Here is a 576,716-nt window from a genome sequence, read left to right as displayed (position 1 = left end):
CTACCACAGGACAATGCCAAAGCCGCAGGTGCTCGGCGAATCAGCACCCGTTTTTCCTTAGTTTGACGGTTGTACTTCTTGGAAGACTGGTGCCTTCACAAGACACAGAGTCACTTTTTAAGTGCATTTTGAAAGGAAGGAAGAAAGAGATAGGGAAGAAGGGAGGGAGAGAGAGAAAGGGAGAGAGGGAGAGAAACAAACAGCTAAACTGAATAAAATATAGGAAGAGAGAAGGAAAGCAAGGAAGGAAGGAAGGGTGAGGGAGGAGAAGAGCAAGAGGGAGAGAGAAGAAAGAAAAGGAAGGAAGGGAGTGGCGAGGGAAGAGACGGGGGAGCATAAAAAAGGGAGGGAAAGACAAAGGCTGTCAACATTTCAAGGACTCAGTGGTGCGTTCACGTGTTCTATCGCAGGGTACCAGATATTCAGCTGGTTTTGCTTACTCCTGTTTTTGAGACACTGAAGTTCCCTGAAGACAGTGGGTGTTGGACAAGCAAACATCCTCACAAGGGCCAAGCCTGCACCTTTACTTTTCCCCTTTGGGGATTTCGAGAACGCTCTCAAATCCACTGCTGCCAGCCGTGCTCCTGGGAGAGGATACAAAAGCAGAGAGGTGGAGAGCTTCTGCCCAGCGCTGCGGGGATGGAACCCAGGACACCTCTCCTTGTTCTCCCAGCCCTTCTGGGGAGCAGCAGCCAGGGGCGTCAGCTGCCACCCTGCTGCCCCATGGACCACCTGGACTTCAGAGGACCTGACCCAGCTAGAAATAGAGGATTTGCGAGGAAGGTAGGACTGGCTTTCCCTGATTAGTTTAACTTCTGGGTGGAGGTGGTGCCCGAGCAGGACCTGGCCATGGGGAGCTGGGCGTTGCCTCTTGGTGAGACCCCGGAGTCCACCAATCCCTGGCAGCCGCCCACGTCACACACCAAGAGCGAGGCAAGATGTGCTCCAGCCATCCTGACCAGAACTAGAAACAGAAGCCGTTCCGCCTGTAAGACAATCAGACCCCCTTTCTCTGGATTGATGGGCCATTTTCCCAGGCTAAAAATAATTAAAACAGATACAAAATTGTCTGGTTCTGTGAGACTTCTTTCTGTCATTGTTTTTATTACATGCATATAATTACACAAAGTAATGACAACATTATTCACTTTAAGTACATTTCCAGCTTCAATGAGGTCGTTTTTCTACCTTTTCCTAAGACCCTGCCTTGTATCACCTTTTTCTTGTGAGAAGGTTGCAATCCTGGTTCTCACAATTTTGGCTTTTGATGACACTGGATGGGAAAATATGAAAGTTTGAGGGCCTTTTCTTCCCATAAGACATACCCTTTCTTATACATAAAAGGCTCGTTGTTATGCCTTAGAGAAAAAAAGAAATTTCATAAACCAATAGCAGATTTTTCAATCTGCTATTTAGAGGTCCCTGAGGGAGCAGATATGAATTATTCTTTCTTTTTAAGCATATTTTTGCTTTGTAGCATAAACTATGAGATGAATAAGAAAGGACTTGAACATAACCTATAAAATAGAAGGAAATAGATTTTTAAGGAAATATGTAAATAACGAGCAGATAACAGAATGTGTTTATGGTTTCTGAAACTTATCAAAACCAAAACAGTTTTAGAAAACCCTTTAAAACATCTTCACAAACCTTGAGGACAAGGGTCTTCAGTAGATAACGGTACCAATGGGGAATTAACACCAATATTTAAGAAGGAATAAAAAGTTGAGCCTGAGTTAATTTTTGATCTCATAAAGGAAAAGAAAACATTTCAAGCATAAAACAAAAGTCCAGATAGAACAATATTTGAAGTTTTGAAAAATTAAGAACTTAAGTTTTATATATATTTTTTCCTGCCAATCAATAATTATATACATTGTATATATTTTTCTTTGTCTTTCAGGAAAAGATAAATGATAAAGACGCCAAAGAACTTCAGGCTTGTTTCAGCCTGTGAAGTCACAACCTTCCTCAATGCTCACAGGCTGCTGCTGTAGGATTTACACAGCATCGGGGGTTGGAGAATGCGGTCATCCAGCAAGCCATGAGCCAATCCAGGTCCTGAAGAAGGGTGACACTGCTAAGATGAAAGTCTAAATCAACCCCCAGAAAAGGTAAATATTTTTACTGACCAGAAAGAAACTTCCCTGTGGAGTCTTACAGTTGAAGTTCTCAACCAATAGATAAGCATCTATAGTGACCTCAGATCTTTTCCAAGTTCTTCTCTGTATTCATCAGATTGTCCTGATTGCAAGCAACAGTATCCAAATAAAATACTAAACACATACACACAAAGCAGGGGATGGAGGATTACTAGCCCTTGCCATTAAAAAGTCCAGGGGTAACAGCTTCAGCCATGGCTGAATCCAGATACTCAGATGATGGCATCAGGAAGCCATCCCCTTCCGTCTCTTGACTCTGCTTTGCCCTCTGTGGATTCCGTTCTCTGGAAGACTCTTCTGTCCTGGCACGATTCACACCTGCAGCAGTCCTAGTAGAAGGTAATGTTTTTCTCAGGTTCAAGGAAAGTCCTAGAATTGAGTCTCACTGGGTCACAAGTTCACCCTTGATTCAATCTCTGCAACCGAGCAGGGAATTTCTGATGGCTCAAGCTCACTGCAGTTGCAGAAAAAGAATTCAGACTCACACTTCTTGAGCCAGGCTTTGCTGTTTAGGAGAGTCAGACTGCAGGCAGGCAGGCAGGAAGGGACTGAACTCACCAGTGCCCACATGGCATTGAAAGTGGCACAGCGTCACTGTCATTATGCTCTGTTGGTTGAAGCAGTCTCAAGCCACATAGATTCAAGGAGAACAAAGACCCAGCTCCCATGGGAAGAATGCCCAAAGCCTTGCAGCCAAGTTTCAGAACCACCATACCTGGTGATCAGCTCAAAATGCAGTCTTGGATGGGCCTTTCCTCTTTCTCTAGTTCACACTTCCCAGTGAATGCAATTCCTGAGATCACTTCCCCAAAGAACTTACCTCCCTAAAGGTCCATCTTGTAGGCTCTGCTTGTGGCGGAAGCAAAGTCACTGCCACAACTTCAAACAAATTGGGGAACCCTCCCCCCTGGGCTTAATAAGATGTGATTTAGTTCAGATGGAAATAAGTTCTAAGTTGAACCCACTTCAGTTAGAATTTGTGATGGTCCTGGGAGAAAAGCAAACTCATCCCAGGGATGAATTCTGATATAAAACACATTCTTTCACAAGACTACTTTATCTTCCACTTTTCTGATCTCTTCCATTAGTGGCTGCCTGCCTTAACTGAACCTTGTATTTTCTGGAAGAGCTTTTGAGTTTTCTCTTAACTTTTTCCCAATTTTCTGATGCATCGGCATGTATAAATGGGAGATTAAAAATTGCCCATTCTTCTGATTTGGCCTCATAATCCCTTGGTTACAATGTGGCAGGATCTGTTTTGACTCAAATTCCACCCCATCTAAGGGCCCCATTAAAAAGAAATCCCCTGGGCATCCAGATTTGCTTTCTCCTCTCTGCTGCTGATTCACGTTACCTCCATCTATGTGGGGCATGTAGAGTTCAGAACTGAAGGTCAAACCCAAAGCTTGTTTCTTTCAAAGAATACATCATTTATGGGGGCCATTCTTAGGCCTTAGTTTCCCTCCCTTTCCTAAAAGAAGCAACCTGAAACTTTTTAGCACTAACGAGCAGTTAGCATGCGAAAACCTTCACTGATTTAGGAATTATTTCAAAGACACCTTCCATTGGTTTACTTTATTTTCTTTACGGGAAGTTATTTTACAAACAGGTTTTGTTGTAAATTAATAACAGTGCTGAGTTACCCCAGTTCACAAATAACCCAAAGCTCCTCAGGAGACAGGGAAGGCCCAAGATGGCATGTCCCCTGTAGGCTGGATTCCCACAGTCACCAAATGACAGCGGGTGAGAGGATGCCTCAAGGTCTGTAGGTCAGGAGACTGGGGTTTACTCAACAACATCTTATTGAGTGTTTGTGCTCAGAACTTGTCGGTCCTTACCGGTGATTAGTCCATTTCATCCTTCCATCACCTTCTGAAGTAGACACTACTAGCTTCTACCTCGTGTATGAAAAGAAGAAAACTGGCACCCAGAGAGTGTGTGGAACTTGCCGGTAGGTTGTATAGATTGAACTTGAACCCAGAACACCTGACTCCAGAACGTACACCAATAGCAATCCCTCACCTGGGTGGGCACATTAGAAGCAGCTCTGTGAAGGTAGCCAGAATTAGCAGATAAAAGTACAGGATGCCCAGGATAATATGAATTTCAGAAATACATTAGATATTTTAACTGAAGTATGTCCCAAAGATTGCATAGTCTGGCAAATGTCATTTCTATCAGCAAGAAAGAAAGGATGGTGGATGCTGGGGACAGGCACACGGCTGAACTCCAGTGCTGAGAATGTGACACAGTACAGACTGGGCCAGAGACGATGCAAGAGAGCAGAAGGGTGGCCAGTGGGACTGAAGTAAAGAGGATGACTGAGCCAGACCAAGAAGGAACTGCCTGAAACGTGGGGCTACGTTGGTCATCTACATTCAAGCCATATTTGTAGAGAGTTTAAGAGGATGTCTGGAAGTCATTCTCAAATTGTTCACCTTATTTATAGCCCACTTGTACTATTACTTATATAATATTTTTTCTTAAATTTGACTCACTTTTTAAAGTAAACAAATATACTTAAACAGAAAACTTGATATCACAACTCTAAAAGTAAAACCACTACCACTTGCCATAAATTGAAGCTAACTGTATTATTCAGCCAAAGGGGTGAACTCTTTTGGCTTTTATAAAGGGTATTTATTTGGGGTAAAAGCTTACAGTTACCAGGCCCTAAAGAGTCTAACTCAAGTTACTGTAAGAGGTACTTTCTCACCCAAAGTCTGTTGCCACCTGTTGACACAGATGGCAGGTGACGTCTGGGAGGGTTCAGCCTTCCTCCTTCCTCTTCAGACTCTGTGGGCCAAGCTTCTTCTGATCTCAGCTGTAGGCTGGCAGAGGGCACATCTCTCTTCCCTGAACTTGTCTGTTTCCAAGTTCGGCTGCTCTGGTCTCCACAAGGTCAGCTGTAGACTCCTAAGCTCATGATTATTCCCGGGGCCTCTGCCTCTGGAGCACTCGCTCTTCCTGTGTGCCTGCTTCTGCGTGTCTACTTCCGTGTGATAGTCTGTTTTATCTCCACCAAGAGGGAGGGGACTCAAACTGAGTTGCCCTAATGATGTGGTCAAATAGAAGCCCTAATCTTGACTTAATAAAGTGAAAGTGAAACCTCTGAATCTAATACAATCTAATATGCCCAGAGGAACAGATCAGTTTACAAACACAATCCAACATCTATTTTTGGAATTCATAAGCAATTTCAAACTGCCACAGTAACTGTAAGAATAAATACACAGTTTTTAAAAATGTATCCAGCAGAGCAGGTGTAGCTCAGTGGTTGAGTGCCTGCTTCATATGTACAAGGTCCTGGGTACAATCCCCAGTACATCCTAAAAATAAGTAACTTAAAAAAAAAAATTCAGTACTATTGTTGTATTTTTTTTTTAAATCTATCCAAATACTGCCTGAAGTCATCTCCTATGTCACAGTGGATATGTAACATCCATTAGGAAACACTGTTTGAGAATAAGGATATTAGGTATTCATTTCACATTTTAATTTGACTCAGTAAGAAATTTGGTTATAATTTTAACACTGTTATCTAATTCTTGGGCAATCACTTAAAATCCCAACTTTAAAATCTTAACCAGCCAAAAATACTGAACCCAGATGGACCTTACACCCCAACACAGTAAGGAGGCCACCTCCCTAGGTTGGCCTCTTCTCAGTAGGTGTTTCAGGAATGGTTATCAAGGAGGCCTCTAAGAGACCTCATTGCTCAGCTCCAACTGAAGTGTGCCAGTCAGCTAGGAAGTTATTTGGGGCAAGTCCTTTGTGGTTGGGTTCCTAGAGTATGTCAGCCAATGGTCCCAGACCTTCAAGCCTCTGCAGCAGGGCTATAAACCAACACTTTTTGCCACATACCTCCGCAGAGCCCCTGTTTGGGCAGAGTGGACCTCCTGCCCCACTAAGTTTGAATGTGGCCATGGAACTTGCTCTGGCCAAGATGATCAGACTGGGTGCACAGCATCATGAAAGCAGATCCTCCACGAGGCTGCATGACTTGTGAAGGCCTCATCTACGCTGGCCTTCCACGTGTAAGCAGGTCTCCAGCAGCTGTTTCTCCTGCAGCCTGGACCCAGAGCAACACGGAGCAGAACTGAGACCATCCCAGAGCCTGGAGCCCAGCAAGCCCCGTTGCTCTGCAGCCCTAGCCACAGATGATCAGACAAGGCCAGCCAAGACCAGCCAAATCAGTTATAAACCCTTGAGTGTAAAACAGACGTTCATTGCTTGTAAGTCACTGACTTTTGGGCTGGTATGTTACATACCATCGTTGTGGGGAAAACCGTCTAATATACCTCCCTACTTGGAAATGGACCTTTCTTTACCTGACCTGCTTGAAAAACTGTCTCCTAAGAAGGACTCTGGCATCTTCACTAGACACCAAGTCATTTTTTCAGTGCGATTTGAAAGAAAGAAAGAAAGGAGGGAAAGAAGGAAATAGAGGAGGAAGGAGGGAGGGAGAAGGGAAGGAGGAAAGAAGGGGAAATGTTAAAAAAGGAGACAGAGGCTTTCGACATCCAGATGAGAAATGAATGATTCGCTGATCTGTTCAGATATTGTGTTGACAAGTCACCAAGTCTATTAGTCAAGGTTCTCTGAGAAAACAGATCTGACAGGAGATATCTGCAAATAGTACGAGATTTTATAAAATTGTGTCACACAAACTGTGGGGATGCAGAAGTCCAAATTCCATAGGCAGGGTGTAAGCTGGGAATGTAGGTGAAGGTTTTCAGTGAATTCCACAGGAGAAGCTGGCTGGCTGACGTAGAGATGAAAACGTTTTCCTCTGACTACGGAAATCGTCACTTCTTTTAAAGCCTTCAACTGATCGAACGAGATGTCTCTCATTGCTGAAGGCAATCTCCTCTGGTGATTGCAGATGCAATCAACTGAACTGATGATTTAAGTTCACCGAATGTCCTCACAGTAACAATTAGGCCAGTGTTTGCTTGACCAAACAACTGGGCACTATTACCTGACCAAGCTGACACATGAACTTAACCATCACACCAAATATTTCACCAGTTTGGCTTGTGTACATTTTTGAAACATTCATGCTCCTTGAGGTTGGATGTCGGGCAAGCAAACACCCCAATGCGGACCAAGTCTTCCCTTTTACTTTTCCCCTTTGGGGAATTGTTAACTTTCAATTCAGTGACAAAAATCCCTTCCCCCTTGGCTGTAATAATTACTAAAGTGATGATACCTGAGACTTAGCAGCCCTACTCTGTGCACCCTCCTAGGAATTCGTGCAGGAAGACCTGCTGCCAGCCCCACACCTGGGAGAGGATACAGAAGTAGGCGGGGATAGAACCCAGAGCCCCCCCATTTTCCTTTCTTGGTAGTGGCAACCAGAAGGGGTCAGCTTTTTTATTGCTGCCCAGATAGACCATTTGAGCTGGTTAGCCTTGGACTTCAGAGGACATGACCTTGATGCAAACAGACAGTCTGCAAGGAGGGCAGGGCTGGGTTTCCTTCATTAGTTCAACTTCTGAAGGGAGACGGTGCCAAGGGGAGCTCAGGTGGCCTCGTAGGTGAGATCCGCCCGCCAACCCTGTGGGCCTTCACCCACCAGCCCCAGGCAGACCCGCGCCTGCACAGGTGAAGACAGAGAGAGGCAGAGACTCGTGCTGCAGCCGCTGGCTCCCCGCCTTACTGCAACAATAAGAGGAGATGTGCTTAAAACTATCCTGACAAAACAGAAGCCGGTCCACATGTAGGACTATCAGGCCTCCTTTCTGTGGGTTGATTGTCCATAATTAAAACAAAAAATAAAGGGGAGGGGAAGGGGCTCAAGCGGTTGAGTGCCTGCTTCCCACATGGGAGGTCCCGGGTTCAGTTCGTGATGTCTCCTAAAAACAAAAACAAACAAACAAACACAAGAAACAAAAAGCAAGAAACAAAAGCAAAAACACCAACTCAGGAGAGCTGATGTGTCTTAGTGCTTGAGTGCTGGCTTCCCACTTACGAGGTCCCCAGCCCCACTATCTCAAAAAATATATATATATAAATATATATATATATATATTTATACACAAGGTACCAATACCATGTTCTTTTCTTTTTTAAAGATTTATTTTTTATTTATTTCTCTCCCCTCCTCCCCCCAGTTGTCTGCTCTCTGTGTCCATTCACTGTGTGTTCTTCTGTGTCCGCTGGTATTCTTGTCAGTGGCACCAGGAATCTGTGTCTCTTTTTTGTTGCATCATCTTGCTGCATCAGCTCTCCGTGTGTGCGGCCCCACTCCTGGGCAGGCGGGGCTTTTTGCACGCAGAGTGGCTCTCCTTACGGGCACACTCCTTGCGTGTGGGGCTCCCCTACATGGGGGACACCCCTGTGTGACACCCTTGCATGCATCAGCACTGCACAAGGGCCAGCTCACCACATGGGTCAGGAGGCCCTGGGTTTGAACCCTGGACTTCCCATATGGTAGGCAGACGCTCTATCAGTTGAGCCACATCTACTTCCCCGACACCATGTTCTTATACCTACACTGTTACACAAAGCATAAGACAACATTGTCACTTTGAGAGAACTTGTAGCTTCAGTGCAGAGTGATTCTGCTTCCTTGGCCAAGACCCTCCCTTCTCTTTCTCTCAGGACAATTTTGTGACCCTGATCTTTGAGACTTCACTTATGCAAACCACTGGTTGGAAAGCAATGCATGTTTGAAGTTCTTTTTTCTCATACACATACATTGTAATATGTATGCCCAAGATGCAATTTTATACTTTCAGAGGAAAGTAGATTTCATACACTAATAGCGGATTTGCCAGCCGATGGAATTTACTTATTTAGGAGTCATTGGGGAAGGAGAAATGAATTATTCTTTCCTTTTGAAAAGAGTTTTGTTTTGTGGCAACAAACTATGAGATGAATAGGAACATAACTATAAAACAGAAGGAAAATCACTGTTTTTTTTTAAGGAAATAAGTAAACAGTAAGCAAGAAAATGCCTAACAGAATGTGTTTATGGATTTTGAATCTTACCAAAACCAAAACAGTTTTTAAGAAAATATTTAAGGCATCGTTGTCCATTTTGAATGTGTCATGTCCAAATGTCTTCAGTAAACATGGAGCCATTAAAACCAATAATTAAAAAGGAATAAATAGCTCAACTAGAGCTGATGTTTTGAGTTCATAATGGATGAGAAGGAAAAGTATGTACCACAAAAAGGAAGTCCAGACCAAACAACATTCGTTTGAAGTTTGCGAAAATTTGAAATACGAGTTTTAAAAATTTTATCTGTGTTTGTTAGGCCAAACGTTAACAATTATGATGTTTTATTTATTTCTCTTCATCTTTTAGGAAGAGATAAATGATAAAGCGTCTAGTGAATCTTTCTGTCTTTTAGCAAAGGGTACAGGATAGAAAGGCTCGTGGATTTCATGCTCGGTTCAGCCTGTGAAATCCTAACACCCCTCCCTGCACAGCGGAAGCTTTTACAGGATTTACAGAGCATTGGGGGACCATCATCCAACACACCATGATCCATGGCGAGAGCCTAAATCAGCCCCAACTAAAAGGCAATAGTTTGTTTTTATCAGAGAGAATATTCTCTGTGGGGTTTTATAGCTGACGTCCCCAAACATTCTATTAGCATCTACCAGGCCATTTCAAATCTTTCCTAGGTTGGTCTCTGCATTAATCAGGACCCTTAGATTACCAGTGACAGAAAGGAAATGAAATGGCTCCCCCCCAAAATGGAGGTTTACTAACTTACGTCCTTTTGCAAGTGTAGCGACAGATCTAATCAGGCTAAATGCAGGTGTCCAAGGGCTGGCACAGACAGCGTCTCCCCCGTCCTTGGCTCTGCCTTCCCCTCCGTGGTCCCCATCCTCGGGCGTGTCTCCTCCCAGCCTGACTCCTGACAGATCCAGGTTCACACCCTTAGCAGCCCCAGTAAAAGCAGTGGAAGACTTGAGTCTTACTCAGCATGTCCAACTGAGTCACTTGTCCATCTAGGCCAGAGGGAGACTTCAAAAGCAAGGCCAGAGGAGCAGATGTGGCTCAAGCAGTTGAGCACCTACTTCCCACATGGGAGGTCCCAGGTTGGTTCCCAGTGCCTTCTAAAGAAGACAAACAAACAACGAGCAGACATCAAGCAAAAATAAGCAGAGAATAAGCAAAAGCAATGAGCAAGATTACGAGCAAACAATGAGCAGACAATGAGCAAAAACAAATGAGCAGGGAGCAGATGTGGCTCACGTAGTTAAGTTCCTGCCTCCCACACAGGAGGTACTGGGTTTGGTTTCTGGTGCCTCCTAAAGAAAAGGAGCAGATGATGAGCAGAAATCAAGCAAAAACAACAAGCAGACAACAAGTGCAAACAACGAGCAAAGACAATGAGCAAAAAACAACGAGCAGGGAAGCGGCTGTGGCTCAATCAGTCGGGCTCCCGTCTACCATCTGGGAGGCCCTGGGTTCACGTCCCAGGGCCTCCTTGTGAAGGCAGGCTCACCGCATGCTGCGGAGACCCGCCCGGTCCACAAGCACCACAGAGAGCTTACTCAGCAAGGTGACGCAACAACAACAACAAAAAAGGGGAGACAAGCAAAAAGAACACACAGAAGAGCACACAGCAAATGGACACAGAGAGCAGACAGCAAGCAAGCTGCAAGAGGGGAGGGGAAATATAACAAATACAAACACAGAAGAACGCACAGCAAGTAGACACAGAGAGCAGACAGCACGCAAAAAGCCACAAGGGAGGGGATTTAAAAAAAAAACAATAAGCAAACAGACAAGGGTGCCATCATGGAAGTGGGGAAAGCAAGGCCAAGATCTTCATGAGGCTTGGATTTTAGGAACGAGGAGGAAAGTATTCCCCAGTTCCTTAACGCATCCAAAAGCCAAGCTCTCTTTTATACTTAATAACCCAAGAGTCTCTCCAAGATTTGCCTGGTTGTCAGTGAGAAAGAAGGAAACTTGCGACTCTGGGGTGGGGGACAGGCTGCGCAGCGGAGAGAGTGGCCTCCTAGTTGTGGATTAGCATCTTCATAGAGACTTTCGGAAGTGTCCGACAATATATATGGAAAGAGCTTATAGTGTTTTTCCAGTGAAACATCTAAGATCTATGAAGAGGTCACAGTGTATGCTCAAAGGGAAAAACAATTAAGAATCTTCTTGCTAGTTGATTTTCTTTACTTTTTATTTTATTTTTTAATCATGGTAACATGCATATGACACAAAATTTCCCATTTTAATTGCTTTCAAGTATGCAATACAGTGGTGTTAATTGCATTCACAATGTTGTGCAACCATCAATTCCATCACCAAGACATTTTCATGACCCAATCAGAAACTCTGTACCTATTTAACAGCTCCCCATTCTCCCCTCCAATCTAATCTACTTTCTGTCTCTATTATGTTGTTTATTTTCAATATTTTATGTAAGTGGAATCATACGATATTTGTTTCATTGTTGTTCAGCTGCTGATTTTAGCCCAGCCTGGTTGAGAATGTATAACTTGCAGAACATGTGACATGAAGTTCTGTTGATCGTTCTTTCTGCTCCAAGCCTTTGCATAGGCGCTTCCTCCACCTGGAATACCTTTCTTCCCTACCCCTAGCTCACTCGCCCATTCTCATCCTTCCAATCTCACTTTAATTGCCACCTCCTCCAAGAGACCTTCTCTGACAATCCTGTCCAAAGCAGTGCCACCGGAACCCCAGTTTCTCCATCTCACTTCAAGTCTGTTTCATTTGTTAAATGCTTACGGAATGCCTACTATAATGCCATGCACTTTTCTAGAAGATGGGGATACATCCTTGGGCAAACACTCAGACATCACTGCCCTCGTGGGGTTTATATTCTAAATGAGTGGAAGAAAGGAGCATCCCGAATAAACAAGTAAACAACATAGTTTTTTAGAAAAAATGGATGATGTGGAGATCAATGAAGCAGGAGAGAGAAAGGCTGAAGAGATGTGATTAAGATAAGACAGTCTGGCGGTGGACTTGGCCCAGTGGTTAGGGCATCCGTCTATCACATGGGAGATCCATGGTTCAAACCCCGGGCCTCCTTGACCCGTGTGGAGCTGGCCCATGCGCAGTGCTGATGCACGCAAGGAGTGCCGTGCCACGCAGGGGTGTCCCCCACATAGGGGAGCCCCATGCGCAAGGAGTTCACCCCGTAAGGAGAGCTGCCCAGCGCAAAAGAAAGTGTAGTCTGCCCAGGAACGGTGGTGCACACACGGAGAGCTGACACAACAAAAAGAAACACGGATTCCCATGCCACTGACAACAACAGAAGCAGACAAAGAAGACGCAGCAAATAGACCCAAAGAACAGACAACCGGGGTGGGAGTGGGGAGGGGAGAAAAATAAATAAATAAATAAATCTTTTTTAAAAAAAGGTAAGACAGTCTTATGTTCTTTGTGGGTTTTTTTATGTTTTTCAATATAACATTCCTTGTGATCTATTAACTTTAATTTTAAAAAAAAAAAGACAGTCAGATAAAGCCTCTCTGAGAGGGCAATATTTGTCCAAAGAGCTGATGGAGTGAATGATCCGCCATGCAAATATCTGGATATAAAGTGCTGGCAGAGAGTAAAATAAATAGAAATAGGGCCTGCTTGGGATGGGAGTAAGCTTGGAGCTTGGGGTAAATATCCACCTCTCAGGGTCTCAGTAGAAAAGGAAGAGGCATCTTCTCCATGCCCTTGAGAGGGTCTCCCATGGGACCAAGTTCAGTAACCCACCCACGCTTCACAGCTGCCTACTGCCACAGCATCAGCACCTCATAGCTCAGGGGCAGAAAACGCAACCAGGGTATTATGCTGATCAAGCCTGAGGTTCAGGAATGCGGACAGGACACACTGAGATATGGTTGGTGAGATCTGAGGCCGCCTCTATGGAGGGTCCAAGTGCTGGAGGTGACTCAGATCCCTGGGGGCTTGACTCATCTAGATCTCACGTGTTTGGTGTCTCACTGAGAAGATGCAAAGGTGAGGCTTGGCTGGCACCGTCACCCAAGAGCCTAACCCATGTGGTTTGGGCTTCCCCAAGACATGGCAGCCTCCAAAGAGTCAGAATTCTTGCATGATGGCTCAGGTTTCCCAGAGCAAGAGTTCTGGTAACCAAGATAGAAGCTGAATGGCCTTTTCTAATCTAACCTTGGAAGTCACATAGCATAACTTCTACTTCCTGGAAGAGGCACAAGCAAAGAGAGGGGCCATAGACTCCAAAATCCAGATTAGAGGAGAATCAAATTTGAAGCCATATTTTAAAACCACTGCATGCAGTAACGAACTTGAAATGCATCCTTAGATTGACTTTTTCAAACTCTTTCTCTATTTCACTCTTTCTGCTTCCCCCAGATAATCTGCCTGGCTGCAAGGCCTTGTTTCAGGCTCTACTTAAGGAAGAAACTCAAAGACATCATTCGTAGCTTTAACTTCAGAAAAGTTGGGAACCCTCCAGACTTACAAGGTAAGGATTAGTTTAGAAGAGAATGAGCTCCAAACTGAGTCCACTTTGGGGAGAATCGTGGTGGTCCTTGGAAGAAGAGGAAGCAAACCCTAAGAGTGTATTCTGACATAATCACACAGTCTGCTTTCTTTCACAAGATTACTTCGGTCTTCCAGTTTTTATTTCTTTCCCCTTAGTGGCTGCCTATACAATACCTGGGAGGGCTTTATAGTAACCTGTAAAATTCTCTGTTTCCCGTGAAGAGAAAGGACAATGGTGGATGCATGAGAATTAACAAAGATGAAAAATCAACCATCCTTTGATTTAACTTTGTGACAAGACAGGATCTGGTTTGACTCAAATTGCACCATATCTGAGTAGCCTCATTCGAAAACAAATAGAAAACAAAACAAAACAGAAAATTATGGAAGTTCAGATATGTTTTCTCTGCTGGTAATTCACTTTTCTCTCATCCATTTTAAACATATAAAATTCAGAATATATCAAACATAACACCAATTGGTTTCACCCATTTAGGGCCTGTATTTGAGGCCTTTCCCAAATATAATCTGCAGTTTTTCCCTAAGAGCAGTTAGCATGCTTAAAACCTTCACTAATTTAGAAATTGTTTCAAAGAAGCCCATTGGTTGATTTATCACCGATATGCTTTTTCCCTGTAGGGTTTGCTGTGCAAAAGCATTTTCCTACCTCTTCCAATTCAGACCAATAGTTGTTGATACAGATTGTAGCCAACACCAAGTGCTGAAGGTTTTGCTGCTGCTGCTGCTGCTGCTTCTGCTGGTGCTGATAGCGATAAAGATGACGATGATCTGCTGGAGCTGATGGTGGAGGTTCCCCACCCAACTGAAAACATTGGTTGAAGACAGATGTCTTAAAGATTTGCCTTTACATACCCTAGTGCATCTGGTTACAATTTCAACCTCATTGAGTTACTCACAAGTAATCACAGAAGTTCCTAATTTGAGCATTTTAATCAGCCAGAAACACCTAAACCCAGATGGGCCTGTCAGCTGAGTCATGTGCATAGGTCAGTCATCTTGAATGGTGGTTGTCATGGAGATCTCTAGTAGAACATATAGCACAAAGAGAATTAACAAGGATGTCAGCACTGGACTGGGTCAGCTATGGAGTTCTTTTGGGTAGGTGAATCTCTTCCTTGGAAAATAGGCCTTTCTTTATCTGTCCTTATTGGGGATTGGCCCCTAAGGAAATCCTTCACCCCATGAATAGATAAAAGTCTCCGCAAAAGCATCCCAGAATGGGCCAGTGGGTGGAACGCTGCTTTCACCAGTGGTGGAGGGACCATGAGGTCTCCTGCACCACGGTCCCTCCATGGAAAGCTGATCATCCAAGCACACAAACCATCAATCGTGAGCCAGACCAGTGTCCAGTGACCTGCTCCTATGGTGGATGACCAGGAGGAAGATTTGGCTCACCATGGAAACTCCACATCCCATCTTCTTTTTCTTGTTAAAAAAAATAAAATAACTCAGGGAGCTCTATCATAGTCCCTAAAGGAACAGCAACAATCCTCCAAGTGCAATGGCAAAGACCAAAAAAGAAGGAAGGTCCAACAATGAGCCCTTGATACTAATAACTATGCTTGTGAGCCTGTGCACTTGAAATAAGAACAAGGCTTAGGGCTGCAGGGTGCCTAAGAGTTACCTCCTGAGAGCCTCCGTGTTGCTCAAATGTGGCCAGTTTCGAAGCCAAACTCAACACGTAAATGTGTTGCCTTCCCCCCAGTGTTGAACATGACTCCCAGGGATGAGCCTCCCTGGCGCCGAGGGATTACTACCAAGTACCAGCTCATGATGTAACTAGAAAACGACCTTGAATAAAAGGGTCAACTCGGACCAGCAGAATATCTCAGTCTACATATAATATCAGGAGTTAAAAATGCTTTTTGACCTGAATAAAAGGGGGAAATGGAAAGGACAAATGAGTTTATATGGGTATGAGTCTCCAAAAAGAGCCGGGAGGTTATCAGAGGGGTTGTCCTTATGCACACCTCAGCAGAGTCCCAGAGACAGATAAAGTAGATACAACCCCAGGTTTTGGTTCTTCTGAGGGCTACAGAGACCCACAGGTTCTATGGTCATGGCAGATAGAGTTCAGTGCCATCTCAGTTGGCCCTACTTTGGAGCTTGTGTTTCTGTGTGATTGAGCTGGACTCAGATGGGATCTTTGTCACAAGCCTCTCCTGTTATTTTTAACGGATCTGTAGTTGGTGCTGGGGTTTAGTGTATATGCAGGGGACCTGAATCTCTGGACTGACCATGTGATAGCCAGGCCCTGAGCCTCAACAGACTTGCAACTCCTACACTCTTGTTTATTGGACTTACCCCACTCAGCTAACATGGAGGTGAAGACGGTCAACCACCACACCAGGGAGCCAAGACTGCCTACAACTGAAAGCAGGAGAATTGCATCCAGCATCCATGTGGAATCTAAGCCTCCTCTTGATATAGATGTGGAGTGGACACAATCATTCCAGGGTCCACAGGATGGAGGAATAGAGTATGGATTAGAGTGGACTTACTGATATTCTCTTCATGAACTATTGTGATTAGTAATAGAAGAAAATGAGGCATTGGTGTGGAGAAAGTGGCCATGGTGGCTGCTGGGGGTAGAGAATGGGAGGAAGAGATGTGATGGGGCGGCATTTTCGGGACTTGGAGTTGTCCTGGGTGGTGCTGCAGGGACAGTTACCGGACACTGTATGTCCTCCCATGGCCCACTGGGTAGACTGTGGGAGAGTGTGGGCTATGATGTGGACCATTGATCATGAGGTACAGCGGTGCTCAGAGATGTATTCACCAAATGCAACGAATGTCTCATGATGATGGAGGAGGTTGTTGTTATGGGGGGAGGAGTGGGGTGAGGGGGGTGGGGTGTATATGGGGACCTCATATTTTTTTAATGTAACATTAAAAAAATAAATAAAGACAAAAAAAATAAACAGCATAACTAATATGGAACCTAAAAAAGAAAATAACTCATAACATGTTCACCCATCATCTAAGGCAAGACTGAGATGGATATAGAAGTGAATATATTAATCAGACACCGTTCATGAACCTGCTTCCTTCTTTAGCTAGAGACTATAATTTGGGCGCTGTGATTTTCAAAGCCAGTGAAATGCTAAATAGAAGTGTGTCAGCTGGTATCAAATGGATCCCAAAAATAACATCGCTGGGAATGGATCCTTTGGTAAAATATTCCTAAAGAGTTTCAAGATATATAATTTTTTACAACAAACCTGGCAGATTTTTCCTTCGCTTTCCAGCTTTGCAAATATGATTTTCATTTCTATGCTTTAAAGGCTGCAAAATATGCTTACTGTTTGCTTCCCCCCTCTGCTGAATTGTCTTTTGGATAGCGCACGGATCATTTTAAAGCTGAGATTGATGACTTCTTTTGTGCTGAGTCACTGATACAAGAATGGCCTAATTTTCAATCAAATGTGGGCAAAACGAGGAGCAGCCCTCAGCTTCTTCCTTAAGCCGCTAACAACAACAAACCCCACCGGCCAAAACAATCTCTGATGCTCTCCAAGAAAGGCCTTCCTTGTAGGTTTTTCCTGTCACTAGGGAAAGGGAGGTTTGGCCTTGTTAAATTACTGTTGTCCTCTAGCATATGGGCTGTGAATTCAGTATCTGATTCTTTTTTTTTTTTTTTTTTCTTTTTTTGGGGCCACGCACACGGAGAGCTGACGCAGCAAGATGATGCAACAAAACCAAACACAGATTCCGGGTGCCGCTGACAAGAATACAAGTGGACACAGAAGAACACACAGCAAATGGATACAGAAAGCAGAAAACTGGGGGGGGGGGTGAGGGGAGAGAAACAAATAAAAAAATTTTTTTTAATCTTTTAAATAAAAAAAAGATACAAAGATCACAAAAAATGTACATTAAAAAATATAAGACGTTCCCACATACCCCACACTCCACCCCCCCACACACATTCCTCCCATATCAACAAGCTTTTTCATCATTGTGGCACATTCATTGCATTTGGTGAATACATTTTGGAGCCCTGCTGCACCACATGGATAATAGTTTACATTTTAGTTTACACTCTCCCCCAGCCCATTCATTGGGTTATGGCAGATTATATAGTGTCCAGCATCTGTCCCTGCAATATCATTTAGGACACTGATTCTTAATGGTCTGTTCACCGTCCCCACTTCCTTAAATCTGAGAACCAGTCCTCAGGAAATTCTTGCTGACGACTTAACGACTGAGAATCAGGAGGGGTGGGTCTTGCTGGGGCCTGGGACAGTTAAGAAGGAGGGTCTGCTGCTCAGGGAAGACCAGCTATCTTCATTTAACCAGGGTTGTGTTCTCTGAAAGGTGAAATTGCTTTTATGCATGCAGCCCCTGAGGGAAATATGACATGTTTTTTTCTCATCAAAGTCAAGAATGACAGACGTTTGAACTTAAGCTCAAGCGTTCAATTTGTCCCTGGCTAAATAGAGCTTCGGTAAAATCCATTGTCCCCAAGAGTTCCAAAATAATTTATTGCAGAGGTCCTTAACAAAGGATCCGTGAGCCTGAATTGAAATTTTTAAAAAAACCATTATTCTTGTGGGGACGTGTTGGTGCAGGTGTGATACATTTATTAAATAATACACAGTATAGTGTGGACTTAGTAAAGGGTCTGTGGTTTTCACCTGACTGGCAAAGGGGTCCGTGGAACAAAAAAGGTTAAGAACCCCTGATTTATAGACTTCAAAAGTGAGAAAGTTAGGGAAGCAGATGTGGTTCAGGCAACTGAGCTCCCACTACCACGTGGGAGGTCCCAGGTTTGGTTCCCAGTGCCTCCTGGAGAAGATGCGCAAGGCAGTGAGCTGACACGACGGCTGGGATGGCAAGCTGACACCGTCAGATGATGCAACCAAGAGACACAGCGAGGAAACACAATGAGAGAGACACAACAGCCAGCAGAGGTGGCTCAGGTGAGTAGGCATCTCCCTCCCACATGGGAGGCCCTGGATTAGGTTCAGGTATCTCCTAAAAGAGAAGCCCAGCACACAACATACAGACACACTGAATGCAAACAACAAGGGGTTGGGGAGAAATGAATAAATAAAATAAATGATTAAAAACATAAAGTGAAAATGTTGAATGACCTTCTTACACTAGTATTTGACAAAGACCCCTTTACAATGCCTACTTTAAAAAAGGGGGGGGGGGGGTTTGAGACCATATCTTAAAATCTAAATGATGTGAGCAGAAATTTCCAGCTCAAGTGACCTGTGGGCTAGCATATCTCTTAGGTGGTATACCCCGATGCACCAGGTACTTGTCAACTTCCTCCCTCATGTTGTAGAAACCTGATAATAAGAGGGCATAAGCTGAAAATCTTTGATATATTAAAATGAAAATAAAAATGGAATAAATTGTGTTTAGTTCATGCTGTACAAGGTAGCAACCCAATATTCCTAAATCACTGTTCCCTCCTTCCACTTCCAAGTTCACAATCCTCCAGCCTACCTTAAATCAGCCCCTCTCTGCCTGCTCTCCAGGCTCTCCCACCTGCCCCCTCCCTCCCGGTGGCTGGTGCCCACTCCCCGTGGCTGGGCGTGGAAGGGAGGCTGGTCTCCACTCCTTGCCGGCAGCTTGGGGCACAAGTAGTGGGAGAAGTTACCATCCTGTGAGCTGATTCCTCCCCACCCCTGCCCCCTGCTCCTTCTCTGCTCATCTCTGCCTGGAGGGCAGTGACCACGGAATGGACCCCTGAGCACCGCACCTTCTGGGCTCCTGGCTGTGGCCTCCAGTTGGGTTCAGCCAAGGGGAGGCACTGCCGGAGGTCAAGAGCAGGAGGAAAGTGAGGTCTGGTGCTTCTTTCCCTGCTCCTCCCTGCTGTGCCCTGTCTGACCACAGCCCCTGAGGTAGCCCCGGTCCCTGCCAGGCCCCCACGGGGCTCTCAACAGGCCCCTCCCCTTGCCCTTCAGCCCTACGAGTGCTAGCGGCTCGACTTTTTAAATTGTCCCCCGGTGCTTCCATCTCCTTCTGCTTCCTTTACTCCTGCTCATTCCTCTGCTCAAAACCCCTCTGAGTGGGCCTTCTGTTTCCTGCTGAGGCTGTGACTGATAGAAACTGCTAGACCAGAGCCCAGAAGGCAATCAGGAAGCGGGGCTCTAATCCAAAGAGGGTTAGCACAGAGCAGGAGCCCGCGTCTGCAGCTCTGGGTGGGGCGGCTCTGGGTCCCGCATCAGAAAACAGTAACACCCCAAGTGGCCCCACACCCCAGCCTGCGCCTCGTGGGCCTGCCCACAGCGTGCCACCAGGGCCCAAAGCCACCATCTGCCGTGAGATTTTGTTCATGCACTTGAACCAGCCTGCACAGTAGAGGCACAGGGCGTGGGCTCTGGTCAGAATTCTGGATCCGCCCCATCCAAGCCGTGTGACTGTGGGGAAGTCACTTGCCCTCTCTGGCCTCAGTCTCCTCCTCCGTAGAATGGGGCTTAAATGAAATGCTTAAATGAGATGCTCCAGGCACATTGCTCAGTACAGTCTGCATCAGGGCGGCCGGTAGACTCCAGCTTGGTTACTTCCTTGTTTCAGTGACTCACCCTGCCCAGCTGTCCTCCCACCTCGGGCCTCTCGTGGAATGGAGATGTTCTACAGGCTTCTACCATTCCCTCTACAAATGTCTCTAAGTCCCCCTCCAGCTCGCACCCCGAGCCCCTCCTCCCTCTAAAGCTAAGCCCCCTGAAGCCAGAGTCCACATTCCCTCCTCGCTCACTCCCTCCGTGGAGCGGCCCTCGAGCTCACCGGCCCTCTCCTGAAGCGCTGGCCCCAGGCCTCGTACCCGCCGTGTCCGCAGCCTTCGGGCCTGACATCCGGCCTTGTTGAGCCTGCTTCCTATTGGCCTCTCCCACCCCCCACCCCACCCCCAGACTTCTCGGCCTTTTATCGCCTTTTCTTCCTGCCCCTTCACTTCAGGGTCCCCCAGATTCCCAGCTTATCTTCTCTTATTCTGCTCACCCTCGGGGGTCTCAGTCACATGACTTCAGGGGCCCCCCTCACCCATCCCCCAGCCAGACGGCACTCCTGAGCCTCAGGCCGGCATGTTCCTTGGGTGTCCTGCAGGCACCTCCAACTCCACTTGTCTAACAAGCCCTTCACTCCCAAACTCAGCCTCTTTGGGGGTCCTCACCTCCGGGGCTGATGACCCCACCCCCAGACCTCACCAGAACCCTGGCATGTCTCCTGTAGCCTTCCCGTCCCTCAGATCTCACCGATTCCCACAGTGTTGGCTTCCAAATACCCCGCCTCCGCCGTGTCCCCACATCGGGGTCTCCCTCCTGGCTCAGGCGGCCACCCTCTCACTCACACTGCCCCGCCCCCTCCTGGGCCACCTGGCCCTGGTCCCCCACCCCCTCCTAGGCATCCTCTCTACGTGGAAGGTGGGATGCTTGCAAAGCACAGATGTGCCCGTGCCCCAGTCTGCCTAAACCTCACTGAAGCCGCCCCCCCCCCCCTCCTAAAACCCCCTCCCGGCTCCCTAACCGGCTGGCAGGGCCCTGCGGCACCTGCCTCTGTCTGCCCCTCCAGCCCCAGCCCCTGCCTTCCTCCCCACCCCCTTCACCCCAACCCTCGGCTTTAACCACGTGCTTCCTGCCTCCGGCCTTCGCTCATGCTCTTCCCCCTCCCACCCCCTTCCCCTCGCTCTTCACTCACCCCCTCCTCCACCTTAAGCAGCTCCCAGAAGCCTCCCTGACCGGTGCTCTGCCGCCTGCTGCCCGGATCCCCGGAGCGGCCCCAACACTAGCAGCCCCTGACTTGTCACGAGGCGCAGCTGCTGTTTCCACCATGAGGGACAGTGAGGCCGCGGTCACCGCCCAGGACAGCGCCCCGCACGCGGTGGGCGGGCTCTCGGCCAGCGCCTGTGAGCGAATGAGGAGATGCTGTCCACGCCTGCTCTCCCGGCGATCCTGGGCTGGGGGCAGCAACGGGGGCTGCATCCCCGGGTCCCCGTCCCCGCTGCGGGCTGGGAGGGCTCACGGGGCTCGCATTGGACCCAGCGGGGAGCAGCGCCGCCTCCGCAGGCTCCGCGGTCTCCCGCTAAGTGCGGAGAAGGAGCCTCCCCAGCCAGCCGCGGACCCCGGGCCGCGCAGATGTGGGCCCCGCGAGCTGGGGCGGCCCTTCCTGCGCTGGCCACGGCACTCAGGGCCCGATGGCCACAGCGACCCCTGGCAAAGTGAGGTGAGGCCATGAGTGGGGCCTCCGGCAGATCCCACCTCATTTGGGTGTTGCTCTCACCTCCCCTCTCCAGGAAGGTGGGAAATGTGTGAAGTGGGTCATGCCCGAGGCAGAGCAATCAGGGAGAGGAAAATGCTGGGAGCCTCTCCACTTCTTGATTGGATTCTTAGGAGGTGAGTGTCTGTGCCCTTGAGAGGTGCAGGGGGAGCGCCAGAGGCAGCTGAGCCCATGGCCTGAGCTAAACTCGCCAGCACCTGAGCTGAGTCCTGGAGGCAGGGATTGATTTCTCCTCGGGGAGGAGCGGGGCCTGGGAATGTGAGCTCCAGCGAGGCCAGACATGAGCCCGCGTCACTGCCTCTGTAATCCTGCTGAACTGGGCTGGGGCTTCCAAGGGACTGGCAGGCCTTCCCTGCAGCTGGGGACCCGGACTGGCCCCGGCCAGGGAGCAAAGGTGCTCAGCGGGTGGTGGGCACGGAGGCGGGCGGTGGCTGCGGAGGTGCTGGCGGTCACCGCGCCCCTCCTGGCCGAGGGGCTGCCAGGGTCAGTGAAAGGACTCCTCAGTGGGCACCTGCGGCCGCCCAGCTCACCCCACCCTGCTCTGCCCCACAGGGCTCCAGCCTCTTCTGGAGCTCAGCCTCCCCATCCACCTGGCGGGTAGGTTCACATCCATCCCCCATTATCACCTAGAAGGGTGGAAGGGACCTGAGCGCCGCAGAGGAGAGACCAGGGAGATGCAAAGTACTGAGCCCCCGGAGCCGGCTGCCCGGCTGGGCTCAGACCCCCGCGGCGGGACGGCTTGATGCATGCTAGACCTTACGTTCATTAATCAGTGACTTGCCGAAGGAGCAGCGAGTGGTTCTGCCTGCCCAACTCCCAGCCACCATCCTTTTAAAAATACATCATTCCATTCTTTTCTTGAATAGTAGCCTGCCTCCCATTTCCGCACCTGGGGCACTTCCCAGAGCTGACCCTCCCTGTGGCCTCTGACCCAGCTCCTGCCAATCGCAGGCCACATCTCCCTGGCCAAAGCGGTTGGCTTGGATGGAAGGTGAGCCAGCCGGGCTCAGCCGGGAAGACCCTCCTCGTAGAGCTGCAAAGCAGGTAGAAGACAAGCCTCCTGTTCCACCGATTCTTGCTGATAACTAATTAAAACGTGCGGCTGAAAATAGCCATTTGATTTTCTCATGGTTTCTCTGTGCCAGGAATTCAGACTGGGCAGAACAGGAGCAGTTTGTCTCTGTACCACGATGTCTGTCACCTCACCTGGGAAGAACCAGCGGCTGGGAATGACTTGACTTGGGCTGTCATCATCTGGCGGTGTCTTCCTCCAGGCCGGCAGGTGGCGGGGACCCCGACACACAGCCTCTGCGCAGGGCCAGGGCTCCCCCACAGCACAGCAGCCTCAGGACAGCCAGACTTCTCACGTGTCAGTTCATGGCTCCCAAAGCAAGTGTTCCTCATTTCTCCAAAGAGGAAATGCAAATGGCCAAAAAAGCACAAGAAAAAACAGTTCGCTATCACTAGCTATTAGAGAAATGCAAATCAAAACTACAATGAGATATCATCTCACAACGCATAGAATGGCCATATTAAAAAAAAAACAACAACAAAATAAGTGCTTGAGAGGACGTGGAGCAATAGGAACGCTCCTCCACGGTTGGTGGGAATGTAGAAAGGTGCAGCCTCTATTGAAGACGGTTTGGCAGTTCCTTAGGAAGCTAAATAAAGAACTGCCATATGATCCAGCAATTCCTCTGCTAGGAATGTATCCAGAAGAACTGAAAACAGTGACACAAACAGACATTTGCAAACCAGTGTTATTCACAGCATAATTCAGCAGCATTATTCACAATTGCCAAAAGACAGAAGCAACCCAAGTGTCCTTCAACCAATGAATGGATAAACCAAATGTGAAATATACATACAATGGAATGCTATGCTGCTGTAAGAAGAAATAGAAATGAAATTGGGACATATATGATAACATGAATGAACCTTGAAGATATGCTGAGTGAAAAAGTCAAACACAAAAGGACATACATTGCATGGTCTCACTAATACGAACTAAATATGAAAAATAAACACAAGGAATTAAAACCTAGAGTATAGGTTACAAAGAGATAAGATGAGGGCTGAGAATGGGTATTAATAGTGTATAAAGAATTTTTAATTATCTTGACTGTAGAAGTGTGGAAATGGATAGAGTTGATGGTAGCACATTATAGTGAGTATAACTAACTCAACTGATTTATAAATGGGTTTGTGGCTGAAAGGGGTAGTCTAGAGATATAAATGTCAATTGAAAGAAAGCTAGAGAATAATTCAGGGATTGAATAACATAGTAAATCTGAAGGTGGTTGAGGATTGTGGTTAATATTACAAATACAAGAATATTCTTCTATATACTAGAACAAATGTACATCACTATTACAAGGTGGTAAAAATATGGTGATGCATGGGAAAAATACAATTAATGTAACTTATGGGCTATAGTTAACAGCAATATTGTAATATTCTTGCATCAATGTCAAAGAAGGTATTATGTTAATAATAGAGGGGCATGGAAAAAATATACCAAATGTAGACTATAACCATAGTTAGTAGAAATAGTCTGATGATGTTCTTTCATAATCTGCAACAAATGTTCCACAACAATGTGAGGTGTTGGTGGAGGGGTGATGTATGGGAATCCTGCACATTGTGCATGATTGTTTTGTAAGTTCACAACTTGTCTAATAAAAATTATATACATACATACATAACAAAGGCTTGTTCTGAAAAATATAAATTAAAAGCAAGTGTCCTTGAGAACAAAGCACAAGCTGCAACATCTTGTCTGGTGTCCTTTTAAGTCATCCGGCATCCTTCTCACCTCTGTGGATTTCCAGGGAGTCATAAGTCTACCCAAATTCAAGGAGAAAGGACACAGACCCACCTCTTGGTGGGAGGAATGTCAAGCTCCCATTGTAGATGGCAGATGGGAGATACTGCCGTAGCCATCTTTGGGAAACAAAATCTACCACAGCTGGTGCTGGTACAAGGAAAGAGCCTTCCTATTGAAGAGGTCAGCTCAGATCAAAGTAAGGCAATGAGATGAAGAGCGGGACCCAATGTGAGCACCCGGATCCAGCCATGCCTGATGTCAGAGATTTTGGACATTTTAGTTACATGAACCAACAATTTCCCTTTTTACCTTAATAGCTAGGTTTCAATCATAAGAATTCTGACCTGTGGAGAGGCAGTGCAATGCAATAATTAAGGGTACACTTATGCATTGGAGCTAGGAGACCTGAGTGTGAATCCTGAAGCTTTCTCTTCAAGCTCTTTAGGTTTGAGCAATTTGCTTAACCTCTCTGTGCCTTGCCTTCTTTATGTGTAAAATGAGATAATGGCAACACAGTAAGAGTATCTATTGTTCAAATTAAATGAATACGTATAAAGTCCTTCGAATAGTGTCTGGAGCATAGAAGATGTTGTATAACACTTGCTGTTACTAACAGTTCAGTCCTTCCTTCCCAGGAGTAAATACTTCTCTCCAGAGAGACGCTGCATCCAATGCACGTTTCATCTCAAGTGCCAGGCACTGGGCTGTGAATATGGAGATTTCTGGCTTAATTAAGCTGAAAATGTTTGTTAGGAGGTGGAGTAGCTCACAGAACTGGAGGAAAAGAGGAGGCAGTACAAACCCAGGGATTCAGGCAGCAACAAGCAACAGTTCGAATCACCGGGGCAGCTCCACCAGCATGAACTTGCTCCAATCATGTTTCGTTCTCAGTCACTTCCCTCAAACTTCAGATTCTCAGTGCTTGGTGGGGCCCCTTGCCCAGCTACTTGATCAACAGAAACCATCAAACTGCACCCAGACATAGGAAAATATTTCTTAATCTAACCATAAAAAGACACCATCATTAAGAAAGTGAAAGAGAGTGAAAGGCTAACCTGAAAGCAGATCAGAAGAGATTTGCAAAATGTATATCTGGCAAAGGATTGTATTCATAATATATAAAGAACCCCTACAAATCAATAAGAAAAAAAGCAACCTGATGAAATAATGAAGGACTTTAATAGACACTTAGAAGAGATATGAGCATTAATAAATACATAAAAATACATTCTGTGTCATTATTCATAAAGGAAATGCAAACGACATACCTCTATAATGGCCATAGTGATATACCAACAACAACCAAGTGGCTAAAAATTTAAAAGATGGATAATACCGGGAAGCAACTGTGTCTCAATCAGTTGGGTTCCTGTCTACCATATGGGAGGCCCTGGGTTTGCATCCTGGGGTCTCCTTGTGAAGGCAGGCTTGCCTGCATACTGCAGAGAGCCACCGGCCCGCAAGCGCCGTGGAGTGCCGCTGGCCCACAAGCACCGTGGAAAGCCGACTCAGCAAGGTGACACAAAAAAAAAGGGAGACAAGCAAAAACACAGAAGAGTGCAGCGAATGGACACAGAGAGCAGACAGCAAGCAAGCTGCAAGGGAGGGAGGGAAAATAAATAAATATAAATATGCAGACACAGAAGAATGCACAGCAAATGGACACAGAGAGCAGACAGCACTCAAAAAGCCGCAAGGGGGGAATAAAAAATAAATTTAAAAAGATGGACAATACCAAGTGCTGGCAAGGATGCAGGACAACCAGAACTTTCATATACAGTTGATGGGAGTGAAAATCACTACCGACATTTTGGAAAATAATTGGCAATAGCTGCTAAAGCTAAATAGTCGCTCCTCTATGGTGCTCCTTCCACCCTGGGAATCTACTGAGAGAAATGCCTGTGCACAGCCATCAAGGGAAAGGTACGTGCAAGCTCATAGCAGCTGTATACATAATAGCAAAAAAAAAACTTTAACAGATGTCCATTAGCAATAAAATGGATAAATAGTGGTCTTTTCACACAAGAAAATACTACATAAGAATGAGGGGGGAAATGAACTACTGTTACAAAAGAACAACTTTTGCAGTTGTAATGAGGAGGAAAAAAATATATATAGTATGACCTCATTTATATGAAGTTTAAGAACAAAAAAAAACTAATCTATGGTATTAGAAATCAGAGTAGTGGTTAATTCTGAGTGGGTTTTAATCAGAAGGGATTCAATACAGCCTTCTGAGTGTTGGAAAAAGTGTGTATTTTACTCAAGGTTGTCACATAGGTGTGTGTAATCATAAAACTTTGCTGAATTTTGCACTTACGAAGTGCTTATCACAGTGCATGTCTGTGGTAATTCAGTAAAACCGGGGGGGGGGGGGGGGACCTGCAACAAGAGCAGTTGCTCTGAAGTCTGAGCTGAGGGACGCTGGGCAGGGGACGATAATCAGGGCTCCTGCTCACACCCCACGGCTGCAGCGCCGCTCCCTGTGAAATCAGAGCGATCGTTCTTTGTCAACAAGAGGACACCGAGAGGCACAGAGCTTAGGTGACTTGCTTAAAAAAAAAAAAACAAACAGTTGCTAAGTGGAGAAACCTGGGACTCCCCTCCATTTTCCAGAACATAGCCCCGTAGGATTTTTGTGCTTTCCTGTACGTATGTTATCATTAATAAAGGGTCTACTTAATAAAAATAAAACCTCCCAGAGGGTTGTGCATGTGGATTTGAAACACGCCTGGTGTGGAACCCGCCAACTGAGTACAGATTGCCTGCAAATTGCTCAGGAAGAGGCATCTCCTCTCATTCCAGCCCAGAGGTGCTGCCACGTGGATCCCAGGTTTGGAGCCAAAAGGCTGCCCAGAAGCACGTCACTCAGCCTTAGGGTCTCCTACTGCCTGGGTTTCTTCCAGACACAGAGACACATGGTGAGCATTTTCAGGCTCAGCCACAGTAGAATGGCCTGAGAGGAGGCATATTGATTAGATCCATATACAGTTACATTCTATTGACCTTCCATGGCTAAAGTCCAAGTACAGGGATATCCTTAGAAGGGGGGTAAGAGGAAACTGGCAAGAATCGGTCAACATAAGGTGGAAAAATATGACTTTCCTTACAGCATCCGCTAAAGAAATGAGCCCTTGCCTTCTATGACAAGGTGCATTTTTAAGTTTCATGAAACCAGAACAGAGTGACTGGACTGAATAATACTGACGGTAAAATACAGCACTTCCTAGAGCATCACACGCTGCGAATTTATGCCAACGCCAAGGCCTCCACCGGGGGTAATCTGGACCTGCCGCTGTGTGGAGCAAAGCACCGGGATGCTTTGCAGTAGCTGCAGGCAAGTCTGCGTGCACAGAGGATGTTCCAGAATCCCGAGGATGAGCTGCTGCCAACACGTGCCAGCCGAGCCAGACCCGAGGCCTCGGGCTGTCCCTGTGACGGCCGGACATGATGGATACCAGGGACAGAGCGCGGGCCGCTCCCCGCGCGGGATGTGCTTGGGATAATAAATTCTACCTGCCCTCCTCAAGGCAAAGTCCAAATGCAATGAGGCAGAGAGATGGAAGCACGTGCTCTGCCTCCTCTTCCTCTTGGTCCAGATGCCAGCTGGAGAGGGTTTCTCTGGGTGGCAGGAGGCCAGGAGCAGCCTCAATTTCAGGGGTGCCCTGTCCTGCAGTGAGAAGCCAAGCATCACCCCTGGAAATGCCCGGCCCCTCGCAGGTGTGCAGAAACTTCAGCTCACAATATACATCTGAAGGAGCTGCTCATCCAACCGCCACAGAGTTATAGCCACATTAATGTGTCCTTTATTTTCTTTAGGGGACCCCTCTATTTTCCCACCATTAATATTATATTACATAGATATATTTATTTAAAGTATACATTTTCCTCTGCACCAAAATGTCTAGTTTGCATTGGAACACACACATGTACATATTTTTCTAGTAGACAAATGTCATTTGTTATGTGATTCAGCAGGAAGGACATTTACCCAGCATTTCATAGCCCAGTCTTTGACCCTCTGCAGAAATCCCTTTTTTCAATTTCGCTGGCACCTGCTCAGCCTCCCTCTCCTTGAACCCAGACTGAGGAGTACATCACGTGGCCTGTTTAGGACTTGACCTGTTATCAGTGGAACAGAGTCAGAAGACAATTGTATGCTCCTTCTCCACTCATTTTTTCTTTTTCTAGTCTTTTTTTCTTTTTTTAAGTTCTTTGGGTATAAAATCAGCATGGAATGAGAAAGTGAGAAATAAACTTCCTTTTCAAGTTTTGCACGCATGTGTGTCCCTAAAGTCAAAATGCCCGTCACAAAGAGAATAACTAAACCCCATGATTAGGCCTTTTCAAACCCCAGCTTGACATCATGTGCAGAGCCAACTGCACATGAACTTGAAGACGGTTTTAGAAAGTAGACTACACCTGCTGCAGAATGAGACAGTGACCAGCCTCTGTCTGCGCAGGCTTATCCTTCCCTCCCATTTTCAAGAGACTTTGTTGTGGTTTTGTTGTGCAGTGTGATTTGCAGCTGAGGGGCCCTTTGTCTGCTCACTCCCTGCCTGGAGGCGACTGGGGATGTGTTCACACTCCCAGGAGGAAAGGAGGCCACTCGTCAGGAGGTTCTCAGCCTTAGAGACTGACGGCTGGACTCCTGGGCTCTCCAAGTGTCCACTGGCTATAGCGTAAACAGCACCCATGGACCACCAGAGGAGAATTTGCCTGCAGCTCTCAAAGTCCTAAACAGCCTCAGGGAAGACGCGATCCTTCCAGAGTTTTTGCCTTGTGTCTCAGATCCAGAGTCCCTGTCCCTGGGCCAGCGGAGCTAGGGTGGGACTGGGCAGGGCCTGTTCCTTTTGGGTGGTGGAGGGGGGCAGTGAGTGAGCACCCCCACCTATTACCCTTTGCCTTCATAGCGATCCTCTAAGACCGACCACTAATTCTGCAATTGCATAACATACAGAAGGCTTTTGTTAAAGTTTTTGATCATTGTCTGATATCACTCATGTCAACATATCACCTCAAACATATTGCTGCAAAAGGTAAAAACTACTTTCCAACATCCATTTGTCCCTGCCCCCAACTATATTTCCCATCAAATCCAGATCACAGCCCTCAGGGGGACGTGGTTAAATATTCCAGTATCTCACCAAACATTTCTGTGTGGTTGCTTAGAAGCAAGATAATGTGGGTATCGAGAAGACAATTGTCTAATTCTCTAAGGGCTACAGACAATCTTCCTCCTACCCCATAACACATTTGTAGTTAACAGATAGAGTTGCCAGTTGTCAGCAAACAGGCTGGCCCTCTGGGACAGAGCTCGGCGCTTTCCCGCACTCGGCACCATTCATCAGGCCCTGTTTTGTCTCTCGAGGGTGTCATGCCAAGTTGGCTTCTTGGCTTGCAGCTCTTCAGTTATCTCCCCGAAAGAAATTTCCTTGTAATTATGCTTCCTGCAGAATACCATTCTAGTACTTATCATCATTTCTAATAAATATATGTTTCCATAAGAATTGTTTAACTGGCCACCAGCATTATGGTTTCACAGTATATATATTGTAAATTTCTCAGGTTTCCAAACTTAGATATATATCAAAACTGAAAAGACATGAGCTTGGGAAGCAGATTTGGCCCAATGGATAGGGTGTCCACCTACCACATGGGAGGTCCAAGGTTCAAACCCCGGGCCTCCTGACCCGTGTGATGAGCTGGCCCCGGCACAGTGCTGATGCGCACTAGGAGTGCCATGCCACGCAGGGGTGTCCCCCACATAGGGGACCCCCACACGCAAAGAGTGTACCCCATAAGAGAGCCGCCCAGCACGAAAAAAGTGCAGCCTGCCCAGGAGTGGCTCCACACACATGGAGAGCTGACGCAGCAAAAATGACACAACAAAAAAGAGACATAGATTCCGGGTGCCGCTGACAAGAATACAGGTAAACACAGAAGAACACGCAGTAAAGGACACAGAGAGCAGACAACTGGGGGGAGGGGAAGGGGAAAGAAACAAATAAAAAATAATTCTTTTTTTAAAAAAAGAAAAGACATGAGCTTGAAACCACAAGAACTAAATTATCATTCTCTCCAAAGTTTAGAAAAGCATTTAGTTGGGGGCAATTGATTTACAGTAATAAAATCTCTTTTATAGTCACTTTATGATATTCACTGATAAAGATATTCCATTGAAAACCTACTGATATATAAAACATTTAACCATTTGACTAATTTTTTTAAATTGTGGTCACATATACAACGTAAGATTTCCCATTTCAACCATTCCAAAACATACAAATCAGTATTCACACAGTTGATATTCACAGCATTATGCTACTATTCCCACTATCCATTGCCAAAGCTTTTCCATTACCCAAACAGAAACCTGTGCTCTTCAGCCCAGTTTGGTTCCTTTTTATGATTTCTGATCCTTCTCTTTTTGTTCATCTATCATTTTTCTGATTTCCTTTAATTCTTTGTGTCTTCTTTCAGCTCTTTGAGCACACTTAAGACAATTTTTAATAAGTCTTTGGTATGTTCCTTGATGATGGTTTCCAATGCTTTATCCTGCTCCATGACATAAGCCATCACTTCCTGTTTCTTTGTACTCCTTGTTAATCTTTTGTTACAGTTTAGTAATTTAATCCAAGGTCCACAGAGAAAATGTGGCATTGGTGTGGGAAAAGTGGCCATGGTGGCTGCTGGGTGCGGGGAATGGGAGGAAGAGATGAGATGTGGAGGCGTTTTCGGGACTTGGAGTTGTCCTGGGTGGTGCTTCAGAGACAATTACCGGACATTGTAGATCCTCCCAGGGCCCACTAGATGGAACGTGGGAGAGTATGGGCTATGATGTGGACCATTGACCATGAGGTACAGCGATGCCCAGAGATATATTTACCAAATGCAATGGATGTGTCATGATGATGGGAGAGAGTGTTGCTGTGGGGTGGAGTGGGGTGGGGTGGGGGCGGTGGGGTTGAATGAGACCTCATATTTTTTGAATGTAATATTTTTAAAAAATGAATTAAAAAAAAATAATAATAATAATTTAATGCACTACCCAGGGAATTCAGTCACCTAGGTGTCTGTTCTTTGCATCTGTATCCAGCTAGTATTATGGCAGAGAAAGAAAGAAGGAAGGGAGGGAGGGAGGGAGGGAGGAAGGAAAGAAGGAAGGATGGAAGGGAGGACGGAAGGGAGGAAGGAAGGAAGGAAGGAAGGAAGGAAGGAAGGAAGGAAGGAAGGAAGGAAGGAAGGAAGGAAGGAAGGAAGGAAGGAAGGAAGGAAGGAAGGAAGGAAGGAAGGAAGGAAGGAAGGAAGGAAGGAAGGAAGGAAGACAACTGTCCCACTTTTTGCAGATTGTCCTGTGCTTGTGCTCTCCTGCAGGACATAGCCAGCCTAACAATGACCATAATGGACTGCCTGAAGCAAAAGCATAGGGTCGGCCTATCTCCTTTTTGATCATGCACTTGTCCTGGGTATGCATGTTTGGTCTTAAGAATGCCCCCACTTATACGAATGTCCCTTTCCCCCTAGGAAATAGTCTTTTTCTACTAGTCCACAGTGCTATATTGTACATCTTAAAGCCATTAACCCTTTCTCCCAGACTGTGTAGTTCTATGGAATTTTTAGTGTTAGCTGTTCTGTGAGTCGCTTCTACATACAAGGCAAGTCTGGGACACTGAGCTTGTGATGAGCATTCTGGTTCAGTCCTATAGGTTTCCATCAAGCAGACTGGCACAATATTTGTGCACCAGAGTGTGTACAAAAGGGTCACTCTGCTCCCTCTAGAACCAGGACCAGCACCCACGCTGGCAGTGTGGGCCGGCTTCACACCGAGCCAGGGAAGGGGTGGGGGGAGGCGCAGCAAAGGCCTCTTTGAGTCGAGGTTTTCTCACCATTTACAACTTGCCTTTTGATGGCTTCCCTGCTCTCCCAATTACTGCAACCCTTTAACTGTTTTCCAGAGCTCTAAAAAAAAAATGGTACTACCAGTTTTTCCTTGCTGTTTAAAACTTCCATGGGGGGCAGGAGAGTATCATTGCATCATCTTGATAATGTCACACTTTGACAAGTATTTTCTAACAACTACTTTGTGCAAACACTGTTAAGCATGATGGCATACACAAAGAATGTAATAAAATTCAATTATATTAGGCAAATAATGATGAATTGGTGCCATGCACAAAGAATCCGGCCAGATTCTCAGACGAATTAGTGAGTAAAATGCAGTGTAGCACGTCCACTAAATTGGTAACTAATTTAATAAAGGCATTGTGCTAAACAGAAGATGAGTTACCACTGGGCACAGGCAAAGGCTGGGAAATGCCTCCCTGCCCTGCAAGCTGCCTGGAGAAGGGGCCTGCCCTCGGGGACAGAGGTCATGCTGTGCTGCAGGAATCAGGCTATGAGCAGGGACTCTGGACACAGCCCCCCCGGGATGAACCCAGCCCCGCCCTCCTCACTCTGAGAACACGGACAGGACACTGGATGCGCTGCGCCTCTGTTTCCTGGTCTCTAAAATCTGGAGCTTAGTACCTCATTCACTGTAAATGAGAAGCTGCATGCCACGTGCACAGTGACCTGCGCCTGGAGCACACAAAGGTCAGAGGCCGTCACGTGTGACTAGCTCAGGGTAAGAGAAGGTTTGGTGTTCGGCTCTTGAGAGGAAAAGGGCCAATCTGGGCCAGGGACGTGGCATTGCACCCAGACGTGGTTTTAATTTGTGACCCTGGGTCAGACTCTTGGCACTGCACCCAGGCGTGGTACTAAGCTGAGGACCTCCCAGTCTAAAGGAAGCTTCAAAGTCAACAAAGCGAAATGTGTGACTCCGCGGTGCCCTCTCCTCCCGGAGCCGTCCTGCCCAGTGTGGGACGCAATTCTAATACAGAGCAGGGTCGAAGGTCGCAGTCTTGGCTGTCCCAGGCTGCTCCTGGAGGCAATGAACATACGTGAAAGTTGAACAAATAGAAAATGTGTTTAAGGTGCCGAGGCAGTAAGTCTTCAGGATTCAGACAAGATGAGCAGAAATCACTGGAGCCAGGTGGAGGGAGCGAGGGTTTAAACTGGGTCTTGATGGGAGATGGAAGGTGCAGGAGCAGACGGGGGCGAGGAAGCATGCCAGGACGAGATGGTGGCACAGGGGAGGACGAGGCGGCAGGGACGTTGTGGAGGGCAGTGGGCAGGTCGGCTCGGCGGGAGGGGGCGGTCCGTGCAGGGGAGGGTGCACGGAGGGGCCTGAGGTTTCCTCTGCCGGTGTCTTCACCTGCCGACAGCAGGTGTTCAGGCTCCGGTGGAGGAACCCCCCTCCCTGCTGCTGAGGTCAAGGTGGACTTTCAGCCAAAGGGCCACACGCTCCCAGCCCAGGCGTTAACACGTGACCAAGTCAGCCAGTCGGTCCTCCTTGGGCATGTGAATCGTGAACAGAGAGGCATGGACAGAAGGACCCATGAGAGTGGACTCATCGTGATGGGGCACCCAGGACCAGGAAATACCTCAAAGCGTTGCTGAGTCTGGCTGTTCACATTTCAGTTTCCTACAGTCCTGTGACTCACCCCTTGTCCTTCCAATGAGTTCTTCCAAAAACTTAACTGGTCATCCAGAGATGGTTTCTGTTGCTTACAATCAAAGTTGGCTGGAGACGTTGGCTCGGATCTGAGGCTAGCACCCCTTCCTCTGCCTTCCTCCCACGAGTCTAGTCCTGGGTCTGCAGAGCAGATGAACATCCAGCAGGACGGAGGACCAAGGCCTGCCTCGCAGGGACGCAGTGAGCCTGAGAGCGAGCGAGGAGGAGGCCGTGGGCGCGCAGCCAGGCTCGGGGCACACACGGAAGGGCCTTCCGTGCCCCTTTCCTTGATAACAGAACCCTGTTTAGTTCACCTCTCTGCTAGGAGCAAAGAGCTGGAGGAGGGTGTCCCTGCCCCAACCCTAAGGGCAGAAACATGATCGGTTAATGGTTCAAAGATCAAGTACAATCATCCTATTTCCCTTTGCTTGTGATTAGTTTAGGGGTGGGCATGTCATCCAGTTCTAGCCAATGGGACCTAAGAGGACTTCTACTGGAGGATTCTGGGAAAGATTTTTCCAAGACACAGAGAAAAGTCCTTCTCCTTCAATTCCTGTGTTTTAGACACTGAGTAATAATGTCTGAGCCATGGCAGCCATCTTGAGACCTTGAGGTAAAGACCAAGAGAATCTCAGAGATGCAGATAGAGAATCCTGACATCCATGAGCTAATGAATTCACCGAACCTGGAGCTGCCTTTTCTGGGCTTCTTAAGTGAGCTAATAAATGCCTTCTTAATTTAGGCTAGAGCTTCTCAAAATTTAATATGCGCACGAATCACCTGGGGGTCTCCATAAAAACGCAGGCACTATCCAGAGTTCTAGAGTTTGACCTGTGATCCTGCATGACTAGCAGTGCAGATGCCACGGCAAGGCCAATCTGCCGCTTCACGGACCACACTTTGGGAAGCAAAGTTGTGAGCTACTGTTAGCCAGATGTTGTATTACTTGCAGCCAAAAGCCAGAGCCGTTCCTCATTAGCTCTGCCCACTGGACAGGGTTCGGGATCTCGCTGACCACTGATCGGATCCGCCTCCTCTCTCCTCCACCTGCGGGGAGAAGCCAGGAGCCAGGAGTGGGGAGAAGGAGAAACGGTCCTCCCTCCAAAAGGCAGGGATGCTTCTGAGTTTTGAGGCTGGATGAGAAAGAAGAGGAGGAGGATGGAGATGGAGCCAGATGGCGGGGCAGAGGCTGATTTGGGCTGTTCTGGTTTTTCTATGGCCTCTTTATGGTCTCTTTACAAATTCCAGATGCCCTTTCGTGATGGGAAATTCAGCCATTTTTATTTCCTTTTTGATGAAAAGATCCCAAAACACAAATCACTGGAGTATTGTCCAGTCCTTTCTCAGCATTTCCAGCATCTTGGAATTTTTCACGGGAAGGGTCTCAGGGGCACTGCAGCAGGATGACTCACTGAGCCTCCAGGTCTCTCAACATTTCTTCCTGTAGGTCAGGGGCTCCACGTGGCTTGCTCATTCCCCCAAGAGAACTAGAGCTTGGAGCTGGTTCTGTGGGAGGGCATAGGGGGAGCGGGGAGTGGAGTAAATAGGCGACGGTTCCTGCGCTGTGTGGCCTCGGACCAGCCTCATGGTGCCTGAAAACCTCCTCCTCTGTGAGAGCAGAAGGGGCCGTGTGCCTTCTGAGGGCCCTTTCCTGCTCTAGCATTCTGAGGGCCCCAAATCCTACTAAGCCCTGTGCCATCACAGGCCTTAGTCTAGACCCATGTTCTCCCACTTGGCTGCTCCTTGGAGCTACCTGGGCAGCTTGAAAATGCAGATGCCTGGGCCCCACCCCCCGAGGTTCTGCTTTCATGGGCCTGAGGCCCAGCTGGGACAGCAGGACTCTTTAAAGCTTCCCAGGCACTTCTAATGTCCAGCCAAGACTGAGCGCCACGGGCCCTATTTTACAGAAGATGACGCTGAGCTCATGCAGCCAGTCAGGCCTTCAGCCACCTGCGGGACCCCAGCCAGGCCCCTTGCAGATGCAGTGACCTCACGGTCAGCCCTCCTCCGTAGGCCACCCCCAGGACATGCATGCTGGGCCTTTCTGATCGCCAGGATTCTCCTCTCTGTCTCTCTCCTTCTCTCTGTCTCTGCCTCTCTCTCTATCTGAAAACCTTCAATGAACCAAAGCTTTTCCAAAGATACAAAGGCTCTTACCCTCAAGTAGCTCCCACCTTCTGCCTGCAGAAGTACCTGGGAAAGGAGCCTCCGCACCTGGTTACCTGAAGGAAAGTGGGAAGGGAGAATGGGAATATGGGCAGAAAAACAGGCAAAAAAGGGGTCTGGCAAGTCCCAGATCATCCACAGAACACCCTTTACCTGGCTCAGCTCAGGACAAGGGAAGCCACTTGAACGAGAGCAAGGATGAGCAGAATGTTCAGGGAGAGGGAGAAATAACACATCTTTAATTAAACGTTATCCTTGGATGTTTATGTGAATGTTTGGAAATACCGATAGATTAAAAACTAGTAGGCCTGACATGGAGGCACCCAGGCTAAGGCCCACATCTGCAAAACAAGGGCCTGTGCTAGTTGAAATACGGTGACCAGTCATCACCAGCTAGTTCCTCGTTCCTACACAGCCACCTGCCCCCCACCTTGTTAGACACAGAGATGGAATCTCAGCGTCGGCCAATCCAAACATTTCCTCACTTCCTTCCTCAGTCTCCGTGTATGAGCTTCTGCTTTGCACCCCCTCGGTGGAGCTCTTCTCTTTTCTGAATGGGACGACGCCCAGTTCAGGAATCGCTCAATAAAACTGTGAGATCCTAAATTGCATGAAAAGCTTTTCTTTTATCACTACAATCCAGAATCACGTCTAGCTCTTTAAGGGCCCCTGGTGGATTAAATCCAGCGCCAGCAACGGCGCTTTCGTGGCAGCTTCTTTTTAAAGTGTACTGATGGCTGTGTACTTGCTGCCCCGCGGGCTCGGGAGAGCTGACGCTGGGGCAGGGGGAGGCGCTGCTGCTGCTGAGATCCCTCCTGTGAGCTCTTCCGGGAAGGTCGGAAGTGGCTGTTGCTTCCTGGCTAACAGTTTCCATCTCCGGCGCCTCCCGAGGGAAGAACGCTGAGCGCCAGCAGCTTCCTGCCGCTTCGCTGGGCTCTCTTGCGGGGCCGACGTCGTCGCACGTTCATCAGCCGACGCTGCGTCTCTCCACCTCTCCTTTCTCCTTCCCCCACGTCCTCGCCACCTGGACGTAGAGGCAGTTCCTCGAACAGGCCCAGTTTCCTCTCCGCTCCTGTCAAGTGTTTCCTCTTCTGGAAGCCCCGGCCTGCCTCGTTCACGCTGGGCCCGGGCCTGTGAAGAGGCTCCTCCGCGTTCTCCACGCGGGGGGCTGGGTGTTTGCTCCCCGTCGCTCAGGCCCTGGCCGAGGGCCGCTCCCGGGACGTTCATTCCCAGCCCCTCCCGCCTGCCGCGGTGGAGACAGCCAGGCCCCGGAGGCGCCGCCGGCCAGGAGACCCCGGGCCCGCGGGTGGAGGGGGCGCCTCTCGCTGGAAATCTGAGGAGAGACATGCAGGCAGGGTACTCAGTGTCTGCTAAATCAGGTGCAAGAGACTCAGGGGCTTCTGGGAAAGTTTCTCATTAAAATGGCACAAAAGTCTATGAGTCCCAATGCTGAGGCTTAGGCAGCCATCTTGTGACACGAGGTGAAAACCAAGGGCGTGGCTGAGAGGCCCACCTGGGCCCACATAGAGAAGCTGCCGAGAGCCCCAAGCCCCGCACCGCCCTCACCTGAGCTTCTTACCACATGAATCTTGAACCCCTTATAAGCTGGTTTCGATTGGGTCTGTGTCTTATGGCCAAAGCACCCTGGCGTCCTTGGCTGGTTTCTATTCGACCTTCAGGTTCTGCCTCAGATGCCGCTTCCTGGAGCGGGGGAGGGCCCTCCCGGGGCTCCCGAGCATCCTGCGTCGCACAGAGTCTGCCTTGATCACGCTCTGGAGCCGACAGAAGCCCGGGGGGCTGGCGTCCCCTTCCCCACTGTGTCTTCCACGCCAGCACACGGCACAGCTGGAGGGCAGGAGCTGGGGGCTGAGCTCGGAAGGAGGCTGGGGATGGCAAGAGCAGGGGCAGCGACTAAGGCAGAGCCGTCAGGACATGGGGGCTCGGCCACCACCACACCTACTTCCCCTGAGCCTCGCTCTTTGTATGTCCAAGTTTCTATCAACAAGAAGGTGTGATCAGGCCACTTCTGTCTGCAGATCCTCTTGCCCTCTGTCCCTCTCCCTGCTTCTGAAAGCACAGTGACAACTACCCAGGGAATTGCTTCCCTTTCCAACAAACCCTCAAAGATTATTCCAGAACAAGCGCATGCCCAGTTCCCCACGTGGCTGCTTCCATCCAGAAGCTCCTTCTCTCGGGTCACCTGCTCCCCGCCTGCATTTCACCCCTAACCCTCCTGTGTTCTCGGGAGGGGGCCAGCTCCACTCGTGCTTCTCCAGGGAGCATCAGAAGCACCCGGTGGCTTGTGAAAGCACAGCCTGCTGGCCCCACCCCTGGGTCCCAGCTCAGTAGGTCTGGGGCAGGGACCAAGGAACGGCATTTCCCACAAGAGCCCAGAGGACGCAGAAGCTGCGGGTGCAGAGACCACACCTTGAGAACCACAGCTCTCCCGCAGGGCCTGCCCACACCAAGACACGTCCCGACAGGGCACCGGCCACCTTCTCTCCTGCCTCGTTCGGGACCTCGGAGCCCTGCCGTCTAGGGTCCACAGGGTGGCCCTCTTTCCTCTGACCTCGCCTCCTCTCACCGCCCCTTGTTCTTGCTGCTCCAGCACTGGCCTTCCTGCTGCTCCTCAGAATCCCCGAGGCCTCCACTGCCTCGGGGCCTTTGCACCTGCTACTCTGCTCCCCTCCTCAGGTCGGCCAAGGGCTCGCTCACCTCCTCGGAGAGCCCTTCCCTGACCACTTATTTCACCTGGCCTCATCACGCCCTGTCCTTGATAGCAGTTATCAACACCGGACACGTCATGCAATGTAAGGTTTAATAACTACTGCATGATCCCAGGCTAGAAAGTGACCTCCAGGGGAGCTGGGCCTTTGTTCCCTGCTCTTCGCTGGCCCCAGAGCAGGGCCTATCGGGAAGGGTGCTTGGGGGGGGGTCTGTGAGTGGGTGGCTCAGAGGTCTTCCCCCTAATCCCTTAGGGCTGCCTTGTTTATCTTCCAGCTTCTTTTTTTTTTTGAGGTTCCAGGGCCTGGATGGTACCCGGGAAAGCAGGTGCTCATCCGCCTGAGCTACATCCACTCCCCCAGCAATTATTTTAAATTTCTTAAATATATTAACCACTTTCTTTATTGATTCATAACTTAGAGCTTCAGAGACTACACCATCAGCACAGCTGGGCAAAAGACACCTGTTGTCAAAAAAGAAACTAAAATGTGGCCTCACCTTGTATTGGAATGCCTCCCCCTCCACTTCCCTGCCGGGCAGGTGCTCATTCAGTTTCTTTTCTTTTTTTATTCTTTTTTTTTTTTTCCAGCTCTCAACAAGTCAAAAGCTCTTTCCTAGCTTTACTTTTCATCCATTTAAATTGAAAAAATTAAAACAAATGAAAGGCACTTAAGAGAATGCCTTGAGGAATTAGTAGGCCACTCTCCTGAAGTGAATGGACTCATTTTGGGGTCTCTGCTATTATCAATTATTTACTGAGCCCTGATTGTGTTCTTGGCGCCACCAAGACAGAAAAGAGGCAGGACCCTGCCCTGGGGGTTTCCAAGGAAGAAGGGGGAGTTTTTGAGGCTAAGAGAAATGTTCCAGCTGAAAAGACAGTTACACACCATAGCTGCTCTGTGCCTTTATAATATTCTTATTTTTAATGATGTTCATTTATTTTCTGATTTAAAAGGAAATAGGAAGTTTATAAAATCTTCCTAGTAGAGAAAAAATAAAAACCAATTCCAGTATTTCTAAACTACGTATAAAATGTCTACATTATTTTATGAGCTTAAAATTTAGTTTGACTGTGTGCTCTTCAGAGCCTCCCTTGACTTTTTCTTCACATTATATCACATACATTTCATTATGACATAAAATAGCCTTCAAATCCATAGCTTTTAATGACCACAAAATATCCCATTATAAGAACATACAACAATTGATTCCAACCGCCCTCTATTGTTGGACAATAAAAGTCGTTTTCTTTCTTTCTTTCTCTTTCTTTCTTTCTTTCTTTCTTTCTTTTCTTTCTTTCTTTCTTTCTTTCTTTCTTTCTTTCTTTCTTTCTTTCTTTCTCTTTCTTCTTTTCTTTCTTCCTCTCTTTCTTTCTTCCTCTCTTTCTTCCTCTCTTTCTTTCTTTTTGTTATTATAAATAAACCGTTGTGAACATTGTTAGACAAGAATCTTTGATCACATTTGATACAATTTAAGTTCATAATGGGGAATGGGAAATTCTAGCCCTTTCTTTCTTTCTCTCTTTCTCTCTTTCTTCCTCTCTTTCTTTCTCTCTTTCTTTCTTCCTCTCTTTCTTCCTCTCTTTCTTTCTTTTTGTTATTATAAATAAACCGTTGTGAACATTGTTAGACAAGAATCTTTGATCACATTTGATACAATTTAAGTTCATAATGGGGAATGGGAAATTCTAGCCCTAAGTTTGGAAGAAAACTAAAAACTTCTCATGGTTCTATTTGCAGTTGAATATCAAGTGTACACTATGGACCATAGTTAGTGATAATTCAAAATACCCAGAATTTTGTTGAATCCAGTAAGCCAGCCATGCACGAGCATCTGCACCACAGCACTCGCCGGAGAGGACTCGCCCACCTGGGCGCATCGCCCAGGGCCTCCTTTCTCAAGTGCAAACCCAGGCCCATGGGGCAGGGCACCTATTGAGCTGCCCTCTCAGCAGAAGGGACCACAAAACCCCGGCAAACATTCAATAGTTTGGTGGAAATTAGTAAAAACATAAAGTAAAATAATAATAACAACAAAATAAAAGGCCTTACAGAGCTTTCTTCTTATTTTGTAGCTCCACATAGACAGTGTCTGCTCCAGGGGTGGGAGCCACAACCCAGCCCCTGCTCTCCTGTCACTACCAGGGGAAGCGGCCTCCTCCCAAGTCGCCGGGGCGGGGACAGCGCCTCGGGCTCCCACCTCCTCCTAGCCCACGGAAGAAGGGGGACGCTGGAGTCTCCAGTTGTGAAGTAGACGAGTCGGCTGAGACGCTCAGCCCTGAGAAACCAGCTCAGAGGTTTTAAAGCTCACTTTCATTTCATGTAAAAGCTCAAACTTTTGTCCTGACAGTTTAACACCAAACCATCCTTTTTAAGGAGTTATCCACCAGTGATTTCTTACACATGTCTGTGTAGAATGAGCAGTTCGGCCCAGAGCTCCACAGCAAAGGGGCAGCTGCACTGCTATCAGCACAGCGTCTTCTTCCCGGGAGGAAAGGCTCACGTGGCCTCACAGCCCCCGTAGCCTGGTCAGGGGTCCTGGGAGGAACAGCCATTTTAAATGAACTTGACACTTAGTTTTTTTTTTTAAATCAATGACTGCTAAAAATTCGGATGAGTAAGAGTCAGGAATTTTTGCAAATAGCAGAACGCCAACTCAGCACAGCTTTAAGAAAAAAATTATAAAAGTCATTCAACTGCTCCATCAGCAGAGAAGTCCAGGGGTGGGTGGGCTGCAAGCGTGGGTGGGCCCAGAGGTCAACTCCAGTACCACCCTCTCTCCCCTGTTAGCCTCCGTCCTGACGTGGCTCTCTCTCTCTGCCCTGTGGCAGGAGGGCAGGCGGTACCTGCGATCTCCCACCATCAGTGTTTAGAGTACAGAATAAAGAAGACTTTTATACCTGCTACAGATGTGATAGAAAAGCATCCTTTCCTTCTCGAACCTCAGCCTAATATTCATTGCTACTTAAGACCTAGTATTTATATTTAAAGCACAACGATAAAATGATTGTTAATTGTACCAGTGCATCAGTGTATAAACAATGACTTTTTATATAGAAATTATTCTAATAGCTATTCAAACTGAGGCTTACTTTCAGCATCAGTAGAGCTAGAAGGAATGATTCTTTTAGATTTTTGCACAATTATGAACAATACAGCAACTATCTTTAGCTTTTCCACTCATTTTCTCGCATTCACCTACTTCTCTTGCTCTGATCATAACATTCGATCTTGCATTTTCCCCATCTTTCCTACTTGCTTTCTGTTTCATCATCGTTAACTATCTGGTTGAATAACGTATACAGAACTTGGCCCTGAGAGTTGAGGCTGCTTTCAACATAAAGATACAGAAAAGCCCTCAGAGGTCATCTTTCCACCCTGACCATCGCCTTCCTCCCTGCTTACGGCCACACGCTTGCACCCCAGATGAATCTGGGGACACCGCCGCAGGCCAGAGAAGTCTCCATGACTTAAGGCTTTCTTTCTCCAACAGCCGCCTCCAAGTTTGGTCAAACAAAGATGCTGCTGAAGTGCAGAAGGAAAGGTCACGGAGCATGGAGCCAGCCGGGGAACTGGGCGCAAGCCCGTCTTCCTGATGAGGGAGAGGCTGTAAGGGGGGGTGATCCCGCGAGCGAGCCCCTGCTCGGAAGGGCCGGGACCCACGGGGTCGATGAGAACGCTGAAGGGCTGAGAAATAGTGGTCAGGGTCTCCCACCAGCACCCCCAGGCCTTTGTGCCCTGAGTCCTGCCCTGACTGCTATGGGGACACAAGGAGGTGGCCTGGGAAGGCCTTGGCACCCTGTCCACCTCTGTCAAATCCTCAAATCCACGCTGAATGAACAGTGGACTGTTCTGCAAACCTAACAGCAGACAAGCTCTCTAGCCCACATCTAGCGAAATTGCTGAAAGTTTCTTCTTGTGGAAATTCTGTGGCTGTGTGGCGCTGGGCTGGTGAATAGCCTCTCTGAGTGTCACTCGCCTCTTCTGTCCATTGGGAATAACGGCACTGATGCTCCGTGGAGCTAAAGCCCTGCATAATGACACGACATCGTCAAGGCAGCCAGCCTGGCCATGACCTCATGGGGAAGCACTCGGGGAACAGCGCCTGCCCCTTCTCTGTTGACCCCTAGTGGGATGGACCAGAGCTTTGCCCTCCCTTGTTCCTCCCCCAAAGATGCCGAAGGAAAATGATGCTCATGGTTATTTAATAATGAATTCCACAATAAGAACAGTCATCACCGGGGGTGCATTTGGAGTCCTCCAGTGAAGATGCCAAGGTGGACCAACAAGGAAACGGATGGTTTAGGAGCTGAGAGCACACACACCTTCCCTGCTAGTTCCTTGTCACCAGGAAGAGGCCGAGTCTAGCGTTGAAAACCTTTAAGTGAAAGGAAGTTTGGATAATCAGAAAACGAGCTGATATGATACCCGCACAGGCTTTCTCTGCATTAGTGGGGCTTAGTGGGCTACTGAATATCTGACTAAAGGAAAACAAAACTAACAAAAACTGCAGGTCTCTGGTGGTAGGGCTGCACTGGACATAGACGAGGGGAGCCAGGGACCTGTCCTCGGGAACATGTGCCAATTGCACATGGTGATCAGGGAGCCACCAGCTAGTAGGAAGATGCTCAGGGTGGGACAGAGGAAACTGGGTTGTGCCAGTGACACATGAGCTGTTGCCATTTATGCTGAGGAAAAAGGGATTTGGATCCTACTGGGTGCAGCAGTGTGTTCAGACACAAGGGTTTGTATCAGTTAGCTATTGCCACAATTATACTGCATAACAAACCACCCCAAAACTCATTACAAAGAACCAGAAACTCTTATTTCTCATTCTCATGTATATAGGTCCACTGGGGTTCACCTGATCTAGGCTCGGCCTGGCCATTGCTGCCTTCAAGCTGTGGTTGGGTTCATATCTCCTGCATTAGGTGTCTCTCATCTCCTTGGACCAGTGAAAACCAGAAGCATATTCTTCTCCTGAAGGAAGGCAGGAGCACAAGAGACCAGCTGTGCAAGCACATTTCATCCCTCTGCTCACCTCATCCCGGCTAACACCCCATTGGACAAAGCAAATCATGTAACCAAATCTGGAATCAATGAGACAAGAAAATTCTGAAAAAGCTACAAAGTCACATGACAAAGGGTGACGAACTGGGGATAATAAGGCACGAAAAAACAACCTCCCATAGGCTTCAAAGTCCCCATCCTGGGCGTGTTTTCAGGGAAGCATAATCCTGGATGCAGGGTTTTAGAGGTCAAGTTATTTGTTTCCTATCTGCCAAAGTTTCCACATCTCTGAAACAGGACTGATGATGGCACATTGTACCATATCATTTAAGTTTGTGTTGAGTGTCAAATGAGCAAATGCTAAAAAAGCACTAAGAGCAGGGCCGGGCACAATGTGGGCAGAAACTTAGGTTAGCTACAAGTACAACTGCTGATGCCCCAACTCGTAGCAACCCCTCGCTGCTTCCCCGATGATTTCAGTTCCCTCCTCTCCCCTCCCCTCCCCTCCCTGCCCCTTCCCTTCCTATAGAAGAAAACACATACTGTCAAAGGGTAGAATGTTCTATCTGGGGAGAGCGTAGAAGGGGGTAAGGGTACTTGGGAGGCACAGGCCCTGTCTGAGGCCCACCCCTGCCGCCCACCTGCTCTATCCTCCGGCCAAGCGGCCAGACTCCTTGAGCCTTGGTTTCCTCATCCAAAAAGGGGAATAATCCCAGCCTCATATGTCTGTGGTGATGCGGACTAAACGGACGCCTGTTTCTGAAGTGCACAGTGCAGGCTGGGAGGGTCAGGAGCGCGGAAGGCCAGTGACGGAGCACTGACTTAGGAGTCGGAGCTGGCCCGGGTCTCCACTCTGAGCCGGTAACCAGGGGCGTCCTGGAGAGTCGCCCTGTCCCTGAGCCTCATCCACCCACAGGCCAGGAGGGGGCTGGGCCGGCCAGGCCGAGGGAGGTTCCTCTGGCTCCAATGTCCTCTTCCATCATCTCAGCGCAGCTCGCCCCCGGGCAGTGACGGGCGGACACTGGGCCTGGGCCCCCCAGGGTCGGGAGGGTGCGTTTCCCGCACGGGGGCAGACCAGGTTTGCGGGGGTCTCCTTTCTTCCTGGGGTAGTTCCTGTCTCACGGGCAGGCGTGTTTAAGGCATCTCCTGCCTGCAGGGCCCCTGGGGAACAAGGCAGTGGCACATGAGCTCCCAGCAGCCTTCCCCTGCCTCGGCCTGCCAGCCCCGCGCAGACCTTCCCTGCAGGGCCTCACCTCTTCTCAGGAGAGACTCTGGGAGGAGAGGCCGGGAGCTCCGGCTCTTCCCAGCCGCCCCCCAAAGGCTCCTTCCCACCCCACCCCCACCCAGGAAGGGGCTCAGCTCCCCAACGTTTCTGTCTCCCCAACAAGGACGATGTCCATAAAAAACTCATTGTAGATAGGAAAATCATGCAACAAACACCACTTAAATTCTGCACATAGATGATGTTCAAAAGAAGCACTTGTGTCATCCTGTTTAAGTGGGAGGACTGTCTGTCGGCGTTGGTGGTGACGGGGCAGCACTTGGCTCTCCTGCTCCTGGGACAGACCCCCGGGAGAGGGATGTCGGGGACCGGCGGGCAGGCGAGGCTCGGGCAGCTCCGTGTCCAGAGGGCGGGCCTGGAAGGGCAGCTGCACGTGGACCCCAGACAGGCTCCCTGCCGCGTCCTTGATGAGCAGGATTCCTCTCCAAGGACCAGAGAGGGAGAGTTTCTGCAACCCCAACAGGTCTGCAGGGCTGCTTTGGGCTCTGTTAGGCTGTAGAGAAGGAAAGTATCTCCCCACTTCAAATCTTAGAGCTGAGAGCCAGACCAAGCCAGGCCTTCGCATTCTCCAGCAAACCCACCCTCACCCACCCACCGGCACAGCACGTGTGAACTCCGTCTCCCAGCACACTGGGAGGTAAGTGTGACTGCGACGACTTGACGCCACCCGGGTCCCCTGCCAGCGAGGCACTCACGTGGGAGGTGCAGGAGGGGCCACCTCTCACTCAGCCCGCAGCTCTCGCTACCCCACCCCTCTGGGCGCCGAGGAGGAGGGAGCCAGCTCTTTGCTTGCAGGGAAGTGTTTAACCCATAATTACTGCAGGAACAAAGGAAATTAATTAAATATCTGCACGCCACCCATTAACGCCTCCCTCCAGGAAACGTGACATTGAGGTGGCCAAAATGCTGCAAGGGCTTTTGAATTACTCTCTGAAAATGAAATTGCTAAGACAGAATGACAGTCAAATTAATTGTAACAAGGTAGACCGATCCCAAATGTCACACCAGCTCACAGTTCCTTCCTGTGGACGGTGTATTTCCAATTCTGCCATGGGTTTTCCGATCACAGGGAAGAGCCAGGATTTACCACAAGGCTGGGCAGGACTGTGACGCCTGCAGGGCCCCAGGTGGGTTCCAGCCAGGGACAAAGGCTTCAGGGGGAGCCTGGACTGGCAGGAGCTCTGCGCGGAGGGAGCTGGGGGCGTCCCCAGCCCTGGACGACAAGCTTTGGCCTATTTATTTCAGGTCATTTTTACTGCTCTCCACCAGATTCAATGGTCCCACTTGGTTCATGATCTGGGCACGTCCGAGAATGAATCGGCCTCGCTGGTCAGGATTCCTGCAGCAGAGACGGCAGACTCGGCCTGGGGGAGGCAGGGCTGTGGCACGCGGTTCTTCCCAGCAGCCAAGCCTGGTTGGCAGAACAAACAGCGTGTTCTAGACTGGATGGCACTCATGGTGTTGCTGGAAGTTGTCCTTGCACCTTGGGAGCCAACTCCTAGGTAAATGGAGTCCTATAAGCTGTGACTTTGGTCTCAACCTAAAGATGGTACAGTGTTGGATTCCTCTGGATTCTTGGCAATGTTACATAGAAGAATTCAAGAACATGCCAGTTTAGTTAGGCCAGTAAAAAGAATTTATTGGGAAATGGGGGGAAAGAACAAAGCTTGCTGTGAAACGGGAGAGAAAGACAGAAATATGCACCGAGATTTGGTGCGGGCTCCTCTAGGCAGAGTGGGCTCTGCCTTGTGTGGTCACCTTTTAAACTATTAATTATTCCTTCCCCTTGCTAATGCCAAGGGGAGGGGCCCCAGCTGTTATTAATTACCCCACCTATGGTGGAGGCCAGTGGTGAGGCCTGTTTGGAATATCCGGCCCAAGGGAAGGGGCCTGAAAGAGAAACTGGGACCTCAAGGTTAAACTCAAGGTCTTAGCAGAGCCTGGCGGCCATGTTGTCCGGAGGCCGTGTTGTCCGGCTGCCATGTTGTGGCTTGTCTTTTCTTTTCCCTGGTTAACCTGCCTCAGACCCAAGGACACATATCGGCAATTAATTGTCTCAACTGCGTCTCTGATCCTTGGTTCGCGCAAACGTCATCCCAGACACCAATGCAGAAATAGAAACGGCCACATCTCCCCACATGGCAGCGATAATTCATTTTAATAATAGCTTCATCAGCCACAGTATATTTTATTACAATTTGCCGGTGAGTCTACGAAGGAGAGAAAAGTCAGTGCTGTGGCATCAATATTTTTATTCTTTAATAACTCAGAGACGGGAAAGAAATGTCCTCACAGCCTCTCTGAGTCAGTGGACAATGGGCCTGGATTATTTCAGCCACTCTTCTCCACTCCGAGTCTCTGGGTTTACATGATTCCACGTTCTGTCCTGCACGTAACCAAGACAGTAAGTTACAGAAGGCAGCTGGCTGCACCCCGGTGTGCTCACTGAGGACGCGCTGGGCCTGTTGAGGCTCAGCCTGATGCGCTGTCAGCAGGTGGTGATGCTGCAAGGGGATTTCAGACCAGGCTGGGTCCGACCTTCAGAGCCATGGGGTGATTTGTCCCCCTTGCGGTCGTGTGGCAATGTCTGGAGGCATATTTGGTTGTCACACTGGGAGGGGTTACTGCTGGCAACCCCCGGTGGGCGGCAGGCAGGGATGCTGCTCAGCATCGTGTGGTAGGCAGGACGGCCACCCACGGCTAAGAATGACCTGGCTCCAAATAGCAACAGTGTCGAGGTCAAGAAGTTCATTTCGACCATGGTGCACATTTCGTTCCATCGTCTGGACATCGCCAGAGAGACGAGACTCAGCTGGACATCTGGCTGCTCTTCTGGGTATTGCGGGCTTCATGCAAAACCAAAACCAGTGGAAATCCACCCTCCTATTTGGTGTCTTGCCTCTTCCTTCCATGACTTTCCCCTTCCCACTTTTATTTTCTGTTACTGTAGAGTAGAGATGGTATAAAAATAAAATAGACTGGAAAAATCACCGAAATTTTTTTTCCTCAATAAAAACCAATTTGGAAGTGACTCATGGAAAGCAGAAAAATGAAGGGAAGATATGGGATCCATCAAAAAGTTGATCCAAACCAGGCGATAGCAAGAGAAGTCTCCAGAAGTGAGCTGGTCAACTACACCATATGCAGTCTGGAGCTGGGGACACAGGCATCAGGGGAGGCCCAAGAAAGCAGGGACTTGCCAGCCTCGCCCAGAGCTTCTCAAGCTGCAGGTCAAGCCTCCTCAGTGGACCTGAAATCAATTCAGGGAACCTTGACCAGAATTCTAAACCATGAAATAACAGAATTGAATATCAGACAGCATCACTCATAGTCAAAGTGAATATTGTTCTGGAAAATTTTAGACTCCGTCATTATGCCTGTGAGGACTACATTATGTTGTAAAACATATTTCTTACAATTGACTATGAACAAAACAGTTTGAAAAAAAAAATGAAAAGGTTAAAACGATGGAAGATTTGGAAGGAGCTAAGTATCCATAAGCAAATCCATAAGCAAATTTTGCAAGAAAAAAGAACAAATAAATCAATAACTCCAGGAAAAACAAAAGCTGTTAAAGAAAGGAAAATGGGGAAACGGACTTGGCCCAGTGGTTAGGGCATCCGTCTACCACATGGGAGGTCCGTGATTCAAAACCCGGGCCTCCTTGACCCGTGTGGAGCTGGCCCATGCACAGTGCTGATGCGCGCAAGGAGTGCCGTGCCACGCAGGGGTGTCCCCCGTGTAGGGGAGCCCCACGCGCAAGGAGTGCACCCCGTAAGGAGAGCCGTCCAGCGCGAAAGAAAGTGCAGCCTGCCCAGGAATGGCGCCGCCCACACTTCCTGTGCCGCTGACGACAACAGAAGCAGACAAAGAAACAAGACGCAGCAAATAGACACAGAGAACAGACAACCGGGGAGGGGGGGAATTAAATAAATAAATAAATCTTTAAAAAAAAAAAGAAAAGAAAGGAAAATGCAGACATAGTACAATACTTGGCTCTGCAGTCAATAACATTCACCAGGTCTCGTGACATAAATGCTGGTAATCGGGTTGTTGAAGCAGTGCTGTAGCTATGGAGGGTGGTGGGAAGGGGATAGCAGGTAGAGTAAGAGACAACACCTCACCTAGGCTGGCAGCCACTACATAACAACACAGCATGAAAATTCCATGAAGAGAGAAGCTTCCATCACTCTTTCCAGAGTAGGAAGAAAAGCACAGAATCAGCTAAAGGGGGACACATGGATGTCTCTGGGAAGAGGTGGCAGGAAGCGGCCAGTTTCAAGGGAGTTTGACATGGTGACCATGTATCTCTTTGCTGTAAAAAGGGAGATCAAGTGTAAGGAAAGCTCAGGGCCCATGAGGGTGTAGGTGCCGGAAAGACCCAGGCACCCCGGTGGCCCTGGGCTCCAGCCCTTACAGCCCCGTGCCCTCGAGCTAGTCGCTTCCCAGCTTTCGACCCAGTTTGCCAACCTCTGCCACAAATCAGCTCTGGGGTCCTGAGTGGCCTTGTGCAGAAGCTTGGGATTCGCAGCGTCTCCCACCCTGTCTTGTCGAATAACGTCAGGTCACTGAGCACTGCCCGGAGAGAGCAGGGGGCAGGGAAGGCGTCTGGATTCTCATCCATGTCGGTGGAACCTGGAGGCAGCCTTTGTTCTCCCGCGATGGGGGTCACTACAGCCTCGACTTCTAGGCTCATTTACCTCCATCCTCCCCCAACAGTTTCAGAAAGGGTGCTGTCCTACCAGGCTGATCTCGCGCAAGGCGGAGGGACACCCCTGAGAGTGAGTCTCAGGAGTAAAAGAAGAGGCAGGGCTGCTGGCTGTCCCTTTGGATCCAGCATCTCCTCCATGTAACAGTAGAAAGTCCAGAGTAAAACTGCATTTCCCGTCCTGCCTTGCAGCTGGCGTGTGCCTTCCCCATCGCCTCTGAGTGGACAGGTGTGCCCCTCGCCTGCTCCCCTCCCCTCGTGTCAACTTGGGTGGGACGTGTTCCATCTGGGACCAGGTGGACAGGGACAGCGTCCTCAGACAACAGACGATCAGCAAGAGAGAAGAAGATGGAGGACAACGGCAGGCCACCTCGGGGCCTCCTGGGCGGGACTCCCCACGGGGGAGAAGCAAAGTTCCATCTCACCCGAGCCGCTCTTGTCTGGGGACCCTGCGCCAGCCCGTGCAAGCACATGCCAAGAAATACTGGGAGAACATTTTTGTGTTAAAAGTTACTTATTCACTTTAATGTCCATTAAGAAAAAAAGTCTCAACTTCTTCATCAAACCTGTGATTGCATGTAGGAGACGAGATTAAAGTAGGCAGTAAAACAATGAAGGAATTTATTTGAAAATGTGAGTTGGTTTGGTTTAAATGAGATAGTAGCTCGGGCGTGACGAGGGTTTGGCGGCGATGAAGGGGCTGCTCCCCGAGTGCCCGAGCTTGGGGACCAGCGGCCCTGACAGCAGCCGTCTGCGCTCTGGTCGCCCCGAGGAAGGCCCCCTTGTCCCCCTCGCCTCGTCCACCCGGGAAAGGCCTCAGGGCAGCAAAGCTCCCGGTGAGGGCGGCAGAGGTGCAGCTGCTGACGGCCCAGCGGTGCCCACAGCGCTCCCAGCTCTCACCAGGCGCCTCCTGCCCCCCAACAAGGGGTGTGTGGCCTCAGCGAGGAGCCGGGGGGCCTGGCTGCCTCCAAGCCGGGTCCAGGCTCCGACGGGAGGCGCTGAGTCTGTTCAGAGCCGCTGCTGTACTCGCCTCAATTATGTGGACGCTCATCCCTGCGCCCACTCAGCTGCTGTGGCCTGAGCTGGGGTCACCAGCTGCGTGTGTTCCCACCCATCCCAGGCCCCCCTGAAGCTCCTGGTGGCCCCTCCCTCACTCCCCCCCACAGACACACCCGGAACTTCCCCAAGAAAGTCCTCTTCTTCCTCGGGGTTGGCTCCAGGCTGGCCCTGGCCTCGGGCTCTGCAAATGCCCTGCGCTCTGGGCCAGGCGTCCTCACGAGCTGCCCTGCAGCCCCGACTCCCTGGTCAAGACCAGTGCGGGCTCAGGAAGCTTCTGGAACCCAGTGAAGAGTCCAGCGAGGAGCCGGGAGCAGCGCAGCCGCACTGGGGGAAGCAGACCTCTAACAGTGGGAAAGCAAATACTCCCCCTCCCCAAGCTGCAGGGACACCAGAGGCTTCACTGTCTCTGTCCTAACACTTCTCTGGGGAGCAGAGGGACGGCCCCCAAGAGGCAGTGGCTTAGACACCTGCTGGGGCTCAAGATCTGAACTCCTCTCGACACCAGCCTTCAGAGCTGCGCGGGCCCGAGGGTGTTTTCTATGCAGTCGCCTGTGACCCGGGCGAGTGCCTCAGCCCTAGTTTCTTCTCTGTGGGGTGGGGGTGAAGGCGGTCCTGGCCTCGAGTGCTGCTGCCGGTTCCGGTTCCGGGAGACGCGCACCTAAACCCAGGGCCCCGAGCGCCAATGAGCGCGGCCTTGCAGCACCACAGGGGTCTCCTGCGTTAGCGAAGTTGATTTCTGGATTGTAGTCAAAAGAGAAATAAAAGTCACCTGAGCTTAAAGAAGGCACGGCCATCAGCCAAATCCCCCTGCCGTTCAGGGCCCCATTAGGCTGAGGAAATGGACAATGTGGCGATTATCTCGACTCTGCGGAGACGGAGACAGGGGCAGCAGGTCGCCGCTGTGGCCCCTGCACCTGCCTCCTCTGCCCTCAGGGCCGTGGTGACGGGCAATTGGCTGAAGGGCCGAGCCACGGGGAATTAATCTGCCGAATGGCCAATTTGCTGAAAGTCAAACAAAAACCTTCAGCAGGGTCTGGAGGAGTTCACCGAGTGTGACCACTGTCTAAGCAGGGACGGGGACAGGGACAGAGGCAGGGCCAGCCCCTCGGTGGGAAACGCCGAAACCCAGGCCGAACTGGAAAAAGGCAAATGACGGCCTCAACTGGGCATTTTTATATTAGTTTTGAAGCATTAGCATTAGGCGAGTCCTTTTTTCTCCTTCTCTCCTGGGCCTTCACCCTGTCTGGAGCTCTGGGCAGGACCTCAGGGAGGACAGGGACACCCAAGCTCAGCCAGCACCAGGAGACCAGCAAACAGCCCCAGGCATCTCCCTTCACCTGGGCAAGGTGGGCAGGCTCCCTCTGGTTTACCCATGAGCAGCGTAGATTTCTGTGGTACCGGGGCGCGCCCCCCACCCCTTTTCCATCTTGTAGTCCCCAATCTTGAGATGCTTTCATCTCCTTCAAAGAGCCTGGGAGTCATGTGTAGTTAATACCTTGCAAACGAGTATTTTTTTTTTCATTTTCTGAGGTGTCATCTGTGCAGTTGGGCAAGCTTTCAGCCTGGGGAAGGAGAGGGGAGCTGGGCTGAGAGGGGGACAGAGGAGCAGATGAGCGGAGGCCCTGGGGAGATGTGGGGGCGCCCTGGCACTTGCCCTGGCCTGCAGAGACCCCTGGACTGCATGGCTCCCCCTCGGGCTGCTTAAGCCCTCCTTAAAGCCCCCGGGGAGGGAATGCGAGGGGTTCGTCCCAGCAGCCTGACTCAGGCCGTGGCCTCTGCCTGGTGGGGGTCTGGAACGCTGGCCAGTCCCGCCCGCCCTGCTCCTGTGCACTCGCCCTCAGGCAGGAGACTGGACACGGGTCCCATCCGCGCTGCCGTCCTGCACTAAACTGGACCCAGCGATGATTCCGGGTGCCCCTCCCCCTAGAAGAGCTCGGCGGGCACCGCGCCAGCCGTGGAGCCCACTGCAGAGAGAGGCCGGAGAGCCCGCGTGTGACACGCTCCGCGAGGCATAATGCACAAAATTAGCAGCCTCAGCAACAGCAGCAAGTTTCCTGGTGGAGACGGTGACGTTTGTTTGGTAACAGCATCATTAGATGTGCAAACATTCCTGTGCTGGGGAAGGGCCTCAGGCTCTGACACATGATAAATGAGAAAATTAGAGGCTTCAGGAAAATGTAAATATCATCCTTTGTAAGTCTGTCCCTTGGCAGAAAAAAAAAATGTCTTCCCAAAGCAATCAGACTTTCCTTCTATTCTTTTCACTGCCGAGAAAAATGGCTGTGACTGTTTTACATACTTTTAGTATCTTGATTTGTCTTCCAAATTCCTACCAATGCCTTGGCGATATTGGGGAAGAAACGGCTGTAGTTTCAACTGATTTTCTTCTAATTCTTAGTGATTCTCCACCTTTATTTCATTCTTGTCCCTCAAGTAATCCTTTAAGACTTTTTTTTCTTAACCTTCCCAATGAAATAATAAAACAGCTACCCTGCACAGCTGTTTATGTTCTGTATGATAAAAGAGCAAGATCCTTTCACCCCCAAGAACCAATTATCGGAAGCAGTGTCGCCCCATGAGCATGCTTGTGTGGATTCTCTCTTTTATTCTTTCTCGTGCACGTTCCTCCAATAGGCATCTGGGCAGCTCAGAGCCTGGCACTGGGCTGGGCTCAGGGGATGTAGCCATGGGCAGAGCAGGTGGCCCCACCCTCGTGGAGTCGACCCTCTCATGGACAAAGGACAGTGACTGGTCAAAGGGTGAGTGTGCCCCCCTGCAGGGCGGTCAAGGTCATCGGCAAAAATAAAGCAGAACGCAAGGGGAGGGAGTGTGAGGTGGGGTCCCCCAGCCAGTGAAGAGTTGGAGGAGCAGGAGGAGCCCAGCGTGGCGGGAGCCCAGCGGGCGAGGCGGGGAGGGGTGGGCGAGATGGGGGGGTGGTGGGCGAGGCCGGCCAGGCCACGGCGCAGGTGGTCTCAGCCTCGTGGGCCGTGACGAGGACTTCAGCTTTTACTCCGAGGAAGTGGGGCCATTGGAGGGTTTGAGCGGAGACAGGACATGTCCTGATTTACATTCTAACAGGGTCATCAGGCTGAGGGCAGGCGGGGGGGTGGGACAAGGGCGGGAGCAGGGCCACCTGGAGGAGACCAGGAGGAGAGGTGGCCTGAGCCGGTGGTCGCCGCGGAGGACGGGGAGGTGCCAGACTGCGGTGTGTCTGGCAGGTGGAGCTGCCGGGTTCGCGGAGGGATGAGGAGTGTGGAAGGGAGAGGGGAGGCTCGCCCAGGTGCTGCCTGAGAGCAGAGGAGGAGGCTCTCGTCTATGGGATGGAGCAGACTGGGGGGTGCAGGGGGGGTGGGTAAGGGGACCTTGCTCTGAGGAGCTCCTCTGGCTGCCTGGGAATGCCCCATTGGAGAGGGGACGGAGCGGACGAGGGTGACTCTCGGGGGATTTAAGCCCTTCCTCAGGCAGGCCCGGCTGTGTAATGGGTGAGGCCCTTGCAAAATGAAAACGCAGGAGCAAAGTGCCATTAGAGGGGCCAAATAGGAACTTTTCCTTTTCCTCTGCGGTCCCTCCCCCAGCCTGTCACGGTGATTTGTGTTTGCTATTTAAGGTCACGCTCCTGTGGGCACAGGGACACTTGCAGAGCTCGCAGATACCCTGGGGGGCCTGGACCCTGCCCCTCGAGCCACGCTCAGCACCCACCTGGCCCTGCCCCTCCCCACACCTCCGCCCCGTCCCCAAAGGGGGTGAAGGGCAACAGCAGGCGGCTGTGAACCCCACCCCAGCAGGTGGGAGGCGGGGGGCAGGGACCCCAGCCCCTGGTAAGGCTCCTTTCCTCCATCAACATCACTTAAATACACAAGTTCAAAGACAAAATTATTAAGCATTTCAAGACAGTGACCACAGAGTGGGCAGCTGCTGGTGTGTGGCCCTACCTGTCCGTGAAGCCAGCCCCGCCTGTTAGGAAAGAGGGTGTCCCCAAGCTTGTCGGTCACGTGACTGCTTCCTGCAGACTGAGCAGGCTGACCACGTTTGGGGAGCCTGCGTGTCATCCGTGGGGGTCGCTGCAAGGTACCTATTGTCAAGTCTGTGAGCCGACTCAGCATTCAGGTGTCCTACGACATTTACATAGATGAATCATGAAAAGTCCTTTTTGTTGGCAAATTTTAATTTTAGAAAGTGTATGTGACAAGTCTTGTTTCCATCAAGCATTCCTGACTTTATCTGTAAAGAGAGAGATTTGGTCTTTTTATGATGGCGATGATGTCATCTCTCCTGCAACAATAGTGTCAGAGAAGCAAGAGGAAAGAAGGAAGCCAAGAGAAACAACAGAAGTTATGGGATTTTTCTCAAAGATGAATTTAATTCATCTCGAACATTGACAAGGATTCAACCTGGAGCCTAACTGCTCCTTGTGACCTAGAAATGGGTCATAAAACTAATTTGATGAGTTGGCTCCAATATTTTCAAAATTAGCTAGCATCAAAAAGATTGGAAAGTATCCACAAAAGGAATGTTTTGTGGACCATTTGTTTTTTGTGTGGCAGTTTTAAGTTATTAGTTTTTTAAAAAGGGTACTTTTTAAATGGAAACAACTTGACCAAAAATCTGTCACAGAATTTCGAGACCCATTAAAACAAAGTTGGATGAGAAACTGTGTCTTCTTTTGAAAGGTCAGCTTTTAATTGCTTTAAGCAAAGGACTGAGATACCCATAGATTTCTGGTGTTCTATCTGTTGAATTAAAGATTTTTTGGTAGTTCAGGGTTAAGTTTTTCAGGACAGGAATTAAGGTTTTATTTACCTGCTGAGGGGTGGGGACACTTAAGTACTTAGTGTGGAAGGGGGTTGCAACCTTGGTTAAGATGGAAAAAGCAAAAATTTTGTAATATTTAAAGCTACCTTAGAATGCCAAGTTCTATAAAGGCTGCATCTTGCATAGAATTTTAATTTTGTGTAGTTACCCATATCAATATTGAAGAGTTCATGTTGTATCTAGGTTCTAGGAAAAATAAAAGGTACTAGAAATTGAAAAAAAAAAAGATTGGAAAGTACCAGAGTGCATCGGGCAGGGAAGGCTATGCATTACTTTGTAAAACTTTTGTTTTGATTTGTCTGTACATATGAGGATAAGGGTGCATGCATGTACTCTGGAGTTCGGGATAAAATATATTCCTTTCTTTTGGGACATTTTCCAAAATATTAGAAAGCTACTGGACTAGAAGACCTGGCTCGTTCCAGGGCAGGATCCTCTGCAATGGGCAATAGCATTCTCTTACAAAGAGGGGGATGTACTCCAACTTAATCCATTTGGGGAACTGCTAAAGAAGAGACACTGAGTTGAAATTTCCCACAATCCAAAGGCCAAGCAGAAAAGGGAAGTGGCCAAGCAGGGAAAGGGATTACTCCCTAGAATAAATTCTCCGAAGTGCGAAGCGGACTTGGCCCAATGGATAGAGCATCCTCCTACCACAAGGGAGGTCCAGGGTTCAAACCCCGGGCCTCCTGACCCATGTGCAGCTGGCCCACATGCAGTGCTGATGCATGCAAGGAATGCCATGCCACGCAGGGGTGTCCCCCGCGTAGGGGAGACCCACACGCAAGGAGTGCGCCCCATAAGGAGAGTCGCCCAGCGTGAAGGAAAGTGCAGCCTGCCCAGGAGTGGTGCCGCACACACAGAGAGCTGATGCAGCAGGATGACGCAACAAAAACCAGACACAGATTCCCAGGCCACTGACAAGAATACAAGCGGACACAGAAGAACACACAGCGAATGGACACAGAGAGGAGACAACTAGCGGGGGATGGGGAAGGGGAGAGAAATAAATTTTTTAAAATTCTCCAAAGTGGTGCCTTCCCAATGGTGCTGTAGAAGGAAACATGGTGGCCTGGCAGCTGTTAAGACTGTAACGAGAAAGGTCAGCAGAAGCACTGGGCAAGTGGGGCGGAAGCCCCTGTGGCAGGATGTGAGAACCCAGGGTCCCGGGAAAGCGCTGAGCAGGAGCAGCTTTTGTGGGCTCAGCCCTTCAATTCGCAGCCCGGCCTGCCGCACCCTGGCCTCTCCCCCGTCCTGGTTCCACCCCCGATTTAGCCTCCCTTCCCTGCCAGCTGGCTCTGCCCCCAGCCTGGCACCCATATTTTTAGCTATGGCAGATCCTGCCCAAAAGTTCCCCAAAGTAGTCAGAGAGTGTTTTCTTCTCCAGCTGTGCAGATGGCACCTGGCCAGCCAAGTATTCTTGGACTTTGGAGGGAGAAAAGCCAGAACTCCCTCCCTTGGGCTTTTGCTCGCCTTCCCCCCGCAGCTGGACTGCAGTCTCACGGGCTGGTCACGGGGGCTCAGGGACAAGGACAGCTGGAAGTCCCTACACAAGTGCCCACCTGCGCCGGAAGCTCCTGAGGGCAGTGCCACGTTTTGTGGTCTGTTTCTCCCGTGTCCACCTCCCACCCGTGAGTCCCCCTGGCCCCGCCCCAGCTGCTCTCCCATCTCCCCCACCTCTCCAGCCCTGTTGCCCCTACTCTCATCCACCTGCCCACGAGCCACGCCCTGGAAATGCAGCAGGTTCCTGACCCGGGACCTCTGCTCCTCCACTCCCTCTGCTGGGACCAGTCTTCCTCCAGGAGGCCCCACAAGCCCTCCCCCTGCTCAAAGGCCACCTCCTCCAAGAGGCCTTCCCTGACCACCCATCTGTTCGCACAGCCGCCCCCGCGGCTTCCCTCCACTTCTTTACCCTGCTCTATATTTTATTTGTTTATTGCCTGCCTCATTTGGCAGAATGTGTGCTCCACAGAGGCCACGCTTGTCACTCAGTGGGTGCTCAGCAACAAGTGGCTGTGAATGAATGAATGTTTACATATTTCATCTGACGACTGCCTAGCGAAGGTCTTTGAGGGCTCACCCCATCTGTCTTCCCTGTTTTGATTTTCTGACAAGGGGAACATTCTTATGTATTACTTGTGTATTGTAAATGTAATTTTAATTAAAAATCAATTTCATGCAATATCGACTTTACAATAAAGAAACTGCATTTTCAGGTTCCTTGATTGAGATATTTGGCATCAGACGCTCAGTCATCCTGAAAGAACTGACTTCGGAGTAAACAGCCCAATTTCGGCACATGAACGGCAGCAGCGGGACTCTGAGCCACCCTCTCCTCCTGCTGATCCCAAAGCGCTTCGCCCCGCGTGACCTATTTAATCCTCCTGGCAGCGCTGCAAGGTGGGCAAGAGAGGATTCGGATTATTCCCATTTTCCCAAAGAAGACCCAGGGACTTTCTCGGGGCAGTGGGCACCCGTCAGACGATCAAGGCACCGATCAGTCACCCCTTCAGTGACCCGATCTCCTAACGCGGGAGCTCCCTGGGCCCGACCCCAGCCCAGCACCAGGAGGGGCCTTGCCTGGCCTAATCCGCTCGGCTCATCTCCTCCTCGTACCTTGACGGGTGCAGGGAGGGGCGCCTGGCCCACGTGGGCAGGTGAGGAATCCAGCAGTTTGCCTGGAGCTCCCTGGCTCTTCCCAGGTTCTCTCTCTGGACAAGGTGGATGCAGCTCTCAGAACCACTGCAGCCTTTTCTTGATACAGGGAGAGAAGACAGCCTGCAGCCAGCATGGACCCAGGAGAGAGACAGGACCCAAGAGAACTGCAGGGAAACTGAGGCACGGGCCTGAAGCCTCTTATCGCTGGGATTTGTGAAGGTTTGGGCCCATCGGGTTCCTCTCGTGCAAGCCTGATGGCGTTGCGTTGTCTGGTCCTTGCAGCCACGGCCACCTGCATGACACAGGGCCACACCGTGGTAAGGGCAGAGAACTGAATCCAGAGCTTCCTTGCTGACTCTGAGTGCATCACACACCCCAAAATCAAACCTGGCACTCGAAATCTCAACTTTGGAGTTAGACAAACAGGCCTCAAGGTCAAAGTACAGCTCTGCACTGTAACCCGTGGGTAAAGTGAGACCCAGAAAGAAGTGACATGCCCAGAATCACAGGGGCGGGAGTGGCAGGTCATGTTTCTAATTTGACATAATACAGGAGTCCACCTGTGACAAGACTACTTGGGCTTCCTTTGTCAATGCACAGTTCGGATCTGCACAACCAAAATGAAGTGGCAGACACCTGCAGTTGTAGACCACTCAGGCTGCAAACCGCCTCTGCTCCAAGTATCTGGCTGGTCCAACTTACAATTGGAGAGGGACTCTAATATGTTGTCTATCTGGTATTTTTGCTTTTCCCTGCTGAATTAGATGACTTAAAGCTTTTAATTTGATATTATTTGAGTAAAGACCTGCAGTGGTTTTGCGTCTCTGCCAAAACCAAAAATTGTAAAATAGAGCATAGATGGAATATAGATGTTTTAAACCTACATTTTATCCTGTCCTCATGCCCTTGGGGTGCTCTGGGTTTGCTGGGTTTTTAATCATACCACTGTTGTTTGTTCTGATCATTTTGTCTGACCTAAATTCTAAGATAAGGACACACAGACTGACATGTATTCTCCTAGTTACCGGAAGTATGGCCATGAGAGGTACATCCCAACTTGGGTGTTGGCCACGGAAGGCCACTGTGATGCATTCAAGGGTGACGAAGGCAGGAACTAGACGAGCAGCTGTAGCTTTGGCCCAACTTTGTGTCCAGGTCCTAGGTGAGAAATCTACCTCGCAGCAATTTACCTGGTTGGAGACTGTCCTCGGGCTAACAGGAAACTCTTCAAGTCTGAGACACATTCACAAATAAAAAGTCTGTGTAGAGTTTTTATCATAAAAATGATCGTAGGGGAGCGGCTATGGCTCAAGTGGCTGAGCACCTGCTTCCCACATGGGAGGTCCCAGGCTCCATTCCTGGTACCTCCTAAAAACAAACAAAAAAACAAACAACAAGCAAACAAATGAGAAAACCAACCCAGGGGAGCTGACGTGTCTCAGTGGTTGAGTGCCAGCTTCCCACATATGAGGTTCTCGGTTCAATCCTGGTCCTGGTACCTAGAAAAAAAAATGATTGTACTTTTAGGCTGCTATGAAGTGCCTTTCAGTTTCTGCTGAGCTACTGACAATAAGAACTTATGTGATGGGTGTTTGGCATTTACCATCGTCCCAAAGTAAATTGAGTGTTCACTTACTTCATCCAATCCAGTCAGAGCAGTTTAATATAAATGTAATTCCCACACGCCAGTGATCAGGAGAGGGAAGTCATCTTATGACCAGTTCCCAGTTAACAAGACAATGCTACAAAGCAGACTTCAAGGAAAAGTTTTAGGAAAATCTTCCACGTGGTTGTAGTTGGTTATGGATGGGAAATTGGGAATGAAAGATACCCATCTGGCTCCACCGTGTACCTGCCATGTGACTCTGGGAAGGGCTTTTACTTGAGAATATCACTTACCTGATGATGTCATGTACATGAAAGATCACTTACCTGGGGAAATCCCTTACCTGAGAGGTCACTTAACTTCTCGTTCTTAACCACAGTTTCCTTACCTACTTTCTTGGTTCAAGTATTTTGAGGGTTCAAAATCCAAGTACGTGAAAGCCTTGCTTCTCAAAGTGTGGTCTGCCGGCCAGCAGCATCTTTATCACCTGGAAACTTATTAAAAATGTAGAACCTCAGGTGCCCACAAGTCCTACTGCACCAGAATCCACGTGATACCACTCCAAGGAGGCCCGTGTTCAGCTTAGAGCAGGGAAGTGCTGCCTGCAGTCCTTGGCCCTGGGTGCCTGGCAGGGACCTGGGACATCCCGGCGAGGTGTGCTCTTGCCACACTAGCCTTGTACTTACTTCTCACTTAACAAAATCATTTTCATGCCGTTTTCCACTTTTCATGTAAGTTCAAGCTCCTTCGTGTTACATGGCCTCATTTTTAATGTCTGCATAATAGCCCTTTGAGTAGTCTCCCCATGTCTTCATTCCCTGTTTTGCCCGTTTTGGTTGTATCCAGCATTTTGCTATTAGAAAATAACACTTTATCGAGCATCCTCCTACCTAAAGCTGTCCTTCATAAAGAAGGAGGAGGAGGGGAAGAAAATGGAAAAAGAAGAAAAAGAGAAAAAACCCATATTGGTCCCTTTAAAGTCAGGGAGTGTTGAAAGTCTCTATAATTGTAAAAAATAAATGGATTAAAACCATACCAAGGCTGTGTTCGCTGGGAGGCGATGGCAGCTTGCAGGCCCTGACACCAGGGAGTCCACCTGCAGAGCTGCAGGGACTCGGGGTGCAGGTGAGGGGGAGGCGCCAGCCACACCTTTGCTGCACTGACGCCCCACAATCACCGCAGAGAAAATCATCGCAACATTACCTTAACCACTCATGAGCCGAGAGTCGTTAAAAGCTCGGACTTCGGGGGGCCGAAGGTGCTGGAAAGGGCTCCTGGGAAAGGCCTCTGCGACAGCAGATCACCTCTCATCTAAGGGGTGCACAGCCACCTTCCTGGCGGGAGCTGGTATAATTGTGCATTCGTGGGGCCCTCGGCGCCAGGAATCCTGGGGCGATGTCCGGGTCCTGCTCAGGCAGGAGCAGCCCTCGGCCTCTCTCCTTGACCGGCGCGGGTCCAGAGCATCAGCGGAGTGCAGGTGGGGCAGGATCTCTTCTTCCTGCCTCCCTCTCCCTCCCCCCAGCCCTCCAGTCCGCAGGGATTTGCAGAGCTGGGGCAGCCTGGCCAGGAGCAGAGAGCCAGGGGCCTGGGGCGGGGGAGCCTGGGGTCCACCCCAACCTGCTCACGAAATGGGGGAGTGGGAGCGTGGCTGCTCTCTGCAGACAAAATCCCTGACGGCAGGGAGCTGGCATTCTAGCACTTGAACGAGCCAACAACAAAGGTACTGGGTGTGCTGGAGGAGCTGCAGAGAAAAACACGGGGAGGGCACCTGGGGGGTCAGGGAGGCGGTGGGTTCAGAGCTGGGGTGGGGTGAAGAGTCTGGGGATGGGGGCTTGGGTCCTGGGCCCCTTTGCTGGTTGACAGGAACGGGGACAAGGGGGCAAAGGAGAAGAGCCTGCTGGTCTCCAGGGGGTGGTGGTGGGGTGACTGTGAGGGCACAGGGAGGCAGCGGGGTGGTGCCAGGGCTCACCGAGTTATGGGGCCTCTTCCCTCCTGCCCGCTGGGGCTGAGCCGGGAGGGGACCTGGCCTACAGAGTATTCCAGGTGCGCTGGAATATTCCATGGAGACTGAGGATCCCCCAGGGCTGCCTGTGGCTGAAGCACCTCCTGTGACACCCCCGCCTACTCCCAGCAAAGAGAGAACCAGGCCACCGCCTTCTGGAACACTCCCCCAGAGGCTGCTGCAGGGGGCTCTTGTCTCATTGCTCCCAGAAAGGTCACTGATTAAATGTCACCTCGGGGGCAGGGACATGGTCACGGAAGGCAGCTCTGCCCAGGCTGCAGCACCGCGACCCAGTGATCCTCAGCCCTTCACTCACAGGCCCCCTCGGCTCCCCGCCGTTAGGCAGGGCACTCGGAGTTTGAAGAGTACTTAAGAACAACTATATACCCTCTATGCATGCCCTGGAGAACTCCCTCAACCCATGCTTCCCCCGTCAATGACACCCCACACCTGCACTCCTCCCCCGCGCCATCGCAGGGTCCACAGGGTGGAGGAATATAATATGGATTGGAGTGGACTCGCTGGTGTTCTACTAGAGAACTGTTGTGACTCTAGCAATGGAAGAAACTGTATCATTGATATGGAGACAGTGGCCACAGAAGTTGCTGCAGGGAGAGGGAAGAAGAGGTGTGATGTAAGACATTTGGGGGACTTTGAGCTGTCCCGAATGATATTGCAGGGACAGATGCAGGACACTGTATATCCTATCATAACCCACTGGATGGACTGGGGAGAATGTGAACTACGGTGTAAATTACGGTCCAAGCAGTGTGGCAGTGCTCCAGGGTGTACTCACCAAATGCAATGAATGTGCCTCGCTGATGAAAGGGGATGTTGATGGGGGGGGACCTCTAATGTTTTTTAATGTAACATTTTGTGTGATCTATTTACCCTTTAAAAAAAAAGACAACAATTTGAAAAAAAAAGAGTAAGAGAAGTGTTAGCTTTTTATAGTCTCCTTCCTCTCAGGTGCTGAGGTGGTTCTGAGATAAGAGTGTGTCAGGTGCCTGAGGCAAAGCAGCCAGTGAACCAGAGGAGGGGACACCTGCAAGAAGAAAAGGCTGCCATACCTGGCCTGCCACGCAGGTGAGGAAGGAAAAGAAAATACTCCCTGGCACGGGCTCGGCTGCGGCGGGAGATGTCCGGGGCTGCTGAGAACACTTGCCTCCCCACAGACCTTCATCAGTCCTAAGGACCTCCTCCTCCAGGTGTGCAGGGGCCGAGGCAGTGCTCTGAGCTGGAGGGACGAAGGGAAGTGTGTGACCAGGGTCCTTGGGAATCCAGTGATGCAGGAGATGCAAACGGTCCACGCTCAGTAGGTGGCCGTCACGCAACCAGCGGGGCTGGGCGACATCTGGGCACTGGCAGCCTGGCCCACTGCCCACCCCCCAACCAGGAGAGAGACAGTGTCTAGGCCTAACACTTTTCAGATAAAATCTCAGTTGTCTTGATTTCCATTTCCCTGTATTGCACTGAAAGTCAAAGACCACAGTCCAGCTTTCCACAGGCAGATTTTTTTTCTTTCTTTTTTGTCTATTTTTTTGCCATAATAATATAACTTCTTGGGAATATAAGGAGCATTAACCTTGAATGTCATTCATTTATTCAGACTGGTTTCGTTCATTTATCCACTAACTCTTGAGCCAACGTCACGGGGTGCCCTCTCTGAGTTCTGGGGATAGAGCTATGAGCAAACAGGGCTGCTCCCAGCCCTCAGAAATAACCTGCGACTTGAGAGAGAAAGAAGCTAACAGAGGCCACTTTAGATGGTGCCCAGGGCCAGCCTTCCCAAGAGGCGACCTTTGAGCTGAGGCTGAACAATGAGAAGATTCCGTAGGCAAAGGGCCTTCCAGAGAGATTCCAGCAAAAGCCCTGAGGAAGGATCGGGAGAGACCAGCGCAAAGAACAGAGGGCAGGTGGGGCCTGGGGCCGGTGAGGGGTGCTGCTCTAGGGAGGAGTGGGTGGGAGCAGGTGGAGAGAAGACCGGAGGTCCTGGGTGGGCAGGACCAGGAGTCTGTGTGGACTCAGCTGGGCAGATTCACACTCCTGCTTGGCAGGGAAGGATGGGGGCGCTTCGGGGTGGGGCACCACGCTGATCCGCAGGCACACAAGATGTGTGGACTTGAGCAAATTTACCTGCCCTGGGCCTCATCTGTGGCCCGAGGGACCCACAAGTCATCCTGAGGCTGCTCCTGGGGCTGGATGGCGAGGTGGCGGGGTAGAGACCCTCGCTCCACAATGGCCTCTTTCTTTAAAAATAACAAAGATAATTAATGAGGGGAGGCTTCCCAGAGTTAACCCCGCGATCAATCGTGGAGGAAAACTTGGCCCCGGTAACGCGCCCTTAGGCTGAGCACGCACGTGTGCTGTGTAGACACGCCCTCTTTACCCCTCCATGCATTCTGCCTCCACGTGTGTGAACACACACGGTTTGTGGACTGCTTCAGGGGCTCCTTAAGGCGACTCCCCCCTGAACACGGCTGACAGCACAGGGCGGTGCGGCTGGGGAGCAAGCGCTTCTAGCTCAACGACAGATTTTCTTAAAACACACAGTCGCTTTCTAAAGAAATTCCTCAGCTCTGGCCCCTTCATATTCCCACGCCTTAGACCAGGCTGGTTTGACTCCTGGACCCTCTTGCAGCTCTGTGGCATCCACTTATCCTCCCAGGCAGGGGGGACTGAAACGCGGGACCACAAGGGGCGGAGGAACAAATCCAGAATGCAGGGCATTCCACAGGCCACTGATCCGGGAGCTCCACGTGACAATGACAGGAAAAGAAAATACGAGGAGGGGGATCACTCTCAGCCCAAGATGCTTTGGAGACACAACAACCCAACGCCCTGTGTGGCCCTTGTCGGAATTCTGATTCTGGAAAAGCAACCAGAAAGAGACATTTGTGAGAAATTGGGGAAATTTGGACTATTACAGAAAATTATTGTTCATTTTATTTGAGGTGATAAGGATAACTGAAGTTATGTTAGAAAACATCCATGTGGGGTCTGGGATTTAATTTAAAATACATTGACAGAGAGGGGAGAGAGATGGAGAGAATGGGGCAAATCCTGACAATTGTTGAATCTGGGTGATGGGTAGCTGGCAGTTCATTATATACTTGTGGTTGAAATTTCCATATTAATTTTTAAACTGTGCTTGGTTTATATTTAAGGTTCCAATTGACATGAGTAACTGCTGCAGAACATTACAAAACGCAAACGAGGAATCACCGTTCATTTCCTCTCTTCCCCATTTTAACCTAGAATAAACTGTCCATCTCACGTGGGTGTGAGTCCATGACTGTGTAAAGTATCACCAGTTATTCGGTCGACATCGTTCTCTGAAACCTTTGGCAAAGTCCTGGATGCCGGGAAAGGGGTTTTATTCTGACTCCAGCTGAAGCTGCCAGCTTGCTCGCTGCAAACGTTTTCCGGCTGACAGTGATTTTATGCAGAGCTGAGCACGACAGCCTGCGCCTGTCGCCCCAGCTCCCGAGTGAAGATCCAGAGGTATTTTCAAGCAGAAATAATGGGCCACTGTGGCTTTTTAAAGAGATATGATTTATCCCTGGGCCCGCGTCCAGGCTGGAGCTGTTAGAGGACAATGACAGGTTCCCTGGCCCCCGAGAAGCTCTTTAACACCCGCGGCTCGGCTGCCAGCGGGAGGACAGCTGGGGCTTTGCAGGCCCAGGCGCCCAGGAGCTGCGGGGAGCTGCGCTGGGCGCAGGCAGGAGCCAACTCAGGCCGCCCCAGAGCGCCTCTGTGCACCCCAAGCAGGGGGAGAGTTGGGAAATTACTGTAAAATTCGAACCGCATGATGGCTAATTGGGGTAACTCAGAACCCAGGTAGGATATTTGCAGGTAAAATTATCTGCTTCAGGTGCATTCATTACTCCAGAGCAGGAATTTGTCTTTGCGAAGATATGGATTATGCATCTTTGATTGAAAGCAGCTGCGTGTGTTCTTGGCACAGGCACAAAAACCTTTTTATCCCATTACTGCCCCTGTGTCTACTCACATGACCCCTGAGCAGTGTCCACCCACGTGACAGTCCAGCAGCGAGGTGGCAGCAGGCGGCCGCCGGGGATTCTGGGAAGGTGCCATTGCCCATCTACGCCTCTTGGTCCTCTGGCCTCCTCCCTGCCTCTCCTGGCTGGAGGCGGACACCGCGGCAGCCCCTGGCCACACGGGAGGCCGTGCGCGTGAAAGCCGCAGGCTGAGGACGGCGGGGGCGCGGCAGGAGCCGGGCCGTGGCGAGGCCGAGCCCTGGCTGCCTGGCCCTGCGCTGGTCACCAGGAGGGAGGCAGAGCGCCCTCCAGCCGGGCCCTGGGCTCCCGTCACGGGGCTGAGCGCAGTCCTGGCTGCTCGCGGCACCCACAGCCAGGCGCAGGCCCCGAGGCCCCGGAGGCCTCGGCTGTGAACCCACTTGCGCAGCCAGCGGGGTCCCCACGCTCGCGTGTTCACAGAACGTAGCCGTCACCAACCCCAGCAACCACCTTCGTGGGTGTAAATCCCCACGGGTGCCAAAGCATTCAGAAATAAACCCAGAGTTAGGAAATCCCTTCTGCACCCCGATTCCTTTAAGCTCCTACACGAGGGGGCCTGTGGGAGCCTCCCACGCTCTCTGGCCGTCCAGCACCCACGTCCCGTCTTACGCTGACAGACCCTGACTCGTGGAGACTTCCCTGCCCCCTCAATCCACGTGTTGGGGTGAGGCCGAGCCCACAGCCCGAGCCCTGGGGGTGGACCGGGAGCCAGGCCTGGCCGAGCAAGGGCCCTCGCCTTGGCACAGGGGCGGCTCAGTGTCAGGAGGGCCCGAGCTGGCCCTGCAGAGGGGCACCCGGGGCTGTCATAGGACCTGCTCTTCCCCCGCATGCGGCCCTGAGGGAGTCAGAGTCTAGAGGAGTGACAGGCACGTGGGGACGGGCCAGGGGAGCCTGGAGCTGCCGGGCCCCACAGGGAGCTGCCCTGAGCCCACAGCGCAGGGGCGGATGGACGTCCAGAGACGAGCCGCCGCCAGGGGCCTCCTCACAGCCCGGACCCAGCGCCTCCTGGAGGCAAAGCACCCCTTCCACCAACCTACGAATCCCCCTTTGGGTCAAGCAGCTTGAGTCAGGTTTTCTGTCACTTGTCAACAAGAGAATCCTGACAGGGGAAGGTGGAATTTTAGGCAGAAATTCCCTGGCCCCTGGGGATCCTCCGATTCGCCCAGAAACCAAGAGAGCATTTGCACCTGCTGAGCGTCCGCCCAAAGCCCCCTGGGCATTTCCTTTGGCTGGATTCAGGGACCCGTCAGGGGACTGGAACTGGGGTCAGTGTGCTCACTTCCTGCCAGGAGAACGCACTTGGGTCTGTTTTTAAGCCTAAATTATATTACGCCCTGCGCAACACAGAAGTGGGAAGTTCTTTGTGGCAGGAACCATGGCCTCTTCATTTCTGAGGTTGTTGGAAGAAAACAAGCTCCCGCCGCCCCTTGTGGGGCGGCCCCGCTCTGCTGTGGCAGCTGCTCCGTGGCGGGGGTCTCCACATCCCAGGGACCGGGGCCCCTCGGGTAGGGCTGGGGCCCTTGACTCCCGCAGCTGCTCTTTCCCCGTCGGTGCCGTTCCACCCCACCCCATCTGGGGCTTCTGGCTCCCACCATCTGGCTCCTGTCTCTGGGATTAACAGGGGACACTGAAGGTCAGGCAGCCCTCGCCCCAGCGCTCCCACGAGCGGTGGTCTCACAGTCCCCGCCAGCAGCTGTGTCCCTGAAAGGGGTAAAGCACCACCTTGAACTCCCACTGGTGGAGGCTCAAAAAGGACACGTGCAGAAAGCCCCGGTGGGCCAAATAACCCTCGCCGCCCACAGGTGTCAGGCAAGGGGCAGGCCTGGTCAGGGGCGCTTGTTCCCAGAGCCCCTCTGCCTTCCTGCCAATGAAATCAAGTCTGCTGTCTCAAGAACACTCTCTGAGCCTGGCCCTGGGGCCAGGGGCTGAGGAGAAAATGGAGATCCAAGGCTCGCTCAAGGCCCAGCCTTGGGGCAGTGGTCTGAGCCCCACACCTAACTTGTGCACCTAGACAAGTCGTCTTAGCCTCCCAGGGCTTCTGGCTCCAACCCTGGGTACTTTTCAGAGCTGAGGGTGCAAGAATAAAAGAAATTGCGCAGGTAACAGCGCTTTATCATCCACGTAAGGATTATTCTTATCCCAGATTCTCCAATCAGCTTTCGAAGTTTTTGGCAGGGTTATTCATACCAGAAGCCTCCAAAAGTTGCAAAGTGGCCAGGAGGAGAGTCCCCAACAAACTAACCCCCATGATTCACATAGGAGATGTCAGTGAGGGGCCCTTCCCAGAGGGATGGTAAGGGTTGAAGAACAAACAGAAGTGTTGAGGGGCGCGAGGTTAGCAACAACAGGCAGCTGTGCCATCCCAGGGACCACCGGGCGGGAGAAAAAAGAGCGCCCATGAGTGAGACCCCTGGAAGTAAAAGGGACCTGGAGAGATAAGGTGCTGGCTCCGGGAGGAAGGTAGGGGAGAAAAGTGTGTCACGCCTCCTGCCCTCCAGCTCCTCCCACGGTCTCCCCAGACCTGAAACCAGAGGGGAGGGGCCCGGAAGAGGGCGTCCACAGGGGGCCCGCCCCAGGGCACAGAGCGGGGCTGTCTGGATGGGGGGTGTGGTGGTGCAGGTGGCTGGGGCGAGGCAGACGAGGGGGCTCCGGTTGGGAGGCCAGCGGCGGGGAGGCAGGCCCCGTGTCCCCTTGACCGTGAAGCCGAGACCAGCTCTGCTGCTGAGCGACCTGGTCCCCAGGAAACCTGACTCCCTCCGTGAGATCTGGTGGGTGTTCTCTGCACAGCCTGAAAGTCTGTCCAAGAAGGAGGAGGTGTTTCCAACAGGCATCCGCGAGACTGTGAAGCCAGGCTGGAGGTTGTGTCAGAAAACTCTACGCTGGCTCCTGCAGCCGCCCCGAGCACGGACGCCCGCACCAAGCTCCCACGGCCAGCTCGGGGCTGCCTGAGTGGCCAGAAAGGAACAAGGGACAAACGCTTGGAAGCTTCCCGAAGCCCAAGAGGCGCAAGTACCGGTCACAGGGCCTCCCGCTCCCTCCCCTGGGGGGCTCCTCTCTCCCTCCACCCCAGGAAACTGACTCTCACTGCCATGCTCTGAACTCTGAGCATTTCATCCCCAAACGGCCCAGTCCACAAAGAGGGGAACGGCCCAGCCGGCGCCGCTCACGGCCTCGTCCACGCACGGGGGGGAGCTGGCCCAGGCCTTCCTCGGAAATCCCAGCACATGAATCTTCGCTTCTGCGTGGAAATAAAGACCCACAGCCTCGGTCACGGAGCTGCTTCCAAGATTTGATAAGCTGCGCCCCGTCAAGTCCAGGAACAGCGTCTGGGCACGGTGAATGCCCAGCGAGTTGTCCTGGTCCCCCTCGTCCTTCCCCGCCCGTCCCCCCTCCCTGCTCTGCGCAGCTCCTGCCGTCCTCCCCGCCACAGGACAAGTGCCAAGGGCGGAGCAGTTCAGGACATTCCCGCACCAGCCATTTCTGCCAACAGTCCCTGTGCTTTCACCCCTTGTTGGGAGGAAGGCTGGCGGGCCCGAGTGGCTCTCATGAGCCCAGCGTATTTACGTCAAAACCAGCCAGCGAAGCCCCCATTCAAGTCGCAAAGCGAAGAGCGAGAAGAAGGAGTGTTAACCTTTATCACAGGCCTCTCAAGGGCCAAGTTCTGGGCTTGGGTTTAACTTGCATTAAATTGAGGCAAATGAAATGGGGCTTTTTTGGTGGGGCATGAGGGTCAAATATGCAACTCATTGTGGTTCCCCCTCATATTACGTCCCTGACTCCTCACTTCCGTCTCCACTTGCTCGTTCAGCAGATATGTATAGAGCAGCTGCCAGTGCTAGGCCTGTGTCCATCCCCAGGCGGGAGCGTGGAGCAGGTGGCCCCAGCCCCTGTCCCCACGAGGCTCCTGGTGGGAGGGAAGGAAGCGAGTCCACACAGGTGATCAAGGTGCTGGATATGCGCCTCTCGGTTTCCCTTCTAGAACTAAGCCACGGCCAAAACCCAGAAGGCACCGTGATGGCTCTAGACAGGAAGGTGAATCTTATAAACCTCGATGATGTCAAAGTAACAGGTGTGAAGGACAACGGCCTGGGGCAGGGGGAGAATAGAGAGCAAGAGGGCGAGGAAAGATGGAGAAGCACATGGAGGTGCCAATTCCCCATCGGGTATTGTGGACATAAATGAGATCATTTCTAAACTCTCTGGAAATAGAGGTCTAAGTTTACTAACGCCCTAAAGTTGAGCAAAAGATTAACTTAAAGTAATATCGGACATATCCAAGCTCAGCAGGGGGAAAGGTGAGTGAGGGAGTATAAATGAGCAAATGGCTCATTTTCCATAGCAGGAAAGCCAATGCGTGGGAGCTGAAAGGGGAAACCAGAAAACTGCATTGGCATAGTATCAGTTCTGCTGGGAAAAACCACCAGAATCCTAACAATAGAAATTGTTAGGAAAGAATAAACACTCTCAGAGAAGAGGGAACATTCTTTGTTTAATTCAATTCCATATTCTCCTGGGTGAATTTTTAAAAATCATATGTACATGTTAGTTCTGTAATTAAAAAGGAAAATGAAAAGTAAAGCCAATTAAATATATATGTGTGGAAGTACATGAAGTAGGGAAGGCAGGTTTCCCGTGATGCCCTCCACTCACTCTCAGACATCACCCTGAGCTACGTGGCTTCTGACACCCAAATGGATGAAATGCTCCGTAATGGTCTTTAACTGCCAGGAGTGGCTCAGGCATGCAGTGTTTCCCCAGATATCCTGGAGTGACTACTTCACACAAAGCCTTACACTCAGCACTGGGTGGCAGGTGCAGAAGTAAGGAGACATGGTCCCTTCTTGCAGGGGGCTTGCTCTCTTATGGGTCACATCACTAGGAAGGGATCATAAACTTCCAGGCCTGGAGGGACTCTTGAAATCCTCCCTTCAAGCCACTCAGCCAATGCAGGAATCCCTTCCCAACGGCAGCATCAAGCGTCATCCTGCCTCTCGCTTACTCCCCATGACGGTGAGCTCACTTTCTTCCCAGGCAGTCCATCATTAAAGAACTCAATTAAAAAGATCAGTCTCCTGTAAAAGGAAATCCAGGTCCCACAACCAGAGAGGAGCCAAGGGATATTGGAGGAGGCTTTAGACCTAACCATGACTGCCATTCCCCTCCCCAAGTCACCCAAGATGAGCTGACAACCCACTTGTAGCTTTCCATTTCCTAACCACATTCTTTTCTCTGGTGCCTTATATTCCAGCTATTAACTCCATGAGTTTTCTCCTTATATTTAGTTCATAATAGCAAAATCATACAGTATTTTTCCATTTGTGCCTGGCTTGCTTCACTCAACATAGTGTCCTCCAGTTTCATCCGTGTTGTCATATGTTCTGTGACTTCATTTCTTCTTACAATCATAATATTCCATCATGTGCACATAGCACAGTTTGTTTATCCATTCATCAGTTGATGGACACCTTTTGACAATAATGAATAATGTCGCTATGAACTGTTCTCATGCCACTCCTCTCAGTTCTTCTGGGTATGTAACTAGTATTGCTGGGTCACATGGTAGAGCTCTACCTAACTTCCTCAGGAACAACCAAACAGACTTCCACAGAGTCTGTACCATTCTATATTTCTACCAACAGTGAATAAGTGTTCCTCTCCACTGGTGGTTTTCTGATTTGTTAATAGGGGCCAGTCTAGCAGCTGTGAAATGATATCTCATTGTAGCTTTGATTTGTATTCCCCTAATAGCCAGTAATGTTGAACATTTTTTCATGTGTTTTTTTGCCCCTTTTATTTCTTCTTTAGAAAAATGTCTATGCAGCTCTTTTGCCCATTTTATAATTGGGACATTGTCTTTTTAACATTGAGTTGTAGGATCTCTTTGTATACCATGGATATTAGACCTTTGTCAGAAGTATGATTTCCAAATATTTTCTCCCATTGAGTTTGCTGCTGTATTAGTCAACCAAAGGGGTGCTGATGCACAATACCAGAAATTGGTTGGTATTTATAAAGGATATTTATTTGGGGTAGGAGCTTACAGATACCAGGCCAGAAAGTATAAGTTACTTCCCTCACCGAAGGCTATTTGGAGCAAGATGGCTGCCGACATTGGCTAGGGTTCAGGCTTCCTGGGTTTTTATGTTCCTGGGCTTACTCTATTCTGGCTTCAAGATTTCTTCCTTCCTGGGGCTGGCTTTTCTTTCCTCTGCATGCTGACTTTCCAGGGCTCCAGTTTAAGTTTTCAGCATCAAACTCCAAAATCAAAACTCCAACATTAAAAGCCCTCAACGTTGTTCTTCCTCATGCCTTTTATCTGTGAGTTATAGATCAGATTACAAGCATAATCCAATATTTCTTTTTGGAATTCATCAATTATATCAAACTGCTACAGCTGCATTTTCACCCGTTTGAGAAAGTCCTTTGAGGTGCAGAAGTGTTTAATTTTGAGGAGGTCTCATTTTTCTGTTTTTTCCTTTGTTGCTCATGCTTTGGGTATAAGGTTTAAGAGATCCCCACCTACTACAAGGTCTTGTAGATGTTTCCCTACATTATCTTCTAGAAGTTTTATGGTCCTGACTTTTATGTTTAGGTGTTTGATCCATTTTGAGTTGATTCTTGTATAGTAAGTGAGATATGAGTCCTGTTTCATTCTTTTGGTCATGGATATCCAGTTCTCCCAGCACCATTTATTAAAGAGACTACTCTGTCCCAGAAAAGTGGAGTTGGCAGGCTTATCAAAAATCAGTTGACCATAGAGGAGAGGGTCTGTTTCTGAACTCTCAATTCAGTTTCATTGACCAACGTGTCTATCTTTATGCCAGCATCATGCTGTTTTGACCACTGTGGTTTTACAACACACTTCAAGGTCAGGAAGCATGAGTCCTCTGGCTTCACTCTTCTTTTTTAGAATGTTTTTCACTATTCAGGACCCCTTTCCCTTCCAAATATATTTGGTAATTGACTTTTCTATTTCTGTAAAGTAGTTTGTTGGAATTTTTATTGGTACTGCATTGAATCTGTACATCAATTTCAGTAGATTTGATACCTTCACAATGTTTAGTCTTCCAATCCATGAATGTGGAATATCTTTCCATTTGTTTTAGGTCTTTGATATCTTTTAGCAGAGTTTTGTAATTTTCTGAATACAGATCCTTTACATTCTAGTTAAATTAATTCCTATATATTTGAATCTTCTTGTTGCTATTGTAAATGGAATTTTTTTTCTTGATTTCCTCCTCAGCTTGCTTATTATTAATGTATAGAAATGCTACTGATTTTTGCATGTTGACCTTGTACATTAATTATTTTTCTTAGGTTGAACCACCCTTGCATACCAGGAATAAAACCCACTTGATCGTGGTATATAATTCTTTTATTATGCTGTTGGATTCTATTTGAAAGTATTTCGTTGAGAATTTTTGCATCTATGTTCATTGAAGAGATTAGTTTGTAATACACCACATTAACAAATCAAGGGGGAAAAACCACATGATCATCTTGATTGATGCAGAAAAGGCATTTGACAAAATCCCAACATCTTTTATTAATAAAAACACTTCAAAGGACAGGTTCTTCAACATAATAAAGGGCTATGGTATTAGGGTGACATTGGCTTCATAAAATGTGTTAGAAAATTTTCCCTTCTTTTCAATTTTTTGGAAGAGTTTAAACCGAATTGGTATTAATTCTTCCTGAATTGTTTGGTAGAATTCACCTGTGAAGTCATCTGGTCCTGGACTTTTCTTTGTTGGAAGAGTTTTTGATGACTGATTCAATCTCTTTACTTGTGATTGGTTTGTGTATTTCTAGGAATTTGTCTATCTCGTCTAGATTGTCTAATTTGCTGGCATACAATTTCTCAAAATAACCTCTTATGACCCTTTTTATTTCTGTGGAATCCATTATTAAGTCCCCCCTTTCATTTCTGATTTTATTTGCATCTTCTCTCTTTCTTTGTTAGTCTTGCTAAGGATTTGTCGATTTTATTATTTTCTCATAGAAACAGCTTTTTGTTTTCTTGATTTTCTCTATTTTTGTTTGTTTTCAATTGCATTTATTTCTGCTCTAATCTTTGTTATTTCTTTCTTTCTGCTTGCCTTGGGATTGGTTTGCTGTTTTTTTCTAGTTCTTCCAGTTGTTCAGTTTGCTCTTCGATTTTAGCACTTTCTTCTTTTTCAATATAAGCATTTAGGGCTAGAAATTTCCCCCTCAGCACAGTCTTTGCTGTATCCTGTAAGTGTTGTTGTTGTTGTTGTTTTGAGGTACCAGGACTGGGGACTGAACCCAAGACCTCACGTGTGGGAAGCCAGTGCTCAACCACCGATCCACATCATCTCTCCTGAGCTGGTCCCCTCATTTGTTTGCTTGTTGCTTGTTTTTTTGTTGTTGTTATTGTTGCTGTTGTTTTGGCTCCAGGAGGGACCAGGGACTGAACCCAGGACCTCCCATGTAGGAGGCAGGTGCTCAACTACCTCAGCCACCTTGGCTCTCCCATAAGTTTTGGTAAGTTGTGTTCTCATTTTCTTTCATCTCTAGATATCTACTAATCTATCTTGCAATTTCTTCTTTGACCCACTGATTGTTTACGAGTGTTGTTTAGCCTCCATATATTTGTGAATTCTCCCCCTTTACTGCCTATTTTTGATTTCCAGCTCTATTCCATTTTGATCTGAGAAGGTGCTTTGTATAATTTTAATCTTATTAAATCTTTCGAGAATGGTGTTGTGGCCCAACATGTGGTCTATCTTGGAGAAAGATCCATGAGCACTTGAGAAGAATGTATAACCTGCTGATTTGGTGTGCAATGTTCTGTATGTGTCTGTCAGATCCAGCTCATCTATCATTATTGTTCAAGTTCTCTGTTTCTTTGTTGATTTTCTGTCTAGTTGTTCTATCTAATGATGTGAATGGCATGTTGAAGTATCCAACTATTATTGTAGAGATGTCTATTTCTCCTTTTAGTTTTGCCAGAGTTTGCCTGATACATTTTGCGGCACCCTGGATAGGTACAGAGATATTTATGGCTGTTATTTCTTCCTGGTGGATGATCTCTTTTATTAATATAATCACCTTCTGTATCTCTTATCACTTTCATGCATTTAAAATCTGTTTTGTCTGACACCAGTATAGTTATCCCTGCTCTCTTTTGGTTACTATCTGCATGGAATATATTTTTCCAAACTTTACTTTTTTTTTTTAACATTTATTTTTATTTATTTCTCTCCCCTTCCCCTCCCCCAGTTGTCTGTTCTCTGTGTCCATTTGCTTCATGTTCTTCTTTGTCCGCTTCTGTTGTTATCAGTGGCACAGGAATCTGTGTCTCGTTTTGTTGCGTCATCTTGCTGCGTCAGCTCTCCATGTGTCAACACCATTCCTGGGCAGGCTGCCCTTTCCTTTACGCTGGGCGGCTCTTCTTACAGGGCGCGCTCCTTGTGCGTTGGGCTCCCCTACATGGGAGGTACCCCTGCATGGCACAGCACTCCTAGCATGCATCAGCACTGCGCGTATGCCAGCTCCACATAGGTCACGGAGGCCCGGGGTTTGAACTGCGGATCTCCCATGTGGTAGACGGACACCCTATACATTGGGCCAAGTCCGCTTCCCACAACCTTTACTTTGTCTATTTGCATCCTCGAGTCTAAAGTGAATCTCCTGCAGACAGCATATGGATGGCTCATGTTTTCTTATCTATTCTGTCAGCCCATATCTTTTGATTGAGGAGTATAATCTATTAACATTCAATGTTGTATAGGAAAGGCATTACTTACTTCAACCATTTTATCCTTTGGCTTTCAAGTGCCATATTTTACTTTTGTATTTTTACCGTTTTTGTTACCCTTTCTGATAGTCTTTACTTTGTGAGGGTTTTAAACTCACTGTCTCTTTTGAAGGACAGTTTTGCTGGATAAAGAATTCTTGGCTGGGAAGCGGATTTGGCCCAATAGATAGGGCGTCCGCCTACCACATGGGAGGTCCAAGGTTCAAACCCAGGACCTCCTGACCTGTGTGATGAGATGGCCCATGCACAGTGCTGATGCATGCAAGGAGTGCTGTGTCATGCAGGGGTGTCCCCCATGTGGGGGAGCCCCACACACAAGAAGTGCGCCCCATAAGGAGAGCCACCCAGCACAAAAAAAAGTGCAGCCTGCCCAGGAATGGCGCCGCACACATGGACAGCTGACAGAGCAAGATGATGCAACAAAATGAGACACAGATTCTGGGTGCCACTGACAAGAATACAAGCGGACACAGAAGAACACACAGTGAATGGACAACTGGGAGAGCAGACAACTGGGGGGGGGAGGGGAGAGAAAGAAATAAAAAATAAATCTTAAAAAAAAAAGAATTCTTGGCTGGCAGTTCTTCTCTTTCAGTACCTTACCTATATCATGCCGCTGCCTTGTTGCTTTCATGGTTTTTGAAGAGAAATCCGTACTCAATAAGTCTTATTGGACATCCCTTATACATGATGTTTCACTTTCCCACTGCTGCTTTCAGAATTTTCTCTTTATCTTTGGCATTTGGAATTCTGAATATTTTGTGTCTTGGCATTCTGAATATTTTGGGTCTCCCATAACATGTATATTGTTGTGCTTCATGCTATCATTCAATTCCCTGAGCACGTGCTCAAATTTTTCCCCATTCTTTCCCCTCTCTGCTCTTCTCTCTTCCCAATTTCACTTTTTCTTTCCTCTATGTCACTGATTCTTTCTTCCATGATTTCAAACCTGCTGTTGTGTGTCTCTATTTTATTTTTAATCTCACTTATTATGTCTTTCATTCCTATAAGCTCTGTTAATTTTCTATCCAAGATTTCAATATTTTCTATATGCTCATTTAGTGTCTTCTTAATATCTTTTATTTCTTTAGCCATGTTGTCCTTCAACTTCATAATTTGATTTAGGAGATTTGTATGAACCTCATCGATTAGCTGTTTCAAGTCCTGTGTCTCATCTGGAGATTTGATTTGTTTCTTTGTCTGAGTCATAGCTTCCTTTTTCTTAATATGGCTTGTAGCTTTTTGCCAATGTCTAGGCATCTAATTCTGATGCTGAGTTTACTCTGATGTTCAGTTTCTCTCTTGCCTAGGCATTTACTCTTAAGTATATTGTATACCACCACTGTTCTTTGACTTTTGGTTCAGCTTGTTGGAGAGGGTAGCAATAAAGGCATCTGATTGCCTCTTAATAATTTTTTTTCTTTTTTCATGCACTTTTCTGATTTTCCAGCAGATGACTCTCTTTAGCAGATCGCTCAGCTCAGACCACAGGTGCTCAGTGGAATGCATTCAGTGTGACTCTGTGGTGAATGGTGCAGAAGCAATGTCCTCAGGGCTGGCCAAGCCTCACCAACAAACTTTAGCAGAAGCTGTTCATCCTTGACCAGCCACACCCTCACCCCCTTTGCCTCCTCAGCAACCAGCCCTGGGCAGTAGGAAGGGTGTTTGAGAGGGCAAATTATCTTTATCTCTCTGCTAAACAATGTCATAGTCCCACCCAGCCTGGAAGTATGCTCCGCCTCCAATGCAGTAGACCAAGTTCTCAGGCCAAATTGTGGATTTGCTGTAGCCTGTGTCCCTCTCACTCCCCTTTACTGGGGAAGAGGACCCCTGCAACTCCCTCAGTCTGCAGACACTGCGATCCACAGCACCTGCCGCCTGTGCACTGCAGTTTGTGCCAAGCGTGGGGGATGGACACCAGTTGCTGCTTCTGCAGGCTTGATCACAGGATTTTTCAACCAGATGAGACTCCTTTCCTTTGCCCCTCTCTCTTCCGGATGATGTCTTGCCTTCCCCTGGTGTCCTGAGCCCAAGAGCAGCCCTCCAGTCTCCACCTGTCCTCTAGCTATTTTTTACTGGGAGAGAAGTGATTTCTCTGCCTCTCTAATATTCCATCTTCCCAGAAGTCCGAAAACTGCTTTTTTAAAAAAATATGTGTTTTTATTACAGAGGTTGTGAAGCAATCATACACATGTGTAGAATTCCCACACAACATGCCCTCACCAACACACCACACCAAGGTGGAACATTTGTTACAGATTATGAGATAATATCATCAGACTATTACCACCAACCATTGTCCATAGCATACACTTGGCACACTTTTTCCATGCACCTCCATTATCAACACAGTACATCTTTGGCATTGATGATGAATATTATAGTATTGCTGTTACCACAGTCTGTAGGTCACACCAACTGTAGTTTTCCCGTGCTTTTCCACATTCCCACCACCCTTCAAAAGTGATGTGCACCTGTTCCAGCTCACAGAAGGACACTCTTGCATTTGTACCCTCAACCACAACTCTCATCCACCTCTGGGTTCACTGTGTTATTCAGTCCCTAGATTATTCTTTAGCTTTCTTTCAATTGACATTTACTTCCCCAGACTACACTTTTCAGCCACAATCCCATTTATAAGCCAGCTGCTACTCATTATAACTCTACCCATTTCTACACTTTTACAGTCAAGTTAATTAAAACTTCAGCTTACATTAAGCATCAGCAGTTCTTCTTAATTTTCCTCTTATCTCCTAATAACCTGTACTCTAGGTTTTAATTCCATGTGTTTATTCTTTGTATTTAGTTCATATTAATGAGGCCATGAAATATTTGTCCTTTTGTGTCTGGCTTACTTCTCTTAGTATAACATCTTCAAGATTCACCCATGTTATCATATATGCCAATTTCATTTCTTCTTACTGCAGCATTGTATTCCATCATATGTATATACCACATTTTGTTTATTCATGGTTGATGGACACTTGGGTTGTTTCTATCTATCTTTTGGCAATTGTGAATAACACTGCTATGAACATTGGTGTGCAGACGTCTGTTCATGTCATAGTTTTTAGTTCTTCTGGATATATTCCTAGCAGAGGAATTGCTGGATCATATGGCAGTTCTATATTTAGCTTCACGAGAAATCGCCAAACTGTCTTCCACAGAGGCTGCACCATTTTACAATCCCACCAACAGTGAAGGAGTGTTCCTATTTCTCCACATCCTCTCCAGCACTTACTGTTGTCTGTTTTTTAAATAATGGCCATTCTATGTGATGTCAGATGATATCACATTGTTGTTGGTTTTCTTTAAATTTTTCATTGTCTTCTTTTTTTTTTTAAGATAAATAGATCACACAAAACGTTACATTAAAAAACATAAGAGAGAAGCGGACTTGGCCCAGTGGTTAGGGCCTCCGTCTACCACATAGGAGGTCCGCGGTTCAAATCCTGGGCCTCCTTGACCCGTGTGGAGCTGGCCCATGCACAGTGCTGATGCGCCCAAGGAGTGCCGTGCCATGCAGGGGTGTCCCCTGCATAGGGGAGCCCCACGCGCAAGGAGTGCACCCCATAAGGAGAGCCACCCAGCGCGAAAGAAAGTGCAGCCTGCCCAGGAATGGCGCTGCCCACACGGAGAGCTGACGCAGCAAGATGACGCAACAAAAAGAGACACAGATTCCTGTGCCGCTGACAAAAAACAGAAGCGGACAAAGAAGATGCAGCAAATAGAGCGAACAGACAACCGGGGTGAGGGCGGAAAGGGGAGAGAAATAAATAAATAAATCTTTTAAAAAAACCAAAAACTTAAGAGGTTCCCATATACCCCAACCCCTGCTCCTCCCACACCAACATCCCCTTTCCTCAGTAAGGCGCATTCATTGCATTTGGTGACTACACCCTGGAGCACGGCCACCCGGCATGGACCATAGTTTACATTGTAGTTCACACTTTCCCCCAGTCCATCCAGGGGGTTATGGCAGGATTTATAATGTCCTGCGTCTGTCCCTGCAATATCATTCAGGACAATTCCAAGTACCGAAAATGCTCCATATCACACCTCTTCCTCCTTCTCCCTGCCCTGAGCAACTCCCATGGCCACTGTCTCCACATCAATGATACCATTTCTTCCATTGCTAGAGTCACAACAGTTCTGTAGTAGAATACCAGTAAGTCCACTCCAATCCATATTATATTCCTCCATCCTGTGGACCCTGGGATGGCGATGCCCACTCTACCTCTAAATGGAGAGGAGGCTTAGATCCCACATGGCTGATGGACATGATTCTCCTGCTTGGGGTTGTAAAACTGCTTTTAAAGAGATTTTATGGGGAAACGGATTTGGCTCAACTGATAAAGCATCTGCCTACCACATGGGAGGTGCAGGGTTCAAACCCTGGACTTCCTGACTGTGTGGTAAACTGGCCCACGTGCAGTGCTGATGCACGCAAGGAGTGCCGTGCCATGCAGGGGTGTCCCCCGCGTAGGGGAGCCCCACGCGCAAGGAGTGTGCCCCGTAAGGAGAGCTGCCCTGTGCGAAAAAGTGCAGCCTGCCCAGGAGTGGTGCTTCAACACGGAGACCTGACACAGCAAGATGATGCAACAAAAAGAGCCACAGATTCCCAGTGCCGCTGACAAGAATGCAAGCAAACCCAGAAGAACACATAGTGAATGGACACAGTGAGCAGACAATGGGAGAGGGGGGGGACTAAAAATTTCTTTTAAAAATCCTTAAAAAAAAAATTCTATAAAAAAAAAAAAAGAGATTTTAAGAAATCCCACAGGCATTGAGGCCTCTATTGATGAAAACAATAATAAGGTGTATTTCCCCTCGCTTGGGTTTCTGCACAAATGAGACACTTCCCACAGTCCTGTCTGGGGAGGAGGTAAGCTACAGTGGGAGGAGCACGGCTCTGGAGCCAGGCTGCCCGGCCCCCGTCTCAGCATCACACCTGCTCGCTGTGGGACCACAGGCAGGCTATTTAGTCTCCCTGGGCCTCTGTTTCCTCATCTGTAGGATGGCGATGATGATAAGAGCAAGGCCTACACCTAGACTTACGGTGGGGAATAAGTGAGATAGTACCCACGAGAAACTTGGAACAGTGCTTGCCACGTGGAAAGCATTAGCTGTTAGTGTTGAGGGGACCCCAGTAGTAATTAGGCCACATTTCGTGCCCACACTTACACTTTCATACAATGTGGGCACACGCAATGCTTATTTCAACAAAGCGTGGCACCGTCGTGCTCTCTCGGCCTCCGCCCTGACCTTGACCCAGGTGTGGGCCAGCAGGTGTAACGTGGTCACCTCCATTTCCATAGCTCTCATAGTTGCCAAAGCACCCGGATGTGCGTCACCTCTGTCCCTGCACCTCCCGATGTGGGGAGTGGGGAGTATCCTGGTATTAGCCCCTGTTTCAGAGCAGAAAACCTCACCCCAGGGCAGAGGCACCACTTCCCACAGGCAGGTTGCCAGGCAACGGCAATGTTGCAACTTGAACCCAGAACTTCCAAGGCCAGACGCCCCCTCTGAGTCATCAGCAGGTGTGTGCCAGCAGCGCCCCTGTGCCAGGTGCTGCAGCAGGTGCCAGGATGCTGGGGTTGATGAGACTGGCAGGGTGGCAGCCTTCTTGGAGCTCACACCCAAGGGGGCGAGGGCGAGATGGTAGTCCAGTGAGCAGGTGCTCAAGGTCATCCCAGGTGGTGGAAAGTGGGAGCCAGAAGAGAAACCAAAGCAGGTGACAGGTGAGGAAGGGCCAGGTGAGGTGGCCCTGGGGACAGGGTATCGGGAGGGGCTCTCTGGGAAGGGGCACTTGGCAAGGCCCAACAGGTGAGAAGGGGCCTCCAGGCAGAGCTGGGGGCAGCTGGGGACTGGGCAGCAGCACGGCCCAACAAGGCCTCGGGTCAGGAATGAACCTGGCATGTTTGTGACACAGAAAGACAGTCAGGGGGGCCGGGAGGTGGGGTGGCATGGGGACAGGCACCCGTCCATCCAGTCTCCCGCTGGGCCCCGGTGCCTGCACATCTGGGAGCATTTCCCATCTTCAGGGCAGCAGACATTCCCACTCTGAGCCGGAAGGGCTGGCTCCTGAGGTGGGGACGGAGGAGGGGACACGGGAGGCCAATCCCTGCTCCAGGGGGAGTCCAGGGCTGGCTAAGCCAGGCCGTCTCAGCAGAGGGCTGGCCCTTCCCCAGCCTCAGCCGGGCCTCCGCCTTCCGGCTGGGGCATCTATGAATGAGGAGCGGCACTTGTCTGCAGCAGGCGGGTTCCTAACCCAGGTGAGAGCTTTCCGGCATGCTCCCCCATTAAGTGGAGACAACACCGACAAGGGCCTCCCTCGCCTTTTAATTTCCGTCTGGTTCTGCCTGCGTGAACTCGCGCTGTTCGGGCTGAGCCTCCTTTTCTCTTGCTGTTTGGTTTCATTACTCCCCAAATAAAGATGAAAAGTCAAGATGTGTGCGTAATGGTAATCATAACACTTGGATTTCTCTAACTAAATCCCTGCAATGTTTCCAGTGTTCCTGCAATTAAAGAACACCATCGAGTAAGAAGCCTTGAGAAAAGTGATCGCGCTCCGGATCAAAGGAGTGCTCAGCTATTCATAGGGTTACACGCGTGTGGTGTCTGTCAGCTGTGCCCTGTGGCCGTGCGTCTAACAACTCCACGCACATTCACTTGTCCTCGTGGGAGCATCCGGACAACACATAACTTGGCGCCACAAAAAGGCCCAGTGCTGTCCGAGCCCCGAGAATCCCAACGACGGCTCCCGCCCGCCCGGTATCCAGGAGACCCCAACTCGCCTCTGAGTCACCAGCCCCGTGGTGAGAACGGGGGACGGTGCATGGAGCCTCCAGTTGAAGGGAACTAAATTAAATCGAAAATGACCCATATTGTGCCGCGGCCACCGCCCCGGCTCACCTCTGGTTAATTTTCTGCTTCTCGGTGTCCTGGGAACGGGTGCTGTTGACTCCGGGTGAGACAGACCTTTATTAACGTGCCAGGGTGTTTGCTGTCGGGGGAGGGTTTTAATAGAAGTCGTCTAAGGGGCCGGGCTCGCTGATGCTGCGGAATGTGAATGAGTGCTTTCCTTTCCCTTCTCTCCTTGCTCTGATTTGCATGACTAAGCTTTCTGCTTTAAAAAAAAAAAAAGTGTTTGTTTGTTTCTTGATTGTTGCCCTGTCTCCTATGGAGTAAACAAATTACTTGCTCACCAGGCAGGGACCTAAATTTGGCAGAAGCCCAGGTCTGGTTCTTCAGCCAACCGGAGCCAGACAGCCGCGCTCGGGCTGGTGGGGACAATTCCAGGAGAATTTACACACCTCCGGGATGGAAGGAGGGAAATTACATTGGTGCCCTGCAGACTCATTAAGAGGGTGGCTTGCTCTTCGCAAAGGAGGCGAGGCGGAAGAGAAGGACAGAAAAGTCCCCTCCTTGGTCGTAAAAGCTGATTCAACCTAATGAGGAGCTCCAGGGTGTCTCTAAATGAGGCTGTGGTTCCCGTCACTAGAGAAGACTTCGCCGGCTCTTTTTAGACTTGTGCTTCTCATCTCTATCGGAGCTGATGCTGGTTTTCTTTAATAACAAATATTTCACAATCTCCCCTTTACTTTCTTGAAATGGAATTCCCAGATAATGTAATCTGCCTACATGCATATTTTTAATCAATCTAATGCCCCAACTATAATAATCTAAAGGGGAAAGGAAAGGAATTTGTAATAAAATAAAACATATTTTAACACGCAACTGCTCTGTGTAGCGAAGTCGACGGCTGCTTGAACTTGCTGGCAAAATTCCTGTGAATGGAGCTAAGAATGCAGACAGCAACAGCTGTGCTCTTGGGGGCAAATCCGATACTACAAGAGACTTCGCTGTTCACAATAATGATTTTTCAAAATGGTGAAGAATTCTTGGTAAAGTCCTGAACACAACAAATTACAGTCTTCCCATATTTCATCTCGCATTTGCATTCCTGAAAAAAACCAGAATATTTTAAAACAATTAAAAAATGTCTTCCACATCTATATAAAATGGAGTTCAGGTGCAGACTCAAGTAGCTTTATTAACCTACGGGAACATCAAGGAAGACATTCAAAATTAGTGCCAGTTTGTGCAGAACTAGCAGGAGCACGTGGAATTCATCCTTAAGGTGAGTGTCAGCATCCCATATGCAGATGGGGAAAAGCAACCAGAGACAGGAAAGTTTTGCCCAAGGTCTCACAGCCAGAAAGGCGCAAGGTGGGGACTTAAATGTAAGGCAGAGGGATGCTAAACCAAGTGTGAGTTCCACGCCACTTGCCTCTTTTAGTCCAGGCTTTCAGTCCCCGGCATGAGACTGACCTGTTCCACGTAACGAGGGCTTGCCCAGGAAGCCAGGTAATCAGACTTCAAGACTACAGAGTCAGGAACGTGACCCACAAACCATACCTCAGCACTCTTCACATGTTCACATGCTGATACCTCTCGTACCTCTGGACACATATTCTAGCTCCCATTATCAAAAGGACCAATATGAAACCTCAAGTTTGACTCCATATCCCTAATCTGAACACCCTTTAGAAACTGGATGTACCTCCTGCTAATAGGCCAGCCCCAGAATTGATTTCATGAGGTTCTTGTTTCTTAAAGTTATAAGATACCAATTCAAAACTTAGGTGCATATGATGAATGCCACAGAGTCATATGGCATAGCCCTAGCTGCAAGGGAGGCTGGGTAATTGAGTAATTGGAGTCTATCGTAAGAGGCAGCAATTGATAAGATGTGAGATTTACTAAGTGCAGGAAAGTATTTTGAAGTTTCCATACAGCTGAAAAGAACAAATGCTCACTAAATTCTTTAGGTAGGTGGCCCTGGAAGAGCTATTTTCTCCTTTAGATGCTGGCTCCCACCCCACCAGAAGGGTGCAATAAATCATCCTCTAGTTATCTCTCTCCTCTGTGGTGACAGATAGTGCTGTGGCCACATACCTGAAGGCCTCTGTCATTCTCCCCGCCTTCCGTTAAAACAAAGAGGAGATGGTTGAATAGTTGTCAAAGTAGCTCCAAGCATTACTTATTCTTCCTTAGCACGAAGTCAACCTCAGGTTCCACATGGCTGTGCCTGAAAGAATTTTATCTGCTAAACCCCAGAGGGGACACAGCTTTGGGGCTATGGGCTCCACCTTTTGATACACACCTTCGAAAGAGGGCAACAGGTAAAAAACAGGCTGCCCGGCAGACCAGGCAAACCTCCTGCCTCTGCCTTCTTTCTTTCTTCAGCAAATTCTCTCTTAACTGTTGCACAAGCAATGTGCAAGGAGTTGGACGTACACAGCTGAGAAAAAGCAGACGTGGTTCCTGCCCTCATGAACAATTTATTCCAAGTGAGGCTGGGGAAGGACAGATATTAATCAAAGAGTCATTTAAGCAAATGTAATATGGATGTGCATTTTTTTTTAAGCCAAAGCTCGAGTCACTCAACCACATAAAATCCTCCCATGCCGTCTTTGTGACACACACACAGTCAAGCCCACCCAAGCAAACTCCGTGGTGTGGCCACTGGCTGCCCCCACCCCCCACCCCCATCTGCCTCCTGACATTCTGGCTCTGACTCACTCCCCTGCTCTGGCCTTTTCTTTTTTTTCCTTTCCTTTTTTTTTTTTTTATGTTACATTCAAAAAATATGAGGCCCCTATATACCCTCCACCCCCTCCACCCCACTCCTCCCATGTTAACAACCTCTTTCATCATCATGGGACATGCACTGCATTTGGTGAATACACTTTGGAGCACTTCTGCACCACAAGGATAATGGTTTACATTGTAATTTACACTCTCCCCCAGTCCACCCAGTGGGCCATGGCAGGACATACAATGTTCAGCATCTGTCCCTGCAGTGACACCCAGGACAACTCCAAGTCCTTAAAATGCCCCCATATCATATCTCTTCTTCCCTCTCCCTACCCTCAGCAACTACCATGGCCACTCTCTCCACATCAATGCTACAATTTCTTCCATTACTAATCACAATTGTTCCATAGTAAAATATCAGTAAGTCCACACTAATCCATACTTTATTCCTCCATCCTGTGGATCCTGGGATGGTTATGTCCACTCCCCCCACCTTTATCAAGAGGGGGCTTAGATTGTACATGGATGATGGATGCAATTCTCCTCCTTACAGCTGTAGGCACTCTTGGCTCCCTGGTGTGATGGTTGACACTCTTCACCTCCCTGTCAGCTGACCAGGGTAAGTCCAATAAACCAGACGGTAGGAGTTGCAAGTCTGTTGAGGCTCAGGGCCTGGCTGTCACATGGACTGTCCGGAGATTCAGGTCTCCTGAGTATACACCAACCCCAGCGCCAACCACAGGTCCAGTTAAAGTAACAGAAGAAGTCTGTGTAGAAAGGTCATATCTGAGTCCAACTCCATCACACTCAGGAACACAAACTCCAAAGTAGGGCCACCTGACAAGGCACTGGACTCCAGAGCCATCTGCCATGACCATAGAACCTGTGGGTCTCTGTAGCCCTCAGGAGAACCAGTACCTGGGCTTCTATCTGCTTTGGCTGTCTCTGGGACCCTTTTCTTTGTTTCTTCTGTTTACTTAGGCCGCTGCCATTTGGGATCTCTGTTAAAATCAAACCCTATCCCAATTGACATGCACATTTTCTTTCTTTTTAGAGCAAGCCGAAGCCGAGAAGTGTTCTGAACACTAGGAGACATGGTGAGTTTGACGTATTAAATGACTCCTCTGGCTGCAGGGAGGAGACGGGTGGGTTGCTAGGAGTGACACTTTAGCTGTGCAGCCTGGGGGCCTGCCCCGCGTTTAGTCCTCACAGCAGCCTCCGGGCGGGGTGGGGTTATTGGCCCCATTTTCTGGGGAGGAAACAGAGGCATGGGGAAGTGGAGTACGTTGCCCACGGTCACTGGCTGGTTAGGAGAACAGCCAGGCGCCCCTCCAGACATGAGGAAGGATGGGAGCTGCCTGGGGGGCATTTCAGTTGTCCTTTGCCCCAGAGAGGTCACCCCAACTTAGAGACCTGGTGGTTGATTTGCCCAGCACCAGCCTGGGCAGGGCCCTCTTCTAAGGGCTTCACACGGATGACTTCATCCCATGCCCATAGCAACCCATGAGGGGGGTGCTCTTACCATCATCACGTGACTGAGAGGGGGGCCGAGGCACGAGAGGGGGGGCCGTTCATCCAAGGTCCTGGGCAGAGGAGGCGCTGGCCTTAGTCTGACCCCGGGGCCCCGCTTGTGATCACTGTGCACCCACGCACACATGCACACACATGCACATGTATTGCAAATATCCATACTCGCACACGTGCACATGTACACATGCGTGTGCACACTGGAGTGAAGTGTTCTGCTGCTAGTCACCCATGTAAGAGACGTAAACGGGCTCTAACCACAGTCCATCTCCTGCAGAGCTTGGCCCTGGGGGCAGAATAAAGCAGACGGTCACGTGGCACAGCTCCGGGGCCCAGGGCGCCCGACTCCTACAGGAGCCCACACCAAAGTTGCAGGCCTGTCGCTCAGAAGCCAGGACAGCCCTCAGGGTCCCGGGATGCTCTACCGGCTGGGGCCAGCTCCCCCAGGGAAATGGCGCTGTTGGCGATTAAAGGGGATGATGCCCGTGAAGCGCCCAGAGGCGCCGGCACACGGGGGCGCTCAGGCCAAGCGTGCACCTGGGGTGAGGGCCCCGTGTGCAGCCGTCCTCTCCCCCACTCCCCAGCACCAGGGAGACCCCAGGAGGCCTCCACAAAGGAGCCGCAGCTGGAGTCCCTGCTCTAAGGCATCCCTGTCCCCAGGGCCCAAGGACCTGTTGCACAACAGCCAGGAAATCGTCTGTCCAGTTTCTCCCGGCATGGGCTCCTCGGTCACGTGATTTTCCCCCCTTTTCTTTGCCTCTTGTCTTCATGGATGGACAGAAAAGATAGCAGCTAGAAATGGGAGATGTGTTCTGATCATTTTCATTACTCACAGGAAAGTGGATGGCTTGGGGGGGGCTGGGCACCAAAGGGGACCACCCTGTGCTGATAGCGCAAGTGGAAGGAAGGGCCTCGGCGGTGGGCAGGCGAAGACCCAGGGCAAATGGAGCCGTTCCATGGGCTGCAGTGTTTAAGTGAAACTCAGGTCCAGTCCATGGCGCCAGTGCTTTCGTAGCAGCCCGCATCACCAAGTAGAGAAAAAATGGGCACCTCCAAGCAGCAAGTGGAAAAGCGGAGAACTAGGTCCATTGCATTCCCCGCTAGAATAAACCCCAGGCCTCTCCTCGGCCTCCACGGCCCTCGGCGCCGGCCCTGGCCACCTCTCTGACCTGAGTTAAGATGCCCAGTGACCGCTGTCGTCGTCACTCCCACCCCGACTCTGTGCTCACCGTCCCACTGTCCCCGAGCCACGCCCCCTCTCCTCCTCACACAGGGCTGAGCTCTAACGTGGCCAGAGCGGCTTTCTCCCCGACCTCAGTCTCTAGGGTCCCTTCCCCAGTGGCCCTCACCCTTTGCTAGTCCATCACCCTGGTTTGCTTTCTTCAATGTCCTTGTCACCATGTTATATGTTTTATTGGCACATCTGCTCACGGGGTGTGTTTGCAATGTCAGCTCCAAGAGGGCAAGGAGCTCATCTTTCCCACACACCTGAAATGTGCCAGGCACTGGTGCAGGTGGGTGCTCAGCAAGCCTTGAAAGGCGGGCAAAGGAATGAATGAGCGAATGACCTGGTCACCACTCGTCAATGCCAAGTAAACCGCTGTCACTGAATCACTTTGCCCTGGAGTTGCTGTGCGCTTTTCCTCGTGGCCCATGTGCTTTTCCTTCACCTGCTGGAAACTTGATGCTCTTGGCCCCAGGGGAGCCCCCACAGCCCCTGAACGCTGCCCACCTTGTCTGCACACAGGCAGCCCCGGCCTGGCCGGTGAGAAGGCAGGGGTCCAGGTAACGAAGCCCTTGCGGAAATGTGCCAACTCTCCCAGCCTGGAGGTCTTGCCATCAGGCAGATTCAACCTCAGGAATCTGCAACAAAGCCTCGTTCTTGCTTCCTGAACTTCCATCCATGTGTCTCTGCTCTTTACACCAGGACCAAAAGTTCATCGTGTCCATGAAGCAGGGGAGCAGGAAATTTCCCCAGCACTGCTTCTAGTGCCTAGAAAGCACCTAGCGATGTTTCTGACTTTTCTGTTTCACCAGATGAATGGGGCGCCAAATCCCCAAGCGCATGCGCTCAGGGATCGTCTAGTGATGCCTGGAACGGGGATCGGGGCTGTTACTCCTGTTTCCCTTTACAGGCTGCCCAGCTAGCCTGGGAGCTCCTTGAGGGTGGATTGTGTCCCTTGTTCTTCCACAGGGCGGAGCAGATGCCAGCTCTCAAAAGATGTTTCAATGTTACAACTTCTTCCACTGATGAGAAAGTGGCCACGGTAGCTGCTGAGGGTAGGGAGAGGGAGGAAGAGATATGATGTGGGGCATTTTCAGGACTTGGAGTTGTCCTGGGTGGTCCTGAAGGGACAGATGCTGGACACTGTATGTCCTGCCATGGCCCACTGCGTAGACTGGGGGAGAGTGTAAACTACAATGTAAACCACTATCCATGCAGTGCAGCAGTGCTCCAAAATGTATTCACTAAATGCAATGAATGTGCCACAATGATGAACGAGGTTGTTGATGTGGGAGGAGTCGGGTGAGGGGGTGGGGGCTATATGGGGACCTCTTACATTTTTTCAATGTAATATTTTTTTTTTAATAGAGAAAAAAAAGATACTTCAGGATGGGACAGGATGGGACGGGGCACGGCGTGGGACACAGGACAGGACATGGTACAGGATGGGATGGGATGGGACAGGACAGGACATGGGACTGGACACAGGACAGGACACAGGATGGGATGGGATGGGTTGGGTTGCGATGGGATAGGATGGGATGGGAAAGGGACATGGAAAATGGAGTCATTATCTGGAAAGCGTGGTCTTTCAGGGCATTCGGAAGCAGGTATTCAGTAGCAGGTCTTTGGCTCGATGCCTCAGCATGGACTGTCCACTCTGCCCCTAAGCCTTTCACTCAGCCCCACTTCCCCTGGGGAACTCCAACTCATCCCCCAAGATTCTGTCTGCTACTTCTGTGAAGCCTTCCCTGATTTCTCCTTCATTGTCCCACTCTCATCCTCCACCCAAAACTGACCCCTTCCCCCATCTCTGTCAGAGGGCGTATCCCACTTTGCCACTATTTTTATTTACATACTTCCCTACTAAGTACTCTGTGAGTCCTTTAAACTTAATTCCCATGTCCTATTCATTTCTTAGGTTCCTTAACGCCTCACTCAGTTTCCATCAGACACTAAACTAAAACCAAAATACATTTTGAACAAATGATCAAATTAACTGTCAGGTAAGCTAGAAGGGCATATAAGAACTAGAACAGAGACACGAGTACCCTCTTCCCTTTTGAGAAGGTCAGCTCCGGGAGGGCAGGGCTTCTGCTGTCTTCCCTGATCTAGCTCCCAGCCCAGCACAGAGCCTCATACACGGAGACCTCAAAAAGCATTCAATGGGGCCACCAAGGAAAGAAGGGCTGCTTCTGACGGCGCATCCAACGGCCTTCAAGAAGGAGGTGGAATTGGAAACTGTGCTTTAAAGAACACAAAGTACTGCAGACCCATGTCCATCCAGCAAACACCAGTTCAGCGCTGATTCTGCACCTGTTCTGTCCCAGCACTGGAGCTACACGGTGAACAGAACAAGACTCCGCCCGCAGGGACCTGAACTTCTAAGGGGAGAAAGACAATAACAAATGAAAAACAGCTGTGCAATATATTGTCAGGACCCCATAAGCGCTGTGAGAAAGTAAGGTGGCTTAGAGGCTGCAGGAGGAGCTAATTTAGGTGGATGGTCTGGAATCCTTCTCAAGCGAGGAGAGAGGAATGAAGGGGTCGAGGGAGGGCAGGTCCTGCAGCTGCTGGGGGAAGAGTTTTCCAGAGGAAGGGACCACGAGTGGGAAGTCCTGTAGTAGGAGGGGTTTGGCCTGTTGGAAGAAAAGCCAGGAGCCATGGGCTGAGGGGAGAGAAGGGGATGGGAAAGCAGGTCAAGTCCAAGAGGTATGACAGGTGAGCATAGCCAGGTGTACACATAGCCTATAGGAGCCAATACAAAAGTCACAAACCTCTACCTATTCAGATTATATTCCTTTGTTTCATAATTAAGTATCTGATAGTGATTATTATAATCCTGATATTGTAAAAGCCTTGAGAATAGTTCTTTAGACAGTAGCTTTACTCCATATTAGAAATATGCCCTATGTTGATTAGCATATAAGGATTTTAGGAAGGGGAGCTCATCTTCCCCACCCTTACTTCCTGATCTACTGACAAGACCCTAATTTATAAGGATATTCAATTTTAACAGCAGAGCATACAAATTTTCAAGCCCCATTTCTACATTCTGCTGCATGTGCTTAATGAGAATTTCTGCTCCTTCCTCTTGAAAAGACCCAAACTATGAAAATGAGCACTAAACCAAAAGATCAAAGAAGGGCCCCTTTCTTTCCAAGTACCCCAACCTGGGAAATAGGAAACCCTCCCTGTCTCTGGCTGTCTGATGAAAGGTATTGGGTTTACAAAGGAACCCACAGAGTCTTAACAGCTAAAATTGTGCTCTTTTCTTTTTATGAGCTTATTCTATCTAGGTCTGTTGATTTGGGTTTTTATTGGGGTTTAACAAGATTTCAGACATGGTGGTGATCTCTTTGGATTTTCTCCTTCTTTTTCCTTTCAAAGCTTAAAAATACCCCATGACACAAAGAAACAACCATAGCTGAAAAGATTAGACTTACACAGGATGTAATTTCCTTTCATTTAAATGTCCAAAGGTGGTGGATCATCTCTGGGGTTCTGTTTTTCCTCATACAAGAGCCAAAAACCTGAGAATTTTGGTTAAACAAAAATGGCTATGAATAGAGTACAATTTGAGGTTGGGGTTCCAAACCCTTGTTGGGAGCAATAAAAGGAATATATGCCGAACTCAGCGAGAGTCAGTAGCACGGCTGCCAGAGAAGAGCCAACCCTCTCATTTGAGCAAACTATAGTTAGCTCCTCACAATATGTCAGGTCCCACAACATGGCAGAATCCAAATCTGCCCTGTCACTTCCTTATTCTTCTTCCCCTTCAGGCCTTTGTTCTCCGTCTTCCCGCCACTGCCCAGATTGACAAGGCAGTGTGCAGGCGCTAGGCAGGTAAACTGAAACCCACCCTATACGTCAGTAGTGATCATAACCAATCCCTAACTTCCACCCCCGCCTATTACCCCTCCCCTTCCCAAGAGTATATATGCTTTGTTCCCCTCAATAAAATTTGCAGCTTGATCCTCACCCTGTCTCGCTGTCATTCCTCGCGTCTCCTGTCTCATCATTCTCCTCCACGCAAGCCACGAGCCCCAGTTTGCTGCCCCGCTGGCCGGGGCATTCACAAACCCTAAAAACCCACTTCTGCCCCACCCCAACCAACATGGCAGAGTGAGAGGCTTCAGGGTGCTGTCCTCCCACAGAAGCTTTGAACAACCAACAAGAACTGGCAGAAACATCTCTCTTAAGGTTCCAGAAAATTGTTAAAGGACTGCAGCAACTGGGTGAATGCCAAATCAAGAAAAAAGCATTTTAAAAACATAGGAGCCCACCCTGATCAAAGTGGTGGAATGAGACACTTCAGGGCTCTGAACTCCCACAGAAGCTTTGAACAACCAGTAAGAACTGGCAGAAACATCTTTCTCAGTTCTCTAGAAAACAAAGGACTGTAGCAACAGGGCAAGTGCTGAAACAAATCAATGCCACTTAAAAATGGTAGGATGTTGTGGCACCCTGGCTACCCTCCCCCACCCCTCACCAGCTCAGTGCAGACCTGGCCCATGCTCCCAGTTTGGATCCCAGTTTGGTCACAGTTCTGGAGGAAGCAAAATAATCCTCATGCACATACCAAGAGCAAGTATGTCTGATCCAATCTGTCAGGTGGTGATGAGAGAGACTTGCAATCCAAAACTTGCTCTGTGTGCAGAAGGAGGCTCGTGAATCTCTCCTACAAAATGCTATGGGAGAGCAGTCAAGTCATGCTGACTTGGGCAAGGACTTGCTGGCTGTAGGAAATACAGTGCAATGTCAAAGACTGTGAAGAAAACTTCCCAGGGAAGAGAGGACCTTCATAATCATGTAAACAGGGGGATTCCTAGGGCTACATGCCCAAGAAAAGAAACCTATACAGACAGGGCCAGGGTGGCACCAATCCTTTGGCCTGGAGCTGTTCTTGAAACTCTCATTTATGGATAAGCTCTGAAAAAGGAAAGCACAGGCACAAATCAATCTGCGAAGACAGGAAAGATATTTCCTTTCTCTCTTCTCCTCCTCCTCCTTCTTCTCCTCCTCCTCCTCCTCCTTCTCTTCCTCCTCCTCCTCCTCCTCTCCTGGCAATCAAGGAAAACTCTTTCATAATACTAGCTGAGTATAAGCTTAAGGAACAGAAACCTCAGAGTTAAAATTACTGCAATAACATATTAAAATATCAAATGTCCAGGTTTCAATAAAAGGTTACAACACATATAAAGAAATAGGAAGCCAAGGCCTCAGCAAGGGAGAAAATTAAAGCATTAGAAACCATCAATCAGGAGGACCAAACCTTGGACATTCCAGACAAAGACTTTAAAAACATGGTCCTAAATACGTTCAAAGAGCTAATGGAAAGCATAGACAAAGAACTAAAGGAAATCAGGAAAATGATAGACAAACACAAAGAAAATACCAATAGAGAGATGGGAATTTTGAAAAGGAACCAGACAGAGCTCAAGACCACAATAATTGAAATAAAAAATTCCCTTTAGGGGTTTAACAGCAGACTAGAGCTGACAGAAGAAAGAATCAATGAACCTGAAGGTAAGGCCATTGCAACCATGCTGTCTGAGGAGCAAAAAAGAAGAAAATGAAGAAAAGTAGACAGAGCCTGGGAACCTGTGGGATACCATCAAGCATACCAAAGTACACATTATAGAAGTCCCAAAAGGAGAAGAAAGAAGGAAAGGGGTAGAGGGAATAGCCAAATAAATAATGGCTGAAAACATCCCAAATTTAATGAAAGACATGAACATACACATCCAAGAAGACCAACAAACTCCAAACAGGATAAACTCAAACACATCTACACCATAGCATATTATAATCAAATAGCCAAATGCCAAAAATACAGAGAAATATGAAAGCCATGAGAGAGAAGCTGTAAGTCACATACAAGGGAGCCTCAAGAAGACTAAGTACTGATTTCTCACTGGAAACCATGGAGGCAAGAAAGCAGTGGGAAGACACAAAGTGCTAAGAGCAAAAAATTTCCAACCAAAAATTCAGTATCTGGCAAAACTATCTATCAAAAATGAGGGAGGGATTAAGGCATTCCCAGAAAAACAAAGCTGAAGGTTTCGTCACTACTAGTTTTGCCTTATAATAAATGCTAAAGAAAACACTGCAGATTAAAAAGAAAGAACAATAGGCAACAAATCAAAGCCACATGAAGAAATAAAGCCCTCTAATGAAGGTAACAACATGGGTGACTCTAAATGACAGTACTTTTGTATTTTTGGTTTGTACTTTCACTTTTTGATTCCTACAGCATCTAAAAGGTCAAGGCATGAAATGTAATGAAAAATCAAAGGTTGACACTCAGTATATAGAAACAAGTTATTTGTGACAAGACCTACAAAAAGGTGGGGGACATAGGGGTATGGGAACATGGTCTGTATATACTACTGAAATTAGGTTGGAATCAAAGCAAAGGGGATTTTTATGGATTTAGGATTTTAAATTTAAACCCCAAGATAACTACAAAGAAAATATTTTTAAAAATCCAAGCTAACAGAGACAGAAATTAGAGTACAGGTTGCAGGGGCAGGAGGCAGGGGAAAGGGACATTAATGTATAATGGATTTAGGGTTTCTGTTTGGGGATATGGGAAATTTTTAGTAATGGAAGGTTGTGAAGTTTCCACAATATTGTGTATGTGATTAATCCCATTGAATGGTATGCTTGGGAGTGGTTGAAATGGGAAAGTTTATACTGTATATATGTTCCTACAATTAATTTTAAAAAGAAAAAGCAATTAAAGAGATGATATCAATTAAGTACAATACATGATACTGGATTGGATCTAACAAGGGAGGAGAGAAGGCCCAAAGAAACATTATTAGGACGTATGAAAAATTGGAATATAGAATGTAAGCCTTATATCAATGTTAAATTTCTTGAGCTTGATAACAGCACTTAAGGTGGTTACATGAACAAATATCCTTGTTCTTAGGAAATGTACTGGCAGTATTAAGTGTTCAAGGAGCATGTGCATACAACCTACACTCAAATGTTTAGCAAACACATTGATAAATACAGATTAGATGGATAAATAGATGATAGATAATATAGATGGATCGATAGATTGATAGATGGAATATAGTAAATGTGGCTAAATGTTGAAATTGGTGGATCTGGGTTTCTATGGGGGTAAGGGTACTTTGGAGTTCTCTGTGTCGGATCCTATTATTTTTGTAACTGTCCTGTAAGTTTCAATGTATTTCAAAGTAAAAAGGTTTAATGGGGGAAGGGGACTTGTGAAACAGGAGCAATCTAGCATTCAGTCAATTACTCACCACATGGCCCCAGGATAGATATAACAGACAATGAGCTACGTCTTTTCAGGATATATTTCTTTTTATATTCCTGAATGTGTGGGGTGGGTGGGAGGGGGGGAGTGTGCATATTTTTTATTTATTAAATTCAATGATTCACAATGGGTTAAATATTCTCTTACGGGGAGTTTTGAAACACTGAGGGCCCAATTGTAGTTGTGCAATAATTGGGTTTATTAAAGAATAATTTTTGGGAAAGGTAAAATCATGACTGTCACATAAACATTGAATGAATATGTGTCAAAGATTTTAACTCAGTGATTAATGAGGGAACCGGAGAGGTGTTAAAACCAGTTTAAAGGAGAATCCAAAGAGCAGCTACATTTACAGCCCAATAGAAATGTTGAAATGAATTTGCTTAATGAGGCAGAACTGGCTCCTTCCACAGTGGAGGAGGGGAGTTGTTGAAATCCCCACTGGACATAATGTGCATGTCTATGGACCGGAACTGCTTGCATTATTATCAGTTTGCTACAAGGTAACTTCTGCTGTAAACATGGCTGTAAAAAAGCTTAATCAAAGACAAAGAAGGGGAAGATAACCTGGCTTGATGAGCTAGTCAGGACACTCAACATTTCAAAGCCTTTTCCATTTTTCTTTCCAGGAGCTTCTGGTAGTTAGTGGCCAGGAACCCAGGGATGCCACACGGAAGACATTCCCACACAACAAACAGTTGCCCTGGGTCCACCTGTGATTTTAGATGTCCCTCTAGATATTCCCGCAGGTGAAAACTTTATCACCAATTAAGGCTCAACCCTAACTCCATCGGAACACAAAGTATCTGTTGCGGTCTTTAATGTGCCTTGACTATATTAGGTTTTACTCCAGTGTACACCCCCTCCTTTCTTCCATTTCCTACATTTCTTGTACAGAATAGCTTTTGATTGTCTTGCTGCCCCATAATGCAGACTTACTTATCAACAGGAGAAGCCAACATCTCACTGATTCCTTATATCTTATAGTGGAGCTGTTCCCAAGCACATATTTATTATTCATTAATTTTATATAACTCTACTCTTCTGTTATTTTTGTTACAAGCGATATTCTCCAAGTAAGTTTCCTTCTATTTCTCCTTGGTAGTGTAGCCAGAACAATAGTCTGATTTTGTTTTTTAATTGTGAGTATAGGTAGGTCATATTATTTATGAATTTCATTGCAGAAGTATAAGGCACCACTGTTAACTATTGGTTATAAAAGTGGGTGGTAATTTAGTCTGGTAGGGCTGAGAACCACTGTTTCCATGGAAGACTGCCGCCTGGTTTTCCCTTTCTCCAGGAACAGCGTCCCAATACTCTTTGCAAGAACAAATCTTTCCCAATTGGATACAGTTGGGGGCGGGGGCACATGCCAATCAAGGCTCCCAATCCCCAAAAAGGAGTAGGCACCCACCAACCTAAATGCAAAAACCAGTTGAAACTGGTTTATTCTGTTAGCCAGAGTTGGTTTCTGCTGCTTATGAAGAGCTCCGCCCCCGAAAACAAAAACAAAGAAAACCAACAAATAGAACACCGATATGAGATAACCCAAGTCTTCCTAGAATAGCTACCTAAAATATTAATAATGGTGCACTTTAAAACCAAAAAGTCAGTTTGAGGTGAAGAAACCTTGCCTGCACCTATACAAACATGAAACATCTACTGGGCCCTAATTTGTGGGGTCCTGTCCTGAGCAGTGGTGCTAAGACGGTGCCAAGACAGGTGCGTGCAGTCACAGGGGGCCCAGAGAGCAGACAGGCTAACTCCCACAGCCATCCTTCCAGAACCGGAGAGGGGTATTTACAGAAGGAAGCATTTGTGAAACAAATCACACTCCAAGGTCTTCCTCTTCGTGAAATGATAAATGCTTCTGTCATGTGTGCAACGAAAGCCTAATTTTTCTTGTCTCTTATTTTGTAAGTTCTGGATTCACTGTCTGGAGTTTCCGGAAGAAGAGAGCTCTGGTTCAGCAAAGGTGGTTTCCATTTGCATTTGGAATTGGCCAGAGATGGCAGTGCCAGTCAGCATGTGCCACGGCCTTCATTTAGGTGAAATAGCACAGTCTTCTAACGCTGTTCAGTGGGTGTTTAGGCTCCGGGCTGGCCCATGCGAGGCTGCTGGCCGCATCCCTCAGTGGGCACATGGTACCCGGGGATGTGGGGCTCCATTCTCAAGGTCATGGTCTTGTAGCTTCCAGGGAAAGAGCCCAACTCTCTGTTCCCAGGAATGAGCTCCTCTGCCAAGCCACCCTTGGGCCAGAGCTATTGAGTCCGGGCTACCTAAATGACTCATTTCCTTGGCTGTGACGGAATTGTGCAATTCTACACCTTTGATCTCTATCTCTACCTTATTCTAAATATCCGATCTGATCTTGAATGGAAAGCTAAACTTTGGCTGGTGGTCAACAGGCAGAGAGAGAAACACACCCTGGATACTTTCCTTAAGTTAAAGTGGACCTGGTTCTCTTTTTATTTTTTTTCATGACTAGAGATACAGAAGGGCTGGAATGTAAAGCACTGGCCTTGTCCCCACCTCCTCACCCTCAGTCCATGCCCAGGCCAGTCGCTTTCGATGCTTTCTGAACTTGGGTACTTCATGATGCAAGACATCTAAACAATACTCTTGCAACTCTGGGTTTAGCTTTGTCACCCTTAGACACTGCTTGCTGGCTTCTGCCATTCCATGCCAAGGATTAAGCACTCAACTCCTCCCAGCCACGTGATTTTGACCTCCCACTTTAGAGGCAGGACAGATGGTGCTGTGAAGGCGTACTGCATGGATACGAAGCTCAGCTCTACCGCTGCTTTGCAGTGAGAACTTGGACGCGCTATTGCATTTCTTTGTGCTTCTCTTTCCACAGCTGTGAAATAGGTTGATAATAACACTGACCACTTAATGTTTAGAGGACAGATTTGAAAGATGTCTTATACATAGTAAGCAGGCAATAAATTTGCTACTATTATCCTTTCTGGGGCTGTCCTTGCTATTTTAAGTATTCCTTGGACATCTTTGTTTCTTTGTCCTACTGTGAAGAGTCTCTTGGCTTCCTGCTTTGTAGGATACTACTACTAGAATACACATAAAATGTCTGTGCCAAGCATTGTTCAAAGAACGTCATATCTCCATTGGTACGATCTTCACACCAGACTTCTGAGACAGATACTATTGATTAGGCTCCGGTTAGAGGTAAGGTGGCTCAGCCAAGGTTCACAGCCCCCGGGGCAGAGCCAGGTGGGAGCCAAGCAGCTGGCTCCAGGGCCCCGCTCTTCCTGCAGGCTGGCCAATCCCTCATCCACCGCCCAGCCTCTGCCATCAGGCTGGTCTCTGTACCCAAGGCCCACGCAGTGAAAGCTTAAGAGGGAAAGTGAAATTATTCTTGATTATCAGGTGCCAGCCCAAAGGAAGAAGGGGGATTTCAAGATGTTCTCCCTAGACAGGAGCACAGAGCACAGGGTCATCTTGGGGAGAGCAGCTCCCCTACCCAGACACACACAGGAGTGCATGATTTTCCAGAGGCTGAACCCCCCTCCCCCCCACCACCCTAATCAGTGCTCTCTAGAGGACAAGAGCAGGCAGCCCGGACTCCAAGTGTGGCTTCACCCTGCACCAGCTCTGGAAAGAAGGCAGCCCCCTTGACCCTTTGACTCAGTTTCCTCATCTGTGTCTTTCCTTACATGCCCAAGTGTTCTCATCCCAACTGGTGGCTTTAAATACTGACTTTATGCTGCGAATTCTCAAATTCTTTAATCCTACCCTGACCTCTCCCCAGGAACCCACACCCATATATCCCACTGCCCACTTGACTCCACAAATGGAACTTTACCAAAATTTAACTCTCACTCTACCTCATACCCAAAACGCATTCCTGCGAAGGTCTACCCCATCTCAGTAGATGGCCGTGCCATCGGCCCTTACTTGGACTGGACACCTGAAGCCGTCCTGTCTCCTCCCTTTCTCTTGTGCAGCTGCAGCATCAACTCATGGCACAGAACTGCCAAGGTGAGCTCAGCAACTCAAAATCATGGAAGGTAATAAAACGGGCATTATTTGGAATGACTAAGCTTTGGAGTGGTTGGGTAGCAGCTGTAGAGAACTGAGACACCCTTGCTTTTGTGTGCAAGTGTTTTAGCTGCATCCCTGATATGCATCCATCTGGGTCTTCAACTATTGTCCAGTTTTCTATTTCCTAAAATTCAAAGCTATTCAACTACATTAATGGTATAATATTTGTACAATTACTTAACACACTTTTTTCAAGTGAACTATAAAAATTGGCTCACTTTTCTTGTTGTTTTATTTACATTTATTGTAGTAAAATGCATTTAACTTAAATTTACCACTAGTGACATTCTGTACATTCACAATGCCATGCAACCACCACCGCTCTCTAGTTCCAGGACATCTTCATCACCCCAGAAGGAAATCCCCATTCTTCCTTTCCTGCACCTCGTAACAACCACTAATATGATTTCTGAATCTGCAGATTTGCCTCTTCTAGATGTTTCATGTAAATGGCATCACACAATATGTGACCTTTGTGTCTGGCTTCCTCCCCTGAGCATAATGTTTCAGGGTCATCCACGCTGTCACATGCATCACTACCTCATTCCTGTCTATGGCTGAGCAAAGCCCCTGGCACGAACCTGCCACATTTAGCTTTGGCTCACCTCGATCATGCACCTGCTACTGAACAGTAATAATGGTGGTAATGGCTGTGCTTGGTGACCGAATACTTGCAAAGTGTCACCCACTGCTCCAAGTGCTTTCCACATAGTAATTCATCCCATCTTTACTCCAGCCCTATGAGAAAGGTAATGTCATTGTCCCCATCTTTCAGATAAGAACACTGAAGCACAAAGACAATACCCATGGTGTTGCAGCTAGAAAACTAGGCAGCTGAGACTTGATTCCTGACTGACCCCAGAGCCCAAGATATACAAGAAACTGACTCTCGGAACAAGAAGAACCACTAGCATCTATCGGCAGCTTGCTACATCGCAGTCATTATTTATTGACCTCCTCCTCACCACAACTCTTGGAAGTAAGTCTTTTATTATCTCCAGGTGATAGGGCAGGAAACTGAGGCACGGAGGATAGAGTCACACAGCAGGATGGCTCAGGCGGAGTGGGAAGCGACCCTGGGTGTCGCTGCAGAGCCCGCACCTTCACTGCTCTGCTACATCAGGAAGGTGGCATTAAAATAACTGCACAATGATGCAGATGGAAAGATTCCCATGTGCCAGCTAAGCTCATTTCATAAAGCACCAGTGGTGGGCAGACACCATCGTGAAAGCATCGTCCTGGCCCCAAATTGCTCCTGCCGGGACAGGCAAAGCCCTGTTTCCATCACAGGCCCCTCCGCTGCTCCCACCTGACTTCCAGGTACTGCCTGAGGTTGTGCCCTTCCAAGACCATGTCCAGTTCCCAGGGCTCCGGCCCCTTCTGCCCTGACCCATTGCCCCAGTTCCCTCAGTTCGGGCACTCGTCCCCACAGCACCCCCTTCTCTGGAGAGGCTGACACAATCAAATTTCTACCTTCCACCTGGATGGGCTCCGTTTGGGCCACCGTTACTGACTTAGCTCTGACACTCCAGTTTTCTCAACTCCATGCACATCTCTTCTTCCCAAACATTTAAGGAGGTAATTGTAGACCTTGGCTTTCCCAGACACGAATTTGGCTACAAACACGCAAAAGGACTGATGCCTCCTTTTGCGTTGGTCGGAGGCATTCTCAGGGGCACGTGATCCTCTGGGCTGCCCAGGAAGTGGGTGCTCAGATTCTCCAGGACGGGCTTTGTTTGCCCAATTTTTTGACTAGGACCCATTTTTCATCAGGACATGATACAAGCACACACATGAAAATGAAACAACAGCTTCACAAAACACTAAACTTACCACAAAGGAATCCTGTTGATACACGGATATTTTCTTTTGTGCCCCATCCTACCCTGTTCTGCTCTTTTCAGCTGCATTTCATCTTTTAAATGCAGTTGAGATCCACTACACGGATCCCAAGACTCATGAGTGGGTAGAGCACAGTCTGAGAGCTGCGCTCTGGAGCTCTGACACCACTTTCACTCTCAGAGGAGCGGCTCCCCCAGATGCCCGACTAGAAGAGGTCCTACAGAGCACCGTGAGAGGACGGACTTCAAAAAATAAAACTCCTGTGTCCCTAGGGGCACAATCAGCAAACTCCACAGAGCAGGGCATATAACAGGACTCCCCACACACACACAGGACAGAGGGAGGAAGGGATATTAGAGACACTATAAACCAAATGGACGTAGGGGACAAAATATGGGCCTTCTGTGGCTATTTATTCCAAAAACACCTGGAAAAAATATATGAGATATGCAGGGAAATTTGAACACTGCCAGTCCTGGATATTAGATGATATTAAAGGGATTATTGCTCATTATGTTTAAGAGCAATCATGGTACTGTGGTTGTGTTTTTAAAAGGCTTGCCTTATCTGTTAGAGATACACACTAAAAGATTGATGATGTAATATCTAGGATTTGCTTTGAAATAATCCAGAAGAAGGGAAAAAAATAAAACAAGTGTAGATGAAAGATTAGCCGTGAAGGTTGATGCTGGGAGTAGGTACATGGAAGCTCATTGCACTATTCTCTCTACTTTAAAATATGCATAATAAGAAGTCAAATTAAAAGGCCTAGAAATAAAACTACCAGACCAAAACCCTTACATAAATCAAAGAAAATTCCAAACACTGTTTGAGATCATTATAGCAAGTAGTGGTAAGAACATGTTTCAGTTTCCTTCTTTGTTGGGCAAAATAACAGTATCTCCAGGAGAGCTGCATTAGGAGGATCAAGGCAGGTGAGTACTTGGACATGTGCTTCACACACAATAATCTCTATGTAAGTAGTGATAAACTGTCACTATAAATCAATTTTTTAAATCCTGAGCCCACCCCTCCCATGAAATGTTGCAGCTACATGTGACTCTATAATTAAAAGGGTATAAGAAGAAGGGAAATGCAGCAGCTGCTTTGATGTTCCTTAAAAGAAACTTGGTGCTTTAGGCCCTTCCTGCTTCATCTCTTCCTCCTTCCTGCTGGCAGGTGTGAGAAGTCTGGGGCTGGAGCTCCATTGGTCATCCTGGGCTGTGAATTGTCCCTGGGAACGGAGGCCCCACATGCCAAAGGAATGAAGAAATCAGGGTCCCTGAGGGCTGGATGGAGCACAGCCTCCAAGCCAGCTTTGAACTACACACCTCCACGCTATCACCTGCGAGGAAAGTAGACCCATGTCTGTTAATTCTGCTCTTTCAGGGATTTTTTATTTTTGTGTGTGTTTGGGGTATTTTACTTGCAGGAGAACATAATCCTGCCTGATGCATTAAGTGATAATCTATTTACCATAAATCAGGAAAGCTGACAACTCAGAGGAGGGACCACAAATTGATAAAGAAATTCTGCATCTGGAGACCCAAAGGACATTGCTTTTCCCCTTTTCAATATAGGAAGCTCTGAGAGGAGGCAATGAAATCATTCTGACTTGTCCCGACTTGGGCGTTTTGTTTATTCCTTTCTTTTCTATATTTTTTTTTTCCCAAATGGTCTTAGATGCAGCAAAAACAGCAAGAAATAAAGATTGACTTTTAGCTATAAAGCCATGAGTGAAAGGTAACTGACAGGCTCAGGTGGAAACTATTATGCATTCTTCTAGACAGTGTGCTTCCTCTCCACTCCTTGGCCCAAAGCTCCTGATCTGAGCTTCCAGAACCTGCTCGCATGACACCTCCTCTGCAGTCCTTCCTCTGGTGTCCTAAGAGAGCGTCAGTCACGCTTCCGTAATTGGACAAGCCCTAATGCATTGTTAACATCTGCAAAGGTTTCATGATCATTTTGTATTCTCTTGCCCAGCATCCATTCTCCTTTCTTCCAACATTAGCCTTTCCCTCCCAATGTCCAGCCCACGTGACCTGGGTGAGACCTCCCACCTCCCCAGCCTCAGGAATAGAAAACTTGGTCCAGCTCAAGCCAATCAGCATGTACCATTCATCCAGTCATGTGACTGGTCTAGGAGTAGCCACATGCCCTAAGCTGGTCTCAGCAAAATTAATTTTGAGGCTAGAAAGTTCTGCTTCTGATATGGCCAAGTAGGCATCTATTGAGTCTGTCCTCCCACATACCTGAAACCAGTGTATCCCCTGGCCTTTAATGGGAATCATTACATTTCCCTTTCTTTCAAGCAAATTTGAGTTGGTTTTGTTTTGCTTTGCTTTTGGTCACTTGCAGTAGAAAGAGACATACTGGTTGTCTTATATAGGATCCTTCCAGACGCAGATACAAGACAAATCTGATTGCCAGTAATTTATTTAAAAGATGTGAACAGTAGATGAGTGAGGAATTGAGAAATGAAAAGGAAGGAAGCAGGGCAGGCTGACTTGATGAGTGGGTTCTAGTAGGGCCATCTAAGGGCTCAGATCCCTGGGGACCTCCAGGAGACTGTGCAGAACACAGCGACGAGCCCACTCTAAGGGCAGGAAAGCTGGATGTTAGCTACCAACTCACATCCCCCCTTGGTCGGGGGCTGTCCCTGGGGCGTTGACGCTCTGTTCCCTCCAGACTGCCCCGTGGACAGGCTGAGCACACTCCAGCACCAGGGAAGGCTCTTGGGCAAGGAGTTACAGGGGCTTGGATAGACATTTTTGGCATGTACGTGAATGGTGGGTGCCAAGGGGAGGGATGGGGCACTGACAGTGTCTGCTGCACTGCACTCCTGACTGGCTTCTGGGTGATGCTCTGTCTTTAAACGCAGAATTAGATTTGTTTCCACTATCATATGCTTGGTATATAGCGCAGCATCTGACAGGTAGTGGGGGCACAATAAATACGCTTTTTTCCCTGGATGGCAGGAGTAATATTGAACTTGATTGAGGAGGAGGGGGCAGGACAAGCAGTCTGCAGTGACTGGTTTTCCACTCGTAAAAGGCTAATGGGAATTCAAAATTAAAGTGGCAAAATGGCCGACTGTAAATAATTTCCCACCTGATAAAAAAATAGAGGATTTTGTATACTCTTGAAAGTAGAAGTTTTATTTGGTGAAAGTTTTTAATGTTACAAAAGGCCTATGGCCTTTTTTACATAAAAAAAAAATGTTTATGAAGTGTATCATTCATACCTGAACATTAAATAAAACAGTAAGTGTATAGTAAATGTTGTGAACTTACAAAACGAACATGCATAACATACTGGATTCCCACACGAGGGCCTTGCTTTCAAATTTCCCTTTGCTTTACCCTTTACAGAATTAAAACTGAAAATTTGGGAAGCAGACATGGCTCAACTAATAGAGCATCCGTCTACCATATGGAGGGTCCAGGGTTCAATCCCCAGGACCTCCTGACCCGTGTGGTAAGCTGCCCATGAACGCTGCTGCCACGCGCAAGGAGTGCCATGCCGTGTAGGGGTGCCCCACGTGCAAGGTGTGAGCCCCGCAAAGAGAGCCGCCCCACGTGAAAAAAGCACAGCCCGCCCAGGAGTGGTGCCGCATACACGGAGAGCTGACGCAGCAAGATGACACAACAAAAAGAGACACAGATTCCCGGTGCCACCAGATAATGCAAGTGGACACCGAAGAACACACAGCGAATGGACACAGAGCAGACAATGGGGAGGAAGGGGAGAGAAACAAATAAAATAAATCTTTAAAAAAAAAAAAGAAATTCTTAGCTTAAAAAGTGAAATTCTAGATTCTTAATTAAAAACAAAAAACTGAAAATTTCTCTGCCACTTTTGAAAGTTAGAATAACAAAGCAAAGGGCAGGCATAGGATAGTGTTGAGTTGATCTCTCAGCAGAGCTGCCCACGCGGGGAGTTATGTCGGCTGGGTGGGTAGATGTGCCCTTTTGGAAACACTCCTGGGGCGTTCATCAGACAAGGCAGGGGAGGGGTGCTTACATTTTACCCAGGCCCTCACTTTCAATATACATTTATTTGTGTGGCTAATAGAATTGCCAATCATTTGAATTCTAGAATTTTGTATCTCATTTGATTCAATCCCTAATCCCCTCATTTTACATGATTCCAGAATTTCCTTCCCTCATTGAACAAATACTTTCTGAGTACATATTACATCCTGGGTGCTAGAGACAGACAGCAGTGAACAAGACAGAAAGAAAACTACCCCTCACGGGATGACAGGGCAGGAAATGATAGTACTTAGGTAGCGCTTGATCACACGCCATGTAATAGGCCGTTCATGCACTGACTCAAGAAATCGTCCACACTTATTCTATAGTGCGATGTTCTTATTTTCACCGTTTTATAGATGGAAAAAATAGTCGTAGAGATGTTAGGACACTTGCCCAGAGCCACCCTCCAGGCTCTTGACCACTATCTTCTGTCTTCCTTGCCTGTTGCTTAGTCCACAAACTTTCATTAAAATGTCTACTATATGTAGGTCTTGGGGCTACCGTGGTGAAGAAAAATAAATGTGATGATTGCTCTTATAGAGTTTACCTTCTAGTCCTGATCAACATGAGTCAATAAACTCATTCATTTATTCATTAATTGAGTTACTACTATAAGATACATATGCTGCTACCAGTTCTAGGACTGACAAAGATGAGAAAGATAAGCCCCCGGCCTACAGAAAAGCAATTTGGGGGTGTATGTAATTATGAGGGGGTCTAACTAAGAAGATGTTTGCATTCACTTGAAGCTTAACATCCCAGGACCATAGAAGTGGGCCGTTCAGCCACAGGGCAATACTAGGTGGTCAGCAAGTGGTAGGTCCTGGAGCCTAAAGCACATGTAAAGCTCACGTGCAGCCCAAATCACAGTCAAGGCAGAGGCAACTGAGAGCAGAGTCCTCCAGGGAGCAGGCAGAGCTGGTCTGCAGAGAACAGACCCCAGCAGATTCGTGAGAAGAGCAGACATGAATCCTTGTGGAGAGCCCATGGACGCCCAGGAGAACTAGGTTACGTGGGTTTTTATTCCTTGCACATCCTTTAAGGAATTCTATCTTGGAAGAGGACAGGCTCATACATGGCAATGTTAAATCCACTTGGAATTTTAACCAATTCATCCCACCTTCCCAAGCCAGTTCCCAGTAACAGAAAACACCGACATGATCATGGTCATTGTCACCAATTGTTTCAGACCTGAAACCCAGAGTCAGAGAATTCCTCATTGCCCTCGGAGATATTTTAAGAGTTGGCATATTGCTTATATTCCTGTTTTTTCTACAGTCCCCAATATTTCCGTATGACTTTGGTGAGAACGTCAATCTTCATGATGTTACACATTCTGCGCTTCACCCATGCACAGGGCATAGCCTCCCTCCGATAGGAAGGAGTCGGTCTGGATTCAATAAAAATGTAAACGCTCCCGACACTGTGGCTATCTGTGCTTCGCATGAATAGCGACAGCAGCTTGCAAGTGGGCAGGACTTGGCAGAGAGGCCCCGTCACAAATCGGCTGCGGCACCAACACGCTCCGATGAAGTGCCTGTGAAATCTGCCTTCAGTCACTAATTTCACACTCCGGGGACAGAGCTGTGAACAGCTCAGAGCACGGAATCCTCATTTTAATAACAGCTTCTTTAACCCTCAGACATCCTTTCATGGCATGTTCTCCACCTTTGAAAAAAATCAAAAGCCTCACTCCCTTTAAGGTTAAGTATCGGGTTTGCTTTTGCTTAATCACCTCTTTATTTTCTTGACTTTGCAAACAGCAAAGATATTATTTTGTCTTCCGAGCTTTCGGGACGCATTCTCTGGCTCAGCTGTGTTTTTTAAAAAAACAAAACGAATCCTCCTGACATTCTGCATTCATTATTCCCTCTCCTGCAGCTTTCTAAATAATGTAGTTACTTTGGATGCTTCTATTAGGAGCCCGGAAGGCATTCGGAACACGCTGTTATGTTTTTCATCTTCCTTCAGGTCATAAAAGGAGTTTCCTTCTCTGGGTTTCTGCAAACCTGAGAAATACTCTTTTCTTCTGGAACTCGGCACAGGACACAGGGGAGGGTCCTTAAGGTCGGAAAAGGGCAGGAGGAGCCCAACGTGACCAAACCGATGTAGTTGATGGACTAGCAGTTCTCATCCCAGAAAGAGGGATTTGCAAGAACTCCGGTGGCCAGATTTATAAACCTCAGAAGGCTTTGTGATTCCGGTTTGATTGCTGCCGTTGTTGGCTGATGAGGTTGGACATTTCCATCAATGACTCACACAACATAGCGTCCTGTGAAAATCTGTTTCAGTTGTTTTAGAAAGAATATTCATGGATTTGCTTCTGATATAAATTGGCTTATGAGACTTTTTGGTTATTTTGTTTTTTAAGAAGGCACCGTTCTCATCATAGTACTTTTACAAACATTGATTTGGCAATCAGGAAACTAGTAGCCTACGTGTCAAATTTTAATTCCTGACAAAAAGAGTAGAGCCTATCTCTAACTGTTTGATATGCTGTTTTAATGGATTTTTTTACAATTAGTTTTTAAAAAATTATTACATTAAAATAATATTTATCTTGATTAAGGAGATTTGGGGCACCCCCTTAAATGTTAGGCCAAAGGCGACTGCCGCACTTACCCTATGCCCAGCCCTGAATTCATGTCACTGAACTTGGGGTCTCCAGCTGAGAATAAGGCGATTTGGAGCCTCAACCCTGCCCTCATCAAAGATGCTGAACTTAGTTTTCCTCTGTAGCGAGAGACGATTTCAGGCTCTGCAGCTGGACCCAGGCTCTGAGCTCTGCTACACCTCCCTAACACCGAGGACTAACTCTCGCAGTTGCTCCCACGGGGTCACTGACGTCCAGCTCTCTGCCTGTCTTGTCCCCTCTCTCCCTCTCTCTCTGTTCTCTTGACCCACGATGGGGCCAACACACAGCGCCCCAGGTTAGATCACTGAGTGACTGAGTGACAGGAAGACCCCCATGTGAGGGTCTCTCAGATGAAACCTCGGAAGGCCGGAGTGGCGGTGTCTCCCTGGGTGCCCCTTGAGGTCCCCCCGGCCGCCCCTTGAGGTCCCCCCGGCCGTGGCAGACCCGGAGGGTTTCCATGCAGGGGTTTCAAGTCAGCCCTTGCCTGCTTTGAGGAGGGCGTCAACCTCAACTTTGTCCCTCTTTACAGCGCTGTTGTGTCTAGACAAAAACACACCACCTGGGATATTTGGCCTCCCAGCTCCCAACCTTCTAGGTATTTGGGGATGTCTGGAAATACCTACATGAGGAAGTGATTTTAAGTGATGTTTTTCCCATTTTCCTCAGCTGACTGAAGCCTTGTAGGTGTCTGGGGCTAATTATAGTAAGTTCCTTAGATGCTCCCCAGGCACTGCCCTTCTTTTAGGAGTAACCGCAGGGGAACCTAGAAGCCACGTTGGCAGCTTGAACTGCAGCTAATCTGCATCCCCGCCACCGGCCCCCCATCCTCCTGGAGCTCGGTGGGGGGGGGGGGCTTGGGAGGAACTGCCCCAGGCCACCCACCACTCCCTCTCCTGTCTGGGAGGCTGTCAGGAGACAGTTTCTCCTCACCTCCCGCTCTGAGAAGGTCTGGGCTTTTCTGTTTCACCCCCTCGGAACATGGCTGCCCACTGCCCAGCCGCTCAGCTCCAGGCAGAAGCAGCTCCTCGGCAGCAGGGCGTCCCTGGCCAGCCGGCCCCTTCTCTTCAGGTGTCACTCTGCTGGAGGGGCAGGGCAGTTGGCCCCTCTGGCTACTCTTCCTTTCACTGTCTACACAAGTAAGAAACTGTCTGAATCTAAAACGGGCTCGTTGTTCCTTTAGGGGCCAAACTTGTCAGGACGTGGCCTTGCCTGGCGCTTGACAGTGACGTTCTGGTTTCGTTTTGAAGAACTGACTTTCCCTGTTGTGACGTCTAAGGCGAACCAGGAAGCGAGGCACCCTGCCCTCCCCTCACGAGTGGTCGGCAGGCAGCCCTCACCAGGATGCCCAAGTCTTTCAGAACTTTGGATCCTGAGAGAAGTAATGTGGACGCAGCAAACGAGCCGGTAATCGCTTGAGTCACAATGGCGTCCTTCAGAGACCGCCAGGAGCTCCTGCCCTTCACTTCCACACAGTGTGGGCTCCTGTCACTTTCTAAAGCTGGTGGGTTTTTTGTTTGTTTGTTTGTTCGCCTTTCTTTTGATCCTCTGAGCTATCTAACAGCTTTGGCAGTGTTTGTCTACTCAGCTTACTCCGTGTATAACCAGAGCTGAGTTCTGTCACTCGCAACCAGACAATCCTGACTGACACCTTCAGCCCGTCTCTTCCCTGGCGCGTTCCTTCTCGCCGAGTTTGAGGACTTGCACCGCTTGATCAGTAAGGATTCTGAGCATTCTCCCCCTCTTTCCAGCTGGAGCCTTCCCTTTTTTTCCATTCCCACATCTCCAGTGTGGTGGAGGCCTCATCATTTCTCTCTTTTTTTTTTTAAGATTTATTTATTTATTCCCGCCCCCCCCCCCCCTTCCTTTCCTCCTGCCCTGCTGTTTTTGCTGTCTGTGTTGTCTTTTCTCATTTTCTCTCCTCTAGGATTCACTGGGATTTGATCCTGGAGACCTCTGATGTGGAGAGTGGTTCCCTGTCAATTGCACCACACTGGTTTCTGCTGCGTGTCACCTTGACTCTCCCCTTGTCTCTCTTTTTGATGCGTCATCATCTTGCTGCGTGACTCAGTGACTCACTTGCGCGGGCACTGGCTCACCACGTGGGCACTCTTGCAGACACTTGGCTGACCACGCCAGCACTTGCATGGGCACTGGCTTGCCGCTCGGGCATGCCTTCTCTTCTTCTTTTTCACCAGGAAGCCCCAGGGATCAAACCCAGGTCCTCCCATATGGTAGGCAGAAGCTCTATCACTTGAGCCACATTTGCTTCCCTCATCATTTCTTTCCGACGATTGCAACCCGCCCCCCACCCTGACTCAGTTGTCTCTGCCAACACATCCAGGCACACTTTAAGATGGAATCTACTAAAACCCCGGCAATTTCCACCATTTTCTTCCCCTGTCCAAAAGTTTCCCAGCACTCTCCTAAAGGGTCCAAAGTGCATGCATACCACCAAGAAGATACAAGAAGACACAAGGTCATTTTAAGTATAACATAAGCAAACAATTTTTTAGAGTTATATATTTGGGAAGCAGATGTGGCTCAGCCAGTTGGGTGCCTGCCTACCACATGGGAAGTCCCAGTTCGGGTCCCGGTGCATCCTAAAAGAAGACAAGCAGATGCTGCCCCCACCACAATGAGCAGATGCCACAAGCCAGCAGATGTCACAGCCTGTGGGGAGCAGATGTGACTCAGGCCATTGGGCACACACCTCTCATGTGGGAGGTCCCAGGTTCAGTTCCCACTGCCTCCCAGAGAAGTGAGCACACAACGAGCAGACAGACAAGAGAACCATTTGCAGGAGGGGTAGATAAATAAAGAAAAATAAAGTAAATAAATAAATCTTTTTAAAAAAGTTATATATTTGTTTTAATGTATTTTGGGGACAAATGTGTAATTAGCCTGAACATCCCTGTTTTCACAGATGTTAATGTTTAGGATGCAGTCTTAGTATGAGTAAAGAAAATGAAGTCAACCCAAACAAAAACTTTAAGTAATTAATAGGCCAATGTCATTCAAATAAGGCAAGCATGGTGCATTAGCTCTCCATTCCTGCTATGACAAATCACCGCAAACTTGTTTTAGGAGGTACCAGGAGTTGAACCCAGGACCTCATACATGAGAAACAAGTGTTCAACCACTTGAGCTACATCCGCTTGCCACATGAACTTTTAAAACAACATGGGGAGAAGATGTAGCTCAGTGGTTGAGTGCCTGCTTCCCACAGATGAGGTCCTGGGTTCAATCCTCAGTACCTCTTAAAAACAAAAAGCAAACAACAAACAAACAAATAAAACCAACTTGGGGAAGCCGATGTAGCTCAGTGGTTGAGCTCCTGCTTCCCACATATGAGGTCCCAGGTTCAATCCCTGGCCCCTGGTACCCGCCCCCCCCCAAAAAAACACAAAACAACAACAGCATAACTTTAGCCTCTGCAAGTCAGAAGCTTTAGTGGGTTCCAGAGCTGCACTCTCCCTGGGGGCTCGGGGGGAGACTCCGTTTCCCTTTCCAGCTCTCAGAGGCTGCGGCCCTCCTGGCTCCAGGCCCTTCTGCCTTCAAGGCCAGCGATGACACCGTCTGGCCTCTGCTCCTCCTTCACATCCCTTCTCCTCCCTCTGCCCCTCTGGGCTCTTCTCCTTTCTGCCCCCGACCCCCTGCCTCCCTCTTACAAGGCCCCAGTGATCTGGGCTTCTCTGCGGTCCTTGACTTCCTCCCTTCTGCAGGGTCCCTTTGGCCATGTAAGATACAGGTTCCAGGGCTAGTCACGGAGGCAGGGGCATTCGTCTGCCTGGCATGGTGATGGTGGTTACAAAAAAAAGGGCCTGAGTTTGGAAAACACTGACCTAAAATAAAATTCTCAATTATGTAGCCTGGCATCGACTCCCTGTTCCCATCTGTTTGTCAGTCCAGTGCACCTGACAAACACCCAGCCTGATGCACGCCCCTCTTTGGCCAGATGATGTCCCATTCCAGGCTCTCAGGTTCACCTCCCTACTCCCCCCACCAGCACACCTCCCCTTCCTCGCTGCTTCTTCCAGGCGCAGTTCCTGCCTCACCTCCTCCAGGAAGCCTTCCTAAGCAGACACCCACTGACGTCTTTTCCTCTCCTGACCGCTCTCTCTTGCTTACGTATGAACTCTCGCTTGGTACCTTCTCCCCAGAGCTTACCAAGCACATCTCCCTCGTGGAGCTTTCTGAAATGTAAACGTTTTCTCTCACTATTAGCAGTTCAGAGACGACTCCTTTGGAAGACCTGGGGCGCTAATTCCTGATAGTCCTCCTGCTCATCGTAAAGATGCAGATTTCCTTCGGACAAAAGCCCCTTGGAGGTGACAGGAACAGAAAACCAAAGCGGCATCGGCAAGTAAGGAAACTTACAGGCCTCCGTCACGTACAGTCTAGCAGCGGTTCTTAACCCGGTCAGGCTGGCCTCTCAGGGGACGCGCAGCAATGTCTGGAGATGATGCTGATGGCCACAGCTGGGGGAGAGGGTTGGCGATGCTGCTGGCATCTAATGGGTAGAGGCCATCCATGGTGCTAAACATCCTACAATGCACAGAACAGCCCCGGTACAGTAGAGAATCATCCAGCCCAAAGTTCAGAAAATGTCAGGGTTGAGTAACCCTGATCAAGGGGCTTCAGGCATGGCTGGATACAGTGGTTCACACATGTCTCTTTGGCTCTGTTTCTCCCCCTTTCTTGGCTCCATGGTCCTCTGTGTTAACCTCCCTTATAGGCAGGAACGCTCACTCTGTGACTTGCATCCTCATAGGAACAAGTCCCGTTTAAACTCTTCCAAAAAATTGAAAAGGAGAGAAATTTTTCTAACTCATTTTATGAGCCAGCATCACCTTAATACCAAAGCCAGATAAAGATATTACAAAAAAAGAAAATTACAGGCCAATCTTTTCAATGAACATAGATGCAAAAATTCTCAACAAAATACTTTCAAATTGAATCCGACAGCATATTAAAAGAATTATACACCACAATCAAGTGGGTTTTATTCCTGGTATGCAAGGGTGATTCAATAGAAGAAAAATAATTAGCATCACACACCACATTAACAAATCAAGGGGAAGAAAACACATGATCATCTCAATTGATGCAGAAAAGTCATTTGACAAAATCCCAGCAACTTTTATTGATTAAAAACACTTCAAAAGATAGTTCCTTCAACATAATAAAGGGCGTATATGAAAATCCCACAGCCAACATCATGCTCAATTGGGAGCAGTTAGAAACTCTAAGATTGGGAACAAAACACGGATGCACACTGTCCCCACTGGTATTCAACATTGTGTTGGTTTCTAGTGTTTTAATCTTCTCCTTTGTCTGGGCCACCATTTCTTAGTATGTTTCATAATCTTCTGTTGAAACCTGGGCATTTTGATATTTTAAGATGTTAACACTGGGCGGTGGACTTGGCCCAGTGGATAGGGCGTCCGTCTACCACATGGGAGGTCCACGTTCAAACCCCGGGCCTCCTTGACCCGTGTGCAGCTGGCCCATGCGCAGTGCTGATGCGCGCAAGGAGTGCCATGCCACGCAGGGCTGTCCCTGCATAGGGGAGCCCCACGCGCAAGGAGTGTGCCCCGTAAGGAGAACCACCCAGCACGAAAGAAAGTGCAACCTGCCCAGGAATGGCACTACGCACACGGAGAACTGACGCAGCAAGATGACACAACTAGAAGAGACACAGATTCCCGTGCCGCTGACAACAACAGAAGTGGACAAAGGAAATGCAGCAAATAGACACAGAGAACAGACAACCGGGGTGGGGGGGAAGGGGAGAGAAATAAATAAATAAATCTTTAAAAAAAAAAAAGATGTTAACACTGTAATTTAGACTCTGAGGCATCTGTTCATTAAGCTTATATCCAGCTAGTATTATGACAGAAGAGTCCCAGAAGGAGAAGAGAGAAAGGGACAGAAAGAATATTCAAAGAAAGAATGACTAAAAACTTCCCAAATTTACTGAAAGACATGAACATACACCTCTAAGATTCAACAAACAGGATAAACCCAAATAGGCCCATATAGAACTTTGTTACAATCAAACTGTCAAATGACAAAAATAAAGAGAACTCTGAAAGCCACAAGAGAGAAGCAATGTGTCACAAACAGGGGAGCCTTAATAAAATTAAGTGTCAATTTCTCATCAGAAACCACGGAGGCGACAAGGCAGGGGTTAAGGTGCTAAAAGCAAAAGTTTGCCTACCAAGAATTCTGTATCCAGCAAAACTGTCTTTCAAAAATGAGGGAGGGATTTAGACATTCCCAGAAAAACAAAAGCTGCAGGACTTTGTCACAACTAGACCTGTCCTACATGAGATGCTAAAGGGAGTTTTGCAGGTTAAAAGGAAAGACAACAGATAATTGAATGAAGCCACTTGAAGACATGAAGATCTCCAGTAAAGATAATGATATATGTAAATCATATATGATTACATAATGATATATGTAAATATAAATGCCAGTACTGTTGTGGGCTTCATTTGTAACTCCACTCTTTAATTCCTGCAGGATCTAAATGGCAAATGCATAAATACAATGATCAATCAGTGATTTGGGGCTCATAATGTATAAATATGTAACTTGTGACAAGAACTACCTCAAGGTGAGGGGCAGAGGGGTATAGGAACATAGCTTACGCATGCTATTGAAGTTAAGTTGTTATCAAAGCAAAATGACACTATCATAGATTTAGGATATTAAATTTAAGCACCATGGTAACCGCAAAGAAGCTATGCTTGGAAGCGGTTGGGATGGGAAGATATTGTGTGTGTGTGTGTGTATAGATATAGATATAGATATAGATATAGATATAGATATAGATATAGATATAGATAGATATAGATATATCCAGAATTAAAAAGAAAGAGAAACGAAAGAAATAATGACAATTAAACGTAATACATGATATTGATGAGATCTAAGAATGGAGGAGAAAAATCTCAAAAAGACATTATTGAGACATAAGAAAAATTGGAATAGGGAGTGTAAGCTTTATATCAATGTTAAATTTCTTGAACTTGATAACTGTCTTTAAGATGATTATGTAAGTGAATATCCTTGTTCCTGGGGAAAGCACCCAGAGGTGTGTTCAAGGATTATGATGTGTGCTACCTGCTCTCAGAATAGAAGGTAAGAAGCCAGTGAGGCCGCCAGAAGAGGGCAGCTGCCGGAGGTGGCAGGGAGTGGGTGCAGAGTGGACCACTTCCAGGCACCTTTGGAGGCAGAGCCTTTGAGATGGATGCACTAATGAAATGAATGTGGGGGGAGAAGGACTTGAGGGAAGCTGAGAGTGGTGCCTGAGCCACTGGTGCCTGGTGCCTGCTTGACCTGAAGACAACTGGGCAGGCGCCCCCAGGAAGGACCCTCTCACTCTACCAGAGGTAGCAAAGGGACAGCAGACTGATGGATTTGAGCACCCCCATTCCTGGGGAAACATTGTCAGACAGCCCAGAGCCTCAGGTGTGCGCGGTGTGAAGCCAGAGTGAGATGCAGTTCCTCGTGTTTGGGCAGCAATGAGATCAACCAGTGGGCAACCACGGCAGATCTACACAGCAGGAGTGCAGCTCTCCTTGCTCCTCTGTAATTAAACCGCTGAGCTTTCCATTCACCGGAGGACACGGGGGCTCCAATCTGTCCTGACTTGCCTCTCCTGGAGCCTAACCTGGCTGGCATGTCAGCACAGGTGATTATCCAAAATGTTCCCACCAGTTGTCACCGGGCCAGCCTCACCAGGTGTGAACCTGACTGGCTCTGATCATTTGGAAAGAAAAAACTCAGAGAATGGAAACAGACCTTCCCATTGCCATGCCAAATTTCAATTTTGGTCTTGGTCAGAATACCCCAACAGCGGGTGCTATTAGCATTTTGTGCAGGGCAATTCTTTACGGTAATGGACTGTCAGCATTGAAGGATAATTAGTGTCCCTGGCACAGGCCCAAGAGAGGACAATAGAACACTATTCCCACCCCAATCACTGTGACAACCAAAAACACGCCCACTCATCTCCAATCATTCGGATTTCCATGCAAATCCAACTCTCAAAATGTCTTAGAACCTGTGTGGGTGAACCAGCCACCCGCATTGGCCCTATTGTGTGGGTGAGACTCTTCACAAGGGCACTGAACCAGTTCTCTGAGCTTTGATGCCTACAGATATTCCATCCTATATCACCATGTCTCCAAAGAAAGGAGATGGTATTTACGGAACATTCCGCCCTGAAAAAAATAGGCAGTTATGACAACGGGGGGAAAGTAGAAAAAGGAGGCTCCATTCATCAAGCCATGCGGGCAGCGAGGATCTGTGACCCAATGCGGGTGACACCGTCCCTGGACACGAAGCACTCACAGTCAGGTCCAGAAAGTAAACAAGCAGAATTAGCACCCACTGTGGGTAGGCATGAGAGAGCACACTCTAACACGGCTTTTAAACCGCAGGTACCGGCGGATCCGTTTGTACGTTGTTCAAAGTATTTAGTGCATTTTGAAGAACATTTTGATGTCAGAATTGGAATGAATGGAATGGAATGGAATGGAATGAAACGGAATGGAATGGATTTCAGTGGAGTGGAACGGAAAAGAACAGAATAAAATAGAAAATACCAGCACTCATCCCAGGTGGTAAAAGTAAGTATTATCTTCTTAATATTTTACTCCAATATATATATAGTCTTGTGATATAAGATGTATCTCATCCTTTGGGTCATGTTCAAAAAAGTGTGAAAACCAGTGTATGTAGTATAGCATCCTGGGTGGGATCATAGAACAGAAAAAAGACATTGGGGGGAGCTAGCACAATCTGAATAGAGGGTGCAGTTAGTTCCTCGCACTGTTCCAACGTGGTGTCTCAGCCACATCAAATGTCCCATGGTAAGGTAAGATGCTAGCAGGGTGAGGGGGGACTCTGGATGAGGGAAACTTAGGAACTCTCTGTTCCATCTTTCAACTTTTCTGTAAATCTAAAACTATTATAAAATTAATAGTTTATTTTTAAAAACACAAAAATTTTAAAATAAATAAGCAAACCACACAGTGTGGGCATGACAGAGGAAACTTCCCTTTCAGCAGTGGACCTCAGGAACAGACTTGAAATGAGTCATGAATTGGACACTTGCTGTGACATGTGTAACAGTTGCAGGCGCAGAGTGAGTCTACACACTACCCACGTGTGCTCTTGCCCATGGGGTGGGTTCAGTGGGGACTAAGCTCAATCTGGGGCACAGATGGCTTCACTCTTGCTAGAAAGTCAAAGGGCTAATCACAGCATGCACCGAGGTCACAACACAAGGTCAGAGCACAAGGTCATGGCACAAGGTCATGGCACAGCTTCTGGAGCCAGACGTCTGCCAGACTCCTTTCCTCTGTAACGTGAGCAAGTTGGATTATTGGGCATCTTGGAGATTCTTCTAGAATCATCCATCATATCCATTCAATCACCATATTCACTCAACATATTACTCAAACATCATATTTTTCAACACGGTAGTCACTCAATAGGTATTTGCTGAGCACCTGTTCCAGGCACAGTTCTAGGCACCAGGAATGTGCTGTGATCAAGTCCCCACCTCACAGGCCTTACACACATGGCAGGAGACAGACAAATCAAAGTAACACTCAAGACAACTGCAGAAATGAACTGTGCTAGGAAGGAGGGGTGGAGTGACAGGTCGTGGCCTTTGATGGGAACTTGGGACCAAGGAGTGGGCATTTGACCTGAGACCTGGGGGAGGAGGAGCAGATTGTTGGGGGGAAGTGAGAAGGAGGGCTCCCAGCAGAGACAGCAGCAGGGGTGGATCGGACACCAGCCAACATCACCTCTGGACCTGCTTCCTCGTGTGTTAAATGGGGTGTCCACTCCTGGACTGTTGTGAGGCTGAGCGATTCGGTGTTCTTACCACAGTGCCTGGAGCATGGTATATATTGTCTACTGTTACTATCTGAATGGAAAAGTCTAGCAATTGCAAAGGACCCAAAAAACAATGTATCTCAAGATGTGTAAAATGATATGCAAAGGACACGATTTAAAGGCAAGTGGCCAGCATCCAACATCAGATTGCTTAGAGCCTGTGCCTACATTTTTACACAGATAAGGAATTGAATGGCAATCCGGCAAACTTTCTAGAAAAAATAATCATCCCTGCCACTTCCCCCTCCTTGTGTTCGCTGTCTAACCTGCACTCTCCCACCCCCGCCCCACCCCAGAGGGTCCAGGGGCTCTGGTGACCCCTTCGGGGCTGCGGGCCTTTCCCACCCGGCCCAGCTGCTCAGTGCCTCTGCCCCAGCCCCTCCCGGCCTCTGGATGCTTTGGGGTTCGGCCCCCTCTGCGCAGATGCACCCCTGGAAGAGGGAGCCCCGTGGGGCAGCTCGAAGTGCCTGGGGTTGCTGTTACTGCAGGAGGGACAGAAGGGACGAGACGGGCGGGGTCTGCGCGGGGAGGGGGTGTGCCTTGGTGGGTCTGACAGGTAGCTCCCCCTTCCTCCCCACCAAGCCTGGGAGGGGAGAAGAAGGGGTGCATGTGGGGGTTCAGCAGAGGCAGCAGAGCCAGGGGTCTGCGGGGCCTTGGCAGGCCGAGCTGAAGCGTCATGGGGGGGTCAGGGGGGAGGAGCTGACGATGGGGACACAGCAGGGTCATCCTGGGAGTCAGGGCAGAGGCTCCCAAGAGAGGGGCCAGCGGGACTGAGGGGGCCGAAGCGGAGATGGGCACCCCCACGCCCCCAGGCCCGGGCAGGTGGGGCCGCGGCTCCTTCTCCAGAGGCAGGCGCCAGCCCCGAGGCCGAGCCTGGGCCGTCCTTGCTCCAACCCCCAACCAGGAGCTGGAGGGGCTCGCTCAGGTTTCACGGGGGCCACGGGGCGCCTCGAGCACCTGCAGCAAGAGGGGGGGATCCTGCGAGGCGCCCACCCCGCGGAGAGACGAAGCAAGAGACAGGGCCAGCCCCGCCATCAGCCTCCCCAGGAGGGCTCCTGGGAAGTGGGGTGGGAGGGGGCCCGTCACAGTGGGGTGGACTTCGGTGTGAGGCTGGGGGCTGGGGGCTCTGTGGGCACAGCAGGTGGCCGTGCCGGGATGCTGCAGGGTCAGCTCCCACACGGGGATTTGTCCCTGGCCCTCCTTTCCGTTTTGCAGGATTTGGGGGTGCTGACGTCTCTGTCCGTGTGCTCCTGCCCCGAGGGACGTGGACTGAGCCCCCCATGTGCTGTCCTTCCAGTCGCGCCGCCGCACACCCTGGGCACGCTCGGTGCCTCCGCCCGGCCTGCAACCCCGACGGCAGGAAGAAGCGGAGCTTGAGCTTCTCCTGTCGCTCTTGACACTGGGGGAGGCCCGGCAATGCATCCTCCTTGGTGATAACCATCTTCTAATAGGGCCAGGAGGAGGGGACAGGCGCCGGTGGGGCCGCGTGTTCAGGAAACTCCCATCACAGACAGGTCCTGCCCTCGGCTGTGCCTGGGCAGCTGGAAACCAGCGGGTGACAGATGGCCGTGAACGTCCAAGGTCGTGCCTGACTTCAGTCTTAAGAAATAATTTGCAAGAAATATTTTGCCGCATTGAATGGCTGTCACAAATCATAGCTGTCGGGGTTTCCTCTTTGAGGCTGTTCTCAGCATCGGGGGCCGGGCCTGGGGTGGGGACCCCCCTCGGCCTGAGTGGGCACTCACAGGCTGCCTCTGTGGCTAGAGCCTGCAGGCGGCCGCAGCTTGGCATGTCCCTTCCAACTAAAGGACAGCGGCCAGCTGTTCCCCACCCGGGCTTGCAGAAGGTGATCGCTTTGGAACCAGGGAGTGTGAACACGTCAAATGCCAAAATCTGGTGGCTGCCCCCGCACTCAGGAAGTGGCCCTTTAAGGAGAGAAGGCCACTGTGAGGGGGCCGGGTCATCCTGCGCCTCCACCCAGCCCTGGACGGGCCGCCTCTACCTGCTCAGGGGCGGGAGGTCATGGCCCTGCCCTGGCCCAGTGGGGCCGGGGCCTTTGTATAGGGGGGGTCACAGGTGCAAACACTCACAGGCCTGGGGTAAGGGGACCCGTGAAGGGACAAAGCAGGGGCACACGGACGAGGCCTGGCTCCAGCCCCTGGAGGCCCTGCAGAAATCCAGGAACTACAGCCCAGCGTGGCCCGACCTTCCCAGCCAGGGCGCCCCTGGGAAATGGGGGCCTTTGCATTGAGTGAGCTACGTCAGCACGGGGCCATGTCCCGTTCCATCCCTGAACCCCCGTATCCAAGTCCTCCAGAGGCCCCCGGGCCACCCAGTGGAATGGAGCAATTGTCCCTCCTCTGAGCCCTGCAGTATGGACAGTGCCAGCCCAACTGGTGGCCACCTCAGGATCTGCTTAAGGGACAGCCTTGTCTCATTGTCTCATTTGTCTCCCCGGCCCACACACCGCCCAGCCCACCGCCCACATGTCCCGGGAGTGCACTGAGCTCTGGGATGGACGGCGGGCTCTCTCTCTGGGGGACAGAGTTCACGAAGCCAGCCAGACATGTTGTGTGTGTGCCTCTCCGTGTTGGGAAAAATGTGAACCCAGTGCCATGCATAAAAAGGTTACAGATTTCTCTTGAAGAATTCAGTCCTCAACTCTCTTGAAGTCTAGAAGATGGGGCACCCCTGCGCCCACTTCCTTTCACAGCAGCGACTGGCACAGTGAAGTCCCGGCTGCCCCATCAGACTGGGGTATTCTCTGCGGGACCCCAGTCCCCACCTCTCCTCATAGTCCCCCAGCCCAGAGGCCCAGGATCTGTCCCATTTAGCGTCACCCCTGAGCTGTGCCGTCCGCGTCTCCTGCCAGCTTGTGGCCCTGGCAAGCTCCCTTTGCCCCGGGCCTGGACCCTCCTAGTGATGGAAACAACAAACCCACCCCACGGGGGCCCTGGATGAGACAATATCCAGAACCCACCTGGCATGTGCTGATCGCCCAGGAAGGGCTGGCGGGGGCTGCCGCGGGCCGGCGGGAGCTGGCGGGGGCTGGCGGGGGCTGCCACAGGCTGGTGGGGGCTGGCGGGGGCTGCTGCGGGCTGGCGGGGGCTGGTGGGGGCTGCCACAGGCTGGTGGGGGCTGGCGGGGGCTGCCACAGGCTGGCAGGGGCTGCCGCGGTTGGCGGGGGCTGGCGGGGACTGGCGGGGGCTGGTGGGGGCTGGTGGGGGCTGGCGGGGGCTGGCCGTCCTCACCTGCCTTGGGACTCGCCAGGCCCCTTTGGCATTTGGGCTGAGGCCCTGCTGAGATGGAAGAATCCGACGCCAGCCTTCCCCAGCCTTCCTCGCCTCCCACCTCCACCAGCCAGTCCCCTGGAGGCCCCTTTGGTGGACACGCCCGGATTCGCTGGCAAGTCTGGCACCTGGTGTTAAATCCCCGACTCCACCAGCGATTTCAGGACTGTTTGGGGCTTTCATCCAATTTGCGAGTGTGTTCTTACTCCTTTTACCCCACGTGCCATCAGCAGAGTCGCTTCAGAATTCTAGCAGGTGCCAACTTTGCGCCTTGCTGCCAACTTAGCACTGGGAGAATTACAGAGATGATCTGGAATTAAAAAGAGAGATCACGTCAGCCCTGAGGCTTTGAACTTGCAAACAGGTGTCAGGCTGGGTTGCCATGGAGAGCAGGGGCCCGGGCCAGGGCTCACCCTCAGGATGCTGTCCCCAGGGCTCTGCGGGTGGCAGAGGCAGAGGGGCGTTCCCTGTGCAAGTGCGCCTGTGTGTCGGAGGGAGTGTGTGCTTGTGCATGTGTGCGTGTGATCCTCAGTGTGTGTGCGATTGTCACTGTATATAAAGGGCGTGTGTGAGTGTGCGCACGTGTGTGTCAGTGTGTATGACAGTCTGACAGGCACGTATGTCCTGGGCCCACGTGTGCAGAATGAGAACTGCAGGCTCCAAAGCTCCACTGGACGCATTTCCTGTCCTCACCGAGTCCTGAGCTCCAGGGGTCACTGAGTGGACAATCCGTGTTTCCACGTCCAGGCGGCCACTGGCTCAGCCAGGCAGAGGCGGCTCCCAGCGCCCCCCGCGCTGTCTTTCCCACACACACACTCGCCCGCCCTCCTCGCCTCCCCTTCCTCCCTGCTTGCCCCTTTGCCCCCTTCCTCCCGGCCCCTCACCAGGGGGTGGGAAACCCTTGACTCTGGTGAGAACCCGTCTTTATTCCCACAAATGGGCCCCAAATCGGGGAAACATAAGGTTCTGAGAAAATCAGTCCACCAGCCACATGCACAGAAACAGGAGAAAGGACAGACCCAAGCCCCCCATCTCTCTTAGCTCTGGTCCCCAGAAGGCGGCTCAGCAGGAACCCACAGGAGAGGAGCGGACCTGGGAGAGGACCCAGGAAACCCCTGTGGGGGCAGGGAGGACGAGGGAGTAAGGCCTCAGCACCCGCAATTCACCCTTGGGGCGAGCAAAGCTCCACCCCCAGGGCCTGGGGGCAACACCCGACCAGCGCCTCAGGGCCGTCCCAGCCCACCCAGGGCTGGAGGCCGGGGCTGGCCCACCGCCCCCCTCAGACAGTGCTGGTGCTTCCTGGGCCTTGGCTTCTCAGCCTTTCTCGCCTCCCCAGGCCCGAGGGGGGGGGACGAGGGGGGCGAGGGGGGCGGGGAGTGCAGAGGGGAGGGGCGTGGGACCCCCAGGGGTTGCCCCGCGGCTCATCTCAGCTTAGGAAGAGACCCCGGGCCTGCGCAGAGCTCCCTGGCGCCCACCTGCTGCGCTGCGGCCTCTTCCCTCCCGCAGACAGGCTCGTCCTGCCCCACGTCAGGCCTCAGCCGGGGCGCCTGGTCCCCTGGTTCAGCCGTCGCTTCGGCGAAGGACAGCAGCTCAGCCCGGTGGCCCCGCCGGGAGCGGGCGCTGTGCTCGGGCACAGCAGGGAAGGGACCCGGGTCCTGCCCGCGGGGGTGGCCTTGCAGGGGGGCAGACAAGAACCAAGAGAAAGACAATCCAGAGGCAAGTTCAGGTGTGAGCCGTGCTCTGAAGTCACGGAAACTGAGACAAGCAAGGCAGGGGGCTCACCAGGGAGGGAAACTGAGGGCCAGCGAGGGCCTTGGAGCCCAGCAGGGCCCTGCACCCGCCTTCCACCCTCCTGTATTTTTCAAGCCTCACATTTTCCACCCCAGACGGGCAGAGCCAGCCCCGCGGGCCCCCAGGCAAGTCCCTGTTGTGTTACTCCAACGCTGAGGCTAAGTTTTTCCAAACATTTGTAAAGCTCCTCACAGCAAGAAACGCATCCCCACTGTGCCCCGCACACACGTGTGTCTATATAAAAATGAGACACAAGTTTCCCAAACAACACTCACCCTCACTCCATGCGACACGCTGGCGTTTCTAGGCTTTTCTTTTCTAGCCTACAGTAGATTTTAAACGCTGGTCCCGACTCTCTAAATAGATTTGAAGACCCACTAATGCATCGTCACCTGCAATTTGATAAACTGCGCAGGAAACACCCCCTCGTGGATGTGTTGGTGCAGATGCCATTTATGGGATGGAGCGGGGGAGTCGATGAATCCAGAGACCCTCTTCTCCGTCTCGCCGGCTGGGCCAGGAGGGAGGCGTGCGCCTCTTTGAACCCTGAGAAATCACGACATCCGTGTTGACGACGCCACAGCTGGGGATGTTGGGGGGCCCCAGAGGCACAGAGGGGGGACCCTTGGCCTCAGGCCCTCAGCCTGGGGCCTCCCGAGCCCCCCAGGGCACAGGCCGTGCGGTGGCTCTGGGTGCCCCCTGCGCGAGCCTCAGAGGCCGAGACCAGGCACGGCCGCCCATCCTCTGACCTCCACTCGGGGACCAGGCTCTCAGGAGCTTGCAGACGAGCCCGCAGCCCAGAGACCAGGCAGAACGCTGCTGCGTACCAGTAACAGAGGCGTTCTTATGATCGTTGTTGTTGTTTATTCACCCAGGCGGGACTCGAACTTACCTCATTCCCTCATGTCATCCTGACAACCATCCTCGGAGGCAGACACCGTGGTTTAGATGATGACACCATGAGCAGAAGGACAAAGAGGAATCGAAGTGCTTGAGCACCTACTATGCGCACAGAACCGTGCCACCTGCTCCGTTTGATCCTCACTAGGCTGGAGTCTTAACTCCACAGGTACTAGCTGTGTGATCCCAGAAAAGTGATTAACTTCTCTGTGCCAGTTTTCTTAGTTGTAATGAGGCTAATAAATTCCCCGACTGTCCCCCCAATTAATGATGTGTCAGGAGGCCTGGCACCCAGTAGGCAGTCAATATAGGTTGTTGACATTAGCCCCACTTTACAGATGATGAAGCCGAGGTTCAGAGTGGCCCACCTGGCAGCAGGTGGGACTTAAAATCCAGGTCTCTTGGACACCAAGCTCTTAGCCTCCCTTTGGCCACCATTAGACAGAGCAGAGGTCACCCTCCCACAGAGGGACCTGAGCATCTGAGGACCCCGATCATTTACCCACGAGTGCCCTCCTGTTCCCATGGGAATCGCTCCCGTGTGTCCTGAGTTCCAGCCTTGAACCACGCTCTACCCACGGGGGCCCCCCACGGGTTTGGCTCCTCCAGGACCACTTCTCCACAGGTGACGAGGTCCCTGCTGTGCTGGAGGGACCTGGGCCTCCTCCCACTGCTCCTGACAGATCAGTGTCCCCCTCGGGCATCTCCACGCCGCTGACGTGGACGGTCTTCCTGGCCGTGCTTGAGACGCAGCCATCGGTTTCTGACAGATTCACCCACCCCCCATTTCACCTGCTTCCAGCTAAGGAGGCAGGGGTCCTTCCCAGTCTCACCTGGTGAGACTGTGTTGCAGGGGCAGCAGTGTTGGGGTGGGGGAAGCTGCCGAGCTCAGCAGGTGAGGGGGGTGGTCAGCGGACGAGGGCGGACAGGGGCCGAGCTGGGTTCCACCCCAGCAGCCTCGGTCAGCACCGGCACCTCAGCCACTGCATCTTCCCCCCTGGCTGGTGTCCTCTGACCCCAGCCTGGGCCCCAGCTCCACTCCTCAGACCACTGAGGCCCTGCCGCCCACCTGTCTCCCTAAGAAATCTCTGAGCTGTTCCCAAGCACGTGTCTTCATTCCCTTTTGGAGGCCCAGGAGGTGGTGGAGGCGGCTGCCGAGGAGCGTGGGCCCTGCAGTCACCTCCCTGGTTCAAATCCCAGCCCCGCCTCTTCCTGCTCCGTGACCGTGGGCAGTTGCTTAGCTCCCTGGGCCTCAGTTGCCTCACCTGTAGAACCTGTAAGCAAGAATCCAATGTGTTGGGGCCAAAACCTGACAGCCCACAATCCACGTTCATCCACAGTCAAGGGAGTGTCAGGGTGGGGTGTGGGAAGACTGTTTTTTAAAATTAAAAGTGGGAAACGGACTTTGGCCCAGTGGTTAGGGCGTCCGTCTACCACATGGGAGGTCCGCGGTTCAAGCCCCGGGCCTCCTTGACCCGTGTGGAGCTGGCCATGCTCAGTGCTGATGCGCGCAAGGAGTGCCGTGCCACACAGGGGTGTCCCCCGCGTAGGGGAGCCCCACGCACAAGGAGTGCGCCCGTGAGGAGAGCCGCCCAGCGTGAAAAGAAAGAGCAGCCTGCCGAGGAATGGCACCGCCCACACTTCCCGTGCCGCTGACGACAACAGAAGCGGACAAAGAAACAAGAAACAAGACGCAGCAAAAAGACACAGAAAACAGACAACCGGGGGAGGGGAGGGGAATTAAAATAAAATAAAAATAAATCTTTAAAAAAATAAAATTAAATTAAAAGTACTTGTGGGGAAGCAGATGTGGGTCAAGTGATAGGGCTTCCACCTACCATATGGGAGGACCCAGGTTCGATTCCTGGCGCCTCCTTGTGAAAAAGAAGAGAAAGTGTGCCTGCGTGTGAGCCAGTGCCCATGTGGGTGACCCCACGGTGCACCAGTGCCCACACAAGCAAGTCACGCAGCAAGATGATGACACAACAAAAGAGAGAGGAAGGGGAGAGTCGAGGTGAAGCACAGCAGAAACCAGGAACTGAGGTGACGCAACTGACAGGGAACCTCTCTCCACATCAGAGGCCCCTAGGATTGAATCCCAGTGAATCCTAGAGGAGACAGATGAGAAGAGAAAACAAAAAGAGATATAGATACAGAAGATCACACAGTGAATTGAGACAGACAGCAGAAACAGCAGGGCAGGAAGTGAAGATTCTTCAGAAAAACTGGATTTCAATATTCTCATTTTTCAAAAAACGGCCTCAGCTCTCGCCACTCTCCTCAGAGCGGCCAGAGGGCTGCTTCTGAACAAGAGCGCATCCTCCCACTGCGCTCAGAAGGAACCGCGCCGCGAGGCCCACGGACCAGCAGCCCTCTGCCCTCTGACTCCTCCCGCCCCCTCCTTCCCTCAGCCACCCCGACCCCTGGTCCTCCAACACGCCCAGCACACGCCCGCCTCAGCGCCCGGCGCGTCTGTTCCCTCTGCCCGGAAACCTCCCTCCCTGACTGTTCCCTGAGCTGCCCCTCATTTCCTTCCTGTCCCTGCCCATGGGCCCCAGTTCAGAGCAGCCGTCCTGACACAGTCTGTGAAACAGCACGTCCGTCTCGCTCCAGCCCCTCGTATCCCTGTTTCCTTCCTAGGACTTACCGCTACCTGTGTTACAGCTGCATAATAGTAAATATTTTTCTTTATTGGCTTCTCGTCTCTCCCCCGTGAAAATGGAAGCTCCTTGGGGACAGGGACCGTGACTCTCTTGTTCACGGCAGGTCCCCGGTGCCTGGAACCCGGTCTGCTCAGAAAGCCCAGGGCGTGTTGGATGAAGGAACAGCTCGTTCCTGAGGCCTGCGCTGCTAATCGCCCAGGGGTGGCGGAGCCTGGTCCCCTGCCCTCCAATCCCGTTTCTTCTTCCTGGGAACACAGGAGGACATTGCAGTGAACTTGGGGCCAGGAACCTGGGTTCTGGCCAACAGAAAATGAGTGCAAGGGATGTAAGATAAAGTCAGGCTGAGGTATAACCCACCCCAGGGCCTTTGCACAGCCAGCCATTCCCCCTACTGGGGAAGCTCCTGCCCCAGAAAGCCTCAGCTGTGCCCTCTCAATGTCACTTGTTTAAAAAAAAACACCACATCTTCCACACACCCCACCCCATTCTCCTGTCTCATTTTTTCTCCAAAGCACAGCCCAGAACCTGACACACCCAACCTTTTACTAATGTGTATATTTTGTGTCTCTACATTAGGGTGTAGGCTCTATGAAGGCGGGGAGCTTTCTTTCAAGACTTGTTTGTTCGTAGCAATGTTCCCAGTGCCTGGAACATGCCTGGAACTTCAACATATTTGTGGAATGAATGAGTAAGCAAAAGAATGAGTCGAATCCCATTCAAAGGACAAAACCCTTGGAATTTGGAAGAACTTGCTTACCCCAGGGTGGAGCTCTAGAACTTGCCACCTCCCTGTGCTGAAGAGGAAGATGGGGTGATGCAGTGTCCGCTGGGACAGCTGGATGCCCCCTGTGGGAGTTGGCAGCAAACTGGCTGCCCAGCCGCGCCCTCCACCAGGGGCAGACACTGGGCAGGAGAAGAGCCAGCACCTGGGAAGCTGCTCACCCAGAGCGACGCGCTGCTGGCAGGAGGTGCCCGCAGCCCCTTGCTGGGCAGTTTGGCTCCGCCTGGGTCCTCTCCTCTCAGACCTTCCGGGGCCAGCCCTGACCTTCCGGCAACCCTCAGTGAGTAACATTTAACACTTACCTAAGCATGCACCCTCTTTATTTCCACAGGAATAGCCGTCTTAAGGGGCATTGGAGTTTTCATTTGTCAGTGCCACTTCATGTATCCTTTTCATGAAATGAGTCAGACACATTCACTGTCCCTCCCCCCCACCCCCTCCCCCAGAGCCTCAGTTCACTGGGTCAGCTGTCCAGTTAGGGCCCCAAGTGTGACTTCTGTGGTCTGCTCTGACAGCACCTTGATGAGGTTTGGGTGGTTTTAATCAGAACGGTAAATTTGGGGAAGCTGATGTGGCTCATGCAACTGGGCTCCCATCTACTGTATCAGAGGTCCAGGGTTCGATTCCCTGGGTCTCCTGGTGAAGGCAAGCTGGCCCACGTGGAGAGAGCTGGCCCAGGCATAGTGCTGACCCACGCAGTGTGCTGGTCTACACGGAGAGCTGGCACAGCAAGATGACACAACAGAGACACAGAAGAGAGACTATAAGAGACACCACAGACCAGGGAGCTGAGGTGGTGCAAGAAATTGAGCACCTCTCTCCCATTCCAGAAGGTCCCAGGATTGGTTCCTGGTGCCACCTAAAGAGAAGATAAGCAGATACAGAAGAACACATAGGGTATGGACACAGAAAGTAAACAGCACAAAACAATGATGGGGGGGCAGGGGAAAGGAAGGAAGGAAGAAAGGGAGGGAGGGAGGGAGGGAGGGAGGAAGGAAGGAAGGAAGGAAGGAAGGAAGGAAGGAAGGAAGGAAGGAAGGAAGGAAGGAAGGAAGGAAGGAAGGAAGGAAGGAAGGAAGGAGAAAAAAAAAGAACCATAAATTGCAAACGCCATAGGAACCAGGCTATGCTGGGATACTCCTGCTGACCAAGTCCCTTGTGAATTAAATCAATTGGCTCGTGAAATGGAAAAGTCCTCCTAATCTTCCCTTTGAATTAGCCGTGAAATCAGCTCCAGGAACCGCCTGGAGAAGAGGCTGGCAGGGCTCAGTGCCACAATTGTCTGGTGTGGTCTCAGGAGATGGTTGCCTGCAGGGCTGGGCGCCAGGGGACCCTGTGATAAGGGTGGGCAATGCAGAGGCGACTGCACGTGTCCTCCCTCAAGGGGGGCTGCGACACGCCCACTGACCACCCCTCACTGCAGCACCACCTGCAGCTCCCGAGCACCAGAGCCCAAAGCCCCCGCTCCCCCTCAGGGAACAGGCGGTGGGTTCTGGGCACAGCAGCCCCTGTCCCCCTAGACCCCTGACCACAATTATTCTCCCAGGGAGGTGCTGGCAGTGCCTGGACACTCGAAGCTGCTGGGGCACAAATGACATGAATTCCTCACTCACGTGTCTGCTCCTGGGTCAGGAAACCAAGGACTGACTGGTGCCAGCACAAATTACAATGACAGTGAAGCTTACGAGAGCGGATGAGCCAAGCCACACAAACACTCTCAATACGTGCTGCTTGGCGCCCGTGAGGGCGCGGTGAGATGGGCAGTGAACACGCCGGTGCCACCAGCCCGAGATTCTGAAAGCAATTTGGTGGACGTATGGAGAATTTAAACATGGATTTACTCCCCACCCAGTCATTCTGGCTGTTAGAAATCATCTTAAGAAAATAATAATAAATCTAGGCAGAGATTACATTTACAGATGCTCATCACCACCTTATTTATTACAGCAAAAATTGGAAACAATAACAAATGTTCAGAAATAAAGGGATGAACAAAGAGACCATGGATTAGCCGGACAGGGGAAGCTTGCTGAGCCATTTAAAAATTATGTTTAAGTGAAAATCATTCTGTAATAACCTCGAAAATTCCCATAATATAATGTGAAGTGAAAAAAAACAAGATACAAAATCATGCAGCAGCATCACACACATAGCCTACCTCTTCCCCCACTCACCTCTATGCAGAACCTAGAGAGGATCCGCCCCAAAAGGCATTAAGCAGCAGAGACCAGAGACAAAGAGCATGGCAATGAATATTACACTAAATAATATTTGAATGTAGTATTTTTAAATTACTATTTAAAATACAAAAAAAAAAAATCGCCATGGAAAAATAACAAAATTTTTAAAAAACCAGGTCTGAGCCACCTTGCATCACCTCGCTTGCCTCTCCCCACCCCAGCCCTGCCTAGCAGAGGTCCTTGGAAAGCAGCAGCTGGAGGAAAATGAGGCCGTTTCCCGGTGTACCCAGCCAGACCCTCCATCAACCAGCCGCAGGTAAGTCAGGGGGCACCCACCATGCGCCCAGGGCCTGCCACCTCCGGCCGGGACAGCAGAACCTGCGCCGGGGCTGCCGGGTCCCAGCCCTGCCCATGGAGAAGGTTCGGGGCTCGCGCAGGGCTGCTCTTCTCCCCGCCTTCCTGGCGTTCCCTAAAACACACATCTGCGCTCTAGGACTGCAGACCCTGCCCCGGGGGCGCAGTCGTGGAGCTTTTGCTATTTGACCACAGCCCCTGCCGTAGTGAGAAGGGGCGCGTTTCTCGCTCCCCACTTCTGACTTCACCCGCTTTCCCTGCTGCTTGCCGGCTGGCAAGGGGCACCTTCCTGCAATCAGAGGGGGGTGGTCAGGCGTGTTCTGTCCGGAGGGAAGCTCAGGCCGCCCCTGACCATGGTCGTGCCTTCCCGCAAGGACCCACCGCGGCGGGCAGGTTCAGGTCGCGGTGGGGAGGGAGGAGCCAGCGTGGGTCATCTGGGGTAACGGCCCTTCCCGGGCTGCCCGGGGCCTGCCTGGCACCAATGGCCATTCCCAGCCAGGGAGGTCGGGCCTCCGTGGTCTGACCATGACCCATGGGACAGTCAGGGTCTATCAGGCCTGAGCCTCGGGTCTGACTGTAATGACCCAGAAGTTTCCATAAAGCCCTTTCCAGGGCCAGGGGTGGCTCAGACCTGCTGTCGGGGAACAGCTGCAACCCATTTGCCACACCCCATTCCCTGTCCTGGAGGGGCCTGAGCAGTCAGCACGGACACTGACCACAGTGTGGGCGCAGGCCCCCAGGAGCCTCCTGAGCCAGCAACACCCCCTTCTTAGCTGCTGCATCTTGGGGGCACCAGTGTGGAGTGGCCTTCGGGTTGGAGGCAGCAGCTCTGCTCCCAAATCACCCACTGTAACCAGAGTGGCCCTGGTCTTCGGATCCGAAACCGGGCCTGACCGGTTGTTTGGCGGGGGACAGAACGTTGGCAGTTGGGATTGTCTTTGCAAATCTGAGACGCACGGCCACCAACAATGTAACCCGTTGCACAGTCCTCATCCATGGTCCGACCTTTGTAGAGAACATTTTGGAAAAAGGAAGGGAGGAGCTGAACCAGGACTCTGAGAAAGGACAAGGAAAGGCCAATGCCATGGCTGCTCTCCTGGGGACTCCAGCGTGGACTCATGGTTCCCAATTCACTCAGGGACCAATGATTGTAAAACACTGTGCTGCAGACTGAAGACCACAGGAGGTGTCTTACACTGCCAGGGCTGCTGTAGCAAAGTATCACAAACCGGTTGGCCTAAGCAACAGGGAATTCATCCCACTTTGGAGGCTAGAAATCCAAAATCAGGATCTCGGCAGGCCGTGCTTTCTGCAGAGTCTCGAGCGGTTGGGTGGTACTTGCTGGATCACTCTGATTCTGCCACATGGTGATCTCTTCTTGCCTCCTCCTGTACCTTGTACTTCCCTGTCCAAATTTCCTTTGCTAATAAGGACCCCAGTCCTACTGGATCAAGGCCCTCCCTGTTGCAGTTTGGACTCATCTTAGCAGGATCTCCAAAGATCCCACTGACAACGGGCTTCCCAAGACCAGGAGGGAGCTCTTAACGCTGAACGCGATCCACTCTACAACAGATGACTTTAAAGCAAAACCTTTAATAAAAACACAGACATTACCCAATATCTCACAGCACTTCATCCACCAAAGAGGCAGATGATGCCCTTGCTACTCTCTTGTGTCTCTGGAGAAAAAAATTACAACTAAGGTACAATTCTAATAACCTGGGCTTTGGAAGCAGACTAGCAAAGATTCGAATTCCACATCTGATTCTTACTGTGTGACCTTGGGCAAATTACTTAACTTCACTGGACTTCAGTTTCCTTACCCATAACATGCGAATGCCCATTCCCACAGAGGTTATTAGTGTAACAGGAAGGGCCTAGCACAGGGGGAGCCCCCTCCACCCTGCAGGCACATTCGTCCCCTTCTTTGCCTGCGTGCTGCTGGGCAGCTACTGTCCATTCAGAGTTCAAGTCCCATGATGAGCTCTGGGACCTTCGAGGAGGGGAGGGAAGGATGGCAAGCAAAGCATCTCAGGTAATCTAGTTTTCCTTCTTCCTTTTTCCTAATATTGGTGGTTTGGTGATGGCATCAGTGTAGGCATTTGTCAGAGGTGCTGAACACTTTGTGTCTCAGTTTCCTGGTCTTGAGGTGGACATAAGCCCATCTCGGGGGAGCATGTGAACAGGGTAGGGCAGGTGACAGTCCCTGAGCACCGACCACTGCTGCCCTGCATGCTTGTGAACTCGCTCAATCCTCACAACATTCTGAGGTGGAGTCTTGTTACGGATGAAGAAACTGAGGCTGATCTTACATGACTGAGCCAAGGCCACAGAGCTGGTTAGTGGCAGAGCCAGGACTTGAACCCATGCGGCCTGACTCCAGAGCCTGTGTGTCCCAGCTCTGTGCTCCGTGAGAGCCCCTCACAGCCACACGCCTGCAGGGGTGACCTAGTCCCCAGGTTGGTCTTCCTTCCAGCTACACTGGTTTCTCCCCCTTATGTGGGCCCCCAAGTACCTAAAGGTTATTTTATTTTATTTTATTTTTTAAATGCCTGGGGTGGAGCTGTTTTCCAGGGCTGGCTAGATCCTCTAGGTCTTTGGCATATTGCTCAAAAGTCTGCCTTCCAGCCGAACCAGAAATGGTCATGAAAGGTGTTCCACAGCCCTGGAGGGCACAGAGCTGCCCCCTCTTTGGGGCACCCAGGGAAGGGACACCTGCTGAATACCTGCTCGGGAGTCCACACCCCAGCTCCTCCAAATTCCAACCAGCATAACCCACGGAGAATGCCACTGGGCACCGGCTCTGTGGCAGGGGACTAGAGGACGCTGCACACCTAGTCCTCCAGGAGAGAGGGGGCAATAGGGACAGCCGAGAGTGGTAGGGGCTCCTGTGGGTTATGCTAAGTGAAGGAAGCCAAAGAGGTCACATATTATATGATTCCATTTGTATGAAATGTCCAGAATAGAGTCAGAAAGTAAAACCACAGCTGCCAGCTAGGGGGAGGGGGCCCGGGCAATGACTGCCAGCAGGTATGGGGTTTCTTTCAGGTGGTGAAAAATGCTCTGGAATTAGATAGTAGTGATGGTTGCACAACCTTGTGAATATACTAAAAACCACTGAATTTTACACTTTAAAGGGACAGATTTTCTAGGATGCTAATGATATTTCAATTTTTTAAAAAAAAGTCCTGACTCAGGGGGAGACCAAAACAATCAAAGATGAGCCTGATTTGGAGAAGGCAGGCTGTGCACATAATTTCTCCAGGAATTCAGAGCCTTAAACTTTGAAGTCACCCCCATCACACTTTTTACAAGTCCTACAATTCAGTGGGCAGGGGGATGTAGGGGAGGGAATACAATTATTTTTAATTAGTGAAAGTTGGCCAGACACACTGCTTATGTGAACTCAGGCTCAAAACCACCTATAATTTGATAGGCTTGTGAAACACAACTGCTTCTGGAGTTCTTCCCACCAAAATAAAATTAATGGCCATGGCAAGTCTTACAAATCTGTCCTTATCTCAAGAGAAACAGACTTTTGCTATAAAGAACCAGAAATTATCTTCCCCCCAGAGCTCTTTCCCAAGAGGTCATTTATTAAAGAGTAATTTAATTTGCCTGATATGGCAGCAGCTTAATCTGTTCATGGCAGGAGGTTTGTGTGTTATGACCTCACAGCCCAGAGACAGACAATGTTTGTGGCACCTGCCCAGCCCAGACATCCTTCTCTGAGAACGGCCTTCCCACACTCACAGCCAGGTTTGACACGAACTCCTGTCCATAGCTGATTGGATGAGGGATGCACACCTGACCTGATCAGAACCAATCAGAATCTCTTTCAGGACACTAAGGACACATACATTTGGGGACCATGGGGCCGCCATTTTGGCCATGAGCTCAGAGAGGCAGAAAGAAGACATGAAGGGAACAGCTGCCCAGAGAGGCCTCAAGTGCCTTCGGGGAGAGGCTGAGAGGCCACCGGCTACCCTCCTGGGCCTGGGCCTCACCCCCCACTTTTTACTTCCATCAGGTGTCCTGTGTCCTTTAGATCAAGCTGGTCTGAATGAGTGTCTGCCCTGCGCTTGAACAGTTCCTTCACCAAGGCCCCTTGTTTCCTCTCTTAAGTGAAGATTTTGGGGCTTCAAAGGAGGGATTGTGCTAAGAGTTGGCACCAGAGGGTTATCGTTTCTTCTGGGGTGTGGGAGGAGGTGTCAAGGCGTGCCCCACCTGGTCGGCCAGCCGGCCCCGTTGCAGGCAGGTTCTTGGCTGCCAGCAACAGAAACCCACCTGGATGACGTCAGAACAGGCTCCATCAGCGGCTGAGCTCCACAGACAGGAGGAGAAGGGGGAGGACCAGGCGGAGCCTCAGGGCTCTGCGGGGCCCAGAGGTGCCATCTCAGACCCAGAACTGGCTGATGGGGACACTGCCCCGGAGAAGTGAGCTCCCTCTGTTCTCTCCTGCCTTCTTCCCTTCACTTGCTCAGAACTCCAAGTCCCAGGAAGGAGCCGGGGCCACGGTGCACAGGGCTCAGCTCCAGGGGGCCGGGTGGGGAGAGGGAGGCCTCACCCTTCAGCTTCCGTGTGGGGAGGCATCCCCAGCAGTCACCCCCCACAACACTGCCCCTGGGGGAGGGTGATGCCCAAAGAAAATGGGGCAGCTCTAGGGGGGAGGAGCAGATCACGGGCTGCCAGAAGTGGCTCCTGCCCCTGTCCTGTCACTTGGGAGGAGACCACAGCTCACCTCGAATGTCAGGCTAAAGACTTCTGGGGTCACTCTAGAGGCAGTGGGGGGCAGGGCACGTGTGGTTGATCTTTGCCTTGAAAAGCCGGATCCTCCCTGCCACCTCTCAGGACTCTCAGTTCTAACTGAAATTTCCAATGCTGTAGGCTAGAATATTTTTTTTTACAATGAAAAATAATTACTTTTACAATAAAATTATTTTTCACTCAGAAAATTAAAAAAACTAAAGGTTCTGAGAGTAGCAAATTAGAAGTTGAGACTAATGGGTAAAAAAAAAAAAAAAAAGAAAATACCGCTAGTCAAGTCATCTACTTGTTTTCCATCCCTACTGGGGCTCCAGCTCTGAGCTCAGTGCCCAGGGAGATGCCAAAACAGGGGGTCTCAGGGTAAAGCTGGGCTTTCCATTGCACTGCAGACCAGCCCTTAACTTGCCCGTGAATAAGATGCGATCAAGACCAAACTACTTGCTCCATTTGCCTTACGTAGACACAGCCAGCAGGTTCACGTCTCACTGCAGACATTTCTGGGGAGACTGTGTCTTTTCTCAGATTCCCTCTTTCCATAAGGCCCATGTGGCCTTCTCTCCCATCGTGTTTTGTGCTGAGCAGCATATTTTCAGGACATTTCAGCCCAACTCAAGGGCTGCACCCACAGCCAGCAAATGTCATTATGAAGACTGCACACTGCACGCCTCCAGGGGGTGCCGTCCTCACTGGCAAGGGTGTGCATCATGGCCCTGGAGGTGGGCAGTGCCCAGCCTGCACTGGCCACCCTCTCCTCAAGTGCCTCAGAGAAACCATTAGCGAAAGGGCCTTGGAGCCATCTCGTCCACCCGGGAGGACTTCGTTCCAATGGCCTGGGACCCTGAGAACCTCCATCCCATCACCCGGTGGAGCAAACCTGAACAGCTCAGGTCTAGCCCAAGGCCCTTGGTAGAAGGATGAGGAACTTGACCCTGGGGAGGAGCAACGTCTGCTAAGAGTGCCCACGAGGCAGAGCCACGAGGAATGACCGAGGGACATTTTATCACTTGCAAAGGCCTTTCAACCCCTGTGGTCTCGTGTGACCTCCACAGTAGTTACCCAACAGCAAGCAATGCCACATTTTATCACATCTAAGATGTGATTGCAGGATGCATCCTTATCTAGGAAGAAAGCACTGCCAATTAAATCATGGCATGATAAGACCTGGGAGATTGTTCTATGCAACCAGATTGCAGAGACATAGGCATATAAAACAGTGCATCTTAGAATCAACGAAATTCAGTGTTCTTTCCTTTCTATCGATTTGGAAACTCAGGTTCCCAGGGGTTCTGACGTGTTCATGCACAGCTCTAGTTGAGGTCAAGCCGAGGTTGTCACCTCAGCTCCCCGGTGTCCATGTCCAGTGTGTGATTGATGGGGGAGGGGGAAAAGGGGGATGGGCTGCCCCAAACCCCTTCAAGGAAGGATTTGCTTCCAGCCTCCTACTTCTCTACCACCACCCCCAAAGCACATTCCAGGATGGGAAAACGCATTCCACAAAAGATGAGAAAAAGAAGTTAAGACTGCAGATTCATAGGCTTTAAAATACTGAGGTGGCATTGACAGAAGAAATGGAGATGTGCTGAGGAGTTGGACAAAAGGAAGCAAGCATAAAAACCTGTCCCCAAGACACGGGGTGGGGGTGGGGGGGGTTGGGGAGGAGCTAGATGGTCCCTATGCACCTGCCAGCTCCACCTCCATAGGAGGAAGGTGAGATATGGAGGGGTCAGAAGCGACAGTTCACTGAAGCCCTGAAAGTTCTGTCCCCACCTTGCCATCAACATGAAATTCATAATAAATAACATTATTGACTGCTTTTGCCACAAATACCAGTGTCAGGAACCACATCTTCATTCTTTCCCAGACAACATTGCTTTGTGACTGTATTCTTCATTTATTCAATCCATAGGTAGTTATTGAAGACCTACTATGTGCTGAGCACTCCTTCAAGTGCTTGGGATACAATGGTTTAAAAAAAAGCAATCAGTCCCAAAGCCCTTCCCTTGTGGTGCTGGTTTTCCAGAGGAAGGAAACTGACAAATAAAGATGCAAAATGTAAGATGTGTGCGTCAGGCACGTTTACATGCCCTCTCCTCTCTCAGCCTTTTCCTGCCACAGTAACTGACTCAGTGTGGGGCAAGAGGATTCCACTGCCTGAGACCAATACCTCGAGTGTCTGGATCCTCCCAGCAATTCCAGGCTCATGTGAGGTGCCGCAAGAGCGAGCATGGGACTTGGCTTGTGCCCTTTTTCGTGTGGACTTTGGGGCTGAGTATCTCAGCCCAGCCTGTCTGGAGACGTGCCCCAGTGCTGGCCGTGGCCCTGTCTGAGTCAGTGGCCACCTTGGGAACGCACATCTGGTGCTCCTTCCCAGCCTTCCTGCCTCACCCCTCCTCCCTCACGCCTCCGGCCCTGGGCCACCCCCATAAAGCACCAGCTCTCAAGGTTGGCCTCAGGTTCCACTGCACAGGACAGCTGGGAAAGACCCCATGTCGGCTAATGGTAACTCAAGGGAGGACAATAATGCAGGGAAGCCGGGCAGGGAGCGCCAGGGGGGTGGGGTTTGGGTCTCATTTCCCCCTGCGTCGAGTGGGGCCAAGAGGCCAGCAGACAAAGGATGAACCAGCAGTCCTGAGCCTCGTATGGAGACCACCATGATGGGGACCAAAACATCATGAGATGAATCCTGAAGGTCTCGGGGCGGAATGTGCTGGTGAGGTCGTTGTTTAGGAGCAGGAGTGTGGTAGGGGTCTCCCTGGGGTCACACAGAGTCGTGGGGCTCCCTATGGGCTACTGTCAACTGAAGTGTGAGGCCAGGGGAGGAGTCCTGGGGATGGGGGTGTGGAGAATGGAGAGGGTTGCTCCTTCCCACTTCACTGCAGCTGGAAGGAAAGGAAGGGACTCTCAAGAGACTTATTACCGCAGGCAGGTGAGTCTGAGTCCATCGCTGGTTTCCTCAGCAACATGATGGCACCACCCAGGACACGGGTGCTCCCCATATTTCCGTTTTCCATTCCTGCTTCTCCTGGCTTTTTTCTCAGGCCTGTGCCCTCATAGTCACAATATGGCTGCCAAAATTAAGAGACCACAGAAGCAGGCTACGATCACACTGGCTAGACTTGAGTAGCATGCCCACCTCAAACCAATGACTAGAAAGGCAAATGAGATTGCCATGATTGGCTTAGACCAATTATAATCCAATCCCTGGTGCCAGAAAGCACTTGTTTCTGCAATACTTGAACAAAATCAGAGTTGTGATAGCAAGGAAGATACCTGAGTGCTGGAATCTTCACCAGCAATTAATCAACTAAGAGTAAATAACAATGACTCATGATAAATGAGTAATGTAATTGCAAAAAGACATACATCATTGGAACCCTGCTTACTGACTCTCCATCACAGGCTGGAAATCCTATTCAACTCATTTGGTTGTCACGGTATCATTATCACAGGCACATATGTCAGGATGCCCATCTCTTCTTGGAGCACCAGCATACACAGGTCCTTTTCCACCTCTCAGGCTTCTTATTTCTCACTGGGTGACATCAAGGAATGGCCAAGGGAGTGTGCAGTTTATAGATGAGGAAACTGAGGCCCAAGAAGAAAGATGATCTGTCCCAGCTCTCAAAGGTGGGAGGCAGGGCTGAGACTGAAACATGTGCCCCTTGGCTCAGGGAATTTCACTGATGCTTGTACTTTTCCAGTAAATGTTGACATGAACTCTGAAGTTCAGTCACAAGAAGATACAATGATAAACTTTGGCAATAGTAATAAGCTGGGCCTGGAGGGTTTTTGTGCTTCTGATTAGAGCCAATTGAACCAAAATTACGTGGGACTTCTTCCCAGCTTTCCCTGTCTCAGCTTATGCTGGTTCTCATGAATCCTTGGGCAAACCCAGCTTGAGTTCACATTTCCTTCCAAGTTCTGGTTTTTGTCAGTTGGAAGGAGAGTGAAGCAGGGGAGCTTTAATAACCTGTTTCCACCCTTTGGCTCCATGATATGGATTTGACTCTATGAGAAATACTTAATTTCATACATGAATGAGTCAATGTTAAGTAGTAGGAAGAGGAGGAGAAGAGGCATGCCATGTTTTCCCAACACTTCTTAAATACTTCCTTATTTCATATTGATAGATTGAAGAGGTTGGATTATGCCGACAAGCTCATAAAGTATCTGCTGCTCACCAGCAATTTCAAGGTCTTCTTTTCTTGATGGGATAGTTGATGTTGATTGCAGAGGATGTCCATGAATTTGAAATTCTGTTGTTTGCCTGCCAGGGACCTTGAACTTGAGACCTTCCTGTACTTCCCAGTGGTGCATAGCTTGAGGATTTTCAGGGGACATAAATTAGGGTAATTAGGGTGAGTTGGAAGAGCTTGAGGGAGGCAGGAGTAATTTGAACATCATTAAAGAGGCTAAAAGAGACAAGCTCAACAGCAAAACAACAGGAGTGACAAAATCTGTGTGAAGACCAGTGACCGTGGATCATTAACACGGGCCCTTTACGGGCTCTAGTGCTCCATGGGAGGGGAAACTCGCTCTGACACGCCACAGTAACATAAAGTGGGCACTCTGTTCTCTTTCAGGGGCCGTGATTCTCAGGTGATGACTTGAGGGATCCTTTAAGGAGCTTAAGTGATCGCCTGACAAAGAACTTGCAGCATTTCCTCACAATGGAAGAAGGAAAATGCAACAGTTCAGCTCTTTTGAGCAGAAGAGAGCATTTTTCAGAGGAAAGGTTGAAAGTATAAGAACGAGAGCCCTTGGAAACACTACCACATCTCGCCTCCTTGACAAATAGGGTTTAATTAAGAGCATCTTCGCGCTAGGACCCATGGCTCGAGCTGCTGACAGGCCTCTTAATTATTCATCAGGGTCCTGGAGCCTGACCTCCACGGCTTCACCTCGCCGTCGCTGGTGCCTTTCCACCGTTTTACTCCCAGCGCTGCCGGTGTGACCTAATGGAACAGGTACTTCATCGCACAGCAAGCACAGGGAAAAGAGAGGCTGGTGCTCACCCCTTCCAGGAGTTTAATAATTGAAATAACGTGCAGATCGTGGCCCGCGAGCGCTGCAGCTACTCCTCGGGAGATGCACGTGGGACTCCCGTTCTGCTCCAGGCCAGCACCCTGCTGGAGGCTGCACTCCTCCCAGGGCCAGGGCTCTCCTGGCCCGGCCCGGCTTCCACGTCTCCAGCCCATCCTGGGCGCCCAGCTCACCCCCTGGCATCAGGTTCAGTCCAGAGAACAAGGCAGCACTGCGGCCCGGCGCTCAGGCAGCATGGACACCAGCCCTCCTGGCTGGGTATTTCCTTCCAGACTGTCTCCCAGATGGGATCAAGGCCCTGAAATGAGGCTCCCACCCTCCAGGCTTAAATCTACATGGGGGGGGGGGGGCGGGTAGAGAGTAGGAAAAACCGCAGGAGGCCATCCCCTTAGGACTAGGGAGGCCCAAAGACACAAATCTGATGGTGCCACATGCCTGCTCCAGGCCTCCAGAGCACCCACAGCCCTCAGGATGGAGCCAAACTCCACAAGCCCGCACCCCCAGCCGGTCTCCCCCCTTGTCCAGCCAGTGGCGGCCACACTGGCCTCTCCCCTGGCCTTGGACCACCAGGCCCCCGAGCACCTCAGGGCCTCCGCACATGCTGCTCCCTCCTCCTGGAAGGATTCCCCACCCCACCTGGGTCTTAGACCCCTCCAGCTCACCTGCCGGGTCTCAGGTGAAAGGTCACCTGCTGGGGGGAGGGGTTCTTCTGCCTCTCTCACCTCCCCCAGCCCAGCCCAGAGCCCAGGTCAGGTGCTCTCAGCTCTGGCATCGCACCATCCACCTTTCCTTCCCAGCAGTCACCACAGGAAATTGCACCAGGTGCTTGGCTATCTGAGGAGCGTTTGTTCAGGTAAAAGGGGCATTTAAGATAAATCCACCTGAATTAGGTACCAGCATCTCTCACCAAGATGAGGTCTGTCTTAACAAACCTTTACACAGACTCACTCTAGGCAGGCACCCTTCCCAGGACTTACACGTGTTAAATCGTGTCCTCCCAGAAGGTAGGTACGATTGTAATTGCCATTTTACAGACGAGCACTCCGAGGTGCAGAAAGGCTGCCCGGCTGGTAACTGGCATTGTCGGTATTTGATCCCAGCTCCCTGGCCCCCGAGCTCCTCCCTGCTCTTCCCCAGCCCCGCCCCACCCTCTGTCTGGGCACCTTCTGTCTGGGAACTTGCCACCTCTTCCCAACAAAGGCTTAATTAGGGCTTTATCTGAAAAGTGAAACTAAACTTCATGAAAAAGCTTTCATCTTGTAGTTCACAAATAGGTTACAGTGGTAAGTGTGCTCTAATTCTTAGAGTAATCAAAGAGTTAATTAAATATTAATATTTTCCATAATTTTTCTGTGAAAGTGCAGCTGTGCCTTATGCTGCCCCTCCCCCAAGCTTGACTTCCCAGCCTGATCCCAGGAGGGTCCATTGCCACAAAAGCCTCCAGGGCTGCTAGGGCCCCCCAGGGCCTCTCTGATCCCCTCCAGATCCTGGTTCCCTTGGGAAGATCCTGCCCCCTCCCCGCAGGGTCTCTCTTCGGTGTTCACCAGCCTGAATCCGCCAGGTCCTCAGGGTCAGCAACAGCCGCTGCAGGCAGGTGCTCCTGGCTGCTCCCACTGAGGCCTCCCTGGGTCCAGCCTGGTCACTGCCCAGGGGAGGGCAGAGGCCGGCTCCAGCTCTGAGAACCTACAGCGAAACGTTCAGCCGTGCTGGGAACTGCCGGTGAACCCTTTGCTGGTGGCTTGAAATCAGCCTTGGGGGAGAGGTGACACAGGGGGACAGGCACCTGCTGGAGTCAGGGCTCTGGGTTTTCTCTGAAGAGCGGGTTTACCAGCAGGCCACAGCAGCCCCCCCACCCACAAATGTGGGGCCCCTGCCAGCCGCTCCTGTGTCCAGCCCCCGGCCCCTCCCCTTCACCCACATCCCTGCAGGGCGTTCCTGAGCCCGGAGACCCCTGGGCACCAGCCTGCGAGCAGCACCTCTGGGTTTTGTCCTACAACATCCATGAAATCAATCCAAGACACGTACTGAGCACTCATGATGTTCTGGGAACTGTCCCGGGTGCCTCCAGAGCCACTGGACACCAGGCAGTCCAGGGGTCTCACACGCGACTCCAGCCAAAGGCACTTTCACAGGAGAAAGGGGGTGGTCCCCTCCGTGCTACAATAGCCCACCCTTTGCAGGCCACGCACACACAGGCAGAAGAGACTAACACTCACTCAGATTCTAGCACTGTGTCCAGCCCAGGCGTGTCCTCACTCTGGCGGAGACCCGGGAGGGGGCTGGGGCTGGGGAAGGGGCGTTCTCTGCTCTGGTCACTTGTCAACCAAGCTCTGTCTACGGGAACACACCCTCCCTCACAAGCGCCACCTAACCAGCCTCCATCAGCAGAGGGACTAAGCCTACCCCCTCCCCCTTTTCCCTTTATTCCCCTCCCCACACCAACACCACCAGCTCCTGGAATTTTCACCCAGGAAAGTGGACAGCAAGGGGATCACACCTGTCACAGCTGTTTGATTTTTAATATCCTCCTCCTTTCTGCTTTTCCCACCTTTTTATCACGGGACCCGGCAACCTGCCTGACACATCCTAGGTCCTAAATAAATATTTTCTTGAACCAATGGTGGAAACTTCAGAGTTGGGGCTGTTGACTTTTCAGCCTTGGACAAGGAATCATTTCAGATGCTTTAAATAATCAAAAAATACTTTATTCTAACCCATCAAGGATATTTTTCATTCCACGATGCTGATTTAGTTCCTTTTTTGGTCTCTTTGTCCACGTGGGAAATTGCCTGCATGTGGGATGGGGTGAGCGGAGCTGCCGTAATTGGCTAATTTGCTTCTGTCTCTACTGGAGTGCAATCAGAACGCGTCCTCGTGGAACGCCGTTTAAGTTAGCAACCGTGTCCTTTCTCTCCGCAGCTGCACATGTCATGGCTGGGGGGCGGGGCTGGGGAAGGGTGGAATATATAACCCACCCATTCACCCCAAATAAAATACTCTAATTTTCCCATGCCAGCCACTAACAGTGCAATATAGTATAAGGCTGAAATCTTCCTGTCTCACTAGATTCTTCCTTAGGAGCTTTTGCAGATTTAGGAGGAAGCCCCTTAGTTTCTGCCCATGGAGCTCTGATCCCTGCAGAGCACTGGCCAGGGCTGGGGGAGATGCGCCCAGAGCAGACCCCACTTCCTCTCACAGCTCTCCCAGCACGCCACGGCCCAGGCTCCTGTGCTCAGCGTGAAGCACAGCGCTGGGACCGCCTCGTGGGAAGGTCCCTGCCAGGGCCACGTCTTGGGAATTGAACTGTAAAAGGGGATGTCACCTGTGTTGCTTGCCTTCCAAGGCCGGCCCTTGGGGCCGAGGTTCTGCTCAGCGAGGCCCAGAGGGTCTCTATGAATGTTTTAGCACCAAGGACCCAATTCTCCTTGCAAAGAAAAGAAAGAAAAGAAAGAAAAAGAGAAGAGAGGAGAGGAGAGGAGAGGAGAGGAGAGGAGAGGAGAGGAGAGGAGAGGAGAGGAGAGGAGAGGAGAGGAGAGGAGAGGAAGGAAAAGAAAACAAGGGAAGTGGACTTGGCCCAATGGATAGGGCATCTGCCTACCACATGGGAGGTCCAAGATTCAAACCCAGGACCTCCTGACCCGTGTGGTGAGCTGGCCCACGCACAGTGCTGATGCGTGCAAGGAGTGCCCTGCCATGCAGGGGTGTCCCCCACGTAGGGGAGCCCCACAGGCAAGGAGTGCGCCCCATAAGGAGAGCCGCCCAGCACGAAGAAAGCACAGCCTGCCCAGGAAGTGGCGCCGCACACACAGAGAGCTGACACAGCAAGGTGACACAACAAAAATGAGACACAGATTCCGGGTGCCACTGACAAGAATACAAGCGGACACAAGAAGAACACACAGCAAATGGACATAGAGAGCCGACAACTGGGGGTGGGACGGGGAAGGGGAAAGAAATAATTAAAGAGAAAAGATTTCTTTAAAATCCGATAAACCCTGGTCAGAAAGTTTTAAATCTCTCTGTAGAGGTAGCATTTGGCCATTCTCTCCCCATGTCCTATTTCTTTACTCAGCATCAATACTGCAGCTGGAGGTCAGCTTTGTGACTTCTCCAAGCATCAATTTTCTTGTCTTTTAAAGACTCTTGTTGGAATTAGATGCATAATGCATAAGAAAGTCCCTAACCCAGGGCCTGGCTCAGTTGATCCGCGAATCCCTGCCTCCCTGCCTGCCTTCTGCCCTCCCTTCAGCCTCCCTTCTTTTTTTCCCTTCCTTCTTCCCTCCCTTTCCTCACTATCCTTCTCCTGAATGGCAGAAAGACAAGCGCTCTTCAAATCTGTCTAGATTTTATCCCTTAGGAGTTAAAAAAGCTGCGTCTGCTTCCTCAGTCCCCAGAGGCCACGGTGACAGATGTTTCCACCGCAGCCAGAGGGCCAAAGATGGGTCCCTGACCTGAACGCCTGCTCCTGTCTGGTTTAGTTCAGTTCAGTTTTCATTCATTTTGCCCAACTTTTGATTTTGAAAAATGTCATGCTACAGAAAAGTTCCAAGAGAAGTACAGCAGACACCCATGGCTCACACCCCTTTCCTCAATCGGTAGCACTGTGTCCGTCAGCCTCGATCTCACGCGTGTCATTTAGGAGACGTGTATGCGTTGACTGCTCTTGTCTGGCTAAACCATATGAAAGCATGGAGCAGACAGCAGGGATATTTCACCTCTAAACCCTTCAACATGTCTGTCCTTAAAAAATTACCTTCCCCTAGAAGTTTCCCAAAACATTTTTACCCCCGGGATATTTTGTGTTGAGGCAGAAATGTAATTTCATACATGGCTGAAATTTAGAATTCTGGAATCCTATCTAGGATCGTGCTTTGCCTTCAGTTGTCATGACTGTTCTCTTGCCGAGAACAATATCCTTCCTTTTTTGTCTTTCATGGTGTTAGCATTTTTGAAGATTTAGTCAGTTGTCATGTACCAAAAAGCTAGGAATTGCACCAAGAATAATAGGGACAAAGGGGCAAGTCAAAAGGAAACAGAAGGTAGAATAAAGGACTCCCACTGTCTAAATTTAGGAATATTTGAGATTTTAAAATATGGTAATGGATGTGGATACATGAAATAAAGAATTCATGAATCCACAGTAATACTTTAAAATAATGATTGGGAGAAAGGACCATTCTTTAGAAAAGAATGCCTGCTAATAAATGCACAAGGCAGGAAGGCATTAGGAAATTACCATTTGTAACCACCAATGTAATAATTGACTCAGGCAAGGATCACTGATGGATGCCAAAAACATTTGGGGGGAACAGAATATCCACAGGGCCCCCAAAACATCACTTCATGGATTACTTAGCAAGACAAAGGGGGAGCATCACTGACAACGGCGGAATCTGGAGGACACGGCCCACTCAGTACTCAGACGTGGAGGGGGCGGCATTCTCAGGACAGCCAGCCTGCCTCTCACCTGACCTTACCTGGGCAGTCGACAGACACCCCTTCTTTGTACTCTGGCTTGTACAGGGAACAGGAGATGCAGAGACGGGCAACTTTGCCTTCAAGGATGGAGACAAGGCTCACGAGTCCATGCCATGGGGTCGCAGGCATTTGGGCAATTTCCCAAATGATTTCCAAAATGACACCAGCTTCTCCACTAAAGGAAGAAAGAAAACACAGATCAGTTGTTGTCTTCACCTGGCCAAACCAGGTAGGCCAGTTTCAAAAAATCTGCACTCAGGGAGCACTTTGTAGGCTCTACTTTGTCTTAACAAGCACAATGGGTGGGGCAATTTGGGGTACCATCAGTACCTGTGCTGTCCAGCACACCCTATCCATGGCCCGTGCCACATCACCTCCCAGGGGTCCTGAGCAGGACCAAGCCTTAGGTGCAGACGATGGTTACCTGTTCACTATGGCACCAGAATTAGCATCCTTTCCTTCCACATCTCACCTCTCTACTCTCCTAGTGGAGATTCCTGGGATCATGTCCAGCTGGTCACAGGACTGGCTTCTGGAAGAATCCAGCCTACAGCCATACGTAAAATGGGATGGTCAGTGCCCGGAGAAAACTTAAAGTCAGGAAGGGAATGCAAGTGCCATTGGTGGGGAGAGGAATTGCAACTGTAAATAGGATTAGGTCCCAAAAGCCATCTCAAGAAGGTGGCTTTTGGAGCAAGTCAATGGGATGAGGGTGCAAGCCAGGTATCATTGGGCAGAAGAGCGTCTCAGGGAGAGGGCAGAGCACATGGGAAGGTGCCAAGTCGGGGAGCACCTAGCCTGTCCCAGGAAGAGCAGGGAGGCCTGTGTGGATGGAGCAGAGGGAGCACGGCTAGAGAGAGCTGGGTGGTGGAGGCCAGGGCATGCTGGGCCTCGTGGGCCCGCAGAGGTCGTAACATCTGCACAGAGCAAGGAGGAGATGCTGGAGTCACCCAAGGACTGGTCTCTCTCAAGTTTCTCTTTTACTCAATTGAATTATGATTAGGGCTTTATTTAGGCCACATCAGTAGGGTGTTGAGTCCCCACCCTTGGTAGGGACTCAGATAAAAGACATGGCAAAGGACAGAGTTGGGAGTTTTTGAGCTGGAGCCCAGGAAGTAAGCACACAGAGGAGCAGAGCAGCTGAGCCTGAGAGAATCAAGCCCCAGGGAGAGAAAGAGAGAGAGATGGTTGCCTCATAGACTACTCCTGACCTTGTGGAGAGAGGCAAAGGGTAGAGAGCCTCACAGTCTACAACTGACCTTTGGAGAGAGGCAAAGCCTAGAGAACCTCATAGTCTACAGCTGACTTTGTGGAGAAAACAGAGGAGCTGAGTCCAGAGAGAAATGAGCCTTGGGAAGAGAGGAACCCAGGAAGCCCGAACCCTGGCAGACATCAGCAGCCATCTTGTTCCAACATGTGGCAAGAGAGTTTGGTGGGAAGTGGACTTGGCCCAGTGGATAAGGCGTCTGTCTACCACATGGGAGGTCCACGGTTCAAACCCCGGGCTTCCTTGACCCGTGTGGAGCTGGCCCATGTGCAGTGCTGATGCTCACATGGAGTGCCATGCCATGCAGGGGTGTCCCCTACATAGGGGAGCCACACACGCAAGGAGTGCACCCCGTAAGGAGAGCCGCCCAGCATGAAAGAAAGTGCAGCCTGCCCAGGAATGGCACCGCACACACAGAGAGCTGACGCAGCAAGATGATGTAACAAAAAAGAGACACAGATTCCCATGCCGCTGACAACAACAGAAGCGGACTAAGAAGAACACACAGCAAATAGACATAGAGAAGAGACAACTGGGAGGGGGGAAATGGAGAGAAATTAAAAAATTAAAAAATTAAAAAGAGACTTTGGTGAGGGAAGTAATTTACACTTTACAGCCTGTTACTATAAGCTTCTATCCCAAATAAATACCTTTTATAAAAACCAATCGATTTCTGGTATTTTGCATCAGCACCCCTTTGGCTGACTAACACATGCTGATTGGGGGCATTTTTTATATCATATTCAATTTGTTTAAATGATATAGAGCTGTTCAGATGTTCAACTTAGGCAGGTCATCTTCAAAAAAATGTCAGTCTCATCTAAGAGTTGAATGTGTTGTTATAAATTGCTGCATACAATTCTCTCATCTTTTAATATCTGTACGTCTTTAGTGGTAAACCTTTTTTCAATTCTATTATAATTTGTGTTCTTTCTCTCTCTCACTCTCATGAAGCTATTTAGTGGTTTATCAATTTTGTCAATCTCTTCAAAGAACTAACTTCTGGTTTTGTTAACTTTGTCTATTTTCTGTTTCCTATTGCAGTAATCCATGATCTTTCCTTTATTATTTCTTTCCTTCTGTTTATTTGGGTTTACTTTGATTTTCTCTTCTCTATGTCTTAATGTGGAACCTTAGGTCATAGATTCTTTACCTCTCTTTATGGGGTGGATAACTGTGTACCCCAGTTGGGACATGTACTTGGTCTTTGGGGGGTGAGGTGGGATATAGTAAATAAGACTGAAGCAGGGTGGGCTTTAATCCAGGTTCCTGGAGCCTTTTATAGGCAGAGTGAAGTCAGGAGGTAAGAAAAGTCACAGGGAACAGCCAGAAGCCAGAAGCCAACAGAACCCAGAGAAGAAAGGAGAAGCTATCACCATGTGCAATGCCATGTGACGGAAAAGCCAAGGAACCCTAAAAACTGCCAGCCACAGACACCAACCCCAGGAGGCAGCACACCTGCAAGCCTCTGAAACCGTGAGCCAATAAATTCTTGTTGTAAAGCCAACTCACAGCATGGTATTTGTTCTAACAGCCAGGAAACTAAAACATTTTTCTAATTGAAAGCTGTTATTTCCTTTTTCACATTTCTTGTACTTCATCCCACCACCACCCCCATTTTGATATGATGTATTTTTCATTATCATTCATACAGTTTCCTTTTAGAATTAATTCATTTGGAAAATTAATGTTGACTCTGCTTCGAATAAAATAGAAAGTGAATAGTAGGTTCAGCTGGTACACAAATATGGCCAAAATTATGAAGGAGGAACAATGTTACTCAGGCTTGGAGCATAGCAATATAACATTAATTTTTAAAATGTTTCCATGTCAAAACTTTTTGGAAAAATCAAAAAGCCAAAAACTGCCCCTTCTTAGGGAGTAAAACTAGAAGTCAGTTGAGAATTCCAGTTGAGACATATGGAGTTTTTGTTTGCTTGTTTTCCCCAATATTTGTCAGCTGCTTATCTGTTTGTAGAGACTTGCTGCCCCCTCCATCACCCACACCTTTAGTAACAGAACCCCAGTGGTCCAGCTGGCCCGTGACAGCACAGAATGAGGGCTACAGCTTCCAGCCTCCCTTGCTTCCAGCCTCCCTTGCAGTTAGATGAGGCCACATAAGGGCAGCCAGGAGAAGGTGAGCAGGGGTGAGGGGTGCCTGGGAAGGCTGTACCTGCTCCTCTCCTTTCCCTCTCCTCGCTGGCTGAAATGGGGACAGGGCTGCAGTATCCAGACCACATGGATGAGCTCAGCAGCTGAGGCACGGTGGAGCAGGAATGAGAGGGAGACAGAGAAACAAAAGACTATCTTGTCTAAGCCACTGTCTCCATCCAAGCAGCCAAAGCTAAACCCTAATGAACCCAGGGCCCAAAGACCTGGGTGGAGACCTCCAGACATCCTAACTTGGGGCTGTGGAGACCGGGCCTCCATGGACATTTTCCGTGCAAACCAAGCTTAGTGGAAGATAAATAAGTCGCTTTTAGGGTCTTCAAAAATAAAACATGGCATAAATAGAAGGAGCTGATTTTGTGGATGGAAAAATTGAATCACAATGAAATGAATCACTCACAAAAGTTAGGAGCACATTTTGCTACCAAAGTGTACAGCTCAGTGGTCTACACCAGATGCAAAATGACAGATCAGAAGCCACATATGGGTAGGAGATGAGTTGTGACCAACCCAAAACATGCTTCTCTGTACAGACTTTAAAATTAAAATCTGTTTTCAAAAGTTAAAAATCAGAAAAATTCATATTTAAAAATTGGGATTTTCAGGGAGCAGATGTGGCTCAAGTGGTTAAGTGCCTGCTTCCCACCTGGGAGGTCCCAGATTCGGTGCCTGGTGCCTCCTGAAAAAAACAAACAAACGAGAAGACCAGCTCAGGGTTACCATGTGGCTCAATGGTTGAGCTGAGCACCAGCTTCCCACTTAAGAGGTCTCAGGTTCAATCCCCAGCCCTGGTGTTTCAAAAAAAAGGCAAGAAAGCAGACCTACCTTCCACCAAGCAAGCCTGAACCTGAGCTGAGTCACAGCTGTCCCCTTTGCACTGGGCCGTGATCTCCAACTCGCCACAGTCCAGGACATTCTCTGTTGTCTCTGACAAGGGGAATGAGATCAGCACTACTGATCATCTCTCTTGGACTGCTGGATTTTTTTTTTTTCATGATTAAAAAACCAAAAAACCTCTTTACCTATCTATGGAAGGTAGAATTTTGGTCCCCATAATCTCTACCACCTGGAGTTATTATATTAGATTACATGGCAGAAGGAACTTTGCAGATGTATTTAAGATTACTAATCAGCTGATCTTAAAATAGGGAGATTATCCCAAATTACCCAATCACAGAAATCTTTAAAAGCAGAAGAGGACAGCAGACAGGTTCAAAGCATGAGAAAAACTTGACCCACCGCTGCGGACTTGAAGATGGAGAAGGAAACGACTCCGGCCAACAACCAGTGAGCCTGGAAGGGTCCCAGGTGGGACACCCAGCCTTGGCCAATACCTTGATGTCAGCCTGGTGAGTCCCTAAGCAGGGAATTCCAGACTTACAGAACTGCGGGATAATGAATGGGTGCCGTTTGATCATTTGTTATCCAGCAAGAGAAAAGTAATTCACCATTTCTTTGTTTAAAGCAAAAGACCACAAATGTCAAATTAACAGATCCATATGTTTCAAGAGAAACGAGAGTACATTTTTCTTTCTGGAACTGAAGTATTTACTCATGTATGTGCTATGCAAACAAAATATGCTTGTGTTGAAAAGATACGGCCACCTCACTCCCCTGGTGTCACCTCCTACCTGGCCCCTTTAGGTATTTGAACTTGTGCTTCTGGAATCCAGAGCCCCAGACTCTAAGTTTCCCTCTTCACAGCTCCTGGCACGGAGACCAGGAGTCCTGCAGCAACTTCATTCATGGAGAACAATCCTGCTCACAGTTTCACAATGACATCATCTTCACTGGAGCCAAGTCTCTATTTGGAGGTGTTTTCCTCCATTCTTTGTGGGGTTTTTTTCCTTCTAGACGCAGGAACCAATCCAAGCAATGTTTGCTTCCCCAACATGCTAACACAAACAACCCGCTTAGCAAAATCAAGAGGCACATGCTACCTTAATTACAGTGGGGGAGACGCAGTTGCTATTGAAACGCTTGAGTGATAGACAAAACCCTTCATTTGGGAGGAAAATTAATTGTACACAAACAACAACTCATTTTATCTTGAAGTAAATTCTTTGACACTCCCTTGGCAGAGGGCTCTTCGGCTGTTTCTTTCCCTCTGATTTGCAGGGTCTCTTCCTCCATCGGCACCCGCTCGCCCACTCCCATGGGAGATTTTCTTCCAAATGAGGCCAGGCTCCGAGGCCCCACGAGGGTTTTACTTTTAATTTCCCTGTACTGATTGCTGTTTCCTTCAGAGAGGCTTCACTTCCTCCCATCCCACAGTAGTCTGCCACCTGCCCCTCCCTATGGAGCCATCCAGGGTGCCCCCACCCCAGCCTCTAAAGGGTAAAAAAAAAGTCACATATCCCAAGTCAGTAACGAGCTGCTCCTCCCCCACGGCAGTGGAGTCCGAGGTGAACAAATGATTAAACGTGATGAATAACAGGAACGAAGATGCAACGTAGGGGAAAGTGCTCGCTTTGGCCAAAACTCCGAGATTTATTGCTGAGAGCCTCAAGCAATGAAATCATCCACCGGCTAAAAAAGAAGTGCACTGCGGCAGGTCTGAAAGAGGCAGTGAGAAAAAGCTCCGCCTTCTCGTGGTGGCTGCTGCCACCCCGCTGCCCTCTCTGCAGAGCTCCTCAGCCCCAGGCCCCCGGGGACGTGCAGAGGGGACGTCCTGCCCCAGAAGGTCTTCCTGAAGAGAGAAGGGGGTCAGCACCCCGCCCCTCCTCCTGCAGGGTCCTGGGTGTCCCTGACCCCACAGCTCCCTAACTCATGGCTGGACTTAAGCCTCCAGCCTCCAGGAGGAGGACCCTGGCCCCCCATCCCAGTGCGATGTGACCGTTACGGCTCACGGGTCAGGGCAATAGCCCTGTGCCTAGCGCCTGGGCTGTGGAGTGCATTTCACGGCTCCCAGGTCCTCACACACCTCCACTACCTGAATGAGCCCTACCCTAGCACCCAGGCCAGGGTCCTAGCAGAAAACAGCATCCTGTCTCATTGGGCAATTTGAGAAGAATTTACTACAGGTATGGACAGGGGTCAGAAAATCACAGGGGAAACTGAGATACATAGCTGTCGCTATGTCCAGACCTGAAGGCATGTGGGGCGAGAGTGGTCAGCAAAACCTGGAGACACAGGGAACCCCAGAAGTAGAAACCTTCTGCCAGGGTCCGAGCCAGGCTGCCGCGGTCCCTCTCGGCAAGAACAGGGGAATAAACACCCCAGCCCTGGCTCTTCCCATAGGCGGAACACGACCAGAAGCCCAAGGGCAGGTGGGAACCGTTTTTCTGCATGACTTTTCTGTAAGCCTACAACTTCTCTAAAAAAAAAAAAAAATGTATATATTGTGCATATGCACACACGCACACACACACAAAATCATGCTGAGACCTCCAGCCATTCTTTCCACCTCCACAGCCACCATCTGACCTGGTTCGGGCCCCTGGATTACTGCACCAGCCTCCCACAGTTACCCCACCCCCACTTTTGCACCCCTGCACACTATTCTCCCCATCGCTGCCTCAGGGATCCTGCCTGAACCTAAGTCAGAGCACACCTTCCTCTTATCCCAACTCTCCTATGGCTCCCACAAGAGGAAAAACCAAAGTTCCCACGACAGCCACAAAGCCTCGCCCCCCAGCCCCCCACCTGGCTGACCTCATCCCCTCTTGCACCCCTCGCTCGCCTGTTCACCTCTCTGCACCTGCGTCATTCCTTGGAGGTGCCAGGCAAGGTGCCATGGCCGGGTTTTGCACTGCTGTCCCCCCTGCCTGGATTGCTAGCCCCCCAGATTTCCAACGGATCATTTCCTGCGGTCTTTGAGACTTACTCAAACACCCGCTCCCTATTTACCATTGCAGATACAGCTCATCTCCCATCCCCTTCATCCGTGGCACATAGCGCTGTCGGACATGCTTATTTTATGTATTTGTCCCTCTTCCCAAGTAGAATGTCAGCTCCCTGATGCCAGAAGTTTTCTTTTGTTCCCTGCTGTATCCCAGTGCCTGGAAAGTGCTCAACAAATACTTGATGAATGAATGAATGAATGAATGAACCTACCTTCATTCTAATCTAGAGAAGGAGACAAGACTGAACATGGGAAACCTTAACAGACAGCCTCAAGTCCAGATTAAATACCATTTCAGACCAGAAATCCTCGGGGGCAGGTGGGGGAGGTGTTGCAGGATGTCACTGGCAGTGGCCTCTAGGCTCCCTGAGTGGGGAAGGCCCATTCTCTTCCAGACCTTCTTTCCTTTAGCCAGGCTTTTGACAGCGGCTACTCCAGCTGCCACGAGCAGACGGCCTTCTCCAGGAGGCAGGTTTCATTTGGCCCCCTTGTGCTCTTTTGTTTTTTGTTTGTTAATGAACTCACCTTCAAAACTCAAGGGAGTCCATGTAAAAATTCCAGATGGCTGGAGTGGAGTCGACGCCACCCTCTCTAGCCCATCAGAGCCCAACGCTGCCAGCTCTCCCCAGGGTTAGTCCAAACTCCCCAGAATTCGGAGAATAGGGTTTCAGGTAATGAGGGGCTGCTTTCGCCACGTTCAGAGAAAGGGATCTAACACAGGGGACTAGAGGGCAGGAGGGTGGGTTCCTCGTGAACGCCTTGGCCCCATGGCCATGCGGTGTGGCCTCTCCTGGCCGCTGCCCGGAGCTCCCCTTTGCCGTGGCTGCTCATCTTCTCTCTGCTTCTCCACCCGCACGGTTCTCTGCCTTCTCCATCATGCTCTGAGTCCCAAGAGGAGCCTCAAGGGACTGCGTCTGCCAGCCCCGCCCCTGCCTCCCCTCGGGTTCGGCCCACAGGCCCTGGCAGCAGATGGCAGGACAGGACGGGGCTAGCGCCAGCCGGGAGCTGGGTTTCTTTCTCCTTCCCCCTCGCTGCTGGCTGCGTGATTCTCCACGCCCACAGCTCCCGCCGCGTCCTGTCCCAGGGCTGACGTCCACCCCGGTCCCTGGCACGTGGCCCCTCTGGAGGTCAGGGCTGGCGGTTCTTCTGCACCTCGCTTGTTGACTACCACAGCCCAGCACCCCTGTCTGCTAGTGATCGTCATTAATCTCTTCAATTCATCTTTGTAATGAAGCATTTGTGCCCTGCCCTGCAGAGAAGAAAATAAAAACATTGTCAAATAAACTCTGACATAGCACCAACTTATCATATATATGCCAATTTCAGAGATGTCAAAAGAACGAAAAAAAGTGCATCTTAGCATCAATGAAATACATCAGATGCTCCTCTCCCTGAGGCAGATACTTGTCTGTTTTGCTCTCTAGTGACTTCTCAGAGCCCAGAGCAAGGCTTGGCTCACAGCAGGGAACTTACAAAAGTTTGATACCCACAGTCTCCCTGAGCTCTGCCCTTTGCCTGGTTAACTTTCCTGCAGACTTGGTTACAGGAGGACCAAAGAGTCAGGGAAATGAAACACACTTACGCGGGTCAGTGTCTGTGGAGGTTTGAGGTGCCACAGGATCCCTCACAGGGCGTTTGTCAGGTGTACTTTTTTCAGCCTGATGAGAAGAGACTCCAATTCCTTTCTTTATTAGAACTTCCCAGGCAGCTAAGGGGACTCCCTCACACTTAACTGCGGCCCATCCTAAGAAGTTCCTTTTCTACGTGCTTGATACAGGAACGAAGTGGCTATGTGTGCCTCACAGGCACAGGCCCCCATCTTTTCCATCCTCCAGTCCAGCCCAGCAAATGCAAAGCATGAAGCAATGGCTTGTGACAAGGGCACAATGGGCATCATGTCCCAATTCAAAAGAAGCACGGCTGAGCACAGCCAGGCCTCTGGTAGGGGTGGACAAAGGCAGTATCGGCAGAGAAGGAGCACAGACAGGCCCGGGATAAGGAGAGAGTCGCAGAAAGACGGGAAGCTCCGAGCATGGGGGCGAGCTGGGGATAAGGTTTGGAGTGTGTAGCCATGATAAGGAGACCTAAAGCTGCCACTATAATTAAGATCGCCCAAGCCAAGAGACCCACGAGGCATTTTTTCAAGGATATAAAGAGCAGGAGATCATTAAACGAAGGTACCAGGGCTTCCAAGAGATAGCGGGAGTAATTTAATGAGAGGGGCCCCGACATTGCAGAGTCTAAATGAATTCTCTGCTTGGCTGTTCACAGGGGAGGATAAGGAAGCCGTTGACTTCAAAAGCCATAATACGTTTTCCTCATTGAGGTGAAAATATACAGAGAGAGAGAGGAAGGAACGGGAAAAAGAAGAAACCAGGATGATGTGCAATTGAGCTTATTAATTCTCGATGTCCTGATGGGGCTTTTTCTGACATAGATCAACTTTAAAACCACCTCAGACCTTGTATTGGTTTCTCCAGAGAAACAGCACAAACAGGACAGACATATAATATCTATTTCTGAGGTTTTATAGGAATCAGCTCACACAGCTGTGGAGATTAGCAAATCCAAGCTCTGTGGGGTAAGCCACAAGTTGTAAACTTGGTGAAGGTGATGTTGAATTCCCAGGAGAAGCTGGCTGGCTGCAGTGGAGATAGAAATTCTCCTTTCTAATTGCTGAAGTCATCAGGTCTCACTTTAAGGCCTCCAAATGATAGGCTGCTCATTGCTGACGGCAATCTCCTTTGTTGATTGTAGATGAAACCAGTCATAGAAGCAATCAACTGGCTAATGATTTATACCCATCTATGAAAATACCATCACAGTAACAATCAGGCCAGTGCTTGATGGAACAACTGCAGGTGAGGTTGTATCCCTCGTGGGGTGTGTTCTCGTGGCCTCCGTCTACATGCCAGAGGTGCTGCTGGTTGTACGTATGTGTGCACTTGGTGATGACCCAGCAAGGCACACACTTTTTGGCACTTTTTTCTGTAGGTCACACTCCAACATAATTTTGGCTCCCAGTGGGATATTGATGGAGAAGAGGAAAGACATCTTGTAAAGGTAAGCCACCACCCCCTTGGGCAGTGGAGCCATCCATCTCAGAGCCACCCTAGAGTCACTCCCAGGGAGTGTTTGCTCTGGCCCCCACTGCTTCAAAGGCCCTCTTGGCTCACCTCCTGCGTTCCTGCCTTGTCACGTCCCACCTCCACGGTCCAACAAAGACCCTGGCTGAGCCTGCCCCTCGGCCCCCAGAACTTCCTTGGCAGGAACCCCCACACTGTCCTTCCTCAAGGAGAATCCCATCATGGAGAATCCAGACAGACCCATCCCAACCTCTCCACCCTGCCTCTCCCAGACAGTGGACAAGCTCATCAGAGGCCCCACCAGACCTGATTTCTTTGGTAACGGTGGGCTCTAGGCAAATGAAGTCACTCTTTGAATATTTCAATTCGGGCTGAATAACTCTCAGATAAGGCAGCACTAGCATCCATACCCTCTGTACTGGTTTTGAAAAGAAAAAGAAAAACTCAGAGTCCAGGGGGAGGGGGATATGCAGGCAGTGTCCAGGCTTTGGCTCTGGTTTCTCCTGCCTCCACCTGCCGTCCATCCTGAGGCCAATCATCCTTCTAAACCTAGCTCCATACCCCCCACTCTCCTGCATGAGAGCTCTCCATCTCCTGAAAGGGAAAATACATGCTTTAAGATGCCTTCTGTCCTGGGTTGAAGGGTGCCACCCCACCCCCTGAATTCATGTCCATTCAGAACCTCAGACTGTAGCCTCACGTGGAAATAGGGTCCGCACAGATGTAATGAAGCTAGGAGGAGGTCATACTGGATCAAGCTGAGCCCTAATTCTAATATGGATGGTGTCCTTAGAAGAAGAGGAGAAGTTGGACAGGGGGAGATGCAGAGGGACGGTGGCCCTGTGAAGATGGAGGCAGAGACTGGACTGGTGCTGCCACAAGCCACGGAATGCTGGGCTACCAGGAGCTGGGAGAGGCATGGAAGGATCCTCCCCTGGAGCTGTCAGAGGGAGCCTGGCCCCACAACACCTTGATTTCAGACTCCTTGCCTCCAGAAGTACGTGAGAATAAGTCTCTGTTGTTTTATGCTGCCCAGATGGTGGCCATTTGTTACAGCAGCCCTAGAAATCTAATACACTGACTTCCCCCCCCAAAAAAAGAAATGTACCTTCTACACCATCATGATGTCCAAATTCAATTTTGGCCCCTATATTTATTGGTTCCTTCTCCCCAGGTTATCTTAGTTTATTTTGTACTTTTTCTCCAAGATTATGCTTTCTCTTTTCTGTGGAATAATACCGGCATTCTAGACCATAAATTTTCCTCTGAGTACAGCTTTAGCAGCGCCTCGCAGGTTTTGGTGTGAATCGTTCTCCATTTTGTTGTTTTCCAGAAACTGCCATTTTTAGTTTTGATTTCTGCCTCGACCTGGGAGTTACTTAGGAGAATGTTCTTTCCAATAAAATCCACCCGTGTTTAGTGTCCAGTTCAATGAGCCTTGGGTAAGCATCACCACAATCAGGACTCGGCCCATTTCTGGCACCGTTATTGTTATAATGTTAATGTCTTTCAGTTAGGACCAGAGAGAATAGCCTGTAAAAAAATCTTGGCTTTTTTAATTTTGTTAAGGTTTCCTTTGTATCCAAAGAAACAAAAAAGTAGTGATTTTTTTTTTAAATATCAGATATTCTCTTTGGTGTATCCCCCAGCTCTTTTCCTGCCCCTCCATGAATTGCTCCTTCTCTGGGCTCCTGACAGCGTCTTCCTCCTTCAAATATGATTCCCATCAGGCCACAGTATCTTTGGTGTTTCTGTGAACAACCCCCCACCACTAGTTTCTGAGTTCCTGGAAGGGCAAGGGACCACATCTTTTTCTCCTCTGTGTCCTTACAGATCGAGTATTCCTGGATGTGCTAAAGATGCTCCATCAACATGCACTGAGTAGATTTGGATTCAGTGCACCCTCCCATGTGCCGGAGCCCACAGGGTGGGCAGGTGGCTTAGAGAACCAAACCCCCTACCTCCAGCCTCAACTCCAGATTGACTAAATTCACATGAAGATATTGCACAGTGTTCTGTAGACAGCCTGAATATTTAAGGGAAATCATTCTAACATATATCTATTGACTTCGCCAGCGAGGACCCAGTGGCTTAATATAAACCAATCGTTTAAATCATCAGCTCCTTCAAGTTTCGGGGAAGGTGTTGATGGGCGGGCAGCTGACCGATTCGGTCAGGGCAGCAGTGGGCGGGCATAGCACATCAGTGCGGTCCTCCTAGCACACTGGGCTTTGGAGGGGCTGCGGCCACCTATCACCAAACCCCCGTGTCTGCGGCTGCCGAGCGACTGACACGTTGAAAGAGTAAATGGAAGACAAGTGCCCACTTAGCCCCCCCGGCTCAGCCTCAGAGGGTCTCAGGAGGCACCTGCTGAGAAGAGACGTCTGGGGGGGCTGGGAGGGAGGGGCCAGGTGCCAGCTGGGGGGTGAAAAGTGGGTGGGCTGCTGTCCCGCTGTCTCCTGTCCCTTCTCCTCCCCCCGAGACCCCCGGGCTTGAACAACTCTCATCTGAACCACTCGCCCTGGCTTTCTTCCCTACCTAGCTTCCCATTGCCACGCCTGCCAGCCCCTGTGAGACCTGGCCCCTCCCTGCGCACCTCCTCCGCCCCGCTGCCCTGCTTTCCTCGGGCACTGCCTGCCCCCTGCGCCAGCTGCTTCCTGCTCCTCTTTTGGGCCACGGGCTTGCTCTCTGCTCTGGGCCTGGATGATGCTGGCGCTCTGCCCAGGGGCTCATCTTCCCACCCCTGCAGCCCCTCCTCCAAGTTCAGGGCCTCCCAAGTGGCTTACGGGAGGTCTGCCAGGGCAAGGGACGTGGCACTGAGTAACAGTGAATACTGACTCGTTCTCCTCTTCTTCCAATTACCTCGAAGAAAACGTCTCCACTTGATGCTAACGGGCTCTTAGCACCTCCCGGCACCTCTCCTTAAACATCCTTTAGAACCCAGAAAGAGGAGCCCTCGGCTCAGCCTGGAATGTGGCTCCCTCTTTAGAACCACTGTTTTCATCGCCCCGCTTATGAGCTTTTTTTCACAAGAGATATTGATTTTTCATTAACGCAGGTGATACTGTTTTCTTTTCAAATGACGTTTTCGTAGTGAAAACAAAATTGTTTTATTTTAAGAAAAAGATTTAATAAGCGTTAGACTAGGTGGTATGCGGACATGGGGGAAACGGAGACAGTGGCCTAAGGGTGATTAAATTGGATCAAGGGTGCCCAGTGGCTGGGAGCTTGGGCAGCACGGGGTGAACCCTGCTCCCCACTTACTACCAAGGCCCTCGCCTGACAGGCCGCCGGCTTCCTGGTGTGGAAACTGGGAAAGCGGACCTCACTGCAGGGGCTTGGGTGCAGAGTAATTAGCTAACGCGTGGGACTTAGACAGTGCAGGATGACGTTTCCATCACTTAGCAAATAAAAGAATCTTGATTTACAGAAAACAGAGAGCACAGGTACAATTACTCCTCCATTTCATAGAGGAGGAAACTGCGGCTCTGACGACTCTCCTGTTACTCTGATTTTTGAAGCTGTACCTTCATCTACATTCCAGACATCCCCTCCCTAGTTCAATCCCAGCCCATGACAAGAGAAAATAGACGATGCTCACAGCCCACCGGCCACAGCCTGACCCCGCACACCTGCTCACCGGGCAGCTCGGGACGTGGGGTCCCTATTCTGGGCAGCCGGGTCCCCTGGTTCTGTGAGAGGAATGGGAGCGGGGAACCGGGGGCCCCCAGCAGTCCTGACCCCCACAGGGCAGCCGTGTGGGAGGGGGGACCCGCCAGCCCCACCCCGACGAGGCGGGGCGTCCTCACAATCCTGGCCTGCCCAGGTCCCCCGGGTAGGACGGTGCCTCGGTCTGGGGACGGCGAAGCCTTTGGCCACCTGGAAGGCCCACAGTGAGCGACGAAGCAACGGCAGCCACAAAGGCCTCCGCGGCCCCTTCCTGTGGCCCCCGGGAGCCCGAGTCCTCCCTCCACGCCCCTGGCCCCTCCCGCACCAGAGACAGACGCCGAGGGGAGGGGCCCCGAGGACGGTGACCCCCGCACCTGGCTGGAAACTCCGTCCTTTAGCCCGGAGGCCCATTACGGCCTCCCCCGCAGTCTGTCACCTGCTAAAAATACGCTGCTGGCGGGCTCGCCTCCACAGGTGCAGCTGGGTTTGGGTAAATAATGCTATTTTTAGCCCTGAGCACGCAGGAGAGGACTGAATCCTGGACTTGGGGACCGTGTCTGTCTGGGTGGGGACTTGTCTCCAGGAGTGCGGCCGATGCCCAGCGGGCCAAGTGGAAGAGGTCCCTCGGGCTCCGCGGGGGGTGGCACTGAGGGTGGGAGGAGAAGGCTTCCCGGGGCAGCCTGCCCTGCTGGGAGCACAAAGCCACAGCTCCCAAGGCAGAGGGGCACGGCATTTGTCATCCAGGCAGGAGGGAGGCAATTAAAGCAGCACAGCGGTGGGGGAGCTGGGGTGCCCTCCAAACACACCCTACGCGGCCAGAGAACAGGGATGTGGACTGAGATGGTGGCAGGAGGGCCTAACGGCAGTGGGAGGGAGCTTCACTCATTTCTGCAGTCATTCATTCATTCTACAGCTTTTTAATCTACCAGGCCATAGGCCAGGTGCTAACTAGATGCTAGGTTGAAAAGGAGGGATATGAGCTCTGCCCTCATTCATTCATTCCTTAAATATTTCAACGAATACTTATCAAGCCCGGAACTGACCCAGGCACTGGGGATACAAAAACTAAATCCCTTCCTCTGTGGAGCTAGAATCCAAATGGGGGACACTGGCACCCCCTCCCCAAAAGCAAGTGAACACAGAAAATGGTAAGAGTTGAGAAGCTGGGTGGGCGTGCCCTCGTCCCCAGTGGTTCTCCAGCCCAGGCTCCCATGTCCAGTAGGTGACAGACACAGCCTCCTGGGGTCACCTTCTGCCCAGCTCACCTCTGCAGGTCCCAACAAATGCTGGAAGCAACCCTCTCCACCCTGAGGAGCCCGAGCCCCACTCTGGGACCATACTCAGACCCAGTGACCCCAGATCCATCAGGAGGACCCAGCAGGCAGGGCCAATGCGCCCCAGAACCCACCTGCAAGAGCCTCTGGGACATGCGGGTCTCACGTCCAGGCTCTATCCAGGAAGGCGCCGGAGGTGGCTGCCCGGCTCCCACGCACGCCCTCCTACCCACCGGAACTGCCAAACGACAGCACGAGTCTCGACAGCATGTCCCCGCCTAGCTCAATCCAGGGGTCCTTGTGCAAAGGAAGCCCCTTCCCCTCCTGGGGAGGTGGCAGTTGGAGGAGCAGGCCTGGCCTTTAGGAGAGAAGCCCCTGAGCCGGGAAACCCACCTGGTCCCGTGGCCTGCGAGGCCCCTTCGCTCCTGGCCCTCCCCGCCCCTCCCTCGAGCCACGCCCAGCACCCCAGGAAATGCCCACGAGTGAGGACACACAGGCCCCTTGTCCTGCCGCCCTCACGGCCAAGGGCCCCCTGGGGGCCACTACATGGTGAGACGCCCCCACGCTGGGAAGTGTCAGCAGGTGGGGGACTAAGAATTGATGACACCACAAATGGGGGGGCCCTCAGTCATAAATTCCTCAGGAACTCCAAGGAGGGCCCAGGCCTCACGGGAAGCTGCCGGGGGTGGGGAGGCCCCACCCGGCTCTGCGTGGTCAGAAGAGCTGCCATGGCGCGTCAACGGGCCACGTGGACGCCACGCCAGCCGCCTGCAACATCCAAGCAGGAGGATTTTGCTCAGCAAAGACCGACAAGACGCAGAGCCCCCCTGGCGTCAGTCTTCGTTGGCCTGGTCCCTGGAAACTGTGTTTCCAGCTTCATTCCTCGCGAACTGGCCGCCTGCCGAGGTCTCGGGTCCCCTGGCGCTCATTCCTGGGAGCAGCTCAGGGACAAGCCTCGGAAAGCCATCCTGACCTCAGGGGGGATCCATTTCCACAGCACAGAACCTTTGCCTCACGCTCAGGCAACACCGGGACCCTGGGAAAGGCCATCTCTGCTGCAATCTCGGTGTTACGATCTCCTGGAGAGGCGAGAACTCTTTCAGTCTGGGGATGAGGCTCAGAGCACCTCATTTTCCCTGCGCAGGTGGGGCTCGGGAGCACAAAGGTGGGCACAATCCATTTAGGGTCGAAAAGCTCTGGGTCCTGCTTACTGTCCCCTGAGCGGGAGGCCCCCCACCTGCCCCCTCCCCAGCCCTGCCGAGGGCACGGGGGACGTCCCGTGCATTTCACCCCCTCTTAGCAGGGGCCATGGCTTAGAGACCTCGGTCCAGGCTGGGGGGTCACGGAAGGGAAAGCATGGATTCTGGAAAAGAGGAAACAGTTCGACGAAGCTGTTTTAATTTTGCGTTTCAAAAGCCAGATTTTGAAATGCCAAGAAATTTCGCCTCAGGTCACACTGTGCAGAAGCTCCTCACAGGCAAGGCCAGGGTGGCTGGAACCTGCAGACTTCTAAGAGCACAGCCCCTGGGGGCAGACGCTCTGGGTTCATATCCCACCCGCCACTCACTGGGTGACCTCAGAGAGGTATTTATTCACTGTGCCTCAGTTTCCTCATCTATAAAACAAGGGTAACAATAGTCCCTGTTGCATAGGATTATTGGGCAGATTAAAGCAGAAGGGGGGCGGCAGACTTGGCCCAGTGGTTAGGGTGTCCGTCTACCACATGGGAGGTCCGTGGTTCAAATCCTGGGCCTCCTTGACCCGTGTGCAGCTGGCCCATGCACAGTGCTGATGCGCACAAAGAGTGCCCTGCCACGCAGGGGTGTCCCCCATGTAGGGGAGTCCCACGCGCAAGGAGTGTGCCCCGTAAGGCGAGCCGCCCAGCGCGAAAGAAAGTGCAGCCTGCCCAGGAGTGGCGCCACACACACAGAGAGCTGCCACAGCAAGATGACGCAACAAAAGAAACACAGATTCCTGTGCCGCTGACAACAACAGAAGTGGACAAAGAAGATGCAGCAAATAGACACAGAGAACAGACAACTGGGGTGGGGCGGCGGGGGGGAGAGAAATAAATAAATAAATCTTAAAAAAAAAAAAGGCAGAAGGGATCAGGAAAGTTCTGGCACAAGATGCCATGGGACGCAAGAGCTTACAAATGTGTGGCAGCACTCTTTTTGTTATTACTATTACTGTTATAGTCAATGAAATTCCAGGGATGCTTCGTTCCTGCCTCTCGGTTCCGTGTGTTTTTTATGCCGGGGTCAAGTCTGTCTCCCGGGCCAGCCCTTCCCCTGCAGACACAGGCTGAGATGTTCTGAGGTCACCCTCATCGTCATCACGTTCAACAGCCGCAGACGTCACTGAGCCCAGGGCAGGTTAGCTCGTCGTCCCTCAGATTGGGGGAGCGGCACTCTACAGTTTGCAGGGCACGAGCGTTCGCCTATCATCTCCCAGCGTCCACTGATCTGCACGAGCTGGCCTCTGCTGGCCAGCTGCCCCGGCCTCCCCCAGCCTCCCTGCCTCCCTCTTGCTCCCAGGAGCATTAGAGGGATGGTTCTACTGCTTGGATCAGATCACGGCGCCTCCCCCTTGCGACCTCCCAGCACCCTCCTCATTGGACCCCCGGGGTGCTGCCTCCACTCAGATCCCACTCCCTCCACGCGTTCGCTTCCCCACCACCCAGCCCTCTGGACTCCCTGCTGCAGCCACATCCCCCACGCTGGGCTCACCTGGGCCCCTCCAGCAGGAATGGCCCTTCCTCAGGCTACCTGCCTGGGGGAGCTCCTTCTCAGCAGAGGAGTCAGATCCAGTGGTACCTCCTCAAGAGGCCTCCCGCCTCCCACCTGAAGCTGCACAGAACCCCCCGCCTCCCCCACTCGAATGCAAGTTCCAGCTGGCGCTGGTCACCACTGCACCCCAGCACCCGTGCCCTACAGGTGCTCACTAATACCGCGGGGCAAACGCGGGGGGGGGAAGGCTTGATTACTGACCCCTTTTTGCTTGGGAAAAACTGAGGCTCGTGGCAGTGAGCCAAGGTCACAGAACCAACAGGAGGTTTCAGCCAGTCCTCGAACCTTTTCGAACCCCGATTCCTGAGCTCCAGCCCCTCTGCTGTGTTTCCCTAAGACTCGGTCCTTGGCCCTCCAGAGAGATGGCTGCGGGCTCGGGCAGGGTGCACGAGCGCTGGCACCAGCTGCACAAGGACAACCAGGCTTTTAAGTCACATCTGATTGAGGAACGGCAGCTGCCTGGAAGTATAGAACGTCGGTGCTGAGAGGCGACACCGCGGATGTCTGTGCCAGCGCCCTCATGGTATAGTGGGAGAAACAGGGACCCCCGAGGGCACGATCATGGCCAAGGTCACGTGGGTTGTTGCTGGGAGAGCTGGGACTCCAGGCCTGTGCTCTTTCCTCTTCAGCTGAATGAGCCTGCTAAGCTCCACAGCCACAGTGGGTCCAAAGGGTATAAGGGTCACCGCCGAAGTTGGGAAGGAAACACACTGCCTGGATTCAAATCCTGACCCTGCTGCTGTGCCATTTACCTTCTGCTGTGAGTGAGGGAGACTCCCAAAGAACAGGGGATAAAACAAGGTGGAGGTGAAGCCGCTGCCCCCTCGCTGCTTCACTGCTGCTGCCTCGGGAGTCCGAGGCCCCAGGCAGGTGACAGGGGAGGATGCGCTCTCCTGGGAGTAGGGTACGGGCCTCACCCATTTCTACACGGTCACCAAGCTCCAGCGACACCTGAGGGGTTACACAGTTCACTGCCCGTGATGTTTCATGAAGAAATCTAGAGGATGTACAGGAGAGAATTGTATGGAAAAGATACAGTGGCTTTAAGAAACTGCACAAAGACCTCTGGCAAATTCTTAAAAACATATTTCGACATTCAGAATTGCTTCCCCCGTTTGCTAAAGGAACAGTATTTAGATGATCTGATGACACTGTTATTGAAGAGAGAAGACAGTGTCCTGAGAGGTATGCTACAGTTCTCTGCAAATACTCCTGCTCTTTATAACAGCAAATACCTGGAAGATTTTTTTCTGAATTGCTTGGTCCTGCTGAAGCTTATTCGGATTGCCTCGCTGATAGCTTTCCTGGGTTCAATCCTGAAGTGACGGTGACCTGACATCTCTTCCTGGGCATTGTCTTGCTGAGTTAGATGATGGAATGGCTTCCAGTCAAAATTCTCCCTTTAGAACATTTGGTCTCAATCTTTCCTCGGATTCTTCAGTCGTGGGGGCTGTCGCTTCTGACAGTGGCCAGAATAAAATAGAAGAACAATGGGAAAGTTGTACCCTCTTTCCCAGTGGTTTAAAAACCAAGTGTGGCAAGAGAGCTTATTTGGAGAAAGCAGGAAGATTAATAAAGCTGGCTTTTTTAAAAGAAGAAGAAGATTATGAAGCTGCTTCTGATTTTTACAGGGAGTTGATTTACTCCCAGAAGCTGTTGGAGGAGAGTCAAACCCTATCCTTCGGGAAGCTATTTAGAGAACAGTAGAGTATCTTACACGGGCAGAGAGTATCTCCTGCCTTTATGGACAACCCCAACTTGATGACGCATCTAAGGAGCCCAGCTAAGGAGCTCCTTGGAACCTACAGGGCCCTGCTAAGGAGCTGAAATCCTTCAAGAGATACTGAAGGGACTTTTCTTGTCATGGACACAAGCACAGGACATTCATTTTCAAAGGTCTAAGGAAAGGCAGCACATACAGCAGGATCCAGCACGGTGGATGTGCACAAGGTCGCCATCTCTGAGCCTCGGTGTTCCTTGTGCTGCCGCAGGAGGCAGGAGGCAAACCTGGTCATATATCAGTACGTTTTTGAACAGGAGTCCCGAAAACAGCTTTGACATCTAGGAAGTGAAGTTCACCTGCAACAGCCAATTTCTAGTCCTCACAATGGCAACAGCTTTGAGTGTGGAGGAAGAGACGGTGGAATCGTGCTAAGGCTCTGCCTCTGAAGACCAGTCTCACTCCAAGGGCTCAAGATGATAGCAACCAGGAAGACACTAGCCAAGACACCTCTCCAAAACAGCCAGATTCTGGGTCAAGCTCAGAAGAAGAAGGCACTACCAGTTATTTAACATTATCCAATGAATACAGGCAGGAAAAGGTTGAACCAGGGTCTTTGAATGAAGAGCCCTTGTGAAGCCTGAAGGAACGTGTGTTGATACCAAAGCAATGAAAAGCTTCCCAGCACACCTCTCCCCTGGCTGCGGGAGCCCCAGCCCAGAACTGTTCTCTCATGAGCTGAAGGTTGGGTCTGAAAATGATAACCCAGAACCAGTTACTTCTCCCAGAACATCAGATTCCCTCAGTAGATCTAAAAACAGCCCCATGGAATTCTTTAGACAGACACTAAGGATGGCACTAGTGAGCTCCTGTGACTTGACTGGGGGGAATTGAATAACGTAAAATCAGAACCTTTAAAACCAGTCTTCTCTCTTCCGGATGGGAACAGCACATCAAAGAGTTTTAATATTAGCAAAAGTAAGAGTTCCAAGCTCAGGACACCATTAACAGGAGCTCAAATGACACAATCCCAGTTACTTCTTTTAAAGATGCTGCTTTTGATGACATCAGTAGTACTGATGAAAGGAAACCTGATCTTGTAAATCTAGTGGTGAACTGGTGCCAATAAAAGAAGCTGCAGCAATGGGACCTGTAGCAGTTTGATATTGTTCGTGAATTCCAAGAACAGATATTGGATCACGTTTGTAAACTGGTCTGTTTCTTTGGATGTGATTAAATTATGACTAAGTCTTTGATTGGGCCACATCGGTAGGACATTGAGTCCCTGTCCCCTTGGTGGGTGGGGGCTCACAGAGAAAAAGACATAGCTGAAGAGTTGGTTGGAGTTTTTAATATGGGAGCCCTGGGAAGTAAGCACATAGAGAAGCAGATGCGTGAGGAAAGAAAGAAGTTTCCATTAGACGCAGCAGAGGCCCCGGGAAGAGAGATGAGACTTTCATCTGAGAGTTTACAGCTGGCCTTGTGGAGAGAGCAGAGCAGCTGAGCCCAGAGAGAAACGAGTCCTGGGAGAGAGACAAGACTTATCCAAGCCTATAGACGATATTGGAAGAAGCTAGGACCATGGAGTTTTAAGAGGAAGAGGAAGCCTGAACCCTTGCAGACGTCAGCAGCCATCTTGCTCCAACATATGGCAACAGACTTTGGTGAGGGAAGTAATTTACACTTTATGGCCTGTAACTGTAAGCTTCTATCCCAAATAAATACCCTTTATAAAATCCAACAGACTTCTGGTATTTTGCATCAGCACCCCTTTAGCTGACTAATACAGGACCTATTAAGTTTACACAGACTAATATACACATTATGGAAAGTAAACTTTTGAAAGTTCCTGACGTTTTATGCCTCAAACTTAGTACTGAACAATGCCAACCACATGAAGAGAAAGGCACAGAGGAATCGAGTGATCCCTGGTGGCCCAAATCCCATAGTAGAGCAGAGAAACACTGTGCACAAGAAGATATTGGGGTGCTACTTATAGCAGCTGTTGATCACAGCAGTTCAGGAGACATCTTTGTTACACAGCACAGATCCTGAATTTCAAGGGCTTGGAGTGGTTGGACCAGCACTAACCTCAAACAATACAGAAGAAAGCACACTTCATATTTCTAATCCTTTCTCTGGTGCTAATGAATATGCTACAAACACAGACACTTTAAAAACAGAAGAAGGATTGCAGTTTACAGATCAAGGTGATGATTTGGCTAAAGAGAAGCTAACTTCTTTATTCCAGAGACACTCTGAAACCATGGGAGAGAGTGGGTTAGCACTAAAAGGAGATAAGGAAATAGATCAGATTTTTGAGAACTTTAATAAACAGCTAGCAGGTTTTATTTCCTAGAGGCTGCTTTCAGAGATGGGCAGCTGAAATGGTGATAACCCTTGATGCTTTACACAGAGAGGGAATTGAATGCTACAATTTGAACCCAAACAACCTCTTATTGAATGGTAGAAGACACACTGAGTTAGCATATTTTAGCAGGTGGAGTAAGGTTGAAGGTTCCTGTGACAGCAGTGCCATAGAGAGAATGTGCGGTGCCCCACAGATTGGAGCAATCAAGGAAGGAACTGGAGCCCGTGATTGGTGGACTTGAGCGCTGTCCTCTGTGAACATGTCCCTGGCAAGACTCGGGGTGAGTGCCCCCAGCGGGAACAAACACTCACACGACTTTGAACATGCCAGAATGTGTCTCTGAGGAGGCTCGCTCGCTCATTCAGCAGCTCTTGCAGTTCAATCGTGCGGCGCGTCCTGGAGCTGTCGTTGCTGGGGTTGAAGCTCTCCAATCTCCCCGGTTTTGCCCCTGTGGATTGGGCAGCACTGATGAGATGAACACAGAGAGGGTTGTCTGCACACATTCGGAGCTCTGTGACAGGCGTCCCCGAAACTGGGGCAACGTTGCCTTATAGTCACTTACGGAGCACCAAATCGCTTGGATAAAGACGTTCAAGGAAATGGGAGAAGAAAAAGGCTGAACAAGAACAATTTACTTCCAGCTGTTATCCGGACGAGACAGTGATTGATAATAGTAAGGGGCTGTCATATACAAACCTTTAACCAAGGTGTGATCGTTATTTAACCTGCGTTTTGCAGATGAGTTGTAAATTGTCAACTGAAAGAGGAATGCCCTTCAAGATAACCCTCTGTCAGGAAGTTCTAAATGTAAAATTAAGTGTCACTAGAAAGGACCTTTGCATGATAGCCAACAGTGTTTTCCGCGAATATTGGTTTATATGATCAAATTAAGTTTGCTGAATAATATACCTAACATGCTTCATGAATAATGTCATCTATGGGACTTAAAAAATGAGAAAAAGAATATGCATGTGTCTAATAGGAAACTCGCACCAGGAGGCTGTGTAATTAGTGTATCTTCAGCATGGTCTCATATTGTTTCAGACTTTCAGAAATCCATGTAGGAAGAAAACCCTCCGTGCTGTCAACTTTGCATTTCGCTGCTTGATGCTGCTTATTTAGAGAAGGCAAACCTATAAACACTCACTCTCTTTGTCTTCAACCCCTTTTCCTTTCTTCATCTTGCAATTTCTTAGACCCTTTACCTATTCTCTCATATTCCACTCTTCCCACCCCTATAACACACAAGCAACAAAAAGGGAAGTATTTATTCCTGAAATTGTATCAACTTAGGAAAGGACTAAGAAATCATGTCAAATAAAGGTGGTAAAAATAAAAATAAAAAAGGTCAAGGTTCCTTTCTCTCCCATAGATACATAGGCAATCCGGGCAGGATTGCTCAGCGATCAACCAGGACTCAGACCCCAGAGGAAATCCTCCTCATGGTTCAAACTGGCTGCTGGAACTCCAACCTTCACACTGACATTCCGACAGCAGGGAGACACAAAAGGCAATGAAGAGGATGCTCCCTTCCTTTAAAGGCATGTCTCTGAAGTTGCACAGGATACTTCCTTCCCCTAGTCCCCTAAACCAGTGTCTAGGACTAAGTCACTTGGCCATTCCTACCTGCCAGGGGGGTTGGGAAATGTAGTCTTTGCTCTGGGTTGCCATCGGCACAGTGCTTAGATATAGACTCATGCACAGATGTTCCTTGATAAAGTTTATTGAATGAATTAGTCAGAGGTGGGGCTGAGGCTCCCAGGACCTTGGATGTGCTTCTTCCTCCCTAGAGTTTTCTTCTCCACCTGTCGATAGAAGGCTTACATCCAGCCAGTTGGTCACCTGCAAATGCTCTCAGGGGCCCCGGCTGGGGTGGGGGAGCACCCGTCACTGTCGTAATAGCAATGCCATCATGTCTACCGCCGGCCCGGCAGCCCCAGTTGACTGAGCGCCCATCACTCCTGCCGGAGAACAATAAACGCTTCACCAGGAAGAGAGAGGAAGGAGGAAGAAGAAACTTAAGAACGAGCAAGGGGTTCATTTTCCAGCACTGAGCGAGAGCCTACGTCTCTTTCTGGCCTTAAGATAAAAGAGGAGAAACCCCTCTAAATGCTTTACCTTAACCATTAGCCATGGTTCCGAGGTCTCCGTTAAAGCCCCACTCATCACCCCATGACAATGGGTTCACCGTCTCCGAGAAGGAAGAGGAAGAGGCATGGGGAGCCGTGTCGGGCTCTGGGGTGCGGCTGAGCCCCCTGCCACCCGCAGAGGCTCCGGGCGGGGCCCGCTGTGGGGACCCGGTGCTGGCCGCGGGCTCTCACCGCAGCCTGCGGTTCTCCAGCCGAGTGCCCAGCACTGGGTCCTTCTCCGCCGACTCCGCTCCCTACGAGAAGCGGGTTATGATGGCGCCCTCGGACCACCAAGGCGAGGGTCACGGAGCTCGTGCACGGGCTGCACAGACCAGCGGTTCCGGCCACAGAAGGTGTCACTCACCATTGTCCACCGGGCAGCAGGCAGGGCCGCCGATGGGTCCGTTCTAGGCAGCCCTGGAATGGGGCCTCTGGGTTTAGGGAGTGAGATTTCTGTAGAAGGAGTGGAGATTTGCCTGTAATTGGCAGCTTTGCTTCCACTGGCTCTCTGACACACCAGCTATGAAACGTAGATTATCCCCAGGCCGGGAGCAGAAAGGGCTGTGGCGGGTGGGGGGTTGGGACCTCAGTCCCCTGAGATGAGCCCACCCTGGCCAGTGGGGCCAGGCAGCTGGACGCAGCCGGAGCTCCCAAGTCCTAGGCTCACACCTGCTGCTGTTTCTCCTCCTCCTCCTTAATTTTTAAAGCCTCCATTACTACAAACTCCCTGGCACTCTGCTGTGGGCTAGGGTATTGCTATTGATAGTAACGGCAGCGGGAACGCTGGGAGAGCCATTTGTAAGGGGTCCCTGCAGGGTGAGATGCTCACTGGCTTTTTGGTTCCCTGCATCCGTCCGTGCACACACACTTGCATGCACATGCACACACGTGTGCGCCCCCAGGCATGCTTGCACATACGTGTGCACACACAGGCACACTGATAGCCCCAAGCTGTGGGCTTGCCCATCTGGATGTTTGCAGAGTGGAGAGCTTCAGAAAATCAGGTGAAACAGTTAAGGGAGTTTGTATAGGAGCGACCCTTTTCTCCATTTAAAGCCCTAAGTACGAGGACTGACGTTCAAAAAGTGCTCAAAAACCACTGGATGTTATTTTTATTACTCTCAGTACTATTACTACTAATAATAATAGTAATAACGTTGTTCTTGTTATCATCTCTCCTAGTCTAAAAGCCCACTGATCCACCAAAGCCCTGCTCAGAGGGCTGCCTAATCAGCACCCTTTACCACATTCCTCTTTCCTAACAGAAGTCCACCTTTTCCAGGAGTCTCCCTGCCCCTGGCTCCAGGGAGCTGACACAGTCCTCAGCCCCCAGGTCATCCTGATTAGTCTAGGGTTATTAATAGACAGCAATGGCCTGGTGATTATGGGGGAAGGGGGGTGAGGGGCAGGTGGTGCAGGGTCTAAGCCTGCCAATTGCCCTGAAGAGAAGAATATATATCTTACACTTGGAAGAGAGATGTCTCTCTCAAAGCCAGGGAACAGGGACAAAGAGACGTGTGGTTGCAGCTGCTGGTGGCAGCCATCTTGTGACCAAGAGGACAACCGGCTTGAGAATGAAACCACAACAGTGGAAGGCAAAGCAGAGAGGCTGGTGTTGCTATAGAGCCCCTATAGCAACTCACCCTGGAGTCTGCCTGATGGCTGAACTTTGTCTTGAGAGATAAATTCTCTTACCAGGTAAGTCAGATTCATAAGTGGTTTCTGTTACTTAACAGCCCAAAGGAAGTTCTTACACCATCTCTTCCAAATACTTCTCCGATACCACGGCAACAAGCAATCCTTCCCTTCTCTGAACCTCAGGGCTTTTCTCACTGCACTAGCCTACTGGCTGCAAACTGTAGTGTGGACTGGTTTATATCTGTGCTCATCCCCCCACCAGCCAGAGGCCCTCTGAGAGCAGAGTCAGCACCTAGTAGGTGCTTTGTAAGTTTCATTTCACAAACGAGTTTGCGTTTTATTACAGTTGCTTTAGAAAGCTGAAAAGATGGATAAAAAGCACTGCTTTTTCTTTTTTAAAAAAAGAAACATACCACGAGATGTAAAGTGCTCTGTTAGACAACAACACAGTGCTTCCATGCCAGTAAAGACAGATTTTAAGACTTTTTATTTTAGGGGGACAAACTCCACGTCCCTAAAAGCCTCATCCATCTTTCTCACAGTTGGTGGTATTTGAAGACTCAGTAATTTCCTTCTCTCAATTTATATCCCTCTTTAAAATTCAAACTTCCTTTAGCAGATGTAGCACTTGTCAACAAACCCGTCTGGACAGGTGGCAGCCAAGCAAAATCTCCTCTGTGGGCCTGGGGCACTCTGGGCCACAGATGGAATTTTCAGTCATTCCTTCTTAACTGTGTGGGCTGCCCATCCTTAGGAAGGAACCGCGGCCATTCGACTAAAACCCAAGCTCGGTCTTTTTTTTTTATTCTTTATTTTCTTTTAAATGTTACATTCAAAAAATAGGAGGTCCCCATATACCCCCACCCCACCCACCCCACCCCTCCCACATCAACCTCTTCCATCATTGCGGCACATCGACTGCACCTGGCGAATACATTCTGGAGCACCCCTGCACCACATGGACAGTGGTCCACATTGTAGTCCACCCTCTCCCCCAGTCCACCCAGTGGGCCATGACAGGACACACAATGTCCAGCATCCAGCCCTGCAGCACCACCTAGGACAACTCCAAATCCTGAAGATGCCCCCACACCATATCTCTTCTTCCCTCTCCCAGCCATCAGCAGCTGGATCTTTAAACTAGGAGATTCCAACTGCCCTGGGCAGCTTTCAAGATGGCATTGCAGAAGGTAGAGTGGTTGGGTTTTTAATCAAAGGTTAGGGTTCTAGGGCCCTCCATCAAGTGGACTGAGACCCCTGGCAGCTGGATGGGGACCCCGTCAGCATCAGGACCACGTGGCACTGCAGCCCTGCAGGTTTCTGATGGCCCCTCATCTCCAGCCCAAGCCCATCATCCCCGTAGTAAAATGCAATTTCCACCTTCCAGGACTAAAGGCCACATTGCAGAGTCATCTTTGATGTGTTGCTTTTATTTTCCACTCCCAATCCTCCAACCATCCCACTGGCTTTGCCTTCAAAATAGGGCCAGAATTGGATACCTTTCTGCTCCTCCACTGCTAGTGTCATAGCCCAAGCATCTGTCCTCTCTCCCTACACCACTGCAGTCACCTCCTCACTGGCTGCCTAAGTTGACTCCTGCTCCCTGTACAGTTCATCCTCCACATGCAGGGAAGAAGCCTTTTAAAATAGTAAAGCAAACTCATACACAGTCCTCTGTCCAAAATCCTCTAATCACATCTTATCTCTCTCAGAATACAACCAAATATCCTTGCCATGACCTCCAAGGATAACCTCACCTAACCTCAATGCCAGCTGCTCTCCCTTTGCTCCACTCTGATCACATTCGTGTTTTTGTTCTTTCTGGAATTTGCCAGGCATGTTCCTACCACAGGGCCTTTGCACATGCTGCCCCCTCTGTCTGGTACATTCTTCCCCCAGCCACGCACATGGAAGACTCCCTTCGTTCATCTGGGCTGCAGCCCAGACAGCACCATCTCAGAGAGGACTTGCATGCACCCAACCTAAAGGGCTCCCCGCGTCACTCTTACTCCAATACCCTGCTTGGTTTTTATAGCATCTGTTACTCCACTGTCCACCAGGACAGAGTCAGACCATCAGGGCTTCAGAGCCTGAAAGGGTCTGGGGTCTCACCTCAGGCCACCCCATGTTTCAGATGAGGACACCACGGACCAACGAGGGATGTGACTGACCACAGGCACTCAGGGAGCTGGGGACGAAGCCGGCCAGGACCAGCTTCCTTCCAGACCAGGGAGCTTTCCTGGTAGGAGTTTCTGGGAGCCTTGGTCCTGATTCCATCCTCTCCACACTCCTGTGAGTCAGCAGCATGGGATGATTAAAGTCCAGCTTGGCAAACGTGAAAACGGAGGCATGGCCAAGTCACTCACCTTTCTTCAAGAAGCTCGTTACCATGTGAGTCCTGGAGCCACTGCCTGGGCTGGTCCCAGCTTGACTATCTTGGAACTGAGCAAACTGCTAACCCCTTGGTGCCTCAGCTTGTCCACCTGTAAAATGGGCAGTAAGCATGCTTGACTCATGCTTTTTACAAGCAGGATTAAATCCAGGCATAACAAGTGGTTATGCCTGCTCTGGAGCCAGACTGTGGGTTCAAAGGCCAGTGACCCCTCCCCTCCCTGGCTCTCAGAGGCTGGGCAAACCCCCACCCGGCATCTGCTAAGGGAGCCTCCTTCCTCATGGTGAGGATTCAGAGGGTTTGTTGGGTTTTTGTTTTGTTTGCGGAAACTATTAGAGCTTGGCACGTAGCAAGCACAATATAAATAAAAACATCAAATGCATGTAAAGTGCTCAGGCCAGCATCTGGCCACAGGAGCACTCGGCGAATTTTAGCTGCCCTGGTTTTTACTGATGAAAATCAGACTCTGTGACTCACCCCACCTATCTGCTTCCACCAGGGCAGATGACACCTGGCCCCAAATCTGAGCAACTCGGTACAAAGAGACCCAGAAGACACCACAGCTCTAACGGCTAGGAGTGAAATCAATTCAGGAAGGACCTGCGTGGCAGTTTATCCTGGAGGGGCTGGCGCCTCGTGTGAGCCACTTTCGTATGGTATTGATTACTGCAAGTAATGCCAGAATGGAATTCATCAGGCTGGCAATTGGAAAAAGTCACTCTGGCAGCTGCTGCGACGTGCAGATCTGAGTGGTGCCAGAGCACCGCTTCCCAGGCGGGCCGCCTCTGCAGCATCAGGGCAGTTGAAAGGGGTAGCTGCATTGGGCACACATTTAGGAAGTGAAATCACCAGGAATTGAAAAGATTAGATTGAATGAGGAGGCTTGGGAAGAGGGTGATTTCAGACTTGTAATGTCTAGACCTGCCAGCTGCCCCGAAGACAAACACGGCCTGAGGAGCTGGTCTGGGGAGGGGGAGGTCATCAGTTCAGATTCAGACAAGTCAAGCTCAAGCTGGAGCTGCCTTTGTAATTCCAAGCGGGGATAGCAACCCGTTGGATACACGGGACCAGAAGTGCGAGGAGAGGCAGGAGCGCGGGAGACCCTCCGCCTGCAGGTGTTAAAGAGGGAAGGGGATGTGGATTTTGAGGCTTTTCAATTACAGGTGTTAAAACAGGTACAGAGAAAGAGCAGGGATTGTGCAAAAGTCAGTGTTCTTGGTTATTGTACTCACATCATTATGGACCTTTCAAACTCAGACCTGTCTGGGATGCTCCAGGCTGCAAGTAGCAATGCTGTGAGGAAACTTGCTGTTTCCTTAACGAGAGGCCCCAGGGTGGGGCAGCTGGCATTCTTTCCTGCTCGGCACCCTCTGCAGGTTGGTGCTGTGACCGGGCCTGGCCCCCGGGCATTACCTGCGCACACAACATCTAAGAGAGCAGGCAGAGTGCACAAGGGAGCAGGCAACCTCCTTCGAAGACTCTGATCTTTTTAACAGCAAGAAAACTACTGCCCCAGAACCCCCAGGAGCTACCTCCTTACGTCACATGGGCACAAACCAGGGGCGTGCCTGGTACCTGGGAGGCATGGGAAAGCACAGACTGCTGGCCCACCCTCAGAGCTCCTGGTTCAGTAGGCCTGGGGTGGGACCCAAGAATTTGCAGCTCTAACTAGTCCCCAGGTTTTGCTGCTGCTGGTTCAGGGACGGACCACAGTTGGAGAACCATTGACTTCAAGCCATCTTGAGCCATCCCCCTGAGTTGGGTCCATTGCCAACTGAACAGAATCAAATTTCTATTAGCAAGGAAGAACAGAACCCCATGTAGGCTAGAACCAAGATATTCTGCCACAAACTCTGTGGAACTCACTTGTATCTTTTTCACCAATTAAGACTAACCCCTGGGGAGCAGGAGTCTTACGAATTCACCATTTGGGCCCCGGCGTCTGACGTCCTTACTGGGAGTTGGTAGCATTTTTTTACACACTTGCAAAATGCATGAATGAATGAGCACCTTGCCAAAGATGTCCCCGGCTGCTGCCCGCTCTGAGAATCCTGAGCTCAACACGCTCCACCAGCTCTTATCTCCGAGGCACGGGGCGTCCTTGTCAACACGTCCCCCAGGGGCCTCTGCAAGGACACTAGAGGATCAGCACACAGCCTGTGGGTCCAACGCCTGTTTGGGGGTTTTGGCTGCTGCTCACTCCAGGCTGAGGAAACCAGCCTGCGGGCGGCGATCCCCAAACAGCATCTGTTAATGGCCCACGAATGTGTGGTCCCTGCTGAAGGCAAAGAAACCAGCCCTCGGTCCCCTGATTGTCTAAAGAGACAACACCAGCTGAGAACTCCATACGGCGCGACGTGATTCTTCATAAACCTGAGTGGACCGGCGGCTGCAAACGGACTGGCGCTTCGCCCTTACCTGCAGGGCTCCTGTGGACGGAGGGGAGCTGGATCACTGAGGAGGGGAGAACTTGTGTGTCTCGCGTTTCCTTTTATTCCACAAGAGCACTCACATTTGATCTGCCCAATAGTCCAGAGGAGAGCAAGGAGATCTGGTCCCCATTTCACAGACAAGGAAACAGAGGCACAGGGAATAAGCCAGGCCCAAGGTCACGTACCGGGAAGCCGGAATCGGGGCCCACCGTCAGGGGACGTGACACAGATGACTTCTACCTGATCCAGCCGCTCATGAATGGGCGAAGTGTAAGTGGTTTCCTGCTCCCATTAGAGGAATAACTGAGCAAGGGTACTGAGCCTGCTCCACCACCGCATCTACTGCACAAAATGGGCTCATCATGGTAGGGACCCTTGCCAGCATTAGGGCCTCCAGGCAGCCAGGGGGCCGGGAGGTCTGTGCCATTTTCTACCCCATCCTGCCTTGGGTCGGTGGTGCAGTGTTCTGTTGAAGGCCCAGCTTCCAAAGTTCGACACCTTAACCCCCACCCCCCCTCCGGTCCTGCAACCCTGACCAGTGCTTCCCCCCTCGAATTCATGGGCCTAAGGGTAAGGATTGAACGAGGCCCTGAGCCTGCAGCCCACCGCCGGCACTCTGTCAGCAGAGCAGCTGTTTGTCTTTTGTGGCCACCCAACACCCACTCTACATTTTGCTAACTTACCACGTGTTGAGTCTTGCCTTCCCAAGCCCAGAAGCTTCCCAGAAGCTCTCCTCCCCACACTCCTTTGCAGCTGGAGCCCAGTCACGGGACCCGGGTTCCACCAGCCAGATGTGCCTGTGTGTCGGGATTGGGAATTGAGCCATAGAGGGTAGTGGCTGTGCCTGAGGGATCCGAGCTTCTGGAAAACACCGTTGGAAAAGGCTTCTGGTTCTTCCAGGGGCAGAGTGGCTGAGCCTTCCGCAGCCAGGCCCAAGCCGCATCAGGCCCGACACGGCGGCAGCTGCATAGCTTGGGAGCCTGCACTCTGACCTTCCGTGGATTTGGGAGCTACTTAGTATCTATTAACAGATTCCTTTCTGCTAAAGTAGCCAACATGGGTTCTGTGGCTATGTCATTGTTTGCAATGAGGACTGAGACACAGGCAGTAAGTGTTCAAAAACAAAGGTCGCTGTTATGCTCACAGCTCACTCTCTCCAAGGTGAAGGGGAACAGACGAGGCTAAACCTGGGCTCATCCCAGAGGCCTCTGCTGCAGTCTCGCTCAGCAGCCCAGGCCCTGCCAGAGCCACAGACGAGCAGATGCAAGCACGAGCGGATGAGTCAGGATGAGTCACCAGGAGCAGTCACAGGCTGAGGACAGCCCTGGGTGCCAAGAGGGCAGGGACTGAGCCAAGTCACGGCAGGGGAAGGCGCCATGACTGCCAGGAGCTCGTCGCGTGGCAGAGCCACAAACCAGGCACGGTCCTGCCACAGGAAATGTCCCGGGGTGGGGGATGGAGGCCTGGCTCCTGAGACTCTCCAGACTGTCCAGCACTTAGGGAGCTGCCCTGCGCTGCAAGCAGCTTGGATCCCTGGGGTCCTCTTTTCCCCTCTCTTTGTGCCTCTCTGGGTGCTTCGTCCGTCTGGGTACAGTGAGCCCCATGTGCCTGGCTCTGGGCCATGCAGGCATATAGGGGTCCAGGCGGGGGGCCCCTTGCCACCCTCTGACTCCCCCACATCCAACCTAGTCCCAGCTCCCAATTTCCCCTTCCAGCTTCCAGGGAGGTAAGGATGTGTGCCCTGGGGAGTGCTACAAGGCTGTCTTAGAGAGAGGGGAATGCAGCTTGTACCCCCTCCCCTCCCTACTTCTTGCCCTAACTGTCCCCAGCCCAGGTGGAGCTTTCTAGGCCGTGGCCTTGGGTTCCACCCATCTGTCTTAGCAGCCCCCTTACTTCTCTCCTCCCACTCCCCTCCTCCTCCCACCCTCCCGGCTTCTAAAACTGCTTCTGTAGCTGTTGATTGCATTTTTTCAAAAAACCGACTAGCATGCATTTATTCTGCTGGGTCCTCAGTCTCCTCGTGGGAAACCTGATGCCCCCTCCTCCTGCTTCCTGAGGCCCCTTGCCCTGCACAGGGGTCCTCAGCCTGGGCTGCAGGTCAGTCTCCCCGGGGGAGCTTTAAAAGCACCTGTGCCCCTGTGGGATCTTTTTAAGTTGATGAAAATGTTCTAAAACTGGATTATGATGGTGATTGCACAACTCAGGAAATTTTTAAATCATTAGATTACACGCTTAAAATGGGTGAGTTTTAAGGTATGTAAATTATACCTCAATAAAGTTGTGCTGTTTTTATTTTTATTTTTTTTAAGACCTGTGCCTTGACCATTAAATCAGAATCTCTGGAATGGGGCCTCGGCATCACTGTCTCACTGTCTCACTGTCTCAGCAGGGGTGAGGGTGCAGCTTCTGGAAACCGGGCGGGGGGGGGCATCCCAAAGTCTACACACTCTGGGAATTGGGGAAAGTCTGCAGGTCAAAACAAGTTATCTGGGTAGCGGACTTGGCCCAGTGGTTAGGGCGTCCGTCTACCACATGGGAGGTCAAACCCCAGGCCTCCTTGACCCATGTGGAGCTGGCCCATGCGCAGTGCTGATGCACACAAGGAGTGCCGTGCCACGCGGGGGTGTCCCCCGCGTAGGGGAGGCCCACGCACAAGGAGTGCGCCCTGTAAGGAGAGCCGCCCAGCGCACAACAGGAATGGTGCCACACACACTGAGAGCTGACACAACAAGATGACGCAACAAAAAGAAACACAGATTCCCGTGCCGCTGACAACAACAGAAGTGGACAAATAAGAACACACAGCAAATGGACACAGAGAACAGACAACTGGGGGGGAAAGGGAGAGAAATAAATAAAATAAATCTTAAAAAAAAACAAAAACAAGTTATCCAATTCAGACTTTCAAGAAAAAAACACTACAGTTTTGATCTTCCCCTGGGTGACCCCTAAATCTGTTTTTCAACTGGATCCAAATATATGTGTGGAGTGGAGGATGACAATCATCACCCCAAAAAAACTGGTGGCATTTCATAGGATCATTTAATTCCACCAACACCTCGTGGGGTAGGTCCTCTTATTACCCCCATTTTCCAAGTAAGGAAATCAGGGTTCAGAGAAGTTAGGTACTTGCCCAGAGACTTGCAGCTGGTAAGGGGAGGGGAAATAGGATTTGAACCCAGCAGTCTGGCTCTGGAGTCTGTGCCCTAAAACCGGAGTCAGGAAACTGTAGCCCGTGAATCCAATCGGACCTGCCTGGCCTCCTTTTGAATAGCCCATGAGTTAAGAAAACGACAAAGACCGGATGTGACCACAAAGCAGGAACTACTTAGTCTCTGTACCTTTGTAGAAAAAGTTTGCCGACCCCGCCGTACACCATGGCACAGCACAGCCTCTCCCACCCGCAGCAGCTACCAAGAGAGGCACCAGAAGGAATGCGGAGGTGGTGGACCGTCTGTCTTAGTTTGCCAGCACTGCTGGGACAAATACCACCCAATGGGTTGGCTTAAACAACAGAAATGTACCGTCTCAGGGTTTGGGCATCTGGAAGTCCAACGTCAAGGTATTGGCAGGACTTGAACATGCTTTTTGTCAGTGACACACTCAATCCCCCACAGTCAATGTGCTCAGACCGGGCGTCTAAGGCACGCATGGCATGATGGCATGCCTCCAGGCACACGGCTCCAGCCCAGGCGCGTGACCCAAACCTGGCCAGTCTCGGCATCGTGTGTCCTATCCCCAGGTTTAGTGGTTGGTTCAGAGACAGATGCATGAAACCAGCCAGGTCAAGATGCAATCCTGGGACTTCTGGTGAAACAGGTTTAAGAGAAAAAAGCAGCAGGGAGAGGGAATTTTTTGCCTCACATGACTGAAAATTCCTGTTATCTTTCTTCTGGCTTTGAGACCAGCTTGAACGAGGGCTTCATGCATGTATTAATTTTCTCTTGCTGACTAATAATTCCCCTGAATTTAGCAAACTTAAAAAAAAACAAATTTATTTTCTCCCAGTTCCCATGGGTCAGGAGTTCCAGTATGGGTTAAGTGGGTCTTCTGCCCAAGGTCTCGCCAGGCTGAAGTCAAGATGTTGGCCAAGGTTGCGATCTCATCTGAGGCGCAAGGTCCCCCTCCAAGCTCACTGGCTGTTGGCAGGACTCAGTTTCTGTGGCTGTCTACACCGTGGCAGTTTGCTCCCACAAAGCCAGCGGGAGAATCTCATGCCTGGAATCTCTGGCTCAGGAAGGACCCAGCTCCCCTTTGAGGGCTTTCGCCTGCTGAGGTCTGGCCCACCCAGGAGAATCTTCCTTCTGATGGATTCCAAGTCAACTGATTTGGGACCTTAATTTTATCTGCAAAAACCCTTCACCATAACCAAGTGATTTTTCTGGAAGGTGATTTGAAAGCAAGGTGTGCTGTCACAGAGACCTAAACCAAATTATGCTTACTAGAAAGAAGGGCATAGAAACTGAGAGAATGTACCCAGGATCTCAGAGAGGAACTCTGGGGAGAGGAAGGCAAAGATGGAGCAGCCAGAAACTGAGGCAGCCAGTCCTAGAAGAGAAGAAGATGCCTCCACGTGCCTTGCCACATGAGAGGAGGCTGCACGATTGCTGGGTCTGTTCTCCTGAGGATACCTTGACTGGGATAATTTACATCCTCAGAAGTTTACATCAGGAACGTGGAACTAGGAAACAAAACCCAAATCACAGAATTTCTTCTTCTGGTGTTTTCAGAAGAAACAGACTTGCAGCCCTTCCTCTTCCTGTTGTCCCTGTGTACCTGGTTTGATGTGAATGTCCAAAGAATGAGTAAAAACCAAAACAACAACCAAAAAATTATGCTTATTGTCAGATAGGTCGTGCTTTCCCCTTTAGAAAGTCTCACCCACCAGAATCCCACGAGCTCTGCCTTGTCCATGGAGATCTGCAGCTGTGCTGCGTAGGGCCACGCTGTGCATCGGAATACTCAGTTACACGTGAATTAAGTCTGCTTGTGTGCTTCCGTTTCATCACCGTGAAATGCACGTCTTTGATCTTCCTTGCCCACTTATCCAAAAGGGGACTTTGGTGGATTGTTACGCAACTAGATGAACTGTCACCTTGATCTGGGTTCTCGGAACGCTGCCTTAACTGGAGGCAGCCCCACTGTCTGCCACCAGTAAGAATTCATAATAACCGTCATTGCTCTTTGAGATCGCTCATAAGCAGCCCTCAGGAGACTGCAATTACGCACATTTATAATTCTCCCATCTCCCAAACTAACTCTTGATTCATGAATGTGCACTTTTCGGCGTCAGGCGTTAGAATAAATTAGACTATACAATTATTTGTAATTAAGGGAGAAAATGGGTACTGCGCTGCAAAGATCAGCGCTGTTTTGCTGAAGTAAAGCATGCCCAGGCCAGCCGGCCGGCCCAGGAAGGCAGCACCAGATACGATTAATGTTCTCCTGACTTGATGGTCGCTTATTGTACTGTTGTTCACTATCGTGATATCTCAAGAAATATAAACTGCTTTTCTCTCATATAATTGCATTTCTACGGACAAGACAGATTGAGTCTAAGTGAAAACGCAGACAGAATAAAACACAAATTCACATTGTTACAGATGCTGCAAAACCCATGCACAACTGTCCCCATGCAGGAGCCGAGAGGCTTAAGCGCAGCCCCCTGAGGTGACTCTGTGGCCTCCTCTGCCCTCTGAGAGGCTCATCTTGGCCAAACTTTTGTGCCTTCTTAAAGCCACCTGCACCCCAGCCCTGTTTCTCCCGCTGCCAGGCCTCTGGTCTGCAGCTGTTGTTCCTCCTTTTAATGTTTCTCCTTGACCCTCCGATTTGTTGGAGACATGTTAAAAGCTCGACTTTTACAGCCCTCATAAAAGCCCATATTCCAACCCAAATTCAGCCAGACGTGTTCAGACGATCAGATTGAGTTTCGGTGTCTTGATAGAAACACAAAAAGAGTGATTCTTTTAAAGTTGTTGTATATGAGTCAAGGAAATTAAAAACCGCTCTTGCTGTGCAAGGTGGCTAGAGCCAGGCGGGCGCGCTGCACAGAAGGGCTACCAAGGAAGCCCTCGGTGAAGGAGGACACCAGGCTTTGAGGTGTCGAGAGAAAGGTCCTCTAGAAGGTAAGCCACGAATGCTGGGAGAGTCAGGGAGGGGCCTGGTGAGCTTACAAGGCCCGATTAAGTAGTCAGAACGATCACCAGGGAGAAGAGGGACAAGAGAGGAGAAAGCTGTCCTGCAAGGCCCCGAGGGCCCTGCCCTGGTGGCTTCCCAGCCAGGGGAGCTCCCGAGCCCCTGAGGCCCTTCACATCTAAGATGGAAACTGAGCTCCCAGGGGGGCTGGGGCCCCCCCTGCCTGGATGGAACCTGGAAAACTTAGGCTGTGACCTTGGGCCCAGGCTGCCATGGGGCTTGCCGTGAAATATGGAAAACAAACGCAGCCAGAAAGTGTTTTGGGGACTCACAGGCCCCATGAGTGTCTGAGCTGGTGCTTCCAAGTCCTGTCCTGAAACCCACGGACCACGGCACCTGCCCTCCAGGAAAACCCGTGCACATACTCACACACATGCAAACACACACCAGATCTGTCCCTCCTGCCTACGGAAGGATGAGGGGCAAAATCAAGACATCACCATGTTTGGTCTTTGAACAGCAACATAGAAAGAAAAATCCAATAATCAAGTGACACCATCTTGGCCCAGCTCACAGCCCCCACGTGGGGGGATTATAAGTCTATTTGCCACATTGTGAACAGGCCCCACTTGGGGAAGTGTTCATGAACTCGAGGCCAGAAGGAAGACAGTGTGGGAAAGCAGTGATTTTCAAACTTTATTGCAGTGGAAATTCTCTTACGGCTGAGATACTCTCCAGAACCCGACATAAAAAGTGGGTTAAAGGCATAATCCCACCACAGGCCCCTGGGGAACCTCCGCAGAGCTCGGAATGCCCGGTTAGCGGGGTCCAGGTCTCACCCAACCATTCACAGCTTCAGCTGGGTTGAAACCTCACTTGCTAGCTCTGTGACCTTGGGAAAGTCCTTTTACCTCTCTGAGCACTGGTTTTCTAAACAAGATCATTAAAAGGATTACATGAAGCAACCTGGCAGAAATATCCAGCAGTTGGCCAGGGAAGCTTCTACAGCTGTGAGATTCAGTATCCTAACCCTTGGCCAAATGTGGCTAGCCTGAAATGAGAAGGACTACAAGCGTAAAATTCACACCAGGTTTTGAGGACCCAGTAAGAAAAAGAAATGTAGGATACCTCACTAATAATTTTTATATTGATTACATGTTGAAGTGATAATATTTTAGATATATATACTCTTACATATATTGGGTTGAAATGTCATGATTGATTTCACCCATTTCTTTTTACTTTAATGTGGCTACTAGCATATTTAAAATTCCATGCATGGGTGGAGCTCAGTGGTTGAGCACCTGCTTGGCAAGTATGAGGTTCCAAGTTCAATCCCAGTACCTTCTAAAAATATATATTTATACACACACACACACACACGGCTGGACTTATTCTTCTACTAAACAGTGCTGTGCTACAGGCTCCACAGTCAGTGTGTCCTTCCTTCTGAAGAGATGAGGCAGAAAGAAGAGTCCCATTATTTTTCGGTACCTGATGGTGTAGAAGTTTATACCTGACATCAGTTTCAAGGCAGAGGAAAGGCTTCAGTGGGGCTGGAGGTGGGGCCAGGGACCTGTTCTGGAAAAGCCAATTCATGGTTTTCTGATTTACTTAGACTGCAAATTGATCTGCGGTGGCTCTGGAGTGGCTAAGGGAGATTATTTGGGGCTGGGGAGGAGCTAAATCTAGAGCCTCCCTTTTATTCCCCCTCCCCCCCCACACACACACACACTTGGGTATCAGATAAATTACAGGACACATTTTATCTCAAGTTAAATTTTCATTTGAGATAAACAATGAATGAATCCCTGTGGCATTGTGGATCTTCACTTGTTAAATCTAGCAACCCCTCCCTAGCATGAGAGGAGTCCAACCAGAGAATGGGGGTGCTTGGCAGGAAGGAAGTAATAGCCTGGCAGAACTCTGGAGCCAGGCTTCTGGGGTTCAAATCCTGGGTCACCACTTACTTAATCTCTCTGTGCCTGGGTTTCTGCGTCTGTAAAATGGGTGTAGTAGCAACATCTACTGTGTAAAGTTGTTACAAGGTCTAAAGAAGTTACCACTGCCTACCACCGCACGTTTCTGCATTAGAGTCTGTTTCCCCGTAGCAGCTCAGCTGCGCTTTCTGCAGCTGCTGGTTGTTCTCTGCCCGCCGGTCGCCCGCCGGGTTCCTCGGCGACGCTGCGGACAGTGGAAACCGCGGTCGACAGCACCACCTTGAGTCGGATTCCTCCCCTTTCGGAAGAAGCCAGTTTTTTCTCCCTTCTTTCCTATTCTCGGGCCAGCTCTGGGCCGCGACTGCTATTTTCACTCGCGCTCAAGTTAAATTTCTTTCGCACAAGGAAGGCTGCCGGCGCGTGGGCAGTTCACCCTGCGATCTAGCTTCGGGCCTCGGCTCCAGCCGGCGTCTCCAATAGCAAACCTATGTAGTCAGAGGCGAGCGCGGGGCTTTCGGCACAAGCGGTCGGGTGTTTGCAGACCCGGGCGAGCCCCTGTGAAAGGCGATCAAAGAAAATGTGCCATGCAGAGGGGGGCGCCCCGCCGGGGCTGTAGCCCGCCCCGCGGAACCCTGGGCTCCTTCCAGCTCCGAGGAGGAGGAAAAGCGAGCGGAAGAGAGGCAAGAGTCTCTTCGTGGCCAGCCCGGAGAACCTGCTCGATGCCCTCCCGACTTTATTACAGAATTTGATTTATGAGCGCGGCCCCCCGTCGGCGAGTTGCGCACACCCGCGCGCGCACGCCCCGCTCTGGCCCGCGTGCCTCCCTCACTTCCAGCTCCTGGGCGAATCCCACATCTGTTTCAACTCTCGGCCGAGGGCGAGCGGGAGCGAGTGCAGAGCGGGTGAGTGTGCGCCTGTGTGTCCCGGCGAGGGTGCGCGCTCGGCGCCGGGAGCGCGGTCAGCCGGTCGGGAGGCATCGGGAGGCCGGGAGCCGCCGGGACGCCCGCTCGCCGCCCGCTGCCCCGCGCGGGGCCGCACTTGAGGGCGAGGGCCGTGCGCCGGGGCCGCCGGGCCGGCGCGCCGAGCCGAGGTAAAGCGCCCGCGCGCGAGGGCCACGGGGAGAGCGCGCGGCGGGTCCCCCGAGCCCCGGCCCCGGCCGCCCGCCGAGCCCAGCCTCCCCCTCCGCGCTCGAAGGCCGGCGATCGGCGGGCAGGGGGCCGGGCCGCCCGCGCCAAGGGGCTGGGCGAGGCGAGAGCGGCACGGGCGGGGCGCGGAGACGGACTTTGGCGAGGGCGGCGCGCCGGGGCGGGGGCCGGGGCCGCGGCGGAGGAGCTCGGGGGCGGGGAGGAGGAGACGGAGGAAGAGGAGGAGGGCGGGGAGGAGGAGCGGCGGCCGCGCTCGCCGGGGGATGCAGCGGCGGCGGCGGCGGCGGTAGCAGCAGCCGCGCCGAGTCCCCTGCGCCCCGCGGCCGGGCCGGGCTGCGGCAGAGGCGACTGCGCCCCGCGCGGGGTGAGGCCGCCGGGGCGGTGCGCGCTGGTGAGTGGGGCGCGGGGGCAGGTGGGCGGGGCGCGGGGCCTCCAGGCCCGGGCGAGGGCTCCCCGCCGGCCGAACCTCGCCGGGACAAGCACGGCCTCGTGCGCCGCCCAGGTGAGCCGAACCCGGCTGGGACCGCCGGGCTCCGGCTCCCGCTGCGGCTCCAGCGCCGCGCCTGGAGGTGGGGCCCGGCGGGCAGGAGAGAGGCTCTGGCGCCCGCCGGCTGCAGGGGGATGACCCCTTTGACCTCTTTGGGTTTAGACCCAACGGACCGGCTAGAAGCCAGCCCACGTGGGGCTTGCCCGGACAGGACACGGAGAAGCAGTGGGCCGGATCGTTGAGAGACTCGCGGATACCGAAAGGGCAAATAGGATTGAAAAGGCAAACTTCCTCCCGGGCTGGGTCGGAAGGTGTTCTCGCTTTATGGAGAGATGCTTCCCTCCCCGGAGTGCGAAGCTTTCAAAAGTCTGGCACCGAAGCTGCAGCGATTTCTGGGAGTGCACTTTAGAAAAATGCTTCCACTAGTTCACTAATTAATTCCTTCCACAAGCATTTATGGAGTACCCCCTCCTGCCAGGCATGGGTTATGCCCCAGTGAAATCAGGCTCGTGCCCACCCCAAGCCCTGGGTCTGCTGGGAAAACTGCGGGGTTAAGTGGTAGGGGCTTTGGTGGAGACATGAAAGGAGAAATCCGCAAATCCTAGTTTTGACCAGTGGCCTTCGCAGCAGTCCCCACCTGCCAGGCCACTCAGGGCCACGCTCCCTGCACACAGTAGGCGCCGGCACAGTGGAGGGAGCAAACACTAAAGTTCATTTCACCCAGTCCTCCTCTCCCCACTTTCTGAAGGTTCGGATTCATTCCTTTTCTGGACAGTGTTTCCTGCAGCTTGTGTTCACCGTTTTTTGTTTTGTGGGTTTTTTTTTTTGAGCTAAAAGTCCATATTTAATTAACCAAGTAATTACCTTCTGCTTACTCTGAACCTGGGTATTTGCACAGCTGTGCATGTTGGGGCACCAGCCCTCTTGCCCCTCCATCTGTCCCAGGCCTCTTTCCCACAGGGCCGCCCTCCCATCCTCTGAGGCAGGGAAGGGAAAGCTGCTCCTGGAGGGGTGGGGGGCCCCAGGAGAGGGGCAGGAGCAGGTAAGCCGGGCTTTCCCTGGAGGACCCCCGGCATCTCTCCTGGAGCAGGAAGAATTCTTCTCATCTCGCAGTTAATAGCCATGAGGATTTCTTTCTGCAACTCTGCTACCCATTACAGAACCACTGGAGGGTTTTAATTAAATTAAAGCCATCCATTAAATACAGGAAGGCGGTGGGGAGGACACGCTGGAGACCTCTCACCTGTGGGAGAGGCGCTCCTCTGCTCCGCCTGTCCCGCGTCCAAGAGAAAACTCCAGAGGAGCCCGTGCAAGGGTGTGATTTAATGTTCTAATAAGCAGCGCCGGGGCCAGGGTGGGGGGGTTGGCTGATGAAATGTTGGACATTTGCACGGAAAGGATCTTCCTTCCTTGGGCAAAGTTTTTCTACCCGAAGGCAGGCCGTGGGCATGCCTGCCACAGCTGAGAGGTGAGTGTGAGGTCTGGGGTTTGGGCTTGGTGTACATTTCTTGGGTTTTTATTTTAATTCATGGCTTTTTCGGAAACCCTAATTACACGTTAAGTTTTCAGACTTAAGGGGTTGAATGAGGAGCTGATTGTCAAAAGCCTGGGCTTGGCGGAGGGCGTGGGGCTGGCCCCACCCAGCAGTTCCATTCACCTGTCCTGCCTAGATTCGTTGAGGTGCAGCTGTACCCCGCTGACATTTGAGGTCCACCTCGTGGTTTGGGGTGTTTACCTCTCTCTGAATTTAGCATGTGGACCTGCCTCAGGGGGGCAGCTTCTCACCTCTGGAGCTAACCAGATGGGGGTGTCAGCCGCCTCTGGCCAGCATTGGCCCTTTGTCCATTCTTAGACGTGGCCCCTCAGAAGGACACCGAAAGCCCCAACCCCCCAAGGCTGTCAGCATTTCTGTCCAGTTTGTAGCTAAACGAAAGGCCTTGGTCTGGGTTTCACCCGATAGCCACCACTTTGCCGGTGTTTGGTGGGCCGGCTGCCACAGCGCATGAGAAGCTCTTTACGCATACTGATTTATTTAATCCACATCCTGAGAAGTGGGTGCTGTGATTGTCCCCCATTAAAGATAAGGAAACCGAGGCACGAGGCCCTCGGACTTGCCGGCAGCCAGTCAGTGGTGGCTGCCGGCTTCAAGAGGCCCTCAGGCTTTGGCATCCAGGCGCTGAGCCACCGCACCCTCCAGCCTCTGTGACCTTGGCCTTTTTTCCAAAGGCAGAAGAAACACGTGCTCAGCAGGAAAAAAACACTAAAATTTTAAGAGGTAGAAGCCCCTCAGCAATACCCCCCCCCAAAAGCATCCACCCTCTGGGGGCGTCTCGGGTTTGTATCTCGGTTTTCTTTGCTCCAAGGAAAACATGCCGTGGCCTGCTGACGTGCCTTGGCGCCCACGAGCGTGCACCAGCGCTCCCTCTAGTCAAAACGCAAAGGGAAGTAGCCAACGGGGCTGGCAGAGTCTGAGATGAAGGTTGCAGCCCCGCGCTTCGCGGTGACAAGAGGGAGCACTTGCCTCGAGGGGAGACCCTCCTGCAGTGGGGGGAGGACATCGGGCTTCCCTGGAGGGGTGGCCCCGGGCTCCGGGCTCTTTGTTTCAGGCCAGGGCACTGGACGGCCGGTGGGTGTGAAGGGCGGGGCCTGGGGGGGGCTGGCCTTCACCGGTCCACCTTGTGCCCACCCCTGATCCAGCCAATTCGAGGCTATCTAATTGGGATATCATTAAGATCATTATAATTAATTGGCACGCTGATAAATGGCTTGATTGCCTAATTGGGGTGGTTGCTAGGGAACTAGTCCTCCCTGGGCGCCTAAAGGGGAAGAGGCGCTTGGCTGGCCGCAGTCGGGTGTTGGGGTTACGGGCCCAGCAGTTAATGGGCAGGAAGGGAGAACAGCCTTTGTCGCATCTGCTGGTGTTTGCTGAGCAGCTGCTGTATGCAAGTCACAAATGGAATATCAGTCGGGGGTATTTTCTTCAAAGGACGGCAATGTAATCAGGATCCTTTCCCTTGCAAGCAACAGAAAGAGAGGGAGGAAAACAAAAACAAAAACTCAAACTACCTTAAGGAGAAGAGAAGGGGACATCCTGACTTTCATAACCAGAATGTCGGAAGGTGTCTCCACCTTCAGGCACAGCGGGATTCAGGGCACAAATTATGTCCTGAGCAATCAGTTTCCCTTCATCTCTGCTCTGCCTTCCGTGGTGTTGGTTTCTTCTTCCAGTGCCAAGGGGCAGGTGGGCTGGCAGCCGTGGGCATCGTGGTTACGAGCCAGGCCAGTGGCCTGGCTGCCTGCCCGGCAGTGGGCACTTGGGCTCATTACTTAACCTTTCTGGCTTCAGTGTTCTCATTTCACTAAAGACGGTAATAGTACCTACCTCCTTGTTTGTGGTGAAGGAGGAAATGAGATCATCAATGTCAATTGCGCAACATGGCCTCTGACACAGGCCAGTCCTTACAGAACTGTTTATCACAATGGAGGTGTCAAAAGGGCTGCAGGGAAGTGGACGTGGCTCAACAGATAAGAGTGTCCACCTACCATATAGGATGTCCAAGGGTTCGATCCCCAGGGCCTCCTGACCCGTGTGGTGAGCTGGCCCACGCGCAGTGCTGTTGCGCACAAGGAGTGCCGGCCCACACGGGTGCCTTCGCGTAGGGGAGCCCCCTTGTGCAAGGAGTGGCCCCTGCACAAGGAGAGCCGCTCCCCGCGAAACCACAGCCCACCCAGGAGTGGTGCCACACACACAGGAGAGCCGACGTGGCAAGGTGATGCAACAAAAAGAGACACAGATCCCCAGAGCCGCCTGATGAGAATACAAGCGGACACAGAACACACAGCGAATGGACACAGAGAGCAGACAACAGGGGAGGGGGGAATAAATAAATCTTATTAAAAAAAAATAGGGCTGCAGAGCAACTGCCCTCTCACCCTCTCTGGTTTAAGCACAGCAGGATAGAGGGGTCTCTTTTCTCATAATACCCACCAAGCCCCAAGTTTCCCTCCGGACTGCTCTATGGTACATTCTTCCCGAAACCAGCCACTGGCCAAGGAACTGAGCTGCCCATAATTGGATTAGGCCAGGGTCACAGGCCCCACCCTGGAGCCTCTGTGGGTGAGGAGCTTCTGAGACCCCCAAGCCTGGGCGAGCAGAGAGATGGGTGCCCTGTGAAGGGGGGAGCCTGTTGCTGGAGACGAATAGCCGATGCCCGCGGCCAGAGGGGAGAGAGCGGGAACGCTCACGTGAGGTTTGTAAGACCCGTCTCTGTTTGAGGGTGGCAGGGGCTGTGGAAGCAGCTGCTGGGTGGGCAGCACCCATCTCTCGCCCCTGAGGGCAGCAGGCTCAGGGGCCTGGCTTCTCTGTCTGAGTGTCTCAAGGCTGCAGCTTGGCCCTGCCTCCGCTCTCTGGTGGCCAGGGCCAGTGTTTGCCCCTACCTTCCGCCATGACACTCACCTGGGGGTATTTGGTAAAAAATGAAAACTCTAGACCCCGTGAAAGCAGACTCCGGGAGAGAGTCCTAGAAGCTGGGGGGCGACCCAGTGCACCACGTGCATGTTCAGGTCAGCAGGGAGCTTGGGCCGTGGGGCCCTGGGGTGCTGTGTGTCTCGTCTTCCAGCCAGAGGCCGGGAGAATGCTCTCAGTGAGAGCAGGGCGGGCTGGGCCGCGAGGGCGTCATGCCCAGCAGTGGCGCGTGGTGTCCACCGGCATCTCCTGGGCGCTGTGCAGCCCTGGGAGGGCAGGAGGGGCCCTGCTTTCGTGGCACTGACGCACCAGCGGGTGGGGAGTGGAAAGCAGTGCAGTGGAGGAGGGTGTGATGGAAAGACCACGCCAGGGGGGCAGCCTTAGGCAGGCGGTCAGGCAGGGCTCTCCTAGGACGGGCCCTTCGAGCTCCGACCTGAACATTGAGAAGGAACAGCCTTGGGAAGATGGGGGGAAGGAGCTCCCCCGGCAGAGGGAAGAGCCCGTGCGGAGGCACAGAGGCCTGTGTGAAACCCTGTGCAGGACACACACAGGGTGGTGGAGAGGAGAAGGGAGGAGAGCTCAGGAGGGAGGCCAGAGGTAGGAAGCGCAGGTTTTATTTCAGGTGAGATGGGAAGCCGTTGAGGCTTTTAAGTGAGGAGGCAATCCGGCATATGTTTATGTTTTTAAAACATGTCTGTGGCTACTGTGAGCGAAATGCGTTGCAAGGGAAAGCTGGGAGGGCCGGGGCTGTTGGTGGCCGGCCGGTGGTGCTGTCTGTAGAGATGGAGTGAAATGTTTGGGTTGGGATCAAGTTTGGAGGCAGCGCCAGTGGGACTTTCTGGAAGATTTGGATGTTTGGAATGAGGGAAAGAGCCGTGGTTCTCAACTGTGTTGTTTTTGCACCCCCCCTCCCAAGACATTTGACAATGTGCAGAGACATATATAGACACTGGGGTTGGAGTGCAGTGGGACCCGGGATGCAGCTAAACATCCTACCAGGCGCAGGCCAGCCCTCCCCACCCCTCCCCAGCAAAGAATTCTCTGGCTCAGAATGGCAGTGGCGCTAAGGAGTTAAAGATGGCAGGGCAGTGCCGAGTATGGTGGGACCCAAGTTGTATGGTGGATCCTAAATGGGGAAGACAGGGGCAGAAGGTCTGGTGAGTGGGTGGGTCAGGGCGATCAGGAGCTGAGCTCTGGAAATGTTGGGTTGAGATGACGCTCCACCTGGGCAAGTGCAGGCTCCGTGGGTGGTAGATCTCCACGTCTGGAGCTGGTGGGGGAGCCATCCGCATGTGGATGCTATTTTAAGCCTTGGGACTGGACCCGATCATCGCAGGAGAATGTATTCTGTTCTCTGGTGTGGTCATCACACGCCCCCACCCCCACCCCATGCCTGGCATGCATCTGTTTGGTGACTCTTTTTAGCACATCCCACATGCTCACCCAAGAAGTTCCCGAAGGCTCAGGCCAAGGCTCCCGTCCTCCTCCTCATTGCTCAGTGATTAACAGACAGAGCTAAATAGTCATCACCTTGCAACAGCCACCTTTGGGAAACTGCTTATGGCGGTGCGGGATCTCGGTCTTTGTAGGTGGTGCCGCCCCTCCTTGGTAGGACAGCGGTTGGCAGGGCTTTTAGAGATCTCTTCCAGCTCAGACCAGAACTCGCCGGAATTCTCTCCAGCCAGAGGTCACCCTTGTTTTGAATTCTCCGCGGTCTCTTCATGGGATTCCAAAGCACACACTGCCCAGTGGCCCTGGCCTGGCCCGCAGCTTTGTACACCTGGACCCTGCTTGAGGGTTCTGTGAATTCTATCCCAATCTCAGAGTCGTTATGAGCAGCTCTCATGTTTGGGAGTTGACAGACTGGGCCATCCCTGGGGACTCTGAGCAGTGCCCAAGATGTGTTTGGCCAGGTGGAAGCCAGATGTGTTAGGAGAAGAACAGGGCCCAACAGCCTTTCTTGTTGGCTCTGCAGCGGGGCCCCAGTGGGTGACCTGACCCACCAGTCAGCAGAAAAGTAGAGCTTTTTGGCATGAGGTTGGAAAAAAACAGCCCACAGAAGTTCAGGAGATAGCCATGATCTGCTAAAAATCAGATGATCCAAAAGCTACATTTCTGGCTTGTGCTAGAGATAAACACTGTCTAAAGACTTCTGGATGCAAGTCACTTATCTGGATATTTCAGAGAACAGGAAAGCCTTCTAGGATGTCTAGTGGCTTCTAGTCCTAATCGTTTGAACTTTTAGCTGCAAGTAATAGAATGCCTCACTGAGAATGGCTTAAACAATAGAAATGTTTACTTCTCTCATATAACAAGAATTCCTAAAGGGCTCGTTTAGCAGTACAATAATGTAGTCAAGAACCCAGAATTTTTCTGTAGTCTCTTCAACTGTCCACATCATTTCTTTGGCCTCATTGCCTCACAGACTCAAGATGGCTGCCAAAGCTCCATCCATCACATCCTCATACAAAGAGAGAGGCTTTCTTGTAATGAGAGAGCAGAAGTCTTCCAAGAAGTGCCATCATCCCCACCTCCCAACAGACTTCACTTTATGTCTCATTCACCCAGGACTGGGTTTTATACTAACGGTAAACCAAATACTGGCAAAGGCATATAGGATGGATTTTCATCCTTGACTTAGCTCAATGGATCCCGAAATTAGCAGATCAAACCTCTCTTCTGATAGGCAAATAATTTCAATGCCAAGTGAACCCGAGATTAAATACGTCCATAATAAACTTCCCTATATGCATTATTCTTTTAATAAATAAAATTCCCTAACTGTAATTTAAAGGGAAACTGAAAAGAAGGTGATTTATAATGAAAAACATGGATCTCCGCCTGTAAATGCTTGTGCACAACTACATTGGAAGGCGTGGTGAAGTACTCAGATGCTCCCGCGTCAAGCCCCATAAATCTTGTAGCTGCAGATGCAGTTGGATACGGGTGTGGGGAATGGCCATAAATGATGTGATTTTCCAAGGTAGTGAACAATTTGCCAAAATTTCCTAATGAAAGAAAACTGTCTTCTTTTGATCTGCTCGATGGCCACAGTCCTAGAAACTCTGTGTAGGTAAAACCATGCAAAAAAAAAAAAACCCTTGTGTGTGTCTGTGTGAGAAGGCGTTCTTTTCCTGGGCTCAGGTCATTGCAAATAGCTTTCTCACCTACCCGGATGCCTGGTGGGACCTTAGAAAGCTGCCCTGGAAACGGGGCAGTTCTCCCCCATGCCAATCTTTGCATGTTATCTAGCCTTCCTGCCCCTAAATGCCAGGACATCCCCCAGTCACTGCAACCACCAAAAGAGCCACCCTCCCCTCCCCCCAAAAATTCCCCAGACATCCCCATGAAGGAGGCCGACCCCTCTGAGAACTGGCGGCTTAGACTCATGCTGGTTTACTGCCGGGGATGGAGAGGGCTCCTCCTGAACCAAGCTGGAGCCCTGTAAACCGAAGCCAAAGCGGGGGCGGCCACAGGGCAGGCTGCCCGCGGTGCCAGCCCGCCAGCCCCTGTCTCGGCTTACCGCTCTCCTTGTTGACATGCTTCCTAAAACGCCGTCGTCCAGCCAGGGGGAGGCCAGTCCCTGTGGTTAGCATGAACCAGCCTCTCCAGAGAATGGGTTGCGTGCTCTTGAGTCAGCCCAGGTACCAGTGGCTCCCACCCGGCCAGGAGATAAAGATATAAAAGACTAGACAGAAGAGACATCCCGGAGAATCAGTGTGTCGTGGTGATTACGACCGCGGAGTCTAGAACAGGTCGCCTGGGTTCAGATCCCAGCTTGGCCCCTTAGGAGCTCGGCGCAGCCGGGCAAGGCACGTCACCTCTCTGAACCTCAGTCCCCTCTTCTGTAAAATGGGGATAGTCATAGCACCTTCTAGAGTAACCAAAGCACTAGAACAGTGCCCGGCATGTGGAAATCCCTTCAGAGAGGCAGTGTCATCATCAGTGCCCTTGTCATTATCCTTGCTCTTATTTCTGGACCCTCTGAGCTCTTCGGAGTGTGTTTGCACTTAGCATCCTGTCTGGTCTTTTTCGCCACGCTGCCCTAGGGAAGGCAGGACTCGGGCTCCCTCTTACAGAGGAGAAGACCCAGCTCAGAAAGCTTGCAGCAAGTCCAAGGCATCCCAGGGCTTGGAGCGCAGCCCTGCGGCCTCCCGAGCTGGTGTGCCTCCCTGCACCCCATCCCCGGCCCACCCCCACCCACCCTAACTGGGGAAGGAGCAGACCCTAGGACCCCGAGCCTTTCCTGGGGAGGGGCTGGCTTTCAGGCCCTGGAAACGCCCAGACTGCACCCCAGGCCAATTAAATCAGCACCCCAGGGGGCGGGGCCCGGGCTTGAGGCTGTTTCACAGCTCCCCTGGTGATTGCAGTGGACACCTGACTTTGAGATCCGCTGAGGTAGGGGCAAAGGTGCTGAAGGGGCATTTCCACCCAGTCTGAAAGGTGGTGGCAACTCCACCAATAAAACCCTTCTTCCAGGGCCCCGCTGCACCTACGATAAAGTCCAAGCTCTCTGCCGTGTGCTCCTCTGCCCTGCTCCATCTGGCCTCTGCCCCACCTCACTCCAGGCTCCTTTAAGCTTATTGCACCTCAGTCACCCTCTGGACATTGCGTCTCTTTGGACACATCGAGGCTTGTTCCAACCTCAGGGCCTTTGCACTTGCTGTCCCTCTGGCTAGAATGCTCTTCCCCCATAGCTCCCAAGGTCTGGCTCCTCTGATTCTTCAGGCGCAGTTCAAATGTCACCTCCTTATTATGCTGAAATGCCCTGAGGGACTCCACATTTTGTGTACGCACTTGCCACTCTCTGGAACTTTCTGGTTTCCTTATTTGCTTTCTCATCATTTGTCCTCCCTTCCCTCACTCTAGAGAGCAAGCCCCACAGTTGCAGGAACCTAGTCTGTCTTGTTCACCGTTCTGTCCCCAGCCCCTACAACAGTGTCGGGCTCCCTGTAGGTGCTCAATCAATAATTTTTTGGATGAAGGGAGCAAGAAGGGAAGTAGACTTGATGTTGGCGGATCCTGGCTCAAAGGTGACTGCTCAATGCAAGGAAGTCAAGAACCTGTTTGTCACTTGCAGAAAGCAAAGACTGGGCATGGGGAGAGTTGGTTTTACACGCTCACTCGGTCCTGTGCCCTCCTGGCATTTCAGCCCACTGCTCCGGGTGGATTTTGTGCCAGCCCTGTCTCCGGAGAGGAGTCATGCCCCTTACACCACACTAGGTATCAGGCCCCGCAGAAGGCCTGTGGAATGCCCCACTTCTGATCTGACTCAGGCCACCCAACATGTGAAACTTAGCCTGCAAGGTCAATGGCGTGACATCCAGGCGAGGGCTCTCAAGTCCTGCACGTGCCCTCCGAACATCGGCTCCATCTCTCCCCGTCCTGCAGGAGCGGTAGCACACGGCCAAGACTCACGCACTTGCCTTCTCTCCCCAGCCATGCTCCCAGAAGCTGCCATGTACTGAGCTCTTCCTCCTCGCCAGCAGCGCTCTAGTGCTTTGCTTGTTTAAACGTGACAGCTCGGCGGTGCAGGAATATTCTAATCCCCATTTTACAGCTAAGGAGAGTGAGGCACAAAGAAGTCTCTCCTGGTTCTGCCATCCTGTTAGAAGAGGAAGTCACAGGCAGACTTTTCCAAGGCTCTGTCCAGCTCACAGTAATGTTTTATTTGACCTATATGCTGTTTTGAATCTTTTAAAAAGTTCATTGTCAGAGTTTAACAGTTGTGAGATTTCACATTGTTAAAATTAAGGTTTTTGGCTTCTCCTGAAAAATAGGGAGATGTGGGCTATTTCTGGCCCCACTGGGCCCCAATTTCCACTCATTATATGGTCTTCATTTTGCCACAGTCCCCAACACTCCCTATTATCTGCCTGCAATTGTGCCGGAGTCCCATTGGCATTCATCGTGGCCCTTGCCCTGTTGATTTTCTCATAGCGGAGAAATAGTTCCTTATTCTTACACCTCTGTCGAAAGTGGTGAAATGAGGCCTGGAGAAAAAGGGACTTCTGGGTTTTTCTCATTCTAGGCTGACTTCATGCATTTACATTATCTCTCTGACCCACATACACATCTGAGTTTCTGTCCCTGACGGTAACACTTTGTACTGTTGTCTAGGAACCATGCATAGCAGCTCTGTTTATAATAATAATAAAATCTACCCTCCATTGAATATTGCTGCTAAGCATATAATCATCACAACAACGTTTTAAGCAGGACCTACTATCGTCTCCTTTTCACAAGTGAGAAAAATGAGGCACCGTGTGTGATGCTCCCACTAGAGCGAGGGCGCCTTAAGCTTATTCATCTTTGAACCATCAGTGCTGAGCTTACTACCCGTTTGAATGAATGACTGAAGGAATTAATGAATTATGTTCTCTACATGTTCATTTGATTAAAGCGGTCAATCTCAGGTATCAAAGGCTTGACTCATCTTATGACATTCCAGTTAGAGAAATGGAGACTCTAATTCATATCATTCAGGATTCTTCCGTTGAGTTTCTGCCGTGTAACAAAACACTCTCACATCAGTGACTTAAAACAACAGCAATTTATTTCGAACAAGTCTGCGGGTCAACCAGATGTTTCTTCTTCATGTGAGCCCAACCAGAAGGTCCAAGATGGCTCCAGTCACTTGGCTGGCAGGTAGCGCCGGTCACCAGACGGGAGCTCAGTTCAGCTCATCAGCAGAAGCCTCCCATGCTCCTCCGTGTAGCCTCTGCCCTGGGCCTTCCCACAGCCTGGTGGTTGCAGGGTCACCTGGCTTCTAAGAGTGCAATAATGAGAGCTACCAGCCTTCTCAAGGCTTAGGCCCCCAACTCATACAGCCTCACTTCTGCCACCTTTTCTTGGTTGAAACAGATCGTGGAACCAGCCATTTGATGGGGTGGAGCCCACACGGGGGTGTGAGTACAGGCAGCACGGCTCATTGGAGTCCACCAAAGGAGCATGTTCACCACGGATTGCAAGCAACAGAGACCAAGCCTCACCGCTTTACTCTGAAACAGGATATGTTGGGAGGATATTGGAGCTCATAATCAACCAAACGCTGGGTACCAGGCTTAGGAAAAGACAGGAACTGGGGCAGTTCTGGGAAACTCAGGGCAAGAGTTGCCAGCAGCCTCCTGGGGTTGGAACAGGATCCAATGGGACAAATGCACCCCTATCTATTTTCTGCCCTTGACACTCCATTTGCGAGTCAGGGACCCAGTGAGATGGTCTCATTGGCTGATCGCGTAACCATCCCTCAACAGGGGATGAGGGGCAAGACAGTTCCCAAAGGGAAATTGGACTGCTTTTGAGAAAAGAAAGGGGAAACACGATGGGCAGACCAACAAAGTAGAAGCGCCTGCATGGCCGCTTAATAAACCGTCCTCGGTCCTGGAAGCCCGAGGAGAAACAGTTAACATTGTGTGTATGTGTGCGTGAATGAATGAATGAGTGACCGAATGCCCAGATCCCTGTGGCAGCTTGTCCAGATCAGCGTCCCTGTAGGTCAGGCCCTGCTGGGGTCCTGGGGGTCCCTCTTCACATTACGGGGCAGAAACAACTCCCAGCGTCCCTTTCATGCCTCAGCATCCTCATCGCCAAGCGGGGGTGGGGGGTGGCGATTTGCCTCTGGCTCCCGGAAGGGAGAACGCCGTGTGTGCGGTGATGAGGTAACCATGGCGCAATGGAAGGTGCCGCTGGAGCCAGCAGATGCCACCCACTGTGGACGCCGCTCGGCCCAGCTCCCACTCCCCTTCGTGAGGCCGTAGCTTCGGGACACCTGGTGACGCTGGCCAAGTCTCCCAGCCAGACCGAGTCCCGCCGTTTGGGGAAACTGGACCCAGCTCAAAGCATCTCTGACCGGCCCCTTCCCTCCCCCCTGAAGATCTATTTCCAGCTGCTAATTAGATTTCACAGCACACCAGGGTTGGAAATGGACCTGTCATTCCAAACTCTCTCAACTCACATCTCTAAATTTAGCGGGTTATTTGGTAAAAGTTGCTTCAGATGCCCTCCCCCGCCTCTGAGTACAGGCTTCTGAAATCATTGTGAGCTCCCACCGCGGTTTCCAAGGAGAGCTAATGAGGAGCTCACCTACTAATAACAGGGGTGCAAATGGGTGAGGGCCGTGCACGCGGCTGTGGTTGGGTGCAAGGGAAAGGAATAATTGAATCATAAATACCAGGCTGCCAAAATAACCTTTTATTCCTTCTATGTTCTTCTCAAAGGAAATACAATTTCTGTAAACATAAATACGTGTTCTGTAGGGGTAAATGGTGCTGGGAAAATAGGGGGTTAAAAAAGCCGGGGGCGCAGGGGCGGCATTGGGATCAGCAGGCCTCACTGTAGCAGTGTACACTCAGAAGCAGCCCACAATTAGGTGTGAATCATGACTCTGTTCAGGCCCAACTTTATTGCTTTTGGCCAAAGGCCTTTTGCAGAAATAACTTTGCAACTGGCTGCCAGGACAGCTTTTGTCCAGAGCTGAGACAAAGGAACAAAGAATAGAGGTGGGAATTTCTGTATCTGATTCTTATTTCCTCTAAACCCCCAGGTCGGGAGCAGGTGTGGCCTGCCAGGAAGGCGTGGGCCGGGAAGGTGACGGGGGACCTCGTCTCATGCCAGGCTCCCTCACGCTCCCTGCTCCCGCCATGTTTCAGGCAAACCATGCTCATTCCAACCTCAGGGCCTTTGCACTTGCACTTCCTGTGGCTTGGAAAGCATTTAGCCCACAGTTGGCGTCTCACCCACCTTCTGGTCTCAGCTAAAATGTCGCCTCCTCCAAGAGGTCTCTCCCAAATTCACTCTGTCCCTTCACCCTGATCATTCCTCGTAAGCTCATGTGAAATGTATTTTCATTCATCAATTATCCGAATCCCCCACGAGAATGCCAGCTCCTAGAGGACACCGGACACAGGAGCTTGGCCAGCCTTGTGTTCAGTGCTAGTTCCCAGCATCCCACACAGTGCCTGGCACATAGCAGGTGCTCAGAAAAAGATAGCTTTGGGGCTTGCCAATAGGCCCCCAGGCAGGCTGCAGAGGGGTTTTGTTTGGCCTGCTCAGTGTTTAAAACGCGTGGAAAGTGCTCCAGTCCCCACTCCTCTGTTTTCCTAAATCCAGGCCACTTCACTCCCTGTTTCACCTGCCTGGACCCTCAGACATTGAAGTTTGTGCCCCCACTTTATTTTGTTATTAATTCTTTTTATTTTTAAAGAAGCTTTAGATTACATAAATGTTACTTAAAAAACAGGGGTTTCCTATGTGCCCCACCCCTTCCCCTCCCCCACTTTCCCACCTTAACAAGTCCTTCATTAGTGTGGTACATTTGTTTCAATTGATGAACACATATTGGAGCATTGTTATTCACCAGGGACTGTAGTTTACATTATAGTTTACACCCTTCCTGCACAATTTTGTAGGTTATGACAAAATATATAATGGCCTGAATCTGTCACTTCAGCATCATACAGGACAACTCCAATGTCCAGAAAATGCCCCCATATTACACCTATTCTTCCCTCTCCCTCCGCTCAGAACCTCTGGTGGCCACTGCCTTTACATCGATGATAAAATGTCTTCCATTTGCTAGAATAGTAATAAGCCTATAGTAGAATAGTGTTAAGTCTAATTTAGTCCCTTGTTCATTCCCCGATCTTGAGGGTTTGGGAAGGTGGTGTCCACTTTGCTTCTGATTGGGAGGGGGCCTGGATCCCGTGGTGCCCCCACTTTAGACAATGGTAGCTGCAAACAGAATCTCTCTCCAAGGGTGACCAAAGGCCCCCAGGCTTCCTGTGGGCCAGGCCTTGGGGATGAGCACCGGACTCCAGCTGGCTGCGCCCCATTGACCAGAAGAGTGTGGTTCGCAGTGGGCAGGACACGCTGGTCCTCAACTGCACTTAGGCGGTGCACGCGTGGGGCAGAGGTGACGCTGAGCCACACTGGGAGCAGCACATTTCTGTTCTCCTCTGAGCCTTGTGAGTCGTCAAGCGGGGAATTCCATTAACTCCTCCTTTGTGGTCTACAAGGAGACCTGCTCTCCTGCTGGGAAAAAGCGCAGAGCCCTTGGCAGGCAACAGTGTAACCGCAGGGTCATTTGGTTCGTTTTCTCCTGTTACCATCCACTTATTTATTTATTCATTTATTTTAAGATTTCTTTTATTTATTTCTCTCCCTTTCCCCCGCCGTTGTCTGCTCTCTGTGTCCATTCGCTGTGTGTTCTTCTGCATCCACTTGCATTATCCAGCGGCACTGGGAAACTGCCTGTTTTGTGTCATCTTGCTGCATCACCTCTCCGTGTGTGTGGCCCCACTCGTGGGCAGGCTGTGGTTTTTTTCCCGCGGGGCGGCTCTTCTTGTGGGATGCACTCCTTGCGTGTGGGGCTCCCCTACGCGGGGACGCCCCTGCGTGGCACGGCACTCCTTGCGCGCAACAGCACTGCGCGTGGGCCAGCTCACCACATGGCTCAGGAGGCCCTGGGGATGGCACCCTGGACTCTCCATATAGTAGGCAGATGCTCTATCAGTTGAGCCACATCCGCTCCCTGTCATCCACTTACGATCATGGTTCTCCACTGGAGCAGTTTTATCTCCCAGGGGACAACTTGGCAACATCTGGAGACATTTTAGTTGTTGCCACAGGGTGGAGAAGTGCTCCTGGCATCTCATGAGTGGAGGCCAGGGATGCTGCTAGACCTGCAGTGCTCAGGACGGCCCTCAACTCGGGCGGTTCCTGGCCCCTAATGACCACAGTGCCAAAGTCAAGAAGCCCTGGTTTTTGGCAAGTGCGATTCGTTCCCCATGGAGAGGAGAAATTTCCCTTTCTAAAACAATGTACAGAACTAGAGTGAACCAACCAAAGATAAGTATAGCACGGGTGCAGTGCAGGTGCACAAGCAGAGCTCCTGGAACCCTGAGATCTGGGTGGGGGCTGTCCGGGTAAAGGTTGGTCGTGGCAATTGCCCCTTTCAGAGGGGAACAGAATCTTGCTTCACACCAGAAACCCCTGCCCTGGGAGCCACCATTTCGCCAGAAGGCACTTGAGACCTGCCTATAAAAATTCCAGCGGCCGATCTTGGGCCAGAGGAGAAGCTGCGTCGTCTCAGGCCATGCTCTGGCAGGTCGGGAACAGTTCCCAGCTCTCCGCACTGTTACCGTTCTTCCCAAACAGATCCTAGAGTTCTCTTTGGTTTTCTGGGTGTGTTAGCCGGCTTCCTTTCTACCTAAAAACATGTGGGGAAATTAAAAAAAGGTTAAAAGAGAAAAAAGAAAACACCAAGTGGGAAAGAATAAATGTTTCCAGGGCAGCTCCAACTGGGAAAATCCTTTCTCAAAGTAAAGGAGGAAAGCAAATTTGGCTCAATGGATAGGGCGTCTGCCTACCACATGGGAGGTCCAGGGTTCAAACCCAGGGCCTCCTGGGCCACACACAGTGCTGATGTGCGCAAGGAGTGCCGTGCCACGCAGGGGTGTCCCCCACGTAGGGGAACCCCATGTGCAAGGAGTGCGCCCCGTAAGGAGAGCCGCCCAGTGCAAAAAAAGTGCAGCCTGCCCAGGAGTGGCGCCGCACACACGGAGAGCTGACGTGGCAAAATGACACAACAAAAAGAGACACAGATTACCAGTGCCACTGACAAGAATATAAGTGGGCACAGAAGAACATGCAGTGAATGGATACAGAGAAAGAGAAATAAATAAATAATAAATCTTTAAAAAATAATAATAAAGTAAAGGAAGAGGTTATCAATGTAACTTTCACACCTGGGGCAAGCCTTCCTCTACCTGTTCTCCCTAGAACCCTCTGGATGCCCATGTCCTCTATTTAATCTCTTTGGATCATATGTGAAGGGGGGACCTCTGGTCCCCCAGGACTTCCTCCAGCTCAGGGGGTCTTTGAAATGGGCATGGACACCAACTCCAAACCTTAGCAGACACAGCCCGAGCTGGACTCGGATGGCATTTCAGCTCCTAGCAAGGATGAAGTGCTGGTGGGGAGAAGCCCACACGGCGCTCATCCCCTCCCGCCTGAGATCCAGCTGGGCAGGTTGTGTTTTCCAAATGGCCACCGACGAGACTTCCCCAGGGCTCATCTGTCGTGTGACCTTGCCGTCTCCCCCCTTGGAGATCTCTGTGCCCTCCTTCGAATCACTTATGCTCGTGCATGGCTCACCACACGCAGGCTGTGTCGCTGGAGGACACCGTGCTGGGGAAAGACACCACCGCTCCACCTTGTTCCCAGGGGCCCTCGGTTTTGGGGCCCTAAGCTGCCATGTGAGAAACTCTGACACTGCCACGAGGACGTCGTGTGGTGAGAAAGCCCTCCTGGAGAGCCCTCCTGGGGGTGTCCAGTGAACAGCCTGCTCAAGTCCCAGCCGACTGCCAGCAGCCCCCACCAGCCCTGAGACTCCCCCACCTGTTAAGACTTTTCAGCCGTGACCCTAGACCTGAGCGAGCAGGGCCCACCCACTCTGATGGGTTCTCTTCTAATTCCTGGGCCCAGTGTCTGTGAGCATAAAAAACGGATTTCCTCCCACCTGTAAGTTTCGGGGTAATTTGTTATCCAGCAGTAGTAATTGGATCACATGGCATAGTGCCAGTCTTCTGCCATTCGGTCATTCGGTCATTCATTCAGCAAGTACCCAGCACTGATCAGCTTCACGATCACCTCTGCTCACTGCCTCCACCCTGGTCCAAGCAGCCGTCCTCTCTCACCCAGCAGTCACCCCCGCACTGGCCTCCCTGCCCCCTGCCCCCACGCTCCCTACGGCCTAATCACACGCAGACAGGGGGCTCCTGCTGAACACCTGTGGCAGGTCGGGTCCCTTCTGTGCTGGAACCCTTCAGGGTAGGACTCTTCCCTTCAGCCACGCTGGCCTCCTTTATGTTCCTCAAGCACCCCAGGGTATTTGCGCTTCTGCGCCCCATGCCTGCAGCTTGGTTCCCCTGAATACCCACAAGGCACATTTCCTCACCTCCTTCCGGTACCCACCCGAATGTCCACCCTCAGAGGGGCCCTCGCTGACTGACCGTGTTTAAAATCACAGCCTTCCCCCACCAGCACTTCCGCCCTCCCTCAGCAACATGGCCTTAGGACTCCGCCCCTCAGGAGCAGCTCATTTCAGTGTCCCGTCTTCCAAGGCCAAGACCTTTGTCTGCTTTGTTCATTCCTGGATCCCCAACTCTGAGAAGCCTGGTGCGTAGTAGGTGCTCAGTAAATATGCGTCGCCTGGCTGGAAGCATTAGTGCCGAGCCTCTGCCGGGGGCTGGGGCTGGGGGGATGCACATCTCTTCATAGATAACCTAAGCTGTGTGTATCTGACGGTGGAAGCTGCAGCCCTGCCTTTCCACTCCAGTCCCGGAAAAACAATTAAGCAACATAGGCTCTATAAACTTTAAATATTCAAGGAGAATGCTAACCAAATATGTTAAAAGCTTACCTGAAATGTGTGGGGTTCATGTTAAAAGCTTACCTGAAATGTGTGGGGTTCATGTTAAAAGCTTATCTGGAATGTGTGGGGTGCATGTTAAAAGCTTACCTAGGGAAACGGACTTTGGCCCAGTGGTTAGGGCGTCCGTCTACCATATGGGAGGTCCGCGGTTCAGGCCCCGGGCCTCCTTGACCCGTGCGGAGCTGGCCATGCGCAGTGCTGATGCGCGCAAGGAGTGCCGTGCCGCGCAAGGGGTGTCCCCGGCGTGGGGGAGCCCCACGCGCAAGGAGTGCGCCCGTGAGGAGAGCCGCCCAGCATGAAAAGAAAGACCAGCCTGCCCAGGAATGGCGCCACCCACACTTCCAGTGCCGCTGACGACAACAGAAGCGGACAAAGAAACAAGACACAGCAAATAGACACAGAGAACAGACAACCGGGGAAGGGGGGGGGAAATTAAATAAATAAATAAATCTTTAAAAAAAAAAAAAAAAAAAGCTTACCTAGACTGTGGGGAATATGTGTTAATTCAAGTTTACCTGAAGGAAATAACCTATCTAATACTCAGATAAAACACTTAAGGAAACTAACAAAAAGTCCTTTTGCATATAAGCTCCATTTGACTCCCTACTCTAATATCCTCTGAATAAAAAGAACCCAGAAATTCTACTCGGGGCTCGGGTTTTGGATAAAGAAGCTCCTGAGCCCGGCTGGTCATAAATAAATTGGTTTTTTTCCTTCTCAAAATTATTACTGAGTCCTGGCCTTTCCATACGCCATAAATGACCCTCTCTCGACGTCTGCAACAAGACGTCCCCCACAAAATAACCCGAACGGAAGAGTCAGTGAAGGAACAGCACGTTGTGATGAGTCGCTGAAGAAAGCGGAGGAGGCCGCGGGCAGACAGGCTGGGAGGGTGCGCCCTTCTCTGCCGTCCCAAGCTCCAGAGCCACGTCCGGGCAACGGCGTTTTCCTGGGCAGATGAAACTGCTGAGGCCCACATCGCCGCTGGAGTGGCCGCATCAAACCAGAATCCACAGTTCCCACGCTCACGTTCCTTCCGCCTTCCCGTGCCACCTTTCTCCTGTCACGTGGCAGGTAAGGATGGGGGAAGTTTGCCCGAGATAGGGCGGTGAGTAGGGTGCGAGCCCGGGAGGCCCCCCTGAGTCCACACACCGCCTGTTCAGCCTGCTCGACTGTTGGGTTCATTCAGTTGAAAGTGGCAGAAAAGGAAACTCACATTGACCCAAGGAAAAGAGCACAGACTCATGTCCCATCTCATTGTGGGAGCAAGTTGATCTGAAAGAGAAAGAGAACAGCTCAAGCTGGCTGAAAGAGAAAGAGGAAATTACTGCGGCCTGGGACGAAGAAGTCGGAGGTCAAATGTTCCGCCTGCCCACCTGGGCTGGCTCTAGGTCTCAGGTGCTGCCATGAAAACCAGGCCAGCCCACTTCGCTGTCCCGTCCTCTTCCGTGGCTTGGTGGCCTTCTCCACACCACATGAGGCAAGATGGCGCCAGAGTCTTTCCATCCCTGGCCTGTGGGAAGAAGTTAAGTGGTCAGGCCAAAGCTCCTGGATTACTCTGACTGGCCAGTCCCTGAGGCAGAAGGCCTGAAAGCTCGGATTCTCTCAGGCCTTGGAGCTGGGGCCTAATTCGAACCTCATGGAGCAAGGGTGGGAGAAGAAAGACTCTCCCACTGAAAAGTGGGAGAGACGATGCCGGATGCCCCAACCCCAACAAGTAACACTAGCCAATGTTTATGGGATGCTTACTGTATACAGCTGTATTCTAAAGGCTTCAGTTCACCCCCACAACCCTCCAAGGGAAGTACTATCGTGGCCCCCCTTTTACAGATGAAGACACTGAGGCTACGAAGATGAAGTTACTTGACCAACAGCTGGTAAGTGCTGGAGTCGAGGTCCCACCCAGGCAGTCTGGCTCCAGCACCCACCTCTGCCTGTTGCATTCTCCTCCCACCCCCCAGCACTCACTGCTTTATTTGTCTTTCTTCACTCTCTAGAATGTTAGCTCCCTGAGAATCTGTTTCTTTCACTGATCATGGAACCATCCCTGGCACATACGGGGAGCTCAGATATTTGAGTGTGCAAATTATACAGCCTCTCTTACCTGCAATTGATACTCAGTTCCCAGGACTTAGAATATATTGGTTCTAAACTTTCTTTGAGCTCCAACCATGACCTGGTTCTAACAGTTCACTTGAGATTTGCTCTTATTTCCAGTCTTGTTCTCTGACCCATTTCACCTTTAATGGAGTCTTTCAGTTCTAGCTGTTGATCTTTTGTCTCCTTAGAACATCAGCTCCTTGAGGGCAGGGACATCCCCAGTGTCAAGAATGGTGCCTGGCACGTAGTAGGTCCTCAAGAAATTCTTGTTACATGCATAGTTTTGCAGGCAGTTGGGTTCTGGAGCTCTGAGTTCGTCACCAACTCTTCACCCTTCTCTTTATGCCCAAATTTCCATCCCAGATCCTCAGCCCTTGTCTTAAAACCTCTTCCCTCCCTCCTTCCTCTGAAGGAACCTTTTCTTGTTCCCTCTTCTGCTCTTGAGAGCCACCATGGTTCTCTGACTCCAGCTGGAATCCCGAGAACAGGCACAGAGAGCTGGGCCTCGACGGCTCTGAGCCTCGATGGGGAGGCAGGGAGAGGGTAGTGAAAGGAGTTCCTGTCCGTCTTTTAACAGCCGGGAAAAGGATAGAAGGCTGGAAAAAGCCTGTGGCCAGGAAGAGGGGGAGACGGCAGGGGAGTGTAAGGCGTAACAGATGTGCATGTCATCCTCTGTCTAGACAACTTCTGGACCTACAAGGTCAGGACCACACATTCCCATCCCTCCCACTTTACTGCTTTCCTGCCTGGCTTCCCTTGCCTGCTCTTGGCTCAGGCTCTTTGCCCTGCCTCAGTCACCTCGCCCTCTGCTCCCTTCTTCAGGGTCCATCCAAATCCTGTGAGTCCCTCAGAACCTTGCTCCTCTGAGGCTTCTCAGATGTCACGCTGTGAGTACTACTCCAGGCAGACCTCCCTGGCTGCCCCCAGACCACAGAGTTTCCCCCTCTTCCTATCTGTGCAGCACACTTAACCTGAGTCCATCGTACCATGCAGTGGTTTCCAAGTGAGTGCAGGAATTAAAAAGAGTGGGCTCTGGGGTCTGAAGGTCTGGATGCAAATCTCAGCCCCTCTTTACTTTGTCAGGTTGGGGCACAGCAGAAAACAGCTGGTGCCCTCCCACTGGGGGGTGAACAGAATTTGATAGACTCTTTACAAAGTTGTGAGCGAAGTGTAAGAAAATAGTACAGATCCTTGGGACTGGTGACAGCAGGGAACAGTTGCTGGAACCTGGAGAGGGCCACCGGTAGGCACTGTGGCCAGTCAAGCAGTAGTGGATGTGGCCAGTTCACAGCAACGTTTCCTTCCTCCCACCTTCCCATCCCCTGTTGGTGCCTCCCTTGGCCAAACCCAACCAGGAATCAGAGAGCATCAAGCCCATCCATGTGCCCTACGCCGTGACCCTCCCTGAACACACAGCAGGGTGGAGAGAGGATGAGGAGATGGGCGGATGGGATGATATTCGAACCCCCCCAGCTGTGTGACCTTGGGCAGGTTACTGGTTTCCAAACTTCTCTGTGCCTCAGCCTCCTCTAAAGGTAGCAGTCTAACTCATAACATTGCTTTAAGGGTGGCATGAGTTAACACAGAAAAAATGCTTAGAATCGTACAGGGCCCATGATAAGCTCGTAATACATTTTAGGCATCATTCATCGTTATTCCTTTAGGGTGTTTACTGCAGCGGCATGGGTGCTTGCTATTGCAAATGACAGAACTAACTCAGACTGACATATGCAACAAAGGGCACTTGTCTGTGCCTGCGGCTGGCTGCAAGGTGCACCCTGATTCAGCTCCGTGCCACCAGCGATCTCTCTGAGGCTGCAACCAGTGGCTACCAGCAGCAGCAGTGAGCAGAGATCTTCTGCATGGCCGTGCGCCCCAATCTTTGGGGTTCTTCCCTCTCATTGGCCAGGCCGCAATCACGTGTCTTTGTCTGGGCCAATCACTGAAGCTAGAGCAATGGAATGCACTGATTGGCTTTCTCTGGGCCACGTGCTCCACCACTTAGCCAATCTGCACCTTGGGGGCGGAGGGAGAAGCCCTGCCCCCGCAGCACAATTGGGCGCTGTTGTCAGTAGAAGGGAGGAAGTCCTTAGCTTATTTAGTAACTATTTTGAGTGCCCGCTCTGTCCTGAGCACTGTTTCAAGTGTTGGGGATACAGCTGTGAACGATGGTGACAATCTGTGCCCCCAGGGAGCTGCCCTTGTAGGGGGAGAGACCTACAACGAAACCAGCAAGACGGCTAGTTGTCAGCCGGTGGGAAGGGTGCCTGCAACCTGCAGCGGTGACCTTGAGCGAAGACCTGAAGGAGGTCAGGGAAGGGCCTCAAAGGAGTTTTGAGGAAAAGTGCTCCAGGCAACAGGAACCGCCTGTGCAAAGGCCCTGGGGTGAGGGTGTGCCGGGCCTGTGGGAGTGTCAGCAAGGAGCCGGCCCTGTGGTGGGGGGCGGGCAGGTGGTGGGGGGTCTGTCAGGTCTCTGGAGGGTTGAAATGAGAGCCCTTGGAGGGCGTTCAGCCGAGGAAGACGGGCTCTGGTTTTCACTCTTAACAGCAGCATGCCTGCAGGGTGGAGCCTGGACTGCAGGGGGTGAGAGTGGAAGCAGGGAAACCGCTTAGAAGGAAGGTTGGAGGCTGTGGCTGTCGCCCTACCCACTAACACTGCGCCTCGCACATAGTAGGGCCTTAATCAATAGATATAAAAGCAATGAAGAAAAACTCTGGGGTGGGCCTCTCTGGGCTCCCAGGGTGGTCTACGTTCTGGGCCTCTCTGCGCATCCCCTCCCACCACCAGTTCCCTTACTCAGTCAGGCCTCTCAGGTGCTTTTCTCATCAGCCCCCTGCCCCCCGCCCTGCCTCTGCCATGTCGTCCTCTCCACCCCAACTCCCATCTGCTCCCGTTGTTGGGCTTGGGGATGCTCGTAGGAGAACAGGCCGTTCTGGGTCTTTCTCAGACATGCCGGCGTGAGGGCTCATGCACTTCTCTGCAGCTGTGGTGGGCAGGGCAGGGGCTCGTCCCTCGCCTCTGAGGCTGGCTCCTCTCTACAGATGGAGGATGAGTCCAGAAGGAGGGGTGGTGTTTCTGAATGCCCCCGGCATTAGGTATTTCTAGACGTGGCCTTCTGCACTGGGCCAGCTTCGCTGGGGTCTGTGAGAAGATGCAGAACCGAGAGAAGAAGCGGGAGGGACTGTGAAATGGGCTGGTAGGAGCGGAGGGATGGTGTCCACGACACAGGCAGGGTGTCAGGCAGGTCGTCCGTGCTGCTCGAATTTACCAGATACTCTCCCGTTCCGCCTCTTTGAATCTTTTACCAGGAAGGGAAAACGTGGAAGCACAATCCCTTGTGTCGCTTTTAATTGATTTCTTCGGCATCCGGAGAGAGGCTGGCACAAGGCCAGAGGAGTCGGCGCGGGGGGGGGGGAATACATCAAAAATTGACCCTCTGATGACTTGATTTGATGAAATAATTAGCTCCTGTGATTCGCCAGCCTCGGCGGCACTCTGACTTCCATCCTCGCTGGCGGGTCATGGATGCTCGGTGCAGAGGCCGCTATCAGACGAGCAATGACGGGGCCAGGAGCCCAGGCCAGCGGACCACGCCTCCCGGCACCCACCCCCAACCGGTCCCTGGGATCCCAGTACAGGCTACGTCTCCCCACTCCACTTTGCATCACAGGCCCAGAGCCAAAAAAAAAAAGGCCCTCAGAGGGCATCTGCTGTTTCACTTGGCAAATGAGGAAACTGAGGCTCAGAGCAGATTTGAGCCAGCCTGGGCCTGGACCCTGGCTTGCCACATGTGACTGTGGCTCTGCTGCCTCCTCTGTGAAACGGGTACAGTTTCGCTGGGTGGGCACACATTAAACGAGTGGATCCGTGTGCAGCACTCAGAGCAGAGCGCCAACGCTCAGGAACCCTCCACAGGTGTCGGTACTAGTTCTGGTTTAAGAGAGTTGTTATTTCTAGGCGTCCCTTGGAAATTCTCTCAATTCTGTTTTATTGCTCCATGTCTGTATATCTCAAGGGCTGGTTTGTCTAGTGTAAAGGGAAAAGCATCCCCGGGTACAGCCTGAAGGGAGGCGTGGAGCACTGATCAGCAATGTGGTCGGAGGATCACCTGGCGATCGGGGGCAGGCCAGGGACCAGTTAGATGACCAGAGCCTTTTCCATTCTCAGCTCCTTGGCAGCCTCCCAGTTATCTCCAGCAGGAAGTGTCAGGATGCCGCTAATGTGCGCTGACTCTTTTCAGTGCCTGCTAATCTCCCTTTAAAAAGCAAGCCGGAGAATTTAGTAACTGCTATCGTTTTTTTGTCTTTATTTTTGTGGTTAGCTCTATTTATAGCAAGGATGCCTAGTTTCCATTTGTCTTTGAATAGAAAGTTTTCTTTTTCAAAAACATGTATTTGTGTTTTCATTTTTAAATGAGGCCATTTAAAGAAACATGTTAAGCAAATAATAGTAGAGGGGGTTCTGCAGATACAGCAAACAACGGACCACGGGGCTCGAAGGAGGGAGCTGGTGACCAAGAGTTTAAAGCCGAGAGAGCCCCAGTGAGCAGTAAGGAGAGCAGAGTTCCACGTTTTCTTGCTGGGGGATCTTGGCACAGTGACTAAGCCTCAGTTTTCTCAGCTGTGAAATGGGGAGGGGGATAACAGTAGCACCTATGCCAAAGGGTCTTTGTGCAGCTCAAGGTGGAATTCTGCCGCTAAATTGCTTAGCACAGGACACGGCTGCTGCAATGACAGTGATCATAATTGAATAGTGGTTCACACTCTGAATTATGTTTTCTAGTTAATACCATGTGCCAGGCTCTAGTCTCAGCATTCTGTACATTAATTCATTTAAAATCCTTCGTGTCCATTTTATAGACAAGGAAACGGAGGCACAGAGAAGTTAAGTAACTTGCCCAAGGTCACTCAGCAAGCAACTCTAAAGTCCACACTCTCAGCCATTACACAACGTGACACAAAGCAGGTCCATAATAAGGGCTCGCTGTGGTGGCTCTTGCTGTCACGAGATAGATGCTTTAATAGCCCAGGAGATGGAGAAGGGAGTCTCTGCTTGGCCCCAGGTCCGTGAAGCTCACGGACGGATTCCTCTACGTCAGTCTGTCCCGCAGCGCCCCTGGTAATGTGACTCTTGGCTCATCTCTCTGCACAGATGTCCTGTAGGAGGTCCCTGGGGAGGGAAGCAACACATGGAGCCTACTCCTGGCCTTCCCAGGGGGTGGGGGAGATGCCAGAAAGAAGACACAATGTCCTGGCCAGCCCAAAAGACAGGGACTGTGTTAGGTCCCTGCAGTGAAGGGAGCCAGTGTGCTCATGGGGTAGCTGGGAGCAAGCAAGGAACGATGCAGCACCCAGGAATTAGCAGTTGAGAAGAGCCATCACCACCCCAAGGCTTGAAGGGGCCAGAGGAGGGCGTGGTGTAGCCAGAACTGGGGGGAGCTGGGAGCTAGGAGGGGTCCCAGGCATGGGCTTTGGCCACACATAAAGTTTTAAAGGCACTAGGGAGCTACCGTGTGCTAGAGAGGGAGCGCCACAGAAGAAACGTGTTGTTTTCCTGCCTCCGGCTGCCCCGCAGGAACCAGCTGGCCGCTAGAGAGCAGGGGCGCCTCGGCCAGGCAGTCTGCAGAGGTTGGCTTCCCAGGGCACCGGGTGGTAGAGAATGGATCTGGAGGGACAAACAAGGAGCAGCCCACCCTGGAATCCCTTCCGGGGTCTTTTCAGCCATACTGTCTGAACAACTCGGAGCAGTCGATTCCTCGTTGGTGACCTGTGGAGCGCGATCGGGTCGGGCATCGGCGATGGAGACTGCTCAGCCGTGTAGACCCAGGTTATGGCGCAGCCCTGCCGAGCCCGGCATCCTTCACTCCGCAGAGTGTGAAGGACCTAACAAAGGTTGAATAAATGCCTTCATTTATTCAACAGACATTTATTTGCTGCCTACCATGTGCCAGACACTGTGCAAGGTGCTGGGGAAAGAACTGCAAACGACGCGAACCCAGTCCCTGCTCTCGCGGAAGCAACTCTCCGATGAGGCAGAGCCAGACAATAAGTGAGCTAATCACAGGTGGTAGTAGGAAATGGAACAGCATTGCCCAACGGAGAGAGTACCCGGGGTGGGGGCACCGCTTTAGACAGGGTGGTCAGGCAGACCTTTCGAAAGGGGGATAATATGCGCACCAAGACTTAGCAGAGGAGAGTGAGCCCATCCTACAAAATCCAGAGAAAGACTCTTCCAGGTGTAAAGAAAAGCCAGTGCAAAGGTCCCGGGACAGGAACAAACTTGACTTGTGCAAGCAACAGAAAGAAGGCAGTGGCGCTGGAGTGCAGCGGAGAAGGTGGAAAGGCAGGCAGGGGCTAGATCCTGCCAGGTCCTGAAGGTCCTGCTAGGGAGTTCGTGTTTTGTTCCATAAACAGTGAACCCCTGGGAGGTTTTGAGCGGATTAGTAACATGATCTGATCTGCGTTCAAGGAAGATCCCTCTGCCTGCCCGGAGGCGGAGGCCGCAGGCAGGGGAGAAGTTGGAGGGACCCTCCCGGGGCTGTGTGCCTGGCCTCAAGGTCACAGGGACCGTGACTCAACCCAGCTCCAAGGCACTGAGTTTCCTCCCAGCACGGCTGCCTCTCGGGCGCTCTCTCTGTCATTTTAAATAAATGAGACCAAAAGTCTATTTCAGGATAGGACTTAAGGCTCATTTCCTCAAGAAGTAGAAAAATGACCGCCAAGAGCAGAGCTAGGCCAGAGAACAGCTCGAGGCCGGATTCGCCGACCCCACCTCCCCTCGCCCACCCTCGTGGTGGCCTGATGCCTCCTGGGGCCGGGAGGCGACTGCTACTGTGGGATGTGACAGGGCTTTTCTAGAAACCTTTTAGCCCTTCATCCTCTCTTTTGTTACCTTGTATATTCTACAGCTCAGAAGTAACAAGAAAAACTTCTGTCCAGCCTGAGATCTGTGGACATAGGGCTTTCACATACATCCCCCCCATGGGACTGAGTCCTCAGAAGGGTACTGGGGCAGAGGCCGTGTTCTCCCCATTACATTTATCGGAAACCTGAGGCTGCTCACTGGTTTAAATGGGGAAACTGAGCTGGCGAGTGATGGAGCGGGGTTGAAACTGGGCGGCTTCCAGCCCAAAAGCAGATGCCGTCGCCCGCACCCCGTGCTCGTGCAAACCCCCTCAGCAAATTACACGCTGCTTGTGAGCTGGAACGTCATCCTGCTCCCCCACTGTCCCCCACGTGCCAGCAGATAAGAGACCAGAAATGCCTGCTCCCTCAGATTGGGCTGCTGCTTCTCCCTTCTCTGGGGAGGGTTTGCCTGTGGAACTGGTTGGATTTTTCCGAGACAGGCTGATTATCCGACTTGGACCTTGGGGTGCCGCCACCTCATCCAGAGGATCGCCAGGCCCCGGGGAGAAGTTCTGTCTGCAGAGCGGTCTCCGAAGGCTTTGCTGCCAGCCTATTGCCTAGGCAAATGGCAAATATTTTTCTTCTGCCTTTAGCAGTTAGGTTTTTGCTCTGCTGTTGCTACCCTGTCCAAAGCAAATCTCATTGCTCATGCCAGAAGACATTATACAAATCATTATGCACGTCCTGGCAGTAGGGCAGCCTTTACATAAATATTGACCTGATTCTTTTCCTTTAGATCCGTGAGTAAAGAGGGAAAAGGGAAAAGAAACATCCACGAAACACAACGACAGATTCCTGCGTCCTGAAAGAAGCAACGGGCCAGCAAGAAAATAAATACATCATAATAAAATGGCACCACCCAGCCTCCTGCTGGGCCTGCTCGCCGCCACAGCAGTCTTCTCCCTGCTGGATGCCAGCTCGGCGTTCCTGTCGCACCACCGCCTGAAAGGCAGGTTTCAGAGGGACCGCAGGAACATCCGCCCCAACATCATCCTGGTGCTGACAGACGACCAGGACGTGGAGCTGGGTAAGCAGCGCCGGCCAGCAGGGCCCCTGGCGCCTCCTCCCGCAGGGCAGGCAGCATCTACCCAGGTCACCATGCTGGGTCCAAGGCTCCTGATGCAAGACAGCTGTGTAGATGTGCAGAGTTCCTGCATAAGTGGATCTAAATCCAGATGCAGGGGCTGCCCCATTCACGTGGATTGGTAGCTGGGTATCAAGGATGGGGTTCCCCACCCTTCTCCTCATGTAGAACTGCTCCTGGATTTCTCCAAAGTCTTAAGGAGAAGAGATGTAACATGACCAAGCCATTGTTTTCTTTTCTTTTTTTTAATTTATTTTTAAGAGAAACATAGCTTACATAAAATGTTACATAAAAAAATATAGGGGATTCCCATATGCCCCATTACCCACACCTCCCACTTTTCTCACATTAGCAACTTCTTTCACCAGCATGCTATACCACGTCACTATTTTCAAGAAACTCCTGTCGAGTTGCTACCACCCTACGTGCACCGGGTAATATTCTAGGGCCTGAAACTGAAATAATGGGTGAGACAGGGGGCCTGCTCTCAGGCAGTGGCGCTGCAGAGGTGGTCGGCATGGGAGCAAGGAAATGCGTAAGGTGCTCTCGAGAAGGAGCAAATGCTCCCGTGGGCAGCGCTGGGGGTCGGGGCTGCTTATCACTGGTAATTGGAGAGGGTCTCTCAGAAGAGGTGAGAGCTGAGCTGACACTGGACAAAAGAGCCAGCCCACGTGTGCATTTGCACGCATGTGTACACGTGTATGGGCATACGTGTTGGCGTGCATGTATGCGTGCACACAGGCTCCCTGCTCCACCCATCTCAGCTGCTTCGGGTGCGCTCAGCCGTCCCTGGTGGCACCCAGCAGGAAGCTGTCCCTGCAGCTAGAGCCACAACCCAGCTCACCACAGGGGCACCGGCAGGAGATGACGTTCCTCACCTCACAGCAAGATGGGCTCCAGGTAGGACAGGGGAGGCCAGGTCCCTTCCCAGGGTGGAGTTCACACATCCCAAGGGTGGTAGGACAGGCACCCACGGCCGCCGTGCCCAAGGGCTTCCCAGCTCACGCCCTCAGCACCGCCACTTCCCACACAAGCCGCCCCTGGGCCTCTGTCTTGGTCACGGTATAAACCATCCTCAGACGCCTCTGTCCCCTCCTGAGCAGGACCCTGGGATTCCCCACCCTGAGCTCCAGGCCTCTTCATTTCCTTAGGATGAGGGCAGGCCCCATCAATGACCCTGGACCCTCTGCTCCCCCGAGTCAGCCCACGCTAAGGTTTCCTGCTCGCCTCTGGGGTCCGTCTCAGTATAAGCCCTCTTTCGCCTGATCTTGTCTCTTCTCCCCTTGGATTCATTGGCTTCCTGGTTCTGTTTCTCCACATTAAACCCTGTACAGTGCTGTCCTATAGAAATAGGCTGCGAGCCATAAATGCAAGTGATATATGTAATTTTATATTTTTTAAAGTTAAAAGTGAAATTAATTTTTTTTTTTTGAAGTATCGGGCCTGGGGATTGGGGATTGAACCATGGACTTCGTGTTTGGGAAGCCGGCATTCAGCCACTGAGCCACATTGGCTCCCCCCAGTTGGTTTTCTCACTTGTTTCTTTTCAATTTTTAGGAGGCACCGGGAACCAAACCCGGGACCTCCCTTGTGGGAAGCAGGCACTCAACCACTTTAGCACATCCGCTCCCCTGAAATTAATTTTAATAGCCTATTTTGTCTAACCCAATGTATCCAAAATATGATCATTTGGCATGCGATCCATATGAAAAAAATCATTCGTGAGATATTTTACATTTTCAGACTATCTTTGAAATCTGGTGTGTGTTTTATACTTGCAGCACGTCTCAGTGGGGACTAGCCACATTTCAAGTGCCCAGTAGCCACTTGTGACTTGTAGCTGCCACACTGAACAGCACACTGCTTTATGCCCTTTTCTGCTCTGTAAGTGAGATTGCCTCTCTCACCTTCCCATCAGTACTAAGCTGTGCTGTGAAGATCTGGGGCAAGGCTCTCCAAGCCGAGGAAATAGCATGTGCAAGGGCCCTGAGGCATGGCCAAAAGGCAGGTGTGGCTGGAGCGTAGTGAGCCTGGGGAAGAGACCTAGAACAGGAGACTGGAGAGAAGGTCAGGAGATGGGTCCCGGCGGGTCCCAATGGTTGTGTAAGGAATGCTAGCCTTTGCTCCAGGGAGGGGTGGGCTTTTAGCCTTGGTCCAGTAATATTAGAATATTACTAATGGCAACTCATTTAAACGTTTATTGGTAAGTCCTTGCACCAAATGCAAGATCGTGGTAAAGATCCAACTGCAAATCTACACCCTTTTTGGATCCATTATTAAAAACGATTCAGTCTTTTAGCTGCCAAGAAAAGGGGATTTATGTAAAACCAAGTCACTCCTTATGATGATTTGTATTAATAATCACAGGTATAGATTTTTCTCAGGCAGCTTATCAGCACAAAAAGAATTTGCAGCCAGGAAGCAATCAGAGCCCAGAGCTTTTATCGACAATTTGACATGTATGATGCCTATCTCCCCAGCAGCATTCGGAATGAGCTGCCGCCGATAACCATGGGAAGTTTACAGGCAGTGGCCACTGCGGCGTGAGTTTTGTTATCCAGGCAGAATTTTGCCAAGACGACTTGCAGGCAGCCTCTGAACCTCAGAGCTCCATGGTCTCACGTCGTGTGGCCCCTCGTGCTGCAGTGTCCATAGTTATGCCTGGGAATTTGGGATGCCCTGGACGTTCGTTCATTCATTCATCAAATATGTGTAGCACATGGTGATCAGCTCTGAAGAAATGCGGAGAGATGGTCCCGGAAGGAGAGACCAGGAATGACAAGGGTGCTGAGCCGGAACGGAGCTTGGTGGGCTGGAGGCAGAGAAGTGCGTCCGCGAGCTCGAGTGAGGGGGCCAGGCCCGAGTGGTGAGAGGCCAGGTCAGGGCGTCAGCTGGCACCTCAGAGGCTGTGGTGGCGGTTTTGAGCTTTATTCTTGTGAAATGGACGTGGGGTGGGGGGGTGCCTTCAGCAGGGCAGGGACATGGCCTGACTTAGCTTCCAGTAGGATCGCTCTGCTGTTAGGTTGAAATTCGATTATAGAGGTCAAGGGCAGGAGCGGGGAGCCCATCAGGAGGCCACTGTCGCCACTGGGCGGGCCGTAGAGGAAGCGAGGACCAGGGTGGGAGCAGCGGAGCAGGTGAGACATGGTCCCACTTGGTATAGGTTTAAGGAAGAAATTGATGAATGGGTTGGACGTGGCAGTTAAAGAAAAGAGGAGCATCAAGGGCAATTCCCAAATGTGGAGCCTGAACCACCAGGTAAGTGAGTGAACCCCAGCTCTTAGGGGCAATATCTTTTTGCTGTAGCAACGTGATCCAACTAAGCTTGATGCTTAAATCTGATCGTAATTTTGCAACTGTGACTCTTCCATAAAACCAGCAGAATATGCAAATATAGTAAAAGAAGTTATGGGCCTGATGAGGAGTTACGGAAGTTGAGACGTTTCCAGTTTGTTAGTGTGTTTGTCGGTTAGGTTTTCGCTGTTACTAATAACGCTGCCGAGAATATCTCTATACGGGCGTCTTTGCATACGCGGGTGTTTCTGAAAAATGAATTTCAGGAAATGAATGTGGTGGGTTTAGATTCTGTGGCATCTGTTAGCTCTCGCCTAGCAGCAATAAATTGCATGAATCTGTGCCTGAAAGTTTTCTCTTCCACAAACAAACCAGAGTTCCTCCAACATCTAACCCGGCTTTTGAAGGCGGCTGAGGTCCTTTCAGGAGGTGAGGGACGGAACGGGGGGTGGGCAGTGATGGGCTTTTGATCAACCACTAGACAGACCCAGATCAATAATGCATGTTCCCAAAAAGCCGAGCACATTATCTCACAGTCTGCTACGACTGGCAAGCAGAGGGTGGGCCTAAAAAATTTATCATCTGCTATTTTCTGCTCATCTGTGCGGCAATTCTGACAGCTCTCCGGGCCGGAGACTTCTCAACGGAGATGATCCAAGACTTCCTTCCTGTCCCAGGCTGCGAGAAGAGCCACCCACCCTAATGAGGGTCTGCTTGGAAGGACCACATAGGACACTGCAAAGAAGCGGGGCTCATTCGGCGTCCTAACTGCAAGGTGGAGTGGGCGAGAGTGCTGTACCGGGTCTATTCATTTTCCCTTTCCCGTGTGCATTTGACCCTGAGCTGTCCCTTGGAAGCGTCAAATGCCCAGCGGAACTGGTCCCAAGAGCCTGGTGGCCAGCATGTGGACCAAATTATCAGTAAATCTTCGAAGCGACTGAAGGTAGCCCCATGTTTGGGTGATCCTCAGAGGCTTGCAGGCTCTTGGGAGGCCACCTGCCCCAGGAGGGTAAGAGAGGGAGAAGCAACCGGAACATGAGGTCTCGTTCTCGTGTGTCCTTCGGTCAAGGAGGCTGTGGCACTGGTGGACTCTGCCAGGGTTTCTTTGTTTAATTCAATTCCGACAAACCTTTGAGGAGCCTCTGCTGTGTTCCAGGACCTGGCAGGCTCCGAGCCACCAAGATGAGTAAGACGTGGTCCCTGCCTGGAGCGAGAGACTGTTTGCAAAATCCCGGGCCCATCTGTTCTATGACTTAAGATTCTCTTTAACCGGACTCACTTTGAAGCTTAAAAAAATATTAATTTAAAAGGAAGGGAAGCTTTAAATTCTGACTGTAAATGGAAAACCAGGGTCCGTTGCCTTGGGTGGAAGGTCACTGCAGAAGCAAATAATGAAAACGGAGCAGCAGTATTAAATTTTAGCAAGGGCTGCCTTCCACGAGGCCTGTGTCTCTCGGTTGTAAAGGGTGATGGCAGCTTTGAGAAGCGGTCAAGGTGAAGCAGCCCCTCCGTGAGGCTCCTCCGTGACCAGAGGATGGAGACAGGACAAGAGAAGAACTTTCTCAAGCATGAGTCAAGGGCTTTTAATGTTGGGGCCCCTCATGGTGGGGGCTCTGGTGTCTGAGGGTCAAGGACACAAACTCCAGGATTTGGGGCGTAGCTTCTCCACAGCTTCTTTCCTGGAGTGGCCATGCCAGGCAGAAATGAAGTGCCTTTTAGAGACCCCTTCAGATCCCTGGATTTCCAGAGTGCCCACCCTGGACCAAACGTTCACATTGCAAAAGGAATCTTTGCCTCTCAGAGCATCTTTAGATTAACAATCCCCCCATCCCACTCCCAGTGAGCATGTAAGAGCAAGACTCCTTAGCCAGATGGCTAGATTCCAATCCTACTCTGCCACTGACTGTGTGACCTGGGGAAAGTTACTTGACCTCTCTGTGCCTGGGTTGACTCATCTATAAAATGGGAATGACGATCTGTCTCCCTAGGGTACTTGTGAGGCTTAAATACTGGGCACGTATTACACACATGTAAGTCTCACTCTCGTCGTTAAGGCCACTTCTCCTCGAGTGCAGCTTGTTGGAGAAAACTGTGCTTTAATGTAAATCCCCCACAGCACAGGGCAGCGGCGTTGCGGTAGAGGTCCTTCCAGCCCGCATGGGGGAGTGCGCCTGCTGAGCACACACGCTCCAGGAGGGCTGGGGGTGGGCAAAGGCACACCCTCCTCCGGGCGTGTGAATGTGGCACTCCCAGCTTGGAGGGCCTTGTCAATCAACTCTGCCGTGAGTTCTGCCATCACTGCATGTTCTGGTGAACAGGGTCGGGCCACCGTGCCCGAGAAAAGGCAGCCCGGGGTGGTGGTGAAGAGCTGCAGGGGTACTCCGTTGGATATAAAGACACGCGTGTCACTACCACTCCGTCAGGACGGAGTCTCTCACTTCCAAGTGACAGAAGCCCAACTCAAAAAGGATTGAGGGAAAAAGAAGGGGGGGATTTATTTGACTCTTGGTAGATAAAAAGTTCCAATGTCATCTTAGCTTCAGGTGCAGTTGGATCCAGGGGCTCAAACGATGTCAGGCTTCTGTCTCTCCACTCCCCTGATCTCAGCTCTCCTCTAAGTTGCCTTCGCTCTCAGGCCAGCTCTCCATGTGGCAGCCCTGGCGTGGCCAGGCCTACAGTAATGCTACAGTGAGAATCCCACTGAGTGCCAGTAAAAGTCCAGTGGAATCTCTTGGGCCTGGCACTCTCTGGGATATCTGGTCAACCCTGAACCAATCAGGAGGGTGGAACGTGATTGACCAGAGCTGGAGCCAGGGATGGGGCCAGCCCCACTTGACCCATGTGGCTTGGGAGTGGGGCTTCGGGTGGCTCCCTAAAGGAAGACTCAAGAGCTAGTTCCAGAGAAGTCCAAATGGGTGGTGTGCAGTCAAGTCCAGGAGCTGTCCATGACCCCCGCACGTGCTCTCTCTGAAGCATAGGTGCTCTAACTGTCCACCAGACTCATTCGTTCATCAGGTATTTATTGAGCAACTACTGTGTGTCAAAGGCGGTTCTTGGCACTGGGGACTCCACAGCAAACAAAACAGACAAAAATCTTGTCCTTACGGTGCTTACTCTAGAGGTAATTAACAAAATAGAAAAAATACATAATACATAAGATAGAGTACAGTGCTAAGGAGGAGAAAGCAAGGAAGGGAGAGTGAGCGAGGAGAGGAACAGGAGTGAGTGAGCGAGGAACAGGGAGAGTTGCAATTTTAAATAGGGTGGCCTGAGAAGGGGACCTTTGAGCAAAGACCTGGTGGGGTGCAGGCGAGAGAGCCTCCAGGGGATTCCCAGGGAAAAGCATTCCTGGCAGAAGGACCAGTGGGTGCAAAGGCCCTGAGGCAGAAGCTGTCCCAGCGGCTCACAGAGCCGCACAGAGGCCGGGACGGCAGAGCAGTGTGGACGAGGAGAGGAAGATGGGAGGTCTCAGGGCAGCGGGGTGGGTGGAAGGGCGGGTCACGCAGGGCCCTGAACCAGGGGCAGGGCTCCAGCTTTTATTCAAGCGATGGACACCAGAGGAGGGGCTTGTGTGTAAATGTGGCCCCTCAGGCTGCTGTGCGGGGCTACCGTGAAGGGGTGTAATAAGAGCTGGGAGTCCAGTCACCAGTCTACTGTATGGTCCGAGCAGGAGAGGAGCCCCAGGAGGAGTCTGCTGCAGTCACCCAGCAGGAGGTGATGGGACTCAGACCAGCATGGGGGAAAGAAGTCAGATACTGCCCATATGTCGAAGGTCCAGCTGATAAGATTTGGATCTGATGTGAAATGGGAGAGAGTTGAAAATGGTTCCAAAATTTTGACCTAAGCAATGACGGGGATGAATTTGCTGTTTACAGAGATGGTGGAAACTGGTTAGATCAGGTCAGGAGCTCAATTCTGGACCTGGGAAATTGGAAGTGCTTATGAGAAACCAAGAGGAGCTTGTCCAACCAGCAGCTGGACATCCAAGTCAGGAGTTCAGGGGAGGGGCCAGGCCTGAGTGGACTTGGAGTGGAGGAAGGTGAAGTTATACACAAATTGTGTGTTTGTGCATATGCGTCTCTGGGTCCGTGACCCTCGGGTTCTCAGACAGGTCTGTAGTTCTGAGGGTTTGGGCCACCAGCCTGCCAGCCAGGAGGTCTGTGTTGTGGCAGGGGTGGGCTTTGAAGAGAGAGGCTTGGGAAGGTTCCTGGCCAGGCCTCTGTTTTCCATTTTCCATCTGGGACACAGGGAAACCACACCCTGTGCTGCAGACTGATATCCAGGAGTTCGGTTCCAAATCGTAGGCTTGGGAACTCTGTAGGGGCCAAATGACCGGAAGCCCGGGACAATATGCCCGGATCCCAGCCACCAGATCAGTGATAACTTCCATCTCAGCTTCTCCGAGTTTCCACCTCCTGACATTCCTGCCACTGCTCATGGGAGCTAGAAAAACATGCGGATTCAGGTTATCTCAGGAAGAATTTCATTTGGACCTGCCCTGGTGTTCAACTTGCCAAGTGCATTCCTGCAAGATTTTTAAAAATTCAGCAACACTGGGAAGATCTCTTGAATTCTGGAAGCCAAGTGGATCAGAATTAGGTTTGGCTGCATGTAAAAGGAAACATAAAATAACAGAGGCTTAAACATGCTCGACTTGGTTTTCACTTACATAGACATGTCTGGAGGCCAGCGGTCCGGGGCTGGCATAGTGGCTCCCAGGTTCTCAGGATCCCAGGTTCCTTCTCTACCATCTGTTCTACCATGTTTAGTGTGGGGCTTCCATGTTCAAAGTCACCTCATGATTCAAGGTGGCTGCTGGAGCTCCAGCTGTCACAGCCACATTCTAGGCAGCAGGAAGGAGGAGTGGAAAGGGCAAAAAGAATGGACCGTCAAGTAAAGTCAGCCCACATTAAGACCACTTCTAGCTCATCCCAGAAGTCACATACAACAAAGACAGAATTTAGTCACATTGATACAAGGTCTCAGCAAGAAAATGGGGCACACTCAATTGGATTTTCAAGGAAGGTTTAATTATATTTTGCTAAGGTGTGAGCAGGTGTGGGGAAACCACTAGGAATAGTACAGTACCCCAAAGCTAGTAGCAGTGGGGTCGTTTGCACCCCAAGGCCCACGGGCATGAGGGCAATGAGTATTTAGTGAACCTGGAGACACAGTGGGCCACCCAACAGGAGCTTCTACTCCCTGTTGAGGGACGTGGCCAGGCCCTCTGACACCGTGGGGGGAGAGATGGAAGAAGCCATACCCATCCTCACTTTCCTTTCTTCTGCCGATCTCCTGCCAGGGCCCCCCGTTAAGCAAACCCAACCCAAAGCCAGAGGGCAAGGGAGCTTGTTGATGCAGCGCAGCCAGCTCAGCTCCCTGGGGTGGAGGGTGGATCTGCAAGGCCAAAGGGAGCTCCCCTGGCACACGAGAGTCTGGGAAATGTGGTTTCCCATCTAGGGACCTGAAGAATAAAATCAGGGCCTGGAAGAAGGAAGAGGAGAGAATGGATCCTGGTGGGCAGCCCTGGGTCTCAGCCACTCCAGAGCTCAGGAGCCAGGGGTTCCGATGAGGGCGGCACCTTTCCAGTGGGTGGGGTTTTGTCCACAGCCCCGGGTGCCACCTGCGTGTTCAGAAGGAAATGGTCATATGGAAGTCTATGGGGGTGGCTTCCAGGCAGAAGGACAGCAAGCACCAAAGCCATGTGCCAGGAATAGGGAGAAGGGCAGTAGGAACTGGGAGTGAGAGGAGGAGTGATGGCAGGTTAAGGCAGGAAGGAAACGGGGGAAGATGATCTAGGGCTGGCTGGCCGTGCAGGAGGCTTTGGATTTTAGTTCAAGGCCAATGGAAAGATCTGCTCAGAGGTAAGACCTGCTTAGTACATGATTCATGTCTTCAAAAGGCTCACCCTGGCTGTGGGTGGAAAGGGCTGGCACCGGGTCAAGAGTGGAGGCAGGGGACCAGTTGGCCATTGTGGCCGTCCTGGTGGGAGATGATGGGGGCTTGGATCAGGACAGGGCACTGCGAGAGAAAGAAGTGGGTAGATCAGGTTCTACCATGAAGGTCAACAAGGGCTTGTTGACAGATTGCAAGTGGAAGGTAAGGGAAAGAGAATCAAGGATGACTCCCAGGTTTTTGGCTGAGCAGTTGAGCAGATGGTGGTGCCATTTTCAAAGATGGGAAGACATGGGCAGGGGGGTTCAGGCTTAAGATGGACTTTAAGCTGCTCTGCCAACATCGTCTACCATCACCTACTAGTCCACTGGCTCTGTGCAGCTCTCTCCGAAAAGCTGGAAAAACACCGGGTAGGCCCTACCTTGATGAATAAATAGCGTCTGCCAAGGGCAGGGCACTGTAGAATTACAAGTGGAAGGAAAGACTTGGGTGGTGCTTCTCAGGGAGGAAATGACCAATAATTTCTGAGGTCCTGTGGGTTAGACCCACGGCTCCCCTTTCCCAGAGCCCCTCTGCCATCTCCCTCCCTTTAGAATAACTATCAATTTTCTCCCAGAAGCTTCTGCAACCAGAACCAACAGAAGGCAGGGGAGAAAAATTACTGCAGAGCTCTCTCTGACAACCAAATGCCCATTAATAAAATTCAGTACTGCATCTTTAACATCTGCTTAGTTGATTTGGGTCTTAGGAACCAAGTTTGAGCCTTGACTTTTCATAGCTAACACTAGCAATAATATTTGACTTTGTAAAAAATTTCCTCTGCCATCGTCGTGATGGAAACGTCATCTGAGAAGTGGGTCTGGAGAATCTGGGGTCGTTTTTCTGGATTGAGTTACAAGCTCAGCAAAAGTGGTGAGCACATTCTAGCAGGGGGTGGGACGCAAATGCATGGGAGCAGTGGGAGCCTTCCTCCCGCCCAAGGGGCCCTCGGGTCCCTGGGTCCAGCCGGGCTGTAGCGGTTACACAGGTGACGCCTTGGGCGAGCAGCTCACAAGCTGACCCAGCGGCATTGCAGGCATTCCGGACACACTCAAGGACCAGACAAGGGCTGCCAAGGGAATTCCGGCCCAGCGGGAGGTCACAGTGGCCTGAGGACGGTGAAGGGCGCAGGTGCTTTCCCACCTGTGGTCCGAGCTCACAGCCCTCTGGCCCGTCCCATTCACACCTGACCCCAGACCCATGGCCTCTCTTCCTCCTCTGGATTCCTGTTCTCTGTGGGTCTCACTTAGGACTTGCCTCCATGTCACAGTCGAGTGCTACCTTTGCAAGTCTATGTAACTGCTCCCTTCTGCTGGAACAGAATAAGCTAAGGGTGCAAACTGTGTGTCTCCAGGGGCTGGGCAGGCTCTGCACAGGAGGGAGGTGGACAGGGCGGGGCCGGGGGCAGCTGACTGACGAGAGGGCAGCCTCTGGAAGCGGACCTTCACGATTCATGTCCATCCAGCTGCACACCTTTCGAGGCCAGAAATCTGGATTGATGTGAGCTCCCAGTTTTTTGAAAAAGTCAACAATTAATTCAAATTTTTAAACATTTTTTGGGTAGATCTAAATCCTGTGCGTACACAGGTAGGATTCAGTCCAGGGGCATTCTAGTTGTGAACTCTGTTATTACTATACTTGGGAGCTACAATAATTCAAAATTTTAAAAGGTAGCATTTATTAAGTACTTACTGTATACCAAACATTGGGCTAAAAGCTTTACATGTATTTTTCTGAATTAAAATTCAGAACAACCCTGCAATGAGGCACTTCAATTCTCCCTACTTTCCAAGAGAAACTGAGGCACAGGGTGGTTAGAACACTTGCACAAGTAACTGAAGTAGGAAGTGGCAAAGTCAGGATGCAAACTCAGGCCATCTGCCTCTAGAGTCCTCATCATATCGCGCATGGCGATATAGGATATCCTAGAATTATCCGAGAATTTCACAGTCAAACCTTCAAGCTAAAGTGATTTGTGTGCTGTGTTTTTACAGATGAGGAAACTGATGCCCAAAGAGGAGGTGATTTACTGCAGCTCTGGCTCATTCTTTGACCTTGCTCTTCAGTGCTCTTTGATACCCAAAGTCTGCAGATGAGAGGAGCCCGGGATGTGTGTGTGTGTGTGTGTGTGTGTGTGTGTGTGTGTGTGTGTGTGTGTGTGTGTGTGTGTGTGTGTGTGTGTGTGTGTGTGTGTGTGTGTGTGTGTGTGTGTGTGAGAGAGAGAGAGAGAGAGAGAGAGAGGTAGACCCACACTCGTATTTAGCAGCTCAGCCCTTCTAACAGAGGTCTCGCCCAGGGGAAGAGTAGGACTGGAGCGCAGGAGAGGGTGTGTGCCCCCTTTTATCCTCAGCCTGCCCCCTGCCAGGTGGCCCAAGGGAGAGGAGAAAACAGCTTGGGAACCCCTGGGCTAGAGGAAGAAGCCCCTGCAAAGGTGGGATCAGGGTGAGTGTAGCTGGTGAAGCATGGCCAAGGCCAAGAGCGTTTCCTGCACTTGTGGTCATCAGAAGAAGACTTGCATGCCTCGCCTTCCCCACCCCAAATCCCTGGCCTGGTGTGCTTAGGGGTGGCGAACTCACAGGCCTGCAGAACCCCCCGGGAGGCCAGGCGTGGAAATACTGCTCTCTCCCATTTTTCTAGGTGCGTGGCCCTCTTATTTCCATTTTTAATGGTGACATGGGTACAAGATCCATCCCACCTCCTTCTCAGCTCTACAGGTAGAAAGGTAGCACGTGCAGTAGGCAGTGACAACAATCCCAGCTTAAGTATCGAGGCTGGGAGCTGTGTCTCCGCCCCAGCCATTGTACCAGCTGGGAATGTGTGCCCAGTGTGGACAGATTTCCAGATTTTTTTTTTTTTTCAGGAAAAGACAGAGACCAACATTTTTCTGAAAACTCCAGGGCTGTTACATTAGGGTTCCACAAGTATTTTAATTTCTTTTAAAATCAGAAAAAAATAATTTAGGTCAAAGAAAATATTTTAATATATGACAATAATAATAAATTTCTCTTTAGGCCAGCACAGTCCTAAAATAGAATTTTAATACTTTTATGGAGGAAGGGTCCCCAGAAGTGATAGGACTGAGGGCCCCTAAAAGTCAGAACAGGGCCCTGAGAAAACCTCCTCCTTTTTTGAAATCGGGGAGTGACCGCGTTTTGAGTGCACTGCGGCGCATGGCTGACCGCCTCTGTGGGCACGTCCAGCTCCAGGCTGTGTGCCTGTGACCCGAGTCGCCTGCAGTCTGTGCAGAGAGAGGTGGGTCTTTGCCCAGGGGCCTCCCTTAGAACGTTCTGGGCTATATTATCTATTCCCCAGTAAAGGCACGGGTGCGAAGGCCGCGTGCATCGTGGACGTTCACACATCAGCCTGTTTGCGGTCAGTTCTCTTGTCTGCCTCCACCTAAGTATTTTAAGTAACGGGGGTAAAATACTCTTACTTTAAAATATTCAAACAGCTCAAAGTAAGGTAGCCCTTTCCTCCACATGCACCACCACACTGCTCACCCCAGAGGCACCGTCACCCACAGCGTATTGTCCCCCACGAAAGGTTTCTCTTTGCTTACTCGCACACGAATGCTCAGAAGAGAGTGAAGCAGGGTAAGGGAGGGGAGGGGGTTCCTTACCAGCAACGTCTAAGGAAGGCCTCTCTGAAGAGCCCTTATTTGCAGTGACCTGAACGCAGTGACAGGTTGAGTCACAGCCTCGGCTGAGAGCAGCAAGTGCAACGGCCCTGAGGCAGGAGCGTGCTTGTAAAGGAGCAGGCAGCACAGGGGTCAAGGTGGCCGGAGCAGCCGGTCAGCCGGGGACAGAGGTGGGAATTGTGGTTGAGAGGGAGCAGGCAAACAGGCTGTGCAGAACTTTGCAGCCGACCTGATGACTCTGGGTGCATTCTTAGCGAGCTGGGCAGTCAGTGGAAGGGTGTGAGCAAAGGAATGTGACGATCTGACTTAAGGTTTTTAAAGGAGTCCTCTGGCCGCCAAGTGGAGAACATTGGACAGGGGACAAGGGTGAAACTGGAAGACCGTTTAGGAGGCTCCTGCAATAGTCCAGGCAAGAGGGACGACGGTTACTTACAGATTTACGTCAGGATCTGGGATCTCCCTGTCCCAGTACTGCCCTCTGCTTTCCCAGGGAGTCCCCAGCATCACAAAATCTAAATATTTACTTGTAATTTTAAAAAAGCATAGATAATCCTATTAATTATTGATCAAAACCAGTACCTCCTGTGCCAATAAAATTGGAGGCCTCAGGAATGTGTCTTGGGGGGCATGTTGGGCATCTGCTCCCAACTGAGCAGCCTCTGGGACAGAAAGCCCCCGGGATGGCAGACACCAGGTGCCGCTCTAAATCTTCAAAGTCCCTGGCACACGCCACGCCCCAAGGGTTGTCTAACCCACACCTTTGGAAGAGTGAATTATTCGGCATTTCCCAAAGTGTTCCTCGAATCACACTAGCATTGCCCACCATCATCTTGAGTGGCATGTCAACAAACATTTCTTTTACTGCTTAGGAATTTATTTTGATGTGCCTCAAAAACATGTATAAATAGCCTGTCAAATCCATACTATTTCACAGACATCGTTACTCACTTTGCAATTAAAGTGATGTTGTTTTTTTTTAAAAGACACTTTAAAGAAAAATATTCAATAAGTAATTGTGCAGGTAGTGCCCTGCGATGGCCAAGATCAGCAAGCCCGAGGCGGGGTGTGAATGGGCGGTGCGTGGGAAACACCGAGTTCCCGGGCCGCTGGGCAGTCTGGGCACCAAACCATGTGCCATCGGTGGGGTAGGGTGGGGTGCGCCCCCCCCCCCCAGCCATCAGAGTCACACACAGAGAGGTGTCAGGGTGACCTCACCCCAGCCCAGCATGGGGGGAAGGTTTGGTCATGGAAAGAAATTGGGTCTGTTTTTTCTCTGCAGGTCGCCAGGTTTACATTGGACAAAACCAGTCTGGGTTGGCTGGCCTGGCTTCACTTAAAATATTTAAAGCTGGCCTTACCAGCTCCACACGGCCGCATCATCCAGGTTCTCTCCTCCCGTCAGAGCTGTCCGTCTGCGTTAGGGCTGGGGCTGGGCAAGGGGATTAGAGCATGTTTTTGCATCACAGATATTGATTTATGGAGCCTCGTATGGCAATTTTAATAAAGCAAGTTTCTGTCCTGTAGGGAGGCTTAACATGTAGTGCTACTTTGACAGAGATGCCACTGTCATTGCAGGGCGTTGATAAAATTGTCCTTCCAGAGTGAGCCGACACCTCTCTCCTTCCTCTGGCTTCTCTGGGCAGAAGTGAGTGCACGAGCAGACATGCGGAAGTAGGTGCTGCTGGCCAGGAGCACTCAACAGCTCGTGTCCTCTGAAGTCAGTAGGAAGCTGTTTGAGACCCTGTTTGAGCCCATTAAAAATAAGAAACGGTGCCTCAGGCAGCTTGCTTTTTGCCAACGCAGCAGTTGGAACCACTGACTGCAGGTGACTTCACCAGGTGGCGGTGTCCACTGCAGTCCAGAAGTATCCCAACAGGTCGGGGGGGCAGCCAGCTTCTGTCCTCTCTGCAGCCTCTGGGGACCTCGAGAAGCCAAGTTCTCATCGCCAGCTGCTCCGTCCATGCTCCCCATGGTCTGTGTGCAGAGCACCCGGTTAATTCCACCTGGAGTGTGCTAGACTCCTGCATTCCAGAAAGATTTCTCTAGCCCCTACTCTGTGCCAGACCCTGTCCTAGGCTCTGGGGCTAGCGCCGTGAAGCACACGGCTGCGTGGAGCTCACATCCCGGCTCCACGGAGGGACCGCAAGAAAGACAGATATGCGGAAGGTTACAGAGGTAGAATATGACGACAGCACTGGAGAAGTGAAACAGGGAAGGGGATGTGAAACCTCAGGGTGGGCTGAGAAATGTTTCGATGTGGCGGCCAGAGAAGGGCTCCGTGAGATGGTGACGTGCGTAAAGACGAGGAGGGGCAAGGGCATCTGGGGAAAGGCATGCCAAGAGGAAGGGACAGCCTGGGCAAAGGCGCCGGGGAGGGCGGCACCTGGCTGGTTTAGAGGCAAGGAGGATGCCCCTGTACCTGGAGAGGGCGGGCAGAGGAGCAGGGTGGAGACGGGGTCGGAGAAGCGATGAGGCAGGTGCGGCAGGACTCTGGGTTTTTCTCCGAGTGAGTGGGAGCCATGGAGGGTTCCGAGCAGAGGAGGGATGCTGGCTGTTCCCTGGAGAGTAAACGGAGTCCAGTCAGAAGGTGATTGACGTAATTCAGGGGAGAGAGGCTGAGTGACTGGCCCGGTGAGGAGGGGAGAGGGCCTGAGTGTGGAGGGACTTGAGCAAAAACAGACTCTGCTGGCGGAAGGGAAAGAGGGCATCAGGGAGAAGCCGAGGTTACTGGCGCAGGGACCAGAGGGGAAGGCAGGGCTGCAGGAGGTGCAGAGTTTTCTTTCCAGCAGAGAGCGGAGGCGGTGTGACTGCAGGAGCTCAGTTGCGAGGTGTCTGTTCAACAGCCACGTGACGTCATTGGTGGGCACTTCCAGGTTGTGCCGAGCCAGCATTTGCCAAACCTCATGCACCCCTGCACCCTTGTTTACTGGTCTAGTTAGCTGACTGTCCTGGACCCCACTGTCCTACGGGAGAAGCGAGGAACACCGGCTCGAGGTAGCAAGAAGGCACGGCCGGTCAACGCCGCTGCCTGCGTAGAGCACCCAGCAGGCCGCCGGGCCTGTCCCTGCTGAACCCAGGGACTCGTCCTGTTGCCTCCATCTGAGACTTTCTCCTGGAAGTAATCAGAGGGTGTGAAAAGGAATTACTCGCCCACGACCAAAATCTGGTGTTTGGCCCCAGCTGCCTGCATGCCAGCTTAATTGCTTCTGGGCTCATGGGGGTCCTGATGACCAGTTCAGGGGACTGTCCTGAGCCTCGCTAAAGCTGAGAGCCGACGCAGTGCACAGGGACCTCTGTGCACTTCCAACACCCACCTCTGCCGCCAGGCTGGCCTGGGTGTGGATCCCCACGGACCACTTCCCAAGCCAAATAAGGGAGTCATTTTGACTCCCTGAGCTCAATTCTCTCTTCTGTAAAATGGGGCATTGGGAGGATTAAATAAAATGTCATATTGCATGCCCAGTCAGGACGCAGACTCAACATTCAGTCAATGATTAGTTCAGTCATTAATGATTAGAATGATTATTATTGAGATATACACACACACACTGCCCTTTACCCCAGGGATAAGTTGGTGCCACCTCAACTGCTAAGTTATATTAGGTGTTATGAAATCAGTATCTTGAGGGACCAGGCAGTAGAACAAATGGGTCAAGATGGCATAAGACCATAGGGAGTGCTGGGGAGTGCAGTAAACAAGAGAGGACATCACTTGTTTAATCTAAAGTCCTTTATTTTAAAAGCCCCTGGACAAATAAAAAAGTAAATAAAACACATCCGGGGACAGAAATCAGTTTGGGTTCCTGAGTTTTATGGGAGCATAATAGAGAAGATAATGTTGTATTTATTAATTTAGCAGATATTTCTTGAGCACTTCCTGCATGCCAGGCACTGTTCTAGGGCAGAGAACACAACAGTGAAGAACGACCTAAATGCCGGCCCACCCCACCCCCCGCAAGCTGTTCTGATGGGGGCAATAGGCAGGTCACAAGTAAGAGAAATATGCCCCAAGGGCCATAATGTATGGAAAGAAATGAAGCAGGAAAGGGCATGGGGAGGGCTAGAGAGCAGGAAACAGCAGTTTCAATAGGAGGCCGGGGAAGGCCTGTCTAAGAAGGCGACATTTGAGCAATAACCAGAAGGGGAGGGCAGGTTGCTGGTCAAGGGGTAAGAGCTTCACCAGCAGAAACAGCAGAGAGCTAGGGGTGTGGCCATGGGGGGCGTGGCTGTGCCGTGGGGGCGTGGCCGGGTGGTGGGGCACGGCCGGGTGGCTGCAGGGCCCCCAGGGGCGTGACTCTGATGTCTTGGTCGTAAAAATTTTTGGTTGAAGGAATTGATTGGTGAGCACAAGGCCTGCCTGGGACCCCAAGGGGCCAGTTCAGTTCCCCAAGATCCCAGGGAGTCCCAGGACCTGGTCCACCCGAGGCTGCGCTGCAGTCACTTGGCAGGCCCCAGGAGAGCCGTTGCGCTGGCGCCCGAGGTAAGGTGGAGTTGGCGCTGTCTGGTCGAGGGAGACCTGTAAACGCGCCTGCGCAGCCCCCTCCGGAGGGGACACTTCACGCCCAGACAAGGCCCCATCGTTGCTCTCCAGTGGCAGCTGGGGGAGAGCGTGCGGCCTCCACGTACCCGCAGCCCAGCTCCAGGGCCTCACTGCTCAGCCCACAGCACAAAGCGGGTTCTTCCCCCCACCAGCCACGGAGGACCTGGGCCAGGGGGCTCCTAACGCACCCTACAAAACCGCCTCAGGGCCCGCTGGCCGGGCAGGCTGCGCTCCGCGGCCTGCAGCCAGTGAGCGGGTGTTCCAGAGCACCAGCTCTAGATCCCAGGGTGGGGACGTAGCAGAGAAACAGGGCGACAGCACCCGAATCACCCAGAGCGCTCAGTCCAGAAGCGGAGCAGACCAGGAACAAGCAAACCTGGAACAGGACCAGTTCAGGCGATAAATGTTCCGGAGCAGCGCAGGATGGCATGATGGGGAGTGAGCAGGGCGGGGCTCCTTCAATCAGGAGGTAAGCCAGGCCTCTCTGGGGACGTGCCAGTGGAGTTGAGATCTGAGTGACGGGACAAGTCAGCCAAGGGAAGCTTGGGAAAGATCCTGGGGCAGGACAAACTTGGAGCATTTGAGAAACAGCAAGGAGGCAAGTGTAGCCAACGTGAGGTGAGCATGGGAGAGGAGATGAGGTTGGAGAAGCAGGGGGGCTGGGTTGTGGGCACCAGACATGAAGAATCTTTCAGGCCGCAGTAAGGAATTTGGGTTTTATTGTAAGTGCAATGGGAAGCTGTTGGAGGAGTTTAAGCAGTGAAAAGGTAGGATCTAAGTTTGCCTTAGGGGAGCTCTTGCTCTGCTTCCTTCACCATTTGGCAGAAAGAGGGGAGAAAAGAGCCACATGAATCTCTCTTTGATTCTTTGCCTGTGGGGCAGGAAGGCTGAGGTGAGTCTGGTTAGTTGTTTTCAAGTCTCTAGGGGATTGTTGGCTGCCTGGGATGGGCAGCTCTCTGGGAAGGACCATAAATGCCTGGTGGACCCCAGAGCTGCTGTAACAAATTATCAAAAGTTGGTGGCTTAAACAACAGAAATGTGTTCCCTCCTGGTTCTGGGGCCAGAGGTCTGAAATCGAGGTGGCAGCAGGGCCACGCCCCCTCTGGAGGCCCTAAGGGACAATCTCCCCTTGCATTCCAGCTTCTGGTGGCCCAGGGGCTCCTTGGCTTGTGGCTCCGTCTTCATCTGGCCTTCTCCTCTGTGTCCTCTCTTCTTTCTTTTTTCCCTCCCCTCCCCCACCCTGCTATTTTTTTGCTGTCTGTGTCCATTCTCTGTGTGATCTTCTGTATCTCTTTCTCTTTCATCTTCTCATTTTTCTCCTCTAGGATTCACTGGGATTTGATCCTGGGGACCTATGATGTGGAGAGAGGTTCCCTGTCAATTGCACCACCTCAGTTCCTGGTGTCTGCAGTGCTTCACCTTGACTCTCACCTTTGTCTCTCCCCTGTTGCGTCATCATCTTGCTGCGTGACTCACTTGCATGGGCATTCGGCTTGCCATGCTCACTACTTGGGCACTCAGCTCACCATGCAGGCACTTGGTTCACAGTGTGGGCACTTGGCTAACCATACGGGCACTGACTCACTGCGCAGGCACACTTTCTCTTCTTCTTTTTCACCAGGAGTCCCCAGGGATCAAACCCAGGTCCTCCCATATGGTAGGCAGAGGCCCTATCACTTGAGCCACATCTGTTTCCCTGTATCCTCTCTTCTGCGGACACTTGTCATTGGATTTACAGACCACCCTAATCCAGTGTGACCTCATCTCAAGAGCCTTAACTTAATGACCGAAAACCCTTTTTCCAAATAAGGCTGTATGCAAAAGTTCCGAGAGTTAGGGCAAGGACTTATCTTTTTAGGAGGGGGCACCATTCAACCCACTGCAACCCTAAGAAATGCAAGGGAAAAGAAAACAGAGGATGTGCATCAAAGGAAGAGAGAAAAGATAATTGAATATTTATATTCGGTCTACTAAGTATTGGCATAGCAACCATATGGTGCCATTATTCCTCTGCTTCACACATTTATTAAATACCTACTATGTGTTATATGCCATGGCAAAGATGAGGATTCAGCTCTCGTGAGCACAGCTGAGACCACCAAATGTGAAGTTGCCTGGTACGCAGTAGGGCTTCTGTGTGTGCTAGTTTATCTTCCGGCTTCTGTGTGTGCTAGTTTATCTTCCTTCCTCAGCGCCTTACTCTGCACATTTCTTCACAGCTTCATTGAATAACAAGAATAATCATGAATGAAACCACGCTACTTGGTGGCATATAATTAAATCCTAATAGCACATGTTATACGTGTGACAAGAGCTCAAGGAAGGCAGATAGAAGCCAGAGTAATCCCAAAAGTCTCGCAAGAAGCAGCTTGCCCCTTGGGTTAGATTTGAGTGGAGCTGGGAAGTGGGTTCTAAGCTCAGAGAACTGCTGCATAGACAAAGAAGGTGAAGGTGAGTGCGGGGCATGGCTCAGGCAGAGGATTTCAGCTGACAGGTATTCAGGGATGCGGTTCGCGAGGAGGTTGGTGTGGCCAGATTTCAGTAAGAGTGAACAATTCTTGGGAAAGTTCCAAACAAAACATAGTGTAGTCTTCCTTCAGTTTACACAGTGGTTGCTTAAAAAAAAAAGAAACAGCATATATTAATACCTTGCAAAAGAGAGGTTCTATTTATATGAAAAAGAGTTAGAGTCTCGGCTCAGATAATTCATAAACAAGTTCATACCTGCCCCTGTGAGGGTCCAGCAGGACTCACGACACAGGACACTTCCTCACACGCAGCCCAGTCGCCCAGTGCATGGAAGCAGGTCTGGCATCTCTGGCCCCTGCTCACAAATGCCAGTGGTGCATCTCTCCCTGTAGGTTTCCAAAATTCCCCCCAAGGTTGGGGGTGCAGCCCTACTGAGAAGCACTCAGCGGACCATCCCGAAGTCGTTGCACACTCTGGCGGGGCCCAAAGCGGTGAAATACCTGCTGCAGAGAGGGGCCTCCCCACCTGGCAGCTCACCTCTGACCTTGTGGTTGCAGGTTCCATGCAGGTGATGAACAAGACCCGGCGCATCATGGAGCAGGGCGGGGCGCACTTCATCAACGCCTTCGTGACCACGCCCATGTGCTGCCCCTCGCGCTCCTCCGTCCTCACCGGGAAGTACGTGCACAACCACAACACCTACACCAACAACGAGAACTGCTCCTCGCCCTCCTGGCAGGCGCAGCACGAGAGCCGCACCTTCGCTGTGTACCTCAACAGCACGGGCTACCGGACAGGTGAGGCGGCAGGCGGGGAGGGCGGGCTTCCGGCCATGACCGGTGTACCTCCAGGTGTGGTCCCTGCACTTTGGGGGTACCCGAGGTGGCTTTAGGAGGTATATAGGCAAACTTCTTTTCATTTAAAAGTTGTCCATTTACTTCTGAATGTATTAGAAAAATACAGATAGACTGGCATGTAGTGGTCCTTGAAAGTGGTCTTTTCAAAGAAATTAGAGTGAGAAAAAGAATCCACTTAAAAATAGGAATTATAGCACACAGTGGCTACAAAGTACCCAGGCTTGAGTTTGTGTTCTTTGTTAATTATGTTGTTAAAGCCCCTGGGCTTTGCCGACTTCAGGGCCCTCATGGAAGAAGGCTCCAGAACAACATTGGGGTTGGTGAATGGGAATTAAAATTGGTGTGGAGAATGGGGAGGAGCATACATGGCGACTCTGGGGCCGCTCTGAACAAGGTGGTAGCCAGGAGGGCGCGGAAGCTGACGTGGCGAGGGGCTGTTTGTCATACCCTCCCGGCACTGCATCCTGGGTAGAGAGTGAGCCAAGGTTCCTGGTTGTTTACCTTGCAGGAGGGGCTCTGGTGGGTTCTGAAGACTCACCTGCCAGGCTGCTTGCCTGAGGCAGAGGCACAGTCACAGTGCAGTCACTTAATACCAGCTCTGTTACAAAATCCTCCAATCTCAATTAATTTAATTTGCTTTAATTAAAAAAAAAATAAACAGTCTCCACCTTGGATAAGGAACAGAGGCAGTTGTGAAATCAGCTATTATGACTCAGATGTTGCCACCCCAGGAAGCTGTGTCCATGCGATGGGACTGTTTGGATGACGTGAGCAAAGGATGGACCAGGCCTCAAGGCTGAGCTGCTTTTTCTCAGACATGATGCATTGGGGTGGGAAGCAAACGAGTGAGGCTCGCAGACTCATCCCACTGCCAGGATCATCTGGCAAGTAGATCCTGCTGTCAGAACTAAGAAGGCTTCGGTCCGATTCCCAGGGCAGTTCACTGCACATCCTGTTGTGTGGAGGCAAAATCCCACTGGTCGCTGGTGCCTGCAGAAGGCCAGGCATGTCAGAGGTTACCCCTACCTGGCTGGGTGCCAGTGGAGGGAGCAGACCACTGGGCACTTGTTAGGGGCACATCGTCTGCCACCCACTCAGAGACCATTAGAGCCATGTAAGTCAAGAGTTGCCAACCTTCAGATATTTTTAAATCTGAATTGTTAGTTGAAATCTCTTGATTTTAAAAAACATTGGTGAAAGTTCCATTTTTGTAAGTGTATACTGTGGGTCAAACCAAATAAGTCTGTGTGCCGGATATGGCCCACGGAATCCTGTTTACCAAGTACGGCAGAAAGGCCTGTATGGAGCCTTTAGCTTTTAAGGCCAAAGGAACAGCGAAGACCTAAAAAGTGTTCTCAGCAACCCCACTCATTTGACAGCCAGGGCATTGCAACCCAGAAAAGCGCTTTGCTCAGAGTCATAAGCTGAGGTGTTTGTGACATCATCAAACAGAAACCAAGACCATGGAGATTCAGAGGGTTGTGGAAATTGCTTCCATCGAGTTGAAAGGAAACTCACATTTTCCATGACATTTTGGGGGCTCATAGAGGGAGCCAAAGCCTAGAGTTTCAAAATCATAAGGCTTGATGCACGAAAAGGAACCATCTCAATAATAAACATTCTTCAAAACTGATTCCCCAAACTTTATCCTTGAACTTACCCAAGTCACCAAAAAGCTATTTCCCCAAAGAATTGCTTTCATCCAACTATGCTTAATTGTTATACTCGCAATGAAAGCTGGGAGCATAATGTCAAATATAAATAGCTATACACAGAATATTGACATTTTTTGTAAAATTGCCATCAAGAATTATCTCCATTATATGTATGGATATGTATAAGGAGAACCCCATTCCAGCCTTACCTTCAGAACTCAAGCCCGTGAGAAAACCTGTTTACTCTGATGAACTAGTGTGCTCCTGGGACTTCAGTAACGAGAACTGTGTACCCTCTATACTTCCCTCTTTGCTCTGGCAGCTAGGAAGCACAGTTTTGAGTTTTATGTTTCTAAGATGCTATTTGGTTGAGTTGGATTTATGTCTGGCTGTGTGTGACAGAACCGAGATAACAACCATTAATTACTCTCTCAATTAAACATTCACGCTGCTTTGTTGGGCCTGCTGCATGAATTGGTCAGGGACTCAAACTCTGTTTCCTCTCCATACTTCCCATTGGTGAGAACAAAGTCATATACCACACCTGGCTGCCAGGGAGCCTGGGAAATATAATCTGTATTCTGGGTGGTGATTTATCCAGCTAGAAATTCTTTTATGATAGGAGAAGAAGAAATATTTGAAGGACAATTAAAGTCACTGCAGGGGAGCCGATGTGGCTCAGTGGTTGAGCACTGGCCTACTGTATATGCGGTCTCAGATTCAATCCCCGGTCCCAGGCCCCCCAAAAAAAATCTCCTTTGGGAAGTGGATGTGGCTCAAGCGATTGGGCTCCCACCTATCCCATATGGAGGCCCCTGGTTCGGTTGCCAGTGCCTCTTAAAGAAGACAGTGAGCTGGTGTGATGGGCAGGCACGGCGAGCTGATGCTACAAGATGATGCAACAAGAGACACAAGAAGAAAAACATGAGTGACACAGCGAAGCAGGGAGCAGAAGTGGCTCAAGCAATTAGGTGCCTCCCTCCTACGGGGTTCAGTTCCCGGTGCCTCCTAAAGAAGCAAGAAGACGAACAGACACAGCAAGTGCAAACAACAAGGGGGTGGGGAGAAAGAAAGAAATGAAATTAAAGCCACTGCCACAGTAACCGATCTCACTCTGTTTGTGTGATGGTACCCTTTTGAATACAGGAGTCAGCCTGAACTGAAGAAGACTGAAATCAGGAAGACGGCACTTGAGGTGTGTCTATTTATTGTAGACCAACAGCTCATAATAAACAGTACTTTTAATGTGTTTTATTAGGTATTTACCTTGAAAAATTAAACTACAAAACTATGAAAATAACCTTATTTAACAAAGTTAAATATGCAATCCTGAACAAAGTTGGATTATACTTGTGACTAATAGATAGGTTTTTTAAGCAGATGAATAAAGTGTGTCAAAGGGGAATATGTAATTTGACTAACAAATTTAAATGATACCACAATACAATATCCTTTACTTTGCATTTCATTTTCACTGCAAAGTCATAGAGGGTCATTTTGGCAAAAGTATTTGAGGATTCGATCAGTTTCCCCAAGGGTCTCCTTAGTCCTTTCACGTCTGAATCTTCCACTATAACTACTTATTGCCTCATCATCCTTTGCAATGGTCTCATCTTCCCTTATCTCATAGACCAGATTATTTGTCAGTGGATTTACACATAATTCGTGCTATCCTCTAGTGTCACTTTAATTAATTCCACAACACCCTGCATCTTTTACAAGACTTGCAGTTTCATTTTACAGCCATCTTGCTTTGCATTATCCCGTGTTTGCAATAGAGATTGACTAAGGATGATGTGAGAGATGCTAAGTTTAAGCAGGATAAACATCAATCTGGTAATGAATATTTCTGTGTTTGGGCTTCTTATAACTTCGAGGACTTGGATCTCAAATATGCAGACCCTTGAAAGGATAAATTGCTTCCTCACTTTTCACAGTCCTTAACCATCCTTTAGCAAGCACCCTTCAGCAACTGAGCTGTCTGCTGCCCTGACTATCCTCACTTATATGCCCACAAGTCACAGTTGCAGAGCATTCCTGGAAAAGGATACCAACCAGCTCTTTGCATTGCTGTTGAGAGCAGGGGCCCTCCCTGAGTTCGAATCCAGGTTCCACCAATTACTAGCTGAGTGAACTTGGGCAAAGTTTTGACTCCTGTCTTGGTTACCTCATCTTATAAATAGGAATAATGATATTACTTAGCTCGCAGAATTTTTTTGAGGATTAAATATGTTAGAACAGTGTCTGACACATGGTAAGCATTTAAGAAAAGTTAACTGATGATGATGACGATTTGCAGAAGTAGCACACCATCACATGACCTGTCTCGGACCAACGTTCTGATGAAACTCGGGTGGTGAAAATCAATTTGTACATACGGATCAAAACTTGGCACCACAGCTCAACCTCTCTGGTAATCAGTGAAATGCAAATCAAGCCAACAATTGGCTACCACATCTCACCCCTTATTATAGCAAATATCAAGAGGTCCAGTCACCCTGTTTTAGTTGGCTAAAGGCTGCCAGTGCAAAATACCAGAAATGGGTTGGCTTTTATAATGGGAATTTATTAGAGCCAAAGCTTCCTGTTGTGAAAATGTCCAAATCAAGGCATCATCAGACCAAAGGTCAGCTGCTGGCAATCCTGGGCTCTGCCACGTGGTAGCTGGTCTCTGCCTTCTCCCCCTGGCTCACTTTCTCCCCAAGCTCAGCTGTGGGCAGTCAGGTACATAGTCCTCTCTCCCCTCTCTCTTCTGGGCCTCGTTGCTTCGGCTGCAGCAGCTCTCCTGACTCCTGCCTCTGGCTTCCCTCGCAGCTTTCTGCAACTGCAGATGATCCTAGAGTCCTCTCGACAGGACAGGGCAAAACGGCAGCTGCTCCTCTCCCCTCTCCCGTCTCCTCAGTGTATCTAGGACTCCAGAAAAGGATTCAAGACCCACCCTGGGTCCCGCAGTCTGCACTCAGACCCAGCAGGAGCAAGAGAGCATCTTTTCCCAGCATGCCGACGTCGTGAGATTCTTTCTGATTGGACCAGCCGGGGTCTCATGCCAGCCTCTGAACCAACCCCATGGGGAACAGATGGAAGGCAGTTAGCTTGGTCCAGGTCACCTCTTCCTGGAGCAGCAGGTGGAGTCAGTCCCTACCCCCTCTCCAACCCCTGGATCCCTAAATGGACATGGAGGGCTGTATGGGACAATAAGGATAAGGACAGGGGAGGTACATTCTGGGCTGGCAATCATAAATTTCCACTATAATACTTTTTGGCAGAATAAAAGGCCTTTTCTGGTCCTTTCTGGGGAATTAGAAGTGCCCATTTTCTTCTCATTAGGTAATGCCTTTCTCCTCCCACGATGCCATCTGAGTCTGGCGGATCTGAGATTGATTCTCCACTCCACCTCCTGCCATCTGGGACAGAGTTTTGTAGAGATGGTGGTGAGCCTTCTATCATGTTCTAGAATGTGCCAGGGGAGAGGAGAGCACGCTCCCCATTGTAAGTCCAGGGCTGGAGCCTGTTTTCCGAGTTAGCCCCGAGCACCTGATTATCTTCATCCTTCTCTTCACCGAAAGCTGGGGAGGGAGGCAGCTGAGGACCTGGCCTTTGCCATCAGCCCTGGGCAGCCGCCCTCCCTGGGTCCCTCTGTGCCAGGACACCTGCTGTGGCAGGACGCACGAGGCATGGCAGACACTGGAAGCATCCTGCTGCCCCTTTCACAGGAGGGCAGAAGGGCATCTGCTGGGCATTTGGGCATTCCTGAAAGATACACTGCTGGCACATGAAGACAGGGGTGTGGATGTGAGAGAGAGAGAGAGAGAGACTTGTATTTTCCCTAAAGTGGTTTCAGAACCATGAGGACAGCTGGAGTCAAGGCTGCCTTTCTTGGATTTTTGTTTCTTTTTTTTATAGGAGGTACTAGGGATTGAACCTGAGACCTTGTACATAGGAGGCGGGTACTCAACCCCTGGGCTACACCCACTCCCACTTTCTCCGTTATTTCTCTGCAGTGTCCCTCCCACCTACCTTGGCCCCTTCCCCCGAGCTCCCTGAGCCTGCAGGCAGCTGCCTCCTCGATACTTCCAGGTGGCTGTCTCTCAGGCATTTCAAACCTGAGGAAAATGGCCCCCTGAGCTTGCCCCTCCCTTCCCCAGGCCCCTCTCATGGACTTCCCTTTGGCAACTCTACTTTTCCAGTTGCTCAGGCCAAAATCTTAGTGTCTGTGAGTTTTTCACTCTTCCTCCCTCTCCACATTCGCTCCAGCAGCAAACTGCACCAGCTTTACCCTGAAAGTACGCTCAGAGCCCTCGTGGGCTTCCACCACCCTAATCTAAACTGCCGTCACGCCTCACCTGGACTATTCCAGTTTCCCCCCCACCCTACCTCCCAGGTCTCCCTGCTGCGCCCTCGCCGCCACTCCAGTCTGCTCTCAGCACAGCTGCCAGAGGATCTGTCAGAACCCACGCTCCTCTGCTTGGAACCCCCCGCGGCTCCCGCCTCACTCAGGGCCATCTTGGGGTGCCAGGGGCCTCCCCTGCTGCCTGTCGCCTTTGGCCTCCTCACTTCCCATTCTCCCCTCAGTCACTCCACAATAGCCTCGTGGCTCCTTCCTGTTGCTGGAACAATCCAAAGATGCCTGCCTCCCACATAGGGGCCTCTACACTTACCTCCCTTTTCTGGAAGCTTCTTCCCCTGCACATCTGCACGGCCCGTTCCTTCACTTTCCTCAGATCTTTGTTCAAAGATCACCTCCTTGGAGAAGCCTGCCTTGACTACCCATCCAAAAGGGCCTTTTCTTCCCCTTCTTCGTCTCCCTTGCCCTTCCTTTCCCTTCACAGTCCGTGTGGCCACCTAGCCATGCTTGAGGATTTGTTTATTGTCCGACCTCCTCATATTAAATTATGTCTCCCACCCTCTTTCCTTTATTCCCTCCGCCTGCTCCCGTCTTTCCACCTCCTGGCCCTGTGCGCCACTGAAGAGCCGTACATTTGCTTATTTATCTCCTTGGTTTTCTGTGCTAAAATATCAGCTCTAGGGACACGGGCTGTGTCTACCCTATTCTCCCACGTGCCCCCCGTGCCCAGCCCATAATAGGTGCTCAGCAGATATTTGAGAACGATTAGCTGGCCAGCACCAGCCCCCACCCCCCGTCTTCTATACTCCTTTCTCCTCTCCTGCCCCCCCCTCGACCCCCACCTCGCGGCCTTTCCTCCTCTTTCTTCTCGGCCCATCTGCCCATACAGAGAAGAGAAGGACTTAAATGATTCCTGGGAAGCTTTCTCTGGGCCCCTGGTGCAGCTGTCATCACCTTAACAATAGCAGCCTTCTCTCGGCTTGGCTTTTCTCCGGTGCTCCCCGCGCTCTCTTCCTTTCCCCACGAGTGCACACAAGTGCTCACGGCGCAGCTGCCGTCCCCGCTCCGCCCAGCGCCCCTGCCCCTGCCCCTGCCTGACCCTCCCGAGGCTCCTCCGGGTCCCGCAGCAGAGCCGCTTCGTTCACCTCGTGGAGCATACCCGCCTCGAACAGCAGGGACTCCCCCTGCAGGCCCCGAGGGCCCTGCGTTCCCCTGGCCCAGCGCCTCCTCGAGAGGCACAGCCTTGAGGGGAGTCACTTCCACGTCTTCAAGCCGGATTTCTTCAAGCTCCGATTTAAGCGTCACTCCCTTTCTCCAAGGCCTGCAAGTTGCAGAACGAAAGTAAAGCCTCGAAGCAGGAGCCCAGAGAACTGGGCTCTGCGTCCAGCTCAGTTCTCGTCGAATCGTTCTCAAATATCTGGGCCTGTTTCCCTAGCTGTCGAGTGAAGTTGAGACAGATACGCGTGAGTGACCCAAGGCCTTTGAAATGACAGCAGCCCCCTGGGGGTCACGTGACCAGTGCCCACAAACTTGGCGAGAGAGGTTCCGTGGGGCCCGAAGAGGAAGTGGCCCCTTGGGAAGAGAGGAAGCAGGTGGCCAGTGTTCTCTCCGTAAGAGGTGATAGGCCCGGATTTCTGTCTGTATCGAGCCCACATTTTTGAGCACTCGCTCTGCCCCGGCCTGGCCGCTGGGTTTGTTCACGCACCCCATCTTGTTGAACACAAGCAGGAACCGGCTAACCTCCACTGCATCCACAGGGCCTGGGGACAGACCTGCAGGAACCCGTGGATAACCAGCCGCCCTCCCCCGCCACCACCCAGCAGCAGCAGGCCGCCCAGCGGCCCAATCCTGGTTTCACTCAGAGAATCCCGAACTTGAGGGGGCATTCAAATGACCATGGAGTCAAAATAAAAGAGGGGAAGGGGGAAGCAGCTGTGGCCCAATCAGTTGGCCACAACTACCATATGCGAGGCCCTGGGTTCGCATCCCGGGGCCTCCTTGTGAAGGCAGGCTCGCCTGCATGTGCTGGAGCACCGCCGGCCCGCAGGCGCCAGAGAGAGCCAGCTCAGCAAGGGGGCACAACAGAAAAGGGAGACAAGCAAAATCACAGAAGAGCGCGCAGCGGGTGGATACAGAGAGCACACAACAAGCAAGCCGCAAGGAGGGGGAATAAAAAATAATACAGACACATAGAAGAACACACAGTGAATGGACACAGAGAACAGACAGCAAGCAAGCCCGGGGAGGTGGGGTGGTAGGCAGAATAAAAAATAAAAGTAGGGGAGGACAATTGTGGTGGGTAGAAACACAAACCCATATCTACCGAGCCTCATGAGGCTTTGAGGAACTTTTCAGAGTAAGCTTTGGCAGTCCTCTTCCCATCATAAGGAGGGACTCCCTTGAACATTCTAGAAGGGTGTTCCAGAGTGTGTGGACCAGTCTGTTTAGCTGCCAGGCACAGGGCAACTATTTAAATTAATTAAAATTAACTATAATGAAAAATGTGTTCCCTCAGTCACTAGCCACATTGTACGTGCTCAGGAGCCACGTGGGTCAACCATGGTGCAGATACAGCATTTTCTGTCATCACAAAATGATGGAAGAGAGTCTAGTTCAAGCAGAACCTTTTGGAGGAGTCACAGATCTTTGCAAATACAACAATGGCAATAATAATAGAAACCACGAAGGCTAGTTATTAGCATCCGTCCTGCTTGATACCAGGGCCGGACCTGGGAGGCCGGGGCTATCCGCCCCCACGTCCCTGCGTGGTTCCCTCTCACTGCCCCTGACGTTGCTTTCGTTCCTTCTGTGGCTGTGTCCTCCAGTCGGTGCCTCGGGGGCAGGAGCGGCCACCCGAGCGGCGCCACCCCAGGGCCTGTGGGTCCCACTGCCCATGCAAAGGCTCTCGCCCCCGTGCCCCTGGTGCCATGCAATCCCATGGCCATCAGTCCACGCCAGCATGCACAGTGAGCCCTTTCAGAAGCCGTCGTGGCTGTCACAGGGGAGGCCAGGGGAGAGGCGAGAGCGCTTTTAGCCTCTGGAGGCTGGCTGGCCAAACTCGAATGCCTTGGGGGGTCCAGGCAGCTCACATGGAGCAGTGAGGCAGCCCTGGCAGGGGAGGGGTCAGGGCCTTAGCCAAGCCAAATGCGGTCATCAGCAATCCTGATTTTTATTGAAACTGCCCAATTTTCAAATGTAGGCCACTAAGTCAACTTTTAAATAAATAAGTAAATAAAAACACCATGGCAGCCCAAAGAAAACACACCCATGGAGTGGATTCGGCCCATCTGCCACAGGTTTGCCAGCGTCGTCTTAGCCAGGTGGTTCTCAAAGGAGCACACCGCCCCCTAGGGGTCAAAATCTATTAAGCCGTTTCAGTGGACCTAACGGTGGGGGTTGGGGGAGGATGGAGTTGGCCCAGGGACATCTGGCATCCTGCTCTGCACAGGAGAGCCCCACTGGGCCCCCAAACTGCTTCACATTCCACATGGTTCCCAGATGTTCTACTAGATCATTCATGTGAGTGGATTATATTTTACAATTATTATCTGAGCCTTGAACCCAAGTCGAAGGGTTTTATGCAGTTTTGATATACCCTAAATTATACAGGAATGCAAGTGATCTGTAAATTGAGGGAATATTAGACTTTAATTCAACATTTTTCCAAGAGTTGTTCCTTATTGCTGAAAATCACATTGCTGATGGCAATGCCACCCAAAGTGTTTGAATGGCAAGTACCACACGCCTACCCCAGTCTACACTGTAATTGTCACACTCTATGAATCTCATCTGGGTGTGGGCATCTGACTGCTGTGTCGTGTCTTCTTGATGAATGTGCTTGGAAATTCCATATTGAAAATTTTCTTTATTATAAATTACTTTCCTTTATTTTTCCTGTAGATTTCAGTTAGAACCTACTGATTTTTTGGGAAATGTTGTACGTAGATAGGTTTTGTTACTTATAAATATTCTTTCAGGAAAATAAGGGAATATTATAAAATATTTGTCCTAGAAATGGGGCCTCCATCTACTCGCATTGAGACCCTTCTTGGAGGGATCAGCTTAATGTCAGACTCCTTCAAGGTGATAATTAAACATCCCTGTTCCAGGGGTCTGTAGGTTTTCTCCCCCTCCTCTGTCTCAGTCTCTTGGACTGAACCACATTAAAGGGGAGAGGGGGAGCCTTGAGAAACAGCTCCCCCTGACAATGACTCTGTAGGAAATAAAACCTGTTGCTAGGGCTGGGGCAGCCCTCTGTGCCCAGCTAATTGAGTTTCCAGGAAATGGATGGGCCCAGCTCATTTGCTGGAGCTACATGACCCTCCCAGGGAGTGGGTGGCCAAGGCCAGCATTTAATTAGAGGCCCAGGCAGCCCGCCCTCTGTGCTCCTGTTGCCAACAACTTGACCAGGACCTGCTGGGCCTGTCTGCTGGGCCCCAGGGTCATCTGCAGGCCAGCTGTCCTCCATAGCAATGGTCCTGTCAAAACCAGGCCAGCAGTGAGCAGGAGCTGGTCAAGGGACGTGGGGACGGGCAGCCGCTCGGCCCTTTCCTGTTTATCTGCTTGCCCCCGCCTCTCCCCAGTAATAGCCATTCTCCTCCCCACCCAGTGTCAAAGGGAGCTCTAAAATGTGGAAATCTCATCATCTCACTCCCCTGCTTAAAACTCTCCACTGGCTGCCCAGTGCTCCGAGAATACATTCTCAGCTCCTTGCCCGTCTGGCCACATCTCCTGCCCCTCTCCCTTCCTTCCTCCTGCCACTTGGACTTCCTGAGGCTCTTTGCTGTTCCTCTGACCTGCGAAGGTCATTCCTTCCTCAGGGCCTTTGCACTTGCCTCTGCTTAGCACAGTGCCCACACAACTTGTTCCTTTTCATCCTTCAGCTCCCATCTCAATCATCTCCCCTTCTTCCCTGAGCTCCCTGTACCAATTAGCCTTCCCTGCACCCAGGCACTCTCAATCATGGAACCCTGCTTTATGTTCTTCTTCAGCCATGCCCTTTAAGTGATCTCAAGGGCTGTGTTAGCCAAAGGGGTGCTGATGCAAAATACCAGAAACCTCCTGACTTTTATAAGGGGTATTTATGTGGGGAAGGAGCTTACAGATACCAGGCCATAAAGCCTAAGTTACTTCCCTCACCAAAGTCTATTTTCATGTGTTGGATCAAGATGGCTGCCGACATCTGCAAGGGTTCAGGCTTCCTGGATTCCTCCCTTCCGGGCTTTTTCTTCTCTCTAGGTTCAGGGTTCCTCTCTTCCCAGGGCTTGCTTCTTCCTGGACTCAAGCTTCCTCTCTTCCTGGGGCTTACTTCTCTTTCTTCTGTGAGCTTACTTCCCAAGGCTCCAGCTTAAGGCATCAGCATCAAACTCCAACATCCAAATTCCAATATCAAAAACCCTCAACTCTGTCCTTTACCATGTCTTCTATCTGTGAGTACCCACCCACCAAGGGGTGGGGACTCAACGCCCTACTGATGTGGCCCAATCAAAGCCATAATCATAACTTAATCATGCCTAGGTACAGACCAGATTACAAACATAATCCAATATCTATTTTTGGAATTCATAACTGAATCAAACTGCTACAGGGGCTTATAAATTTATTTCTTGCCTGATTTGTTCACAGCTGTATCTGCAGATCCAAGAAAGTATGGGCAGGTATTGAGTACTCAAGAAATAATTGAATGAATGAATGAATGATTTTTAGGCCTTAAGTTTGAAGTAGCAGAAAGGGCAAAGAAAAGGAAATTTGGATTATTATCTCACTTGCCAGACATTGAGAAACATAATTGAAATTAGTTCAAGCCAACATGGCTGGGTTCCTTCGGATGCTGTTGTTGTCATCAGAACCCCATGTTTCTGCTTCTGGGATTTTCTTTCATTTGGGTAGGACTTTCTCTATTCCCTCTGTGATGGAAAGTGAGCCCCTGCAGGTCCCATCTCCCCAGTGCAGTGACCCCAGTGGGAAAAGAGTGCCTCTCGCCAGTGACTCCACTGGGAGACCCCAGGGGAGACTTTCATTGGCTTGACTAGGGTCATGTGACCATCCCTTACCAAATCACAGAGGCCAGGAACAGTGGAATACTCTGATTGGCCAGGCTCAGATCATGTGTCTAGCCCAGTGCCTGGAGCTAGAGACAGCCTCGTCTGAACATCTAGAGAGGGGAAAAGTCAGTTCCCCAGAAGGCACGGTTACCAAAAAAGGTGGGGCATGAATGCTGGGAAGGAAAAATGAAACATGTCTATTGCAGAAATCCCATTCAGCTTCCCCACATGTGACAGGTATGGGGGAGGGCATTTCCCAGCCCTTTTGGGGCTCTCTGTTTCCAGGGCAGGATCTCTCTCCCACACATAGTCGTACCCGCCCACCCCCATCCTCCTTTGCTTTCCCCCATTTCTCAGTTCAGCAAGATCCCATCTCTGCCATCAAGAACTTTTACAGCATTGATTTATCACTCCGTGCAGCAATTTGTGTCTGGTGTCTTTTCAAAAGCAGAAGAAAGAGACTCGTGTTGTAACCTTGCTAGCAGCCCAAAGTGAAAAGGATTCAGTTACAGGAGAGCAGAAGCGGCCCCTCCGTGAGAGCTCGCGGGCTCTGAGTTTATTTAATGCCTTTCTTCCCAGCCCTGCCTCCTCAGCCAATTTGTCTGCCAAAAAACAAAGACCTCAGGCCTGTGGCATTTCGCATCTAATATTTATAGTGTTCTAGAGTTTGCAAAAAGGACTTCCTTCTCATTTATCACTTGTTCCTCAGGGGCCCCCAGCTCCACCCCTGGGAGGTTAGTGGGATCGTTCTCTGCTGCCAGACAGGGAGCTTGGAGAAGCCAAATGATGGATGGCGGAGGTCGCACAACTCAGGGCCCTTCTCCTGGCGGCAGAGGTGGAGTCAGAACTCAGCCTGGACCAGCTCAGCTTTGACTTTGCATGCCTGGGGACCAAATTTCGGTCTTGCAAAATGGCCGCCAAAGGCTGAGTCCAGCCTTCAACCCCAAATACATTCTGGTTTTAACTGTTTAACAAACACTTTCCCTTTGAACACAGGGTGTTGTTTAAAAGTCTGGAAATTTCTCAAAAAATCCGGATTCCACGCTTCACTTTAAAAAAAAAAAAACCTCATGACGACGACCTTGCCAATGTCGTACCTGCCTTCCTATGTAGCGGGAGTCCCTGCGGCCTGGGGACCAAGTTCAGCCCGCTGCTGTGATTGTAAATAAAGTTTATGGGAACACAGTCACCCGCATTCCTTTGTGGATCTCGTGTGGCCGCTTCCTTAGTAGAGAGGCCGAGTTGAGCCGTTGTGACTGAGACCTGTGGCCTAACAGGCCTAAAATACATGCAGTCCTTTGCAGGAAAAGTGTGCTGTCCCTGCAGGGTGACACTAGTCCATGTCACAGCCGCCCCACATATGTCAGAATATAATTACAGCTGAGATCACTACAGTCCCCAAATCCCAGTGGTTTAGAGATGATAGCAGAGATGATAGATGCTTATTTCTCTCTCCCCATTCCCTGTCTGCTCCAGCCCCCCATGGGGGGGCCCACCATCTTGCCGAGAGACAGAACAAGGCAGTAGTCAGGCTGCCTGGGTCCGTGTCTCAGCTCTGTCACTTACCAGTTGTGGGCCCTTGGGCAAAAGGGACTTCACCATTCGGTGCCTTGGTTTCTCTAACTGTAAAATGGGAACAAGAATAGTATCTCCCTCGCTGGATTGTTGTGGATCGTTGTCATCATCTAAATCAGTGGTCCTGGGACCCCAGACTCAAAACTGTTTTCAAGATAATACCAAGACATTATTTCCCTTTCCACTCTCATTTTCTCATAGGTATACGGTAGAGTTTTCTAGAGAGTATTAACATATCCACATTTATCTAAAACGGGTATTAAAATATTCTTCCCTCTTCCATCTGCCTGTCCATGAGCGTCTGGATCTTTTCCTATAATGTAACCAAAGCAATGTACAATTGCAGATCAAATGCAGAAGTAGATATGAGGATCCAGCTGTCTTCTAGTAAGCCAGACATTAGAGAATTTGCAGAAATACAAATCGGTGCAACTTGTCTCAAGAATTTTACTTTGTTCGGAGAAAACATGGTTATTTTTCACCAAAAAAAAATTTTAAAACCACATGCTAATAATAATAAGTGGGCTTACTATGAATTATCAAATGAAGTAATATGTTTTAAATTTCTCAGTTTTCATTTCTAATACCAAAACTATTGCTAGATATAACCCACATAAAAGCTCTTTAGGGTCCTCAATAATTTTTAAGAGTCTAAAGGGGCTCTGATATCAAAACATGTGAGAACTACTGCTATAGATTAACAAGACCCTTGAGTCTTTTTTTCCATTTTAAAAAGTGTTCCCACAGAGAGTGAAGGCCCAGCCTAATAGATTAAATAGATCCAGATTCATCCATCCAGACTCCACAAAATCAAATCAAAAGACAACAATTTAACAATTCTATCTGCTGTTCAACTCAAAGAGGCTGTGCCTGGGTGATGGGACATAAGAATCTCCAATCTCGGGAAACTGACTTTGGCCCAGTGGTTAGGGCGTCCGTCTACCACATGGGAGGCCCGCGGTTCAAGCCCCAGGCCTCCTTGACCCGTGTGGAGCTGGCCCAAGCGCAGTGCTGATGTGCGCAAGGAGTGCCCTGCCACGCAGGGGTGTCCCCCGCGTAGGGGAGCCCCACGCACAAGGAGTGCACCCATAAGGAGAGCCGCCCAGTGCGAAGAAGGGAGCAGCCTGCCGAGGAATGGCGCCGCCCACACTTCCCGTGCCGCTGACGACAACAGAAGCGGACAAAGAAACAAGACGCAGCAAAAAGACACAGAAAACAGACAACCGGGGGAGGGGAGGGGAATTAAATAAATAAAAAATAAATCTTTTAAAAAAAAAAAAAGAATCTGCAATCTCCTCAGTCAGTGTTCCCACAGGCCTTCCATAACCTGGCTGTGCATTGGTTCATTCATTCATTCATTTCACAAATATTTATTAAGGCCTTACAGCTTGCCAGCTCTGTTCTCAATATGAGGTACAGAGCCAGAAACAAAACCCTGAAACACCTATCCTCATAGAGTTGATATTCTAGTTGGGGAAGACAGGTAGTAAACAAGACAAATAAATTGAAGTAGTGATAAATACCATCAAGAAACAAAGTAAGGCAAGAGGGAGAGCCAGGGCACAGGGAGAAGCTATTTTAATAGAGTGGTTAGGGATGGTAACCCAGCAAGTTAAACTTGGAGCAGATGTGAGCAGGTGGTCCATGCAGATGCTGGAGGGATTTGATTCCTTCAGCGGGGACAGCACAAGCAAAGGCCCTGAGGCAGGAATGAGCTCTGGGGCTTGGAAGAACAGAAAGAGTCCTGTGTGTGGCTGGTACAAAATGGGTAGGGAGAAAGTGGGGGGAGAGAAGGTCGGGAAGGGAGGCAGTAGGTGGGTCATGGGCGACCTTATAGGCCATAACAAGGACTTTGGGTTTTAGTTAAAGTGAGATGTGGAGCCGCTGAAGGATGTTGAGCAGAAGAGTGGCTTGGTCAGCTTTCGGACTGAGCAGGATCGTGGTGGCTGCTGTAAAGAGACTGCAGGTTGGAGGGAGGAAGCAGGAGGGCCAGGCTGCAGGTGCAGGCGAGAGAAGGTGCTGTGGGTTGATCCTGTGCCCCAGAAAGATGCGTTCAAGTCCTTACCCCCAGTACCTGTGACTGCGACCTTATTTGGAAATAGGATCTTTGCAGATAGAGAAGGTGAAGCCGCATTGATATATGACTAGTGTCCTTATAGGAAAAGGGAAATGTGGACCCAGGGAAAGCACCCCAGACACAGGGGGAAGACAAGGCAGAGACTGGAGGCATGCGTCCTCAAGCCACAGGGAAAAAAATCACCTGGGCCACCAGGAGCTGGAAGAGGCCAGGTGGGAGCCTCCCTTGAGGCTGCCGAGGGGGCGTGGCCCTGCCGACACCCTGATCTCAGACTTGGGGCTCCGGATCCGCGAGAGAGCGCGTTTCTGGTGATCCGACCCACGTGCCGTGCTTGGCGGTAGCGGCGGAGGAGCGTGGTCAGACCCTGGACCGTCCTGAGGGCGGAACCGCTGCGCCGGGTGGACAGTTCGGGTGTGAGGTGAGGGAGCAGCTGACGGCCCCTCCAAGGTCTGTGGCCTGAGCCCTGGCACTTCCTGTCGTGCGGAATGCTGCGAGAGAAGCAGACTTCGAGGGACAAAGGGTCTGGTTGGAAAGGCCCGTTTGGCACCACGTGAAGATGTCCAGCAGGTTGAATTTGCCAGGCTAGAGAGAGAACTTTCCGGGTCTTGTCAGGAGTTAAAGCCTCAGGACTGGAGAGCCTGAGAAAACGTGGCCGATGAGCTCGGACGAAATCCAGGGGAACTGGACCCCTGGGGCCCCACGGGACAGCGGTTCTTTAAGGAGACGGCCGCAGCTTGCCCAGCGCCTACAAGCCAGGGAGTGGGATGAGCTGGGCAAGGGACCATTGGCACACGCCATCCAGCTGGGTAGAATTGGGTGTTTCAGACAAGGGTCTTTTTATACAACGTGCCCCTTACTTGAGCTAGCTGTTTGACTTGTGCTCCTGGAGGAAGGGCCATCTTTCCTAATCCTGGCCATATGGGTTTATAAGAGGCAAAACTTCGGTGTGCTGCAGAGAGGGCTTTCAAGGGTGGTTTTGACAAAACAGACTTCTGGCTTGCGCTCCGACTTTAGAACCAAACTCCTTCATAAAAGGCAATATTTTCCTCAGATATTTCTTCTGATTCCTCCCACCAACCCTGTGAGAAGGAGCAGCGGTTGACATTGTTGTTGTTGCACAAATAAGGAAAGTGGAGTTCGGAAGGATTGCAGCGCTCCACGGAGATCACGCGGCCAGAAGTGCAAAGCTGGGACTCAAAGCCAGATTCTTTCCACCTCACCTTAATCTGTGGGCCTTTTTCAGGACCACTCCCGTCAGCCAAGCTGGCTTCTGGGACAGCTACCATGCAGTGATGTGTGGCTGCTGGCTCTCGGCACCTTGTTACCATGGCGCCTTGAGGATGGTCTGCAAGCCCTAGCTAGAAGCACAAATCTGACCATCTTAAGGAGAAGAGGAATGAAATGACTCATGAATTAAAAATCTAGAGATGATGCCTAGCATCAGGCATGGCTTGATCCAGGTACTTACATGGTGTCATCTGGACTGTGCCTTATTAGCCCAGCTCAGCCCCCAGCCAGTGGTGGGGTCCTCCCCACCTGAGCGTGAACACAGAGATGTGAGAAGCCAGGATCTGTTTCCAGAGTCAGGGGAGTGAGTGGCAGGTAGGCCTCTGCCGAGGACACAGGCACATGATGCAGCAGAACCACTTTTCTAACAAGCCCTCCTGTGCTGAGCAGAGCTTCGGAAGGTGTCAAGCTGGGCCCACCCACGCCCACTCCCGGTTCCCCTCCAGGAGATGTAGCTCCACAGAGGCAGAGATGAGGCCCCCACCCAACTTTGCTGCAGATCCAGGACCCATTTGCTTCCGAGGAGCTGGGCACCCTTTCCCAAAGCAAAATGGGCGAGCTAGTGGATGCACGGCATTCCATCCCATCTGTAAGAGGAGTGAGTCGAGGTATGAGGTCCACACGGACCCTTGACTTCTTGGCTGTCTGAATTAGGTCCAGACCATGGCTGTTTCTTTGTTTGGTTCTATTTTTTGTTTTTCCTTTTTAGTGAATTAATGCTTGGAAATTAACTCTGGAACCTCTCAAAAATATGTTGGAAAAATTGTAGTCTACTTATATAACTGGAATATCATACTGCACTAAAAATTAAGAAACTGTAACAACACACAACATTGGTGACTCTCAAAAGTAGAATGTGGAATCAAATACACAAGCCATGGACTAATACTTAACAGGAAGATTCCATGAAATGAAGTTGAGAAACAGGCAAAACCAAACAGTACATTTTTGGGGAGGCATACGAAGGTAGCAACACTGTAGAGAAAAGCACAGAAATTGTTCAAACAAAATGTAGGGGAGTGGTTGTTTCTGTGCAAAAAAGGGGAGGTGTGATTGGGGAGGTCCCCCTTTGGGGCCCCCTGGCCCCTCCCTCACCCCCCCCCCTTTTTCCTCCCCTGGGCATTCCAAAGTACTGGGAAGCTTTTAGTTCTTAACTAATTCGGAATGTATTCACTTTTTTATTACTCTTGGAATTTGCCTAGACGTTTACTGTCTATATGTATATTTCATAATAAAGAGAATTTCAAATGAATTGATTTGAAGGAAAATACTAAGTATCTAATGGCCCAAATGATACATAAAAATGGCAAAACAGGTGAAAGAGATGTGTGGGTGACTGGAATTTAGATGTCACTAAAGGGAAAGATCCCGTTTTTATTTTCCCAAACTCCTTGCATGTGAAATGGGGTGGTTTATTTCAGGAAAGATGGACTTTCCAAAGTGTTCTACTTCATTTTTCACTGACCTTTCCGAATTGCTTTGGCAAACACTGTTTGTTTTCGTTGGCCCGGCTCAGCGCTCGGCCCATCTTTGCTAATAGATGTGTGTCATGCTCAGCTGATTTCTTTGTGCAGCATAAACAGCCCTCCCCAAGCTCATTACGGAAGTCTCGGCGGGGCCTTGCCGTTTTCCAAGACGGTGTCACATCTGGTTTCCAGCAACCATTTTTCATTTCTCCAGGGACCCGAGTTTTCATCTCCCAGCCCAAAAAAGGAAAGTGGTCTCTATCTTAGGAGCTCACAGTTCCTTTCTTGGGGTTCTCACATGATGCCAGACACGATCTCACCTGCTAGTCCCGTTTTGTAGATGAGGACTCTGAGGCTTGGAGAGGAGCATTTGCTTGCCCAGCCCGGGTCCTCTGGCTCTGGAGATGAGGCTTCTAAGCCACACTGCAGTCCCCCCCCATTACTGACACATTCTCAACTTGTAAACTGTACACCTAGCACAGGGCTTCTCCAGATTGACATTTGGGCTCAGATAAATTTCTGTTGTGGGGGGCTCGCCTGTACATCCCCTGGCCCCTACTCACTCAAAGCAGATCCAGAACCTCTGAGCATCCAGGTTGCAGTTTTTGAACACCTCCCTCACCAGGGGTTCTTAGGAAACTCCAACCCTTTTTTCTGCCTTTGTGTCTCCTGGCTCAAGATTCAAAGTCCCAGGGTAGAGTCTGATTGGCCAAGCCAACTTACTCACCCGCCCATTGACTGAGAAAGGGTATCTTGATTGACAGTTGGGACCTTTGTATTTGGGCGACAGCAGGGGTAACAGTGGCTGTGGCTTTTTTTAGAGCCTACAGATATGTTTGAGGTCTGAAAGAAAATGTGGTAGAAATATATACATATATACAGATGCAAGTGTGTATATATTTGTATGTTTATGTATTCGTATATTTACATGTGTGCATATGTGTGCTTTTTAATATATTGGCTTCAATGTATGGGGAAAAAAACCACAGCTCAAAATGAATAAATATTCCATGAAATGTCATCCACATGTAGCATGAGTCGGCCAGCTTACAGCTCCAGAACATTTCATCTCCTAGATAGTTATTTATCGCTTACCTTTAATGCGGGTTGTAGGTGGAGATGGTGAGGAGGCCGAGAGCTGCCAGTGTCCTTAATTAAAGCAGCCCTGTTGAGGGTCCCACCAGTTGCCGAAACTGCCGGCTTGATAGCTCAGATGCCTCTGTGTGCCCCCCTGCTCCAAGTCTGCCGCCAGCCAATCGCAGTTCCCATCGCCATGAGACTCGGCTTTTAGACTCCACGATCTCAATTAGATTCGGGGCTGGGAGAGATGACAGGAGGACTGATTTTCCCGTCAGACTCCGAATGGTCCCCCAGCAGCACTTGCTTCAGACAAGTAGAGGGGAGATGGCCAGGAAGAGCTTCCCAGCTGCCGAGCAGGGGAGCAGGGGCCCTGGGGGGCCAGTGGGACAGGGTGACGGGAACATATTTGGAGGTTCATAATCCCCTCACAGTGGGCAGGGGGAGAGGGCAGCTTCTGACGCAGCTCAGCAGCGACTCTGTTCGACATTAGACAAGGTGTCAGTGGAGCAAGACGTCAGCTAGAAAGGAGGACTCACTGATGTTGGCAAAAATTGTACACTTGGTGCCATGCACAGTTCTAGCAAGATACATAAATTAATTCCTAAAACAACCCCCTGGGATAGAAATTGTGATCCCTATTTTACAAATGGAGAAACTGAGGTATCAGGAGGCTAAGCAGCTTGCACAAAGACACACAGCTTTCGGTGTTCCGAAATATCTCAAGAGTTCCTTTAAATGCAAAGTTGTAGGTCCAGCCTCACCTCCTCTGGGACATCTTCATTCTTTTCACTACAACTGTTTTCCTCATTTATTTTGACAAGTTCACTTTCAACTTGGTTCCTTGGCTGCATATCCAGAGCCTCTATTACTCCATTTATGTTCAATTCAAATTTTACCCCTAGCAGTATCACTTTTCCTTTCTTTGCTGCACTTTCAACTTTGTCTGCCAATTCCACTTTTGATTATCTGTTTTTGTAACATGTCTTGTCACTGGGAGAGGAGGCAACACAACTACCTGCCTTGCTGCCTGCAGGTTAACTGAATCCCAGATTTGCAGTGCCCGGCGACCCACAGGCTATGAAAGAAGTGACGTGATGGTCATGGATCATCAGGTGTGCCTGTGGTGTACACAGTGATTTGTGGACTGAAGAACTAGCGGTCAGGTTAATATACTGCGCACCTAACTTTGAACCACGTTGTTGGAGGACCGGCATTATTTACCTAAACTTGGTAAACTGGAACATGTGCACATCAGAAGCGTGCAAAGCCAGGGCTGCCCGGACACAGCTGCTCCCATCATGGGTGTCACTGTTCTCACTGTGTCGTTGTTTATTGTTATTCCTTCACACTGTGGAGCCCCACCCAGTGCCCTGGCCCAGACCAGAGTCTACTTCTGCTGCACTGTCATCTCTTCTTCAAGAGTTACCATGCTCCCAGTTTAAATCCCCACAGCAGCCTTCACCCTGCACAGTGAATCTTGCTCTACACCAGTATTGGCAAACTTTTCCTGTGAAAGGGCCAGATAGTAAGTATTTCGGGCTTGCAGCTGCACATTTCTGTCACAGCTCCTCAACTCTGCCATTATAGTGTGAAAGTAGCCATAAGCATATGTAAACAAATGGGTGTGGCTGCGTTCCAGTAAAACTTTATTTACAAAAACAGGTGGCAGACCAGATTAGGTCTCAGGGCAGTCGATTGCCAAACCCAGCTCTACACCAAGCATCTCAGCGTCTTTTCCTTGGGGCTTTCCAGTGTACATGAAAGAAATCTACTCAAACTGAATTAAGCAAACAACACGAAAAGGGGAGGTGACGGCATTTAGTGGTTCACATAACCCAGGGTTTCTCAGGCTCAGCACTGCTGATAATTTGGAGCCTGATAACTCTTTGTCGTGGGGAACCGCCCTGTGTATTGGAGGATGTTTTGTAGCATCCCTGGCCTCTACCCACTAGTACTACCATCGCCACCCTGGCAGTGACAGTGAAAATGTCTCCATTGTCCACCATCCCCAGGGGAGGGGGGAAATTGCCCCAGTTGAGAACCATTGATATAATGGAACATTCTAGCGTTAGGGGTGGCTTCAGATAAGAGTGGATCCATGGGCTCAAATCAACAGTGCTCTCTCTCTGTGCATCTTCCACCTTGCTTACTCTGAGCACATACTCCCCTCTTGATGGCAGGGTGGCCGCTAGGAGCTTCAAACTTCTGTCCTACCAACTTCCAGCCCCACTGAAGAAGAGTTTTTCCAGCAGCTCCCTAAAAATCCCAGGCCCTACTCGGGTCTATTGCTGGACCAGTTGCTGTAACCAGGGGAATGTGGCGCTCTAACTGGTCAGCTTGGAGTCAAGAGTTAAGGTCGACCATGTGCACGGAAGTAAGAAATGGTGCGAAATGGAACAGAAGTCTCTGCTGGCAAGTGTGAAACTCCCACCAGTGCCTAGCACACGGGAGGCAGGTCGTGTTACATCTTTCGGCAGATGCCAACCCTGCTTCCTTGGGCAGCCACCAGCCAGCACAGTGTCAAAGGCCTTTCCTGGCCTGGTGTTTAATTTCACTTCATCTGCCTGCCAAGTCGTCCTCAACGTCAGTGTGTCCCTCCCTTTGCACTGTCCCAGCCGTGAAAGCTCAGTGACTCCGAGCTTCCGGTGCCCAAGCCGTGATACGGCTTGTATTTTTAATCTTGATTTTTAATTCTAGCTCATTCTCCCGGCTGTATCTCTTAGCCTGGGAGCCCCAGGGCCCATGCTAATTTGCTTCTCTACCTCAACTGATGCTGGAATAACCATTTTAAGATCTGCCTTGGGGAAATCTAATCAAATGAGGGCAAAATCTAATTTGGAACTAAAAGCCTTTGACCGAAGCCCTGTTTCCCAGAGCCTTGTAGAGCCTGAATAATAAACCCTTCCTGGATATTTTAAGGCTTGGGGGTTGGAGAGGGGAGAGAGATGTGAAAGGGAAGATTCTAACAGAAGAAACAGCCCTGAACACTTTGACACCCACAGCATTGAGGGATAGTGGGAGGGGTGCACTTCCCACAGCCCTGGACGGGCCTGCACACCCACCCCCGACCCAAGCAGCTCTTGCCCGCCCGCCGGGCCAACAGGTTGAGCTGTTTAGCATTCCAGGCTGCGTGTTCCTCAAAGACCTTGGCCCAATTCTTTGGGGACAAGCGAGCAGGGTCCTAGCCAGGGACTTGGGAGGCCCAGGACAGAAGCGCGTTCTCTGAGGTGGGGCGCCAGTGAGCCGTTTTCTCTGCGCTTTCCTTCTCTCCGAGGGAATGAAGTTCTTTGCATCTTAAATTACTTGTGGTTCAGAAGGTGTTGAGAGCTGTGGACCTGTTTCCAGGAAAAGGCTCATAAAATGCACAATTTGGCCTTGACTATTTCAGGGGATTGTGGATTTGAGTCCCCTCCCCTCCCGCGGCCCTCTTCCCTGCCCTCCCCTGTCAGGCCTCCTCTCTTACTCCAGCTACAGTGGTCAGTCGGTCAGTCGCCTTCAGGTCTTCATCTATCCCCAAGCTTGTTCCTGCCTCAGGCAGGACCTTTGTACGTCCCATTCTGACCGATTCTCATGATTTCAGTCTCACCTCCTCCAACGGGCCTCTCCTGACCACCTGGCCCAGCGGTGCCTCCTACCGTCCGCACCGCCTCTTTTATTTTCTTCATTATTGTTATCACTAATGAAATCATTTTTATTTATCATAATGCCCCCCACACCACACTAGGATGACAGCTCCACAAGGGACCCAGTTGAGTTCACTGCCATGTTTCCAGTGTCTACAATATCTCCTGGCATAATGTAGGTGATTAACAAGTAGTGTTGAGTGGGCATTTGAATCATGCATGTTTAGGCAGTGTGACCCCAAATTCAGCAATTTTGTGACCCACCATCGTGGTTTTTACCATGCCTTGGTACACTGATTCTGTTATGTACTTACCACTTTTCTCTAAATCACTTTACTCTTTTTACTTCATTGTTTCAATGAAACAATACCATTTACTATCAATAGGAAGGGCTGGGAATCTATGAGAAATTATTTAATTTCTCCCTCTTTCTTTTTGGGGTTCTGAACCAATAGAGAAAACTAAGAAGTCAGAAGGGAGTGGATGTGGCTCGAGCCGTTGAGCGCCTGCTTCCCACACGGAAGGTCCCAGGGTCAGTCCCCAGTGCCTCCTAAAAACCAAAAACACACAGCAGCAACAAAAAACAACCCCGGGGAGCCCGTGTGGATCTGTGGTTTGACGCTGGCTTCCCACATATGAGGACCCGGGTTCAAGCCCTGGACCTAGTAACTCAAAAAAAAGAAGTTGGCAGATGGGAGCCAAAGAGCACCTTGATAATCTAGTCAAGACTAGGTGGAAGGGCATGGCTTCTCTCTGGAAGCGTTTGAGCTTCCTAAGACTGAACTGCAGAGATAGACTTTCCACTAAGCTGGGCCCTAACCTACCTGCACCCCATTCCACCCCACGAGGTCAGGCCCCTTAAACGAGCCTTCCCCTCTGGGCAGCTCACTGCCCAGAGGAAAGGCAAGGCAGGAGTTGGGTTCCACATGCCCAGTTTGTCCTTCCAAATCCATCACTCACATATGTCAGGGGTCAGCAGATTACTGCCGTGAGCCAACTCCAGCCCTCCACTGGTTTTTGTGAATAAAGCTTTATCAGAACACAGCCACACTCATTTGTTTACACATTGCCTTGGACTGTTTTTCTGCAATGGCAGAGGTGGAGTAATTGCGATAGAGCCCCTCTGGCTTACAAAGCTGAAAATCTTTATTCCCTGGCCCCTTCGAGGAAAAGCTTGCTGGCCCCTGCTGGGTACTCCTTTCCCCCACAGAAGAGGCAGTGAGAGAGTGGAGAGGGGCCAGATGTGTTAGAAGAGTAGAGCCCCCTGCGGCTGGCAGGAAGCGTCCCAAGGGGGGGGCGAGGTCGTTAAGGTTCGTAGATCTTGCTTTCTGAACTATACTTGCCCTCCAGGGCCCTTCCAGCTCTCACAATGTGGTTGGAAAGAATGAAGAGGCAGGGAAGTGGACGTGGCTCGCCTGATAGAGCATCCGCCTACCATATGGAGGGTCCAGGGTTCGATACACAGGGCCTCCTGACCTGTGTGGTAAGCTGGCCCACACGCAGTGCTGACGCACGCAAGGAGTGCCCTGCCACGCAGGGGTATCCCCCGCGTAGGGGAGCCCCACGCACAAGGAGCGCGCCCCACAAGGAGAGCCGCCCTGTGTGAAAAAAAGCACAGCCTGCCCAAGAGTGGCACCGCACACACGGAGATCTGACGCAGGAAGATGACACAACAAAAAGAGACAGTTTCCCAGTGCCGCCTGACAATGCAAGCGGACGCAGAAGAACACAGCACATGAACCAGAGCAGACAACAGGGGGGAAGAGGAAGAAATAAATAAAAATTAATCTTTGAAAAAAAAAAAAGAACAAGGAGGCAGGGGCCGCTGGAGGTCCTGGGATAGTGAGGTCAGGGTTTCTCCATGATAGCACTCTTGACCTTTGGGGTGGATCATCCTCTGTCATGGGGTCGTCCTGGCACTGTGGGATGTTCAGCAACGACCCTGGCCTCTACCTACTGGATGCCCATAGCTGCAGGCCCCACCCCCAGTTGTGACAACCGCAATGTCTCTAGACAGGAGCAGGTGTGGCTCAGTGGTTGAGTGCCTGCTTCACATATAAAAGGTCCCTCCTTTAAAAAAAAGAAAAAAACTCCAGACATTGTCAAACGCTCCCTGGGGGAGGCAGGGCAACATCGCCCCTGGCTGAGAATCACTCTTGTAGGGGATGGAAGAGAGTCATAGCTGAGTGACCTGAACACGCCTTGTTCTAGAGAAAAAGCAGCACAGGCCTTTAGCTCGCCCGGCGCTGTAATCCTCCCTCACGCACCAGCTGGTGTCTCCATCCCTTTGTCCCAGACACAGCCAGAAAACTCAGTTGCTATTTAATTAGGCACCCACCACCTAATTACATTCTACTCTTTGGATATTGTTGGCACTCCCCCTCCCCTCCTCCCAGAAAGGCCAGGGTACTTTTTGCTCTGTCCTCCCACTCGAAGAGAGCTTCATCCTGGCCTTAGGGCTAGGGCTGCTCATGGGCCTCCCTCCCTATTTTTGTCTCATCTCGCCCAGATCCTTCCTGGAGGAGTTTGATCAGCTCTTCCCTCAGGAGCACCCACTTCCTGGCTTCAATGAAGTGCTTTCCTTTGCCCACACTCCCCTGGGGATTCCAGAACCAATGGCTTTGGTTCCTAAATGTTTTCTTGCCCCTGGACGGTGGTATCAGCACCCGACAGGTCCCCAGAAAAGCCTCGACAGGAATCTGGGCTCCATCAAGCCTCCCCTGGCCCAGGTCTCTTCTCTGGGCCCGCAGGCCCTGGCAGCGCTCTGTGCTGCTTCCAAGGTCCCAGGCAGAGAGGCCCACCCATCCTCCACTGGCAGCAGCTCCCAACCCCAGCCCCCTCTCCTTCTTCTGTGGACTTGCACTTCCCCTCTTTCTCTTCTCGCCTGGAGTTCTGAACTGAGTACTTAGTACCTGCTAGGCACAATACTAAGCATTGGCTTGCAAAATTGCTTCCAACCCCTACAACAACCTTGAACTTTCTTATTCTCATGCTCTCAACAATACCCATTGAATGTCTCTTAGCCCCCACCACCCCGTCCTCATCTGGAAAGAGAGGGCTGGAAAAGGACCTTTGTTTTTGGAAAAATTCTCAAAAGTGTTTCCATTTTTTTTAAATGGCATCCTCCATGCCCAGCGACTATTATTGTTTTCATTTCCAACAGGATGGATTCATTTTGCCTATTTTTATACTTCATATTCATGGGATGATGCAGCATGTATTCTTTTATATCCAATTTATTTCTCTTAATGTCAGGTTGTTGAGATGCAGCCATGTTACTGACTGTAAAACTGTTAGTTGATTCTACTTCCTGTGCAGTATTCCACTCTATAAATAGACAATTTATTTTTGCACTCTTTTGTTGATGGACGTTTGATTTGTTTCGAGTTATTTTCTATTTCAAAAGGCGCTGTTATATATGTTTTTGTACATGAGTTTTGGTGAATGAATGAGCACATCTCTGTGAGGTAAATACCCAGGATTCAAATCGAGTCAGAAGGTGCGGATGTGTTCCAGTTTAGTAGACACTGCCAAACAGTTTTTCCCAGTGGTTGGACCAGTTTGTACCCCATCAGCAGTGTAGGAGAGTGCCAGTTGCTCCATACCAACAGTTGGTATTGTCAAATGTTTTAATGTTAGCCATTTTGGTGGCTTTGGAGAATAAAATTCAAGAGGTCCATAAATGTGGGGGGAAAAAACTACACTTTATTTTCACTTACTTGCATCTGAAATTTAGCATTTGCTTCTATTATGATCGTAGGCCACAAACCATACTATGTTAATATATTCTGTAACTTTATCCCCCTAAAAACCACCAATATTTTAGTATGCCATTACAATTGTTGAATATATCATGAGATAAAATATTTTCACTTTGTATTTCTTTGAAATTACCAGGCTCTTCTGCTAGATCTTGCTTTTAATAAGTTAATTTAAAAAGTACATTACTGTCTTCCAAATTCTTTTACTCTTTCAATAACTATATTTCAAATTAATTGATTTTTAAAAGAACCAACTGCGAATAGGAAAAGATGTCAAAGTTTTTCTAGGGCACCCCAGCAATGGCCCAAGTTTGTTCAGTGTGGTATCTCTTGGATGCAAAAAAATGTAGTCCCCTGGCCAGCTTGCTGCTAGGGCATGGATGAAGCACCAACCTGTGTATCGTGACTGAATGACTGCAGCGTTCTCGTTGTCACAGTGTACACAAGGCACATGGCATTTTCTGACTGCCCAGGTGGATTTAAACAAGTAACAGCTGCTCAGCTTCACCTGCAGACTCCAGTGGTAATTGTCAAACTCCCTATTTACAGTATGCTGCCTGGAAACCTTCCCAGAAGAACTCTCATGCAAAGATTACACCTTTTTCCAGATGAGGATATTCCAGAAGATACTCTTAAGAATGTAGTGGAAGAGTTCCTCAACCACAAAAAGTGCCCAGATGTCTAGACAAATACACACAAAAAGAGGTTTCCCAAGACTGTGGCCTCCACTTGGAGAGTGTTGGCTGCAGAAGGCAAATTGCAGAAGTTAACAATGAGATGATTGAAACTCATGAGGAGTTTCTGTCCCAGGGGACACTATTGAACAACTGTTAACACCTGCTACAGGTGCTGAGTGTTTGTGGGGAAAGATCAGGAACGAGATAGTCCTTCAATAGAAAATTACAATAAAATGCGTTTTATAGAATTGTTTTATTGCATATTCTAATTTGAATGTTATAAATGATAATAATAAAAATGTTTACTTGGTTAACTAAAAAAACACTAACTGATTTTCTCTGTAATCCTCTGTATCTTAGGTTATGCATTTTTAAACATTTTGAGAAGGGGAGTCAGTAGGTGTCGCTTGGCTGTCAAAGGGCTCCGTGGCACAAGGGCTGGGTTGTGCTGGGGCCGTGGGCACACAACGGCCTAGTAAACACCACGTAAGCCCCTTGGGCCGGGTAAGGATGAGAGGAGGCTGTGCTGCGCTCCCTCACCGGGTCTCCTGCTCCTCCCGCACAGCTTTCTTTGGGAAGTACCTCAATGAATACAACGGCTCCTACGTGCCACCTGGCTGGAAGGAGTGGGTCGGACTCCTTAAAAACTCCCGCTTTTACAACTACACACTCTGCCGGAACGGGGTGAAGGAGAAGCACGGCTTCGACTACTCCAAGGTGAGTTCCTGGGAGAGGCGGTGTCGCCCAGAAGCGCGACTCTGGAGCTGGAATCCCTGGGTTTGGGTGATGCCTGACGCTTACCTAAATGTGTGGTTTTGAGCACCTTGCTTATCCTTATACTCTCTGCTTCTCAATTTTTTCACCTCTCAAATAATCATCTCTGTTTCTAAGGGGTTTATTTTTGAACATGTGGCAGAAGCTAAATATTCTTAAGAAGCAGGCACCTGTCTATCAAGGGTACAGTTCCATGAATTTTCACAAACCAAACACACCTGCGACCAGCACCCAGGCCAAGTCAGCCCCCCACGCCCCTCACACAAGGGTAACCACGGTTCAGCTTCTGAACGTTGTAGGCTAGCCCTGTCTGGTTTTATCATTATATGTACTTCACATGGTACATGCCTTTTTGCATCTGCCTTCTTTTGCTTACCTTTAGGGGAGTCGTCCACGCTGTGACGTGTGGACATAGAGCCTTCATTCTTTTTGCCTAGCTTTCCATTGTGTGGCTACACCACAATTTATTTCTTCACTTTATTACCGGGCATGTAGGTATTTCCGGTTTGGGGCTTTTACAAAGACCGCTGCTTAGAGCAGTCCCGTCCATGTCTTATATTTATTCCTAAGTGTGGAACTGCTGGGACATAGGCTATCTGCATGTTCAGCTTTAGGGGACACTCAAGTGGTTGTTCCCTGCCTCGTAGTTTTCCTATCTCTAATTAAGGCTCAGCTCACAGACAAGGAAGTGCCCAGACCTGATGGGAATGGCTGGATGCATTTTTGCATGTGCACCTGGGCACTGCCACCCAGATTGAGAGAGAGAAAAGGTCCAGCCTCCAGAAGGTTCCCTCATGCCCCTTTCCTGTCAAAATACCCAGAGGGAACCTCTGCCCCGATTTCTGTCACCACGGATTGCTTTTGCCTGCTCTTGAACGTCACATGAACACCACAGTGTGTGCTCTTTCATATGGTCTCTGTCATGCAATGCAATGGCTGTGGGACCCATCCGTGTTGTTGCATGTATTGTCAGTTTGTACATTTTTATTACTGTGTCATTCCATCATATAAATGGACAACAATGTATTTCTGTATTCAGCAACTGATGGACATTTTGATTGTCTCCAGTCTGGGTCTATTATGAATTCAGCTATAGTGAAGATCCAATTACATGGCTCTTGGTGGACATATGCACCCATTTCTCTTGGTTATATACTTAGCAGTAGAATCACTTGGACATAGAATAGGCATATGTTGATGGATACTGCCAAATTGTTTTCCAAAGCATTGGAAGCAGTCTATACACCAAGCCAGAAATATTTGAGGGTTCCATTGCTCCATATTCCATATCAACTCTTAGTACTGTCTTTATTATTGTTGTTATTATCATCATTATTATTATAGCCATTCTCCTGGAGTTGTAGTGGTATTTCATTGTGGTTTTACCTCAAAGGTTTTTGAGGATCATGTGAGTTAATGCATAGAGCATTAGAAGAGCCCCTTGCAAATAGTAAATACTCCATGTGCTTTTAGCTTAGGTCAGGACTCAGAAAAATTTCTATATAGGACCAAATAATAAATATTTTAGGCTTTATGAGCCATATGGTCTCTCTCCCAAAGATTCAGCTCTACTGTTATAGCATCAAAGCAGCCAGAGATAATACATAAAAGACTAAGCATGGCTATTGTTCCAATAAAGCTAATTACAGAAACGGGCAACAAACCAGATTTGGCCCACAGTTTGGAGTTTGCCAACTCCTGGTTTAGATAGTAAGGAGAAGGAGGAGGAGAGACTGCAAGTGATGTTTCATCCAAACTTTCCATAAAAAAAATTTTTTTTTAAAATCTGGAGACTGACAAATATCTAAATCTAAATTCCCGTCTTATATCCTCAAAGTGGGCCCTGATGTCCCCGCCCCACCCCCACCCCCCCAGCTGATAGAGCCTCTCATCAGACTGTCAAATCCATCCCTCTCTCATGCCCCATTCCTACTGCCACAAACCTAGGGCCTGGGTGTTGTGATTATCCCTTGAGGCCCACCCTCCCCATTGCAGGAGTCACCAGGGGACAGGAAGCCACACAAGCAGGGTGACAAGCTGAGAGTGGTAGTGGGGATTGCAGAGAATATGCCTGTCTAAAAGAGGGCCACAAATGCTCACATCAGGCCTATTGTACCCACAGAGAAAGGTGGGCCCCGGATGACCAGGGTTTCTGCGCAAAACCTGCACAAATGTGGATTTTTTTTTTCCTCTGAAATCTCCTAGTTTTTAAATATTGGCAACTACTTCCTACCTGTCTAAAATCCTGCATGAGCCAAGCATGTCTGAGAGCCAGGCCTGGCCCACGGGGATGCAACCTTTGTAGCCCGTTGCATTGTTCTTCCACCCACCACCCTCCAAGGAGAATGCAACGAGTTTCACACTCGGAGTCAGCAGGCTCAGGTTCAGTCAGCGGCCTCGGGTTCAGAGCCCAACCCTAGCATGCATTACATGACCTCAGCTATGTTACCTACTCTTAAAAGCCTCGATTCCCAAATCTGGAAAATGGGCACAGCCATGCATACTTAATAATATGTACTTCTGTTTATTGAGTATACCTACCTTATGCCAGCCACTCTACCTCGTGCTTATATGTACTTCTAGTCTTCACAACAATTGTATGAGGCAACTGGACTAGTCAAATTATAGTATATTATACATTCAGTCATGCATTTAACAAATACTTATTGAAATCCTACTATGTGCCAGTCACTGAACCAGGTTCTGGGTATCCAAGGGTGGGCAAAAGCAGGCCCAGGCCGTCCTCATGGAGCTCACAGTCTGGCACATGAAAGTGTTTTACAAACTATGAAGTGATGTGCACCTCACCACAATGAAGAAATATGTGTGCACACACACACATGCATGTATCAGCTGTCTCCTATTTCAGAAGTATGTACTATTTCAGCAAGTCGAGCTTTGTCAATTATTGCAACCATCTCAAAGTCTTTTACTAGTGCTCTCCTGCCCTGAATTTAACCAAGTCTTGCCCATATTCTCTTCCGTGAAGCCTCCCCAGATTACCCTAAACTTTAGGGTTTGTCCTTTCTTCAATAAGAATGGGTTCTCTCAGTTATTTGTGAACACAAACTCAATTCAAAATGGCTTCATTGTATACAGGAAATATATCAGTCCATTTAACAGAAAATCCAGCAGTAATGGCTTCTGGCATGGCTGGATCTAGGGGCTCAAACAAAGTCTTCCAGAGTTGGTTTCTCTTTGCTCTGGGCTCTGTTTTCCTCTGCTGGGCCCCCTTCACATATGCTACCTCCAATTAGCAATATGGCTGCCCTTACTTCCTCTCAGCTTCCCACCAGCAAGCAATCTCAGAGTCTCCTTCCCAGGATTCCCAGCAAGCCTCATTGCATCTAATTGGCTCTGGACCAGTCACATGTCTATCCCTGAACCAGTCAGAGTGGCTAAGACAATGCAATGTTTTGATTGGCTGTAAGTTACATGCTTTACCCTTAACCAGGGTTGGGGGTAGAGGGACTCCACCCTGCAAACACTGGCTGAGAACAGATCCCCAAATGAAAATGGAGTTTCCGCTGGAAGATGGGTGATTAGATGCTCAGCAGCCGAAAGCACCCTATCCCACTTCCCTTCTGGAAGTACCAACACATTTGGGCATCCTCCTACCTTTGACAGGCGGTCACAGCTTCCTTGACCTCCTAAGTGAATCAGTACAAAAGTCCTGGTGAGGGTGTTTAGTGGCCCTGTTGGATTCTTTGGAAATAAAAATCGCAGCCTCTTTGAACCAGACACACTGTCTCTCTCCTCCCTGCCTCAGTGTCAGCAAATTCAACAAATACCATTCCTTCTTTTTTTTTTTTTAAATTTATTGAAGCCTATCTCTCATACATGAACATTCATAAACAATAAGTGTATAGTAATAGTTGTGAACTTATAAAACAAGCACATATACCATCGTACAGGGCTCTCATCCCTCAGCCTACCGCACCATGAGGCTTGCACTGTTGTTAAACATTTTTAACTAATGATCAAAGAGCATCCTCAAAATATTACTACTAACCAAAGTATTTTCCCCCAACCCACCCTATTATTATTATATTCATATAATTTATATATGAACCTACATAAATAAGTGTATAGTAAAAGTTCTGAACTTACAAAACAAACATGCATAACATCACACAGGGGTCCCATAATATCAACCCACCACCAACACCTTGCATTGTTGTGAGACATTTGTTACAAATTATGAAAGAATATCATCAAAATCTTACTACTAATTATAGTCCTTATCTTACATTTTGTGTATTTTCCCCCAACCCACCCTATTATTATTTTTTAAATATTTTTTAAGACAAGTTATAAACTTACAAAACAATCATATACGTGTGCAGAATTCCCAAACAACACCCTTCTATCAACACCACATCGTGGTGGAACATTTGTTACAGATTATAAAATAATATTCCACTCCCTCCTTTTTAAAATCCATTGCCATGCCCTCTTCTTGTGTCACAGCCGTGCACAATCAAGTTATCCAGAGGTATTTCGGGCCCTCTTGGGGCCGAGGATGGGGGCGTAGAAGGTTGTCTGTGCGCAGGAAATGGGACAAGACAACAGTCTCCCCCAGTGAGGAAGAAGAGCCCTGTGACAGAGCTGAGAGGACCTGGGGCCTGGGAACTGGGGCATTTGCACAGCAGGACAGGCGGGTTCCCCTCTGGAGTCAGAACTGGCTCAGGTCCAGGCATCAAATCAGCAGAGGGCAGCAGTGGGTGGCAGGGAGCCAGAGCACCCAGAGGAAGCAGGCGTGAACTTGGCATCCAGCCGAGGCAGAGCTCGGCAGCCCTGGGTGCCGGCCCCATTGCTCTGGGCCGAAAGACACCCCTGCCAGGGCAGGACGTCACAGCCTCGGGGCCACATGGGATGGCCAAGGTGGGAGGAAGCAGCCTCCCTCCCCAAGCTCTCCCCTCAAAGGCCCTCTGAGGACACTGTCCCAAGTTACTAATCCCACAGGTGGCAGATGCCCTGAAGGGATCCTGGTGGCAGGGGTGGAAGGAGAGGCAGGGGAGATGAGAAAAAGCAAGTGTCTACGCAGAAGAAGGTTGGAGAAGGCAGGACAGTTAGCAAGAAGGGAGATGGGAATGATGTTTGCAACTAGAGTGGGAGAGCTGTTGGGAAATGATGAAATGTTGAGAAAATGATGAGAAGGCACAACTAGTCCAGGCGCAGTCTGCGTTGGCAGCATCTGTGAACCTCAGTGCGCCACTGCCATGGACCCAGTGCCTCCCCTTCTCTGTCTTTATTCTGGAGAAAACCTCACTCGTGTGCAGGAGGCAGACTGGCTGAGCAGTTAGTTGCAGCTCTGTTTGTTATTGAAAGAAAACAACAACTAGAAAGTCCCACCAATATAGGAAATGACTAAACGCCAATGAAGTCCCTGGAAAAGGACGAGGAATCTGTGTGCAAAGCCAGAAGAAGGGCCTTTCCACCACCCTGCTTCAAGAGCGCCCCTCCCCTTAGCACTCCCTCCCCTCACCCAGTCACCCTCTGGGGCGATGCGCCATGTGTATATTACTGATTTCTTTGTCAATGGTCTAGTCCCTGCCCCCATGGAACATTTAAGTGCCATGAAGACAGAGATCTTTCTTTATTTTGTACACTGCTGTATTTGTTGGATGAATGAATAAATATATACCGTATGGTATGATTAATATAAAAAGATGCATATATTATCAAAAATATTAGAGATAAGTGTGAACAAGGATGTGGAAAAGTTTGTGTATTGCTGGTGGGAATGTACAATGATATAGCTGCTATGAAAAAGTTTAGCTGTTCTTCAAAATGTTGAACATAGAATTACCATAATACCCAGCGGTTCTACTCCTACTTAGATAACCAAAAGCTGGGACTTAAACAGGTCCTTGCACACCGATGTTCCTTGCAGAATTATCCACAGTAGCCAAAAGGTGGAAGCAACCCAAGTGTCCATCAACAGATGAGTGGGTAAGCAAAATGTGGTATATCCAAACCATGGAATATTGTTCAGCCCTAAAAAAGGATTGAAGTTCTGATGCATGCCACAACGTGGAGAAGGCTTAAAAATAATCTGCTGAGTGAAATAATCCAGACACAAAAGGACAAGTATTGTATGATCTCACTTATAAGAAATATTTAGAATAAGCAAATTCATACAGACAGAACTAGAATAGAGGCTACTAGGGGCTGGAGGAGGAGGAAATGAGATATTGCTAATTGGGTACAGAGAAAGACTGAGAAAGTTCTGGAAATAATGATAATGGCTCCCCATCCCTGTGAATGTACTTGATACCACTGAGTTGTACACTTAAAATGGTTTAAATAGTAAACTTTAAGTTACATATGGTGAATGGTTCACCCAAGGGCACACAGCTACAGATGATGGCGCTGCGATTCAAACCCAGTTTTGTCTGACTCCAGAGCCCTCTGCCTTTGTGAATTGTCATTGCTCCTTGAAGGGACACCTCTGCACCCCACCCCTCAAACCAGGTCTCAGGGAGCAAAACCGTTGGTTCCCAGGCACAGCCTCAAAATGGCCCAGTGATGCTCACGTGGGGCTTCCCAGGAAAGTTTACCTTGTCCTGGGAGCCCTCAGACTCCAATCTGGGGAGACGCCCTGAGAAGGGGTGAGTTGGCTTGTCTCTCCCCAGTTCAAATGGGGCAGAAACTCGGGCCTCCACGGGGCAAATGAGTGAGAATGTGGGGAGGCACCCGGGGTCCAGGCAGTGTGAGGCGCTAGCTGCGGCCCCCACTTGGCCACAGCAGCCACCCTGTCTCTAGCTTCCCCCCTCGTCCTTAATCTCTTCTCCCCGCAGCAGCCAGCGGGGGAGGCCCCACGGCCCACAGCCCGGAACCCTCCGTCGCAGATTTCCCCACACCCCAGCACTCGCCATCTTCTGAGAGTTGCTCATCGTCCTTTCTGGAGCAGCCCATCTGACCGCCCCCTCAGAATTCCTCCCTGACAAGCCACTGGCCCTGTTTCATGCTCCTCTCTTCTAACAAAGCTTTTCCACACCTTGAACTAGGCCGTCAAGGCCTTGGGAGCTGAGCCGGGGCACAACTCACTGCTTCAGCTGAGAAGAAGCATGGCAAGACCGAGGCCTGACGAGTGAGGCCGAGAGCCTCGCCACTAGGATATGCCCCCGCCCCGGGGAGCGCGTGTCCAGAGTTCTCTTGGCCAGCCGCCCTGCTGGCAAGCCCCTCTGCTTCCCGAGAAGTCTTAGTGCTAAAGGACAACTGGAGGAAAATGGATGTTTTTGTCCAGAGGCCACAGGCCAGCCGTTTCCTTGCAGATCCTCTTGGCTTCCTGATAAAATTAAGTTGTGGGAGGTTATAGGGAGGGCACAGAGAAGCCCGAAGAGGGGATACAGGGGGTAAGGTGGGGACATGCCCCTTGGTGTCAGGAATTAGGTCAGGCAGGGCTTCCTCCCCATGGTTGTCTCCCAGCAGTGACTGGAGATGCTCCTGGCAGGAACGAGTTGCCAGAGTCCCGGCATCACCTCCTGCTTGCCTGTGACCTGGTGTGGGACGCGCAGCTCCTGGATGCTGAGGCGTGCCCACCCAGACTTAGGGGTGTTGGCGGGGAGAGAATGGGCCTGGTCTAGAGCCAAAACGAGGCAGAGGGATGACTTCCGGATGGTCTGTCAGCCATTTTCCCTGTTTCTAGAAAATTCTTCCTGTGGGCTGCATGGTCTTCTCACCTTTCTTGCTCTTCCTGCGAACTCCTAACCTCTAACCCCTTCCACATAACTGACCCCAGGCACCCCACTCTCAACTTGTCTGGAACTAACTCAGCCATTATCTTCCCCTGGACCCTCCTCTTTACCTTCACCAGCTGCCTGGGCCAGGGAACAGCAGTGGGGGGCTGCGCCGGCTCCCGCTCAGTCACCGCACACAGCCAGTCGATGGTCACGTCCATTGGGTCTGCTCCCGTCTCCAGACTTTGTCTCCGCCTCCCCAGGCCCCATGGCCCTTCCCTCCGACGCCTGGGCTCAGCTCGGCTGCTGTGACCAGCGGGATGGCGGGTTCCCCTGGGCCGGTCCCCAGGGCTGTGTGACCCCAAGTGGGGTGTCGAGCACGTGTCAGATGTGGTCATTGCAGGCGTCCTGAGACCGCCAGCGAGTTCAGGGAAGGCTTGGCAAAGGAGCGGCGTGGGAGGAGGAAGACGGAGCGGGGGCGGGAAGTCACAGGCCTGCCGGAAGTGCCACGCCACCACACAGCGAAGGTGTAGGCTGCTCCTGTCGAGAGCTGTGTGCTTTGCATCCCGTAATACTTTTTTTTAAAAGTTATAGAAATTACATTTTGTAATTTTTCTGTCTTTATTTTTTTAATATTACATTCAAAAAATATGAGGTCCCCATATACCCCCCACCCCCTCACCCCACTCCTCCCCCCATAACAACAGCCTCCTCCATCATCATGAGACATTCCTTGCACCTGGTGAATACATCTCTGAACACTGCTGCACCTCATGGTCAGTGGTCCACACCACAGCCCACACTCTCCCACAGTCCACCCAGTGGGCCATGGGAGGACGTACAATGTCCGGTAACTGTCCCTGCAGCACCACCCAGGACAACTCCAAGTCCCGAAAATGCCCCCACATCTCATCTCTTCCTCCATTCCCTACCCCCAGCAGCCACCATGGCCACTTTCTCCACATCAATGCCACATTTTCTTCAATTACTAATCACAATAGTTCATGAATAGAATATCAGTAAATCCACTCTATTCCATACTCTATTCCTCCATCCTGTGGACCTTGGAATGGTTGTGTCCACTCCACAGCTATGTCAAGAGGGGGCTTGGATTCCACGTGCATCCCGTAACACTTGAACTCCTCACAGTACCTCGAGAGGCTGGAACAGTTAAGCACCCCACACAGGGCTTCCGAAAACTAAATGCTCCTGTGTCACCCCTCCCAGGCTCATTCTTCTCCCTTCCTGCCGTGCCCCTGAGGTAGCCAATAGCCTGAGTTTGCTACTAATCATTCCCATACATGCCTTTATTTTATTCCACACACTGACATCTCAAAATAACATATTTTATGTGTTTTTAGACTTTATATAAATAGTATCGGGTGGCCAGTGTAGCTCAGTGGTTGAGCTCCAGCTTCTCATATACGAGGTCCTGGGTTCAATCCCTCGGCCCAGTACCTCCAAAAAAAAAGAAAAGAAAAGAAAAAAATAAATGGTATCATATTGAATATATCCTTCGACAACCTGCTTTATCATGTCGGTAAGATTTATCCATTTAGTTCCAGTTTATTCTTTTTCACTGCTGCATAATCTCATTTTATAAACAGACCCCAATTTATTGGCTCTCTCCTAGGAATGGATGTTAATGGTGGTTTTTAAAAAAAAAAGTTTTATCACAACCAAATAGGCATAGAGTTTTAAAAAACTGAGTATTAAAGATGAGGTTTGTTGTGAGAAGTAGTCCCTTTCCCACCCCCTCCACTGGCCAGAGGCAGCGAGGTTCAGCGGGTGGCTGCCCCCCCTCTGATGCCCACACTCGCTGCCATTTCCTGATCCATCCACTCAGGGCCTGGCTTGACGTCCTTTCAGGATATGAACCCTCCTCTCTACCCATGAGAGCGTGGCACCATTTTTAGGTCCACTGTTTGTTAGTACTTTTGTAATAAGAATTTTCTAATGCCTTTAAATCACATTCCATAACTATAGCAATAGTTCTTCATTTTATGTAATAAGTACAATGATGTAAGATATTATATAATTTTTATATAATAGATTCTACAATATCCCCCTTCTTAACTTATTTTTCCCTTCTGAAATTAATTGTAAAAAATATTCAAAGAAAAGAGAACAACATACCAAAACTTACAGATGCAGCAAAGGCAGGATTCAGCTAGGAAACTCAGAGCTCTAACTGCCTGTATTTAAAAAGAAGAAACCAAACCAGGAACCTATCCTCACATGTGGAGAAACTAGAAAAAGAAAAGCAAACCACACCCAGAGTAAGCAAAAGGAAGGAAATAATAAAGATTGGAAGGGAGCTAAATGAAATACAGAATAAAAAAAAAAAAAATTAGAGAAAATCAACAAAACCGAAAGTTGCTTCTTTTAAAGGTTTGTCAATTTTATTGATCTTTTCAGATGAAAAAAGAGGGAGGATACAAATAAAAATATCAGAAATGAAAGGGGGCATCCCTGCTAACGTTACAGAACTAAAAAGGATTATAAGATACAGTGAACATCTATGTACCAACACATTAGACTGCCTGGATGAAATGAACAAATTCCTAGACATACAAAAAAATTCAAGAAGTATATAAATTAACAAGTGACTTTCTCCTCTTCTCTCCCCTTATCTCAGTCTCCAGCTAACACTTTGATCGCTCTCCTTCTAGATTTTTCCTTGGTCCTCAAAAAAACATGAGGTTAGAGATTTGCCTTCTCCCTCTACTCTTCTCCCCACCTCCCTTTCCCCTCCCCCTCCCCCCCAAACACGAAATGAAAACAGAATCCTCCTGGATTCTGTAGCTTGCTCTTTCCCTCAAGAGTGTACCTTGGACAACTTTCTGTTGTGTCCCACTGCACCAACACCTTGAAGGAAGAAATAGGGGAGACCTAGCAGGCCTGCCCCAAACTGCCCCACAATGGGACCAGCCGTGATTCCAAAGAAAGAGTCACTAAGCACCAGAGTGGTCAGTCCAAAAGCATCTATTAGGGAAACTGACAGATGGCAAGAAGTTCCCTTGAGAATGTCTGCACCTATGGCACCTGTTCCGCAGGTTACACATGGTTAGCGCTAAAGCGGTAAAATGCCAGGGTCTTGAGTGTTACAGGGAGGGTTATCTGAGGAGGGGGCAGCGGTAAGGCCAGTCCTTGGTCTTGGGACACACTGTGTGGCTCACACAGTCCACCCCATTGACCGCCCATCCACCTACACACACACACCCTCTTCTACAAGAGTCCTGTAAGACTGTTTTTCCTGTTTTTTTGTTTTTGTTTGTTTGCTTTTTATGGAAAGCTATTGTGAATTTTTTTTTTAATTTTTCCAAATTCTATTCAATTTATTCATTTTTTAAAAGATAATTACATTCAAAAAATATGAGGTCCCCATTCACCCTCACCGCCCCCACCCCACCACTCCCCCCACAGTCGGTCTAGTTGTCACAATTCCTAGAAGGCTCGGCAGCAGCACCTTCCACGAGCTACCCTACCTGACAAACCAAGCCTTCAGTTGAGTCATCACCCACTTGACTTAGGAGTGGCCATTGCCTTTGCAAGTGAGCTAAGGATTTATTTACTTTAGCTTTTTGTATCTAGAATGTAGACCAAGCACTGAGTTTTTAATAAGGTGCATGCTTCCCCTTGTGCTGCGGAGAGATGTGGGCCATCAGTTTTGTAGCATGTCTTGTGCATAGCCACAGTTTCTTGATTTAGTGTGGAGAGGCTGTGCTCAGTGTCGTGGCCATGATTACAAACTTTTGGGAGGTTTCTACCTAATCATCATGTCAATATCACCAAAGATCACAGAATCCCCCGAGAGACTATAACCCTCTCTCTCCAGATGGGCCCATTTGAAGGCACTGGAATTGTGTTTGAGATCCTAGAGTGCCTCCAGGGAAGGCCGAGAGTCCATCTCCCTCTCCTCCAGTGGGTAGCTGTGGTCACATTTAGGAGAAATCCTATAGATAGCAGTCACTGCTAGTTAGGGCAATTGTGTAGGGGCATTTTTTAGGAGCCATATAGCCCAGATATCTACTACCATTAATTGGTTGATGGTCTTTTATGCGGTTTCTTTGTTCCCAACAGAGGGCGGGTGTGATCGGGCACCTCTGGTAGAAGTTAGCCAAACAAATCCATCCCACAAGTGGGTGTGGGACTTGGTGCCTTCCCGATGACCATTCTTTCTGAGTCCTTGCTGGAAAAGGTTGGGTTGTGCCCTGGGGTGTTTAGCTCTGCTCCCCATGAGTTGGCAGTGTCAGCTATAATGTCAGTGGTGTTCAAAGTTGACATTTCCTTTTGTTTGGGTCCAGCATTGGACCACCTCCCTGTCATGATCTTGAAGTGAATCAGCCCACCAGGGTGCACCCCCACAGCTGTTCAAAAGGCCTGAGGTTGCAAACCCAACCATTAGATTGGTTGTATGAATCTGCCAGGTAGTGGGCCCAGGCTAAAAATATATTTTAGTGGTGCACAAAGCATTAGCACAAGCTGTTAGCCATAAGAGACAACATAAGTTAGCAGCAAAAAGAACTCGTTAGGAGCACAGATTGGGCTATTTCACCCTTCTGCTAAAAGGAGACCAGTGCGGGGTTCTCTTCCAGCCTCTGCCACAGCAGGGACTCGCCCTGGCTGACTCCCCCACACCTTTCACCCACCACAGGAGGGGCTGCCCCGTCCATGTGCCCTTCAGGATGGGACACCCACCTACCCATTGCCACCACGTCTCTCTGGGTCCTCTCTCTCGTAGGAATGTCAGGGTTAGCTCTAGAGTGGCGAATGGATCCCAGTCCATCCGTGGGTGCTGTCCACCCCAGACCCCAGGTATTATTCTTGTACCTGGGGTGATGGGGAGAAGAGCTCATAGTGTTAGCCCATCTCAGGTGGCATTTAGCTCTGTTTCCATCCTCACCTGGCTTGGGCTAGGGCTGGCCCTGCTAAGTTCCTATCAAAGGCTGGCTACCTCCCTTTGTGGGTGCTTTAGTAAAGTTTCTAAAGGCCTGTGGTAGGACTCCTGCCCATCCTTTTCTAGCAGCCAAATCTTGGCATGTTTCCAGGGGTTTACGGGGAGGGCTGTTTGGGGAGGGGGCAGAAGTGAAGTCCATCATCAATCAGGTAAGAAATACTATGTGCATCACACTTTCCACGTCAGTAGCTACAGGTCTACTGCCTTTTTAATATTTATGTAGTGTTGCATACTAGGAAAGCTATATAAGTTAATTAATCCTATTGCAATATGTTTTTGCTTTATAAACAATATTGCAGTAACCATCCTTGTGCCTCTGATATCACATATGAGTGTCCCAATAGGAGTGTATCTATAGATCACATCAACAACAGTGCGTAAATGTTTGATTACATCAACAGTGCGTAAATGTTGTACTGTTGACTTTGGAGCAGAACCTTTTATACCTTTTTCCCCTAGAGTGATAGTGTCTCTTTGTGAAAGTGGTGGTTTTGGAAAGAGCTGTTTTCCAGGTAGCAGAGGGTAAATTTCAAGAACTCATTACCTTCAAGAGATATTAGCAGGAAGCAGACTTGGCCCAATGGATAGGGCGTCCACCTACCACATGGGAGGGCTGCGGTTCAAACCCTAGGCCTCTTGACCCATGTGGAGCTGGCCCATGCGCAGTGCTGATGCACGCAAGGAGTGCCATGCCACACAGGGGTGGCCCCGTGTAGCGGAGCTCCATGCGCAAGGAGTGCACCCCATAAGGAGAGGCACCCAGCATGACAGAAAGTGCAGCCTGCCCAAGAATGGCACCGCACACAGAGCTGACACAACAAGATGATGCAACAAAAAGAAACACAGATTCCCAGTGCTGCTGATAAGGATAGAAGCGGTCACAAAAGAACACACAGCGAATGGACACTGAGAGCACACAGGGGCGAGAAATAAATAAAACATAAATCTTAAAAAAAAGAGAGAGAGAGAGATAAGCAGCTAAAGATTTAGTAAATTCAAGAAGACTTTAAGCAAATCTCAGCTGCTTGGCTGAGCTTTTAAAGCCCTCAATTTCCAGCCATTCATCTTTTCCTCCAGCTCTTCTCTCCTCCTGCCCAAAATCTAAGCCAGATTCCACTTTTCTGGAGACACCATGGCATGCCTTTTTTTTTTACACTGTGCCTTCTGTCATCCCCACATTTCAACTGCTGACATTTTACCCTCTTCCCAAGGAGCCAGTCGCCAACCTGACCTCTTTCGGTTCCTTGAACACATGACAAGCTCATCCCTGCCTCTGAGCCCTTGTGTGTGCTTTTCCCTCTGCCTGGGACTCTGTTCTTCTAGTAGAGTGCTTCCTTTTTTTTTTTTTTTTTAATTGTGGGTTTGCAGAACAAACTTGCATAAAATACAGAGTTTCCATATACCATCCTACTATTCACATCTTGCATTAGTGTGTTATATTTGTTACAATTCATGAAAGAACTTTTTTATAATTGTACTGTATCCTTTACAATAGGGTTCACTTTTTGTGTTGTACAGTCCTATGATTTTTTTTTCATTTTTATTCTAGTAACATATACAACCAAAAATATCCCCATTAATCACATTCAAATATGTATTTCAGTGCTCTTAATTACATTCACGATGTTGTGCTGCCATCACCACCATTACTACCAAAACTTTACATAGATCAGTGGTTCTTAATCCTGGCTGCACATTGGAATTACCTGAGAGCTTGTTTTTTTGTTTTGTTTTGTTTTGTTTTTAAAGGCTATTGGGGTTTTTATTGGTATTGTGTTGAATCTCTAAATCAGTTTGGGTAGAATTGATGTCTTAACAATATTTAGTTTTCCAATCCATGAACATGGAATGTTCTTCCATTTTTTTAAGTCTTTGGTTTCTTTTAGCAATGTTTTGTAGTTTTCTGAATACAGGTCCTTTATGTCTTTGGTTAAGTTTATTCCTAAATATTTGATTTTTTTTTAAGGAGGTACACTAGGGACTGAACCTAGGACCTCGTACATGGGAAGCAGGTACTCAAAAACTGAGCTGCAGCCACTCCCCCTGGAAGCTTTTAAAAATTCCAATGCTGGGAAGCAGATTTGGCTCAACAGATAGGGCATCCACCTACCACATGGGAGGTCCAAGGTTCAAACCCAGGGCCTCCTGACCCATGTGACGAGCTGGCGCACACACAGCGCTGATGTGCACAAGAAGTGCCATGCCACACAGGGGTATCCTCCATGTAGGGGAGCCCCACACTCAAGGAGTGTGCCCCGTAAGGAGAGCCGCCCAGTGTGAAAAAAGTGCAGCCTGCCCAGGAGTGGCGCCGCACACACGGAGAGCTGAAGCAGCAAGATGACGCAACAAAAAGAGACACAGATTCCGGGTGCCAGTGACAAGAATACAAGCGGATACAGAAGAACACATAGCAAATGGACATAGAGAGCAGAGAACTGAGGAGTGGGGTGGTGGGCGGGGAAGGGGAGAGAGAAAAAAAAAATTCCAGTGCTGAACTACAGATCACCCAAATCAGACTCTCTGGGGTTGGGCCTAGAAACCAATCAAGCTTCCCCAGGGGATTCTAGCAGGCAACTGAAGTTGAAAAACGGTGATCTGGATTTCGTCCTCATTCAGCTGTCAGCTCAAATATCACCTCCTCAGAGAGGCCCTCCCTGACTGCTCCCCTCACCCTTCTCCCAGTTATTCTTTGTTACATCTCCCTGTTTTATCCCTTCATCTGTCATACCCTATAATACCTTGTTTCTTCAACTATATACTTGTCTGCTCACACCTCTTCCCTAGAATAGATGCTCCAGGAAAATAGAGATGGACCCACACTGCACCACAGAATGCCCAGGGCCTTAAAAAGACCTCAGGCGTAAGAACCAAAACCCAGGCATCCTGCCTCCAACATTTATCAACTGTGTGACATTGGGCAATTCCCTCAACTTCTCTGGGCCTTAACTTCCAGTTCTGGCAAGCATGGATCATCATAGTACCTACCTTCTAGGATTAAGTACAAATTAAATGAGCAAATATAGTAAACACAGTCCTGGCACACCATGAGCACCCAGTAGTGTTAGCTACTATTATTTCAAATATTTATGATGAATGAATGAGCAAGTTGCAAATCCTCCCCTGCCTTCGCAGGGTGCCCTCCCTGCTTTATTTTTCTCTTTTGCACTTAGCACCATTTGGCACATATTTTACCACTTGTTGGGGTACTGTCCATCTGCACCCAGACTGGCAGCTCCCCGGAGGCAGGGGTGGTTGTGTTTCCTTCACCACCTGGTGCCCGGCACGTGGCAGGTACTCGACACGAGGGCACATCTCCTCACGCCTTCTCCCTGCCTTTCGCCACCCCCAGGATTACCTCACCGACCTCATCACCAACGACAGCGTCAGCTTCTTCCGCACGTCCAAGAAGATGTACCCGCACCGGCCTGTCCTGATGGTCATCAGCCACGCGGCCCCCCACGGCCCCGAGGACTCAGCCCCCCAGTACTCCCGCCTCTTCCCCAACGCGTCTCAGCACATGTAAGATTCGGGGCCCGGGGAGGGGGGCAGGGCACTGGGTAGCAGGAAGGCGGGAGGGGGAGGCGTCAGGAGCAGCAAGGACGGAGCTGCTTCTCTCCTACCCTCCTGCTTTAAAGCACCCGGGCACACACTGCTCACCCGCGGTCGATCCAGCCAGCCTGGCCCACAGGCCAACGCAGGAAGCAAGAGTTTTTCACTTAAGACCCACAGCCCCCACCAAGAGGTCTGTGGACACCAACTGTTTTAGCATAAGAGAGTTCCTTTGTAATCCGATGTACTTTCTTCCACAAGTCTGAAAACATTCTCCCAGGAGGGGTCTGTAGCTTCACCAGACTACTGATATATTTGCCAGCATTAATGAGCTATTGGTTATGTGGCAGGCTCGATGCATCAAATCCCTGAATATTCCCAATACACTCTCGGCGTATTGGTTAGCTATTGCCACATAACAAATTACCCCCAAAACTTGTCAGCTTAAAACAACAAATATTTATGATCACATAGTTTCTGCAAGTGGCTTGGCTGGAAGTTCTGGCTCCGAATCTCCCAAGGTGGCAGTTAAGGTGTCCCCACCTGGCTGCCGCATCTGAGGCCTGAATGGGGCTTCCTAGCTACATGGTAGCTGGCTTCCCCCGAGCAAATGATCTGAGAGGGAGAGGCAAGATGGGAGCCGCAGTCTTTTATCCTAATCGCAGTTGATGCCCATCTAGGAGGTCAACCCTCCTACGTTGTGGGGAGGGATCACCCAAGGGTGTGAGTACCAGGAGACAGGACCCCTAGGGCCAGCGTGGAGGCTGCACGGCACGCGGTGTTCCCGTTTTACAGATGAGGAAACAGAGTGAAGGTAACTTACCTGAAGTCACCCGGCTGGTACGTGGCTGAAGCAGTGTTCAAGCCCGCTCCCACCCCCACCCAAGCCTCCTGTCTCCCTGCTCACCCCGCCAGGCCTCCACGATCCAGCTGGCTAGTAAATCATCCTAGAAAGTTCTGCATTCGCCTGCCTCGTGCCACCCCCCACCACTTCCCAATTAGCAGTGAGAGACCCAACTACTCAGCAGCCCTTGCTGTGACATTCCAGGGCAACAAGGACAGTGCAATTTGGAATTTGCCTGAATATTCAGGGCGTTTAATTTTCATCGCAATCAGAATACATTGCCTTTCTCAGCCCCTTGGCTGTAATTACTTTTTGACAGCCCCCGAAGCGGCTCAGCGAGGATAACGCTGTGTGTTAACCTTCTGATCCCCGGTCTTTGGGGAGGAGGATTTGACATGAAGTGATGAACTGCGTTCCAGGGCTGCACAGCTCCCACCCTGGGACACAGCGGTGCCTGTGTGAGCATCTAACCTGCCTGGCTCCTCCCTCCAAACTCACCCTCGTCTGCTCGAGGGCACCAGCCACCCCCAGCACCCACACCAGTCCCGCTAACAGGCTCTTCTGTGCAGGAGGGGTGGCTGATGCCTTCCCAGCTAAGGGAGAAGCCCCAGGTGTAGCTTGGCTGCTGCAGCATCTCCTGTAAAGAGTGGCTTCACCCCGAGCAGCCCGGGTGTTTCATGATGAAATTGTTTGACATTGCCTGCTCATTTATTTTTCTTTGAAATGAAAATTACAGAAATTGAAAATGAGCAATGCCTGCTATTACTTACCCAGACAATCCGCCTTCGCCTTACTCGCGGGTGTATTTGGAAGGCTCTTATCTCTGGGGTATAATCATTTCCAAAAAAAAAAGGAAAGAAAGAAAGAAAATTCTGCAGCTAGGATGTTTAATTATGTCCATCAAGGAGGGTGAAGAGGGGTCAGAGCAGAGCATGTCGGATCTGAGTCCAGATCTTTCTGTGGGGAGTCTCGGCTCAGATCTCGCTCACCTCACCAAGCCTGCCTTTTGCCCTGTTCTCTTTCGGGCAGGCCTTGTGGATTCTGACAACTGCTGCTTGATGCTGGTATCGTCCTCTTTCCCCCCCACCCTGCCTAGAGCCCCTCATTCACCAGCTCCCAGCCCCTCCACACACACAGCCACATACACACAGACACAAACACAAAGACATCACACACACACACAGTCATGGACACACAAGTACAGTCATGGACACACATAAAAATATATGTAGACACATACCCACAAACACATACAGACATATACACATACACACGGACACACACAGACATTCAAATGAATGGACACAAAGACAAGCAAACACATAGACACAAACACAGGGGCTTGTACATACAGATACACACATGCTAGATGTAGACACCTACACAGATACACACAAAGGCCCCACATACTGTCAGATACACACACGAACACACACAGACACAAGCACGGACATGTGTACGTAGGCATACAAACACACCCAGACATACAGACACAAAGACATACAAGCAAACACACACGGACACATACAGAGACACAAACACCCTCACCAGCCACCTTTCAGCTGCCCCAGAGCCAGGCGGGGTTGGCAGCTTGGGGCGGTGGGTGTCAGTGGGTGACCTCCAGATGCCCAGTGCCAGGGGGCCGAGATCCTCGGCCGTGAGGGTGAAGTCACTCTCCCGTTGTCCACCCAGCCAGCGGGCACGGGGTGTTCTTCGGGCCCTTTTGTGAACACACCAGACGTGCCTCAGGCTCTTGAGGGGTGAGGCCTCGGGTCTCTGCCGCACGGGCAGGCGGACTCTTGTGGAGAGGCCGACACCCACCTGGGGAGGCCTGGCCCCGGCCAGGGTGACCCGCCAGCCAGCACCTGCCCGCTCTCCACGTCCTTCTGCCTCAAAATCCTCCAAAAGGGGAACCGCAGAGAAAGAGCTTTAACAGTCACTTCACAGCCACAGGGTCTTGACAGACCTAGGCCCCCAGCCCCCGCCCTCAGCTCTCGAGGCCAGACTCCAGCGGCACTTCTAATAGATTCGGTGGATGATGGCTCAGAATTGCATCCTGGAATCCGGGCCCCTTGGGCCTGCAGGAGCAATTTTCCCACACCACCGGATAGCCGTAAGAGTCTTTGTCGCTGCCCTGCCCCCAGCAGCCCCCTTTCAATTCCTCAGGGGGAGGGGGCTGCGAGGGGGATGTGGGCTTGTTTCTGGGAATGTTCTACAAGAGGGTCAGGCCCCAAGTGGCAGAGGCAGCCCACGGAGAGAGCAGCATTTCCCCCAATCAAAGGAAGCCGTGGGCCCCGGGTCGGATTTAGCGGTGGGAGCCAGCAGACCAGCCTGGAGCGCGGACAGCAGAGTCCAGGAGTCCTGGAGGCTCGAGATTCCCCCACACGACATAGCAAGGGTCTCCATAACCGTCCAGATTCTGAAAGCTGCAGTGTCATTATCTCCACCACAAGAGCAGTTCGATATTCGAGAGGCCGTTAAGGCCGGCGAGAGGGAAGGGTGCTTCCTCTCTGACAAGGCCAGCTCTGTCCTCCCCCTGGCCCCCCCACAGCCCCTTCCCCCCCCCCCCCCCCAATACCCATTTTGAAAAGGCTTTTGTCTCCAAGCGGTGGAAACTCAACCTTTTTCACTTTGACTGGGAAGGAGACAGGATAAGATTCGAGGGGTCCACGGCGCCTGAGCATCACCTGAGTCAGGGCAGGGGCCCCCCGCAGTTTGGAGGGTTTGAGGAAAGCACGTCCTGTCACGGTCGGGCCCACCCAGGATACCCCGCACCCTGGTGGGTCAGTGGTAGCTCGGACCCCGGGCCCAGCGAGGGCTGAGGGGACAGCAGCCGTCCTGCGCACTTGGTTTGACTGGATCGGAGTCTTGCCCAAGCACTTGTGGATGTGAGGGCCCAGGCAGGCCCCACAGTGCATGAGTGGTTGACTCTTAGCTCCTGGGCTGGTTAGTTCACCTCCCTGGGCCTCGGTTTCCTCATTCTCACCTGACAAGAACACCACCAACTCCCAGGACTTCTAAGACAAGCCCTTGGCACCGTGCCCAGCTCAGGCTCAGTGCTCGGTGATACCAGAGGTTATCGTTTATGTGTTTATCATTGGTAATAGCATTTGACTGCACAGCTGAGGCCACCAAGTCCACTAGTTTCACCAGGGGCGAGTCCCCGAACCTCTCTAACCCTCAGTTTCCTCTTTGATAAATGGAAGATTAAATCAGAACTGGAAGGGTCACTGTGATGATTAAATCAAAGGATGCGGCACATCTCATATGCACTCATTCAAAATGCCATTCCACAATTTTGGCCATTATTAATTTTAAAATCAACTTGCTTTGACTTTCTAACTAAATTTATTTAAAAAGGAATTTTTGTAGCTCTACCTTAACCACAAAAACAATAACTGAAAAAATAAATAGGATGGGTACCAAGCAAAGCTATAAATTACAGTTGGGTACTTACTGCTAAAGGCTCTGAACTTGAGCCTCTTCCTTGCTCTAAAAAGGGATGAGCAAATTCCAGGGAGGTGTTCCAGAAAGACAAGCACAAACTGGGGTTTCCACCCTGATGTAAGGGGAGGGCTGAGAAGGGATGGCCTTGCCCACTCGGTGGTCCCCCGTGCCGCGGCTCCTCGTCTTCCCCGCACACACCCACCTGCGGAGAAAGACCGAAGTCGCCGACGGGCGCCGGGGCCGCGGGGGCTGAGCCTGTGTGTCGCCGCCAGCACGCCCAGCTACAACTACGCGCCCAACCCGGACAAGCACTGGATCATGCGCTACACGGGGCCCATGAAGCCCATCCACATGGAGTTCACCAACATGCTGCAGCGGAAGCGCCTGCAGACGCTCATGTCCGTGGACGACTCCATGGAGACGGTAGGCCCGCCCCACGCCCGCCTCTGGCTGTCTCCCCACTTGCGGTGCCTCACTGAGAGAGACGCAGAAACAGGGTGGGACAAAATGTCAGCCTTCCTGAAACTTCCATTCCAGATTTGGGCAGCCCAAGAGGGTAGCCACGTGTGCCTATTAGATTTCTTTTCAACAGCTTTGTTGAGACGTAACTCAGATCCCACACAGCTTACCCATCCAGTTTGATTTATTCAGTTATGCAACCATCACCACAGTCAATTGTACAACATGTTCATCACCCCAAAAATGAAGCCCTGTACCCTTTAGTTGTCACCCTCGGAGCTCTCTTCTGCCCCCATCCCCAGCTCCTGGCTACCATTGATCTCCTTTCTGTCTCTATCGTCTCTTCTGGCCGTTTCGTAGAACTGTTCACACTAGTCTTCTGTGATTGGCCTCTTCCACGGAGTGTAATATTTTCAAGGTCCATCCACATTGTAGCAAGTGTCATTACTTCACTTTTTTTTTTATTGCTGAATACTATTCCACTTTATAGATAGACCACATTTTATACATCCATGGTGAGTTAAATGAATTAAAATAAAATTTAAAATTTAGTGTTTCGGTTGCAGCAGCTCCTTTTCACGGGCACAGTTGCCACACCTCTGACATCTACCATATTGGGCAGACCCTGTCTCATCACAGAACGTTCTGGGCAGTGCTCTCTACAGACTCCTGCCATAGGCCACAGGCTGACTTCCTTCCTTCATCCCTTCATCTCTTCATTCCACGAGCATCTGCTGAGTGCCAGAGCACGTGGGATACAGCAGAGGACAAAATGGCAAAAACCTTACCCTAATGGAGCTGACTTTTAAACCAAGGAGTGAACTGAGCTGACAGAAAGTGAGAAGTGTTCTGAAGGAAAAGGGGAGAGGGGACAGGAGGTGATAGGGGCTTCGGTTATAAACCGGGCCATCCCAGAGGCCTCACGGAGAAGGTGATGTTTGAGCAAAGACCTATAGGAGCGGATGGAAAGGGCCTCGTGCAGAGGTGGGTGGGTGGCCCCCCGCCCCCTCACCTCCCAGTTGCTGTTGCAGATTTACAACATGCTGGTCGAGCTGGGTGAGCTGGACAACACATACATCGTGTACACGGCTGACCACGGGTACCACATCGGCCAGTTTGGCCTGGTGAAGGGGAAGTCAATGCCGTACGAGTTTGACATCAGGGTCCCATTCTACGTGAGGGGCCCCAACGTGGAGGCCGGCTCGCTGTAAGTGCATCACCCTACGGGGCCCAGGTCCCCAGGGAGGCCTCTGGGCCCAGCTAGGTGCTCCCATCGGAAAGTGGCAGGGGCGTTACGCCACGTGGACGAAACCCAAGTCGCTGCCCCGGGTAGCATGAGTCCTGGCAGTGGTGACCCTCAGCCAGGGAGATGCGAGAGGCGGTCAGATTCTGGTACATTCTGTATCCTCTCTTGGGGAAGGAGCACCTGTGGAAACAGATCGTTTGGGGGAAGGGGTGGAGTGGCAGGAGCCCAGGGAGCCGGGCACGCGTGGAGCAGGACAGCCGCTGTGTCCTCTGCCAGGCAGCCGTGGGCTCTGGTCCTCCACGTGGACCCTGGCCCGGAGGGAAACCGGCTCCCCTCCCTCCCTGCTCCAGCACCCTCAGCCGGCAGTTCTCCTCAAATCAGCCTTCAAGGCGACACGTAATGGCAGCAGAAATGCTAGGTCTGGGGCAGGGGAGGGGAGAAAGGCCGCGCTCGCTGGGCTGTGAAGACCTGCTCGGGTGGGTGTTCTGAAAAGCGGTGGCTCCATACTGAGACCCGGCGGCCTGGCTTCCAGAGGGTTCTGGGGGGGCTCGGCACCCACAGCCCGACGAAGACCCCCTCCTGGGAGGGTGGTGCGGAATCCCGGGCGCTGGTGCTGGGGTACCAGGCCGGCGGGCAGTGTGAGCCCAGGCCCCCGCGCCCTTTTTCTGTTGATCTCATCACGTGGCTCGCAGTCGCTGGGTGTCCCAGCCCCCGCGGCGGGTTGGCGTAGTACGCGCAGGCGCTAAGTGCGCAGGCGCGGGAGGCTCGCGCTCACGCCCTGGTCTGAGTCCTCTGCGTCCGCGTGACTCTGTGAGCATCAGCCTCCCTGAAGGCCGATGCTGCTTGATACCTAGGGATCAGAAGTACCAAGAGGCCAAGCTGCTTGAGGTCACACAGGAAGTAAGGGAGGGCGCTGGGAGGCGCAGCCGGCGGTCCCCGCCCCGTCCGCCCCGCGACGCCGCCCTCAGGAGCGCGGAGCCACCCCTGAGCCCGCCAGGGGCCCGTCCAGCACTGGCGCTGCCGGCGTGGTCAGCCCTGTGGCCTGGTTCACGGGCGCCCCGGCCACGAGGACCAGAGCAGGAGGGGGCTCCTCCGCAGGCCAGAGGGGCCGATGAGAGGAGGCGGAAGGGACGCGGCAGCTGGAGCGGATCAGAAGGCGGGGAGGGTCCTGGGAAGGCCCCGGGGCTTGAGGAAGGCTCTTGTGCGGGTGGTGGCTGCGGAAGAGCCAGCCAGGCAAGGCCCGGCGGGAAGAGGGGGCGAGCAGGAGCGGCCGAGTGCGGGGTCTGGGGCCACAAGGGCGCTGTCGAGGATCTGGTGGTGATCGCGGCCCCCGGCCACCTCCAGCGGCCCCTCTCCCGGGCAGAGCCGGGGCGCCACGCCCAGGTGCCGAGTCCCTGCCCCCTCGACCCCCCAGGAATCCCCACATCGTCCTCAACATCGACCTGGCCCCCACCATCCTGGACATCGCGGGCCTAGACATCCCCCCCGATATGGACGGAAAGTCCATCCTCAAGCTGCTGGACACAGAGCAGCCAGCCAACCGGTGAGGAAGAGGAGCGGGGCGGGGGCTGGGGACGAGGGGGCGCTGGCCACACTGCGGGGGGCTCCAGGACCCCCCACCTGACCCATCCCTGCCATGGGGAGGGGAGAGAAGGCTGTTCCCTTCTCTAGGACCCCGTCTTCTTGGCTGGAATACGGCCGAGGCGACCAGCTGGGGACCTTGCCAGAACTAACCTTACATGAAACTTGAAATAATAGCAAAACAGGAGCTACCCCTGACTGACCACTTTGGGTGCCAGGCCCTGGTCCAGGTATTTGCTGGGGATTACATCATTTCAGTCTCTATGATAACCCAGTGAAATAGGCATTACCATCATCCCCATTTTGCCAATGTGGAAATTGAACCCAAGAGCAGTTGAGTGACTTGCTGAAAGTCACACAGCACATCTGGACGTGGCTCCGGGCACTTGGATGCTAGACTGGAGGCTGCAGTCCTGATCGCCCTGCCGAGGGCTTTAGTGCCAGGCTCTGTGATGTCCAGGGAGGCAGAGAGGGAACAGAAGGTGAGCAGGAAACAGGCGGCCGAGGACAGAACCGGGACGCAGCCACTGGCATGGCAGCAGCGACATCTGGCGGCCAGCGCTGTAACTGCGCACCAGGCTAGTGGCCCAAGGCGCTGTGGACCATTGTCCAGCTCGAGCACCTTCTGCCGCGCTCTCAGAGGGCCCTGAGCAGCGACTCTGTCTGCATCGGGCTGCCCCGTGGGGCACCCCCTCCACTTAGCTTTTTCCCTCTGACAGTGAGGCCGCAAGAGCTGCCAGAGCATTTGTTTGGGGGTCGGGACCCTGGGAGTCAGGGTGCAGGATGAAACTTCCTCTCTTAATCTCAGAGTCCCCATCTGGGAAATAGAGTGGAGTCTCCCGAAATGCACCTTTAAATTACACAAAGCCAACTCTAAGGGATCAAAGTGGGGGAAGCCCCAAAACACGATGTACTTAACCTGGAGTCAAGACCCGTGTGTGTGAAAACAGAGCCAGCACCTCAGGCAGGCCCAGCCCCCTGCCACCACCCGGGACAGGGGCCCGTGCTGCCGGTGGCACCGTCACAGCTTCCGAAAGAGCCAGGGCAAGTATGGGCACCCCCTGTGGATGAGAAGCTGGACATGTGCTTTTTTCCCAGGTTCCACTTGAAAAAGAAGATGAGGGTGTGGCGGGACTCCTTCCTGGTGGAGAGAGGGTGAGTGCCCAGTCCCGGGGAGGCCTTCCCGGGTCCCCACCCCAACAGCTCCCCTACTGCCCCAGCCCAGGAGGCTCCTGGCAGCCCACCCCCACCCCACCTCCACGGTACGAAAGCTCCCACCATCAAGGGCAGAGGTGAGACCCCAGCCGTGACTCGGGATGTGTCCATATGCCCAAAGCACCCAGACACGGGAAGCCCGTTTGCTTGTTCCAATGGTTGGTACAGAACGCACATCCGGAGGCCACACCCATTTTTTAGACATGTTCTGTCCAGTTTGGACAACATCTTAACTGTTTTTTAATTTATTGCCAGCCCATACAATTTGGGAAGGTCCATATAAAATTTCAATTTCTTAAGTCTTCAAAGCCAGGAGCAGTGGTCAGCCTGGACTGCCTCCTTCACTGAGGAGTAAGCCAGAGCAAAGCGCGGTCCGCCCCACGGCAGGGCAGGCGCTCCCCGCCCAGGCTCCCAGTTCCCACCTGCCCACCCCAGTCGTGTATGCCCCTGGCCCTGTGGGCCTCTGAGTTCACAGATGAGCTGGCTTGGAAGACAGAAACAAAATGAGTGCCTTTGAGCCAAAAGGATGCTCTGCCAAGCCCTGCAGTGCAGGACCCTAACTGACCTAGCCCCGTCAGAGCTGCTGATGAGCAGGCTGCAGGGGTGGGGCCCAGGGGCCCAGGCTTGGCCGCTGTGTTTTCTCCTGTCCCCAGTGAGCCTCTCTGAGCCCAGAGCTGCAGGGAGAGTAAGGTTAGGAGGCGTCGGTTCTCTACATTCACATGCTAAGTATCTGCTGTGTGCCAAGAACATTCTAGGCACTGGAAATACAGCAGCAAACAAAATAGACCAAGGTTGGGGTGGGGGGTATATGGGGACCTCATATTTTTTGAATGTAACATTTAAAAGAAAATAAAGAGAAAAAAAAATAGACCAAGGCACTGCCCTCGTGGAGCTTATAGTTGAGTGATAAAAGCAGACGAAAAACATCATAAATTTGTAAAGCATGTAGCACGTCAATAGTAGTAAGTGCCCTGGAGAAAGACAAAGCAAGAAGGGGTTTGGGGAGTGACAAAGATGGGCGGGAAGAGGGATTCCAGTTCTCCGTAATGGATCAAGGAGGGCCTCACGTAGAAAGTGGCATTTGTGTACACAGACCTTGGAGAGGCTGCAGCAGAGGCACGGCCAGGGCCAAGGCCAAGGCCCAGGGATGGGAACAAGGAGGTGGGGGCGAGAGGCAGGAGCTGGTTGAGGAAGGCCTGGTGGCCGGGGAGATGGAGTCCACCTGGAGCGTAAGGAGCAAGAGTGACACGAGGGCCGTACATGGGCCGGGGTCCCCTGGCTGCAGGTGGCGAGCAAGGGTGGCGGCAGGGAGGGTGGTCCGGAGGCTCCTGCCACAGTGCAGGCTGGCGATGGTGGGTGGGTGGGCCAGGCGGTAGCTGTGAAGATGGCGCAAAAGTCAGGTTCTGGATATATTTTGAGGGAAGGTTTGCTGATAGAGGGATTGTGGGGGGTGAGAGGGGAGGATGGCGGCAACTTTTTTGCACCTGAAAGAACGGAATTGCCATTCACTGAGGAGGGCGGGGGTAGGGGTGGGGGAGTAGGAGAACTTAGTTCTAGATGCCGCTGTGGCACTTTCTTGAGTCTTCCAGGTAGGAACGGAGAAGGCTATTGGAGGTGTGCGCTCAGGAGGTTCTGCCGGGAGCCAGAAGGTGGTGTGTCACAGCACAGGGCTGGGGTCGGCCGTCAGGCTAGGTGGGCTCCCCGTGGTCCACTCCTGAGGGCCCTGGAGTGTCGCAGAGCCCCCGAGGGAGGCATTCGGCGGAGACCAGGACCCTCATCTGAGGCCACCCCTGTGTCTCCGCTCGCTGCCCCACAGCAAGCTGCTCCACAAAAGGGACAACGACAAGGTGGATGCCCAGGAGGAGAACTTCCTGCCCAAGTACCAGCGTGTGAAAGACCTGTGTCAGCGTGCCGAGTACCAGACGGCGTGTGAGCAGCTGGGCCAGGTGAGGGGGGCAGGCCGGTGCCCTGGAGCAGGTAGGGAAGCCCTGGGCCAGGTGAGGATACCTGTGGGCAGGTGAGGATACCTGTGGGCAGGTGAGGAGGATGGGCTGTGCCTAGGGCAGAGATGGCTCCCCTCCCAGGGCTGCCCCTTCACAGCACAGCCCAGGCCCACTCCTCGGCCCTGGGTGATGAGCTGAGCTGGCAAGGCCGGGGTCTCCCCAAGTGTAGAATGTTCTAGTTGCTTGAGGGTGACACCTACGGTGATGTTAGCTGGTCCACAGTGACATTCAGAATGAAAAAATCGTTCCTTTGCCAGCTCCCTTTGCATCCTAACGTCAGGGGCAAGGTCTCGTGTGGGTGCTCGTGTGTTTAGTGCCCCTGAACCCTGCCTATCTCTTTTCAACAAAGACACAGCAGGCCTCTGGCTGCAGATACTGCATCCTTCCCACTGTGTTTGCAGCCGCCTCCTTGTGGCTGGTTTCCATTTACAGGGGTAATAGGAAATGCCTTTTTAAAGAAACAAATGGTAGCTTTTACGAAGTGAATTGATTTCAAGAGAAATTGGGAAATTATAATCCAGGTAGTATTTTTCTTGTTTTGTTTTGTTTTTTTGGTTTTTTGTTTGTTTTTATAAAGGGTATTTATTTGGGGTAGGAGGTTACAGATACCAGGTCATAAAGCATAAGTTACTTCCCTCACCAAAATCTATTTTCATGTGTTGGAGCGAGATGGCTGCCAATGGCTCCGAGAGCTCAGGCTTCCTGGGTTCCTCCCTTCCAGGGTCTTGCTTCTCTCTGGGTTCAGGGGTCCTCTCTTCCCAGGGCTTGAGTCTTCCTGGGCTCAGGGCTCCTCTCTCCCTGGGCCTGGCTTCTCTCTCCTGTGAGCTCACTTCCCGGGCTCCAGATTAAGGCCTCAGCATCAAACCCCAACAGCAAAAGCCCCCGACTCTGCCTTGCTGTGCCTTTACCTGTGAGCCCTCACCCATCAAGAGGCAAATGATGTGGCCCAATCAAAACCCCAGTCATAACCCAATCATGCCCAGGTCCAGGTAGTAGTAATAGAAACCGGAAATCGTGACTGATATTTAGGAGACCCTGACTAGGCTTCTCCGGGTGGGCTTTGGAGCCGGGGGTGGGGGCAGGAGGCCTGTCCAGGGCTGTGCCCGCCCCTCGCCCCTTGTCACTCCCCTGTCCCGCCCCTGCGGAGGGCACCTCGTTGGGGAAGAAGCCAGCGTGTGCTGCAGAGCAAGAGCTTCGGGTGACACCTTCCCGGTCCGCAGGCTACACCTTGATAGGAGCCCCTCCCTCGTGGAGCCGATACTCAAGTTCAGGGTTTGTACAAGATCCCGGAAGAGGTTCCCATTTTAGTTCTGACCCAAAAGGAAAGACGGGATGAGTCCCCCCAGGCACGCTGTCAAATCCCTCGCTGGTGCTCTTGAATGTGTCTCCCGTCACCCCCTTGGTGGGGAAGGAAGGGCCACGTTTCAGAACATATTATTGGAGCAGAGCGGTTCACCCGAAGGGAAAGGGCGCCCGTGGTAGGACCAGGGGTGCCGCAGCCTCCACCAGCAGGCGGGTCCAGCCTGGGCCCCACGGCTCTGAGGATCCCAGATCCCAGGCCCAGATGTCTGCCCACGGGGGCTGCAGTCCCCTCGCCCTGTCGCCCTCTCAGCACACCCACCACCACCACCCCCCAAGTCTGCCCCTGGGCCCTTCCTGGAGGACCAGCCCTCTCTGGCTCCAGGGCCTCTGACTGGGCTCAGGTCAGCCATGGGGTCGCCAGGAACCTTCTCCAGGCACCTCCCAGCAGTGGAGCGTTTCCATCCTCCACCCAGCGGAGCTCCAGGAGCCCAGGGTGCTGCCTCCCGGTCATAAGGGTGGGGCCGACCTGGACTTTACCTCTCTGTCCCCCAAGCAGGGGTCCAGTGAAGGGACCTCAGGATGATGACAGTCAGTGTAGACTCTTAGCAAGCACATCACAGGGATTCGCTCGTGTAGCCTTCCAGAAACCCTCTGCAATAGGAACTATTACTCCCCCTTTACCCAGGAAGATGCTGGGCGCGCAGGTTACGCACCTGCCCAAGGTCCTGCTGCCGAGTGGTGGGGCTGGGACGTGAGCCCAGGCGGCCAGCTGCACTGAGCAGCTGTGGACACCCGTGCCCGGGGGGGCCCAGCTCCTCCAGCCCCCCCAGCCCGGCAGCATCCTGCACGTTCCCCTCTCAAGTACCCCCAGGACTGGACACGGCTGGGGCCCAGAGCAGGGCCGTCGGATGTCCCCAGGAAAGTCGCCTGAGGCTTCTAGACCCGAGTGGTGCAGGGCTTGGTGAACGCCCTCCGCAGGGCCGGGCTGTAACATTTAGGCTCCGCGGGCCGCGCCTGCTCCGCCAGCCCTTTAAGGAAGGCAAAACCCATTCTGCGCTCCAGGCCGCGGGCTGCGTGGGGCCGGAGGGCCAGCCTTGGCCGACTAGGCCGAGCCCATCGGGGTGGACGACGAGGGAGGGCAGTGGGGAGGGACATCCAAAGAGCTCGGTGAGCAGCGGCGGCCCGACGGCACGCGCAGCTTGCGGTTCACACGGTCCAGGTGTCTGGCTCTTCTTGGCAAATCAGATCTGGCCACGTGGGCACATCCCCACCTGGCGACCATCAGCGATGCTCCGCCACACTGCAGGTGCCCACGGTCCTCGCGGGCTGGCTCGCTCGTGGACGCCCCTGCCTGGCCCGTCGGGGCTACTCTGCACTCGGGAGCAGGTGGCTGGAGGGGCCGGCACTGAGGGCCATCTGAGGACAGTGGGGAGCCAGAAAGGTGGCCAAATCCATGCTCCAGGAAGGCCACCCTGACTGCCAGGTGGAGGGGGGCTTGGCATGAGGGGGACGAGGTGAGCAGGGGAAAGTCAGGACGGCCTTGCGTGGATGATGGTGGAAACTCTGGAGCCAGATTCCACAATTCAGATTCCTGTGCTAGCTCCTCAGAGCTGTGTGACCTGGGGCCAATCCCCGCACCTCTCTGTGCGTCTTCTTTTAAGTGGGGCTAGTGACAGCACTGGCCGCATAGGACAGCTGTAAGAACTGAGTTGACTCACTTTAAATTTCAAAATGAAATGTAATAAAAAAATTTAATTAAGTCCTAGCCAAAAAAAAAAAAAGCCCACCCTATTTTAATTAGGCTTCATGCACATAGAATCTATATAGATCATATTCTTAAATGTGTGCCTACAAGAGCTAATTGTAACATTTTCAGGGGTTTTACCTACAAATGATTTCACAGACAGAGGGCTGGAGGTTAGGACTCCAACATTTTTTTAAATACATCAATTCTATTGATAAAGGAAAAAAAAAATGAATTGAGTTGATCTGCACCACCCAGTGCTTGGCACGTGATAGTGTCAATGCACATGGGAGCAGAGCCCTTCACGTGTTAGGGAGATCACTGTAATGGCCCTAAATAGTCACTGGCCCAGTGGACTGGAGCAGCAGGGAAGAGACGCCCGTTAGGCTATTGGTGGAGCCAGTGAAGGGATCCAGGAGGCTTGAACTGGAAAAGAGAAAGGGGATGGCTACAAGAGATGAAGAGTGCTAGTATCTATTCTTTTATGTATGCCTTGTACGGAATATATGCACCTATGCTCTGCCCACACCATTTATCTAGTCCTTGGTAGGAGAGAGAAGGGGGGATTTAGACGAGGCAGTCAGGGAAGGCCTCCCCAAGGAGGTGCCATCAGAGCAGAGCCCAGAAGGATGGGAGGGCGGCGGCGCCTGAAGAGCTAGAGACGCATGCCAGACCCAGAACAAGGGCAGAGGCCCTGGGGCAGCGGCGTATTTTGGGATATTGGAAGACAGCATGCCAGAGGGGCTGAGGGAGAGAGACAGCAGGAAAACAGTGGGAGACGGGGCCACAGGGCAGGTGAGCCCAGATTGCACAGGGCCTTAGAGACCAGGAGGAGGAGCCCGGGCCTTAGGCTAGACAGTGGGCGCTATCAGAGGGCTTTCAGGAGGAGAGTGACACGGGCCGCCTTACCCTTTAAAGAGGTTACTCCAGCCACCCTGTGAGAATGGCACTTAGGAGCAGATGGAAGCAGGTAAGCCAGGCAGAGGCTGTTGGAGGCATCTTGTTGGGAGGTGATGGGAGCTCCAACCACAGTGAGAACAGTGGGGATCAAGAGAGCAGGTGGATCAGAGGCAGAAGGCACAGGATTCTGGAGCATTCCAACACGGGGAAGGTCTCCTCGGGCAGCCAGGTGCACGGGACTGACGGGAGAAGGTGCAGGCAGGTGGGCCGAGGCCCTGGACTCCGAAGGCCTTGCTGTGTCTTGCAGAAGTGGCAGTGCGTGGAGGACGCCTCGGGGAAGCTGAAGCTGCACAAGTGCAAGGGGCTCATGCGGCTCGGGGCTGGCGGCCGAGCCCTTTCCAACCTCGTGCCCAAGTACTACGGGCAGGGCGGCGAGGCCTGCACCTGTGACGGCGACGACGACAAGCTCAGCCTGGCCGGGCGCCGGAAAAAGTTCTTCAAGAAGAGTAAGTGTTGTGGCCCGGGCCAGACGGGGCAGCCCCGTTCGCCCCTCACACCAGCCCAGAGTCTTAGGATCATGCCAGGAATCCCTGTAGGAGCTGGGGCCCCGGCAGAACCCCTCACCAGCCCCGGTTCCAGTGGGGAAGTGCAGGAAGAAAGACGCTCAGCTGACGCTGTGAGCAGGATGGGAAGGAGCAGGAGGATTGGCCAGGGAGCGGGCAGTCACCTGGGGAAGCGCTACGTGGGATGAGCCAGAAGGTGCACAGATTTCAGGGGAGAGCCGTTCTGAGCAATGCAAAGGCTGCAAGGCAGGAAAGACCCTGGTCACAGGGAACAAAGAGGGGAGTGGGCAGGACGCAGGGCTCAAGTCACCCAGGCCGAGGGGGGGGGGGGGGGGGACAAAGGACAGCATTTGGGCTTTAGTCTCGGGCAATGGGAAACTATTGGCTGTGATGCGGGGTCAGCCCTGGAAGAGAGGACGGTGGGCGAGAGTGGTGGCAGACTGGAGCATGTTTTGAGAAAGGGGCAAAGGAGAGCCGCAGACCTGGCCAGCCTGCCTCCTGGCCTCACCCAGGCCTCTGTGCTCAGCAGTGTGGGAGCAGTGGGGCCTCAAATGTGGGCACTGCCAGCACCCCCTAAAGGCAAGGGGCCTGGCAGAGTTCCCAAAGTGTCACAGCAGCTCAGCTGGGCTGGGCGAGCAGCTCAGCGGCCACGAGGGGAGCTTCTGCCCTGGGGTCTTCACTGCTCACCCAGGAGGCTTTGTTAAAGGCCCTTGTCAAACAAGCCCCCATTCATTTGTTCATTCTGTCATTCAGCAAACATCCACCAAGCCCCTACTTTGTGCCAGACATCATTCTCGACACTGTCCTTCTAGAAGGTGCTGGAGAGGGAGAATAAATGTTTGCCTGTGTTTTTGTTGTTGTTGTTTTAATTATAGCAGGTATTGATAAGTACTATGACAAGAGAGACAAAAAAGAGAAAGAGGGAAGGAGAGAGCAAAGCGAGATACTATTTTAAACAAAGTGGTCGAAGGAAGGGTGTCTTTTACAAGGTGATGTTTTTTGTTTTTCATATACTTTTTTTTTTTTTTTTTTTTTTTTTTAAGATTTATTTTCATTTATTTAATTCCCCTCCCCTCCCCCGGTTGTCTGTTTTCTGTGTCTTTTTGCTGCGTCTTGTTTCTTTGTCCGCTTCTGTTGTTGTCAGCGGCACGGGAAGTGTGGGCGGCGCCATTCCTCGGCAGGCTGCTCCCTCCTTTGCGCTGGGCGGCTCTCCTTACGGGGCGCACTCCTTGCGCGTGGGGCTCCCCTACGCGGGGGACACCCCTGCGTGGCACGGCACTCCTTGCGCGCATCAGCACTGCACGTGGGCCAGCTCCACACGGGTCAAGGAGGCCCGGGGCTTGAACCGCGGACCTCCCATGTGGTAGACGGACGCCCTAACCACTGGGCCAAAGTCCGTTTCCCCATATACTTTATTTTTAAAGAAGTTTTAGATACAGAAAAGATACATAGAAGGTATAGGGAATTCCCATATACCACCCTTTCCCCCTCCCACATCTGCCCCGTTAACGGCAAGGTGGAGCAGAGACGTGAATACGTGCGCAGGCCATGCAGATATCTGGAGAAAGAACGTTTCACGAGAGAGAACCTCAAGGGCAAAGGCTCTGAGGCAGATGTTAGCAGGTGTGTTAAGGGAAGAGCAAAGGCTGGACCTGAGGGGTGAAGGGAGGGCAGCAGGCAGTGGAGCCAGAGGATGGCACCGGGATTGTGTTCTGGGACGAGAAACCGCTGGAGGTCTGGAGCCCAGGAGACAGATCCAATTTGTGTTTCCAAATCCCTGTGGCTGCCATTTCAGTGGACAGGGGACTGGAGCCAGGCAGGTGCAGGGAGACTGAGACCGTTAGGGAGCTGGTCAAGTGACCTGACAAGAAGCTGTGGTGGGAAGCAGATGTGGCTCAAGGAATAGAGCTCCCACCTACCACACAGGAGGCCCCAGGTTCATTTCCCGGTGCCTCCTAAAGAAGACCGGCCAAGACAGTGATTTGATGTGACAGGCAGGCATGGCAAGCTGATACAAGATGACGCAAGAAGAAACAGGAGGAAAACATAGTAAGAGCCTCAACAAAGCAGGGAGCAGAGGTAGCTCAAGCAATTCAGTGCCTCCCTCCCCCATCTGAGGGCCTGGGTTTGGTTTCAGGTGCCTCTTAAAAAGACCAGCACACAACAGACAGACACAGCAAACGCAAACAACAAAAGGGTGGGGGAAATTAAAAAAAAAAAAATGTGGTGCCTTAGACGAGGAGTGGCATTAAGAGGAGGCTGTGGGTAGACTCAGGAGAGGACTTGGAGGGGAGTCAATGGGACAGGCCGGGTGTGCAGAGGAGGAAATGAGCAGGGACACCGGAGTGGCCAGCACATCCCGATTCTGAGGCTCGGCTTCCCCTCCACAAGAAGAGGACAATCCCTGCCTCCCTTTCAAAGGAGAGCAAAACTGCTTTGGAAATGCTCTGAGGACCTGGCGGTGGAAGGACAGGGTCTGGGTGAGACCTGGTCAGCTGGTGAGGTCCTTTTGAGCCGGGCGCAGTTTCTGTGCCACCAGCTCCTCCAGTCCCCAGACACCCAGAGCCTAAACAAGCAGGTGTCTTGGAGGGGAGAGGCAGGCTTGGCAGTGTCCTCGGCAGAGGACGCCTCAGCGTGGAGCAGTCGAGTCTCCCTCCAGCACAGACGGAGCTTTCCAGTTGCTCTTCCCCGGACCTGCTTCTGCACAAGCTGATTAGTAATGACTAAAGCCATTTATTTTTAGCTGAATAAAATTATTGGATTACACAGCTAACATCTCCTTGCTTTGGTGCATGGCATGGTGGGTAATCTTTAAGTAATATAAGAATTTGCAGCTCAATTAAGCTTTTTTCCTTCTGCCTGTTAATTCATAGAGGAACAAAAAATGCACCTGAAGAGGCTAAGACTGAGCTCAGCCGTAGTAACAAGCCCTCATGTGGGGGCAAAGCAGGGATAGGCTTGTCCTCAGGACAGCAGATTGGGTCACACGGCCCGTATGGGGCTCAAGCCCCGACTCCTGGGTCAACGTTTTTCCTCCTCCAAGTACCTGCCAACATGGTCCTCTGTGTCCCTCTCTCCTGAGCAGACAGCCCAGAGCAGGGCTTCTCAGCTGCAGCAGTTTTGCCCCACCCTGGGGACACTGGGCAATATCCAGAGACATTTGTTGACTGTCACAACTGAGGGAAGGATGTCCTTGGCACCTAGTGGGTGAAGGTCAGGGATCCTGCTAAACAGCGTACAATGTGTGGGGGCCGGGGGAGGACATGAACCCACCCTCTACAAAGAATTAGCCAGCCCCAGGCGTCCGAGTGCCGAGGCTGAGAAACCCCGGCCTTGCGCTGCTCAGACCCCAGCAGGCCTCGCACCGCCGTGCTTCAGGCTCTGGAGCTCTGCGGGGGGACGTCAGGCAGAAGCAGCCAGTCCCAGACAGGGAAGAGACCCAGGGTCAGAGAGAGGAAATGAGGACTCCGGGCCGGCCCATTTACTCTACCAGCAAAGACACGAGGGCCTACTGTGTGCCCGATGCTGAGGGTGCAGGCTACACAAGAGAGACCGACTTGGGCTTTGCGGTGGTTTGAGGCTGTATGTACCCCAGAAAAACATGTCCTTAAATCTAATCCACTCTGTGGGTGTAAGTAGGACCTCTTGATGAGTTTACTTCAGTTAAGGTATAACCCACTTCATTCAGGATGGGTCTTAACCTTATTACTTACTGGAGTCCTTTATAAACAGGATAAATATATATAGAGAGAGAAAGACACGGAAGCAAGAAGCTGAAATCAACAAAACCTGGAAGACACCAGCAGATGCGGCCATGTGACTTGCCACGTGTATTAGCCAAAGGGTTACTGATGCAAAGTACCAGAAATGGTTGGTCTTTATAAAGGGTATTTATTTGGGGTAGAAGCTTACAGATACCAGGCCATAAAGTGTAAGTTACTTCCTTCACCAAAGTCTATTTTCACATGTTGGAGCAAGGTGGCTGCCGTGTCTGCGAGGGTTCAGACTTCCTGGGTCCCTCTCTTCCAGGGTCTTGCTTCTCTCTGTGTTTAGGGTTCCTCTCTTCCCAGGGCTTGCTTCTTCCTGGGCTCAGGGTTCCTCTCTTTCCTGGGGCTGGCTTCTCTTTCCTCTGTGTGCTTACTTCCCAGGGCTCCAGCTTAAGACTTTAGCATCAAACGCCAACATCAAAACTCTGACATCAAAAACCTTCAACTCTGTCCTTTGCCATGCCTTTTATATGTGAGTCTCCACCCACCAAGGGATGGGGACTCAACACCCTAATGACATGGCTCAATCAAAGCCCTAATCATAACTTAATCATGCCCAGGTATAGACCAGACTACAAACATAATCCAATATCTGTTTTTGGAATTCGTAACCATATCAAACTGCTACACATGTAGCAGAGGAGCTGAGGATCGCTGGCAGCCAGTCTTTGGGAACAAAGTATTGCCTTGATGATGCCTTGATTTGGACATTCTCTCAGCCTCAAAATTGTAAGCTAATTCCCATTATTTATGCCAAATAAAAAGACCAAAAAGTTGAAAAAATAAAAAGCTAATTCCCATTGTTTAAGCCAACCCATTTCATGGTATTTGCTACAGCAGCCTAGAAAACTAAACCAGATTTTGGTACCGAGTGGGTATTGCTATTGCAAATACCAAAAATGTCGAACCAGCTTTGGAATTGGGTAATGGGTGGAGGCTGGAAGAACTGTGAGGCACTTGGTAGGTGAGGCCCTAGATTGCTTTGGAGAGACTGATGGTAGAAACATGGATGCATCCTTATTTCGGTACTTCTGATGAAGCCTTGGAAGGAAGTGATAAGTGTTATTGGAAACTGGAGGGAAGGTGATCCTTGTTTTAAGGTGGCAGAGAACTTGGCGAAATTGAGTTCTGATGTCAGATGGAAGACAGAATTTGAAAATGACAACTTTGGATGTTTAGCTGAGATTTCCAAGCTAAGTGTAGAAAGTGCAGCCTGGGTGCTTCTTGAAGCTTACAGGAAAATGTGAGAGGAAAAGAATAAGCTGAGAACTCAATTCCTGGGCACAAAGAAACCAAAAATTTGAAAATTCTGAACATTCAGAAAGCAAATCCCAAAAAAAAAAAAAAAACACAGCTCCATGTGAGGGTTTGCTCCATGACACAAAACAGCAATTTCCGTGGAAGTCAGGATTGGAAATGCACTTATCCAGGAAAGATTTGCGCAAAGTTCTTCTGTCTGATGATTTGGACCTCTGTATACTACATGCAGAATCACCAAGTTTTTTGCAAGATTTGTATAAACAGAACCACTGCCAGCCTGGACTAAAAGGAACAGAAAAGGACAGACTGAAGGAAAAACCACTTCCAGGGTAGGACTACAGAAGCTGAGGTCTGGACCAAAGATGACATCTTGGGCTGAGAGAGCCCACCTACGTGTGCCCCAGCGCTTGGAGAGAGCGAGCCTTCCACCTCGTTCAGGAAGAGGGCTGCCACCCGGTGTTGTCAGAGCGCGGAGCCTGCGGCCCGGGGAGTCCCTGCCCTGGTGATGCCTTGATTTGGACATTGTCTCAGCCTTCAAAACTATAAGCTACTAGATTCCCACTGTTAAAAGCAACCCATTTCAAGGTATTTTCTGAAGCAGCTTAGGAAACTAGAGTGGACCTCGTGGATAACACAGCATATAAGCAGGTCAACCAACCAACGGGGTCATCTCCACAGTGAAAAGCGCAGATGGGAATGGAACAGTGGTGGGACAGGTGGAGAGGGACGGCAGCCTTACCATGGGCAGTCGGCTGACGTTTAAGTGAGAGCTAAGTATGGAGAAGGCACAGGCCTCAGGAGCAGGCAGGGAGCGAGCGTCCCGAGTGGAACAGAAAGTAGGAAAGCGCCCCAGAAACGCACCCAGAGCAGCCTGAGCGGGTGAGAGAGGCTGGGGGAAGAGGGAGGGCACACCCCACAGTGCTTTACAGGCCTGGGGGAGGTGCGTGGGCCCCGCTGTTTCCTTGGGAGGGGGAAGTCCCTGAGCACCAGAGTGGCCGCTCGGCACCAGCTTACCAAGTACCAAAATTCAGTCCGTGGCGTTTCTCTCCAGCCTCCGGCCCTTGGAAGACGGAAGCTGGCTTGAGAACACAGCTGCTCAGAAGCTCGCAGGGTGGCCTGTGGTCACATGTGGTCGTGATTGGAGCCTAATCAGTCTGATTCCAGAGCCTAAGCTCTTGGCCATGGGCTGATGAAGTCCCCACTAATACATGTGGCAGGAGGGCACCGCTGGGACCCTGGAAACAAAGACAACTAGGGTGACAAGGAGAGTGGTGTGTGGCTTCAGACCAGGAAAGGGTTTACACAGGGGGTAGGTGGACACTGTGTAAAGGGACAGGTCAGTTGTTTGGGCTCTTGGGCCTTGCGGTCTCTTTGCAGGGTGGACGGTATACCGGAGGACAGGCATGACCGCGTGCCCACGACAGGGCCAGCTTTGGCCCTTAGTGCGTAGTTTGCCAAGCCCTGGGCTGATGGAGTTGCAGGGTGGAAGGCAAAGCAGCCAACTCCTGAGCAGGTGAAACTAAAGGAGCAGAAAGAACCAGGCCCTAGAAAAAGGCAGCCGCCCTCTTGGGCAGGTGTAGCCTGCTCAGCCTAGGGACATCTGCTCAGCCCAGGAGATGGGCTCAGCCCTGGGCGCCTCAGGGAAGTCCAGGGGCGGTGGGACCAGTGAGACTAAACTCAGAATCTGAGAACTGCAAGGTACAAATAATCCTCCCCAAGAGCAGGCGCAGCAAGCCTGGGGTCCCTTCTCCCGCCTCAGGGGCTGCCGTTCAGGGGCCATGCGGGGCCCATCAGAACCCTGGGCCTGGAACCCACTCCAGGCCCTTCTCTAAAGGTGTCCAAGCAGAGCAGGGCCAGACTCGGGTGAGCTGGGCAGAGTTGAAAAAACAACGCCCTGTGAAGAGGGGGCGGCTCACTCAGCCCCATCCTGGCCTCACCACAGAAGGTAACTAGACCTTTGGGGTCCGCCTTTCCTCTGCGCACCCTCAATTTCCACTGTCTGACTTGGACGTAGATATAGCACCTCTCAGCCTCGTCCCACTGCCAACCCAATGGAGAGCAGCCAGCTCACTGCTGGGAAACTGAGGCTTAGAGAAGCTAAGTGGCCTCCCCAAGCCTCGTTTTTATCAAAAGGAACCTGCTTGGACAGCTCTTCCTCTTTTTTTTCTGTTGTGGGTTGGTTTGCAAGTTTCTTCCAAATTGTAGCATTACCAGTTCTTCATTCCTTTTTTTTCTCTCTCCTTTCCCCCCTCTCCCCTCGCCCCCAGTTGTCTGCTGTGTCCACTCGCTGTGTGTTCTGTGTCCACTTGTATTCTTGTCAGTGGCACCAGGAATCTGTGTCTCTTTTTTGTTGCATCATCTTGCTGCGTCAGCTATGTGTGCCGTGCCACTCCTGGGCAGGCTGCACTTCCTTTCACACTGGGCAGCTCTCCTTACACGGCACACTCCTAGCACGTGGGGCTCCCCTACACAGGGGACATCCCTGCGTGGCATAGCACTCCTTGTGCACATGAGCAATGCACATGGACCAGCTCACCACACGGGTCAGGAGGCCCCGAGTTTGAACCCTGGACTTCCCACGTGGTAGGCAGGTGCTCTATCCACTGAGCGAAATCTGCTTCCCACTTCATTCCTTTTTAAGGCTCAGGAATATTCCACTGTATGGATATTCTGCATTATGTTTCTCCATGCTTAATTCTTTCTTGAAATTATCTCAAGCCTGTTCTTAGCTCAGGACATAAGGGTCCCCAATTTGACCACCCTGAGGTCCTTTCCGTTGGGTTTCCAGGCCCTGCTTCCTAGGTGGGCAGGTTTCATGAGCCCTCAATTGCCAGGCAAGACGAAGCCGCGTGTTTGGGAGCCTATGGACCTGGCCATCTCTTGATTGAAGGGCTGCAGCCTGGGGGGCCAGGCCAGCCTTCCTAATCCCACCACCCCCTCAATGTCCACAGAGTACAAGGCCAGCTATGCCCATACCCGCTCCACGCGCTCGGTGGCCATCGAGTTGGACGGCGAAGTGTACCGCGTAGGCCTGGATGACAGGGCCCGGCCCCACAACCTTACCAAGCGGCACTGGCCAGGGGCCCCTGAGGACCAAGATGACAAGGACGGTGGGGACTTCAGCGGCACTGGAGGCCTTCCAGACTACGCAGCCCCCAACCCCATTAAAGTGACACACCGGTGAGAGTCCAGGCGGAGGCTGGCGTGAGGGAGGCAGGCCGGGCTTGGCGGGAGCACCCACGCCACTCGGGCCCCCTGGCCGCATCCCCCGCTGACTTGTTCAGGGTCACTCATGACCTTTGTCTCGAGCAGGTGCTACATCCTAGAAAATGACACGGTCCAGTGTGACCTGGACCTGTACAAGTCCCTGCAGGCCTGGAAAGACCACAAGCTGCACATCGACCATGAGGTGACCGAGCCTGGGCAGGGAGCATTTCTCAGCCTCGGGGAGCTCAACGGAGGTTCCCACTGTTCGCTCTGGGGGTGGCATGGCCAGACCCAGGGAGGGAGGCCCCAAGTGCAGGCAGAGGAGGCCAGAGAGGCTGGGGAGAGCCCCACAAACCGCCCCCCCAGGGGCAGTCACGTCGGTCCTCGCAGTAGCAGGCTGTCTGAGGGAGGACAGCAGAGATACGTTACACCCCGTTTTGAGTTACAAGATGTCTGCAGCTACATCTTGGCTTTCCAACAAGCCTGGGGGTAGACAGAGTCCTTGGTAGCTCACCTGTCTCTCTGGCAAGCCAGACTGAAGTAGAAGGACTCACGGCTCCTTCCGCTAGCGCCCAGGCGAGAGGAAGGCAGGCTGGCTTCAGCAGGGGGAACCATGCGCCCTCCCTGCCCACCAGTGTAGGCGCTGGCCCAGGGGCAGCAGTGCACAGACGGCGAGGGCAGGGCTGGGGCAGGCCCTGAGGTCACACCCTTCCCCAGCCCTGCCCAAGTGCCAAGCCTGTCCTGCACCCCCCCCCCCCCCAGATCGAGACGCTGCAGAACAAAATTAAGAACCTGCGGGAAGTCCGAGGTCACCTGAAGAAAAAGCGGCCAGAGGAATGTGACTGCCACAAAATCAGGTGAGGTAGCGAAGGGCCCCAGCAAGGCCCCAGCTGTCCCTTGGCACGTTGTTGGGGAAACGGCAGCCCCTCTGAGACCCCTTTTGTTTTTCGCCCCTCGTTCAGTAATCCACATCCCCACTGTCAGCCAGCACTCCAGCCACTGCTCAGGAGCCAGTCCCAAGTCGTGTTTTCTGTTCTGCCAACAAGCAGCAGAGGCTCTCAAGGCAGAGGTGCAGGGGGTTCCAGGGAGGGAGAGGTGCCTCCGCTGAGCATCCCTTTGAGAAGGGCCCCAGTGGCCGCACTCCTGAGCAGCACTCATCAGTAGAAGGTTCTCCAGCGACAAGGATGGTCTGTGTCTGCACTGTCCAAGACAGTAGCCACTAACCACGTGTGGCTCTTGAGCACTTGAAATGTGGCTAGTATGACTGAGGCACTAAGTTTTTTATTTTACTTCATTGAAATTTAAATAGCCACATGCGGCTAGTAGTGACTGTACTGGACAGCACAGCTGACAATCCCCTCGGCTTCCCAGAAAAGACTGGCAAAATATGGGCTCCCCCAGCACTGGCCCCTGACCAAGCATGGGGACAACCAACCTGGAGGTGCTAAGGCCAACGCCACCAGAGCTAGGCCCAGCTTCTAGTCTTGCCTACGTTATATCTACCCTGACCTCCTCAAGTTCAGCCAGCAGCTCCCAGCTCCTACTTGGAGGAACAAGCTGGCCAGGCAGGGGCTGCTGCCCTGGATGGTACCCTCCCATCCTGTACCAGAGGGAAAGCCAAGAGAGCTGCAGCCACGTGGAGCAGCTGTCCCTGGGAACGGTTTCTGAGGCCCTGGGGTGGGGTCTGTTTCAGTTACCACGCCCAGCACAAAGGCCGCCTCAGGCACAAAGGCTCCAGCCTGCACCCTTTCAGGTAAGCCACAGCAGAGGCCCAACAACTTGGGACCAGAGGAAGAGAGCAGGACACTCCTGAGAAGACTGCTCTCCCTTTTGCTGAAACAAAGGAGGGGGGGGGGGGAGTTTGGCCTTTCTCTGGGGAGTCTGGCCCTTCTTAAAGGTCTTACTCCCAAATTAACTGAGTAGGTCTCCAGACGCCCCCATGTGGCTAAGCGGGATTCCTGCAATTCCCCAAGCAGGACCAGGATGCAAGCAAGAGGGAATGGGGTGAAGACAGGAGCCCAAATATCCACCCAATTCTCTCCCCACCTCTCTGCTGCTGTGGGAGCTAAAGAGGCCATAGCATGGCAGGACCTGGGTCCTAGCCCAGCTCTGCCTTGGGCCTGCAGTGGGACGTGGGGGCTCCCTGTTGGCGCAGTCTTGGCCCCAACCCTAGGGTAGGCAGGACCATCGAAGGCTCAAGGTCCTTGGTCCCCAGGAGGCTCCAAGGGGAGGGAGGGCCTGAGGGAGGTGTTAGCTGTGCAGCCCTCTGTGCTCACAGGAAGGGGCTCCAGGAGAAGGACAAGGTGTGGCTGTTGCGGGAACAAAAGCGCAAGAAGAAACTTCGCAAACTGCTCAAACGACTGCAGAACAACGACACGTGCAGCATGCCAGGCCTCACGTGCTTCACCCACGACAACCAGCACTGGCAGACAGCACCTCTCTGGACACGTGAGTGAGCCAGGGGCAGCCCAAGACAGGGCGGGCAGGCCAGGCCTAGGGAGTCAGAAGGAATTCAAGGTCTTGGTGTCCCAGCGGCCCTGACCCACCCCACCTCCTTGCCCCAAGCTTGGAGTGCTTCATTCCAGGAGCCGGTTCCCCACCATCTGAAGCCAGCAAGCAGCCTGGTGTCTGAGGGGCTCGGAGGGGGCCGTCCCTGGCAGGAACTGCCCTCGGCAGACCGGGGCCTTCTCTCTCTCCCCTCGGCAGTGGGGCCCTTCTGTGCCTGCACCAGTGCCAACAACAACACCTACTGGTGCATGAGGACAATCAACGAGACCCACAATTTCCTCTTCTGTGAATTTGCAACCGGCTTCCTTGAGTACTTTGACCTCAACACAGACCCCTACCAGGTACCAACAACAAGAAGTTGGAGAAGTGGTGTAGGGGTTACACAGTGCTACCAGTAAGCCCCCAGGGAAGTAATACCACATTTCCCAGGCCCCATGGAATCCCTAACACAGTAAAAGTGAGTTATGAAGCCACTGGAGATGTGGGAACTCACTGTTCAATCAGCCCTTCTTTGCCCCCAGCTTCCTGGGTCCGTAATCTAGAAGTTGTGTAGCTTCTTTCCTCTAACTTAGGCACATGTCAATGTTAAACTGGGCTTTGCAGGAACTTTAGGCTTTGCATGACTCTTTCAGTTCTTTTGCAAGTCTTTCAGGCTTTGCAAGACTCTTAGAACTATAAAGCTGTAGGGGTGCTTGGGTCAGGCCAAATACTCCTTGCTCTAGTGCCTCCAGGGACCAGGCAGAGAATGAAAATTAGCACTTAGGTAGCAGCACTGCCTAGGTGCCAAGCACATTTTCAAGTGCTTCTGTATAGTAAATCTCCTGGACAGTGACATTATATTTAATTTGCTTTGTTTTAAATATCACATAGACTGCCAGTCTTCCTCCTCAGGTGTGTTTATCCCTGCATTTTACCAAACAGAGGTCCCAGAGATTGTAGGTCTGTTAGTCACCAAGGCTACACAAGGACCCAGGCCACTTACCCTATTCCTTCACCAAAAGTCTGCTTTCCAAGCAGGGCAGGACTGGGGGCGGTGAAGGAAGGCTGCTTGGACAGGGTTCTTCCCAAGCTTTGCAAATTCCCTGAGCGGGGACTCGAAGAGTTCAATGCTAAGTACACAGAGGTGTTTTTATTCTTGTGAGAGGGACCTGGCAGGGTAAAGAGCTAAAAGGTAATCCTAACTATCCTGAACTCTGGCTCCTGCAGAAGTGGAAGGACACCATCCCATAGCACCTTCTACTCCCAGCCTGCCTGAAATAGGTTTGTAGCGGAAGATGGGGGTCCCTGTGCTCACCTTGCTGACAGCATACCTTTTCCTCAACCAGCTGATGAACGCAGTGAACACACTGGACAGGGACCTCCTCAATCAGCTCCACATACAGCTCATGGAGCTGAGGAGTTGCAAGGGCTACAAGCAGTGTAACCCCCGGACCCGAAACATGGACCTGGGTGAGTAGGAACCCCCAGAGTAGGGGTTAGAACAGTAAGGAACTTAGGATGTCATGGTCCATCCTAAAGACTGAATGAGGAGTTGGGTGGGGATGATACAGTAAGAGAAATCATCTGGAAGAGTCTGGATGCCCCCTGCCCAGGCTTTCAATTAGCTGTGCATCCTGCAAGAGGAGCTCCTGGGCCATCTGTGTAGGAAACACAGATTCTCTCATTTAATTTTCTTCCTTTCTGTTCACTCATTCATTCAACAGACATTTGAGAATGATCTGGAACAATGCCAGTTACTAGAAAATGAAAAGATGAACATACTCCGACCTAACATGCAGCTGACAGTCCATACGAGAAGCCTCTTGCTTGCATGTAGAGAATAAAACAGGATGCCAGAATACCATGTGACAGTGGGAGGGGGCATTGCTGGATAGAGGGTGTCAGCGATGGCCCTCCAGGAAGTGACCTTTAAACTATGGAGAAAGCAGCAGCAAGCCTTTGTGAAGCCATGGAGGGCTGGCATTTCAGGAGCCCTGAGGTGGAAACAAGCTCTGAGACGCAGAAAAAAGCCCATCGTGGCTGGAGCCAGAGTGAGGGAGTGACAGGACGGATGGGAGAAGGGTAGGCAGATCCCTCCTGCAAGGAGCTTTGCAGGCCGTGGTCCATCAGGAAGCCAACTGAGAGTTTGGAACTAGGGAGGGGAGTAGGTATGTTTACAAAGCAAAGTCCAGTTGCTTGTGGAGAATGGGAATGGATGGGGCAAACGGCAAGTGACACAGTTATCCATGGAGAGAGAGTGGTGACATGGACTAAGGTGGCAGCAGTGAAGAAGAGTAGAAGGTGGATTTAAAATTGAGGGGGAGATGCCCACAGAATATGGTGATAGGGGATAAGAAAGTTAACAGAAAATTCGCAGTCACAGGTGGCTCTTGGGTTTTAAGGTTTTAAGCAGGACAGGGCAAACTCTGGAGTTCCATCTTTAAGTTTAGGATACCAACAAGATATTTTAAGATGAAAAAGGCTATAAAAAGGAAGCCATTCACTTACAAACCACAATATGCAGAGGGGATAGCCTAAAAAACTTTGGTCCTTGAAGGCCCTTAGGGTGTTTTTATCTGTCTGGCAAGACATCTAGAGTTCCTATAAGGAAAACGGCTGAGCAGCTGAGGAGGAAGAATCCAGATGCTATGGTCAAAGCTTTGGTTACAAAGAGAGGAAGAGCAGTTGCAGGTACAGAGAATGAGGCAATCACACTGCCTGATGAGAGGAGCCAGTATTATCAGAATTCTCAGATGGCTGAAACAATGTCTTCCTGATATCCACCCAAAAATGTGCTCCTTTTATAATCATAAGTGTAAGCACTTATTGATTACCTACTATGTCCAGGCACTGTGCTAAGTGCTTTATATGCAATGTCTTATTTAATCCATATGACAGCCCTCTAAGGTGAAATCTCATCCTCATTGTAAAAAGTAAACCAGGTCAATGACACCAAACACACACATCTGATCCCACTGCCTTATACTCTAGATGTTCCCGAGGACCTGGGCTTTCTGTCCTCTGCAGCATAGGTGTTTGTGCCTGTCTGTCTCCCCCCACCCAAGTCTAGGATCAATGTTGAATGAATGCATCAGGATCCTCCAACTGAGAGAGTGACACTAGCTTGTTGGCAAATCGACTGCATCCCTAGGAATGAATGTGGGGAAAGTTCACCTGATCAGTCAGTCCACTTTCTCTGACAAAGGAACACTATCACCGTTACAGGATTTTAACTAGAAGCCTAAGGGGGTTTTTTGTTATTGTTTTTTTGTTGTTGTTTTTTATTGTTTTTTAAAAACAAGCCTTTATGAAGTTTGTTATTGCTTCTGCCATTTTTCTCTAAACCCTGATCCATATTTTGTTTGTGTCGCCCTCCTTTAGGACTTAAAGATGGAGGAAGCTATGAGCAATACAGGTACTGAATTTTGTTTTTAAAGCTAGAGGAAAGGTCCCACATATTGGGTCATCCTTCAGTCTAATCTTTGTGAGGTTGTACAGGTTATGTTGAGAGACTGCCCTTTCCCTGGTCTGTCAGAGCCTGGGCCATTCCCATTAGGGATAGGTGTCACCTAAGATCTTCTTTATATAATTCTTGAGGGATGTCTTCTTTCTTGGTGATAGTTAACACTTATTCTCCTTTTTACACTTGAAAACTTAGGCAGTTTCAGCGTCGAAAGTGGCCAGAAATGAAGAGACCTTCTTCCAAATCACTGTGAGTTGAGAAACCAGTTTACAAATAGAGACCTGGTCCTGGCTTGCTTTGTTTTGCCAGGGCTATTGTGTATGCATACCATTTTTCATTCATTACCCTCATTTGTTCCCATAATGAGAGGCGAAACAGAAATATGAGTCTCTCCTGTTCTCCAGTACATTTTGTTTTTTATTAATACCTTGTTTAATATACTATTGCTCTCTATATAATGTGTGCCTGGTAAACTCAACCTGTTAAATGGTTTTCAAAAAGTCCATGCTATAGAAGTTTTACCCCAATGCCTATAGAGGCTAGAAGGAGACTGAGCAGAGACTGTGGCAGCTTGGAAAGTTCCTGCTTATCTAAAGGGAGCAGCTAGTTTGTTCAATGCAGGAGTGGATGCAGTTTGCCAGGTCTTCTATTTCATTAAAAAACAAAAAAAAATTTTCAGAAATGTAGTTGTGTAAAAACTTTTTTTTAATACTTGCAACTGATTCAAAATTAAGATACCATGCAGGCAAAAAACCCTTGGCAAGCTGACATTTGCAACCTCTGGCCTACCAATTTCGTTCTATATGTGTATGAACCTATGTGGATTTTCAAGGACAATAACATCAGGCCAGCTAAACATTTCTTTGGTGCTCCCAACATTAAGGTTTAAAAGGTTTACATTTCACATTCTTCTCAGCCACTACTCTATCCAGATCCTCAGATGCCATCTTTGCCAGTCACTGAGTAAAGATCAGCATCTGAAAATCTATAGAAGATTGGGGTTAGCAAATCCTGAGTGACCTAGAAATATTCAGGAGCCATCTCCTTGAAGCAAAGCTTTCTCATCTGTAGGAGTGATTAAGAAATCCATATGCAACTTGATATAATCAAATAAGTAAGATGGTTTGCTTTGTTCTACAGGGGACAACTGTGGGAAGGCTGGGAAGGTTAAGAAGTACCAGAGATGGACCCCCAAAACAAAGAGGCATCATCTGACTAGAAAGCAAGACTCATTGTATAGATAATGAAAAACCATGTATGATTCCAAGTAGATCTATGCTGTTAGCCAGAAGGCTTGAGACAGACAGAACTTGCTTTCAGTCAACATGGCAAATTCCGGAGGATAAACATCAGGCTAGAAATGCTGAAATACTTCAGGAAGCCTGTGTTTACACCTGCTTTGCTTTGGATTATACCTCACCAGCTGCACAAAATGCATTTTCGTATCAAAATGTCACCACTAACCCTCCCTGAGATGCTCTCAAGGAAAAAAGAACAAAAAGAAATCTTTTCTTGAAAATTTCCCCTAAGGGTGAAAGTCATTGGAATTTTTTTAAATCATGGGGAAAAACAATCCTGTTTTAAAACCTTTTATTCTGGCTCATCACAAAGAAAGAACTTAGAAGCAGGACAGAAGCAACTTGCAGCTGCTGAAAACAGTACAAATATTCTGACAATGGCATCAATAGCACAAAAAAAGTGACCATTTATTTACCTAGCACTGTAACCCTGGTTGCCTCTGAAGAAAATGACTTCATTGTATATATGTGACTATTTACATATAACCAACTTGGGAACTTTTAGGGGAATCTGAAAAACAATTTTCAAGAGTGGTGGTGTCAATAAACGCTCTGTGGCCAGTGTAAAAAAGAAAACCCCTTGCAGCTGTGGACATTTCTGTTCCTGCCCAGATACCATTTTTCTCAGTATTCTTTTTATCTGTGCCAGAACTGGTGTTTTTTGTTTGTTTGTTTTAAGGTACTAAAAAGAAATGAAGTTGATGTATGTCCCAAATTTTAATGAAATTGTATTTGTAAAAAAATTTTGTAGTCTTAAGTATTGTGATACAGTGTTCAAAACCCCAGCCAATGACCAGCAGTTGGTATGAGGCAAGCTTTGACATTTTGTATAAAGCAATTCTTGGGAGTTTTTTGGTGTTTGGTGTAAAAAAAGAAGAAAAACAAAAACAATGTTGATGATACTTCCAGTCAACACCTTTTTGGTAAGAAATACCTTGGTTTTAGAGAATTTTTAAAAAGGGGAATCAATGGTTATAAATTAATTACTAAAACTGACCATACTTCATGGACCTGATGGGTAAGTCTCATATTACACCAGGTTTAGGACTTAATGTTTTAAAATTTTTAATCAACTGCCAAGCAATTCGCATTTCCCATTCCTTCTCTGTGTACCTAACAGTCTTGGTTGTCAGAATTCTGCAATGGGAGAAATGGGAGGAGCTTCAGCCAATACCCAGTCCAACCCATTTCTCATTTAACAGATGACAAGATACTCCATAAGCACTCACATTTTATAAAACATCCCCATGCTTTTCAGTGCCCCCAAAACAGGCCAAGGATCCCTAGCAAAAATATTCTTTTAACCTCACAGAAACTGCTACCATTATTTGAAACAGGCTTCCTTAACCTTGTTTTTTGAGACATAATCAAACAGGAATTTTAAATTTAAAAAAGAGGGTGGGGGGAAAGCAAGCTCTTAGGCTCCAATTTTAAATAGAAACCTTTATTTACATGACATCCAAAATGATAAGCAAAGCAGTCATAGCTTACCACCCAACAATTTCATAAATTATCCCATGTGGTTTTGATTCTTTGCAGTGTAAAGAATGATTTAATTTTTTTAAACATTTTATATAAACTCAACTGAAATTGAATTCATTCTCAATACTATAAGTCAACTCCTGAGAATTTAAATATTGCTCTCAGAATGACATTTATATCCTCTTCAAAATCCCACATATTGATGAGAGAAAAGGGAGGAAAAAGAAAATACCCTGCTCATGATTAGCTTGCTCTGAAGCTGGAAAACAGCTTGTTCCCTTGAAGCAGGGTGAAAATTGCATCCATCCTAAAGGTTTTCCTATTAATTTCACACTTGTGAACAAAACTCATGGCTTCTGCAAATAAAAAGGGAACTGGACAGACATATGGGTAACTGGCAATCCATTCTGTTTACTTTCCAGATGCACCTACCTCTGAACCAAAAAAATTCTAAGATAGCAAGTCAATTATCCCCTGTAGATCCCTACCCTATATAAGCCCAACTCACCTTAGATATTAAATACTAATTAAGTAGTACTGGTTATTGATATTTACAACTTTAGATCCAGATGCACAGTTTAGAAAAGCGACATCATAATAAGAACATTAACAATGCAGCTGCTATCTGTTTTTTGAAGGAACATGTATCTCCTTTATATCACTTTGATCTTTATAAAATATATATTTATATTATATATCTTTGGATTCAGCAAAAAGTAGATACTGGAAATATCCCACATTCTAAATGCACATGAAAAGAAACAATATGTATACTGTTCACCCAATAGATATTGAGGTTTAGAAAGGGGGGCGGGTGAGGGGGGGAAGGAGGCAGCAGGAGTACAAAGAGAATTATTTGAAAAAGATAAAAGAACAAACGTAAAAACCACAATTATCTCACAGACTGCACCTATTAGAAGAAAATCAAAATCTTAAAGTCTGCACCAATAAAATGAACAAGTAGAAAATATAAAAACTTATAATAAATTTTTTTCCATATAAAAAGGGGATACTACCTTCCAGTTACTCTGGAGTTAGGACTAAGGAAAAGAATCACAACTTTTGTCTTGTTTTGTTTTGTTTTTAATAATTTTTAAAAGTCAAGAAAGGTAAGAGCACCACTCTACTTCTCCCACGCACACATGACTTAAACAAGGAAGATTCACATACACCTGACACAACTGTGCCTAAAAAGACAAACTTATTCAGCTATGCCTCTGACTCCAAACAAAGACAGGATATGTTATCTGAAAAGCATAGGCTGCTGTGATGGAAGTTTATGGATTTACAAGCTTAAATTTATTTTTTTAACCTTTGGAATGGGGAGTAGGAAGGGCAAACTCATAATTATCTATACACTTGAGAAAACTGAATGCACTCTGTTCTAGAAATACCAGGTTTCACCTATTCATAAGCAAATCGAAGAAATAAAATAATCTTACCTTCAGAGACTTCTAGAAATATTGGTTAAACATGTTTGAAATTTAAAAAGAAAAAAACTGGCTCTCAATTATTGCTAAAAAGTGACAACAAGGCTAGCAGAGACTTCAAATCCACAGATATTCCAAAAATCCAATGTCATTCTCATTCAACTGTTTGAACCTAATAAGTATCCCCAACTCCCAATTGGCTTGAAAAGGTGCCAAGGAGCAGCAAAAGCAGAAAGCAGCAGGTAGAAGAGACGGGTCAAAGGTGCTGAGTTAGGCTGCAGCTCTTCATCACAGCAAAAGTGGCTATTTTGGATACTGAGCGTCTTAGGAAATAATACTAATACTATAATGATACTATTCTAATTCACAGGGACTTAGTGAAAATATCAAACTAGCAGAATGACAAGACAGCTGAGCAGGTATCAGGAATCACACGCAAGAATTCTACTCTTGAGAGCTCAATGTAGAATTTGAGTTAGCAACCAAAACCTTAAAGCACTCCTAAAATGCAACTTACTCAATTAAAAATTAAAAATAAACTCAATTGCTATTAATTTAGGGACCACTAAAAATCCAAAAGATTTTTTTCAAATCCAATTGCTTGATTTTGTTTTTGTTTTTCAATTCTTGATAGCCTTTTTTTAAGTTTATCTCCCCATCTCTATCCTCTCTCCCCACCCCACCCCACCCCCACCCCCAAAATTAAACTTAGTTCTGATGGAGAAATTTAAAAAGAAAAAAAAATTTTTAACTGCTGCCTACATCTAAACAAGTGATCTGTTGTTGTTTTTTAAAAAGTGGGGAGGGTGTACATTAAGAGATTGAAAAGAGTATAAGTCATGTAAGGCTAAAAGAAAAGGAAAAGCTGTGGACCACTGCCCCCTCCCCTAGACTGCTTAATTCAGGGGATGTCTCTTCTGTTTGCAACCTTACCACACTGAGCTTACTAAAGTCAACATTATTAAATAATCAGCTTCACAAACTCTGCAAAAATGAGTTGTTGTGACCTACAAAAAAGGTATATACATATTTTACATAATACAATATCTTAAAGGTCATATTTACAAAAAAAAAATCTATTCACAGAAACACTGCGAAATTCTGATTCAGAATGCAGTACCTGGCCTTGGATTTTTTGAAGTTTATTTTCAAAAAGCATTATTGCTCTACCATATAGGCAAAGGGTGACACCATTATTTAAAAAAAAAAAAAATAGTTCTTGTCCAACAGATTAATTTAGACAAAAACTAGGAATGTGGTTTCACCATTCCTCAAGACCTCAAGAATATTGCATTTATCCATTACTTTTTAAATAAAGTGCACTCTGCTGCACGTTAGCATGTGAAAGATTTGCTACTGCTGCAATTCAATACTGTCATCTCATTTTTCCCTTCTGCAAAGCCACTTGACATCAATGACAATTCTTGGAGGTGAAGTATTACAGGACATTAGAGGCAAATTAAAGTCCTAGTGAGGAGAAAGTCTGGGAGGACAAAGAATAGGGACTTACCAATTCAACACTATAATGAAAGAATTTAAGAATGCAGAAATGCCAATTCTACTTGGACAAAAGTTCAACCTAGGACTACCTGGTGGTGACAAAAACAGCTGAAGGCTAGGACTGCTCTCTGTCCAACACTGTAACTAGGAAAACTAAGTTTCTAACCTCTCTTAATTTCTCCAACATTCTCTGGCCCACCTACATTAGAGAAACTTTGGATAACAAGGCAAAAAGAAGTGACAGAGGAGAGTCTCATAATCAATAACACTCCATATCTCCAGAATCACATATCTAAAAGGCAGAACACCAGAAGTATTTGTCCATTTTGAAAACCATGATAGAGAAGAAGAAAAAAACACAGGTAGATATTGCGCTTCAGTTTAAAATCCAGTCCTGCTCAAATGACATCAGATGCAAAGCTGGTCCTTCAGAGATAGAGGCCTGAACAATGGTTCTTTACCTCCCAATAATCCTAGTGCAATGTCATTTGTACAGTGATTTCCTTGGAGGTCTTGGTGTGGAGATGTCAGCAGTATTTCTGTTAGCAACAGAAAAGAGACATGAGTAAACCATGTGTTCTGCGCAACACAAAAAAACCCACACCTATACTCAGGGTTGTGTGGCTTGGACTGATTGACTGATTCAGATTCTTCAGGTCCCAAGTTACCAAAATTATATAATGGCCCAAGCTCCTCAGATTGAAAGTGTTTTATGTGACTATATTTTTAAGTTACACATTCAAGTTAAAAAAATCTACCTAGGCCCTTTAGATAACTGTTGAGGATTTGGTTCTTTCCACAGAAAAAGAAAAACCTTTGCCAAGGTAAGGAAAGGAGCCCTGTACCTGGTCAGGCCCCATGGGCATGCCAGACATGGGCAAGGAGTTCATACTCAGCTGCCCCATGTGGCCACTGCTGCCGTTCATGTGCACCATGCTGTAAGCCGCAGGGTTCCCCTGGTGGGCAAACTGCTGCTGGGAAAAAGAGCTGTAAAAAAAGAGGGAAATTGTATCCTGAGACATTTTAGCAACATGGGAAATGCACATACAGACTATCTTGATTTTGTCAAGTGCAGCTTTTCTCAAGCAGAAAGCAGAAGAGAAAACTCCTAGCCAGCCATAGTTCCTTTTTTCACAGCTGTCTGTATTCAAAACCCTGATGGTTGTGCCTACATGGTATGAAAAATTCTCAAAATGGACAAGGCAAATAACACATTTTCTAATATGAACCCAGGCATTTCGATCTCTCCACCCAAACAAGCTTGACCAAAAAATAGAGATTAACTACCCAAGCTTTTGGCACAAGGATGTGAATAACTTTTGAAACCACTGTTTTTCACCTGTTCCTGGCCAAGTTTCCCGACTGCCAGCCCTTCATTTCTGAGGACTGGTACATCTGTGCATTCTGAGGGTGCTGCATCATGGGATTCTGGGAGGGACCCATTCTTGATGACATCATTGCATTGGGAGGACTAGACACTCGACCAAAGGCTGGATCTGGCTGTTGTCCCATTCCTTAAAAAAAAAAAAAAAAAAAAAGGTGGGGGGACAGAGAGAAGGGGAAGAATAAAAAGAATTACAACACTGCTCAAAAGCTACCTCCTCAGAATATCAGCATTCTATCATAGACTTCCGTAATGTAAACCATGGACTACAGTTAATAGTACAATTAATATTTTTCATCAAATGTAACAAGTGTACTACACTAATGAAAGGTATAGGAGGGAGATATGGAAACTCTGTATTTTCTACATGGTTTTCCTATAAACCTACTTCTCTAATTTAAAAAAATAATAAAAAAAAATTTTAAAGGTAGGAGGGGATAGTAAATATAAGATATAAAATACTACACGATGTGCCTCCCAAGTATTCTCTTTTTTTTTTTTAAAGATTCATTTATTTATTTCTCCACCCCCCCCCCCCCCCCGCCCCGGTTGTCTGTTCTCTGTGTCTATTTGCTGCATCTTCTTTGTCCGCTTCTTTTGTTGTCAGAGGCATGGGAATCTGTGTTTCTTTTTGTTACGTCATCTTGTGTCAGGTCTCCGTGTATGCGGCACCATTCCTGGGCAAGCTGTACTTTCTTTCATGCTGGGCGGCTCTCCTTTCGGGGTGCACTCCTTGTGCATGGGGCTCCCCTGCGTGGGGACACCCCTGTGTGGCATGGCATTCTTTGTGTGCATCAGCACTGCACATGGGCCAGCTCCACATGGGTCAAGGAGGCCTGGGGTTTGAACCACGGACCTCCCATGTGGTAGACAGATGCCCTAACCACTGGGCCAAGTCTGCCCCAAGTATTCTTGTTTCTCCTCATGATGCCAACTCAAATAACAGCTTACTACAGAAAGGCACACTGTCCAGATCACTTTAAGAGCAGTCACTTCCCTGAGCTTTCTCTTCCAAAGGGACTTCACATTGCATTCCCCTTTATTTTTTTTATTTTTCATTTTTTCACATCCCCGTTTAAAGGGCAGAGGAGCTACTGCCTCTGGCAGGACTGCATCCTAAAATATAATTTTCCCAGTAGACCCCCACTCCCACACCACCATGTTCCTGGAACCTCTCAAAGGCAGAATTGAAGATGTATATGCATTACTGTAATTGATAATAATTCCAAGTCACCAAGAAAAATAACATAAAAACCCATACCTCATTCTTTTCCCTGATTTGACAAAGTTATCAGAGATTTCAGAGTTCCACTATACTGGAAGGGAAAGGAGGGGGCAGGGAAGGGAAAGAAAAGACAAAGGATGGGGCACTTGGGCTGAACAAAACAAGGCCTGTAAAAATATTCAGATAATAGGCCACATTTACCTCAATTCCTAGCACTACAGTAGGCACTTTTTTCCCTCTATTATTTGTAATTAACTTCATTTTGTGGAAAAATAAGATGGACTTAAGAATTTGTTTTTAAGACACAACAGATGCAGTAAATTTATGTTCTTAGCAATGTCACTTTGGGGAAGGCATATTTTCAACTGTTTTTTACCATAATTTGGTGGATATGGAAACTGCTGAGGTGGAGCCTGTGGCATTGCAGGTCCTGCCAAAACCCCATCCATGCTGGGAGAAGCAGTCACATTAGGGGGTGGGCTGAAGGCCTGGGTTTGCTGCTGCTGCTGCTGCTGCTGCTGTTGCTGCTGCTGCTGCTGCTGCTGCTGCTGCTGCTGCTGCTGCTGTTGCTGCTGCTGCTGTTGCTGCTGCTGCTGCATCATCATCGCCACCCTCTGCTGTCGGAAGTGATGACTCAGCAGCTCTCTGCTGCGCTGGGCAACCATCTGCGCGTTAAGAAAGCCCTGCTAATAATACCCAGAAAGAGCGCCATTACACACACAAAGCAGGAACCAGCCAATTTCATTTATATAGTAACCCACAACACATTAGGTACTACACAGAGGAAAAAACACTGCCTTTTCTTGTCAATAAGGAAAGAGAAAACACAATCCTCTTTCAGTAAAGGCTTTCTGGCAATTTGGAGGAGGGTGGCTGAAGAAAAGGGACCTGGAAATTATTTTAGGCTAGGAAATAAACAGAATAAAAGCAGATAAGCTATCCAGCTTTAACATATTTAGAAAACCATCCTCAAAGCAAAAGAATATCTAGGGATTTAATCTGAGGATGAACTATTCAAGGGCTATAAAATAAAACTATGAAAAACCGTAGGTTTGCTAGTGGGGAAGGGAGGCCACAAGAAGGGAACCAGAAAAAGGATGGGGTTAGACTCAGATAAGCAGGAACCACCCCAGATGGTCTCAGTCTCATTCAATTTTCTGAAAGAAGTGATGACAACGAGAAACTCTTTGGCAGTTAAGGGAGTGATATATTCTAGAAAGATTCTGGCTATACCAACTGGGAAAATCATCTCTGAGAAGCAAACTTTTATCATTGTTTTAGAGGGCATCCTAGCTCAGCTTAATACAGGATGTCTGATTATCAAGAAAATAAAGATATCAAAACTTCCAAGGAAGCATAAGACAGTAAAAATTGGGTACTTTTCAGTTGCTGTTTCTTAAACAATTATTATGGACAATATTTCCAGCCACAGTAGAGGACTGGGATGTAGTCATCTGCCTTGTACATATTAAGAAAATACTTTCCTACCCTCTCTACCTCTGACTGGAGGTAAAGAGGAGAACTTTAGTATCATGCCTCCCACTATGGGAAAACAGTCATGTCAGAGATTGTGGCTGAGAGTAGGATTATGTATTACTTATTTTCTTCTTTATACTTCTTATAATTTCAAAATTTTACTCAATGAGCATGTGTTTTCATAATCCGTGAAGAAAGAAAAGTTTACAGGTTATTTTTACATTTTTAAAAAGTAAATAACAGCTTTTCTCATAACACAATTTCTCACAAAGACAGTTAATTTAAAAATCATCAATGCCTATAATGAAAGCATTCCCCCCTTTCCTTCTTGTCACCAGCAAGAAAGAAGAACTAAAAAGCAAAGTCTGGTGGGACTGTAGAACTATTTCTTACACAAAAAATTTGGAATGACTTTATTTTATTGAACAAACATATCCTGGGAGTCGAGCCCAGGCCAGGCCCTGTGCCAGTGCTGAGCGTGCTGTGAATACAGGAAGACTGGTTCTTCTCACCTGCGAGTTCACCGGGGGCTGCATCATGGGCCTCATCACCGCGGCAGCACCAGCAGTGGGGTTTTCCATTTTCATTTCAAGTGCCTGTCGGCTCTGATTCAAAAACTGAGGAGAGGCAGGCCAGTTACAGTGCAAGTAGAGCATGTCAGTGAGCCCAAAATAGCCTTCCCAACCCTCAGCACCACCCGATGAGGTCATGATGACATCCCCCAAACCCACTGACTTGTTAAGTCACAAGCTATAAACATCTAAATTAAACTGGTATACTTTTACATTTGAAAAGAGTTAACACTGAAAAGCCTTTGGCTAGAACATGAAGTTTTACTGTTTGGCACTGAGAGAAAAAGTAAAGGGGAATTTTGCAGCCTATGTATAGAATATCTTCAACAGGAATTCAAAGGATTTAGAAAGTCAGATTTTTCTTCAGATTATTTAGGCACTTGGGAAAATTGCCTTAGAGTGATCAGAGTCAACACCAAGTAAACCACCTCTTCTAATACATTTTCCTTAGTAACTTGTAGTAAAAAGAAATGGTAAAGAGTAAAATGAACTACGAATACATTAACACTGCTGCCCTAGTACCTAAACTGACTTTTAGGAGTATTTCTGTGCTGAAAGAGTCTGCCTCACATGATTCTAAACACACTCTCTCATCTGCGTATATGGTTCGGTCCCACCACATGTAATAACTCAGCACTCTCAAAATACAAACAATATAAATAATTAAATTTTTAAAAGATTTGCTGGAGATTAAGGAAACAATGAAAAAAACAGAAGTTGTATCTTAGAATATTAGAAGAGAGGTCAAGTTTTATAAAACATCTAGAAAGCAGAGGTTTCATTAAAAAATGCTCACATCAAGAAGGTTTAAATACTTGGTCCTTAAAATACAAGTCCTTAAAATAAGGACTTGGTAAAAAAATAGAAATTACCTACTTTTAAGACTATAAATTTATCAAAACACTTTTCTCTTCCCCACTCTGAGAAAAATCCTGACATTTTTCACTTTCTAGCCTGTATAATAGAATCTTATAGAAATATATTCAGTTTTACCATAACCATTCCCATCTGTACAAATAAAATTTTACAGAGAAGTGAAAACAAAAGGAATTGCTTTAGGTTAGGGGAGATTAAGAAGAATTGGGGCTGAGCCCACCTGAATGCTCCAAGTCTCCACAAGACCTCTGAGGAGCACAGGCTGACAACAAAGTGAAGAAGGGGAGGCCAAAGGGAAAGCCACTACCAACCAAAACAGAGCATGTGACTAGATACCTGCTGTCCCTGGAGCCTCTGCTGAAGCTGCATTCTAAGTTGCTTGGGAGTGTTTGTCCGGGGTCTCATGATGTTGGCCCTGGGGTGTATTCCTTGGAGAGGAAAATTGCCTTGCTGATTCATATGATTCATCATAGAATTAAAAGATGATGATTGTCCCTGAAGATTAAAGCCGCCTTGCATTGGAGGCCCTTGTGCTGGGTACGACTGCCCATATAATGCTGTTTTCTGATCCATCATTACTGCTGCTTCTTGGCCTTGGAAAGCTTCCTGTTTGGGCTCCAAAGCTTGTCCCTTAAACATCAAACACATAAGGAAAAGACTAGAGTATATCTGAGAAAACAACAAAAATCAGATGCTCTAAAGAAGGTAAAATATAAAGTCTATATACATGTATAATGATGTTGCAGAACTCCAAAAGCAAAATCAAGTTTACTCCATGAAAACATGGAACGTAGCCCCATCTTTTTACAGCTGTATTATAGTGCCTAGCACAGGGAATCATACAGATAGACATGAAACATTTTCTGAGCCAAATATCTAAAATGTTTTGAGTACCTTGAGAAATACTGTTTTTCCTGTACAAACATAAACTTCTGAAGTCAATTATGAAATATCAACTGAAATCACTGTGATCAATGAATTCTCATGCAATCTGTATAAGAATTTTTTTTAATATATATTCTTTTTCTTTTTAAGATTTATTTATTTCTCTCCCCTCCCCCCCACCCCGATTGTCTGTTCTCTGTGTCTATTTGCTGCATCTTCTTTGTCCACTTCTGTTGTCGTCAGCAGCACTGGAATCTGTGTTTCTTTTTGTTGCATCATCTTGTTGTGTCAGCTCTTCGTGTGTGCGGTGCCATTCCTGGGCAGGCTGCACTTTCTTTCGCGCTGGGCGGCTCTCCTTACGGGGCGCACTCCTTGTGCGTGGGGTTCCCCTACGTGGGGGACACCCCTGCGTGGCACTGCACTCCCTGCACGCATCAGCACTGCGCATGGGCCAGCTCCACACGGGTCAAGGAGGCCCAGGGTTTGAACCACGGACCTCCCATGTGGTAGACAGATGCCCTAACCACTGAGCCAAGTCTGCTACCTAAGAATATTTTTAAAGATAGTAAGAAGTGACTTTGTGGAGACAGGAAAATCAGAAAAAAAGCTCACATTCCCTGGAAGTGTCTTTACCAGCCATCCACCACTATTTGTGCATTGGCTGGGACGGGGATGGGAGGGTGGGGGAGATACATTCATTGAGCAAGTATTTATTAAGTGCCTGTTATGTGATAGGCATTACCTCTCTATATGCTAAGGATGTGTACAAACTAGTGACAAGCAGGTGAAGGAAAAAGAAGTAAAAATAGGGAAATGGATTTGGCCCAATGGGTAGGGTGCCCGCCTACCACATGGGAGACCCAGCATTCAAATCCAGGGCCTCCTGACCCATGTGGTAAGCTGGCCCATAAGCAGTACTAATGCACGCAAGGAGTGCCATGCCAAGCAGGGATGTCCCCTGTGTAGGGGAGCCCCACGTGCAAGGAGTGTGCCCCATAAGGAGAACCGCCCAGCGTGAAAAAAGTGCAGCCTGTCCAGGAATGGTGCCGCACACACGGAGAGCTGACGCAGCAAGGCGATGCAACAAAAAAGGCACACAAATACCAGGTGTCACTGACAGGAGTACAAGTGGACACAGAAGAACACACAGCGAATGGACACAGGGCAGACAACTGGGGGGGGGGGGGGGTAGAAAGGGAAGAGAAATTAAAAAAATAATAACTCTTTTATAAATAAATAAATAAATAAATAAATAAATGAGGAGGGAAGAAGTAAAAATAAATCATCGACGGAAGGAGGAAGAAGATGCAATGCTAAGACAGACAGAGCCTGTCAGACACTGTATTCATCTTTATCTTCCTGTCTGTAGGGATGGAATGTCAATTATGCAGCCAATCCTCTTAACAATTCTCAATCTATGGTACTCCAGGACACTAAACTCTCTATTTTTCTCCCACATCTCTGACCTATGCTTGGTAATCGATGGAGGTTGTCAATCAAAAGAAAGCTAGAAGATAATCTAGGGACTGTATAACATAGAGATTTTGGTGGTAGATGATGATTATGGTTAATAGCACAAATACTAGAATGCTCCTCTTTTACAAGACGTTAAGAATGTGAAGGTATATGAGAAAAATACAACTAATAAAATAATAAATCTTTTTAAAAATCTAAAGATTATTCAGTAACACCACACTCATTTAACAGTTAAACCTGAAAACTTATATGAGGCAATACATAAACTCTATATATCCCACTTGGTGAGCATTTATATATTTTGCTGTAGAAGTGTTATATCACAGGCTACTACGCTACTGCCCAAAACTTTAATACTGCTCAAAACTATACCAAGAGAATCATATAACTTAAGGTACATATGTACCATTCTTACTTTCTAAAATCCCAAAATTCCTGAGTTCCAAAACACATCTGGCCCCAGGGATATCAAATAAGGGATTATGGACATGTAATCAACCACCTTATCAGGAAGTCCATAGATACGGATGAAAGTTGGCCAAGAAATAACAGCATAAACATATTATTTAGAAATATTACCAAATAATAGTTAAAGGTTGAGTTTCACTACCTGTGATTGGAGCAAATAACAGTAGTTCTTCAATAAAAACATTTTCCTATCATTTTATTTTTAAGTAACATATATGGATTACTTGGCAGAAAATAAAAATGAATTAAAACAAAAAAAGTCAAGCACAGCTCATCACTACCCTACTTAAGATGCTTCAAAGGCTTCCCAGAATACGTAGGAAAATGCAGGCTTCTTAAAATGGCTTTGTAGAATCTGGCCTTCATTTACCTCTTCAACCTCATCACATTTCTCTCTCCACTCTTGCTCATTTCTAGAACCCCCAAACACTTTCCTGCCCAATGACCTTTCGGTATGCAACAGCTCTTACAGTGGTTTGCAGCTGTATTGTGGTGGTTGGAAGCAAGAAAGACATGTTCTTAAATCTAATCCATTCCTGTGGGTGTAAACTCACTGTAAACAATATCTTTTCTTTTTAATTTTTTTTTCCCTCCCTGAGATGGCACCCTCATGTGTTTGCTTTTGTTTTTGCTTGTTGTTTACACTCATTGTCTGCTCGCTGTCTGTCTGTTTTCTCTTTTAGGAGGCACCAGGAACCAAACCCAGACCTCCCGTGTGGGAGGCAGGTGCACAACTGTTAGAGCCACATCTACTACCGATTTAAGTAATTATCTTTTGAGGCTACTTCAGTTACCATGTGGCCAACCTCATTCAGGATGGTACTTAATCCTAATACTGTAGTCCTTTATAAATGGAATGAGGGGTGGGGGGTGAAGAGAGAGAGGAAGAAGCTAAAGGCAACGAAACCCAGAAGAATAGGAGATCAGCAGACACCACTATGTGCCTTGCCACGTGGCAGAGGAACCAAGGATCACCTTGATGCCTTGATCTGGTCATTTCCTTGGTCTCAAAACTGTAACCAAATAAATTCCCATTGTTTAAGCTGAATCACTTCATGGTACTTCTTTGAAACTGCCTAAGAAACTGAAGCACCTCTTTTGGAACATTCTTCCCCTAGTTCTTTGCATAGCTGGCTCCTTCTCATCTTTCAAGTCTCACTCATCTCCCTGAAAAGAAATTTCCTGACCACTCATAAGTCCTCAGTTATTCTTTATTTCATCATCCTGGGTTTGAAAACACAAACATTTTTTAAACAAAAGAGCAAAACTAAAAACAAGCCCCAAAAAAGAAACATTAAAAAAAAAAAAAAAAGCCCCAGCCAAAAGGCAAACTATCTGTGACATATTAGGTTAACTGTCCTCCTTCAAATCATAGCTCAAATAATACTTTTTTTTTTTTTCCAAAAAAACTTTTATAATCCTCTTTCACACATACACAAACCCCAAAGAAAACCACAGGTCCCTTTATATTATTGTCTGATACAACCATAGCCTTTCTTTTTATAATCTCTCTTACACCACATTTACCCTATCTGTGTAGGTCATTGCCTGATGTTTGCCTTGCCTGTGGGATGTGATTTTTGAGAGCAAGAACTAATTTTCTTGCTATTATTCCTCAGCTTCTAAAAGATTTGGGAGAAGGGGATGTGGCTCAACCCCCTGGGCACCCACCTACCTCATGGGAGGTCCAGGGTTCAGGTCCCAGTGCCTCCTAAAAGAAGACAAGCAGACGCTACCCCCAGCCACAACAACCAGATGCTACCAGCCAGCAGACGCCACAGCCCACAAGAGCAGATGTGTCTCAGGCTGTTGGGCACTCGTCTCTCATGTAGGAGGTCCCGGGTTCAGTTCCCGGTGCCTCATGGAAAAGGTGAGTAAACAATGAGCAGACAGACATGAGAACAACAAGGAGACGGGGATATAGTTAAATAAAGAAAAATAAAGTAAATAAAAATAAATCTTTTTTTTAAAAAGTATAATTGGCACACAGAAGACAAATATTTATCAAATGAAGAAATCAACAAATATATATATACAAAGAATAATCTGCAGATCAGAAAACTACAAAAAAGACATAAACCACCAATAAACATAAAGGATGTTCAATCTTGCAAATCAAAGAAATACAATTTAGAACAATTGTCTTTTTTGCCTATCTGATTGGAAAGATTTAAAAGAATAGTGCCCACTATTTGATTATTCACTTGCTCGTTCACTCATTTTTTTATCTATTGGGGCTTCTGTGTGATCTCTTTCATCTATTTGAGTCACACCAGCACACTGCTGGTGAAGGTATAAGGAACTCACACTATCATACTCTACTGGTGGAAATATAGCTGGCAATAAGTAAGCAAAATATGAATCAAAAAATGGTTTGGAAAAACGGATGTGATACAACCAACTGGGCTCTCATCTACCATATATGAGGTCCAGGGCCTCCTAGTGAGGGCAAGCTGGCCCATGTGGCGAGCTGGCCCACACAGAGTGCCAGCCCATGCAGGAATGCGGCCCCACGCAAGAAAGCCACCCCACACAGGAGTGCGGGCTGGTGCAGCAAGATGGCCCAACAAGTGACACAGAGGAGAGGAAGTAAAAAGATGCAGCAGAACAGGGAACTGAGGTGGCACCAGAGAGTAATTGCCTCTCTCCCACTCCAGAAGTTCCCAGGATCGGTTCGCAGAGCCGCCTAATGAGAATACAAGCAGACACAGAAGGACACACAGCAAATAGACAGAGAGCAGATATGGGGGGAACAGGAGAGGGGGAGAGAAATAAATAAAATAAATATTTTTTTTAAAAAAGCTGACAGAAAATATGTAGGACAATATAAATTTTCATCAATAGAGAACTGGTTAAATTATGTGTCCAACATAACATAATATTTGGCCATTGTAGCAGTTTGATATCGTTATGAATTCCAAAAATAGATATTATGTTTGTAAACTGATCTGTACCTGGGTGTGATTAAATTATAGGGTTTTGCTTGGGCCATGTCGGTAATGTGTTAAGTCCTTGCCCCTTCGTGGGTGGGGACTCACAGATGAAAAACATGGCAAAGGAGAGAATTGGAGTTTTTTGATGCTGGAATCTTGAACTGGAGCCCCAGGAAGTAAGCACACAGAAGAGCTTGGTCATGAGGAAAAAAGAGGGAAACGGACTTGGCCCAGTGGTTAGGGCGTCCGTCTACCACATGGGAGGTCCGCGGTTCAAACCCCAGGCCTCCTTGACCCGTGTGGAGCTGGCCATGCGCAGTGCTGATGCGCGCAAGGAGTGCCCTGCCACGCAGGGGTGTCCCCTGCGTAGGGGAGCACCATGGGCAAGGAGTGCGCCAGTAAGGAGAGCCGCCCAGCGCGAAAGGAAGTGCAGCCTGCCCAGGAATGGCGCCACCCACACTTCCCGTGCCACTGACTACAACAGAAGTGGACAAAGAAACAAGACGCAGCAAATAGACACAGAGAACAGACAACCGGGGGAGGGGGGGGAATTAAAAATAAATAAATAAATCTTTAAAAAAAAAAAAATGAGGAAAAAAGAGACTTGCCCAGGAAGAAACAAGCTGTTTGCCTAATAGTCTACAGCTGGCCTTGTGGAGAGAGGCAAAGCAGCATAGTCTATAGTTGACCTTGTGGAGAAAACAGAGGAACCGAGCCCAGAGAGAAATGAACGCCAGGAAAAGAAGAACTCTGGAAGCCTGAACCCTGGCAGACATCTGCAGCCATCTTGTTCTATCACATAGCAAAAGACTTTGATGAGAGACGTAACTTATGCTTTATGGCCTGGTAAATGCAAGCTGCTACCCCAAATAAGTACCCTTGATAAAAACCAACTATTTTCTGATATTTTGCATCAGTACCACTTTGGCTAATACAGTCATTAAAATTAAAGATATACATATTAAAAATGAAAAGATTAATAATGGTACATTTCATAGAGTAAAACAAGTTACAAGTGTTTTCAAGTCTACTCCATTATTTTATAAAAATAAACAATCATGTATATTTGCATATGTACCTTTTATAAATCTAAAAGCAGTATAGTCCAAAAAGTTACTAATGATTCACTCTTTGTGCCAGGATTATACAGGACTAGCTTTTTTTCTTTTTAACCACTTTCTATTTTTGTCAGAACTTTATATAGTATTGGGACAAAGAAATCTACTTCTAGCTTAAATTTACATTTTAAGGGGCAGCTCAAACTTTTCAGTCTCTGTGTCACCTTCACAAATATCCGTAGACAATGTCAGGTCGTGTGACTGGTGCCATATACCAGGAAGGACAGGACTGCTCTGTTTCCCCCATCTTTCCTCGAAAAAGTTCTGTGACAGTGTTTGCTACATCCTATTGTAATTCCTTCACCATGTTTGTCTCCCCAACAAAGACTGAGAACCCCAATGATTTTCGTTTCTCTCTGAATGCATAAACCTATAGCATACATACCCTTTAAATAAAAGCAACCACTCCAAAATGTATCTATTTCAAAAAGAAGATTTCTGAATGGCATATTTTCACAAGGCTGGGTATGTAATTGAGAATGGGAGATCTTGGAATAGTCACAGATTTACCATGTAAAATGAGTTTTATTTAAACAAGTATAAAAGTAAGCTTGTCTCCTCAGAGTATACACTGGTTGGTTAGGCAGTAGAGAAAGGCAGTTATAAAAATAAGAACTCAACTACAATAAGTAAAACAGGGGATTTTAAAAACCTGTATATTGGTTTCACTGGATCATTTCTAACTGCCTAAAATTTGACATCTTCACAAAACAGCAGGTTGCCTGAAGTCAGATCACAATGATAAAGTATATTTTCTGATCTCAATGCTGATATCCATGAAGTGATGTAACACAATAGGATAGATGCATATACGTGTTCACATACACATGCATGCACACGCACGCACACACACACAATTTTTATTTCCATGGTAACACTACCTACTTGATTTACAAGCTCAGGGATGCCCAAAGCTCTGTCAATTTCTTCCAGGCCTGTGGCATCTGTGTTGCTCAAAAGAGTGTGAAGCTGATCCAACAATGCTCTTTCATCACTCTGGCCTTCTATGTTAGAAGGTGGCCCAAGGAGATCATCCAGGGAATTTCTAAGAAGTGGCCTAAAAAGAGATTTGTGAACTGTATCAATGGTGTTTCCTTTTAAACATAATAATAAAACAGCAACCATGAACAATATTTTTAATGTACAGTAACACTAAAAATACAAATAGAACAACTAAGCAGCAGGGAAGAAAACAGCAAATGATACAAATTTACATTTAAGACTCATAATTTTAAAATTTCACCAAACCATCTTTGACTACCACCAAAATGTATTTGCCAGAACCAGGGCATTTGGGGAATGGGGATGTTTGGGGGGAAATGTTGCCATTTTCAAAACCCTGTAAGAATAGAGGTGGCAATAGTGACTGTAGCAGTTTGATATGGTTATGAATTCCAAAAATAGATATTGGATTATGTTTGTAATCTGGTCTGTACCAGGACATGATTAAGTTATGATCAGGGTTTTGATTGGGCCATGTCATTAGGGTGTTGAGTCCCCATCCCTTGGTCGGTGGGGACTCACAGATAAAAGGCATGGCAAAGGCCAGAGTTGAGGGGTTTTGATGTTGGAGTTTGATGCTAAAAAGCCTTAATCCTGGAGCCCTAGGAAGAGTAAAGTGAAGCCAGCCCCAGGAAGAGAGGAACCCTGAGCCCAGGAAGAAGCAAGCCCTGGGCAGAGAGGAACCCTGAACCCAGAGAGAAGCAAGACCCTGGAAGGAAAGAATCCAGGAAGCCTAAACCCTCACAGACATTGGCAGCCATCTTGCTCCAACACGTGAAAATAGACTTTGGTGAGGGAAGTAACTTATGCTTTATAGCCTGGTATCTGTAAGCTTCTACCCAAATAAATACCCTTTATAAAAACCAACCCATTTCTGGTATTTTGCATCAGCACTCCTTTGGCTGACTAATACAGTGATATTACTCTAAATGTGGGAAAATGAAAAAGAAGAAGGACAGAAATGTTGAACTATCAATGCCCTGGTGAGTTGCCAAAATAATTTTTTGTCATTCTTGGCCTACAAAGCTTCTGTGTCAACAAATATAAGATTACACACACCTATACCAACATGCCACAGTTCTCCAAAATGCAAAAGGGTATGGGGCTAGAAATGTATCCTGCCTCGGAAAAGTTCTGTGAAACTAGAAACTGTATGTTCTCTACGGAGTAATGAGCCACCCAAGTTAGTAAACTCATGAAGTCATATTGCTGGTTACTCAGTAGATCAACTGACTCTTGCTTTGTTTAATTTATCATAGAATTAAGGTTAGATTGGACATCAACAAGTAGCCTCTTTCATGCAAATAAGATGCTGACGAAGCTAAATAAAACGAAATACACTCATCATAATCCACAATCTTTTACAAAAACAAAATAGGATGCAATAGTTCACTTTCACCATGACCCTTGAAATGCTTTAAATAATTATAGAAAAGGAATTATTCAATCCAATGAATTTTCCAGAAAACTGAGGTTATCCCTCTGAACACCATTTATAAAATCACTTGGAACATGTTCTTATTGTCTAAAACTGGGCTAATTTATCACCCTCCTTCTGGTACCATCATAATGAGACACAATCATCTCAAAGAGAGGCTCTCAGGTTTGACCACTGTGTGGTCCTAGACAGAAACAGTTTTGTCACCTCCCTCTTTCCCTCTCTCCTCTTGCAGCCTCAGCCTCATTTTTACTCATAGTCATTCAAAAAATATACAGATAGCAACTGAGTACCTCAATTACAGAGGACTGTTCTTGTTCTCTTTCGGCTTTGTTTCTATATTCTGACACTGTTCTAGATAGTCTGACAGTAACATTTCTACAGAAACATAATAAAGCCCCACCTATTCTGAGTCCCATGAGGACCTTGTTCCATGGACAACATGCCCTCTGGCCAAGAACCTGAATGATTAGATGGTGTTGCTGTGCCATAAGGATTGACCCCCAATCCCATGGGAATTTCACCAGGCCCTGGGGGAAGAAGAAGAAAATATAAATTTTCAAATATGCCCATAGCAAAACCTACCCCAAAACACCTAATTTTCTTTTTTCCTAAAAAAGGAAGCTTACTCATTTGAAGCATCTGCTGCTGCTGTTGCAACAAGGGTCTTGCACCAGGTATGCTATTGGACCGAAGAGGCAAGGTGGGCATGGAACCACTCATCGCAGGTCTGGGTAAAGAAGCATTATAATCTGCTCCTGATCTTCCCATGGAGTTTGCACTCATAGGTTCCATTCGGCTGACCTTTGAATTTGGTAAGCCCCAGTCTCCAGAGGAAGGAGTCTGATTGACAGTCAAATTTCTGTTTGGCCCACCTAAAACAGGTAGAAATGAATAGGTCTTTGCACATTACAATAGAATCCTTCTTATATTATGTAGGTACATCTATTATACACAACATAAGCTTTGACAAAAAAAGTGTTTTGTCATCTTAAGAATAGGGCTGACCAACAATGAAGACATTTTTGATAGGCTACCAATCCTATATATTCATTACAGGTTAGAAAAATGTCTTAGACCAAAAGCCTCCTTAAGGGTATTTAAATAACCAAGACATAAGCTAAATGAAGGATACTAATGAAAGAAACATTATGCTAATGTTATTCAAAAACCTATTATTTTCCACCACAATCACATCCATAAATCAGTGCTGTTAATTACACTCACTGTAATATGCTACCATCACTTCAATCCATTTCCAAACATTTACGATCAATCTTATTAAAAATTCTGCATACATTAAGCACCAGCTCCCCATTCTCTATGCTCATTATATATCCTGGTAACCTATACTCTGGATTTTTAACACCAGGAGTTTACTCTTTATATAATTAGTTCAAATTAGTGTGGATGGAAGAAGTTTAAGACTATACATGTCAATGGAAGGAAAACTAGAAGATAAATTTGGGACTATATAACATAGTATACACAGCTGTGGCTGATGACTGTGACTGACACTACAAATGTAAGAATATTCTTCCACGGACTAGAACAAATGTATGTCACTATTACAAGGTCCTAATAATAGGGTGGTATGTGGGAAAATATAATTAACACAAACTATGGGCATTAGTTAACAGTAATATCTTAATGGTTCTTCACCAATTGTAACAGTACTATACCAATGCTAAAGGTCAATAATAAGGGTATGAGGGGTATGGGATTATTCTTTTTGGAGTAATGAAAATGTTCTAAAACTGATTGTGATGATGAATATACAACCTGTGATTATTCTGAGAGTCAATAATTTGTCCACTTTGGACAGACTGTATGGTGCGTGAATAAAATTAAAAAAAAAAAAAAAACACCTATTACTCGAACTCAGCTATTTAAACGGCTTTAAGTATTTTAAATTTGCATTTCCCAAAAGAAATTTTCAATTAGAAATAACATACCCATATTTGAGCCATAATTTTCCTGACTATCTATCATTCTTGGATTCCCACCCAACATGGGCTGCTTTGGTAACATGGGGAAAGCATTGATATTCTTCACTGGAGGGCTGGAGGCAATGGAAACAGGGCTATCTAGAGACACTGCTCGGTTATATGGAGGACGAATGGATTGTACAGACTGTGGACTTCTCAAACCTGTTGAAAACATACAAGTATAAAAAATAAATATCTTCTGATGATTCAATATGTAAATAATTAAGTACTGAATACCACCATCAACCACCCACACAAGAATGCCTTTCTTACAAAAACAGTCTTCCTTCGCAAAATAAACACTAAGAAAATAAAGAACAAAACCATGACTCATGTTCCACATAAAGAAGAAATACAAATTGCAGTGTTGGTTGAAATATTGGGCACTACTCTGTAGCCTGATATAGTCATTCAAACTGTTTCACTCAATATTGAAAAGCTCACCAATGTTTCAAACTGATGGAGGCTCTTCCACATGTGTACTTATTAAATGACTTCTCTATTTAAATTTTACAGTGAAATGTAACCAGATAAGTCATCTTACCAAACAAGAAATGAAATGTACAATTTCCTAACATTATTTTTCCCTTAACCAATCTATTTAATTGATCTGACTGTGCTTTCAGTTTAGGAAATATTGTTGGTGAACATGAATAACCATCATTCTGGATAACTGTGATTTATTCTTTTTACCCTCAATTAATTACATTCAATATAATCTTATTAAATTAATAAACAAACATATATAGCAATAGAAGAGAGGTTGTGTAAGGACCAGAAAACATTGAAGAGGAAAACTCTAAGGATAAATGGCAAGATTCCATAAATATCCAAGGGCAGGTTTTTGAGTTTCTTGGTTGCTGTTGTTCGGTTTGGTTTGGTTTGGTTTTGTGATACCAGGAATGAGGGATTAAACTTGGGACCTCGTATGTGGGAAGCTGGTATTCAACCACTGATCCACGTCGGCTTTCCTGAGTTGGTTCTTTTGATGGTTTTTGCTTGTTGTTTTGTTTTTTTTTCAGGAACCACTGGGAACTAAAACCGAGACCTCCCATGTGGGAAGGCAAACACTCAACCACTTAAGCCATATCTACTCCCCGCCAAGGACAGATTTTAATATGTACAGTTTTGGTTGTCCTTTTTTTTTTTTTTTAATTCAATTCTCTATGGCTAAAAAAATGATATGTGCTATCACTTGGTACTGATCTGGAATAACCAAAGATGACCATTTGCTATGATTACTGGCATCATATATATTAGACTTGAGAAATGGAAAGGGGGAGGGAGCCCAGGAAACCATTCAATAAGTTGCTTTTTTTTTTTAATGCATACATTATAGAATAGTGTTAAGAAACTAAAAGGCAGAGTAGGCTTCAAGTTATATATGGTATTTGGATCCTGGTATTAGTTTAAGAGTGCATACAAGTATGCAGATTTTTAAAATATAAAAGCCAACAAGAGAAGAACCTTGTTCTTTCTTACCCAGAGAACTAGTTCCTTGAAACATTTGTTGCTTGGTTCCCAAATTACTGCCATTTGTGGATACAGAATTATTGTAAAAGTCAGAACTAGTTAGATCACCAAGAATAGCATCTAGATTATCCAAGTCTCCAGATCCCTGAAAACAAATTTTTAAAAATTAACTTGTATACACTACTGGATATATTAGCAATTCTTCAGAAGAAAATATATTAAATGGGAATAAGTAAAATACAATAGTCACCTGAAATGATAATGCCCAACTTAAAGACTGACTTATTATGACTCCTGAGAGAAAAGTCTGCGTCTACAACATACCTTCTGAAATCAAACATGATTAATAAAATCACCAATGTTCAACAGGCGTGCTCCAAAAGGGAATTTTGATCAATAAAATTACCAAACACTGGGATTAAAAAAGTTACACTGGGATCCTAAATTTAAGTTTCTCCAAGCCTTTAATACACTTAAGTGCAAATTAACATCTCCTGGAAGAGTTCCCCAAGCAGAATCTGGGAAATGCTTATATAGAATGTAATTGTGTCCCTGAATTTATTTTTCAAAATTCATTGCTTGATATATATTTTTTTCCTGTGTACTTCTACCATACCCTTAACAAAACATTTTGCTCTTTCTAACAATAAACATCTCATATGAAAATTTTCAAATTGGCTACTAAAGAATCATAGCCATATTTTAATATACAACATATCTGATACTTTTAACTACATCATTTTAACTATATCATTTTACTGGTGTACTACAAAATGACAAAGAAATGAAAACTCAAGATTAATATCTATAAAATAAATCTCAAATAGAAAATAACATTTTGTATATAACATTATCTTTCTAACACAAATGCAGTGATGAAACTCAACAACTAAGCTGTAATACACAGAAAACTAATTACCTCTTCATTTGTTTCTGTCTTAATTTTAGAGTCTTTTTCTTGACATGAGCTAGGAATGGTGGAGCTGCTGCACTGGCTCATTTTATTATCCACTCCTTCAACTTTGGGCTGTAACTCTTTAGAAAGTGTATCACTAGGATCATCTCTATCCAAAAGATATCTAAGAAGTGCATTATTTTCCTTCTTCTTAGGACTGAGTTGCTCCTGTTTGACATTTCCTTCTCCACAAGAAGCCATACTACTGGTGTCTTTCCCAGTGGCTTCTGCTGTAATCTTGGCTACTTCAGCTGGTGAATTCCCATTCTGCAGCAATTTGTGCAGAATCCGGTGTTTCTCTTGCAATAGTGAGCCATGCATATTAGATGTGGAGGACACTCCTCCAGATGTAGAAGAGGAGACACCAGTGGGGCTGGTGACACTAATGGAAGAATCTTTACAACTTGAATCCAGGGGCGAGTTGGTCAAGGAGGAATGGCCCCGGTCATCAGAAGAACAGGTAAGTAATTGCAGTAATTTTTTATGACCTTTGCTTTCCAGAGAAGCCCTCTGATTCTCTGACCCTTCCACATTGCTCTCTTTATTGTCTTTGTCACTGAGGTGATCCCTGCTATTTGACTGACATACTGAACTTTCCACTGAATTCTGGTCACAATACAAGCTGAGGGGACTCTTAGAATCTTGACTGCTCACTTTACTTGGTTGTATTACATTCATATTAGGAGAGTTCTCCAACTTGGGGCCTGGTGAAGAGAGAGTAGATAAAAGAGAAGTGCCCACACCCTCACTGATAGCTTGAAGGGCACTGAGAGAGCTGCTGGAAAAGCTGTGGCTCCCAGGGTTGCCAGAAGATCCCATGGGAGAGTGTACACCTGGATTTGGAGATAGTTTAGGAAAAAGAGTTAGACTTGCATATACTGTAACAAATTACCACTTAATTCATCACAGTTTCTATTAAATAATGGGCAAGTACTACAAGAATTATGGTGGGATAGAGAGGAAACAATAATTACTTTAAAAGAAAAAAAATAAAGAAAAGGAAATGCCAACATTAATACCTGTAACAGGGGAAAACTGATGAGAAGCCATCTTTGGACTCCCACGATTACGAGGCGAAATCATAATGTTCTGCTGGTTGGAGCCAAGACCAGGACTCCCATGTGGGGGGCTACTCATGCTGAGACCATAGTTGTTGTTCTGGTAGGAAGACGGTGACTGTATGCCTGGCCCAGGGTTCACTGAAGTTATGTTACTGGAACCCCCATACCTCGCTCCACTCATCTGCCCCGTGGTGCCAGGATCTGCCAAGCCATAGGTCCTACTGCTCAGCACTGGTAAGCCCTGGCTTGGTGACATACTCACGCCACCTACTGAGCTGGTGCATCCAGCTGCAGGAGGTCTAATGCCTTGTCCAATGGGATTTGTGTTTGGTCTGTACCCATTTTGTTCTCTACAAAAAAAAACAGAACATCAAACTTTACTAAAAAATTAGAGGCATGTGTTCAAGTCCTGAATCAGATCAATAAGAAATGAGGTCAGGACAATTCCAATCTAGATACTAATCCATTACTAAGCTATTAACATATTTTTTAGCCAGCCGAAGGATCTAAACAACACTGCCACAGCACTCTGAAGGGCCAAGAGGTACACTGACTGGAATCTCAGCAGGGCCTAATTAGAGTTGCCATGTATCTGAGGGTTACAGCTGGACCTCACGTAACAAAACTACACAATTAATGGGTCAATGTCCGCTTCATGTGTTGCTGGTTTACCATTAGCATCATCAATAGTAACACTCCTTTATTCTTTGAGTAGATTCCAATTTTAAATTCAGTCCTTAAAAGTAATGTGACATCACTAGAAATGATAGGTAGCAGAGGTAGTCAGAACTTTTATAATACTCTCATGCACTAATCTTCCCATCCTCCAGCTTTCCCAGAAATAATATTAATGAGCAAATAATCACTGTCACATGAAAATATAACCTTAAAAATATTTGGAGAAATAATGGTAGAAAATTTCCCAAACCTGTTGTAGGACATAGATATCCAAGTCCAAGAAGCACAACGTACACCCATCCAAAAAAATTCAAACAGACCAACTGTGAGACACACAGGAATCAGAATGTCAAATGCCAAAGACAAAGAGAGAATTCTGAGAACAGCAAGAGAAAAGCAATACATAACATATAAAGGATACCCAATAAGATTAAGTGCTGATTTCTCACCAGAAACCATGGAGGCAAGATGACAGTGGTCTGATATATTTAACACACTACAAGAGAAAAACTTCCAGCCAAGAATCTTATATTCAGCAAGACTGTCTTTCAAAAATGAGGGCAAGATTAGAATATTCACAGAAAAACAGAAACTGAAAGAATTTCTAAGCAAGAGACCAGATTTTCAGGAAATACTAAAGGGTGTGCTAGAGCCTGAAAAGAAAAGACAGGAGAGAGAGGCCTGAAAGAAAGTCTAGAAACGAAGATTATATCAATAAAAGTAACTAAAAGTGTCAAAAGAGTGGTGAAAATAAAATACGACAGATAAAACTCAAATAGTCAGGAATAAACTTAACCAATGATGTAAAGCACTTGCATTCAGAAAACTGCAACTCAGTGTTAAAAGAAAAAAGCCCTAAATAACTGGAAGAACATCCTTTGTTCATGGATTGGAAGACTAAATATCATTAAGATGTCAATCCTACTCAAATTGATATGCAGATTCAATGCAATCCCAATAAAAAATTCACCAGGTTTAAAAAAAAAAAAAATTGAAAATGCAATTATCAAACTTATTTGGAAGGGTAAGGGGTCCTGAACAGACAGAAACATCATAAAAAGGAAAAGCAAACCCTCATCTCCAGACTTTAAATCATATTACCTAGCTATAGTGGTAAAAAAGCATGGTACTGGCATAAAGACAGACAGACAAACCAATGGAACCAAACGGATGGTTCATAAACAGACCCCCACATGTATGGTCAAGTGATTTTTGACTAGCCTATAAAACCCACAGAGCTCAGGCAGAACAGTCCATTCAACAAAGGTGCTGAAAGAATTGGATATCCATAGCCGAAAGAAGAAAACAGGACCCCTATTTCACACCTTATCCAAAAATTAACTCAAAATGGATCAAAAACCTAAAAATAAAAGCAAGAACCATAAAACTTCTAGAAGAAATTATAGGAAAATATATTCAAGACCTGGTGGTAGATTCTTAAAGGAGACTAGAGGAGGACAGAAATAGACTATGTTTATGTATGTAGAAGTTTTAATTAACTTTACTGTAAAAGTGTATAGTGGATGGTAACAAAGAATGAGTAACAGCTAGTTTATAAAAATGGGGATGTGGCTGGAAATGGTAGCTTAGGTATGTAAATGCCAATTTTTTTTTTTTAGATTTTATTTTTTATTTATTTCTGTCCCCTTCTCCCACCCCCAGCTGTCTGCTCTTTATGTCTATTCGTTGTGTGTTCTTCTGTGATCGCTTCTATCCTTATCAGCAGCACTGGGAATCTGAGTTTCTTTTTGTTGTGTCATCTTGTTGTGTCAGCTCTCCATGTGTGCGGCGCCATTCTTGGGCAGGCTGCACTTTTTTTTGTGCTGGGCGGCTCTCCTTACAGGGTGCACTCCCTGCATGTGGGGCTCCCCAATGAGGGGGAACCTGTGTGGCACTGCACTCCTTGCACGCATCAGTACTGAGAATGGCCCAGCTCCACACGGGTCAAGGAGGCCCGGGGTTTGAACCGTGGACCTCCCATGTGATAGGCGGACACCCTATCCATTGGGCCAAGTCTGCTTCCCTGTAAATGCCAATTGACAGAATGCTAGAGAAAAATCTAGGCACTGACTAACACAGTAAAAAAAGAGATGGATGAGAATTGTGGTTGATGGCACAGATTCAAGAGTGTCCTTACGAGCTAGAGCAAATGTATATCACTGCTGCAGGGTGTTAGGAATGTGGAGAAGCATGGGAAAAATACAACTGGAGTGACCTATGGACTGTGGATGGCAGTAATAATACAATATTCTTGCATCTATGGCAAAGATGTACTGTATTGATAATGAGGCAGTATGGAAAATGTGAACCAAATGTACACTATGGATGTGGTAACAAACAGAAGATATTATCTTACTGTAACAAAAGTTCCACGAGTGTGGTGTGTTAATAGAGAGATGTTGTTTCGGAATTCTGCACAGTGCGCATGATTGTTTTACAAATTTACAACTTCTGTCATAAAAAATATATTTAAAAAATAATAACAGGATGGGTTGGGGGAAAAACACACCAAACGTAAGATGAGAACTATAATTAGTAGTGAGGTTTTGACCACATTCTTTCATAATTTGTAGCAAACGTCTCATGACAATGCAAGGTGTTGGGGGAGGGTTGATGCTTGGAACCCAGGTATGACGTTATATATGTTTGCTTTGTAAGTTCACAACTTTTACTATGCACTTAATTGCTTATGTATGTTCACATATAAATGATATAATAATAATAATAGGGTGAATTGGGAGAAAATACTTTGGTTAGTACTAATATTTTGACAATACTTTTTAATTATTAGCTAAAAAAGTTTAACAACAATGCAAGGTATTGGTGGTAGGGTGAGTTATGAAAGTCCTGTATGATGTTATATATGTCCGGTTTTTAAGTTCACAACTATTACTATACTTATTGTTCATATATGTTTATGTATGAGTGATATACTTCAATAAACTAATTTAAATATATATATATATATATATATATATATTTTAAACCTTAAAGAAAACATACCACAATCTGGAACCTAAAACTCAACTTCAGCAAATCCAATACCCTTCATGCTTTCATCTCATTAAATTTTCTCTCATTTTACACTAATAAAAAAGCACCTGAGAATACTGTCGCATTTAACATGAGAATACACAGTAATCTATCATTACCTCTGAAGAAAGTGGGTTGAGACAAAGCCATGACGATCATTTGTTACAGGATTTCGAAAGAGTTTGCTTTTTGTTTGTGCAGTCACTATAGTTCCATCCGCCAAAGAGAATCGATACACTGGGGTTTCTGCATGGCCATGGATGTAAGCTGTCGGGACAATTATGCCAATACTTAACTGTGATCAGCAAAATTAATCCATACAGGAAAGCAAAGGAATGAAATGCACCTCAAGTATGGTATTTTAAAGATCCCAGTGAAACAATGGATCTGTACCAAGATTATTAACAAGCTAAAGTAAGAATACTCAAGAATCATTTGTCTACTCCCCTATCCCAAAATAACAACTACTTTCATATGAATAGTCAGAGCTTTATATCACAGCAAACAATGACAAACAACATCAAGAGTCAATCCTAAAATTTTTACCTTCTTGATAGTGACGTTTCTGGGACCATGCCTGCCCATCATTAAGACTGAAAAATCTCTGAATACACCTTCGGATTATATCTTCAAAGCCAGGTCTCATGGAGGACCTCAGTGAATTCGTATCTATATTGACAACTTTTCCTATTAACAAGAAAATAAAGACTTAAATCCAAACCATAAGTATTTACAGGTTGTCAACTCAATATTGCAGCACTGAATAAAATAAGACACTTGATCTTTGCTCTATTGACACCAATCCAAATTTCTGGTACATACACAGCTTTTTTCTTTAAGACCATAATCCTGTAAGATGTTCTTACCTCCGAATGTTCTTTCTATATATAATGAGTCTACTACATAGTTCCTTTTACTTTCTGAGTATACTCTGTCCAGATAAGCTAAGACTTCACTTTCATTTAAAGGGAAAAAAATAACAACTACAAATAAAATTGTCGCAAGTTATTTGGTCACTGCAACTCTGAAGCAAGAGAAAATACCTGCTTCAATAACTACCATAGACAGTTCTTTCCATCTGAGAGAAGATTGAATTTTTTACACTTAAAAAGTCTAAAACTCTACATTAACCAAATATTCATTTGCACAATTCTGCAAGTTTCTGTAAACTTTTACTTAACATTAAATACACAAGAGAGACCAAATATACATATTCAAAAACAATAAGAAATTGAAGAAGGATTTATAAAGAGATGTCTAGGCCTTTTTACTATCTGCAGCACCACAGCGATTGGCAAGAATAAGCACCTTACAAAAAGTGGCAAAAGGTGTGTGAGTCAATAAATTGTTGATCCATTTCCTGAGAAAGACTGGAATGATGTGAACTTTGTTAAATGTTAAATATTGGAAAAAGCACCAGTCACAAGGGTTCAAGGAACCAAAATTTCATCTGATATCCTCAAGAGTCATGGTTCTACAGAACAATGATGCTATATTTAGAAAATTCAAAGAATTCCTACTTCTACTGAAGATTGTTCAGGGCAAAAACTTCTTGACAAGTACTTCGTGGCATTTCCTCATGAGAAAATGGGCTCCATGGTCAAAAATTGTCAGTCCATGACTGAAGCTCATGTTGACATCAAAACTACCAATGGTTATCTGTTTCACCTGTTCTGAGGTTTTACTTAAAAAATGAAGCACTCAGGTTTGAGGGACCTCTTACACTCGGCACCAAAGGGTCCGCCAAATCCAGAAGATAATGACATCAAGACCTGAGAGGTGCAGATAAATAACTTTAAAAGAAGTGGTCACATAGATTTCGGGTGCCACTGCAAGAATACAAGCAGACACAGAAGATCACACAGCAAATGGACACAGAAAGCAGACAACTGAGGGAGGAGGGAGAGAAGAGAAATAAATAAAAAATAAATCTTTCAAAACAAAAAGTGGTCAATGGGAGAGGATGAGGCTCAAAAGTTGAGCAGCTGCCTCCCACATCGGAGGTCCCTGGTTCAGTTTCTGATACCTCCTGAAAAAAAAAAAAAAAAACAACAAGCAAAACAAATGATAAGACCAACTAAGGGAAACCGATGTGGCCCAGTGGTTGGGTGCCAGCTTCCCACCTAAGAGGTCCCAGGCTCAATCCCCAAACCCCTGCATCTCAAAAAAAAAGAGAAATGGTCAAAATAAATTGATTCCGTTAGATAAGTAAAATGCTGAAGAACAAGTTTGGATTAGGAAAACTCATGGATCTTCACAGTGAAGGTAGCCCTGAAAAAACTACAGGGGATGAGACAGGCACTAACAATGAATGAAATGATTGATGGGTATAAGAAATTGTCCAATAATCTGTTTAAAATTCACACTTTTAATGCTGACAAATAAAAGGGGGTGGGAGTGGGAACTGGAGAATAGCTAGAGAAAAGAGACAAATGCATTCCAGGAAAAAAGAAACACATCTTCACTGCACACAGATTAGGGATGATCTGCTTTCAACAGTCACCTAAGCTTAGCAGACCTGAGCCACATGGCAAACACAAAATAGCCAACACTCTAGAGGCTAAAAACAGTACTGCACTGAGAGCAACAAACTTCCGATGAAACAAAAGATAGCAACTGGAAGTACACACTATAACTAATAGGTAAAATGGCTCTAAGTTTTAAATTATGTTACTCAGACAAAATATTTCATTATTAAGAAACTCACATTGCTTACTAATAAGTAAAATATTGATGAGATAAATTTTAAAGATGCTACCTCATTAAACTGCTCAGGTAAAGCTTTTTAGTTAGTATCTTCAGTAATAAAATGTAAAATACTATTATTAGGGAGACTGTCAAACTTTAACAGGGCCCAGAGGAAGACCCCACTCTGAAAGGATAAAATAATACCAAAACATTCCTGTCATCATGTTTGCTTTTCTCAAGGTAAATTTTTAAAATTCCAATAAACAGACAGTTAAGAATACAAGAAATTTATCTGGTGCTTTTCTATTCAATCTTTGAAAATCAATCTCAAACAGCCTCATGAGAATTAAATATCTAAGCCTAGCACAAATGTCTGAATGACTATGAAAATAGCTATTTTAACAATAAATTGTAAATAGACAATAAATTATGTATATGTATTATATCATATAACTACAACTATGTTTTGTATTTATTTAAACCTACTCATTTTGTCAGATAATGTACTGTGAGTGCCCACAAGGATGTGTATTGGGAAGCGGATTTGGCCCAGTGGATAGGGCGTCCGTCTACCACATGGGAGGTCCATGGTTCAAATCCCAGGCCTCCTTGACCCGTGTGGAGCTGGCCCACGTGCAATGCTGACGCACGCAAGGAGTGCCCTGCTACACAGGGGTGTCCTCGCACAGGGGAGTCCCATATGCAAGGACTGCGCCCCGTAAGAAGAGTCGCCCAGCACAAAAGAAAAGTTCAGCCTGCCCAGGAATGGCGCCGCACACACGGAGAGCTGACACAACAAGATGATGCAACAAAAAGAAACAGAGATTCCCATGCCTTTGACAACAGAAGTGAACAAAGAAAAACATGCAGCAAATAGACACAGAGAACAGACAACTGGGGCGGGGGGGAGAAGGGGAGAGAAATAAATAAATCTTTAAAAAATAAAAATGAAAAAGAAATAAAACCTTTAAAAAAGAAAAAAGGATGTGTATTACACAGAGTAAAGGGGTACAGGATCTGAAGTCAGGCAGACCCACATGCAAATTCTTTTCTTGTACAAGAAGCTATGATCTGGTATAAGTAACCTAACCTCTCTCTCTCCAAGCCTCTGTTTCTTCAACTAGGAGATAGAGCATGTATGGTAAACCCTTGGCACCACCAGCCAAGGTTTCAGACGATCACCAGAGTGATCCTAAAGCTGAATTATTTAGATAACACTACCATGGCCTTTAATTTCATCAATGTGCCTTGTCAACTGACCACTGGATTAATTCTTCATTCCCATGGTCAAAAATGGCAGACCAAGATTATGGCTCACATGGAAATCAAGAATTACTCCCAGTAATTCTCATTAAATTACTGGATTTTTAAAAACTTATTTCCACACTATAATTTTTTTTAATTAGAGAAAATAAATACTAAATTCTGATCCAAAATACTATTTGGAAAAATATCCAGGTACCTCTATGTTTATTTTTAAATTCATTTAATTGTCAAATAACAACTCAAATACCAAAGGTTTAACTGAACCTAACTTATGGTTGTATAAGGAAAAAAGAAACTAATACATACAAAACATTCAATGTTGTAGGTACAGGCACTTAAATAACAGGGCAAGCTGTAGAATTTTATTAATTTTATAAAAATATATTTATTCACACACACAAACGCACGCACGCACGAAGTCCTTACCTGAAAGATCATGTCTAGTAATGAAGCTCTCAGGGTTCGATGGAAATGCTCTTTCTCCTGTAGTAATGCGTCGTGCCACACATATCATACAGGATTGCAAATCTACCATTAAAAGTTTAACCAAATAAGGATTATATTTAACTTTTCCATATGTCTGTTCAATAGACTCATAAGAACATGAAATTCGGGAAGAAAAGTTACAAAAATGGAAATTACAAAGCAATTAAGTTTGGCTATTTGCTTCATAAACATCACTAACATGTGATGTGTACTTACCTTCCCCTTCCTCCATCATAGCTCGTGGCTGAGAGAGGGCAAAGCATTGCATTGTTTCATATCTCTGGCGCAATTCAGGACTGGTGTTTATGTCTTCCAGAATATCATGTGGTGTTTTCATCAACATACGGCAATTAAATGTATGGCTTTTTTGTCTCTGTGTCTCATTTGTCCAGGCAACTCCATTAACTTGGGAAAACAAATTGAAAGGCAATTCAGTCTTATGACCAATATCAAGGATCTGAGCTATACTTTCTCATTACACATGTCTACCATAGTAATACCTACACTAACATTTCAGTGGCCATATACAAAACATTGAAATAATTTCAACTTCAACAGAAATCTAAGTAACTTGTTGTATATTTTAGCCCCATGAAATGTGTACCAAATTCTAAAGAGACAAAGTCACATTTGAAAATTGTACTAATAAACTACTTGCCTTCCTACACAGTCTGATCACTTGACTTACAAAAAAAAAGATACATTCACATTTCTAAGAAATAGTCATGGAAAGTTAAAAAAAAAAAAAAAAAACTGATTTAAGTAATTCACTCTAGGAGCCTACCTGTAGATTTTGGTAAATTTTTAAGAAAATCCTTTCTGTCTTCTTCATGTAAAATATTGTAGACACTTGTGTTAACGAGGTCCTCTTGCTTATATTGCAAGTATTGTGTGACATTTTCTGACACAAATACAATGTTTCCATCTCGATTCACCACAAACAGGAAACCATCCAATGCCTAAGATGAAATACATTAATACCTGCCTTAGTACAGAGCAGAATATAAAAGTCACCACTCTATTAACATTAGACAATCTGAAAAAAGGCAAATAAGGCCAACATGGAAACTGAACTAGTGTCTGGGATATTTTTGTTTTACTTTTGTTTTTAATTTATGTCTTCTAAAAAGTTTTTAAAAGTAAAAAAACTTTTTAAATCCTTAGGTCTTCTCATTTTTCCATTTGAAAATGAGTCAACCTATAGGAACAACACATACTATTCCTTAATGAGAATTAAGGATTTTAAAAACTTATACACTAAAAAGTAGTTTGAGCAAATCAATTAACCACCCTCCCCAAAAAAAAAAGATGACAAGTGAACTTTATGAAAGCCTTCAGCCCCTGCCTTGAAGTAAGAGAAATATTCTCCAAGCACTACAGGTTAATCAGATCAGATCTATGTAAGGCAACTACCCACAAAATAATGCACATTTAAGTCTAAAAAAATTCCTCAAGGATACAGAACTGTACTGTGCCATATGATCACTGCAACAAAAATGTCCAAAAAGGTTTGAGCTTAAAAAAATGTCCAAATGTTATCTCTGAGAAGTGAAATTATGGCTTACTTTCCCTTCCTGCTTCTTTGTTTCCAAACAAACGCCCCACCCACCCCTTCCCCAGTTCTATTTATTATTTTGTCTATGCCTTCTAACTTTGCCAACTATAATGGGGGGAAGGGGCTGCTGAGTCATGGATCTCACAAATCTCTTGTAAAAGCATTTTACCATCATTTGCAGAATACTCAATTCTCTCACATGACCCCTGAGGGCAGAGCACTGAGCCACAAAGAATTATTCTGGGTCTTGAACCCTAATGGCATATTCCCTGCTGCATTTTAAAGTCGCTTGGGACAAATGTCATCTTATTCCTTCAATTTTCTCCCATTTGGAGTGGGAATGCCAATGCTATGCCTGTCCAACCATTTTATTTTGGAAGCAGATAACCAGATTTCTAATCTCACAGGTTAAAGAGGATAAAGAATTTTGTCCCACGATGAATCATACCCAGAGTCTCACCCATATCTGATTTAGATGATGAGATTTGGGACTTTTTAAGTTGAATATATTTAAATGTTATTTTCTATTTAGAGTTGATGCTGGAAATGGTTAAGATTTTGGGGATAATGAGATGGGGTAGAATGTATTTTGCACACGGGAAGGACATGAATTTGGAGAAGCTAAAGAGCAGACTGCAGTGGGTTGAACTGTGCCCCTAAAAAGTTATATTCAAGCACCTATAAATGTTGATTACACATGGAAAAAGGCTCTTTTTTGCAGATGCAATCAAGCTTAAATGTGGTCATACCAGGTTAAATTAGGTCCTAAACCCCAAGACTGGTATCTATAAGAAAAAGGAGTGGGAAATCTGGATACAGAGACACAGAGCAAGACACACAAGGAAGAAGACCGTGTGATGACAGAGGCAGAAAGTGGGGTGATGAAGCTACCAGTCAAAGAACACCAAGGATTTGCACGTAACCATCAGAAGTGAGAAGATCCTCTGGAAAGAATCAACCTTACCAAAACCTGAATTTTGGATTTCTGGCCTAACTGTAAAAGAATAAAACTTTCATTGTTTTAGGACACCCAATTTGTGGTAATTTGTAATGACAGGCCTACTAATACATTCTCATAGAATGAAACATTTTCTTTTTGCTCTCATCTCCTAACCAAAATCTCACCAAAATTTTTATCATTTAATAACATATCTAAAGTGCAACAAAGTTTACTGGCCTTTGCCTAAAACTTTTATACTTGCCTGAAGTAAAAGTGGTCCTAAGGAGTCTTTATCAATAACTCCTTGTCCTGTAGAAGACACATCAGCTTTCTGAACATCATCGTCACTGGAAATAGCTTTTCCTGAAAAGTCAGAAGGAAGTACAACAAATGGCAATTTTATCAGTTATAGATTAAATCTGTCATCAAATCATTCCAAGGACACACATGCACACATACACACATACACACAGGTACTTACATGCACAGGTATATACACATATACATCATTTCCTGATAAAAAAGAATAATGCTATAATTTTTTAATTAACAAACTTCAGAGTTATAAAGGAGGGCAGAAGATACACTAAATCTCTTTCAATTCTAAATGTATTCTTTGAGAATTTTCTGAAAGGGAACTCCTAACATGCGACAGGGTGAGCGACACTGGCTTTCTTCCAACTCATTGTTACTTGTTTCCTAAAGAACAAAGCTGATCGACTCATTTGTCCATTCCCACATATACTAGCTTCAATTAGTAGTCCCCATCTAAGCAACATGGTGGCAAAGAGGCAAACATAAACATGGTTAACAAATTCTTTTTAAAAAGACCTAAGAGTTTTTCCTAGTTAATATTACCTTGCTCTTTTATTTGACGTATCTGTCTTACTGTTTCCTTTAAAATTGCACATTTATCTGGTTTGACATTAAAATTGTCAATATCACTAAGATTAGCAGATATCAGTTCAGCCAGTTCTTCAATATATTTACTCTCTTGCTCCCGTCTCCACTTTTCACCACTGCAGTTAAGACTAAAAAGGGGAGGGAGGAGGAGGGGAAAAGCCATGAGTACACATATCAGAAAAGAGTTATACAACACCATTAACTTTATATGTAAACAAAACAAATTCAGCCAATGGAAACTATCATAGCACTGCCTTGGAGAAATAAACAACAGAGTAGAAATTCATGCAAATCTAAATTCAATTCCACCTTTTTGTTATAACCCAATGGCCTTGGGCAAAAGTTAGCCTCAGTTTCCTCAACTGGAAAATGGTCTTTATTTCATAGAGATAGTAAAACAAATCAATTTTATACCATGATAGCTGCTTATTATTAATGATATTCTATTCATTATAGAGTTTATACATTTATTTTTCAACTATCAAATCAAAATTCAAATGACACTGAGCATGAAATAATACTAAAAAAAGCTTTGGAGTAACACTAACAGTTTATAAATACTATAAAATACTATTTTTTTCTTAACTTTTAATTTAATTTAGGAAAGATCATTGATGAAACTTTACAAATGCCAAAATATCAATTTATTATTAATTATTACGAACTTATTACATATCTCATATAGGAAAGATTCTTATAATTAGACTTGGTCATCTATTCCTAATTCCTATTTCTTCCATTCAGAAATGCTTTTTACATTATGACAGAATCTTAATATAATATTCTAGCTTCTCTCTGAATCAGCGAAAGAACTTCTAATACATCATATGAATATCCATCTTGTCACTGCACTTACTACAAAGCAAAATCACATTACTTAAGCAAAAATTTTTAAATCTAATCTGAGATTATAAATAATCAGAAATTGAAATGTTATCTTTAAACAACAACAAAAAAAATGGGAAGGGAAGAACAAGGAAAATAAATCACCTACCCTTGTCCTGGAGTATCACAGGGCAATTTGCGTTTTCTTGAATCAGTAGCCAGAGGATCTAAGGAGTTTTCTCCTAATCCACTCATCTTGAATATACATCAGCAACTAATAACTAAAAAAATAAAAACATTATAAAACATCAGTGACTCTATAAAGATATTCTATGATTGAATGACTGCAACTTTAAATTTAGAACAACTTTCCCTAAATTGCTAATTTAGAATATAATTACCATTTATATTAATAATTTTTTATATTCTTTATCATAAATATTCTTCAGACAACCTCAGAATTCATGTTTCAGTTTATTAACACAGAATGTCCAACCCCAAGATAGAAATGTTTCTCTAGTCCTACTAAAATTGTTAACATTTAACATCTCACTAAGAATAAGACATCTCTTTTCTATTCAGTAAGAGATCATCAAATCTCTCACACCATAAAATCCTAAATTTTATTTATATCCAGGTAAGCCCAAATAAGAGGCTTATCTTGCAATTTGGCAAATGTCTGCAAATGACAGAAGTTTAAATTAACCAGACTATTTTCAAAGTTATCACATTTTTTTTTCATTTGGACCATTAATACTTATCTACTATATTTTTCTTCTGTTACTTCAAAGTAAACCTAGATTATATAAGTAACATTGTAAATTCTACTACATTCTGCTTAGAAAATAGATGTAAAGCAATAACACTCCTGGGGAAAAAAAAAATTTAGATCCACACAGTAACAATTGTTTTAACATTAACTGATAGAAAAATAATTATACTCTGCCTAAAGTTTCAGTGATGAAGATAAATGTCGGCTATTTTTGTTGACAAGGATAACAGCTCATAATTTTAAGATATCTACTAAGCCTTCTCTTCCTAAGAATTTTGGGGAGCAGATGTAGCTCAATGGTTGAGCATCTGCCTCTCACATCCAAGGTCCCAGATTCAATGCCCAATGCCTCCTTTTAAAAAAAGAATTTTATTCATCCTAAATTCTTGTTTAGGAGAAGACAATTCACTGTTCTACAGAAGACTAAGTCAACCAAAAAAATACAGACATTCTGAACTATTTTTTTGTAAATGTTAACAAGCATCTGACATTCCATCTAAACTTCACAGAAAAAGCATATTTTGAATGAAATTAATTTCCACTAGGTGGCACAATTCTACCAGGGAGAGAAATTAATTAAAATAATGCAAAATTCACACTAAGATGTTAATCAAACTTAAAATCTGTAGCATTTTTTTAAAAACTCAAAATCACTATCATTGATCAAGACTTCAGATTACATCATCTTTACAAATAGCCTTTATGAATTAAATCCCAACAAAATTTTGATTCTAATTTTACTAATAAAATATGAAGACTGAAAAGCTGAGATGTTTTGAATTTAAAGATTTGGTGTTTTTTCTCTATGACACAATCTAAGTATTGTATTTAATTGTCATTTCCCTAATGTCTACTGCTGACATTATTGAACCAACTGAGGAAATACGGACAATAGATAAGAGCATTTTATCATTGACATTATTGAATCAACTGAGAGAACTGGAATGCAGACAATAGATAAAAGCATTTTATCATTAAATTTACTTAGATTGTGGTCTATCCTGTGGATATTTAAGAGACTAACCCTATGCTTAGTACTTAGGGCTACAAGGCCATGATAAATGCAAATGACCCTCCAGTCGTTCAGAAATATATATGACAGACAGAGAAAGGGAAGGTAGAGTAGGGAAAAGGAACGGAAGGGGGAGGGAAGGGAGAAAAGAAATGAGGAAGAGAGGCCACAAATGAGGAAGGGAGTGGGATAAAATGTTGGCAATGGGCGAGTCTTTGGGGGAAAAAATATAAATGTTCTTTGTACTATTGTTTTTCTTGTAATTTTGCTGTGTTTAAAATTATTTCTAAATTTTAAAAAATTATGTTGTTTCAATTTTCATATTTAAAAAGAACAATTCTTTACGTACACAAGGAGAATAATTTTAGCCAAGTCTCAACACATTTGGTTTTATATTTGTTTTATTCAAAGGTTATTTTTTTAATGAATAACATTTCTCTTAAAATTTTAAAGATAAAATTTATTCAACTATCAGATAGTGCAGTGTTACTTTGCTTTAAATATAAGCAGAATCCCCAATGCAACATAAGGTACCTAGTGCATAATAAGTGGTCAATAGTATTTGATAAATAAGCAAAACACCAAATGTGTTAAATATCAGACACTCAAATATTTCCTAAACACAAATTATTTCCCTGCAATAGCTATCAAAAGTTATTATAGGCCCAACAAGTTAATAAGGGGAAAAGTGAACCCAATAATTGTAAGAGGAAGAGTCAACCTATTAAGTGTACTTTAGAATGTCTTTCATTCTATCTATATAATTTAATGTAATCCTGTCTCACTTTAAACTTTTGTATTTTTACTTCTATGATTGATATAGGATGTCACTATAATGAATTTTGGGGGTCTAAGTTACATCAGCACAGAAATAAGAATCTCTTAGCATGGAAGAAAATAATTGCAATTTCAGTCAAAACCAGACATGCATACATGTCATTTGTGTCCAATGTTTACAAGGCATAGAGAAATCTATACATAGCTGCATATGTCCATAAACACATATGGCTCTTCTTGATCTGGCAGAGCAAAATAAGTTGTATGTGCTTATACAATTATGAGCCTCCATGCTACTACTAAGGGACTCTACTACTAAATCTCCAACTTTACTATTTTTTACAGAGTTTCATAACCCTAGTAAAAGTAATTATCCAGAAATTTGCTACTGAAACTTCCAGTTAAATTTAAAACCACGGTAACAGTGCTTAAACAAACATGATGATATAACTATTAATATTTAAGATAAAAAGTACTTCTACTTTGTTTTATTTACAAACGGGTTTCCTAGAGTTTTTCTCTAATTCTTACTTATATAAGGACAATCCTTGGAACCCTATCTATGATACAATGCCTAAAATGCTACAGTGTCCATAGAGTAAATTACAAACTACTGTACAGAAATCAAAATACAGCAAATACATTCTCCTAAACTTTATTAGGCTACAGATTTTCAAACTTAAAAAATGAAAAATAAGTATTTCTGCACCTAAAAACAAGTTTCACCATATGCAATAACATACTAATTCCTGAACACAAATGTTTATGACAAAGTACTTTATGTACAGTTTTATACTTGGTATTAATCATAATTTTTATGGAATATAATAAACATTTAAAATGCAAATAGCATTTATTTTACTTGCAGGGCCTAGTGTCTGCTTCTCACTGGCAGAGCCAGACCCAATCTACATACAGGGAAGATATATAATCTAGTTTGGTAAATTGCTCTTATTGAAGTATAAAAGGTAGACCATTTTCAGTTAGTAGCAAAGAATTAAAATGGGAGAAAGGAAGGTGGCAGGTACCAGGCCTATGAAGAGACTTTATACCTCAATGAAAACTATGGGAAAGAAACTCAGATCTGTAATCACATAAAATTTTTATATCTTTAATTAAAACACATCTAGTATAGAGGATACATGGAAGTGGGAAAATCCACGTTCAAAAGGGAAATAATATAGCATAAGAATCTATTAATATTGAGCCCCTTCTAAATTCTGACTCCCTACAATTAAAGATTACAACCCATACAGGTGAGTAAATAATTAGGACCAAAATATAAACCTGTCCTCAAAGTAATACGTGCTCCTGAAATCATATCAGAAATGCAATAGTGAAGGGCATCTGTATCTTTTCAAGTTTCTAGTGAAGAGATGTTACCCAATTTATTGTTATAAAATATTGCACCTGCAGATAAAACACAGTCTAATCACAGAAGCCTTGTAAAGCCACACCACAGCATAGAAAAGTACTAAAGTAGAATTTTTCACTGCATCAGAATTCAAAGACCCAATAGATAGTCAATTTTTCAATGTAGCAAACTCTAACATCCAGATCCTTAAGTCAAATTTACAACTATTTTCCTTGTCTAAAATATTTCTACTGAAGAGTTCGATGATATACATGTCTTAATATGACAATATATACTTTAAGCTAAAACAAGAGAGTCTATGCAATTACTTCAAATACAGAAGAATATCAATTGAGAATACTTTCCAGTGCTATCAAAATCTAGCACTACCTATTTCTATATATTATTTGGAAAAGCCAGAAGCAAGTCCATAAAAAATTTAAAATGCACAAGAATCTTAGTTGGACAGAATTTTTCTGTAAACACTATAGGCTTTTCTATACAGAACAACCTAATTATGGTACAAGTTTAAGCTTAAATATCCATGGCATATAATAAACTGTTAGAAAATGAACATTCCTGAACTCTAACTGAGGCTAAAAAGCTACAAAGGATTATACTGCCAGCTCAAAAAGGCCATGAAAATTTTGGTATATGGCTTAGATGCAGTAACCAGCTTTCTTTTACTTACAGTCAAGAGAGAAAGAAAAAGCTTGATTATACACAGCAAGTTTAGACACATGGGCAAAGATACAGGAAGTATTCCCTATCCAAAAGGAAAAGTAATAAATCAATAACACCAGTGTCCTTTAGACAAGCGAGAAGTTATTTGAGGGGCCTAAGAAAAGTCATACGGTGCCAAAATAGGGAAAAGATAGGTTATCCACGTAATCTAAATTGGTAGAGAGACCAATTAAAATATTTTACTTTTTCTAAATTAATAAGGAATGGGAGTAACTTTTGTGGGAGTTTAGTGATGGGTATTTCATATATACTGTATAACTTCTCCCCACCCTGAGACAAGGGGAAAAAAAAATTATAGGGTTGAATCATATCACCTCCAAACAGTTAGCCAGAAAATTTGTCAGTATACCAGATCATCAGTGAGGATACTGACACAGTGAGACATTCAGGGCTTGGGGGTATGCAGTATGATATCAGGGGCAGAGGAAAGGAGTTATTCAAACTCAGCAGGTTAATACTAACGCTGCTATTCCCCTCAAGCTTCTAAAAAGTAACTACTACTCTACAAATCACTGGATAAACTGCCGTGTGTGGTAGTCTAATATTACCCATGCCACTTATTTACACTTGAGATGAAAAGTGTGTGGCTCACCTGGGAAGAAGAAAATTTGAAATCAGAAAAGCACAAACTAAAAACAAAAATTAAAATTAAAAAAAAAAAAACACTAATATATCCTAAAATTAAAGTGTTGGGTATTTTTATTCTTGGGTTTTCTAATATTAAATGCTAGGGCCAAGAACTTTGACTAACCACCAGTTATTTAGTTTATCTGTCAGGTTTGTTTCCCTGACTTGTACAGGTATGACTAAACACACTAATTTGAGAGTATTTCTGCCTGTCTCTTGAGAATCACAGTAACTTAAGGAAATTTTTCAAACAGTTATGGATTTGAATTGATTTACTGAAAACTACTTTATGTGAACCAGACAGAAATATAATGTGTGTGTGTTTGGGGGGCTGAAGGGGAACACAGAAGAAACAAGCCCACAAACACTGAAATACTATGTAAGCTTCCAGATAACTCTTCCTATAAATGCCTCCTATCTTTATGTTTCTATGCAAAGCTGGCAGGGAGGGTAAGAGCCCAGAGGAGAAGGAAGGGAGAAAGAAGAAGGAAGAGATGAGGAGGAGGGAAAGAAAAAGGAGGAAAGTTTTAAGTGAAAAAAGGCAGCAATGTGCTTTTGTTTTGCTCCTGATATTCGTTATATTTAATAGGATAAAGTATACCTAATGCAATTCATTTCTCAGTTTAACCCCATTTCAGCCCACTTACATGTCCAGACCACTTTAGGCCCAGGAAGTAGAGATGAATGGCACCACAATCTGCTAGAACTCTCAGGCTAGCAGAAGAATAATTAAGTGTTAAAATAAAGGCAGTATATAAAGTGTCATGGGAAAATAGCTGATAGTAAATCCTCCAGCCAACAATTGCTTTGTTTTGTTTTTCAGTATTTATTTATTTCCCCCCTCCCTTCATTGTCGCCTCTCTGTCCATTTGCTGTGCATTCTTCTATGCCTGCTTGTCTTCTCTTTAGGCAGCACTGGGAACTGATGCTGGGACCTTCCAGAGTGGAAGAGAGGTGCTCAATCTCTTGCATCACCTCAGCTCTCTTGTCTGCTGCATCTCTTATTATCTCTCCTCTGTGTCTCTTTTTTGTTGCATCATCTTGCTGCACCAGCTCTCTGCTTGGGCCAGCTTGCTGCACTGGCCAGCACTCCACTCAGGCCAGTTCGCCATGCAGGCCAGCACTCCGCTCAGGCCAGTTCGCCATGTGGGCCAGCTCACCGTGCAGGCCAGCCTTCCAATAGGAGGCCCAGGATCAAACAATGCACCTCCCATATGGCAGATGGGAACCGAAATGCTTGAACCACATCCACGTACCCTACAATCATTTTTTAAGAAGAGAATAAACACAATACCTTAGTGGAGACATACACCCAAAAATGGTATCATCTCGGGGATCCTGGTAATTTCCCTTCCTCTATCTTTAGTTAGAGGAACGCCAGCCAATTTGCAAATAGTTACCAAGGAGAAGTAAAATATCCCATTTTTAATACATAAATTAAACCAAAAAAGCATCTGAAAATATAAATTATTTTATCCACAATGTCTCATTCTCTCTTCTCCCTTTATTATGTCTTGCGTTTTCACAATCAACAGGCTGATCCCAATGTTTCTTCACATTTATACTGCAATTTAAACCTGATGTAGCTGAATTAAAACACAAATTCCCCAGAGATTCTAGTACCTGAACTGGCCATACCGATGAGCCAAAGAAGGTGTTAAGTTGCAACTGGAACCTTGTTGCCAAAAGACTTCTCAACCTCTACATGAGCAAAGACTTGGAAGTTCACACATATACAATATGCAGAAGGAATTAAGCAAACCAATTCCATCTAAATCAAATTACCCTCTCTTGACGGCATACTATCTAGTTAATTCTTCAGTTGTTTAAAACTTACTCCTATGATTTAATATATTTAACTCTATCACACATACAAGAACAGATCAAAATCTGAATTGAGTCATTTTAAATGACATCAGCCATAATTGCTCATCACCACCACCAATCACCAACTTATACTAAAAGAATTTTTGACAAAGGATGATAATAAATATTTCCTATTTTGTTTTTAACTTTTTATGATAAATTTCTTTGTACATCTTCTCTGCATCCTCTGCAATTTGGAGAAGTCCTACTAACCCATCCTTCAAGATCAAGCCCAAGTGTCATTTTGGTTGAAACCATTCCTATTCCCTTCTTTATCCTAATGCATTTTTCATAACTCTACTAGAATATTTCATAGATGTCACTGTACTTCTGTTACTTTTCTGTCTCCACTTTCTACACTGTAATCTCTAAACCACTTTAATCAATAAAAAGACAATGGACCTTTTTGGGGGATCAAACTTAAGGGCTAAATCTCAATTTTATCATTCACTAAAAGGTAAGTAATTATCAGCTGTAAAAACTGGGCATAATCATACCTCATTTATCCATGTTTGTTGTAAGAAAAGCAATATACAGCAGGGAAATGGAGTAGAGAATAATGGTGACTCCTCCAAGGTACAATACTGAGAACAAAGATGTAGGTTCAGCAACACTAATTTTGTTCTCATTTGAAAAACAAATAGCTACAAATATCCCATATGGTCCCCAACTAAAAAGATTCAGACAAATAGCAAATCAATAAGAATTATTCATGCTATCCTAAACTTACAGACAGCTGACTGGAATTCAAAACATTTTCCTATTGTAACAGTACAGTGAATGGTAGTTAGTAGCTAAAGTGCAGCCATGAAAATATAATGAAACAAAAATACTGTGTTAAAGCTGGGTATGTGTCAAAAGCTGAGGTGCTTGAAAACAGCTGATTTGATTAATTCAGCTCTGTTCTGGAGAGGATTTCCCCACATACAGACCAAGCTATTTCAAAAGCCAAATGGATGTTGAGGCTGTCCTGTTTTTTTTTTTTCGGTTTGTGGTTGTTGTTGTTGTTGTTGAACAACTAACTGTTGTAAAGGTTATTTAATAAATGCACCTGTTTCCAGTTTTTAAAAAAATACTGTCTTAAATGTCTGTGTTCATAAAATAAGTTTAAGGAAAGTAGGTACTTTTTTAGAATATTCTGAAGAGGACATCTAAGTACCCTGAAATAGGTACTCATATAGTACAGAGTGCTGGTTCTTTTCTTTTTTTTTTTAACATCAAAAGTATTATTTATACCTAAGGGTTTCCCTTAACACACAATGAAAATAAAAGAGGCGGTGACAGAGAAGAAGAAGAGAGAAACAAAAAGGTTTTAGCCCCCTGGAGGTAACTGGTAAAAGGCTGGGTGAGAAATAAGGAGTAGGGAGTTAGAGGGTATGTACATAGCAGAAATGAAATGTGATATACATTTAATTAATAAAAAATTAAAAGTAAAGGGAATATGATTACAGTATGTGCCCTATTCTCTCCTAATCCATCCTTTCAACCTGCCCCATAAAAAGAAAGGAAAATATTAAGGAGATACGGTAAAACTTAGAGTTGACAACATTAGCCACCTGGTAACCAATTGGTTCAAAGCAGTCAGAATGTTAAATGAAGTGGCAATGAGCAAGCAACAGAGAGGGAATGGTAACAAAAAGTCAGATGAAAGACAGATATGCCTAAACTGGAGTGCCTGCAGAGTAATAAAGTAGCAAGACACTTCACCCCATAACACTGAAGTTAGGATGCCCACTAGTATGGAAACCATAAGGAAGCTACAATAGGTTTACCTATGACACTGGACAACACAAAAATTAACAATGTGAAAATATAAAGCTGAAAAAACACTTTGAATTAATTTTTCAAAGAAAAGGTACTAAAGGTAGACCTGTAAGATGTTATCAAGGGAAAAACACATTTTAGCTAGATTTTCTTCTCTGTAAAGCAAACTGGGTTGGAGCCAGATAATCTAAATTCTACCAACACAACATGGCAAGTCTGACTCATAAAACTTTCTGAGGGCTCCTCTTCTTTACTGCAGATTATTAATCTGTGGTTGAATCCTTGCTGTTTCATTCTTCCCCTGCACGCCCACCCTGACTTCATACACTAATAATATTCCATATTACCACTCCATCCATAGTTTAAATAACTTTAAAATTTTAAAACAATCATTTTACTAATGTCTCCATTACCCTACAAACTGTATGTCTAATAAGAGAATTTATCTCTTTAATCTCTAAAATCAATATCCATGTGAGGATGACAATAATACAAATATGTATCAAAAAGTCCAAAACCAAAAATCAAAACATTCTTTTATCATTTACTTTATAGAACATCATTTACTTTTTTTTTTAAAGGAGGTACCAGAGATAAATCCAGGACCTCATACATGGCAAGCAGGCACTCAACCACTTGAGCTACATCCACTCCCAAATATCATTTACTTTTTTAACATCACTAGGGTAGCACTGGTAGAAAAACTAAAATGTATAGAGCCCACGCTGTATAATAACTTTTAATGCCTCTTCATCTCTTGCCCCTCCCCCACCACAGCTACTATATATGGAGCTAAAGATCTGTACCTAGGTCACTACTCAGTCCTAACAAGAAGTCCTTCCTGTTTCATTTGATTCCAAAAGAAAAATCTGTAGCAAGCAAGAAGAAAAAATACTGAGGAAAAGAGTATTACTTAAATAATTTAAAACAAAGCTTAGTTTCTGTTCCTGTTATTCAAAGTCAGTTTCATGAGTCATGATTTAAGGACATGATTTCTGTACTTCACAAAACCCTGCCTATGCATGTCTAGAAAATGAAGCTAAAGAACTTATTTTGGTGAACCCAGAAATAGAACATAAAGCAATGAATGGATGAGTCCATGAACCTGCTGGGATCCAGGACTAAAAAGGTAATCTAGAAATCAAATCTTACAAAGATAAAAATATCAAAAGCAAGGCTCATGGGAATTAGACCAAAAAAAATTCCTAAAGGAAGATGAAAAAAGCTATAATCAATAGCTATAGTTACTAATAATATCAAACTGGTACCTGAAATACAGAAGTAAGAAAACATTCTATATACAAAAACCTGTGGCTACAATAATATTATATAATAAGAAGACTGGACCTGGACTAAAGGTATGATAGAAATGGATAAAGAAAAATAAAATAGAGCTGGGGGTGCCAGGGATATGGAAGGGATGGAGGACACCAAAAGAGAAAGAAAAAATAGATATTCCATTCAAGATGCAAACTATAAACTAAAATTCCAAATTATATCTAAAAATAAAACTGAGAAAGATAGCTAAGAAATTCATATCAGATGAATTCATACCACCCAATAAAATTAAATCATGAAATGAGTTTAAAAGAATCTGTTTATGATTCAAAAAGAACTGAGAGCCATGAAAAAAGAAAATATGAAACAAAAACAGAATTAAGAATAAAAGACCCTTGTAAATGGCAGTATTAAATGTTCTAGGAGCATGATATAAATACAGCCTAAACTCCAGTGTTCAGAAAATGGATATATGCATGGATGGATGGATGGATGGGTGGGTGGGTGGGTGGGTGGACAGGCAAGGAAGTAAACAGGCAGAAAGGGAACGATAAGGCAAATGTGGCAAAATGTTAAAACTAGTGGATCTGGGTATCTGGGGGATAGTGATATGCTGGAATACATATTACTTTTCTAACTGTCCTATAAGTTTGAAAATATTTCAAAAGTAAAACAAAAAAAAAAGCAAAGGAACCATCATCTTGCAGAAAAACTAAAATTAAAACCTTCTCGATTATAAAAATGTTAGCTCTTTAGTTTTCTCTTAATTGAAAAGTGTTGTATCTATTCTCCCGAAGTAATTAAAGCAAACTTTGTGTCCTAATTCACTGGGTGTCTTTGCTATTAAAATTTAGTGTTTTTCTTGCTAGAAAAATAAAACGGGCATTAAAAAATTGATAATAAATCTTCATAAATTATAAAAAATATTAAAAGGAAAAAAAAAAGCAGTATCGCTCAGTATTTGAGCACCCAATATCCAAACTCTGAATTGACTGGTTAGTATGGGATACTTGTCTAAAACAAAAACTCAACAAACAGGGTTACTTCCAAGACTGGAGATAATAAACACGTATGTGCACGTACACACACAATTAGTGAACTGAAGAAAACTGATTAATACAACCAGGATGCAGAAGAGTGAGGTAAGTAGACCAAAGGCACGCAGACTTCAGAGATGATCTGAGCTCCAGCAGAATCTTACCAAATTAACAACTGTAAAGATCAATTTCCTATTTTCTAAAATAGAGAAACCTTTAAAGGATTTTTGAAAGAATTCAAAACCAAATGCAAGAGAGAGCACAGTGCCTGCTAGCAAATGGTAGGCTCTAGGAAAATGGCTCCCTCAAGAACCCTAAAATTTACAGACAGAATCAAGGTTATGTTTTAAAACACATATACACGCAGAATTTCCCTCTGTAACTATGTCTAAAACCCAGATAAATTCAGGAAACAACATACTTGTGCGTTTTCTAAATCTCACAGTAGCTGGATACCTTAAGCAAACTAAATCTTGGTAATTAAGAGAGGATTAAAGAGAGGTCTTTGAAAACCACTAAATTATCAAAGATGGTGAAATCTAAAAGTTTAAAAACTTTGGGTACCCATCTTCAACTGCTGTTATGTAAACACTTCAAGTACCTTATTGAAATCTCTGCTAAGAAACAAAGTGATTACATTTCTCAATCAAAATATTTGTGGAAACAGTGCATCTTATTCAAAAGGGGCCCCAGGATTAGAAGTGACTAGGGGCAGCTCCTTCTTTGAAAATCAAGTTCATTATTGATTGTTCTGCAAAAACAAATTTTAATGTAAAGACTGGCAATTTAACTTTAAATTTACAATTCCATTCACTAGTCATCATTTTTAATGAAATTGTTTCCTTTTCAACTGCCACAAGGAAATGGAAAGGAACTCAGGCTTCTTAAATTTCAAATGGAAGTGGGAAAGAACTATTTATGTAATTCAATGGCAACAATTTATATGGCACCTTCACACAACAGAACGGGCTTATCAAAGCCTACATAAAGACTCTCTCAAGGCAAAAATAAATAAACTTCAACTTCCTTTCCAGGGACTGGGAATCAAAGCCTTATACGAGTGAATCACATCTGGAAATGAAAAGACAGTAGGATTACAGCTGCACAAGGCCAATTATCTTTTGAAGCCAAGCCATGTCTCCTGTTAACTGGCAGCAAGTCAGAGTGTTCTATCAATATATACGATAGTTGTGGTATCTAAAACCCATAACAACCATAAAAGGTATTATTTTAATTAACAAGTTTGCCAATACATTAACTTTGCAAAGTTTTATTCTAGAATTCTTTTTAAATTGTTATCAAACTCTAAATTTAAATAGGATTTTAAAAGACTAAGAAACCAAGACTAACAATCATGCAATTCCAACTCTATTTAGGTCATCTTGCAATAAAATAAAATAATTAGCCTTATAAGTATTTTTTTCAAACAAAATAGCAATATACCAGTAGTTAGAAAAAAAAAATTTCTATAACTCAGTTTTCTACATTAAGGCCAAATTTATGATAGGGGTAGGAGAATGAAAGAATGAATGAAATGCCAATTCACACACCATCATGTTACAAGAATGCTATGGGGAATTTCTTAAATTTTTTACTTGTAATACCTTAAAAATTCTCTGAAAGATAAAATTTATTGAAAATAAATTAAATATCCTAACATTGTTGCTCTTTGGATGTTATCCACATAGTACAAGTTTAATATATGCAGGTCATTAAAGCGTTATACTAAGTTTTTTCAGTTAGTAACAGGCTGTTGATGGGAAAAAATACTTAGATTCATATGTTGAACATATGTAGACATGCAAAGCTTTCAAAGTTGCTTTTAAATGTAAAAATGTGCAAGACTCCTGTTATCCTTGATAAATGTCAGTTGTCATGCACTCAAGTCCAATATATGCTATCTTTCACAAAGCAGAGACCAAGAAAAGGCAATTTTGAAACCATCAGCTAAATATAATGCTTATACAGAACAAAATCTATTCAAGGTCAGAAGTTTAAAAGTTTTCCAATATCAACTTCTAAATATAAGGCTTTATAGATTAAATATTACACAGATTCAAAAACATTAAAATTTTTAGAAACAAAGAATCCTAAGAAAGTAATATACTGCAAGAGTCTTACACATGAGACAGAGCCACTTAGTGATCTAAACAGTACAGTTTATAAAGAAATTCACTTTTTAGGTAGTTGAGCTGATACTCATGCCTGTGATATATATATATATTTTTTTTTTTTTTTAAGATTTATTTCTTAATTACATTACAAAATTAAGTACTACAAGAGCTATATTATTATTGGTCTTGCGATTTTTTTTTTAATGCCTATACTTTTCCAAGTCAGTAAAATTGTCCTTTTAAGAACCCTGAATGTGAGAAATGATTAAAGTCTTATCTCCACACATTTTCACCAAAACCAGAAAAATGGTGATTGGGTCAATATAGGAGTTTAGATAATTCATGTTCATATCAAAGATGAATTGTACAATTTCAGCAGTTTTCCCCACGTATTTTGAATGCTTCATTGTAAACCACCTTAACCTTTGGTCTTTGACTTTAATAATAAAACACAACTATCAACAGGAATTTTCTATTAAAAGCATCCTTATATAGTATGTAAACTATAGTTTTAAAAATTTGCCTTTTAATGTAAATTGCTATATGATCAACATTAAATTGAAACTAGGTTTTAAAAACTACAAATGCATTAATTTTTCTCCTACATATCACAAAAATAACTTACCACCACATTTTAAATATAATTCATCACTGGTCAACAGTCTTCTTTCCATAAAAGAGACACTTAAAGGTTTAAAACCAAAAAGAAAAAAAAGGGGTCTAGGAAAATATTAATAAATAGTCAGATCATGACAAGTAAAGTAAGTTGTGTTTGGCTTTTGCAATTATAACCACAAAACTGGATTAGCCCTAAATAGTAGATCCACTGAAATTATGGCTTTCTTGGCAAGTTATTTTTTTTAATTGTACCCATCAACTTAAGAGCAAAATCTGATTTCTGAAGGGACTGCTGCAAAATATCCATAAGCTTCTCACAAGCATCTAACAGACAAATAGCAAAGTGCAGATGGGTATGGGCATGACTTTGAAATAATGTTAATTTTTTTATATTAAAGTATTTCCAATATAAAGTTGCTTGGCACATAAAAAATAAATAGTGCTAGAATTTATTAATCATATAACCATGTAATTAACTATGTGGTTATAATTATATAAGTCAATATAATTACAAATTGACTTCAATAACAAAGACTGAATAAGGTTTTAGAAAAACTGAGGTAAGTTCTATTAACATGTATTTTAAGATATAAAAAGGTTAGAAAGAGAGATCAAACCTTTTAAGGTCAGGTTCATGAGACGTGAAACAATAGTTCTCATAAAATTCTGTTATGACACAATAAGGCTCTTAATCTTGAATATTCTTTTTTTTTTTTTAAGATTTTTTTGTTTATTTCTCTCCCCTTCCCACCCGTCCCCCCCAATTGTCTGCTCCCTTGTGTTCATTCTCTGTGTGTTCTTCCATGTCTGCTCACATTTTTGTCAGCAGCACTGGGAATCTGTGTCTCTTTTTGTTGCATCATCTTGCTGCATCAGCTCTCCGTGCATGCAGCACCACTCCTGGGCAGGCTGTGCTTTTTTCACACAGGGTGGCTCCCCTTGAGGTGCACACTCCTTGCACGTGGGGCTCCCCTACACAGGGGACACCTCTGTGTGGCATGGCACTCCTTGCGCACATCAGCAATGTGCATGGGCCAGCTCACCACACAGGTCAGGAGGCCCTGGATTGGAATCCTGGACCTCCTACATGGTAGGCAGACACTCTATCAGTTGAGCCAAATCCACTTCCCTTGAATATTCTTGAATACATAAGCTACATTCTTTTTTTAATACCTATACTGAGATGAAATTCACACACCGGTTGATTCACTCATCTAAACTATAAAATTCAACGGCTTGTAGTATATTCAGAGCTGTATAACCATCAGCACAACCTATCTTATAGCATTTGCAACACCCCAAAAAAGAAACCCAGCAATCCTTAGCTGTCACTCCCCAATCTTCCCATCCCCCTCGTCCCACCCTAGGAAATCACTAATATACTTTGTTTCTATGGATTTACCTATTCTGAACATTTCATATAAATGAAATCATACATATCTGGTCATTTGTAGCTGGCTTTGTGACAGTTTTTATTCTATTTATACGATATCCCAGAAAAGTCAAAACTAAGGGCAGTAAACAAAGCTGTATGTCAGAGAAGGGGATGAACTACAAAGGATCAGAGAGAACTTTCTGATGTTGGAAATGTTCTATAACATGATGGTAGTTATGGTTAAACAAAAGCTGCTAAAGTTAATCAATCTGGGGAGCTCCTAGCTTACAACATGGGAGGTCCTGGATTTGGTTCCTGGTGCCTTCTAAAGAAGATAAGCAAGACAGTGAGCTGATGTGACAGGCTGGCACAGCGAGCTGATGCAACAAGAGACACAATAACCATAATGAGAGACACAACAAAGCAAGGAATGGGGGTGGTTCAAGCAATTAGGTGCTTCCCTCCCACACGGGGGGTCCAGGATTTGGTTCCTGGTGCCTCCTAAAAAAAGGAAGATGAGCACACAACGAACAGACACAGCAAGCACAAACAACAAGGGGGGATGGGAGAAATAAACCTTTTTAAAAAACCTACTCTATACACGTAAAAGGGTAGATTTTATTGGCTATAAAATATACCTCAATAAACCTGATTTCATTTTTTTAATACCAAAAGAGCAACAAACTGCCGATACACACAACAGGGATAAATCTCAAAAGCATTAAACTAAATGAAAGAAGTCAGACACAGAAGACTATATATTATACAACCATTTATATGAAATTCTCAAAAAGGCCAAAAGTAGTTGCCTTGTGGAAGGAGTAACTGCACAGACTAGTACAAAGGAACCGGGATGGCAGGTGGGGGGTGGGCAGGGGACAGTGGAAATGTTTTATTTCACAATTGTGGTGATGGTTACCATCTTAGTTTCCTAGTTGTTAAAACAAATACCATGGGTTGGTTAAACAACAGGAATTTATTGGCTCACAGTTTTAAAACTATGAGAAGTTCAAAATCAAGATGTCAGCAAGGCAGTGTTTTCTCCCAGAAGACAATAGAATTCTGGGCCTCGCTGGAGGAAATCCTTAGTCCTTGGCTTTTCTCTCTCATAGCAACACATAAGGCAGCATCTTCTCCTTTCTCTTCCAGGTTCCACTGGCTTCTGGAGGCTCCCCATGGCTGTTCTTCTCTGTGGCCTTCTCTATAAGGCCTCCAATAATAGGATTAAGACCCATCTTGGGGAAGCAGATGTGGCTCAAGCTCCAGGGATCAATTCCCGGGGCCTCCTGGTGAAGGCAAACTGGTCCACATGGCGAGCTAGCCTGAGTGGAGAGCTGGCCCATGCAGGAGTGCAGGTGTGTGCAGCAGAATATCCTGAGCAGAGAGCTGGCAGAGCAAGATGACGCAACAAAGAGAGACACAGAGAAGAGACAATAAGAGACGCAGCAGACCAGGGAGCTGAGGTGGTGCAAGAGATTGAGCACCTCTCTCCCACTCCAGAAGGTCCCAGGATCAGTTCCCAGTGCTGCCTAAGGAGAACACAAGCAGACACAAAAGAACACACAGCAAATGGACAGAGAGAGCAGACAACGGGGGTTTGAGGGGGTAATAAATTAAAAAAACTTAAAAAAAGACCCATCCTGATTTGGCTGGACCGCACCTTAACTTAAGTAACCTATCAAAAGGCCCTGCCTTACAATGGGTTCACACCCAAAGGAATGGATGAAGATTAAGAACATGTTTCTCTGGAGTACATAGCTGTAAGCCACCAGAGTTATATTTGTCAAAACCTGTAATATTGTAAATTTTAAATTAGCAAATTTTGTTTATGTAAATTATATTTTAATAAAGCTGTTTTTTAAAAACTAAGAACTTATAAGTAAAGAAGAAAGCAGATGTGGCTCAAGCAATTGTACGCTTGCTTCCTACATGGGAGATCCCAGCTTACTTCCTACACGGGAGGTCCCAGGTTCAGTTCCCAGCGCCTCCTAAAAACAAAAACAAAGAACAAGCAAACAAATGAAAGAACCAAAAATCAATTCAGGGGAGCCAATGTGGCTCAATGGTTGAGTGCCGACTGCCCACATACAAGGTCCCAGGTTCAATCCCAGGTACCTCAAAAGAAAAACAAAAAATAAGGAATATGACTACACATACTATCGATCCTGTGATAAATAATGATTCATAATAACAAAAAGGTAGAAACAACCCAAATTTCCATCAATAGATGAAGGGATAAACAAAATGTGGTTTATCCATACAATTAAGTATTAGTCATAAAAAAAAGAATGTAGTTTTGATGATACATGCCAAATATGGATGAACTTTGAAAATGTTATGCTAAAAGAAATAAGCCACATACAAGGACATATATTGTATGATTCCCCTTATACGAAATAAAGATGTAGAATAAGCAGATTCATAGATATAGGAAGTAAATTAAAAGTTACCAGGAACTGGGGGAAGAGAGAATGGGGAATTACTGCTTATAAAGGTAAACAGTTTCTGTTTTTGGGTGATGAAAGAGTTTCAATAATGGAAGGTAATAATGGTAGCACAACACTGCAAAAGAAATTAATGTCATTGAATTGCACATTTAAAAATGGCTTAAATCGCAGATTTTATATCTACACGTGTGTGTATATATATAACCACAATAATAAAATATTACATGATTTTAAGGTTTCTATTAAGAAAGTATATGAACAAATAATATTTAATAGTTGAGTTAGTTACTATGTTAAGTGAATTCCATTTAGTACTCTTATCAAATCCTCATTACAGTCCCATGATAGGAGGAACAGAAGGCCAGAAAGAAGTAGAGTTTGACATTATCCCTATTTTACATGAGAAAACTGAGGTACAGACATGTAAAATAACTCACTCACGGTCATGGATTTAATAAATGATGGAACTAGAAATCAAAACCAGGTCTTTGTTACCTTCAGCACCCAGGCTTTTAACCGTTCCCACCAAAAAAATAACCTTAAAACTAATATCATTACACCAAACATTTTATTCCTTTTTATATGAATCCTTCTCAGTATAACTGCATTGTTTATAGCTGTTCTAACACTGTCTTTCAGTAGAACTGGACCATTTAAAATTCTTAGTAAGTTTTCCAGCTGCACTCACTAGAAATGTATACTAGTCTAGAAAAAGAAACAGTTAAGAATTATGGCCCACGACGAGTCATCACCAAGGACTTACAGATTCTTGACCCATGTCTATACACGCCTTCTTTAAAAAATAACTTCAAAAAAAAAACTTCAAACAATACTTTCATCTCCTATTCTGATTAATCATGCATTTATGAGAAATGGAGAAGTAGTTAGAAGGTTAACTAAAAGGCTCTATAACAGGGGTTCTTAACTAGGAGCCCATGAACTTAAAATGAACTTGAAAAAAAAACATTCTTGTGGGGACAGGTTGGTGTGGGTATGATACATTTATTAAATAATACACAGTATAGTGTGGACTTAGTAAGGGTTCATGGTTTTCACCTGACTGGCAAAGGGATCCATGGAACAAAAAAAAAGGTTTAGAACCCCTGCTCTATAATAACCAGATCCATCAATCATAGCAACCAAAAGCTGGAAAGAACCTGAGTTCTTCTGTAAAACAATCCAATTGTGTAATATGAAGAAACTGACGTCAAGGTAAGATTTCTACCACTCAGTTTCCATACTAGAAAATTCTAACAACATCCTGAGTTTTCTGGACTTATACTTCAGAGTTGTTATATCCAGGTAGCTAAATACAGATGAAATTAACAAATGGTGATTTAACCTTACCTATGTAAAAGGTAATAATTTACAGAAGGTGAGTAGGGAGTTATTGCTTAGTGGATACAGTGTTTCTATGTGGGGTGATGAAAATTTTGAAAGTAAAAAGTGGTAATGGTTATACAACATTGTGAATGGAATTAATGCCACTCAAAAATAGTTAAAGTGGAACTTTTTATGTTATATATTCACAATTTTTTTTAAATGCATACAGATTAGAAAAGAAGTAAACTTGTCTTTAGTCTGCACACAACATGATCATGAATGTAGAAAAGCCTAAGGGATCTACAATAAAGCTAATAAAAATAAGTCAATTTAGTAAGGTCACAGGATTCAAGGTCAAAATACAATAATCAGTTGCACTTCTATAAAGTAAAAAAAACAGGAAGTTGGAAACTGACGTCTAAACACTAATTGCAACAACATAAAGCAATTTGAAATACTTAAGGATAATTTTTAACCTACAAAGCACTGCCAACAGAAATTAACAATCTCATGGATTGGAAGACTCATTATTGTTAACCTGTCAATTCTCTCCAAGCTGATCAACAGATCCAATTCCATCAACATTCCCAACAGATGTTTTGGTAGTGATTAACAAAATGATTCTGAAATTTGTATCAAAATGAAAAAGACCTAGGTTAGCAAGCACAACCAAGAAGAAGAAAAGCATTAGAGACTTACACAGATTTCAAAACCTTTCTATAGCACTACAGTAATCATACAATAATAAATGTTTTTATATACAGACAGATGAATGAGTGAAAAAGAACAGAAACCAGAAAGAGACCCCAACTTATATAGTCAACTAATTAAGTTATCAAAGTAACACAATGGAGTCTTCAACAAAAAGCACTAAAAAAACTTCATATCTGTATTTTAAAACCTGATCCTCAACTCTTTTTTTCACATGATACATAAAATTTCTACCAAAGTGGATATTTAATCTAAACATAAAGTAAAAACTTCAACAAGAAAACATACGAGAAAATCTTCATTTCCTTGGGACAGACCAAGATTTCTTAGTACATAAAAAGTACCAAAAATAAAAGGAAAAATTTATAAACTTTATTTCAAAATTCAAAACTCTTGCTTTTCAAAAGGAGTTAAGAAAATGAAAAGGGAAGACAACAACTGAGAAAATATCCTCAAAACATATCTGAAAAGGACTTGTATCCACAATATACATTTTTTTAAATCTTACAAATCAATTAGTACACAAACCCAATTTAAAAATTGGAAGTTGACTATTTTCCAGATGAAGAGATACAAAATTTAATAAGCGTAAAAACTAGGCTCAATATCATTAGTCATCATGAAAATGCAAATTAAAAACAACAAAAAGATATCACTACTCCCCTATTAGAATGGCTAAAATTTAAAAGACTGACAAAACCAAGTAAAAAGATGGGGAAGTCTCAGTGATGCAGGTGGAATATAAAATGGTAAACTCACTTAGAAAACAGTTGCACAGCATCTTATAAAAGTAATCATACACTTAACCTAAGACCCTGAAAATGCACTACTGGTATTAACTCAGGAAATTTTTAAATTAAAAAAAAAAATCCAAGGACTTGTACAGCCAAAAAATGTAAACAACGCAAATGTCCAAAATTGGTGAATAGATCACATGTGATCTATTCAGTTAACACAATGGAATGATACTCAGCCAATAACATTGAGCTATTGAATAAAATAACTGAGTAAAAGACCTTCCATAGTGCGGCTGGGGGAAAGGGGTTCTCTCATACATTGCTGGCAAAATGGTACAAACTCTATGGGGGGAATTTGACAATACCTAACAAAAACTACGTTGTGTATTTACTCTGTAACCTAACAATCCCACTTCTAGGAATTTATCCTACAAGTATACCCCCAACAATATGAGAATACATATTCACAAGGTTATTCATTGGAGCATTACTTGTAACTGCAAAATACAGTTTGTACGGGTATTATCTAAGTTATCAAAATACAAATGAAACTGCCGGAATAAACTATGGTACATATACATAATGGAGTGCTTGCAAAGGGGGAGGGGAAGTGGGAGGAGGAGAACCAGAAACCATTGAAGGTAATTAGATCCTAAGGATGGGGAAAATGGGATGGAAGGGATATAGGAAAACAATGTTGTATACCTTTTGTATAGTTTTGACTTTTGAAAGCATGGCAATTAATCTACATATTCGAAAAGTAAAATCAATCAGAATGGGAAGGGGCCTTAAAATATGAAAATGGGTTTTTTTTTCTTCTTTTGGGTTTTTTTTTTGCTTTTTTAATTTCATAAACATAAATTTTTAAAAACAGTAATTAAAAAACTACCTTGAAATTCAAGCAAACTAGTGAACATAATTTCATTCCAAATGAATACCTTAACTACACTATGCAGATAAGGAGAGTGGGAAGTGAGGAGGGGGCAGAAGGAAGGGGAGGAAAGGGATGGGGGGAAGGTGGAGGCAAGAGGTAGTTTTAAGGTTATCCAAATAACTTAAGAACATACTATCTATGGTCAGTCTTGGGCAGTATGGTGTTGAGGAGTGGAAAAAGAACTATAAACAAATTTTCCATACATTTTAAATAAATTTTTTATTGTAATGAAATGGGCAAAGCAATTCTGAAACTATTTTAGATGTATTAGAAGATTGAGCAAATGAATAAATTTATTGATGCCTTTGGGGAACCAGGGTTCTCATAGCCTAAGGGATGTGTGAATATGAAATGGGAAGTGGAATAAAGATCTTTGTAGATATAAACTGAAATTGGACATAATTATATCAACTCATCATTTGTAAAATATGCATATACCTTATTCAATGCATTGTGTGAATATACACACATGTATGTATAGGTGTGCATGTGTGTATATAGGTATCTGTATAAACACACATTTATTTCCTAGTTCTGTCTGCTGAAAGGGTCAAAAAGAAGACAATTCAGAAGCAACAAGGACACCTACACTACTACCCAGAGATCTTGGTTAGTAACATCTATTACTATTCCCCACAAGGACAGGGGAACTGGACTGAAGGAGCTCCACTGGCCAAATCTAGGACAGAGTGAGCACCAAAATAATTAAGTAGAGTAATGAACCATTCAATTGAATTGAATTGAAATAAACCATTCAATAAATAGGCACTCATGAATCCATATGGACAGACAGGGCTCCTAATTACAGAAGATTGCCAAGAGCAATGAAAAAATTACAATTTTGCAACTGTCATAATAAAAAGTTGGAACAGACAAAGAATCATCAAAGAATGCTAAATCTAGAGAAACCTGTCCTCAGGATATTTGCATTGTCTCTCCACAGACTGCTTATTGCTTCCAAGAGAGGGAGGAAAAAGTTATACAGTGGAGAAATCTGGAAACACCTTGGCAAAGTGACCAAAATTAACATTACATGGAGAGATATGGCTCAAGAAGTTGAGCGCCCACCTCACACATGGGAAGTACTGAGTTCGGTTCACAATGCCCTCTAAAGAAGACAAACAACAAGCAGACATGAAGCAAAAAAAAAAAAAAAAAACCCTAGCAAGAATAACAAGCAAACCAAGGAGCCACCTGGGGTGGGAGGATTAACACATACAAAGAGGGACAGAAGGGCGCAGTGGATGGACACAGAGAACAGACAACCAGGGTGGGGGTGGGGGGAATAAATAAATAAATAAATCTTTTAAAAACCACACACACAAAGAGGGACAGAAAGGCATAGTGTGCCTCCAGATGTTATGTGTCTTTTTCTCAGGGTATCACATCACCTATGCATATTCCCACCAAGAATGAATAACTTCAGTCTAATCACAAAAAAACTTCAGGTAAACATAAACTGAAGAACATTCTATTAAAGGAGGAGAAAGGGTGGGTGAGGGTTGGATTTTTCAAAAATGCCAATGTCATAAAAAACTAAGGCTGTGCAAATATTCCAGGAAAAAAAAAAAAAGAGGATAAAGAGAAATTATGATTAAATGCCATAATTGATCCTCAAACGGACTCTACTTCAAGGGAAAATGCTTAAGAGCCATTATTAGGTCAACTAACAAAACTGAAATATATTTGTATCAATGTTAATTTATGAAGATAATAACTATATAATGGTTATATAAAAGAATGACCCTGTTCTTAGAAAATACAATGGAAGTTTTAGGGGAAAGAAGTATGATAAATGTTACTTTACTTCAAATGATTCGGAAAAGAATTTGCGTGTATAAATGTATATACAAGAGGGGAAGAAGTGAGTAGGAGCAAACATCAGGCAAGTGGGTGAATCTAAATAAAGGAAATCCAGATATTCTTTATACTATTTTTGTTTTTGTAACTTTTGATTCCAAATAAAGTTTTTAAAAAACACACTAAACTGTATACTTAAAATGGTGAATACAACAAATTTTATTTTATACATAATTACTGTAATAAACTTTTTTAAATAAACACATATATACTATGGAAATCGTTCTCTGCTATATTCAAAATATAAAGGGTATATGCAATAATTAACTGGAGGACTTTACAGGGAAATAGCAAGAGCTAAGGCTGGAGTCATAGATAGACCCCCAGATAATGGAGCATTTCAAATGTCAGAAGGGAGTTGGTACTTTTTCCTGTATATCAGGGAAAGGTAGCACAAAGTTTAGAATATGGTTAAAGATACTTTATTAGCAAAATTTTAAGTGGAGGAAAAAACATTTAGCAGGCAGCAAAGGAATTATTAGACAAATACAAGCATTAAATTATGGGGTCTTGGCTGAGGAATCTAAGATTAAGGACACAAAGTAGGACAAACGCAAGAAGACAAGAAAATATAAAACCAGATAGGGCCTGTTCATTAAATATACTAATGGGGAGGGGAAATGATTCAAATACGATGACTCATATTTGAAGCCACGCTAACCAAGAGAATGACAATGTTATTAACAAAAAAAAAAATTTAGCTAAGCAAAGCATAATTGCTTTCTCAACTATCAGACAACTTTTTCTATTCTCTTTTTCACTATTCTGCTGCAGTATTAAAAGTCTGGAGAAGGGGTTAGATGAAATGTTATTTGTCAGCACAAGTAATCTGTCTTCACAAGGAGAAATAGTAATATAGGTGAGGTTAATTCCAATTTTGACTAAACAGCTTTAAAATAACTTACATATAAAGAAAAGGTTGTGGGGGGGCTGCCTCATATTAAACTGTAACGTACGGTCCTCCAATTCCCCTCCAAAATTATGTATATAAACATATATATATGAATTTATATATTCATTCATTAATAACCCATTCATTCAATTATTATCATTAAAGAGAAAGACATCTCCTTTGGGATAGGGAAAGATATAATGTTTGGAAATGGGGAGAAGATCAAAGTCACAATTTCTTTCCTTCAGCTTTTAAGTTCATGTATGCCTCCTCTCCTCCCTGTCCGCATATCATAGCATAATCTGAGAAGAAAAATACATTGTTAGCACACAGTTTTGTATTTAAGTGAATGGGTATGAGATCTCTGAAGGAGAATGGACACCCCAAAATTAATTTCCTGGGAGCTCATCAATTACAGGTTGCATAGAGCAGGGGATTCCAGCAAAGGAGCCTGAGAAAAATCCTCCCATTGGGTAGGAGAAAAATCAAAAGAAGTGGAAAGAAACAAACCAAAACAGTAGAAGTAAGAAGAGGTGACAGTGGAAGGAAGTATAATGTCAAAAATGTGACTCCAGTGCCTTCAGGAGGTACCAAGAACTGTTTATATTCCTATGGGAATTATCTAGTTAAAAGAGTGAAAAGTAATGTTGAGGGGTGGGGAAATAATAAAAATAATAATAATAAAGCGTAAGGAAAAAGAAGAGAAAGATATGAAGCATAAAACAAGTTTAAGATTAAATCATAAAGAAGAGGGCAGTATCTTCAAAAGGCTGAAGTAAAAAAAAAAAAAAAATTACGACTAAGTCAAATTACCTGACTAACCAGTCAAATTACGTCTGAGTAGGAGCTTGTGTTTATTGACCTCTGACTCCAACCTTTAGCAAGTGTTTTGATCCTGAGAACAAAAAGAAAAAGAAAGAGAAGTCAGATATTGAATTTTAATGTCCTGTCTTTATTTTATTATCAGTTACACATGAATTAACTCCTTCCATCTTCACTGGACATATAAAACAAAAACAATAAAGTTATCACGTGCACTATATCTCTCCCTAGGACTGTTGAACTAATACCTTATTTTGCCATATATCACTACTTTGGCTTAGTGTCAGGTACAGTGTACATATATTATCATGGTTAGTAAACACAGATAATGCAAAATAAGAGTACAGCAGGTAAACTCGCAGTGCTGAAAAGTTAACGAAACTGAAATTTGAACCTGTCAGCTGGATATTCCCAGCTAACCAGGTGAAATGAATGCTCAACAGCAAAAAGACATAAATACTCTGGCAAAAGCTGACACTTAAATACCCTTGTCCAAAAAAGATAGTTACCCAATAAATGGATGGATGAGTAGATGGGTGGGTGGATAAAGCAAGTAAGCAAAAAGGAGGGGGGGGGGGGGGGAGAGGAGTGAGGGAAGGCTCACACCCTTTATGTTTCCTTTTCCTCTATAAAAAAAAACATATGGGTCAACAAGAAATTTTTCTAATGCACAAATTATTTTTGATACTTTCAAATATGCTTTCTCATTACCTTTAACAAGTGGTTTGTTTTCCAAAGTTCTGAAAAAGTCACATGCAAGTCAATTTCCTGGTTTTGATATTATCCTAGTTATTGCGTAGGATGTTATCACTGATGGAAGCTGGGGAAGGACACATAGGCCCTCTCTGTATTTTGGTAAATTTGTATGGGTCTAAATTATTTCAAAATAAAATTTTTAAAAACATTTTAGAAAGGGGTTGGGTAACTGGGGGAGGGCAATTCATCTGAAAAATCTGCAATAAAATACATGAACGTGCAAAAAGCAGGCTTTTTACACTTGAGGAAACAGGAAGGCAGGTTCTGGTACAACAATGTGAGTCTATAAATATGTTCTCCCTCAACTTATGAATTTCTAAATGTACCCCAAAAAAAGCAGAAATCTGACTGCCATTAATCCTAGTGGTAGCTATCAAGACATCAACAACCATAATTATCTATGCCTTAGAGTTAGTAGTATTCATGTTAGCCTAGTGGGAAAAGGGGAAGAAAAAAACGGATATATTCACAAGTTCACTACCACAGCAATGACCAATTTGCATGCAGTGGATAAGGAAAAGCAACTAAAATCTAGCTACAATATGTGAAATGTCTGTTGGACCTCTGAAACCCAAATGAGAAGGGGATAATCAGATAAAAAGGGTAAAAAGTATATCATATGTGTTTTACAAGGGAATAAAAGGAAAATCCAGGTAATAGTATCAGTGTCATGCAACTAAAGTCATAGAAGAACTGATATACCTACTAAAATTCTTATTTATAATGATAGTATAGTCTCCAACTGATAAATGGGATATGGTCCAAAAGTAAGCTGGTTGTATTTAGAACTTTGCCTGTATATTCCAATCTACAGTCGTATAAGTAACAAGTTGTTAGCTCCATGGGGATGAGGTTTGCACCTAAGGAACAAGAGGGGAACAGAGTAGGGAAAGGAATTTGAATCAGAAAGTTCCTAGTGCCATAAGGATTGACCTATAAAACAAATAATGCTGCCTAGAGCAGAAGATCAGTGAGAAAACCTACATGAATGTTCACTATTACTGCTTCTCACAGTATCCGAATGAGTTTTGACCCAGTCAGTCCCCACCTAGCCAATCCCCAGGACCCAGACACTCGACAAAATTCTCCCCTCCCAACAAGTATATTAGCTTAACTAGAGAGGTCCCCTCCAAATAGTCACATATCAATGACTGGCTTGCCTACCAGGAACATGGAAGAACAAGGAGTGTCTAAAAAATACTATCTACCAGGACCATATAAAGTATAGAAGTGCTAGAAAAAGTTGTTAGTTAATTAACTTACCTGGAACTAATATTCTACAAAATCAGGTCTTAGCATATTTCTTGGGACCTTATTTTTTTTAACTTTTTCAAAAATAAGCTTATTCTTACCCCTTTTTGTAATTTAGACTTTAGCTAATGACACATACAAAAATCAAATTACATTAATATACAAGTGAATATGACATTGCCCAAAAATATTAGGGATATTGTGAAGGTAGGGGGGAAAAAAACATTAATTCTTTACTAAAATTCACAGAAAGGTGAAATGAGATCCACCTCATCAAAGCCTTTATCCACCTCATCAAAGCCTTTATCACTAGAAAACTAATGAGGAGGAAAAATCAAACTGATTTCTGTTAATAGCCACTCCAAGAAGATGTGCCTGGAGGCCAGAACAAAGAATCAAACCAGGAGAGGGGAGTTGATAGGGAAAAGAAAATCTAAACTACCTAACAGTGATTCTTGGAAACATCAACTGAACAAAAAGGAGCCCAATTAAATATTATGAACATATTTTTCTTTTGCTCTTGAATATGGCAGGGGGCAAGGACTCTATTAATCATATTAAACTCAATCTTTCGATGCTGCTACTGGCAATGCTCCTAGGAACTAGCTCCTCTCACTTCACCAAACTCACAGAAATGGAGAACCAATGTCCACTACTCTTCAAAACACGAAAAGTTTATGCATCAATTAAATTTCAGGTTACTTAAAAGATGCCTAATATAGGTGTTAAATTTAACATTCTTTTACAATTAGGACTATTCACTAAGTGATAAGTATGTCCTCTTCAACAAATCTGCAACAATTATGTAACTATACTGGAAAGGAAAAAACAAATGTAAATTAAAATGTCTGAAAATTTAAAAGTATATGAAAAAGTGGCACTTATCTTAAAGCCATATAAACTTAACTCAATAATGTATTGAATAAGTGATGCTTATTAAGTGATGCTGTAAAAACAGAAGACTTGACTTTTGAAAACCCAGGTTTTGTGAAGTCCAGCTTTCTGAGATGACCTTGTACTAGACATTTAAATCAATTAAATCTATTCAAGGCCAGGCACTACACTTTACTGGCACATCCAAGGATAAACAAACTATGGTTCTTGTCATTAATTAATTGGGAAAGAATAGGCAAAAATAAAATAGCCACTATAGTCCATGAAATGAAACTTACATTCATTCAATAAGCTTTTGCTGAGCATCAATGTGCCAAATTGCGCTAGACACTAGGTGCGGAGGATTGGATCTAGGTACCCCAGAAAAACTTGTTCTTTATCTTAATCCATTCCTATGGATGTTAGCCCAATGTAAAGAGGGACCTTTTGATGAGGTTACTTCCATTAAAGTGTGGCCCATCTGAATTAGGATGGGTCTTAATCCTATTACTGAAGGGCTTATAGAGAAAGCCACAGAGAGGTCCCAGAGGGCAGCCAGAAGGGGGAAGACAAGGGAACCCAGAAGAGAACGGTGAAGATGCTGCCATGTGCACTGCTATGTGATACAAAAGCCAAGGACCAACGATCTTTGGCAGCCAGTCTCAAATACCAAGTCTTTGGAGAGAAAGCATCACCTTGCTGACCCCTGGATTTCAGACTTCTTCTGACCTCAAAACTGTGAGCTAATACATTTACATTGTTTAAGCCAACCCACTGTACAGTATTTGTTTTTGCAGCCAGGAAACTAAAACACTAGGGATGAAAGGAAGAATCAGTAGTTGAGGGCACTGAGTCCTGGGAAGTATTAATTTGAAGAGAATATAGAAAACTGCCTTACCTTTTTCACTAGATTGTTGCAGTAAACACAAAGGACAACTGAAATGTGAAACCAAAACAAACCAAAACCATTTACCTCAGCCAAAAAAAAAAAAAAAGATGGAATTAAAACATACTCACAAATTTCTGTGATTATTTTCCATAACTATCACAACCAAAATTCCATCAGAGTTTCTTTATAATAAAAGATTAAGGTAAAGAAGAATAATTACCATGAATATTTTTATAAAATGTTGGTCATTTGTAGAGAAATTACAGAGGACCGATAAACATCAATGGGTGTATAAAGATACCTGAAAATTAAAACTATTTTTAACTCAGCATATCCAAGAAATGACACTGAACATTTTGCTTACACAATACTATCCACTGATGAACAATGGCATTAAATCTAACTATTCTGCATTTTTAAAATATCTTAAGATTAAGGGGAAAACTAAAAATTCCTTTTGGCAGTCCAGTTTGTTAACATGCCACAAATCTTTGGCTAAGTTGTACTTATAAGAATGACATGGTTACTAAAACAGGCATACAAGCAAGCAGCTTGCTGGATGCTTGTTCTGTCTTCCTCTCCCGATTCTCAGAAAAATGGCATGCAGTGCTGCACAATCACACAAAATAAATACAGGAAGGGGGCGGAGGGTTGGGTGGGGAGGTGAGCAAAGCTCTAGGCTCCACCAGTGGAAGACGTTCCACAAGAATTGCTACAGGGTCAAAAGTTTACAGTGGTTTCGATTTCACCTTTTATCAGCCAATCAGGAAACAAGAGACTGAACGCTGACCCCTCTGGCTGCAAATGAACATTATTAACTCATTGGCTACCAGGATTTCATATATTCATTTTCTTATAAGGCTTTCCCTTTTTTCTTTTATTCTTTTTCTTGTTGGATGGCAGTGGTGCGGGGCAGGGAGGAGAAGACAAAGAATATCTTAAGTTCAAGATGACAATTTTATTCAAAACCCTGTATTTTTAACAGGTATCTGAGGGTAGAAATGATCAAGTAATTATCATCTTTCTCCTTGAAATCAAAGTTTCTTTATCTTGAAGTACTATATAACAAATGCATCATTAACATTAGCATCCAGGTAAAGAATGAACTCAGGTTAAGACCACAAATTTATCTCCATGAGGTTGCAATTCTATTAGCAATTTACAATACGATGAAAGCACTGTTTCCCTAACACACCCCATCCCCCAAACAAACCATTAATATAAAGATGCAATGTGCCTGTCCTTTTCATACTGTGAATCTAACTAAAGAAGGTAGAGCTCCTAAGGTTTAAGCTTTCTTTTCCATATTTCTCCTCTCCAAATACTTGTACACAGAAGTAATCCTCTATACCATAACTCAGGAGCAAATACTTCAGCAAAAGAAACTACTCCCTAATTAATTTTTCTGATGAGCTTTTCCTCTATGTGCAGAAAACTTCAATAAACGAATCCAGTAAAAACTATTTTCAACATTCCATATTTATCATTGACCAGGAAGATCTGTATTATACACACCCTACCTATACATTTAAAACGTAGATTCCTTTGAAACATTACATGATTATAATGAACTAGATATATTAACTGCTCTTCTAGCAAACTGATCAGTTAAATCTTAAATAAGGAGATATGTGCATTTGTATGTAGCAATATTTCCCTCATTAATGATAAAAGTAGTCAAATTTTAACAGTCTTGACTTAAATTTAAGCTTATATTTAAAAGCCCTCTGGACACTTGAACGACTTAAGAAAATGATTTCATGCAAGATATTCTTTTTGCTATCCAAGCTAGCAAATAAGACACCACAGTTATTTCTGAAAACCCAAAGGATGCCAATATACAAAAGCACTTTAATACATAACAGCTAACAGGTCCAAAATTAACTTCTTTAGTGTATAAAGTTTGCATAGCAATTCAATGTCAGTTGTTAACACAGTAAACAGAGAAACTTAATATTGACATAGTTTAATAATTCAGAATTAAAACAAGTAATTTTCTAGTAACAACTCCCAAAACGTCATGATTTTTAAGTATTATGCATATTTGCCAATAAAAAGTTTGTATTTTAAAAATGGATTTAGTGGGGTTTTTTTAAACATGACTTGTACAAGCTTTTTTAATAGTTTTTTAATTAGAGGAATATTTTGTATGATCGTATTTTTATAAGATGGCCTCATTTTGAAAGAAAATGGATGCGATAAAATTTTACATCAAGTCAGCATGCTAGCAAGAAGCTTTTTTGTGTGTTCTGAATTTGATTAATACAAGCCAAGGTCACTTCCTGAAAGATGCCTACCACTGCAGCTGCAGGCAAACCAGGCTCTAGTGTAAGGCTGGGGGAAGGGAATGGGAATTTATTAACATTGAAATAGGCTTCCATCACCACCAACCCCAACTAAAGCTGCTACGAAAAAGGGGGAGTAGGACAGAAAGATCCCAGAGCTCCTGGCGTATAAAATTAAAATAATTCCACTTCTGAATATTTAAAACAGATTTAATTCAGTAAATATAATGCTTCAATATACAATGCTTCATTGTCAAGATTATATCAAAGATATCCTCACTGCTACAAAATATTAAACCTTTCATTTAATACCAGATATTAAAGTAAACTTAGCATTCGACACAAGGCGATCTGTACTTGCTATGCAAAACACCTACAAAGAAAGATACAGGCCCTTAAAGAAAGTAGACTGAGAGATTCAAATTTCTTTTATCTAAACCAAGGGCAACCTAAAAGTCATGATGGTAAAAGTCCAAAACACAAAAGCTAATAATACAAAATATTGGATAAAGTTTTCTACTAAAATTAAATTTTCACCTTACCAACATTTATACAAATATTATGTCTCACTGTTCAAAACATAGGCCAAAATATACGCTATCAATAACTAGAACCAACCCTCTAAATGAAAGATTAAAATTAGCAAGAATCTATTAAACAGTTACTGTGTACTGGTAAGAAACCATAGTAAGTACTCTGGCTCTGTGGTTTTATATACATTTCAACCAGTTAGATAAAATATTGGGTAAAGTCAGAAAATCTATATGCTCCCCTACGCGGGAGAAACCCCTGTGTGGCATGGCACTCCTTGTGCGCATCAGCACTGCACATGGGCCAGGCCACACAGGTCAAGGAGGCCCGGGGTTTGAACCGCGGACCTTCCATGTGGTAGACGGACGCCCTAACCACTGGGCCAAGTCCACCACCCAAAGGGCTTTCTAAATCACTGTAGGGGAAGGAAGGCAACTAAATAGACATGCTGTAAATTCAGAGAACCTACTCCCTGAGTATGGCAAAGGAAAGTGGCCAAAAAGGATTACAGGGAAATGGACTTTGACCCAGTGGTTAGGGCGTCCGTCTACCATATGGGAGGTCCGCGGTTCAAACCCCGGACCTCCTTGACCCGTGTGGAGCTGGCCATGCGCAGCGCTGATGCGCGCAAGGAGTGCCGCGCCACGCAAGGGTGTCCCCCGCGTGGGGGAGCCCCACGCGCAAGGAGTGCGCCCCGTGAGGAGAGCCGCCCAGCGTGAAAAGAAAGAGCAACCTGCCCAGGAACGGTGCTGCCCACACTTCCCGTGCCGCTGACGACAACAGAAGCGGACAAAGAAACAAGACACAGCAAATAGACACCAAGAACAGACAACCAGGGGAGGGGGGGACATTAAATCAATAAATAAATCCTTAAAAAAAAAAAAAAAAAAAGGATTACAAGGCCTAGCTGTATGCCTCTGAGAAGGGACAAGCCTTAAAAATGGAAAAAGGGTAAAATTAAATTTCTCGTACTCCCTCCACTCAAGACACCTTGTATGTAGAGGCTATGGGGGATAAATTTTTCCTCAAGTTCTCCTACCTCTATATTCTTTTTTTTACACCACTAATCACATGAACTATCCCAAAGATAACACCTGAGCCTATTAACATAGAATAAGCTTCTTGCCATAGACCAGAACTATTGAGGTACAAAACATTCCCTCACATCTCTATCTAAACCTATTTTCCCCTGGTTTTATGGAAATACCCAATGCATTCCTTACTTGGCAAGCAAGACAACCTGAACTGGGGCCATAACAGCTAGTTGCCTGGTGATCTTCCTGGACCAATGAAGCTTCTGCACCAAAAATAGATCCTGAAAGGAAATGCTGACGATAAAATAAGAAGAGCAAACAAAACGGGCCTGCAAGTCTTGCTATGACAGAGTGGTTCACAAACACAAGTTTGAGAACCACTCTAAGATTCACAGAATAAGTGTGTGCTTAAAAATATTTTTTCCTATGGCATCAAGCTGGATAGATTAGCCATCCCAAACTGTAAAATTCCATTTAAAAAATATCAAGTTCTAAACCAATGTAAGCTGGTAATTATGCTCTGTATATAAATGTGTCATATGCTTACCAATGTTATGCCGTTACAGTACCTGGCACATGGTAACTATAAGTCACCCATTCATATTACAAATGTTTACTAAAAGTATACTACATTTTACACTTATGGCTATTCTAGGTTCTGTAGATACAGGGTAAACAAGACAGACGAGGCTTGTACCCTTATAGAAGTCTATGAAATATGAGAACCTAGTTCCTGGGTATGGCAAGGTATTCAGAAGAGTACAAAAGGACATGAAGGGATAAATCCTAAAAATGTACAAAGGTTAACATTATATTGGGCTTACATTTGATTAGATATTCACAGACCATAAATAAATAAACAGAGTAATAAGTGCCATAAAGAAAATAAGTAGGGTTAAATACAGAAAAGCAGAAAAGGAGGGAGAATAGAAAGACAGAGGTAATATCCGATCAGGAAAGGGCTCTCTGAGAACATGACATTTAATTTGATATCTGAAAGGAAACACACAATCAGAGTTTCCCAGGCAGATAGCATTGTAAATGGTAGTAAATTTCATGATCTACTGGTATTATTAATCAATTACTTATTTTATTAATCTAACAGTTTTAACATTCTTCCTATTCCCAGTTTGGGACTCAGACTGCGGACTGGTGAGAACTTGAAAATTATGTGCTAGATTATCTGCCTAAAAAGTAATGTGCTATTATTGCAGGGAGGCAGGATGGGGGCAGCATGGCAATGTCTTTATGGCTCCAAGGAGCTGCCTCCAGCTTCCAGTACTGGAATGGCCAGCAGCAGCTAACTACGGCCAGTCTTGTAGCGGTGTGTTCTAAGGTTAATGGCTTCTAAGACTCCAGTTGGATTCACTGGACTGGGCAACATGGGGAATCCAATGGCCAAAATTTCATGACACATGGCAACCCAGTCATTATTTATGGTGTCTTCCCTGACATAGAAAGAGTTTCAAGAACGAGGTGAACAGGTAGTGTCTTTCCCAGCAGACGTAGCTGAAAAAGCAGACAGAATTCTTACAATGCTGCCCACAAGTATCAGTGCAATTGAAGTTTATTCTGGAGCAAATGGAATTCTAAGGAAAGTGAAGAAAGGCTCGTTATGAATAGATTCCAGTACTATTGATCCCACAGTTTCAAAAGAATTGGCCAAAATTGAGAAAATGGCAGTTTTCATGGATACCCCTGTTTCTGGCAGTGTGGAGCTGCTTAGTCTGGGAACCTCACATTTACAGTGGGAAGAGGGGAAGAAGAATTTGCTACTGCTCAATGTGCTGTACTGTGGAAATGTAGGAACTGGGCAGGCTGCAAAGATCTGCAACATGTTGTTAGCTATTAGTATGACTGGAACTGCTGAAGCTATGAATCTTGGAATCAGGCTAGGGCTTGACCCAAAACTATTGGCTAAAACTCTTAAATACAAGCCCAGGATGGTGTTGATCAAGCAACACCATCCTGTATCGGGACGATGGATGAAGTTCCCTCAGCTAATAATTATCAGAATAGATTTAGAATAACACTCGTAGCCAAGGATCTGGGATTAGCACAAGATTCTGCTACCAACACAAAGAGCCCAATCCTTCCGGGCAGTCTGGCCCAACAGATCTACAGGATAAATGTGTGCAAAAGGCTACTCAAAGAAAGACTTCGCATCTGTGTTCCAGTTTCTATGAGAGAAGGAGACGTTCTGAGTTTGTCCTCAGCCATGGGCACTGCTGGAAACCAAACTATTATCCTGGAGCTTCCTTATAGCTCACTCCACAAGTTAATGGGTTTAATCAAAGGTCACCCATCAGGCTGCTTTTGATTGTCTAGCTCACAGTCAACCCTAGAATTTTTCACCCATTTTTAACTGCTTATTCTTTTAGCATATTTAGCAAATACAAGTTAACTGATTTTTTTTTCTCTGCAAGCCACTAACCAGCTGATTGACCTTTTTAAGCATATTCGACTAAATCACTGAAATAATACTTCAATTGGGATATTATATACTCCATTTTACAAATAAACCCAAATATCTTTTCAACAAGATAAACCCTATCTTAAATGAAAGAAAAGAAACTGATGTGAGGAAAGAAATTAGAGTAAGGAAATCTAGCAAATTACTCCCTGCATCCCTCGGGAAGCTTGTACTGTTGACAAGATGGTGATAGTCTTGTTACTGACATTTGCTAACTTATTTTCGAGAGAGCAGATAAAGCAAACGAGCTTGTTGCTATGTGCTTTATAATTTGGACTCCATTATAGTATCTTAGTGTGTGTTCCTCTTGTTACAACTCCCAGTGCTCAGTAAACTTGCGTTTCCTTGTACATTCTTACTACTTATTTTTGGACTTCAAATGAATGACATATTTAGACCTGTTCAGAGCCAACAATGATACTTTAGATGACTATTATAGTATTCTAAATAAAGCCACATTATTTTGAATTCAAATAAGTTTCTATGCTGATAATTTTTAAAAAGTAGGGAAGAGGACGTGGCTCAACTGATAGAGCATCTGTCTACCTTATGGAGGATCCGGGATTCGATCCTCAGGGCTTCCTGACCCGTGTGGAGAGCTGGCCCACATGCAGTACTGCCTCGCACAAGGAGTACCCTGACACACAGGGGTGCCCCCGCATAGGGGTGCCCCATGCGCAAGGTGTGCACCCCACAAAGAGAGCCGCCCCACATGAAAAAAGCACAGCCCACCAAGGAGTAGCGCCACACACATAGAGAGCTGACACAGCAAGATGACATAACAAAAAGAGACGTAGTTTCCCAGTGCCACCGGATAACACAAGCAGACACAGAAGAGCACACAGCAAATGGACACGGAGAGCAGACAATGGGGGGAAGGGGAGAGAAATAAATAAAATAGACCTTTAAAAAAAGGTAATGTGAGGACCGGCCTGGCGCGGGAGGGAGCGAAGCAGAGCAGGCAGCGAGCGAGATGCAGCACCGAGGCTTCCTCCTCCTCGCCCTCCTCGCCCTGCTGGCGCTCACCTCCGCGGTGGCCAAAAAGAAAGACAAGGTGAAGAAGGGCGGCCCGGGGAGCGAGTGCGGGGAGTGGAGCTGGGGGCCCTGCACCCCCAGCAGCAAGGACTGCGGCGTGGGTTTCCGCGAGGGCACGTGCGGGGCCCAGACTCAGCGTATCCGGTGCAGGGTGCCGTGCAACTGGAAGAAGGAGTTTGGAGCGGACTGCAAGTACAAGTTTGAGAGCTGGGGGGCGTGTGATGGGGGCACAGGCACCAAAGCCCGCCAAGGCACCCTGAAGAAGGCGCGGTACAACGCCCAGTGCCAGGAGACCATCCGGGTGACCAAGCCCTGCACCCCCAAGACCAAAGCCAAGGCCAAAGCTAAAAAAGGGAAGGGAAAGGACTAGAGGCCACGCCTGATGCCAAGCCTGGCCCAACCCTTCCTTCCTGCAGGCCCGAGATATAACCCACCAGTGCCTTTTTCTATTCATTAGCTTTATCGTGCCCCCATCCCACCCCCAGCACCTGGAGAAGGGAGGATCATGGGATTCTGGGAAACTTGAGCCTCCCTGCCAAAGAGATTTGATTCTTTCTCCCACTTTATTCTTCCCCGCAATGATGCAGTTACAAAGAAACAAATAAACCATTTTTCCCCAAAAAAAAAAATAAAAAAAAATAAAAAAATAAAAATAAAAAAAATAAAAATAAAAAAAGGTAATGTGCTTCCATTTTTAAAATTTTAAATTTAACAAAGCCAATTTTTTTTTAAATGCATGCTTTTTTAAAAAGTTTAATACAACATAACTTTCTAGGAAGTATTACCACAACTAAATGGATTGTGGGGGGAACACAGGGGCAGTAGGGAGAATTACTAAAAACAAGGCTTACTCCAATGAATTTGGAAAAGGAAGAGATTCAAATTTCAGCACTCCTAATTACTATGTGACACCCCACCCCCCTCAAGTTCTTTCTCTGCACACTGCCTACAGGTCAAGGAAAGTCACAATTCTGGGTGCAGAAAAATGTTATGACACACCCACTCATTCCAAGAGATTCCCTGGGCCAAACACTTCAGTTTATCTCTTCTTATTTAAACCCAGCTTATTAAAATTTTATGTCCACCATCACCAAACTCTGGAAAGCAAATGTGGCTCGAGTAGTTGGGCTCCTTCCTATCACAATTTGAAGTCCCGGGTTTGGTTCCCAATGCCTCATAAAGACGACAAGCAGGACAGCAAGCTGGCATGAAGGGGAGACAGAACAAGGACGCACAATGAGGAAGCACAAGGAGGGAGCGGAGGGAGCTCAAGTGATTGGCATCTCCTTCCCACAAGGGAGGTCCCAGGTTCGGTTCCCAGTGCTCCTAAAAAGAAGATGAACAGACAGAGCACATAATGAACAGACACAGAGAACAGAGAGCGAGCACAAACAATGGGGGGGGGGGGTGTGGAATAATAACTAAAATTAATCTTTAAAAATGAATTTCTCTGTATCTGATTTCCCAAGTCCACAGCAAATTAGAGGGGAAAGACTACTAGAAGCAATAAAGTATTAAAAACAGTAAGTATAGCTAATAGACTAGCAACCAACCACTGAAGGAAAATGGAAAAAATACAATAAAAGTTAAATAATACTGATCAAGACTCTAGAGTCATTTAGCCAAGAGAGAAATACATCATCCCATTTGATTCAAGAAGTGCAAGGGGGGAAGCTGACTTGGCCCAGTGGTTAGGGCGTCCGTCTACCACATGGGAGGTCTGCGGTTCAAATCCTGGGCCTCCTTGACCTGTGTGAAGCTGGCCCATGCGCAGTGCAGCCTGCCCAGAAATGGTGCCGCACACACGGAGAACTGACACAAAAGATGATGCAACAAAAAGAAACACAGATTCCCATGTAACAGAAGTGGACAAAGAAAAAGACACAGTAGACACAGAGAACAGACAACGGGGGGGGGGGGGGATAAATAAATAAATGAATGAATGAATGAATGAATGAATAAATCCTTAAAAAAAAAAAAGAAGCAATTTAACTTGTAAAATTGCAAAGTATTTTGATGTAGTATTTTGATGTTTTAGATTAAAAACAAAAAGCACAAATAAGTAGCCACATTGTCAAGAATCAGGGAAGAGGGAAGAGGACTTGGCCCAGTGGTTAGGGTGTCCATCTACCACATGGAAGGTCCGCGGTTCAAACCCCGGGCCTCCTTGACCCGTGTGCAGCTGGCCCACGCAGTGCTGATGCACACAAGGAGTGCCGTGCCACGCAGGAGTGTCCCCTTTGTAGAGGAGCCCCACTTGCAAGGAGTAAGCCCCGTAAGGAGAGCCGCCCAGCACGAAAGAAAGTGCAGCCTATCCAGGAATGGCACCACACACACAGAGAGCTGACACAGCAAGATGACGCAACAAAAGAAACGCAGATTCCTGTGCCGCTGACAACAACAGAAGCAGACAAAAAGAAGAACACGCAGCAAAATGGTCACAGAGAACAGACAACTGGGGCGGGCCAGAGAAATTAAAAATTTTTTTTAAAGTGCAAGGGGTGTGACCCAAAGGAAAATACATACATACATACATAAATAAAATGTTCCTCATGTCCTGAATCATTAAGAAAAGGTTAGATATTCTTAGTACAGTATAAAAAGAGAAATTTGAATATGTTTAAAGATTTCCATTCCAATGGGTTAATTTTTTTTTCCAAACAAATGTTATACTTAAATGGGTCTGTTCATGGCTATCCACAGCAACCATCTTACTATGGGCTTCTGTGTAACTTTTTTTCTCTATTCCCAACAATGCTCAAGGGGCAAGCAGCAAAGACTGGAAAACTATGGACTTAGGTGATCAATAACAAGTAATCAGATTTAAGGTAGGAAGGAACTTCCCCTAAAAGCACAAAATCCAGAAGACTAAAGAAAAGAGAAATACATTTGAATACATTAAAAAATAGCACTTTTGCAGAGAAGGTGTAGCTCAGTGCTCGAGCACCTGCTTTGCACATGAGGTCCCAAGTTCAGTCTCCAGTACCTCCTAAAAGGAAAAAAAAAGCACACATTTGTAGATGTTATTACAAACAAAAAAATATTATAATCCAAGTTAAAAAGTATGTGACATCAGGGGAGCAGGTGTGGCTCAAGCAATTGAGTACCTGCCTCCCACATAGGAGATCTCAGGTTTGGATCCCTATGCCTCCTAAAGAAGACAAGCAGATGCCACAAGGAGCAGACACAGCAAAAAGCAGAGGTCACAAGCAGCAAGATGCCACAACGAGCAGACACCACAAGGAGCAGATGCCACAACCAGCAGCCACAACCTGCAGACTACTCAACTAGCAGGGAGCAGAACTAGCTCAAGCAGTTGGGCAACTGTCTCCCACATGGAAGATCCTAGTTTTGGTTCTTGGTGCCTCCTAAAGAAGATGAGCAGGCAACGAACAGACGAGGGAGCCATCTGGGGGGTGGGGGAGAGGGAATAAATAAAAATAAATAATAAATATTTTTTAAAAGTGCATGACCTCAACTGGCCATATCATATGATATAATCTGAACATCAAGATAATAATGATAAAGGATAATAATGTAATGAAAAAAGTAAAAATTCCTAAGCCCAGGGAAGCGACTGTGGCTCAATCACTTGGGCTCCCATCTACCATACGGGAGGCCCTGGGTGCAAGTCCAGGAGCCTCCTTGTGAAGGCAGGCTCACCCGCACGCAGCAGAAAGCCACCAGCCCGCAAGCACGGTGGAGAACTGATTCAGCAAGGTGACACAACAAAAAGGGAGACAAGTAAAAACACAGAAGAGCGTGCAGCGAATGGACACAGAGCAGACAACAAGCAAGCCACAAGGGGGGAATAAATAAAAAATAAATACAGACACACAGAGAACACATAGTGAATGGACACAGACAGCAAGCAAGCCCAAGGGGGGGGTGATTAAAAAAAAAATTCACAAGTCCACAATAAATATGAATGCACAAACACACATGGAAAGTTCTTCCTTACAGAAGAAAGCCAACTAATAAATATAAAAGGAATGATGGAACTGAAAAATCATCATTGGATAACAATTATGGTAATTGATTCCACAGACAAAAATCATCAATGGAATACAAACTAGTGGATAACAGTTTAAGGAGTTAACAAAATATTTCCATAGCCACACACTCAAAATCTTAAAACCCCATAGGATACTTCACAGTATCTTCCCACAAGTAAGTTTATAGTGGAGAAAATAGCAGACATCGCCTCAAGCAAATGGTCAGTTAACTTCACCAGTAATGGAACTATTCAACAGCATGTACCTCCTTCAATTAGATGCACTAAGAACACATCACTTCCATGATATTTCTTTCCAACATGCCTAATCTGAATCTAAACATGAGAAATCATCAAGTAAGCACAAATTAAGGGATTCTATAAAATAAATTACCTATACTCTCCAAAAGTATCAATGTCATGAAACATAAAGAAAGATCAGAAACTGTCCCCCACATTAAAGAAGACTAAAGAGACATAACAATTATATGCAAATGCATGATTTTGGATTTTCTTTCACTATGGTGGACATTAATGGGACAACTGGTAAAATATGAATAATACCTGTAGGGTAAATTAATAGTATTGGCTTAGAAAATTGCACTGTGATAATGTAAAAGAACTCCTGGTTTTGGAAAAATACATAAGTGTTTTGGAGGGTAAAAGGGCGTGATGTGTGCAACTTACTCACTGAGTTCAGAAAAAAATTAAGTCAATACCATGTGTGTATGTGTGTATATAAAAATATTTTTTATTTTAATGGAAGAGATATAAAGTAAATGTATAAAATATTAACATAGGAGAATACAAGTGAAGGGTATCCAGGAATTATCTGTATTGGTCTTGCAAGTTTTTTGTAAGTCCCAAATTACGTTGAAAAAATTTTTTTTTAATTTAAAGACAAGTAACATTGAAAGAAAACATCTATTAATACAATGTATAACAGACAAGGGATTAAAAAGCATAACATATAAGGTGCTCTTACATATTAGTAAGAAAAAGACAACCTAAAAGGAAAAATGGACAAAGAATCAGAAAAGGCAATTCACAGTACTACAAATGGCCAATAAACACATGAAAATATGCACAACCCTTCCAAAGATTAGGGAAATTTAAAAGCAATGCAAGAAAATGGTTACCACTGACAAAAAAAATAGTAATTTTTATACACACATATTCTTTTGGCCCAACAAGCCATGGCTAGGAATACAGTACATACACATCAAAACATAAAAGATACACACAATAATATTCAACATAACAACTTATATAAGATTTTTTTAATAGGAAACAAATAATGAGCATTGATGCAAGATCCCTGAGGATTCATTTTTTGTTTTGTTCATTTATGTACATCCCCAGGAACCGGCACATGACAAGTACTCAGTGTATATTTGTTCAATTAATAGATACATGGTTGAATATAGGACATCCAATAATGGTATATTACACAGCCATGGAAAAGACTGCAGTAGATCTACATATATAACCACCTAAAGAGATGTCCATGAGACAATAACAAAAAAAAACCTCTCAGGGAACATATAACATGATTGTTTTAATGTGTCAGAATGGGTCTACACAGATATATCTGCATATACCTGGGGGGAAGGCAGAGAAAGCTACAAACAAATTTGATGAGTGATTTGATTTACTACACTTTTTTTTTAAGTGGTGGGATAGTAAATAAATTTTAGTATTTTTTAGATAAAAATTAAATTTACAGGAGATGCCACCAAAAATATTTTTAAAGTTCTACAATTAAGTAACATGCACCAAGAGCCATAAAACCTTGACGGAGGATCTATTTTCAGGATCTATCCAAAGGAAGTATTAGAAATGCAGACAAAGATGTGATACCAAATGTTCACATCAGCATTATTTTAAAGAAACATAAAAACTGAATTAGCCTTTAAAACATTATTGAAAGTTCCTCACAATTATATGTAAAAGCAGGATACATAAATGCATAGAAAATATACACACAAGAGAGAGGAGAAAAATTTAGGAAATGCATCAAAATGTTAAGCCCTGAGATTACTAGTACTTTGTCACACTATGATATTGGTCCAAATTTCCCCAAAATTGGCTTGTTTTGCTTTTATGATCACAAAGTAATTAAAGGGATGTATGGGGGTTATAAATTACCTATACACATAAAAATATAAAAATTTTATTTTACATTTGAAATACAGAATCCTTAGCTGAAGCAAAATCCCAAAATTACTATTTTAAACTCAATTCCTGTCCCTCAACTGACAAGTACCCCAAAAAAAGAAAAATTTTTTTCAAGACAAGCCAGACTGGAAGAAAATATTAGCAAAATACTTTAATCTAATGAAGTATTTGTGTCCAAGATATACAAAGAACCATAAATATTTTTAAAAAGAAAGAAACAATAATTAACAAGGAAACATACAACCCAATTAAAAATTGGCAAAGCAGGGTGGATATAGCTCAGTGGTTGAGTGCCTGCTTCTCATGTACGAGGTCCTGGGTTCAATCCATAGCACCTCCTAAAAAAAACTGCAATTAAAACAAAGAGATACCGCCACACACCTATTTGAATGACTAAAACTTTAAAAATCGACAAAACCAAATTCTGATGAGGATGCAGAACAAAAGAACTCAGATTAACTGCTGGTAAGAATGCAAAAATGACACATACACTTTGGAATACAGTTGGCAATTTCTTACAAGCCTAAACATAGGCTTACCATACAATCCAGCAGTTGTGCTACTGTATATTTACTCAATTGAATTGAAAACTTACGCCCACACAAAAGTTCACAGACGCTTTATACATAATCACCAAAAACTATAAGCAACCAAGATATACTTCAATAGTTGAATGGATAAGCAAACTGTGATACAATGACATTATTCAGTAATAAAAATAAATGAGCCGTCAAGCCACAAAAAGACATGGGGAAAATTTAAATGCATATGGCTAAGTGAAAGAAACCAGCATGAAAAGGCCACATATATTGTATGATTCCAACTATATGACATTCTAAAAAAAAAGGCAAAACTATAGAGACAGTAAAAAGATTAGTGGTTGCTAGTTGTTGGGGATGTGGTTGGAAGGGAAGGCAGAAGAGGGAGGGAAAGAAGAATGAAAATAAAAAGTACAGGGGTTGTAATGGTAGAAACACGACATGATACATAATTTGTCCAAACAGAACCTTACAAAGAGTGAACCTTAATGTATACAATGGATGTTAGGTTAATAATGTATTGACATTCATTAATTTATTTTAACAAATGTACACATTAATATAAGATGTTAATAGGAGAAACTGCAAGGAGGAGAGCACGGGAACTTTCTGTACTCTGCTCAATTTTTCTGGAAATCTAAAAGTCTTCTAAAAAAATAGGACTATGAATAATCTTTTTAAATCATGAAAACTTCAAAGAAAGATAACCACTGGAAAACACTTTAAGCAAGCCAGTTTGATAATACATTTCTTTATAACTGAGTTGCATAAAACTTACCAAACTTGATTCTGTACGTAATTCTACCCAATGCTCGCAAAAGCGAAAGTAAAAGGCCAATTCTTAATGGAAGACAATGCAATCTTCTGAGCCATTAATCCATACATGTTGGTTCTCAGTGATAAATTTAGACTTCTCCTTTTAAAAACTTTACTCAATATTAAAGATTTTTCTGTCCCTAAGGCTTTACAATATCATCTACATAAGAAAAAAACAAAGACTTTTTATTAACCAATTCAAAAACATTTATGAAATGCCTAAAACGTACCTGGCTAAACACAGCATTTACACTGTAACAAAACAGTTTTTTGCTTTACCAAGGAAATTAGAGTGATTATTCAATAAAAGTCTATTCCAGCAAGGAAGGGTATTTATTTGAGGACTATTAAATAGTGGGAAAAAGAAACAAACATCAGGTACTAACCAAAATATGCGACAGAATTGCTAATATACAAAGAAACCTCAACGCTATTATATCAAGAAGCAATTTCGGGCGGCGGACTTGGCCCAGTGGTTAGGGCATCCGTCTACCAGATGGGAAGTCTGTGGTTCAAACCCCGGGCCTCCTAGACCCATGTGCAGCTGGCCCATGCGCAGTGCTGATGCACAATGCTGATGTGCACAAGGAGTGCCCTGCCATGCAGGGGTGTCCCCCGTGTAGGGGAGCCCCACGCACAAAAAGTGCACCCAGTAAGGAGAGCCACCCAGCGCAAAAGAAAGTGCAGCCTGCCCAGGAATGGTGCTGCACACACGGAGAACTGACACAACAAGATGACGCAACAAAAAGAAACACAGATTCCTGTGCCGCTGACAACAGAAGCGGACAAAGAAGAACACGCAGCAAATAGACACAGAGAACAGACAACTGGGGCAGGGGGGAGAAATAAAAAATAAAATAAATCTTTAAAAAAGAAAAAGAATCAGGGAAGAAAATATTATTTTAATTAGCTTCAGAGGTAGCTCCTTACTTCCATTTATGATCTGACCATAGCTGGGTAGAAAGAGGTTCACACAGAAGGAAAGTAATACCGACCTTGACAATTCCTAATAATGACAAAGTATGCAGGTACTAAGTGAACACTAAGGTACTTACACTTTATACATGGACGTCTTTCCCGAAACACACACAAACAGGAAATGCCACTTTCAGTACAGGTTTTTTGCAATATAAAAGTCTGTACACAGGTAATTCTTTCAAGCAACAGAATGGAAAAGTATGTTCAGGCTTTCAAAAGACAGACACTAATAAATCTGACATCAAATTTTTAATTCCCGGGAAGCAGGTGTGGCTCAAGCAGTTGGGCTCTCATCTACCATATAAGAGGTCCAGGGTTCGATACCCAGGGCCTCCTGGTGAAGACAAGCTGGCCCATGTGGTGGGTCGCCCCGCACAGGAGTGCTGCCCCGTGCAGGAGTGCTGGCCCATGCAGGAGTGCTAGCCCGCGCAGAGAGCTGGCCCAGGCGGAAAGCTGGCACAGTAAGATGGTGCAACAAAGAAAGACTCAGAGGAGAGACAATAAGAGATGCAGCAGACCAGGGAGGTGAGGTGGCACAAGAGAATGATTGCCTCTCTTCCACTCCAGAAGGTCTCGAGATTGGTTCCTGGAGCCGTCTAATTAGAATACAAGCAGACACAGAACACCACACAGCAAATGGGCAGAGAGAGCAGACAATAGAGGGAGGGGGGAGAAATAAGTAAATAAATCCTAAAAAAAAAAAAAGAATATTTCCATCATCAAGTGACATAGAAGCAAGTAGAAAATATGGCAATAATAATTTATAGTACTATAAAATTGTTAATCTCAGTAATAATACACATTAACTTATCAGGAAGTTATCTCATTTCATGGGCAAGAAAGGACTCTTGAATCTGTGACTTGTCCACAATGATAACACACACCTGTCAAATATGCTAAGATTTCATCTGTGATAAGTGAAAACCCCTACCATAATAAAAATATTCTAAAGCAACTTTAAGCCAATCGGGATATTTGGTTAATTTACAGCCATTAGTTAGATTCATTAAGGTAAAAACCCAACCAAAACTCAATTCTGTAAGTCCTATAGTAACAATTTAAACACAAAAACTATGGTCATTAAGAGCCACTTATATATAAAATTTTCTTCTGCCATAAAGGATGAAATATTTACTATTTAAAAAAAAGAGCCACTTGTAAACAACTTTCTAATTACAATCTTCTTATCAAATATAACTATTATCATAAAGCAACAACAAAGGAATACTATGTAAAAAATGAAACAACTCTGAGTTCATTAATAAACAGGTCCAATTACTTAACATCTAACCTGACTTTTTAGGACTGCCCTAGGACACATGCTCCTTACATAGGGATTTAACCATACTCATAAAAAGAGGAAATCGACTGAACTTGTCCCAGATGAGTTTGCATCCTTTCAAATTCATCTCATTAGAAATATCTATTTATCTTTATATTAATAAGTTTGTTTTTTTTTTTCATTGTTGGACCATCCTTCTTTATTGGTCTTAGTCATTGCACTTGGGGGATTGTTGCTGTCCCATTGGGGAATGTGTTAGAGCTCCCCTGGTGAGGAACTCAGCACTCCCTCAGTTGTCATTCTTAACTGCAACCACGATGAAAATATCCAAACATTTTTATGTACCCTGTATACATGCCCTGGAGAACTCCCTCCCAGCCATGTGCCCCCCACCAATAACACCCCACACACCAGTATTCTTCCCCTGCGATAGTTGAAACTCTCTGTGATCCAAAACTTCTTCGAAAATGAAGCCTAATGTATTGTCAGGTTCCATTAATGGTAAAATGGAATATAGTGATGGGTTTAAAGGTTAGATATAGAATACATACTAATTTAGAAAATTAAAGTAAAAATAAATTTGGGTATCAAAAAATTAAAAAATGAAAAAGTTTTGTTTTTTATGTTTTGCCTTCTATCATTGCAATAACTGTTGCCCTGTATGTACAGTGGCAAGGCACTTTCTTCCATTTCTTCCTCAGTGTCTACATCCTTTCTTTTTCTTTTTTTTTCTAATAAGTTAATAAGTTTTTATATCTAGTATAATCTGGCTTAAATGTTTTCAGTAACAAACTACATCTTTTACCAAAACACTTAAGCCATTTTTTAAAAACCAGAACTATTTTGTTAGGTGGCATTTACAGTCATACATATGTTTAAACACACTGCCCAGAAGGATTTACCCAGTGTTTCCCCACAATGCCTTAGGATGGAGTCTAAATTAAGAAAATCTGGATATCAACACATATTATCTGATTTTTACTAGATGAAGATTGTGTTTTTATACAATTAATCCCAAGCAACTTTTACTCCTTTTATCACTCCAAATATTTTAACTCAGCACTTGGAAACAAGGGAAGCAAACTCTAAATTATTTTAAATCAAATCCTATCATAAAGAAAAGGAAAGGGACAAGCATTTTCTAAATTCCTAGGGTTTGTCTACGGCCATACCACCCTGAACGCGCCCGATCTCGTCTAAATTCCTAGGGTACACAGCATTGCACTGTTCTTGGATGAGAAAACTAAAGTTTACATAGGTTAAAATAACTTGTTTAGTGTCTCACAACTGATAGAACAGGGATTAATTAGAACTCACAATAGCCACGATTCCAAGTTCATACTCTTTCTACTATATTCTCCCCAAATTTTAAGTGTATTAATCATTGTAATGGTAAAAATTCAATTCTAAAATTACCCAACAGCAACTATTTTGCAATTTGGGGCGGAAGTGGGACACAGGCAGAAAACAGGTATCCAAAAACTACCTAAAACTGGCGGCGGACTTGGTCCAGTGGTTACGGCGTCCGTCTACCACATGGGAGATCCGCGGTTCAAACCGTAGGCCTCCTTGACCCAAGTGCAGCTGGCCCATGCGCAGTGTTGATGCACTCAAGGAGTGCCGTGCCACGCAGGGGTGTCCCCCGCGTAGGGGAGCCCCACACGCAAGGAGTGTGCCCCGTAAGGAGAGCCGCCCAGTGCGAAAGAAAGTGCAGCCTGCCCAGGAATGGTGCCGCATACACAGAGAACTGACACAATAAGATGACGCAACAAAAAGAAACATAGATTCCCGTGCCACTGACAACGAAAGAAGTGGACAAAGAATACACAGCAAATAGACACAGAGAACAGACAACCCGGGTGGGGGCAGGGGGAGGGGAGAGAAATAAATAAATCTTTTTTTAAAAAACTATCTAAAACTAAGATTTTCTGATACGTAACCAAGGGATATTAGAAGTTTAGTCCCATTTGCTATTTTTTTCCTACTAAGGAAACTTGGGTCCAGAAAACCACTATCTGGTGACAAGGTTCAACCAGAATCAGAACCCTCTTCTCAAAATTTGGAGAGCAGAAATGAGGGTTAATTAAACAAATTCCTAGGCCTCACCCCCTTAGATTGCCATTAATAAGCCTGGAGTAGAATCACAAATTTGTACTTCAAATATCTCCCAGATGATAAGGATGCCGCTAGAAAGCAGACCACACTTTTCACAGCAATGGATTAGAGCAAATTAACTCACAGACCTCACATATCCCAATCTGAAGAACATTTTTCCCTCTCTTTCTGATCCTTCCTGGTTGCTCATTCATATTCTCAATTTGTTCCATGATTAGTTTTGAAAATTACAACCAATTCTGTCAGTTTAGTCCCATTTCTCAAAAAATACCAATTAGGGCTAAGAGTTAAGATTTAATTTATCAGGAAGCGGACTTGGCCCAGTGGTTAGGACGTCCATCTACCAGATGGGAGGTCCACGGTTCAAACCCCAGGCCTCCCCGACCCGTGTGGAGCTGGCCCACACGCAGTGCCAATGCGTGAAAGGACTGCCTGACCACCCAGGGGAGCCCCACGCACAAGGAGTGCATCCCATAAGGAGAGCCGCCCAGCGCGAAAGAAAGTACAGCCTGCCCAGGAATGGCGCCACACACACGGAGAGCTGACACAAGACGACGCAACAAAAAGAAACACAGATTCCAGTGCTGCTGACAACAGAAGCGGACCAAAGAAGAAGACACAGCAAATAAACACAGAGAACAGACAACCAGGGCGGGGTGGGGGGAGAGGAGATAGATTTAATTTATCATCTTGAAGACAAAATAATACCAAATAGTCTTCAAAGGGTAAGTATGAAATTTTAATATAGTTCAAGAAAATATGATATGTCATCACAGGGAAAAAAGTATTGTTGGGGATATCACAAAAAGGCTGAGATAGCATTCAGAAGACCTGCATTTTATTAAAAGGCCTGCTACTCTGTGATTTTAGGGGAAAATATGAGGAAGTAATTTGACAATGCCTTTCAACAAGTTTTTGTACAGACGTGTGAAAATTCCATCTCTTTCAATAACAGCAATACCCAGATGTCTAAACATATGTAGAGCTAAGAAAAGAAGTATATTAAACTAATAAACTCTGATCATCACCAAAATTATCTATTTTATTCATTCAAATACTTACTAAATCCCTATAATAAGCAAATCAGGAAACAGGATAAACAAAGATGCTCTTAAGAGTTCATATAACTATACCATCATCATTCCATGGTATCACTTAGTTTTTAATATCTCTCAAATCTATCCATTTCTTTCTATACCCATTATCAATACTTGGTAGTAAGTAGTGAAAAGATAATATCTTCTCTCTAGATTGTCCCAAAAGTCTACCTTTATTCTTCACTTAGTCTGCAACTGATTCTGCATGGAATCCATCTTTCCATGCCCCTACTTATACTTTTCCATACCCATAAAGTTCAAATACCATTCTAGACTCATTTATAAGGACCTCATCTTGTTTCTCATGATCCAGCCACATTAAGTACAGTTAAGTATGGTCTGGACCAGAGATACAACACAACTTCTCCAAGCCTTTTATCACAAGCTGCTCTCTCTGCTCGAATGCTATTCAACTGACACACCCTTACCTCCTACTTATTCCATTATAACACTCCTTCCAAAAGTTTACCCAGACGCTTCAGTTTATCTTTTCCACCTCCATTCTCCCAAACCTAAGTTGAGGTTATACACTCCTCCTATGTGTTTCATAACACTTTTGTATATCCTTATTGTACCTACCACCTGGTAACTGCCTCTTCTTGTTCTTCTCACACTTAAAGGCAGAGACTAAGTCTCTTGTCCTATTGTAGTAACATCACCTAACACATAGTAGGTATGCAAAGGAAAAATACATATAGGTGAATATGTACAGGATGCCCAGAGATCTTGGGAGAAAAGAATCATTCAGAAAAAAAAACAAAAAAAGGTCAAAACACATGTGGAGGTTATGCTCACTTTGGCAGCACATATACTAAAACTGGACAATACAGAGAAGATTAGCATGGACCCTGCACAATGACAACATGCAAATATGTGAAGAATTTCATCTTTAAAAAAAATTTGGAGGAGCTTAATATAGGAAAACCTTTTACATTTAATATCATATTTGAGAGGCTCTCCAAAGTGTACAATCAACTAAATACCATTCATAGTATACTTTGGACGAATTGTATGCTTTATTAACATGTAATAATAAAATTGATTTGTTAAAAATATAAATAAATCTGGAGGCACTAAGCAATATATGAAAAGGTTTTACATCTAATATATATATTTGAGAAGCTCTCCAAAGAAAATATTTTACTGTACTATCTTTTCAGTTACAAGAATAAAGAAAAAGAAAGTGAAACACAAAAAGAAGCAATAACTTAGCTATCAAATATTTTGTGGTTCTCGTGTAAGTCCCTTGGACTAAAGAGATTAAAATATAGTTTAAAAATGCCAAACAGCTACTGCAGTTTTCTAGAATTTGTCTCTTTCTCTCTCTCTCATACACACACACATGCACAAACACACACAGAGAACTTAAAAAGTCACAGTATGAAACACCACATGCCTTCAGTTTTTTGTTCCAAGAATGATGTTTGGAAGTCTATCACACACAGATGAAAAAAACCTCTGACCATTACCTCTATTCCAGTTTATGAATAAACTAGTCTGCTCAGAAAGAACAAAATCATGTATATAGTATGGTAGAGAAATATGTCATAAATGACATAAAATAAGAAATCTAAAGCAAAAAATGAGACGGCAGTATACAGTGTAGATTAAAAACTTTAGACATAGACTAGTCTATCTGAGGACCTCACCCTAAAATGGACATAAAAAAGAGCTTTTGGGGTTATTCTAAGGATTATATGAGAGAATTTACATAAAGCACCTAAATTTCTCAGGTGTCAGGACATGTACTATGTGTTCAATAAATGTTAAATTTTTAAATTATTGTCTCTTTATGTGTTCAATAAATAGTTGCTTTATGATAGAAAATCCCAGAAAGCAAAGATCCAAGTAGCAAAAGTTACATTCTATGTTGAAGCATTTTCCACCACCATTTCTCACTCCCTGAGCTTTTTTTTACTTCTAAAAAGTAAGTAAATGTCAGGACATAGAACCACTAAAAAAATGATAATTTCTTATTACAAACATTAGTTATTGTAATTACTAGTTAAATAAATTATATGTTTACATTTAGTAGAGAAGTTAATCTGTGAAAACAAGTAGTAAATACTTTAATAATGCTAAATCAAAGTCATTTCAGTAAAAGGGCACTTAAAATCCCATATTAAACATCACAAACATAAAGCATCCAAAGGCCCTAAAATACAGAAGACAAAATACAATAAACTTTTGTGTATATATACAAATCTAAACTATGTATCTATACACACAAATATAATTACCCTTTCTAAAACCAGACTGAGTTTATAGAATGGCAATATATCGGTTCCTAAAGCTAATCTCAACAACACTTGGAATTAGACATTTCCAACGTCCAAAAATCAAACAGCTAAAAACAGAATCAGGAATTATGACTCATACTCATCTTTTTCAATAAAGTACATTATCTATACTAGTTGTGCTATAGCTGATCTGGGACACTTAATATTTTGTGTGTTACATGACTATGTCAATTATTTTAAAGGGAAACATATATATTCTGAATTTTTATGTGCACCTACCAAATGATGATCCTCTCAACCTGAGTAATATTAGAGATACTGTTTTTTGGATAGAAGAAACAGACTTCAGGAATCAGAGATGGAGTGTAAATCCCATAGCTACCACTTACAAATGTGGCCTTAAGCAAGTTACTTCACTTCTCTGACCCTCAAATTCCTCAACTGAAAATCAGGATGAAAATTATTTTACAGGATTATCAGGGTTAGAGAGAGATAAATTAAGTACCTGGACAATTCCTGACACAAGTGGACACTCAAAAAATGGCAGCTATGATAAGATCATCATCCAAAGAAAATGTGTATAAAAAGTAGCTGACACTGTTAATGGTGTCTGTAAACAACTAAAGCTTTCTAAAAGGTAATTTTGAAATACCAGAAAATGAAGGATATCCCTCTGATGAAGAAATTTAACTTTGAAGAAACCATCCTCCAATAGAAATATTTGCACAAGTGGATAAAAGATAGAAGAAAAAGGCTGTTCTTTGCAGCAACGTTTTAACAGCCAATCCATAGAGGGCTGATTTATTATTCCACGACAGTAGATCCATTCTGGCTATCATTTTTTAAATGAAGTAGATCTCTATGGACAAAAAAAAAGCAACAGCAGAATAAGCACAATCTGAGTTTTTTTTAAAACTGTTAATATTTGCATGGTGGGAATGAAAAGCTGTACCAAACTTTCATTAGTTTTCACTTTTCATTCAAATAGCCTATATTGTAAACTAAGAACATAATACTTATTATATTCTAATTTAAAAAATGAATAATGCAGCTGTGAATCAGCTATAGAAACTAATGCTTCCCTGTGCTACAGAATGGGAGATGTTAAAAGAAAACTTCAAAGAAAAATAAAATATTGCATTTTAACCCTGCCTCCTCTTTGAAAAAAGTCTAGATTCTACATTAATTCCATGTTCAAGATATTCCAAATCAATTTCTAAATAGTCCCCTGGTTTTTATTTCTAGATTCAATTCTAACCTTATACAGACATTTTTAAAACTGCTAATTATTTGCCATATAACCTGTCACACTCTCAAACTCTTCCTCTCCTCCTTTTACCTACCACCCAAAACCTTCTGAAATACAAAATCACTTTAAGGGAGCAGATGTGGCTCAAGCCATTGAGTACCTGCTTCCTACATGGGAGGCCCCTGGTTCGGTTCCTGGTGACATCTAAAAACAAAAAAGGCAAACAACAAGCACAAAAAACCAACTCAGGAGAATGGATGTGGTTCAGTGTTTTAGTACCAGCTTCCCACATGCAAGGTCCCAGGTTCAAGCCCTGGCCTGGGTACCTCAAAAAAAAAAAAAAAAAAAAAAAAAAATCACTTTAATACTACCAAAAGAAATATAAAATAAATCTGCATCCAAAATTAGAAAAATTAATTTGAAAGATTCAGCATTTTACGCATTATTATGAACTGTAAGCCTCCTCCATTCCTGAGGAAAATCAGAACTTACAGAAAACAATTTTGACCTTAGAATCATAGAAGGTCTCAAAGGAAGTAGCTCACCTTGTTTCACAGTTTTACAGATGAGGAAAATGAAGCATAGCAAGTGACTTGATGAAGTTCACACAGTAAGAGAAAGGTGGAAGATCAGTCCACAGTCCTGGGACTCCCAATCTAATAAACTTTTTTCAGGATCTTGCTGCCATACATCATAACTTAGTTTTAAAACAATTCCTCTATCCAACGAAATTAGAAAAAAACTGCAACAGATAATTTGGCTTCATAAATATAAATAAATGAAACAAACATTAGCTGGCATATATTACCTGGCATATTTGCAATATTATCTACAGAGCCCTGCAGTAACTGAAATTTCAAACATGCAAAATATCTTAATCAGACACTGCAAAGGTGTCTGCCCTGCAGAAGCAGAGATGAAAATGCTTTATGAGAAACAATTTATCCAATTTCCCTAGAGACAGAGCAATTGGTTCGATTCTCAGCTGAAAGACCAAATTTTCTAGCCACATATATTTGAACAGCAATTTTGTTTTGTTGAAACTTCCTTTTTAACAATAATGCTTCTCATTTCTGATTTCAAAGTCACCTTTCAGTCTAAAAGAGGGACATAGCTCTGATTCTGCTCTGCCTAGAACAGAACCAGTAAGAAATTAAAACTAATGCAAGGAGTATTTCTTTTCATCATGCCTTTCACTGAAAACTGGTTTGAGAAAAATATATGAGAACCTTTGATCAACACCTTTTCTGGTCTAACATCTATATTCAACTAAAATCCACAAAGTAAGGACAAGGAAAAAGAATAGCAGTACAAGACCAAGAGTTCATGAAATAGAACTAATTTAGGGCAAATAAAATGATCGTCCTTCTTTAATACAAACAAAGACTGAACCAACTGGCAATTGCAAGCTAAGTTTACAAAAAGAAAAGGACTATTAGGGAATTTTGCACTGTCTGATAAGCAAAAAACAAATATTGAAGTAGACAGGTTTAGACAAATTCAACATAATGAAATAAAAAATAAAACTGCTGTGTTGAAAAAATCACAAATGGAATAAAATCAAAGTACTATGATATATGACTATGGCTAATTTATAAGAATTACCCTTTTATACAAGCAAGTTAAAATTCAATAGTCCAAAAATATATAGTTTATCAATACTGTTAAAACAAAGTTCTATTTATGAGTATAATTTTGCTAGATTTGATTAATATAGTATAATAATTAGATCCATTGTATCCACTGAGTGTTGATATTTTTCTTTAACAAAACCCAAGTATTCAGGGCTGTGAGTGATGAGTGACCTTGAGGCAGCACTTGGAAGGCAGTCACCATGGTAACGCTACCACAAAAATGCCTCATCCTCAGCAAAGGGACCAACCTGGTATATCACGATTTAAAAACCTAGGGAAAAAGAGCTTCCATCAAGCAAATAAAAAATGTTTTAATTAAATTTAAATCGGTTTTTTTAAATGTTTACATTAACCTCTCTATTTGTGACTTCCTATTTATTTTTCCTGGAGGGGAAGACATAAATTAAGTCCTTTTAATAGTGAAAGAATGGTGAACTACTAAATCATGGAAAATCCTTCCTTCCTTTTATTTTTTCTTTTGTTTCCTATGTGGACAAAAATAATTGCTAAGATATGAACAAATATGATTTTTTTCTTTTTTAAAAACACGTTTTGGGGAACAGACATAGCTCAAAAGGTTGAGCAGCTGCATCCCATGTACGAGGTCCCAGGTCCCAGGTTCGATACCTGGTACCTTGATTTAAGAAAATAAAAATACATATTTTGATTTTCCCAACAGAAACACCACTATTCTAATTTTCTTTTAGTCATGGTGGTTTCTTCTGTCACTTATTTTCTGAAAAGAACATTTATTTTCCAGCCTATACTTTTAAACACGAGAGGGGAGATGACTTAAAATTCCAAATATAAAATATCCATTTTTAATTCTGCTTTTCTGCTTACACACACTAACGAGTCAGTTTTGGTTCTTTGTCAAGAACTAGAATCAGATGTCTTTAAAGGCAGGTTAGGGGACTGAAGGGAAGCAAGCTTCTTTATATTTAGTGTTTTTCTATATATATTTGTCATTACTTCAGACATAGACATGGTAATTTTTTCTATAGAGACTACTCCTTCAAAGCCAGGAGTGTACGTTAGTCATTTTATGAGCACAGTGCCTGACACCAAGTAGGTACTTAAATGTCTGTTATACCAAAGAACTTCAAAGTTTTTTAGTCCAGCACCTAACAAAAAAATCTTGAAAAACTATGTACCCTGGAACATTTCTAAGTTGACATTCAAACTGTTCATCAATTTAATTAGTTACAAGTTTATTATTTTCTAATAAGCATTTGCATTTTTAACAAATGTAAATAAACTGTTACAACACTCATATATTCAAAGAAACCTACATTATTATCATCCCTCATTAAGCGTCAGGAATTTTACGTTGTTCCTTTCTCCTTGAACACAAATTTCCATTCTTCACTCCCCAAGGAATTTCATCATAATGGAAATTTTATTAATATTTTTTAAAGAATTTTATTGATTACTCAATCTCTACAATAAAATAAACTACATAAATTGAAGTATTAAATTTATCATAGACTGTAAGTGCTGAAAAGAAAACATTTTATTCTGATATTTACTATAATCATTAAGATATAATTGCAGAGGGGAATGGATGGAGTGAAGTGATTGAGCACCTTCTTTCTACATGGGAGGTTCCAGATTCAGTCCCTAGTACCTCCTAAGAACAAAAAAAAGAAGCAAACAAATGAAAAAACCAACTCAGGGGAGCTGACGTGATTCAGTGGTTGAGTGCCAGCTTCCCACATACGAGGTCCCAGGCTCATTCCCTGCTCCCAGCACCATTTAAAAAAAGAAATATATAATTGATGGGAAAGCAGATGTGGGTCAAGGAGTTAGGACCTACCACTTGGGAGGTCCCGGGTTCAGTTTCCGGTGTCTCCTAAAGAAAACGAGCAAGATGGCAAGCTGATTCAACATGCTGGCACTGCAAGCTGATGCGATGAGATGCTGCATTTGCAGCAAGATGACGCAATGAAGAGACACAGTAAGGAAATACAAGAGACACAACAAGCAGGGAGCAGAGGTGGCACAAGTAATGGGTACCTCCCTTTCACACAGGAGTTCCTGGGTTCCGTTTGGTGCCTCCCAAAAAGAAGACGAACAGTGAGCAGACGGCGTGCACAAACAAAGGGGGGAGGGGGAGGGGATTAAATAAAATATTTTTTTAAAAAAATAATTGCTTAAAATATAAGTACTTTACAAATTTTGATAAAATAAAAATAAAAGCAAATTTTTCACCATAAGTGAATTGTTAAATGCTAAGGCAGAAGTTTTTCCTCTTATACTGCCCAAATTCATTCTGTTGCAAAATATTATAGCTTAAATGCAACAGTAATGTTAATTTATAAATATGTTTTATTTTTGAAGTTATAAACTTGTCAACACAATAAAGAAGTGTACAAAGTGAAAGGAATGCCATTCAATACTTTGAACATCATCTTAGCTACAGAACAAAAGCCTGTTCAAGATCAGTGAACTAATACCAAAAATAATTTTTCAGTCTCTCAGATTAAGTCCCACCTCAATTTAATGAAAACTCAGACTGCAAAATAACTGACAATTTGTTACACAGCTATTAAAGTCATTCACTTTTTAAACACCGATGCAAATATTTCTAATTGTCCCTGTGCATCATACCCCAGATTTTTTTTTGTAAATATTCAGTGGCAACACACCATAATAAGAAGAGTTCTTCTTTCTTGTATCACTTGGAAAAGCAATTATGAAGGGACGCATCTGAAGAATAAGACTCAGCAAGCTTTCTCAAGAGGACCAATTTAAAATAAATGTTTAAGAATCTGGAATTTGATTCTCTTTAAATGATGTTTTCAAGCTTATATCTCCAACCCTCAATTTATAGAAAATACAGAGGACAGAAGAAAGTTTTAAATGATACTACTTGGATGCAAAATCCAGGCTATGGAACATTTTACAAGACATAACCCCATTTTTTCAAACAAATTATAAGAGAAAAAAAAGAGAGCAGAGGAAAAAATGTAAATTACGGGAGCTTTAAAAGATATATCAATTGCCATATGTACTTCTTAATTCAAAGAAACTGTAAAACATGAAAATTTGAATACCTGGATTTTTAATGTTAAGGAACTTTTCATTAAGGAGAAATGATACTGTGTGTGTTAATACTGCTTACTGAAAATTTTACAGATAAAATGGTATCTCATTGAGACTTGCTTCAAAATAATACAAAAAAAGAAATACAAGTAAAAATGAGATTGATGAGTTAGTCATTCTTGAAGCTAGCTGGTTTCATAAGAATTCATTTTAATACTTTCTATTTTTTACATTTGAAATTTCCTAACAAAATGTGTTTTTTTCTTTATTTATTCATATATACCCTTTGGTAAACAAACCTTCATGTACCCCAAGTGAGACCCATATCCATTTCAAGATACCATACTCAAGGTAGCTTTAACAGTTCAAACTACTATATAAATATCAAGAAAACAATTCACAGAGAAACCTCTTGATGCTCTGAGCCTTTAAGTAAATTGTCTTCCCTTTATAAATTTCAACACTAACTCTAAATAACAAATATTTTCCCTAGAATATTATCATTTAAAGTATATTAGTATATATTTGCAACTGTAAAGCCCTTGTTTAGATCATATATTTGAGCATGTTAGTACATTAGTCTTTTTGTTGTTGAGTTCAAGAGTTCTTTATATACCCTGGATATTAAACTCTTATCAGATATATGATTTCCAAATAATTTATCCGATTCTGTAGGTTGACTTCACTTTTTTCATAATATCCTATAATGCACAAATGTTTTAAATAGTGAGGAAGTCCAATTTATCTAATTTTTCACTTGTGTTGCTCAAGCTTTTGAGGTTATATCTAAGAATCAACTGACAAATACAAGGTCCTGAAGAAACTCCCCTATGTTTCTTTCTTCTAAAAGTTGTTTAGTTTTTAGCTCTTCTATTAGATCCATGATCTATCTGGGATTAAATTTTGTATACAGTATGAGATAGGGGTCCACTTTCAATCTTGCGCATATGTATATCAGTTTTCCAAGCACTATTTGTTGAAGAAACTATTCTTTCCCCTCTGTGTTCACTTGACACTCTTGTAAACAATCAACTGGCACTTGTTCACTAATGGTCATAAAAGCATTATTCACAATTACCAACAACCCAAGTGTCCATCAACAGATGAATTGATAAACAAAATGTGGTATAAATACGTAATATTCAATGGAATACTGTTCAGTCAAAAAAGGAATGAAGTTCTGATACATGCTACATGGATAAACCAAGGAAGTTGAATGAAATGAGCCAGTCACAGAAAAACATATATTGCAGATTCCACCTACATAACCCAATCCTGGTAATTTTTTTATTGGCAGCCTTTGGCAAACTAAAACAAAACTCTTTGCTAATGGATGGTGATGATGGTAGCACGTGAATGTAGTCAACAGCCATGAGTTATATATTTGAATGTGATTAAAAGGGAGACATCTTAAGTTGTATATATGATACTGGAATAAAAATTTTAAAAATAAAATTTCATGGAATGCTACAGCAAAAACAGTAAGCCCTCAGTTAAACCATGGACTATAGTTAATAGTGCAATTACAAAAATATGCTTCCATCAATTACAACAAATATACCACACCAATGCAAGACGTTAATAATAGTGTAATATATGGAAACCTTGTATTTTATGCAGTTTTTATGTAAACCCACAACTTGCAAAATTTGTTTTTTAAAGTTAGTGAGGCATTTATTTTTTTTTAAGATTTATTTTTTTATTTATTTCTCTCCCCTTCCCCACCCCACCCCCACTGTCAGCTCTCTGTGTCCATTTGCTGTGTGTTCTTCTGTGACCGCTTCTATCTTATCAGCAGCACCAGGAATCTGTGTTTCTTTTTGTTGCGTCATCTTGCTGTGTCAGCTCTCCGTGTATGCGGCACCATTCCTGGGCAGGCTGCACTTTCTTTCGCGCTGGGAGCTCTCCTTACAGGCACACTCCTTGCACTTGGGGCTCCCCTACGGACACCCCTGCACTGCACAGCACTCCTTGCGTGCACCAGCACTGCGCACGGGCCAGCTCCACATGGGTCAAGGAGGCCCAGGGTTTGAACCACGGACCTCCCATGTGGTAAGCAGAGGCCCTATCCATTGGGTCAAGGCCACTTCCCTAGTGAGGCATTTAAAGTATAGATTTCTAATTGGAAACAACATAACAAATGATCAAAAGGGGGTTGGTTAATTAGTGGATGGTACATGCATAGGAAAAAGAAAAAAAAGAGGTTGCACACATAATAGGAACTATAAAAGTAATGTGAATTCCAACTTATTTCCCAGGAAACATGTCCACCACATGATGAGAGGATAAAAGAACACAGAACCAGCATATGAAAACCCCTTATGTTCCCAACACTTCATTAAATCTATATGCATAGAAACACATACAAGGATGCACACAAAATTATTAGCAGCTCTAAGTGTACTTTTCTGTACTGACTGAATTTCTTTTTAAAATGTGTACCTGTCATTTTAATAAACATACTTTTTATAAGTCATAAAAGGAAAATAAGTAAAATAAACAATATGCATAAACTGAACATGCAAATGAAACTAGATGTAAATAATAGAGCTCTCTTTTGAAACTTTTTGGTTTAATTCTAAGTGAAAAATGGGGAATTCCTGCATTCTTGAACAGATGAATAACAAACTGGCTCAGGTTTAAAAGATGCTGGCAAAGAAGAACAATGTGGGAGGAATTTCACTCCCTGACCTTGAGACATACTACAAAACTACAGTGGTCAAAACAGCACAGTACTGGCATAAAGACATATATCAATCAGTGGAATAGAATTGACAGTCCAGAAATAAACCCTCACACCTCTATGGCCAACTGGTTTTCAACAACCCTACCAAAGCCACAGTAATGGGACAAAAGAGTCTCTTTGACAAATGGTGCTAGAAGATCTAGATATCCATAACCAAAAGAATGAAAGAAGACCCCTATCTCACTCCCTATACAAGAATCAACTCAAAATGGATCAAAGACCTAATAAATAATAAATAAAAACCTAATAAATAACCCTAATAAAAGCCAGGACCACAAAACTACTAGAAGAAAATGTAGAGAAACATCTTCAAGACCCTGTGGTAGTGGTGGTTTCTTGGACCTTATACCCAAAGGACGCACAACAAAAGGAAAAATAGATAAATGAGATCTCCTCGAAATTAAACACTTTTGCACTTCACAGGACTTTGTCAAAAGGTTAAAACGGCAACCAACTCAATGGGAGAAAATATTTGGAAATCACATATCTGGTAAGTATTTAATATTCATTTTATATAAAGAAATGCTTCAACTCAACAATAAAAAAAGACAATCAACCCAAGTTAAAAATGGGCAAAAGACTTGAATAGACATCTGTCCAAAGAAGAAATAAAAATGAGGGAAAGAAAACACACACACACACACACACACACACACACACACGAAAAACTGTTCAACATCACTAGAAATGCAAATCATTAGATTAGGGAAATGCAAATCAAAACTACAATGAGATATCATTTCAGACCTATCAGAATGGCCACTATGAAAAAGATAGAACTACAAGTGTTGAAGAGGATGTGAAGAGATAAGAACACTTATCCACTGTTGGTGGGAATGGAGAATGGTACAGACACTGTGAAGGACTGTTTGGCAGTTCCTAAGGAAGTTGAATATAGATTTGCTATGCGACTTGGCAATACCACTATTGGGTACCCAGAAGAAATGAAAACAGTGACACAGACATCTGCACACCAATTTCATAACAGCATTATTCACGATTGCCAAAAGTTGGAAACAACCCAGGTGATGATAAACTAAAGACAAACGGCAGTGTATTCACAAGACGGAATATCATGCAGCTGTAAGAAGTTGCAAAGCATGTGTCAACATGGATGAACCTAGAGGACATTATGTTGAGTGAAGCAAGACATACACAAAAGGAAAAATACTGTATAATTACACTACTATGAACTAAATGCACTGTATAATCTCAAGGAGTTAATAACTTGAATATGGGTCACCAGAAAATAGAAGGAAGTTAGAAAATGGAAAGCTGAGGGTTAAACTGTACAGAATTGGTAAAAAAGGTTACATGATAATCTTTGGAAATACACTGAAAAGGTGAAGGCCCAACATAAAATTTGTAACTAGCAGTACTATTATGTGGGTATATGAAAGTGGTTTAAAGGAAAAATCTAAGGTCATGTATACCACTAAAAGGAAAGCTAAAAAATATAACATGAGACTGTATAACATAGTAAAACTGCATGTGAGGGGAGTGAACGTAGCTCAAGTGGTTGATTGCCTGCTTGCCATGTATGGGGTCCTGGGTTCAATTTCCGGTACCTCCTAAAAATGAAACCAGCAAACAAAGAAAGGAAGAAACCAACGCTCACTGGGGAACAGATACAGCTCAGTGGCTGAGCGCCTGCTTCCTATGTACAAGGTCCTGGGTTCAATCCCTGGTACCAACTAAAAAAAAAAAAAGTATGGGAAATACGAAAATGGGTAAAATTACATTTATAAGACCATCTTTCTTTGAAATTGAATAAATGTTAATACTACAAGATGTTACAAGATGTTATTATCAGAAAAAAATATATGCTAAGTGAAAGAAATCAGACACAAAGTACTACACATTATATGATTCCATTTATATAAAATGTAAATATAAATCCATTTATAAAAATGAAATTAGATGAGTGGTTATGTAAAGCTGGGAAAGGCATGCTAAGGGGTGTGAAATTTTTCTTTCTGGAGTAATGAAATAGTACTAAAATTTTTTGTGGTGAAAAATGCCCAAGATTGGGATTATATTAAAAGTCATTGATTATACACTCTGGATAGACCATATGGTATGGGAATATATCTCAATAAAACTCCTTAATTAATAAATAAGTGAGCAAGAATAGCCAGAAATAGCAACTATGTACATCAGGAGAAACAGAGAGATTGAGAGGTGAAGAATGTTCTTGTTTGTCTTTTTTAATTATTATTGCTGAAATAATGAAAATGTTCTAATAATGATTAAAGTAATGAATGAAAACTATGTGATTATACAAAATGTCATTAACTGTATACTTTGGATGAATTATATACTTTATTAATACTTGTGAATAAAATTGATTTGTTTTTTAAAAAATTGAAATATCACATAAAAAAACAAAGGTATATTCTCATACACATTCCACTCCCACCTACCCATGTATACCAAAAGAAAAGAAAAAAGATAAAATAAACCAAACGAAAGCAGAAGAAACTAATAAACTTAAAGATAAAGGTAGAGCTAGATCCTGGAATTTTTTAAAAATTGGAAAACTGTTAAATCTGCCATTAGTTAAGCAGTATTATACCAATGATAATTTCTTAGTTTTAATTATAACACCAAATTTATGCAAGATGTTAACATCAGAGACCACTGAGTAGAGAAAGCACATAGGAACACTCTAGTATTGTTATACTTTCCAGTAAGTCTAAAATTATTTCAAAATGAACTTTTTAAAGGAATGTGGGGGAAAAATGTTTTTTCACCATAAGAGAATGCCAGTAAAACCAACTCATTATTTTAAAAATTAGTATATAAGAAACAATTGCCAGAGAGGATATGGCTCAAGCAATAGAGCACGCACCTCCTACATGGGAGGTATTAGGTTCATTTCCTAGTGCCTCGTAAATAAAAACAAGCAAACAACAAGCAAACAGACAGACAAGGGAGCCAGCACAGAGGAGCTGATGTGGCTCAGTGGTTGAGTGCCAGCCTCCCGCATACGAGGTCCCAGTAGCTCAAAAAATAAAAATTGCCAAACATTTATCCTGCCTTTTATGTGTGAACTATATCACACAGGGTACCCAAATAGCTGGTTAGTAAAGTTTCTCTTTAAAGAAACATACCATCTATTAAATGAAAAAGATGTATAAGAATTTATCACTATTTTGCTAATGCTAATAAATTAACAAACCTAGGCACTAATCATCAATAGCTGCTAAGATAACAAAAATAAAGAAAATGAGATATGTCTCCTGATAAACCACAGTTAAGTATGAAGTAGTCTCACTGTGGTAACCAGCCTCCAAGATGACCCTCAATGATCCACACTTCTTAGAGTTCATACCGTTAACAAGTCCCCTGGCACAGAGTATCAGGGTTGGTCTGGATAACCAAAATAAAGCATAAGTGATAGTATGTCACTTCTGGGTCTTAAAGGGCATTGCAGCTTTCCTCCTCCCACTTCTCTTCTGGTCATTCACTATAAGAAATATTATAAGAACACTCAGGCAACCCTATGGAAAGTCACACATGGCAAAGAACTGAGCCCTCCTGCAAACAGTCATTTAAGTGGATCACCCAGGAACCAGATCCTTTAGACCCTATCAAGCCTTCCGATGACTACAACCCTGGATGACAGCCTGACTGACACTTCATGACAGAACCTAAGCCAGAACCACCATGCAGCTTGGCCACTCCTAAATTCCTAGCCCTCAGAAACTGTGAAAGAGAATATAGTTTTAAGGTGCTAGGTTATGGGATAATTTGTTACAAAACAATAGATAAAGTAATACATTTGCCAAAAAAGTAAATAATGAACCTGAATCTGATTAAGTGATGAGAGCCACCTATCAATTCATAAAAGATACAAAGGAGAAAGGACCAATTTAAAGAACACCATGTAGATACATTCAGCAAAATCTAGACCGTTAAAAAAAAAAAAAAAAAAAAAAAAAAAAACCTACAATGCAAACAACAAATAAACTAGAAAGAAAAAACATAGACTGGGGGGCTTATACTAAAAGAGACTTGGCTCTACCCAATCAAGATGGCAGAGTAAGGAGCGTCAGGGCTCCAGTACCCCAAAGAAGCATCTTTTTGAAAGCTCCAGAAAAAGAGTTAAAGATTTGAGTAAAAGGGTCAATACCAAATCAAGAAAAAGACATCATAAAAGCAGTAGGATCTAGTTAGTGGCAACCTGGAAGGCCCCTCCCTCATCCCCTTACTAGCTAATCACAAAGCTAGCCTGTGCTCACAGTGCCGGCCCCTGGTGCAGGTACCAGGGAGAGAATAACCCTCATGCACATACTGGGAGCATGTATGTCTGGCCCAGTCTTTCTTGTGGTGGCCTGAGGGACTGAACAAGAGAATGAGTCATAGGCTCACCATTCAGAACTTAATCTTTGAGTAAAAGGCAGCTCACAGAGCTCTCCTCTACACAATGCTGTGGGATAGCAGTCAAATCATGGCTGTCTGCGGCAAGCAATTGCTGGCTGTAGGACATACAGCAGAGTACCATAAGGAAACTGTTTCCTGGGGATGAAGGGACACACACATCCATGTACATGGAGGAATTCCTAGGGCCACGAGGGCGAGTGTAAGCCCAAAACAAGAAACATGTACAGAAGGGATCAGGATGGTCCCTAGACATAAACACATTATATGGATTAGCTCTAAAGGAGAGCACCCACACAATTCAATCTGTAAACAATGGTGTTTTCTTTTTTTTTTTTTTTCTTACACCCTGACATTCAAGGAAAGCTACATCATAACACTAGCTGGATACAAGCATAAGGAACAGAGGCTTCAAAGTCTAAACTACAGCAGTAACATTAAAATGCCACAATGTCCAGGTATCAACAAAAGATTATTAAACATAAAAGAAAACTAGAAGCAAAAGCCAATGCAGGGAATTAAATGTAGCTCAAGCAGCTAGGTGCCTGCCTACCACATGGGAAGTCCCAGATTCAGTTCCCGGTGCGTCCTAAAGAAGACGAGCAAGACAACAAGATGACGCAATGGGCTGTTGTGATGCACTGATGCAATGAGAAGACACAATGAGGAAACACAATGAGAGACCAAACAAGCAGCAAGTGGAGGTGGCTCAAGCAATTGGATGCCTCCCTCCTATACAGGAGGTTCCAGGTTTGGTTCCCAGTGCATCCTAAAAAAAAAAAAGGAAAGCAAATACAGAAAGCACACAACCACACAATGAACAGACAGACACAGAGAGTAGACAGCAAGTGCAAAACAATGTGGGGGAGGGATAAAAAAATAAATCTTTTTTTTAAAAAAAGCCAATGCAAAAGAGATTAAAGTATTGGAAACCACCAATGAGGAGGAACCAGACCTGGGACATAAGAGATAAAAACTTTTTTAAAATGGTCCTAAATGTGCTCAAGCAACTAAAGGAAAACATGAAAAAATAATAAAAGGAAATTAAGAAAATGACAGATGAAAACAAAGAGAGTATCAATAGATGAAATTATGAGAAGAAACCAAACAGAGCAGAAAATCTCAGCAACAGACATTTAAAATTCCCAAGAGGGGTTCAATGGCAGACTGAAACTGGCAGAAGAATCAGTGAATTTGAAGATAAGATGATTGAAATTGCCTAGTCTGAGAAGTAGAAAGAAGAATGAAGAAAAGTGAAAAGAGCCTGAAGAACCTGTGGGACATCATCAAGCCTATCAATATATGCATTGTGGGAGTCGCAGAAGGAGATGAAAGAAAGGGGCAGAGAATATTCAAATAATGGCTGAAAATCTCCCAAACTTGTACAAAGACAAGAATACACAAATCTAAGATGCCCAATGAACTCCAAAAAGGATAAACCCAAACAGACCTATGCCACACTATATTATAATCAAACTGTCCAAAGCCAAAGATAAGGAATGAATTCTGAAAGCTGCAAGCAAGAAACAATGTGTCACATATAGGGGAGTCTCAGTAAGATTAAATGTTGATTTCTCTCCAGAAACCATGGAGGAAAGGAAGAAGTGGGATGATATATTTAAAGTCTTGAAAGGGGAGTGGATGTAGCTCAGTGGTTGAGCACCTGTTTCCCATGTACAAGGTCCTGGGTTCAATCTCTGGTACCTTCTTTAAAAAATAAAGATTTAAAGTCTTAAAAGCAAAGAGTTCTCAACCAAGAATTCTATACCTGGTAAAAAGGTCTTTCAAAAATGAGGGAAGATTAAGACATTCCTAGATAAACAAAAGCTGAGGGAGTTCATCACCAGTAGACCATTCCTAAAAGACATGCTAAAGACATTCTGCAGATAAAAAGGAAAGGACAACAGACAAGAGATTCCCAAGGTCTTCTGTGGGAAACAGATGTGGCTCAAACAATTGGGCTCCTGTCTACTTTATAGGAGGTCCAGGTCTGAAGCCCAGGGCCTCCTGATGAGGGCAAGCTGGCCCATGTGGAGTGTCAGCTCATGCAGAAATACAGCCCTGTGCAGAAGAGCCGCCCTGTGTGGGAATGCCGCCCCACGCAGGAATGCCAGACAATGAAGAGAGCTGGCACAGCAAGATGACGCAACAAGAGATACAGAGGAGAGAAAATAAGAAGACACGGCAGAACAGGGGAGCTGAGGTGGCGCAAGAGAGTATTCGCCTCTCTCCCACTCCAGAAGGTCCCAGATCAGTTCCCAGAGCCACCTAATGAGAATACAAGCAGATACAGATGAACACACAATGAATGGACACAGAGAGCAGACAACAGGGAAAACAGGGTGGGGGAGAAATAAAAGATCTCTTGTAAGGGTAGCAACAAAAAATACTATTATATTTTTGGTTTGCCCTGCTTTCTAAACCTTTACTTCTGTAAAGGTACTGACTAGTCTGTAAAACTATACACTTTAAAACCTGGTGTTGAATTCTAAATGTGTGAGTCAGGAATGTAGCCTAAAACACTGCAAACTATATTCTGAAACATGGTGTTTGCCATGTATCTTTAACTAAAAGTCCCTATTTCGAAACACAGAAAATACTAACATTTTAAAGTAGGTTAATGCTTGTTTCCAACATTTAGAAATTTATCATGAACTTTAATGGTCACAGAAAGTGACACTGGCAATGACTCAGAAAGTACAACTGGTTTCAAATTTGGCAAGAGTTGCACTCAAGGCATTTGAGGAGGAGCAGTTCCCATTCTTTTTCACCTAAAACTCTTTTTTTTTTTTTCAAGTGAGCACTTTCCCTATCAACTTGATACCGTAAAAGCAAATACATGTCAAAAAACATGGGTTTCTTTTGTGTGGTAGTTCCTCTACTCTTACACAGAGAAAAAACAAATGAAGGTACAAAAGTTCTTCATGTTCAACAGCTTGTAATTCCATTTTAACAAACATTAATACGATTTTAAAACTAAAGTAAATAATCTCACTAACTGAAAATATCTCCCAGGAATTCATTTAAGTCCTTCTCTGGATTACCCTAGCCTCAAGACATCTCTCCTTCCTCTGAACTCCAAAAGCAATTATTTGTACAATTTATTTGGCAATTAATTCTGCACTGCTTTCTCTGAACTGTTACTTAAATGTTCCCTAGTTCTCCAACTTTCATGTTTATTTCTCATCTCCCCAGACTATAAATTCCTTGAGGAAGAGATAAGGCCTTATATTATTGTTTCATATACACACTGACATGCACGCACACAGAATACTTTGCCACATAATAAATACGAAGTTATTTGTTACTTAGGAAAAAAGAAGAAAAATTAGTTCAATTACAAAAACATTTAAAGCCACACCAAGAATCTTCCAGCCAGGGTCCATAGGTCAATGTACTATCTTGTTTCCCTTTTTATTTTTTTTTAAGATTTATTTATTTTTCTCTACCCCCTCATTGTCTGCACTTGCTATGTCTTTTTTTGTTTCTTTAGGAGGCACCAGGAACTGAACCTGGGACCAGTGATGTGGGAGGGAGGTGCCTAATCACTTAAGCCACCTCTGTTCCCTACTTTATTGTATCTCTTATCATGTTCTTCCTCCTGTGTCTCTTGCTGTGTCATCTTGTTGTATCAGCTTGCCACACCTGCCCATCATGTCAGCTCACTGTCTTGCCCATCTTCTTTAGGAGGCACCGGAAACCTCTCTCCCTGCTTTGTTGTGTCTCTCATCATGTTTTTCTTCTTCTATCTCTTGTTGCATCATCTTGTTGTATCAAATTGCTGCACCTGCCCACTGTGCCAGCTTGCTGTTGTCTTTAGAAGGCACCGGGAATCAAATCACGGACCTCCCATGTGGTAGGCAGGAACTCAATCACTTGAGCCATATCCACTTCCCATCCCTGACTCTTTAAACCATGTGGAGTGGTAAAAGGGCATGGCTTCTGGAATCTGAGACCTCAATTTGGATCCTTTACACCTAGTGAACCTTGTGAATTTAAACCATAAACTTTCTTCATCTCTAAAATGTGGTTAGTAACTACCTCCAAAAGGTTTTTTGGAAGTTAAATGAGAGTGTAACTATTGCCATTCCTTATTTTATAAATTCTTAGATTTTTATTCATGTTTTTACATCTCTGAAATCAAAATGTTACTCTAATAACTATGACAATTGGCAGTTTTACATTTTCTTTCTTACTAGTACATAAAATGATGTGTTTTTATAAGTAATGTCATCTTAAGCTTGATGAGATTTGGTAATAGCTGGAAGCATCCTCAATAAATGCTTAGTTTCTCTTCTTTCCTCCCTCATACCCATTCATGCACTATTAATATGGACAGGAAACACCTCACTCAGCTGTAAAATAGAAATATCATAAAATCCATTCTAAGCGATTATTACTTTGACATATATGCTCAGTAATTAGGAACTGTTGCTACTGCCACTCAAGTCATTCAACAAATATCTGAGTACCTACTATGTGGCTGGGACTATCCTGAGCAATAAGGATACAGCTCCCCACCCTCACAGAGCACATACAATTTCCATTCACAAGAAAAGTCAAAATTCAAAACTAAGTCAACAGTTTGTTCACAAGATTAAAAAAGCTAAACCACTCAAAGACACTACAATACAATTTTACCTAGGTAAAAGATTAGAGCAAACCTTACCAAAAGGCAAAAGTTCTAAAAGCGGGACACCAAGCGTTTTTTTACTTGCTTTAAATAAAATTTTAGGAAAAAATAAAACAGCCTCGGGAAACGGACTTGGCCCAGTGGTTAGGGCGTCCGTCTACCACATGGGAGGTCAGCAGTTCAAACCCCGGGCCTCCTTGACCCATGTGGAGGTGGCCCACTTGCAGTGCTGATGCACGCAAGGAGTGCCGTGCCACACAGGGGTGTCCCCCGCATAGGGGAGGCCCACGCACAAGGAGTGCGCCCATAAGGAGAGCCGTCCAGCGCAAAAGAAAGTGCAGCCTGCCCAGGAATGGCGCAGCCCACACTTCCCGTGCCGCTGATAACAACAGAAGCAGACAAAGAAACAAGACACAGCAAATAGACACAGAGAACAGACAACCGGGGCGGGGGGGAAATTAAATAAATAAATAAATCTTTACAAAATTAAATAAATAAAACTGCCTCAACAGGTGCTAAAAGTTAAAAAAAAAATGGGGATATATCTAATATTAGACTCATTAAAAAAAAAACAAATAATAAAAATTTTGGTTATTTATGAAATATATAGCTCCTCTCAGAAAGAGAGAGCAAATTATATTCTTAAAAATCATATTACAATATGTGTCAGTAAATCATTTTTCCAAAGCTCCTATAATTGTAGTTTTTTAAAAGATTTCTTTCTTTCTCTTCACTTCCCCTCCCCACCCCCCCCTCCCCGGTTGTCTGTTCTCTGTGTCTATTTGCTGTGTGTTTTTCTTTGTCCACTTCTGTTGTTGTCAGCGGCATGGGAATCTGTGTTTCTTTTTGTTGCATCATCTTGTTGTGTCAGCTCTCCATATGGGCGGCGCCATTCCTGGGCAGGCTGCACTTTCTTTCACGCTGGGCGGCTCTCCTCATGGGGCGCACTCCTTGCGCGTGGGGCTCCCCTATGCGGGGGACACCCCTGTGTGGCACGGCACTCCTTGGGCGCATCAGCGCTGTGCGTGGGCCAGATGCACATGGGTCAAGGAGGCCCAGGGTTTGAACCGCGGACCTCCCACGTGATAGACAGATGCCCTATCCACTAGGCCAAGTCTGCTTCCCCATAATTGTAGTTAAACATGTAAACAAACATCAGATTCTCTTGAATAGGACGTTAAAGCTCAAATTTACCACTACCCTTCAACTCAAAAAAATTGTATTACGTATTTCCTTTGTTTCTAAAGACGTGCCTAAAACCCACATACTGACATTTTCATTCTCTTCGTTTGTTTTTAACTTTTATTTTGAAATAATGTTGAACTTACATGAAAGCATCAATAGAAAAATAATACAGAGAACTCCAATATACCCTCTACCCAGATATTGTTTACCAACTTCCAACATTTTACGTCATTCGTTAGATCATTCTATCTAACTACCTATCTGTATATTTTCAAAAACTGAGTAGGCTGCATACATCAAGATCTTTTATCATTTATATTTTCTCTTGTCTATTTCCTAAGAACAAGGATAGTCACTTATATAACCACTTTAATTACAATTATCAAGTGGAAGAAATGTAGCATTGACATAAAGCATATGGTCTATTATAATCTTGTCAACTGTCCCCATAATATCCTTGACATCCTTGTCAAAAATCATTTGACCACAGACGTAAGGGTTTATTTCTGAACTCTCAATTCTATTCCACTATTATATATTTGTCTGTCCTTGTACCAGTATCACATTGTTTTGATTACTGTAACTTTCTAGTAAGTTTTTTTTTCCCTTCCCACCCTCCCCCCGCCCAGTTGTCTGCTCTCTGTGTCCATTCACTGTGTGTTCTTCTGTGTCCCCTTCTATTCTTGTCAGCGGCACCCAGAATCTGTGTCTCTTTTTGTTGCATCATCTTGCTGCATCAGCTTTCCGTGTGTGTGTGGCACCATTCCTGTGCAGGCTGCACTTTTTTCACACTGGGCGGTTCTCCTTGAGAGGCACACTCCTTGCACGTGGGGCTCCCCTACACAGGGGATACCCCTGCGTGGCACGGCACTCCTTGTGCGCATCAGCACTGTGCACGGGCCAGCTCATCACATGGGTCAGGAGGCCCTGGGTTTGAACCTTGGACCTCCCATGTGGTTAGGTGGATGCTCTATCCCTTGAGCCAAATCTGCTTCCCTGTAGTAAGTTTTAAAATCAAAGTTTCAGTCCTCTAACTGTTTTAATTTTCAAGATGGTTTTCCTATGAATTTGATGATCAGCTTTTTCATTTCTACACAGAAGGCTACTAGAATTTTGACTGGAATTGTGATGAATCTATAAATTGCTTTGGATAGTGAAAGCATCTTATCAATATTAAGCCTTCCAATCCATGAGCATGGGGTAACTTTCCATTTTATTTAGGTTGTATTTTTTTTCTGCAATGATATGTAGTTTTCCAAGTACAACTCCTTTACATCCTTGGTTAAATTTATTCCTATGCATTTGAATTCTTTTCAGTTGCTACAGTACAAGGAATTGTTTTCTTGATTTCCTTTCAGAATATTCACTGATGGTGTACAGAAATTCATCTTATCTAAGCCAACACTATCTCACACCTGGGTTACTGGAAGAGACTTCTTTTGACCCAGCTTGTACCCTTGCCTTTCTATAGGCTACTCTCCATAAAGCACATAGAGGGGTCTCTTTAAAGCCTGATTAAGTTTATTGGCTCTCTGCTAAAACACTAGTACCTGGTGCGTGTGTCTGTGTGTACAAGTACAAAGGAAAATAATGAAAAGATATATAAATATTGGATGAGATTGCTGGTAACCTTCTTTACAGTTCCTATATTTTCTGAATTAAATACTTTTATAATAAGAAAGGTTTTTGTTTTGTTTTGTTTTTCAAATTCTACTCAATTTATTCATTTTTTTAAAAAGATATTACATTAAAAAAATATGAGGTCCCCATTCGTCCCCACCGCCCCCACCCCACCACTCCCACCCCAATAACACTCTCCCCCATCATCATGTCACATTCATTGCATCTGGTGAGTACATCTCCGGGCATCGCTGCACCCCATGTTCCATGTTCCACACCATAGCCCACACTTTCCCATGTTCCATCCAGTGGGCCATGGGAGGACATACAACAGACCCAGGACAACTCCAAGTCCCGAGAATGCCTCCACATCTCTTCTCTTCCTCCCCTTCCCCCCATCCAGCAGCCACCATGGCCCCTTTTTCCACATCAATGCCACATTTTCTCGATTATTAACCACAATAGTTCATGAATAGAATATCATTAAGTCTACTCTGATCCTTACTGTATTCCTCCTTCCTATGGACCTTGGCTTGGTTGTGTCCATTCCACATCTATATCAAGAGGGGGTTTAGATTCCACATGGATATTGGATGCAATCCTCCTGCTTTCAGTTGTAGGCACTCTAGGCTCCATGGTGTGGTGGTTGACCTTCTTCAACTCCATGTTAGCTGAGTGGAGTTAAGTCCAATAAATCAGAGTGTAGGAGCTGAAGTCTGTTGAGGTCAGGGCCTGTCTATCATATTGTCAGTCCAGAGATTCAAATCCCCTAGATATACCTTAAGCCCCAGCACCAACTACAATTCCAGTAAAGTAGCATGAAAGGCTTGTGAAAAGAGATCCCATCTGAGTCCAGCTCCATCATGCAGAAACACCAACTCCAAAGAAGGGCGAACTGACATGGCACTGAACCCCATGTGCCATGACCATAGAACCTGTGGGTCTCTTTAGCCCTCACAAGGACCAATACCTGGGGTTGTATCTACTTTATCTGTCTCTGAGACTCTGCTCAGGTGTGCATAAGGGCAATCCTTCTGACAACCTCCAGATTCTTTTTTAGAGACTCATAGCCATATAAACTCATTTGTCCTTTCAATTTCCCCCTTAATTTAGGTCAAACAGCATTTTTAACTCCTGTTATTATATGTAGACAGGGATATTCTGCTGGTCCGCGTTGAACCTTTAATTCAAGGTCATTTTCTAGCTGCATCATCAGCTGGTACTTGGTAGTGATCCCTCGGTGCCAGGGAGGCTCATCTCCAGGTGTCATGTCCCATGCTGGGGGGAAGGCATTGCAGTTACATGCTGAGTTTGGCTTCGAGACTGGCCACATTTGAGTAACACGGAGGCTGTCAGGAGGGAACTCCTAGGCACAGTGCTGCTCTAGGCCTTGTTCTTATTTCAGGCATACAGGCTCACAAGCATAGTCATTAGTATCAGGGGCTCACTGTTGGACCCTCGTTCCTTCCTGAGCCTTACCGATGCAGCTGGGGGACTGCTGCTGCTCCCCTAGGGACCACGACAGAGCCCCCCCCTCCCCTCCCCCCCCCAGTAACCCAGTACCCCCCCAGGCTGTTGTTTTTAATTGTTTCCACTATGAGTATATCCAAACATTTCCATGCCCCCTGGACATATGCCCTGTATAACTCCCTGTCAACCATATATCGCCTGTCCATAACATCCCATACCAGTATTCCTCCGCTGCCACTGTTGAACCACTCTGTGATCCAAAACTTCCTGAAAAGTGAAGCTCAATGTCAGGTTCCCTTACTAGTAAAATGGAATATAGCGATGAGTTTAAAGGTTAGATATAGAATACATATTGATTTGGAAAAATTCTACATCCTATCTTTTTCTTTTCTTTTTTCCTAATTATTGAGCTTCTCTTCACAGGAGCCCTAGATCACAGTAATTCATATATACAATATACAGTACTCCCACACATCCACCATAAAACCTTTTCCCTTCCACAGCGATTATCTTTTACTTATTCATATCATATTTACTGAAACTGATGTACAGACTCCAAGACAATAGTTTTCAAACAAGGTGACATCTGTGCTTACATTGTGGTCCATACTTTAGGATATACAGTTAACTAAATTTTTTAGTTATCCTATGTTTTACATTATGGTTTACATTATTAGTCTGTCATCCCCTATATGTTTTTGGTGTAATATTACATGTTTTATATTCATCCTTGTGTACTCTCGCGAGACTCCTCTCTTGCCCCCATATTTACCTTGGTTCCATCCATTCAACATCCATTTTCCCCTCCCCTTGGGGCCCACAGTGACAGCCAATCTCAAAAGAAGAGGTTTTAACTTGAAGGCAAGTCAATGACCATAAGATGATATTTTTGGAATAACCAAAAATTAAAAACCTGTAGTGGTTCCCCACTTTCTCAAAGTAAAAGTTAAAGTCCTTACAACTGCCTACAAGGCCCTACTTGAATTCAGACATTATTAAATACTTTCTCAAAAACTCAGAGGCTTAGATAAATGATTAAAATTATAGGTGAACATTAATGTAAACACACGGGTATTCCTTGTATACCAATGGGTTTAACATAAAATGTGTGTGCACTGATTTCTGGTAACCAACTTGCTTTCTGTGAATCTTTAAATACGAAATTCCAAATTTACCAGCTCCTGCAGAAAGGCTTTCAGTTTCTCAACTTTGTTTTCCAGTTACTGCTTGTTCTTTCCATTGTTCAACTGCTTTCAGTTTCTTCTTTAGTTTAGGTTCTTGATTTCTCTATCTGAGGGTCTCCAGAAGTTGACAATATTCCATGATAAGCTCTGCGGGGCAGGAGCAAGTGCCAATTCTGGACCCTTGTCACTTGCCTCCTGCTTTGCAGTTTTCTTAGCTTCATGTTTCCTTGGATTTTTAAGAGCTGTTTTTGATAATGGATTATCATTTCCAGGTTGTGGCTTCATATTCTGAGGTGGCTCATCCTCATGGTGATTGGTTTATTTCCTAAAACTGGCGGTCTATAAGCTGTTGTAACTTTAGATTCCTCACTGGGTACTTCTCAGTGCTTGGTAAGTGATTTTTTTTGCTGGATTTCTTCTCTCACTACTTACCCTCTATTCACTATCCTCCCACCACATTGACATCTTATTGTTCTTCAAACACACTAAGAATGTTCCTGTCAAAGTACCTTTATACTGGCTGTTCACTCTGCACAGAACCCCCACCCCCCAACATCCACACAATTTACTCCCTGGACTCCATGCTCTAATGTTATTATCTCAAGGAAATTTACCTTCACTGTCCATTTAAAATGCAAACCCTGCAACACACCCCACATGCTTCCCCAGTTTCCCTTCATCCTGCTTTATTTTTTTCCATAGCCATTCTGGTCACTATTACATCCCTAACGGCTAGAGATTAGACTGACATATGACTTATGATTAACCCCCAACAAATCTTTGTGGAATAAATTACAGCATGTAGATAAAAACAGGGATTAAAGGATTTTGGAGATGATGTGATGATGTACATGTTGGGGATGGGGGGAGGGAAATAAAAGGAAATTAATCTCACAGGAGCAAGGAATTCATTTAAAGAACAGAAACCTTCCAAAGATAAAGAACAGACTTTGTTAACAGCGAGTAACTAGGAGAAGTGAGGGACTTAAAAGGATGGTAAAGTGACAAGAAAAAAAAGAAAAAAGGGTAATGTGCCAAAAAGAAATTTAGGCTGAGGAGGAAGGGAAAAAACAGTGGGAGATAGGGTGACGGCTAAGAAAGGGAAGTGCATGCAGAGGACAAGAGAACAGTTATAGATACAAGAAAGGTCAAGAGGAAGAATGAAACTACAAAGAAGAGTGGATCATAAGGTGGAGACCACTGTCACATCACAACACTTTTCAAATTTAAGACATAACAATCCTGAAAAAGATACACTTTTGGACTAATATGCCTTTATTTCCAAAATGCAGGTGACTCAGGAGTGCTACATACAAAATATATGTACATTTGATGTATCACTTTGTATTCTTAGAATTACTTAATCTAGAAAATAATAGTTTTAAATGTTAAATTCATGAAAACTGAACTTCTCAATCATTTCATTCCCTAAAATCAGTGTTAGGCATCTGCCTTGAAAGAGATGAAACAAGGTAGAAGAGATTACAGTGTATTCTTAATCTATTCTTCATCAATCTGCTCTTCCCATTTACATGACTGGACCATCTAGACTTCTGTCATTAGAAAACCTGTATAATGTAGTTTGCCTTTAACTTTGAAACAGTCAAATAAAAAATACAATATTAACTTTAATAGGAGGTCTACTGACCTTTCGAAAGATGAACAGGAACCTGAAATAGAGGTTAAAACGCTTCTTACTCACACCAAATCACTACAAGCACATGCAAATCTTTTTAAAACCTGGTTTTAATTTCCTGAACATTCTTCTAATACCATATAAAATAGATGGAGGGCTACTACATAATAACTATAGGGTTTCTGTTTGGAATGACAGGATGTTCTGATAATGAATGATGGTGAGGGTAGCACAATAGTGTGAATATAATTAATCCCACTGAATGGTATACTTGGGAATGGTTCAGATGGGAAACTATATATATATAGAGAGAGAGAGAGAGAGAGTGTGTGTGTGTATAGAATTATTAAAGAGCAACAAAAAACAATGACAATTAAATGCAAGGCATGATTCTGGGCTGGATCCAATAATGGAGGGGAAAGGCCCAAAAGGACATTATTGGGACATACGAAAAAATTGGAATATAGACTGAAAATTTTACATCAATGTTCAAATTCTTCAACTTGTTAACTTCACTTAAAGTTGCCCTTAACTGTTCTTAGGAAATGTAAATCACAGTGGTATATGTTCAAGGAGCACGATGTATGCAATGTACTGTCAAATGTTTTAAAGAAAATTGAGAGATATATGTATAGATGAACTGATAGAATTGATACAGCAAATGTAGATATCTGGGAAGCAGAAGTGGGGGTTATGTTGGAATTCTCTACATGGAGCTTTATATTATTTCTGTACCTGTCATCCTGTAGGTTTTAAATTATTTCAAAATAAAAAGTTAAGAAAGAATCAAAAAGCAATACCACCTAAAAAAATGATAAAATAAAATTGTACTTACAGTACTGTAATTTAAAGAATATCATCTTAGATACATAATCAATCTACCTAAATAAAAAATCAAAATTTATTTTAAACATAGGAATTTTGGAATCCAAAGATTTTTAAATAATTTTGCAAATTCACTGTTTAGGGTCACACTCAGGTAGAGATGAAATGAACATACAGTACCTTAGATGCGTGAATTATGCACTGCTCACTAAAAGCTGGCCAGATACCATATTAGCATTAATAAAGTAGCTTCAAATAACACTCAGAGTGCAATTGCAGTTGCACTGAATATTAGCAGTGTAAGCATGCCTGCATGTTGTTGTGAGAAATAGTGGAAAATTTCATAGGCTGACATCCAGAATGTCTGTGGTTCTTTTTCATATTTCTTTCTTCCTGCAAAGCCGTTATTAGAGCAGCAGTTTTGGATTCTTTTTAAGCTGGAAATTTCCACTGATTTCTTAAACGAGACTTGTTAAATGTAAATTGCAAAATGTTCCACAATGCCAGCATGACAGAAATGAAAATTCAGAGAAAAGGATTAAAGTATACATCTTCAAATTAGGGTGAAGGGGCTAGTACATAAATTTGTATGTGTCTCACCAATTCCAAGCAAGCAAAGAGAAGGGGAAAAAAAGGACAGGGAGATACCTAGGTTATTTTAATGTTACAGTATTTTAATATAAATGCTAAAGGTGACTAATAGCATATTGTGAACCTGATAGTTTCTTATTAACTTACAAGTGCAGGCATTCAATAGCTAATAAAACTCAGTAAAGGGCTCCCACCTCCCACAAGGGTTCCCAGGTTTGGTTCCTGGTGCCTCCCCTAAAGACGAGCAGATGTCGCAAAGACCAAGACACCAAAACCACGCTGCAAGGAGCAACTGCGATCAGGAGCAGACGCTGCAACCAGCAGGAAGCAGAAGTTACTCAAGCGGCTGGGCATTTGCCTCCTACACGGGAGGTCCTAGGTTCAGTTCCCAGTGCCTCCTAAAGAAGACAATCAGCAGATAGACACAGGAGCCATCTTGGAGGGGGGGGGGGGTATTTTTTTTTTTAAAGCAAAAAAGAAAAGATTTAGTGTTTTGATATAAGTTTGCTACATCTTTTTATTAGGATTCTACTAGACCAACATATTTGATATTCTTAACCTTAAATTTGTAGTAATAAATGAGGATACAGACAAGGACTTAATGATTCATTTTTATTAAAGAGATAAAAGGAAAGATTAAATTCCAGAACATGGATTTTAATTTAAAAATTACTTTTAACAGTTAAATATGGTAAAAAATAAATTACTATGTTTAAGAATACATTCCACACTAACAATTTTAGCTTTTCTTTCCATTAATATGGATTAAGGAATGGGATCTACAATACAGTTGCATAATTGTTATTCAAGCTATAAAACACTTGTTAATTTCCCAAAATACATATCCGATCAAGACGGGCATTAGTACAAGAGAAATCACTAATCACCAGTTAAGATCTGTACCATAAAAGACTGGAAAAAGGGAAGCAGATGAAGCTCAAGCAGTTGGGCACCCACCTACCACATGGGGGGTAGGTTCTGGGTTCAGTTTCCAATGCCTCCTAAAGAAGACAAGCAAGATAGCAAGCTGACCTGACAGGCTGGTGTGGCAAACTGATGCAACAAGATGATGCAACAAAGAGACACAAGGAGGAAACACGAGAGCCACAACAAGCAACAGAGCAGAGGTGACTCAAATGATTAGGTGTCTCCCTCCCACATGGGTGGTCCCAGGTTCAGTTCCTGGTACCTCCTCAAAAAAAAAGATACACAACAAACGGACATAGAAAGCAGACGCTGACCGCAAACAATGGGGGGGGGGTTAAATTTTAAAAATCATTTTTTAAAAACTGGAAAAAATATTTGCAAACATACATGATAAAAGATATATATTTCCTGGATACACATGTATGTATGTATATATGGCTATATGTATAATACCTCTTACAATTCAATTTAAAAAGGAAACCTAATTTTTAGAAAAAGGAAAGGAACGGGGAAGGGAGAGAGGAAAAGTGAAAGCAGGAAGGAGGAAAGGGAAGGGGGAAGAAAGGGCAAAGAGAAAGATGGGAGAAAGGAGGAGGAAAAGACAAAGGGGCAAATGATTTAAAGAGACATTTCACCAAAAGACATGAAGGGAAATTCAAACTTAAACCACAAGATACCACTACACACCCATTAGAATGGCAAGAATTTAAAATCATATTAACACCAAATGTCAGTGAGGATGCAAAACTGAAACTCTGATATATTTCTGGTAAGACTGCAAAATAGTATAGCCGCTTAGGTAAACAGTTTAAGGTTCTTATAAAGTTAAAAATACAATAATTCCAACTCCTGAGTATTTGTATAAGAAAATGAAACCATATGTCCTTACTTAAGACTTGTATGTAAATATCCTTAGCAGCTCTATTCATAATAGCAAAAAACTGGCAACAACACAAATGTCACTCAGCTGGTAAATGGGTAAAAAAAAAAAGCACAAGGTATATATCCATATAATAGAATACTACTCTCAGAAATAAAAAGAAATGTAGTGCTGATGTATGCAACAACATAGATGTATCTCAAAAAATTAGGCTAAGCAAAAGAAGCCTAACAGCAGAATTATATTCCATTTACATGAAATTTATAAGAAATTCTAGAAAAGTGCAACACTGATAAAAAAACAGGTCAGCAGACTTATAACTAACATCTTACTTAATGGTGGAAGGTTGACTGCTAACCCACTAAGACTGTGAATGAACAAGGCAAAGATTTCTATTTAACATTTTATTAATGACACTAGCCAGTAGAGTAAATCAAGAAAAAGAAAAGGTATACTGATAGGAACAGAAAAAATAAAATTGCCTTTATTCACAGATATGATCATCTCTATATAGAAATTCTAAGCAAACTTCATAAAAGCTATTAAAATTAACAGATGCATTTTGCAAAGTTACAATATAGTACATGAATATACAAAAATCCATTGTATTTCTACATGCTAGCAACAAACTATTAATTGAAATTAAAAAATAAAAATTTGACAAAAGCTGTGAAGAGCTTTACACTGTTAATTACAAAGTGCTGATGAGAGAAATTAAAAGACCAAAATAAATGGAAGTATATGTGTTCACAAAGCAAAAGACACAATATTGCTAAGATGTCAATTATCTCCAAATTCATCAGTTGATTCACTGCAATTGCAAGCAAAATCCCAATAGAGATTTTACAGAAATCAAGAAGCTGATTCTAACATTTAAATAGAAATGCAAAGGACACAGAAGAACTAAATCACTTTGAAAAACAAAAAACAATGTTGGGGGGTTTACACTATCAGATTTCAAGACTTCAATAATCAAGACAGGATGATAGGGAAACTGATGTGGCTCAAGCAAATGAGCTCCCGCCTACCACAAGGGAGGTCCCAGGTTCAATTCCCAGGGCCTTCTGGATAAGGCGAGCTGGCACAACGGGCAGGCATGGCAAACTGATGCAACAAGATGATGCGACAAAGAGACACAAAGAAAAGACAATGAGAAACAAAACAAACCAAAGAACTGAGGTGGCTCAAGTGATTGATTGCCTCTCTCCCACATGGGAGGTTCCAGGTTCGGTTCCCAGTACCTCCAAAAGAGAAGACGAGCAGACAGCAAGTGCAAACAATGGGGGGGGGGGAATAAAAAATTAAACCTGTAAAAAAAAAAAGTATGATATTGGGAGTAAAGAAAGACAAAGAGATCAATGGAGTAATACAGATTTCAAAAATAGACCCACAAAACAAAGATGCCACAGACTCAAAGAAAATTTTTGCAGAAGATATATCCAAAAAAGAATTTGAATTTACAATATATAAAGAACTCTTAGATCGCATTAAGACAATCAACCCAAATTATAAAGGGGCAAAAGACAGAATACACATTTCACCAAAGATGATATACTTAATAGGTACAAGAAAAAATGCTCAACATTAAGGAAACTCAAAACCACAATGAGATACCAATATACAACCACGAGAGTAGCTAACATTAAAAAGACTGACCATATCAAGTGCTGATAAGGATAGTGAACAATTAGAACTATCATAAACTGATGGAAAAATATAAAATAATAAAATCATTTTGAGAAACAGTGTGGCTGTTTCTTAAAATTTTTCCAATGTTTAACACATACTCAGCATCTAACCCAGGTCATTTCACTCCTAAGTATTTACCCAAGAAAAATTAAACCTTTGTGTGGATATACACTTTCTACACAAATGTGCATGGAAGCTCTATTTTTTTTTTGAGCTACCAGGGCCTGGGATTGAAACAGAGACCTCCTATGTAGGAAGTTGGTGCTCAACCTCTGAGCCACATCTGCTCCCCCGATTTGGTTTTTTATTTCTCTGCCTGTTGTTTGATTTTTTGGTGTTTTTTTTTTTTGTTTGTTTTGTTTTTGTTTTTGTTTTTCATTTTTAAGAGGCACTGGAAACTGAACCCAGGATTTCCCTTGTGGGAAGCAGGCACTCAATCTCTTGAGCCACATCCATTTTCCAGAAGCTCTACTTGTTTTTGTTGTTGCTGTTTTGTTTTTTGTGTTTTTTTTGAGGCTGAAAAACAAGCAATATTTTATTTAGAAAGACTTACATAAGGTTTGAGACAAACTTCAGTCTACTTGTGATAGCCCAAAACTGGAAACAATCCAAAAGTCCATAAACAGGTGAATGGACAAATTATGGCATATACTACAACAGAATAGAACTAAGCAATAAAAAGAAATGAAATATTAATATATGCAAGAATGAGGAATCTCAAAATAAACTACACTGAGTAAAAGATTCCTAAAGACACATTAAAAAAACCATAATCTATAATCTCATTTATATAAAACCCTAAATAATCCTAACGACCCTATACATAGAAAATCCTGAAAAATCCAGTAGCAGTTTGATATTGTTAACGAATTCCAAAAAAGAAGGATTATGTTTATAAATTGGTCTTTTCCTCTGGGTGTGATCCCCTCTGATTGCATTAGCAGCTGAGATGTCTTTTATTAAATTATGTTAAGATTAGGTCTTTGATTCTACTATGTCAACAGAGTGTAACTCAGGTTGAATCCTTGCACCCTTCAGGGGCTATATAAAAGGCAGTCACTCAAGAAGACACAGAGAAGAAGGCACAGGAAGAAAGAGAGCTCCATAGACACAGAAGAGGAGAGAACTTTGATCCTGCCACTCCAGGAAGAGAGATGAGCCACTGCTGGATAGTTTGCAGCTGAACTGAACAGAGCAGCTGGCCTAAGGAGGTCTGGAAAGAAATAAACCCTATGCTAGCCTACAGGTGAGATCAGAATTAAGAGGAAGAAGGAAGGAGAGACCAGGTCTGCCATCTTACTTCAACACGTGGCAAGTGACTTGGGTAGGAAAGTACCTCTTATGGTACCTTGTGTTGGATTCTTTAGGGCCTTGTAACCATAAGCTTTTACCCCAAATAAATATCCTTTATAAAAACCAACAGATTTCTGGTACTTTGCATCAGCACCCTTTAGCTTAGGCTGACTAATACAAATCCACAGGAAAGCTATTAGAGCTAATAAATTAATTCAACAAAGTGGCGGGGTACAACAATAACACAGACGTCTGTGCTGTTACTAAAAATAATGAAGAGAAGGAAGTCAAGAAAAATATTCCATTTACAAAAGCAATTAAAAGAATAAAATACAAGCATTCCCCTCAGATATTTCAGATTTGTTCTAGACAACCACAATAAAGTGAATATCACAATAAAGTGAGTCACACGAATTTTCTATACTGTACAATAGCATTATGTAAAAAAAAAAAATGTACATACCTTAATTAAAATGTGACATATAAAATGAAATGCATAACTTAACTTACAGCAATGCAATTTCTTAAACTTCATAGCTATAGTTATGATTACATAAGTGAGAATTCCTATTTAAGGAAATAATAAGTAAAAGAGCATTAAGTATTAGAGGAGAGGGAACCGGACTTTGGCCCAGTGGTTAGGGCATCCGTCTACCAAGCGGTTCAAACCCCGGGCCTCCTTGACCCGTGTGGAGTTGGCCCATGCGCAGTGCTGATGCGCGCCAAGAATGCCGTGCCACACAGGGGTGTCCCCTGCGTAGGGGAACCCACGCGCAAGGAGTGCGCCCCGTAAGGAGAGCCGACCAGCGCGAAGGAAAGTGCAGCCTGCCCAGGAATGGCGCTGCCCACACTTCCCGTGCCGCTGACAACAGAAGCAGACAAAGAAACAAGACGCAGCAAAAAGACACAGAAAACAGACAACCGGGAGAGGGGAGGGGAATTAAATAAAAAATAAAATTAAAAAATTAAAAAATTAAAAATCTTTTAAAAAAAAAGTATTAGAGGAGAATGATGTATGCAATCTACTCTCAAATGTTTAGAAGATGGATGACAGATAGATCAGTGAGATATAGATAGATAAATATAGATGACAAGTAGATTTAATCAGATCAAATGACATACCAAATATAGCAAAATGCTAATGGTAAATCTGGGTATCTGCTCAGGGATGCACTGGAGTTCTATTATGTCGTTTCTAAATTGTTTTTGCAATTTCCCTGTAACTTTAAAATTATTTCAAAATAAAAAGGCTTTTTTTTTAACGTGATAGAGGCACAAAATAAGCACATGCAACTAGAAAAATGGTGCCGACAGACTTGCTCAACATACGTTTACCACAAGCCTTCCATGTGTTAAAAAAAAAAAAATGCAGTATCTGCAAAGCACAATAAAATAAGATGTGACTTTATCTAGGAATAAATTTAACCAAGGATGTGGAGGACTTGTACATAGACAATCACAAAATATTGCTAAAAGAAATTAAATAAAACCTTAACAAATGAAAGGACATTCCATGTTCATGGACTGGAAGACTAAATATGGTAAAGATGTCAATTCTACCCAGTTTTACAGAATCAATGCAATCCCAATAAAAATTCCAATAGCGTTTTTTGCAGAAATGGAAAAGCCAAATTATCAAATTTATCTAGAAGGGTAAGGGACCCCGAATGGCCAAAAATATCTTGAGGAGGAAGAATAAAGTTGGAGGACTTGAAAACATATTACACAAAACAAAAAAAAACAAAAAAAAATGTGTTTATCCAGTACATTTAATTGAGAAATGGATGTTTTTATTCTACTGTGTTTTCTTTTCAGTTTATAACTGTTTATATTTTCAGTTATTAAATGCACAAAATAAAGTTTAAAAAAAAAACATATTACCAAGTTACAGAGGTAAAAACAGCATAGTACTGGCATATAGACATACTGACCGATGGAATCAACTGAGAGTTCATAAACAGACCCGCACATCAACTGTAAATTGATTTTTGACAAGGCTATCAAGTTCACCTAGTTGGGTCAGAACAGTCTATTTAACAAATGGGTGATGGCAGAACTGGAGATCCACATCCAAAAGAAAGAAAAAGAACCCCTATCTCACACCACACAAAAATTAATTCAAAATGGAACAAAGACCTAAATATAAAAGCTAGAACCATAAAACTCCTAGAAGGAAATGTAGGGAAACATCTTCAAAGTGTTATAGTAGGAGGTAGAAAAAAATAAGTGGGACCTCTTCAAAATTAAATACTTCCATGCTTCCAATGATTTTGTCAAGAAGGTGAAAAGAAAACCTAGTCAATGGGAGAAAATACTTGGAAACCACAAATCCAGTAAGGGTCTGATTTCCACAACATGTAAAGAGATCATACAATTCAACAATAAAGAGACAAGCAACCTAACTAAAAAAATGAGCAAAAGATTTGATTAGACATTTTTCTAAAGAGGAAATACAAATGGCTAAAAGGCACATGGAAAGATGTTCAACATCATTAGCTATGAAGCAAATGCAAATCAAAACTATAATGAGAGGAGAACAGAAGTAGCTTGAGTGGTTGAGTACTTCCTTCCCATGTACAAGGTCCTAAATTTAATCTCCGGTACCTCCTGAAAACAAAACAAGCAAGCAAGCAAACAAACTAAAAACCCAACTTGGGGAGTCAGTGCAGCTCAATGGTCTTTGCACATACAACGTTCCACGTTCAATCCCCAGCCCCAATATCTAAAAAAAAAAGAAAAACTACAAGTGTTGGAGAAGATATGGAGAAACAGAACTCTCCTTTACTACTGGTGGGAATGTAGAATGGTGTAGCCTCTGTGGAAGACAGTTTTGGCAGCTACCGTATGGTCCACAATCCCACTACTAGTAATACATTCAAAAATAACTGAAAGCAGGGACACAAACTGACATTTGCACGTTGATGTTCACAGTGGTGGAATATTAAAAAATACTGTAATATTTTTTCATCCACTGTGACAGAAGGATTATATCAATGTTAAGGGTCAACAATAAGGGGGGTTAAGAGGGAAATGAGATTTTTCTTTTTGGAGTAATGAAAATATTCTAAAATTGACTGTGGTGATAACAGCACAACTCTGTGATTTGACTGAAAGCCACTGAGCATACTCCTGAAATAGACTGCACACAACATGGACTGTACAATACAGCAAACCCTCTGGTGGATAATGGACTGTGGCTAACAGTAAAATATAAAAATGTTCTTTCATGAAGTATAACAAATGTTGACATGGTGTTAATAAAAGGGTTGGGATATGGGAAAAATACACCTAATGTAAGATATTCTATCATCAATTGTAACAACAGTACCACACTGGTGCAAAATATCAACAAATGGGGGGGTATATGAGAAGGTGATATTTTTTGCATGCCTCTTCTGTAAACCTACACCTTTTCTAACAAATATGTACGTGTGTGTGTGTGTATAAATATGTGACCAACCTGGGTTGCCCTCGCACTTCTGAACAATACCCTTTGACAGGAAAATAACATGTACTGAATGGCTTAGGCTGGACTGCCCAACTCTAAACCAATCTCCATGTCAAGGAGAGATGGCCAAGGGTAGGGTTATGGATGACTCTGGGAAATATTACAAATATAAGAATGTTCTTTCATGAACTAGAAAAATTATATATAACAATTACAAAGTATTAATAAGAGGATGATATACAGGAAAAAATACAACTAATGCAAACTAGGATTAGAGTTAAAAGTAATATTTTAATATTCTTTCACCAGGTGTAACAAAGTTACCATTCCAGTGCTAAATGCCAAAAATTGGGGGATATAAGAGGTATGGGGTTTTTCTCTTTGGTAATTAATATGTTCTGAGTTTGTGGTGATGAATGCACAAATCTGTGACTATACTGAGAGTTACTGATTATACACTTTGGATGCACTGTACACTGTGTGAATATATTTCAATAAACTGCTTAATAAAAAATAAATAAAAATAAAATATATTAGGATGTCAATCTAGTCAAAGCAATTTACAGATTCAAAGCAACCCCAACAAAAATCCAAACAGCCTTCTCTGCAGAAATGAAAGAGCCAACCATTGAATTCACAGAGAAGGACCAGGGCCCCTAAGTAGCCAAAACCATCTTGAAACAAAGAATAAAGTTGGAAGACGCATACTTCCCAATTTTAAAACTTATTACAAAGCTATAGTAATCAAAACACTGTGGTACTAGTACATGGGCAGACATAGACCAATAGAATAAAACTGAGAGCTCAAAAATAACCCTTCATGGCTCCCAATGCATTAGGGAAGTCGAGCATGTCAAGCTTTCAACATTGTTGTAAGTATCTCTGAACATGGCCCTTCAAGTAATGAAGATTGATTGTCACTCTGGGCCCTAAAGGGAGGGGGAAAGAGGTATCAAATAGATGGAATCAATGTAACTGTGGGGCAATGGAAGTGTTCCACAAGATTATGCATGGATGTATATAGGACATGTTAAATTACACTGAAAATATATCGGGGCCTATAGGCTAAAATGTAAATCATAATGTAAAACATAAGATAATTAAAAATTTAGAAAATTGTATAGTCTAAAATATAAACCACAATGTAAACCCAAGTGTTACCTTGTTTGAAAGCTATTGTCTCAATATCTGTACATCAGAGTTTCAGTAAATATAGGATGAACATGTAAGATTATTGCTGTGGAAGGGAAAAGGGTTTTATATTGGATATGTGGGAGTACCATATATTGTATATATGAATTACTGTGATCTAAAACTTTTGTGAAGACAAGCTTAATATTTAGGAAAAAGAAAAAGAAAAAGAAAAAGAAAGGACGTAGACACTGAGGAAAAGATGGAAGAAGCTGTCTTGCCAATTTGCATACAAGGCAACACTTATTGCAGTGATGGAAGGCAAAACATCAAATACAAAGCTTTTGCATTTTTAAATTTTTTGATACCCCAACTTATTTTTACCTTAATTTTTCTAAATTAATATGTATTCTATATCTAACCTTTAAACTCATCACTATATTCCATTTTACTATTAATGGAACCTGGAAATATATTGGGCTTCATTTTCAAAGAAGTTTTGGATCACAGAGAGGTTCAACAATGGCAGGGGAGGAATAGTGGTGTGGGATGTTATTGACAGGGGACACATGGTTGGCAGGGAGTTCTCCAGGGCATATATCCAAGGTACATAAAAATGTTTGGATATTTTCTTAGTGGTTACAGATAAAACGACAACTGAGGGAGTGCTGAGTTCCTAGCCAGGGGAGCTCTATCACATTCCCTAATGGAGCGGCAACAATCTCCCAAGTGCAACAGCAAAGACCAAAAAAGAAGAATGGTCCAACAATGAGCCCTTGATATGAATGACTATGCTTGTGAGCCTGTGCACCTGAAATAAGAGCAGCAGGGTGCCTAAGAGTTACCTCCTGAGAGCCTCCGTGTTGCTAAAATGTGGCCAGTCTCGAAGTCAAACTCAGCATGTAAACGCATTGCCTTTCCCCCAGTGTGGGACATGACTCCCGGAGATGAGCCTCCCTGGTGCCGAGGGATTACTACCAAGTATCAGCTGATGACTGTAACTAGAAAATGACCTTAAATAAAAGGGTCAACTCAGGCCAGCAGAATATCTCAGTCTACATATAATATCAGGAGTTAAAAATGCTTTTTAACCTGAATAAAAGGGGGAAATGGAAAGGACAAAAGAGTTTATATGGCTATGAGTCCCCAAAAAAGAGCCAGGAGGTTATCAGAGGGGGCGCCCTTACGCACACCTCAGCAGAGTCCCAGAGACAGATAAAGTAGACACAACCCCAGGTATTCATTCTTCTGAGGGCTACAGAGACCCACACGTTCTATGGTCATGGCAGATGGAGTTAAGTGCCATGCCAGTTGGCCCAACTTTGGAGTTTGTGTTTCTGTGTGATGAAGCTGGACTCAGATGTGATCTTTGTCCACAAGCCTCTCCTGGTACTTTTACCGGACTTGCGGTTGGTGCTGGGTTTTAGTGTATACCCAGGGGACCTGAATCTCTGGACTGTCCATGTGACAGCTAGGCCCTGAGCCTCAACAGACTAGCAACTCCTACACTCTGGTTTATTGGACTTATCTCACTCAGCTAAGAAAGTCAACCACCACACCAGAGAGCCAAGAGTGCCTACAACGGAAAGCAGGAGAATTGCATCCATCATCCATGTGGAATCGAAGCCCCCTCTTGATATAGATGTGGAGTGGACACAACCATTCCAGGGTCCACAGGATGGAGGAATAGAGTATGGATTAGAGTGGACTTACTGATATTCTATTCATGAACTATTGTGATTAGTAATTGAAGAAAACTGTAGCATGATTTGGAGAAAGTGGCCATGGTAGCTGCTGAGGGTAGGGAGATGTGATGTGGGGGTATTTTCAGGACTTGGAGCTGTCCTGGGTGGTGCTGCAGGGACAGTTACCAGACATTGTATGTCCTCCCATGGCTCACTGGGTGGTCTGGGGGAGAGCGTAAACTATAATATAGACCACTGACCCTGTGATGCAGCAGTGCTCAGAGATGTATTCACCAAGCACAATGAATGTCCCATGATGATGCAGGAGGTGGTTGTTATGGGAGGAGTGGGGTGAGGAGGGTGGGGGGTATATGGGGACCTCATATTTTTTTAATGTAACACTAAAATAATTAAGACAAAAAAATAAAAAATAAAAAAATAAAAGTAAACCACAATGTAACTATTAAAAAAAAAATTTTTTTAACCCTTCACATATATGGGCAACTCATTTTGACAGAAGCGCCAACCTGACTCAATGGGGAAAGAATGGTCCCTTCAACAAACAGTGATGGCAAAACTTAAATATCCAAATACAAAAGAATGAAGGACTCCTAACTCACACCATATACAAAAATTAACTCACAGTGGATCAAAGACCTAAATATAAATCCAGTATTATAAAACTCCTAGAAGAGAACAGAGAGAAACATCTTCAGGACCTTGTGTTAGGCAATGGTTTTCTAGACTTTCCACCTAAGCTACCAATTTGATACAGCAATTTTTCTTATGTTAATAAATAAAAGGAAAGCAGATTTGGCTCAACAGATAAAAGCATCCACCTACCACATGGGAGGTCCAGGGTTCAAACCCAGGGCCTCCTGACCCGTGTGGTGAGCTGGCCCACACACAGTGCTGAAGTGTGCTAGGAGTGCTGTGCTACACAGGGGTGTCACCCGTGCAGGAGAGCCCCACGCAGAAGGAGTGCGCCCCATAAGGAGAGGCGCCCTGCACGAAAAAAGCACAGCCTGCCCAGGAGTGACACCACACACACGGAGAGCTGACGCAGCAAGATGACACAACAGAAAGAGACACAGATTCCCAGTGCTGCTGATAAGAATGCAAGCGGACACAGAACATACAGCGAATGGACAGAGAGAGCAGACAATGGGGGAAGAAGGGGAGAGAAATAAATAAAAAATAGATAACATCTTTAAAAAAGAAAAAGGAGGGAAACGGACTTGGCCCAGAGGTTAGAGCGTCCGTCTACCACATGGGAGGTCCGCGGTTCAAACCCCGGGCCTCCTTGACCCGTGTGGAGCTGGCCCACGCACAGTGCTGATGCGTGCAAGGAGTGCCGTGCCATGCAGAGGTGTCCCCCGCGTAGGGGAGCCCCACAAGGAGTGCGCCCCATAAGCAGAGCCGCCCAGCGCGAAGGAAAGTGCAGCCTGCCCAGGAATGGCGCTGCCCACACTTCCCATGCCGCTGACGACAACAGAAGCGGACAAAGAAACAAGACGCAGCAAATAGACACAGAGAACAGACAACCGGGGGCGGGGGAATTAAATAAATAAATAAATCTTTAAAAAAAGAAAAAAGAAAAAGGAAATAAAAAGAGGGGAAACAGATGTGGCTCAACCAATTAGACTCCCATCTACCACATAAGCGGTCCAGGGTTTGATGCCCAGGGACTCCCGGTGAGGGTGAACTGGCCCACGCGGAGTGCCAGCCCACACAGGAATGTGGCCCCATGCAGGAGTGCCACCCTGCATGGGAATGCCACCCCATGTGGGAGGGCCGGCCAACACGGAGAGCTGGTACAGCAAGAAGATGCAACAAGAGACACAGAGGAGAGAAAATAAGAAGACAGCAGAACAGGGAGTTGAGGTGGCGCAAGACAGTAACTGCCTCTCTCCCACTCCAGAAGGTCCCAGGATCAGTTCCCAGAGCCACCTAATGAGAATACAAGCAGACACAGAAGAACACAGAGACAGATAATAGGGGAAAGGGGGGAGGGCAAGAGAAATAAATAAAATTAATCCTTAAAACAAGAAATAAAAAGAAATCACTAAAAAAAAGAAAAACATGAAAGCAGACTTATCAAAAGAGTCTGCTATCAGGAAGACAGTGTGGCTCAAGCAGTCAGTTGGGCACCTGCCTACCACATGGGAGTTCCTGGGTTCAGTTCCCAGTGCCTTTGAAAGAACACAAGCAAGACAGTGAGCTGATGCAACAAGACAACAATGAGATGATGCAATGAAGAGACACAACAAAGAAACACAATGAGACACACAATAAGCAGGGAGCAGAGGTGGCTCTAGCCATTGGGCACCTTCCTCCCACATTGGAGGTCTCATGTTCGGTTCCTGGTGCCTCCTAAAGAAACAAAGAAGACGAAGAGACACTGCAAGTACAAACAACAAGGGGGTACAGAGAGAGATATAAATGAAATAAATCTTAAAAAAAAAAAATGCATCGAGTACCAAGTTCGATGGATTTCAAAGCAATCAAGTACCAAGATATGACTGTATATACAGTCCAGAACAGGACTTCTGAGCACCAGTTACACACATGTGCCCATTTTATCAGACTATACTTGTGCCCTCCTTTGAATGTATATTTCAAGATAAAGTTTACCAAAATGTTTGGAGGAAATCAAACTTAATTATAAGCTTAATTGTAAGCTTTTATATAAATGCATGTTTAAACCAAAACTAAGGTAACAATGATGGCCTCTAGGCAGGGGATGGAAAGCAGTGAGGCATAAGCTTATTTTCCATTGTTTTCCCTTTTGAAGGGTGGCTTACCTTTCACTGTATATATTACCTTTTGTTACCCTTTGAATTTGTCCCATGTGTACCCATAACATACTTCAAAAAGTTTTTTTGTTTTTTTAAACTGTGACCATTGTAACTGTATCTCTTCAAGAGTCAGGATTTCTTTTTTATATATACTGGGAAGGAAAATAGTACAGAAACTAGAGGAAGAGGCATATTTGGGTTAATAATAGTCTTCATAACCTGATTTCAAATTTATATTCACCACAACAATCTCATTCCCACTACCTTTTATAACTGGTAAACTGTATAAATTTCGACCTAAGAAGTAAATTTGTAACAATATAATCACTTTTTCTATTTTGAATGAGGTTCTCTATAAGATTTCATTTAAAAAAAAGTTCTACTACCAAGAATTTTTAAAAATTCACACTCTTAAATGAGATAATACACAATAAACACACAACCATGTGCTGGCACACAGGCATTCATGTTTATAAGAACATGAATGAGAATATGAATCGTTAACGCAAAGAGAAGAAATGTATTGGGAAAAATGGGATGGGAGAGGCAGAACAAGGGAGACTTACCCACTAATGTATAAAACAGAGATAAAATTAAGTAGATAATGCTGGAAATGTGGATTAGACCCAGATTATGAGAGGCTTTGGGAATTCCACAGAAAAGAGTCTAGTTTCTAAATCTTAAACAATGAAAAAACAATGTAAGCAAGTCTTCAAGCAGCCAGTCACCCTTATGGGATAAACTTTTAAAGTATGAATAAGAGAAACATATACTCTCATGAACAACTGGTAAGACTATAAACTTAGTATATAGTCTCTGTGAAGGCAACTAGGAAAGAGCCATTAAAGTTTCAAACATACATTTCCTTTGATTCAGAAATTCCACTTCCAAAATTTTTATATTAAAATATACTCTCAGCACACAGATCTACAGGATCACTGAAAATAGAAACAAGGAACTAGCCAAATAAGTCAAATCCATCCATAAAATGGAATACTATACAGCTTTTCAAATATGAGGTATAGAAGGATCTCCAAGTTCTTTTAAAGGAAAATGGTGGGAACCCACTATTATTTAATTACATGACTAAAACTAAAGAGGGAGGAGCTTCTGGGAAGATGGAGGATTAGAGAGGTGGAAGGATTGCTTCTCTCCCAGAAAAAAATAGCTAGAGGACAGGCTGGAGACAGTCTGGAGTGCTGTTCTGGGGTAAGGAGAGCAGGGAAAGGTTACACAAGAGGAAATTTTTTTTTTTTGAGGTGCCAGTGCCAGGAATTGAACCTGGAACCTCAAATGAGGGAAGCTGGCACTCAACCACTCAGCCACATTGGCTCCTGAGTTGGTTTTTTAATTTGTTTGCTTGTTGTTTGTTTTTATTTTGTTGTTGTTGTTTGTTTTTAGAAGGTACCGGGGACCGAACTTGGCACCTCCCATGTGGGAAACAGGCACTCAACTGCTTGAGCCATATCTGTTCCCCCATAAGAGTGTTAGAAACTGTTTATAACAAATTAGACAACCTAGATGAAATGGACATATTTCTAGAAATACACAAACCTATACTGACTCTACAAGAAACCCAGGAAATCAACAAACAAATCACAAGTAGAGATTTTTTTTTTAAGATTTATTTTTTATTTATTTCTCTCCCCTTCCCTTCCCTTCCCCCCCCCCCCATTGTCTGCTCTCTGTGTCCATTCACTGTATTCTTCTGTGACTGTTTCTATCCTTATCAGCAGCACCAGGAATGTTTCCTTTTGTTGCGATTGAATCTGTTATCAAAAATCTTCTGACCAAGAAAAGTCCAGAACCAGATGGCTTCACAGGTAAATTCTACCAAGCATTTCAAGAAGAATATCAATCCTGTTCAAACTTTTCCAAAAAATTGAAAAGTAGGGAAAATTCCCCAACACATTTTATGAAGCCAACATCACCCTAACTACCAAAGCCAGATAAAGATACTATAATACAAGAAAAGAAAATTACAGACCAATCTCTCTAATGAACACAGATGCAAATATTCTCAACAAAATACTTTTCAAATAGAATCCAACAGCATATTAAAAGAATTATAGGGGAGTGGGTATAGCTCAGTGGTTGAGCACCTGCTTCTCATGTACAAGGTCCCAGGTTCAATCCCCAAAACCTCCTAAAAAGCAAAACAAAACAAAACACACATATGCACATACAACTCAAAGAATTATACACCATTCAAGTAGATTTTATTCCTGGTCCAAAATAAGAAATTCAATTAACGTAATATACCACATTAACAAATCAAGGGGAAGAGAAAAACCAACAAGATCACTCAATTGATGCGGAAAAGGCATTTGACAACATCTAGCATCTTTTCTTGATTAAAAACACTTCAAAAGATAGGAATGGAATGAAAATTCCTCAACATAATAAAAGGAATATATGAAAATCCCATAGCCACCATTGTACTCAATTGGGAGAGGTTGAAAGCTTTCCCTTTACGATCACCAACAAGACAAGAATGCCGACTGTCACCACTGTTATTCAACATCATGCTAGAAATTCTAGCTAGAGCAATTAAGCAAGAAATAAGATAAAAGGCATCCAAATTGGAAAACAGGAAGTAAAACGCTGACTATTCACAAATGATATGATCCTATATTTAGAAAATTCTATAATAAAGCTATTAGAACTAATTAATGAGTTCAGTAAAGTGGCAGGATACAAGATCAACATGCAAAAATCAGTAGTTTTTCTATACCCTAGTAATGAGCAAGCTGAAGAGGAAATCAAGAAAAAAATTCCATTTACAAGAGCAACAAAGAGACTCAAATATCTAGGAATTAATTTAACTAGGAATGTAAAGGATCTCTATTCAGAAAACTGCAAAACACTGCTAAAAGAAATCAAAGAAGACCTAAACCAATGGAAGGACAGCCCATGTTCATAGACTAGAATACTAAACATTGTTAAAATGTCAATTCTACCCAAACTGATTTACAGATTTAATGCAATGCCAATCAAAATTCCAACAGTCTACTTTACAGAAATAGGCAAGTCAATTACCAAATTTATTTGGAATTGAAATGGGTACTGAATAGCCAAAAACATCATAAAAAAGAAAAGTGAAGCCAGAGGACTCTTGCTTCCAGACCTTGAAGTGTATTATAAAGCTACAATGGTCAAAACAACATGGTATTGGTATAAAGATAGACACGGTGATGATTGCAATCAAACAGAGTTCAGAAATGGAACCTCACCTCTATGGTCAACTGATTTTTTTTAAATATACCAGAATATTTATTGCAACAATGTTTATAATAGCAAAAGACTGTGACAAATATCCACCCATAGGGGACAGGTTAAATCAATTAAAATATATCTTTACAACAGAATATATGCAACCATTAAAACCAAGGAAGCTCATTGTTAAAAAAATTTTTTTTTACTGCGATGACATTCATGCAACACAAAATGCATCATTTTAACCATTTTAAAGGGTACAACTCAAAAAAAATATTTTTAGTAAAAAAATTTTTAAAAGGGTGCTACTCAAGTGCCTTTATGTTTTGATAGAAAACCATCTCCAATATATATTGACAAGAGCCTACCCTCACCCACCTTCTCTCCCCAACTGTCTACCTCTGCTTGTGATAGTAGAAGGGCCTTTTTCTGAAAGTCTCATAACACAGGCGGCTGGGCAGATCTGCTGCTAGGGAAAGGTGGTGAAAATACTAATCAATGATTTTCATCACTGTTAGACTTTGATTTAATTAGTCAAAGGTGGGGCCTGGGCATGATTTTTTTTTTAATTGAGCGATAATTTTTAAATACCGTTAAGGTGCATGATTCTTAACTGTGTAGTTTAATGCATTTTGATCATTGAGGGCACTTGTATGACCACCACGGCAATAAAAACACAGACCATTTCTACCATTCCTGTCAACTACCCCCTCCTCCCCCAAAACCACTGTTCTAATTTCTAGTCCAGATTCATTTTGACTATCACTGAACTTCATATAAAAATCAAACACACTGAGACAGGTTTCTTTCACCTAGCATAATGCCTTTGAGAGTCATCCACTTGTTGCACTGATCTAAGTATTTCATTCCTTTTCATTGCAGAGTGGTACTCAATCGTATGGATATACTAACATCTATCTACTTACATATTCAAGGATATTTGGACTGTTTCCAGCTTTTAGCTGTTAAGAATGAAGCTATATTGTTAACTAACTTTTTTTCCCATACATGGGAAGCAGGCACTCAACCACTGAGCTACATGCACTCCCCAATAAGAGTTGGTTTTGTTTGCTTTTTGTTTTTAGGAAGTACAGGGGATCAAACCAGGGACGTTGTACATGAGAAGCAGGTACTCAGCCACTTGAGCTACATCTGCTCCCCTCAAATGATTTTTTTCCCCTATCTGGTTGCATCGTCATCTTTTTGGTGCATCACACAGGAGGCCCCATGCCTTCCTGCACCTCCTCTCAGCACATATCTGGGACTTTTTTTTCTCTTTTTTTTACCAGGAGGCCCCAAGCATCCAACCCAGGTCCTCCATATGGTAAACGGGAGCGCAATTGCTTAAGCCGCTTCCCCTCCTCAACTAATTTTTAATAAGCCTACCAAGTCTACTTTTCTGGAACAGAAGAGTCTCTTCAAATGGTGCTGGGAGAACTCGAAAGCCATAACAAAAGAATAAAAGAGGACCCCTATCTCACTCCATATACAAGAATCAACTCAAAATGGATCAAAAACCTAAACATAAAAGCTAGGACCATAAAACTCCTAGAAGATAATGTAGGGAAACACCTACAAGACCTTGTAGTGGGGGGGGTGAGAAGGAGGAGACTCTCTTAAACCTTATATGCAAAGCACAATAAAAGAGGAAAAAAAATAGGCAAATGGATGTGGCTCAACCAATTGGGCTCCCATCTACCATATGGGAGGTCCAGAGTTCAATGCCCAGGGCCTCCTGGTGAAGGCAAGCTGACCCACGTGGCAAGCCAGCCCACGTAGGAATGCCTCTCCACACGGGAATGACGCCCAGTGTAAGAAAGCCACCCCATGCAGGAGTGCCAGCTGACGCAGAGAGCTGGTGCAGGAAGATGACACAACAAGAGACAGAGAGGAGAGAAAAAAAGAAGACGCAGCAGAACAGGAAGTTGAGGTGGCACAACAAAGTAATCACGTCTCTCCCACTCCAGAAGATCCCAGGTTCCTGGAGCCACCTAATGAGATACAAGCAGACATAAAAGAACACGCAGCGAATGGATACAGTCAGACAAGGTGGGGGTATAAATAAAAAATAAATGAATCTTTTTAAAAATTAGATAAATGGGATCACCTCAAAAATAAACACCACTGCAATGGCCTTTATGAAGAGGATAAAAAGGCAGCCTATTCAATGGGAGAAAATATTTGGAAATCACACATCTAAAAAGGATCTAATATCCACAATATATAAAGAGATCCTGGAAGCAGACTTGGCCCAATGGATAGGGCAAAGGAAACTGGGGGGGAAGGGAGAGAAATAAATAAAAAATAAATCTTTGGAAAAAAAAAAGAGATCCTACAAGTCAACAATAAAAAGACAAATGACCTGATTTTAAAATGGGCAAAATACCTGAATACACATTTTCTAAAGAAGAAATAAAAATAGCAAAAAAAAAAAAAAAAAAAAAAACATGAAAAAATGTTCAACATCATTGGCTATTAGGAAAATGCAAATCAAAACTAAATGAAGTATCATTTCACACCTACTAGAATGGCCACTATTAAAAAAAAAAGAAAAAGAAAACTACACATGTTAAGAGAAGATGTAGAGAGACAGGAATGCTTATTCACTGTTGGTGGGAATGTAGAGTGGTACAGCCACTATGGAAGTCTGTTTGGCAGTTTCCAAGGAGGTTACATATAGAGCTGAAAAGTGACCTGGCAACAGTACAACTAAGTACGTACCCAGAAGATCTGAAAGCAGGTACATGAACAGTCATCTGCACACTGATGTTCATAGCAGTATTAATCATAATTGCAAATGATGGAAACAACCCAGGTGTCCATCAACTGACAAATGGATAAACATACTGTGGTACATACCCATAATGTAATATTATTCATCTGTAAGGAGAAATGAAGTCATGAAGCATATGAAAACATGGATGAATCTGGAGGACATTATGTTAAGTAGAGCAATCCAGACACAAAAGGACAAATATTGTATGATTTCACTATTAAAAAGTAAATATAATGAGCAAACTCATGAAGTTGATAGCTAGACTATAGGTCATCAGAGAAGAGAATGTGGTTAGAGAATGGAAAGCTGAGGTTTAATCTGTGCAGAATTGGTAAAAAGTTGTTTGTAAATGTTGGGAAATGAATAGAAATTGTGAAAGCACATCATAAGATCTGTAATTAATGCTAATGTATGGGTATGATTGTTTGTTTTTGGTTTTTTCCTTTCATTTTTGGAGTAATGAAAATGCATTAATATTGAAGTGATGAATGCACAACTCTGTGACTATACCAAATGCCACTAATTGTACATTCAATTGTATGGTTTATGAACAAACTAATAAGGTGGGTTGGGGGAAACAACAGCAGTTAGTAGTAATTAACAGTAATACTCTGACAATGCTCTTTCATATTTTGCTACAAAAGTTTCACAACAATACAAGGTAGTGATGGTGGGTAATATATGGGAGCCCTGTATGATGCTATGCCTGTTTGTTTGTTTTGTACATTCACGATTTTTACTATATATTTATTGTTTATGTATGTTCATGTATGAATGACATAATTCAATAAATTTTTAATAAAAAATAAAAATAAAGAGGGGAAAAGAAATGGAAGAAAGAGATACATAATTATATGTATGGCTATCTTCTAACAATAGTGACTTCGGGAAGGGAAAGCTAGAGTAGATGGAGCCTTACTTTTTTTTTTAAAAGATTTATTTTTCACTTATTTCTCTCCCCCCACCCCACTGTCTGCTCTCTGTGTCCATTCACTGTGTGGTCTTCTGTGTCCGCCTGTATTCTTGTAAGCGGCACCCAGAATTTGTGTCTTATTTTGTTGCATCATCTGACTGCGTCAGCTCTCCATGTGTGCAGCACCACTCCCGGACAGGCTGAGCTTTCTTTGCACAGTGGCTCTCCTTACAGGTGCACTCCTTCTGCATGGGGCTCCCGTGCACAGGGGACACCCCTGCATGGCAGAGCATTCCTTGAACACATCAGCACTGTGAGTGGGCCAGCTCACCAGCCGGTCAGAAGGCCCTGGGTTTGAACCTTGGACCTCCCAGGTGGTAGGCAAACGCTCTTATCTGTTGAGCCAAATCCACTTCCCCTAACTTTTTCATGGTACACTTTTCTGTACTGCTTAGACTTTACCATGCATATGCCTTATTTTCAATTTTAAAAACATTTACAATTTCTTATAATTAAGCATTATGGAATAAAAGATGTGAGAAGAGATTAGACACAGTAATAATTCCCATTAGAGCTATTTCATCTCATCCATGAAGTTGTCCCTAAAAACCCTTGTTGAAAATGACCTTTTTTCCTCTGAAATTTTGAACTACTTATTTATGTTACTGAAACTAAAATTTTTCAGTACTTATTTCTAACTAGATTAAAAGGCCCTAAACTCACAAAAGAATTTTAATACCCACAATTCTTGAAAAAACAGTGATAATGAATAAAAACAATTTGAACTTACTGCAAGACTGTTCATTCCTAAGGCAACTGGAAAAATATGGATATACTGAAAAGACACAGACTTGATTTATCTACTCTATGAGGGAAACACAGGTCCCAAGCAAATCCTTAGGACTCTTAATTTTGCCTTAATTTCCAGGCAGAAAACTGACTTGAGAGTTAAACTCTAGAAACTTTCACATCCAAACACAAAGCATTTTGGAGAGCCTAAAATGAATAAGAACAGAGGATTCTAAATTGCTAATAAAGGGCTCTAAAAATAAAAATAAAAAATGTTTAAAAAGGATTCTACCTTGAAGATAAACAATTTGATTGACTCTTCTCTACCAATCAATAAATATTAATTCAGATGCAGGTAAACAATCAAAGTTCATATCAGGAAATAAATGTTACATTTTCAGTTGTGGTGGTCTAGGAAGTTTATTTAAATGAGACGGACACTGAGCTGGACTTTAATGACTAGACTAGATAGCAAGGGGAAAGAGAAAAAAGGTAACATGACTGATACGAGGGGTATTAAAAGGTGGAAAGATTGATTTTAAAAAAAGATTGTAATATTAATTAAATATTAGGTTAAGGAATTTGGATTGTGACCTGCGAGGTTTTTTTTTCAAGCAAAAATGTGATCAAAATGGTTTTTAATAAGATTAAACTAGCAGAAGTATACAGACAGACTAGCAAAAGTTTAGAGACTAATTTAAAAGCTATTAAAATAATCCAGAAATAAAGTAAAGGGCCTGAATGAGAATTTTAGGCATTGGAAAGAAAATATATTTAAGAAAAATGTATGAATAGGATTTTGCAAAACCAAATCAGTGTATTCAATACCATCACTCACTAACATTCACTGAATATTTAAATGATCAAGTCTTCAAATTTCTTACCTCTGTCCTTGCTAGTGATTCCCACCAACAGCAAGAAACGTGCTGTCTCCTTTATTAATACCTTACTCATTCTTCAAAGTCCTGCACCTTGATCATCTGGTAAGTAGTCCCTCTTCTGAATTTCTGTATGATCTCTATACACAAAACAGACTTACTACAGATTCCCTGGTACTGAAGTGATATTAGTACCTCACTGACTGCATTTGGATGCCAAAAATTTTTTACTCACAGTGCCTTAAATGATAGTGAAATGTATAACTGCTTATTAAATATATGTATATGGGAGAGTGGGTAACAGGCAAGCAGTAGCAAACAAAAGATGACTGAAGTTCAAGGCCTTGGGACTGAGAGAATGGTGGTATGTAAATTCAGTTAGAAAAGTCACACGTGGGAGCTATTTTATACTGAGGGGGAAGGAGAAGAGAAACTATAAGTTTGCAATTTCAGGTTGTCCTCATTTAGGATCCATGTATCTAAGCTTCCGCCATTGAAGACGTGGTTGTGTACTTTGAAGACAGATTTCTAAATTCCACTTTAGTGATTCCTGATGAAGTGATTTTTAAAACTTTAACGCAGTAAGACATTATGTCTTTCTTATTGTATGAAGATACCACTGACCCTCCAATGGATACATGTGTGGAGTTATTTTTCTCATTGGTGGAATTAAGATGTTTCCTAGATGGAGCTAAATATTTGCTCTGACCCTACTCTGACCTCCAGGGTAACAAATACTTTAGCTGAGATGAAGATATTATCATAAACCATAACTACCAGGCAGGTAAAAAAGGGAAGAGATGAGCTTGGATGGAACAGAGGATATGTAGACTAAAGACAACCTGCTGAAGAGAATACTGGGTAATCCTGTAAAATATTTTCAAATAAATCTGCCAAAATTCAATCTGGAAAGAAAATCACCAAGCTGATACAGCTGCTCTACAAGGTGACTGAAATTCAGTACTGATGACAGCTTTACTGAGAGTCAAGAAAATATCACTTTATTTTCTTACAACAGAAGGAGGAGGAAAATTCACACACACACAGATTTTGCCCACTTATAGCATATACTGTGGTAAAGTTGGTAATTCAAAGTCATCCAATTCCCAAACTCTTTATGATGAATCAGTACTGAAAGTGGCATCTGACTTCATAAGCCTTATTATAAATAGCTTAATCCATTCAATGTTTGACAAATAAAATTTAGATAAAAGGCTATTCTACATATCCATATGCTTTACGTTTATAGAATTTTCTAACATTATATAGTCTATCCCTTTTATAAATGAAAAAAAACAGGCCTAAAAAGATTGATTTGCCTAAAGTTTAACAGTATCCGCTGGCAAGTTACCCCCAACTCTTCACTAGTAACACGCTAACAAATGATACTGATCAAATACCAAATGCGGAAAAATACATTTAAAAGTTTTCACATGTGTAGATAACCTTTGATTAAAGTTCTGTTTTGAAATTGAGCATATGATCATGCTGCTCTTTCCACCAACAGCAATTAACTCTCATTTATTAAAATGTCAGTTTAGGACATTTAGATAATGAAAAACAAACATTTCCTCTCAATTCAAAAGTAAAAATAATTTGGTTTTAGTTTTCATTTAAGGAGAAGAGCAAAGAATATTTACTCTAAAGTCTCCTTCTTTTTGTTGTTAAAATCCTTTCTTCCCCCTCCCCACGCTTTCTCTTTTGTACTAAAGTTCTCAAATGCATGAGATGGAGGAACAATACCACAATGCAACTGCAGGCTTCCTGCCTTCTAGTCAGTTACTATTCTTAAGACTTGAGAACTTTCAAAACATTGCTTGTGTTGCTTTGAAATTCCCTCCTTCAGATTTTCCCTCCTTCATGGAATATCCATTTAAAAGAACGACTTCAAAAATGTCTTGCTATACTCAATCAAAATTCTCTAAGCAAACTGAAAATGCCAGTCTTAGATATGAAGGCGCTATGTAAATGCCTGAAGTTTGGCAAACGCAATCTGTACAGGACAGAAAGAAGTATATTTCTGGCCAAGCATAAGAATAGTAATGTTCTCACATGTATAAAATTAATCCAGTTTCTGAAACTCCATATCTATACAGACAGTTATCTTAAAGTTAAAAACACATTATCGTCAACAATATCATGTAGGGGGGTATAAAGGTCTCAACCTACATTGAACTTTATGTAAAATGGCTATGCCAACTACTACAAACCAAAAAAAATTTCATATTAAAATTAGATAATCATTTATTTTTAAAAGTTGAGGCAGAAAAAAATTACCAACCAGTTTACTGAAAACCTGGGGAACTCCCCATTTCCTCTGACCATCTCTAGCGGTAGCAACAGTACTTATTAATAACTGAGATAAACCAACGAAGCTCCATAAGACATGGGGGAAGGAAGGGGGGGAAAAAATTATCTGCCCAGCTCAACATGGGCTCTTTCCTCTTTAAGGGGGGGGGGGAAGGAAGGTGAAACATATCAGTTCATCAAACACATCAGAGCAACAACTTATCAAATTGTTACAATAATTTTTTTACAAAACTTCTAATATCTCCATATAACAACAAAAAGACTCCAATTGTTGGCTAATTTATTTTAAACAATATTTAATAAAGCCTAATCCCAGTCCAACAAAATAATTTAGCTAGTCCCCTGGAGTTTGTTATAATGGGATTTAACCTGTACAGTCAACATTCAATTAACCATGAGGCTTATCCTAATTGAGGATTATGCTGACTTCTACAGTCCCTTCCCATCTATCCATCTACCACTCCAATTCAGCTGCCACAGCTACCAAAGAGAAAACTCTAGGGAGCAGATTATCCATTACTATGTGCTACCCAAGCCAATGTTCCCCCTTCATTATTACGTGGATGATCAAGAGTTAAATTTAGTGATCTACTCAGCCCAGTTTCTAAAAAGTGAAGCTTCATAACCCTCACTTATAGCCTATAAGCAAGGAAATTAAACATCTCAGAGTATCTTCACAGGAACAGGAGACTATAACAATAAAATAAAAATATTAATAGAAAATTTTAAAAATAGGACATGAATATTCCTAATGAAAAATATGAAGACAAAGATGTTAATCAATTTGCTCTTAGAATATTCTTTTAAACAGAACCCATTTTGCCTCTAGGCCACAAAGTTTAGTACACAATTAGATAAATCTTTATTACTGACCCCACTATAAATTGATTGGCAGTACCTATCAAACTGAATTAATGCTGGCAGGGAACCAGCAGTATGTAGTTTAAGATTATCTAGTTTGTGGATAAATTGCCCTTCTAGATACTGCAAGTCTTCCTTTCTACTGCTGAGCATCTTCTGGCGATTTTCCTGCTCATTTAACAACTCTCCACCAGAAGGTAGGAAAGGAAAGGTGATTAAATTCAAGTTAATTCCACCATTTGTCAGATGGCTTAAAAAATAAGGTTAGGGATAAATTGCTCCTTAACCCAAAATAATCTTCTCCCAAACCCCTTAAAAAATGGGGGTGGGAGAATGGGAGGACAAATGAATTTAATAAATTTCATTACAAAAGAACCCCCTCCACTTTAACTGTGAAATGTGTTCATTTTGTAAACCCCTCCCCCATTTCAAAAAGCACTCTTGAAATGGGAGAAAATACAGTACTCAAATCTCAACTCTATCTATCCCTGAGAATCCAAATAACATAGTCACTTATTAGCTTTCAATCTGATGAGCTGAGGAAAAAGAATAAGGAAACATATTTCCAATACTAATTTTCTCCTCTAAGATCTTTAAACACTCAATAAAGCAAAAAAGAAATATTTAATACTATGGAGCATAGTATTAATAAATTCAAATCAAACTAATACACGTTAACCTATGAGATACCACCATACTGCTTGGATCCTGATTGACATGTGAGTCTTTCTAGTTCAAGGTAGCATTAACAGAGTAACAACTGTATTAATTTGTGGCCTCTGCTATGTAGGCAGCCACTAGAGGCTATATTCATTTTTAACTTGCAACAAACTAAAAGTTTTCAAAAGTACTCTACATCCTCTGATGAAGGTTTGAAATTAGAGTCTTAAAAATAAATACAAAAAGAAATTCTAAAGCCATTTATTTTAACATCCAATTTGGGAGAGGACAATAGTAAAAAAAAAAAAAATTAATCTCATTCTATTATCCAAACTAAAATAAAAGATATTTTTTAAATTATGCTTTTTAAAAAAAACTTCTCAAAATTATAGGTTTCAAGTTAGAAGGAACGATTCTAGAATCATACTGCTAATGCACAAAAGACTGAATTTAAAAAAACAAACTTTAATGTGTTGTCCATGACATAGCAAAGGAGCTTATTTCAAAAGATTAGACAAGAAGGTAAGCAAGCATTTCAAGAACTACTTTTTATTTACACATCTAGAAAGAGTACAGGGTCCAAGAGCACACTCACTTCTTACTGAATGTTTTTGCTTGGGTGGGGGAAGAGTGCTTTATAGACATAATTCTTACACAGGGGGAAAATGCACACTATGCTCACTTCCAAAATATAGTGGAATTATTTAATACACTCTCCAATAATCTAGGTCTATTACCACTGACTTTTTAAAAATGATTTGTTAATGCCAGTAGATTAAAAACAACCACCTGAAATTTATAAAAACAGAAATTCTATTGATTATGGTAGGGTTGTTTTGCACTTTCAAAGCCTCTGCAGGTTAGGAATATTTTATGATAGAAACATTTCCTATAACTGCCCCAGAAATATTGGAGCTTACCACTTACTCCACAATCCCAACCTTTAAAATGTACTTCTATATGCCAGAAACTGGCACATGCTTTTTAAAATGCTGATTGGACAATTAAGTCATTTCTATTGATACATAAAATACTTCTACAATTTAGGATCACAGGCAATCTACATTACTGCTCATTTAAATGCAGAACCTACAGCAACCTCCAATGACAGAAGCTATAGTGCTCAATATCATTTTACATGTTACAAACAGAGGCTTCATCTTACCTACAAACAATGAACCCTGGCAGCGTTCTTCATCCTAAAGCCCAGAGATTTTTTCTTTAAGGGTGTTACCAGATAAGGCAACATAAGCAATAAACTCTGAAGAGCTTTTCTAATAGCTATCAGCATATTTTTAGGAAGTAAAAAAGAACTCGCTATCACCACCACACTCTCCCTTTCTTCCGTTCATTTTATTTCCATGCTTTCAGTTTCAAACAGGGATGAGTTTTAAATAAAATTCCTAAGATAAAACATTCCAAAGGCCATATCCTAGAAACTGATGAGTTGTTGCCTCCTGGAAGGGGGAATTTGAGGGTTTGGAGTGAAAGGGAGACTAATATTTTAATGTTTGTGCTTTTTTTCCTTCTCCAATTGTGTATGTTATGCAGCATAACCTATTCTAAATAAACGATAATTTAATTTTTTTTCAAGAACAGTTCACAAACTTACAGGTTTCCATTTATATTTTACTAGCATTTACTGGAGACGTTATTTTTCCCCATCATTCTCTAAACAACCTGCTACAACAAATACTGAAGCTTTCTTACCGCCAGGAATCAGTTAGGTGGATCCGAAGCTAAAGCATTTAAATCAAGAAGATGCAGCAATCTGACTCAATACTACCACTCTCACTCATCTCATTCAACTCCGTTTAAAACCACTGCAACAAAACAGCTGGTACTCGCCTTCCTGTTTCTTTACGGTACAGGCTTAATAACAAAAACAGGCTGGCACTGAAACGCTGCTCAAAAACTGCAAAAAGGAAGTCATCACATTCGGGAGGGGGTAAAAAAAAAAGTTTCAAGACTCTCATACCTTTCGTGTCATTTCACCTGGAATCCAGAACCCCTGTGAAATTTCGAAACGATGCTCTCTCCCTCTCACAACTACTCTTTTGGTTAACTTTTCCACCCTAGGTGCCCTCAAACTTGCCTAAGAAGTATCTAAGCCTACAACTGGCTCACGGCTTGGTTTTTTGTTTTTGTTTTATATTTGAAGGCCTGTGCAATATTTAAATCACTACAAATTCAATCAATATATAAGTGAGATTAGAGTTGGAAAAGACGAAAAAAAAAAATTGTAGTTAATAAAGACGGCCAAACCTCAATTTAATCTACCAACTTCCCACTTGCCATTTCCCACTATCACACCAGAGGTAGTAAAATGCCTTTTTACTGAGAAAACTGCTGTGAACCTATCAGTACCCAAAATGGAAATCCCGCAGATAATCAGTGCTAAAAAAAAATAAATAAATAAATGCCCAAGTGCAGGAAGAAACACAGCATCAAAATCCAAGCAAATTCTGAGTACGACTCGGAGGCTGGGGTGAGGGGTATGTGTGGCTTCTCCCCCTAATTCTTTCGAATAACAGCGAAGGAACCCAGGAGAGAGGAGGAGGACGCCAAAAGCTTTCAAAAGCAGCCCCAAGGGCTGGAGGAGGGAGGAGGAAGGTAAAACTTTAGGGACAGGAGGGAAAAGTGGGCCCCCGCGGAATCCCCCTCCACCAGGCTCCTCCGGGGGACCCCTCCACGCGGGTTTCGCCTTCGAGTCCCCAAGCCGGCTGCCGCCAACCCTCGGCTCATTCCTACGGTCGCCGGCAGCCCCTATACTGCAGGGCGGCCCCCTGACACCCCGAAACTACCCCGGCGCGGCCCCCGCTCGGCGCGCCCCTCAGCGCCTCGGCGGAGCCGGAGCCGTCGGCTCGCAGGAGCACGGGAGACTCGCCCTCTACCCCCCGCCTCGCACTCCACCCTTTCGCCCGCCACCGCCTCCTCCTTTATCTTCACTCACCGTCCGCCGCCATTTTCCTCGCTGCTCGGCTTTAAATCGGCAACTCGCCGCTCAGCCCGCAGCCGCCGCTGCCGCTGACACCGACTCAGCCGCGGCCGCAGCCGTCGCTGTGGAGGGGCTGAGCCGGCAGCCGCCTAAGCCCTGGCGCGGGGACCGCTGGGATATGTAGTCCCGCGGTCCCGCCCAGCACTACCGGTCCCAGGGGTCCTTGCGCCGCGTGAGGCGTGGGTTCCAGCGCTAGGCCCCGGCGCCCGCGGTGCGAAGGCGTGAACGCCGAGTTCCCTCGGGCCGCTTTGGCTCACCACCTGCGGGCTGCTAGGGGAATCAGGAACTATGGACTTCAGTACTAGTTCTGTTCTTCATTTTTTTCGTGCTGGCCCTCGTCCAGTGAGATCAGGTAATATTTATGAAGCGTTGATTATATGCCAAGCAGGGATCCTCGAAACCAGCCTCCAAGGTAGGAACCAATGTTACCCACATTTTTCAGGAGAGGAGGTTGAGGCACAAGGTTATAGGCCAAGAAGCTTTTCAGTAGATGCTAAGGCCTCTAGGTGAAAGGTTGCTTGGCAACAGTATATTCAGTATATTCACAGTATATTCAGTCCCGAAGTATCATCCCACTGAGCACTTATCATTTACAAAGGGGAACAACTCTTCAGAATGGAAAAATCTGATAGACATCACCTTAACAAAGTGGTTGAACTTAGCATCACCAGTAATGGGTCAAATGACATTACATGTCTCTTGATACGGGGCAATGGGGTGGCATAATGCCACCTCTAGTATTCTGACCAAAAAAAAAAAAAGCTAAACCGAATCTAATCGTTAAAAAACACTCAGAAGGAGATTAAATCCATCATCAAAAATCTCCCAACAATGAAAAGTTCAGGATCAGATGGCATCACCAAGCATTCAGATAAGAATTAACACCAATCCTGATTAAACTCCCTTCCAAAAAATTGAAGAGGAGGGAAAAGTACCCAACACATTTTTTTTTTAAGATTTATTTTTATTTTTCTCTCCCCTTCCCCCCACTGCCACCCCAGTTTTCTGTTCTCTGTATCCATTTGCTGCGTGTTCTTCTGTGTCCGCTCTGTTCTTGACAGTGGCACTGGGAATCTGTGTCTCTTTTTTGTTGTGTCATCTTGCTGCTTCAGCTCTCCATGTGTGGTACTCCTTGGCGTGGGGCTCCCCTACACAGGGGACACCCCTGCGTGGCAGGGCACTCCTTGCATGCATCAGCACTGCATGTGGGCCAACTCCACACGGGTCAAGGAGGCCCTGGGTTTGAACTGTGGACCTCCCATGTGGTAGGCGGACACTCTAACCACTGAGCCAAATCCGCTTCCCACAACACATTTTATAAAGCCAACATCACCCGAGTATCTTTAGTAGACTAAAGATACTACAATAAAAAAAATTACAGACCAATCTCTCTGATGAACACAGATGCAAAAATTCTCAACAAAATACTTGCAAATGGAATGCAACAGCATATCAAAAGACTTATACATCACAACCAAGTGGGATTTATTCCTTGTATGCAAAGCTGTTTCAACATAAGAAAATCAATCAATGTAATACATCTTATTAACAAATTGAAGGGGAAAAAACACATAATCACGTCGATCAGTGCAAAAAAGGCATTTGATAAAATCCAGCATCGTTTCTTAATAAAAAACACTTCAAAAGATAGGAATAGAAGGAAAATTCCTCAATATGAGAAAAGGTATATATGAAAAACTCAAAGCCAGCATCACATTCAATAAGGAAAGGTTGAAAGCTTTCCCTCTAAGATCAGGAACAAGGCAAGGATGCCCACTGTCACCATCATTATTTAGCATTATACTAGAAGTTCCAGCTAGAGCAATTAGATAAGAAAAAAAAAAGGCATCCAAATAGGAAAAAGGAACTAAAACTCTTATTTGCAAATGACATGATAATATATTTAGAAAATTCTGAATACATGAGCTGTTAAATGAGTTCAGCAAAGTGACAGGATACAAGATCAACACACAAAACTCAGTAATGTTTTTGTACACTAATATTGTGCAATCTGAGGAGGAAATCAGGGAAAAAATTCCATATACAATAGCAACAAAAAGATTCACATACCTAGTTATCAATTTAACCAAAGAAGTACAGGACCTATATGCAGAAAACTACAAAACAAAGCTAAAAGAAATCAATGAAGACCTAAACAAATGGAAAAGCATTCCAATGTTCATAGATTGGAAGACTGAAAATTGTGAAGATGTCAATCATATCCTGTATTAGTCAGCCAAAGGGGTGAAGCCAGAAATTGGTTGGTTTTTAGAAAGGGTATTTATTTGGGGTAGGAGCTTACAGATATCAGGCCATAAAGCATAAGTTACTTCCCTTACCAAAGTCTATTTCCATGTGTTGGAACAAGATGGCTGCCAACATCTGACAGGGTTCAGACTTCCTGGGTTCCTCCCTTCCTCGGGCTTCTTTTTCCTGGGCTCAGTGTTTCTCTCTTCTTGGGGCTTGCTTCTGTTTCCTCTGTGAGCTTACTTCCCCGGGGCTCCAGCTTAAGGCTTCAGCATCAAATTCCAATATAAAAAACCCTAACATCAAAAACCCTTAATTCTGTCCTGTGCCATGCCTATTATCTGTGAGTCCCCACCCACAAAGGGGTGGGGAATCAACACCCTAATGATGTGACCCAATCAAAGCCCTAATCATAACTTAATCATCCCCAGGTTCAGGCCTTACAAACACAATCCAATATCTATTTTTGGAATTCATAACTATATCAAACTGCTATATACCCCAATGGATTTAAAGAATCAATGCAAAATTCCACCACTTTAAGAAATAGAAAAGACAATTACCGAATTCATTTGGAAGAGAAAGTGTACTCAAATAACCAAAAGCATTCTAGAAAAGAGGAGCAACATTAGAGGAATTTTCACTGCCTGACCTTGAAACATATTACAAAGCTACAGTTGTCAAAACAGCATAGTAGTGGCATAAAAATAGATACATTGATCAGTGGAATAGAATTGAGAGCCCAGGAGTAAATCCACACCTCTGTGGCCAACTGGTTTTCAACAAACCTACCAAAGCTATGTTAACAGGACAAAAGAGTCTCCTTAACAAGTGGTGCTGGAAGAAAAGAATATTCATAACCAGAAGAATGAAAGACAACCCTATTTCACTCCCTATACAAGAATCAACTCAAAATGCATCAAAGATCTAAATATAAAAACCAGAGGAAGCAGACTTGACCCAATGGATAGGGCGTCCGTCTAACACATAGGAGGTCCATGGTTCAAACCCAGGGCCTCCTTGACCTGTGTGGAGCTGGCCCTGCATAATGCTGATGTGCTCAAGGAGTGCCCTGCCACACAAGGATGTCCCCCGCATAGGGGAGCCCCACGTGCAAGGAGTGCACCCTGAAGGAGAACTGCCCCGGAGTGGTGGCGGCATACACGGAGAGCTGATGCAGCAAGAAGACGCAACAAGGATAGGCACAGACTCCTGGTGCCGCTGACAACAAAACAACAAAAGAAGTGGACACAGAAGAACACACAGCGAATGGACACAGAGAACAGACAACTGGGGAGGGGCAGGGGGGAGAAGAGAAGAGAAATAAATAAAATAAATCTTAAAAAAAAAAAAACAGAACCATAAAACTACTAGAAGAAAATGTAGGGAAACATCTTCAAGACTTTGTGGTAGGTAGGTGATGGTTTCTGGGACCTTATACCCAAAGCATGAGCAACAAAAGAAAAAATAGATAAATGGGACCTCCTCAAAATTAAACACTTTTGCACCTCACAGAACTTTGTCAAAATGGTAAAAGGGCAACTGACTCAATGGGAAAAAATATTTGGAAATCACATGTCTGATAAAGATTTAATATCCATGATACATAAAGAGATATGACAACAATCAAAAGAAAAACAACCCATTAAATTTTTTAAAAAGGCAAAAGATTTGAATAGACATTTGTCCAAAGAAAAAATACAAATGGCAAAAAAAGAAAAAAAGAAAAAATGTTTAACATCACTAATGATTAGGGAAATGCAAATCAAAACTACAATGAGACATCATTTCACACCTATCAGAATGGCCACAATTAAAAAGACAGAGAACTACAAGTATTGGAGAGGATGTGAAGAGATAGGAACACTTATTCACTGTTGGTGGGAACATAGAGTGGTACAGTCACTGTGGAGGACTTATTTGGCAGTTTCAAAGAAGTTGAATATAGATTTGCCACATGACCCTGCAATACCACTATGGGGTATATACCCAGAAGAACTGAGAGTAGTGACAAGAATGGACATCTACACCCCGATGTTCATAGCAGTATTATACATGATTGCCAAAAGTTGGAAGCAACCCAGGTGTCCAACAACTGATGAATAAAGAAACTGGTGTATTTACATGATGGAATATTATGCAGCTGTAAGAAGAAATGAAGTCGTAAAACATGACAATATGGATGAATCTGGAGCACGTTATGTTGAGTGAAGCACTCCAGATACAAAAGGACAAATACTATATGATTGTGCTACTATAAATTACATTGTGTAACATATTGTATGATTCCATTTATATAAAGTATAAATATAAATCAATTTATAAAGATGAAATTAGATTAGTGGTTATGTAAGGCTGGGGAAGGCATGCTAAGGAATGTGGAGTTTTTCATTTTAGAGTAATGAAATGGTTCTAAAATTTTTTGTGGTGATGAATGCACAACATGATTATATGAAAAGCCATTGGGAGCCAGTGTGGCTCAGTGGTTGAATATTGGCTTCCCACATACAAGGTCCTGGGTTCAATCCCCAGCCTGGGTACCTCAAACACAAACTGAAACAAACAAAACAGGCTCAACAAAAAATAAATAAATAAAGGACATTGATTACACACTTTGGATATGTTATATGGTATAGGAATAAATCTCAGTAAAAACTGCTTAATAAATAAATAATTGTGTGAGAATAAACAGAAATAGCAGCTATGTACAGCAGGGGAAACAGACTGAGAGGTGAAGAGTTTTCTTGTTTGTTTTTTGTTTATTATTAATATTATGCAAATAATGAAATGCTCTAATAATGATTGAAGTGATGAATGCACAACTGTGTGATTATATGAAATACCATTGATTGAACACTTTGGATGAATTGTAAGCTTTATTAATATGTACCAGTAAAATTGATTTGTTTTTTAAAAATCAGACAAATCCAGACATTCTACAAAACAACTAACCTGGGCTCTTAAAAATATAGCAGCAGGAAAAACTAAAAAGGTATGGAAACCAATGGCAATAGATGAATCTAGATTGGATTTCGTATATTAAAAAAAAAAAAAGGTTAAGAAGGACTTTGAGGGAAGATATTAATATGGACTGTATATTAGTAATGATATTGACTCAATATATTAATATGCATTGGATACGAATAAAATTTAATAAAGCTTACCATTGTATATCTTCTCTGTCACTACCATTTCCCATCTGGACTATTGCCATAGCTGTTGGCAATATTGCCACGGTTCTCCCGCTTCCACCCTTTCCCCTGGAATCTATTCCCAACACTGTAGCCAGAAGTCAGTTTATGTCTCTTCTCCAGAATCCCTGCTGCAACTTGCAAAGACCCACATAACCTCTCTCTCTCCCTCCCCTTCCCTGTCTATGCTCATCACCAACTTCTCTTCCACTTACTAATGTACTCCAGGTACCCTGGCCTCCTTGGAGTCCCTCCAACATACCTAGCACTCTCCAGACTCAGAAACTTAGCACTTGATATTTCTTCTGCCTGATTTTTCCAGAAAATCCAAAAAAGCTCACTATGTCCCTATGGTCTTTGTCAAAATATCACTTCTTCAATAAGGCTTTCCTTAATTCCTAAATTCCTTCTTAAATTCCTACCCATGTTCAATCTCTACCTCTCTTCCCTGCGTTAGTTTCTCTTTACAGAGCTTTTTATTATCTGGAACCCCATATCTTTTCATTTACTTATGTTATTTATTATCTCTTTTCCTCACTAGAATGAAAGCTCAATGAAGGCAGGGCTTTATGTCCCTTGCTCTCTGATGTATCCCCAGCATCAAATGCAGAGTTTAGCAATGATGTTTACTTACATGGTCTTCCACAATCCACTCCCCGACAGAAGCTGTGATTGTTAAGTTCATGTGTTGGCTGGGCTAGGTTATGGTGTCCAGTTATTTGGTGAAACAAGCACTGGCCTTGATTGTTCACATGGGGATATTTCAAGAATTTAAATCATTAGTTAATTGCATCTATGGCAGATAACATCTACAATCAACAAAGGGGATTGCCTTCAACAGTGAGAGAAATTTCCTCCAATCAGTTGAAGACTTTAAAGGGAAAACTAATTATTTTGGTGTCTAAAAGAAGAATTTTTGTTTTAGTTTGCAAGAGGCCAAAAGCAATATACTAGAAATGGGTTGACTTTTATTAACATATAACTTAGAAGTTAATATAATTTAACTTGATTAACTTATAAGCTTATTGTTCTAAGGCCTTGAAAATATCCAAATCAAGGTCTCATCAGGAGGTCTGACAGCCAGTGGTCCTGCACTCCACAAGGCACAATGGTGGCATCTCTGGTCTCTCGCTTCTCCATGGAGTCTTGTTGCTTCAGCTTCCTGCTTCTCTGGGGTTCACTCTATATTCATCCCATTTATAAAGGACTCTAGTAAAAGGATTAAGACCCACCCTGGGTCACAGCCAACTGAAGTAATCTAATCAAAAGTCCCACCTACAATGGTTTATACCCACAGGAATGGATTAGCCCTAATAACATGGTTTTCTGGGGTCCATAAAAGCTTCAAACTACCACACCCTCCTTCAGCCAGGCAGCTTCTCCTGGAGAATTTATTGAATCTTTCAGCAGAGTTCCCAACTTGCGGCCTACCTACAGAATTCAGACTTGCCATTCCTCGTGGTCATGTGAGCCAATTCCTATAATAGATCTCACAATATTTACAGATAGATAGAATTCCTGTCCGTTCTGTTTCCCTAGAGAACCTTGGCTTATATATGATATATTAAATCGTGTCACATTCAACCTGTATTAGCTTCCTACATGCTAAAACAAATATCACACAATGGTTTGGCTTAAACAACAGGAATTTATTGGCTCATTGTTTTGAGGCTAGGAGAAGTCCAAAATCATGACATGAGCAAGGCAATGCTTTCTCCAAGAATATTATGGCAATCTTTGGTTCCTGGCTTTTCTGTCACATGGCAATGCACATGGTGGCTTCTTCTCCTCTGTCTTCTGGGTTCAATTGATTTCCAGCTTCTGGCTGCTCCCCTTGGTGTCTCTCTTTCCATGTCCAGTTTCCTTTGCTTATAAGGACTTCAGCCATATTGGAAAAAGACCCACCCTCATTCAGCTTTAGGCACACCTTAACAAATAACATCCTCAAAGGTCCTATATGTGAATGGATTCATACCCTCAGGACCAGGGTTAGGACCTGAGCATGCCTTTTGTGGGGAACATGATTCAACCCCCAAAACAACCTGAACACCTTCCAATGGCATCCCATTACATTTGGAATAAAACCCTGACCCCAAATGATTTGGTCTGCTGCTCTTTCTGACCTCAAGTAATACCCCTCTCCCCATTTCTCACTCAGCGACAGATAATAACACTTCTGATGTTTCCTGAATATACCAAGCATACTCCTACCTCAGGAATTTGCTCTTACTGTTTTCTTTTTCTGGAACTCTCTTTCCTTCTGGATTGCTCTATATTGTCATTCATGTCATTCATGACAGTTTGAAATTATTTTATGAATCCCAAAAACAGAAATATTGTGTTTATAAATTATTCCTCTGGATGTGATACTCTTTTATTGCATTTAAATTCAGTTGAGGCACATTTGATTAGATTACTTGAGAAGATCAATTTAGGGCTTTTTTTTTTTTCAAAGATTTATTTTACTTATTTATTCCCTCTCTGCCTCCTACCCCCAGTTGTTTGCACTTGCTGTCTGCTCTCTGTGTCCATTCTGTGTGTACTCTCTGTGTCTGTTCTTCTCCTCTTTAGGAGATATGGGGAACTGAACCTGGGATCTCCCGTGTGGGAGAGAGGCACTCACTCTTTTGAACCACCTCACCTCCCTACTTTGTTGTGTCTCTCATTGTCTTTCCTCTTTGTGTCTCCTTGCTGCATCATCTTGTGTCAGCTCACTGCACCTGCCCGTTGCACCAGCTTGTTGTCTTGCTCATCTTCTTTAGGAGGCACTGGAACCAAACCCGGGGCCTCCCATGTCATAGGCAGGAGCTCAATCATTTGAGCCACATCCACTTCCCCAATTTAGGGCTTTTGATTGGACTGCCACAGTGAGATGTGACTCAGGTTAAGTCTCCACCCCCCTGCTGGGTCTGATATAAATGGAAACACAGAGAGACTCACTCAGACAGACACAGGAAAAGAAAGCCGGCAAATTTGACGCTGCAATGTGAGAAAGGACTGCAAGAAAACAGAAGCCCCCAAGAGGTTCAAAGAGCAAAGGCAAAGAAAGATACAAGCCCTATTCCTGGTTGCTCACAGCTGAGCCCCAAGAGACAATAGATACTGGAGGGGAAGGCAGAGATCTCTGCAGCAATCAGCGGCCAGCTTGCTTCACCACGTGGCGACTACGCTAGGATCCATAGTAGCTTACTTTGGTGAGAAATCATCTCTGCTGATGCGGTGATTCGGACATTTCATGGCCTTGGACCTATAACCTTTAACCCCAAATAAATACCTTTTATAAAAGCCAACACATTTCTGGTACTTTGCATTGGAGCACTTAGGCAAACTAAAACAAGGTCTCTGCTGGAAGTTCTCTTTCTCGGGTAGATCTTTTAAAGCATTGTACAGACACATCACCCAGTCATAACACTCTGCTTTATTTTCTTCACAGCAGTTAACACTCTGAAAAATTTTTTTATGTTAAGATTTATTTTATTTACTCATATCCCCCTCCTCTTGTTGTTTATGCTCGCTGTCTGCTCTCTGTGTCTGTTCATTGTGTGTGTGTCTTCTTTTTAGGAGGTACCAGGAACAAACCTGGGTACTCCCATATGGTAGGCAAGCACCCAACAGCTTGAACCACATCCAGTTCCCTAAAAATTTTTTAATTTTTTTTAATTGTCTATCTCCCTTTCTGTAAGTTCCATGAGGGCAAGGAATTTGTTCATTTAACTCACTGCAGTATCTCCTGCACCTAGATTACTGCCTGAACTCTAGTAGGCACTTAATAAAAATATGTAGAAGAAAAGGAAGAAAGAAGAAAGGAGAGAGAGAGAAAAGCAAAAGAAAAAAGAAAAGAAATCAACTTATGGATTCAAGCATATATATAAATATAAGTTCACAAGAAGTATAACTGACACTAACAATAAAAAAATTTGTACAAATCACTTGCTTACCACCAAGGACGGGCCTCTAACTCAAAGGGCAATGGGGAAAGCCTCCAGGAGGAAGCAGCTTCTGTTCTGGCTCTTAGCAGGGTTGTTTTGGGGTTTTTTAAAGATTTATTTTATTTATTTATTACTCCCCACCCCCTTATTGTTTTTCACTTGCTGTGTCTGTTGACAGTCCTTGTTTCTTTAGGCAGCACCAGGAGCCAAACCCAGGACCTCTGATGTGGGAGGGAGGTGCCTAATCACTTAAGCCATCTCTACTCCCTGCTTTTTTGGTGTGTCTCTCATTAGGTTTTTCCTCCCTATGTCTCTTGTTGCATCAGCTCACCACACCTACCTGTTGCATCAGCTTGCTGTCTTCTTTAGGAGGCACCAGGAACCTCTGCTCCCTGCTTTACTGTATCTCTCATTATGTTTTTTCTTCTTGTGTCTCTTGTGGTGTCAGTTTGCCGTGCCTGCCCGTCAGGCAAGCTCACTTTCTTCTTTAGGAGACACTGGGATCCAAACCAATGACCTCCCATGTGGTAGGCAGGAGCTAAGTCACCTGAGCCTCATCTTCTACCCTCTTAGCAGGGTTTTGATGGAAACTGTAGGCTATGAGACACCTGGGAAATGCTACTCAAGATTTAAAATCTTGTAAGTCAAAGGAATGGCATGCTATAGTAAAAAGTCTTCAAGGATGGCTGCTGTCATTCCTTCCTCGCTTTTAGCACGTTAAAATGTGGACTTTATTTCCTCATCACTGATTCATGATTGACTGCAACTTTGACCTATGGAAATGATATTGTGGGACTTTCAAGCATATCCCTTAAGATAACCAGCAGCTTCCACTTTCTTCTTCTTGGAACCCAGCTGCCATGCTATAGGAAGCCCAAGCCACATGGAGAGGCCATGTAGCAGTTTGATATTATTGATGAATTCCAAAAAGAAATGTTGGATTATGTTTGTAAACTGGTCTTTTCCTCTGGGCATATTAGAGTGTATTGGATTTTACTTTTACTTGATTAAATAATGATTAAGGCTTTGATTGGGCCATGTTAGTAGGATGTTACATCCTCATCCCCTTGGTAGGTGGGGACTCACAGAGAAACTGCACTGCAGAGCGGAGGTTGGAGTTTTGATGTAGGAGTTTTGAGCTGGAGTCCGGGAAGTGAACGCACAGGAGAAGAACACAGAGGGATAGAGATGGCTCCTGAGACACAACAGAAGCCCTGGAGATAGAGATAGATCCTATCACCTGATAGTCTACATTGGGCCTTGTGGAAAGAGGAAAGCCTAGAAAACCTCATAGTCTAAAGCTGACCTTGTGGAGAAAAGAGAGGAATTGAGCCTAGAGAGAAATGCGCTCCGGGAAGAGAGGAACCCAGGAAGCCTGAACCCTGGCAGATGTCGGCAGCCATCTTGCTCCAACACACGGCCACAGACTTTGGTGAGGGAAGTAACTTAAGCTTTATGGCCTGGTTACTGTAAGCTTCTAACCGAAATAAATACCTGTTATAAAAACCAGCTGTTGGAAAGCAGATGTGACTCAACTGATAGAGCATCTGCTTACCATATTGGAGGTTCACGGTTCGAATCCAGGGCCTCCTGGCCTGTATGGTGAGCTGGCCCATGTGCAGTGCTGCTGCGTGCAAGGACTGCCATGCCACTCAGGGGTGTCCTCCACATAGGGGAGCCCCATGCACAAGGAGTATACCCCACAAGGAGAGCCACTGTGCATGAAAAAAGCTCAGCCCACCCAGCCAGGAGTGGTGCCACACACATGGAGAGCTGACACAACAAGGTGATGCAACAAAAAGAGACACAGATTCCCAGTGCTGCCTAGAAAAACACAGCAAATGGACATGAGAGCAGACCGAGGGCTGGGGGGGCCGGCGGGGGAAGGGGAGAGAAATAAATAAATCTTTTTAAAAAACAACAACCAATTTCTGATATTTTGCAGCAGCACCCCTTGGGCTGACTAAAACAGGCCACATGGGGAAAAATTGAGGCATTCCACTTGACAGCCCAAACAGCTCCCAGACTCTTTACACAGCAATTGCCTGCAAGTCAACTTTCTTACACATTCCAATCCCTATAGCCCCCAAATGACTATAGCTCTGGCTGACAAGCCTAAGGCAGAAGAAACACCCACAATGAGCACAATCATCCTACAGAATCATGAGAAGTAATAAAATAATTATTCTTTTAAGCCATATTTTGTTAGGCAGCAATAGGTAACAAAGATTCTACAAATGTGGACTTTTGTTGGACAGTGGTTGAGAACTGGGGTAAGAAAAGTAGTCTCATGTTCTGAAATTATTTCACAAAATTTGTTTGGCTCAGGAGACCCAGAAGCATAAATTCCCTGAGGATAAGATTAGAAAGTCATGTAGCTCAATCCCTCCAAAAATGAAGGGGTTCTGCCTGCAACATTTCTAATTGCCTGAAGCCTCTCCTTAAAAGTTCCCAGGGATGGGTGTTTACTTACTCAAGGGCACTCATGCCAGGCAGGGTTCTTGGGCTGCAAGCAACAGCAGTAGACTCTAGAATATAGCAGACAGATATGCAAGAGCTCACAGGATCAAAAGGAAGGCTGGACTGCATCCTCTGATAGACCTTGAACAAATTGTTGTTCTTTTGCTTTGCACTAGGATGCAAAAAAAAAACTCCCTGAATTTTCTGTGTCTTTGTGGAGGCCCAGGGGACTACATATGCAGCCTATAAAATGTTGACTACTTTCATATTAGAAAAAGGTGTTAATACAGTCTTCCTTGTTTTTACCGTAACAAATTTGGCAGTTGCTTTGCATCTATCATGTGTCATCGTAACTGGCTGCTGCTTTTCATCCACAGATGGACTGATACCATCTTGAACTCATCTTTTTTTTTTCTGCATCCCTCTCATCATTTATTTTGATCTTGAATTATTTGGAGTGGAGGCATTGTTTTTAAAAAAAAAGATGCCATGTATGTTATCTACAGATAAAAATGCCCCCCAAAAAAGGAAGGCTGGAGGAGCAAGTACAGAAAGGTCAGAAACCAGGGGAAGAGAACACTTAAACTTCTTAACTGGGACCAGCAGTAGATCTAGTGAACACCAAACATTTTATCTTCTCTTCTCTTCTCTTCTCTTCTCATCACCCCATTCCAAGACTCAAATTTTTATAGAAAAAGTCCAATTGGTCTACCTTGGGTAACATGTTGTATCTACAAGAAACAAACTATCATACCAATAATAATACTAGCCAGCCTGCAACTTATTCTCAAATGATTCGGGAGCGAGGGGGATGAATGTATGCATATACATACACACACACACACAAATGTATATGTAGAGAGGGAGCATGCATGTATGCATGCAAGCAAATGTGGCAGAATGTCATCAATTAGTAAACCTAAGTTCAGGGTATAAAAGTGTATCAGTCTACCAAAGGTTTGCCAGTGCAAAGTACCAGAAATCTGTTGGCTTTTATAAAGGGTATTTATTTGGCATAAAAGCTTACAGTCCCAAGGCTGTGGACAGGCCAACTCAAGGTACCATAAGAGGTGCTTTCTCAGCAAAGTCAGCTGCCATGAGTTGAAGCAAGACACTGGGCAATCTCTGCAAGGTTTCAGCCTTCCCCTCTGGGCTTCCTCTCTCAGACTCAGCTGCTACACTTCTACCTATGATTTCAGCTGTAGACTGGCACAGGGCTTGTCTCTTAGGGCTTCCTGTATGTCTCCACTTTCTTTCCAAGGTGAGCTGAAAGCTATCAGGCAAAATGGCTCATCTCTCCCCCAGGCCTCAGCTGTTTGAGTCTTCTTTCTGTCACATGGCAGGATAAAAAATGACAGAGCTCTCTTTTCCTGTGTGTCCCTCCGCGTGAGTCCATTTATATCAGACTCAGCAGTGGGGTGGGCACTCAACCTGAGTCACACATTACTGATACAGTAGAATCAAAACCCCTAATCTTAACAGGTAATCCGTTAATGCAGGTAATCTGTTAATACCTTAATTTAATGCAATCAAAGGGTGTCATACCCAGATGAATAGTTTACAAACATAATCTTTCTCATTGGGAGATTCATAAAATAATTGTAAACTGCCACAAAAGAGTCTTGTATTTTTCTTGCAAGTTTTCTGTAGATTTGAAATTTTCCAAAATAAAAAGTTGGGAGGGGGAACTTAAGGCAAAAAAAAATGATATTACTGGCTAGATTTCACAGAGACCTTATACTTGCCAGACACTGTTCACTGTTCAAAACTGTATTAGTCAGTGTTCTCTAGGGAAAGAGAACTGACAGGTGATATATAGACGTGTGTGTGTGTATAATGTAAATATTATGAGATTTTTTAATAGGAATTGGCTCACATGACTGTGGGGCTAGGCAAAGTCCAAATTCCACAGGGCAGGCTGCACACCAGGAACTCTGATGAAGGTTTTTGTTGAATTCCCCAGGAGAAGCTGGCTGGTTGCAGAGGAGATGGAAATTCTCTCTTCTGACTGCTGAAATCATCATTTCTCCTTATAAGGCCTTCAACTGACTGGATGAGACTTCACTCATTGTTGAAGGCAATCTCTTCAGTTGATTGTAAATGTAATCAGCCTTAGATGCAATCAACTTACTGATGATTTAAATCCATAAATATCCACACAGCAACAATCAGGCCAGTGCTTGCTTGACCAAACAACTGGACACCATAACCTGGCCAAGTTGACACATGACTTAACCATCACAGGAACCCTATACATATAGTAGTTCATTTAACCCTCACAGTAACCCAAGCAGCGGGTATTTTAGTATTTCCATTTTACAGATGAGGAAATAGAGGCATTGAACAAGTAAATAATTTGCTCAAGATTATGAGCAACTAAATGTTAGATTAGAGTCAGGATATAAACCCAGGCTTGCAAGCTCATGCTCTTAAACTATTATGCCTTACTGCCCCTCCACAGAGGAATAAACAATATAGACATTTAATTGTCTCACATAACATGGCTAGAGGTAGACAGTTCCAGAATGTTTTCATCAAGGACCAGAATATTACAATCCTTCTTCTCCACCACCTATAGCACATTCTCTTTTGTTTTAGCTTATACCCTCAAGGTCACAAGATGGCCACTCATCTGAACCATCACATCAATTAGCAATCAAGTCCAAAGGCAGGAAGCAGGGGAGTGAATAAGTGTCAAGAGGGACATTGTGGGAAGTGGACATGGCTCAACTGATAGAGCCTCTGTCTACCATATCGACGGTCCAAGGTTTGATCCCCAGGGCCTCCTGATCCATGTGGTAAGCTGGCCCACCAGCAGTGCTGCCACGCGCAAGGAGTGCCGTGCCACGTAGGGATGCCCCCACATAGGGGTGCCCACACACAAGGAGTGTACCCAGTAAGGAGAGCTGCCCTGCATGATAAAAGCGCAGGCTGCCCAGGAGTGGCGCTGCACACACGGAGAGTTGGCACAGCAAGATGACACAACAAAAAAGACACAGTTTCCCAGTGCTGCCAGATAATGCAAACAGACACAGAAGAACATGCAGCAAATAGACACAGGGAGCAGACAATGGAGGGAAGGGGAGATAAATAAATAAAATAAATCTTTAAGAAAAAAGAAGACATTGTGCCTATCCTTTTTTCCTAAAGTAGAAAACTTGCTCTACATACACTCTCCTCCCCCCACCAACAGGTGTTCCCTTGTGTGTCATTACTCTGGGAACTGGGTCACCAGCTTGCAGAATGGTTACCCCTAGCTGCAAAGGAATCTGGGGTTACAAGCATCTAATATGTTCAGCCATGGACATGTCTGCTTAAGAGTGAATGAGGGAAATGCTTAGTTTCTCAGGTGTCTGGTCCAGCCAAGAGGTTCTGCTTCTGTTCCTGCCCCTCTAATGACCCCCTGCATTCTCCCCTCTTTTATTATCTGACATTATAGTTAGTAGTTAAGAGTGTGGGATTTGGCAGTCATTTCCCAGCTTGCTAAGCTGGTTCTGCTACTTATAAACTGTGATAATGGCCAATTACATTAGCTCCCTCGGCCTCTATTTCCTAAAATGGCCATGGTAACAATAATAGTATCTATGGCTTAGGGTTCTTGTGAGGATTAAATAAAGCACTACATTGAAAACCCTAAAAACAGTGTCAGACACAAAGTACACACTCACTAAATGTTAATCACGATTACGTATGGCAGCTCCAAACTTGAGGTTTGCAGGAATTAATACCCAAGGGCTAGTAACAATTTCCTCCCACCCTACCCCCATTTTGCCTCATTATAGTTATTACTTTGAAATTTCCCTGCAAGTAAAAGAAGATTGCTTAGGTGGAAACCTAAGCAAGTCCTGATCATACCTAAAACTCTTATTTCAAAATACCTCATCAGAAAACAAGGTGGCCCAGTCTCCACCCACAGGCTGTACTCTGACCTACTCCTTTCCCCAGGAAAGGCACACAGCTGAGGGACAGAGAGAGACCAACAGAGAGACAGAGAGGAGGGATTTAGGGCTAATGAATGTTTTGTTTGTTGTTTGGCTTAAAAGAAAGAATGGAAGAAAAAACAGAAACTCTCTGAGAGTCTCATTTAAGACTACTTCTTAGTTGTGGAGAACAGACTGATCCTTTAAACTCAGAATAACCTTGTTCACCTCTCTTGCTTTACACCTAGGTCAGGAGCTGATGACCTGTGCTTTTTGTGCCAAAGATGGCACATGAGACAGTTGGAATTGGCACCTGGGCTGGCTGCAACAGACTTGCCCCTTGCCATAACTGGTAATTGACTCTACAGCAAGAAGAATTTGGAGCCCAGTTTGTTTTTTCTTCCTGGAACTTACACATTAAATTTATTTGCTTTGGGAGGATATAATTTGCTATCAAATGTAAGGAGTACACATGGTAAAATTGCTAAAATAAAAAAGACAGACACTAACATATATTGCTGGTGGCTATATAAAATTGTGCAGCAGCTTTGGAAAATAATTTGACAGTTCTTCAAAATGTTAACCAGGGAAGCGGATTTGGCCCAATGGATAGGGCATCCGCCTACCACATGGGAGGTCCAAAGTTCATACCCAGGGCCTCCTGACATGTGTGATGAACTGGCCCACTCACAGTGCTGATATGTGCAAGGAGTGCCGTGCCACGCAGGGGTGTCCCCCACATAGGGGAGCCCCACACGCAAGGAGTGCGCCCCATAAGGAGAGTCGCCCAGCGTGAAAAAAAGTGCAGCCTGCCCAGGAATGGCACCACACACATGGAGAGCTGACACAGCAAGATGACGCAACAAAACAAGACACAGATTCTGGTTGCCACTAACAAGAATACAAGCAGACACAGAACACACAGCGAATGGACACAGAGAGCAGACAACTGGGGGGGGGGGCAGGGCGGGGAAGGGGAGAGAAATAAAAAAATAAATAAACCTTTAAAAAAAAAAAGTTAACCAAAGAGTTTTAACATATGACCCAGCAATTCCACTCCTAGGTATATCCCCAAAAGAACTGAAAACGTGCCTGCACAAAAACCCGTATACCAATGTTCATACCAACATTACTCACAATAGCCGAAGGTGGGAACAAAGTGTCCATAAACAAATCAATAGATAAACCAAATGTGGAATATCCATGCAACAGAATATTACTCAGCCATAGAAGAGAATGACGTACTAATACCTGCTGCAACATGGATGAAGTGAAAAAGCCAGTCACCAAAGGACAAACCTTGTATGATTCCATTTATATGAAATGTCTAGAATAGGCAAATCTGTAGAAAGAGAAAGTAGATAAGTGGTTACACAGGCTTGGAGGAGTTGGAGTGAGGATGAAGGGATGGGGAATGACTACTATGGGCATGGGGTTTCTATTCAGAGTGATGAAAATGTTCTGTGAATATAACAAAAACTACTGAACTGGACACTGAAAAAGGGTATATGTTGTGGCATGTGAATTATATCTCAAAAAAGTTGCTATTTTTTAAAGTACCCATTGTAGTATATTCAATTATGAAATGAGTAATTTTCATATCTCAGTCAGAGCTATGAAAATAAAAAACTTAAAAATAATGGTAGAAATTCAAAAGGTATAAAAAGATAAAATAATGAAAAGTAAGTTTCTCTCCACCCCTGTTCCCTCGTGCTCCCCTTTCTCCTTCCCAGGGGCACTGCTACCACCAGTTTTTCACTTGTGCTCCCAGAGACATTCTATGAATATTCAACCTTACATGTGTTACTCCTTTTACAAACAAAAGCATACTATTCACAATGTTTTGCCCCTTGTTTTATCACTTAATTTCTTGTGGAAATTGTTCCATAAGAATCCTATAAACCTTAGGATAAGATACGTAGAGAGCTGCCTTGTTGTTTTTTTAAACTGCTGTTATAGTATATGATGAAACAGCATAATTTATTTAACCGTATTTATTAATGGACTTTCAGGTTGTTTCATTCGTGTTTCTAATACAATGGATTTCCTTGTACCTCTGTCTTAAAAGCAGCTTTCTGGGGAGTGGGTATAGCTCAGTGATTGACTACCTGCTCCCCATGGACGAGGTGCCAGTTTCAATTCAATCCCTGGTACCTCCCTTAAAAATAAAAAAAAATTTTTTAAAAGCAGCTTTCTAACAAGTCCTAGAAACCTCAAAATATAAAGAAGGAAGCAGAGAGTTTATAAATGAACACTTTCTAAATAAGTTCACAACCAATCCAATGTCCACAGAGGAAATGTGAAATGGGTGTGGGAACGGTAGCCATGGGGGCTGCTGCGTGTGGGGAACGGGAGGAAGAGATGAGATGTGGAGGCGTTTTCAGGACGTGGAGTTGTCCTGGATAGTGCTTCACGGACAATTACGGGACACTGTAGATCCCCCCAGGGCTCACTGGATGGAACGTGAGAGAGTCTGGGCTATGATGTGGACCATTGACTATGGGGTGCAGTGATGCTCAGAGATGAACTTACCAGGTGCAATGGATGTATCACGATGATGGGAGAGAGTGTTGCTGTGGGGGGAGTGGGGGGCGGGGGCGGTGGGGTTGAATGGGACCTCATATATTTTTTTTAATGTAATTAAAAAATAATAATAATAAATAAATATTTAAAAAATAAATAAATAAATAAATAAGTTCAAAGATGGCAGAGATGGCAGGCTTAGCATCTTCCCAGCACTAGAAGAGGAATGAGAAGGTGGAGCGGGGGAGAAGACAGGGAAATTCTCTAGCGATGGCTGTGTTTTAGATCAAAGCAGCTCAGAGTCTCCAAATGGCAAAATCACTGGGGCTGGAGATCAGAGCTGGAGCTTTTTGGTTCAAATGCAAAGGGACATCCTTGAAAATGGCAAAATCACTATCTCCAAAAGGCTTCATAGTCAATATAATGTTTTCCAAATAGTGAGTCAAGACCCAATAGTGTATTTGGAAATTAATGTAATTGAATCTATCCACTATTTTTAAAAACTGTAATGGATAAGAAATATCAGGGGGGATCTTACATAGCAAATATTGTTTCTCAAAATTTTTATCTCAAGACATGTAAGTACAAGCGTATATTGAATCACAGTGTGAAATGTATTTTTCACTGTGATTCAGAGTCAAATATTTAAAAAGACCAAGCTAGGAGGGCTATGTTTTGGCCTCCACATTCTTTCTCATACCTCAAACCTTTTTTTTTTTTTTAATTTATTTATTTATTTAATTTCCCCCCCTCCCCTGGTTGTCTGTTCTTGGTGTCTATTTGCTGCGTCTTGTTTCTTTGTCCGCTTCTGTTGTCGTCAGCAGCACGGGAAGTGTGGGCGGCGCCATTCCTGGGCAGGCTGCTCTTTCTTTTCACGCTGGGCGGCTTTCCTCACGGGCGCACTCCTTGCGCGTGGGGGGGACACCCTTGCGTGGCACCGCACTCCTTGCGCGCATCAGCACTGCGCATGGCCAGCTCCACACGGGTCAAGGAGGCCCGGGGTTTGAACCGCGGACCTCCCATATGGTAGACGGACGCCCTAACCACTGGGCCAAAGTCCGTTTCCCCCTCAAACCTTTTTACCAGGCTTAGTATATAGACTTGAGACCCAAACACTCACCAAGTATCAATTCAAGTGAGAATTGGGGAATGCTGCCAGTGGGAAGGGCAAAGATTTGTGCGGTAGAGGCTTGGAAGAACTATTTTAATCTTCAACCCCACTCCTCTTGAGAGATGCAAATGAGCCTTTCTTCAGCACATTCTCCTTACTTTGGCTCCGGGGTTATTATAACATTTCCTTCTCTCCTTTCTTTCCTTCTTTCTTTCTTTTTAAATTTTACAAAGAAGATGCAAGTGAAAATCCCTCAGCCACCCAATTCCCCTCTGAAAGACAACCACTATTGTTAATTTCTTAGATTTTCCTTAACATATGCATTTGCAAATAAACACATACATATATAAATTTTTGTAACACAAATGATAGCATACTATACATACTGCTTTGCCCCTCTTGTTTTTGTTTTGCTTTTTACTTTAAGTATATAGTTGATATTTACATATCTATTGGTACATGTTGAGCAACTTCATTATGTTTTATCCGCTGCATGGCACTCCATCTTTTGGAATCTCAGGGCTTTTAAAGATTGGCTTGAAATTTAAAGATAGCCTTGAAATTAGGCAACTTCTTCCTCTTTTTTTTTTTTTAATTGAGTTTTAAAGTGATGACAATGAACTTATTTAACAGGATTAAAAACCCTCTTCCAATTATTTAGTAATTATAGAGAAGGAACATCAAACAAGTGGATGTGTTGGGGCGTGAAAAGAATAACCATACCAAGGGTGACTGTATAAGCAAAGTTAAGATTCTAACTTAAACAAATAAAAGTAAAAATCTTCTAGCTATTATCAATCAACTCCACTGCAGAGTCTGCTAAGGATAAGTCACTGTACACATCAAAATCTTGATGCCTGCCCCACACACAGGTCCTTCTAAACAAAGGGAATAAATCACTGTCTTTGGTGTCACGTTACTTGTCTCTTCAGCTCACAGCACAGCTGACTGGGTCAGACATGGGCATCGGTCCCAAGGGCAACCAATGCATGGTCTGGTCAGTAATTTACAAGGTAGGTTGGCCTAAAAAATATCTGGCCAAACAGAAACCAGGTTGACCCATTAAATTTTCAACTGGGACAGATTTAAATTAGGAGCTATGGGGTGAATGGTCTAGTTAATAAAAGGATTTGAAGCTGAAAGGACAGAGGACAGATGAGAAAAGTGTGACTAGGATGGGACATGAAGGAGTAGAAACTGAATATTCAAAGCTGTAAGGTGGAGAAAAGTTACTAAAAAAAATTCCATTTCCAGCAATATAGTACATTAGATAACCTGAAGCAAACTACCCCCCCAATACAAAAACACATGGAAATTCTTGCTAAAGGATAACAAATATTCTTTCAAATGAATAACTGAGTTCATAAGAAAGTGAGGGAAATCCCCAGATGCCAAAAACAAAAATGGAACTGAAACCAAACCAGTAAGTGTGATACTCTGACAGTCAGAGAGGAAGGTGACATCAGTCTCAGAAACCAAGAAACGAAGGGTATTGGGTTGAAATGCATATACAAGGGTAGGAAAGAGGCCTTGGGGTTAAATGATCCGAAATACACTGACAGAAACAATCCTCTGTGACCTAGGAGTCAGCAGACGAAGCAAACTGTGGGATTGGACCCCTAGAACTGCAGATGGTAGGATGTTTAGAAAAAACCACTAACACTATTTATAATTATAAAGACATTAAAGAAAGGATCAAAATATGATAATATATGATAAAAAAGGTTTTTAAAAGACAAAACGAATTTGACTAAGAGTCAAGCAAGGTAGAGGGAAGTTGGCAGGTGTCAGGAGGGGAAACAAGAACACCCAGAGAGGCCCAGAGTTGACGAAAGTAACCGAGTTCTGAGGCAAAGCCCCAGACTTTGCTAGAACACATGAATGAGATGCTGCAACCTTTCCACCCAGGCTAGCCCACCACTTTAGCATGCCCAGGAGGTCGTCTTCATTCACTCATCCTCTGCGCTGTATTCATTTCCTATCGACTGCTGTATTCATTTCCTCTTGCTGCTCTAACAAATTAGTGCCTGAAAACAAAGCAAATGCATTACCATCTAGTCCTGAAGGTCAGAAGTCTGGAATGGGTCCTTTGGGGCTAAAATGCAAGACTGTGTGCATTTTGGCGGCTCCAGGGAACAAGCTGGCCGGTACCTTTCCCAGCTTCTGGAGGCTGCCAGCATTCCTTGGCTCACGGCCCTTTCCTCCCTCTTCAAATCCAGCCACTGCATCACTTACATCTCCTTCTCTGTCTCTGGCCCTCCTGCTTCCCTTTTATAAGGACTCTTTTTTTTTAAAGATTTATTTATTTATTTATTTTTCTCCCCTTCCCCCCCATCCCGGTTGTCTGTTCTTTGTGTCTATTTGTTGCATCTTCTTCTTTTGTCTGCTTCTGTTGTTGTCAACGGCACGGGAATCTGTGTTTCTTTTTTTCTTTTTTTTTTTTAAGATTTATTTATTTACTTTATTTCTGTCCTCCTCCCCACCCCACCCCAGTTGTCTGTTCTCAACAGTTGTCTGTTCTCTGTGTCTATTTGCTGCGTGTTCTTCTTTGTCCTCTTCTGTTGTTGTCAGTGGCACTCGAATCTGTGTTTCTTTTTCTTGCATCATCCTGCTACGTCAGATTTCCGTGTGTGCGCGGCACCATTCCTGGGCAGGCTGCACTTTCTTTCGTGCTGGGCGGCTCTCCTTACGGGGCGCACTCCTTGCGCGTGGGACTCCCCTACGCGGGGGACACCCTTATGTGGCAGGGCACTCCTTGAGCGCACAGCTCTGCGTGTGGGCCAGCTCCACACGGGTCAAGGAGGCCTGGGGTTTGAACCGCAGACCTCCCGTGTGGTAGACGGATGCCCTAACCACTGGGCCAAGTCTGTTTCCCTTATAAGGACTCTTGAACCTACCCAGATCATCCAGGATAATATTCCCATCCCAAATTCCCTAGCTTCAGCACATCAGCAAAATTCCTTTTGCCATATTAGGTAATATATCCATAGGTTTCAGGGATTAGGAAGTGAACATCTTTGGAGCAGGAGGACAGGGAATCCCAAAGTAAACAAGTGCATTTATGAAAGAAATAATTGAGGGTAATATAACAGAGACTGGGAGTTGGTGAGCTACTTTAGGATGTCAGAGCAGGCTCCTGAGAGGAGTTGCCATTTGAGGGGACACATGAATGATGAGGATAAACAAAAATAAAATAAAATAAAATAATAAAAAAGGGATTGGATGTGGCTCAAACCACTGGGTGCCTTCCTCCCACATGGGAATTCCTGGGTTTGGTCCCTGGGAAGACGAGCACACAACAAACAGACACAGAGCAGAGAGCATGTGCAAAACAACCAAGGATGTGGGGAGAAATAAATAAAATAAATCTTGAAAAATAAATAGATTAAATAAATATATAAAAATAAAAATATCTGAGGAAGGGCATTGCCAGCAGAAGGAACAGCAAGTGCAAAGGCCCAAAGATGGGAACTCACTCGGGGCATCCAGTGCATGCAGAGGGAGGGCAGCAGGGCCAAGCTGGGTGAGGTGAGAGTCTCTTATGATTCTGTCCATCCTGGGAGGCTTCTTGTTTGGCTGTTGCTGGGTTCCTATGAGGGATGATTCTACAAAAAATATTCCAGCTTTTCCTTATTCCTACAAATATCTTTAAAACCACAAGCCTGCCCTTTCCTAAAATAACTCGAGTGAGTCTTCATATCTTGCAGCCAAAAGCCCCGCACTAACATAGGACACAAAATATTACAAGATACAATGTAAAATTATGAAGCCACTTTGCAAAGCAGTCTGGCAGTTCCTCAATAAGTTAAACATAGAATTGCCATATGACCCAGCAACTCCACTCCTAGATATGTAACCAAGAGAAATGAAAACATATGTCTGTGCACAAACGTGTGCACAAATATTCCCAGCAGCATTGTTCATAATGGTGGAAAAATGAAAACAATCTTGAAAACAATCTTTTTTTTTTTAAAGATTTATTTTATTTATTTCTCTCCCCTTCCCCCTCCCCACTCCAGTTGTCTGTTCTCTGGGTTCATTTGCTGCATGTTCTTCTTTTGGTCTGCTTCTGTTGTTGTCAGCAGCATGGGAATCGGTTTCTTTTTGTTGCATCAGCTCTCCGTGTTTGTGGCGCCATTCCTGGGCAGACTGCACTTTTTTTGCACTGGACAGCTCTCCTCCTTATGGGGCGCGCTCCATGTGGTAGATGGACGCCCTATCCACTGGGCCAAGTCTGCTTCCCTTGAAAACAATCTAAATATCAACCAGCTAATGAATACATAAATAAATGTGATACATCCATACAATGAAATATCATTCAACAATTAAAAAGAATGAGTGTGGACATGTGCTGCAACATGGATGAACCTCAAAAACATTGTGCTAAGTGAAAGAAGCCAGACAATAAAGACCACATGTTATATGATTCCATTTGTATGAAATGTCCAGAATAGGTAAATCCATAGAGACAGAAAGTATATTAGTGGTTGCCCAGGGCCAGGGGAGTTGAGGGGGAAGTGAAAAGTGACTGCTAATATGGATAAGGCTTCTTTTTGGGGTGGTAAAAGTATTCTAAAATTGATTATGGTCATGATTGCAAAATTCTGTGTGAATACACTAAAAAATCATTGAATTGTATCTTTTTTTTCAGGAGGTACCAGGGATTAAACCCAGGACATTGTGCACGGGAAGCAGGCACTCAACCCCTTGAACCACATCCGCTCCCTGAATTGTACATTTTATTTTTTTTTCTGTTCCTTTTCCTTCATTCTTGATGTACCAAGCTTCCCTCTCATATCTTTTTTTTTAAAGATTTATTTATTTATTCATTTCTCTCCCCTTCCCCCCAACCCCGGTTGTCTGCTCTCTGTATATATTTGCTGCGCCTTCTTCTTTGTCTGCTTCTGTTGTTGTCAGCGGCATGGGAATCTGTGTTTCTTTTTGTTGTGTCATCTTGTGTCAGCTCTCCGTGTGTGCGGCACCATTCCTGGGAAGGCTGCACTTTCTTTCACGCTGGGCGTCTCTCCTTACGGAGTGCATTCCTTGCACATGGGGCTCGCCTACGCGGAGGACACCCCTGCGTGGCACGGCACTCCTTTTGCGCATCAGCACTGAGCATGGGCCAGCTCCACACGGGCCAAGGAGACCCGGGGTTTGAACTGCAAACCTCCCATGTGGTAGACGGACGCCCTAACCACTGGGCCAAGTCCACCGCCCTGAATTAATACATTTTAAATTGATGAATTGTATGACATGTGAATTCTCTCTCAATAAAGTTGTGATAAAAAATACATCACCAGATGTGGCTCAAGCAATTGGGCTTCCACCTACCATATGGGAGGTCCCAGATTTGGTTCCTGGTACCTCCTGGAGAAGACAAGCAAGATAGCAATCTGGTGCGATGGACAGGTGTGGCGAGCTAACGTAACAAGATGATGCAACAAGGAGACACAAAGAGTAAACACAATGAGATACACAGCAAAGCAGGGAACTGAGGTGGCTCAAGAAACTGAGTGCCTCTCTCCCATATGGGAGGTCTCAGGTTTGGTTCCCGGTGCCTCCTAAAGAGAAGACGAGCAGACACAGAGAGCAGACAGCACAAACAATAAGGGTTGGGGGAAAAAATAAATAAATCTTTAAAAAAAAAAAACCTGTCTTAAAAAAAAATACATTATACACACACAAAAATCACAAGATACATTCCCTGCCCTCAGTGAACTGACAGTCCAGTTAAGGATCAACATGATCTCATTTCAGTTGCCCCATAAGAGAGAAATCTCATAGAATAGAATGACCTCTAATAGCTGTCATGTTAGGAAACATTTCTTGAGTGCCACTAGGTGCCAGACCCTGATTCCTATTATCAAAGAGCTCCAGTCTCGTTTGTAGTCCAAGCAACTTGATGGATTACCAGATGAGTGTCCTGGGAAAGTCTAGTCCCTGTTCTGAGTCTCATTTTCCTCCTTTGCAATATGAGCAGTCTGAACTCAACATTTCCCCAAGAACAGGTGAGATGATTTTTTTGCAAAAATATTGAGATAATTAATCACACTGTGAGACAATCAACCCTTTTCCAATCCTTTTCCAATTCTTCTATCTCTCGTAGAAAGTCTCAGTGTGATGCTATCTCCTTTTTGAAGGACAAACAGACCTGAAACCCAAGCAGGCAACACCAGCTAGCCACAATTAATCACATTGCATTGTTTCACTGTCTTTACTTTCGCTCTTACCTTCCATTTGTGGCAAGTGATATGGGTCTTCTCACTTACATGTTGATTTATCTCACTGAGATATGTATTTCTTTTGAAATAAAATTTATATAACTAAAAGTAAGTAAATCGATTTCAAGAAAAAATGCTAACTACCTAAATAATACAGGTGGTAGATGCATATGGCAAAAATTACACCGACAGAGCAGGAATGATCAAAGTTGGGCAATCGCAGACTTGTTCACTCTGCCCATTTTACAGGCAAGAAAGTTAAGGCCCAGAGTGAGTAAAATAATCCTGCATTACCTTGCTGACTCTAACCTGTTCCATAAGCCTCTGGCCCACACCCACTTGGCACAGATGTTATAGAGGATGCCTGAGTATTCGATGGGAGTGGGGTGGGGATCCGGGGTCCAAGCCAACAGGGCCTAGGGTTCGGGTATGCATGACCTGAGTCCCCAAGTGGATTATTGCATATTTTCTTCCCATCTTATCATTCATTCAACAAATATTTATTGAGTTACTACTACTTATAATCCCTGGGAGTATAGCAGAAAGCAACACAGAGAACAGCACTGTCAGAGTTTGTAATCTTGTGCTGCATGTGAAGGGCAGGGGGAGAGTAAAGAAAAATTAACAATAAACAAGCAAGATCATTACAGATTACACTCAGTGCTACAGAAGAAATAAATCGTATCATATCATATAAATAATAAGCTAGAGGATAACCACAGAACTACTTATTTTGTTAGTTAGGCTTGATTGTATTTATTTGTTTATTTACTTTAATTAACTAAAACATTCATGTACTTCAAAATTCAAAAGTTTCAAAAGAATTAGGGTGAAAATCTCCTCCCTTCCTCTCTCCCCGAGATGCCCAGTTTCCTTCCCTGGAGGAAACCTGTTCCCCTTGAATCCTTTCAGAGTTCTTCTCATCATGTACACAGGAAGAGGGGGATATTCTTCCTTTTTTTAGTTAAATGGCAACATACATGCAACACACACATACACCTTGCTTTTTTCATCTCACAACATATCTTGGACATCATTTCCCTCATTCTTTCCATGAGAGCTTTGAGAAGTCAGCCTTTTCTTTTCCTTTTTTTTTAAAGAAGTTTTAGATTACACAAAGTTACATCAAAATTATAGGGGATTCCCATATACCCCACCCCTTCCCCTTCTCACATTTTCCCTTATTAATAACATCTTACATTAGTGTGGGGTAACCTTTTCTTAAAGATTGAGTTCTGGAGGTGGGGATGGGGGGACAATCCAACCAGTTATAAGTACAGACAGTTGGGGTGTCCAGGGATGGAGAGGACCCTGGTGTGAGCGGAGTGCGGGGAGCAGAGGCAGGGGAGTAAGGCAAATGCCGGAAGGGGAAGGGGAGGCAGGCGCTGAGCGTGAGGGGCCTTGTCAACCATACAAGAAGCCCGTGACTTCTCCTAACAGCAGTAGCCACTGAAGGTGTTATTAGCAGAGTGATGTAATCTGGCTTGCATTTTCCAAGTGTATGGAGGGCTAGGGTGGGAAAGGACACCAGATAGGAATCTGTTGCAGAACTCCAGGTGAAAGCAAATGTGGGCTCAGATTAGGAGAGTATAGGAGAAAAGGATGGATTTAGAGACTAATTTGAAGATAGAACAGAGAAAACTTCAACATAGATTAGATAAGGGAGCACGGGAAAATAGAGATTTGAGCACCTGGGTAGAAGGTGGGGGGCTCTCAGGTTTTGTAACGTCTGTAACTTACTTTATTTTTCAAATGTTCATAGCAAATTTATTCTTTTTTTTTTTTTAAGATTTATTCCTCTCCCCTCCCCCCCACCTTCTGGTTGTCTGTTCTCGGTGTCTATTCGCTGCGTCTTCTTTGTCCGCTTCTGTAGTCATCAGCAGCATGGTAATCTGTGTCTCTTTTTGTTGCGTCATCTTGTCGTGTCAGCTCTCCGTGTGGGTGGCGCCATTCTTAGGCAGGTTGCACTTTCTTTCCCGCTGGGCGGCTCTCCTTACAGGGCGCACTCCTTGTGCGTGGGGCTCCCCCACGTGGGGGACACCCCTGCGTGGCACGGCACTCTTTGCACGCATCAGCACTGCGCATGGGCCAGCTGCACACGGGTCAAGGAGGCCCGGGGTTTGAACTGCGGACCTCCCATGTGGTAGACAGACACTCTAACCACTGGGCCAAGTCTGCCACCTGCAAATTTATTCTTTTTATATATTTTTTTCTTTTCCTTCCCTCCCCTACCATGCCGTTTTTGCTGACCATGTCCATTCGCTGTCTGATCTTCTGTGTCTATTTCTCTTTTTGTCTTCTTGTTTTGTTTTGTTTTTTTCTCCTCTAGGATTCACCAGGATTCAACCCTGGGGACCTTTGTTGTGGGCACTCACACAGGCACTCAACTTGCTGCACAGGCATGCTTTTTCTTCTTCTTCACCAGGAGGCCCCAGAGATTGAACCCAGGGTCGAGGCCTTAACACCTGAGTCACACGGAGAGTGGACACAACAAGATGACGCAAACAAAAAGAAACACAGATTCCCGTTGCCGCTGATAAGGATAGAAGCAGTCACAGAAGAACATACAGCGAATGGACACAGAGAGCAGACAACTGGGGGGGGGGGAGGGGAAAGAAATAAAATGAATAAAATCTTAAAAAAGTAAAAATTAAAAAAATTAAGTACTTCAATATAGTAAGTTTATATACATACAATATACGCATACCAGTTAGTTTAAAGCGGTGGTCTGCAAAATGTTGTCCTTTGAGACACTGGTCTTTGGAAGCTGCTTAATTCTCAGTTCCCAGTCCTGCCCCTAGTTGCAAGCCCCAGGAACAACCATTAGGTACCAGATCTTTAAGTTCTTGGTCAGTATCTGACCTAGAACCAAATTGCCTAGTTAATTCAGAAAGGACTAAAGGGAACATCCAACTATCAAGCTAAAATCTCAGTAAATCTAAGAGTAAAGTGGAGACAGGTAAGAGCCAAAGGGAGTGTTTTCAGTAATGGAAACTTATCAGAGAAAGCCAAACAATGCTAGACTGCTAGCGGCAGCCTCTGGTAGGTGTGGTTCCCCTGAGACCTGGGGAAAAAAAAACAGGCCTTATCTTGAAAGAGGAAGGATTGGATGCTTGGAAGTCTGAAGCAAAGAATGGCAGTCCAGGCTTTGCTGGAGAGAATTGCAAAAATAATGGGAAAAAAAGGTGGCTTTGTGTATGTGTGTGTGTGCGCGTGCCTGCGTGTTTAGCAGCGTTGTGAACAGAAAAATCATCCTATGCACAAAAGATAAATAAGTCATTTCTAAGCACACAGAAGAACGCTGAACAGATAGATGCACAGGTGCCTAGGGATCAGGAAACCAGAGCTCCACAATAGGGTCCCCAACCAAGGAGGACCTATTACCTTGGGCAAAGTACCTCTCCCTTCAGTGATTTCAATATTTTCCCATCTGAAGGGGCTGGACTGTCAGCAGTTGTAAATGTAAAAACCATTCCCCAAGAAGGATACATCACCTTTGTAGTATTTTGTCAAAGGTATTGGGCCTGAATCTAATCCTGTATAACCCTCAGGCAGTTCCAAATTAAGGATATTCTGTAGAACTGGCCTAGACTCTGGGGAAGAATATATATACATTGTCTTGAAAGGCTAGGGAATGGTTCCAGGTCTAGATTAAAGGACACACGAAAGAGTTGTGACAACTAACTGTAATCTTTGCATCCCAAAATTTTTATTTTTAAAAGCAGCTATAAGGAACCTTATTGGGATAATTGGGAAAATTTGAACAAGAGGGGTATATTAGAAAATAGTTTGACATGAATGATGGATCTCCTGAGTATGACGAGGGTCAAGTAGGAGAGGGCCCTTGTGCTCAGGAAATACACGCTGTGGCGCTGGATGGGCCGAGGCCAGGGGCCCACACGCAGCGCTCAGGTGGTTTAGAGAGGTAGGAAACACGACTGCTTTTCCTCTTTGTCTTCTGAAATCGGCCCCCCCCCCCCTCCAAATCTAGGCTGAGACCTGGATGACCAACTAATCTGGTTCGCTTGGGACTTGCCTAGTTTTGGCACTTTTGAAAGGGTGCCACCCAGAAACTTCCTCCTCTCAGTCCCAGACAAACCAGGAGAGTTGATCACCCTACAAGGGCCCCGCCGCCCCCCCCCAAAAAAAAGACAAAAAAAAACACAATTCTCAGCTGGGCACAAAACTTCCCATCTAAATGAAGAGAAGGTATTTATTCCTAAAGCCATCATTTAGCCTCCACTTCCCCACCCCAACCCCCCATCCCCCTCTGTTCCAGGGAGGTTTCTCCGCACCCATTCTTCCTTATCTGAAAATCCTTGGGAGATAAGCAAAAGACAACAGTGGCTGTGGTCACTTTCCAAATGCAAATATAGCTGTGAAGCCAGGGGGCCCGCCCTGGATCCTGAGCCTTAGTTAAATCCTGGAAATGCTTGAAAAAACCCTATATTGAATTGTTACATTCAAATTAGGAAGAAGTTTTAGCTCTGCTCCAAACATTATACTTATAAGAAAGTGTTAAAAGAACACCTTTTCATGCAATTTAGGGTCTCATGGCTTTATTGAGCAATTCATGAATGGGACAGGCAGCATCCCATCCCAGTAGAAGGGAGCTCCAATGAGGGGGTGAAAAGGGAGAGCTTTATAGGGCAAAGGCAGCAGCAAGTGCTGAAGTGTTCTGTTAGCTGACGGCAAGCTTGCATTTTACGTAGGGGGGCTTTTAGAGAGTGAGGAGCAGGGAAGCCAGGGTTCACAGCTGGTTCAGCTGTTTGATTTTAAGCAAATTACTTAATCTCTTTGTACCTCCCTTTCTTCTTCTGCAAAGTGAGGATTATAACCATAAAGATCACACAGGGCTGTTAGAACAGTTCAGTGGATTACTAGGTGTTAAGTGTTTAGAAGAGGGGATGGCAAACTTTAGTAAATGTTTCAGACTTTGTGGGCCATTGGGTCTGTGGTGTGACTATTCAACGCTAGAAAATAGCCATAGCCAATATGCAAATAAACGGACATGGCTATGTTCCGATAAAACTTTATTTACAAAAGCAGGCAGAGGAGCCAAAGACTGAAACCAGCTGAGATGTGCTTTTAACAGGTAAACGTGAAAGAAACTAAGGTTCATCCATACCATGCAATGCTACTCAACAATAAAAAGGAACAAACTACCGATATCTGCAAAACTTTGGATGACTCTCCAGGGAATTATGCTAAGAAAAAAAAAAAAAGCCAATCCCAGGAAGTTATATAATGTACGATTTTAATTATATAACATTTTTGAAATGACAAAATTTTAGAAATGAACAAGAGTCGTGGTTATCAGGGGGTAGATATGGGGGTAAGGAAGAAGGAAGGTGGATACAGCCACAAAGGGGCAAAGAGAGAGTTCCCTTTTGTGTAGAAACTGTTTAGTATCTTGACTGGTAGTGGATACAGGAAGCCCAGGTAATAAAATTGTATATAACTTCATGCCCACACACAAACAAGTACAAGTAAAACGGGAAATCTGAATAACATCAGTGGATATCCTGGTTGTGATATTGCACTTGGGTTTTGTTAATGTTACTGCTGGGGGAAACTAGGCAAAGTGCACAGAGACCTCTCTGTGTTATTTCTTACAACTACATGTGAATCTACAATTACCTCAATAAAAATTTTCATTAAAACAAAATACAAGACTGCCCCAAGATCATGGTGTGAGATGCTTCAGGGCTTCGTCTCTCCACAGAAGCTACGAACAACCAACAAGAACTGGCAGAAACAGCTTTCACAAATTCCAAAAACAATTAAAGGACTGAAGTAATAGGATGAGAGCCAAGTCAAGAAAAAGGCCAGGGAAGCAGACTTGGCCCCATGGATAGGGCGTCCGTCTACCACATGGGAGGTCCGCCGTTCAAACCCTGGGCCTCCTTGGTCCGTGTGCAGCTGGCCCATGTGCAGTGCTGATGCACGCAAGGAGTGCCGTGCCACGCAGGGGTGTCCCCCGCGTAGGGGAGCCCCACGCGCAAGGAGTGCGCCCTGTAAGGAGAGCCACCCAGCGCAAAAGAAAGTGCAGCCTGCCCAAGAATGGCGCCACCCACAGGGAGAGCTGACGCAGCAAGATGACGCAACAAAAAGAAACACAGATTCCCGGTGCTGCAGGTAAGGATAGAAGTGGTCACAGAAGAACACACAGCAAATGGACACAGAGAGAAAACAACTGGGGGGGGGAGGCGAGAGAAATAAATAAAAATAAATTTTTTTAAAAAAATTTTAAAAAGATTACTTGAATATTTACATCTTAAAAAAAAAAAAAAAAGGAAAAGGACACTTAAAAGTGTCTCATTGCACCAGGCTGGCTCCTCCCCGACCCCTCCCCAGCTCAGCGTGGAACTGTCCCGTACTCCCAGTGTGGCTCCCTGGTCCCAATTCTGAAGGAAGCAGAGTAACCCTTGTGCCATACTGGAGCATATATGTCTGGCCCAATCTGTCTGGTGGCAACCTGTGGGACTCACCATCCCAGAACTTGCCCTGCATGTAGAAGGCAGCTTGCAGCGCTCTCCTATAGAATGCGATGGGCAAACAGTCAAGCCGTGCTGCCTACGACAAGGGGGTATTGGTTGTAGGACATAGGGTGCAGTGTCCAGGACCATGAGAAAACTGTGTCCTAGGGAAGGGGGGACATTTGTAACTGTGTAAATGGTGGAATTCCTAGGGGCCAAGTGTGTGCCCGAGATAAGACGCAGAAAGAACAAGGGAGGCCCCTACACTTTGGCCTAGAGCCATTCTCTAAACTCCTTACATGGATAAGCCCTGAAGGAGACCACTAGCACAGGTTAATCTGCAAAGACTGGGAAAGGGGTTTTCTTTTTATCATAATTTTTGTTGTTGTTGTTAGCTCTGGACATTCAAATAAAGCTCTGGCATAACACTAGCTGGATATCAGCAATTTAGATGCCTCACCGTCTAAATTGCAGTGATAACACATTAAAATATCAAAACGTCCAGGTTTCAACCAAAAGATTACAAAACCTACAAAGAAACAGGAAGTGATTGTCCAAGTAAGAGGAAAAAATACAAGCATTAGAAACCATCAATGAAGAAGACGAGACCTGGTCTATAACAGACAAAAACTTTTTAAAAAATGGCCTTGGGAGCTGATGTAGCTTAGCGGTTGAGCGCTGCCTTCTGAAATACAAGGTCCCAGGTTCAATCCCCAGCCCTGGTACCTACTCCCCCTCCCAAAAAAAAAAAAAAAGGTCTTAAATATGCTCAAAGAGCTAAAGGATATCAGGAAAATGATAGATGAACACAAAGAGAGTATCAATACAGAGATGGAAATTATGAAAAGGACCTACCTGAAGAACAGAGTAGCAGATATTAAAATACCCTTGAGGGAAACGAACTTTGGCCCAGTGGTTGGGGCGTCCATCTACCATATGGGAGGCCCGAGGTTCAAGCCCCGGGCCTCCTTGACCCATGTGGGGCTGGCCCATGCGCAGTGCTGGTGCGCGCAGGGAGTGCTGTGCCACGCAGGGGTGTCCCCCGCGTAGGGGAAGCCCCACGCGCAAGGAGTACACCCATAGGGGGAGCCGCCCAGCGCGAAGGAGGGGGCAGCCTGCCCAGGAATGGCGCCGCCCACACTTCCCGTGCCGCTGGCGACAACAGAAGCGGACAAAAGAAAACAAGACGCAGCAAGAGGACACAGAAAACAGACAACCAGGGGAGGGGAGGGGAATTAAATAAATAAAAATAAATCTTAAAAAAAAAAAAAAATACCCTTGAGGGATTCAATAGCATATTGGAACTGGCAGAAGACAGCATCAGTGAATTTGAAGATAAGACTGTTGAAATTATCCAATATGAAGAGTAGGAAGAAGAAAGAATGAAGAAAAGTGAAGACTGAAGAACCTGTGAGACAGCATCAAGCATTGCTAATATACACATTGTGGGAGTCCCAAAAGGAGAAGAGGGAAAAAGTATAGAAAAAATATTCAAAGACTTAACGGCTGAAAACTTCCCAAACTTATTGAAAGACCTGAATATTCACATCCAAGATGCACAAGCACTCCAAACAGGATACACCAAAACAGACCAACGCTGCATCATATTATAATCAAACTGCCCAATGCCAAAGATAGAGAAAATTCTGAAAGCTGCAACAGAGAAGCAACCTGTCATGCACAAGGGAGCCTCAAAGAGAATAAGTGCCGAGTTCTTATCAGAAACCGTGGAGGCAAGGAGGTAGGAGGATGACATAAAGTGCTAAAAGGAAAAAAAAACCTCAACCAAGACTTTTATAACTGGCCAAACTGTCTTTCAAAACTGAGGGAGAGGAAAGCAGATGTGACTCAAGTGATTGGGCTCCGTTCTATCATATAGGGGGTCCTGGGTTCAGTTCCTGGGGCTTCCTGGTGAAGGTGAGCTGGCCAGCACCACGGAGAGCTGGCCTGCATGGCCAGCTGAAGCAACAAGATGACACAACAAAAAAGAGACACGGAGGAAATACAATGAGAAACAACAAAGTAGGGAGCTGAGGTGGTTCAAGCGACTGGATACCTATCTCCCACATCAGAGGTCTGAGGATTGGTTCCTGGTACCTCCTAAAGAGAAGACGAGAAGAGAAGACAATCAGACACAGAAGAACATGTAGCAAATGGACATGGAGAGCATACAATGAGTGCAAACAACAAGGGGGGGTGGTGGTGGAATAAATAAATAAAATAAATCTTTAAAAAAAAATGGAGGAGAGCAGGAAGCAGGTGTGGCTCAAGTGATTGAACTCCCACCTACCACATGGGAGGTCGATGGTTCGGGTCCCAGTGCCTTCTAAAGAAGACAGCGAGCTGGTGCAACGGGCAGGCGTGGCAAGCTGACACAACAAGATGATGCAACAAGAGACACAAGAAGAAAAACATAATGAGAGACATGACAAAAGCAGGGAGCAGAGGTTCCTGGTGCGTTCTAAAGAGGACGGGGGGATGGCAAGCAGATGCAATGGGCAGGAACAGCAATCTGACGCAACAAGATGATGCAACAAGAGATACAGGAGGAAAAACATAATGAGAGACACAACAAAAGAAGGGAATGGAGGTGGCTTAAGTGATTAAGCACTTCCCTCCCACAAAGGAGGTCCTAGGTTCAGTTCCTGGTGCCTCCTAAAGAAACGAGGAAGATGAACTATGAGGGGGTGAGGAGAAATAAATAATAAAATAAATCTTTTTAAAAAATGAGGGAGGGGTAAGTGGATGTGGCTAAAGCAATTGAGCTCCTGCCTACCACATGTGAGGTCACTGGTTCATTTCCTGGTGCTTCCTAAAGAAGACAGCAAGCTGGCATGACAGGCAGGCATGGCAAGCTTATGTAACAAGAGACAAAAGAAGAAAAACATGAGAGGCACAACAAAGCAGGGAGCAGAGTTTCCCAATGCCTCCTAAGATGGAAGAGCAAGAGAGCAAGCTGGCGCAACAGGCAGGTGCGGCAAGCTGATGCAACAAGATGATGCAACAAGAGACACAAGAAGAAAAACACAATGAGAGACACAACAAAACAGAACAGAGGTGGCTCAAGCAATTTGGTGCCTCCCTCCTGTATCAGAGGCCCCAGGTTTGGTTCCCAGTGCCTCCTAAAGAAACAAGGAAGATGAAAAGACACAGCAAGTGCAAACCATGAGGGGGTGGGGTGAAATAAATAAATAAATAAACCTTTTTTAAAAAGTTATATGTGTACAAAATGGGGAAAGTTAAAAAATAAAAATAAAAACTACTTATAAAAAAAAATGAGGGAGAGGGGAGCAGATGTGAGTCAAGCAGCTGTGTGCCTGCTTCCCACATGGGAGGATCCAGGTTCGATTCCTGGTGCCCCCTAAAAAATAAAAAAAAAGCAAACAAACGAGGAAACCAACTCAGGGGAGCTGATGTGGCTCAGTGGTTGAGCACCAGCTTCCCACATATGAGGTCCCAGGTTCAATCCCTGGCCCCAGTACTTAAAAAAAAAAAAAAAAAAAGGAGAAATTTAGATATTCTCAGATAGACAAAGGCTGGGGAATTTTGTCATCACTAGACTGGTCCTACAACAGACACTAAACAGGGTTCTACAGTCTCTAAAGAAAGGACATGAAAGAATAGATACCAAAACCACATAAAGAAATAAGGATCTCCAGGAAGGAGAGCAATATAGGTAAATAAAAATGCCAGTATGATTGCATTTTTGGTTTGTAACTTCACTTTTTATTTCCTACAGTATCTAAAAGGCAAATGCATAAAATGTAATGAAAAATTAGTGGTTTGGGACCCAATGCATATGCGTGTAATTTGTGAAAAGAACTACATAAAGGTGTGGAAATGGAGGGATATGGGAGCATAGTTTGTGAATACCATTGAAGCGAAGTTGATATCTAAGCAAAAGAGATTTTTATAGATTTAGGGAGTTAAATTTAAGCCCCATGGTAACTACATAGAAAATATCAGAGAATATGCAAGATCACAGAAACAGGAATTAGAGTACAGGTTGCCAGGTGTTTCAGGCAGAGCAGGGGGAATGGGGAGTTAACGCATAATGGGTATTGGGTTTCTATTTGGGGAGATGTGAAAGTTTTAGTAGTGGAATGTGGTGAAGGTGCCCCAGCAATATAAATATAAGCAGTCTCACTGAATATTATGCTTGAGAATGGTTGAGATGGGAAAGTTTATGTTTCATATATAATCCTACAATTAAAAAAAAAAAAGAGTGAGTAACTAAAGAGACAATGATGATTAAATGCAATATGTGATCCTGTACAGGATATAACAGTGAAGGAGAAAAGGTCCCAAAGAATCATTTTGGGACATGTGAAAAAAATGGAATATAGATGGTAAACTTTATTTTTTTATTTTTAAAGATTTATTTTTTATTGATTTCTCTCCCCTCCCCCCCCCCAGTTGTCTGCTCTGTGTCCATTCGCTGTGTGTTCTTCTGTGTCCACTTGTATTCTTGTCAGCAGCACCAGGAATCTGTGTCTTTTTTTGTTGCACCATCTGGCTGTGTCAGTTCTCCGTGTGTGCAGTGCTACTCCTGGGCAGGCTGCACTTTTTCAGTGCAGGACGGCTCTCCTTACAGGGCACACTCCTTGCGCGTGGGGCTCCCCTATGCGGGGGACACCCCTGCGTAGTATGGCACTCCTTGCACGCATCAGCACTGCACATGGGCCAGCTCACCACATGGGTCAGGAGGCCCTGGGTTTGAACCGTGGATCGCCCATGTGGTAGGCGGATGCTCTATCCATTGAGCCAAATCTGCTTCCCTAGATTGTAAGTTTTATATCAATGTTAAATTTCTTGTTGTTGTTGCTGTTGTTTTAAAAACATGGTTGTATTTTTTTATTAGAGAAGTTGTAAGTATATAAAAAAATCAGGAAGAAAGTGCAGTTCCTGTACAATTCCCACACACCAAGTTATCCTTCTGATTAACATTTTGCATTACTGTAGCACCTCTTTTTTTTTTTCTCTCCCCTTCCCCCTCCCCCCCAGTTGTCTGCTCTCTGTGTCCATTTGCTGTGTGTTCTTCTGTGACCACTTCTATCCTTATCAGTGGCACAGGGAATCTGTGTTTCTTTTTGTTGCATCATCTTGTTGTGTCACCTCTCCGTGTGTGCAGCACTTTCTTTCGCACTGGGCAACTCTCCTTACGGGGCTCACTCTTTGCGCGTGGGGCTCCCCTAGGCAGGGGTCACCCCTGCGTGGCACGGCACTCCTTGAGCACAACAGCACTGCACATGGACCAGCTCCACACAGGTCAAGGAGGCCCGGGGCTTGAACTGCAGACCTCCCATGTGGTAGGTGGACGCCCTATCCATTGGGCCAAGTCCGTTTCCTGTAGCACCTCTTTTAATAGTGAAGCAATAGTATTCTAATTATAGTATTAACCATAATCTAAAGTTTACATTAGGGTTCCCTGGTTGGACATACAATCTTTTTATAAAAATTTTTATTCTGGTAACATATACACTACATAAATTTTCCCCCTTTAACCACATTCAAATATACAATTCAGTGGTGGTAATTACTTTCACAGTACTGTACTTACCATCACCACCATTCATCACCAAAATTCCCATCACCCTCAACAGAAAATCTGTACCAATTAAGCATTAACTTCCCATTCCTTACCCTCACCACAGTCCATGGTCACTTGTATTCTAATTTCTGACTCTATGAATTTGCATTTTCTAATCATTTCCTATCAGTGAGATCATACAATATTTGTCCTTTCGTGTTTTGCTTATTTCACTCAACATGTTCTCAAGGCTCACCCATGTATTTGCATATATCAGAATTTCCTTCCTATGGCTGAATAATAATCCAAATAATAATCCAATGTGTATATGTATCACATTTTGTCTACATGTCTGTTGATGAACACTTGGGCTGCTTTCATCCTTTCGGCAACTGTGAGTAATGCTGTTACAAGCATCAGTGTGACCATACCTGTTTGAATCCCTGCTCTCAATTCTTTTGTGTATATATATAGAAGTGAGACTGCTGAGTCATATGGTAATTCTTTTTTTATTATTCATTAAAAATTTTTATTGAAGTATATGATTCTTACATGAACATACATAAATAATAAATGTATAGTAAAAGTTGTGAACATATAAAACTAACAGGCATATCATCACTCATGGCTCCCATAATATCACTCTACCACCAAAAATGCTAAATTTCTTGAACTTGATAATTGCACTTAAAGTGGTTACCACATGGGAGGTCTGCAGTGCAAACCCCGGGGCCTCCTTGACCCGTGTGGAGCTGGCCCATGCGCAGCGCTGATGCACGCAAGGAGTGCCGTGCCACGCAGGGGTGGCCCCCGTGTAGGGGAGCCCCACATGCAAGGAGTGCGCCCCATAAGGAGAGCCGCCCAGTACGAAAGAAAGTGCAACCTGCCCAGGAATGGTGCCGCACACATGGAGAGTTGATGCAGCAAGATGACGCAACAAAAAGAAACACAGATTCCAGGTGCTGCTGAGAAGGATAGAAGCTGTCACAGAAGAACACACAGCGAATGAACAGAGAGCAGACAACTGGGGTGGGGGGAAAGGGAGAGAAAAAAAAAGTGGTTACACAGATGAATATCCCTGTTCTTAGGAAATGTGTGTCGTAGTATTAAGTGTTCAAGGGACATGATATATACAACTCAAGTGTCCAGAAAATGGATTGATAGACAGCTAGGCAGACAGATAGATGGATAGACAGATTGATGGACAGATAGATAGGATGATAAAACAGCAAATTTGACAAAATGTTAAAATTCGTAGATCTGGGTATCTGAGGAGTTAAGAGTATGCTGGAATTCTCTGTATCAGTTTTTATTATTTGTGTAACTGTCCTATAAGCTTGAAAGCATTTCAAAATAAAAAGTGAAAACAAAAGCTGGATTGGCCCATGGGAGGTCTGCTGACCCCTGGTTTATTGCTTGTCAAATGGTAAAGTACCATATATGTAGGGAGACCAATTCATTCCTGTGCAGGCTGAACACACTACTTTATAGAAGTCTCACATCTTGGGTAATCCCTCAGTCCTGGGCAAACCAGGACAGCTGGTCATCCTACATATAAGTACTATTATTAGTTATTATTTTACCAAGGGTCACACATTTACAACGTGAAGGTGAATTCAGAGCTCTGCCAGCATCTTCCATACCAACTCCAGTAGTACTAGCAAAACCCTAATGTTTCCCTGTGCAGCCTGAGCCAGCAGGTAGAAACAGCAAATAGAAAACCATCCTCTCTCAATATACGGTCTGACTGTGGCCTAAAATAACTCACTTGTTTAAGGTTCAGCTTCCCCACATGTAACAACAGGCCTTATTTATTGTGCACCTGCCATATACAAGGCCCCCTGCAGAAGTATTTACATACTCATCTCATTTAATGCTGAAGCATCTCAGTGAGATAAGTATTATTTTTTTCCCTATTTTGCAGCTGGGGAAAGGGAACCTCAGGTTAAGAAAATTGCCCAAGGACACATTGCTAGAAAATATCATAACAGCGTTAGAATTCAGTTCTGTAGGAGCTCCTAACATTCATCACAGAGCTATCAGTCCTAGCTGCACATTTAAATCATCTGGGGAGATTTTAAAATCTTCCAGTGGCCAGGCCCAAAGAGTCTGATTTAATTGCCTGGGTTAAGACCCAGGCATTAGCTTTTTTTTTTTTTTTTACCTTCTCCAGTTGATTGATTCGAGCCAAAGTTGAGAACCATTGCTATTTATGTTCTGATCCAGTTTTCCATACTTCATGCAGTGACCCAATCAAAGGTCTTGAAAGCAATTTAATCTGTCCAGTCCAGAGTTTTAAAGGATGGGATAGAATAGAAAATATAATAGTAGAGGAAAATATTGCCTATGGAAGCTCACATTTCAGTAATGTGTATGAGCATGTGTGTGCTTTCATGACATAAAATGTATTTATTGCTGAGTCAAGGTAAAAAGTGTTTGAAAGTTATGAGTCAAGGTAAAAGTGTTTGAAAGCTACACTTTTATACTTGGTCTAATATGGAATATATAATATATTCCATTTGGCCTATTCAATGTTTTTTTAAATATCAGAATCAGTGTCCAATATTTGAACATTGGTAGGTTTCACATAAGTATTTGACTTTTTGTCAATTACTGTGTTCTTTTGAAATATGTATGTGAAGATGAGGAAACACAGAGTCTTCTGCCCTGTGAGAGAGAACTTGACTTTCCAGTTTACCACAGTCCCCACCACTCCCTGATTTCACACACCCAGGCTGAGTGAAAGCTATTACATTACACAAGCCAGCTCTATTCATTGCATCCCAGCCTCTTGCTGTGCATTTGAGTTCATCACTCCTGCCCCAAAATTGAATTCCATTTATTTGAGGTTATCTTTGTTTTGGTTTTCATTATATTCCCAGCATGTAACATAGTACCATTGAAGTACTCATTCAAGGAAAGAAGCAAAGAAAGAAAGAAGGGAAAGGAGGATGGAAGGAAGGGAGGGAGGGAAGAGAGAAGGAAAGAGAGAGAGAAACCCTACAAAAGATTTTCTTTGGTCAGAGCAATCCAAAAACGTTAGTCTGGGTCTCCTCATCTTCATCTCGACATGCAGAAGATAGAGCAAGGCCATTTTCTAGAAAAAATTACCCTATATTTAGCAGTTTAAACAGCTTTATCACCGTTAACCTGATTAAGCAGTCGCAGAATAAAATTAATTAATCAAAGCATGCATTTTTTTTTCTTGATCAGTTTTCTCTTTTCACTGAATTAATGCAAAAGAAGCAAGCTTTTGGGGGGACCATCAGTGCAAATAGGGGTGGCAAAAAACATGCTAGAACTGCTCCAAAGTCAGTCAGCATCTTCTGTGCCCTTCAAACCCCTTTGAAAGGAACATTTGATGCCCCAAGGTTAATCAAAAAAAGTAAGTTTAAGGTGCCATGAGCCACAGGCCCTTGGGATTCGGTGTTTATAATTGTATGAGGTAAGAGAAGAGGAAACAGGGACACAGGCTTACGCTCAGAATCATTCCCCAGCTGGGCATGGCTGAAATCATCCTGGCTAGCAAAGCCAAGTTTCAATCAATAAACAAACTGGGATCTTTCAAGGCCGTAGGTTCCGGGTGCCACTTTGGGGTCTTGCCTGGGCTGATAGGCAGAGAGCCAAGTTTTACAAGGCTGTTTCGCAAGACTTTACTTCACAAGCCAGAAGCTCTCTAGCCCTCTGGCCCCTTGGTTCTTGCAACAGGCAATTAGGATGCACAAAGCCTCCCGTCCCAAAACTGCAGGCTTCATTTTGAAAAAAGAGCCTCCCACTCCCCACCCACCCAGGTTTAAAGAGGCCACGAATCAAGACTATCTGGAATTTAAAACTTCACCCGGAGACAGCGGTAGCTGTCTGTCCTTTGAAAGATTTCTCTAGCACCAATTTCCATGCAAGGGAATTTTTGTCCAGCTTGATTCAGCTAAATAATGTCCACGAGAGAGCCTGGATGTTGCCTCTCCCAAAGTTCCCCAAACTGCTGTCACACACACAAATTGGTGATTTCTGCCACTGCCCCAAACCACCTTATTATTATTTACTGAACATTTTTTCTTTATATTGACTCATCTTTTTATTTAAGTTTCTTTTAAAAGGAAAGTATATCTGACCTGTTTTTTGTCCTAACCCAATTGTGGTTTCCTTGAGACGGCTGAGATAATCTCCAGGAAGCACCCAGAGCCCTTGCTACTCTGTGTCTGTGGAAACGTAGATTCTCAGACCTACTGAAGCAGAATTGCAGTCTAAACAGATCCCCAGAGGAGTCACGTGCACATCAGCGTTCGAGAAGCACTGGTCTTAAGGACAAAGGTGGAGAACAAGAGACTAGGAATCAATGCTGGAACTGAAGCTGGCTAGTAAGATAGGGCATCAGTGGATGGGTCTGGAACTTGGCAAGAGGTCCACAAGGACATCAATACCCCCGAGGCTGCTGGAAGAACCATCCCCCCCCCCCAAGACCGTGATCAAAGCCTAGCCAATGACGCTCAATTTAAACTTTTGTTGGAACAACTACAGCATTGCCAGTCTGGTAGGCAGTAACCTATAGCTTCTGGGGCCACCACTTGGTGAGCTTCTGCCTCCAAGCTCTAAGGAAAGCAGAGCCAAGGGATGACAAGTGAGTGTGCGTCCAAGTACAGACAGAATTGCCTGGATGCAGGCGTGCGGGAAGTCGAAATCCCCTCCTGGGTGGTGCTGCAGGGACAGTTACCGGACATTGTATGTCCTCCCATGGCCCACTGGGTGGACTGTGGGAGAGTGTGGGCTATGATGTAGACCACTGACCATGAGGTACAGCGGTGCTCAGAGTTGTATTCACCAAATACAATGAATGTCTCATGATGATGGAGGAGGTTGTTGTTATGGGCAGAGGAGGGGGGTGAGGGGGGTGGGGGGGTATATGGGGACCTCATATTTTTTTAATGTAACATTAAAAAAATAAATAAAGACAAAAAAAATAAATGACCAAAGAAAAGCGAAGGAAAAAAAAATCCCCCCTAAGATTTTTCTTTTTGGTGTTTCTATTACTTTCAACTGTCTAATAAGACATACTATATATATAAATATTTATACTAAATAGCAGATATATTACAGACACTGTTTGCCTTCATAAAACCACGATCCCCTTTTTTTTCCCAGCTTTCTGGTTAAGTCCAGGTAGCTACTTTCCTCCTGGTGGCCTTGTGCTTCCCAGGGAGATGGTTCTCGGCCTCAGTCCAAACAGGGGCCAATCAAGATGATCCAGACCACTGGCCAATGATTGATTTGAGCATTGCCATGGGATGTCCTCTGGCCAATAAGACAAGAAGAAATATCTGCTGAGTGCTTCTGGGAAAGCTTTTTTCTCATTAAGAGACACGTTTTGGGAGCAGATGTGGCTCAAACAATTGGGCACCCCCCTCCCATATGGGCAGTCCCAGGTTCGGTTCCTGGTGCCTCTAGAGAAGAAGAACCACAAAAAGCTGCAACAAGCCACAACAAGCTGCAAGAAGTCACAACAAGCTGCAACAAGCCCTAAGTGGAAGTGGCTCAAGCAGTAGGGCAATCACATCCCACATGGTAGATCCCGGATTCGGTTCCCAGCGCCTCCTAGAGTATTGACAAGCAGACAACGAGCAGACAAACGAGGGAGCCATCTCGGGGACGGAGGATAAAAAAATTACTTAAGAAAAGAAACACGTTATTTTGACCTATAATGCCTGGAATTGTGGGTGTTAGTTTGTCACCATGGGTGAGCAAAGCGCATGACCTGAAAGCAGATTCAACATGACAATGGTTGAAGGCTAGCAGGTTCAGCACAACAGAAGTCTGGGTGCTCAATGCGATTTATCTGTTTGTTAATAAGCTACCAAGTCAACCAACACACAGTAACCAGGTCGAGGACACAACGCATTTAGAGGCGGAGGATACAGTCTCTAAAGCCGATCGGCCGAAGGTCACCACAAGGCAGGCAGGCACCTGTTAACAAGAGGACTCGGGAGCTGGTCCCCCGTGGTGGTGGCGGGGATCTGAAGCTGTGGGCGGTGGCATTAGGGGCCCTGGAGCCAGGAGTCGGAGCACCTGGGTGTCCGTCTGCCTCTTCCTGACGCCCCCAGGAGGGTCACCTGCACCCGGCTTTTATGCCTCAGAGTCTGGTCGCAGAGTCCTTATTGAAGGAGTGTCCCTCTGGCAGGCGACCAGTGAATCCCGACCATATTCTTACACAAATGTTTGCTTATCACTCGTTACACAAAAGGTTTTTCAATTGGTTTACATTCTAATTGTGGTCGACGTGTTTACAATATTCGGAATTCAAGATCACTAGGGCTACCCCAGAACTACACCTTCCTTGGACCACAATGGCCTCTTAACTGGCCTTCCGCACTGCTTCTCTCTAATCCGTCATCTTCACTAGAGAAAGGGTGATTGTTACAGAATGCCAGTCTCGTGGTGATCTTGCCAAGTTCCCCACCCTCACCCTCAGGCTGAAAATCCTTTAATGGCATCCTGTTACATTTAGGATAAAAACGAAAATCCCTAGCCTGGCCTTCAGGGCCCTGCACAGCTCTCAGCCTTACCTACCTCCCTGCTGCCCTGTTTATTTATTTCTCCCCATTCCCTCATTGTTTTGCACTTACTGTGTCTGTCTTCCTTGTTTCTTTGGGAGGCACTGGGAACTAAACCCAGGACCTCCCATGTGCTAGGCAGGTGCCCAACTGCTTGAGCCACATATGCTTCCCTATTGTTAACTACTTTTATGAGCAATAATGAAATTGCTATTAGTTCAGTGTGAAGTATTTCTTTATTTATTTATTTATTTGTTTAGGAGGTACCTTTTTTTTTTCTTTAGAGAGACCCACTGAAGTATCTACAGAAATGATTTGATATCTAGGATTTGCTTCAAAATAACAGAAAGGGGTGGGAGAAGGCAGGTGGAGGTAAAGATGGAGCAGGACTGGCCACAAGCTGATAATTGTCAACACCAAAGGATGGATACAGGGGCTTTTATACAATCTTCTCTTCTTCTGTATATGTTGGAAGTTTTCCACAATAAAATACTAATCATACCCTAAAGGACAGTTCTATGCTGTAATATTTTTTTCTATTGAAAATGTATAGAGTTGACTTGCCCATAAAGGCCTTCTCCTTCATACCGATTGATAGAAAACCACAGCTAAGAATCTAAAAGCTATATATAAAATTAGAAATGTGGTGACTTAAAGCTACCCAGCCATGAACTGGGTGAGATTGCTTTCACTCTCATTCAGAGTGCATCTTGATGGCTTCCTGATTCCCTGAAGGCTACTGAATGAGGCAGAGAACAACAATTCTCAAAAGCACAAGTGATATCTTCAGAGAGTGACTCCTTAGAAACTCAAAGTCCAGACCCCTTAGGTGAGTGATCATCACGGTTAACTCTTACGTAACAGCTGCTACACGCCAACACTTGTTAACACTTCACAGGTATTAACTCATTTAACTCTCTCAACAATTCTAAGAAATATGTACTATTATTATGCCTTTTACAGATAAGGAAACAAAATCACAGATGTCCAGGGTTTCATAGCTAGTTAGTGGTGAGGCCAGGATTTGAACCCAGGTTGCCTGATTCCATGCCTACACTCTTCATCTTTACTTTCTACTGCCTCTCTATTAATTTGGTAATGAATCTCTGGCAATTTACTGAGCATCAAATAACAGGGAATTGGGGGTAGCTTGGGGAGGACAATGAAGATCAGTTCTCATTCTGTGGGAATCTGAGGTGTCCTTAGAAATAAGAGATCATCTGTATTATTTATCTGCCCTGGGAATGCTATAAAATAATAATCACCATTTAGGGAACTTCTATGTACAAGCTACTGCACAAGGTGAAAAATACATTGTGACAATCTCATTCACTTATTCAACAAATATTTCAGGTGCCAGGTTCCATTCTGGGCACTGGGCATACGGCTGTGAAAAGACTGACATGGTTCTAACATACACGGTGCTTACTGGGGCTCGCTTTGACCAGCATAATAAAGCAACAAGATACTATACGAGTTCTGGAGCCTAGATCTTAAAAGGCCTTGCAGCTTCCATTTTCATGCTCTTGGAATGCTGCCCTGAGACCATCATGCTATCAAGAAGCTGAGAATGAAAGACCACAGTTTGAGAGAGATCCACCCACCCAGCTGACACTACAGCCAAGTGCATTTACACGCGGGAACCTGGGTGAGACCATCAGAAGAAACATTCAACCAACCTACAGACTTCTAAGAATTAAGAAGCAATTATTTAAGCAACTCGAGGATTTGGGGAACTTTGTTACACAGCAATAGATAACTACTACAAAAAATATAATTATGAAATTTAGTAAGTATTATGCAGCATAGCTACTGGATGCCAAAAAATAATATATAGAAGAATCTGACCTACTTTGGGGATAGGGTAGGGCCACACAGACAAAAGAACATAGGCTTCTAAGCCGAGCAGACCTCCATTCAAGCCCAATTTCACCACTTATATGCTGTGTGTCCGTAGGCAAGTCATATAGCCTCTCTGAGCCTCATCTACAAAATGTGGATCATCAAACTTACCTTGTAGAGATTAAATGAGTGACAAATGAGAGAATATACGCAGGCACACTGGCACAAAATAGACATTCAATAGATAGTGGCCATTTCTTTTATTAAACAATTCCCACCATATTGTTCAATATCCACCTTGTGGAAGAAAAACAAATCTGAGTTACTTCAGATCATAGAGATTCAAGCCAGACCAAAAGAGTTGGAATTTTTTTTTCTTTTTTCTTTTTTTGCTAATTCATAGCTAGAACCAAAAAAGTTGATGAAAGCAGTAGGATTTAAAAGTCAGCTTTATTTTTCCTGGTGCTTTAAGAAAGAAATTGAAGAAGAAAAAAAACTGCATGTCGTTACTCAGGCAGCTTAGGAGGAAAGAAATCAAACAAGTCAATTACCTGGAAGTAGCGGAGGCTTGCTGAGTGCCCCAGTCACGTGGTCAAGAGGCTCTCCTGCAGTGTGCAATCACTTACCAAGAGTGGAGTCAATACCAGCGAAGGATTTCACCTGATAATTGTCAAAATGTTTAAACACACCATTGCAGTGTGCAAACAGGACTTTATCTCTTTGCCACTCATCAAAACCTCGGGCTCAATTCCAGCAGCTTAGCCTTCCAAAGGAGTGTTGAGTGATGGCAGAGAGGGAGGAGCGGAAATCTGCGCCTTCCCCCAGGCGGGGTAGATTCCCAGCAAACAAGTTCCCGGGACTGGGTGGTGTTTCAGACCCTGAGCGCAAAACCTTCAACTCAGCCCTTGTGGCAAAGGCAGAAGGTTTGCCTTAGAACCAGCGACCGATCCAGGTTTTGTGGGACTTGAAGCTTATATGATTTGTGGGAGAGTTCTTAAAAAATAAAAATAAAAAGGTAAATATTTATTTAAAGTGAGAAAATAAATCACAAGACATTTTGGGGGCTATGGTAGCCAGACCCAGACACGGCCACAACAACCCCTGCTTCCTGGCATTCCTGCCCTCCCACGCTGTACCAGGGTGGTCTGTGTGACCAACTGAATTCCACAGAAGCAATAGCCAATCACACTTCGGAGATGAGGATTTAAAAAACACGTAGCTCCTAGCTTGGTTGCTCTTGCTCTATGTTGTTCTCTTTCAGGGGGGTCACTTGCTTAGGGAGAAGCCAGCTGCTCTGGGAGTTGTGAGCAGCCCTCTGGAGAGGCCCGTGTGGCAAGGGGCAGGAACCTCCTGCCACCGATCACAGGAATAAGCTTGGAAGTGGCTCCTCTAGCCCCAGTCAAGCCTTCAGGTCACAGTGGCGGCTGCCAACAGCTTGACTGCAGCCACTTGGGAAACCCTGAGCCAGAGCCATCTTGCCGAGCCATTCCTGGATTCCTGGCCCACTGAAAAGGTGAGATGATAAAGTCCATCATTTTAAGCTGCGAAGATTCTCCCCACTACAATCTTTTCTTGTGCTCCAGCTTAGTGTCTGGAGTATATGTATAGATATATGACTCCAACAGTCTTCTGTGAGGAAACCAATTGAAAGAACAAGCTAGGAGGGATGCCCACTGTTCCTTAGTTAAAGCCACTAAATTTTGAGGTAATTTGTTACACAGCAGTAGATAACTGATACAGTAGCTTTGAAGATTCATGTTCTTTTCTTCTGAGATCTCTTTAAGTAATTTACCAGAACTGCTTACTTACAAATGCTTCCTGTTCACAGCCTGACTTCTGTCCCCACCAAGAACCCGTGACACCTCCCAGCCATTTCCTTTATTCTCTGGGCCCCTGCACACCAAGCACCCTGAAGTATAAGCTAAGATGGGCTTCCTAGAAAATCCACCTCTGCTTAGAGCAAAATACTGTTCGATCCTATTTTCCTCTTAATGATTTAATCATTCTATTCTCAGTTGTATTCGAATTAGGATTGTTGTATTTGAATTGAACACCTAATCAGCACTGTAAACTTGGATAAGATACTGCATATAAGTTGAGTCCTTTCTTCTGTATCTGTAAAATGGTATCATAGAAATGCTTGGTGCTATGGAATTTGGCAGACCTAGTATAGCACAAACTGTCTATTGCTTTCCCCAAAGCCATTGCCTTCCTCGGGTCTTGTTCAGAGATCAGGTAGAGATGCCTTGATGTCAGAGAAGGTAAGTGACCAGTTATGGCCAATGAGATACGACGGGCTTAAGTCAAAGGCACACAATACCCCCTGCTCTCTGCCTTTGAATGTGGTTAGTGAGGACATAATGCCCAGAACTCTGTTTTGCAAACATGAGGACTAAGAGAATCTCAGAGATTTGATCCAGATATTGCTGTCCCTGAGGCTCTTAATCCAAGCCAGTAAACCCTTATTTCCACACTTCTTGCCTTGTGAGCAAATTGAGTCCCTCTTCTCTTAGCCACTGCCTGTTGGGTATTCGCAGCTGAAAGCATTCCTACTTGAATTCTCATTTCCAATCCTGGCTCTTGCACTTACGAGCAGGGTGACCTGTAACATACTACCTGACCTAAGTCTCAGTTTCTCCATTTTTCAAATGCCAACAATATTACCTACTTTGATGAGAGTAAAGCAAGGTTCTTCGTGACACTTATCCCTCTCAGGAACAAATTCTTCAGTGTACTTGCTTTTTCTTTCCTATCTTAGGTGGTGAACTCCCTATGAGTGGGGACTTTTCAATTTTCATTGTTGTAGATCTACTTCTAGAGGAGTGTGGGACACAGAGTAGAAACTCAATAAATATTTGCCAAATAAATGAATAAGAAGCCTCTCGCAAGAGTGATATTGCAACCTTATTTTATAGTTGAGGAAATGGAACTCAGAGACTCAATATAGCTAGCTTGAGATCACCCAGCTAGAGAAGAAGTGATCTTTAGAGCTAGTGCCCATTTCTGTGATGTTTCCCACACATATACTAACTACTTAATAAATGGAGATTGACTGATAAAGTTAATGATACGGCCTGTCTTTATCCAAATTAGGTAAACGTCGCTCTAATATAAAACTGGAACAGCGGTGTGGTGGGCAGAGAGATGTGTTACTTTCTGTATCACAAAGAGTAAAGCAATGCAGTATTTTCTGAAGAAAAAAACCTTTTAAAAATCTCACAAAACTACTTCAAAAGTGTCTAGAGACTAAAATTCAGAATAAAAGGAGTTTGTAATTCATCTCATGAATTATATTAAAATGATGGTTTTATTTGCTGTAAAAGCCTGGGTGGCAATGATTAATTTATGATTCATGTCCCACTGTTTTGGACAATTACAAAATCTCCAGATTGACGCACATCATTTGGGGTCCAGTTACTCAAGAGTAACCAGGGGCAACTCCTGGAGAAGCACTTTCTTCCCTTTAAGGGTCACTAAAACACACCACTGGTCAGTTATGTAAAAAGTTAGCCACGTATGCCAGGAGTCTGAGGGTCATGGAGGGACATGTGACTACTTTGGCTTCCTTGGAACCCCTGGATTCTCTGAAATTGCGTAATCGAAGGGATTGTGGATCTTCTAAGTAAGCCATGTGTAATTTCATTTTGGAGTTGTAAAACTTGCAATGTCTTCTAAATGCTCATTGAATAAACATTAAACCTTTGAAAATTAATGAATGTATTTACTGATTATTATTCGCAAACAGGTCTCCAGCTCCAAGGACAGGGACTGGCGCACAGTAGGTACTCAAGCAATAAATAAAGTTGTTGACTTGAATGGGAATTAGGCACCTAAAAGAGTGTTTTACTCAGCCTTTCCACAAGCTCTGTCTCTTCTATCACTTCCAGGCCCTGGACATGCTGCTCTGCTTGACTGCAAGTATTTGATTTTGCTTTTTACCTACTGTAGTCTATGTCTGTTGAGTTTACCTTCCAGCATCCATGCTCTTCATCTCTGGAAACCAAGCACTTATTTTTCTTCACGGACTCTTGCTCTTCCTCAGTCCACTTTGGAAGGCAGATTCCACTTCTGGCTACAGAGATGGGCATACAATCTGGACCTGGCCAATTAGCATTCTCAATTTTCCTGGCCATACTCATTGGATCAAGGAGAGACACATGACTGAAGTGGATCAGATCAGAGCCAATCCCTGAGCATTTCGTTGGGTCATCCAGGAAAGTGGTATTCTCTCTGTTAAGTTGCTGTAAAGATAGGATGGAGCTTCTGGCAGCCAACTCACAAGTATGGGGCTGCCGGAGAATGGAGTCACAAAGAAATAGAAACAGATGGCTTACAGGGGGGAAAAAACAGCATAAATGGCCCATAAGCATATAAAAACTAAGGTTAACTTTACTCATAGTTAGAGATAATGAATTTAAAACTACAATCCAACACTGTTTTTTCACCTGGCAAAATGAAATGAAAAAAAAAAAAAGATAATACAGTGTGTTGCTGAGGGTGTGGGGACATGGTACTATGAATTGAATTCATATTTGGCTGCAAGTAACAGAGACATGACAAAATTGATTGCTTAAATGAGGTAGAAGTTTATTCCTTTTCTCCTCCAAAGTAAGTCAGTAGCTGGGTTGTCCAGGGCTGGTGTGTTGGGTCCATTTTCTTTAGGGACCCAGTTTCTCTCTGTTTGCTTCATCTAGCGCTCTTTTCTCAAAGTCAAATCATGACCCAAGATGATGGCTGGAATATCTGCATCCAGGCAGCACTTTCTGGAAGAGGAGGGTGCTTTCTTTCTGGAAGCCCTCAATCACTTCCACATACATCTCATTGGCCAGAACTTAGTCATATGACACTACCTAGCTGCAAGGGAAGCTGAGAAATGTAACCTTTATTTTATGTGGCAACGTGCTAGAATTAGGGTTCTGTTAGAAGTTGCTTCATTTGATTCTTGCCTCATCTCATTAACAGTAATTTTTTTTTTTTTTTCAGATACGGAAACTGAGCTAGGGCAGATGAAATAACTTATACAAGAATGCTGTATTAGGACTTTTTATAGCTAGTAACAGAGACCCAAATAAAATTGGCTTTTGAAAAAAATACACAGGCTTACGTGATTGCAAGCATCAGAGGAAGCAGGAGCTTTAAGCATGGATGGATCCAGAGGTTCAAACAGTGACCTCAGGACTGCCCATCTCTTGGATCATTCCCTTTATGTTGACTTCATTCTCAGGGGACCCACAAGGCCTTCAGCAGATACAACCATACATCCCTACAACTAAGAAATCATAGTAGAAAAAGAGCACTTCTTTTCTGGTCCTTCAGCAAACATCCTGGAACTGATTCTTATTGGACTGTATTGGGTCACATGCCAATCTGTGGACTAGGCACAGAGATGAGCATGAGCCACTTGCTCATTCCTAGATCCCGGGGGTGGGGCCAGCCCTACCAGAACCACAGAGGCCAAGTGGGGAAGGGGGAAATTCCCCCTGCAGGAACCCAGGGTGCTGTTTCCAGCAGAAGGAGGAAGAGCTGCCAGGTTGAATGAACTACAGACATCTACTGCTGTCACACGGGAAGCCCGGGCAGGTTCATACCAGGAGCAAAGTTTCCAGATTCCTAGTTCCAGGTACACCACAGCTACCCTTCTGTTGCCTAGGAACTCGCTTTTGAAAATTCGCAAACTGTAAACACAGGCTAAAGGAGAAGTGGTCAGAGGAGAACAGTATGTGAAGGGAGGAGGTTCAGAAGGCCCGGGAGAAACATTCAACTTTTGGACTTTATTACCATATTCACCTTGTTAAAAAGTTGGTAAACCTGAAGAATGACATTCCAAAGGACTGAAATAATTTGTAGATGTGATTAAGGAAGCATTGTCAATCACCTTTGAGAAATTATGGAGAATGGGAATGGCTGGAAGATTGGTGTTGGACAAATGTGCAAAACTGTTAAAAGCCGAATCCCAAACACTATGGACCAATCGGTTGAACAATGATTCTTCACCTTCCTCCCCTTTTTCCTCCTGTTTCTTCTCCTTCTTTTCTTTTTTTCTTATACCAGTGCTATTGAGGTGTAATTTGCATGCCATCAAATTCACCTCTTTTAAATGTACAATTCAATGATTTTTAGTAAATTTTTTATATAATCCAGTTTTAGAACATTTTTATCACCCCATGAGACCCCTCAGGTTCATTTGCATTCAGTACCCTTTCCCATTCCCAGCCCCAGGCCACCACTAATCTACTTCCTGTCTTTATAGATTTGCCTTTTCTAGACATTTCTCCTTTTCTTTTGATGAAAGTATTCTTATCAATTTTATGGTTATGAAAGAAGACATTTGTAGTAAAAAGCAGCAATGATACAGACGTGTATAAAGTGAAAAGTGAAAGTTTTCCCGGCAACCCTGCCTCTAAGATGATGTTGTTATGGCTCCAGGCACTATGACCTATGTAAACTGAAACATTAGGAAGGTCATGCTGTGCATGTTTATACTGCCCTTTAGGTAGCATTGGTGTCCCTCTTCTTCAGGTTACAATACTCGTATTTCTCTTGTGGAAGCTATCTCTTGCTTACCCCCAGTCTTTCTAGACTGACTCCAGGAGTGTGGTCAGTGACTCAAGCATGACCAATCATTTCCTTTTTGTTTAAGCCACTGGAGGTGTGGTGTGCGTGCACACACCTGTTTTTACAACCTGCTTTTTCAATTTGTCAGTACAGATTGGGGATGACTTCCCACATCGGTGTACATGCCTTAACCACATTTATATTAATGATTACATAGATGTAGCGAACACTTGTTTTACCATATTTCATCTAAACAATCTACAATCCTCCTAGACCATGATCCAAAACAGTATACAACAGTGTTTTTCAAACTGCATTAGTAGGTTGTGAAACTCTTTGTGAAATTGGTAGGTATGACCAACATTTTATTGATAAGTAGACCAGATGAGAACAAAATGGATTAGAAAATAATGAAATGTAAGAGAAAATATCAGAATGCAGTAAATGACACATATTGAAACTTTTTGCTTCAGTTAAATATGTGCATCTGTGTATACTTGGTAATAGAGCAAAATTTATATTTTCTTATGGATCATTGTCCCAAAGGTTGGAAAACGCAGCTTCTGCTATCCTGTTATTACTTAATTTAAAAAAAATAATAATGGGAAAGGGACTTGGCCCAATGAATAGGGCGACCGCCTACCACACGGGAGGTCCACGGTTCAAACCCCGGGCCTCCTTGACCGTGTGGCGCTGGCCCACACGCAGTGCTGATGCGTGCAAGGAGTGCGGTGCCACGCAGGGTTGTCCCCCGCGTAGGGGAGCCCCACGCGCAAGGAGTGCGCCCGTAAGGAGAGCCGCCCAGCGCGAAAGAAAGTGCAGCCTGCCCAGGAATGGTGCCGCACACACGGAGAGCTGACACAACAAGATGACGCAGCAAAAAGAAACACAGATTGTTGGTGCCGCTGAGAAGGATAGAAGCGGTCACAGAAGAACACACAGCGAATGGACACAGAGAGCAGACAACTGGGGGGGGGAAGGGGAGAGAAAATAATAATAATAATAATAAACTTTATTTTTAGAGGAGTTTTAGGTTTACAGAAAAATTGCAGAGAGACTACAGAGAATTCCCATAAACCACCACCACTACCACCACCAGCACCCAACCACACAGCCGTCCCTATTATTAATACCTTGCATTTCGATGTGTAGCAATTTGAAATTATTTTACAAATCCCAAAAAAGAGAAAGATTATGTTTGTGGGCTGGTCCACTCCTGTGGGCAGGAGACCTTCTTTCAATTGCGCTACCTCAGTGCAGCACGACTCCAGATGAGTCTCCACCCTCTTGCTGGGTGTGATAAAAAACGGAGACACCCCAGAAAAGAGAGCTCTGCCATTTTTGATCCTGCCATGTGACAGAGAGGAGAGACTCAGCAGCTCAGGCCCTGGGGAGAGATGAGCCATTTGCCTGATAGCTTGCAGCTGAAATCAGGAAGAACGTGGAGAAGCAGCGCCTGAGATAAGAGGCCTGGTAAGAGACAAGCCCTCTGCCTGGTGCCCTTGGTTGAGCTCCCTGAGGCAGTACAGCCAGGAGGGGAAGGCAGAGACCAGGCAGAGATGGCCCGCCATCTTGCTTCAACACATGGCAGCTGACTTGGGTGAGAAAGCACCTCTTAGGGTGCCTTGGGTTGGACTTTTCATGGCCTTGAAACTGTAAGCTTTTACCCCAAATAAATACCCTATATAAAAGCCAACACATTTCTGGTACTTAGCCTTAGCAGCCCTCAGGCAAACTAAAACAGGGTAGTACATTTTATTACAACTGATGAACCAATACTGATATTATTAGTAACTAAAGTCCATACTTTACATTAGGGTTCACTCTTTGTGGTGTACAGTTGTACATTATGACTAATGCTTTATGTCACATATCACAGAGAATAGTTTCATTGCCCTAAAAATGCCCTCTGCTCTACCTGGGCTTCCTTTTGTGATGTAGAGTTGTACATTGTGACTAATACTTTATGTCACGTATCCACTGTTAAGGTATCACAGAGAATAGTTTCATTGCCCTAAAAATGCCCGTGTTCTACCTGGCTATCCTTTCCCTCACTGTACCCCGACCCATGACAACCCCTGATCTTTTTACTGTCTCTATAATTTTGTCTTTTCCATATATCATATAGTTGGAATCATAAAGCATTTGGCCTTTTCAGTCTGGCTACTTTCTCTTAGCAATATGTATTTAAGTTTCTTCCATTTCTTCTTGGGTTCTTTCACTTTTTATAGGGGTTCATTGTCTTTCATAAACCAAGAACTAAACTTTCAGAGGAGAGGGTATCCTTTTATAATTATTTTATTGGAAATAAGAACTATAAGCCCACTCACCCCAGAACCTAAACAATGAAAACAAAAGGCTTTGATTCAGTCTCAGTAAAAATTAAAAGAAAGTCAGGTCATCTTGGTTTTTTTGTAGCCATTAATTACCTTGAGTTTTCAGTAGGATAAGGTAAAGGGGTTTGGGATGCATTTCATTCTGATGACCTCGCCAAATAGGGAAGAAGGAGACCCAGGCAGGTGGGGCAAAGGTCATAAGGTCATGACCTGGCTCTTTTAGTGGCCTCTGAAAGAAGCAGAAAATTCCCAATGTACTTTTTGAGTACTCCATAAGCCATTTAACAATAAAGAGGTCTTCATGGAATAATTATTCAATATTAAATACAAACTTTCTATTTCTAGAAACATGTGAAAGATTGTTTTGTTCTTTAACCTAGAACAGGAATCAGCAAACTATTTATGTAAAGGACCAGATAATAACTATTTTAGGCTTTGCACTGTAGCTATGCAACTCTGCTGCTGCAGGGCCAAAGCAGCTGCATAAAAAATATAAATGAATGAGTATAGTTGTGTTCCAATAAAACTTTATTAGTAGACATTGAAATTTGCATTTTGCCTAATTTTCATGTGTCACAAAATAGTATTCTTGATTCTTTTCCAACTATTGAAAAATGTAAAAACCATTCATAGGTCATTGAGGCCCAAAGAATACTTTGTGGTAGTGAGAATTTTTATTACCTTCTTATTTTTGTTTGTTATTTCTTGGAGGTACCCAGGATTGAACCCAGGTCCTCCTACATGAGAAGCAGGCTCTCAACCACTGAACTACACTGGCCTTGCCAAAGAGTTTTTGTTTCGTTTTGTTGTTTTTTTCTTGGAGGTCCCCAGGATTGAACCCAGGACCACCTTTTTAAATTTTAATTTTTATTCAGCTTTCTGAATAGGTCACACATTCACATTCGAAATTCAGAATTCAAAAGGTTCAAAGAAAAATATCTCCCCAGCCCTGTCCCCAAACCACACAGTTCCCTATCGGAAAAGTAAGTAATGGGCCCGTTCTCTTGTGGACCCTTGCAGAGATTGTCCATGAATAGTCAAGGAAATTATTTATATAAATTTATATTTTTTCTCACAAATTCGTACAATCTGTACTCGTCCAAATTTTGTTTTCTTCACTAAGTCATGGAGGCCATTGTGAAGCAGTAGATGGAGAGCTGCCTCATTATTTGATCAGTTTAGGGTTCAACAAGCTATGGCCTAGGGTCCAAATGTAGCCGCTGCCAGTTTTTGTAAATAAAGCTTTGTTGGAACACAGTCACCCGCATTCATTTTTGTATCGTGTATGACTGCTTTTGGGCTACAGGGGTAGAACTGAAGAGTTGCACTAGATACCTCTTGGTTCACCAAGCCTAGAATATTTGCTATCTGGCCCATTACAGAAAACATTTGCTTACTCTTAGTACAGGAGTTCTTTAGTTTATTCAGCCTTGATTTGTTGAGGGGTCTTTAGGGTATTTCCAAACTTCTGTGAATACAAATAATGCCCATGTATAATTTTCCATGTATGCACATTTCTCATATGTCAAATAATCCTGAAAGTGAAATTGCTGGGTAAAAGTGTATGTACATTTTAAATTTTGAAATTGCCATTAGAAACTAGACATTGCCAAATCATCTCTAAAAAGATTACATCAATTTAATTATACTCCCACCAGCAATAATTGCAAGTAATAATTTTCCCAACCTACTTGCCAACTTAGTGTGTTATCAGACTTTTTTGATCTTCATGAAATCAGCAGGTTAAAAATGGCCTGTCAGTATAGTTTTAATTTTCATTTCTCTGATTGTGAGTGAAGTTTGAATTTATTCACTTTTTTTTTAAGATTTATTTTTTATTTTTCTCCCCTCCCCCCCCCCCCCCCCCCCCCCGCAGTTGTCTGCTCTCTTTGTCCATTCGCTGTGTGTTCTTCTGTGTCCATTTGTATGCTTGTTTGCTACTCTGGGAATCTGTGTCTTTTTTGGTTGCATCATCTTACTGTGCCACCTCTCTGATGTGTGGTGCCACTCCTGGGCAGGCTGCATTTTTTCATGCTGGGCTGCTCTCCTTACAGGGCACACTCCTTGCGCATGGGGCTCCCCTACTACAAGGGGGACCCCTGCATGGCATGGCACTACTTGCGCACATCAGCACTGAACATGGGCCAGCTCATCACATAGGTCAGGAGGCCCTGGGTTTGAACCCTGGACCTCCCATGTGGTTGGTGGATGCTCTAGCCATTGAGCCAAATCCGCTTCCCTCTATTCACTTTTTTTTTTAAGATTTATTTTTTATTTATTTCTCTCCCCTTCCCCCCTCCCCCCCAGTTGTCTGCTCTCTGTGTCCTTTCGCTATATGTTCTTCTGTGACCACTTCTATCCTTATCAGCGGCACCGGGAATCTGTGTTTCTTTTTGTTGCTTCATCTTGTGTCAGCTCTCTGTGTGTGCGGCGCCATTCTTAGGCAGGCTGCACTTTCTTTCACGCTGGACGGCTCTCCTTACGGGGTGCAGTCCTTGCGCATGGGGCTCCCTATGCGGGGGACACCCCTGCATGGCACGGTACTCTTTGAATGCATCAGCACTGCTAATGGGCCAGCTCTACACGGGTCAAGGAGGCCTGGGGTTTGAACCGTGGACTTCCCATGTGGTAGGTGGACGCCCTATCCATTGGGCCAAGTCTGCTTCCCTCTATTCACTTTTAAAGTTGTAAATGAACTGTGTTAATCAGACCCATCACTACGAGGATATCATTGGCTCATCTGATAGTTAGCAGTCTCCATTCCTCTAGGTCCACTTTTTCTTTTAGCCCAATGTATAACTCAAATGAAAATGGAGGCTCCAGCAGATTTAATCCCAAGCATAAAGTGTAGCCTGATGTGTACTTCCTCCATGGAAAGCAAGTTTGGGCACCTAGACAATGAAACCAATTTTTATTGAATTGAATTGAAATGCAAGGAATAAGATTTCTCTCCCTAAAACGGTTATAGCTAATGTTATTACTAAGTTTTGTGATGATAATATTATGATGATTGTATTAGCCAGTCAAAGGGGTGCTGATGCAAAGTACCAGAAATCTGTTGGCTTCCATAAAGGGTATTTATTTGGGATAAAAGTTTACAGTCAAAAGGCCCTAAAGAGTCCAGTTCAAAGCTGCTTTCTCTCCAAAGTCTGTTGCCTTGTGTTGAAGCAAGATGGCGGGTGATCTCCACCTGGTCTCTCAGGCCTTCTCAGCTGCTCTGCTGCTCTCTTCTCTTGGACTGTAAACTATCGGGCAGGGGACGGACTTGGCCCAGTGCTTAGGGCATCCGTCTACCACATGGGAAGTCCGCGGTTCAAACCCCGGGCCTCCTTGATCCGTGTGCAGCTGGCCCATGCGCAGGAGTGCCCTGCCATGCAGGGGTGTCCCCCGCGTAGGGGAGCCCCGCGCGCAAGGAGTGCGCCCCATAAGGAGAGCCGCCCAGCGCGAAAGAAAGTGCAGCCTGCCCAGGAATGACGCCACACACACCGCACTCACGGAGAGCTGACACAACAAGATGACACAACAAAAAAAGAGACAGAGATTCCCATGCTGCTGACAACAACAAGCGGACAAAGAAGACGCAGCAAATGGACACAGAGAACAGACAACCGGGGTGGGGCGGGGAAAGGAAAGAGAAATTAAAAAAAAAAAAAAAAAACTATCGGGCAAATGGTTCATCTCTCTTTCCAGGGCTTTAGCTGTTTGAGTTCTCTCCTTTCTATCACTTGGCAGGACCAAAATGGCCAAGTTCTCTCCTCTTCCATGTATCTTCTTGAGTAAGTGCCTGTTCATATCAGCCCACCAAGAGGGTGGAGACTCAGCCCTGAGTCATGCCTTTACTGATGTGGTCAAATCAAAAGCTGTAAATTGATTTTATAAAATAAACTTAAAAGCTTTGAATTTAATATTAATACAATCAAAGGGTATCACACCCAGAGGACCAGACTAGTTTACAAACATAATCTCTTTTTGGCATCCATAAATAATCTCACACTGCCACATGATATAACATTTATGCATGTTTACTAAGAGCCAGGAACTTTTCTAAGCCCTTCCCATGCCTTAATTCAGTTAGCCCTTTACAAATAAACAGAGGCACAAAGATATCCAGCTAGGAAGCAGCAGAAGGACTCAGACCCGGGCAGCCCAATTCCAAGCTACTTGCTAAACTTAATGAATAAACCCAAAAGGGGGTAGATGTTTTCAATTTCAGAACTGAGAGATGGTTTTTTCCTCCTCTGATAGATTTTAAAATAATGTATATCAAATACGATATGCTATTCAGCCTATGATTTTGAACAGTTTCTTCCTTAAAAAGGATAGCTAGGCTGGTTATCACTGTGATCTTTTTTTTTTTTTTTTTCCTATGCTTCACTTCCTCAACACTCTTCTTTTACCCTGAGTTGCTATTTCAGATCAGGAAGATTAAGAAACCATAAATAACTTTTCTGCGAATTATTCCACAGGAAATTCAACCTGATCAGACCCTGCTTGTAAATGGTAAAGAAAAAACAAACCAAGAATTAAACCATACAAAACCCAAGTCAGGGTTTCTTAACACAAAAATGAATGAAAAGATCAGTTTTGGCTTTTTCAACATTCTTTCAACAGATAGATACTATGACTATTACAGAAACAGTGAGTAATTGAGCAACCCCTCTGCTTTTCCCGCCCCCTGAGATGGCTCCCTTGTCTGTTTGCTCTTTGTTTTTGCTAGTTGTTTTTTGCTCATTGTTTGCTTCTCTGTTTGGGGTTTTGTTGTTGTTATTGCTGTTTGTTTTATTTTGTTTTCTTTAGGAGGCACCTGGGAATTGAACCTAGGAGGTAGGGAGGCACTCAACTGCTTGCGCTACATCCACTCCTTATTCTCTATTTTTTATATGTAACTACTTAAAAAAAAATCAGAAGTTGAATAATGTACTTAAATGTTAGAGAGTCTCCAGTTTCAAGGCTTGAAATTATTTCACAAATCCGTAATTGCATTTTCCTTCTGAGATCTACAATAGATAGACATACATTTCCAGGACTTATATATGTTCCTTAATTGAACCTCGTTGACCAGCTTAAGTAGACCGGTTTAAGACATTTTTTTTTTCTCTCCCCTTCCCCCCTACCCCCCATCGTCTGCTCTCTTATGTCCCTTTGCTGTGTGTTCTTCTGTGTCCACTTGCATTCTCAGCAGCACCGGGAATGTGTCTCTTTTCCTTGCGTCATCTTGGTGTGTCAGCTTTCCAGGTGTACAGCGCCACTCCTGGGTGGGCTGCACTTTTTTCATGCAGGGCGGCTCTCCTTGTGGGGCACACTCCTTGAGCATGGGACTCCCCTACGCAGGGGACACCCCTGCATGGCATAGCACTCCTTGCACACAGCAGCAATGCGCATGGGCAAGCTCATCATGTGGGCCAGGAGGCCCTGGGTTAGAACCCTGGACCTCCTATATGGTAGGCGGACGCTCTATAAGTTGAGCCACATTCACTTCCCTGGTTTAAGACTTTTTTGAACCTTATTGACCAGCTTAAGTAGACCAGTTTAAGAACTTTTTTTTTACATTCAATTATTTTTGAGAGCCTACTCTGTGTTAGTTAGCCCCACTTTTATTGGAAATAAGTAGTAAACTACTAATCTAAAACTAGATAATCAGACATTAAAAGGTATGAAAAGAAAAATTTCCAAACATTTTTATGTACCCCGTATACATGCCCTGGAGAACTCCCTCCCAACCATGTACCCTCTATCATTAACACCCCACACCAGTGTTCATCCCTGCCGTAGTTGAACCTCTCTGTAGTCAAATCTTCTTTAATAAGGAAGCCTAATATATTGCCAGGTTCCATTAATACTAAAATGGAATATAGTGATGGTTTAAAGGTTAGATATAGAATACATAGTTATTAGAAAAATTAAATAAAGGAAAAATAAATTGGGGGTATCAAAAAATTAAAAAATGAAAATGTTTTGAAATATTTTCATAGTGGTTTCAGTTAAAAATGACAACAGAGAGTGCTGAGTTCCTAGCCAGGGAAGCTCTATCACATTCCCCAATGGAACAGCAACAATCTTCCACATCCAATGGCAAAGACCAATAAAGATGGATAGTCCAACAATGAGCCATTGATAGTGATGGCTCCGATTATAAGACCATGTGCCTGAAATATGAACTAGGCCTAGAGCTGCAGGGTGGCTAAGAGTTACCCTCTGAGAGCCTCAATGTTGCTCAAATGTGGCCACTCTCTAAGCCAAACTCAGCATGTAAATGCATTACTTTCCCCCCAGCATGGGACATGACTCCCAGGGATGAGCCTCCCTGGCACCAAGGGATTACTACCAAGCACCAGCTGATGATGTATCTAGAAAGAGACCTTGAATAAAAGTAGTCAACTCAGACCAGCAGAATATCTCAGCCTACATGTAATATCAGGTGATAAAAACTGCCTTTTGACCTTCAGTAAAAGGGGGAAATGGAAAGGACAAATGAGTTTATGTGGCTATGAGTCTCCAAAAAAGAGTCAGGCAGTCATCAGAGGGATAATCCTTACACATGCCTCAGCAGGATACCAGAGACAGCCAAAGTAGATAGAAACCCAGGTACTGATTCTCCTGAGGGGTATGGAGACCCACAGGTACTATGGTCATGGCAGATGGCTCTGGAGTTCAGGGTCATGGCAGATGGCTCTGGAGTTCAGGGTCTGTCAGTTGGCCCTACTTTGAAATTTGTGTTCCTGAGTGTGATGGAGTTGGACTCAGATATGACCTTTCTACACATGCCTCTTCTATTACTTTTACTGGACCTGCGGTTGGTGTTTGAGTTGGTGTATACTCAGAAGACCTGAATCTCTGGACTGTCCATGTGATGGCCAGGCCCTGAGCCTCAGCAGACTTGCAACTCCTACCCTCTGGTTTATTGGACGTACCCTAGCCAGCTAACAGGGAGGTGAAGAAGGTCAATCATCACACCAGGAAGCCAAGAGTGCCTATAACTGCAAGTAGGAGAATTGTATCCATCATCTACATGGAATCTAAGCCCCCGCTTAATGTAGAGGGTGACTGGACTTAACCATCCCAGGGTCCACAGGATAGAGGAATAGAATATAGATTAGAGTGAACTTACTGGTGTTCTGCTGGGGAACTACTGTGATTAGCAAGGGAAGAAATTGCAATACTGATGTGGAGAAAGTGGCCACAGTAACTGCTGATGGTAGGGAGAGGGGAGATATGATGTGGGGGCACATTTTTGGGATTTGGAGTTGTCCTGGGTGGTGCTGCAGGGACAGATGCTGGACATTGTGTGCCCTGCCATGGCCCACTGGGTGGAATGGGGGAGAGTGTAGACTACAATGTAGACCACTGTCCATGTGGTGCAGCAATGCTTCACAGTGTATTCCCCAAGTGCAGTGAATATGCCATGATGATGGAAGAGGTTGTTGATGTGGGAGGAGTGGGGTAGGGGGTTAGGGGTATATGGGGATCTCATTTTTTTAATGTAACATTTAAAAGAAAATAAGGGGGAAAAATGTATGAAAAGAAATATCCCCCATCTTCCCAGTTTCTTCTTCCCTGCTCCCTCAAACCACTTTTATTAGTTTCTTTTCAAACATATTTTCCCCCTTTTAGTCAAAAGATAGCACATTTACACAGGTCTGCATCTTGATTTTTTTTCACTCAATCCTGGAGATTCATTAGTTTCCAATCCATTTGTTCAGTAAACATTTCTTGAGTGCTTACTGTGCAGTGGCACTGAAGCAGTGGCATGGACACAACAGTGAACAAACAGACCAAAGTCTACCCTCTAAGAATGCACATCCTAATGGGGGAGACCGAGGATCAAAATTAAATACGATAAATAATTAATCATATAGCATGTTAGAAGATCAGTGCTACAGAAGAGAGAGAACAAATAGAGCAAGGCACAGATAACAGAGAGTGCCTGGGACGGGGCAGTTGGCAGTTTCTATGAGAATGGGTAAGGTAAGCCTCAGGAGGAAGGTAGATTTGTGCAAAGACCTGAAAGAGTTGACCAAGTAGCTCTCTGGGAAAGAGCATGCAAGACAAAGCACCTCCAGCAAAAAAGACAATGTGGATGGATGGAATGCAGCGAGCAAGCATAGAAGTCCTCAGAGAGGAGGCAGAGGATCAGAAGGTGGTAACAGGTCAGGTTGAGGCTGATATATTTTGAAGGTTGGTGGTTTGAAATTTATGTCCACCAATTCTGTGATCATTCCTTCAAAAGATGGAACTTAATTCCCTCTCCCTTGAGTCAGGGCTGGATTTAGAGACTTGTGTCTAACAAATTTAAAAAGGAGGAGCGTAGGTCATAAAAGACACTGCAGGTTCTTCCTTGTTCTCTCTCTTGGATCGCTTGCTTGGGGACACTAGTGGCCATGTTGTAAGGACACTCAGGCCACCCTGTGGAGAGGCCTCTGTGGTGGGAGCTGAAATCTGCCAACAGCCACGTGTGTGAGGCATCTTGGAAATGGATACTCCAGTCTTGGACAAGTCTTCAGATGACTTTGACCAACACCTTCATTGGAATCTCCTGAGAGATCCTGAGTCAGAACTACCCAGATTCCTGACCCTCAAAAACCATGTGAGGTAGTAAATAGTTGCTGTTTTAATCTGCTAACATTTAGGGTTATTTGTTATGCAGCACATAGGTAACCAATACCTCAAGATACAATATTTCCCTGATAAAGTGCATGTGGAAAGTCAGAGAGAGAAGTCAAGGATAACTTCTGGGTTTTGAGCTTGAGCAACTAGAAGGATAAAGTTGCCATGAAGAAAGATGGGGAAAGGCTTTCATGCTTTACCACATGGACCTGCCCACAGTGTCTTTCCAACCTTTTGAGTAGCTTCCCCCAAAATGAACTATCAAAGAGAGAATAAGGGGGAAATAGTCTTTTTAAACTTAGCTTCAGAAGTCACACCCATCATTTCCTCAATATCCTGTTGGTTGCACAGGTCACCTGTGTCCATTGTTTCCTCCATGTCCTATTGGTTGCACAGGTCACCTGTGTGTGGGAGACCATCTTGACCACTGACCACCAGATCCTGTTGGAGAGCTGCATTTCTCTATGACTACAGCCATTAAGAAATGTCTGAGGCTTTAAAACACAGCATTTTGGAAATCGATTCTGTAGTTACAATGTGGCTTAGAAAATGAATGTAAAAAATGCATACCTGTCAAGCCTCAGGGCCAAATATAATCTGATATACTTAGCATGAGAAAAAAAATACCAAAATCACTGATAGTACTTCAGGTGAAACTTCTATTTCTAAAGCTAATCATTTCTTGACAGTAGTTCTAATTGCTCATTGATGAATGAAAGTGATTTATTATCTATCCAAAATGAAGGAGCAGCAAGTACTGGCTTTCTGAGAAATGTATTCTAGGCAAAAGCCCACAATAAAGAAACAAATTATTAGCTTTGATGATAGATGTACAAACAGAAGAATATTTCTTTTATCACCTTGTCAAGTTATCTTATACCAAGGATTATAATGTACATTAGACCTTTACTTATAAATATGGTCTTAAAGGAAAATATATCATTTTGGCTCTAAACAATACAAAACAAAAAACAGGAAAGGCAATATGATTTTTTAAAATCAAAAACTAATCAACTTGATGGAGGAGATTGTTGTTATGGGGGGAGGAGAGGGGTGAGGGAGTGGGGGGTATATGGGGACCTCATATTTTTTTAATGTAATATTAAAAATAAAAAAGACAAAAAATAAAAAAAGAAGGAAAAAAACCAAAACTAATCAACTGTGGGAGCAGATGTAGCTCAAGTGGTTGAGCACCTGCTTCCCATGTATGAGGTCCTGGGTTCAATCTCTGGTACTGCCTAAAAACCAAACAAAAGAAAATAAAAGTACTAACCAACTGAGTTAAGTAACTCATAAATATAAAGGATCATTTTATCTTATTTAAGATTACTTTTTAATGATGTTTTCAGCCACATGGACACTAAAAATAAAATCTCCTGCCCTTGCAGTATCCCATAAAATGGAAGACGTTCCTGTCTAGGACCCACCAAATCAACTCCTAAGAATCTCCCCATGGGAAGCAGATGTAGCTCAATGGTTGAGCACCTGCTTCTCATGTATGAGGTCCTGGATTCAATCTCTGGTACCTCCAAAAAAACAAACCATACAAAAGAATAATCTCACACCTGCGCCCAAGGAAACATATTCAGGGAGATTCATTGCAGCATTTATCTGTAAGAGAAAATAAATAAATAAACAGCCAAAATTTCCATTAAAAAGAAAACGGATTATATGACATAATCAGATTGTGAATCATGATTTCAAAATAACTGGAGGTTTATCAATCAGCCCGGATAAAAATCCCAATCATAATGGTGAGTAAAAGGAGCAAAGTTCAGGGGAAAAAAATGGTGTGAGATGAGTTGGATAAACTTTTAAAGCCTGAGAAACAATAATCAATAGAGTTCATGACTACATGCATGAAGAACACATGTATGGAAACACATACATGGAAAACCCAGTAAGGGGGTGATAAGCCCAAGGTTGATAACCTGGTTTCAGGGCCGCAGGGAACTCAGTGGTAGCTCTAATGTATTACTGCTTTAAAAAAGTCTTGGGAAACACATGTGGCTCAACCACTTGGGCTCCCATCTACCATACAGGAGGTCCAGGGTTTGATGCCCAGGGCCTCCTGGTGAGGGCAGGCTGGCCCACGCAGAGAACCCGCCCATGCAGGAAAGCCACCCAGCGCAGGAATGCTGCCTGACACAGAGAGCTGGAGCAGCAAGATGACACACCAGGAGAAACAGAGGAGAGAAAATAAGAAAACGTAGAACAGGGAGCTGAGGTGGCACAAGAGAGTGATCACCTCTCTCCCGCTCAGGAAGGTCCCAGGATTGGTTCCCGGAGCCACCTAATGAGAATACAAGCAGACACAGAAGAACACACAGCGAATGGACACAGAGAGCAGACAACGGTGGGGGATGGGGTGGGGGAGAGAAATAAAAATAAATCTTGAAAAAAAAATCTTAACCTTATATGACCTAACATTCCAGTACGAAGAAAGAGAGAGTAAGATGTAGAAAGGGAAGGGGTGAGGGAGAGAGAGGAAGAGGAAAGGAGAGGCAAAAAAGAGAAAAGGGAAAGATGGAGGAAGAGAGGAGAATGAGGGAGGGAGGGAGGAGAGAGGGAGGAGAGGGATGCTGGACAGGAGGTATAGAAGGAGGGAGGGAGGAGGAGAGAAGAGAAAAGAAGAAAAAAGAAAGAGAAAACAGAAAAGAGTGAGAGAGAAAGAGAGCTGGAGGGAGAGGAAGACGGGCGTCAGCCAGGCAGGAACAGGGCCATTTCAAGCCTTCCCTGATAAATGCCTGCAGTTGAATAAACGTGCTCTGAACCAGAATCATAGCTCCTGAAAATTAAGAGCAGTCATGCAGACTGGCGCATCAGGATAATTATGACTTAGATTGGAAAAAGACTATTTTTAAAGACATGGTTTTGTGTTTTTTTTTAAAACAAATCAATTTTATTGGTACATATTGATAAAGAATACAATTCATCCAAAGTGTACAATCAATGGTATTTAGTATAATCACATAGTTGTGCAGTCATCACTTCAATTATTATTAGAACATTTTCATTATTTCAATAATAATAATAATAACAAAGAACAGACAAAAAAGCAAACGAGAAAATTCTTCATCTCTCAATCCCTCTATGCTTTCCCTGCTGTACATAGCTACTATTTCTGGCTATTCGCACACATTTCTTTGTTTGTTTATTAGCAATTTTATTGAGATATATTCATATACCATACAATCTATCCAAAGTGTATAATCAATGGCTTTAAGTATAATCACAACGTTGTGCATTCATAACAACAAAATATTTTAGAACAATTTCATTACCCCAAAAAAGAAAACCCCACACCCCTTAGCAGTCACCTCTCAATCCCTCTCTCCTTCCCCAGATAAGGCATGAATTTTTTTTTTTTCAGTACCAGAGATTGAACCCAGGACCTTGTATGTGGAAAGCCAGAGCTCAACCACTGAGCCACATTGGCTTCCCTGAGTTGGCTTTGTTTTTGTTTTGCTTGTTGTTTGTTTTTGTTTTTTTTTAGGAGACACGTGGAACCGAACCTGGGACTTCCCACGTGGGAGGCAGAAACTCAACCACTTGGCCCACATCCGCTCCTACGGCATGGATTTTGAAGAACATATTTTTCGCTCTTACAGAATTAAGGTTCCTATCTACCAACCTACCTACCATCTATCCATCTTATTTCCAAATGGAAAAGATTCTGGAATGGTCACAAATGTTACTGGTAACAAAGAACCTAGCCAGGAGGTAAGGTCACTAGGTAAGAGAGAAGGAAGACAGAATTTTGGGATATGGTCCACCAATGTCAGAGCATTTGTGACAAAATACGGACACCATGGACACCACCCTCTTCTGGTTCCATCTGAGGTTCTGTCTTGGTTTCCACTCCAGGGTTCTCAAGGGCAGTCTTGTCCAGTGTTCCCCCTAGGACTGCAGCCCTGCCTGAGGCCTTCCTGATGCTTCCCAACACTCCCCCAGGACTGCCATCTTGGCCACCCACCGCTCTGCTCGACTCTGCAGGCCCCACCACCCACGGGCACATCTCCTGATAAAACTGTAGCCTGCACACTCAATTCGCCATCTCTTTGGGTAGTGGGGCCACACCCAGCCAACCCACCCATTGATGAGACATCTGCTGCTTTTTGGCCTCCCACTCTATTTCCAGAAATAGCTGGGTCACCACATTGCTCAGCTCCAGGAAGCACCATTCTCCTAGCCTTCACTGAAGTTGTCTAGGGCAGGGCCCAAGAGGCAACATCCTGCTCTTGTTTGAGAAATTCCCTTGGGTCTATCTGCAGAGGCACCGCAGGGAATAAGGGGTTTAGCAAAAGCATAAACCCCTTCGACAAATGGAAGAGGAGCTGGGGGGAGTGAAGGTCTAGAAGGATGTATACGACCGCTGGGAAACAAGTTACCAAAGACTTCAGCTTGCAGCACTGCAATGTGGTTGGAGGAAACAGAGCTGGTGGGGAAGTCTGGGAAGCCTGGGTAGTCGCCAGGACCTACCAAGGAGGAACCCTGGGAAGGAAGGAGCAGTGGCTGCATCCAAGGGAGCTCCCGGGTCTGGTCCTCAGGACTTCCCAAGAATGATGGGCTCCACTTCCCTCTGCCTGGCCTCCCAGATCTCACAAGAGTTCCCCTCCTTGGCAATTTCTGAATATAGGTCCTGTACTTCTTTGGTTAAATTGATTCCTAGGTATTTCAGTTTTTTGTTGAGATTATAAATGGATTTTTTTTTTAATGATTTCCTCCTTAGATTGTCCAATACTAGCATACAAAAACATTACTGATTTTTACATATTGATCTTGTATCCTGCCACTTTGCTGAACTTGTTGATTAGTTCAAGTAGCTTTGTAATAGACATTTCAGAATTTTCTAAATATAGGATCGTGTCATCTGTGAATAGTGAGTTTTGCTTCCTCTTTTCCTTTTCTTTTTAAATATTTATTTTTATTTATTTCTTTCCCCTTCCCGCCGCCACCCCTCCCCGCACTGTCTGCTCTCTTGTGTCCATTTGCTGTGTGTTCTTCTGTGTCCGCTTTCATTCTTGGTGGCACCAGGAATCTGTGTCTCTCTTTCTGTTGTGGCATCTTGCTGCGTCAGCTCTCTTTGTGTGTGGCACCACTCCTGGGTGGGCTGCACTTTTTTTTTCCCACACAGGGCGGCTCCCCTTGCGGGGCACACTCCTTGCACATGGGACACCCCTACACAGGGGCATCCCTGCGTGGCATGGCACTTCTTGCACACGATAGCACTGCACATGGGCCTGTTCACCACACAGGTCAGGAGGTCCTGGGTTCAAATATTGGACCTCCTATATGGTAGGCAGACGATCTATCAGTTGAGCCACATCCACTTCCCCTCTTTTCCTCTTTGGATGACTTTTATTTATTTATTTTTTTCTTGTCTTATTGCCTAGCTAAGACTTCTAGCACCATATTGAATAACATTGATGACAGTGGGCATCCTTGTCTTGTTCCTGATCTTAGAAGGAAAGCTTTCAACCTTTCCCCTTTGAGTATGATGTTGGCTGTGGGTTTTTCACATATGCCCTTTATCATCTTGAGGCATTTTCTATCTAGTCCTATCATTCGAATTGTTTTTATCAAGAAAGGATGCTGGATTTTGTCGAATGCCTTTTCTGCATCGATTGAGATGAGCATGTGGTTTTTTCCCTTCAATTTGTTAATGTGATATGTTACATTAATTGATTTTCTTATGTTGAATCACCTTTCCATACTAGGAACAAATCCCACTTGGTCATGGTGTATAATTCTTTTGATATGTTCTTGGATTCTATTTGAAAGTATTGTGTTGAAAATTTTTGCATCTATGTTCATTAGAGAGACTAGTCTGCAACTTTCTTTTCTTATAGTATATTTATCTGGCTTTGGTGTTACGGTGATGTTGGCTTCATAAAATGTGTTGGGGCGGTGGACTTGGCCCAGTGGTTAGGGCGTCCGTCTACCACATGGGAGGTCTGCAGTTCAAACCCCGGGCCTCCCTGACTCCTGTGGAGCTGGCCCATGTGCAGTGCTGATGCGCGCAAGGAGTGGCGTGTCACGCAGGGGTGTCCCCCGCGTAGGGGAGCCCCACGCACAAAGGAGTGCTCCCCATAAGGAGAGCCGCCCAGCACAAAAGAAAGTGTAGCCTGCCCAAGAATGGCATCACACGCACGGAGAGCTGACACAACAAGATGATGCAACAAAAAGAAACACAGATTCCCGTGCTGCTGACAACAACAGAAGCGGACAAAGAAGACGCAGCAAAATAGAAGAACAGACAACTGGGTTGGGCAGGGGAAGGGGAAAAAAATAAATAAATAAATAAATCTTTAAAAAAAACACAATAAAATAAAATGTGTTGGGTAATTTTCCCTCCTATTCAATTTTATGGAAGAGTTTAAAAAGGATTGGTGTTCATTCTTTTTGAAATGCTTGATAGAATTCACCTGTGAAGCCATCTGGTCCTGCACTCTTCTTTGCTGGGATATTTTTGATAACTGATTCAATTTTTTTACTTGTGGATTGGTTTGTTAAATTCTGATATTTCTTATAGAGTCAAGGTTGGTTAGTCTAGCTAAGAGTTTGTCCATTTTATTGATCTTCTCAAAGAACCAGCTTGTGGTTTTGTTGATTTTCTCTATTGCTTTTGTTTTTGTTTTGTTGTTGTTGTTCTCAATTTCATTTATTTCTGTTCTTTATTATCTTTAAAATTTTATTTATTTATTTATTTCCCCCTCCCACTCCCCCGCTGTCTGCTCTCTGTGTCCATTCGCTGTGTGTTCTTCTGTGTCTGCTTGTCTTCTCTTTAAGTGGCACCAGGAACCGATCCTGGGCCTTCAGAGTGGGAGGGAGGTCCTCGATCTCTTTTGCCACCTCAGCTCCCTGGTCTACTGAATCTCTTATTGTCTCTCCTCTGTGTCTCTTTTTGTTGCATCATCTTGCTGTGCCAGCTCTCCACACAGGCCATCACTCCACATAGGCCAGCTCTCTGCTTGGGCCAGCTCACTGCACAGGCCAGCTTGCCTTCACCAGGAGGTCCCGGGAATCAAACCTTCCATATAGTAGATGGGAGCCCAATCGCTTGAACCGCATCTGCTTCCTGCTTCTGCTTGCCTTTGAAATGATTTGCTGTTCTTTTTTCTAGTTTCTCTAGTTGTTCAGTTAGATCTTTGGTTTTAGTTCTTTCTTCTTTTACAATATGGAATTTAGGGTTATAAATTTCCCTCCCAGTACTGCCTTCACTGTATCCTGTAAGTTTTGATAAGCTGTGTTCTCACTTGCATTCATCTCTATATTTTTACTAATTTCACTTACAGTTTCTTCTTTGACCCACTGATTGTTTAGGAGTGTGTTGTTCATAGCCTCCACACATTTGTGAATTTTCCCCTTTCCCATCTATTATTGATTTCCAGTTTCATTCCATTACTATTTGAGAAGGTATTTTGTATAATTTCAGTCTTTCTACATTTGTTGAGACCTTCCTCATGGCCTAACATGTGGTCTGTCCTGGAGAAAGATCCATGAGCACTTGAGAAGAACGTATAACCCAGTGATATGGGATGAAAGATTCTGTATATGTCTGTTAGGTCTAGCTTGTTTAGCACATTGTTCAGTTTCTCTGTTTCCTTGTTGATCTTCTGTCTAGTTGTTTTATCTAATGATGCCAGTGGCATGCTGAAGTCCCCAACTATTATTGTAAAGATGTCTATTTTTCCCTTCAGTTTTTCCAGAATTTGCCTCATGTATTTTGGGGCACTTCTTTCTGGTGGATTGGCCCTTTTATTAATATAAAATGGCCTTCTTTATCTCTTATAACTCTTTTGCATTTAATGCCTGTTTTGTCCAATATTAGTATAGTTATCCCTGCTCTTTTTTGGTTACTGTTTGTGTGGAATCTTTTTCCAACTTTTCACTTTCAGCCTCTTTGAATCCCTGGGTCTAAGGTGAGTCTTTTGTAGGTTCATGTTTTTTATCCATTCTGTCAGCCTGTAGTTTTTGATTGGGGAGCTTAATCCATCTCCATTCAATATATTGCTGTCAATGGATTATTTACTTCCACCATTTTATTATTTGGTTTTCAGACGACATATCTTATTTTCATTTGTCTTTTACTTTTGGTTATCCTCTCTGCTATTCTGGCCTTCTACATTATCTGCCAAACCTTTCTCTCCTGTCTTTTTCTTTCAAGCTGTAAGGCTCCCTTTAATACTCCTAGCAAAAGTAGATTCTTTTTATGAACTCTCTTAGTTTCTGTTTTATTTGTGAGTATTTTAAACTCACCTTCATATCTGAAGGACAATTTTGCAGGATAAAGTTCTCTTGGCTGGCAATTTTTCTGTTTCGTGTCCTAATTATATCATATCACTATCTTCTCACCACCATAGTTTCTGATGAGAAATCCACACTAGGTCTTACTGGGTGTCCATTGTATGTGATGCTTTGCTTCTCCCTTGCTGCTTTCAGAATTTTCTCTTAATCTTTGACATCTGACATTCTGAATAGTATGTGTCTTGGAGTAGGTCTATTCAGATTTATTCTGATTGGGGTATCCTATACTTCTTGGACAGGAATTTTTCGGCCATCATTTCTTCAAATACTTTCTGTTCTTTTTTTCTTCTCATCTCCTTCTGGAACTCCCCTGAAACAGGGAGTTGTGTTATCACGCAAGTCCTTGAGCCCCTGCTCAATTCTTTCCATTCTTTTCTCTCTTCAATTTCAGCTGTTCCATCTTCTGTATCATTTATTCTTTCATCTATTATTGCAAATCTTCTGTTTATGCCTCTAATGTTTCCCACTCCCCCACTCAAGATGGCTCCCTCTCTATTTGCTCATTGTTTTTGCTCATTGTTTGTGCTCGAGTTTTGTGCTTGTTGTCTGGTCATTATTTTTTGCTCATTGTTTGCTTGTTGTCTGTGTTGGTTTTTTTTTCTTTAGGAGGCACAGAAGTCAAACCTGGGACCTCCCAAGTGGGAGGGGGTGCTCAACTGCTTGAGCCACATCTACTCTCTGATGACTTGTTTTTGCTCATTGTGTGCTCATTGTTTTTGCTCGTTGTTTTTGCTCATTGTCTGCTTGTTGCCTGCTCGCTGTTTATCTTCTTATGAGGCATAGAAACCGAACACAGGACCTCCAATGTGGGAGGTGGGAGCTCAACTGCTTGAGCCACATCTGCTTCCTTAGCTATTCTTAATAGATCCATCTCCTTCCCTGTTTTATCTTCTTCAAAGCACTGATCAATCACCTTTGAATACTGTGACAGCTTGAAGTTCCTTCATGAATCCCAAAACAAGGACTCTAGAAGTAGGCAGCTACTGAGACTGGTTTAATGATGTGAGAGCTGGTTACTTTGTGATCATCTTGGCCTTTCCCTTGTGGTGCAGAAAGATGGCCACCGCAGCTCCAGGCATCGCTTCAGTGTCCAAGGCAGGGTAAAGCAGGAGAAGGGCTGGCGTCAGTTGCTTCTGTCCTTTTTATCTGGAAAGCAAATATTTTCCTGGAAATCCAACAGCATAGCTGGTGACTCCATCTGCAAAGGCACCTGGGAGAACAAGTGTGAAGCTTTTAAAATAGAGGGGAAAAGAGAGTCAGAACTTGGGAACATTTGTTGGCTTAGACAATAAGCTGTATCTGCCATGAGAAACTTAGGAAAGCCGTAGGGTTCTAGAACAGTGAAATCTCGCTTCCTTCATTCATTTCTTGCATCTAAATGATGGTCTTCACTATTTCATGTATATATACATCCACAGGCAACGTAATAGTAATCTGCCATGTGAGTTATTAAGGATTATTAAATGTGGTACTCATGAACTAAGATTATACAATGTATCCATTCCAAGAAATGTGATGCCCAGAAGAGTAAATCCAGTGGTTAACAAAGCTCTGAAAAGATACTCATATTCTCCAGAAGTCCAGATAGGGTTGTCATTGAAAAACAGGATGCCCAGGTAAATTTAGCAAACTGTATATATACTAGTATAAGTGTATCCCATATAATCTTTGGGATACTAAAAAGAATTATTTGTTGCTTACTTGAGATTCAAATTTAACTGGACACCCTGTATTTTTCTTTGCAAAATCTGGCAACCATAAGTCTAGGGAAATACACAAAAAGCAAGGAGATAGCACTTTGAAAGGATTGATCTTGGAGGAGCTGTAGCTCAAGCATTCAAGCACCACCTACCACTTGGGAAGTTCTGGATTTGGTTCCCAGTTGCGGATGCCTCCTGAAAAAAACAAAAACAAACACACAAAACAAATGATAATACCAACTCAGGAAGCTGATGTGGCTCAGTGGTTGAGTGCCAGCTACCCACATATGAGGTGGTCCTGAGTTCAATTCCTGGCCCCAGGTACCTCAAAAAAAAAAAAAAAGGATTGATCTTATTTATATAAATCCATCTGTGATTATATGTATATGTATGTATCTGTTTTAGCTTGCCAAAGGGCTGCCAATGCAAAGTACCAAAAATGTGTTGTTGTTTTTTTTAAGATTATTTATTAATTTCTCTCCCCCCCTCATTGTCTGCTCTCTGTGTTCATTCACTGTGTATTCTTTTATGCCTGCTTGTCTTTTCTTTAGGCAGCACTGGGAACTGATCCTGGAGCCTTCAGAGTGGGAGAGAGGTGCTCAATCTCTTGCACCACCTTAGCTCCCTGGTCTGCTGCATCTCTTATTGTCTCTCCTCCGTGTCTCTTTTTTGTTACATCACCTTTTTGCACCAGCTCTCCGCTCAGGCCAGCTTGCCACATGGGTCAGCACTCCTGCATGGGACAGCACTCCACTCGGGCCAGCTCGCCACGCAGGCCAGCTTGCCTTCACCAGGAGGCCCCAGGAATTGAAACCTGGACCTCCCATGTGGTAGATGGGAGCCCAATTGCTTGAGGCACATCTGCTTCCTGTGTTGGCTTTTATAAAGGGTATTTATTTGGGGTAAAATATTATAGTTCCAAGTCCATGAAAAGTCCAACTCAAGGTACCCGAAGAGGAGCTGACTCACCCAAATCAGTTGCCACATGTTGAAGCAAGATAGCGGGCCTTCTCTGCCTGGTCTCTGCCTCACCCCCTGGGCTATACCATTTCCCAGAGCTTAGCTGAGGCAACCAAGCATTGGGCTTGTCTCGTACTGGGTCTCTTCTCTCAGGCTCAGTTGCTCCACTTCCCTGATTTCCTGATTTCAGCTGCAAAAGTATCAGGCAAATGGCTCGTCTCTCACTGGGGCCTCAGCTGTTTGAGCCTCTCCTTTCTGTTACTGGCAGGATATAAAATGGCAGAACTTTCTTTTCTGGAGTGTTTCCCTTTTTTTCTCAGACCCGACAAGATGGCAGAGAGAGACTCAACCTGAGTCATGGCCCACTGAGGTAGCCCAATTGAAAGAGGGTCTCAGGAAGCAGATGTGGCTCAAGCTAATGAGCTCCTGCCTACCACATGGGAGGTCCTGGGTTCGGGTCATCCTGGAGAAAATGAGCAAGACAATGAGATGACGTGATCAGAGCTGACACAAGGAGACACGATGAGGAAGCACAATGAGAGAGATAAGAAAGCAGGGAACAGAGGTGGCTCCAGCGAGTGAGTACCTCTTTCCCACATGGGAGGTCCCAGGTTCAGTTCCTCGTGCCTCCTAAAGAGAAAATGAGCAACACAGAGTGCACACAGCGAGCACAAACAACAAGGTGGGGGGGGGGATAAATAATATCTTTAAAACAACATATCCAGAGGAATGGACCAGCTCACAAACATAATCTCTCTTTTTTGGAGATTCATAAAACAATTTCAAACCACCACAATATCCAAATATGTATATGTATGTGCATTTGTACAAAATTACATAGGCATGGAGAAAAAAATGGGTGTATATTAACTAGAGGTGAGGAAAGGAGAGGAAAAGGAGAGAAGCAGAAGAAGCCAACCTGAAAAAGGAAGAGAATAACAAAGAGGTTTCATTAAGAGGAGGGAAAAAACAATATATATGATATGGTCACCTTTATGATTTTATGTAGAATGAGTCCCCTATTTATGTACAAAAACCCTAAATCATATACTTACATTTAATTTATTTAATGGGTAAACTAAACAGAATTTAACCCAGAATTGCAATTACTGCTACTTTAGCTTAATGCTTACCAATGAAGCTTGTTGGTACCCTCTTTATGCAGAATGTAAAGATGCATTTTTGCATGAATAGTATGTCTGGTGTGTAATTTTCCAATTATCTGGCATTAGACTACCTGTGTATTTTGATTCGAATATGAATTATTCAGAATCTCCCCCTAAAATATATCTGAATCCCCCAAATTAACTTAAGGGATTCTGTAATTAAGCGCTTATAGTCCTCCCTCACCCCCCAAAGAAAAGAGCATTCAGTCTTGCCAGCTCAGCCACAGGGCCCTCAGAGGAGTCATTTTAACCATTCTTAAGTGCCCAATTCAATGGCATGAATCATTTTGCACCACCTTCTATTACTAAAACTTTTTCATCACCTCAAATAGAAACTCTTTAAATATTTTTTTTTAATTTTTTTATTTTTTATTGACTTTGTAATAATATTACATTAAAAATATATATGTGAGGTCCCATTCAACCCCACCCCCCCACCCCCCCTCTCCCCCCCCCCCCAACAACACTCGTTCCCATCATCATGACACATCCATTGGATTTGGTAAGTACATCTTTGGGCACCTCTGCACCTCATATACATTGGTTCACATCATGGCCCATACTCTCCTCTATTCCATCATGTAGGCCCTGTGAGGATTTACAATGTCCGGTGATTACCTCTGAAGCACCATCCAGGGCAGCTCCATGTCCCGAAGACGCCTCCACCTCTCATCTCTTCCTGCCTTTCCCCATACCCTTTGTCCATTATGTCCACTTTTCCCAATCCAATGCCACCTCTTCTATGTGGACACTGGATTGGTTGTGTCCATTGCACCTTTATGTCAAGAGGAGGCTCAGATTCCACCTGGATGCTGGATGCAATCCTCCCATTTTCAGTTGTAATCACTCTAGGCTCCATGGTGTGGTGGTTGTCCTTCTTCACCTCCATCTTAGCTGAGTGTGGTAAGTCCAATAAATCAGATTGTAGGTGCTGGAGTCTGTTGAGGCTCAGGATCTGGCTATCACATTGTCAGTCCAGAGATTCAAATCCCCTAAATATATCTTAAACCCCAACATTAACTGCACCTCCAGCACATTAGCATGAAAGTCTTATGAAGGGAGATCCCATCTGAGTCCAGATTCATCACACATAAACACCATTTCCAAAGAGGGGCCATCTGCCCTGGTAGAAACTCTTTAAATATTAAGCAATAACTCCCCATCCCCTTTCCCCACAATTCCTGGTAACCTTGAATATACTTATCTATCTTCTATCTCTACAAATTTATTTATTCTAAGTATTTCGTATAAGCGGAATCATAACCATACAGTATTTGTTGTCTTTCAACAATTTGGTAAACGTGTGCCCCAGGCCTAGCCAATCAGAGGACTCCATTCACCTACCCACTGCCCAGGTTCAAGGCTGGGCACCTGATCCAGACTGGGCCAATCAGAGGACTCCATTCCCCTAGCCCCTGCAAGTGGTTCAGGGCTGGGTACCTGACCCAAACTGGGCCAGTCAGAAGATTTACATCCTGCTCCAGACTTTGCTGAGATGGTCAGAAACACTCCATTTTTGGATCTGCTGGCAGGGCAGTGCCCTCTGTGTCACGTGGTGAGAGTGAAGCCCACTGAGAAGTTGAGAGATTGAAGGAGTGAAAAATTCTGCAGGCATCTTTGAGCCTCTGAATCTACCACCCATGCTGGGATCCAAAACTGCTTGGACATTTTATTCCAGTCTACAGGTCATGAGTAGCCAGTTTGATTTTTATTTCATTCATGGTTATGGGAAAGAGTCCAAAACAAGGAAGAAAAGGATGAAGGTCAGGTGTTGGCTAACAGTTCTCAATCCTGGCTGCATACTACCAATGCTTGGGTCCCTCGCCCCAGATTCTGATTAAATGTCTGCGATGTGGCCTGGGCATCCAGAATTTTCTAAGCTCCCAAAATGATTCTAGCACGGGAACAGGGTTGAGAATCACTGATGCACATTGGGTGCTTCTTAAATTTTAGTGTGCATGAGAACCACCTGGCCCCACTTGGAGACTCTGATTGAATAGGTGTGGGCAAAGCCCAAGAATTTACACTTCTTCCTCACCCCTAGGTATTGCTGAGACTGCTGGTCAGCTGACCACTGTGAGTAGCACTGCAAACCTTAGATGCTCAGGATCACCTGGGGGAATTGTCAAAACCCTTGGTTTCTGAGTCCCACCCGGATTGCTTCTGTTCAGGAGCTCGAGATAAACCTGAGAATCTGCATTTCTAACAATTTGCTCATGCTGTTAGTCACACTTTGAAACCCACTGATGTAAAGGGCTGAGGGGAAGGAGAAGAGCATGGGGGGTTGTGTGTTGAAAGAGGAGAGTTTCTCGTTTTGTTTTGTTTTGTTTTGTTTTCTGAGGTGCTGGGACTGAGGATTGAACCTGGGACCTCGTGTGTGGGAAGCCGGCACTTAAGCACTGAGCCACATCGGCTCCCCTGAGTTAGTGGGGTTTTTTGTTTGTTTGTTTTTTTATTTTCATTTGTTGCTTGTTGTTTGTTTTTGTTTTAAGGAGGCACTGGGAATGGAACCTGGGACTTCCCACAGGGGAAGCAGGCACTCAACCACTTGAGCCACATCCGCTCCAAAAGAGGAGTTTTCTAAAGGGCTTGGCCAGCAGGCACAAGAATAGCAAAAGGGCATAAAGAAATGGATAAAAAAGGAAGGGCTTTCCATTATATTGCTGTAAATTTCTTTTCATGGTCTTGAGCAATATGAGAGGGAAATGCAATTTCTTTTGGATTGCTTTTGGCTGTTGAACTCTGTCTTGAGTGTGACACCTCTCCAAGACTAAACCCACCTGTTTCTCCAAGTTCACGAATGCTTCAATGGTCCAGTTTCTCTCCATTGCTATCCTTTTTTTTTGTCTATTAGAAAGTGAATGTAGTAGGATGGGTAGGCCATAGAGATTTGGCCCTGTGGTGGGCCACAATTGGGAGTGTTAGCTTCTGTGGACATGAGATGGAAGGGCCTTGTGGGGCCAGATACAATGCTCTGCCCCACAGACAATGTTGATTGGTTTAGCTCATCACCAAGTATGTTTTACGCTGTTCACGGTACGTTATTGCTCCATCTGGGTTCTCTTTGTGTCTCCAGATTAATGGTATTCCCGTCAAGGGCAAGAAACTTAGATTCTGTTTTCTTTCACTTTTGCTTTCTTTCATTGCACAATTTCCTCAACACTTACTACATGCTAAGCCCACCTGAGACTGGAGATACAAAGATGAATCAAACTGTGTACTGTGGCAGAGACAGCTGGTTGCCATTGTTATTCCTTCTTCCCTTCTTTCTCTAATAACAGAACCCATGAGCTTTTGCTGGGCAGTTGCTGACTATATTTCTGAGTCTCCTTTGGATTTAAGTGTCCATGGGACTAAGTTCTAGCCAGCAAGGTGTGAGAAGAAATGATGTGGGGAAACGGACTTTGGCCCAGTGGTTAGGGCGTCCGTCTACCATATGGGAGGTCCGCGGTTCAAACCCCGGGCCTCCTTGACCCGTGTGGAGCTGGCCCATGCGCAGTGCTGATGCGCGCAAGGAGTGCCGTGCCACGCAAGGGTGTCCCCCGCATGGGGGAGCCCCACGCGCAAGGAGTGCGCCCATGAGGAAAGCCGCCCAGCGTGAAAAGAAACAGCAGCCTGCCCGGGAATGGCGCCGCCCACACTTCCCGTGCCGCTGACGACAACAGAAGCGGACAAAGAAACAAGACGCAGCAAATAGACACCAAGAACAGACAACCAGGGGAGGGGGGGAAATTAAATAAATAAATAAATCTTTAAAAAAAAAAAAAAAAAAAAGAAATGATGTGTGCTCTTTCCAGGTCATGCCCTTAAAGGGAATGGGTATGATCTTCTTCTTATCCTTTATCCTGCCCTTTCTTTCTGGCTGAGATGCAGATGTGATTGCAGGAGCTAGAGCAGCCATAATGGACTGAAAGATTGAAGCTGTGTGTTGAGTTAGTAGAGACTTCCTATCATCTCTGGACCACCTAAGCCTTGAATATTAAGTGAAACAAATAAAATTTTGTTTAAGCTACTAAACTTAAGGTCCCTTTGCTATAGCAGCCTAGATTGTACCCAAACTAAGTCCCCAACTTCCAATTCTAAGGAAGGAAACAAAAGGGACAATTACCGAAAAAAGAGTGATAAGTGTTGAAATAGAAATAATTTCATGGTGCTGTGCAGCTCTAAATTAGGGCATGCTCAGCCTAGCCTAGGATGTAAATTGATGGAAGGCCTACTGAGGAAGATCCCTGAAATGGATCCCCACAAATGGAAATTGGAGTAGCATTGGACACTTGAATCAATTAGGATGATTTGGCTATAAAGTAACAACACCAAGAAAATGCAACAAGGACTAAATAACATTTAGTTACTCAACAAGCATTTAGGTATCTACTAAGTTCCAGGCACTATCCAAGGTCTTGGCAACATGGCTTTGAACAAAATGACAAAATACACAAACACATCAAAACAAAACCTTGCATTCATGGATCTTATGATTTTGTGGGGGGAGATCTATTACCTCAGAAAACAAGAAATCAGATTGGTGGACACAGAGGTTCGACAGTGTGTTCAAGGATCCATATTCTTTCCATCTCTTCACTCTGCCGTTCTTAGTGTGTAGGTTTTGTCCTCATCCTTGTAATCTCATAGCTACAAGAAGGCTGCCACTACTTCAGGCATCACACGCATGCCCCAAAATCCAGTAGAGTAGAAGAGGGGCTGTGTCCTCCCATGCAGTTCTTTTTTATCAGCAAGAAAACTTTTTCAGAAGTTCTCAGCAGACTTCAAATCCCATTTTCGAGAACTGCCAGTTACACTCGTAAGCTCTGTCGATGTGAAATGAACGCAGGTACGTCTAACTCGAGGTCTTTGCTCTTCACCACTAGGTTGAACCATCGCAGTTAACATCTAACAATATCCACATTCCACTTCCCTATCATATTTTTTATTTCCATTTGCTTGTGTCCCCACCCTGTCCCTTCCCAAAGGAATACATACTTGCCATGTAATTGTCATTGTAGGGCAGAGTGAATGTTATATATAATATTTCTAACCAAAGCAAGGAGGACAGGGGAGAAGGATGGAATCTGCCCTCAAAAGCCTGTCATTTGGACCTAGGAAAGAGAACTGCAATGATAACGGCATATTAAGATGCCTTCCAGGTAGACCTTAAAAACAATGTGACTGAATTCATTGCTCCCTGTTTAGAAATTGTAATAGGTGTGACAGAATTAATATGCATTTGATTTTCTCAAAAGTCTAGTCTCTGTTCCATGGTACATGTGTGTGTGTATGGAGGGGCAGAGGTGAGGGGGCTACGTTAGCGAACATTATAATATCAGATTTTTTCCTTTTAGATAATGTCTCAGAGTTCTTAGAAAGAATGAAGCCCTGGGAGTCAAGTGCAGAGGGCATCTGTAGGTTCTGCCTGCCCAGCATCCATTTCCCCTAGCTTCTAGTAACATCAGCACCCTCATTTTCCTCTGGAGAAACTCTCCTTTTCCCCTCTCAGTCCATCAGGTTAGAAGCTGCTGACCCCACATTCTGGCCCTTGGAGTAGCCATGTGACCAGGCCTGGCCAATCAGCACATTCTATCCTGGCCACAGTATTGGTTCAAGGGATGCACCCATGACCCAAATTGAGCCAATCAGAGCCATTGAGATTCATTAGCATCGAGAAGTTCTCTTTGCTGATTACCAAACTGAATAAAAAGCTGGAGTTCCAAGGGGACCCCAAGAGGAACGGGTCTGCCTGTGAAAAAAGCCAAAGCAGAGGAAATCAGCAGTGAAGAAGGCAGATTGCAAATAACATTGTTTGAATTCCTGGTTTCAGCTATACCTGAATCCAGACCCTCACCTGGACTTTTCCAAGGATGAGCCGAAGAACTCTTTTATCCTTAAGCCAGTTGAGCTGAGTTACAATTATTTTCAACTAGGAGTTCTGACCAACTGAACATTTCTTTTAGTTTCCTTAGATATCCAGGTAGGTGAGAAGGGAGTTGGTGAACTATGGAAAAGAAGATTCCTTCCATTTAAATAATGAGCTGGACGCAGTAATGAATTGGAAGGAACTTTGCATGAGCTGTAAAGATACTTGATTTCCAGTTCATTTGTTCATTGAATGATTATTTATTGTGCACCTACTAGGTGCTGTTCTAGGCACTAGAGATAAAGTGGGAAACAAACTCCTCACTTTCATGGACCTCACATTTCTAGTTGGAGAATTAGACAATAAATACATACATCTATAAAATACAATTAGTTAATGGTGTCAGGGAAAACTGTAAAAGACTTTGAAATGGGGGGAAAAAATCACTGGGTGCCCTTTGGAATTCTGGGTGTTGTGTAGGGAACCCTTCCAGGTTATCTGATTCTACAGGGTTGGGTGCCTTTGTCTTTGGCTTAACCATTCTGCAACTCTGTAATTTGTAGAAAATTATAGGAATGCAAATGATTCTAGCCCATAGAGATGCAAATGAATTCCATCCAGCGGAAATGCAAAGGATTTCCACCCTCTGGAAGAGAAGATTCCAAACATGATGTCGTTTGTCCTGAAGCTGTGAGTCTTGTACTGCATCTCTTAGCAGTCAGCATTCCTCCGTATCCCTAGGTGTTTGTCCTTGAGTTCTCCTCTGAATCAGAATTAGCATCTAACTGGTTCCCTTGTTAATTCCTGAGCTAAATAAAATCTTTGAAAGGCATTTACTTTATATTTTAATGGAAGTCATGCTTTTACGTTTTGGAAAAGTATCTTTTAACAATGGTGAGTCCTATGAAGAAAAATAAAGCAGATGGAGACAGAGAGGGAGTGGGGCTGGGGTGGAGCTACTTTAGATTGGGTAGGAGAGAAGGCCTTTCAGAGGAGGGGTTATTTAAGCAGAGCTGTTGGGTCTCAATTTTCTCATCTTTAAAACGGCCTCCAGGCTCTCTCCGGAACTCCCTTTCATTGACCTTATTACTTCCTTCCATTGAAAGAACAGCTCTGCACTGCTCTCATTGGCAGTCTTTTCTTCCCGTCATTTTTGTGATCAATAGAAACAATTCAGAAGCCAGCTGACAAAGGATCAAATCCTCCTTTGTTCCTTTTCCCCTGCCTAACATCTTCTTCCTCCTCATCAGGTAAGAGCACCCAGTTTTCCTTTAGGGAGCCAGCCCTTCTGCACTCTTAGTCCACGTAGTTCAGGAAGACTGTATCACTGAGATTCAGGAGCGGGCGTGTGACCTGCCTGGCCCACGAGAGCGTCACATCTTCCTGGTCAAAGGGATTGACTTTGAGTTGGAAATGTGACTTGGGCTGGGCCGATGAACCCAGATTTTTCTTGAAACTATTTTCAAAGGGAATTTTCTCTTTCCATTAGCGTTGTAATGCCGGTGGGAAGTAATCATGGAAGACAACTGAGAGATAATGGAGAAACTAAATATCGACAACTTTGATTGATCCCCTGTGTAACCGGATTTTGTCTAGATTCCTAACTATGCTGTAGAAACGAATAACAGATCCTGGGTCCCAGGTAGAGAGGAAGGGGCTGAAAAGTGATAAAGAGGGCGATTTACAGACTGCAAGTTCCCATTATAGATTATAAATGCCCAGGTTTTACTTGTGTGGCCATTACGACCAAAGGAAAAGGCGAGAGCAGGGTGCAGAGAGCAGGAAAAGGCACCGGGAGAGGGCGAAGGCAAGAGAGCGCAAGAGATTTGGCCTTGGTGCTTGCTTTTTGAACCATTAATTATTCTTCCCCTTTGCTAATGGCACAGGAGGAGTTCTAGCTGTTTGCTGTTTTGATTGATTATCCCACCCATCAATTCCCCCAGGAGGGCCCAAAAATAAGGCCCCTGGAGACTATCTGAGGCTTCTCCTGGTTTCCGGAGGAAATCTCATTCTGAATGGGAGAATCTCGTGGGGCTTTTCCAGCAGCCATCTTGGCGGGGAGGGAATATGGAATGACAGATGGACTTCCTGTCAGGTTCCAGATCCATCTATTGATTCCCTATCTTACTAGCCTGCTTCACCTGGATTAAACTATGCCTGATATCCCCCAAACCTTTTGTTTAAGCTGGTTTAGGTTGGGCATACATTTGTTGCAAATGAGACTCTTGACTAATACAAACCTCAGATCATCGTAACTGCAAAATGCTCTGAACAAATGTGCTTCCGAAATATGGTCAGTTTACTTAAATTATCTCCATAATCATTTTGGTTGCTTAGTGATTAGTAGCCTGGAGTCAGCCTTCGAAATCAGCAAGAACTGGGCTCAAATTATACCTATAATTAATAGCTGGATGACCTTGAGGAAGTTCAATCAATTATAAAAAACTGTTTATTGAGCACCTACTAAATATTAGGCTCCAGGTGTAGAGTCATGAGCAAGACAAAATGCTACAGTGCTTGTAGAATGTGATGGAATTAGCATTTCTGAATCTCAAATTTCCCCATCTGTAAAATGGAGATAAAACAGTACCTGATCCTCAGTGTTGCTCTATTAAATTTTACTATTTAGTTATTATTTCTTGCTGTAGATGAGAGCCAAGGAGAATTCCTTGTGTTGCGAATCCTTGTAGATTTAGACTCCCTTTCTATAAATTAAGACTTTCTTCATTTATTTATACACTAGCAATTATTGACCAGCTACTGTGTGCCTGTCAACCTGGAGGAAAGTGTGCCTCTGGTTCAAATCCAACTCTCCCACCGTTCAGACTCACTCAAGTGACTTAACCCTTTGAGACTCGTCAAGATAAGGGGATAATAAAACCTACTTAAAATGAAAGGAGAGAACAGTAAGTAAAAGGGAAATTAAAAACAAAGAAGAGAATAATATGTGAAATACAAGCACAGAGTAGGTAGTTCATGGCTATTTGTCCTGCCTGCTATCTCTTGGGAACAGACCAGAATCATGCTTTGTGTTGGAGATGTTCTTCCTCTGCTGCTTGGCTCAGTTGAACTCCTGCTGTTTCCTTTCTCCTTAAATATCCTTTCCTCTGGACAGGATGTTCCTGAAGGAGACCACGAGGCAGAACATCTCGGCTAACTTTAGTTTGCTATTTTCAGCCTCAATTTGTTCCTGGGCAAGTCAACCACTAACAGAGTATCCTCCCCAGGTTGGACATTCTTGCATAATAATCCAGGGTTTGGGGAACACAAAGCCTTAACGTCTGGTATGTGTCTGAGTTTGAGAGCCTCTTCCACTCTAAAAAAAAAAATCCCTGCACTGCAGAAGGTACGGAGTAATGGTTGTATTTCCTGGATTCCTGTTTCAATGCAGGTAGGGGTTTTTAAAAAAAGCCTCAGAATTGTCCCTCTAAGGGGTTGGGGAGCTTGGGATATTTACCCACTGGTTCCTGTACCCCATTTGTTGATGGTGATCTCTGGTGGCATTAAGTCCCCATTCTGGGGGCTGTGCTGGAGGGAGCTCCCAGGCTCAGAGACGGGGGTGCATGAGGTAGGAAGGTGACAACAGACTGGGGCTGTCCACCATGTTTGTAGGACACCTCAGGAGTGGGCCAAGGGGATTTGGGAGGGGACGCCAACAGCATCTGCTACAAAGGGGATGCGTATATTGGCTCATATAACTGATAGCACAGGGGAAAGTCTAGTTTTCAGGCAGCGTTCTATCAATGACCTCAAATAATGTCAACAGGAATAGGGTTCTTACCATCTCTTAGTTTTTCTTAGGTTTTATTCTTCCCAGGTGACTCTTGGCAGTTCTAGGGTTAATCCAGCCAGTTGAGGAACCCCAGCAGATCAGAACAAGTCTTTCCTAATACCTGAGGGGTGTCTCGTGGCCTGAGTTGAGTTACATGCTCTGCCTGCTCTATGGCCAGGAAGCCATAGTCCTCTGCCAGACCAGGCCTGAGTCACATGCAGTAATATGCTGATAAGTGTCTAACAACTGACTTTTTGGAAAAACGAAACCTTTGATTTGTTGCATTTGCCAGTTTCTGTAAACGTGCTCCCACCATGGGTGATTTCAAGTTACCAACGGGATATCAGAGCACCTGCAAATTCCACCATCAGCTCTTGTGAGCCTGGTCTAGCCTGCTCCAGCACCCTGGTCTAGCCTTCTCCAACACACCGCAGGCTCATATGCCTACCCTTGAATCCAAGAACCTGGGCCACCCCAGGCATTCCACATGAACTGAGAATGGGGACGGGTGGTTCCCCAAGGACTTATATGGATGTCATGATCAGAATACGAGTAAACAGACACTGGAGTGACAAACACAACAAGTGTCCCTTAATCAATTATACTGTATCAGTTCAAATTTGCTGCATAACAAATTACCTCAAAATGTCAGTGGTTGACAATAACAAGCCTTTGTTCTCATGCTCAGGGATCGCAGGCCCGGGCTGGGCTCAACTGGGCGGTTCTGTGTGAGGCTGCAGGGAGGCTGGGCCGAGCGTCTCCACATGTCCCTCCCCCTCCTTAGACCAGTGTCTACTTGGGGCAAGAAAATCAAGGTACCCACAGGACCTCCAGGGGCAAGTCAAACTGAGTAAGACAGGGAAGCAGTTGTGGCTCAACTGATAGAGCATCCGCCTACCATATGGAAGGTCCAGGGTTCGGTACCCAGGACCTCCTGACCCGTGCGGTGAGCTGGCCCATGCGCAGTGCTGCTGTGTGCGGTACCACATGACAAGAATGCAGGCGGACACAGAAGAACACACAGTGAATGAACACAGAAAGCAGACAAGGGTGGTGGGGAAGGGGAGAGAAATAAATAAAATAAAACTTAAAACAAAAACAACTGAGGATGTCCTGGATAGTGCTTCACGGACAATTACGGGACACTGTAGGTCCCCCCAGGGCCCACTGGATGGAACGTGAGAGAGTCTGGGCTATGATGTGGACCATTGACTATGGGGTGCAGTGATGCTCAGAGATGAACTTACCAGGTGCAATGGATGTATCACGATGATGGGAGAGAGTGTTGCTGTGGGGGGAGTGGGGGGCGGGGGCGGTGGGGTTGAATGGGACCTCATATATTTTTTTTAATGTAATTAAAAATAATAATAATAAATAAATATTTAAAAAAAAAAAAAACTACTGAGGAAGGGCTTTGCTCACGTGACCTTTGCTCATACTCCATTGGCCAAAGCATATCACATGACCAGGTTTTAATATCAGTGGGACTTCCCACAATGGGAAGCCCTGAGAAGTTACTTGGTACTCACTGACTGACATTCATCTAGGTCAGTGTGTGTGTGTGTGTGTGTTTAATGTTTGCATAAAATTTCATAGAGTAAACAGTGCTACAATTTATTGGCCATTCCGCCAATAAACTAATGGCGGATACTTATGTTAAATCAGGCTGGGGGGGCGCTTTTGTTCTGCATCAAACCATTCTACAATGTTCTCTTTTCTATACCAGGGGTTAGAAAACCAAAGCTTTATGGAACAAATGTAGAAAACCAAAGCTTTATGGAACCTGTTTTTATAAATAAAGTTTTATTGGAACACAGCCATGCACATTCATTTACAAATTGTCTATGACTGCTTTCTTACTACCTCAGCAGAGCTGAGTCCTTGAGACAGTGATCATATGGCCCTTTTCTTAGCTTCTGGGCTGTTAAACAAATACCACGCAATGAATTGGCTTAACAACAGGAATTTTTTTTTTTTTTTTTTTTTTTAGGTACCAGGACCGGGAATTGAACCCAGGACCTCGTATGCGGGAGGCTAGCATTCAACCATTGAGTCACATCAGCTCCCAGGAAATTTACTGGCTCACAGTTTTGAGATTAGGAGAAGCCCAAAATCTAGGTGTCAGCAAGGCGATGCTTTCTCCCAAAGACTGTGGCATTCTGGTGCTAGCTGCCAGGGACCCCTGAGCCTTTAGCTTTTCTGTCATTTGGCAACCCACATGTCGACTTCCAGCCTCTCTCTTTTTCTGTGGGTTTCTCCCTGTGGTCTTCTCTGTAAGGGCTCCAGGAATAGGATGAAGGCTCACTCTAATTCAGCGGGTCACACCTAACCTAAAAATAACATCTCCAAAAGGTCCTGTTTACAATGGGGTCAAGCCCACTGGAATGGATTAAGGCAAAGGTTCAGGGGGGTCTGTGAGTTTGAATTGAAAAAAATCAACTTATTATCTTTATTTTCTCTGACCTATAACTGAACTCTAGCATTTCCTTCACTTATGAATATATGCAATAAATCACAGTAGTATTCATTTCATATCACATTACAGTAGCTGCATATCTCGAATAATCACTTATGCTCATTCATACTTTGCAATTACAGTAGTTGTTAGCCCCGGTGCTAGTTGAGTGTCATTAAATTATCTGCGGCTACATTCTGAGAAGGGGTCCATGGTTTTCACCTGACTGGCAAAGGGGTCTATGGGACAAAAAAGATTAAGAACCCGTGGATTGTTTTTCTGTGGTACATAATTCAATCTACCACAGCTCTCAAAGCCTAAAATATTTACTCCTTGCCCTTTACAGAGAAAATTTGCTCCATTGGATAGAATTCCTACTTTTGAAATGCTGATTAAAAGGAAAAAGGTAGTATGTGTTTTTAAAATTTCAGTCAATAGATAATCCTTTCTCAGAAGTTAGTATATTAGTTCTTTATGGATTTTAAAAATTGTACCTACTTATAAAAATAAAACCAACTACAGAAGTGCCTGAAGAAGAAATCCCACTCCCCCACTGCAAGAACTGTTATCAGTTTGATGTCATAATTCCAGTCAAGACAATCAGTGCACATACTACACACATGTGCATCATTAATTCCTTCTTTTTTTAATTTTAACAAGAATGGCATTGGTTTATTCCTGTAGCTATTATCCCTCAAATGGTTTAGAATTATTCCACCCTCTTTATGATGGCTCATCCCCAAATATAGATCACTGCAGGTGTTTGGAGACAAAAATTCTAGCAGCTGCTACCCTTAGCAGAATTTCAACTTGACATATTGAAACCTGGAAAATTTGTTAGCACTGATAAGCCTCATGATAATGACGGGTTCTGACACCCTCTGTCCCTGAAGAGCTATGTTCACATGACTCACATGTCTCAGACCATCAGTGGCTTCCCAGTTGACTGAGTTAAATTCCCAAATGGGGGAGCCGATGTGGCTTGAGTCGTTGAGCACCTGCCTCCCACACAGGAAGTCCTGGGTTTGGTTTCTGGTGACTCCTATTGGAGACAAACAAACAACAAGCAAAAACAATGAACAGACAACAAGCAAAAAAAAAAAAAAAAAGACAATGAGCAAAAAAAATAAAACTAGCCGGGACTGGATGTGGCTTTAAGGAATTGAGCACCTGCCTCCCACACAGGAGGCCCTGGGTTCAGTTCCTGGTGCCTTCTAAAGAAAAAACAGACAATGAGCAAAACAGATAAGGGATGATGTGTAGGAGGGAATTAATCCCAAATGCTCGCCGTGGCCTCCCATGTGCTGCTCTCCCCCTTCATCTCTATGTCTTTTTTTTTCCCCCAAGGTGTCAGGGTCAGGGATTGAACCTGGGACCTCGTATGTAGGAAGCCGGCGCTCAACCACTGAGCCACATTCCACTACCCTCTATGCCTGCTTGTGAAGGGAAACCATGCGGTTTCTCTGGGTCCTTTTGCCTGGTGCAGAGACTTGTAATTCACATCAAGTTGCTGAGCACACAAGGGAAAGAGTTCATTAGGCCAGCGGAAGTTGGGAGACAGGCAAAGTCTCAAATCTGCTTCCCTGAGCAAAGGAGGCAAGGGGTTTCATTAGAATTAGAAAAAGAGAAGTGGGGCTAGGAATGCCATTGGCTGAGCCCACCTGCAAAGAGGTTTCAAAGTGGGCATCAGAGGACGGGAGGAGGGGTGAGCTCACTGCCTGTGACTTTGCCCACTGATTGGGCTCCTTAGAGTGTACTTGGTCAAGCTTTTCTGTCCAGTGTATGTTTTATTAGGTTTTAGATAAGGGAGAGAAGGAAGTAGGACCTTCTTAAGGCGTGGAAAACAGAAATTTGCTTTGTGACTCAGGACAATTTTCATTAATAAGCAACAAAGCACAGCCACATGCTACCAATTACAGGAGCGACATTTCGTGGTTAAAATATTTTAAAATATCATTCATTAGCTAAACCTAAAACTTAAAGCTGTGGTGTAACATGTATCGTATGCCTGCTTTTGGTCTCTTTCACTTTCACTTCCTCAAAGTCACACCAAGCCCTTTCCGGCCATGTCAAGAGCTAGTCAGAACTCTTTCAGTTATAAGAGACAGCGACCCGTCCCGACTGGTTCAGCCTAAAATGAAATTATTGGCGCGTGTAACTGAAAATCCAGGAGTCCTTGACTCTAGTCTCTCTGTTGGTTGCCTCTTGTCGCTTTTGTATTGTTTTCATTCTCAGTCTCTCCCAAAGGGACGGAAAGCTGTCTCTAAGCTTACATCCTAGTTAGTTCAGCTACTCTAGTGGTACTCCCACTCCCCAGTTGCTCTAGAAAAGGTCTGGTGGATGAGCTCATTGAACCAGCTGGGGTAGTGTAACCATCCAGAACCAGTGACCATGGCCAATGGGGTAGGAGACACTTATGAGACAACCCTGGGCCCTGGGCCCCCCAACCTCTGCACCTGCACTGCAGGAGGCATCTGCCCACCAGCATCCCACCAACTGGTGGTTGGGGAGTTTCCCAAAAGGTTTGCTAGTAGAGTGTGCTGAAAGAATGTACTGGCAGGCCAGCTGTAGCCAGAATAAGAAATAGCGGGTGTCCATGTAAACCCTGTATACATGTTGTTCCCGCTGCCTGAAACCCCCACACACACTTTTCACTGTGCCAACAAGGTTATTCTTAATGCTTTGGTAGAAGAGGCAAAAGATTTTAAAAGAGCAAACATCTACCAATAAATGGTAAGGACAGTGGTTCTCACAGAGTGTTCGCCAGACCAGCAGCAGCTGTAGCGCCTGAGAACTTATTAGAAATGCAATTCTCCAAACCCATCCCAGACCTACTGAATCAGAAACTCTGGGGGTGGGACCCAGCCATGCTTTTTTTTTTTTTTTTAAGATTTATTTTATTTCTCTCCCCTTCCCCGCCCCCCCCCCCTCGCCTCATTGTCTACTCTCTGTGTCCATTCGCTGTGTGTTCTCCGTCAGCTTGCATTATCTGGCAGCACTGGTAATCTGTGTCTCTTTTCATTGCATTATCTTGCTGCATCAGCTCTCCGTGTATGTAGCGCCACTCCTGAGTGGGCTGTGCTTTTTTCACATGGGGCAGCTCTCCTTGCAGGGTGCATACCTTGTGCACCAGCTCACCACATGGGTCAGGAGGCCCTGGGGATGGAACCCTGGACCCTCCATATGGTACATGGACGCTCTATCAGTTGAGCCACATCCACTTCCCCCAGCCCTCGATGCTTTAACCAGCTTGCAGGGTTATCTTTATGCATCTTCAAGTTTAACCCCTGGCTCTCAATAGAATTTTTTTTTTTAGGTGCCAGGGCCAGGGATTGAACCCTGGACCTTGCAGGTGGGAAGCTGGCACTCAACCGCTGAGCCACATCGGCTCCCCTAGGTTGGTTTTTCATTTGTTTGTTTGTTTTTGTTTTTAGGAGGCGCCAGGGACTGAACCCAGGACCTCTCGTGTGGGAAGCAGGTGCTCAACCACTTGAGCCACATCTGCCCCCCCTCGATGGACTATTGAGGTTTATAACTACACAATAGAATACTATTGAATATTTTAGTGCCACAAACCATTTTCCTAGAGGCATAGAATTTGAGAAGAGGAAGTTGCTCATCAGTTACGAAAGTACCAATCATTCCCATCAACCCCCACCGCCCTCAACTTGGTCTATGGCAGCCAGTACAGGTCTCTCAACATCCTTTCTCTTCTCTCTTGCGAAGAGAGGCCAAAAGGCTAAAACTAGATTTTCTAACCTTCTCTCCTTCCTTGATGCCAGGGGTGCTAATGCCAGCAGAAGCCTGCTGAGCCGGTCCTGGGGAAGCCTCTTCTGCCCTCCCCACTGTAAGTAGGGACAATGCAGCTGGCAAGCCTTTCTCCACTCCCATTTTTCTTGTCCGATACCTGAAGGTGCATCAGCCACCTTGTTGAGATGAAAACTAACAAACCAACGTTCAAAAGATGGTGCAGCAGCCCTGTATGCTGTTATGTATGTTTTGTAAGTTCACAACTTTACTATACACTCATTGTTTATGTATGTTCATGTATGAGTGACATGCTTCAATAAATTTAAAAGAGAAAAGAAAAGATGGTGTAGCAGGATATGTTAACACAATACAAACAAACCTTAGAACTGTACGACACAAAGAGTGAATGAAACTTCATGTAAACTATGGGCTTTAGATAATAATATAATAATATTGGTTTACCAATTATAACAAATTTACCACACTAATGCAAAATGTTAATAAAAGAGAAACCATGTGAGAAGAGGCAGGGGGATGAATGGGCAGTCTGCATTTTCTGTATGATTTTTTTGTAAAGCTAAGACTGGTCTAAAATATAGTTAATTTTCAATAGATGGTGCAGTAGGAAAGCAGAAGGAGCTTGAATATTTCTTTTTTTTTTCCTTTGTCTTTATTTATTTTTCCTTAATATTACATTCAAAAAAGATGAGGTCCCCATATACCTCCCACCCCCCTCTTCTCTCTCCTCCCACAACAACAACCTCCTCCATCATCATGGGACATTCATCGCACTTGGTAAATACATCTCTGAGCACTGCTGCACCACATGGTCAATGGTCCACATTATAGTTTACACTCTCCCCCAGTCCACCCAGTGGGCCATGGGAGGACATACAATGTCCAGCATCTGTCCCTGTAGCACCACCCAGGACAACTCCAAGTCCTGAAAATAACCCCACATCACATCTCTTCCTCCCACTCCCTACCCCCAGCAGCCACCATGGCCACTTTCTCCATCTCAATGCTACATTTACTTCCATTATTATTCACAATAGTTCCAGAATAGAATATCAGTAAATCCACTCTAATCCATACTCTATTCCTCAGCTTGAATATTTCTGAACTTGTTCAGTTACTGCACAGGCCTTGGACTTCCATTTCTTGATTCCTTGTCATGGGAGAAAAAGAAATCCCTTTGGTTTAGGCCACCATATGTTGGACTAGCTGTTACTTGCAGCAAAATACATTTCCAATACAAGTAAAGTTCACGGCCTACATTCTTTTCAGGCCCTTTTTAATATCTGGGGGGCGGTGGGGGGGAGACAAATGTATTGACTCAAAAAAACAAAAGAAAAACACAAAATGAAAGTGACTATAACATGTAGTTTTATGTCAGCATTGTTGGGGAAATTCAGTCTTCATAAAAAATGCTACTACATATGGAGGACAATGTGCCGATATCTTACTTCACAAGGATGCAAAATGATGTGTGGTGATTGCCAAGAAAGCATGGCCCATAGCAGTTCAAATGAATAGTAAGTAATTTAAGTTGTGAAAATAATGTTAAAATTTTCTACAGAAAAAAATATATATATATGTATATATATATATATATATATATATATGTGGGTGTTTATGTCATATGGGTACATTTGAAAACCTTTGATAGGAACTGAAATGGAACATTCAAAAGTAAGGGGTCCTTAAAATAGCTGTGCTTACTGTCACACAATCATTATGTGTTTCAACATCATTTTAGGACATTTCTTTAGAATTAGGTGAAATTTATTATACTACAAGCAAATTGAAAAACCCAAGCAGTTAAGATGAGAAAACTTGGGGAGTGGTTGAGTACCTGCTTCCCATGAACGAAGTCCCAGGTTTGATCCCTGGTAAATTCTAAAGACAAAAACAAACAAAGAAAAAACCAACTCTCATTGGGGAGCTTATGTAGCTCAGTGGCTGAGCGCCTGCTTCCCATGTACAAGGTCCTGGGTTCAATCCCCAGTACCCCCTAAAAAAAAGAGATGAGAAAACTTTGCTAAAATGTGCTTTAGGAGCAGGTTTACTGAGCAGTTAACTTCTCTGAATCAGCCACTGTGAGTTGTCCCCAATATCAGATTGTTCCTTCCTCTATGTTATTTAAGCCACTCTTAGTTTGCATTGTCTGTCACCATAACCAAAATGAATCCTAATTGAGTCATAGTTCTGTTTGATTTTTTAAATGTGTATATATGAGAAAATATATTGGTAGTGGTGGCAATTACAAAACTGGGTACAATTGCCCAAACTCATAGAAGTTTTACACTTCTTAAAAATACTTCCTAAAATGGATGAATTTTATTGTATGTAATTAGTACCTCAACAAAGCTAGGGAGTAAAAACAACAACAAAAGTAGATTTTTAAAAATGTAAAGAAAAAATATTTATCCCTGTGTTACTTTAGTACAAACACAAAACAAAATAGGACACCTGGATTTTTTGTGCATGATATGTTTGGTTTTTTTTTATCACTTAAAGTGATGCATATTGCATATGGAAAATATTCAAAATGTAGCAAAGTTACATAGTTAAAAAAGAAACATCCTATACCCTTTGACCAGAGCCATTCACTATTCCAGATATATTTTATACCTGTACAAATGTAACTGTGGTGTGGGAACAGGGATATTTGGGGGATATTAAACCAATGTGTGAAAATACATAGATTTGGCTCTCTCTGCCTAGAGGAGCCCACGCCAAATCTTGGTGTGTATTTCTGTCCTTCTTTCCCATTTCTTAGCAAACTCTGTTCTTTTCCCCAATTTCCCAATAAATTCTTTTTACTGGCCTAACTAAACTGGCGAGTTCTTAAATTCTTTTATGCAACATAGCCAAAAGCCTACAGGAATCCAACACTTCCCCATCATCATTTGGCGGGCCATTGCCAGGAGACAGAAAGGCGAGTGATGCTCCCCGACCCCCACCGGAGATTGAATCAACGCTTTCCAGAACAAGTTGTTAATCACGCGGGGATTTCAGCCAGTTCCAACCACTGTGCCAGACCCATCAACCACAATAGAACAGCCAGAGAGGTTTACGCCCAGTCAGGCAGGGACTACTGCCCTAACCAGCAGGAAGTAACTAAGAGGAATGACCATTGTCTCTCAGCACCCCCTTAAGAATAAGGGCATGACCTCTCTAAGGGGGAAACTGAGGCAGGTTAGCCAGGGAACAGAGCCACCAGCGTGGCTGAAAGACAATATGACTGCAAGACCCCTCTGAGACTTGCGTTGAACCAGTCTCTCTTTCCAGGACCTCCCCTTGTCCCCGGACATTCCAAACAGGCCTCGCCATTGGCCCCCACCATCAGCGGGGTAACCAGTTACAGCTGGAGCCCTTCCCCTTAGATTAGCAAGGGGGAGGAATCCTTAACAATTTAAAAGGTAACCACACAAGGCAGAGCTCACTCTCTCTGCCGAGATGAGCTTGCACAAATCTCACTGTGTATTTCCTTCCTTCTCTCACATTTCTCAGCAAGCTCTGTTCTTTTCCCCAGTTTCCCAATAAATGCTTTTTATTGACCTAACTTACATAAATAAATAAATAAATAAATAAATATTCATAGGTCCCAGAAGTAAAATATTCCATGCCCCCAAGGTCCAGAGCCCTACCTGGAGGATGTATAGCACAGTGTTCTTGCCAAATGTGGGCCACCTTCTCCTTCCTTCTCTAATGTCAAGGTCGTGCCTAAGCCCTAGAGCCCTTGGGGAAAGGAAGATGTGACTTAGAACAGCAGGCTTCAAACCCTGGTACAGGTTCCCCAGGGAGCCACAAGGAGAGTATAAGGCCTTATGATCTCCTTACTTCCTTTTTTCCTTTTTTTTTTTTTTTCATTTTCAACAAACATTTATTGAGAGACCACTACACTGGGGTACATGGTTTACATTAGAGTTTTCAATTACTTTTCATAGACTTTCATAATCATCACTGAAATCAGACTAGATGAATCATTTATCCAACTCAACAGGTATTCCTTTACTTTTTTATTTTTTATTTTTTACGAAAGAAGTTGTGAGCTTACAAAACAATCGTGCATAATGTGCAGAATTTGCATACATCATCCCTCCAACACCTTACATTGTTGTAAAACAATTATTACAGATTATGAAAGATCATCATCAGACTATGACCAGTAACTATGGTCCATAGCGTACGCTTGGTATATTTAATATAGGGTATACTCCCTATTACTAATACTGTGTATTAGTATTGTACATTTGTTATAGTTCATGAGAGAACACATTTGTACTGTACTTCCACCACATGGTTCACTGTGCTCTACAGTCCCATGCCTTGTACAATCTATCCAAAGTGTACACTCAGTGGCTCCCACTTTCATCGCAGAGTTGTGTAGTCATTGCCCCAGTAAACCTTTGAATGTTTTCCTTAGTCCAAAAGAAAAATCACATAACCCTCTATTATAGACCCTTAGCATTGTTATAGTACCTTCCTTGACACTGATGCAAAACTATTACAGTATTGCTGTTAATTATAGTTCATAAGTTACATTAACTGTATTTTCCCCATGCAAGCTATATCCTTACCACCTTGTAATAGTGTCATACATTTGTTCTGGTTCACCGAAGAATATTCTTGGGTTTGTACAATTAACCACAATCCTCATCTACCTACAGGTTCCCTATGTTATTCAGTCCCTAGATTATTCTCTAGCTTTATTTCAATTGACATTTACATCCCTAGATTACCCCTTTCAGCCACAATCCTGTTTATAAACCAACTGTGGTAGTTATACTCACTATAGTGTGTTACCACCAACTCTATCCATTCTCACACTTTTATAGTCAAGCTATTTGAAAATTCTATGTACATAAAGCATCAAACCCTTCTCAGTCCTCATTCTATTATATTTCCTAGTAACCCATTGTCTAGTTTTAACTCCCAGTGTTTATTCTTCACATTTAGTTCATATCTGTGAGATCATATAATATTTGTCCTTTTGTGCCTGGCTTATTTCACTGAGAAAATACCCTCAAAGTTCATCCATATTAACGTATGTGTCCCTATTTCATTTCTTCTTATAGCAGCAGTGTATTCCATCATATGTATACACCACTGTATTAGTTAGCCAAAAGGGTGCTGATGCGAAATACCAGAAATTGGTTGGTTTTTATAAAGGGTATTTATTTAGGGTAGGAGCTTACAGATACCAGACCATAAAGCATAAATTACTTCCCTCACCAAAGTCTATTTTCACATCTTGGAGCGAGATGGCTGCCAACGTCTGTGAGGGCTCAGGCTTCCTGGGTTCCTCCTTTCCAGGGTCTTGCTTCTCTCTAGGTTCAGGGTTCCTCTCTTCCTGGGGCTTGCTTCTCTTTCCTCTGTGAGCTTACTTTCCAGGGCTCCAGCTGAAGGCTTCAGCATCAAACTCCAACATCAAAACTCCAACATCAAAAACCCTCAACTATGTCCTTTGCCATGCCTTTTTAACGCCCTAATGACATGGTCCAATCAAAGCCCTAATCATAATTTAATCACACCAAGTACAGACCAGATTACAAACATAATCCAGTATCGATTTTTGGAATTCATACACATATCAAACTGCTACAACCACATTTTGTTTATCCATTCATTGGTTGATAGATACTTGGATTGTTTCCATCTTTTAGTAATTGTGAATAATGCCACTATGAACATTGGTGTGCAAACATCTGTTTGTGAGACCGTTTTCAGTTCTCCTGGGTATATTTCTAGCAGAGGGATTGCCAGATCATATGACAATTCTATATTTAGCTTTCTGAGGAACTCTTTTCCACAGAGGCTTCCCCATTCTACATTCCCACCAACCGTGAAGCAGTGTTCCTATTTCTCCACATCCTCTCCAACATTTGTTTTCTGCTTTTTTAATAATGGGCATTCCTTTAGGTGTGAGATGATCTCTCACTGTAGTTTTTTGTTGTTTTTTTTTAAAGATTTATTTATTTATTTAATCCCCCCCTGGTTGTCTGTTCTCTGTGTCTATTTGCTGCGTCTTGTTTCTTTTGTCCACTTCTGTTGTCGTCAGCGGCACGGGCAGTGTGGGTGGTGCCATTCCTGGGCAGGCTGCACTTTCTTTCGCGCTGGGCGGCTCTCCTTATGGGGCGCACTCCTTGAGCGTGGGGCTCCCCTACGCGGGGGACACCCCTGCGTGGCAGGGCACTCCTTGCGCGTATCAGCACTGCGCATGGGCCAGCTCCACACGGGACAAGGAGGCCTGGGGTTTGAACCTTGGACCTCCCATGTGGTAGACGGACGCCCTAACCACTGGGCCAAGTCCGTTTCTCTCTCACTGTAGTTTTGATTTGCATTTCCCAAATAGCTAGTGCTATTGAACATTTTTTCATGTGCTTTTTTACCATTTGTATTTCCTCTGTGGAGAAATATCTATTTAAGTCTTTTGTCCATTTTAAAATTCAATTGCTTGCTCTTTTATTGTTGAGTTGTATGATCTCTTTATATATAGCAAGGAAATGAAATGCTTATTGGATATGTGATTTCCAAATATTTTCTCCTATTGAATGGGTTGCCTTTTCACCTTCTTGACAAAGTCCTTCGAAGCACAAAAGTGTTTAAGTTTGAGGAGGTCCCATTTATCCCTTTTTTCTTTTGTTGCTTGTGCTTTCGGGTATAAGGTTTAAGCAATTCTCACTTCCTTTTTTGTTTGTTATTTTGTTTCTTTTCTTTTTTTCATTATTTAGAGAATGCTTTATTAGTTTCTGTAATCAAACCCATGTGGATAATATCTTACATATTTAATACAGTGTGTTACCCGAACACAAATGGAAAAAATTAAGTTTAACGTTTCTAAACCAATATGGCAGTTAATTTTTGTACAACACCAACTCAACACCAGGATACTTTTTCCAAAGTTGACATCACAGGTAAAATTTCCCAAAATTCAAATTGTATCTATATATCTATATATGTACATAAAAAGACCAGTAGCAGTATGTTATGCATCAACAGCAGCAGCAGGCTTTCCTGGTTCTGCAGTCATCTGAACCTCACTTCCTTTTGAACTTTCTCACTGGCTACCCACTTCCCACAACAGCCCTTCTGCCTCTCCCACTTTATAAAGAAAAGCCATTCCTGACTTTTACTGTGTGATTCATTGTTCCAAGTTGTCAAAACTTCCAGGGCACCATGCAAAAAGGCAATTTGAGATAAAGGTGACCATAATTTTCCTTTAATCAACCCAGAAGGAAAATTTTAAACATCTAAATGTTAACATTTTATGGTCACAGGAAATAAGAAATAAAAATAAATTCAAACCTCTATGGGAGAAAATGTTTGGAAATCACGTCAGATAAGGGTTTAATATTGAGGATATATAAAGAGATGTTACAACTCAACAATAAAAAGACAAACGACCCAATTAAAAAACAGGCAAAAGGGAAGTGGCTGTGGCTCAATCAGTTGGGCTCCAGTCTCCCATAGGGGAGGCCCTGGGTTCGCGTCCTAGGGTCCCCTTGTGAAGGCAGGCTCGCCGCACCCTGCAGAAAGCCGCTGGCCCGGGTGCCACAGAGTACCGGCTCAGCAAGGTGACGCAACAACAAAAAAAGGGAGACAAGCAAAAACATAGAAGAGCATACAGCAAATGGACACAGAGAGCAGACAACAAGCAAGCCTCAAGCAGGGGGGAATAAAACAAAAAAATTAATACAGACATGGAAGAACGCACAGCAAATGGACACAGAAAGCAGACAGCAAGCAAGGGGGAAGGCGGAGGTGGTGGGAGAGGAGGGGAGGGGGGAGGGGAAGGGAGGAAGAAAAGAGAACTACAAGTGTTGGAGAGGATGTGGAGAGAGGAACACTTATTCACTGTTGGTGGGAATGCAGAATGGTACAGCCACTGTGGAGGACTGTTAGGCAGTTCCTAAAGAAGCTTAATATAGACATAACACATAACTCTGGAATACCACTACTCAGTATATACCCAGAAGAACTGAGAGCAGTGACATGAACAGACATCTGCCCACCAGTGCTCATAGCGACATTACTCACAATTGCCAAAAGTTGGGAAGAACCCAGGTGTCCATCAACAGGTGAATGGATGAACAAACTGTGGTCTATTCCCACGATGGAATATTATGCAGCTGTAAGAAGAAATGAAGTTGTGAATATATGACAACATGGATGAACCTGAAGGATATTATGTTGAGCAAAGCAAGCCAGACACAAAAGGACAAATACTGTATGATTGTGTTATTATGAACCAAATATATTGTGTAACGTATTGTATCATTCAAAAAAAATTTATATGTATCCAGTACATTTAAATGAGAAATGTATGTGTTTATTCAACTATGTTTTCTGTTTAGTTTTTAATTGTTTATATTTTCAATTATTAAATGTACAAAATAAAGTTAAAAAATAAATAATAAATTTAAACATATTTTCTAAAAAGTATAAGAGAATGATCAATACAAGGCTTAAAGCATAAATATATAATAAATTAGGATAAAATTTTATAGGGGGAAGTAGAATGTAAAGGACCAAAAGGATAAAGGTAAGGGAAGCAGATTTGGCTCAACTGATAAAGCATCTGCCTACAACATGGGAAGTCCAGGGTTCAAACCCAGGGCCTCCTGACCTACGTGATGAGCTGGCCCGTGCACAGAGCTGGTGAGTGCAAGGAGTGCCATGCCACATCCCCAGCAAAGGGGAGCTCCATGCGCAAGGAGTGTGCCCCATGAGGAGAGCTGCCCCACACAAAAAAAGTGCAGCCTGCCCGGGAGTGGTGCCACACACAGAAGCTGACGCAGAAAGACGACAAAACAAAAAAAGAGACGCAGTTTCCCAGTGCCGCTGACAAGAATACAAGTGGACACAGAAGAACACACAACAAATGGACACAGAGAGGAGACAACTGGGTGGGGGGTGGGGAAGGGGAGAGAAATAAATAAAAAATAAATCTTTAAAAAAAAAGGGTAAAGTTAAAGTTGCATTTGGTGGGAAAAGATCTTGAATAAAAGGGGGGAAAGGTAAAGACAAATGACTTTATGTGCTAAGAGACTTCAAAATGAGTCGGGAAGTCATTGGAGAGGTAACGCTGATGCACGTCTCAGCGGGATCTCATGACCGCCAAAGTAAATACTGTCCCAAATAATGGGGCTCCTGATGGCTCCAGAGACACCCTGGTCCTGCATTCATGGCAGACAGCTCTGGAGTTTGGTGCCTTGCCAGTGGGCCGGTCGTATTTTGGAGTTTGTTCTCCCAAGTGTGACTGAGTTGGACTCAGATGTGACTCCTCTACATGTGCCTCTTCTGTCCCTTTTATTTGAACCTATACTTGGCACTGGAGTTGGAATGTGTACGCCCAAAAGACTTGAAACTCTGGGCTGTCCATGTGCCAGCTGGGCCCTGAGCCTCAGCAGAGTTGCAACATCTACTCTCCAGTTCATTGGACTCACCCAGAACAACTACCATACCAAAGAAACTGAGAGAGCACAACTGCAAGCAAGAGAATCCCATCCATCAGCCATATGGGATTGAAGCCCCCTCTCAATTAAGTGGTGGAGTGGGCATCACCATCCCACACTCCTCAGAATTGGAGAATAAAATATGGACTAGAGTAGATTTACTGGTATTCTACTATAGACTTACTGTGATTCTAGCAATGGAAGAAATTATATCATTGAAGTGGAGACAGTGGCCACTGGAGGTGCTGAAGTCAGGAAGAGGGAAAAAGAGGTGTAATATGGGGCATTTTCGGGATTGGAATTTTCCTGAATGACATTGCAAAGACAGATACAGGCCATTATATATCCTGCCATAACCCACAAAATGGAATGGGAGCAAGCATAAACAGCATAGTAAACTATAATCCATGTTGTGTAGCGATGCTCCAGAATGTGTTAATCATTTGCAATGAATGTACCACACTAATGAAAGAGGTTGTTAATGTGGGGAAAAGTGGGAGGTGTGGGGAGTGGGACATATGGGAATCCTTTATCTTTTTTTATCGAACATTTTATGTAATCTAAATTTTTTTTAATAAATAAAAAATGTATTTTAAAAAAATTTGCATTTGGGTTATTCAGGGTTTTATTTTATTTTGTTTTGATTTGAGGTACCAGGTGCCAGAGATTGAACCCAGGACCTCATATGTGAGAAACTGGCCCACAATTGCTGAGCCACATTAGTTTCCCTAAGTTGGTTTTTTATTTGTTTTGCTTGTTGTTGTTTTATTTTTTTATTTTATTTTACTTTTTAGGAGGTACCAGGAACCCAACCCAGGGCCTCCCATGTGGGAGGCAGGCACTTAACAGCTTGAGTCACACCTGCTTCTGTTCAGGTATATTTTTAATGGATGATGATACAAAGCAATTTATCAAATGGTATTGATAGTCCATTGGAATAATTTAGGAGTAATGAAGCTGTTTTAAAATGTCAATATTTACAACATGTAAAAATGACACCCTTTTCAGTTCTTTAAAATTTTTTTACTTTGGGGGGAGTGGATATGGCTCAAGCAGTTGGGCACCCGCCTCCCACATGGGAGGTCCTGGGTTCAGTGCCCAGTGTCTTCTAAAGAAGACAAGCACATGCTACAGCTGTCAGATACCGCAACTAGCAGGGAGCAGAAACGGCTCAAGTGGATGGGCACTCCCCTCCCACGTGGGAGGTCCCAGGTTTGGTTCCCAGTACCTCCTAAAGAAGATGAGCCAAAGACAAGCAGACAGACAAGGGAGCCATCTCGAGGGGAGGAGGGGGAGATTAAAAAATGCAATTGCTATAAAAAAAATTTTTTTATTTTTAAAAACTGTGCAAGTGCTTTCATACTTTTGTAAATTCCTTTAGCAAGTGAGCAAAATGCTTTAAGACAATGACAAGAGAGGGAGAGGAAGCCTGAAGCCCTGGTTTTCTGACTTAGTGGGTTGTGATGGGGGAGCAGGGGATCTGAGGGGCCATGCAGGGGGCGGGGGGGAGCGTGAGGGAGGAGGGGCCCGGCCCACTCCCATTTGGAGCTTAGGGAAGCTGGATCGTGCCAGGCTGCCCCACAGATGAGAGACAGGTCGCAGGGTGGGCAGCTTTAGCCCGGCCTGGGTGGAGGCTGCAGTGGAAACCTGGGTCTCTAGCCCTGGGCTAAGGCGGGGCCCAGCCAGAAGCAGATGCCAGGAGAAAGCCGCGGGAGGGGACCCAACAGGCACCCCTCAGCAGATACCCCTCAGCACCCAGTAAAGAGCAGGAGTCCGGGGACCCCCTTGTCCTCCGTGTCACAACCCACAGGCCGCACCTTTTCTGCACCTCTTGCAGACAGCCTGAGAGGAGACGGAGCTCTGAAAGGCTTGGTATTCACTTGAATTCGCCAAGCAAAGCCTGAATTGCCCAAATAAACTGTTTAAGCCAGTGGTTCTCACCAAGGCTGGAATATGACGTCACCTGGAGAGCTTTAAAGAAACGCCCGTGCTTGGGTCCACCCCAGAGATTCTTATTTAATTGTTCTGGGTACGATCTGGACATCAAGGTTTAAAACAAAACAAAACATACGTAGCCAGGATTGAGAGCCACTGGTTTAAAGAACCAAATTGGACGAATGCTCTCTTTTCTCTTTGCTGCTTTAGAGGTGGGGTGGGGGTGGGGGGGACTCCAATCAACATAAAGAGAAATAGCGACAATATGTTTTCTTTACTCATCTTGTTGATGCAGGGATCTGGGTTCTGGGCTTCTAGGTTCTTGGCTAATGTCACATAAAAAAATTTCAGGATATGCCATAAGGGTAGGCAATGGAGGAAAGAGTTTATTAAGGAACAAGATAAAACAAAGAAAGTACATGGTCCGAAGCACGGACCCCAGACATGCTGCAGAGTGAGACGCCTTCGTGGGGACCCCAGGCTAGGCCTGGGAAGACCTTTCCTCCTCCCCCTGCATAATGTTGGGCAGGGGCCCCGGCTGTTTGCTGTTCTGACTGGCTGCCCCACCTGTTAGCTCTCAGGTGGCCAATGGGGAGGCCTGTTGTTTGGGAGTATCCAGGAGCTTCCCCTTGACGCAACACCTCATGGGTCAAATGGGATTCTGTTTATTCCAAATGGGATCTCGCCGCCACAGTCTCCTGGGGTCCTTCCAGCAGCCTTCTTGGCAGTGGTCTTTCCCTCACGGGATTTCCAGGTCACATGTCTCGCAGCCATAGTTTCTGCCAGGTCTTAGCTGCGACTAGTTTTCCCCTCTCTAAACTTACCTGCCTCAATCTGAGTAGAGTGTGAGTTTGTGACAATCAGCACCAACACGTGCACAGGGGCTAACATTTGTACTGATAGTGCCATACACAAAAGCACCCAGCCAATAGAGCAAGTAGGGGCTAAAATCCAGTTTTGCATTGTTCAAAAAGGAACCTTTTCCTAATTTGCCTTTCGGAAGTGAACCTTTTAAAATTTGGAAACTGAAGGAAGTGGCCTGCAAAAATATATATAAGCTTGGGACGCAGATTTGGCCCAATGGATAGGGCGTCCACCTACCACATGGGAGGTCCAGGGTTCAAACCCAGGGCCTCCTGACCCGTGTGGAGCTGGCCCATGCACAGTGCTGACATGCACAAGGAGCACCGTGCCCGTGTAGGGGAGCCCAATGTGCAAGGAGTGTGCCTGTAAGGAGAGCCGCCCAGCGCAAAAAAAGTGCAACCTGCCCAGGAATGGCACCACACACACAGACAGCTGACACAGCAAGATGATGCAACAAAAAGAGACATGGATTCCCCGTGCTGCTGACAAGAACACAAGCAGACACAGAAGAACACACAGCGAATGGACACAGAGAGCAGACAACTGGGGGGGGGGGGGCGGAGGGAAGGGGAGAGAAATAAATAAAAAACAAATCTTTAAAAAAAAAAGTATAGATAAATTTGACAACCTTTATTTTCCTCTCAAGTAGGAGCTCAGCAGGGATTGCAGTCTATGAGCAAGGTCCAGCGTGCAGACATGTTTGGTTAGTTCCATGCAGTATTTTCATGCACAGAATATTTTCACATAAAAATCCATATTTCCAATTCCTGTCAAAAAATGAGAAGTCCTAGAAATGATAGGTCTTCATTCCCACATGGCTACACAATGCTGCTGTCAGTGGGTAGAGTATATGCTCTTTATTTGCCACAGAGCCCACCATACCGTATTGCCACCTAGCTGTGGTCACTCATTTGCTTTACCTGCTTGGCTCCTATAGGAGGTGTTATACCATCCTACACCTTGCTTTTTTTTGTTTAACGATATTTCTTAAAGATTATTTTACATGTAGATTTGCCTTGTCTTTTAAATGTCTACACAGTGTTCCTCTGTATTGATATTCTATGTCTTTTAGAGATTGCCCTACTGATGGACATTTAGGTTGTTTCTAATCTTTAACTGCTACCAACAGTGCTCTAATGGATACCTTGCTCATGCTTCAGTCAGAAGCAGTGTCATGCTGGAACCAGCTTGTACCTATTCCAGAGAGTCAATTGTTAAAAACACAGAAAACTTGAGATCAAGTAGGTAGCTTGAAATCAACCATTTTAGGAGTATATACACCATGGAAATTGGTATATGCTACAAACCAGGGTACTTTCATTTTATGGAGGGGGTTTACCACCACACCACTGCCACAGAGAAGTCTGGAAGGTTCCAGGGATCAGGGATCAGAAAGCACTGCCAATCAGCACCAAGAAATCAGAAAAAACCTTCTCCGGGAAGGAGGAATTTGGTGGTCAGGCTGCCCCAGGAATGGATGCAAACATTTGGAAATGCATAAAGTAGCCTCCCAAAAACTTAGGTAAAAGTTAGAAAATCCCCAGGCAATGTTTTTTGCTATAATAATTACCGCGTTTCCGAGGAAAAAGTCAATCCATCTTGGTCCTCGCTCAGGAGCTGCAATGTGCAGTGCCATGTCACTGCGTTGCCCTAACAACCATCATTTCAGGCCCCCAGGAAAGCAAAGATACAGTGATTAGGAAAAATAAAAAGGCCCCATGGTTATCTATGAGCGTATCTGTGGAGGTTAAAGACACAGTTTGGCCTCATTTGATGTCAACGCTGGTTCTTCTAACAGCAAAATTAATCATCCACATTTTTGTGTAATGCAGACTTGATATGAAAAATCCAGAAAACTAAACGTTTCTGTTTCAAGATGCTCTTTCGTCCTGACATTGCAGCCACTTTCCATCCGGTTCCCAGCACCCTCCCTCTTTTGCCCTGAAGGCATCCAGACAAGGACAAAGAATCCCTCCCTCCCTCCTCCTCACAGATTCCTTCCTCGGTGGCCTCCATCCCCTGCTCCGTCAAATGCTAGCAGCTCTTAATGTGTGAATTGGCCCCACAAAAACAAGACGGTACTGGGGGAGAGAGCAGGCATCCATTCAAGCAGCGCTGAAGCCAGAGCCATCAAACCGCAACACTGTTCCGCTATTAGGACCCAAAGGCCACAAAACAGCGGGGCTGGGTAGGAATGCAGGTTTCAGCCAGTTTCCCCAAAAGTGAGTTCACCAGCATCTTAAAGGGGCGACAAAATGTTCCCTCACATTAGGCGATGCAGGGAGGGGAGTGGATGTAGCTCAGAGGCTGAGCACCTTCTTCCCAGGTACAAGGTCCCGGGTTCAATCACCAGGACCCCCTGAAAAAAGAAAAAGGAGAGCAAGCGAGAGGGAGGCAGGGAGGGGTGGTGAAGGCTCAGAGGCCACCCCGAGGTGAGAGAGAGGGGCGTCTCTGCAAGGCAGCCAGGCGGGCTCCTCTTGCCCGCCCCGTCCCTCCCTCCCTGCCCACGAGTGTCCTTCGCCCAGAGAGTCTAGAACAGGAACTCCCAGGATGCAGCGCAGGAACCTGGGCTTGGCCTGCCCGCCCGGAAAATGGCTCCCCCTGCACCTGCCGCATCGTCTCTGACAGGACTGAGCATTGGACTTCTCAGGGATGTGAAGATCAGCTGTAATTCTGGTAACCCTATTTTAGCAGGTCTGCTGCTTCTCCTCCTCCTCCTTTTCCTGCTTCTCCTCCTCCTCTTTTTTTTTTTTTTGGTAACTGGAACCTCAAAAAATGGAAGTGGCTGGGTTTCTCTCAACCTCCCGGAGGCTCTGGGAGCCACAGGCATCTTTCGGCTGAGGTCTGGCCTATTTCCCACCCCTCCACCTCACTCTAGCACCAGCTGTCAGCCCCAGAGCAAGTTGGAGGTGAGACCTGGAGAATGATGGTGTCTTAGGCTGGTTCCTCCAGAAGCCAACCATAGGAAGCGGATGTGGCTCAACAGAGAGAGCATCCGCCTACCATATAGGAGGTCCCAGGTTCAAACCCAGGGCGTCCTGGCCTGTGTGGTGAGCTGGCCCACCGCAGTGCTGCTGGGCGCAAGGAGTGCCCTGCCACACAGGGGAGTCCCCTGCGTAGGAGAGCCCCACACGCAAGGAGTGCACCCCGCAAGGAGAGCAGCCCTGCACGAAAAAAGCGCCACTCACCCAGGAGTGGCACCACACACACCAAGAGCTGACGTAGCAAGATCATGCAACAAAAAGAGACACAGATTCCCAGTGCCACTGAGAATGCAAGTGGACACAGAATAACACACAGTAAATGGACACAAGAGAGCAGACAGGGGTGGGAGAGAAATAAATAAAATAAATCTTCAAAAAAAAAAAAAGAAGCCAGCCAGAGGCAAGGATTCCAGTGCCATAGTTTATTAGGAAGGTGATCCCAGGAGGCCCAGTAGGGGAATGAGGAAGCGAGACTGGGAAGGAAGGAAGCCAGCACAGGTGTTTTAATAAGCAGGTAACCTCCATGGACAACTGGGCCTCAGTCCCTCTGGGGGCTGCTGGAAGATTCCAAGGCATGTAGTACACACTTCAAATTTAGGACAACTCTCTAGCACTCCAGCCTGCTCGGAGCAAGGTCCATGCGCGCCAGAGAAAATTCTCAGGTGAAGAAACACAGGTGCTCACAGTGGCTACCCCCGAGCCTCCGTGGCCCTTGCTCCATGGCCACCTCTGGTTTTCAGGGAGGCTCTGGTAATAGCAGACACTCATGGACTTTGCCTTCTAAAGCAGCCACTGTCTTGAACACTGCTGATGACCCAACGGAAGGAAAAGAAAGCTGCTCTGGACATTCTCAAACCAGCAATTAAACTCTCTAGTCAGACATGACGCCTGTCTCTTCTGCTCACAGAATCACTCACACAGCCCCACCCAGCAGCAAGCGGGAGAGAAAGAGTCCTTCTACCTAAACCTAGAAATGCTTAGTCCCCAGAACTAAATGCCACAGCTGCCACCGTTTCCCATCAAGATGAAGCCCGAGCCCAAAGGATTATCTGAGACGCCTCTCCTCCCAGTTTCCATTTTTAAAAATCAGGTGTGATCGCCTTGAGCCCATGTTCCTGCCTCACCACACGGCCTGGGCCTAGAAGTGGCCACTCCTTTAGTTTAGGTGAACTCACGATGTCCAGTGCTCCTCAGCCCCATACGGCCCAATTCACTTTTTTGTGCGTCATCCTTATTTCCTTAGGAGGCATCAGGATCCGAACCCAGGACCTCCAATGTGGGAAGAGGCACTAAATCACTTGAGCCACCTCCACTCCCCTACGTCTCACTTCTCTCTACTTCTTAGCTCAATGACTGCCTGCCCTTCTAGAGGGGTCAGGGCTCATCGTGTCTGCGTTGTGCCCCTAAAGCCTTCGCAGCACTTTCCTGGCCCCTCCTTGCAGTTCTTGCAGCCCACTAGGCTTGCACCCACCAGGGCCTTGGCACTTTGCTCCCCACTGTCTGCCCAGGACACTGTCCTTGCATGGGGCTCACACCCTTGCCAGCTTGGTGCAGAGCCACATCCTTGGAAGCCACATGGTGAAACCACAGGATGGAAAGAACAGATTTCACTAGGAAGAGACGCTCCGCTCTGCTGCTCAGGAACTCCTGTTTTGGAATGTATGTGGGGCAAGAACTAAGCTTCTATTGTGCTAAACCACCAAGACTTAGGAATTATTTATTAACGATCCTACCAGTACCCTACCTAATAAACAAGGTTACTCCCACTCAGGGAGGAAGTGTTTGCCAGCCCGTAGCCCACATACGGAAAGCATGTCCTCCAGTCGTTTTATCAGTGATATGGTGACCATTTGTTCTCCCTCTGATACCAGCATTTGTCTTTCAACTTATTCCGAATTTGGGTGAGAAAGAAGGTACTGCTTATTAGGACCCCTAAAATCTCAGCAACACTGGAAGCCTGAACAGTACCAGTGGTGGTATAAAGATGGAAAAGAGGGGAACAGGTTCCAAGGCATATCAAAGAACATTGATGTGATTGCACAATTGGTTTCCAGACAAAGGAGGTAATTGAACTATTTTTTAATGTCAAGAGCTAAATCGCCTGGAGAAAAATGTAATATATTACAGGCAATAAGCAATAGCCCTTTCAGTATAATAGTATGGAGAATCCTGGCTTAACATTCCACATTTCAAAACCAGTACACACCCCTATATTTTTGATGTAACATTTATGTTGTCTAAAGCTTCTTTAAAAATAATAAAAATAGGAGAGTAGACGTGGCTCAAGCAGTTGAGCACCTGCTGGCCACATGGAAGGTCCTGAGTTCAGTTTCCGGTGCCTCCTAAAAACAAAAAAACAAACAACAAGCAAAACAAATGAGGAGGCCAGCTCAGGGTGGCTAATGTAGCTCAGTGGTAGAGCTGAGCACTGGCTTCCTACTTACAAGGTCCCCGGCCCCAGGACTTCAAATAATAATAATAATAATAATAATAAAAGAAAACAAAAGGGAAAACAAAACAGTACCCTCATGGAGTTAACATGTTCCTGTCACCCAAAACAGAGCAATAGCTATGCATTCTCAGTCACCAGGGCTTCCAGTTTGAAAGTCTTCCCCTGTACTTATTTCAATCCATCTTTGAATTCAGAAATACTCAGATTGCAATGATGATCAAACTTAATGAAAGAGGGAATTAGTAAGACATTCCCTGGCCAGTTCTATAAAAAAGGAGAGTGCTAACAAGCACCAGTGGCTTGACATGGCGATCCCACCTCACTGGGAGCATTCACCTGCAGCCACATCCTGAGAAATTACCCCAGAGGATGCCCTAAGCAAACAAAAAGAGCCTTCAAACCATATGAGGCTTGGGCCCAGAAAATCATCAGTAGCAAAAGCCAACCATATTGCCCATAGATTTAGACTCATAATAGTTACATTATAATGTAATATGTGTTGTCATGTTATTTTATCAAGTAATGTTACATTTTATAATGTAGTATATTGTATTTTATTTATCTGTTTATTATCCGCAGTGTCTAGAAGAACGTACAATAAGCATTCAAAATATGTTTTTGAACAAATGAGTGGTGATTTTATCAGCCAAGCTCTAAGCAATTTAAAGAAACAAAAGTGGGGAACAGGTGTAGCTCAGTAGTTGAGCACTAGCTTCCCACATACAAGGTCCCAGGTTCGCTCTCCAGCCCCTCCAATACCTCCCCCCAAAAATTAATGAATACATTTTTAAAAACAAGGGAAACAGATGTGGCTCAAGCATTTGGGTGCCTGCCTACCACATGGGAGGTCCCAGTTCAGTTCCTGGTACCTCCTAGAGAAGACAAACAAGACAGAGAGCTGACCCAATGGGCTTACGGAGATGATGCAATAAGGAAACACAAAGAGGGGCGGCGGACTTGGCCCAGTGGTTAGGGCGTCCGTCTACCACATGGGAGGTCCATGGTTCAAACCCTGGGCCTTCTTGACCCGTGTGGAGCTGGCCCACGCGCAGTGCTGATGCACGCAAGGAGTGCCCTGCCACGCAGGGGTGTCCCCCGCGTAGGGGAGCCCCACACGCAAGGAGTGCACCCTGCGTAGGGAAGCCCCACGCACAAGGAGTGCACCCCGTAAGGAGAGCTGCCCAAAGGAATGCGCCCCGTAAGGAGAGCCACCCAGCGCGAAAGAAAGTGCAGCCTGCCCAGGAATGGTTCTGCACACATGGAGAGCTGACGCAACAAGATGACGCAACAAGAAAAAAGAAACATAGATTCCCGTGCCGCTGACAACAACAGAAGCGGACAGAGAAGATGCAGCAAATAGACACAGAGAACAGACAACTGGGGTGTGGTGGGGGGGAGAGAAGGGGAGAGAAATAAAGAAATAAATAAATCTTTAAAAAAAAAAAGACACAAAGAGGAAACACTATGAGAGACACAACAAAGCAGGAAGTGGAGGTGGCTCAAGTGACTGAGTGCCTCTCTCCCACGTGGGAGGTTCCAGGTTCAGTTCCCAGTGCCTCCTAAAAAGAAGACGAGCAGACATAGAGAGCACACAATGAATGGACACAGAGAACAGACAGCAAGCACAAACAACAGGGGGGAGAGATAAATAAATAAAATAAATCTTTAAAAACATAAATAAGGTACTAAAGAAAAAAAAAGAAAAGAAACGTCTGAATTCAAAAGTACAGTGTTAGAAGGGTGGGAGGATAGGAATTTAGAAAGACACAGTACTCTCTTCTCCCAGAAAAATAGCTAAAAGACAGGCAAAAATGGCCTGGAAAAAAAGTGTTCTAGGGTTTAGGACACCAGGGTAAGGCTGACACCACCCAGAAAAGAGAGTGGCACAGGAAAAAAGTCTTGACCTTAAGACTGTGAATAGAAGCTGCAGCTGCAGCCACTGGCGCCCTTCCCCCACCCTAGCAGCAGAGCGTTTTGAAATCACTGGCCTGAGGCTGGCAGCTACGACAGAGGAGGCCGCAGGGATCCACCTCCCCAGGAAACCGAGAAAGAAAACACAGCCTAAGACTGATTCAGCTTTATTTAATTTTTTTTGAAAGATTTATTTCTTATTTATTTCTCTCCCTTTCCCTGGCCCCTCCCACCCCCAGTTGTCTGCTCTCTCTGTCCATTCGCTGTGTGTTCTTCTGTGTGCACTTGTATTCTTGTCAGCAGCACCAGGAGTCTGTGTCTCGTTTTGTTGCCCCATCTTGCTGTGTCAGCTCTCCATGCGTGCGGCCCCATTCCTGGGCAGGCTACACTTCTTTCATGCTGGGGTAGCTCTCCTTACAGGACGCACTCCGTGCACAAGGGGCTCCCTATGCGGGGGACACCCCTGCGTGGCAGGGCACTCCTTGCGCGCATCAGCACTGCACATGGGCCAGCTTCACCACATGGGTCAGGAGGCCCTGGGTTTGAACCTTGGACCTCCCATGTGGTAGGTGGATGCCCTATCCGTTGGGCCAAATCTGCTTCACTGCTTCAGCTTTAGACCCACAAATTTGGTCTACTGTGTCCCAAGAGCACTCCCAGCCTGGGGCAGCTGCTCATTGGGAGCCCGCACAGGCCTAAAGAGATCTGACCCTCTCCATCATCCTCCCTACTGACCAGGACTGGTTCTTGAGGATGCAGAGGGGCATGGAATTATTTCCTACCTGCAAAAAGGGAGGGGATTGCCAGCAAAGGTTGGAGGACAGCCTCTGAGAAAGTTTGAATTAAGAGGCTCTGAATAGCTTCCAAGTATGATCCCCTGTCACAATTTTGCAGTCATGTGGCAGGGAACACAATCAGACCAGGCTTGAACTGAGAGGACTGTTGAAGAGTGCCATCTGTTGGTGGACCAAGGAAGTGCATGTGAGGAAATTAAAACTATACAAGAGGGAAGCGGTTGTGGCTCAACTGATAGAGCGTCCGCCTACCATATGGAGGGTCCAGGGTTTGATACCCAGGGCCTCCTGACCCATGTGATGAGCTGTCTGATACACAGTGCTGATGTGTGCAATGAGTGCCATGCCATGCAGGGGTGTCCCCCGCATAGGGGAGCCCCACGCGCAAGGAGTGCACCCCATAAGGAAAGCCGCCCAGCGCGAAAGGAAGTACAGCCTGCCCGAGAGTGGTGCCACACACATGGAGAGCTGACACAACAAGATGATGCAACAAAAAAGGGACATAGTTTCCTGGTGCCACATGACAAGAATGCAAGCGGACACAGAAGAACACACAGCAAATGGACACAAAGAGCAGATCACGGGGGTGGAGGGGAAGGGGAGAGAAATAAATAATCCTTAAAAAATAAAATAAAATAAACAAGAGTGGCTTTTTCTGGCTTTTACAGCCTCATTCCCCAAGGCCCTTGGAAGTGGGTCTGCCATCCATTACTGGGTCCTCAGTCCAGATTTGAGCAACTAACAGGGACAATACTAAAGACCTAGAATAGGTTGAACCAAGAATGAAAGAATGGCAATAACAAACAGCCTCCCACCACTAAATCCTTACAAAATAGAGAGAAATTGAGCATCAGAGTATTCTCACCATCATAATCAGATGCTAGACATCAACAAAAAATTACAAGCCATGCTAAGAAAATAGAATAAATGGCCCAAGTAAAGAAATATATCAGAGCACCTGATGAGACACAGGATTTGAGACAACTAATCAATGAGATGCATGCAAATTTCCAAAATTAAATTAATGAGTTGAAAGAAAATATGGCTAAACAGATAAAGGACATCATAAAGACACTGAACAAGTACAGGGAAGAATTTGAAAGCCTGAATAGAAAAATAACAGAGTTCATGTGTATAAAAGACAAGATAGGTGAGATTAAAAATACATTAGAGGGAAACAGACTTGGCCCAGTGGTTAGGGCATCTGTCTACCACATGGGAGGTCTGCGTTTCAAACCCTGGGCCTCTTTGACCCGTGTGAAACTGGCCCATGTGCAGTGCTTATGCACACAAGGAGTGCCCTGCCACGCAGGGGTGTCCCCGCATAGGGGAGCCCCACACACAAGGAATGCGCTCTGTAAGGAGAGCCGCCCAGCGTGAAAGAGTGCAGCCTGCCTAAGAATGGCACCACCCACATGGAGAGCCAACACAAGATGATGCAACAAAAAGAGACACAGATTCCTGTGCTGCTGACAACAACAGAAGCGGACAAAGAAACAAGACGCAGCAAATAGACGTGGAGAACAGACAATTGGGGTGGGGTGGGGTGGAGGGGAGAGAAATAAATAAATAAATCTTAAAAAAAACCACAACACATTAGAGGGGGAAGCAGATGTGGCTCAAGTGATAGAGCTTCCACCTACCATATGGGAAGACCCAGGTTCAATTCCTGGGGTCTCCTGGTGTAAAAGAAGAAGAAAAAGCATGCCCACATGGCAAACCAGTGCCCTCATGAATGCCTGTGTGGTGAGCCAGTGCCCACACGAGTGCCCGTGCGAGTGCCCACGTGGTGAGCCAGTGCCCCATGCAAGTGAGTCATGCAGCAAGATGATGATGCATTAAAAGAGAGACAAGGGGAGAGTCAAAGTGCAGTGCAGCAGAAACCAGGAACTGAGTGGCGCAATTGACAAGGAACCTCTCTCCCCATCAGAGGGTTCCAGGATCGAATCCTGGTGAATCCTAGAGGAGAGAAAATGAGAAGAGAAGACAACACAGATAGCAAAAACAGGAGAGCGGGAGGAGAGGAAGGGGGGAAATAAAAAAAAATTAAAATTAAAAAAAGAAACACATTAGAGGAAAGCAGATGTGGCTCAAGCAGTTCAGTGCCCACCTACCATATGGGAGGTCCCAGGTTCAGTTCCCAGTACCTCCTAAAGAAAACGAGCAAGGCAGTGAGCTGATAAGATAGGCTGGCACAGCAAGCTGACACAACAGATGATGCAAAAAGAAGACACAATGAGGAGACACAATGACAAAACACAATGAGAGACACAACAAGCAGGGAGTGGAGGTGGATCAAGGGATTGGGCACCTCCTTCCCACATTGAAGATCCTGGGTTTGGTTCCCGGTACCTCCTAAAAAGAAGATAAACAGACACAGAGAGCACAAAAAGAACAGACACAGAGGGCAGACAGTGAGGACATACACAGTGGGGGTTGGAGAGAAATAAATAAAATGAAACCTTTTTGAAAAAACACAGTAAAGGCATAAACGGCAGATTCAAAACGACAGAAGAAAGAATAAGTGATACAGAAGAAAGAACAGCTGAAATTGAAGAGAGAGAAAAACAGAGACAGAAAAGAATGGAAAAAATTGAGTAGGGGAGTTGAATGGTAACACAAACTGCAACAACACACATGTCATGGGAGATCCAGAAGAAGAGAAGGGAAAAGGGGTAGAAAGAATATTTGAGGAAATAATGGCTGAAAATTTCCCAACTTTCATGAATTTACATGTCTAAGAAGTACAGCATACCTCAATCAGAATAAATCTGAACAGACCTACTCCAAGACACATACTGCTCAGAATGTCAAATAGAAAGAGAAAATTCTGAGAGCAGCAAGGGAGAAGCAAACCATCACATACAAGGGACATCCAGGAAGACTTAGTGCAGATTTTTCATCAGAAACCATGGAGGTGAGAAAACAGTATGCTATAATTAGGATACTGAAAGAGAAATATTGCCAACCAATTGTTCTTTATCTGGCACAATTGTCCTTCAGATATGAAGGTAAGGTTAGAATACTCACAAATAAACAGAAACTAAGAGAGTTCATAAAAAAGAATCTGTCTTTGCAAGAAGTGTTAAATGGAGCCATACATCCTGGAAGAAAAAGACAGGAAAGAGAGGCTTGGAGAAGAGAGTAGAAGGCAAGAATAGAAGAAATGATAACCAAAAGAGTAAAAAACACAGATGAAAAAGATATGAAATATGAAAACAAAGAATAAAATGGTGAAAGTAAAAAATGCATTTACAGTAATATCACTGAATGCAAATGGATTAAGCTCCTCAATCAAAGGACAACTAGTGACAAAATGGATTGAAAACAAAAACAAAAACAGAAAAACCATGAGCCATCCATCACCTTACACCCAGGGGTACAAACTGACTAAAAGTGAAAGGTTGGGAAAAGATATTCCATGCAAACAGTAACCAAAAAAGAGCATGGGTAGCTACACTAATAGACAAAACAGACAGACTTTAAATGCAAAAAAGAGATAAGAGATACAGAAGGCCTTTATATATTAATAAAAGGGACAATCCATCAGGAATAAATAACAGTCATAATTATCTTTGCACCTAACCTGGGTGCCCAAAATACATGAGGCAAACTCTGATAAAACTGAAGGGAGAAATAGACACTTCTACAATAATTGTTGGAGAATTAAGCAGACCACTCACATCATTAGATTAAAAAACTAGACAGAAGATCAACAAGGGAACAGAGAAACTGAACAATATGATAAACAAGCTAGACCTAACAGACTTATACAGAATCTTGCATTCCAAATCAGTGAGTTATACATTCTTCTCAAGTGCTCATAGATCTTTCTCCAGGACAGACTACATGCCACAGGTCATAAGGCAGGTCTCAATAAATATTTTAAGAATTGAAATTGTAAAAGCACCTTCTCAGATCATAATGGAATGAAACTGGAAGTCAATATTAGATGGAAAAGGGGAAAATTCACAAATGTATGAAAGCTAAACAACATACTTCTAAACAATCAGTGGGTCAAAGAAAAAAGTGTAAGTGAAATTAGTAAATATATTGAGATGAATGAAAACAAGAACACAACAAAACACATGGGATACAGCAAAGGCAGTGCTAAGAGGGCCATTTACAGCACTAAAAGAAGAAAGTACTATAATCAAAGATTTAGCTGTACAACTGGAGAAACTAGAAAAAGAATAGCAAACCATTCCCAAAGCAAGCAGAAGTAAAGAAATAAAAAGATTAGGGCAGAAATAAATGAAATTGAGAAAAAGCAGTAGAGAGAATCAACAAAACCAAAGTCTGGTTCTTTAAGAAGATCAAAATTTTCTTCATTAGCTAGACTAACAAAGAGAAAAAGAAAGAAAATACAAATAAAATCAGAAATGGAAGAGGGGAAGAAACAACTGATGCCACAGAAATAAAAAGGGTCATAAGTGGATATTATGAAAAACTGTTGCCAACAAACTAGATAACCTAGATCAGGGGTTCTTAACCAGGGGTCCTCAGACCCCCAGGGGATCTGTGGAAAGATTTCAGGGGGTCTCTGAGCTTGAATTTTTAAAAATCAACTTATTATCTTTATTTTCTCTGACCTCTAACTGAAAGTTAGCATTTCCTTCACTTAGGAATGTATGCAATAAATTACAGTAATATTCATTTCATATCACATTACAGTTGTTGCATATCTTGAAAAATCACTTATACTCATCCATACTTTGAAATTACGGTAGTTGTTAGACCTGATGCTAGTTGAGTGTCATAAAACTATCTGCTGCTACATTCTGAGAAGGGGTACTTGGTTTTCACCTCACTGGCAAAGGGGTCCATGGAACGAAAAAGGTTAAGAACTGCTGACCTGGATGAAATGGACAAATTCCTGGAAATACAAGCAATCTACATGGACTCGACAAGAAATACAAGAATTTAACAAACCAATTACATTGAAAGAGATTGAATCAGTCATCAAAAATCTCCCAGGGGAAGTGGATGTGCCTCCAGTGATTGGGCTTCTGCCTACCATATGGGAGGACGCAGGTTCAATCTCAGGGGCCTCCTGGTAAAAAGCGTGCCCACACAGCAAGCTGAGTATCCACATGGCAAGCCAGTGCCCACACAAGTGAGTCATACGGCAAAATATTGACACAAGAAAAGAGAGACAAAGGGGAGCATCAAGACGAGTTGCAACAGAAACCAGGAACTGAGGTGACACAAGTGACAGGGAACCTCTCTACACATCAGAGATTCCCAGAATCGAATCCTGGTGAATCCTGGAGGAGAAAAATGAGAAGAGAAGACAAAAAGAGAAATAGATACAGAAGATCACACAGTGAATGGACACAGATTAAAAAAAAAAATCTCCCAGGAAGCAGATGTAGTCGTGGTTGAGTGCCTCCTTCCCAAGTACAAGGTCCTGGGTTCAATCTCCGGTACTGCCTTTAAAAAAAAAAAATCTCCCAACAAAGAAAAGTCCAGGACAAATGGCTTCACAGGTTAATTCTACCAAGCATTTTGAGAAGAATTCATACCAATCCTGTTAAAACTCTTCCAATAAATAGAAGAGGAGGCAAAATTACCAAACACATTTTATGAAGCCAACATCACCCTAATAACAAAGCCCGATAAAGGCACTACAAGAAAAGAAAATTACAGAACAAACTCTCTAAAAAACATGGGGAAGGAGATGTGACTCAAGCAATTGGGCTTCTGCCTACCACATGGGAGGCCCCAGGTTCAGTTCCCGGTGCCTCCTGGAGAAGGTGAGCTGACATGGCAGGCAGGTGTGACAAGCTAACACAACAAGATGACTCAACAAAAGAGATGCAAAGAGAGAAGACAGGGAAGCGGACTTGGCCCAGCGGTTAGGGCGTCCGTCTACCACATGGGAGGTCCGCGGTTCAAACCCCAGGCCTCCTTGACCCGTGTGGAGCTGGCGCACACGCAGTGCTAATGCACTTAAGGAGTGCTGTGCCACACAGGGGTGTCCCCGCATAGGGGAGCCCCACGCGCAAGGAGTGCGCCCCATAAGGAGAGCCGCCCAGTGCGAAAGAAAGTGCAGCCTGCCCAGGAATGGTGCCACACACACAAAGAGCTGACAGAAGATATCACAACAAAAAAAGAAACACAGATTCCCGTGCCACTGACAACAACAGAAGCAGACAAAAAGAACACTCAGCAAGTGGACAGAGAGAGCAGACAACTAGGGCGGCGGGGGGGAGAGAAAGAAGTAAAAATAAAATTAAAAAAAAAAAAGAGAGAGAAGACAATGAAAGACACAACAAACCAGGGAGCTGAGGTAGCTCGGGTGATTGAGCACCTCTCTTCTACATGGGAGGTCCCAGGTTTGGTTCCCTGTGCCTCCTAAAGAGAAGACAAGCAGACACAGAGAGCACACAGCAAATGGACATAGAGAGCAGACAGTAACCATCAACAATGGGGGGGGATAAATAAATAAAATAAGTATTTTTTTTAAAAAAAAGAACATAGATGCAAATATTCTCAACAAAATACTTGCAAATAGAATCCAACAACATATCAAAAGAATTATATACCATGACCACGTGGGATTTATTCCTGATATGCAAGGGTGGTTCAACATAAAAAAATCAATTATTGTAATACACCACATTAACAAATTGAAAGAAAAAAGAACACGTGATCAGTTCAATCGATGCAGAAAAGGCATTTGACAAAATCCAGCATCCTTTCTTGATAAAAACACTTTGAAAGATAGGAATAGAAAGAACATTCTCAATATGATAAAGGGCATATATGAAAGACCCATAGCCAACATTGTACTCAACGGGGAAAGGTTGAAAGCTTTCCCTCTAAAATCAGGAACAAAGCAGGGATGCCCACTGCCACCACTGTGGTCCAACATTGTGCTAGAAGTTCTAGCTAGAGCAATTAGACAAGAAAAAAAAGTAAAATGCATTCAAACAGGGAAAGAAGAAGAAAAACTCACTATTTGCAGATGACATGATCACATATTTAGAAAATTCTGAACTGTCTATGACAAAGCTACTTGAGCTAATAAATGAGTTCAGCAAAGTGGCAGAATATAAGATTAACACACAAAAATCAGTAATGTTATTGTACACTAGTATTGAACAATCTGAGGAGGAAATCGGGGGGAAAATCCATTCACAATAGTAACAAAAAGACTCAAATAGATAGTAATCAATTTAACCAAGGAAGCATGGGACCTATATTCAGTAAAATACAAAAAATGCTTAAAAGAATCAGAGAAGACGTAAATTGAAATACATTCCGTGTTCATGGATTGGAAGACTAAATATTGTGAAGATAATTTATAGAATCAAAGCAATACCAATCAAAATTCCAACGTACTAATTTACAGAAATAGAAAAGGAAATTACCAAATTTATTTGGAAGGGAAAGTGCACTAGAATGATCAAAAGCATTCTCTTTTATTATTAATTTTTTTACAGTCATACCTTGGTACTTCACTGCTTCGAAACTTGTCAAATTTGGTACTCAACTAATTTTGATGTGAACCTTTTGTCCCAGTACGCACGCTAGAGCTTATCGGTGTTGGTTGTGTCATGACTCATTATCCTTTCCAGCCGAAGCAAAGGGTCATGTGTTAGTCATGCGATAGCTCTTGCCCTATACATTGTGGTCTTATCTTGGGTTTCTGTGGTCATTTTGTGTATTTTTGCATTTTTTTCTCATCATGGGTCCTAAGAAGATGAGCATTGATAGCACTGAGCAGAAAAGAAAATTACTTTGCACCACCATTGAGAAAGAAAAAAAAAGAATAGGTAAGTATGAGAGCGGTATTTGCATTACTGATCTTGCCAGGGAATATGGTTTGCCTAGAACAACGGTCTCCACCATCAGTAAGAACAAAGAAGAAAAAAAGGGAAGTGGATGTGGTTCAACAGATAGAGCATCCACCTACCATATAGGAGGTCCAAGTGTTAGATACCCTGGCCCTCCTGGTTCGTGTGGTGAACTGGCCCATGTGCAGTGCTGCTGCGTGCAAGGAGTGCTGGCCCACACAGGGATGCCCGCGTGCAAGAGTGCCCCCCGCATGAGGAGTGGCCCCTGCACAAGGAGAGCCGCCCCATACAAAACCGCAGCCCACCAAGGAATGGTGCCACACACTTGTAGAGCTGATGTAGCAAGATGACACAACAAAAAGAAACACAGATACCCAGTGCCCCCTGATGAGAATTAAGCAGACACAGAAGAACACACAGTGAATGGACAGAGAGAGCAGACAATGAGGTGGGGGGGGGGGCGGGGAGGAATAAATAAATAAAATCTTAAAAAAAAAAAAAGAAAAAGGGCTTTATTTAAAAAAAAGAAGAAAACAAAGAAAAAACAAGACAAAAAAAAAAAAAGAAAAGTAGCAACAACAACAACAAAGAATAAAGAAGCGATTAAAGAGTCTGATGTTGTGCGAGGAGTTAAAGCAGTAACAAAGCAGCATTCCCAAATACTCGAGGAAGTTGAAAAGCTATAATTAATTTAGGTAAACGAGAAGCAGTTAGCAGGGGACAGTATATCAGAAGCCACAGTCTGTGAAAAAGCAAAAGTGTTGCATGCCAATATTTTGAAAAACAAACCAGAACCGAGTGATGAGAGTGTTGAAGTTTTTAAGGCCAGCCTTAGCTAGGTTGATAATTTTAAAAAGAGGACTGTCATCCATAGTGTTGTGAGGCATGGCGAGGCAGCAAGTGCCAATAAAAAGGCTACTGAGGGAAGCAGATTTGGCCCAATGGATAGGGCGTCCGCCTACCACACGGGAGGTCCGAGGTTCAAACCCCGGGCCTCCTGACCCATGTAATGAGTTGGCCCATGCACAGTGCTGATGTGCACAAGGAGTGCCATGTCACAGAGAGGTATCCCCCATGTAGGGGAGCCCCACGTGCAAGGAGTGTGCCCCGTAAGGAGAGCCGCACAGTGCGAAAAAAGTGTAGCCTGCCCAGGAATGCCACCGCACACACAGAGAGCTGACGCAGCAAGATGACACAACAACAGAAAAAGAGACACAGATTCCAGGTGCCGCTGACAAAAATACAAGCGGACACAGAAGAACACACAGCAAATGGACACTGAGAGCAGACAACTGGGGAGTGGGGAGGGGAGAGAAATAAAATAAATTTAAAACATTTTTTTAAAAAGGCTACTGATGGGGAAACGGACTTTGGCCCAGTGGTTAGGGCGTCCATCTACCATATGGGAGGTCCGCGGTTCAAACCCCGGGCCTCCTTGACCCGTGTGGAACTGGCCATGTGCAGTGCTGATGCACGCAAGGAGTGCAGTGCCACGCAAGGGTGTCCCCCGCGTGGGGGAGCCCCACGCGCAAGGAGTGCACCCGTGAGGAAAAGCCGCCCAGCGTGAAATGAAAGAGCAGCCTGCCCAGGAATGGCGCCGCCCACACTTCCCGTGCCGCTGACGACAACAGAAGCGGACAAAGAAACAAGACGCAGCAAATAGACACCAAGAACAGACAACCAGGGGAGAGGGGGAAATTAAATAAATAAATAAATCTTTAAAAAAAAAGGCTACTGATGAATTCTTCAGTGAATTTCAAGACTATGTAGAGACTGAGGGTTTTATTCCCCACCAGGTTTTTAACTGTGATGAAACCAGAGTTTTTTGGGGGGAAAATGCCGAGTAGAGCCTATATCACAAAAGAGGAGAAGGCATTACCAGGCCACATTTGTGGCTAGAATCTGTGACTTAGAGATACTTCGAAGGGTTTGAGGCTGACCCCAATCCTGCAGGTACAGAGGGTACAGGTGTGCAGGATATTTTATCTTTGGGCCAATCCATGGATCTAGAGGTTGATGCTGCTAACGGTGAGGAGTCAGTGGAGGACATGGTGAAGCGCTCAGCACTGAGGAGCCGCAGGAACTGCAGAAGGAGCAGCAGCAAGAGGTGCTGAAGAGAGTTCTTCAGGTGAGGAGGAGGTGAGAGAGGATGGCTCCAGTTCCTTGATAAAAGAAAGGTGTGCAAAATGGGCAGAAGTTCAAAACTTTATGGAGAAGTACCATCTGGACAAAGATCTGACAAGTAGAAATGTGAATTTATCAAATGACCAAACAATTTCACACTTTCGAGGAATTCTGAGAAGACAGAAGCAGTCTTCATTGGATAAGTTTTCAGTGAAGGTGACAAAGGAGTGTGTCAGAATCTGTGGTGCAAGTTGAAAAAAGGCAGAAAAGAAAAAGAACACCTGAAGTGCAAGGGCCTGATGGTCTGTTGGAGGGGGACTCTCCTTCCAACAACACTCCATGTGACCTCTCCTCCTCACCTCTCTCCTCCCACCATCCCATTAGGCCATGGGCTCTTCTCAGTACAGATAAAGTGAAGTTTTTATTTCATTTAACCTAAGTATTTATTTTTAGGTTTATTTCTCATGTAAAGTAATGATATACATGTCATTACTATCTTTTTACATATTGCCTTTAAAATATGAATTGTCTTTAGTTTGGGAATACATTACATTTATTTGCATTATTCTTTATGGGCAAATTATGTTTGGTATTCATTGTTTTTGGTACTCACCGTGCCTCCTGGAATGTTGAGCACCCAGCTACTACTGTATTTTTATTTTTAAAGAAGATTTAGATGACATAAATGTTACATACAAAAGCATTCTTTTTTTTAAAGACTTAATTAATTTATTTATTTCTCCCCCCCTTGTTGTTTTTGCTCTCTGTGTCTGTTCATCTTCTTTTCTTAAGAGGCACCAGGAACCGAACCTGGGACCTCCCATGTGGGAAGGAAGTACCCAATCACTTGAGCCACCTCCACTCCCTGCTTGTTGTGTCT

The 576,716-nt window shown here is 45.7% G+C and overlaps 3 protein-coding genes, 1 long non-coding RNA gene, 1 other non-coding gene and 3 pseudogenes across 11 annotated transcripts; 6 read left to right on the top strand and 2 right to left on the bottom strand.

Annotated features, from left to right (window-relative positions):
- Positions 1 to 58,199: 58,199 nt before the first annotated feature.
- LOC111766909 (uncharacterized) lies at positions 58,200 to 62,248 on the bottom strand. Its single transcript, XR_009183321.1, has 4 exons — positions 60,097 to 62,248; positions 59,703 to 59,835; positions 58,636 to 58,969; positions 58,200 to 58,412 (listed from the first exon to the last, which is right to left on the bottom strand). It is a non-coding gene; the product is annotated as an uncharacterized lncRNA (long non-coding RNA).
- A 101,910-nt stretch (positions 62,249 to 164,158) lies between these two features.
- LOC105747235 (ribosomal protein S6 kinase delta-1-like) lies at positions 164,159 to 168,165 on the top strand (annotated as a pseudogene).
- Positions 168,166 to 184,557: 16,392 nt separating this feature from the next.
- On the top strand, positions 184,558 to 310,897 carry SULF2 (sulfatase 2). Of its 4 annotated transcripts, none has more exons than XM_004469925.5 (21): positions 184,558 to 185,256; positions 213,628 to 213,918; positions 234,407 to 234,646; positions 262,862 to 263,013; positions 279,065 to 279,234; positions 283,828 to 283,978; positions 285,046 to 285,221; positions 286,675 to 286,803; positions 287,940 to 287,996; positions 289,873 to 290,002; positions 294,313 to 294,511; positions 302,547 to 302,775; positions 302,908 to 303,004; positions 303,565 to 303,659; positions 304,496 to 304,555; positions 305,081 to 305,250; positions 305,509 to 305,651; positions 306,636 to 306,759; positions 308,671 to 308,704; positions 308,948 to 309,001; positions 309,893 to 310,897. In XM_004469925.5, exons 2-21 carry the CDS (start codon positions 213,741 to 213,743, stop codon positions 309,921 to 309,923), a joined length of 2,619 nt encoding a protein of 872 aa, XP_004469982.1. In that variant the 5' UTR covers positions 184,558 to 185,256; positions 213,628 to 213,740; the 3' UTR covers positions 309,924 to 310,897. The 4 variants fall into 4 exon arrangements, with proteins under 4 accessions (XP_004469982.1, XP_058143183.1, XP_004469983.1 ...); XM_058287200.2 differs by lacking the exon at positions 184,558 to 185,256 and adding an exon at positions 185,315 to 185,444; XM_004469926.5 differs by lacking the exon at positions 184,558 to 185,256 and adding an exon at positions 185,758 to 185,890.
- A 581-nt stretch (positions 310,898 to 311,478) lies between these two features.
- NCOA3 (nuclear receptor coactivator 3) lies at positions 311,479 to 454,167 on the bottom strand. Of its 4 annotated transcripts, none has more exons than XM_004469929.4 (23): positions 454,005 to 454,152; positions 372,222 to 372,303; positions 347,336 to 347,447; positions 346,297 to 346,469; positions 345,701 to 345,801; positions 343,728 to 343,902; positions 343,160 to 343,348; positions 342,884 to 342,985; positions 339,050 to 339,190; positions 338,623 to 338,770; positions 334,751 to 335,142; positions 333,696 to 334,564; positions 332,786 to 332,921; positions 331,271 to 331,465; positions 329,945 to 330,190; positions 329,719 to 329,845; positions 327,761 to 327,932; positions 320,332 to 320,625; positions 319,060 to 319,164; positions 317,448 to 317,757; positions 315,802 to 315,976; positions 315,308 to 315,449; positions 311,479 to 315,001 (listed from the first exon to the last, which is right to left on the bottom strand). In XM_004469929.4, the coding sequence occupies exons 3-23, from the start codon at positions 347,419 to 347,421 to the stop codon at positions 314,990 to 314,992; spliced, it is 4,290 nt and encodes a 1,429-aa protein (XP_004469986.1). In that variant the 5' UTR covers positions 347,422 to 347,447; positions 372,222 to 372,303; positions 454,005 to 454,152; the 3' UTR covers positions 311,479 to 314,989. The 4 variants fall into 4 exon arrangements, with proteins under 4 accessions (XP_004469986.1, XP_004469987.1, XP_058143181.1 ...); XM_004469930.4 differs by having other exon boundaries at positions 317,448 to 317,754; positions 454,005 to 454,148; XM_058287198.2 differs by lacking the exon at positions 372,222 to 372,303 and having other exon boundaries at positions 454,005 to 454,167.
- LOC101415641 (3-hydroxyisobutyrate dehydrogenase, mitochondrial pseudogene) lies at positions 381,084 to 382,053 on the top strand (annotated as a pseudogene).
- On the top strand, positions 383,252 to 383,993 carry LOC101416074 (midkine). Its single transcript, XM_004469927.4, has one exon. The coding sequence runs from the start codon at positions 383,296 to 383,298 to the stop codon at positions 383,725 to 383,727; it is 432 nt and encodes a 143-aa protein (XP_004469984.1). The 5' UTR covers positions 383,252 to 383,295; the 3' UTR covers positions 383,728 to 383,993.
- On the top strand, positions 397,144 to 397,249 carry LOC111766917 (U6 spliceosomal RNA). Its single transcript, XR_002798843.1, has one exon. It is a non-coding gene; the product is annotated as a U6 spliceosomal RNA (small nuclear RNA).
- Positions 454,168 to 465,999: 11,832 nt separating the features above from the next.
- LOC111766918 (small nucleolar RNA SNORA31) lies at positions 466,000 to 466,114 on the top strand (annotated as a pseudogene).
- Positions 466,115 to 576,716: the final 110,602 nt, after the last annotated feature.

Source organism: Dasypus novemcinctus, chromosome 24 (genome assembly GCF_030445035.2).
Source record: "Dasypus novemcinctus isolate mDasNov1 chromosome 24, mDasNov1.1.hap2, whole genome shotgun sequence".
NCBI classification, from domain to species: Eukaryota; Metazoa; Chordata; class Mammalia; order Cingulata; family Dasypodidae; genus Dasypus; species Dasypus novemcinctus.
Note: the sequence above shows the minus strand (reverse complement) of the source record. Positions and strands in the feature narration are given on the sequence as shown.

Excerpts from the sequence above, each read along its gene's own strand:
- SULF2 (XM_004469925.5), top strand. The coding sequence starts at position 213,741 with ATGGCACCACCCAGCCTCCTGCTGGGCCTGCTCGCCGCCACAGCAGTC. Across the intron at positions 279,235-283,827 it reads CCCAACGCGTCTCAGCACAT|CACGCCCAGCTACAACTACG; the intron begins GTAAGATTCGGG and ends TGTCGCCGCCAG. Across the intron at positions 308,705-308,947 it reads GGAAGCTATGAGCAATACAG|GCAGTTTCAGCGTCGAAAGT; the intron begins GTACTGAATTTT and ends TTGAAAACTTAG.
- NCOA3 (XM_058287198.2), bottom strand. The coding sequence starts at position 347,421 with ATGAGTGGATTAGGAGAAAACTCCTTAGATCCTCTGGCTACTGATTCA. Across the intron at positions 334,565-334,750 it reads TCAGTTTTCCCCTGTTACAG|GTGTACACTCTCCCATGGGA; the intron begins GTATTAATGTTG and ends CTCCAAATCCAG. Across the intron at positions 329,846-329,944 it reads GCAGCAGATGCTTCAAATGA|GGCCTGGTGAAATTCCCATG; the intron begins GTAAGCTTCCTT and ends TTCTTCCCCCAG.
- LOC101416074 (XM_004469927.4), top strand. The coding sequence starts at position 383,296 with ATGCAGCACCGAGGCTTCCTCCTCCTCGCCCTCCTCGCCCTGCTGGCG.